At 34.9% G+C, this 576716-nt stretch overlaps 1 protein-coding gene, 3 long non-coding RNA genes and 1 other non-coding gene across 12 annotated transcripts in view; 3 read left to right on the forward strand and 2 right to left on the reverse strand.

The window, feature by feature from the left end:
* Positions 1–215540: 215540 nt before the first annotated feature.
* Positions 215541–444497, forward strand: GULP1 (GULP PTB domain containing engulfment adaptor 1). 7 transcript variants are annotated; one of them, XM_032479898.1, is made up of 13 exons: positions 215546–215927; positions 291506–291643; positions 360532–360606; positions 364768–364829; positions 401326–401397; positions 407918–408016; positions 413455–413592; positions 421223–421339; positions 422023–422115; positions 431232–431456; positions 433118–433256; positions 436583–436677; positions 442511–444497. In XM_032479898.1, the coding sequence occupies exons 3-13, from the start codon at positions 360579–360581 to the stop codon at positions 442580–442582; spliced, it is 1140 nt and encodes a 379-aa protein (XP_032335789.1). In that variant the 5' UTR covers positions 215546–215927; positions 291506–291643; positions 360532–360578; the 3' UTR covers positions 442583–444497. The 7 variants fall into 7 exon arrangements, with proteins under 7 accessions (XP_032335787.1, XP_032335789.1, XP_032335782.1 ...); XM_032479891.1 differs by lacking the exon at positions 431232–431456 and adding an exon at positions 421537–421617 and having other exon boundaries at positions 215551–215927; XM_032479892.1 differs by lacking the exons at positions 215546–215927; positions 431232–431456 and adding exons at positions 216137–216263; positions 421537–421617.
* Positions 331062–331133, reverse strand: TRNAA-UGC. The gene has a single exon. It is a non-coding gene; the product is annotated as a tRNA-Ala (tRNA).
* Positions 444498–485321: 40824 nt separating the features above from the next.
* Positions 485322–515706, forward strand: LOC116663706. Its single transcript, XR_004319992.1, has 3 exons — positions 485322–486018; positions 500499–500605; positions 515371–515706. It is a non-coding gene; the product is annotated as an uncharacterized LOC116663706 (long non-coding RNA).
* LOC116663708 lies at positions 487043–506445 on the reverse strand. Its single transcript, XR_004319995.1, has 4 exons — positions 506044–506445; positions 504658–504673; positions 502215–502216; positions 487043–487054 (listed from the first exon to the last, which is right to left on the reverse strand). It is a non-coding gene; the product is annotated as an uncharacterized LOC116663708 (long non-coding RNA).
* A 48109-nt stretch (positions 515707–563815) lies between the features above and the next one.
* The window catches only part of LOC116663707, a 21862-nt gene continuing 8961 nt past the window's right edge, over positions 563816–576716 (forward strand). Inside the window, exons 1-2 of one of the 2 annotated variants that reach the window (XR_004319994.1) lie at positions 563816–565532; positions 565711–565832. This is a non-coding gene — a long non-coding RNA (uncharacterized LOC116663707). The remainder of the gene's footprint in view (positions 565533–565710; positions 565833–576716) is intronic. The other variant, XR_004319993.1, reaches the window with a different exon arrangement.

The following is a 576716-nucleotide window of genomic DNA, read 5'->3' on the forward strand; positions in this document are numbered from 1 at the left end:
GGAAAAAAAGCAAGAACAGAAATTAATTCTGAGTAGTAAATTAATTAGGTACAAATCTCTTCCTTTTTTTTTAATCAGTCTATGCAAATTAATCATTCTAATGGTCTAAGTTGAAATAAAAATGACATTACTGATTTGCTGAACTGAAGAAGGACATGGAAAATCTGCCAGCATGCTAAAAAAAAAAAAATATTGCCCCTTAATATTGAGTTAATAAAGTAACTTTTAAAATTGTATTTTATTTACTGGTAAGTGAACTGATATTTATAGTGCTTTCCATAAAGCATATATTTTACTTATTTTGATCATCAAAATTACCCCATGACCACCTTTTATTGTCCTCATTTTTAAATGAGGAAACCAGGGCTATAAAAAGTTAAGTGATTTGAGGTCTCAGAGAAACTTCACTTTTAAAGTTCTTTAGAAGATAACAGTTACTCAAATGTAAGATAAGCCACAGTCAAGGAAGGGGAATGTCTGCTTAGATTAAGTGAGAAGTAAGCTAGTTCTTGGAAAGTGGCAGAATCTAACCTTCCTGAGCATAATGTATGAGGCAGTGAGCTGGATGTTTCAAAGTTTTTGTTATGAGTGAGGCAGTAAATAATACAACTTTGGTAACAACATTACCACTTTTACTTCTCTCCTTCCAGAACCATTAATTCTTAGAATAAAAAGAAGTAAAAATTTGCTATACTATTACAACTTTGAAAACATAGAGCTATTGACTGCCTTTACTTTTTCTGAAGTTCATTTTACCCTATTGTAGTGAGTTGAATAGTGTCCTCCCAAAATTCATGTCCATCCAGAACCTCAGAATATAATCCTTTTGAGAAATAGGACCTTTGCAGGTATAATTAAGGTAAGGATCTTGATGAAATATTATCATATTAAGATTGGCCCTGAATCCAATGAGAGTATCCTTATAAGATACAGAAAAGAATACAGAGAAACACAGGGAGGAAGGCCATGGGAAAATGGAGGAAGAGATTGGAGTTAGGCTGCCATAATTCCCCAGGCAGGAAAGCCTGGAGCCACCAGAAGCTGTAGGAGACAAGCAAGCCTTCTTCCCTATAGCAGTCACAGTGTGTGGCCCTGCTGACACCTTGAATTTGGAATTCTGGCCTCTAGACCTGTGAGAGAGTAAATTTCTGTAGTTTGGCCACCAAGTTTGTGATAATTTGTTATGTCAGTTCTAGAAAACTAGTATGTCAATAAAACTTAAAGAAAAACAACAAAGTTGCATTAATATTGCTGTGACTAGCAATAAAGTTTATATAGAGAAAGGAAAATAAATGCCAAATATCTGTTAAAAAATATACTAAAAAATATTCAATTCTAACCATTTAGCATGAAGGAGAGATCATAAAATGACCAACCATTATAAAATAGTCTCATAATCAAGTAAACCGCATTTATAGTTTGTTACTTGCATTCAGGAATGTGTGTTGGCTTTTCTTATATTTCCTTGGAATAGCTAATTCTCCCTACCCACCTAATAAATATTTCCTAGAATACCTTTGTAATCTAATTAATTGGAAAATATTTGTTGAGAAACTAACCAGGAAGCCATACCTGTCCTTCCACTCCCATCAAAATGAAAAATAAACCTCTGAATATGAAATATAAACTACTAAACAGTTGCCAGAAAAAGAAAGAAAAGCTGATTCTTCAGCTTTTATTTTTTTTTCCTTGTAAAAAACATTAATAAATGGAAACCTCAATTAATAGACTTGGGAGACCAGAAGGGGGAGCTCTCATGCTCTGCAACAACAGCGGAGCCAACTAGGAAGAAAAAAGATTCCTCTTTCCTGGCAAGAACTCAGCTATTGAAAAGCCATGAACTCTTTGTCTACTACAGCCTTCCCAGCTCCTTTCTCCCTCTATAAAAGTGTTCTCCCTCGCTTTGTGGGGACTCACATGTGGCTCGTCATGGTTGCAGACACCAAATGCAATTCTGTGCTAATCTTGAATAAACGCATCTTTGCTGGAGAATTATCTGGCAGTCTGTTTCAGGTCAGCACGTTTAACAACAATAACTGATATGTTTGAAGAGAGTTACAAAGAAGACATAGAAACCATTAAGTAAATAGAGTTATGTTAAATTATCAAAAAGGGAACTATACATGGGTACTATCTCCCCAAAGACTGGGAAAGCCAGGCCAAGTTTCAGGAGCTTCTCAAATTTTCATGTTTTTTTTTTTTCTTATAGAAATATATACTCTATTTTGAAGTTATATTAAATTTAGATACATGCAACATTAAAACAATACTGAAGCAGCTGAAGTGCTCCTTTATAATAGCTTAATAGTTTGAGTCTGAGTTTAAATCCAAGCTTCAGCATTCTGTCACTGAGCCCACTTTGGGCAAGTTACTTCATCTCTTCCTAAGCTACAAGTACCCTGTTTGTAATGAGTTATGTGACCAAGTGGTCCATTAATAATTGCGAATGTCAGTTTGAGCAAGTAGTGTGGATAGTACTGTACATCATATGCATTTAACAAATTGCTATTTTTTTCTTTGATTTTGCAGGTATGTCTTTAATTTTATGGTATTTTAATAATTAAGAAAGAGAATTAAACAGTTATATTAAAAATAGAAGCAGATTGAATATACACTTTCACCATTAAAATAAAGTTTTTACAATGCTATTCAATTTGATGAGTTAAGAGGAAAAAGTACAAAAAGTTAAAACTTTTTTTTTTGCAAACAACGTGGTGGTTTGACTGAAAAATCATTTGCACATTAAATGAAAAACTTTTAAGAATTAAGCAAAAGAAAAAAAAAGAAAATTAATAATAGGTGTTATGGATTGAACTAGGTCCCTCTAAAATATGTTAAGTTTCTAAGCCCTAGTGCTTACAAATGTGACCTTCTTGGGAAACAGGGTCTCTGCAGAAGCAGTTAGTCCAGATGAGTTCATGCTGCAGTAGCACTGGCCCTTAATGTAGTATGTCTGGTGTCCTTATAAGACAAGAAAGACGCAAGGGAAGATGACTGTGTAAAGATACAGACACATAATAGGAGAACTCCATGTGACAGTGGAGGCAGAAATGGAAGAGCACTACATCTGCAAGTCAAGGAACACTGAAGATTGTCAGCCACCACCTTCCAGTTAGCAAGGAGGAGGCAAGGAAGGAATCTATGTATATATTTACATGCACATAAATAAGCTGCGATAAGAAATCAATGTCCTTAACTTGATAAATATCTATAAAAACTTAAGGTACACATCATTCTTAGGAATAAAAAAAGTAGAAACAGATCATTATAAAATCAATACAAACTAGAGAATGCCCATTAAGATAGCCTGTATTTAAACTTATAATACAAGTTCTAGGCAATACAATGAGATCATTGGAAAATGAGTGTGATAATACATAATGGTAAGAGAATAAATTGCCATTTTTTTCAACTTACTAATGCCTACCTAGAAATTCCAAGAAAACCAACCACAACATAAAAATGAAAGCATTAAAACTAAAATTAGAGTTCAGAAGTTTGTGATACAAGATTAATATTCTCTTTTTCTCTAGGTGGATAGATAGATAGATAAATGATGGATTCTTTTTTTTTTTTTTTTTGGCCATAACTATTTTCACTAGCTGACACACAAAAACCTGTAGGATCTATTAACATAGAAGAGCTTGTCATAGATCACTACAGTGTGGTATAATTTATGTAGTATATATATATAGATAGATAGATATAAGCATACACATCCATGCAAATACGTAAAAAGGGAACAAAGGAGTCATAATAAATTGTTGACAGAGGTTACCATGGGTGAATGGAATTTGAGGGAGGGAGTAGTAAAAAGGGAGCAGTAGAACTCAGAAAGTTCTTCTCAAGTTTTCATCTATTGCAAGTTTCTAAATGGTAAAAATATTTAAAAAGTTAAAGGAGAGAAATGGACTTTACTAATGAAATATTTGAATTTTGTCATCACCTAAGTGTGTTTTGTAGGAAACTAGTGTGTGGCACAACAGTTAGATACGGCTCTTGAAGTAACTTCTACACTGTTCCTTAGACAGTATAGGTTCTCCTTAAACAACTAAATTTTCTTATGTTTTTGTTTCTAAAGTTAATATATTTTATATTCTTTGCAAATTTGGACTTGTAGTTCCCCAAAATAAAAACAGCAATTAAAAAAGAAATGAAAGAATAGAATCCTCCAACTCAAAGATCTGTGAGTTTAAGAATTGAGATTTTGTCTTTTTTTTTTCCCTCTGTGTCCTGTTGACTGAAATAAATGTTCAGCCTAAAAGTTGAGAGTTATGTTTTATTTGGCGGAAGGACTTGAGCCGGGATGACAGCCTCTCAGATGGCTCTGAGGGACTGATCCGAAGAGGTAGCAGAGGAGCTAGGATATATAGGAGCTTTACAACAAAGACCAGGTAGTTGGAACAAGAAAAGATTACTTGTTATCTGAAGAAAAACAGGCAACTCAAGTTAAAGCACTTAGTACTTTTCTGTGTATGGGAGGAGGCGAACCTTTGGGCTCATTGAATTCATTCCTTTGACAAGCATCTAGCTATCTAGGGCTAGTATCTTGTCCTTTCTTATTCTGAGTCCCTTCAGTGTGCACCATTGTGAGTGGCCGCAGGGGCTGGGCTGCGGGCTTGTCTTCACTGGGGGGTGGTGGCAGTGGCTGATGACTTGATGGTTTCAGCATTCTTTGTTTACTTATATAGTTTACTGTATTTTTCGTTCACAGTCCTTAGGGAAATGGGTTCATATATTTATACCTCAGTTTTTCCATCATTGAAGTGAGAATTGATGAGCCACTATTTTCTGTTTTGTAAAAAAAAAAAAAAAGAAAAGAAAAAAAGCTACTGGAAATCAATATTTGCTCATCAATTACAAATGTGTCCTTAACTTTAAACATACATACATATTACCTGCTTGACCAGAAACTACTTTCCTTACTAGAAGAGCCAACAATAAGTATGCTTTTAAAAATAGTAATAGTTTTTACTGCTTTTACTGAAAATTCAACATTTGCACCCCGAAAGGCGAATTCAAACTCAGAGACAGAGTTTGGGAGCAAAGAGAAAAGCAGCTTTATCACTTTGCTGGGCAAAGAGGAGTCACAGCAGGCTGCTGCCTTAGGAACTGTGAATCCATCTTGGGGTTGGGGCTTGTTCATTATATAGGCAAACAGAACAGAGCATATCAGTGATAACAAACAATATAATCTTTTACAAAAGTTTAGTGGAACTTTTGGTGGTCCGTTTAGTAGGTCGTTGTTGCAAGCGGCCTTGGTGTTATCTGGTCTGATCCCTCTGGTGTCATGGTGTTTCTTGGAGGATCTGGCCATTCCTTCAGGGTTATTGTTCTCTGACCTTCTTTTTGGTCCTGGGTTTAGGTACAAGTTATTTAAGGTAGGGCACAACTCAAAGAAAGCAAGTTAATTAATCACAAGAAATTCTTAAATCTGCCTTAGCATCAGGGAAGTCATTTATGACTCCTTCACTGCAATCTGAAAATTCAACCTTTAAACTAAAAATATTTATAAATGTCATTAAAAATGATAAATTCTTAAATTTAACAAAATATTATGATAAGCAATTGATTTTCTTTGAATAGTAAAGACAGTTATAAGTTAACACAGTCCTGTTTTTTAGCTTTATGATATTTCTGTTAGGGCATTTTTTCACAGCAATCACAATAATTTAGAGTATACTTTTTCTATTTTCACTTATCCATTCATATATCAAAGATATGTAAAATTTATGACCCTTGACCAATGAGCCATAATTATCTACTTTGTTTAGAAAGAAACACACACACACACACACAAAGTATGTATTTTAGGGAAGCAGTCAAACTACAGCCAGTGGGCCCAATCCATCTTACCTCCTGTTTTTGTAAGTAAAGTTTTATTGAAACATAGTTATACCCATTCATTTACACAATATGTATAGCTAATTTTGCACTTCAGTAGCAAAGTGAGGTAGTTGCAATAGAGGCTAAATATGACCAGCCAAGCCCAAAATACTTACTCTGTCTCATTATGGAGGAAGACTACTGGTCCCAGTTTTAGGGGATTCATACCCTACGTGCCACATCAGACTGAAATGGGAAATGTATAATAAGTTGAAATAAAATAATAAAATAGACAAATCACACATATATGTACTTTTTTATTTAGCAATCTCACATCTCAAATTCTAACCCACAAATACACTAGCCAAAGTATAAAAAGGCTATGCTGTGTGCTGCAGCACTATTTAGATTAGCACAAGGCTGGAAACAATCAAATACAAAAAAAGAAAAACAAGAAAGAAAGGAAAGGAAGGAAGGAAGAAAGGAAGAAAGAAAGTTTGTTTTTAAAAATTGCTAATATATTCACAAAATAATTTGATCATACACATGCTATAAAATTGAAATTACTCTGACTTCTTTTTATTTTCCTAGCTTTAATACTGACATATCTCTTTTTTAAAAACATTCTTTGGTCAACTGGCTTAATGCTGACTGGATTTTATGTTCTTTTTTCTTACCAGTTGACATTGTCCTGTAAAGTTTATAATGAAACTTGAAAGAAATTTATTATTGAAGTATTCATTATAAACTATTTACTTTAGTAGCAAAAATGTCTAAATATTCACTACCTACTCTTATTACAAACATACAATGGAACCATAGAAAATGACATAGTTAAATGTTAAGAATTTTGTTTATATCATGAAAGTAAAAACATAATTTATTTGTACTAGTAATTTAAAATTATCTCCCAAAATATTTGTCTAGGAATAAAATATTTCAGTCTCATGCCAATTACCTCCAAGGTTTAAAAATGCAGGCAGCTTGAATTGGCATGAAGTCACATTAAGGAATACCAGTCAGAAAACAAATGCATTTGAAAAGCAGGATAAATCTTTATAGAAAATTCCCAAAGAACACTAAAAGGGGTTATGAATGGTCACAATTACAGTAAACTTCCATTCTAACTCACTATCTTTTTCTTACAAATCATCCTTTATCTTTCTTACCCCTTGCAATTTTACCTTTTCTTTTTCTAAAAACTTGAAAAATCTTTCTCCAGCCCAGGGCTCATGTGGTTTCAGCCTACCATCCTTTTATTTCACTGCTACTGTTACTCTTTTCTAAGGGAAGTAATTCCCATTTGTTTTGTTCTGCACCTGGCAGTTAGAATGAGTCTCTTAAAACAGAAATTGGATTGTATCACTCCTTTGTTAGAAACCCACTATGTAGTTTTAGCCCTTTTCTGAAATTCTTTTCTTCACTCAGTTGGCTACTGTATTAAAAATGTGAATTTAAAAATTCACAGTTATAACAACTATCTTTGTCGACAAAAATGGGATTAGCCTGGTGATCAACAACTCAAAGTTTGAGTCATTTCATAAAATGCAACTAACGTAAATGCCTTCACAAAAATAGTGATTGGTTAAAAAATCCACACTTTTAAACTTATGTTGATAGTGACAATATTCCACTTTATTTTCAGTCTGGTTAGTCAAAATAAGAATTTCTCTAGCTTTTAAAAAGTATAAAACAAATCTCTAATAAATAAGTAAAATAATTTTGCTGATAGCATTGAAAATTCTAGTACAACATTGTTAATGTATGTTATATATATTTTAATATATATATTCATTCTATTTGTCTATACTTTGTTATTTTATATATGGGAAGTATTTAGTCAGTCATATAGTACATAATTGTTATTTAAATTATTATGATAATTTAATTAGGTTTGTAACCAATGTTTAATCTTTTAAAAAGTATTAGATTTCTAAGTTTTTTGGTTAGTTGCATAAATTTAATAAGTTAAATGTGAAACAAAGTACAGGTATTAGTGAATGTTATGAATATCTGACACATATTTTAATGAAAATATTTCCTTTGTTTACATGAATTATTAAATCTTTTTAAGATTGAAACAAATCTTGAAAAGAAGACTGGTAAAGGAATCAATTCAAGAAAGGAAAAGCATGCTGTAACAAGATTGCTCCTTACTGATCTCTGTGATGTATCATTGAATCAGTCCAGATAAAACAATATATCTAAACCTTACTGTTGAAAAAAAATAAACTTAAGCAGTACTCCCCATTTCAATAATTCATCTAGAAACAGTGCATAAAGATGGATTAGAAGGAAAATCACTGAAACTGAAAATCTAACAATATAGTTCATCTCAAATACTTTTTTGAAAGAAATGGGTATAAACTACAAATAGAATTGGGTATCTGTTGGAGATACTGGCAAAGAGAAGACTTAAGTTAAAATCAAAGATCTTAAGATAGTGGCAAGATAAATCTACTATACATGGTAGAGTTTTTATAAGCTTTTCTTAAAAGATTCTAGCAAGCTATGGGTGGATAGGATCATGGTATTGACTAGGAGAGTGGTTTAGACAACAAAGGTTTTTTTAAGCTCTAAGATCCTGATACTATGTTTGTGTCTGACAATATCTTCCATCTCCATCAAATATACTTAGTCACTATTTTGTACATTTTTTTTTCCTTCACTGGCCTTCCCTCTATCTGAACACATTGTTTTTGTTTAATATCTTATTAGATCATACTTCTAACAAATTATCTTTTTATTATACTTCTCTCTGCATATATCTGTCTTCCCTATTTTACTTTTAATATTATAATTCTAGGGATCATGCCCAATTAACTTTTGTGCCCCTAATATTGCCTATGACACTTTGAGTTATACATCCTCATCCATACATTTGAAAGATTCACAAACTGTCTGTATATCAATATTCCTACTTGGCAAGTTTATTGCCCTTTACTCAGAAATTTTACTTCACTTTGCTCCAAGTTTCAGCCAAACAGGAATACAGCAAAAAAGAAGAGACCCATATATTAAATTCAACTTCTTTTATTTTGATTTAATGAGTGAATACTAATTCCAAAAGCATTCTATTAATAATAGTAAACTGTTAGTAACTATATATTCTGGGAATATTCTTATAGCATAATTTAAAGCTTAAGGGGCAATTTAAACTTGTAGGAACCAACTATTCTTGGAATATTTTGGAATGGAATACTCTTCAAACAGTTCAATTAAATGATGTAATTATAGCCTTTGGACCCTCTACATTTTAAAATTTAAATTGAAAAATAATTGAAATTAAAGCAAAAGTAATTCCAACAACTAGCCAGTCAACTTTCAAAAGAAGAATGATCTTTGTTATGTTAGTAACTTCATTATGAGAGGCAGACACTTAGTGAATTTCAACTATGTCATAAAATATTCTCATAATATTTTTCCAGGCAATCTGCCCTCCATGGAGGCCTCCAGTTGTGTGATATAGCACAGAGAGATGCTATAATGGAAAGAGTAGTGAGCCTGTTCACCCTGCAGCACCATCCATGTCATTAAGTAACTGAGAGACTGGGCCTCCATTTCTATTTGAGACAAGATTGGAATTGAATATTTAATCTTTCCAATCAATGACGATTAATTATAACCAAATTCTTTTTTGCAAAATGTGATTTCCATAGATCAGAATAGGCAAGACCATATTTACAATAATCTTAGTTACTTAGGTAATCAGGATTCACATCAGGAACAATTAACACTTTGACACACTCTAAAATGTCTCTTCATTAAAAATAAATTATATGAATTCTCAATCAATGAGAAGTAATATTGACTTGATTTAATCAGTGAGGGGTTCATGATTTATTTTTTTGTATTTTGAGGAAAATCTGTGACTTATGTTTAAATTTCATTGGAGTCATTATGACAGTTAAGTTGACTTTTTCTAAAATAAATAAGGAAGTAATAGCTGTAGCTCTTACCAAGGAGCAATATTTTGATCAAACTATTGTTACCTCCCATTCAGATTATTTTATCTACCCACTCTTATGATGAATCTATCTTCATGGTGTCATTTAACTTGCCATGGGTAAACTGTCATATTTGAGATGATAATCCTGGGATTCCTTAAAAATTTTTAGGAGAAATTACAAATTTATTATTCAATTATAGCTGTCAGTGAGAAGTGGACCAAACTTAAAGACCTAAATATAAACAGAATATTATACAGAAATTCTTTATAAATGAAATTCTTAATAGTTCTTAAGATTTAAAAATGAGTGTGAACGACAACAAAAAAAAAAGCAAAAACGGGAAGAGCAATCCTTTTCTAATGCACATAATTGAGAAAATTACATAGACATTTAAGGTCTTTAGAACGTCTATACAGTACAGTGCAAGACACAGGGTAGGAAACCAGTTTCTCATCATTAACATGAGATGTTGTGCCACTTAGTGACTACCATGTTTTTGGCTTCTCTTCAAAGATTAAAATAGAAAAAAATTGAAAAAGATAAAAGCATTGAAAAAAGTAGTCCTCTTTTTTCTATTTCTTGGGTAATGTTGGTAGCTATTATATAGTAATTTAATATTTTAATCTAAAATTTGATATAGACTATTCTGTGAATTCTTAATCCAAATTATAAATTTCTCTGTCAGTGTAACATTTCTACCATATATTGCTAGCACTAAGGCTTAGCTAACATTTTAGAGAATCAAATTTCACTAAAAAAATTCAAGCTATTTACTATAACCTTTTCGCTAAAACTTTTATAAACACTAGCCAAAAGGAAACAAAATGCATTTTGAATCATGAGGGACAGAGTTTATGCATTTGTCATTATCCAAATGGTCAAATTTATGTATTTTTTACTCAGAACAAATTATAAAATAAGCAAGCAGTTTGTAATTATATTTGTAATATACTTCTACCAATACATGAATTTAATAAACTGTTATTTTATGATTGAAAAACATTTCCTAATAAAAATACACATTTATATACAGTTACAACTTTTTGAATTTTTGAAAGCTGATTTCTCTCAAGATGAAATACTTATTATTGGAAAAGGAAAAATTGGGTGGAGCCTATCTGAATTAATTGACCTATTATTATGTGCTGTCTTGGCAACAGACAATAAAACAGAGTAAACTGCAAGAAGTTAGTGTATAGACTAGCTAATTTTAGTGGATTAGAAGAAGCATTAGGCAATGCTCCCAGAAAGTTGTCCTAACTGAGGCTTCATAGAAAGAAACTCTGAAAAAGAAATAAGAGTAGTATTTATAGGAATAAAGAGCCACTAAATTTGTGATTGGCTGACCTCAGAATTGAGGCATATATTGTCTTTGATTTGGCAATTTTTTTTTTGCAATGTTATTTGCACTACTCTCTACTAAGAACTTCACTGAATTTTTTGAAGCTCAAAATGGATTACTGAGGAAGATTCTAAATCTGTACTTTCTGCATCACCTGAAATCTTACTGACCATCATAGTTTATTGAAATAGTTTCTCATGGCACTTCCAATGCCTTTTAGCACTTTAAAAATACTTCTAAGGATTTAAGGCAAGGTTTGGGAAGTTCCTTTCATATCCCCATTGTTAGTAAGGTATTAAACCAGAGATCTTCTCTGCTTGCTAGCCCAAATATCTGTTGTTCAAAAAACCTCAGAGAATGTCTAGAATGAAGATTATGTGCCTCAAATGTGGTACCTCTTTGCCTTTGAGGTTTGTGTCCATTTTCTTGAGTCTGAAGAAGCGGTCCTTGGAAGGGCTGCATGGCTTCTTAAGGAATATGATTATTATTTAGGTAGGTGTGGTGCCCTTTCAATATCTCGGGAATTAGGAGTCAGTCCTGTCCCCCAGATTATTCGGAAGCTACCTTTGCCTCTTTTGTTCCTGAATTACGTCTCATTAGGTAATGGGAGCACATGAACCAATTACTTTTCATAACAATGACACACAGAAAAGGGTCACCATAGTCATCCTAATTACATTAGAATACAGACCAAGCTCAGTCCAAGTAAAATACGTCCTAAAATTCACTGATCTAAGTAATTCCATACGTTGACATTTAAGGTCACTTTCTCTGAACTAATCGATTGACCCAATGATAAAGTTTCCAAATCAGCTTTAATGGTTTGTGAGCAAAGTAAAACATGTACTTTTCTGATTAAAAGGAAAAGAGATCAGTTAAGAAATATCCAAACCTATTTATTATGTCAACTTGGAAGACTCTACATTTACATAAAATTATTCTTAATAAGTTATGAGCCTATGTCTCTAAACTGAACAATATCAGTGGAGTTTAAATATAATTTATTCATTATAATTATTCATGATCTTGTTTTGATTTTATCTTATCTACTTTTCATTAAAAGATGACATTTTAGGTAACGTGTGTCAAAATGCTTATTTACCAGCAAATATTTTTCTTATATTGCCACTGTTTTAAGAGACAAAGAGCATTTGAAGTATATATGGACATCATGTTCCCTGAAGTGAACAGAATTATTTTAAAATTAACACATTTATGTTTGAATATTATTTCTAAAGTTATAGATATGACAGTTTAAGTCACTGTATTTTAAAACATAGATTTTCATTGCTTGCTTTGTCCATTCTTGAGAACTAAATTGCTGTCTATTGGGGGTCCTATGAAATGTGATGCTTTATTTTGAATGATCATTAAGGATGAAGTTGTGGATATTGGTTCTTCCTGAATGACCTTTCAAATAGCACCTGACATACTGTGGGCAGACAATAGATATGAAGTATAACTTATAATTTATTCAAGAACATTTTCCAGAGTAATACTATTCCAATTGTTATGCCATTTTGTTGATAATTTTATTTAGGGGAAAAAGTGGAAAATTACTATAAGTAAAAGTATCGATCATGACATGCCTCTTACCCATCTTGAACTTATGTAATTGAGGGCAATTAAAAAACATACCAAATATCTTCAAAGTTTATGTTTTTAAAAGCTGTGCCAAAGTTCGGGAAGAGTACATAATTCAATACAATGATTCTTGAATTCCCAACTCTAGGATTATATGACCCCATTAGTCCACTGACCTGAATCCCACAAAGTTCTGTTATTTCTTCAAATATACCCTCGTATCAAACTTGTATGTCTGTCCACATTAAAAACATTACTGAAGGTGTTATAGGCTTCAAAAATCTCTCATGATATCTGCAGTGAAACTAAATAAGGGCTTATATAAAACATTACCAACTTGAAAGCAAAACTTCATTTCTAAAAAAAATTATTTTCTTATAAAGGATAGCTTAAATTTCCATTTAGCATTTCAGGTATATTTTTCAAAAGTACTCATACTTTATTGAAATTTTAATTAAGCCTAAATAACTTTATTTACATTTAGTTCATACTTTTATATTATTTCACAAATAATTTTTTTTCTGAACCATTGTTGTCAGTCAATTTAAGAATAAATTCATCAATATTTCTACTTTAGAAATGTCTTAATAGGGAGGTATAGAATATATTACTAAATGAATTCATTATGGCTAATAAAAGGTTGAATATATTTTATTTGATCAGCTGTAACTCTTAAATATTAGAATAATTAGACAGAATTCCTGAAAGCAGCATATCTTATTTCCATCCTTAGAAATCATGGAGAAGAGAAGGAAAAAAGGGAAAGATGAGTTTTCTACTTAAAATGATTCCAGAAATAGCAATTGTATTTCATCCTATATTCCTACTAAGACTTTCCAAAGCATTATATTGAGAAGGAACTGAGGTAACAAGAGTCAGTGAGACAAAAACAAAAACAAAACCAAAACAACAACAACAACAAAACCTTTATCAATTAGTAGTGTCTGTCTTGGATAGAAGAGGGTGAAATGGAAGCATGTGAAACAGGTGTTTTCATCCCTTATTCAGACAATTATGTTTCTGGAAGAATAAATGTTCTTCCTGATTCTGAGTTTTATATGAAAATTCCAGTTAATCTGACTGGGAATTGTGTTAACTCAAATGCAAACCAAAAATAAAAAGGAAAGGGAATACAAATTAGAAAGCCAACGATATCTCCAATCTTCCAAAGGGGGAACTTACATCCATAGTTAAAATCTGCAAAAGAAAAACAAAGAAACTGAAGAATTGTTTAAAATTTTGAAGTTACCCTCGCTAATTTCTTTGCAAAAATCATCATTTGTCTCTGGACAAGTTAAGCATCTAATACCTTAATTAGCTTAAGCGTAATGTAATAAAATACAGATGTTTCTATGTGTAGTTTTTTATAATAGCCCTTTTTAAGTGTGCATGAAGAACATTCATTGTATAGGAAGTTAAAAAATAAGTGAAAAAATATGTTTCTTCCTTAGGTATGTCCCACGCAGTGCTATAAATTCTTTTAGTCCCACTTCTTACCTCAGCCTTTGCTGCCATGGCCATCTATGAACAGGCTTCAACCAGCTTCATTCAGCTATACTCAGCACCGTGACTGAACTCATATAGTGGACCACATATGACTCCTGACACAGGATTTCTCTAATGCCAAATACAGAGGAGTTAATGTCCACAGAGCCACCACTGGACAACAACAGTGGGAACTCCCAGGCAAACAATTATGAGATGCATTACATAAGGCTCCTCAGAATATCCTCTGGTGATTGAACAGCAGTCTTATGTAATACTCTTATATTTCCTTTCCATTTCATTTTGTTCCACTCCCTGTGTGCTTTAGTCTTTTGTCTCAGGCTCTACTTTCAGGGGGATTTATGTTAAACTAGTTGGAATGAGAAGTGGTGCTAAAAATTAAATCTCAAAGATGAGATTATTGAGCTAGATCATTGATAGGTCATTAGGCAATGACGATCCCATTTCTGGTATAAATCCATGGTTTTAAAAACCTCTGACATAACAGCAGCATCACAATTACTAAAGTTCTTGCTTTTTTAAGATGAAGTGCCAGTGTAATATGAAGTGGTGAGGTATCTAGTACCTTTGACATGTGAACAATATGGAGGCAATGGGAACTGGAAAAATTCAGCTGCTTTAGAATTTTGAAAAAAAGAAAATGGCAGGGGCAGATTAGTCACTATCAACTCACAGAAAATTGTGAAGCATAAAGTTTCTACATGATGATGTTCAGGGAGGTCCTTGTGTCACAGGTCAGGCTATGCTGAAAATCAAGCTCAGATTCTGAGTGTAAGAGAGGGGAGCTACAAAAGGCATGGTATTCATTTCTTCAACAGGTTTCCAGTTTTTAAGTCAGCATCTTCGTAGGAAAAGAGTAAGATCTTAAGATCTGGGGTGGAGACTTTGGGTGGACAATCATGAGAAACTCAAAACTGTGTATTTTATTGAACCTTTGACTTCCTGGACTGTCAGAAACAGTTCCTTACCCTGCCAGAGGAGAACAGTCTCCCTTGTTTGGAAATACTGCAGACATCTCACCTGAAGCAAATTCCTCACAAATTGTTGCTTATCATCCAAAATATTTGTCTCTCCACACCACTTATTGTCCATATACCACTAAGCAAGATGAACATCAGCACAACCTGAGCAGAAAGATGTGGGCCCAAGTCTGGATGGAAACATCAAACTCCCCAAAGGACCTGTAGGACCTAGCTAATGTGTACAGGCAAGAGCTTGAGAAAATACATTTGACCAGAAGAGGAAGAGTGTAAGACTGGAAGAGGAAGAATTTAATAACTTGAGAACACTCACTCTTGATAGAAATTAGTAACTTGGCAGGGACACTTGGAACCAATTATGAAACCATGCTGGGATAATCCTCTTGAAGTTTGTATACGATAATAGTCTACTGTGAATGAGGTAAACTAACTTGGTAGAATATTGAGGCAGTCAGAAGGCTCAGAGGGGTGAAAAAGTTAAGATGGATTTATCTTGTAAAACCAGAAAACACACCACCTCACCATCTACTTCTCTTCCTCAGGAGCATTTATAGAATGTTCCGTTTTAAATCAATAAGGAGTGCCTTGGTGGTGGGGGTAGGGGGTGGGACAGAGGAGCAGCACAGGCATCTTTGTGAAACTCAGCAGTGGATTCTTGAGCAAGCTGGTGTGAGCAGAAAGAACTGAGCATCCCTTTCACAGAATTCTGGAATATCAGAGACGTGGTGGCAGTGCTTAACTATCAAAGGCAAGGTACATGTAATTACTGTAATGGGTAGCAAGATCACAGTAGCAATCAGGGTGCCTTGACCCTTAGAGATCTCTGGGATGACTGAGAGATCGTACTGTTTCAAGCACAGATGATAGGGTGTTATGTAACTTGTATAATAAGGAAAAAAAGTGCTGCCAAGCAGAAGGCTGATGTCAGCCACCAAAATGGAAAGTTACAGTTTTTTACCCAAATTCCAGATACATGATACTGCATAGATCCAAAATCCATTGATTACTGGATCCCCTTGAGGAAAGATACAGCAACTATTAGAACATAAACACCTCCTTACTCTTTCCCCAAAAAGATCTATGAACATTTTCCATTTACTGAGAAAAGGAGAATGTCTATCCTTTTGAGGGCTGTTGGATACAGAATCAAAGATGACTTTGGTAACAGGGAATTCAAAATGCTACTTTGGATCTCTGTTTGGTAGTGATAGAAGCTAGTTGATAAATGGTGTCCCGACCCAGGATCATCTCACACTAAAATATATCTTCAGATTTAGCCAGTTATCATTTCCCTGGATCTCTGAATTCATACATCATAGCAGGTGGCAGAACTTCCATCACATTGTTTCTCTAATTTGTGGGGTAAAAGGCTAAGTAAAATTCCTTAAAACTACACCACCTCCCCTGGAGAGCAATGTGTACCTAGTTGCCTGGTGCCATCACCCTATATTCAGATCGGGTTGTAGAGAGCCAAGTCATGGCAATGAACTTCTCAAGAATGAACAAGAATTACTTTTACATGTGCACTGTTGCATCACAGACTGATACACATTTGGTGCTAAGTCGGACTAGTCATTAAACATTTAAAAAGCAAAAATTTAAAAAAAGAAACAAATTTAGAAAATAAATCAATCAACATAAACCAAGTTGGCAATCAATATATGCATCTAATTTTAAAGACTAACTTTAGAAATAATATGTTTTACTATATAGTTAAAAGTACAAATGCAATGTTTACACTGTATTATCAAATACTTTCCTATTTTTTCCTTAGTTGAGTAAAATATTCTGGTCTCAATATAAATATATCAAATAAAATATGGCAACAAGTCAAAACATGAATTTTAATTTAATTGCAAGAACTAACACATAGATTACTATAGTAACTTCACCAATTTTGACTTTAAAATAATGCACTGTAAGAAATTATATTTAGCTTAATTTTATTTAAATCAAAATCAAGGAACTACACCATAATTTCTCTCTTAATGCTGCAACATTCTTTACTATTTCCCTAAGACATTAAATATACTAATATGTTTTTTGCATTATTGATGTTAATAATGAGATGTATTGGTCTCTTTTACAGGAAATTGAATAATTATTTTCTAGTAAAGTGAACTGACATTATCACAGAATTGCTTTGCCATTAATTGTAATATTCCCTCTAAGTTTGAAGTTATTCCTTTATATGTTTTAATTAAATAATTTTGAAAAGCAAATGTAAGGTTAAAATTAGGATGAACATACGTCCTAGTTTGCTTAGATGGTGCTGATTTATGCCCATCTCCCCAGTGTTCCTTGTAGCTAGTGCCTCTTTCACTCTAAATGTGTCCAAGTTTGGAGGATAAATTATTATCTTTGTTGTAATATTAGGAAATCTAAGCTTCTTAAGAGATATCAAGACATGTATGGACTTTTGAAATAATAAATGGGGATCCTTTTCTAAGGACACACCTGCTTGCTTCCTCTTACGTTTCTGCTTCAAATATGCACATATGTCCAAACTGCTTCATGCACAGTCATGAAAGGTTCTGCTCACCAGGAGGAGAGGAGACAGAAAAGCTCTTGGGAAAATGATATGAGGATGGGAACTGAAGGCCTTTGAGTGAAAATTCAAGGAAGAGGGGCAAAGGTACTCAGCAGAAGAGAAACAGAAGCAAAAATGCTAATACATCAGAAAGGTGTGTGTGTAAAGTAAATGCCACCAAGTAGTGAGGTGATAAACATACCATGCAATCCATTCCTTCTTCTAGGAGAGGATGGAAATAATTTTCACCTCCTGCAATCAGAGTTCATTTTCTTCTCAAGGAGATATTTGGTTATTGTACTATAGAAAAGGATATAGTTGCATAATAATCATCTGCCTTCTATGCAAATAATATTTTTACCTCAAGATTTCAAACAAAGGCTTACTTGTAAGGTTTAATTGTAACTTGTAATAGAACTAACCCTAAAATGTAACATTTACAGGATATATTATATAATTACTGCATTCAGATTAACCTATCCCAGACATAAAAATGATGCTTTGATTTACTCACTGTTACTTTACCTGAGGATATTTTATAACCATTCTAGAGAAAAAAGAAATTATCTTTGAAAAAAGTAATTGACTAATTCATATATTTAGCTATAGTGTATTTCAATATGAATATATGTTACTTTGAATCTGAGATGCTCCTAAGCATTTTATTTATTTATTTCAAAGAAAATATATACACACATGTATGCATTTAATAGGTCTGGTTACAAAAGCATCTCCATTTTCAAAATGGGTGAAATGCACCTGATAAATAATATTTTGATTATTAGGTATGGCTTCTCTGAGGTGTCTCCCATCTATGTCAGCTGAAAGCACTATGCAGAGTATATTTTTCTCCCTTGTCTCACTGTGAAGCTTAATTTTGAAAATTGTTTTCGTCCTTTTTCCTTCAAATTTGTTTCATTATACATTTTGAAAGAACATTAATATAATCAGAGCATTCTGTCAAAATACGTGAATATTAGTTACCCACCACCCCAGCTCAGATATATTAATATTCAGACCAAGAAATCCATTTGCAAAATGCCTGGTCAAAAATATCATCAGCTCATGTTATGATTTTTGTTCATTATTCTTCTCTAAAGTCTATGGTATTACATTACTTTTTGTTTTCCATAAAATGTATGTTTTAGAAAGACAGATTATTTTTAGAAAGTCAAAAATATAAATACAGGACTGAAGATTTTGTTCATAATAATGTTCACACTAATATCAAGCTGTGGTGTCTTACATCATCTCACTTACTTCCCACCACAATACCGATTAGCATTATTTTCTCCATAATTGAAAATAAGAAAAGTTGAGGTTTCAAAAGACTAAATATCACATCTGAAATCATATATCTAGGGTATGGCAAAACCGTCATTCAAACTAGTACTTACTTTTACATCAGTATGTTCTTTGTGACTTTTTTTGTTTTTCTGGCAGTGGGAGGAGGAATGATTGTGGGAAACCAGAAAGAACTTAAATAACTATAAGGGGGTAGTTAAGTAAATTACTATGTTATTATAGTATTAATAAAATAAAGAGCTATACATATGTTAAAATGAAAAATTGGCCAAAAATATGACAGAAAGATAATACCTAAGCTGATAATATTAATTTTTTCTAGAGTTTTGGGTCAACCTGGAAATGACAGGCAAAGAGGAACTGATTTGTGTGCATGTGTGTATTTTTATATATGCATTATTCTCACATTAGTATTTATTATTTTTTATAATACATATATGTATTATTTTTACAATACATGTCACTTTTATGTTTTAGTATTAAAATGGGAAAAGAAAAATCCTACACATTCAAAATTGCTGGCACCACAACCTTACCTCTTTCCATTAAAACAGGTTGCATGTAAAGGCTGTTATTCCTCTTGATGAGTTATAAACAGTTCATACAAGGAAAGAAAAATTGTTCTGCTAATTTAGCCTGACAACTGGCTCTAAGTATGACAGCACTCAGGCTGGCCAGTTGACTTTCCTGACAACACATTAGCAAATGGAAATTGGTTCTTTTGCAGCACAGGTGACTCATTCCTTCAACTTAGTCATAGTGTCACTTGTGATTGAACCACCCTAATAAAAGGGGCATATGTTTTCTTCTCACTTGATGTCAGTGACTCCAAGTAGTTAACAGCTGTGAAATTAAAAATCAATCATTATGATTTCTGTGATATTCTTGTCTTTTTCTTCTTAGTTGATATAGTTATGATAAATAGCCTCCTCTCTGGTAAGAATTCTAGGTTTAAATTGCATAGGCTATTTGCCTGACTTTAGACTCTACACATGATTAAATTACTGGAAGCACACTGCTCTTCATCCTGTTTCCAATTCCAAGTGAATGCCCAATGCTGTGACTTAGTAATTGTGTCCGCAAGTCAACTTGCTTTGAAGTTGATCTGATATTTGATTCAGAGAAGGGCAGTTCAGGCACAGCTGAAGAAATCTTTCTAGGCACAAAAAAGACAAACTAACAAATTATTTCAGAGAAGGAACTTAAGTCTAATGTGAATTAAATATATATATATATAGCTCTTAGGTAATTGCCTAGTATTGCTGGTGATTTTTCAAAATGACCTTGTTCTAATTATAGAAAGGCAAAGTAATACGTATAGGTATAATTTAGATCTAGGACATTAGTATTTAAAATAACATCTTACAAATTGCATTGTGCTAGTTGTGCTCAGACTAGGAACTAGGCTTCCAACTGACTTCCTACCCATATTACATCCAGTTATAAGCCAACTTGCTTAAAGTCCCTGGGAAGAGGGCAGGCACAATGCACCAGAAATGTTCTCTTACCTGAGGAGCTAGGCTATGTACACACAGAATCCCTTTCCTTGCTAATCCTTCTGAGTGTGTAGCTCTGAGGTTTTCTTCTTCTTTCCCCTCACCCTAGTACAGAAGTACATCAAGTGTATTTCATACCACTGTAGTCACTAGAGATAGGAGAAGAGAGTACAGGACTGAAGAAGAGAACTTTAATATTTTACTGTTTCTCTAATCACTTTAGTTAGCAATCTCAACTCATAAAAATTGTATATTCTTAAGGTATAAAACATTTTGAGATACATATATATATATATATATCTCCATATTGTGAAAGATCATCAAAATTAAGCTCAATAACATATCCATCACCTCTAAAATAGTTACCGTATTGTGTGTGTGTGTGTGTGTGTGTGTGTGTGTGTGTGGTGAGATTTAATTTAAGATCTATCCTCCTAGGAAGTTTCACGTATACAGTATAATACTGTTAACCATGGTCACCGTGCTATACATTAGCTCTCCGGAACTCATTCATCTTGCATAACTAAAACTTTGAACTCTTTTACCAACATCTCCTTATTTTCCCCTCCCTCAGCCCTATGTAGCCAGCACTCCAGTCTCTGTTCTATGAGTTTGACTATTTTAGATTCAATGGCCATTGTCTTTTATACTACCGATTTGCACATGCATCCAGTTATTCTTGATGGTCTGGTTTAAATTTCAGAAGGAAGAACTTGGTACAGAAGAGCTGTATTGTGTTAAATTTTTTTCACATCATCTCTCTCTCTCTGTGAAGGAGTTTTCACTTCTAGATCTCTGCAGTAAGGGACAAAAAAGGCAAGGAGGTGAGAACTGGCCTTCTAGCCAAGAACCTGTCTGGTTCAATTTCTTTTGAGGAGAGACCCCAGTTACTGTCCCCCATCTCAAGTGCTGATTGCCTGCTCGCACTCTGTGGGATAGAGGTAAACTGACTAACAGAGTAGAGTTTCACACCATCCCCAGCTAGTCTTCCTGTAGAGGGCCCCACTCCATTTTACCCACTGCTTCTGAGCTCAGAGCTGCTTGGGGTTTGCAGAGGGGACATGAGTTCCTACCTCCACTGTGTGTTCCTCATTATGTATTTTAGGATGCAGATTTCCAGGCCCGTTTCCTCTTCTAATGAGGGGGCCCATTTTATACCCCATCAGCATTCTCTTTGCCATAATTTTTCTGCAATCTCTCATCCTTTCTGGATCACCCTCCCTATCTTACTGCTATATAAGTTTATTTTGTTTTGTCCTTTTCCACCACTCTTACTCCAAGAGGTGAAAACAAACAAGCAAACAAAAAAAAAAACAAGCAGAACAAAACAAAACAAAACATAAAACTAGCCATTTTGACTTTCAAAGACTAAGTTAAATTATAGTCTTCAATAACTTTTTCTTCAAGTTATTTCTTAAAGTAATTTATTATCTGAAACAAATTTATACTGAATCCAGTTTAGAGAGATTTACTCAAGAGATTAATTAATTTTTAATGATGATTTTGTAATGTGCTTATCTTACTCCTACTGTGGTAAAAGCACTTTTCCTTCACAGGGTGATAAAATTAGTCCCATCCTCAAAATAAGCAGAAAATCTATCTTGTCTTCTATATCTGCCAAAGATGTAAAATACCCAACTGTGACTGTTTCATCAAATAAAAGCAATAGACAAAGTCCTAGAGCTCAGAAAACTGAGGAGGAGTTGTTAAAAGGGCTTAAAGGGTAAGACTAGGCCTTTTTCTGAGATTACCAGATAACATATTCTAGTCCTCTTTGTTAAAAAAAAAAAAAAAAGCACATATTGCGGCTATGTAAGAGGCTGTAAGGTTGATCTGTAACTCCATGAGAATAAGAACCATGGCTTCGCCAAGTTTTAGAGTCTTCGAGCCAAACTAAATTGATGCAAAGCCCTGAAGTTTGAGAAAAACAGAAGCCATCTCTTTGTTTAGAGATAACAAATCCACAGAGTATAAGCAAGATATAATTTCAATAATTATAGTTACCACTTTGTGAGCATCATTTTCTGTGATACACTGGTTTAAGCACTGTGTTTATAGAACGACTCTTTGAGGTAGACGTTATTACTCTGGTATACCAGATGAGGTAGCTAAAACCAGAAAAAATAATGAATTTGTGGAAGTGGTGTAGGTAGTAAATAGCAAAGTGGAAACCCTTCTTGTTTCCATCATCCATAATCTACTTATTCTCTACTCTGGATGCATTTTAGAATTCCACCTGAGAAGCTTTAAAAAAAAAAAAAAAGAATGACTGGATAGAAGGATGGAAAGAGGGAGGGAGTGTAGGAGGAGAGAGAAAGAAAGGTGGGCCCCCTCCATTTTCCAAGATTCTAATTTAAGTGGTTTGGAAAAAGATTCTAGGCATTGATACTAATTTTAGGGAGATTTTTAGGGCATTCTACTGTGTAGCTGCTGTTGAGAACCAATGGCCTAAATCAGTACTTCTGTGTATATGAATTCCAGGGGAAGCTATTAAAATGTAGTTTCTAACTCAGTAGATGATGTGGAAGCTATGATCCTAAACCAAAATGTGTTGGACCGTAAGCAAAGTCACCTGTAAAGTGCTTTCTATACCAAGCTTCACTGAAGCACCACATCTTGGAATGTCTTTTGTTACTAAGAAGAAGACTTAGAGTAGTGAAAAAAAATGTATTCAATTACAGAGAAAGTATGTATAGTTTGGAAGTGTATCCATCCTTCAGGTAATACTCCTAGTAGAGAACCACTGGTCTGAGGTTCTGTGTCAAGGGGAAAGAGCCAGGAGAGGGAAGGTTGGTCTTGACATAAGGTGTGTCAGGAGGAGTGGTACTGAGAATACAAATTGAACTGGAAGGAAGTCATGGTTCCTCTAACACAGGAGAAATAGCAGGTTTTAATCCAAATTTGTTTCAGGGTAAGCGGGATGCTGAGGGAGTCCAGGGAGTTTTCCCTGAGGACCCCTGCTGGTTCTGTGAAGAGCAAAGTGATGTTTATGTGAGATAAGAGAGTTTGTAAAATTGGGAGCCTGAGGCAAAGGTGGACATGTAGGATAATTACTGAGAGAATAGGTGCATAATCTTAAAAGAGTCAACCATGAGGATTTCCAGGCAGGGATGTGGACACAGCTCCAGTTGAAGACCAAGAGGCATCACACAATTTTAGTGTCCTCTTTAAACAGCACCTTGCAGTACTAAGCACATGGCTGGATTCATTCAAGGATGGGGTTTTTGTGGACAAGGAAGTAGAAGGAAATTAAGGTAGGAAATAAACTAGTTAATACTTGCTGGTATTGTGTATTAAGCAAATATTTAAATTATAATTCCCAAAGATCCCTTTTTAAAATGTTTCAGAAAAAATTATTAATTTCACTTGTTAAAGACAATAAGGTGCACATTATTCAAGAGGACTACAACAATGGGGTTTTGCAGCAGAGGAATTAGATTGAACTACAAATAAAGCATAAGTGGAGATTTATAACCAAGGAGCAGGATGGTAGTCAATAGATGGAAAATTTTTAGAAGGAAACATCTGGGCTAGGGGAAATCTTGCCAGACCTACTTAACAGGATTCTTGCTGAAGGCAGGACAGGGGGATAAGATATCAAAGGTAAGGATGAGGATATGATCAGATATCAGGGTGGGAATTTTCAGTAAACTGATACAGCAGGATCCTTGCTAAAACTGGAGTAAATGGGATAAGAACATAGAAACAATGGTCACATATCAATAACTTTTTGAGTGACAGACCCAGAACTGAAGCATGCATCTCAAACAAGTTTTATTTTTACAAAAAAGAAAAAAAAGTGTGAAGTGATATAAATGTCTAAAAATGGTGAAAAAATTGATGTGACTCAGTATTTTAAAATAATTTGAAAAATGTTCCATTCCTGAGTAAGACACATAGCAATTAGTAAATAATAGATCAAAACAATCATTAGTTTTCAATTATTTTCATCTTGCAAAATACAAAAAAGATAGTTATCAATTAAAAGAAACCAAAAGAGAAAAAGTCTAAAATGTTACATAACGACAACTTCTTTAAAATAATTTGAAGATTGTTTATGCCCTAAAGGAGAAATTAAAACTGATCTTGCTTCCTTTAATCACAGTTAAAGTTACATCTTAGAGGACTTGGCACACATTTTAGACGCTATCAAGTAGAAAGTCAGAATGGAATAAAGCAGTCTGAGATTGAACCATGAGGAATATATAGATCTTGGTAGACCTCTTTGTTGGATTAATTTCCAATATCTTTCTACAATACCTGGCTTACCAGTTATCATTATTTATTCACTATCATAAATACTTAATATATTCCTTAAAAAGAAGGCCTGTTTTCTGGAACTGAGGTGAACTTCAGAATAAATAAATAAATTTTAAGTGTAACAAATGAAAATTCCTCTAGTAATTTAAAATCTATAATTCCTTAGAATTTTTATAAATTATCATTAACATTTATATTTAGTTATAGTAACATTTTAAAATATTGAAGGGAGAATAGAATAATACTTTGACATAACTAATTGTCATATGAATTGGATAAACTATGGATCATATGTCCATGAAGACAGAACTATGCATAGTAAAGATCCTGATGCAACTGAGATTATTAGGCAGTTACTGTATCTCTCCCCACAAATGTAAAAATGTCTGTGCTGTGTTTGGATAACTTACTCTCCATTGCTATAGGATTTTCTACTCTACAAAGTGACATCCTTTAACTCAGTCAAATGTTCCTAATAGTAGACGTATTTTTTATATTACCGTCAGGTAATTTTTTCATTTTTTTCCCCTCTGGATCGTATTTCTAAATACCATCACATTCTCACTTCCATATCTCAATACTGTTTTGTGATCCCACTTCTGAATTTTAAATTTCTTTTCCCCATAGCTACTGGGCAATAAGAAACAATTGCTTTCCAAGTGCACCCAGGCTAAGAGTAAAGCTCTAACGAGAAACTTGTATCTGCTGTTTAAATGCTAGTAATTTGTTGCCTCCAATGTTTAAAACTTTATTGTAACAGACACCAAGAAACCATGTCGTTTCTCAGATTTCCCAAATACAGTTCTCTATCATTAATTATGGGACATGCCCACCCAAATGAACATTCTGTATAATCTGCTGGACTGAGGAACTCCCTTGCTTTATTTTGCATATTTGCTCATGTGCCCACTCCTGAGTTACCTGGCTTTGCTGTTCAGGGTATCAAAGTCCTCACAGTGATAGTCAAAGCAGTACTCTAATCCCAGCCACAGGCCCCTGAAAACTATACGCAAGTTTCCATCTTACCCTGTCTCCATTGTATGCTCTCATTCAGTATGTTGGTCCCAGAAAATCTGGATTATCACCCATGTGACATAACATGACTAACCTCTGTTCAACATTTAATCTACCAATGAAGAGGAACTGGAGGTAGCACAATTTGTTTTTGAAAGCACAGCAAGGGTTATACGTATAACAACATCTCTGAATAACCCCAAATATTTGGTGACAAATTGTTATAGATGCCATATGATAGGAATCTGCTGTGGGAACATGAAAGAAAGAATAGATAGTTTCATCCAGAGAGGTGAGGCTGTTAAGAAAAGCATACTGCGTAGTTATATGTACATACAAACACACACATACACACACACACATGGAAAAGGGACAAAAGCCCTTCTATCCATAATGATTAAACTGATACTTGATTCTCAGGAATTTGCTGGAGTTCTGGAGTTGCTGAATAGTCATTAGTTCATATGTTCCCTAAGGAATTGAGACACATAAGTGGATATTGATTAATATTTTTTGCTACTAAAACAATGCTCATATAGACAATCAAACACATTTTTCCTGATTCAGATGTGTCTATTTGTCTGAGATAAAAGGTATCCTCATCTGTTCTTCCCTTTCAAGACTGTTAATATTTTGCTCTTTATCATATATTTTAGGAAGTACTTCTAAGCATACATGAGAAATCCTGTAAAATTTGATAATAATTGCGTTGAATCTATACACAGATTTAGGAATATTTTTCATCTTTGATATATTTTCTCTCAACTAACAAATATTTTTTTCATTTATTTAGAACTTCCTAAGTGTCTTTTAATAAAAATTTTGTAAATTTCTTTACAGATTGCACACCTATTGTTGTTAGGTTTATTCCAAAGAGCAATACATTTTGTTATATATACAAATACGTAATTTTAAATTGTTTTATAATTTTTAGTCTTGGCATAAGAATAAAATTGACTTTCTTACTTCCTTAGGGTTACTGTTTTTATATTTTTTTCATATTTTTTACTTCTGTTGCTTCATTTTTCTTCTATTTCAATGATACACCAATACACTTATATTCCTTTTTATATTTGTCTAATTTTTCTAGTTATTTCCATTGGGAAGTGAATCAGTTCCCATTATATGTAACATAAAATGTAATGAATTTTTAAAAGTATTTAAATATTGTGAATTTTACATCATAATATTTAAGTAACGAGAAGTCAAAAAGAGTAAACATCACACAACAACTTTACCTTCTCTTCTAGGGAAGAAGTTAGTGAGTTTTTTATTGTATGCAAAATAGTGGTATTGTGTTAGGCTGAAACATGATCTTGTTATTGTCTTTATTTGGAGATTAAATGTTGTTTAAGGGGATGTATGTGGGTGCCAAGTTGACACAGGGTGAAGTTGTGATGATTAGTTTTATTTGTCAACTTGAAGGGACCACAGGGAGCCCAGATATTTGGTTAAACATTATTTTGGGTAAGTCTGTGATGATGTTTCTGGATGAGATTAACATTTGAATGGTAGGTTGAGTAAAGCAGATTGCTCTTCCCAATGTGGGTGGACCTCATCCAACCTGTTGGAGGCTTGAATAGAATAAAACATAGAGTAAAGGAGAATTTGCTATCTTCCTGATTGCTTTCAAACTGGAACATCTGTCCTCTCCTGCACTCACACTGGAACCTACACCCCTGGCTCTCCTGGGTCTCTAGTTTGCAGATGGCAAATCATGAGACTTCTCAGTTTTCATAACCACATGAGCCAATTCCTTATAATAAATTTCTTTGTATATGTTAAAATTCTTAATAGATTTTAATAAACCTCTTTATATACTAATTTATAAAAAGATTATTTTTTATATTGTATATATAAATATACCTCCTTTTAGTTCAGTTCCTTTGAAGAACTCTAATGCAGAAAGTTTGTTTAGAGTGTCTGTCTACAATACCACCAGAAACAGAAGGATGTCATTAATTTGTATTTGAGTTCTTACAGTGCTCCTTCAGCAAGAGTTTAAAAAGGCTTTAAATAGCTTTACTCCATAATAATGTTATAAAAACATTTACGAATTTTTCATTTTACCTATCATACATAATTCCTAATAATTGACCATTACTCATTAAATGTTGCTAAGGAAACAGAGGTTATGGGTTAATTTATTCAATACTCTGTGTGCCTCCTATGCTCAAATCTACCCAAAAAAGGTAAACTCATGAAATATTTAATTTGATATGGATGATTGGAGCTTATATGTATTTCTTTTTTAAAACCACTTTATCGAAATAGGATTGACATACAAAAAGCTGTACATAGTAAATCTATATACTTTGATAAATTTGGAGATAAGTATGTATCTGTGAAACCATCACCACGATCTATGCCATAAACATATCCACCACCTTATTACCCATTATTTATTATTGTTTGTGTGTATATGTGTGTTTAGTAAGAACATAACATAATATTTATTCTCTTAGCAAATTTATAAGTGTAGAATACAGTATTGTCAATTATAGGTTCTATGCTGTACAGTAAATCTCTAGGACTTACTCATCTAGGATGTATTCCATGCAATCTATATTATTTCATTTTTGAAGAACTAAATAATTATAAAATGGATAAGACAATTATAAGATCATCCATTTCAACTGAAAAAATAACTTCTTAAAAACTATCTTTTTAATTTTTAAAAACATATTTTTCCCATTGTTTTTGAAATATGGATAAATCTGAACTCATCAATGGAAGGTCATTATGAATATACCACTGCCTTCACTTAATAATAATCAAAATCTCATCACAGATTTATCTTAATATTTAATCTATCAAGATCAATATTAATTAGAGAGATATGTTCATATGTAGATCAAATCAAGTAAAGTAAAGTAGGGATTGTACCACAGACTGAAGTTCAATTCCCACAATAGTCATCTCCTCTTTGAATATGAGAATTATATATAGACTATGGCTCTTCTATATAATATAAATAATACAGATTTTACCTCTTAGAATTTGGGGCAATTAAAAGGCAATACTTAGAAATACTTAGAATAGTTTTTGGAAGATTGTAATTAGCTAATATAGAAAATATTCTTATTATCATTACCATTATTACAATTACTAATACTATTCCCCAGGGGAAAAAAATAAAAGGCCCTTAAATTTCAGATTTATTTTAATTATTTTTACTTAACCACTGATTATTTAAATAAGTTCTTTTTTATTTATCGTAAACAGGCTCACTTTCCTCTATTATGGCATACCACCACATTTTGTTAGACTTGGTCAGACAGCAAAGAGCAGAGTGTTGTTGAAGTTACCTCAGGTGATAGAGATCATGACAAAGATGCAAGAGAAAGTCAAAGAATTAGAAATAGTGGTACCAGGCCTCACACAACTACAGTACACACACACGAAAGGGATAGGAAGTTTGGCAGTCTGAGGTCTGAGCAATGAAATAAGCAATAGTTTTATTCAGCCATAATCAGAGTGATCACTTATTTGCAAGATTCTGTTTTCTCAAATTCTCAAATTCAAAGGTAAGGTGATCATCTTTTTCATTGATAAATGGTCCTGCCTCTACTTTTTCTGCTTCCAAGCCACTAAATTCCTATATTCTTTTCTCTGATCATTTCTTTATCCCTGTCCTTCTGATATAAGATGACTGACCAATTCTACTGTATATTTTTTGTACTTGTTTGATGTATTTCCTTGAATAGCTATAGAACACTTACTTCTTCCTTGTACAGCATTTCTAATTTATTTGAAGTTTTTCTAAATTTTTGAAATGCTGACAGAGATTATTTTGCTGTAGTCTTTCCTGAATCATTTAATGTGCTGAGACTACCTTCTCACTTTGACAATTTTCATTCTTTTTTTACTATGCTTTCTTTTAAAATACATAATGACGGATAGATACAGATAGCTCTTCATCACAGGCAAAATTAAATGTTTTTATTCTAGAATGGCTGCTTCTGTTGTTTCATATCCCATTCATATTCCACCAATTGTGACACAATATCATACATATCATCTGTTATTTAAAACATCTGAGTTCAATAATTCTTATTCTCAATTAATTCAATTCTTATTAAGAATAGTCTTAAATAACAGGTAGTATCTCAAACAGATTTTTTTCCCATGTATTTAAATTATGGAACTTAATGCAGCTCACAATTCTGAAGTATCTAGAATATTGTTTCTTGATAGCTACTTTGTTATCATAAGATCATATTACTTTCTAATTAGGTATATTGGCTTTGGAATTTTTTTATTGACTAGGACTATATCAGTAACAAGTGACAACACCTGTTGTAATCTGACTTAAGCAAAATGGACTTTGTTAATAATAGCATATCATTTGAGATCTCACTATATGTTGGGTACAGTTCTGAGTGCTTTCTGTGAGGTTGTAATAATTAATTTACTTATTCACTCAACAAATATCTACTGAAGTTTCAACTTTTGGAGGAAGGACTCTACTATGTGCTAATTTTATGTGTGTGAAATACAGCAGAGAACAAAATGAACAACTTTTTGCACCTCCACCTTCATTGAGTGTACATTCTTTTCAGGGAAACTGGTCAAAAGATAAATAAGAACTGCACTGTGGATCAGATGTTTAAAAGTGCTATAGAAAAAAGTAACCCTGGCAAAGAGAATAGGGAATTCTGGAGTGGGTTGAGCAGTGTAATTTTATATAAAATGGTCAGTGAGAAAAGCAAAGCCCTGAAAGAGATGTGAGAGTCAGACATTGGATATGGAGGGAATAGCATGCCAGGCAGAGGGATCATGTCGGACATATCCAAGGAAGATTGCATGGTTGGAGCTAAACAGGGAGTGAGAGAGAGAGAAACAGAAATTGATGCTAAAGAAATAAAGGGAGATGTTTCCAGTTAAGATGGCAGAGTAGTAGGACCACAAGCTCGCTTCTCTTCTCAACTACAACAAAACCACAACTGACTGCTAAAACAATCATTGGGGGAAAAAAAGAAAGACTGGAACCTAGCAAAAAAGATCTTCTTCTACTATAAAGAGGGAACCACAGCAGGATGGTAGGAGAGGTGTTCTTGTGATACAGTCGGGCCCCATAACCACGGGTGGGTGACCCACAAGCTGAAGAATAATTAAGTCACAGAGGCCCTCCCACAGGAGTAAGAGTTCTAGGCCCCATGTCAGGCTTCCCAGCCCGGGTTCCAGCTTTGGGAGGAGAAGGAGACCCCTGGACATCTGGTTTTGAAGGCCAGTGGGGTTTAACTCCAGGAGCCCCACAGGAGAGTTCATTCACTTGGGAACTGTACACAGAATCTTGCAAGTGCCAGGTCCAAGGGCAGAGGCAATGATTTCATAGGAACCTGGGCCAGACCTGCCTGCTGGTTTTGGAGAGTCTCCTGGGGACGTAGGGGATGCCTGCAGCTCTCCCGGGGACATAAAAGCTGGTGGCGGACCTTCTGGGAGTGTTCACCTACATGAGCTTTTGTTGAGATCAGGTAAGGCAGTAGTCCTTAGCCCTGTCAGGTTCAATACCACTTTATCACAGCTACGGATGCAATCAGAATTGTTTTAGTAACCATAGTATGGAAGTGGTGTGAGTTTCTAAAGTTGTAAACATCACTTGTTAAATTATCAAACAGCCTGATAATGGTATTCCTGGAAATTTTAGTTTAATAAAACTATTAGAAAATACTTTGTTTATATGTAAAATAGAACTAATTTCTAAGCTCAAAAATAAAAACAGGTTTTTCATTTTTGTGAAATTGTTACTCCATGTGAAAGCTATGGAGGGGACAGGCTGTTCAGGAATATCCACATATTGTAAGACTCTGGGATCCTTAGATCTGGTTCAATAAATGTGAGTGGAAGTTCTCTACCCATCTTTTTTTGTGATAATAAAATTCTTCCATGCTTTTCCAGAGTTCCTCCTAGACATCAGTGCCAAAGGTGTAGAGCCTTGAAGGACATTTGTATTTTGGTGCTACCTGACATCTTAAAAGAATTTCTGTGGCTACTACTACTTGAGAAAGGAGTCAGGGAGACCCATTTTGAGTCTTCTGTCGTGATCCAAGCAAAAGTAATGATGGCTTGGATCAGGCTTGTAGGAGTAGAGGGGCTGAGAAATAACTGGGTTTTGGATGTGTTAAACGTAGAGTTGGACAGAATTGCTGGTAAACTGCATGTGAGGAATGAGAGGAAGAGAAGAGTCAATATGAGTTGAAGTAGTTTAACTCTTTGTGTTTGTCTTATAACAACTAGAAGGGTAGTAGTGTTTTCATTTACTGAGATAGAAAGTTTTAAAAATGGGCATATTGCAGGGGGGAAATGACAGGTTTCCCTGTCAGGTTGCAAGGGGTTTATTCTAGGTTTTGTGATTTTCTCAACAGCCCCAAGAGGTAGTTATTACTATTCCTATTTTATACATGCTAAAATGAAGGATAGTATCTGATGAATGTTCTGTAACCATTAAATGGTAGAATCCAGGACAAAAATGCAGATTGAAGCACATAATCTTAAACCTTGTCTAAATTGACTTTCAATGTATTGGATCGTATTACTGAAAAAGTCCAGCATAGAAAATGTCTTTAGGCATAGTTGAATTGGGAATCCCAAATGCTATCATCAAAATATGGTCTTATTCTCTCCTTTTCTCAGCGTAGCTTACTTGTCTAGTGGCTCCATTTTCTGGTAAGTCTCCCTTCATGGTACCAGAACTCTAGGTTTATGTTTGTTTATTCTTCCTGGCAACCCAACCCTCTTGACTCTGAGACTAAGCTTGAGCAATGTCCTCAACCCGTGGCCAAGGAGATGTGATGGTTAATGGTCACATATCCACCCCTATCAAAACACATCAGCTGAGCATGTAAAGGGGAAATTCTCTAAGAAAAACAGAATGTATTTTTGAAAGATGGAATGATAGATAGACAGATAGATAGAACAGATACCCACTAAAGACATCATGAAAAAATAACTGCAGGGATATATCCATGGTATGCAATCAAGATCCTTTCAGTGCTCTCTTTCTGTAATCATAATTATATTTCTAATATAAACTGCCAAGAATTAATAAATAGACCAAATATTAACACTTCTATTGACATAAAATATAGCCATCTTTAAAAGTTAGGAAAAAGCACACACACACATAAACAAACTAAAGTTTGTCTCCCAGCAACTGACACGTAGTAGAGATTCAAAATATATTTGTTGTACTAATAAATGGGTATATAAACACTGGTTCTAATTGGTAGCCTTTTTCCCTTTATTTTCTTAATACTTTAGGGAACTTGTTTTTATAATACTCTTCTCAAAGAATCCAAGGTTTTAAACATTTTAGGACTGTATGGCACAGTAAAGTTAGTGATGTATACCATCATTTCCAGGCAGAAAATGCTCCGGAGAGACACCCAGAAACTGACAGATTGCTTAGTCACGTCATGGAACTCCATAAAAAGGTCAGCAATCAAAGTGGTGAAGCATGGAATTTCAGAGTCTGTGCATTTTAGCTACTGAAATTGGGCATGGCTTTAATTTTTTTACTATTTTGATAGACAGGTAACATTTCATAATAGTGTTCTCATACAAGGCAAATTACACCTGGTAGTTTTAGGATTACATGAACATGGTCTCAGTCTTTCAAAGGTTTGCATGTAAAACAGTCTTCTTTCTGTTTAAATGCTGAGGGTAAAATAATTTTTTTTTCAGCTTCAACCTAGGTATCGTATTTCTGATGCCCATGAGCAAAATTTAGCAGTTGCTTCTAAAAGTTTTTGTCGGAGACACATTAGACCATCTGTTCTATTTGCTCCCTGACACTTGGAGATAAGTAATCCCTGGCATCGGAGGCAGCTACAACAGCTGTGATTTTGCTTGTGGTATGCTAGCTGTACTATCAAGATTCTAAAATCCTAGGGTATTATAATGTTTTCCAAGGCCAAATCCATTTAAACCAAGGTCAGTAGATTATTCTCTGAGGATATGGAAAAATAATAGTTTAGGACCTTATCATTCAGTTATGTGAACATTAATCTTAGATATTAAAATTGATTTTACGGTTAAAGTAGAAAGTCTCAAATTGAGTAATGTAGGCACAAGCCAATTTAATAAATATGGATAATCAAAATATATTAGAATCTTTACAAAAATCCCCCTCCTTATATCTTGTGGGAGGTGCGAAGCAGGCATGAAATTCATTCATTTAATTCTTTCTTTAAATCGTATCTACTTGATGCCACGGCCCATTTGACTATTGGTAAATTCAGTCAAAATCATATTTTATGGGGTCTTCTCTTCTCCTGTGTTTTAGACAATCTAGAATATGTAGCCTTGTGTTCATATTGAGCACCCTTGTTGAAACCCATATGACTTCTTGAAATTGAGTGTTTCTGTTGCTCCTCTGTTAAGCTTGAGCACAGAGATGCTTTATTGTACTCTCAATGCTTTTAGTGTTCTGACCTGCACACTCTCCTCTATTTGTCCACTGCAGGCCCCATTTTCCTGCCATCCATTCAGCGAGTCTGTCATCTAAGGCTTCATGGTGTAGGTTCCTCTGCCACAGGTAGACAGTTTCATCAATGCTCGTCCCTTGCCCTCCACACTTCTTCCAAACAAGTGTGAACAGCCTCTGTCCTCTCACAACCTGTATATATTATTTTCTAAAACAAAAGTCAAGTAGAAGTTCTCTAATGGAAGGAGTGCAACAAATACCTTTTGCTTTCAAAGTTCCTAAGTCAAAATGACTGACTATCTTCTGGGGATAGGAAAGAGTTTGCCATTTTTTTCATTTCCTTGCAACAAAACAAATACAAAATAAACTACCTTCTCGCTTGTAGATGTACTCTCAATGCAGAAAGAAAGGTACAAAATATTTTAAAAACCTTTTATTTCAAAATACTTCTCCTCTGCTGAGGCATTTTATATCCTAAATCCTCTTGAATGGGTTACTTATGGGTAGGGTGTTTGATGATGAATTCTATGCTTATCTAATATATGTCACTTAAATTCCCCTTTGTGTAGTGAATTCTTTAATTGTGAAGCCCATTAATGTTAAGAATCAAAACAATTTTTCATTCAGCTACTAGAATTTGGGTACTGTTGGCCTACTTTAGTAGCTCAGGTGACAGTGTGAATGGAGTCTTCTAAATCTTTGGATTTTAGTGTATTGATGAGCAAAGTTCAGAGAATCTCACTAAATATGTTTTATCATATTGTAGGAATCGCTCACATAATAGATACAAAATATAGTTAGCATGTTATAATTATTTTGTCCTAAAATCAAGCAAACAACTGATATATTTTTGGAATTCACTTCTATCCAGAGATTAGAACAGGCTTCAAAATATTGTACTACTAGTAAGACTTCAGAAAAAGTTCCTATAACTACAGACATTTAAAACCTTGCCTGAAAAATAAGCTGTCAGCATGTTCTAATTCTACAAGGATGACTGAGTATTAAAGCTCATCTCTCATTTACTGTCTTTGTTGGTAAAGAAGACAGACAGGGAGGATTGGCAAATAACTGGTGAATATTAAAAACCAGAGATCAGTATTAATTCAGCCTGATTATTTCAATGTACAGCCAGTGGAAATAACTTTATACCGACTAAAATATCTTTGAGTGATATGAGTTCAATTTAGAGAGGGCAGTTTATTTAAAATGAATCTTCATGTAGGCAAAGTACGTTTCAGAAAACATGCTGAAAATTCACAGGTCTCAGTTTCTTGTTGAAGACTATTTTCTCATCAGCCTTTCAATACATGTAACAGTTTTTGAAAATTACATGTAGATTTATAATTGAAGCACCATCTCATATTTAAGCCTCCTCGACCAAAATTCTAGGAGCTAAAACATCATTGAATACTCCACTAGGTTTATTTTGTTCGCTTCTTTACTCATTACTTCCATTTAATTAACAATGACATACTACTTCTCTATATTACTTTTTTTTTTTTTTGGCATGGTATCCTTTACATAGAAACTTGCCAGACTAGAGAAATAAATTCAACTTCATTCTCATAACAGCAGGCAGAAAAAATTGCTAAAGGCTACCTGTACAAAAATATTCATGTTTTTAGACTTGCAACAGTATCCTGTAGATTCTCTCTGGTGTCACTTGGATTTATTTTAGTTCACACTATTCGAGGATAATGGTTGACACTTAACAATGAATCCTACAGTGAAGTGAGAAGGTAGTATGACTTCCAAAAATACAACAGCTTTTGTTTCTTTAATTAAAAGCCCTCTATCGTGGGGATTTTTGGCATGCCTACATTTCTACGCATTCATTCATTTGTCACACAAATGGAAATGTACTATTTAAGCAACAAGCAAAGTTTGGGATGCTGCAGGTGAAATAAAGCATGACACATGACTCCTGCTTTTAAGTGCCTTACAAGCTAACTGGGGAGATCAGACATTTATACAAATATCTAACTCAAGGTAGTGTGTGTGTATGTGTTTATATTTGCATGCTTGCACCACATAGGAAGTACAAATTTAATACCATAAAAGCATCTATAGGAGGAATCACATAGTTCTGCCTAGGGAGATCAGAGAAAGCATCTCAGAGAAGAAGTGTACTAGCTAGACCTAGAAAGGTTGAACTTTGATTTTGAAGAATTGCTGACCAAGGGTAAAGGTAACTAATTGTTCTAATTTTCCTATGACTGTAGGATGCAGGACAGACCTGAGCAAATGAGGATAGTTGTTCACCATGGGTTAACTATAAGAGATTTTTTTAACCTTTTATCTTCTCTCCAATACTATTCTCATTTATATGTTATGGCTCTCTGAACTCAATCTGTAATTAGTTTTACATATTAATCTAATAACCTGTTAAACTCACAGTCAAAATCAATGGGAGACTTTTTCAACACTTGGGCTAGTTGTTAAATATTTCAATGCCTTGATTGTTTCATTATACCCATTTCACAGATATCCCCATATCTTATGGTTGTGGTAAGTACTAAATGCATAAATTCACATAAAATGCTTAGAATAGTTCTTGGGCCACAGTAACAACTCAATTTGTGTTAGCTGTTCTAAGCATTTGATGTATATTTATGCATTTAATACTCACTACAACCATAAGAGATGGATAATGTTGTAATGAGAAAATTAAGGCATTGAAAAAATTAAGTAACTAGCCCAAGTGCTGAAGCTGGAAGTAAAAAACAAAACCAGTGTGACTCCAGACTCAATCTTCTTCATCATCATGCTACTGGATTTCCACATTAAAAGCTAAAACTTCATCCCCTGCCTTATTTGGAAGAAGATGCAAGGTCAAAGAAAAGAGGGTGATTGTTTTGTTTTGCTTTTTACTTCGTATTCTTTTATTTTTCTTTTTTCTAATATAGAAAAAGATTTAAGGGTATTTAAGACTGTGAAGACAGTAGAAGTCCTGAAAACAGAGAAGATGCTGATGGGAGTTAAAAGAGGGAATCAGTAAGGGGGAACATTGGCCTTGAAGATTCTTCTTTCAGTGAAGGGAAGTAGATTAATACTGTTATTTAGCAGACTTTGTAGGACAAAGAAATGGATGAGACACAGAATCCGGGGAATATATAAATAAGAATAAGTGAATATACAAATAAAGTTTATGTATAAATAAAGAATATATAAATAAGTTTAAGTGAAATGCTGTGATTTTTCACTGTCTGTTTTCTTCAGCATTTCTTCTTTTTTATCAGTGAAGGAGGGAACGAAAAGGAATAGATCAGCTAGGTTAGGCTCGCTAGGGTTAAAATGCTTTCAGTCCGATTCCTTGCTCTCTCTGCAATAGTTTTGTCTGTCTCCAATTTCAATTGACAATATCTTCAATTCTCAATAAATCTTTTCTCTTAACATCCAGGGCATGGTTTGTTTCTCTTTCTACTACTCTGAACTTGCTGTCCCAGATCTTGCTTTTCTTCTATCTGTCAAGTCTGGGTGTGCCCTAAAGATTTATTTATCCTTGTAATTTTAACACAGTCACACACAACTCCTTCCCCTCATCATGAGATGATGTCAACTCATTTTTGATTCTCATTAAATATTTGTTTAGCTAAATTAATAATCACAGAGCTACAAACCTCTGATTTGGCAAAACCTGGTAAGGTAAATTTTGTAGCAGATTCTGTTGCCATAGTTTTTACATAGAAAATTCTAAAAATTACTGTTTTCTTCTTCTTGGTAGGCCATAATCAGTTCACTATTAATTGGTTCTGTAGACTTATCTACATAATAAACATTTTCATCTAAAATATCCTACCTTTTAAAATCTATAGTTTTGTAACTTTTTGGTTTTGCTTATTTAGAAAATTTCAGTTTTTTGTGTTCTTATATTCTTATTCATATTGTTCTAATTCATATTTGCATTGAGGAACTAGAGGTTAGGACTTCACTATATTAAATTTTTGGCAACACATTCAGCCCATAACACTCCACCTTATGGATATTCAAAATTCATGTCCTTTTCACATGAAAAATACATTCATTCTCATTCCAGTAGTCCAAAAGTCTTAACACATTCTAGCATCAATTCTTAAGTCCAAAATTTTGTTTAAACATCATTTAAATCAAGCGTAGGTGTTACTGAAGTATGATTCATCCTGAGACAAAATTTTCTTCCAACTGTGAACCTATGAAACCAGATTACTTATCTAGTTCCAAAATACAATGGTTAAACAGATATAGGATAGGTATTCCCATTACAAAAAGGGAAAATCGGGAAGAAGAAAGGGATCACTAGTCCCAAAAGAGACAAATCCAACAAGGCAAATTTCATTAGATTTTGAGTCTCAGGGCTAACGTTCTTTGGCTTGTTGCTCTTGTTTTCAAGTCCAACCAGGGAAGCAGTCCTGTCCCTGCATAAACAGCAATTCCACACGAGGCCCTGGACAGCAGCTCAGGCCTGTGGAACCTAGGAGGAGATAGTCCTGGCACCCGGGCCTGTGCCCTCTCAGCTTGTAGTGGCTGCCTTGCCAAACTCTGAATTGCCATTGGCCTCGTTTTTCCCTTTTCATGAAGGATAATGCATGTTCACAGCTGAATAGCTTTATTGATCATTCTGTAGAATCTCAGAAGACTGAAAGCCTTCTTTCACTTTGTCCTGTCTCTGGTCCCTTAAGTCCACACTGGCAGCAGGTTTGCTGAGATGGTTAATTGGATCCGTGAGTCACATTCATAGTCTCTTTATAGTAAGATTGTCCAGCTCCATACAAACTTGATGTTCTTTCTAGAACACACTGTCTCATTTTTTGCAATATGGGTGGGCTGAGAATTTTCCAGATCCTCAAGTTCTGATTCCTTTTTGCTTAACAATTTTCTTCAATTTCTCTCTCTCCTCTCACATTTTTCTATAAGCAGTAAGGAGAAACCAGTCAGTACCTTCAACACTTTGCTTAGAAATCTCCTCAGCTAAATATTCAAGTTAATCTTTTACAAGTTACACTTTCCACAAAGTACTAGAATGCAGTTTTGCCACTTTAAACAATTATCTCCTTTCCTCCAGGTTCCAATACCATATTTCCTTATTTCTGTATGAGACCCCACCAAAAGCAATTTTGATATTCATATTTCTACCCACAATCTCTTCAAGATAATCTAGACTTTTTCTAACAGGATCTCAAAACTCTTCCAGCTTCTACCCATTGCCCAGTTCCAAAACCACTTCCACAACCACTTCCACATTTTTAGGTATTTGTTACAGGAGCACCCCATGCTCAATACTGAAATAGGTCTGCCATAACGAATACACAGACGGGGTGGCCTAAAACACAGAAATGTGTTTCCCTCCAGAATGGAAGCTAGAAGCCAACATCAAGGTGTCAACAGGATTGGTTTCATTCTGAGGCTTCTTGAGGCTGTCTTTTCCCTCTGTCCTTACGTGGCCATCTCTCTCTGTGTGCATGTGTCTGGTGTCTCTCTCTCTCTGTCTGTCCGAATTTCCTCTTATGAGCACACCAGTCATATTGGATTTACACCCACCTTAACAACCTTATTTTAAAATACTCATCTCTTTACAGACCTTACATCCAAATACAGTTATATTCTGAGGTACTGGGGTTAAGACTTCAACATACGGATTAGGGGGAGGGAGGGCACACTTCAGCCCATAACATGCACTGTTTTAAAAAAGCACAACACAATTAGTAAAATTTAACATGTGGGCAGCTCTGTTATTTTAAAGAGACAAAAACTGAAATGAAGCAGTTGAGTGAATAGCTCAGGTTACACAGCTTGCTTGAAGCACAGCCAGGCCTGGATGATTTTTTTCCTTTTTTTTGGCCATTTTCATAATGTGCCAGCAGATTTCCTTCATTATGTGACTCCTTTAATCTTTAATCTAAATATATTTTTATTTTCCTCATATTCTCCTGGGACAGTTTCTTCCCTCCAGTGGAATGACTGCAATAACTTTAAACATAATAACCAAATTTCTGTTCAGAATTCTGCTATCCAGCTCCATCCCAATTCTGTCACTGAGTTCCAAACCCAAACATTCAACTAATCACTAGACATCTCCACTTGGATGACCCCAGAATCCTCAAATCCAGTATCTTTCATCCCCAAAAGATTCTCTTGTCACCTCCTATGTCCCCAAACTCCTTCTTTGTGGAAATAAATCTCAATGAGTGGCCCATCCTTTATCTTGCTCAAGCTAGAAATCCTGATACGATTCTTAACTCTTTCCTGTCCTTCATCCCTCATGTACAGTTGAACACCTCATTTTATTCCTTCCAGCTCCTTAAAAATCTTAAATATGTCCACTCTTTTTCATCAGCTCTTCTTTAGTTTCCAACATTTTTTCTCTTGCCTTTAATTCCACATGTAGCTAACTTTACATGTAGCTAATTTGATATCACTGTACTTTGGTATAAACTTAGAAATAACTCCTAGGGGAACTTTGACCATTTGTACTGGATTTGTTTTCTCTCCACGTGTTCTATCCCCACTGCACCTCCATCTGTCATGACACTTACTGCTCTGGATTGTTTGAACCTGTTTACTTGTCTGATCTCCACCTACTCCATCATTAGGCTGCCTCTTTCTTTGTAACAATAACCATAATTTGTTTATCAAGGTTTCTATAGCCCTACTTTCTTGACAGTCATGCAAAGGCTGCTTGTGGAGAGTGAATCCTGGTCTCCAAGATTTTAATACAATGTTCATTCTATTTTATGAGGTTGTCACATCTTAGACTAAAATTATTGATGCCACAGGAAAAAAAATTTCTACAAAAAAACAGATTTTATTTTTAGTAGTATACTAACTAAGAAATTAAAGTATACAAAGCAATATTTATTTTCAAACTAGAAAGTAGGATTTAGCATAAAGAGATGTATATTTATTAATCTTGAACCTTGGGTGTTTTCCCTTTGCCTGGAAAGTAAATTGAAGGACATAACCTAGTAAAAGTATGTCAGTTCACTTTGCCTGCCCTGCCACTTTTAAATTTATTTACGCTTTTGACAAAATGATACTTGAAAAACCTGAAGACATTTAAAATTAGTGTGCAGTTATTAAAAAAAATATGTGAGCAACAGGAATAGTAGCTCAAAGCAAATATGAGGACCATCAAACATTTTTTAAATGTGTATAGTAAATAATGATGAAATGAAAGTGACCATAACCAGACTGAAACATGGTTGCCCACTATATTTAAACCTATTAGCAATTCTGGCAAGCCAAGCAGACCGGGGAATTATGGATGGAATTGTCTGTTGCAGAGTGATCTGCAATCTGATCACTGAAAAGGAAAAGCTATGAGAAAACCTCAGGGAAAACTCAGGTCAAATTTCTTCTTAGTGATCTTAGCAACTACAGTATTCAATGCTAAGAAGTAAATGCATGAGATAAAAAATATATTTATATATGTTATATATATATGCTATCCTAGGGTGTTTTAGAGGCTAGATAATTGAGAAAATTTTTTAAAATATACTCTATTTAAATATTTTTCTCAGTGTCATATATCTTAATATTTTATATTAAGGATTTTATATTTTGATTAGAAATAAATGGGGTGCTAATTCTTGTACCTGAAGACATCTGTAAAGACTGGGTGCATGTGTAAGGAAGATATCTGAATTTTAAAAAGCGTATAAAATCAGGTGGTAATAACCATCATTATCTTCCCTTGTTCTTTATTTCATATACCATCCCAGCCCTCTCTTTTAAGGCAGCACTGAAAGACACTAAAAATAAAGTGATAGAGGCAATGTATAGACAGTTAGGGGTTTGTCATTGAATTTCATGCCAAGGAAAAGCATGTTATTAGTATTAAATCATACCTCAAATGCTTGAGGTGGGAATTGGGAGGGGGCACTTTTTAGAGGTTAAAAATAACTTTAATAATGCATTTATATGACAAATTCTTCACTCAGTTTCCAAAATTGCTTTTAAATCTTTTAATTATGTCATTACTTCATTGGTTTAGATCCCTACCAGAAATCTAAGATACCTGTTTCACTGGCTAGTCCTTATTACCAAGATGATGCCTGGAGTGTAATAAAGGAGGTCTTTTAAAATTATTATTGAGATATAATTGATATATAACATATTAGTTTTAGGTGTACAACCTAATTATTCAATATTCATATATGTTAGGAAATGATTCCTACAATAAATCTAGTTAATACCTGTCACTATATATGGTTACAATTTGTTTTCTCTTGATGAAATCTACTCTCTTTAGCAACTTTCAAATATGCAACACAATATTATTAACTATAACCACCATGCTGTACATTATATCCCCATGATTTTTTTTTTTAATCTGGAAGTTTTTACCTTTTAAAAGATGTTTTATGAAAGAAAAAGTTCATGTGCTATCTGTGACTTAATTCTTTGCCTAAGTGTTAAATCTCTCAGTGATCATCTGCCAAGTCCACTTTTGGCTTCAAGTTGATCAGGATAATTCAGGAGATCACTAAATACTTTTAGTCTTCAACAAGTTCTAACTTTATCTGCCTTTCCACCCTTTATCGTGACAGAAGAAATTTCTGGGATCAGCATATTAACTTGGCTTGGGTAGCTAAAAGCTAACTGAACCCCCAGGGAGTTCTCTAAGAGCATAGTAAAATGATCCAAATGGTTAATCTACATTATTCGTCAAGAATAGACTAAGAGAAGAAGAGAAATCTGAATTCTAAACAAGGTGAATAAAGAGTACAGAATCAAAGAAACAGTGCCCAAGACTCCAACACTTGTTTTACAAACAGCCTGTGCAATAAGCTTCTGCCTATTGCCTTCAAATCCCTCAACTCCTGGTTCCCAATAGAATCAAGACAAACCTACACACACAAATATATGTACAACATCTATGCCCACTGCCCCTCCTTACATTCTTTGAGCCTCTAGGAGGACATGGGTAGATAGATGAATTAAGATATGGGAACATAAAGCTATTACACATTAAAATCATGTAATTCATTATTCTTCCTCTCATTCCCGATTTCCCAAGCACCTATCTGATAACTTGAGTGACTTCCTTAGGTCAGACTGGTCAGGCCTTCATGACAGTCACATTTCTCATTTTAATTTAATGCATTGGAATCCTGATTTATATAGTTTACTGTCTTATGGTTGAATCTAAGTCATTTAATTTCAGTATATAAGCAAAACAGCATTTCTTGACCTGCCTCGTTGAAATCAGGTAAAGGATTGGGTACACACCATTTTTCTCAGGCTCCTTAAATCTGAATTCCTCTGATTCAAACCTCTGAACTCTCTGTCCTACGTATTTTTAAAGTTTCAAATATATTGGTATATAATGGGTATTAAATGAAATTGGGTACAAAAACAAAGCTGGCCCTGTGCATTTTATATACGGCTTATGTAACTTTGCTTCCCTTTCTGAACTTGAGAGCTCGTCCAGCAGCCACTTTAACACTGTGGCACCCTGGTGCTGCAACCAGACAACTGGAAAAACTCAAAGCACCGAGCTAAAGCTAGGTGGTGTGCCAGTCTGTTGTAGTTTCAATAGAATATGCTTTTTCTTGATTTTAAAATAAAAGGCATATTTAATTCAGACACACAAAAAGCTATAAAAAGGGAAATTAAAATCACTCGTAACCAGTAGTGTTCTGGTAAATATTTAACAATTGGCTCTTCAGGAGGAAAAAAAGTATGTATTGATATGTAAGTTTTTATAAATTTTATAAGTTTTTATAAATTGATATATAAATAATAATAAAATATACAGTACTCTTTATTGTAAATTCTATCCAACTTGTTAATTTTAGCAGAATACTTAAATGGATTTTTGCTGACCTCTTTTATCTGTAGAAAACCTCTGGTTGTACTCCAACCATAATTCAACAAATGGAATTATATCCTAATCATCTAGTCCTTTTCCCAAAAAGTGTATTGTCATTAAATCTTATTTGGAATCTGATGTTAGACTATTTCTTACCCTTTACAAATTATATTCATTAAAATGAAATGTCTTTCAACTTTAGCACTAGACGTGGCACCCTTTGATGTGCACTATTACTGTTTTCTTCATTAGTTAAGTCTAGACAAACAACAAAATACAGAATCAAGTCTTGATTTGTAGCATTAGCTGATTTCAGGGTACCCAAATGGCATTACTGAATGCAGTAAGGAACAGATGCATGGCAGCACACCAATATATAGTGTTTCCAACAAATAAAGTAGACATAAGTTATCCAAAGAGCATAGATGCTAATAATTTACCTTGAATGCATGTTGTTTTCTCTGAAATGCATCCTAAAGTGATTATATTCCTGGGTTATGTGGATAGTAAATCCTCTGAGTCTTAGCATATTAAAACTTTCATTATTTTGCCCTACGAAGAATTTAGTTGGGTATAGGAAATTACATTCAAAATCATGCCCACTCATAAACGTTATTGCTCCATTGATTTCTTACTGCACCCCTCCCTTTTCCTCTTGTCGCTGTGAAGTCCAATATTAGGAACTTCTGCTCTTTTGTCAGGAGCTATTTTTAGTCATTGGAAAAATTTAAGATTTTAAAAAACTTTTGATTTATTAAAATCTTTGTTATGAGAATGTATAGTTTGTTTCATTTTTGTCTGAATGTGTGTAAGATCTGCTTCATTATTTTCTCTTGGCACTCAGGACTGTTTTTCAGTTTTGAGGAAATTATCTTCAATTATGTTTTTGTTGTTTTCATCTCTTTATCCTCTTCTGATATTTCTAATAAACAAGTTTTAGAGCTACTGGATCTGTCCTCTCAGATGAACTATTTGTCATACTTTTTCCTTTTTGTATTTTTGCTATTTGGGGATATAGCTTTCATTTTATTTTACTTTTGAGGGGGTTTGGGAGCATTTTATATAGTGGCTGATAAGACAGGGCATGATGGAGAGGCCTTGATGCCTGATAGACTCAAAGACTGTAATTCTAGGTGTTACTTATATACCCAGATTCTCTCAGTTTTCTATAGATTTGTTTTTATCCTAGCAATCCTGTTATTTCCAGGTATTCATATTCTTAGATTGCTCTTTTATTGCACCATTATTGTTCCTAATATTGTATATAGTAGCCTATTACTGTTTCTCAGTGCAGTATTTTCTCAATCATGTATCTCGGAGAATATCAAATCAGTGATTTTACAATGATATTCAATTTAAAACTTCATTTCTGGGTCAGTTATTTCATTTTCCATCGTATTTTTATCATTTATATTTTTGTGCATTTATTGATTTGATATGACTGGGCTATACTTTCCAATATGTGAATGATGGATCATATTGATTGACAGATGTCTGGGGTCCTAAAGTTGTATTTATATATATTTACCCAAATAGGTAAATGCTTTGTTGGCTCTGTGGATACAATGATGCATGCTCTTTGGTCAGTGCACTTTCCCTGAGATCACATAGAAAGGAAAAAGGCAGCTGCTGAAAACGTATAACTCTTTATTCTGGAGATGGAGCATTTTCTTTATTTCACTCCAGCATGGAACCAGTTTTCCTTTTTCTTCTTCTCATTCATTGTTGTGGAGATCTGGACTTAATATGGGATTTGCTAAAGATGTTCGTATTTTTCATGCAGTAAAATTCTTCAGTCTTATGTCTATTAATTTTGGGCATTTATTCCACTTCTTGATGGGCATTTTCCACCTCAGTATTTCTTCTGATTCTTTTAAAGACATCATAGGTTTACATTTCCACCTATGCTCTATATGCATTTTATTTTGGAGTAATGAACAAAGTATAGGTATATATTTAATTTTCTTCAAGTGATTTCTCAGTTATGTTAGTACCATCTATTAGATTGCATTCCTCACTACTTTGAAATACCATTTTTATCCATACTAACTTCTCATATATTTGGATCTATTTTTAGAATTATTCTTTTTTATTTATCTATGTATTTATGGTGCAAGTGCCATATCCTTTAAATCACTCTAACTTTAAAATTATTTTAATACATAAACTCACCTTTAGCATTTTTCTGAATTTTTTTTTAAAATTCTCCTGTATTTATGGCTCTCGGCATAGAAAACTATCCAAAGACATACACCAAATCAGTGGTAGCTTAATTGAGAATTAACTTAAGAAGAGTATTTTGGAAGGAGTGCATAGAGTTGAATGGAACTTTTCATTTTATTGTGACTACTTTGTATTCTTTGAAGTTTTTATAATAACTTGTGTCACTTTTGTAAATTTTAAGAAAGGACAAATAGAAATAACAAAAATGGTTAATAACTTTAATACAATAGAAGCTTAAAAAAAAGACACAAATGGAAAAATAGCAAATGACAAAAACCATTTAAAAATGAAGAAATACATATGGCCAATGATCAGATAAGAAAATTTACTATAATGCTTAATTAAAATAAATTAAAATTTTTATTTTAAAATTTTGCTCTATCATTGGCCAAACATAATGATTCAAAATGTCAAAGAAACTAATATAAGGATATTCTTTGCAGCCATGTTTATAATAGCAAACATTTGGAACTCCCTAAAGATTAATCACTGAGAGGTTATATGTATAAATTAAACTGCAATCAAGCAATGAATATTGCAAGTTAGGAAAAGGTAAGATGTGTACTAACTTTGACTTCAGAGAAACACTTCATGAGATTTAATTATATGAGGAAAACAAGTTACAGAACAATGTTCAAAATTGACTGTTGTTCATATAAAAGTACATACATGTATGTAAGTACCTGACCATATGTACACCATGTATATAGAGATTCTTAAAAATATGTTCCAAAGACTTTCAATAACTCAGAATAGAATTCTAAAAAAAGTTCAAGTATTTCAGAGGAAGTCAGGAAAAAGAAAACAGCAATGAAAAACAGAGAGCAAATAGAAAACTAACTAACTAAATAAAGTTGTAGATTTGTCTTGACAAATTGACAATTTCACTAAATAAAAATAATTTAAATACCCTACTGAAAGTCAGAGACTGATAAATGGGCTTAAAAAATTGCATACCATCTATAGAAAACATATTTCAAATATAACAATTTAAGCAGTTTGAAAATAAAAGGATAGGAAAAAGGACATCATGCAAACACTAATAAAGAAAGCAGAAATGAGTATATAAATATCAGATAAAGTAAACTTCAGAAAAAAGAAAATTGCCAGAGAAAGAGGGAGATATGATGTACTGATGAAAGGATCAATTCAACAAGAAAACATAGCAATCATAAATATGACTTCACTAAACATCACAGCTGCAAAATATGTGAAACAAAACATATAGAACTGAAAGGAGAGATATACAAATACACAATTGTTAGGAACTTCAGTATGGCTCACACAGCAGTTGAGAGAGCAGCTAGACTAGAAAATCAACAAGGATTTAGCAGAACCCAAAACTTTATCAACCAACAGGACCTAATCAACATTTATAGAACACTCTATCCAACAAGAGCAGGATGCATATTTTTTCCAGTGCCCATGAAATATATACCAAGATAGACCACATCCTGGGTCACAAAACAAACCTCAAACCATGTAAATAATTGAAATCATGCAGAGTGTGTTCTTAGACTTCAGTCTAAGAACTAATTAATCTAAACTAAAAATCATTAACAGAAGGATAACAGGAAAATCTCTAAACACTTAGGAACTAAACAACATACTTGTAAACAGTCTATGAATCAAAGAGGAATTCTTAGAAAATACTGTGGAGAAGAGAGAACAAAAAATTGAGGATGAAAAAAGGTAGTAATTGGGAATTTTTGATGCACTGAAGAGAATTTCTGTTAGTCACAAATAGACACCCTTTTATTATTTAATTTAAACAATTTTTATAAAATTTAATTTTATAATTTTTGGTTCACACTTTTTTATTGAAGTATAGTTGATTTACAGTGGTGTGTTAATTTCTGGTATACAGCATAATGATTCAATATATATATTCCTTTTCATATTTTTTTTCATTGTAGGCCATTACAAGGTATTGAATATAGTTCCCTGTGCTATATAGTAAGACCTTGTTGTTTATCTATTTTATATATAGTAGTTATAATCTACAAATCCCAAACTCCCAATTTATCCCTCCCCACCCCTTTCCCCCTGGTAACCATAAGTCTGTTTTCTATGTCTGTGAATCTGTCCCTGTTTTATAAATAAGTTCATTTGTGTCCTTTTCTTTTCTTTTTTAGATCCCATATATAAGGGATATCATATGGTATTTTTCTTTCTCTTTCTGGCTTACTTCGCTTAGAATGATGATCTCCAGGTCCATCCATGTTGCTGCAAATGGCATTATTTTATTCTTTTTTATGGCTGAGTAGTATTCCATTGTATAAATATACCACAACTTCTTTATCCTGTCATCTTTGGATGGACATTTAGGTTGTTTCCATGTCTTGGCTATTGTAAATAGTGCTGCTATGAACATTGGGGTGCATGTATCTTTTTCAAATTAAAGTTCCCTCTGGATCTATGCCCAGGAGTGAGATTGCTGGATCATAAGATAAATCTATTTTCGGTTGTTAAGGTACTGTTTTCCATAATGGCTGCACCAAACTACATTTTCACCAATGGTATAGGAGGGTTCCCTTTTCTACACATTCATCATTTGTGGATTTTTTAATGATGGTCATTCTGATTGGTGGACAAACAGACAAACCCCTGTGTTTATTTCTTCACTGTAGTTTTGATCTGCATTTCTCTGATAGCGATATTGAGCATTTTTTTCATTTGCCTATTGGCTATTTGTAGACATTCTTTAATTCTGAATAATCTGTATTAAATAAAAATTAAACAAGCTAGTGTAGGAAGCATCCAAAAATGATACCAACTCACGACTTGTTTGTAAGTACTTTTTAAAGAGGAGGGCAAGATTGTTCTCCTTTTGATGCATAATTGGAGAAGTTTACCTTGAAAGAGGGAGCTGAAATTCTTACAACCTGTACCTGAACAAGAATAAGCAAACATTAAAAACAAACAAATAAACCCCTATGTTTATTTCTTCATTCAGTCAACTGATATTTACTGAGCACACTGAGTACTACTATGTTTTAGACATGGTTAAAATACAAATACAAGCAAAATCAAAGTGATACTTCACAACCCAACGTACAAGAATGTGACAATAAGTAAACAGCCCAATGCAATATAAACAAGTAAGGAATGTGCTAAGGAAACAAAAATAAATGATCAGTTAACTGTTAGTATGGATGTTAATGAATGTTGTATATAAGAGGTAGTATAGAGCTGAGTCCTTTAGGACATTTACCAGGATAAACAGGAAGGAAAGAGAATTATGGGCAATGGCCATGATATTTGTAACAATATCATGAAGAGAGAACAAATATCATTAAGGGAACTATTAGAAAAAAACTTGTTTTTAGAATTATTCATATAATTTAGAGTCTAAATTCCTCATCCTCTCTGGTATTAAGGACTGTCTTTTTACCAGCACAAGTAAGAATGCTTAAGTTTGTTAACCAGGTTTTTAGCAACAGGGATGAAAAGGATACTCTCTGGGTGACAGTTACTAAAATAAATGGACGGCCCACTGTAAGGGTCCAAATAATACCCCTAAGAAGCATATCCACTCAGCTGACATAAGACATCCATATCCATCCATTGGTCTCCAGTGTTAATTTGATGCAAGTTAACTCTCGAGTTGCCCTTGACAAACAAGCCCTGTTTTGTATGCCAAACGCATACTCACACAGATACACTCAAACACACAGAATGAAGAGAAAAGAGATGCATATCTAGAACACTGCTTTCTTTACTAATAGTATCAGATCTAAGATGGTTTAGTGTGAAATCTTCCTTTTCCTTGGGACACATAAATTGGTTTTCATAGGTCAAGCACTCAGAAACATTCAAATTAAAAGAGCCTTTTTCCTCAAAGTTTAGATTATCAGCGTAATAGAGTTAGGCTCCTTCTCCTCATTTTATATGCCTAATAACCCAAGGTGTCAGACCTCATTACATTGAATAACCAGTTTTGCCTCTTTGTGTCGTTAGTCCTTACCTAAAGAACAGTAACTGTATTACCTTTTCATGTGTGAAAAGAGATTTATAGTCAAATATGTTTAGGAAGCACTGAATTAAATGCAGTTAAATAGGTTCTCTTATCACAAGAACCTCAGAATCTTTATTGTAATAATATGCTGGTAAAATTATGAGTCTTTATCAGGGGATGATATATAATAAACAGTGTTTCCCCCTTTTGGTGGAGAAATTGAGTAGGTTACCTTTCCTAGGAACAGACACTGGGAACAATTTCAACATTGTCCTCTTAGTGTTTTTCCAGTTAGCACATCCATTGGTTTCACATAAATTAGCACCAAATCACTGTCTGACTAATAATCTCCACACTGTTTTGTCTTCAGTTATAGATGGTAATAGTATATAAAATAAAAAACATTTTATGTTATTTTCAAGTACACTGATAAAGGATAGAACAAAATTCATTTCCTTAGATTTTATAATAAATGAGCCCCTCTTAGTAGATGATCACTTTCCTCACACTGTTAAAGTCACATTTGTTCAGCTGAATGAAGTTTCCTGAGGCAAAAACAATAAATGGCTACTTTCTCATTCAACTTCATGAAGCTGACCTTCAATAAATATGACACCCAAGATTGATAGTTATTGCTTATAAAGGTAAAAAGAAGTGGCAAACTATGGACTTTAATTATGATCTGTCAATGTAGGTTCATCAATTGTAACAAACGTACCACTCTGTTGGGGAATGTTGACAGTGGGAGAATGCTGTGGAGGGAGGAAGGCAAGGGGCATATGGGAAATTTCTTTACCTCCTCCTTAACTTTGCTGTGAACCTAAATTGCTTGTAAAAAAATAATCTTAAGAAAAGGAAGAAAAAACTACATCCAAAGAAAACTATTCTGAAACACATAGTCCAACTGTCAGGGATAAAGAGAAGATCATAAAGTAACTGAAGAAAAATGAGCTATTATATAGGGTGGAACAATTATATGAATATCTGCTGATTTTACATGGAAACTATAAGACAAGGAAATACATATTAAAAGTGCCAAGAGTAAGACCAAACCAACAGCAGCAATGACAATAACATGAACAAAAGCTAACCCTTAACCTAGAATTTTATAAGCTGAAAAAATATCTTTTATGAGTAAAAATAAAGACATTTTCAGACAAAAAATACGAAAATTGACCAACAGGAGATTTGCAGTACAAATAATGTTAAAGGAAGTTCTTTGGGCTAAAGGAAAATTATGACAAATACTTTATAAATAATTATAGCAAATCATTTTATTGGGAAGACACAAAGATCACCAGAAGTGCCAAATATGTGGGCATTGTTGGCCATAGCACAATTTTTAAAAACAAACAAAAGAAATTTAAAACACTGAATTAATATTTTGTCTTGATATTTTAAGTGTGTATTGCCTTGTATTAATCAACATTTTCTTCATGGTTCTTTCATTTTTCTTACTCTTCCATCCCCACTAACCATTTAAAGTTATAATGAATTTTAAGAAGCCCACATTTTGAAAAACTCTTAAGTTCTAAAGAAAATATTCAGGGGGTTGCATATTAAAGAGTCTATCTACAAGTCCTTGTTCAAATTTAAGTGTAACCAGATGACATTAAAAAAAATTATTGAACTGAAGTTTAATTTGTTGTAAAACTATATTTGTTTTCTTTCTCATTTATTCATTGCTGTTATTCTGTAAAACAAATAAACAAACAAGAGTATACAATTTCATACCTTAAATGGTTAAATAGCACAAAATCAACATGAATATAAATAAATATTGTATTAAAAATCCAACAAATATAGCAACTTGAGATCTTCTATAAACAGAAATGTAAAGTCATGATATAACATTATGTAATTTACCAATTAAATGTAATTTCCCTAAACTGTAGAATTCATTATTTTTTTAAAAAAAGATACTAAACTTATAAATTCTAGTGAAATTTAAAATCTCTTCAATTTTTCTGTATTTGGTTTAAATGTAATTTTTTTTCTAGTTATAATATTTTTAGAATATAAATACATTTTCACTTGCAAACTGAGAAAAATGAATTCCATTTTATAATGGTATAGACTAGCAGAAACATAAAGAGGAGAAAAAAGAAAAAGTAGTTAATGTAGCAGTACTGTTCAGACATTCAGAAAACCTTTCTTTCCTCAGTTGATACTAATTACTTGAAGTAGTCTCACAAACTTCAGAATATTAGATGTTCTTATTCAAGAAATAGGCATAATACTGCCTACTCCACATGAGCTTTCTGAATAACAGATAGATAACAAAAAACTACATGTAAGGGTAAAAGAGCAAAACTTTGGTGATACATTTAAAATATTACTGTATTATTAACTCTGTGTGTGTGCACACATACGTATACACACTTTATTTTAATATAAATATTTGTTTAGTTGCAATAATTTTATATAGTATGGATTTGATTCATTTTAGCTAGTACTTCAGTGACCTGTCCTTTATATTTTCTTTATGAAATGAGATATAAATGGTTAGATGCAAAAAATACTTGGACATAGATCTTAGTAACTAGACTAGCAGAGCAGGAAACTGAAACTTTTTAAAAAAAAGAGGTGTTTTATCTTGAAGGCTCAAATGTAGCTAAGGGGGATTCATGTAATCTGATGAACAAGAAAGGAAAGTTAGCCATATTGCCACTGTCTTCTATGTCAGATTTTTATTCTTGAATTTCATTTGTTTTATATTGAGTAGAATACACCACACATCTCACCTCCTCATCTCACTCATGTATCCCAATACCCAACCTAAGTGGGGTAAGAATCAGAAATGAAGGTTTCAGGGCCTTGAACTCCTCTATTCCCTCACCTCAATGTTTCATCTTCTAACAATCTACACAATGAAATCAAGTTCTACTTCTATTCCCATTTTGCTCCCTAACCCTACTTATGATCTTTTGTCTGGCCAGGATCAGAGACCCTGTCTTAACTTTCTGTTCAGCCTGCTTATTTCTAATGTCCATGTCCAGCAATTTTTCAGTCAGTGAAAATGAGAACTAGTGTTGGGAATGCATGAAAAGGAACAATAACATGAATCTTGGTCAAATGGTTAAAAAAAAAAAATTTATGCTGTGTTCATAAAAAGTGGCATATTTTGCTATATTAAAGTTAGGTAGTAAGTTAATAAAAACTCACATGGAAAGATGATTTAAAAAAATAAATTGAAAAGAGCAAGTTAAAAATATAATTTCACTTTTATGAAAAAGTATCAAATGAATATATAAGGGAAAAGTTTTAAAATCATACAATGCTTTCAGTTGATCATCTCTAAGCAGTAGAATTATAAGCTCATTTTTCTTTTAAAAAGATCATTTTTATTTCTTATTTTTAATTAATAGTTATTAATGTATTTATTTTACAAGAGATAAAATAGTTATTATTAATGTACTTATTTATTTTACAAGAGATATAATTTATTTTACAAGAGATTCTTTACAAGAGACAAAAATCATTGTTATTAAGTCTTTTTTTAAACAAAATCATGTCCATAGAGTCATCGGTAAGACTCTGAAATTTATTAAAGTTTAAAGATTAAATTTGGAAAAAGCCCCTAAAAAAATTCTACTTCAAACAATATCTGGCATGCCCTAGGTCAAGTAATTAAAAGTACTTTTCCAGTAATTGAATTTAATTCAACCCAGACTTTAGATTATCCATTTGGAAGCATGAATTGGTAGTTGGTTATGTATATTATATGTAACATATTATATATGTAATTACATATGACATAAAATAAATATGTCATTTATTGTTTATACATTTAATACTGATGTATATACTTATTTGTATATATATGTATATTTACTAAAAATTCCAATAAAAAATGACATTTAAATTAGCTTATAAAAATAATAGTATAATAATACTATACAAAAATCAAATTAGATTATTTCCCTATTTATTATTTTTAAACACTCCTGCCAGTCCTATGTAGAAATAAGTAAACTTCTTTTGGATTCATTGATTTCCCTCAAGTGAAACAACTACTGTTGTTTCATGGCTCAGAGGAGCAAGGTCACTCATGGGAAATTCCATTTAATCAGCTAGTAAGTAGCATTTATTCTGAATTACATCCTAGGGAATTAAGTAGTTACCAATCAAGTAAATTTTACTGTACTCAAATTGCCCAGGATTGATTTGTTCTAATTCAGCACATTAGGTAAACATCAACACCTCCTCAGAGTTCTACTGCCAGAAATTCTTTATTAGGTATAATGTAAAATCATTGCCAATCCTCAAAAACAACAGTAAATGACCTCCCCGGAAATGACTGCTAACAAGATTATCACACTGTCTGCAAGACAGACTTGAGGGTTGCTGTTTCCATTTATGGCCTCAGTTACCCCATGAGCAAATGAAAGCAAGAGTGGCAGGGTAAAAAAGGAACATTCTTTCTCTGTTAATACTTTTCATATATAGTCATGAGCAGAATGTTGGCAGATATACGAACATTAAAAGTGCTTCTGGTAAGGGCTCAGAAAGAAGTAAGAAAAAATGTCATTGGAAACTGAAGGAAAGGTGATCCTTGTTATATACTCACAGACATTATTGCTGGATTTTGTATTACAATTTCACTAAAGGAAGCAGAACTTGTAAGTGATGAACTTAGATATTTATAGCTGAAGAGAATTTTATAGAAAATATTAAGGATATGACCTGGATTCTTGTTGCTAATAATAAAATATGAGAGAAATAAGATAAATTGAGAAATGAAATGTTAAGCAGAAGGAACCAGCATTTGATAATTTGAAAAATTCTCAGCCTATCCAAATTACAGAATACACCAAAATTAAATACACTGTTAGGAAAGTGTTCTCTGGATAAAATACCAAGTGAGTAGCTGGACAAGCATTTATTAAAGAAAGTAGGTGTGTGACTCATAGTCCACTCAGCCATCTCAACAGAAGCCAGGAATAGGAATGGAATATCCCAAGAAAGAACTGTGGAGGACCCTTTTGTCTAATGGTGTGAATTCCCATGACATACACAGGATACCCACAGGGCTTTAGAGAATGTTGTATCAAGTAGAAATATTGCTAGCTTGTACTGAAAAGGACAGAGAGAGAACAAAATAAAAAAGAGAGGGTTGTAAGACTTCCAAAATTCTGCAGCAGGAAATAGGCTGATATTGCTACTCCAGTATAAACATGTGCTATCCTTCAGGAAGAAGGAGGAATGACACAGAAGAACAAGCTACAGGCATAGAGTCCAACAGAGACATGGACACAAAGCCTATAGAGCTATATAACACCAAGGCAGACTCCAAAGATGTGTACAGAGGTAGAAATTGGAGGCCTAGACAAATAGAGGTAGAGACATACTGGACTTGACTTGTGGCCACATCTTTCTGATCTCTGTTTTCATGGTCACACTATGTCTTCCTTAGTGCATCACTTATATGAACACTTTCATTGAATTTAAGGTTCACTCAGATAATCCAGACAATCTGTTTATCTCAAAATCCTTAATTTAGTTACATCTGCAGAGACCCTTTTTCCAAATAAGGTAACATTCACAGGTTTTGGGAATAAGGATGTGGACATGTCTTTTGGGGACCACCACCTTGATTTTCATAATCTTTACCAGTTATGATTGTTTTAAAGAGGAGCAGGTATCAGAACTCCTCACACTGGCATTCCAGAAGTGGATCTCCCCAAGATGTGTATCTTTACCAAACTCAGACTAAAACATCACAGCACCGTGAAATAGAGAAGTTCAATTAAACTAATCATATGCTTTGTCAGTATACTGTCTTATTTACTCAAATATTTTTTGAGAAAACTAAATGCCATGCTCATCTGTTTAGTTGAAAATATGTAATTCTCTTTTACAAACTCATCTGGCAAGAACATAAAAAGGCAGTTTGCTTAGAATGAAGTTATTTTCAGCAGCCTTATCAAGTTCTATTTTTTATTCTCAATGATATATTCAAATAGTGTGATCTTCTTATCCCTCACAATCGTCCAAGCAAAGGCTGTCCTATTCTTTGAGTATAGGTAAAACTGCTTTTTTCAGAAAGAAAATAATCTTAACTCTGCCTTCTCATAGTCTTTATAAACATTGAATTTGGATGATATTCCATCAGGGGTAAAATATGTCAGGCTTTAAAATTTTTATAACTCCAACCAAAAAGATAAAAAATCTACATTTCTGTCTGCTTGATTTTATCTAAATAATGCACGTGTCTTTTTAGTCAATCACTCAGAATTCTTGCACTTTAGGTACTCTTAGTAATGTTAATATTTTATTGTCTTTTTCTAAGTTCAGTACAGAGCACTACAGAAATGATTGATGTTCCAGAGAACTATGCGAAGAGATATGCAAACTATTCATTTGTCTAGTTTCTCAAATCTTAGAACTCTGTTCCCAAATCAATTCAGATTTTGAAAAGTTACAGGCATAAAATATATATTACTTACAAAAATGTTAGACATATTCTCTTGAGTGTTACAAATGTCAATGGTGAGTAACAAACACCTAATGAATGCCTTTACATTTTGGTAGTACACATTCAAAGAAATTATATCATGCAATGTCTCTTCTTCATTGCTATAGGAAGTTTATCTTTATGTAGTAGTAAATTCTTGTATAATCCCAGAAACTAAATGGTTCATGTGCCTTCTTAATCATACTCTTTAATGTTTAATTATACCATAGAGCTAAGATTTATTAATAGTTCAAAATCATTTTGAATTTGAAGAGTGTCACAACAATCTGATCATTATTAATTTATATAGAGAAATGCAAGATAGTATGAAGGAAATTTGAACTCTTTCCAAGACCAGGTGCATTTAAAAAATGTTAATACATATATGCTGATAAAGGATACATTATTCTAATCTTTAAAAATTGTGTTTCTTCCTCCAGGAAAATGATTTATTACTTTAAAAACCAAATGAGAATAATTAGCAGATACTCATTTATTTAAAATACAAGACTCAATGTACAGAATTTGGACATTCTTATATTTTGGTGGTTTACATGAATAAATAGTTGTGTCTTCCAAATCTCTACCACTGTGTTACATATTTACTGTAAAAGGTAGGATGGGAGATGCAAATACTTTTTAATTGAATTATTTGGGTTTTTAGAAGAAACATATAACCTAAAGCATTCTAATTATAAATATTAATAGTGATTCTAAGACTTGACTAGTTTGGAAGTAATGGAAGGAAGACATTTCAAATATCTTAGAAATAACTTTCTGGTGTTCTTCTGGTAAATTGTTGAAGAACATCATTTCCTACCTAATTTTTCTGAACTAATAACCTGTGGAAACTTTTCACTTATTTATTTGGTTTCTGACATTGTTAAAATGTAAAAATTCCTGAGAGTTGGAAAAGTTTAAACCTCAAATCTCATTTGCATTACCCTATGAAATTTCCCTGATTATGAGGATAATCTGAGGTGATAGACAACTAAGCCTTTACTGCTTTTTGTGGATTACTAATATGCTAGAAAGCATGAAGACATAGAAAATATGGTTAAATTTATGATTCTTTTTAGATGTTTATAAATAAGAAGTTAACCCTTTTAGCACTACACATTCATAAATACAATGATCTTAAGCTTAATTTCTCAACTGGAAGAATGGTTAAGAGTCTAAATTTGAGGCCTGTGTAAAGGTGAGATGAAAACCAAATGGCTTTCAAGAGCCACCTATGAGAGGCCCTTCTGGACTGAGTAAGATATCATGGAATTTTCTATACTATGAAGGCAAACACACACAGTGATGTAAGTATATACTTGTCATAAGTTATAGGACATTCCATGCATTGAAGTAATAAAGATTTAGGTTTTAAAGATTTAAGATTTAAACTCATTGGAATATCATATTAATCCGATTTACTTTATGAATGACATTTTACTGCAGACCAGTCTAAAATAATCAGGAAGGAAAAAAGAAGAGCAAAGCACATATATGGTATAATCTAAATTGAATAATTGCTGATTTCATTCTTTGGTTGTGCAAGTTTTCCATCTTAAAGATTCTGGCTATTTTGAATGGCTTTCCAATGAAGTGCATTTTTTTAGAGTTCTTGACCAATAATGATCCATTTATGATTATACATGCATAAATACATATATACATATATATATACAGATGTTTATGTGTATATATGTGCATACACATGAATCAGTTATAAAATTTGAGAGTAATTGCCAATTACCTTTGATACATGATTCACACTTTCAGATTATGCATTTTTGATATTTTTTCCACAGGAAATTTTCACCACAATATATGCAAATATGGGCTTAATTCAAAGTTGTTATTTGATGTCATGTCAGTTAAATATTCTAAGAAATTTTGAAATTTAATACAATGATATTTTAGGTAGGTTTGTCTCTGTGAGCTAAACTTGGAAGTTTTTCAGAATTAATATTCCTTCTCTGTGTAATAAATTCTAACAGTACTGTATATTGCAACACAGGAAGGAAAAAAAATAAGTAAATGAGAAATTGTGTCATGCCATTTATTTTGATATTTCTTTTTTGAGAAAATTGATTTATTCTATTTATCAAAAGAAATAAAACAACAAAAATAACTCATTAATATTAAGTAAAAAATTTGAGGCAAAATCCATTCTTGCCTCTTAGAATGTTTGAACCAAATCTCCAGTTGAATGAAGGATCTTGAGCTCATGTCTAATGACTTAGAATGTGATAGAAATGCCAATATGTAAAAAAATCCAGTGCAGTGGTCCATGTACACACAATTAAGTTCTCAGAAAATATCCACTTGAAGAAATATTCTTTGGAAAAAAACATGCTTCCCCCAATACTGACGACTGAGACTTAGATAATAGAGCTCAGTAAAGTGAGGCAGACTTCTTGACTACATTTTACACTGCAAAGTAACCCATTCTAAGAAATACCAGTGACAGTATCTGGACTTGTTGTTCAATACAGCCTGTTCCTGGCAGTAAAATTTAAATTTTCTTATTGCCTATAGATAAAGTAGAGCATTGCATCATTTCATTAAATAGCATTGCCAAGTTATTGTATTTTTGGTTTAAATAGCATTGAACAAGAAGGAAAATCCAGGCCATTATTAAACTCACAATAGTTATCAACTATTATTGTAAATAATTATTGTAAAGCCCACTGACTGATGTTTACTTATTTTCTTTCATTTGTATTAATATTTAACTTTTCTTAATAAATTAAGACACATGAGATTAAAAATATTTGTATATTACTGACATAAAAATTCTTATGAGGATATACCTTGCTTATCTAGTTTAAGTATGTATTTTAAAGTTTTCATAAGCAATAAGTTTTTACACGACCTCAAAGAAAGTGGATTCCTTTTTAATTAACTACAGTGATGTTGTAATTTATTTAGGAGTAAAATTCTAAAGATAGAATATTTTACAATAATTGTGCTTTGCAAAAATTCTTTTTTCTTGGCTATCCTCATATTTTCTAATTTAATTTTGTGTACACAGTTGTGTAAAGTTTACATACATGAAAATTTGAGAACCACTCAACTACTAGAGTGAAAAAAAAAGTGAAAGTCTCTACTCAGGTACCAGTCCATCCCCTTCCAAACCAGCGTACCTTTAAGATTAGTATTTAATTCATAGTGGATAATGGAAGAGGACTATGTAGGTGATTAGACAGAGTTCCTACTGGCCTGACTGTAACATCTAACCTCTATGTATCATGCAGATACCAGAGCTTAAATAACTATCACATTTCTAGAGAAAGTGAGGAATGGGTGCTTAATTCTGAGTTTGGGCTTTCTCAGGGGTTTACTCTAGTATGATGTCTTAATAATTATTCCTCTTTCATTTTAACCAATGTTAGCACATTTTTTGGAGCTACCCACTCTTTGATGTTCCTTAAACACACCAGGCTTGCTCCACTTCATGAACTTGCTGTATCCTTCTCCCTCTGAAATATTCTTACCCATTAATCTACATGGTTCAGTTCTCTTCTTCAGGTCATTATTTATTTCTTCTATCATTGTCAGAAAGAACTCCCAATACTAGTCTCTATATAACAGCCCTTCCTGAGCACTACCTGTTCACATTCATTTTATCTTCTCATAGCACTTGTTATGATCTGATGTTTATTTCTTTGTTTATATTTTCTATACCCCATTCTAGAATTTAAGCTCTGTGTGTTCATGGATTGGCCACTTATTTGCTGTACACATTCCCAGACACTAGAAGAATTGCCAGGGCCGAAGTGGGTTTTCCTGAAATAATTGCAGAATTGAAGAATAATTTAAAAATCAAAAATGAATTGAAAAAGAGAGCAGTGTAGTCTGTAGTAAATTACATACATGCATTAGCAATTTTCCTCTCATCCATTCTTATGTGTATTTGTGTGTACGTACATGACCCTTGTTGAATATTTCATTTCACAGCATGAAAATCTTTGATTTAGTCTCTCAATTCTTGTGTATTAGTGCTTTAAGAGTCAAAGAACCATTTTATACCAGTATAAAAGGAGGAAAACAATAGAGAAAATTAAGGAATCTAAAAATTGTTTATTTGAACAGATAAATAAATTGATAAATGTCTAGCCAGGCTAATTTGAAAAAGGAAAGAAAACACAAATTACAATATTAAATAAGAAAAAGGTCATGACTACCAAGTTCGTGAACATTAAAAACATTATATAGAATTACTATAAGTAACTCTATGATCACAAATTTAATAACTTAGATGAAAGGGGCCAAATCTTTTGAAGACATAAACTGCCAAAAATACATAAATTCAACTAAAAATCATAAAATTTTATTAAATCTTTATGTAACATGGAACTCCTAGTTTTACAACTGATGATTAAAAACTCAGTTTACAAGTGTGAGATAAGTAAATCTTGTTAAAATTTGGATCCAACCTTCTAGTATATGTTATGTTACAGGCATGAAACTGACAGAAATAGGAAGCAGAAATTATTTCCAGCATTGGAAAAGACTTAATGCTTAAAATAGTTTCTCATACAGACCTAATTGGCTAAAATTTCACCATTAGAAGTACATTTTGTTAATGTGTTAAAACACTGGCTTTTACAAGAGGTACAACTATGCAGTAATTGGTACTTGAGGAGATAACATATTAGCCATTTCAAGTCAATAACACTATAGTGTAGATTAGATTATCTGATTGTGAAAGCAGAATGAGACAATCAGGAGACAAGTTTTGGTAAAGATAAGTAGAATGAATACAAAAGCAAAAATATGTATAGTAATTCTTTGAGTTGAATTCTTATAATGGACATTATACCTTCAGTCCTCCATATATGTCCCCTTCAACATTGTCATTGAGTATTTGCTAAAACTTCTCAAATGTGCTTCTCTCTTCAGCTCACTAAATTATTTACAAATCCTTTTAAAGAAGCATGGCTTCTCACGCTGCCATGCATTTGCACATGGTATCCTAAAATGACCTTTCCCTACTTCCTCGCCAAACTAAATCTACTCCATTCAGGTATCTCCTGAAGCTTTCTGGGTTATTTTTCCTTTGTATACATAGCATCCTGTGATTGTTTTTAGCCCACTTTCAGATGGAATACAAATTAACTGATAGTAAATTAACTATTGGATTGAGAACATCTGTGATTAGGGACTATATTTTGTTTTGTTTTGTTTTTTATCTTAAGACCAGACCACCTAGCCCACAATCTGAATAAAGAAGGAACTCAAATGTTTATTAAGAAAAAATGATCTTTAAACAAGGAGATATGGATATTTTGCTATTTTAGAGGAAAACATAGCTTGTAATAGAAATGACAAATAAGTCTTTCATCAGACAATGCTGACAGCTAGTAAGACTGATTTATACTAATATATAAAGTTACACAGTTCCACAGTTCCGTGGGTAGCACAGCCCTAATTTTGACATTAACATAGATTAGAAATGGGAAAATTGCACAAAAGGATAAAATAGGTCAGAAGAGAGGGTAGAGCTTCCAGGAAGTAGAGCCATTAAGGTTTTTAGAAAAGGCAAAGTAGATGACATTTAGGTCAGGGGAAATTTGAAAAGCTAAAACAGAGACTTAATTCCTCATCTAGAGACCAACAAAAGCAGGATCCAAGAGTTCTGAGGATTCTGCAAGGTAGAAATTCATCAAGTCCGGAGCCAAAAAAATGAATTAGGTGGTAGAAAAGGTTGAAAAGGGGAGAAAGGACAATATCATAATATAAATCTAAGAAATACATTCTGGAGAAGACTGAGGATTCTAGTTTTGGCCTAACTTCCATAAAGAACCTGTTTTGGACTGAAGAATGATAAGTTTTACTCATCAGTAGAATCAGTTATTGACATAATATTGTGCTAAACTGATTGATAATATGAAAAGAACTAGAGTTTTCTAGGGAAAGCCATTTAGGAATGGAGCTTAGAGAGATGCCTAGGGCAATACACTGTTGAGAAAAGTTCAGACATATCAATTGTTTTCATTACTTTACCAAATATTGAAATATTTTATGTGAGTTTCAGAGGAAGAAAAAAAATAGGATGTTTTAGAAAATGCTTCTCTTTCTATAGAAGAGCTGGAAGCAGTGAAATAACAACATGCAAGTCAAATACTTAAGTTGTGCTGGAGAAAAGAAGGAATGAAAAAAAGCCAACCTGGGGCTGAGACTTGATTCTAAGGAATAAAAGACAGAAGTGCATCATGAATAATAATTCAGAAGTGAATAACTCAAAGAATGAAAAATGAACATACATTAAACATCGTTCAGGTGCCAGACTTCACATTAGGCATTTCACAAGTATAATCTCAATGACTCCTCTCAGAAATTGTATGAATTAAGAATTATTACCTCAATTTTGTAGGTAAAATAATTCAAGCTCAAAGAATGACTCAGCTAAGTTCGTAGTCAGAAAGGGTCACATCTGTGTCTGAAAGCCACATCTTCTGATTGTATCATTCTGTTTCCTCTATTCCTTTCTGCCTCTGTTCTTCTGTTGTGCTCTACTTAAAGGTGTATGAGTCCTAGAGGGACTTGAGATCCACAACATGGCTGAGAGAAAAGTAACAAGGAATAATTTAACCTATATCCCAATTTAGCCAGGAGCCAAATCCCAGCCAAAAATTTCATCAGAACTCTTCTTAGAATTATCTGGCTTCTGTATTTTCTAGAATAAATTTGGTGATTGTTTCTCATTTGAAATCATTGACTTTCAATTGTCTAACTATGAAATTGTTAACATTTGATGACGAATTTAATTTATAGTTTTCTTTTGGTTAATTGTTTTGAATACAGCTCTTCAAGAAATTCAAATATATTCTTAAGGGAGATAAAGTAGATTATATAACATCAAAATATAACTTCAAATTTACTAATTTGGGGACTCTAAAAACATATTAGATACTTACAATATGGAAGTATATTCATTTTGCATGTAAGGGGGCATTCAGCATTGTTCTTTTACAGCTTTTTTTTTTTCTTTAGTGCTTAGACCTAAAACCAAGTATATCAGAGCTACTTACTCATAAAATAGATAATTTAAGTGATTTAATCAAAGATCACATGCAGAATGTTAAATATTAGCCTTAGAACATTGCCTGCAAAGGAAAGTTGTTGGTATTTTAGGCCAAAACATTGAGATAATAAAACACTCTCTGAAGTGAAAGAAATCATCAGTATCTATTGTATGAAAGGGTATTACATGAAAATAAAAATTGAAAGTTCAAAAGTTAGAACATAATAGAAAGATAAAATAACATTTAAAACGTTACAAAGAAAAAATATTTATATACATATATACTATAGTGGTTTATGTCATTTTAAGCAGGCTATGTTTACTCTGATCTTCCTATTTATAGGTAGACTAATCAAAACTATGTATTCAAAGGCACAGAAATTTGAGGCTTTTTAAAAATTGCTCAGTTTTCCAAGTGGTAGTATCAAAAATTTTCACATAGACTTCTATAAATTTTCAAAGTTATAGAAGAGTTATTTATTTATGAATCAAAATAAATCCATAGATTTTATTATTTACTTTTCTGTTATATAAATGCTATAATTTAAACAAAATAGCAGTAAATTAAACAAATAATAGGTGTAAAGAAAAATAACAGTTGTTTATACTTAATCATTTTCTTCCTGTCTTCTTATATAACAATTTACTTTAATTCCTTTTTTCTGGAATTTAAATTTTGTAGGCTGTATTTTTATATGTTCTTAAGATACTGAAATATAGGATAATTAAAAAATACAGACTAATAGATATTGCCTATATTTAATTTAAAAAATAACATTGGCATGCTTCTTTCTGTCCTATGAGAAAGAATATTTCTCTTTTTCCTTTTAAATAATACTTCCCTATACTTTTATGTAGTACTAAAACTGAATACAGCCAAACATGAAATTCTCTTTGACAAGCAGCTCTGTTTGTATCAAGTCCATATTACACTGATTTCTGGTGTCTGTTAAATGTGATGACATTAATGTAAATATCCTCTCAATGAAAGTATTTGAACATGGATTTCTTTTAGGATTTTACTTACTAGCAATAGCAACAGCAGATTTTTGGACTTATAGGGAGTGATTTCCAGCTCTCAAAAATATTCTTCTCCTTTGTTTCTATAGGCTTGTTTTGGTAGGCCAAATATCAATCAGGTCCTTTGTATTTATAAATTTATCATATAGGCTCTCCATGTCTAAAATGTCATCATATTAAACATTCCAAAGCACACTGAATATTATCATAAGGCAACTCTGAAGGAAAATCATCTTAAACACAAGGCAACTCAGTGGACATCATTTTCAACTGACTATTAATATTTTGTGAGAGACAAAAAAAACTTTTAGTTGAAATATAAGTACTTACCTGTATCATGTCAGTCTTATGAGATTCAATTTCTATGTGTGTTTCCTCATTCTCTTCTTCAACATGTCCAATCCCAAATTCTTTTCTGTATATTGAGCAAAATAATTTGTTTGGTTATTTGTCTTCCTAGTGCCATTAAAGTAACAAAGTTGTTGATCCTTCTCTTTTGGTAATGTCTTGGTAGTGCTACTGTTGGTATAATTGTTATTATTTTCATTATCTGAACTTTTGGAAAACATAGTCATACTATTCACAATGTTAAAATCAACCTATTATGAGAGACTGAATGTACAAAGAGTTAGGACTAGACCATATATGACAATAGAACTATGACCCACAACTTCTGCATGAGACCATACAGCCAATCCACAAACCCTGTAGCAGTCAGCCCAGAATGGTCAGGATTGGGTCAATTAGCTGCCAGCTCGCCTAATTTTTGCCATTATTTTCCCCTCAGAACCAACTAGAGAAAGTCAAATACACTCCCAAACCAATCACATAGGATACTCTGCTGCCACTTAGCCCACTTCCAGCTTCCTTTTGCCAGTAATTTCCAATCCTCCAAATACCACTTTCTCAGTGAAGATTTTCTTAACTTATCCTTCACTTAAATGCTCTCAAAGCATCTTGTATATTTTTTACTTCAGCATTTTTCACTTCATATGACATTTTCTGATTATATGTAAAAATGATTATGATTATATGAAATACATATATGTATATATAAATATATATACATTATATATATATTTATAATTATATATATATATATATATAATTAGCAAGTTTTTTGAAAGCAGGGTTTTTAACTTGTCATGAATGGCGCATGATGCTTGCTTGACTTAGCATGCATTCATTCATACCCATTCATTAATCATACATGTCCATTTATCTTACCTACTATATGTGTCAGACAGTCTTCTGGGTACTAGGGGTAAAACTTGTACTTGAATCACAATAAATATTATTTAAATGAATGAGTAAATTACCTTCTGATTTTGTCATAAAGATGACCATATCGAACTTCAAGTTCCTTCATGTCATTGTCATAGAGTTGACAGAAAGTTTCATCTTACATTCAAAGGAACAGCTGTGGTGTAAAAATAGGACTGAACTAGGATCCAAAGGCCTGGATTTGAGTTTCTAGGCTGTATTTAATGGCTGGGGATCTTGAGCAAATCATATAAATACCTCTGGTAACAATTTTTTCTCTTTAAAAATGAAGAAAACATTTATACTTCACTGACATACTCTAAGACTTAAATGCTATAATATAGGAGGAAGTGCTTTATTAACAATTGTTTTACACAAATATTAAGGTGCTATTGCTTTCAGATGAAAGGTGTTACTGCTATTCTGCATCTGGAAACATCTTTCATTTACACTTTCAACAGTAAATCACTGTATTTATTATTTACTGCCCACCTAGAATGAAAACCACCAAATATCACTTGCTCAATCAAACTACAGTAACACTTAATTCTCAGAGGATAATGAGATTGAACTGAATCTAAAAGGGAGTAAGTTTTGCTACCTCATAAGCACAGCCCTAAAAGTGAATGTCAAAATGGAACTATAACCCTGAATAGAGAGTAGTAACAAATGTAGAATATTCTAACTGACACACTCAAGTTCAGTATTTATCAGATAAAAGGCAGTATTTTACCTCACAATTTTAGTAAGTGTAAAATACATTTAATATCTTTTCTCTTTTGTTTTTAGAACTGTCAGGGTCTACTTTAGAAGAACAGAACCTGAGAAACTACATACCCACGCTACTTGATACCTCTATTCATCCTAGGTAAGATTGGATGTGCTTCCATTATCATTTTTAAACATAGTTCCACTCTTTGTAGTTAACAACCTGTAATCTGGTTTAATAAAGATGAGGATTTCCCTTGAAGTTTGGAATAATTTATGGAACGCTTAATTGACTTGCTTTTTATTGAGAACTAATCTAGAATTTTAGAAAAGAATGTTAAGCCATGTCCCTCACCAACCACAAGGTTACCGTGTAGCATTTTTTCAAGCACAGAAAAAAAAAAACAGAACTTTATATGGTAAAATAATGTAGATACTTTTTCTTTCATTATATCTTTGTTATGGCTGATATACTACATCTTCTATAACCATTCAACTATTGTTGGGTACTTCGGTTGCTTCCATATCTTGGCTATTGTAAATAATGCTGCCACAGACATAAGGGCACATATATCTTTTCAAAATAATGTTTTTGTTTTCTTTGGATATATGCCCAGAAGTACAATTTCTGGATCATATGGTAGTTCTATTTTTAATTCTCTGAGGATCCTTCACAGTGTTTTCCATACTGGCTGTACCTGTTTTCAATCTCACCAGCAGTGTATAAGGGTTCCTGTTTCTCCATATCCTCACCATCATTTGTATCTCTTCTCTTTTTGATGATGGTAATTCTAACAAGCATGAGGTAATACCTTATTGTGGTTTTTATTTGAATTTCCCTGATGGTTAGTGATGTTGAGCATCCTTTCATGTGCCTGTTGGCCATCTGTATGTCTTCTTGGGAAAAATGCCTATGCAGATCCTCTGCCCATTTTTCAGTCAGGTTATTTGTTTTTTGATATTGAGTTGTGTGAATTCTTTATATATTTTTGATATTAATCCCTTAACAGATATATCATTACAAATATTTTCTCCCATTCAGTGGGTTGCTTTTTTGTTTTGTTGATGGTTTCCTTCGCCATGCAAAAGCTTTTAAATTTTTATATAAATCTATACATATGATAAAATTTTATAGAATTATGCAACAATGACAAAACATGAAAATAAATGCATGTAAAACTTATAAAATTTGAAAAGTCTGTATTTTAGTTAATAATTTTGTATCAGTGTCAATTTCTTGATTTGGATGATTGCATTGAGATTTTATAAGATGTTATCTTTAAAAGAACCTGTACTATTCTTGCAACTTTTATTTGTAGCGAAAATTATTTCAAAAAAGAAGTTTAAAATATTGACTCAATATAGAAAATGGAGAGTGGTATTTGGTGTGAATTCCTAACTCTGAAGCCTTTTTCCTATTCCTGCCCTATGTCATCTGTCGCCTAATAACCTCATTTCTCATTGAGAAGCATTACAGATGGGAAAGTGCCACTGAATTACTTCCCACTGACTGTAAAGCAATCACATTATTGCTTGGCAACCAGCCCAGGGTGATGGACAAGCATTTACTGAGGGAAAAAAGCTCAAGTGGAGTTTTTATTTGAAATTTCCCCTGAAACAGAAGGATGTTCATCAACTCAGGATGGGAGCAAGTGTAGTTTGACAGATTATAAGTGTGTATATAATTTTGCTGAACTTAATATATGGGATTTCTTGTCAAGCTTCCAGGAAAAGTATTAAAACAGTAATACTGTGAAGTATTTGATTCATCTTGAATCAACATCATATAAACAGGTCAAATTTAAACAAGCACTATAAAATCATTCCCTAAGCAAGCTACTGTTTTATTTCAACTGGGAACTGATTATATTTGGTGGGAGTATATTCTAATCATGATTAGTAACACTGAATTTTAGCTATATAAATAAAGCAAATGAAAGACATAAAATGTCAGATTTACTAAATTAGTGTTTCCTTCTATCATAACTTAAAGCAGATGCCTTTCTATTCCTGAAAATTCTAGATAAATTTGGATATGTTTCCATCAAATTAACTTCTTTATTAACTTTCCTTTTTTCTCAAAAATTCCCAAAATTCAAATTGTGACACGGTTTTGTAAAATATGCAGCAACTGAGAAGAAGTGATGAAAATAAATTTATTTATTTCAAGAAGTTAGAACTCACATGTAAAAAATTGACAATATTGACTTTACCTGAGCCCTATTTTCCCAGAAAACAATGATTGTTAAGAAATCCATCCACACTTTTGTTTTTTGAGATCTTTCTGCCATTTTGTGTTCCAGGAAACAATTTGCCATAAAAAACCACATTTCCCCATAAGACTTAAACAAGATTCAGTGTCTACTCTTTTACTGACTCCCATAAGATTTGCAGACTCCCTGGAATATCTGTGACACGATCAAATGCAGACGCTCTGAATTCTGATTCTTTGTCTTAAGAATGGTGATCTGAGATTAGAACTATTTGTCCCTCTGAAAGAGCTAGACACAGAGATAAACAGTCCTTATTCAGCTAACAGAGAATTCCCCTAATTGTAAAACTTACAACTCTAAATCACGCCACCTGTAAATTGTCTTCTTCCTATAAAAGCTAAGCCAAAATCACCCTACCATAACACTGTATATTCAAATCTGTGATGCTCTCCCTATTGCAATAGACTGACTAAAATCTCTCCTTAACTGGTGTATTTTGTCTTTGAGAACATAAAATGCAATAAGATGTTTTTATTTTTGTTTAACAATATACTGTTTTGTATAGCTAATGATTCCTGTCATGGTAAATTTTAATTTGGCTGGGATGTCCAAATTAAATATTATTTCTGGATGGGTCTCTGAAGGTGTTTCCAGATGAGATTAACATTTGAATTGGTGGATTTAGCAAAGTAAATTGCCCTTCTCAATGTAAGTGAGCAATATTCAGTCTGTTCAGGGCCTGAATAAAACAAAGAGTAGGGGAAGGAGATACTTGTTCCCTTACTGCCTGCCTGCGTAAGCTGGAGATCAGCCTTCTGCCTTTGAACTGGGAGTCTACTGAAAATGGGAAAAGGGAAATGTGGACTGAATATAGTGATTTTCCACCACCCATTTATCTTGTATGAAAAGATCGTATTTTCATTGGAAACTGATTTTGATTTTATGAATTCTTCCTCTTCATCATTCTGTATCAAATGGCTAAATCCTGTAGCTTCCTTGCCTCAGTATCTTTCATAGCTCTTTCTCTCCATTTCCATTGTTAACTCCCACCATTATTTTTCACTAAAACCACTGCCACATCTCTAAGTTGGTCTTCTTATATCCACACTTGCCCCCACTCTCAGCCAAATCCATTTTTTCCTATTATGGCTCTATTTTTTTTTATTTCAAACATAATTTCTTTTACATACTCGCTACTATAAATGCCTCACATTGTTCTTAGATATAAAGTCTTACTTTATTAACATGTTCCATGTATGGTTAAGATTCTTCCCACTTCTCCCAAGTTCATTTCTAAGCACGTCCATCACTGAATACAAATTAGTTACTCTGCTCTTTTGTTTCTGTGACTGCTCTTTCACTGTTCTTCTTCAAGACCTTCGCACATGTTTTCCCCTCTGCGTAGAATGTTTCTTTTTCCACTCCCTTTTTTTTTTTTTTTAACTCTGGCTTATTATTTATCCTCAGTCCTCACTTCTAATTTTATTTCTCCATAGATGTTTTCCCTGGCCATTTCTCATTTCAAAAATTAGATTCAGTTTATACTCATATAACAGTCTTTCCATTCATGATATTCCTTAAGTTATAAATAAATAACCATATTTTTGCTAAAGCATGATACCAAAGTAAATTTGGCAGAAGTCTTGTTCTCATGACAGTTTTTTAGAACCAACTGTTAAATAGTGAAGATGACTTCAGTACCAGAAAACTAAGATTAAGATCTTTTACTAAATTGGTAGGAGGTTGTCAAAGACAAGCACTTCATATAGAGATACTAAGACCGAAGAAAGGGTCTGAATGACCACTCAAAAGTGCTTTGACTCAGCCCAGGGGAAATTGTTCCACATTATTAAGTGGATAAAAGAGGGTTATAGAAAACCTAAAAGGACAAGTTAACCTTTGCAGAACAAAATTAAATAGTTGTAAATATTGGCTAAGTGAGACACATTCTTTGGCAGCATTAGAGACAAGATGAGCATTTCAGGAAAAAATTAGCAATTGAGAAAGACAATAAATTGAAGAGCAAAACCATCAACAGCAGTCAGAAGGATTTTGCAGCCAATTCTAGGAGCCATTTTCGACCATTCCTGATTGCTTTAGAACGTTTGGAATCCATTATGTGAGTCATTAAATTCTCTTTCTTTTTTAAAAAATGTGATTAGCTTTGTGTTGGAATTCTTTAAAATGTGATACTAATCAATACAAAACGTTACTAGATAAAAGAATTACTCTGATAATTAAAGAAAATTGATTTTTGCTTCCAGTACAGCATATGTAGCTAGGACTTTATCAATGGAAAATTGTGTAAACCTTGAATAAAATATGAATTTTGTTGTCATGTTACAGAAATGGCAGGCCAGCCAAGAAACAAATACCACTCGGAGGGTTGGAGTACTCAGGTTTATTACACTGGTGGGCTCAGTGGGACTACTACTCCAGAGCTCTGAGGGCCTCTGGGAAGTGTGAGTGAGGGTTTATAGGGTCGCTTACAAGCTCGCGGTCCATCAACCAATAGGGTGAGTACAGCTAGGCAGTATCATAAAAGCGGAAGCAAAGGGTCGCTTGCAGTAACCCGAAACCGGTCTAGCAAGGTGAAACTTAAAATTCATGAGTTAGCCCAGCCCAGTCTTGGCCCAGCCCAACCATTTCCTTCTCAGTCATACTGAGTTGGGGAGGTGGAAGTAAAGAAAACTTCCAAAGAGAAGGAGGGGGCTCTGAAATCTGAGCTTGAATTAATAAGCACAGAAGAAAAGTAGATTTTTCCCAAGGAACATTCCAATATCATGATTACTAAAGAAAGAGGAGGAAAGTGAACCAGAGTCTGCTGTACTGAGCCAGGTTACGTGAATGGGGCTATGAGATTGGTAATACTCTGGCTCAGAAGAAAGCAAAAGCAAATCTCTGGATGATAGCCTCTTCAGTTGTTACACATAATAAGATCAGCCAAATATGATCTATCAAAAATAGTCAAATTTACAGGAAACTAATCTTTTTGAGGGAGAGAGACAGCAAAAACAAACAAAAAAAAATTACCATTAATTTTGTATATATAAAATATTTAAAGAAATAAAAGATACAATTATACATGTGAAATATATAAAGAAACAAGAAATGGAATGACAAAAAAATGAAAAAGAAAAAAGATAAAACAAAATGACCAGATAAATTTGAAACAGACCAAATGGAACTTTTTTCAGAAATAAAAATAAATTGAGGGGCATCTAAGATAACCCTGAACTCACCTCCCATGTGCACAACAAATTTACAGCTACACAGGGAGTAATTTTCCTCAGTAAAGGACTTGAGACCTAGATGAACAGAGCCTACACCACAAAAGACAAAAGACATGCATTGACGAGGGTAGGAGGGGCAGAGAGACACAGCCTCACCTGGGACTGCACTGCAGACAAGGTGACCCCACAATCAGTAAGAATCCCCCAAATACGAAACTGTCTTTGAGGACTGAAGGGAATGTGCCTCACATCAAGTACCCCAATCCTGGAGGCTGGCACTGGAAAAGACAGCCCCTACAATGTCTGGTTTTCAAAATCAATAGGTATTCAGACCAGGAGAATATGAACTGCAGAGAACAGAGATTCCACTCTTAAAGGGCTTGCACGCAAACCCACTCAAGCTGAGATTCAGTGCAAAAGCAACAGATTGAATAGTCTTTCAACTATAAGTAAGGGAGACTCAGCTATTAATTTAAAGTGGTTGGCAGAGAGGCAGGAACCTGCAGAGATTTTTTTCAGGAACAGAAGCACTGGAAGATCCCAGTTTTGCAATCTCATCTTAACATGACAGAGCCTATGGGCACCATTTTTGCTAGCCCCACTCTTCCCATGCAATAGTCAAGTCATGATCAGCCTGGGCTGGTGGGTGGGTGCTTTAAGCCTAGCTACCCCACATAGAGACTGAGCCACACCTGGAGCCAGCGAGCATCCTGAGTCCTGCCCTCCCCACATAGCAGACAAGCCACAACAAGGCCAGATGAACACTCCAAGCCTTGACCCCCCAGCACAGAGACCAAGCCATGACCAGGACAGGCAGCCAACTCAAACCTTGCAGTGGTCAAGCCACAACCAGGCTATGCAAGCACTCCAAACCCCACTCCCGTCATGCAGCAGCCACAGCTGTATCACAGCCAGCAGACATACACAGCCCAACTTCACAAGCAGGACTGAGATTTGATTCTAGCCCTAGGCAGTGGGGGTGGATTTGCTCTACTGGTATGTCTGTGGACCCACACCTCCAATCAAAAGACATAGAGTGGCAGAATGGGTAATAAAACAAGAGCCTACAATATACTGCCTTCAATTTTATGAAAGACATGAATGAACTTACTTTCAAAACAGAAACAGACTCATAAACATAGAAAACAAACTTATGGTTACCAGAGGGTAAAGGGTGGAGGAGGGTGGGTGAAGAGAAAAAGATGATGCAGGGATTCTTTTCAAGGTCTTGACTTTGGCACACAGGCAGATAGTAATGCTATTCACTGAAACATGAGAACATTGTGATAGGAACAGGTTTGGTAGGTGGGTATGGGGGCGGGAGGTGTGGATAGGAATCAGTAGTCCAATTTTGGATGTGCTAGATTCGAGATGTCTGCTAAACATCCAAGTGGAGAGGTTTAATAGTCATATGGTATATTTATAGAGTTCAGGAGAAAATGTAGGGCTAGTCAAAAACTGATGGTTATCAGCACATAGAGGCAGTTAGAAGAAATAGAATTTAAAATTCCATGTAGGGTATGAAAGTAGAGGAAGAAAAGAAAAAGAGGTCTGAGTCTAAGATTACTCTGATATGTAGGATATAAAAGAGGAGGATACAGAAAATGAGACAGATAAGTGGTAGCTAGTGAGAAGTGAAGAGTTTTTTACCATTAGACACAAAGCAGTAAAATAAATAAGCAAATCATGTAATGAGGACTAGTTTTAATGAATATTCCTCAAAGCAAAATAGATATTTTCTTTAATGTGGCTTCAATTTTTTTTATTTTAAAATTTAATTTAATTAAACTAAAAAAAAAGGTTTACCCATTCCTCGCCTCACCCCTCTAATCTGTGGTGAAATGACTTAATTTTCATCTTTGCTTACCCTCACAGATAAATCATTTCATTTATTAACCAAACATTGCCAAACATTCATCAATTTAATTGCATCCTTGGAAAAGTGTTCAAAGTTCAGTCTTAATCAGAACAAGTAATGAAACTCTTAACAATCTTTTTAGAAGTTAACATACAGAGTTGGATCCATATGAAAGGAGACAGAGAGAAAGGTAAAAAATACGTATGGTGTGTTCCAAGTCAAAGCTTAAGTGACTAGAAGGATGAGAGTAACGGAAGCATATAGGTAAACGAAATGTTTGTTTCTGTTATTGAAATAAATCAATTGTAGGTCCTTGAACAAATCCGGGAAGTAATCAGTGGTGCCTGAACTAAAATGCTCAGTGTATCTACCTGCTGTTTTAGTGTCCATTCACAGGAGAGTAAAGGAGCGGTTCAGCAAACATCTCTTCTTCCTGATTCACTTCCTTTGACTTACAGAGGATTTGCACAACTACTTCTACTTATTTATGTCTCTCAACCAGACAGATAGTTCAGGCAAAAAGGGGAAGGGACTCCTCAGAAGCCTCTGACAGGGCTCTTTCCCTCTGACCCAAACTGGGGAGCTTGGGAAATGTGCCAGAGGGTCCCATTCTTCTACCGCAGTCTATCACACATGCCCACGTGTCTTCACGAGAAATCGTGGTTACCTCACAAGGACTGGGCACTGGCCTGCCTTTTCACAGTCTTACTACCTGGCATACTCCCTGTGAAATCTGCAGCTTAGAAGCAGGATACCAAATGCAGAGATTGCAGGTTCTAAGAATTCTATACAGTTGAAATAACATAGAATATGTTTTGCATGCTAGTAAATTAGGAACCTATCCATATAGCTAGTCAGAAATTCTCATTTTTGAAATTTAAAAATTATTTATCTATACATTTAGGTATACTGTATTTTTTTTTTTAAAGAAAACTAGTTTGTTTTCATGCTTTCTAGAGGTATTGCTTCAGAAAATATGGGCATTCAAGGTGAATTTCAGATACAAGCTTGGTCACATTACCTTAATTCCTGTGGCTGAAGTTGTGTGAATGAAAATGTTTCAGCTCTCACTGGTGCTTTACTCTTGCAACATACTGAGACGAATCCCAGTCCTTTCCCTGCTCAATAAGCACAGGTAGCTTCAGATACCAGTGAACTAGTGATCCTACATTAAGAACACTCCTTTTTCAGTCACAAATTGTGCAACAGGTAACTGCAACTGATGGTGAGAGCACTTAAACAGAGGAACTGCTGGCTAAGGCCCAAGTTTTTGATAGATGGGTGGTTGGGTACCACTGCATCTGGTTCATAACACCTGGAGCGATTCTTGGACGTGAGCCTTCAGAGCGCCGCAGTGATTAAGAATGCCCAGACTCTGGAGACAAACTGCTTGCTTCAGATCGGGCTCTACTGCTTTCAGGTTACGGAGAATGCAAGTCAACCCTTCTGTGCTTTATGTTCTCATCTATAAAAAGAGAGTAACAGCAGTGCCTAGATAATAGGGCACTTGTGATGACTGAATGAACTGCTGGAAAGCAGAGAAAGCAGTACTTGTAACAGTGGCTCAGCCAGTGCTATTAATTACTTGAGAGCAAAGCAAAATGGTAATATTATGCAGATTTACCATAGAATTAACTTTGGCATGTGTGTAACTATTTAGTTTATTATAAAGCCCTCTGCACCCTCACTTAATTCTCAATTCTTGATACTTTTGAGTTTAAGTCATCTGCTCCATTGATTCCATCCTTGCCTTCACATAATAATTTTCACTATTTCTGTGTATAGCATTTCCCTAGAGGTATGCTGGCAGCAGGGGGCACTCAGACGTCTTCTAAATTCACTTGTTTTGACTGGAAAGTATAAGATTTTCTACTTTAACCTCTGGGCTTGATAGGTTTTGTTTCTGATAAGTTTTGTTTTGGTTTTGCTTGTATCTATATATCTAGCCATGCTTTGCTACATGACTGAATGAGAAACTTCTAGGTAATAAAACATGACTCTTCTTTTCACCTTTTACTTGGTTCTTGGAGCACACTGGAAATTGGTACTAGATTCATTTTCCCCTGGGGCAAGGCTCATCTGTTCTCCCTCCTTTCCTTTGCTATTTCCTTATAACTTCTTAGGTAACTTCTTGCCTCCAAGGGTAGCTTGTGGGGCTTCCAACGGGATGTGGAAACCCTTTGTGGTAGGCAGACTTTAAGATGACACCCCGGTGATTTGCTGCCTCCTGGTATTCATGTCCTTCTATAATCCCCTGGGGTTGGATTTAGTCATTTGTGTCTTAACAAATAGAATATGGCAAAAGTGATGGGATGTCACTTGTGACATTAGGTTATAAATGAATGGCTTCTACCTTAAATGTAGATGCCTTTCTTACACTCTTTTGCTCTCTCCAGATCCCTCACTCTGGGAGAAACAAGCTTCCATGTTGTGAACAGTCCCGCAAAGAGATACAAGTGGCAAGGAAGTATTTATTGTCTTCAGCTAAGAGCCAGAAGGACCTGAAGCCTGTTAATAACCATGTGATTAAACTCGGAAAGGCAGAGATGTCTGCAGTTCCAATCACACCTTGACTGCTTTCTTGTAAGAGTTTCTGACCCCGTTAAAATAAAACCTGCTCTACTCCATTGGTTTAACTAGATGAAATAGACTTTACTGAGAGTGTGAAAAACTGGAGGAGGTACAGGTAACGTGCAGAAGTACAAGCTCTTGTGTTCAGCCGATTGCTGGTGTGTAGGAACACTGCGCACTGTTGCCATTACTTCTGACATTCTCAAGAGAAGTCAGGTAGACTTTCATCGGAATTTTTCTGTGGAATTTGGCAACCAGTGAAATGTCTTAAAAGACCCTATGGTCTAAATACATCAAATGTCACCAGATTTCAACCTCTAATCTAAATGAATATTTCTCTCTGGGTTTTTTTTTTTTTTCCTAACTATTTTACTCAGTTTCACCTTAGCATTCCATTTTTTTTTAATTTTTAAAAATTTTACTTTCCAAGCAAGATTTTAGCTCAGCTTGGGTAGGCATGGAAAAGGAAAAGCCTAATTGTTTAAGAGGACAACTACACTGAGATAGCATGATAGTGGCATTAATAAAAAGAAACCCCAAGGAAAAGGGAAACTCAAGAAGACAGTTGTATCATTCATCTGTCTCTGTACCAGAAGATCCTCCTTTAAGTGTCAGCCTATGAAATCTTGGGTTTTAATTTATGAAGAATAGCTGTTTTTCCTACATATGGCTACTGAGATTTCACTTTCATTGAGCACATGTTGTCCCAGGACTTTTAGATTAAAAAAATGTATTACCATTCTTTTATATTTTCTAGAAAATATACTGACCATCCTCACACTGATCAGTTAAGAGTAACGGACAGTATTATATTTATTTTTTCCTACGTTCTTTGAGAATTTTTTAACCCTTGGAACATGAATATTTCTCTGATTCCTCTCAGCCTTCTCATCTAACCTTCCCCACCCAAATCTAGTCATTTTCTAGTCTGGTCATTTTCTTTTTCCCACTCAAAAATATTTTTAATCTTCAAATAGGGCTAAAATAAAATAGTCATGAACTTATTGCTATAGTTCAAGCTACTCCTGCCTCAAAAGAAAAGTCAATTTCAATACTTAAAATATTAAAAAAACTTTTTCTGACCCACTACTCTCATGGACGATAATATAAGCAGCATACAGATTGTTTATAAAACAAATAAAAAAATTACCACCATCATCCAAATTATCAATTATATAAGGAAACAACTTTTTCTTGCCTTATTTAAAAACAAAAAGTATTCGTGGAAACATGAAACTATGAAAATAAATCTCTGCCTGCATTTCCTAGATTGGTAGTTAGGAATGAGACTGGACATTATATTTAATCATAGATGTCAATCCATATATTAATATAGAGAGAATTCATAGCTTTGATCTTTTTTCTGTTCTCTAGGACAGTTGTAAAGAAAATTTTATTGCTCATGTAAGCATATAAAGTTTCAAGAACTTAATATTTTCTCATTCTAGTTTATCCATGCCCTAGCAAAATAACTTCAGGACAAATATTTTATCATAGTACCTGCAATATTTTATCTCAGAATTGGGTGTAACTTTCCAAGTTCTTCTTATTTACTTACTATTTCAATAGCATGGCCTAGTTTATAATACTTTCCTAAGGAATTTATATTTTTAACTAAAAATGAGTTAGGCAAAAAAAGAATAATATGGAAAAATATGGTGGCTTTTTTATTTCAATAAAGCCAGCTGAAATAAAATTTTGATTTAATCAACATCTGAATACAGGCATGATTATGCAGAATGGAAGAATCAGTCCACATTCTATCAGCAAGTCACTAACTATATAGTATAATAACATTATCAGATCATTTTTTAAAAGAAAATGCATTTACACAATGCCAAAATAACTGAGGAAACAGTAAAGTTTCAGCTAGTTATCTGTGTTTGGGCTCTTCATGCCAGTTATGTTCTAGTATCTGTTTTGTTTTTTTCTCCTGAGGTTCTGTGTATCATACAGACATATCCTAGCATACTGATGGCTCCTATTTAGTAATGGGACAATACTGATTTAAACACAAGGACTTTGAAAGTCTTGGTCACACAGAATAGCAAGTTGTTGTGGTGTTTAATCCTGGGGTAAACTTTGCTTAATACTTTTAAATGAATTTAGACTTAAAAGAAGATGTACTCAATACAATAATTAAATATGAGAGATGTGGAGAGGTGTAATTACTATATCTTAAATCGTCATTTAAATAAATTTCCACTACTAGAAGGAGTAATTAGATTCTTAAAAGTAGAATAAAGTTAAAACCAAGTGCAAATGCCCTGAAGCTTTGAAGATGCAGTCTCAGATATATCTCCTACAGTGCTTTCAACCTTCCTAGAGGAATATGTCTCCTGTCACATTTTAGTGTTAGGAAACTGAGCTCTATGATGCAGGATTCTGTTAGGTCTTTTAACCCAGGGCTGTGCTTGCTTTACTATACCATGTGAGGAGACAAACAATACAAAATTAAATGGCTGTATTACACAGAGTATGACTACATGCCAGACAAAAAGTGCTAAATAGCATGGAGTCATGGTTAATTTTTTATATCAACTTGACTAGCCTGAGGAGTACCTAGATAGCTGGTAAAACATTATTTCTGAATGTGTCTATGAAGGTATATGCAAGAGATTAGCATTTAAATTAGTGGACTGAATAGAGATCATTCTGAACAATGAAGATGGGCATCTGATCCATTGAGAGCCTGAATAAAATTAAAAAGGCAGAGGAAGGATTAATTTGCTCTCTGCTGGTGTTGAGATAGCTGTCTTCTCCTGTGCGTGAACATCAGTTCTTCTGGTTCTCAGACCTTCAGACAAGGACTGAATTATGCCATTGACTTTCCTGATTCCCCAGCTCTCCAGCTAGCAGATGGCAGATTGTGGGACTTCTCCACCTCCAAATCACACGATCCAATTCCTGTAATAAATCTCTCTCCTCCATATGTTTATAGATACAGATATATAAGTATAAACATAATAGTAATATATAAATCTATGTATAAATATATTATATCAATATTTATATATCTTATTGATTCTGTTTCTCTGGAGAAACCTGAATAATACATATGAGTAATAAGTATTTTGCCTATTGAATATCTGGTATGAATTACTAAACGTTATGCCAGTCCCCTGAGAAAATAAGTCCAAAATTCAAATCAATGACCTTCTACATAAATAAATTAGGAAACTAGAAAACTAGAGCAAATAAAAACCCCAAGTAAGAAGATAAGAGAGAAAAATCAGTGAAGTAGAAAACAGAAAACAATAGAAGAAAAATTAAACCAAAGTCTGATTCTTTCAGGAGATAGATAAAAGTAATAAACTAGCCCAACTGATCAGGGGAAAAAGAAGAAACAAATTACCACTGTAAGGTATGAAACAGGTGATGCCACTCCAGATGTTAGATATTAAAGTGATAATAATAAATATTATAAACAATCATAAAATATTATATTATGAACAAGCTATGTCAATAAATTTGAAAAAGGTAAAATTAACAAATTTCTTGAAAGCCACAAACTACCAAAGCTCATTCAAAAGGCATAGATAATCTGAATATCTCTATATCTATTTTAAAAATTGAGCTTATAACTAGAAACATTCACACAAAGGAAATGCTGGACCCAGATGGCTTTACTAGGAAATTCAGTGGGTCAATTAAGAGAGAAATAATACCAAAATCTAGAAAATGAAAAGGTAGAGAATACTGTCCAACTCATAATATGAGGCTAGCATTAGTTTTATTATAATACCAGGAGAAAAAATAAATATTCCTCATAAACACAGAAGGGAAAATATTTTGAGAGAAATTTAGCAAGTCAAATACAACAATATCTAAAAAGGGTAATATATCATGACCAAGTGAGGTTTAACCAACTAAAACAAGTATGGTTTAATATTTGAAAGTCCATAATGTAATTAATTCCATAAATAGACAAACTATATGGGCATCTCAGTAAATGCTGAAAAAGCATTTGTCAAAATCTAACTTCTAATAAAAAGCTCATGGGGGCAAGGGATCTACCTTAGTGGCAGAGCACATGCGTGGTGTGCACAAGGTCCTGGGTTCAATCCCCAGTAAAGAAGCTTTCTTAACCTTATTTTTCTTTTAAATATGAACTGTTAGCATCATTTCCTTTTGAATTTCTTATGGTTTCCATCTCTCCACTGACATTATCCATCTGATCTTGAATGTTTTCTAATTTTTCCATTGTAGTCATGATCATACTAATCAGTTATTTTAAATTTCTTATCTGATAATTCTAATATATGTGTCATACCTGAATCTGTTTCTGATTGTTGTGTCTCTTCAGATTTTGTTTTCACTCACTTTTTGGCTTCCCTGCTATTTTTTGTTGCTGGTGTTGAAACCTGGACATGATATACTGGGTAACAGATAAGGAAATTTAAAAAAAAGCCTTTAATGTTAATTAGAGAAGGTATATTTTGTTTACTATTTTTAGTAGCTATAAGTACTAGAGCCTTCAAATTCTTAAGATGTCCTGATTTTGTCTCCCTCCTTGGCTTTGGGGTTTACCTTTGTACTGTTCTTCTGAGAAAGTCTGCATTTTTCAGCTCTTTCCACTGATATGGTGAAGACATTTTGGAGTGATGATGGGGATCAAGGTTTCCATAATCTTTTAAAAATATCATTGTTTTAATTGGTCTGTATCTCAGAGTGAGGACTTTCCAAGGAGGAGTTTTTTTCCCCACCTCCAGGGTGTAGCTTTTTGTTTCTTCCCCATATTCCTTTCCCTGATGCACAGTGCTGCATTTTCAATCTATTTCTTTGAGGCCCCTCGACTGTTGAGTTTCATTTTTTATTTTTCCCTTAGGTGGGACAGAAAGGCTGAGGCAGGCTGGATTGAGTGGAATTTTCTTTCAGAAACTGGAACAAGGTTTTATTAAAACCTTGTGCTAAACCTTCTGGTAAAATCCTTCTCTCTAGATAGTAGGTTTCTGTTAAGGAGAAGGATCTAGGTGGATTTCACAATGGTTATTCTTTCCCTCCCCCTTCCAGACAGCCAGGAGAAGATTATTCTCAGTTCTTCATCATGAGAGTCCATTGGGGAAGTCCATGAAAGTGTAGGGGATCCTCTGTAACTGCCGCCTTCAGGATTTTCTCACTTTCTCACACTAGTCTGCACTCAGTCTCTAGCAAATTATCAAAATTACTAGTTAAGGAAGTTGTTCCACCAATGTATGGTGTTAAGGTTCTTCTGCCCTATGTAAGCACATCTTGGATAGTGTTATCTCTCTGAATTCATTTTCCTTTCTAGATTTCAGGGTACTGGTTTTCTCAGAAACCTCTGTTTTCTGATATAGAGTCCTCATATTAATCATATGAAGAGAGTTGTTGATTTTGTCCAGCATTTTCTTGTAAGGAGTTGAGTGACAATTTTCAAGCTATTTATATGTAGGAGTTAAAAATAAAAGTGGCACAGCCACTTTGGAAAACAATTTGGTAGTTTTTTTTTAAAGTTAAATATACTTTACCACATGACTTAGCCATTCTACTTTTTAAGTATTTCCCCAGGAGAAAATGACAACATGCCCATATAAAGACTTGTACACAAATGTTCATAAGTAGACTTATTCATAATATCCAAAAAGTGGAATCAATACAAATGTACATCAATTGGTAAATGGGTATACAAATTGTGGTATATCTAGCCAATGAATACCACTCAGCAATAAAAATAATTACCTGTTGATATATGTAATGGCATGGATTAATCTGAAAATAATTATGCTGAGTGAACCAAGTCAAATAAAAAATTCTATTGTATGAGTCCATTCTTATGAAGTTGTAGAAAATGCAAATTAATCTATAGTGACAGAAAGTAGATTAATGACTATATATGGAAGGACAGGATGAGGAGGGTTAGTTGGAAGGAATTACAGCACTAAACATAATTTAGAGGTAAAGAATATTTCACTATTGTTTTCAATTGGAACCTCTCCCCAAAATAATCTAGTACTTCCTTGTTAACTCTTAGCATGGAACACATCAGAAAGGGGCTATATTATAAGTGGTTTACATATCACTATTAAAAATGAAGAACATTAGAAATAGCTTTGCAGAGTCAGCTCAGCATAGCATTGGAATTTTCAGTATTTCTAAGACTAAATATGTGAAGCATGTCAATCTCATCTGCACTTTCATTAGATTAAGGAGATCATTCTGGTCTGCACTACTACAGCTTAGAGGTGAAGATGGGTTCTGAGCTGAATCACCAGAAACTGATTTCTACTCCATTCCTTACTATGTGTCCCTGGACAGATCAGTTAGTTTCTACATGATTCAGTTTCCCCATTTATATAGTGGAGTTACTAATGATATCTTCATCATAAGATGGTTGTTATGATGTAAAAAGTTAATTTATGTAAAATGCTTAGAAGAATACCTAACACATAGAAAGTATTAAATAAATAATAGCTTTTCTTGACATTAAAAATAGAACTAATACAGTTAAATGTTTTTACTCATTGCACAGAACATCCCAACAATGATCTAATGGACAAAGTGAAAACAGAAATTTTGAGAATTATGGAACAACTTGATAGTAGGCAGTGACATTTATATACCAGCAAAGTTTCACACCAAAAAAAAAAATCTTAAGCCTAAATACCCATTTTTCCAGTTAAGTGTCCAAAGAGACAGTTACTATTGTAGGTTAAAAGCACATTATGAATTATGGAGAGCTGAACATGTTACTAATTATATTTTACTACATAATATGTAATAATTATTACATATTACCAATATTACTAACACTCAATTTACTCTAAGTAGTTTTTCTTTGGATTACATATCACATGTAACTTGTGAAAATCAAGATCTAAATGTACATTTGAACTTGAGAAGAATTCAACTTATATATAAGATAAAAGGTTTAGTTTCCAACTGAGCAGATTGTTTTTTAAGACTAGTATGTAAAACACTTCTGTGAGGCAAAGCTTACCAAATGTAGGCCAATTCCTCACAGTTTATTATCCTGGGAAGGGCTATGTCAAAATTTCATGCTAATCTCTTGGTGCTGAAAAAGGGAGAGAAATAGCAGTGTACTTTTTTGAGGGGAGGGTGCATAAAAAGACTTGGGAATACATAAAACTCCCAACAATCATTTTACATGATCCACATTTTGGATTGTAAGCACAGCTCAGCCATCATCTTTATGTTAAATACATATTCAATCAATCAATCAATCAATCAGTCAATAGCATGCATGTACTGAGTTGGTTAAATGGTATTTCAAATTGTTGACATTCTAAAAATATTTCCTGAATAGTTAATTTATGTTTAAAAATGAAGATTTTTTTAAAAACTTAATTTTGATTATTAGTGATAGTACAACATAAGCTAAGACACAAATTTGATTAGATCTGAAGGAAACTGCATTTTTAATCTCCCTTAAAAAAATTCAAGTTTTTTTTTTATGGAGCAGATATTATTTTTAATAAATGTTACAAGTTTTAATACATTCTAAAACAGAGGCGTCAGTCAACTCCACACAGCATTAATTTTTCTAATCCTGGCTAGGGGCAGCTAACTGAATTATAGGAAAAAAAGAAGTAAACTAAGGCAGTGAGAAGCCAGTTATTTGGAGAAAGGAAGGTGATTTCTCCCTTAGAATGAGGCAGCAGCTTCTCAGCTCCAAATAATTGCTGTTGGGGGGCTGTTAGAATGTTGGAATGAGGAATGTGGATGAATGTTCACTTTTTCACAGGAAACTGGAAACCCACCATTTCTTTGCTTTTTAATGTTGGCAGCAATTCTAAAGAATTTTAGTTATGATACAGGATAAACAAAACATCTCTGCAGGCCAAATTAAGCCTGTGGGCCACCAGTTGGTGAGTTGACATCAGCACTCCTCATATTTTCCTGCCTCCACAGGTTTTTCTCATCACCTGCCTTCAGCTGAGAATACACTTTCCCCTGGGATCACCACATGTGACTCTCCCAGCTAAACATCCACTGTCTGCAGGAGCTCTTTCTCCTGGGTTGAAATGGAAATAACTCCTGCCTCCCCAGTGTTTGTAGAACACTTCCTCAGTACTTGTCTACCGCTCATCTCACAAATCTTAAATATAATTGTTTTCTACTGTTGCCTGATTCTAAAACCATGAACACATGAATAATATCTTATGAAATTTGGTATTTACATTAATTTAGTACAATACCTTTTACATTACAGAGTTTAAATTCACAGTGAATGAATAAATTCTAGCATCAGTCTCTTCAAAATAAGCTAATGTAGAGTGGTGGATGTCAAATGGAAACACTATAATAATTCCTAACAGTTTAAAGTGATAACTGCACAATATAAAAGATTTATATTTTAACTTCATCTGAATTCATGGGGATAGGTGTTGAGGCAGTGGGGAATATGTGAGCATACAAACCATTTTAATAACTGACAGTAGAAGTTCTAAATGTAATCCTTTGATACAATGAAATATGTTTAATGCCCCAAAGGATCAAAAAGCAATATTTTTCCAAATTAATATTTCAAATAATAGAATGATCTTATATGATTTAATACAAATAGTACTGCTTTATCAAACTAGATAATTTGTATTTGGATAGAGGTCTAAAATGGCTCATTACCTTCTTGTGAATCATTTGATATTGACCTTCACTTAGCCAATGACATTGATGCATTTCTTGAGCTCTGAGTTATGGAAAAACCTTTACTGAACACACATCCTACCTCTGTCCTTTTCTGTTGTGCTATATTTCAAACCAAACAGAAAGAACAAAGAAATCAAGGTGCAAGGGTACTAAAATCCCCTGTAAAGAGGAGATATAGAGCATAATTTTCAAGAGTACTTTAATAATTACAAATTTATGAAATAAGATTAACAGCAACATGATAAATCTGGTAACTTGCATGTGGAGTTTATTTATGGGAGCAGATATTTCCAAAAACTCACAGACAATAAAACCTTGACAAGCTCCAAATGTTAATCAAGTAAGCTCTTAAAAATATCCATTTCAGACCAATTCTTAAACCAGGCAATGACAAAAATCTAATATTTAGAACAACATTTCTTTATGTTACACGGTGTTACCTACTTTATAATAAAAATGAATCACCTACTTATTTCTCATGTATTATCTCATTTGCTAAGTACAACTCTGCTAAGGAGATAAAGGTAAAATATGATACCCATTTTAGAATGGGAAACCAGTGCTCAGAAAAATTGGGTGACTTGCTGAATTTTAACTGTTAGCAGGCAATGGAGGCAGGGCTAGGCCCCAGGTCTTCTGTTAACATCCCAAGGGTTCTTTACACTACACCCTTGACTTCATCACAGATTTAGAATACGATCACTGATTTTTTAATATACTTTGGTAGAAAGAGTAGGAGTGGATATCTAGTCTTTTTTTTTTTTTTAATTTAAGGAAAATTTTGCTGAAATTACCAAGGAAAAATTAAGTTCATTTCTGCATAATAGGACCTAGATGGAGCATTTGTTAGTACTTTCTTGGCATCTACTTTAATTCTTCCTCAATAATTCCAGATTTTTATCTGATGAAGGTGTGCTTCTAGGGAGACTGAGTCTTCTCAGCTCCATTTTTAGAGCTAGGGTCCTAGGTACGTCAGTCAGCACGTCCTTTCCTGTTTCCAGTGATTGGTTCTGTTTGAGACATCTGAACTAAGATGATTCAATCAGTGTGAAACCAAGAGACTTCCCGTGAATGATGATATTGCTGAAGAATAATGTAGTTCTGGAAGCCTAGGATCAGTGGAGGAGCACGATTTGAAATAAAACCCATATCTTTTAAGGTAAATTACAGAGATAGAAACTGAACCCTAAGTTATATCACTGAGCCTTAGGGAACCTACTTCAGTTACATAAACCAATAAATTATATAGGCAAGTTCAAATCAGGTTTTTAATTATTGCCAACTGAAAACTTTCCATTGATTGATTGATTGATTGATTTTCTTTGACATGTGGGGCTATTAGCATCAATAATAAACATTAATGATAGCAACCCCTTATTGGGGACTTATGATGAGCCAGTCACTGTTCTAAGTGCTTTACCTATGTTCATAATTTGTTTAACGTTTATAATAACCTTATGATATACACATTATAATTTGGTCCATTTCTTAGATGAGGAAACCAAGTGTCTTAAGTTCTATACGGAACTATTTAAAACTCTTGACAAAGGGCCACACAACTAGTGAGTGGCCATGCCAGGATTCAAGCCCTGGCAGTCTAACAAATGCCACAGAATCTGGGAGCATACACCACCGCATCCTGTAGGAAGTACACAAAGCTCCCAAAAATGGGACGTGCCTGCAAAATCCATTGTATACTGTACTGTCTGCCTCCTCTCAATGTCTATTCTCTACCAATTCTCTAAGTCCTACAACACTTGCCTCCATTGCTTTGCCCCTGAAAATTTGTCTAAATCATCTGTAGTTTTGCACCTTTCTGGTTTATCATCTACCTTCTTATGTCCTCATTTGTGGGCGTTTTCTCTTTTTGGCATAACACAAATGCATGGATTATCTAGTAATCTGATATACTTGAGAACTCTGGTGGTCTGACACTCCCATACCCTTGCTTTGTGATTCAGATCCTTGAAAAGAAGTTTTGTAGAAGTAGCACCACCAGTCACCTGAGAGGCCTCCACATTCCAAGCTACAGGATTTGGGTTAGTTCTAGTTTTCAGGGCTCTTAGTTTATGGGGTTTGAAATTTACCATATGGGTATTAACTGTCTAGAAAAGCCCCAGAGGGTGGTAACTTAAGATAGCACTTCTTCCCCTTTCCAGAACTCACCAGTCCTTGAGATAAGGAAAGTGGAGATGGATGTAGAACCAATGACCATTGAGTGCTTGTTATTTTAAGTGAACCAGATATTTCTGTCTTTGAAGTGTAGAGTAGTCTGACTATCTTGGGGTAACCTAGAACATCAGCAAGAGGAGCAGAGTTTATAGCTTTGCCCAGTTTTTCACAGGACTTGCCAGTATTACCCTGGTATGTTTAATTGAGGGTTTGCCGTAGAGGGAGTTTGCAACCAAAATATATCTCAAGTTGAGCCTTAACAGGCAAACAAATCCCAGAACCTTGAAAACCAACTCTCTCCCCAAAAGATTAGTACTAACACGCATTTGTTATAGCAGCAATTTGAAGGGGGAATAGAAACCTTTAAGTTTATATTCTACCTTTTTGAACATTTAATATAATAATGCTTTTCTACAATTTACAACAAATAGATTTTTACTGAATTGTTTTAGGAATGTTCTTGTTGACTATAATTGTATGGCTGTGTTGCAATGTTATTCAGCTACTTGGCTTCAAATTCTGGAATGACTTGAACAGGAAAACAAATGACCTAACTGAGAGCAGAATTTAGTTTATTTGGTCAATGATCAAGGCCTATATTTTTATGGCTGTTGGAATTCCCTTATCAATATGTTTATCAGATAGCTGTGCTTTTAGCACCTAGAAGATATATATGATCATGAGTTTGTCTTTAAAAGGAAAGACTCTATTAAGATTACCATCAAAATGACTATCAGCTTTTAAAATGATTGATGTTTAGTTGATGCCTAAATGTTTTATCTCAGAACTTCTAAAAATGTAAAATGAGTAGATCCTTAATACCAGACTGCAGTCTCACTGCTATTGCCATGTGGAATGATAATCAGAGTCAGTCAAAAAATGATCTATTATTGTGCTAACAGAAACACATCCATGGAGCCAACTGGCAAAGTAGTACGCCAAAGAAAGAAAGAAAAAAATTAACCTAGACAAACTTTTGGTTTAAAAACATCAGATAAGGAATTCTGTTTGCTCAAATGTTTCCCTTGAATTTGTAATTGCTATTATTAGCATTATTTTGAGAAAAAAAAAAAGTCAAGAAATTTTTTCTTCCTACATAATTTCACCCACACTTCTTTGATTATATGCTCTAAATTAATAACCATAGTTGCCAGTAGAAGCTTAGGGATTTTATAAACATCATTCAATGTCATAGCTAGAAGTAGATGAAGCAAAAGATATAGCAGTAAATCCTGAAGTGCCTTTTCTGTGACACTAGTCAGTTATTTCATTAAGGAACATTTTAGATTAAAAGTAAAAAGCACTGCATTTTTATCAGGGCAGAGAAGGGTTATAGAGATGAGGAAAGGAAGAGGAAAGGGAAGTCCTCCAATATCTTACTTGAAAAGAGATTTAGAAATGGTCCTAATTTTGTTTCTTCACCTTCAGGCCAAAGCAGCACAGCTCTTGAACTCTAGAATTTCTGGTAAACTGAGACAGAAAAAGCTAGGAGCGTTTATGCCTGTAGATCATAAGCAGGTGGAGCGATTTTGCTCAAATAATCTGCCAGTCTCCTGTCTCCTCTTAATTCCCACGTGTTCTCATGCATGGAGTGAGGTGGAGGATTGAGGTGTCTGGGTTCTTCTCTTGAATAAAGATTATTTATTGCAGGAGCCACAGGACAAGGAAGAGTACCCATACAATGTGTAAGTAGCTGTTTCAAAAGAGGCATTCCAGAGAGGGTGCAAGTGAGGACAACAGTGCTTGTAAATCATTTGTCCCTTTCAGTCCAAGTTCCAAACCGTAAAAGTATGGCAAGCTGTATCCTAAACTCACAACAGAAATGGAATAAGCAGAAGGACCCTTGAGTTCTCCGTAGTGGCTAAATTGTGTTATTAAAGTTTTCTACATCTAGGGCTGAGGCACTGAGCCTAGACAACTAGAAGTCTCTTCTTGAAAATTGCAAACCCACTGTAGTTTATGGCAGTAAAATAGTACTTCCTGTGGACTCTTCAGATTACCTTAAATGTCCCCCATGAACTCCTGTTTATCTTGGAATCTATACAGCTCAGCGTTACTCCTGTTAACTGCCTCAAGAAAGAAGACTTGTGAAGAGAACTGATAGCTTGTCTCTAGAATGCTGCCTCAAAACTGTGTTAGTTTTAAGCTTTCAATAGTTGATTCAAGAAAACAATCTGTGTCTCACTACAGTTCGTTGTGTACCTGGATCACCTGTATCACTCACTGGTCCACAAACTCTTACTGCATTGTGAACTTTGATACTCCACAGGCTTCATGTGAAATATTTTTAATATCATCATTGCCTAAAACAGAGGTTGCCATGGAGACACCATCATTTTTCTGCTGGTAGTGGCTGAAATGTGCGAAGTCCCTTGATAAAACTAGCAAATTCTTCTCTTACATCCTATCTCCCAACAGGTAAAATTACATCACACAGCTTGAGTCACCCAAAAGCTGTCAACTCAGAGATCTGGAAAGTGTAGTGTATATCTCTGTTACCTGGGCATCAGTTCCTCTTTTGGTCAGGAGGAGTCAGCATCCTTCAGCAAATGAGCTGAAGATCTCAAATTTACTTAGGCTAGTGTTGAATTAGGTACTTCCATATGACACAGTTAATCTCCAGAGGTAGCCGTGTTTCCCTAAGTTCTATCCTACTTAAACCTTCATAAAGTTTAAATATCAGAAAAAGAGAAGAAAATTTTGAAACTGAATATGATGATTCAAAAATAATTGCTAGAATTTTTGTAAGCAATTCAAAATAATTAAAACAAATTTTATCACAGCATATTTCAAAGGGAATCTTTGGATTTAGTCTCCAGAGCCAGTATTCCATGTGGGAAGCTTCTGACTCGCAATGAAAACTGCTGTATTGGTAATTAGGTGAAGTATTTCATTCCAACTGATACTTTTTGGAAGATCTCTCTGAATTTTTTATAGTTATGGGATTCCTATCATTTTATCTCCTGTAAAATACATAATCGCTTTTAACTGAAAAAGCCTAATCAGGCAACTCTTGGAATTATATATATTTTTCTTCTTTGAAAAGTTGAATTCAGTTATTCTAACTTACCCATCCTAGAAGCTTTTAAGGTAGTATCAAAATATAGTCAAATTTATTGTCATGAAAAGAAGTCCTTATCTCCCCAGGTTATAAATATCCCCGCAGGTTATAAAAATCTTATATGTTGAATATAACCTTAATATTATACTAAGCTTCTTTCTCAACAGATTATAAGAATGAATAATTCAATTTAATATCGTTCATGAGAAGCTAGCAGAATTTAGACACAATTATGCCACTACTGTGTCTAACCTCTCTCTCATCTTATCAAGAAAATGGCTAATAATAGAATAAGCTCTTCACTGTGCTCATTGATCTTGCCTTGATTCCACAAATAGATTCTGACTGTGTCCAGCATGAACAGTCTTGATATAGATCCTATGCTATTAATGCATCAACAAAGTCTGTACCATAATACTGGTCTAAGACTCAGATGCAGGAGAATTTCCTGGCAGCTAAAATTCCCTTACTGTATGCCGTAGTGCATGAATTAGCCCTACTCTTTTTTTTTTTTTCAATAATATCTAAATAATTTACAAACTATTTTAGATTAATAGCCTTCATCAAGTAGACAAAACAAGTGTTCTCTTATATGTTGGTGGGTTTTATTATTAAAAAACCAGGATCCAGTGTAAAAAACAAATTAAAATTTTGGTTAATTATTGCCAGAAAGAGCAATTTAGTATCAATAAAATTAAAAAAAATCATAATTTTTGACAAAATGTATCAAAGTTTAAATTTATGCTAAATTTCTCTTCTAACAGATGAACTCAGTCTACTGTTTGGGGATATTTTTCTGTAATTCATCCTAAAAGTTTCACCAGGATGCATCCCTACCATAAAACAAAGGGGAGGATGGTGTCAGATATTTGTGGATGTTAATGAACAACATGGATATCAAATAATAAGGGCATATCTTGAGAAAAATTATGCCAAAACCAACTCTTTCATGTTTTATGTTGCAGTATATTGAAAATTTGCCCAAGAAACTTGGCAGTGAAAATACTCTCTTTTGAAAATAAAAATGGCCCTGCCTCCAAGTTCTGCTGTAACTCAGTTTCTTTTTTGAAATAAGATGGCCTTTTACCACTTGGTCCTAATTCTTTATAATTACTCCTACCTATTCTCTATTATCAATACAACCTATTATTAAAAAAAATTTTTTTTGGTTATTTTAAACATTAGTAACCCTTCAGTCCTTATGTACTAGATTATCACTTTTTGAGCTTTATTTTATTTTTTAATGTGTATGTATGTATGCATGTATGTGTGTATTTATTAATTTTGTATCATGTTATTTATTGGAAGACAATAACCTGCCAGGACTGTGTTGTAGACAGAAAGAGCATACTTAAAAGCTTTCTCCCACTTATTCATAACGTGTGACACCCAGGACTCCCCTACCCTGGGACACACCAGCAGACACCTTCTGCATCACAAGGGGTTTCCTGCAGTCTTGTGTTCCTTAGATGCACAAACTTTTCGCTCAGTTCTGGGACAGCAGCAGACTTGGTCTAAAGAAAAAGCCAAGTTTGCCATCTTGTCAGCTCCTTGTCATTTATATAATTTAGTATTATGAGTCACTTTAAATCCACTTTGAAATTAGTCATGGTCTAATTGTGCTTGTTTACAAATGACAAAAATTACATTTAATGTCTTTTCTCAGTCCCTTCGTATTAGGCCACTTTTGGATTCCTGTGGGTAATGTCAGCCACCATCTCCATTTTCCTATCATTCATTAGTGCCTAAATGAAAGCAGTGTCTCTCATTCCTCCTCATGTAAGTTGATTACTTCCTAAGAACAAATACATTCCCCTTTATGATATCTGTCCCTTTTGCTCAGAGGAAAGGTTCTAGTTTCAGTTTCAGTTCATCTATAAGACAAAGACATAATGATAAAATTAAATTATGGCCAAAATAAAATAAATTCCTCTCCAGGTTAATATGATAAGGGGGGAGGTTTATTATATATAAATTATAGCAATAATTAGAATTTATATTATGCAGATGTTTCCCTAGGCCTTTCATAGTATGAAAATGTTGTAATTTTAGGGATATTTAGAAATTTCAAAATCGTTTATATTACATAATTAATATTATTAAGTTATCAGTTTGGTTGAATTATATTCTTAAAAATTGTGTTTGGATTTACATTTATAAATAGCAGCTGTTCATACTGTGTTAATTCCTAATGAGCTTTCTTATTAGGTGGAATTAAAGAATTTCTTATTTGCTTATAGCTTGCAGTAGAAGATCCACAGATTACTGATAGAACTTTTGAAAAAACTATGTGCTCAGATTGATCTTCAATATCTTTTTAAAAATTAATAATATTTATAGTAGTCATCTTAAATTCAATCTAAAATAACCTGTGAAACTTGTTTTGAAATAAGTGAAAATTTCTTAGGACTTTTGGAGTAAATTATTTCTACAAAAAGCATCAAAATAGTAAAATATTTTCATGCATAATGTCTTATCAGTACATCCCAAGTTTCTGTATTTGTGTTTTTTTTACTTACTGAGGTCTTCCTGCTGGTAATTTATACACTGTATATAGAAGAATTTTAAGGTTCAGTCAGTCATCTCTTTACTCAGGAAGCGTGTATTGAACTCCAGCTATCTGCTGGGTAATGTGCTGATCACAAATAGTGCTAAGACAACTAGGAAGGAGGAAACATATTTGAACATACATAAAGTAAGAACTATGAAAGTATGAATTACATTATAAACCTCTTATATTTACTATAGCATATTATTAGATTAATTATAGTCTATATGTAAAGTATTATAAAATACTTCAAATGTGCGATATAATATGAAGAATGATATAACAAATATCTATGTAGCCACTACTGAGCTTCAACATTTTCATGTATCTGCTTCATTTTTTTTCAAAAAAGCATTACAGATAAAGTTGAAGCTGTTCTTGGATTCTCTCTCCTACTGTCCCCAGAAGTAATCACTATCTTATTCATTATTGCCATTCATCATTTTATACTTGGATTCTGAAAGAATACATAGCTTTAATTTGCATCTTTTCATACTTTTGTAAGTGGAGTTCAACCCTATGTATCTACTTAATTCTTTTTCCATATGAATATTATGCATTTGAGATTTATCCACGTGAAACCAATTCCAGTAAGTTCCAAGTAAAAGTTTCGATTTGGTGAGCAGTCTTATGTATGTTTCCCTATGACTGTGTGGAAGCATTTCTCTAGGGTGTATCCTTCGAAATGGAATTGCTTGGTAGGGAATAAGGTAAATTTATTCTGTAACCTTTCCAAAGTGACTGTGCCAATTTACTCTTCTGTCAACATTGTATAAAAGTTTATGTTTTGAATTTCCATACTTGCCAACTGTTGTATTTTCAGACTTTATATTTTTTACCACAATGATGACCATGAAACAATAATTTGTTGTTTCAATAAGTATAGAAATGAGTTCCTTTTCACAGGTTTATCAGCGTCCTGAGTCTTCTCTTGTGCATGTATTTCCTGTTTATGTTCATAGGCTAGTTTTCTATCAGGTTATCAGGGTGTGTTTTTTTTCACATTTTAAATATTAAAGGTCCAAAAGCAAAGGTGCCCACTGATATCAGCTGAAGCACCATGGTAATTTGTAATATGGCTTTTAAATTCCTTGTGATTATCAGAGAACTGAATCAGCTAAAGTATATAAAGCATCTATAAAGCTTGGCACATGACATGCAAACAGTGACACTTGCACCTATCATCCTCATCCCCATCATCATCATCTTCTTCATTGTCATGTCATTATCATCATCATCTCATTCTCGTTTTAATGGAAGTAGTAGTGGTATATACCAAATTACCATCTGTGTGTGTATCTATTTCCATGCTTCATATTTAATCACCATTTTTCTTCCAGTTATTAGAAAACTGGTACATATTTTCTATTCCTTTTTTTCTACTTTCTTGTCTGCTGTTGAACTGACAAAATTTTCCTTTTCCCTTGTAATGTTTAGAAAACATTATTTCAGTTGTTACTTCTATATTTCGACATATATTCTTATCTATAATTTTTTCTGTCAAGGTCTAAAGGTAGTCATTACTTTTATCCTCCTGCTAAAACTATAAAGAGTTTAGCATGCTTTAATTACTCATCACACAGCCTTTCAATCTTGATATTTTTGTCTGTACTCTTATTTATATTTTGATTAACATATAAAAATTTAATTCTGTTTTTCAGTTGAAATAAATAAATTGTATTTGTATTCTTTCTCACCCTTATTTTCCATTTCTTTTTGTATAGCAGGTAGTTTCCTAATTGTCTCTAATTATCCTGGGGCCCTTCAGTTCACAAACAGATCTAATGATTATATTTTATGGGCTCCTGCCCCACGGTGATACTGGGGAGGGATATTGCAGATCCTGTCTTCAGAGTGGCACTTAGCTCAATTTAGGGACATACAGCTGAATCTTCCTTTCCACTCCCGATTTCCGCCCTGCCTCTCTAGCCAGCAGCTTCCCAGGCAGAAGTGACGAACAGGTTTGCAGCCTTATTTTTCAAGTGAAATACCGCCAGCCGCCCCACACCTAAGCTGTAGGCAGGGTGCCTGGCTCTGATCACCTCAAGACAATCCTCATGTCTTGTTAAAAATTTTAGTACCCCATTATCCCAAAGGGGCCAAACCGTGGATACTTCTGTCATCTTCCAGACCCAGACCCTTCCGCCCTGTGGCTTCAGCTTGACTAACTCCTTTGCATTTCTGGTTCTGTTACTGGTTCACAGAGGTACCTCTTATTTTTGAGACTAGTATGTCTTTTGGATGTATTAATGTTTTACTTTATCTTTGTTTTGGGGTATGTAGCAGAGAAAAATCATCAAACCAAGAATATCCCATGCCGTTGTTAGCATAAGTCGTGAATTGTTTCTTCTAAATTGGATATGCTTAAAATCCAAATTTCATACTGAGAGGGAAAAAAAAACACCCTCTTACACTTTATTTTGAACAGCTATTTGGTGTAAAACTATGGGGTTTAGCAGGGTTAGGGATGAGGTTGAACCAAAATAATGACCGACAATTATTGACTGCATAGATGTTATCAAACTTATATTACTTTTTGTGAGAGAGTAGGGCTTTTTTGTATTATCTGAAATATATTAATGAAATTTTATGATGGCTATGAATATGCATTTACATAAAGGTAATAATAATTCCTCTTTTTAAAAAAAATCAATTCAAAAAAAACACACAGTTTGGAAAATACAATACTTGCTTAGTGTTAACTTATCACTAATATGTAGTTGCTCAGCAATCCCAGTGTATCATAAAACATAGCAATAGTTAGATAAAAAAAGAAAGAAAAGTCTATGCTTTTATACCTACTTGAAATATAGTTGCTACTTTGATCCTGTAACAAGATTTAATTTTATGTCAGGTAATGTATTTACATCTATTTTCTCTTATTTCCAAAATCAAATATTTTTTTCTAACCTACTCCTATCATATGCTCACCAATTTAAATTTATTCAACTTTCTTTAAAGTAGGGAGTTATTTTCATCACTTTTTGTGGCAAGCAATTGTCACTTGTTAATAATGGGCTGCTTTTTATTACTTTTTTATATTTTTACAATTTCTGTGCTATAATTTTGTTAACCATGTCCTCTTTTCTCACTATTACATTACATAATAGGTAGCAATGAACTAATTTAAGTATAGATATGTACTGCTGCTGAATTCAGAGGTGATTAAAATACTTACACATTTCACCCTATGTTCAGAACAATTTCACATACATTACCTCACTGAATTCTCAGAACAACAACACGAGAGAGGCAAAGTCTAAGCATTTCTCTCCCTGCACTTTGTAAATCAAAGTACAGTGCCCTCAGAGTTATCAGTCTACACACCCTCAGCAACAACTGGAAAATTACATCCAGATAATTTGCTTCAAAACTGTTTCCCTTCAAATGTTGCAAAAACATTGATGCCAGAAGATGAATGACAATAAATAGTAAGATATGACTCCAAATTTTTAAAAAAAGATCATGAATTACTTAATTACTTTTTTAAATTTTAATTTTAATGAAGCTTTCAGTGCATGGATTACCATTTTTTTCCTCCCCAGCAGAGGTTCCTAGCCCAGTCAATACTTGACCAGAGGTGGTCCAGGAAATGTCTGCTTTTCAACAGTGTCTCTTAGTGGGAGTCTCCAAAGACTCAAGCCCAAACTGTTCTCAGCAAGCATTCAATTATTTAAAAAATTTAGTTAAGTTATAAAAAAAATAGTTAAGTTATGAAAACAAATATAAATCTTTGGAAATCAGGAAGATAATTGTATTAATTTGTAGAGGAAGAGTGTATTCATATAGTTCTTTGCTGAGAACATTGGGAATTAATTTCAGGTAAGAAAATAGATGAGTTTTCCAAATGTTTTTGGATGAAGGGAAGCTATATAGATAGAAACCGTTAGAAACTGCTTTAGCAGCAGTAAGGACATTGGTCAGATTGTATATTACATATATGATATATATACGGGTCACATATAATAATAGACTTTGAGTAAAGTAAAAATAGATATATCTCTGAAATCTAGGATGAATATATCTATGTAAAAATATGGGTATTCATCACACTGAAAAAATATCTCATATACATCTCATATATAGTGTATACATATTTTTGAAGAGGGTGACAATTGAAAAAACAAAAATGGGAGGCCAAACAGGTAGCCCCAGCCCAAGTTAGACAATTGTATATGAGTGGCAAGGGGCTGGATACATTTGAAAATTTATCATGCAATAAAAAGCTTTTCAGTGTGTCTTTCATAATATTATTAATTAGTTCATACTGCTTTATGTAATACAGATTTTTAAAATAATTAGTTTTCTATATATTTTGAGACAACATAAAATTAGTTAAAAACTTAAAAAATATAAATAATCTCTATCTTTAATTGTTCAAGAATGACCATATTTTCACAGCCTCTCTTTCTTATTTCCTTTATGGACTCATAATTAATCTTGAAGGTCATATATTTGTCTCTCAGTTTTTATTGTTTTCCATTTGCACTATTATGGAAATTAAATGAAAAAAGCATCAGGTAATAAGATGTATTAAGTGCAGTATGCCTGAGGACACAATATTGAACATAGCCTCTGCTATTACTATCAAAATGAACATTAAAATAGCAATGATACTTTGGTAGGTAGATGGAGAAAATTTCTAATAGGCTTACCATAAAATGACAGATAATTATCCTGACCTCATGAGGTCTCTGTGGAGGATAGCTGATAAACTATTGAAAACCCCATTCAAATATAAAGTTCTTCAAGACTATGTTATAATCAGGATTATTGTTAAAAACTATTAAAAACGAATATAATTTTTTGACAAAATTAAATCTAGCAATGAGAAAAAAGGTAATCTAACTGCACATTTGTTTTTTCAAATAATGACCTTGCTTACTTGATTAAAAATGCTCAGACCACATTGCCTCTAAGAGGCTGAACATAAATAGATTTAATGTCAGAATCAACAAAACAACTGCAGTAATTATCATTATTTCACTGTCATCATTAGAATTGAAACAATTTGAAGAATTAAGTATTAAAAATACCAGACATTAGGACATCAGAAAGTTCTATGACTGAAAATGTTCTGTTGACCTTAAAAAAATGTAATTAGCATGTCTCATTCCAACTTCAAAAGCCTTGTCAACATCTTATTTTGTCCATTAAACTGTAGGTGTAAGAAAAAGAAGATCATTAATCAAATTGATGTCATGAATATGTATATATAAGTGACAAATTATGTACGGGGAAATTTTAAATGGATGTGCAGACAAGATTTCCATGACAAATGTGGAGAAAACCCTAAAGCAATATTGAACATTTTAGGCCTTTAAAAATTCAAAGGACGACCTTTAAAAAGATAGTCCCCATATGGTTTTTAGAGGATATACATTCAAACATTAAAATTTAGTCATGTTAGTACTCATAAAACAAAACTATAAGTATCAGACATGATTATCTTAATCAAAGATATAGATAGAAAACTCATACACTCTGTTAAATAAAGAAATGATAATGCCTTAAGTTTCTGACATTTTCATTTTCTTCAAAATTTTTGTTGCGAATAACTCTGATCCTGAAATTAAAACATTTTTATTTCAATTCTTCTGAGTATCTCCATCTTGTGAAATCTGTCTTCTGTTCGTTTTTTTAGTACCTTTAATAGTCTGGGACACAACTACTATGTCCCTCTGTCAGTTATACCCAAGCATGTTGTCAATGAAACAGAAGTAACTGATAATTAGCCAGCTCTAAAATTTTGCCTGGACTTCTCCCTTACTGCAGTCCACTACTGATGACACTGTTTTATTTTGTCTTGTATTTCACATTACTCATATGAATGGGGTTTTGGTTTGAGGAGTCTAGTTTATTTGGGAAACCTAGGCTAACACCACAGCTACAATAAAATATACTTTATTAATAAATAAAATAAATAAAAATATTTCACTATACTTTCATCATGATTCTCTATATTACCTCCAAAATGTATGTTTCTCCACTAATCAAGGATTTCCTAAAACTAGATTCTACATTTATTACTCAAAATAGTGACTGTTATCTATACTTCAGAGTATAAAGGTAAAACTACCTTTAATCCTTTCTTAAAGTTAGAGGATATGCTCAAACAAATACACACATACACAGTGGTGAATGTATGTGTGTGTGTATGTGAATGTTTCGTGGGGAGGAGAGGTTAATAGAGCTCTGTAGATGAGAATGCTTCAAGGTAAGGCCATTACCCAGCATTTCTTCATGGATGGCTGGTGGCGTGCTGTTGAAAGGTGATGACTTATTAGTCCTTTGATGCTTAGTTCCCAAATTTGGGAATATACACTAGGACAAGATTTCCCTTCTGTTGAAGTCAAAATGCATCTCCCAGCTCTGGAAATGAGTGACATTTGGAAGTGTTAGGGCGCTTTGACAGGTACTCTGGCAACATGGACTATTTGGCGACAATAGCTATGATAGCAGAAGCAAAGCAGCAACAGCAGAAGCATCAGGGAAACCCAGAGGAGCCTCAGAGGAGGCTCCGAGTCTGGAGTGAAAAGACACAGCAGAGACCAGAGTCGTGTGGGGAACCATGATGTGTTCCATCAGCCAAACTACTATCTCTCTGCTTTTAAGGCACCAGAATCCATTGCTGAGAAATTGAAAAGTGAAGGAACTGGATGGACGCCAACACTGAAGAAGGGAGTAATTCTCAGTCATGACTGGCAATCAGAATCTTATTCAAAGTAAAGCCCCAGGCTCCATATCCAGAGGGTCCATTTCACTAAGGATTAGGAAATTGGGAGAAAACTATACAGAGACTTGTAGGCCAAGATAACTTGGATTTTACTTTGAGAGCAAGAGGAAGATATTTTAAGCACTTGAAGCAAGGAAGCAACATAATTTCATCTATAATTTAAAATGACATTTTGGCTATTTTGTGGAGAAAAATTTATGATAGAAGAGACCAATATAAAGGTTATTCCTGGAGTCTAGGAGAGAGATTATGGCTGAGACTGAGGTAGTGTCAGCAAGGTGAAAATTCAGCAATAGATTTCAAATATATTTGGCTAGAAAAGGCAGTATTTCCTCATAGATTGCAGTATGGGGATTAGGAAAGGAAGCAATGAGGGGTAACTCCTAAATTTAAAAGAATTAGCCTACATTTAAATATGCTGAATAACCCAAACTATCATTGTCCAAAATTATGAATAAAGTAGTCAAGCTCCAACATCATGGCTTTACAGGCCCTTTTAGTCCTCGGAACAGCAGGCACCTCTTTTAAATTCTGAGAATTAAGTTTATTTTTAAGAATATGAGTAGCTAGTTATGCAGGATGATTTTGGGAATACCACATGATTACCTACTCCTAATGACTATCATGGGAAAATAATACTTGTTAGCCCCAAATTTATTGAGGATAAAATATATATTTGGGAAGATGCATTTTATCTTTAGTAGATACAAATAGTACATGTTACTTTAGAATAAGGAAAAGCCTTGGCAAACATGTATAGTCTCTTCCTTTACTGCAGTGTTTCCCAAAGTGTTTTCTGCAATATGTTAATGGCTTACATAAATAAGATTGATTAACAAGTAAGTTTTGAAAAATAAGTTAATGAGTTTCTTTACTATAGGACTTTTTAGTGCTTTTCTATGTTAATGTGCACGGGGATCTTGAAGAAGTATGAAACATTTTCCAAACTCATTTAAAAATTATTACTTTTGAAATGCATATCACTCTTTAATACTAGAAAGGTAGGGCACTTCTGAGAGACAAGGAATGTCAAAGGGAGATGGGCAATGTTGCTTTCTGCTGAGGTAAGTTTCAGTCTCTATCAGTCTCTTTGGTTCCTGTCTATTTAAGGCCAGTCTTGTCTCCTGGAGCTAAAAACATCACACTGTATTTCTCTTTGGTCCCACTTTTACTCCCTTTGAGCTCTCTCTCCCACATAGATGGTGAGATGAGAGAGTCAGGGCTGTCAGATCCTGCCTTGGAGGCACCCAGGACTGAGAAGACATGGCATAAGAGACTCTTGGTTTTGGAAGAACTTATCTGGAAGAACTTGGTCTAGTCCTTAGGCTCATTTGCTTGTTTTCTATCAGCTAAACTAGCTTTTCTCATCAGAGGACAGGATTAATGGATATGAGGACAATGTGGTCATTTATCTCCTTGAACTTAGGCCTGCCTTCAGTGAGGCCAGAGGGTTTTTTATTTGATCCTTCTGGCTAATATAGGCTTTCCAAAGCTGGCCCCCAAATCTGTATGTACATTTTCCCCAGCTGACTCATAGGGCAATAGGAGACAAATTAAAGATAAGTTATTAGTGATCCAGGTCATCTATCTCCCTCACCTCAACCAATTTTCACGTAGATTCCTAGAAAGTAGTTCCTGATGAATCAGTCTCCTGTTGCCTTTTATTTCTTATCATCAGCACTATCATCATAATCACCAAATTTCAAAATCTTAGACATTTCATTCCTCATCCCCAATTTCTAATTTGATGTTATTTTTTTTTTAAGTTTCCCTGATTTTCTTACTTTGGATATGTTGCCCCTCCTATGAATAGTCTGTTATTTGATCATGATCTCCACATTTTCACTAGACAATGAGCTTCTTGAGGGAAAGGACTGAGTAATTCACCTTGGTGTTCCCAGAAACCCATATAGAAGTAAATGTATGTTGACAAGGAAATAAAGGAATAAATGTGCAGATAAGTGAATAAATAAATTAATATATTTAAAAAGTCAGATTTATCTTCATGATAATTTTCTGAGCCTTTCTTAATGATATTATTCTTTTAGCTCAATTATAGCCATACCCTTCTGTAATAAATATTGTTTTCTTAGTCTCTCCCATTTCAATCTATTACACCCTCTGCTGTCTGATCTGTCATACTGTATCATCTGCGTGATCATTTCATCCTTCTGCTTGAAAACTCTCAGTGAATCCCCAGTGATATGATCCACAATAAAGTCGAAACAGAAACAGACACACTCTCAACTTTTCTCTCATATTATAAGGACACACTTTACCTGGAATGTAATAAGCTGTTGTCTCTAACTCTCTTCCATGGTGTCTCTGACTCTCCATGGGTCTACTGTCTACTCTAAACTTTTTCTCTGCCAATCAGATTCCTGGGCCCATTTTTATTTTTTGGTCATGGCCCCTTCAGATTCTTCTCCGTATCATGACAGTTGCACTTCAATTTCTACCACCCACTGGCCTATTCTCACTACATTTCTTAATTCAAACTCACTAGCTCAGCTTGATTATTTACACAAAATATTTGAATAGTATTTGTACAAAATATTTGTTCTCTGAGAGCATGGCAGGAAGGCAGGGTGTTATGATTAAGAAACATGACCAATAAGAACCACCCCTTTAGCAGAGCTTGTAGGTAGAGCAAGTGATCTGAGAATGGAATATGGAATGAAAGGCACTGGTGCTGGTTCCAGTCTGCACGGTTAGTGGTTGCAAGCTATGTGTCCTTGGGCAACTTTCTTAATCTCTTGTTACCTTAATTTCTTCATTTGTGTACTAGTGAATCTGATAAAACCAAGCTCAGCTGTGAGAGGGATATGGCTGCAACATCTGTTACCTCATCGGTCACCATGGTCCACTGATCTGTCTGGCTAGGCAAGTGTCTCCACTGCTCCATGCGCATCCTGCCTGAATCTGCAGTCAGTGGAAAAGCACAGCCTTCCACGATAGAGGAGGACTGTTCTATGGTCAGGTGTACACCAGTAGCTGCACTCTCTTGCTGGAATCTCCAAACAAGTTCTCTAATAGGACCAACCTCATAGAATTGTTGTGAGCATCAAACGAATATATATGCATAAAGCACATGAAATAATGCTCAACCCAAAAGAAACACTATAAAGTGTTAAAGGGTTAATTATTATCTAACTCCATCAAGACCCAGGTTAAATTAAACCTCCAGTCCAAACTTGTCTCTACACACCACTCACCACCATTCCTGGAACAACTAAAGCACAGCTATTAATTCTTCCCTGGGCTTGTCCTCCCTTTATTATTCTGGATGGTTCAGGCTCTCTCTCTCTCTCTCATACTCCTATTTGCCCCTCCCACCTGGGGATAACACATATCAAATATTTGCTTAACTAAACTCTATTTAAAAAGAATTCTCAGCTTTGAATTATGAATTTTAGGCAAATATAATACTTTCTTTCAGGGTTCTCAGGAGATATGTTTAATATTAAAGGATATGATTAAATCTTTGTAATCCTTTTTTTCCCCAACTTGCAAATTGCTCATCTGCAAATGGAAATTCAACACCTCATCTGGTTATTGAGCTCATTCTGTGCAGAGCTTAAGTGTTCTCTCCTACTTATTAGATAAAGATAGAGTTAATATGCAAGACTAATACTGACAAAGTCTGATATTCCAGCTCATCAGGTTCCTATTATGAATAATTTTTTATGTAAGACTTGCAATTGTCTAAATTAGATGAATAATTGGAATAAAATTCCCAACAATAAAATGCCCAACTAGTTAAAAGGATCAATTACTTGAACATAATCAGTTAAAGGAGAGTATTAACTCTAATATAGTTGCTGAAGATGTGTAAATGTTCATTAAACTCTGTGTGTAATAGTATTCAAATTTCTTTTGTCTCAGAAAATAGTTATTTATGCAAGTGCTTAGGTTCCAAAGCCACTCATTTTTAGAAAGGAGGAAATAAAATGATCAAGAGATATTACAAATTTAAAAATGCAAACTATCCTAACAGAAAGACTTTTTATTGCATGACTAAACTCATTTATGCCTAGGAGTGGTCAACATGTAGATTCTGACCACTCTCTTAGAATATACTGACCGAAAAATTGTGCTCTACACTGGAATTTGACACAACATTGTAAAATGAGTATAAATCAATAAAAAATGTTAAAAAAAGAATATACTGTATATTTTGGGTATAGCTTGAAATACAATAAACCATTACCTTCTTCTTTGGATAGCCAAATATTGTGCAGACATTTCATTGTTCAGAAACCCACCAGACATTTATCTCTCACAGATACAGAATTCCAACTCATCTTCACATCTAACTCAAGACCCCGTTGGTTGATTTTTAAAAAATGAATTCTTACAGAAATGGGAATCAATAAGAATCTTGAAAGAGAATAATAGTGGCCAAGAGAAAACTCTCATCTAGTACAGGTTATCAGTTCTTTAAAAGTGACAATGCCGTTTTCAATTGATTTGAAACAGACTGACAATTCTGACTCTAGTTAACCTAAATTGAAAAGTAGGAATAACACAGGGAAACTAAAACAATGAGCAGCAAGGCTGGACTACAAATCTGTAGCAGGATCCAAAATACAGATTTCAAGGACTTGGCCATTTTCCAGATGGATGCTCACTGCTGCCACCACTGGCACTGAGAATGTCTGAACTTGCCAACACATAGCCAGACACTCACTGCCCTGCCACCACACTTTTCCGCTCTGCCACTGCCATCTCTGACAGGCTCTACTCCAAGTGATCCTCAGTTGAAACTTATTCACCGTAGATTCCTACACTTCAGAGGATGTGTTTTACCTGTTAAAAGTTAAGTACGATCATAACAGACTGAATGAATTACAGATCATTCCTATAGACTACTGTGAATTTTTAAGTAATTATTACAAATACTGTTCAGTGTGTATTTGGGTGTGTGTGTGTGTGTGTTTGCTTTTGTAATTCTAGGATTTTTAAAAAAGATTTTTTTTTGCCAACTGTCATGATCCATAGCTAGCTAGACAACCTAAGGATGATCCAGGAAAAAAAAACAATATTTAATTAGAGTTTATGTTTCTAGTGAACACAATCAAGATAATTCAGAAAGAAGATAGTCAGTAATCATATAAGTAAAAACTTAGAACTCTTAATAATGACTAATAGAACTGGAGAAGAAATGGCTCTTTAAATATGTGAATCATCTTTATAAATATATAAACCATGTATAAATAACAGTTATATTTTATATATACAAATGCTTAAAAAGAAGCAATGAGTTTAATTTTAAAGCAGTGATTTTGGAGTAGTGAGTTATTCATATCAATGAGACATACAACTTGTGTTATTTTTCTAGTAAAGATGAGGAATTTGGATTAATATCTCCTTATATGATCAAGGGGAAACGTATCAGCCAATTGCTGTAGCTGAAAGTCATCCCATAACAGCATAGCAGACTGGACCACAGAGGCCTTGCTCTCTGCCTCACGGGGTCTAGGCCTGCTGGACTCACCTGTCATACGTGCTATGGTGTGCTACTAAATGTTTAACAGTTACCTTTCTGATTGTAGTTCCAACATGAATGTTGGTTGATATTTTTATTTACATTAAGATGGAAGTGAAATAACAAAGATGTATACCGGAATTTCAGGTGTTTGTCAAGGATGTGAATGACTACTTAATTAGGCAGTAGCTTTTGAACTGTGGAAGAACATTTCCCCGGTTTTTTTATTCTGTTCACATTGAACAATCTATAAAAGCCCTGCTTTTTTAGGTTGAGGTTTTATTATTAACATTTTAACCCATTATATATAATTTGAGAATGTATTCAAATTTAATTTCATCAAGATATTTCTAGTGAATATATAGATCTAGTTTACACATGTATTAAGATGGTGATTCAGTATTTAACTTACATTTCACCAAATAAATATAGAGAATATATATAAATATAAATGGTTATAGTGATTTACAGAGATGGTATTTTATATGTTTGTATACAAACACAAGATACTTTTCAACAACTTGGTGATTTGAAACTTTGTTAAAATTTATTTTTTTAAGTAGTAAGAAAACAATATAAGTCACTAAAGTGTGGTTCTGGATCTCTTTCTGGTCACGGTCTCTTTGAGAATCTAATGAATGTATAACTATACATACAGTATTTTAAATTAAATATCTTAGAGTTTAATAATCCCAGGACTAAAAACTGCACATGAATACATACATGCACTCAGTTTCCATCTGATACAACATTCATTTATTTTGCTGAAAAGCAAAGACATGCCAAGTTCTTTTTCCTTAGCCCAAATAGATTCATACTTCAAATGAATGAAAAGCAAAGCATGAGTAACTAATACAATTTAAAACTTCCTATCTTTTTCCAGCAAATTAAGCCAGAGTATCTAACCAGTCCAATGTGTTTAAGTGGAGTAAACCTGATCTAATTATGTGGTTTCTTTCTTTTTAAAGCATAGCTTGGTGGAAGATGTGATTCATTAAATGTTGTGATATACCCTGCCAATAAAATCTAGCAAATTGCATATTAGAACCAGGTAATTAAGTTAATACATAAGACACATAAACTCACAAGTTCTATTTTAAGCTTCTAATCAATCAGAAACCAAAGGTAGGACAAATATTTGAAGCCAAATGACTTTTCAACATACATACATGCTATTTTTCAAAAAGGCAAAATTAATTCATTATTTTAGCACAAGTAATACCATTAAATGCTAGAGGACAGTGGAAATTTTTCTCTTAACCTGTAAAAGAAGGCATTCATACTGAAGCAAAAATCACATTAATAGCATTGTCCAAAAACATAAAATCATGCCTAAAAACCAGGATAGTAGCATATAAGAGTAAAACAAATATGTTTTCCATTTCCTGGGCTACAATCAAAAATGGTGACGAAAAGGTAGAAAGCTACTGTTATGTATATATGTCTGAATTTTTAACCACCAATATTTTAACATTCTTCCACTTTGGGAGGATCCTCCATCACTGAATGTTCTTAGAAGGCAATGTTCTAAATTCCAAGAGAAAGCCAAGGAGCTGGGTAATGCCTTTCTTTACCCAAATAGAATTGAAGCTATACTCAGTCATGTATAATGTGTGCTCAGATAATTGTTGCTCATAATAGTAGTCTTGGTGGTGAGATGAAGATTTGGATAGTTTAAAAGTCCTTCACAGTAGAGTCCTTTGTGGATCCCCCTGTGTCTGTGCTAGTATCCAGACCAAACTTCTCTTGGGTCATGAATATAGCCATGTCTTCTGCTGGCTACCTTGATTGCTATCTGCCAATATCCTGATTTTTATTGGGCTGGTTCTAAGAGTTACTTCATATCCATCAAAAATTTCATCTGGACTGAATTTAGAAGTGTTTTCTGTTACCTAAAACCAAACATTCTTACTGATACACATTTATAAGATGAGGAGACTAAAAATGTGTAGCCATCATATGAAAGATAATGATAAAAGTGCACTATTTCAAAATAAAGTATAACACATATCAAGAATAGAAGATAAATATCAATAGTGAGGAAAATGAGAGAAATAGCCTTATAAAAGGTTCATGCACATAATAAGCTAAGCAAGATTATTAATTTATTATGACCGATCCTGAAAGACTTTTCAAAATAAGTGAAATTTTGTTAGACACTAGTTACGGAAAGAGAAACGAGAAGGGGTTGGGGCAGAGACAGGGATTTTGGTAGTCGTTAATGGAAACTAATTTCAGGTATGTGGCGTTGCTTTGAGAGGGGAAGAAACTCAAAGATGAGAGTAAAGAAAAAGTGGCACTAGGCTTCTTGAGAATAAGTTCAGAAAATTGTTTAAATTTAAAAATGGAAAGATAAGGAGAAAAATACGTGTCTGTTAGTGGGAGGGTTTTGATGTTTAGAATAAGGACCTGGGACTTGATCTATAGTGGAATGGAAAGACAGAGATAAACTTCCAGGGCTCAGAGTAGGTGTGACATGTTCAAAATACCTGTACTAGAACACATTTGAGAGTAGAAACGAGGGTAGCTTGCCAGGGTAGAGGCTCAGTGGGTGAGAAGAAGAGTACTGAAAGAATATCTGCTGAAGTGACAGTTACAGAAGTGGTTCTAGAAGAAATGACGTCTAGGACAGTGCTGAAGTTGACATAGGAAGGGTATCTAGGGAGGACCACATGAAGAAGCAGCAGGGCTATTACAACCAAATGTATACGACAATCAAAAGAGAGATGCGCTGAATCACTTTTCACCTCACCTGAGCTGTCGGCAAAATGACACCTTTTCATCCAGCTAGTTGATGTTATACAAATAGGACAAAGTTAAAATATATATATATATTTTTTTTTAATGGAATCTATCTTCATTATGTGTAGCTGAAGTTGACAACAGGTCACACAATCAAATTTGAAATATAAACAGATGCTATAGAAATCTAGACACAAAAACATGGGTGTGAGGTGCACAGAGTGGCTTCAGCATATACCCGTCCTCTGGCTGCTACATTGAACATAGTCTGTCTTCTCACATAGAAGTAAGGGAGAAAACAGTGATCACAAAGTTGAAATCAGAAGAGTAAGACTCATTAGGTTGACCACTGGAAGGACAAAGACATTGTTTTTGTTTTTTTTTCACTAAAACCTTTTCGTTCAACTTGAAAGCTGAAGTAAGAATTTACTTCCTTTTCTTTTCAGTGATATAACTGTTAAGTCCCAAAATTTTGTTTTTAGGCATTGAACTTAATATATAAAATCTTTGACAAAAGTTCACTGTCTCCTGATTATTTTATTTCTGTATTTTGAACACAAAAGCAGCCTTGGATAATACTCCCAGAAGCATCTACTGTTCTCAGTGGTCAAAATTTTAGTAAAGTTTTAACAAAATAGGGGAAGAAAATTACACTCTGTTATACTAGGAAACCTTCAATTTTAGATAATAAGGTGTGGGCACCATCTTCAAAAATTAATATGAATATTTAGAAGAAAATATGCAGCTTTTCATCTACACTTTTGTGTGTAAATTGAATGGGAAAATCCACATTTGGGAGGATATAGAACAAAATATTTAGGAAAATGTTAAGGTAGTGTGAAAGGACCTAAAAGAGAGAGAGTTTGTATTGGTGTGTCAGGCAGGTTCTCTTCCAAAATATTGCAATAATCTGTGACCTGAAGAGTGATTATGATCTGGCTGAGTAAATAGTGGCCAAAAGAACATGTGTAAAAACCTCCCCCCTCTGAAAAACATAGCTGGGGAGGCCAGCTGAAAATTTAGAGGGGGCTAGAATATAACAAGTGAAAAGGAAAAAGTGGCTTGAGGTAAATATTTATGGGTAAGGCCTTATAGACCATGTTAAGGATTTCAATCATATGCTAACGGTAATAAATAAGAGGTTATTTAAAAAATATAAGGTATTGGTTTTATATGAAAAATGTTGGAGGGTGAAAATGAGAGCAGGGACACCAGGTAGTATACTGCTATTGTCCAAGAGAGATAATGAAAGCTTAAACTGGGTAATAGAAGCGAAGTAAAAGAAGTGGATAAATTGAAGTATAAGGATTTAATGGGGGATTTCAAGTCAGGAGAAGGACAAAATAGTGGAGGACAATACCAACATTTCTGGACTGAGCAACTAAGTGGGCAGGAGTGGTGGTCGTAAATGGATATCAGAAATTCAGTATTGAATATGGAAAGAATTTGAGATGTTTACAACACATTTGAGTGATAATGTAAGTAAGCTGCTGGATATATGGGACTGAAAATGAAAATAAATCTGTACCAGAGAAGTAAATTTGGGAGCCGGCATATGATAGGCTTTGGAAGCTTATCGTAATGGATGAAGGTGAGAAGTAAAAGCAAAACTAAGGATGCCTAAGATTGAGCCCCAGTGTCATAGGAGAGTAATTAAGAAAGGTCAGACTGGAAACGTAGCAGGAAAACGAGGAGAATGTGCTATTAAACCTCTTTTCGTAAACAAATAGAATGTCTCTAGAATAGATTCCTAGGCCACGAGGAAAATCTCAATAAATAATAAAATTTAGATCATGTTTTTAGTAAACGAATTTAAAAATATAAATAACAGAACTCAAAAACATGATCCATAAAAGAAAAAAAATTGGTAAGTTGGATTTTTATTTAAATTAAAAACTATAAAAAAAAATAAAGCTATTAAGAGGAGAAAAAAAAAAAGAAAAAACACAGATTGAGGGTAAATGTTTTCCAAACACCAATGCATGTGTTAGGATGCAAAGCAGCAGAAACTCTCATTCATTGCTGGTGGAAATGCAAAATGGTATAGCCACTTATAGAGACAGTTTAGCAGTTTCTTACAAAACTAGGCATGATCATATCATACTATCCAGTAATTGTGCTCCTAAGTATTTAACAAACTGATTTTAAAATTTTTGTCCACACAGAAATCTCCACAATAATGTTTATAGCACCTTCGTTCATAATTGTCAAAAACAAGCAATGGAGATGTCCTTCAGTAGGTGAGTGAAGAAATAAATTGTAGTATATGCATACAATGGAATGTTAATCATTGATAAAGATAAATGAGCTATCAAATCAGAGAAATATATGAATGAACCTCAAATGAATACTGCTGAATGAAAGAAGCCAAGGCTAGCTTGCTACCAAGTGTATGATGTTCTAGAAACACAAAACCATGGAGACAACAGAGATCAGTAGTTTCAGAAAATCAGATGGCAAGGGAAGAGAAGTGAATAGATGAAACACAGGAGATTTTTTAGGGCAGTGAAACTATTATGCATGGTGCTTTAATAGTGGACACATGATATTATCTATTTTTCAAAATCCAAAAAACTATAGTGCAGAGTGAATTTTTATGCAAATTAAAAAAATAATTTAGGAGGTTGGGATATCAATCTAACAATATTAAAAATATATGAAGCAACCTCACTGAAGGGAGTGGAGATAAAAAGTACTATGTAATTTTAAAATAAATGGAATCTAAGACTAAAAGCAAAATAAACTATATATAAGCATTATATTCTAGCTGATAGAGTTGATCTCCCTGAAAATATGGATTAACAATTCTGATACCACTATACATATATATGAGAATGGAGAGATGGAGCAAATGGAATGGTGGATGATGTGAGCCAGGTTTCTCATTTTTAGAGTGGGAAGTTACAGATAAGTGAGGGGGAGAAGGTAGAATGATCCATGCAGTAATGGATTATAGTTGGAATCATTAGTATAAACTCATGTTGAGCTTAATATAGATAAGATGGTTACATATAGAAATATTTATAGATACATTTATATACACAGATAAAGATACACACATGTTTATCTTTGCTCTGTCAGCTGAGAAGCCCTAGAAGCAATGACTCTCCAGAAGCAATGAACATAACTAGTGCCTGGATCTTGGTTTTTAATACCATCCTCCAATAAAAGGAACCACGATCATTAGAGAAATGGCTTACTCTAGGAATAGGGCAGAAAATACAGAGATGAGCCTGTAGCATCTTTTAGTGTCAAAAAAATATATGCTCAAAAAAGAAAAATGATGCCAGAAGGGTACAGGAGCCAACTGAAAGGGCTGCAAATGGCCAAAGCTGAAACAATTTGAGCAAAAAGATAAATGAAGTAGTATTGGATTATAACTCAAAATATTAAATAAATATTCATGAGTCCCTATTAATATAAATAAATGATTGAATAGTTTTTTTTAAATGAGAGAGAAGAGAAATATCCAATGTAGACGAATTTCAAATAATTTAGGTAGCTACTCTCCCCTCAAAGAAATGGAGCATAATTTTCGCTTCTTAGGTATGGGTTGTGTATAGTGACTACTCTCCAAAGGGTACAGTAGGCAAAAGGAGAAGCAAAGAATAGCTTTAAAATAGAGAAACTTGACAAACCCTATTTCCCCAGCAATCAAGGTAAGTCACACTGATAGTCTGTACCTTTGCTACAGTGTACTGAAAATGGTATTTTACCTCTGTGGTCTTTCTTTCAAAAATCCACAATCCCAATCTATCACAAGAGAAATGTCGGCTAAATACCGATTTAGGGATATTCTATAAAATACCTTACTACTAGTCTTCAAAATTAGCAAATGTTCAAAAACAAGGAAAGTATGAGAAATTGTCATAACCAAGTGGTATCTAAAGAATCATGACAATTAAATGTAATGTGGTATCCTCAATTGGATTTTGGAACAGAAAAAGAGACATGTTAAAAATGAAGGAAATCTGAACAAAGTACGGACTTTAGTTAATAACAATATATCAATAGCATTTATTGTAACAAACGTAACATACTAATATAAGGTATTATCAAATACAGAAATAGTGTAGGGAATACAGGAAATCTGTCCTAACTTGATTTACAACTTTTCTATAAGTCAAAACTTGTTCTAAAGTACAAAGTTTATTTGAAAAAATGCATAAAAGGAAATTATATTCTGAACATAAAAAGTTTTATCCTCAAATTTGGAAAGAAAAAAATACGTATTTTGCAAAAGATACTGCAATTGTATACATGATATTAAGGTAGGTGTGCGAGACTTAAATACAGCCTGAAGCTAACTACTTTTGCTGCAAATTCTTCTACCCTCCAAATATGTTAAACATGCATTCTTTTAAAAAGATGTGTCAGCAACTTAGGTTTCTTAAGTGGGTTATTCCCAAACACAGTGTCTTTATAGTTTTCCTTTGCTGCTGGTTCTCCTTGCCTTTTTAATGAAGATCTTGTTTGTTACTGTTTTTACCTATGCTATTATTTTTCAAAACAGTATGCTTCTCTATTAGAGTTTCCAAATAATCCGAAAAATATTCCTCTTTCACTAAGAAAAATGTCATTACACAATGCATTGACTTTCTTTAATAACTTGCAAAAATATTTTAACCTAAAACTAAGTTATTGATTGCTTTTCAGAAATAATTCTACAAGTCTCACCTATTAGTATATTGTCTTAACAGATGCATATGAATGATAGATTCTCTTATTCAAGAAAACAGGAAAAAAATGTGTTTGTTCTGAGCTCTTAGGTTTGAAAGGATGCCATAAACATAAAGACCAAAAGATGGGACAAAAAAAAAGCTGTCTTTATGATGAAATATTTCTATGTGTTTTGGATATACATAATTAAAAATCAAATAAACTGTAACTTTCTAAAATGAGTAACTGGATAAGGGTAAGAATGTCTGACTAGCTGATGATTATTTAAATTCACTGATCATATTTTTTCTCTTGTTCATCATGTAAAAGTTCTATAACCAAAGGAAAAACATGGTGATTAAGTGAACCTTGGTAAAAACAAAGCCTCCAGTATTTTGTTAAGACAATGCACATTGAAGTGTTTGGCACACTGTGAAGTGTGTGTGAAAGGTAATATTTAATTATATTTTCATCCCTCTGAGAACGTGAGTTGGAGAGGTGGGAAACAAACAGATTGTTAAAACTGCTAAAGACATTTTAAGTCAACTTTCACAAGACCAGAATTGAAATGAAATTAAAGTCTTCAAATAAAAGGATCAGGACACTTTCATTTTGTAGCTTCCACTTGTAGACTTAAAGGGAAAGGCTAACATTGTTTTCTTTCACAAAGTGACCTAAAAATAAAAAGGCTCAGCCAAGCCTTTGTAAATAACTTCTGCCTTAAACTTCTCACTCTACTAGCGGAATCCTGGAGCATTATTTTTAAAACCTTTCCCCTCCTCATTGATAAGGTATAATCAAATTAGATTAGATTATCATATCTTCCATTTTCCCATTGTGGATGCTTTCATGAAAATTGTGTTATAGTAAGTTTCACAGTCAAGCACTATTTGTTCAATAAAGCATGTATAGGCAGATCCAATTTTCCTTAAAGACAGATATATAAAATTGCATAAAATGCAGAAGGAGGACAGAAATAGGGCTAAAGTAAAATGACACATTAGCATTTAAGAATGCTTGAACTTTTTTGTTTTTAAATAAATCCTATTGAGAATTTTTATTTTTAATTTTCTTGTCCTCACCTCAACTTTTTACAAGGAATAGTAATAACATGTATAATAGTAACAAAAATAATAGTAATATCTTACATTTATGTTACTACTATGCTTAAAATTCTATAATATTATCAGAATAAAGTCCAAACTTCTTAATATGACTCATGTTTGTTATTCTAGATATATCACTTTCTAGGTCATTATTGCATCCTGTACTTGATCCATTCCAAGTTGCTTCTAATTCTGGAAATATGGAATATTGTTTATAGCCTCTGGCTCTTTTTGTATGTTCTCTCCCTCCCCTCCTGTTAACTCATATTCACCCTGCAAATCCTAGTTTAGAAAACTCAGTCTTTCTTCACCCTCAAATTTGGATTACATGATCTTCTTTAGGGCTGGCTTTCATAAAATCTAGCACTTGCATTTTCAGAGTACATATGATGTTTTGAAATTGCCTGTGTACTATCTGCATTCATTACTATATGCAAGAACCCTGAGTATCATTTCCAGCGTGCACCTGTTGTCCCATGCCTGACACCTAGGAAGTGATCAGTAGATACTTACGAATCCCTGAGTGAGTGGATGAATGGATGAAATAGATATGGTATATTATTTTTCAGAAGAGTTAATAGACTTGGTTAGGCTTCATCTTTCAATTACACTAGTGTTCTTGTGTATCTATGATAAGCAGGAGCAGTGCTGAGCAATACATCCACAAATATAGTGCTTGTACCCTGAGAGTACATAAGGGCTTCCAAACAAGTCACTACTGATATTTTGGGCTGGAAAATTCTTTGTTGACAGGGAAGGCTCTATCCTATCCATTAAAGGATGTTTAGCAGCATCCCTGGTCTCTATCCACTAGATACCTGTAGTTCCTCAGTTATGACAACCAAGAATGTCTCCAGACTTTACCAGATCTCCTCCAGGGATCAAAATCACTCTTTGTTGAGAACCTTTGGGTTTCCCTGTATTGGATGATACAGATGTTAAACTGATATTTATGATAAAGTGTTGTGATAGAAGATGTATAATATGATAAAGGTATGTAGAACAAGGAGTACATGAACTAGTCTAGGGAACTAAGGAGAAGAGCAACTCTTCTAAGTGATAGAGAACAAATAAGACTGGCTCCTGCCTACAAGCACACTACCTAGTGAGTATGGAAAGTGGAAAAATAGGTCATAACAACTTAGTATAGTAGAAGCAGCCATAGAAGCAGAGAAGGATACAAACACAGAAGGATCCCTTAAAGTTTTATGCCTCCTAGCCCTTAAAAACTTACATGAATAAGGGAGATTAATTACATGGGGGCAAGGAGTATATTTATTAGCATTAATTATTTCTGGAGCAGTCACTGTGAGTTTTGGAGTCCAAAGATACTGTAAATGATATAACAAAAATATACTTAGTTTCTACTGTCTAAAAATATAAAGTAAATGTGGAAGGATACAATACTTACAAAACTGTCAGAAAATAGTGAAATTCCAATCCTCATGATACAATATATAGAGACAGCTGTTTATAAAAGGGAGAAATTAGTATTGGCTGCAGTAATGACAGCTTAATGGAGGATATGGGACTTGAGGGAAGTTTTAGGAAAGAAAAGGCAAATGTGGATGATAGGCCTGTCCAGGATATAGGGAGATGAAAGCACAAAACAAAATCCTCTGTGATGAGAATGAGCAGAAAAGCTAGAGCTGAGAATATGACAGTGAGGCAGTCATGGAAGGGTGAAATATACAAGGCCAGGTTTTGAAAGCAGGGAAGCTATTGGAATAGACAGATTAGAACCAATGTACCCAGTACAGTAGCAGAGTTAAATGTGTGCTTAAATATAATTGGATAAGAACATTTAATATTGATTAATGACAAAAATAAGAAGACCAGAATATAGCTTCAGTAATCCAGGGCAAGGTGTTATGGCCTGGGCAAGGCCAGTGACAGTAGGTCTGAACAAGGAAAGGTGAAATCAAGAATTGCAAACAATAAAACTTAATTACCAATGAATTATTCTCTCTCCTTTGTTTCCTTGTCCAAAAATTCTGTGAAGTTTGGCTTTGAAGAAAATAAAACAATTAGAAAAGAGAGATGATGAAAGTGAAAAAAAAAAAACTGAACTAAAATTAAAGATCCTTTGTCTAGACCAGTTCTTCTCAAATCTGAAGCCTGGAGAGATTTTAAAATACTGATGCTCAAGGCCAAACCCAGAGAAGCCAAGAAGAGGCCCTCTATTACTATGTTTTAAAACTTCCCTGGGTAATTCTGATGTGTATTCAGGGTTGAGAATCACTGGTCTGGACTTACCTGGAGACCAGTGGTGCACCATTCCTCTTCTGGATCATATTATAATTAATGATTTCATTAAGCTTCCTGTTTCTATGGAAAGTTAATACATCCTTAAGCCTCATAATGAATTTATTCATCAGATGGCAGTTTCCACTGTTAAGCATTCCTTGCTACTGCTGATATTTTTCACAAATTTAGCCTACATAAAATGTTTCAAAATAAGATTATGGGTTTTTTCTGTGGAACTGTGATTTCCATTTTCCTTCTGAATACAGAGGAAGAAGAGTATGAAAAGAAAGGAGAAAGGAAGAGCTATTCTTTGGTCTCACTTTGTTGATATGTGTTCAATATTAGACAAGGACTTCTTATAGAAGAAAGAGTTAGTGATTGTGTCATATCTGGCCTGGCCCCTCTGCCCCTTTTAACAGTACAACGTATTTTCCTAGTGAGTTAAAACTTTCAATGATGGCCTCACATGACTGGAAAATAAGTCATGAGAACAAAATACCAACCAAGGCTCTTAAATTCATTGTGGGAAATGTGTAAAAACATACCACTCAGAAATGCAGTACCAAACATAGATGGCATTGTCCTTAAATTAAAAATTCTCTCATGATACTTGGAACGTACTAATAATTATGCAAATTTACAAGTTCACGTTTTTCTGGAATGTTAAAAATTAAGATTCAATTTAAACCCAGTAGTGACAGGAATGTTCAGTATTGACCAATACTCCCCTTTGCCTTAATGTGATTGAGTCACATTGATGTTTTTGGTCAAATTCTCTTTTTATCTACTTTGTAGAAAAACTTATCTTCAAGAATAAATAAATGATGATTTTATGCAAGTGCAAGTATGATACAGTTATTCCCCTACTTAAAATCATTCTGTGTCTGAGCATTGCTTTTGGCCTAAGTTCCCATAACCTTAAGCTAATAAGGCTCTTCCTACCTCTCTCATTCATTATGTGCCTTTTTCCCTTTGCCTTCTGCATTTCAGTCATGCTGCTCTTCTTTTGCTTCCTCAGATGTCAGTATTCCCTTCTGCCTCAGAAATTGACCCTGCCAGTCACTTTCCTGTATTGTTCCACACTCTCAGTTAACATTTTCTAAATATATCCCTTGTTTAGGGAGGAATTCCCTGTCCTAACAGACGAGGGCAGGTAGCCCTATTGTCTATTGTCTAAGATGTTTCCTTCATGGTACATAACAGTATGTAATTGGATCTTTTGTGTCATTATTTGATTTGAGACTCACCCACATAAGCCTTTAAGTATCTGAAGCAGAGGTTTGAGGGGCTTATTATTATATTGCCTGTATCAGCCCAGGGCCTAGCAACTGGCAAGCACAGAAATGTTTACTGAATGAACAAATGATTTGAGTGTTGGACAACACTATAACTGCTGGATTGGAAGTCATATCCCACCAGCTCCAAGTTCAAAGCACAAAAAGCAACACTGATTAATTTTAGTAAATGTCATGGTTTGTTGACAACCTGGGATTTCTAGACCTTCAGAGAGCCATGAAAGTAGCAAGGACTCTAAAATTCTGTTGTTTCAAAAGCCCGAGATGAATTATACTCCTATCCTGAAAAATACTGCACAAAATGATTAAAATACCAACTCTTTTGGATTGTGACATATGATATCATATCAGTACCTTAACTCAAGTTCATCGAGGGCTTTGATTAGCTCTTCTGTATTTCTGATTAATATCAAATGGAAAAAATCATGAAAAGCAGTTTAGAAGACCAAGTCCTTTACGATAGGATTTACTAAGGAGTAAAGCAATAGAAGTGGTCTGGAGGTTTGGGCAGTAAGAGAGGTAAGGACATCGACTCTCAAATCTCAGCTATTGCACTCCTCGCTACATACATTTGAACAAGTTTCTAAAACCAACTAAGCCTCAGTTCCTAACCTATAATACAGGGATAATTATATTTACTGTACATATGTAAGATGCATAACACATTGCCACGTCGGAGGGAAGGGACCGTCAGTAATCAGCACCTGTGTGGATAGTGATAGTAGAATTAGTAACTCCAGTGCATATATGTAGCCAAGAATCTCCTATTACTAAGATGTCTTAAATGGGATCTGTAAACAGAATTTTTCTGTGTGCATTAGCATCTCTTTTTGTAAATTTAAACTAAGAAGATAGCAAATACGGTTCAGTGAGAGAATTTTTACAACTCTAATTGACTGAATCTCATGTTTTTAGGAAAAATTATATGAAACTATCTAAAGTCTAATTTTTTACCATTTTTTACACTTAACTATTTCTGTCCTATGAATTTCTGGTCATAATAAAGTAAATCTAATCCAGTTCATGTATTTCACATACACCATTTATTGAGCTACTTTAATTTGGTAAGTTTGTAACTGCCATTGTCTACCTGATGTCTGAAACAGCAAAAAATTTAATCACTGGTAAAAATTGCAAAATAATTCTCAAATTATATCTCATACTCACACAATATATTTTCAAATAGCTATAACATTTCATAAAATTTAATTTTATTTACTAGGTAAAAGGAAGTACAGAGATAAATCTTAATTTATTAGAAGACAGTTTTATTGAACCACCATAATAAAAAGAAAGGCTAACACAATGGTTATTTGCATTCACAAAAGGCAAGAGTGATTCTCTTATTTGCATGGTCAGTGCACACATTTATCTCTTTGTTTTTGAAAAGAAGACACAAATCCATTAATATTCATTTTCACTCTGTGTTCAATTAAAAGCTGGAATAAGGATTTTAAAGTTCTCAGATGTGATGCCAGACCCTTAGGATACAGCAAGAGATAAACCCTGAAGTAGAAATCATATGTTTCTACCAGAATGGACATTACTAATAGGCTTCAGAGTGTCTATAAATTATCTGAAAACTATATCCTAATGGTTGTATATGTTTTCATTTTTCTTAAGAATATAACAGAAACTGTCTACGAGTTTGTTTCTGTTTTGTAAATAAGTTTGTTTCTTTTTTTTAGCTTCCACATATAAATGATATCATATGGTATTTTTCTTTCTCTTTCTGGCTTACTTCACTTAGAATGACAATCTCTAGGTTCATCCATGTTGCTGTAAATGGCATTATTTTTTTCTCTTTTATGGCTGAGTAGTATTCCATAAATATACCACAACTTCTTTATCCAGTCGTCTGTTGATGGGTAGTTAGGTTGTTTCCATGTCTTGGCTGTTGTAAATAGTGCTGCTGTAAACATTGGGGTGCATGTATCTCTTTGAATTAAGGTTCCCTCTGGGTATATATCCAGGAATGGGATTGCTGGATCATAGGGTAAATCTATTTTTAGTTTTTTGAGAAATCTCCATACCTTTTTCCATAACGGCTGCACCAAACTACATTCCCACCAACTGTGTAGGAGGGTTTCCTTTTCTCCACACCCTCAAAACAAACTTACAGTTACCAGGAGGGGAAGGGAGTGGGAAAGGATACATTGGGAGTTCAAGATCTGCAGATACTAATATATATAAACTAGATAAACAAGTTCATACTGTATAGGACAGGGAACTATATTCAATATCTTATAGTAACTTATGAAAAACAGTATGAAATGAAGTATATTCATGTATGACTGAAGCATCATACCATATACCAGAAATTGACACAACATTGTAAACTGACTATACTTAAATTAAAATATATATATACCCAAAAAAAGTATATCAGAAACTAAAAGGAGTTTCTCTGTCCCTGATTCTTTAAAGTGAAGACTATTGTATAAGAGGCATTATTCTAACCAAGAAGACAAATTTTCTGTACTCATGAATCTCACATCTTAGAGATAGACCAAAAAAAAAAAAAAAATTAAACAAGTGTTTAAGTATGTCTCGTTTATAATGGAAAAAGCAGCAGCATCTGCTTTATATTCATTCATTCATTAGACATTTATTGAGAATATAAGATACCAGCAAATTATTCTAGGTTTTGGAGATAAAGTTACAGTTAAAAAAAAAACAAAACCAGCAAGAACTTTACTCTCATTGGAATAACAACAAAAATTCATCTGTTAGAAAGTGAGTAATGTTATAGAGACAAATAAAGCAGATCTAGAAACTGTAGTGGCAGTGGACAAGTTTGCAGCTTTAGACACAGTGGCCAGGGAAGTTCTCACTGAGGGGATGATATTTGAAAAATGAATTGAAGGAAGTGTTTTGAAGAAAAGTACTGGCTATCTGAAGATCAGGCAGATGAAATACATATTGAAATAGGGAATGCAAAGATGGAAGCATACTTGGCTTATTCAAGAAGCCACAAGAAGACCTAAATGCATGGAGTGGAGTAAGCAGGAGGCAGATTTGTAGGAGACCAGGTCAAAGAGGTAATCAGACATTATAGGTCACTGTAAGAACTGTGTCTCTTATTTGACTGGGATTGCATGGCTTTGAAGGGTTGAAGAAAGGAGTGACATGGATGGACATGTGTTAAGAGTCTTACTCTGATTTCCAAGTTGAGAATATACTTTAGGAGAACAGGCATGAAATCAAGGCGACAGTTTAGGTAAGAGGATGTTGCCATCATCAAGGTGAGATATGATTATTATTTGGACAAAGTAATAACAATGGACGTGGTAAGAAATAGTAGACTCTGCATAGATTTTAAAGGCAGAACTGACAAGATATGATAACATGTTAGATGTGGCATATAAAAGTAAGTAGTAAAATGACTCCAGGGTTTTTATCCTGAACAAATTACATTGTCATTTGCTACTACGATGAAGCCTAGTATGAGCTGATGTGAACAGTGTGTCATCCCAACGCCTCAGTTTTTGACATATCAAAAGTTGGAGATGCCTATTAAACAACCAAGTTCAGTTTTCTAGTATACAGTTTGTTATATGATCTGGAGTTTAGAGGAGAGGTCTTGGCTGGAGCTATAAATTGGGAGCCATGGGAGTCATCAGTATATACAAAATATACAAGTATTCACCAAAAAATGTGGATAAGAAGTAAAAAGAGAAAAGTTCCAAGGACCCTGAAGTAATTCAAAGTTTAGAAGTCAGGGAATCAGGAGGGAACAGCAAATTCCACCAGTGAGCTAGAAGAAAAAGAGGCAAAGATGTAATCCTGAAAGTGGAAAAATATGTATTAACTCTGTTACATGCTGCTAAAGTTTAAATAATTAGGGACTGAGAATTGACCACTAGATTTAACAATATGGAGGTCATTTTTCACCTTGACAAGATCATACTCAGAGCCTAGTCAGGCTGATTGATAGAGAATTATAGAAAACAAATTTAAGACCCTAACAGTTAATTCCTTTTTATTGATTATTTCTGTAAAAAGAGTAGAATGAGGCAGGGTCTGGCAAGAAAAGTAGAGTCAAGAAAATGCTGTTTTGTGGGTGGGAGAAATAACAGCATCAGGTACACTGGTGGAAATAATCCAGGAGATGTAGATAACTGATGAACAGTTCATAACATGACTCATATTTTAACATCTTACTCTGGCTTCTGGGTGAAGAATACATTTTAGAGGGACAAGAATGTAAACAGCTTGAACTAAGCAGCAAGAATGGAAATGGTGAGAAGTAATTAGATTGTGGATAGATTTTTAGGCTAAAGGGGGAAAAGATAAAATAATTTCCTTGACTCCATCATGGGTGATGAAATCTAATGAACAAATGGATGCACTTAGCTTTAACTGGAAACATGGAAGTGCAGCCATAAAAACAAAACAGAAGGGAATATGAACACAGATGGAGCTAAGTGTATAGACAGGGTGGAGAAGCCTTGTAAATGTTCTTTTCCTTTGCTTCTATTTTCTCAATAACATAGGAAAGTAATTGTAAGCTTAGGATGTGGGACATTAGGAATTGGTTGAGGAAAGGGGAGAACGTAAGCAATTATCAGGAAAAAAAGATAAAATGGAGTAAGAAACTATTGCTGGGCACCTTTAAGGGTTCATTTGAGTTCCATGATTATGAATTTAAAGTCAAACTGACACCAAGTTTTCTGTTTTCCTTCAGCTCTTTTTAGCTACATGAGTATAAACACAGAGTTGGGTTTAGCCAAACAAGTACAAGCAAGAGAAGGGCAAAGAAATTGACAGAGTATGTAAGGACGTATTAAACTTCCATTGCTGCCACGGCAAATTACCGTATATTTAGCAGCTTAAAACAACACAGATGTATAATCTTACAGTTCTACAGTTCAGAAGTCTGACATGGGAGTCAGCTGGGCTAAAATCAAGATGTCATCAGGGCTTCATTGTTTTCTGGAGACTGGGGAGAATACGTTTCTTTGCATTTTCCCATCTTCTAAAGGTGGCCCACATTCCCCAGCTCATTGTCCCCTTCTTTGATCTTCAAGTCCAATAATGAGTTTGCACATCTTCATGCCTTTCTTCCATAATCACACCTCTCTCTGACCGGAGCAGGAAACTGTTCTCTTCTTTTAAGGCCTCATGTGATTATGTTGGGCAATCTCTCCATTTTAACGTTCTTACCTTAATCATATTCGCAAAGGTCCTTTTGCCACCTGATTTCTGTCAAGTCAGAGAAGAGGTCTGATTTTCACAATTTTGCCAGTGTTTTTGTTACATTTATGAAGTGGATTTACGGAGGTCCTCACTCACTCTGACATTCAAGAAATTCTACCCCTACTGCTGTCTGAAGAATGGGCTGGGAGACATCCAGGATGGAGGCAGCCTCCGGTTGGGTGGCTGCTGCAAGGCCCTAATAAAGAATGGTGTTGTCTTGGGCTAGGTCGTTGCAGATTTGTGAAGTTCAGAATTGAAAGAACTTGAGGTATATTTTTCCTTCTTATTGACTGACTTTAAATCTTGTAACACTTACTTTCTCTCTCATTCAGTCAAGGATATAAGAGGAAGCAATACATTTTTCATGTTTTTACTTTACCTGTATTGCTAATTCATAGGTAAACAAAAGTCTATCTCCTATAGCTTTATCCTACTGTTAATAGCATTTTTAAACTCCTAGTTTATAAACAATAGATCTTTCTTATATGGACAGCATGCTCTCATGTAAGCCTGTCCAAATTTGTATTTGGATTTCTTCTCTCTTAAACGTAAACTTTCAGTTATTGTGTGAGCCCCAGGTACTTGTTATAGCCACACTTGGTCTGACTGCTTCATTGAAGATACAGTTTAGACAAATAACTTCTCTTAAAACCTTAAGGCTCTCTGTACTAGGAAGGCCCTGCTTCATGTGGTTGGCTTTATTTATTTTGTTCTTTATGGCTCCTAAAAATTGAAACAAATATGTTTCAGTTCAGCTTAAGTCAAAACACTAGTGGCAAAAATACTGGTAAAGATTTTTCTAAATATAGGGAGATCAATCAAAGGATTTTGTTTATTGTAGAAGCACATTTTGGTAAACATTCTCTTCAAAACATAAGCCAAACAGTATATTCTTTTTTTCTGTTCCCATCAATTATAATTCAATCTCATAATGACACTACTAGAAAAGTAAACACATATTTTCTCTAAAGAAACCAATGCCTATTCATGCATCATGTCATCTGTGCCTTTCTCTACCAGATAAACATCAAATACTGATGACCTCATTCAATCTTAAAGATTGACACTATCTAGCAGGTAGAATTAGTCCTAAGAATATTCTATGTTTCACTGTGTTTCTCCTATTTAGGGATAAAGTAGAACAATAAAATTTTAGTGGAATTGTATATTTTTAAAAATTTATGTAGAAGTCTGTTCTAAGTCACACTAAGTCAAACTTATAAATGTTCAGCCTATAAATTACTGTAATTAAGCCTAAGAGATAATTTGAACAAAAGCAAGTATTTTTTTCCTCTTATCTTACCTCACACTTACCTGTGATCTCATGACTAGATTAATTTTTGTTAAAAAAAAAGGGATTTTGGCCTTACACTTGAAGATTTTCCTTCAGACAACAGAAGGAATTGCTAATGAGTTATTTGGCATAGTTCAGTGTTTAGAACAAATAGCTATAAATTTAATACCTACTATCAAAATCTTAGTAATATGTTTATTTATTTCCATACTTTGAATAAAATGTTAGATTTGTTTTCTAATTTGGCATGAAGAGATAAATGTAATACCCACATTTTAAGTTTTCTATATATACTTACTTTTATGAGCTTTTCAAGGTGAGGAACTTACTGAATTTTCTAATACTAAGGCTGAGAACAGTATATGGTTATTATGGAATGATCACTGAGTATTCAGGAGGGAGGTAAGCAGAGAGAAGTCTGGTTTCAACCCAGACTGTGATGGTAGAAATCTCTACCCAAGGAACTATCCCAAAGACTCAAAACACCAACAAGAAGTCTATTTTATTTTATTTATTTTATTTTATTTTATTGCCTTCTTTATATCTGTTCAGCCTGACCTTTGTGTTTTCTCCACTACCCATGCCTTTAGAGTTCTCTAGCTAGTTATCACTCCAGGAAATCTACTGATACTTCTACTCAATACTTTATTACTTGCCCCACAGCATTATGATGTGGTTTGTAATAGAATTTAGAATATATTTTTGCTATGGAAAATAGTTTAGAGATTACTTAGGCTCTTCTATTTTGTAGGCAAAAACACTGAAGCCTATAAAATTGTGGAGACCTGTTCACGTTCAGACACTGTGTTGAGGCAGAGGCAGGAATTGACCTAAAGTCTGCCTTAAAGCAGTTCAGAGTTATTAGATTCCACGTCTTCAAAAAACATTTATTCCTATGTCTACTTTGAAATTAACATATCAATCTAAATCATGCCAAAGAATAGAAGGAAGGCACACAATATATACCCCTAATTCAAGCCAGTTCCACTATGGCAGATATGCATACCACACACATAGAAAAAATGTAAATGGAATGAGAGCAATGTCAATATGACTGTCATAAAACCTACATGCAGCAAATAAGACATTCTTGGAACTTTGACAAACCGAAATGTGAAATGAAGAATAATAGCTACCAAGTGCAATGAGCCACTTGTGGAAATGATTCATCCCAAAGAGCAGAGAGAAAATAGTTGAAGAAAAAGCTTCCATCAGGGTGACTATGACAGTCTCAGATATACCACTTTTTAGCCTAATCTAATAATAAATGATTCTGTAGCTTCATGAATTCTAGAAGTGGTTGGAGTTTACATAAACATAATCTGTTGGACTACAACCTGTCTGAGGAAAAATATATCAGTGTAAGGGGATTTATCAGAATGGCAGTATTTATTTGTTTCTAGTAAACTCTCTCAAAACATATTCCTTTGGCTTCACTCTTTTCCATATAGACTTCTTTATTAACATACCTGTCACCTTCTTTGACAGCACAATCATCTAGAGGATAAGGATCCAATACTAATTAGAAAATGCAGTTGGAAATTGGAGAATCTGTCAGTTTTTAATCCATGTACGTATATGAAGCACTAAATCTGAACATCATAATCATTCTGTGATTAAAAGATAATTTTCTGTTCTGAGGCAGAAACAATATTGAAGGTTTCTTTGTTGCCTGGATAAAATATACCTTATAACTAGTCAGCAGTTCTTTGCTCTCTTTCCATATTCACTGTGCTCATTCACCTTATTGCCTATTTAATCTCTGAGAGAGCAGTGATTTGAAGGTGCAAGAATATTTAGTATTCTGGGGGCTGCGGAAAAATGTTCCCATGCTGAGTTAATAGACACTCTATCTTAAATATTTTGAGTTTTTCTAGTGTTAATAACTCTCTCTCAGCCTTCTCAGTATTCTAGATCTACAAACCTGAAGAAGAGCCACAAAATGCATTTATTCCACTCTGTGTATCTGCATATGTGACGTCCCACCCAAGTGAAAAGCTAACTTCTTTGTATCCTTTCAACTCTTCACAAATGCTATCATAAAACTGATGCAGAATTTTTTGTTTAATCAGGAAGTTGTGAAATAAATGTGAAATTTTTAAATATGAGAAGAAAACAGCACAGAAAAGAAAGCTAGCTCTATTTATTTGTTTCTCCTAAATGCTCTCAAAACTCTAAAATTCTCTCCTTTGACTTCATTCTCCCTCATACAGACTTCTTTATTAACATACTTGCCAGCTTCTTCGAGAGGCTAACGTCCTGGAAGACAAGAATTCAATATTCATCTTTTTTCTATCCTTAGAATCTGGCAAAATGCCTGCCATATAATGGCCACTAAATAAATTTTTAATGATGAGAAAATGAATGGATGAATTTATTTTCCAGTGGAAATAATTCATTCTTTCCTATATAGCTCATTATGCTTATAGGATCTCTGAGTACTCACTATCAATAACAAAGAGCATTGATTGGGTGCCTATTTAGGTAATATAATCTTATTTAAATAATGAGCAAGTGTGTACTCTTTCTCTTCTGCACTAGAAGAGTCCTTTAATAGAAACTATTGAAAATTGCAATAGTATTCAAGGTAGTTGGTTAAAGAATACATTAAAGGAGAAAGATAATTACACATAAATGAAGATACGGAAGGCGATGAAGAAAGAAAACCCAGAACTATCCCTTATATTAGATTCCTCTAGAGTTACGACTCAAAATTTTGAGAGTCATAATTTGGATGTTTGCCTTGTGTGTTGATCAGAAAAATCTTGAAATTCTAAATAGCTTACTTTATAATTCCTCATTAGGGAATACTGACTGTCCTTACTTCCATTATTCTTGGACATTAGACACAGTATGAGTCTGTGTTGGTCATTTATTCAGACATCTGTGTAACTGTGTAAGAGGAAAGAGGTCATTGTTCAGCATGTAATTCTGCAATATGGTACCATTAAAATTGCAGACAATTGAAAGAGAGCAGGTGTTTTCCCAGTAGATGTTTGTGATAAGCAAACAATCACTTTTCTCACATTCAGCTAGGCCATCACAATGATTAGGAAGACAGCAGTTTGGAAAATTATAAAGCTCCCATTTAGTCAAAGTGTGTCCTTGTCTGTGACTCCATAATCACTTTTTAATGGGCTATGTTGAATGACTGAGCATGCGTTATCTATGGTTCTCATGGTTTTTACTGTCTGACCTCTAAGGACATCCCTTGGTTATTTCCATGCTACAGGCTACTTCTTGTCTTTTTTAATCTTAAAGTTACCATCATCACCAAACTGTTGTGAATGCCACGTCTCCCACTTCTTTTTAAATACTATAGAAAGTCTAAATGTTTTAAAAAGTAAATCTTAAGGAAAATTCTGAAGAAAGTAATTACTGGGTCATGGCACTTATTGTTAAGGTTTTACTACTTTTATGACAAATAGCCATTTGGAGCTATGCATATATCATCCTTCATAGCCAATTTGATATTCTTTTTAAGAATTTCACCTCCAGATTTAAGGTCTTTAATGGAAATTAAACACAAGGTACAGTTATTATTTTATACCACTTCTGGTGCAGGATCAACATTTTGACAATCACATTCCTGAGCCCACCTTCCAGGTTCCTTTTTTACTGTAATGCAATGTTTCAGTGACTGCTATCTTTTAATAATAATAATAACAATAACAACAACAACAACAACAACAACAACAATAATAATAATGTCTCCAAGGCAGAAATTCAAGATAGCTTCTGTTATGACTGAAACTGGCTTGACTTTTTAAGGCAAGTTTCCACATGGACTCAATTTCTGCAGTATCAGATGGTTGGTAGTTATTTCCCCTATTTCCTTGGCTCAGATTAAAAATCCAACGTCAAACCCTCAGCTGGAACAGCAGGTGAAAAGTCTGGCATCTTTAGGTTTTGCCAATTCTAAATGCCAATGTGAACCCAAGGTCACAGTGCTCTGTTCAGAGACATACCACCTATCAAGCTTTAAAATTCACATCTTGAGTTGAATAGTGAACTAGTATAATGAAAAAGGAAAATGGTGGAAGTCAAGAAATCAAGAAGAGGTGAAATAAAACAGAGTAAGGAGAGGCATAGAAGTGGGACTATACATAGTGGTTAAGGAAATATCCAGGTGTCCAGATTGACTGTAGCACAGCATCCATGAAGAATAACAAGTGATGAATCTGAAGAGCAGGTGGAAGCAGATCACTGAGTGCCTTAAAATGCAGCCTGACAAGTTTAAACTGTAGGCAGTGGGGTGGTACGGGCAGTTTCTGTTTTGTTTGTTTTTAGCAGATGGCTGAAGTTATTAGACTTCTACTAAAGACAGAATAACCTCTCAGCCTTGTGCAGGGTGGAATAAACAGGAGTGGAAGCAAAACAGGAGGCCATTACTCTATTCTGTGCAAAAACAAAATGATGATAGTAAAAACAGAAAGGAGGGAACTAACATGGGTGAAACTATTTTCCTTTTTGAGATCTTGAAAGAAAATCTTTCCACATTTACACGTGCAACTATTATCTTGTCACATTTTAACAGTGAAAGTCTGTCATTAACACTTTCTGCAATGATTTATCTTGCTATATATTACAATAGTTTGCAGTGTGAAACTTTATTTTCTATGCAGTCTTTGTGTATGTGAAAGTGGTCTAGAGGTTGGAAAAATTTCAGAAATTAAAGAGATATTTGGTGGTCAAACATATTCAGAGTTTCACATTTCTTGTCTTTCAAGTATGTTCCTGAGAATCAGCTTGGGTTCCAAACTAGCAGCTGAAAGAATACAATAAAAGTTAGAAGCCCATATATACATTTACAGTAGACAACCAATAAAAGGAAAGAAACTCAATAGGTAGTGACAGAGCTAATTTAAATGATAGGCCAGAGTGCTGCAATAAATTTGTTTGGAAAATGAGGCATAAAGATAAAGGTTAGCCTTCTCAAAGTATGCAACTCACTAAGGTAAAGTAGTGTGTTTTTATTCATTCATTTATTCACTTTCTCACAACTTAGCCATGGCCTAGACAATGACAGAAAAGAAAAGTGACTTTAATGTATCAGAGTTACTAATTGTTTAGTCTGAAAATTTTTGAAATGTTTTCTTAATATTAAAGTATTTTTAAAACATAAGAAAACATAATGTTTAAAATAATCTTCCAAATAATTATTTTAATAAATTCATACTATGAATCAAATGTATAAATGATAGTGTTCCTTAGGGCACTCCTTAAAGTAGCAAAAACTTGGACACCATATAAATTTCTTATTATTTTGGTTATGTATGTGTTGCTATTTACATATTGATTGCACCTTTAAAAATCATTTTACAGTGGTCTATTTATCAATAGGGGAAAATATCTAATAATATATTATTAAATGTTAAAGTCAGGCTAAAATTTACATTATATAGTCTATCCTCATATAGAGAAATGAAATATATACATAGGCATATATATACATATGTATGTTTGTATTATAAAATAGGTTAGATTATTTTTAGAATCTTAATAGCAGTTATTTCTGAATGAGAGGCTTAAGAATAATTTTTATTTACTCTATATATTTTCTGAATATAATTCTGCAATTCGAAAGGAAAATATATATTTTAACCTTGTTAGTTTAAATTAAATAATTTTCTATTTTAAAGAGTATTTGAAGATGTAAAATTTTTCAAATAAAATAATGTGGCCATTCTTTTAGACCAATTTAAATTATGCTAAAGAGTGAAAGGAAGTACACAAAATTTATCCTAATTCACACTTGTTCCATACTTATTCCATCCAGAAACATGTGCTTCACATGAATAGAATAAATGTAAATAAAATAAGAACTTCAATATAAAATAAATGACTGTCATGAAACCCATTGCTATTAAAGCACATGAGGGAAAATGAGGATCTCCCAAAATTTTAACACAATGAATAATGAAATCCAGCAGAATAGCAATCAAATATAATAAGCCACTTATGGCAATCACCCACTATAAGAAGCAGAAAGTAAATGTATGAATAAAACACTTAGATTTGGCCAGATTTATAAAAGAGACTAGAGCAGACTCAAAAAACCAAGTCTCCAGCTATAATCAATCCTAAAAGTGAATGAAGACGTATCACAGTCCATTATAAAAACAGATGAAATTTACCCTTGTCATAACAGAATTTACCTTACACAAAATATTTTCCTAATTTGACCTTCTCTTAAAGGACCCTTTGGCTGAACTAATAAAAGCAAAATGTAACAGCCACACTAGATCTCATCTTTTACAAAATACATTTCATTAACTGTAGTACTTTTTAAAAACTTGTAGTACTTTTTAAAAACTTGTAGTACTTTTTAAAAACTTTTTCTTTTCAGATAGTTGTAGATTTACATGTAAAAAATAATACAGAGGATACTCTATACTCTACCCGTGTCCCCTAATGGTAACATTTTGTATAACTATTACCATCACAACCTGGAAATTAATGTTGATACAATCCATTGACCTTATTCACATTTCACCAGCTGTACATGCTATCATTTGTACTCATGTGTATATTTAGTGCTATCCAATTTTGTCACATGTGTATATTTGTGTGGCCACCATACAGTCAAGATGCAGAATAGTTCCATCACAAGAATCCCTTCAGCAGTGCTTTTATTGCCAAAGCCACCTTCTTCCTCCCCTGATCCTGACCCCTATCAACCACTAATCTGTTCTTCATTTCTATAACTGACATTTCAGACATACTGTATCAACGGACTCGTACAGCATGTTGCTTTTTGAGGTTGGCTTTTTTCACGCAGCACAATTCCCTTGAGATCAATCTAAGCTATTACAGGGATTAGCAGTTTGTTCGTTTTTGTTGTTGAGTGGTATTCAGTGATATCAGAGAGAGTGATTCCTTTCATTTTATTATCCTTTTTCAGTATTGCCTTTAGCTATTCTGCTTTGCTTGATTTTCCATATAAATTTTAGAATAATTTTGCTTAAGTCTAAAAAAACTTGCTAGAATTTTTATAAGAATTGCATCAGTTTTGGGAGAAGTGACATCTTTTCTGCATGGAGTGTTCCAAACCATGAATATGATACGTCTTTCCATTTATTTAGGTCTTTTAAAAATTTCTTCTGTCAGTATTTTGTAATTTTCAGTGTAAGGATACTGTATGTATATTATTATATTTTTACTTCAATATTTCATTTTTATTGGAGCAATTGTAAATGTTCCCCATATGTGCATTATTAGCATGGATTAATATTTATGTGTTGGTCTTATACCCTGCAACCTTGCTCAGCTTTGTTATTAGTTCTAGGGTATTGTTTTTGTTTGCTTTTTGTTTTTATTTAGTTTTGTAGATCTCTTGAGATTATTGACATAGGCAATCATGTCATTTACAGTTAGAGACAAATACATTTCTTCCTTTCCATTCTATATGCCTTTTACAAGCATACCTCAGAGATACTGCAAGTTAGGTTCCAGGCCACTTTAATAAAGAGAATATCACAATAAGGTGAACCACATAATTTTTTTTTATTTCTCACTGCATATAAAAGCTATGTTTACACTGTCAACAGAAATAATCAATAAGCAATCCATAATAGGAATAGAAAAGGGTTTTATTGGAGCCAAACTGAAGATTATAGCCTGGGAGACACAGATTCAAGAAGTACTTGAATTGCCTTCTACCAGACTACAAAATGGGAGAGGCTTCTAAAAGCAGAAACTGCAAAATTACATAAGTTGTTGGTCAAGAAGTATAATTGGAGCTGACAAGAAGTAAGAGCACATGTTAAGGATTGGCTGAGGCCTGAAATGTTTGCATAGTTACAACGAGAGACCTTGAGACGATAAGGTTGCGGGTGGCAGCTGCTAGCAGACATTGTTTTGAAAAGGCTAGTGGTGTCCTTGAATCTGATAGAGTTCATAAAACTCAAGGCCTTAATGATACAGGGAAGATGTCTGAAGCCACACTCACAGTGGCCACCCAGCTCCATTTTGAATACCTGAACCACAGTTATTCCATTTCAGTGTTTAAAGGCATTCTTTTCTTTAATGCTTAGAGCAGATGTACAATGCATATTTGACAGGCCATAAGAAAGACAGGCGGTTGTAGTTAGCATAAAGTTCAAGCCAAATCATGTATAAGGCAGAATGACTTTCCCATAACTCAGTATGTGAAAATTTCTTCCATCAACACTATACTGTAGTTTATTAAGTGTGCAATAGGATTATGTCCAAAAAACAGTGCACATAACTTACTTTAAAAATACTTCATTGTTAAAAAATGCTAACCATCATCTGAGTCTTCAGTGAGTCAAAATCCTTCTTGCTGGTGGGGGGGTCCTTACCCATTGATCACCACTTGATCAGTCAGTTGATGGCTGCTGACTGATGAAGGTGGTTGCTGAAGGTTGGGGTGGTTGTAGCAATTTCTTAAAATAAGACAGTAAAGTTTGTCATATCAATTGACTCTTCCTTTCACTTGAACACTTAGAAGACATTGTGTTATTAATTGGCCTAATTTCAATATCGTTTTGTCTCAGAGAATAGAAAGGCCCTCAAAGAGAGAAATACAGGGGAAAAGCTGGTCAGTAAAGCAGTCAGAACACACACAACATTTAGTAAGTTCTCCGTCTTATGTGGACACTGTTTGTGGTGCCCCAAAACAACTACAGTAGTAATATCAAAGATCACGGATCACAGAACACCATAACAAATATAATAATAATGTAAAAGATTGAAATACTGTGAGAATTACCCACATGTGACACAGAGACCCTAAGTAAACAAATACTGTTGGAAAAATGTTGTCAATAGACTTGCTTAGAGGTTGCCACGAACCTTCAATTTGTACAAAATAACGGCATCTGCAAAGCTCAGTAAAGTGAAGCACAATAAAACAAGGGATACTTGTATTTCTTTTGCTTCGTTTTGTTAGTTTTTAAAGTATGCTATTATACATAAAGACACCCAGAGTTCTAACAATATATACCTGCACTATTTTATTTCCTATAAATAATAGCTTGAATAAAATGAATTATGGAAAGAAAAACACAGTGTAAACATTTCTAAATTGTTTTATAATCACTTCAAGTCAGTACCAGAAAATGGCATTAACAACATTGGTGACACATTTTAGTAAGCAGGTTTTGCTCAACTCTATCAAGTATGTTGTGTAAATAAAATGTTTTCTTCTCTCAATAACAATCAATTTCTTAGAAACAAATCAGAATAAATAAATTTATATCTAATACTTGAATTTATTATGGTTTATAATCTTAATCAAGAGGTTTTTATTTTAATCACTTCAAATGCAAATTAATGTTCTTATTATTACCACAAATTATAGTTGAGTTTGAATCTACTATGCAATTAAAGCTCCATAAATTCTTATTTTGTAAACGTCTAAATGAAAGAAGTAAAGTAACATTATAAAGAGTTTTAGTTTCTCTTTTAGCAATACCTTCAAAAATAAAATTTCATACAAGCCTAGCTTTGCTTTTACACTGAGGAACTCTTGCTTTGCCAAATTATTATAAAATTATTTTCCAAACTATTATAAAAATTTGGATATACAAAAGAGAAGAAATAAATCATATACTTACATCATAGAAATAAAATATATTTCCTCAGAATACTTCTCTTTTCAGGTTTTTGGGACAGTAATACATATACTGCCTAAAAACAATAAAGAGAGAAATTATGCCTAAATTAAACATTTCTGACTTTTAAAACACATTTTAAAAGATTTAAATGTTACAAAGAAAACAGAGTGATGTCCTGACAAATCATAATAGGAGCTGGAAAATCTTTCTATAGCCATATTTTTCTTTGAGTTCTGTTACAGTAAATATGGATTTTGTATCACTTTACATTTCTGCTTCTTTCTGAAAGCTAATTTTGGTGTAAATAAATCAATGTACAACATTTCTTAACAATGACAATGTGATTAAAGTTCTCTAAAATTCAAAGTAATTAACATTACTTTGATTTATATAAAATATGGAAACAATAAATATATGGGTTTTTTTTTAGAAAACATAATAATAAGCTGAAACTTTTGCTGATTATTACATTTTATAAAAATTATTAAAACACTCATGTTGCTCAGCTCCCTATATTATGACTTATTTTTCAAAGGGAAAATGACAATTATTCTTAGAATGACTTTGATGCCCCCAGGAAGTGTTATAAATGAACCAAAAATATTATTTCTCTTTCCTTATTAATTTTTAATTTTTGATATAACATAGTGGAAAAAAGTGTTATCATTCCTATTTGTGTTTAATTACTAACAGAACATTTCCTTTTTTATGCCTAGTATCATTAAGAACTACAATTAATCATTATTTGTTCAGTGAAATTCTGAAAACTAACTCTTAAGATTTAGGACATCAGCATGACATGCTTCCCTTGGGCATAAAATAAAACATAGTAAGGAAGTTAATTAAATAAAAGTTAACTTTTTGAAAAACCATGATCAGTAATGAGACAGACTTCAGACCTCACTATAACTAAGACATTGTTTCTCTGTATTACTTAATTGTGGTGAGGGTTTAATACATATAAATCAACTGTATTTTTATGTTTGCCATACCATGAATAATGGTAGCTCTCAAACTGGTTTTTTTGCTGGGTAGGACACAAACTATAAATATCAAATGCAAGACCCTTCTCATCCAAATTCCAGTTTTGCTAAATACAACAAAGCCCTTTCTTCCCCACTCATAAAACATGTCTGTCACTGCAAGTGACATTGTTGAAGATATAATTTGAGTCAACCTAAATATATTTAAATTATAAATTAATTCAGGATCACTTTTAACATGCTTCACAGTTGATTGAACTTAAACCAATAATGCAACACAAGGACATATTACTTTAAGTGAATAATTTGTGATGATATGTCACTATATAAAGTGTTACATTGTGAAAGAAAAGTGAGTCCAAATGAAACATACCTTTTTTATGACATGTATTAGTTGTATAGATAGATGAAAAACTATATTGACACCAACTCATACTCGTTTCATCACTTTTTTTCATTTCATCACTTTTTTTCATTTCATCACTTTTAATTTTAATTCCAATGACTCAAATTCTTATTTAATACCCTCCCCAGAATTATTTCTGTCATTCTGTCAGATCCCTATCAACAATGGGACATTGATTTGATTATTACCTTCTTAGAGACAAAGATAGTAACGTGCTTCAGTCACATATAAAGAAAAAAAATTAAGGACTGTCGTTAATTCTATGTAAAATTCAATGGAGAAAGGTAGAAAAATAAATATACTAGTAACTAAAGATATCAGGGTACCAAAAACACCTGCTACTCTTTGTGAGCAAAATGAAAAAAAATTTTAATTCAACATCGTATTTGTTTCCTAGAGCTGCCATTAAAAAGTACCACAAACTAGGCGACTTAGAGCAACAGATAGTTATTGTCTAAGTGTTCTGAAGGTTAGAAATCCAAAATCAAGATATTGATAAGGCCTTGCTTCCTCCAGAGACTCTAGGGGAGGCTCTCTCCTTGCGTTTCTGTTTTCTGATGGCCCCCGGCATTCCCTAGTTTGTGGCAGCATAACTCCAATCTTTGCTTCCATCTTCACATGGCTGTCTTCCCTTTGTATCAGAACATAGAATAGATCCTAGGTTTTCCTGAAAGAACTGCAAGTTGGGCCAGAAGAGCTTCTCCCCATGCCCTCAACTACAGAAACTGTGTAGACAATTAACAGCTAGCCTGTCATCTGTATCTCTGAAGGGAAGGCAAAGTCCTAAGTGAGGTAGATAATCATTAAGGAGAAGTCAAGCAAGAGTGTGATCTTAGAAGTATTCACACATCTTAAAAAAAAAAAATAGACAGAGAGAGACAGAAAGATGAATATAGCTTGGAAAAGATAGATGAAAACAGTCTGAAACAATTTAAGAAACTGGGAAAAGTAGATAGATACATGGATGATGCATCAGCTAATGTCAGGAAGACATTCTCAAACATGAATAAGTTCAGGAACTATATATAACACCCATGACCATTTCTTAAGTAAAATAATTAAAAATTCAAATAATTAATGAATCAAAAGAAATCATGTGAATTCGAGAATTTTTAGAATTTGTGGTAAAAAGGCTCGCAGTGATCATTGAATCTATTGATACTAGAAATATTCTGTTTTATATACCAGCTGAATCACTGGGACGTCAAAAATGTAGAGAAGGAAATATAATGAGTGTGTAACTGGGTATTGTGATGATCCGTATATATGTAAATTGATGTTGCTAATATGGCCAATAGATTTCTCAACTTTTAGAATCAACATATATGCAATATATTGAAAAATCAATTCTCCTACAGGACAGAGTATAAATGTTACCAATCTGGTAACAGTTATCCATATTAGCAAAAGTAAGAGTGAATGAGAAGGGAAGTGCAGGGACCAGAGTGTCTCTAAAATCTGAAACAAGAGATATAAAAACACAAAAACAACATATACAGTCAAAAGATGATGGAAAAAGAAATAGCAGGGTAAGCCTATTACTTAAATTACAAATGTAACCAATTGCTAAAAAGACTAATACAGGTATATAATTCAAAAGGGAGGAAGAGAAATGAAGATGTTACATATAGCTCTAACTCTGTATTTTGTAGGAAATTACTGGGTTATATAGTTAATAAATTATGGAAAAGAGACATAAGAATTTACTTAGAGATACAGAGGCAGCGAAGAAAGTAATTGAAATAAAAATTGTTTAAAAGTGTTTGTCTCTGTAGTGCGGTCCTGAAGTGGGGAAAGATGAAAGAAATGGTCATTACTTTTATTATAGCACTTAATCAGAGGTAATAATTTACACATATTATCTTGATAATTTTCGAAGAGAAGTAATCCACTTATTGCCCAGTAACCAAATGCATGCCAAGGAATTTAAGGTGGGGCAAAATATTTAAGCAAGCTTTTCTCTAAGCAATAGGCACAGTTTGGTCTTACAGTAATATAACTAAGAGGAATCAGTTACTCTTTGAATAACAAACAATCTGATAAAAACTGACTTTCCAATCCATTTCTGTCGGAAGGAGCCAGAAGATTTGAATAGCTGTTTCTCTTAACCAAGTTTTGCCCATCCAGACACTCTGCTGCACAGAGCGTGTTACAGGAATGAAGATGGGAAAAAATATCATTGGATTTTACAATAAGGAGGGCAGTGGTACAGCTCAGTGAGAGTTAAGTAGAGTGTTGGTATCAGAAGACAGATTGAAAAGATTTAAGGAATAACTGCAAGATAAAAAGCTGAGACAATATAGATTATCCTTAGAAGACTAAGGGAGGGGTCAAGGTAAACCGATACCCTTATTTTCTCTCAGGTCCTCAAGCATGTCAACGTGCCATTAATCCTTCTCTGCTCTTTATTCCTAACATCTTCCTATCACATTACCCTTCCTCTCAACTTCACTTGTTTCTCTTGACTCATCCTGCATGCTGCATGACTCATTTTAAATGTTACTTCCCCTCAGAAGTCCTCCTGAGCTAACCTGGATATGATTGTCTTGCTGTGCATACAACAGTGCCATATGCTTCCCCCATTCTAGGAATAATCATACCATATTATAATTAGCTATTTAACTGTATGTCTCCCCTAGTTTATTCTAACATTCTTGAAGGCAGATCCCATGCCTATTCCATTGTATTCCCAGTCCACTAACAGTGCCTGGCACAATCAGTACTTACTAATGAATGGATTTTTCAAAAATAAGTAAGTGAGTAAATAAATGTATAAACACATTGTTGAGAACTGTGGTTTGAGATTTTAGGAAGGCTGAGGGAGGATGCTAACTTTGTTTCAGGAGGAGGAGGGTATTCAGAATACTATTTCAGGATGAGAATGAGAATATTTTTTAGTCAAAGAGAAGCAGCCGAGAGAAAATAGAGTTGCAACTTTAGCTACTTAGTGGAGCGCTGCCCTAGAGAAATGATAATCAAACTTTAAGTGCATACAGATGACCCAGATACCATGTTCTGGTTCAGTAGGTCTGGGATGGTGCATGTGATCCTGTATTTCTAAAAAGCTCTCAAGTGATAACTGATGCTTGGTAGTATCACTGTCCTAAAGTCTGGGAACCAAACTTCAAGGAACACTGTGCTAAAAAAAATATAGGAGAAGATGGATTCAAGGGAACAGCAATGAGTGTGTTTATCCTAGCAAGGAAGAGACACAGACAGGTATACAGATGGGTGAAGACAGGGAAACCTGAATGAGGAGAAAAGGGAAAAATAAAGTACTCTCATAGGATATTCTCAATTCCACAATAAGTAGGTGGAAGGTTACTTAATTATTAAAAATGGAGAGAGACCAGGACTTGCACAAAGAGGAAATAATGTTGGAAAACTGCTGCAGGGAAGGCGATATGGCAGTGGTTCTCAATTTTTACCGCTCAATAAAATTTCCAGGGACTTTTCAAAAATTCCAATGTTTAGACCACACACCAGGCCAATTCATCAGAATCTCTTGGGAGTGCCCCAGGTATCAATATTCTTTAGAGCTTCCAAGGATGAGAATTACTGTTACGAATTACCCAAGTCAGTTTGGCAGCTGCCAACAACTTGAAGCAGGTGGGAGTAATAGTTCTCTCCTAGAACCTCAATGGGTGGTTTGTTACCATGACAGTAAGTCTCAGACTGAAGTTTTCCATGTTAATAAAAAGGTACAAAAATAGTTAAAATCATGTTAATGTAAGCTAGATGAAATCTCAGCTTTCTGTCCTCTTAGGCTCTCCAACTAGCATCATGATTAAAAAAAAATTCAACTGAGGCAAATTCAACAGATATTTGCTGGTGAAATATGATCACCTAATGTGATCCTTTCCAGTTGGATCAAGAGAAAATCCTGTAGCCACATGAAGGGGACAAGTCTTCACAGAGCACTAGAACTAGGGTACTCCTCCACAGCTGTTTGCATGCTGAGCTTCCTAGTTTTTGATAACCCTGTTAATGGATGCCTCTGCATTTTTTTCTGTATGCTTTTTTTTTTTAATTGAAGTATAGTCAATTTACAATGTTACATTAGTTCTAAGGGTACAACATAATGATTCAATATTTTTACAGATTATACTCCATTTAAAGTTAGTGTAAAATATTGGTTATATTCCCTGTGCAGTACTTTACATCCTTGTATCTTATTCTATGCCTAGTAGTCTGTACATCTTAACCTCCTTCCCCTATTTTGCCCCTCCCCTGCCCCTGTGCATTGTTTTTAACCAATCACATATCTTGTACAACACTCATTTTGCCAATGAAAATTTATTTTTACCATTTCTTATGTTAATTAACAAATTCTCTACTGTACATTTAGATAACACTAATTGAGTGGCTTGTTCTACCTGTGGCTGAAGTGTGGCCCTTTGATTTAAAGTTTTTTAATGCTAATTAACAACCCTTGAATTGTAAACAACTGCTTCTGGGACTTAAAATTTAAACAACACTTTCTAAAGTGTTGACTGAAGTTAATATCAGCAAAACATTCACATTCTGTCTCTATCTGTGTCAGGGGTGGGGGCTATTTGAGACTTTTTGGTTGTTATTACTACATAATTGATGAGTACTGAGTGAATAGGGGCCAGAGTTTCTAGATACACTGCAGGATATAGAAGAGTCTCTTACAAAAAAGAACTGGACACAGTCAATTTCAAATTGCCTGTCAAATATTCTAATAAGTGAGTATCTTATTTATACATATCTGAGACTGGACTTCATCTCTGCTTTACAGAAAAAAACATGATATATTTCTGCAACCTCTTAGTGAAGATTTAATTTTCCAGCTATGCAAGTGACTTGTGAGTTAGAAGTAATAGTTATTTTGTTCAAATCTTTATCAAGAATTGCTTGTAATTACAGAAAATCATGTCACCAATAACAACCTTACTTGTGCTAGTTGAATCTATACAACATACAGTATCAGTCTGCATTTGTGGCTGTTTCAGTCACAGTAATATGAAACGCTGGTGCAGTGTTACTTCTCTTCTCTGTTACAGCTGTGTTTCATTTATGTTACTGTGATTTGATTTTTTAAAAATTCTGTGTGAAGTAGGTCATATTATTTATGAATTTAATTTCATGAAAGTAAAGGGAGAGTTTTTAAATAGAGTTGTGCACATGGTGAGAATTCAACAAAATACAGAGTGTGTGGTTTTAAAGTGGATCTAATCACATTGTTTTGTGATGTTTTCCATCAGTGCTATATTGATCTATAAGCATAGTTGTTCCTGAAGATTATAGCAGAAAAAAAAAAGAGATGAGAATCACTTTGACTAAGTTTTTAAACTCATCTAACAAGATGAGGGAGTATATTAGATATAACAGATGTGTGAATAATCAGAGAGAGAGAGAACAGTAAAGATTTTGTTCTCTGTCAAAACAAAAATTGCATCAGACAGAGTTAAACAGGTAAGGAAGACTTTATTCACAGCTATTGTAACAGTAGATAGAGACTCACATGCCATATGAACTCAACTCCATTTAAGCAAGAGATGGGACAGTTTTGAGAAGCTGGGGTGGGGGATAAAAGATCTTTTGCATTTGCTAATTGGCCTTACCCAGAGGAAAAATAAACCTTCTCATACCTTCATGATGGAAGTTAATTTTATGATTTAGAGCAAGGAACCCACCCAAATTAGGCCCCTAACCACCCACAGGACTAGGAATTAGAAGTGCTACCTCCCTTATTGTTTACATTTCATAGAGATGGCAACCTTGAGAAAGACATTCCTGGGTTGCAAAACTTTAAGGGGAGAGAAAGAATTTACAATTACAGCTTTTTCAAACAAAATGCTCGAGAAAAGAGAAGTCAAGGCCTAGAGTCAGGAAGACATTTGCCTAAAGTTTAGTTAAGCTTAGAGGAACAGTAAGACCATCTCGAGATTAATCACCCTGAGAACCACAGGTCATTCCAGTGATGCTGCAGTTAGCTCCACAGTATTTAGAACTCTTTTTTAGGATGAAGACACAACTATATTTTGAATCACTGGTCTCGTTTTCTTGGTCTGATTCCTCTACTTGCTAAAATTTTAAGGATAAGACAATTCCCACAGAGGCTCTGTCAGCTGGGAAGAAAATAGTATGGGTGATAATGATGTACACATGAATGATAAATTCAGGTATGTCTGCCAGAAATTGTTATTGCACTATATATCTTTACACACAAGGTGGATATCGCATTTTATTGATATGTAAGATTGCCCCAAATGCTACAATTTTAGCATAATTTACCCTGTTAACATTAACAATATGAACAATTATTTAAATAGCTAAGCAATAACATCAGTTTTCCTTTGTAAAATTCAGACCCAAGAGGCAACGTGCACATTTTATATACTCTTTAAAACAGAGATACTTCTGCTATATTTCCAGCTAAGTTAGATTTTCATTTGTATAACTCTACTGGTAGAGCACTAAGGGCTTACTTCAGAAATATGCTTTGCATTTTTAAAGTACAAGAAAGTACTAAAAAAAAAAGCTCTCACTATCATCTCCACTTGAAAATATCTGTTTATGCAAGGCTTGAAGTTGAATAAAATGTTTTCTTATGAAACCATTAGGCAAGCATTCATTTATCCCTAAGGAAAGACAATTGGATCTGTGTAGACCTGGCTTTATATAATAGATCTAGTATTTCTAAATTTGCAGATAAGTTCTATTAGAGTTTTTCCTAAGTGTATCCTAGAATAATAATTCCTAGACACCAATAATAAACATTTGAAAAAGATACTATGCTTTTTCTTTCTCTTTCTTATTACTTATTTACATCATCTATGCTTCATATTTGTCCCTAAGCAGTGGTTTAAACACAGTTCTTATAATACGGCACTTGAGAGCCAGAGTACCTTTTCTGAGTAAAGGAACAAAAAATGTACATTTTTCCCTTCCAAATTTGGTTGCTAATCTGTCTTATTTGCCTCTTGAGTAGACATAATTCTGTAAGTTGCACCATACTTTAAAGAAGCTCAATATACAAATTTAAAAGTTGTAAAGCACATAAATAAGATGATAACATTTATGCTATAAAAGAATCTATTGTGAAAAGCAACATCACCTGGTGCATTTGCAATTGAATTTCATCATTTTTAAAAATTCAATATTTATTCATCCTAATTTCCCAAGAATAATAATCTTAAAAAAAGTTTACAATGAGACAGATCACCTGTGGCGGATGGAAGTGGGTATGTGAGTAGCTGAGTAGTGTGGGAATGAAAGTGGCCCGTCAGCAACTCCAAGGAAGCCCGCTGGTGTGCAGATCAGTAGATTTAGAGTCAGGTACACAGGGATCTGAATTTCAGGCCTGTCGTTTTTTGGCACATGTCTTCTTATTTGTTTCCTATTGGAAACAAAGAATGACTTGCTAGTGTCTTTCTTGTCTGTATTCAAATACCTGCATGCAAGTATTAAATTGCTCTTCACCTTTCTCTTAATGTTAAATACATCAGGAATTTGCATTGTTTAACTCTATTCTTTTATAATCATTTTATAATTTTTGTCTATTTTGTTTTGTTTCTTTTTCTTTTAAGTTTCTCTTTAGCTTTGCAGTTCACAGATTCTTTGTTTGTTTGTTTTGAAGTGGCAATCGCTTTTATTCAGATTTTTGAGAGCAATAGAAGAAGGGTGCATATCCATGTTTCCAAAGCTGAGACCTAAGACTGTTTCCAGAAGACTTTAAATAAGAAACTCTTCCTCAAAATACAAGGATCATCTGAATCATCTTAAACTAGCAATGAAAAAGTACAATATAAATTTTAATTTAGAATTAAAGCAAATACTTCAGTATCACAAACACAATATTAAACTTGAAATACATGGCTAATTTAGAGTGAGTGTTTATTTGAAATAGTGTGCATAAAACTTTCAGGTCAGAAATGTGTAATCCAATGGGTCACATTTAAACATATGTTTAGTAGCAACCACATGGTTCTGATGTCTCCCTTGATCCAGGTCTATTTTCTCCATAAAACTTTCCAAAGATTCTACCTGCAGGATAAAGATGGCTTTTTTCTTCCTTGTATTTTCCAAATTTTCAACGTGTAATTATATTCAATCTGCTGCTTTATCCTATTTAGGTGACACCAACCAGAGGGTAGTAGTAGAATCTTATTAACGTTTTTTAAAATGTCCCCTTGTTTTGATTCTCCCCTCTTTGCAAGAATTCCATCTCCCCTAAGTTCTTCCCTGATAGTTTTTATTTTCTTTAGGAAAATGTCTCTTGTTTGCTCACCAAATATCCATCTTGGTTATTCTCTACTGTGTCTATGGTTTTTCATACCTCTGCTCTGTCTCTATGTGGTGTCTACTGCCAAAGCTATCAAGACTGGCACCAAAGGCAGCACTATCCATGTTGAAGGCACCAAGACCTGATGTGTATTTTCTATCCTAGATGAAAGCTGCTCTGAATGGACATCACGCACTGCATCTGCAGCTCAAACATTACTCATCTGTTTTAAAAAACATAAGTAATGTTTTCAATGCCTTATGTAAAATATAAAGCAACTGACAATAGAGTTTTACTTTTTCTTTCATTGCAGCTTTTTCTCCCTGGAGTTAAGACATAAGTTCATGGATATGGGCACAGCATAATCTAATGACAGCCTGCAGCTTTACCTCAAATCAGTCTTCTTCTGATACTGATGCAATATCTTTAAACCAAACTTATACTTCTTTACTCTTTTATTTTAGGCTGATATTTTCCCCAAAGGGATTTCTTTGTTCTTGAGTAGACAGATGTCCTGGGAGATTACTTTTTTTAATGCTACTTACCCTGCACAGTCCCTTCCAGAATAGGTTTGAAAAAGAGACAAATCCAAGTTCTATTCTGAACTGTTTTGGGATATGTATAAGCACCCTTCAGTAAAAGGACTTCTTAAGCTTCATAGAGTACCGTTATTTATTGTTGATTGGCTGGTTTTATTTTGTTTCTCCCTCAGGTAGACATAATAGCCGTTAGCAGAAAGAAAAGAAAAAGTACCCATTTCCCCATCACTAGGAGTTCTCAACCTGAAGTAGACTAAAGGGAATGCCAAATCTCCCATGGTGCACTACAAACAGAAAAGACCAAAGAACTTCACTCTCAGGGAAGCAAAGGACACCTCTCCCAAGGTGCTACTAGTAAAAAAACAAATTAACCTCAAAACTGCAAAGACAATTTGGATTTATACTGTATACCTTTTTTCATATTTTAATTATATCTATAGTTACAATACATTTTATACTTTATTATCTTCAACATTTTTATATTTTAGATAAGAGCATAAAATACAAAGTTAGCATAAATAATGAAAATTAATAGACTTAGTGGGTTACTTAAACTATTTAAATTTAACAATATGCAAAAAACTTTGCTTCATGATAAAGATACCATAGATCCAGCCAAAGTATATGAAATTGATAGCATCTTACCCTACTATGCAGTAGATAAAAGTTATTCTCTGCCCTTGAATTATGGAAACTATTCCACCAATGCTGAAAGAAAAACTAACCTAATGAATAGTTTTGTGGATGATTTACTTTTGGGTGACCAGTTCCTACTTTGGCTTTCTCCATTTACTTCATTTTACCTTTTAAAGTAGTCATTCATGAAAGGAAAAAATAAGTATTTTAAATATATATTATATCTAAAATTAAAAGTACCCCACTAGAAACCAGTTCTGTTTGTTTTCCTTCCCCATCTCTGAACAATGTCCTGGACAGAATATATAGCTATCCATTTGATACAGGAGAATGAGGCACAAGAAGATGGTCGTGTCCCAGGTCCTGGACGAGTCCCTGGTACACACCCCACCAAGTGAGGGTCCTTGGCTTTGCACAGGAAAGAATTCAAGAGTGAGCCATAGTTTTTTAAAAGTAGATTTATTCAGAGAAATGCACACTCCATAGGCAGAGTGTGGGCCATCTCCAAAGGCGAGAGAGAGTGAGAGAGAGACCACAAAGTGTGGAGGGTGGTTATAGTAAAAGTAGATCCACACATTCCATAGACAGAGTGTAGCCTGTCTCAGAAGGCAAGAGAGTGACAGAATGACAACGAAGTGCAAGGCTGTTAGTTTTTATGATCTCAGTAACTTCATATGCTAACAAGGCGGGGGGGATTATTCCAACTACTTTGGGAACGGGGCTGGGATTCCCAGGAATTGGGCCATCACCCACTTTTGGACATTTTATGACATTTTGACATTTACACCTGGGGGAGTTCCATTTAGCATGCTAATGTATTATAATGAGCATATAATGAAGCTCAGGGTCTACTAAACCTAATCTCCTGCCGTCTGGGGCCTCAGGGTCTACTGGGAGTTGAATCTTCTGCCATCTTGGTAATAGTTGCTGGGTCATTTTTTTAATGGTTGTAACCCTGCCCCTTCCCTTCTGTCTCATATTCACTTGTGGGTATTAGAACTGTCTTTTTGTCATATATTAAAAAATCTTTCTCCAGTTTAATATAGACATTCCTTGGAGATATTGTGGGTTTGGTTCCAGACTAGTGTTAAAGCAAATATCTCAATAAAGCTGATCATATGAATGTTTTGATTTCCCAGTGCATATAAATGTTATGTTTACACTATAAGTGTAACTATTATGTCTATTAAGTTTGCAATAGCATTATGTCTTTAGAAGCAATGTACATACCTGAATTTTAAAAATCTTACTAAAAATTTCTAAGTATCATCTGAGCCTTCAGTGAATCAAACTTTTTGCTGATGGAGGGTCTTGCCTCAGTGTTGATGGCTGCTAACCAGTCAGGTTGGTGGTTACTGAAGGCTGGAGTATCTGTGTCAGTAAGATACAATAAGATAGCAATGAAATTCGCCACATTGATTGACTCTTCACAATGATTGTGATAGCATTTTAGCTTCAGAACTTCTTTCAAAATTGGAATCAGTTGTCTCAAAACCTGCTGCTGCTTTGTCAGCTAAGTTTATGTCATATTTTAAATACTTTGTTGTCATTTCAACAATCTTCCCATCTTTACCAGAAGTAGATTTCATCACAAAAAATCAGTTTCTTTACTCATCCGTAAGAAGCAACTCCTCATTCATTAACACTCTATCATGAGATTGCAGCAATTCAGTTCCATCTTCAGACTCCACTTCTAATTCTAGTTTTCTTGCTGTTTCCACCATGTCTGCAATTACTTCTTCCATTGAAACCTTGAACTCCTCAAAGTCATCCATGAGGGTTGAAATCAACTTCTTCTGAATTATGGTTAATGTTGATATTTTGACCTCGTCCCGTGAATCACAAATGTTCTTAATGGCATCTAGAATGGTGAATTCTTTCCAAAAGGTTTTCAATTTACTTTGCCCAGAGCCATCAGAGGAATCAATGCCTATGGCATGTATAACCTTACAAAATATATTTCTTAAAGAATAAGATTGAAAGTCTGTATTGCTCCTTGATCCCTGGGCTGGAGAGTAAATGTGTTATGGAAGAGAGTTAGGGTCTTGCTCTGGATTGGGTGTTGGTTTAAGGAAATGCTGTGGCTGATCTGATCTTCTATCCAGACCACTCAGACTTTCTCCATATCAGGAAATAAGGCAATTTCACTTTTTTATCATTCATGTGTTCACTGGAGTAGCACTTTTAATTTCCTTGAAGAATGTTTTCTTTGTAGTCACAACTTGGCTAATTGATGCTAGAGACCTAGCTTTCAGCCTGTCTCAGCTTTTGACATGCCTTCCTCACTAAGCTTAATCACTTTTAGCTTTTGATTTAAAGTGAGTGACATGCTACTCTTCCTTTCACTTGACTATTTAGAGGCTATTGTAAGGTTCTTAATTGGCCTAATTTCAATATTGTTGTATCTCAGAATAAGAAGGCCCAAGAGCGAGAGAGATTGGGGAATGAGCGGTCAGTGAAGCAGTCAGAACCCATGCAACATTTATCGATTAAGCTCACCATCTTATATGGACATGGTTCATGGGACCCCAAAACAATTACAGCAGTAATATAAAAGATCACTAATCACAGATTACTATAACAAATACACTAATAGTGAAAAAGTTTGAAATACTACAAGTGAGCAAATGCTGTTCAGAAAATGGCACCAATAGACTTTCTCAAGGCAGGATTGCCACAAACTTTCAATTTGTAAAAAAAATAAAAAAAATAAAAAAAACTCAGTATCCAAAAGGCAATAAAGCAAAGTGCAATAAAATGAGATATGCCAGTATTAGCATCAAATCTACCGCCTCTTGTAGGACACTTTCTTAGAATCCTTGAAGCATCTTCCTTTGTCAGTCAGCTATTGTTGCATTATAAACTACCCCACAACTCAATGATTGAAAACAATAATAAATTACGATTTTTCTGAAGTCCATGGTTTGGCTTAGTTTGGAGTGGCTGAGTGACTCTTCTCCACCTATCTTTCATTATCATCCTCCTTCCGGGATGAATGAACCAGCTGAAACATACTCTTTTTGTAGGCATGGCAGAGGCATAAGAGAGGATAGGGTACTGTTCAGGCATAATTCAAATCTATATTGTGTCACATCTGTTGTTATTTCAATAGTCAAAGCAAATTACATGGGCGAGCCCAACATCAATGGAGTAGATATTCATTCCATGGAAATCTAATCTACCACACTGTCCCACATCCCTGCCCCACTCCTGTGGCACTATTCTCTGAATTAGGGTTGCAAATATTGAGATCTTACTGCCTTTCTTAGTCTTTTTGTGTAGCAGTTGCCGCATTTCAGAGGCAGTCCTTTCCACATCCAGAGAAGTATCCTTTCAGAATGAATCTAGACTGAAACCTCCTGAAGGGTCTTCATAGCCTGTAGGAAAAGTCAGCATTGTTGAGCCACCAAACTCTGGGAGCTGTGGTCACTTCCACAATTACTGTGTCTCTTTACTCCATACTCAATGGCATGTCCACTGAGTTTTTTTGCCATTTGGTTTTCCAGGCAAGATGTAAGCATCATCTCTATGCCCTCCCCAAACTCCAGGGGACGCAGATCAAAATTTTCCAAATTTTCTCATGTTTTGGCACCAGGGATTTTTGAATTCTTTTATGTAGCTCAACATAGCTAACTATTAGAGAAATGCATATCAAAACTACAATGAGGTGTCACCTCACACTAGTCAGAATGGCCATCATTTAAAGCCTACAAATAATAAATGCTGGAGAGGGTATGGAGAAAAGGAACCATCCTACATTGTTGGTGGGAGTGTAAATTGGTGCAGCCATTATGGAGAACAGTATGGAGGTTCCTTAAAAAAATAAAAATAGATTTACCAAATGATCCAGCAATCCCATTTCTAGGCATATATCCATTAAAACTATAACTCCAAAAGATACATGCACCTCGTTCATAGCAGCACTATTTACAACAGCCAAGATACAGATACAACCTAAATATATACATTTATATATGTACACACACACACACACACACACACACACACACACAAATGGAATATTACCCAGCCATAAAGAATGAAATGCCATATACAGCAATGTGGATGGACCTAGAGATTATCATATTAAGTGAAGTAAGTCAGACAGAGAAAAACAAATACCACATGCTACCTCTTATATGTGGAATCTTAAAAAATGACACAAATGAACTTATTTACAAATCAGAAACAGACTCACATTCATAGACAACAAACTATGTTTACCAAAGGGGAAAGAGGTGTGGAGGGAAGGAATAAATTAGGAGTTTGAGATTAACATATACACATTACTACATATAAAATAGATAAACAACAAGGACCTACTATATAGCACAGGGAACTATATTAAATATCTTGTAATAGCCTATAATGGAAAAGAATCTGAAAAAGAATATATGTATTTATAAGTATAATTGAATCACCTTGCTGTATGCTTGAAACTAACACACTGTAAATCAACTCTACCTCAACAAGAATGAAAAAAAGAGTTACGTGCTTTGGGGAAACCTCCCATTAAGTTACCAGTCCTTCATCTGTTTGTTATCACAGCACTGGGTGTCACTGAGAAGTAGGGCCAGAGAGGTAGAGTAGCAGAGTTCTAAAAGGAATTTGGAGGCAGAAAAAGACCTTTCATTTTGTCTAATGCTACTCCTAATTGATAGAATTATTCAACATTTTTATTGTTGACATGTTAATGGTTGGGAGTCTTGAAACTAAACACTTTTAAACACCAATATATTTTCAAAATGTGAGATGAGAATTCTTGTGCCTGGCTTCTCCTTCTAAGAAGCTGTAATAGTTTGGGCAAAGCTTTAGTATCTTACTGTTTTATTTATGCTTGTTTTACATCTACAGGGTGTGGTGAGCCTCAGATGATAGAGCACGTGGAAAAGTGCTTCAGAACAGCAAAGTACTATGTGATAAATTGTTGATATCACTGTAATTATTTCTGTCCTATATATTTAATTGAAATGCATGCTTTTAACTTCAGAGGTTAAGGAATTATAAAGCATTTCAGAATGCAGTACCCTGGACTTACTACTTTATACAGTGCTATGTAAGTAGATAATACCATTGTAACTTTCATTATTTTGAACTATTTGAACTTAATTTTATAGAAGAATCTTTTAGGACATGTTTTAGGTATTATGAGAATGATGTAAAAATTTTCAAAGCACCTTGAGAATCTTGGAAAAATGAAGACAAAATTATTTTTATTGGAAAATATTATATTTTATATATAAATAAATATTGAATTATATTGAATTGGCTAATTCCTGATTAAAGATATGCCAACATTTTATATATACATATATAATAGTCATATTCATTACCACATGTATTTTAATCAAGATGTTGGCAATTAACTTTTTTACAGGGGTCACCTGTGAGGAGAATAATTAGAATGGCTCAGTTTGACATGAAGAGTAGGTTTATTTTTACTTCCTTCAGTGTGGGCTCTGAGAGTAACACAAACACATAACTGTTGTTCCCTATGTTTCTTTCAAATTATTCTTATTCAATTTATAAAGAGTATAAATTAGTACATTTATACAAGACCTAAATATAGCTTATTTGTAATTAATTTTAGTATATACGCATTACATAATAAATGTTACCATGTACTACACTAGTTCCCTAGGACTGATTTAATACAGTAACACACACTGTGTGGCTTCAAACAACAGAAATTTATTGTCACAGTTCTGGAGACTAGAAGTCCAAAATCAAGGTGTTGGCAGGGCCATGTTCCCTCTGAAACCTGGCGGGAATCCTTCCTTGCCTCTTTTTAGCTTCTGGTGGTTTGCCAGCAATCATTGGCATCCTTGGGCTTGTAGATGCATCACTCAAATCCTCCATCTTCACATCGTGTTTTCTCTATGTCTTCTCATTGTCTTCTCCCTCTGTGTGTCTTTCTCTTTGTTCAAATTTCTCATTTTTATAAGGACATAAGTCATATGGAATTGAAGCCCATCCTAACAACTTTATTTTAACTTGATTACCACTATAAAAACACAGAACTCACAGAAGTAGAGTAAAAAAGTGACACCTAAAACTAGCACAATGTTATATATCAGTTATAATTGACTTTGTGTGGAAAAAAATCTATTTCTACGTAAGGTAACATTCTGAACTACTAGGGGTAGGACTCCAACATATCTTTTTAGGGTGGACACAATTCAACTCATAATGTGTCCATTAGTTTTATTAAAATTTTATGTGGCAAGATAGTGATAGCAAAGGTGATAAATATAATAAACCTGTAGACTGCAATAGAAAATTAAATGCCAATGAATATATTTATAACTCAAAATTCTCATAAAAGACTTACTCTGTCATTCCATAAGCTGGAACTTCTAATGCAGTTTTTATTGGAATTGTATCATCTTGTGGACTTAATTTGAAAAAATTGATATCTTTGTGATATTAAATATCCCATCCATGAACACGGTATTGCTTTGCATATACTCAGGTATATTTTTATATTAAAGTTATCTTTCATAATGGTCTTGGTCACTTTTGTTTGATTAATTTCTAGAAAATTTGTACTTCCACTATAATTGGTAATGATGCCTATAAATTTATATAGATTTATAACATATGCCCATAAATATCTGTCTCTCCCTCCATCCCCTTTCTCTTCTCTCCACATATGTTCACACACACACAAACATACATCTACATATTCTGAAGACATTATAGAGGGTATTATGCCTGTGTTGGGGCTTAGTGTGAGGATAGGTGTTAAGGGACAAATAATAAAACAAGAAAATGACTTTGCAAGACCTTTGATGTTGGTTTGCCTGTAAGTGAAGGGTGTGACTAATTGAACCTTGTACACTAAAGGGCAAATAATTAAATTGCTAAATCAATTGTCTCTTTATGGTTTGGACAACTTTTAGATGCTAAGAAAAAATTTTATATCCAATGTAGTAACAAGTACAGTGAAAGAATAACTTTCTTCTAATTGGATATGTTGAGATAGCCCTTTAAGATGAAACCACCAATAAATAACAAGAGCTTTAAAACTGAAAAGAAAACCATTCTTCATTGAAGGAGCAGGAGGGGAGCTCTTCGATCCTCACTAGAAGGACTTGCTTTCAACTGGTCTCTCTTGCAGGGGTCTAGTCAGAGAGCTTCAGGCAGGAACCACTCCTTCCAGAAAGGCCCACCAACCATTTTCTTTGCACAGGAGTTGTCTTGCCAGCAGTCTGCAGCAGTCCATTCACAAGCTATTCCTTTTTGCCCCCAAGTGATAGCCCAGGTGGAAGAGAAAGTGACTCATATGAGTTCGATGTACTAGTTACTCGGACTTAAAAGCCTCAAGAGCCAATACTGCCTGTAGTATCCCCAATGGCATAGCTTCCAGATTGTCCATAGTGATGTGCCCAGCTTCAAAAATCACTGTAATTGGAGCAATGTCAAAAGACATCATCTCTCAGCAGATTACTGAAGAAACAAGAATAGAAAATAAATTGTGTCACATGGAGAAGGGAAAAATATTTGATAACCCTTCAACAGACAGTACAAAGTAAAAAATAAGCAGCAAATGTTGCATTCAGGCTGAGGATAATATATCTAATTCCCTCTGCTCTGCTTCTTGTCTTCTTATTACCTTTTTTTCCCCCCTTCTTGTGCCTTCACTTTTAATTCTTAGACCATATTTACCCAAATGGGACCAGGATAGTCCTGCATGCATCATCCAGTTTGGCAGCTCTCACCTTAATGCTGACTCTGAGAACTGATGCAATGAAGTCTCACTGCATAAAGCAATCTAATAATTAACTGAAGACATAAAAGGGATCTACCACCACAAATTCGCTTGCATAACTATTGAATTTGAAAAAAGAATACCAGGCAGTTTAGCTCAAGCACTGCTTTGTTATTCCTTCAATTGGAGCATCGCTCTTTAAATACTTTCATTTTCCTGTAAAGCCAGCTTTCTCTTCAGTTTCCACCTCACTGTCACACACACCTTCTTTTTAAGTCCCTTAGGTCTGGCATCACTGCTGCTTCCTCTCTTCCTCGGAGTCTCTGCTTTTAACCAGTCACCGCGTTTTGCCAATTCATACATTTTCTTCCACAGCCTTCCTTTATTTTCTATTCTCTCATGTCTCATTAGCCAAGGCTAATATATACATCATTTTTTCATTTCCAAGAAGCTGTGTGATGTGAAGAAGGGCTTCTGGATACTAGTGCAGAAATTTTAAAAGAGAAAGGGAAGAAAATCACACCAATTTTATCCTATGGAAAAACCAAACTGCCCATCGTGACTCCTTTCAATGAGGTGCTGAAATTTTAGTCAGTGTGTTCACTCTTCCAGGTGTTCCCTCCGTAGTGTCCTGCACCCTCAGGGTCAGCAAGATATGCACACTGGAATTCTTTGCCATCAAAAGGATGAGTTACAATAAGTCATTGATACTCTGTTTCCTGTCTTGCATCATGACACCTAGAAGAATGTTAGTGTAGCTGAGGGACGTGACTCACTGGTCCAGACTCAGATACTCAAACTCATGACCACGATGGTATCAACAGGCCTTAAGAATAACGTAGACTTCCTAGGCCAGGGACGATAACTAGCTAAAAGTTAGAGCAGTGTCTTCTGAGTCATCTATATATCGCGATATTTTACTCTGGGGGCTTGGATTATTTAGTGATTGATAATGTATAAAACTATAATTGAAAATAAGAAAAACAAGAAAGAAAAAGTTCTCCTTGACTTACCACTGAAAATCCAGCCCAAGTTATACATTAACTCATGTGTGAACATGATTTTTAAACTTCTGAACTGAAGATCATACAATATTTTAATATGCTTACTCTCAGGAGAGAAATAGAAGTAAAATAAGGTAGAAATCAAGTAACTATGAGTTTTTCTATTAAAGAGTAAGGTTTGCCCCAGAAATTACGTGCTTATATCTTTAACTCTTTAGTGAGCTCTTCAAGTTATTTTGCTTGATTGTTTTTATTGGAGCTAAGAACTTAAGTTATTTTATTTGCATTTTCTGATGAGATATTCAGTTGATACCTTTAAACTATAGAAATACAGTTTGATTTCTTTCAATTGTTTTCCTGACTTGCCATCTCCACTTGTCTATGTTATTTTTTGAGAAGTTGATCATTTTTTTCTTATAAAAAGCCACTTTTATTTGATGATTCCTCTGCTTCTAGAGCAATTAATTTTCTGTTCATAAAGTCTCTCATTATGTTTCCCATTAAATATTCATTTTCCTACAGATCCTGCAATCTGTTGCTTTGGGTTTTTTTTTTTTAATCTGCTAAAAAATATTGTAATGAAAATTGCTAATCTCTATCCACAAAAACTAAAAAATAATCAGTTAACAGATCTTACTTATGAGGCACTCAGAGCATGAGCCCTCCATTTCTGAACTGAAGAGTGGTATACAATAAATTCACTTCATAAAATCATGACTTTATAGAAAATGCAATGCTGTTCCACATTTTCAGGTAATCATGGAAGCCTTGGCCCAGCAGAGATATTAACAAGTTCTAAAGGGACTCATTCTGGGAGAAAAAGAAGGCAGGGACTATGCAATTCCTCCACAGCCAGTTTCTCTCTGCATTTCTGAATGGCACCAACTCATGCTGGTGCTACAGATGTTATGAACAGAGGATGAGCATTTATGTGCAGGGATCCCAGAGAGCACCTCTGGATTCACCGTGCTCTGTTTCCAGCCTGTGGAGTTCAGAACACAGGCTAGAAAACCAGCCAGAGGGAAGACTCCTCTCTCAGCAACCAGGAAATAGATGGAGAGAACTGTTATTTTATGAAAATTGTTATGAAGTATAAAAAAAAGAGGAAGAAGTTTTTGGGGTTTTTTTGAAGAATAAATGCAGGCACAAACCTGGTATCCCAGGCTCTCGGAAAACAATAAAGCTCTCTTTGCAGCACCAGGTTGAACTCACTTGCCATTTGTCCTTGAATTAGATTTTTAAAGCTTAATATCATCGAGAAAACAGCCTTTCATTTCACAGGAAAAACGAGAAACCCAAGGTTAATAGATCAGCCCCAGATAGCCCAGCTACTTGGAGGCAGAATAGAAAGAAAAAGCCAAACTTTCTGACTCCAAAGCTAGGCCCTTTCTGCTCCATCTTACTCTTTAAAATGGGAAAATTGGGGGAAATTTTTCTCTGGACTGAATTCCTGTCTTTGCAAAAGATTAATTCCTCACCTGCTACTTAAACTCAAGTTTAGATCCTTACTATGTTGATTAAGAGCTAATGACTGACATTATACTGACCTCTTCTCTTTTCTAACAGCCCATGCAGTCATCACCCCCATTACATGATCTTTCTGTTTCTCTGTGACTTCATTTTAAAATCCCCTTCTCTGCCCCTGCATCACCTCTTTGTTGTCCCTTGAACACTCCGGGCATGTTCACACCCCAGGGATTTGCACTTACTCTCCTCTGAGTGGGAAATTTTATTCCTCCAGATACTTGCATGGCTCAGTCCCTTCCTACCTTCATGTTTCTGCACAAACATCACCTTATTAATGAGGACTGTCTTCACCATATTATGTAAAGCAGACTCACCCCAACCTTAAGACTCCCTATCTCTCTTCTGTGCTTTCTTTTTCTCAATAACCCTGATCACTTTGTGACATGCTATGTTTTGCATATTTATTTGTTGATTGTCCTAGTCACTAGAAATACAACTTCTTTGAGGGTATATTTTTGCTTGTTTTGTGTACTACTGTATGCCCAGAACCTAGAACAGTGTTTGATATAGTTTGTGCTCAATAAATATTTGTGGGGTGAATTAATTAATACATAGTGCCTCTCCCCAAGGTGCCCACTTCTCCAGTTTTCTTCACCACTCAACATAGATCACCACTGCTTTTTATTTAGGACTCTTAAGCCTTCCAGATATATAGAGGTAGAGAAAATGAAAACTTGAGATTAGCTAAATCACTAAGGAGAAAAGACAAAAGACAAAAAAGCAATAGGTCTTTGTTGGACATGTATACATCAAGGGAAATGAAACATAAATGGCAAATGTAGTGATGAGCCTGCTCTCTCTTTGCCTTGCTCCCAATGGTATAAAGTTAGATCTTTTCTTAGAACCCCTACAACTAGTTAAATAAACATCTATCTTACCAGTTATTACACCATGCCTTATATATTTGTAAATGTTGGCCTCTCTAGCCAGATTATGAGACTCTTAAGTCAAAGATGGTGTCACACCTTTGTTTCCCCAGGATAGTGACTTATACATAGGAGATGTTAGAAAATGTTTACTTAGTTGACTTGAATTAAACATTACAGAGAAAGTAGCACACGGAGAACTCCATGAAGCCTTGTATTTCTGGATTCCCGGTGCTCAGAGCAATGTTGGCAGATAGGAGGAAGCCAATAAATTTGGAATGAATGAAAAAATAATTAATAAGGAGACAGAGATGGGAAAACGCAAAAATTCAGAGTAAAGGGAAGATTGGTAAAGTGATTCGTGCCAAAAGATGAGGGGAAAAAATGTTAAAGCCTAAGGTAAAAAGAGACAGAGAAAGAAACTGAAAGAAACTGAAAACTTAGATACTTCACTATCTCTTTTTTAATTTTTCTATGGACTCATTATATTTATAATAGTCAACTACTCATCATTAACAGTCTGCTGTTTGGCACTTACCTACCAAATAACTCTATCCAAAAGACTTAACTTCTCATTCATGGAAAAAATATACGACAAGCAAAAACCATACTACAAACCTTATTTCAATTATTTGGCATCCCTAAACACTCTCACTGAGACTTTTCTTCGCAAATAGTTCCAAATGGCTCAACTTCCCCACGTGATTATTAATATTTCAAGCAATGATATTTACATAGTCTTGCTTCAAATATTCATTTAAAGGAAGCTCTCCATAAGTATTCTTTAAACTAAACAATTTTAATTTATTGACCATATCATAATAACGATTGATTATCAAATTTCCTATGAACAGAAGCTTCAAGTCCCAGAGATCTGTTGTTTAGAAACATAACAAAGATTTGCAGAGTGACCCTTGAAAATCCCTCATTCTATTAGGTGCTTGTTAACCACTGTAAAAGAAGATAAATGTCAATGGGCACTGAAATAGCTGCTTATCCTGAGAAGCCAAATCCCATAAACCCTGCTAAATTAACTCCACTCAAACTGATTTCATCAGAGAATCACCAGGAATCAGAAGAATGTGCCACTACTAGCAAAAATAGTACCTAAACTGCTTTCAAGCTGAATCAATGACAGCAGCAGGATATAAAGGAAAGTATCAACAATGAATGATTCTGGCTCATTCCCTTTGGTGCTTCTAGAGGAATGTAAGCTGACTTTATTTGAGCTGTTGTAGATATAACTGCATGTTGTATGTACAATTATAAAACAGCACTGCCAAGTAGGAAATCAGTGGTAAACTCAAAGTCATTTATTGAGTGCACAAACAACTTGGGTGTTAGACGTTTTTTTAAATAGTGGCTATGGCATATGCAGGTACCCCACACTCCTCCTAAAAATTGAGTATTCCTATGAAATCTTTTGTAAGCTGAAATGGTGTAAAGAAGCAATTACCTTTGAATACATCTTGCTAATAGATGCAAAAAGTAAATTGAAATAAAGCCCAGATGCTCACAGACACAATTCAAAGCTATGGCCACTTGATGCCGAGATACTGAGCGTAGTTCCTGGGGGTGGAGCTTGGTGGTGCCACTCTACCTGCGTCTGTGACACATCCCTTCAAAACAAACACCAAACACTATTTTGGCTTTTTTTTTTTTTTGGTAAAAGTGAAAATCCTCTTTGGATTTCTTTCGGTTAGCAAAAACAGACACTGATGTAGGTCCTTCATAAAAGCAAAATGTTGTAAAAAGAACTTTCAAAAAGCAGAGGATACCTATATATTAATAGCACGTTACTATTATTTCCTTTACAGAATTTTTAAAAAGGCATACTGTAGCTAAGATTAAAAACTGCATACAGCACATTTATAGTTTAAAAATGAGGTAATAGGTTTGTGCACTTAAGTTAAAAGTATTAAGCCTTAAGCTTTGAGAAATTGGCATCTCTTTGATAGATTCACAGAGAAAGGAAAGATATTTGAGGCAACAAGAACAACACAATTATAGTAAAAACTGCTAGAATATAGTGAAACTGAAAACTTTCCAGAAATATCTTCATTATGCAAAGTTTTTTATGACACAACTCTTGTATTTAGAAAACTATTCTGTGAAATATGGCAAATATTTAATACCCCCATGTCTTGTATTTATAGCCAAAGCCCTTAATTATGCAATTCTCCACATAAAATGTGCATCTTTTGATTATAGTAGTGTATTGTCCTTAGTTATGAGTTTAATAAACTATAGTCTTTTCACTCAGTAAACTAATTTTAAACCTTAACTCTTTTTTTCCCCCCATGGCCTTTTAGTTTCATGAATATTGTAAAGAAAGCAAGGTCTTTAAGCAGTTTTAAAACACACAGTATTTTCTCAGAGGGAAGAATATTTAATTACAAACTCCTTTGAAGGAAAACATCTCTTTTACTGAGAGATTCTCTCCATAGGACATATGGGTAAGATAACCAGAGAAGTAAAACAAATGTCTGTCCAAGTATTGATAGTTGTAATGAAAAGCTTATTTTACCTCCTTGGTTATCTTCTGATTTAAATAAACATAGCCTGCCTTAGAAAGCATGTTGTATGTTTCACACAGAGGCCAAAGCCTCAAATCCTCGGGGGTGGCTGATGCTTCTCCCTGCGATCTAAGAAGTCCCTTCTCCTGCCCAAGATTCTCCTCCTCTTGGGAGCATAATCATCCTGAATTTGCCCACCTCTTGAGGCTTCTGCTGCTTCTGCACTAGGAGAAAGTTCTAGAAACTAATTCAATCCATTGCACAGTTGACAAGGATTTCTTTAGATTCTTCCATATAATCTCCTCATCAGTTTCTTTTTGAAAACCTATTTGTTGGTCTCTTTATGCCAGAGATAACAAAAGCTCATCTTACACTGAAATGACAGTGTCACATAACACTTCAAAGTCAGGTGATTTCTCCAGGCCTCACATCCCTTTAATCCTTGTTAGTGTCCCCCACCAATAATCTTTCCTTCAATATATATTTGAGAGTTTTTTCCTCCTTTTCTCTGACTTACCCAAGTCCTGTCTTTCCTGAAAACCTTTTTTACTCTGCTTTTGAAACCACATTCTGTGTTTACTCAGCTCTCCTCTGAACTCAGACTGTTCACAAAATCCTCTTTTTGCCTCCACTTTTTGGCATCAACTAAAATATAAATCTTCTCTTGGTATGATCTTGACCCTGGGGCCATTTCTGAGAGAAGCTTTTCTTAGATTCCATGTTCCAAGAGCCATTTGGCATTAACTTACATCCTTATATTTATACTACTGTGTCTATTTATCTGACTATCTGCCTATCTATCTATCTGTCTATCTAGCCATCTATGCTAAAGGAATGTCCCTATGTTAGATGTTCATCCGCTGTGATTCAGGGATTGAGTTTAAAGAAAGGATGGTTTCTATTATCGTTAGAACAGTGATTTACAAACCTCATTTTTGTTTGAGAAATATGTTCTCCAAACAAATGCTTGTTCATGGGGCTAATACTTAAGAGATCTCAAAGCAGACCTCCTTTTCTTGCAGAAGATAGGGTTAGCAGTGGTTCCTCATCCACCCAGGAAGCTTCTTAAGGTTAATTTGAAAACTCTCTGGAGAAACTATAGATCAGTAGGGTACAGTTCGAAAACCAATATCTTAGGTTGTTTCTTGAGTGATGTTCAATTATTTCAGCCAGATTACTAAGAGTATCTGATTATTAACTAACATGAGAATGACATCTGAAGTTGAGTTACTCTTTACTATTGATTAACAAAAAGTCTATATATTTAAAATACCAGGCATGCTGTTATCATAGTTGATATTTAATTATGAAAATTAAGAAATTCATTGTGACTCTTCTTTCAAATGTAGAACTTTCCTATCCCTGCATAAAAATGGTTATCAGGACTGCCTGAAGACAGAGCCAGGACTTTCTTATGAATTATAAGGTTTACTCTACATAAAATCTGACCTGGAGTTTAATTTGTTTATTCTAGGAAATGGCTTGACCACAGGAACTTCTTCACAGGACAGCATTTAGAACCATTGTTTTGGCCTTATTGGACCATGTTTAGGACCAAAATTTTTTTACATAGCTAAATTCATGACCATACTGAGCCTGAAAGACACATTTACATTTTGAGTTATTTACATTATGAGTCCTTGACATTTTGATTCAAAGTTTAAAGACCGAACCCATAGCCACCTACATTTCTCTGCCCTGTGCACTTCTACCATTTCCTTATTTTGAGATATGGGAAAAGGAGATAATAAAATGTCACATATTTTTAGTAATCAGTCCAGACTTCTTACAAGGACACTGACTTTCTAGAAGAATAGTCAGAGATCAGTCACAGACAGTTCATGAAGTGTATTAAACTCAGATATCTGAATTGGTTTTTTGAGAACCAGCAAGTCTTGACACTGCCTGTCAACTTCTTATCAGGGACAACCACTGTGATGTAAGAATAAAGTGAGCCATAGAGTTATACACTTGAAAATTCCTGGTTTCCACTTCCTAGACTCCAAACGCTGTGCAGAACTTCTGTTTTGCTCAATCACCTCAGTGTCTCTAGATAGAAATAAAACCAGGATTACATTCCGAAAGACCAAGCCTTCAGTTTAGTTGTTGCTGTGCATTTGTTCTTTTGTAATAAACAACATCAGAAAGAAAGATAATGAGATACAGGTCATGTGTGCCACATTTCTCAACTTTTTGTTCATAACAGGCATCATTAATCAGAACTGGTCCCTCCTGATGCAACCTATTTGCCATTCCAGATTTATTACACTAAAAATCAACTTAAAAGTGAGATGATTTTGGAAGATCTAATACCTAAGATGAACAAAAAACCCTACAAACCAAATATAATGAGGAAAAATGAGTAGTTATATGGAAATCAGCACTTAAAACTGAAGAAAGCTGACATAAGGAAAGAGCATGAGAAATGTACAAAAGTTCTTAAGTATATTAAAATGTTACTTCCCTTAAAAACCAAAGTTTAAACTGTAACTATATAAAATTAAAAAGTTAAATGTGGAGATAAATGGGAAGAACTTAAGAAAGAAAAAAATGTCAAGAAAAAATGTAGAATCTTGGACAAGTTTTCAAATGAGACAGAATACGAAAAAGAAACAGTTGAAGATAAATAAGGTAACTGATGAAAGGACAGTTTGGAAGTCTAAATAAATTATAGAGTATGGGGAATAGGAACACAGTTTCATTGCTGATGTCTGATACAAAAGCTCAAGCTAGCAACCACAAACGGCCTGTACATTGAGCAGTAACATAGATCTCTTGGCACACTTTACGAAAGTCAGTGCCTCCACTGACCTTTTGGTTATGCACCCTGTAACTCTAGGGAGCATTGTTCTCATGGGAAACTAAAGGTAAGTAGGGCACAACCTGCTCATCTGCGCATGTCTGCCTTGCCCTCCCTCCTCTCTCCTCAACATGCTGACTCTTGGTGCCATCCCCTTAGTCACTTTCAGGAGATAAGTTACTGTCTATTACAGATAACAAATAGCAAATGGAACCACATTAAATTCTGCCTCCAAGCCCCTAGCTATTTCTGCATATGTCTCCATCCTTTTCTACTGTTCTGCAGGTGGAATTGCTGCCTTATTTCTTGCCTAGAGATGAATACTCCACCAGCTTCCTCTCAATGTCTTCAGAAATGCACTTACGATTGATTCCGTAATTTAATTATATCAAAAGTTTCCTATCTTAAAAGATTTTCCCCTTAAATATCTCCAGTTTTTGTCCCACTCTGTTTTCTCATGACAGATTTTCTCGAAAATGTTTACCACTTCTGCTCCCAGTAAACACCCTTTGAGCTGTGTGACTGAGTCACTAGACAATGCCATGGTACTAAACACAGAGTGTACTTTTCTTGCCTAAGTCAAGAGATTATAAGTGACTTGTCTAACTTCCACTATCCCTAAAGAAAGAAGTGACATCCTCTTTTCCTTTTCATTTGGGCTGGAATGCATTCAGGATGGCACAGGCTGGAGCAGCCACCATGGGTCCAGAGATAAAACCATGTCCTAAAATGAACAGAGTTAACTGGCCAGCCCTGTGTTACCTTTCTCTGCACTGCTGAAACAGACAGATATGGATTTCTGTCGTGTTTAATTCATTGTATTTGGGATTCTTTTCATTAGAACAACTTAGACGAAACCCCGACCAACATATTATATTGGTGTTGATGACTCTCAAATCTGTTTCTCTAGATCAAGCTCCAAACTCCTATACTCAACAACTTACCTGACATGTCTCATAGACATCACAAACTAATACATCCAAAAATTAACGTTTGATCTTCATCTTCAAACTTGGTTTTTCTCTTGTTTTCCAGTCTCTAATACTCACACCATTATTCACTGACCTTTGAAGTCATGCTGGTCCCTGCTCCTGATTCCCCACATTCTTGTTCTCGTCCACACCCAGTCCCTTCCTGTTGACCAGCAACCTGTTTCTCTCTTATTTCACTGCCACCAACATAGTTCATCCTCTCTCAATAATACAGTGCTTTGTGCTTCTCAGTCATTTAATAGGACACTCTGTCCGAGTCTCTCCATGCCAGCGTTCCTGGGCTTCTCTCATTTCCTCGCACCGATTGGGCTGTTTACCCTCTCAAAGCCTTTACCTGCACTTCCTTTGGCCTGGAACACTCATCTTTATCCTTGCCTAAGAAGTGCTGCTCTCCTTCAGGATTTAGGATTACTTCCTAAGGGAAACACTTCCCAAACTCCCAGGCTAGGGTAGATTACCCTGTTATATACGCCTGTGGCCCACTGAAAATCTCATTTTAAAAAATACAGTTATCATTATCTAATTCTTTATTTACTTGAAGTAATCTCTTATTCATTTTCCTACCTAGAGTGCCAGAAACGTGTCTTTTCTGTTCTCTCTAAGCCAGCACGTGGGATCAGGCACGACTCCTTATTAAATTTAGGTACTCAGTGAAAACGTTTGGCTTCTGATTTTGAAAACAATGAACAATAGAAAGCAAGGTTGAAAAAATTTTTTTTTAATTTAGATCTTTTTTAAGTATGTTTAACTGGGGCTTAAGAGATTTTGTTAAACTAATACTCTGAATTGCGTTCACTCACCAGCTTATTTAATAAACTGAAATGTCCTAGTTCATGCGTTTGAGAAAATGACCCAACAAATAATTTTTGAATTTCTGGTGAAAAATTCATGAGAACTTTGTCATAAAATAGGCAGTAAATAAGTAATGAATAAATAGGAATGAAAAATACTGGAAAGGACAGAGTACAGAGAAATCTGAGTAAGCCTAGCGTTTGCTCTTTCAGAGACCTGAGAGTTTCCTGCAGTCCCGCACGTAGGCAAGGCAAGCAAGCACAGTGTGATACTTCTCCCGTAGATTTCTCCAGTTTAGCTTTTGCAAAGAAGGTAATAGATACTGCTTTGCTATTGTTATTGTTGTTTTTCTCATGCATTTTAAACAACTGTATATCTGGGTTTGATGCCAAACTTAGGCTGTTAGGTGACTCTAATATTCAGCATTCTCTACCTACTGTACAATTTTTAGTGTATTTGTGTCAGTCTAACCATCCAGTCAGTACCCCAAAAATCCCATTATACTCCTGTTGAGCCCCTGCTTTTTCTTACCTAATTGCTTTGTGCTGAATAGTTAAAACATATTCTTATTTGAGAATAATCTTTTTCACCTTTTTGTTCTAAAGGAATAGCTGCCTAATATTTTATAGGAATCCTTCAAATAGAAGCGCCACCACTAAGGCCCCCAAGAATTAAGTTTATGTGTGTATACTGGAATACATTTAACTTGATTAATTCATTTAACTTAAGCAACAATTTCAAAAGTTAGTAAAAACCACATTAAGATCTAAAATGTCATAGGGAATTTTCCTTTTAAAGGAGGAAAGATAACTCTCAAAGAATAGCCAAGGTGATTTAAATTATTTATCTTCAAAGAAGAGGACCTTTAAGGATCCCACAATAAAATTTTAATTGTTTCATTTGATCAACATCAAAATATCCAGATGGTTTATTCTATACTGAAAAGAAAGCCCATTTCTTAAGGGACAGCAGCACAAAACAACTAGATAAAACAAATCATGACTTCTCATCATTCTGGGATTCAGATGACTGATGGAGAGAGAATAGACAAAAGGGCTTGTTGAGAAACTGCACACACACACACACACACACACATACACACGCTCATCAGTAAAGGATGGGATTATCCACATTTATCTGACTAAGCTGTTAAATAGACAAAGTTGAAGTGGGGATAGTTCAACAAAGAATTCTAAAAAAAGGAACAGTTAATTGAGTTTGAAGAAATAAGTGCTCTATTTTATTCTCTAATCCAGGTTTCATCCTAAGAGGTGTAGAGAAAAAGAAACAAACAAAATCCAGTCATTTGGCATCAGAACAGCATCTTCACTTCAGGGACTTACTATCTCTATGCCTTGGCTTTTCAGTTTCAAAATATTTAAATTTGTTTGGGTTTTCTAAATATTAAGTGGTGTATTAGACAAACTCACAGGGAAGCAAAGATTTCTAAAAATGTCTATCAGGGAAAAAAGAGTGCTTGAGTGTCAAAAGTGACTGCAAGGAAGATAACTGAGTGAAAGAAAGGTAATCAAATTTGCATTATTCTCCCCTGAGGTTCACTCAGGTGCCTACTAGAACTGAGAAGACAGCACTCTCCCTCCAATCCAACTCTACCAATTAATTTTTTTTTTTTTTACATACAGCTAATGATCCAAGATAACGCTAAATGTCAGGAACTGCTTTAAATATATGAAACCCAAACTCATTTAAGAAAATGGCTTCGTTTTTCTTCCCATCCATACATCTTCCTAACTGACATGTCAACGAATATAAATTATATAAGCTGCATATCCGACAGCTTTCTCTGGATAATGTTGAGAAAGTTTTTCAGATTGATTAAACTCGTGTCTGAGCCCATCCAAAAGGTAAAGGAAGCAAAAGGAAAATGAATTGAATCTAAGAAAGCCAAAAAAAAAAATCTGTTGGGCTTTTTTCTCTTCACCTATGAAATAGAAATACTCACAGTTGTTCTCTGTGCTGTAGAGCGCATCTCAATGGAACAGAAGAAAGATTGGATGCAAAAGTCTTCACAAACATAAAGGACTATACAAATTCTAAGTCATAGTGTTGCTCTTCTGTTTGTAGATGTCATCCAACTCCAAACAGCATACAAAATAACTAGAGGATAGAAAATTTGCTGTTATTTTTATCTATATGGGTATTTCACCCAGACCAACCTCCTTTATCAATACTTCTCAGAAGTGATGGCTAAGTCATTTCAATAAGATTTCAAATGAAAACCTACAGTATTCATAGTATTACCATACCTAATTTGTAATCAATATGTCCTTGTTTCTAATTTGGTAAGTGGGTTCTGATTCTGAATAATTTATCCTAAAGAAATAAGTTGTAGAGATGCCTAATTCAAGGTGAAATATTCCTTTATCCATGGTCATTGTCAGTTTCTTTCAACCTTAAATGTACATTAAAACTTTTTTTAAGGTTCATTTTAAAATTTGCCGCTTGTAGTGAGCACTAGTCAATTTTGGCTGTCCAGCATGTAAACTCCTTTTGCTATGTTTAGAAAATGTCCCACCTTACAGGTCTTGATGGAAAGTAGAGTCTTCTCCTTGAACCTGAAATGCTAGAAACTTGCTTTTTTTGCCTAACAACTTAGCCCCTCAGAGGCATAGGAAACAAAAGCTAGAGATTCAAACGTAGCTTGAAGACATTTCTTTCAAGAGGAATGTCACCAACATATAATCCTCATGGGCATCTGTGGCAACAATGACAAATGTGGTGTCACTATTCTATGCCAGCAGCACCAGAGGTAAAGGCTATGATAAGTGTTCAATGGTGGTTTCATCAGAGTCCTCCCTGCACTGTTCTGTCATGACTTTAACTGTGACTCTGGTTGTGTGATTCTCATGGCCACTCTCCCTTTTTCTCCAGGAAGTTCTATCTACAGTCATTCTTCATTCTGCTAGCAACCCAGTATCATTCTAACAAACTCCCAAATCAGTGGAAGTTGATTAATATTGCTGATACACTATGGATACATGAGCAAAAGGACTATCTATCTATCTGTCTGTCTGTCTATCTATCTATCTATCTATCTATCTATCTAACGTCTATCTATGTAACTAAACTATAACTATACAGCATATATATACATCTAAACTATATAACTAAACATATTTTTTCTTAAATTTAGAAAAATAAGATAAAGACCTATTTAAGAGTAGAGCATATGGAAAAGAAAAATAATTTTTTTTAATGTCTAGATATAAAAATAACAAATCAGCAGTAATTGGTTGGCTAATTAGTAATTAGTTGGCTAGAGAATAACACAGAGAGATTATAATCACTTTTATTTATGGAGAATTGTGTGGCAAATACTATGCCAAGCACTGCACTAACTTCTCACCTAATCCTTAAATCAAACTATGAAGTAGGTATTACTATTGTGGATGTGGATGAGAAACCAGAGGCTTATAAAGATCAGATAATTGCTGTATTGACACAATGAATATAAAGAACTTATATGAACCTGGGTCTACTTAGTTCCAAAAGCAAGTTCTTAAACCATCATAATACTCCCATTATGTTGTACTTACAGTTAATTTGTTCATCACTACTATTGTATATAGAAGTATCATTTTCACACATATCAACAGTAATTATAAAGACAAACCCAATACTGGAAATGACAGATTTAAAGCACATTTTGCCTGAGGGTCCTGAATTTAAATTATGCCCTTGCAAATATCCTTTCCAGTACTCCAGTATGTCATTTTGATATGCTCATTAGTAACTCTTTATAAATAGTGTATTAAAAAAGAATAAGTTGTAAGTTTTCATTGAATAGATTTATGATGCAATAAAAAAGCAATTGAGTAAATTATTCCTATGCTCTAGCTTAATACATATGTTTGTTTTATGGAAATACATAAATTCACAGTCCATCAAAAGTTAGCAAATTTAAATGTGGTCCATTTTTCTCCAGTCCATATGGAATTTCTACCATCTTGATATATCTCCATGTCCTGGCTCAGTAAAGTGAAATAACAGAGTATTATCACCCATGGTTTCTGGCACCACTCAAGGTGACCCCCAGAAGTAGTCAGAAAGGTCATACCCAAGACAAAGCTGGGGGAGAGCTATAGATTTTGCCTCTTTTCTCCTAGCCTCCATAACCATTTTGTCAATGCTTTCATTTCTGTAAAATCAATCACCTGAAATAAACAGCATTATTCATGTTGATACTGTTAATAATTTTTGTTAATAGTGTCCAGAGAGCAGAGCTGAGTCTCCTTAGAAAATCACAGCAGTCTCTAGGAGGAAAGCCCTTCACTCATAAGAGAACTTGCACAAGAATTCAAAGAATTCATTTCAATTAGCCTTTATTACTATAAGAATTTTAAACTCATTATGTTGGAGAGAGGCTGTGGGAATGCAGTAGGACACGGCCCCCACAGGCCTGAAACAAAGACGGAGGGTAAAAGATCAGGTTCCCTGGAAAGGCCAGTATGGAAGGAAGGGTTCAGACCTAGCTGACCCCAGGGGGCAAATGGACAATAATCACTGACCCTTGACATTTATACTTGGTACTCCTAGTACATACAAAGGTGATAAATTGCTGTAGACATGAAAAAAAAAAATCAAGGAGAGAAAGAGGAATGTTATACGCAAATTATCGTAGTTTTCTCAAACTTTAGTTATTTTAAAACATTTTTTCTGAAGAAAGTCTGTCACAATTTCTCAAATTCTTAGTTTTTTTTTTATTTATATGTTTAGTAGAGTTTAATCTGTATTTGGATGTGGAAAGTAATTACCTTAATACTGACTCTTGAATTGTAAAGCTTCAGCCTCAACTGAATGACAAAAAAAAAAGAGTGTTGTTTTTCTTCTTTATACTCAAATCTTACTTAATTTTATAGTTTAATCATTAACCATATTCAACACACATGGGTCCTTTTTTTCTTCCTTTTTGGTTAGGGGGAGGTATTTATTTATTTTAAAGGAGGTACTGGGGATTGAATCCAGCCCTCGTGCATGCTGAGCACACACTCTACTACTGTGCTATACCCTCCCCCTAACATGGGTCTTAATGACATAGGTTGTTTAAAAAATCAAACTCTTCTTTACTAAGGATAAAGTTTTGCTACCACTAAGGTTATTTGAATAAAAACTAGCATAGATTGCAAAGACAAATCCACAAGTGACACCAAAAAAAACAATCTTGGAGTCTACAGTTTTTTTTCAGCTACGTTTGAAGACTGTTTCCTGTGCTGGAATGATTGGAGCTAAAAAAAACACACGAATCTAGAAATTATGCTAAATGGTATTCATAAGAAATGTACCATGAAGATGAAAATAAACAGAATGACCATTAATATTCCTGACTCCAAGGAAAATCAGGGCTATCTATCATATTGGAATGATATTTACATCACCTGGGAGTTTTTCAAATAAGCCTTGGAAAGAGAGAGTCCTCTAGGAGAGAACTTTGTTTTCAGCTTTCTCAGAAGTGTCACTTCCACTTGGTAAACTTCACACTCATTGTTTAGTTGTTACGAATTAATTTGGTTACTTGTCATTTCAGATTTTTTTTTTTCTTACCTATATTTGAAGCATCTAGTATTGAATTTTCTGGTCAAATGGTCACTCATATGAAATTTGTATTCTGTCTCAAGTCTTTGTGTTCTATATTTAATATGTGTGTGTGTGTGTGTGAGAGAAACAGATAGAGAAAGTGATGCACATTTTATATGATAAATATAAGCCTCAAAAGGAAAAATATTCCAATGCATTAAAGTTATTATCCAAATTTTATTCATTTTTATAATGCCTTTCTGAATCTGTAAAACTCCTTAAAATCTATTAAATAGTTTTTCAAGAGACTGTTACTTTTCTTTCATGCAAAAATAACTTACCATTCTAAGCATGGTTTTCCTGTGCTTCTGTTTGTTTAGGCTTGAGGCTTGGGTGGGGGTTCCTTGTATTGTGTGTGAATTTCTAAAAGCAGAGAATAACATTTTTTGTATAGTTCTTTCAAACTCAAATCAAGGAATCTAAGGTGTGACTTGACTTTGAAAGTGATTCTAATACAATTCTTTATATGTTCGAATTCCAAAATCAGGGTTCCCATTACATTTGAGTAATCCAATTTATTGGTAATTTTTTGTTATATAGAGTTGAATTAATTTGAATTGGTTACACATCATTTTGATTTTTTCTTCAGGATAAAAGGCCCTCAAATTCTCTGCCATTTTTCATGTGAAATGACTGCAACTCCTCTTCATTCTGATGATTTTTCCAGACACATTCCAGTTTAGGCCTCACTCAAGGGGTAATGCCCATGAGTGAATGTAGCCTTTTAAGTGGAATGAGATAATAGCACTCTACTTGGAGTAATAAAACAAAGCAAAACAAACAAAACACCTGAAATATCACGTCCTTTTCACAGTTACCAGAAAAGGGTGGAAGATGAGACAACTGCTGTCTCATCACTGCTTCCATACAATTGGTCAATATTGGTCAATTAATTTTAATGAAGAAACATTCCTTACCCATGTCCTCATTTTTCTCCCCGCTTGTGCCACTGCTATAGCTCAGGCCTCCAATACCTCTCACCAGGGCTGATTCAACAGCTGCCTCAGGGATGTCTCTGCCCCGCAACCACACCCCTCCTCCCCACCAGCTTCCATCATCAGCTGTGAGAAAACCTCCCTAACACACGATTCTGACAGCACCACTGACTACCATGTATTAAATATTCAGCATGTGCTTTATCCTCATTTCCCAAATCCTCCAAATTATCCTTCATGGTAGAAATTGGTATCCCATTCTAGAGCTGACGACACCAAGGTTGGAGAGATAACTAGATTTCCCAAGATTGCACATACACTATGTGGAGGGGCTGGAACTTGAGGACAGGTCTGCCAGCACCCGCATACCGTGCTCATCACCTTCCCTCGGGATCCAAGTATCCTTAGAAGGTGTGTCACTTCCCAGTCTCATAAACTGCCACCTCCCTCCCCATGGAGTAAAATTCAGCAATTATGGTTTCCTGAACTTGTTATTCTCTCACATATTTCTTTCTGACTGCAGTATCCCTTCCTCATGCTTGTCTAAAGATGATGAATGATGTGGAAGACAATAATTACAGAAATGGTATAGTAGTTTCCTAGAACTCCTTCAGTTCTGGAAGCAAGAAGTCAAAATTCAAGGTGTCAGGGGGCCATGCTTTCTCTCTGCCAGCTTCTGGTGGTTGCTAGCAATACTTGGCATTCCTTTGTTTGCATCCGTATGACTAATCTTTGCCTCTGTCGTCACATGGCTGTCTTCTTTCTGTGTGTCTGTGTTTTCACATGTTCTCCTTTGCGTGTGTGTCTGTTACTAGGTCTCTTCTCTTCTAATAAGGGAACCAGTCATATTGGCATCAGGGTCCATCCTACTCCAGTATAGTCTCACCTAAATTACGTCTTAGTTACATCTGCAAGGACCCTAATTTTGAAATAAGTTCACATTCACAGGTAACAAGGGTTAGAACTTTGACGTCGGCTTTAGGAGGAAACAACTCCACTTAGAACAAATGGTAACATTAAATAAGAATAAAATAATAAATTATTGTTGGCATTGTGACTGACAAATCCACACTCACTGTCAGCTATTCGAATTCACTTGAGGTTAATACTTACCCTGAGCTGCTTTCTTGGTATATTCTCTTCATCGCACATTTTAGGCAATGACAGATGCTCCCTCCTCTCTGCAGCTCTAGATCCCTACACACATCTCTATTACAATATTTAGACATGTTATAATGATCTATATGCAGATGTTTTCCCCTCCAGACTGTGAAATCAGAGTATCTGTCTTATTCAGCCTCTTAATCTTAGCACCTCACATCATGAGTAGCATGTAGCAGAATTGCATTAAATAGTTGCTTAGTTAAACTGATTATCTGCCACATTGCCACACTGATAAATATTATAGCACTGACAGGGTAGAATTTACTGAGTACTCAGTATGTGGCTAGCCATTGTCTAAGTATTAAGGACTGTGAATGGTCTGAGTTTTTTCCCCCAACTTACACACTAACAAGTTAGGCTCCCACAGTTTCATAGATGCTGGCAGAAAAGAAAAGACTTCAGGGTCACGAAGGACTTTATTACCCATGGCACAGCAAGCAAGTGAACTTCAAGTCTTGAATTTGTTCCCTTTAGCATCCAGGACCCACAGCAGAGATATGTAGGTGGACTCATGAGAATGCTGCCCACATGATGGGTTTATGTCACAGCCGAGGAACCCAAAGTTTAAGAAACCTTAATCTTTCAAAGAGAGTTGCTAGCAAACCTGCCCAACCTTTGTCCCACAGGGAGCTAATGTCTTAAAAAGACAAAATCCTGACTTCTGCCCTGATGGAGGATATTCTCTCTGTCTCCCCAGGCTGATTCCTTTACAAACATCTTTGAACAGATAGTCCAGAACAAAAGTTAATATAAGACAAGCAGAAGGGCCATGTTGAATTTTCTCCCGGTAATAAGTGCTTTATGTCCATTAGCTCACAGACTCCTTACTTCAACCTGATTTTATCCCCCTTTACAGATAAGCAAACTAATGCCATTGCCATGTCATAGATACAAGATAGAATGACACTTAGTGACTGCATGGGTTTCCTTTGCCTGCTGCTTGTTTTTAGGGTTTCAAAATACTCTTACATCTCACTATTTTGATTTAATGAATGTTAATTATGTGCTGGGAACTATTTCATGTTATTTTACCCTCTTTAAAACAACTCTAATATATGGGTATTACAGGAATAAAAACTCTGCCTACCTCATTGAGATGGTGTAAATAGTGGTTAAGTTAGTATCTGAAAGCATTTTTCATAGTACTTGGCAATAAGTGCTCAGTAATTCATACAAATGATTTTATTAATTGTAAGATGAGGTACAGAAAGATTAGATGCTCATGCAAAGTTATAAAATTATAAGTAGCAAAGCCGATACTGGATTACAGCATGTCTGAATGGCACAATAGAATGCTGCCACTCATTATACTTGCTTACGCACATTTACAGTGCTTCACACCGTCTCTTCTGAATCGTGCTTCCCTCTTCTGATATCCCTCCGGTTCTGGTTCTGATTCCCTTACATTCTTGACTCTTCACACTGCCCTGTAGATCCCAGCATAATGATGCTTCCTCGGAAGTCAGATTCTCAGCCTCCACTAAACCTCTCATGTCCTTTGGGCATCTACAGAGAGGCAGATATAGCACACCATATGCTGGGAATTGAAACACCTTCCCAGTTATGCCCCTTATAGAAGGCTCTGTAGTGCAGTGATTCTCAAACTGCTGGGTGCACCCTCAGTGTGGTATAAAATAAATCCAGTGTGTCTGAAATAGCATCTTAATGAAACAGACTGAAACAGAATAGAACAAAATGAAATAGAAGATGTTAGATTGCATCACATCCAAGAAAGGTAAATTGTGTGTGTGTGTGTACATGCACACGCTGGGTCCCAGTGTAAACAGTCAAAGGTTTGAAAGCTACTTCTTCAGTAAAATTCCATATGTAGAAACCCACCTACTGGTAAAACCTCTTCACTATGGAATCAAAGTGTCTGGACTTTAAGTCTTTTTTTTTTTTTTTTTTAATTCTACTCCCTTTTCAAACTCTTTTTAGGCAAAAGTAGGCAACTGACCATCAAATTGCCACCAACTATATTACTGTAACCTATTTTTTTCCCAGTACTGTTGCCAAGTGGTAAATTTTCCAGTATACAGAAAGTCTACCTTATAGCTATTGAAATCAAGGAGCTACAACATAAAGGAGTTTCTTTTCAGGTTCGAACACATCTAATCTGGCTCAGGCATTATGACATGGTCCTATTTACTCTGAGAAAGACTTCAGTATTAATAATAATAAACCTATTCTCTTCTTTTTACTAGAAATAAACACATAAACATTTCATGGTCATAAAAAATTCTTTTCCTAGGATGACCATACCTGTTTATAATGTTCACACACAGTCTGCTTCTTAACTAATTCCCTTGTAATTTCCTCACATGTTGAGATTCATCCTTTAAGGAAATTTTCTTATTTTTCCTCAGCAATAAATTAGGAATTGTGAATTAGTCTATCATTTATCTGATTTATTTAACATAAGTGTTGCCTTTGACGGAATATTCATACCCTCTAAATGTACAGGAGAGTTAGATTGTATTAAACAGGAAGAGGGAGAAGCCTGGGGACTTGAAATGACTTTCAATAACTCGCAGTTAGTAAGTGTTGGTGTCTTCCCTATTTCTTTGAATCCCACGTGTTAGTTTCTTAGGGCTGCTATAAGTTACCAGAAAGGCAGTGGTTTAACACAACAGAAATTTATTATCTTATAGTCCTGGAATTCAGAAGTCTGCGGTGGATCTCACTGGGCTAGTGAACTATTAGCAAGACTGCATTTCTTCCGAAGGGCTACCTTAAAATCTGTTTTCTTGCCTTTTCTAGCTTCTAGAGGCTACTAACATTTCTTGACTCATGACACCGTTACTCTGTTTTCAGAGCCAACAACTTCAGGCTAAATCTTTCTCATGCTGCCATTTGTCTGCTTTGCTCTCTTCTGCACCCTCTCTTCCATTTATAAAGACTCTTGGGATTACCTGTCCAGATAATAATACAGGATACTCTCCCCTTGTCAAGGTCAGTTGATTAGCAAACATAATCCATTTGCAACTTTAATTCCCCTTTGCCATTTAATCTAATTTGTCACAGGTTCTGGGGATTAGAAGATGGACATTTATGTAGCCAGTATTCTGCCAGGAACAATAGATAAACTATTACTTATAGGACACTAGAGAAATGTGGATAGATAAAAAGAGTCATAGAGAAAGAAAAAGATGATGGATAATGAGATAGTGATAAGAATAGGTATAGATGTAACAGACATGACCCCATTCACTAACCTCGGGTACAAATAATATCGTATTTTCACTAATAATTTCAATCACTCAAGTGCCAGAATTAACAATATGCTCCCAAACTCTCTTTCCTTTTACCTCTCTGTCTGCCAAGAATAATTCAAGAACTTTAAGGGTTTATTTAGTTTGAAAGTTATACTCCTTTCAAAATCCTGCTAGTAAAAGATTAGAAAATTAAATCAGGGTAGGAGAAGCCCTAGTTTTAGTTGTCCCTGTTTCAATTACTGCCAGCACACTGGAAAGAAGGTGCAGACTAAATAGAAATATGATACCTAAATAGAACGTTATCCATTGATGAAATTTAAAGAGTAATTAAAACTCTACGTAGTACCAAAACAAACAAAAATATCAGGTCTAGTGAATGTTTCAGGCAAATCATGTACCAATCTGCAAGTAAATGTTTAATTTAAAAGTACAAGAAAAGAAAGAATGCTCCTTTAGCTCATTTTGTGAGATGACAGTAATCTTAGTACCAAAACCTCACTGAAAAACATAAAAGACCAATCTGATTTACAAATGTAGCTGAAAATTTTTAAATAGAATATTAGCAATCAAAATCAAGCAGTGTAAAAAAATCAAAGCAAAAAAAAAAAAGGACCAAATTTTGTTTAATCTCCAGGATGCAAGAAGAGATGAAATTCAGACAATATATTGATATACCTTATTTTACTTAGAAATCAAAGAAGAAAAATCTTGTTGTCATATCAAATGAGTCAAAATAAAGTTTTCATAAAATTCAGAAAACATGTTCATTTTCTAAAAGAAAAAAGTGAAAAAAATTCCCACTCAGAAAGGGAGTAGAATAGGGCTTTTTAACCCAATAAAGGACTTTTAAAAAGATACAAAAGTCCACATTTAATGGAGAATTTTGTTTAATTATCTTTAAATGAAGAATAAGAAAAGGATGCCCACTAGAAAAACCACTTTCTAAAACTGCACAAGGGACAGGGTGGGGAAAGGATTCATTATGGAGAAAAAAAAACTAATTCTGTACAGATTTTTAAAATATATGTTATTATTAATGCTTTATTTTTAATAGCAATTTAAGGTGCATAGAAAAATTGAGATGAAAGTACCGAGATTTCTTGCACACCCCCAACCCCCACACATGCATAGCCTCCCACTATCAATATCCCCAAATGGAGGATACTTTTGTTAAAATTGGTGAACCTTTACTGACACATCATTATTATCCAAAATCCATAGTTTAAATTACAATATACTGTTAATATTGTACATTCTAGGGGCTTCAACTTTAATGAAATCCAGTTTCAATTATTTCTTTCATAGACTATGCCTTTGGTGTTGTATGTAAAAAGGCATTGCCATACCCAAGGCCATCTGGGTTTCTCCTATGTTATCTTCCAGTTTTATACTTTTGCATCTTACTATTAGATCTGTAATCCATTTTGAGTTATTTTTTGTGAAGGGTGTAATGTTTGTGTCTTGATTCTTTTTTTTTTTTTTTTTTTTTTTTTGTACGTAGATGTCCAATTGTTCCAGCACCATTTGCTGGATAGACTGTCTTTGCTCTATTGTATTGCCTTTGCTCCGTTATCACAGATCAGTTAACTGTATATAGGAGGGTATATTTCTGAGCTCTCTAGTCCATTGATCTGTTTATCTATTCTTTTGCCAATACCACACTGTCCTGATTACTATAGCTTTATAGTAAGTCTTGAGGTTGGGTAGTATCAGTTCTCCAACTTTTTGTTTTTTTCCTTCAATATTGTGTTGGCTGCTGTGTTAAGTATGATGTTAACTATGTGTTAAGTATGATGTTAGCTATAGTATTTTTGTAGATAGTCCTTATCAAGGAAGTTTCCCTCTATTCCTAGTTTACTGAGAGTTTTTTCATGAATTCATATTGGGTTTTGTCAAATTCTTTTTCTGCATCTATTGATGTGATGGGTTATATTCACTGACCTTTAATTATTAAATCAGTCTTGAATGTCTAGGATAAATCTCACTTGGTCATGGTATGTAATTCTTTTAAATTGTTGAATTCAATTTGCTAATACTTTGTTAAGGATTTTTACATCTATGTTCATGAGAGATATTGATGTGATTTCTCGTTTCTTGTAAAGTTTTTTCCTGGTTTTGGTATTAGAGTAATGCTAGCCTCACAGAATGAGTTAGGAGGTACTCACTCTGCTTCTGATTTCCAGTAGAAATTGTAGAGAACTGATATAAATTCTTCCTTAATGTTCTAAATTCCCAGTCTGATAATTCCAAAATCCCTTCCATGTCTGGTTTTAATTCTTGCTCTGTCTTATTAGGTTGTTTTTTGCCTTTTGTCATACCTTGTAAGTTTTTATTGATAGCAAGATATGATGTACTTGATAAAAAGAACTACAGTATATAGACCTGTAGTAATGTGGTGGTGAGGTGTGGGAGGAGCCAAAGCATTCTATAGTGCTATGCTTAGTTCTCAGTCTTTCAGTGAGTCTGTGCTTCTGTACATTGAACTTCACAGAGTCTCTCACTTTCTCCGTCTACCCACTTAGGTGGGACAGGATGGCTAGATTGGGTTGGAGTTGGGTAATTCCCTTCCCCTGGGTCATTTAGGCTCTGATCATACCCCAGCAGGTTATGCTCTGGTTAGCTCATTTCCCCAAGAGCAGGCCTTGTTAAGAAGAACCGAATGCTCTGGATTATTTAAAAATGGCTTCTTTTTACCTCCTCCTTCAGGAAGCAGGAGGGCATTTTTTTCTAATATTTACTATGGGAACCAGATTGAGCTCCTGGTGGTAAATTTCACAACATTGTGGCAGCCCTCCTGTGACTGACCGGGTCCCCTTGGATTTTTTTTTTTTCACTCTCAGAGTTGTCCACTGTGAGCCTCCAGAAATACATCAGTTACTGTTCAGGTTTTCCTACCCGATGGCAGGAATACCTGCCCAACAACAAAGATCAATTTTTCTTCTTTTGGTGTTATCTATGTAACACCTTAGAAGATAACATTCCTTTCTCAATTCTGTAAGTTGTGACTCACAAGTCATTGTGAGTCACAACTAGCCTTGTACATGAAGACATCTTTGGTACAATGCCAATAAGTTATTTCCCTTAAAGATAGAGAGTGGTGCAGAACAGACTGGTCATATGACCAGAGGAGATACAGACTGCCCCTAATGGAAGTTCTTAACTGAAACACATACTATGACCTTATTGATGTTACTAGCTATATTACTAGTATTCTGCCTATTTTATAGGATTATTGTTTCTTGCATTACTAAATGTGTAACTGAGTCTCAGATGAAATGAATGATGATTAGGTGACTTAAAACAATTGACCGAATATATAGTTCTAAAAAATCAATGCTTATAATAGTGAAACTCTAGAAATGGGAAGAAGCAACAAGAGGGAATCTTTTCCTGGACCACAACAGACTGGTAGGATAGGCAGTCCAGAGGCTTTTGGCTACTGTTGACAGGGTCTAGTCCAGTAATAGCATAGTAAGTGTCCTATCAACAAAATCCTTGCCTGACCTGGGAATGAACATTCCTAGCACTGTGGGGCAATTTAAATGCCTCCCAAACCTTGCTTGAAATTAAGACCAAGAAGGAAGGGACTGTAAAATAAAGAATGCCGTCCACCATCCAGTTCTGTAAGAGTCAAATCACTAGCCACCTCAGTCACTGACCTATACCCTGGAAAGAATTCAGGGTGAAGATCAGGATGAGGCACTGTGTGTACTGACAGAACTGGCTCTCAGATGGCTAGATATCTTCAGGAGAAATTTTTTATGAACCTGGATTCTTGCATCTTCCTATACTTAGAAAAGCATTAAAACCATTAACCAAGATATCTGTTCCTCATGACTAGCAGCAACCTCTACCAAGATATGTGCTAGATTGCACATACTCCCTTTGCCAAAATCACCTATATACTGGCCTCCCCTCTTACCTCTTCAGAACAGTTCTCAGAGCTCTCTGAGGGACTGCCTTCCCAGTTATAATCCTCACTTTGGCTCAAATAAAATTTTCCTTTTTTTTTTTTTAGATTGAGTATTGATTAAATTTTTTCATTGAGAATGGTAACCTTCTTAATGAGGCCTTCCTTGACCAATTCTAGCTACACATATACACACACTTCACATGAGATCATTTTTCCCTGCTTTATTTTGTCTCTCTTTAGTACTTATCACTACCTAACATTTTATTCATTTGTTTTGTTTATTACAACACACCAGAATATTAAGCTCCATAAAAGGCAATGGTTTTTATCTGATTGTTTTTCATTGCTGTACTCCCAGTATCTGTAATAAAACCTAGAACATAGTAAGTTAATGAATAAATGAATCATAAAACACATAGAAGAGTTCAACAAGGTTATTATAAATTTAGCATACTCCTAATCAAAATCTCAAAATGGCTTTTCCTGGAGCCTGATCGAATTATTTTAAACATATACTTAAGAACAAAATATAAAAAATAAAAATAAAACAAACAAAAAAAGCAAATAAAAACTTAAGAAGAATAAAAGAAAGAAGAAGAAGGAGAAGGAGAAGAAGAATAATTAACCAAACCAGAAAATAAGGTTATCTTAAGGGTCTAATTGAGATTGTGTGGTTATGACTGCAGAGTCAAACAAACGATTATTGAAACAGAATACAGATATTTGATAAATGGTGTTTTAACAAAGGTAAAATAACAGACTTTTATGAATGATGCTAGAAAAATTGATAATTCATATGGAAAAAAATAGTTCTGTATTTCTATATCATCTCATATACAAAAACTCACTTAAATTTCAGATAAATAAATACTTTAACATAAAGAGCAACTTGTAGCACTTCTAGAAGTAAGGGTAATAGCCTATATTTAGGACTCTAGGTTAAAATGAATTTATTAAACAAACATGAGTGTGTAATCTCCAAAACAATGATAACTAACTACATTAAGATTTTTAAATTTAGTACTAAAAATAATTTAATAAAATGTAAAAAGCCTAACCATTATTGATATTCAGAAATATTAAGATTACCTACAGATCAATAACATAAAGAAAAACAATCTAATTAAAACAAAACAACAATAATAAGGGCTAGGGACAGGCAAACCACAAAAGGAGAAAGCCAAATAGTCAAAAAACAGATGAAAAGATGTTCAGCCTCTCTAGTAATTAGGGAAATGAAAAATAACACCACAAGAAAATGCCATTGATCAACTGGGAAACATTGTTTAAATGCCTGATACTGAAGAGGAAGTGAAGAAAACAGAATTCTCATCTGTTGCTGAAAGAAATGAAAATTTGTAAAATTTCCTTTGGAAAGCAATTTTGTAGTACCTTGTAAAGTTTTCAGTATCTTGTAAAATTGGAGATGTACATGAGCTAAGACCAGGGCTTCCACTCCTAGGGATATAGCCTAAAGAAACTTATAAGACACATACATAAGAATGATTTCTTAAATTTTTAAAATTATGTTAGAGTGATGATTATGTTTTACCTATATTAACTGTTTTGGGTCTCTCAATGACTCTCTGACGTAGATGTTAATTATAACCCTTTTTATAAATGATGAAGTTGAGATACAGAAAGGGTATGGAATCAGCCAATTCACATAGCTGGTAAGTGGTGGAACTGGGTTTTAGAAGAGGGAGTCTAGTCCCAGAGTCCATCCTTCTGACCTACATGCTACACTATCTCTATAGCCTAGAGGGAAATATTTTAAAGCAGCCTGAATGTCCATCAACAAGGGAATAAATAAGTATAGCCACTCGATAGAAAACTTTACTGTAGCTTCATCTGTCTACATGGATATAACTTAAATAATAATCCTGAACAACAAAAAAGTTACAGATGAATAAGTCAACTTGGTATCACTTATATACCATTTAAAATTATATAAAGTACATTATATTTTATGGGTTTATATATAATAAAGGCAATATACACAAGAATAATAAATATCAAACTCCAGATAACAGTTAATGAAGGAAATGGGATAAGGGAGGAATCACAAGAGATTTCAAATATATCTTAAGGGTAAAAAGAAAGAATCTGAAGCAAGTCTGGCACATCATTCATATTTGTCAAAATTATGAAATGAGTACTCAAATGTTTCTTGTATTGTTTTGTAAACTTTCCCAGGCAGGAAAATCCATCTACCTGCATCCCTATCATCTCATTCATGATTAAGGACATTTTGCATGGGGACTCCTAAGGCTGTATGACTCATCACACTGTGAGCTCCATTCTCCTTGCCACCAAAGCTGGATCAGAAGTGACGTCCGGTCTTGGTCACATGCAGTGCTGGACCAGCTCTCCTCACCCTCTGTGATTCTTGGCCCTGATTCCTACAGCAGCCATCATGATGAGTTTCCTTAGGTAACATTTGGTGTTCTTAGACTTCAAAAGACCTAAGTGCAATCAATCATAAGAGTGGTTATAATGGAACTCTATTAAAAAAGCAAACTATCATAAAAGAGAATGACTTCTATACTCTGTGTCCTTTGCAAAGCTCCTCAGGTGTTATGCAAATTTTTCCATTCCCTTCTCAAGAAGTTTTGAACTCTTCCTTCCAAGAATATTAAGGAGACATCTTCATAAGGAAACCATGACAACAATAACAACAACAAAGTTTTCATCCCCCTAAATTCCTGTCACTAAGATGAGCCACTTAAATGATGCTACACAAATGCAGTCTACCCCAGAATGACCCACTGCCACACCAAGAACAGGAAGCTGTTGACAGTTTTTAAATAGCAGCATTGATTGCTCAGTTTCTGACTAATCCCATTCTCCCCAATATAATTCATCCATATTTAAATGCTCTCTTTAAGAACCTGTGTGGATATGATGAGATTCTGTCTCTTCTTTTCAAGTCATCTGCTATTTAAAAGAGGTGATTTTTACTGTAGTTAAAAAAAAAAAAGGCATTTTAACAGGAATTCAAAACTTTAAGTGGAGTGAATTCTACTTCCACAGCTCAATTTCAGGCATCAGTGAGCAAGGGGAGAGATGTGCCCCCTTACTCTCTTTTTCTTTAAGGCTTTGACTTTGCTTATGTCTAAATCTAAAGACATTCTTTTACTAATGTAATTTATTTCACATAATTAATTTAAATTCCTTCACCTCAACTATATCATTTCTACCCTAACAATATTTATTTTCATATAAGAAGTAAGTATATAATATTTGACTATTGTAATAATTTTTAAAAAGCTATCCATCTCTTTATACAGTACCGTTTAAAATGCAAAATAGTAATAGTTTAACATACACTTATGTAATTTCATGGAAAACCATCCCTTTCCTCCCTGCCTTTCTGTATTGAGAAAAGATGTCAAAATGTAAAATAACTTTTTACTATTATGTTTACTATTACAATCATGTTACCATGAAATATAATTTAACCTAACATTTTAAAAGCAAATACTATTTTAGATGTGGATTACGTCGTAAGTCTATATGATTAAATCTACAGTAACTAATCCTACAAGAAGACAGTGTGCACATTCATTTTTGAGAAGGCAAAAGGGAGTCTTGTCTTTTGAGGATGAATGTAAATGATGTGCCCTCTACAGTTTAGTGACTTTCCACAAGTACTTCAAAGTCCTTTGTGACAGTGACACACTTTATTTTACTGATGAAAGAAGTGAGGCAGATAAACTCCCTCCATCCATTTTTTTTTAAGATCTTAAGAAACATACACAGAAAGTCTTTGGCAGAAGTCAAAAACTTTATTCTCCAGATCAGTTCCTTGAGAGCTTCTTTAATATTTCTAATATAGATTCTGCCACATGCCTGACGTGATAAGATGTGTTTGGCAGATGATATCAGGAAATAATCTGAGTGCATAGCTGTTCATGTTAGAAGTGCTTTACCTAAGAATCATGTGGTTTTATTATAGGAACATCAGTGTTCAGCAAGCCCTGTATACAACTGTAGTTTAATAATGTTTATCTTTGATTTATTCAGTTAACTTTTCAAATGCCTACTATATGTGAGGTCCTAACTAGGTGCTGAGGAAACAAAAAAACTAATAAAATTAGTTTCTCAACTGAAGGACTCTCAGTTTCATGAAGGAGCAAACATAAATAAATGACTACTAAAAAGTAAAATATTATGCATAATAGTAGATAAAATTTTATTTTGCCCTAATGCCTCTATGGGAGAGTATATTATAATACTCACTGTCTTTTCCGGTCAGGGAAAGGAGGTCATGGCTTCCCTACCCAGTTGGTGTCATGTGTGGCCTTATGGCTTGGCTGGCTAGTGAAATGTAAGGCTAAGTGATGTATGTCACACACAGGCAGAAAAGCCAATGTGTGGTTTATCATGTCTCCCTTCTTTCTACCACTACGACTGTTAGTGTTTCTGCTAGAAGCCGCAGTATCCCAGATCTTGAAGTGAAAGCTACTTAAAGAAGAGTCAAAGCTGACCAAGAATGAACACGTGCTGTAGTGAGGAATAAACCTTTGTTAGCAAGCCGCTGAGACTTGCAGAGTGTGTGTTACTGCAGCATAGCCTATCCTATCTGGACTGATACAGTCCCAGAGTTATACAGCATGTATTTCAGGGAAATGTTCTGACAAGTAAAATTGGAAATTCTGAAGTCATAGATGGAACCAGAGATGGTTCCACAGTTTCACAAAGAGGACTACACAATCCACTTAAGAGTCAAGAGATTCATTCACCTTTAGTGAAATGGGCCAATGCTGTTGGAATTAGAAGTGGAAAGAAGGAGTGGAGGTTAGAATAAAAACAAGTAAAACCACAAAAGGCAAAGCACTACTTAACTAACTGTGAGACTAGTGTGGGAGCAGGTGCTGGACCATGAGACTATACTTCCAGAAACTGTCAAAACTCAAGGCAAGAAATTTAAATTTTATAGGCCTTGAAATTAGCCTAAGTACTAAGTAATATATAACTAAGCCATTGAACACTGGGCTACTGACATATAGTCACTCTGTGAAAAAAATATGTCTATCATAGAATGAAGCACAAAATTGATGTGGAAGACAAACAGAAAAAATTCAGTGAGATGATAAAACTTCAGTGTGCCATTATCTCCCCTTGCCTACAGAATTATCACATCTCTGCCCATTGACTGATTACTGTGATTTGTGTTAGCGAGCTGCCTCATTTGAAGTTTATGAATTGGTTTGTATCCCTTGAGGGTTCAAGGAAGGTAAAAAAATAATCAAATATATGACACTATGTAAATATATAAATTTAGATAGAATTACTCTGGGGTGGGGCCTGGGCACATTTTAGGCTCTCCAAGTGATTGATAACTACAGACAGATTTTAGAGCCATTGTAATAGAGGGATGGAAACCTTCCAGGAGACAGATATATATCAATGGAGCCCTTTAAAGGTAATGGTATACATTTATTTATTTTTATCCTTTTGTAACCCTAGTGGAGGAAATTTTAGAATGGAAACTGGAGGATCAAAGATAATGACCAGTAGTGTAGCCTGAAAATGGTATAGAATAGTAACTAGTAAAATGCCACAGACAACATTTACTCAATCATTCCACAAAACAGATGTGTTGTGATATGTTCTTGGCACTGTGATAGACACAGTTTTTGGTCTATTTTGTGAGCCATTTTAAAGTTCTCAGTCTTGGAGAAGAGGAAAACATTCAAATTCAGATGCATAAGTGGCCTCTTTCTTCTCCTAGAGAGCAAACTAGTCCAGAACCGACTTAAATATTTATGCCAAACTACATTTCATGCCTTTATTTGTTTCATCACTTAACATGTGAATCTTAGTGAAACTCTATGATATTTCTCCTGTTTGTGCTTTCTGTCAATAAAATAATAATGTGAATAATTTGATGATGGAATTTACCTGATTAAGCCAAGAAAAGTTTGTTTCAGAATTATCCCTTAATTCCTTACGTTGTCTCTCAAGGCTCTATTTATTTAGTCTTTGTTATATTTCAAAGGAGTTGACTTTACTCACATCTGGAACATTTCTAACTCCATTCCAAGTAAATACAAAGTTACGTGAGAGCAATGTTCGAGAACTCAATACAAATAGTAAAATACTTCAATGTCTGTAACTTTGTTGATTATATTAAATTAAGTTTAAATTCTACAGATTTTTAAACAAATAATTTTTAAAGGAACAAATAATCTATAGAAAAATGATGAGGAACAGGAAATCACAAAGATGAACAGTACTCCTGGATATTTTTCTATACAGACAGCTCATGATTACTCAGAGGTTTAACTGGTTTCAGATGTGCAGAAGAGCTGGGTAGAGAGTGGAAAGGTGTCAGAGAATCAAGTAGTTTGATATTTCTCAGTTTGAAGTCGGTAATTTGGAGTTTAAGCTTCAAGTTCCATTCTCCCAGCCTCTTTAAGGGTCACTAATCAAAGATAATTAGTCGGATTATAGCTCCTTACTGGGGAGGTAAATGAACAGAAGGAGGACACAGCTGCACAACAAGGAAAAGCAGTACTTCTTAAACTTTGCGTGCACAAATCACTGGGCGATTTTATTAAAATGCAAATTCTTGAGTCAGCAGGTCTGGGGCTAGGCCTGAGATTCTGCATTTCTAATGAGCTCCCACCTGATACCTACACAGCCAATCTTTGCATCACACTTTTGTGTAGTAAGGTTGGTGCTGATATAGTTCTAATGATGTTTTATCTGTAACTTGCACATTACCTTATTTAATTGACTATTCACTATATTTTTTCCTACACTAGCAAAATAATTTCTTTCTAGGTGATAATACAATGAAAATAATACAAATCTCTTTATTTATGTTACTTAATCTACCATTTCAGTTAAATGGATTGAAAGTTGGAAAAACGAGATGGAGTGAGAAGATATTTTCTCAAATAACCACTTAATGAAAATTATGCAAGCAGAAAAAAATAAAATGAACATCTTTTTATCTAAATGGTAGTTTGTTCTTCATTAGGTTACATAACATTTTCATTTAAAATACCTAGACTAATATATGTAATAATAAGTCAGTTTTGCTCTAGCTAGCTAGCTGGCTTGAAAGAATATGACTAAATTTTCATGTCTCTGTCTGTATGAATAAATTGGATAAAATTAGTTTTATTGCCTCAAAATTCTGAAATCCTATAAGAATTTTTATGCTTTTATTTAGCATTAACACAAGACAAATATTGGTCAATAGATCTAATATAAGTAGAACCTCAAATCCTAAATCATCAAAACCAAAGAAGTATAGAAATCTGATATCCTAATAAGAGGAAGTAATGGGATAAGAGGTTTGCATACCTGCTTTTCTATTTCCTGGCTAAAGGACTCTTTTGTTTTAGTTCCTCATTTAATAAAAAGAGAAAGAAAGCCAAAATTTACCTCCTAAAGTTGTTTTAAAGACTAGATGTTTTAGTAGATGTAAGGCATTTAAAATCATGTCTATAACTTGGCAAGCTATTTACTAAATTAAATAAATCATAAAAAAAAGGTAAATGAAATATTAGAGGGACCTGAACTGTAATACTACAAAATAGAGCAAAACAGTTTCTAGCTATAATTATTTAAAATATCCTATAAGTTTCATCTCTCACAGAGGCCTCAAAGTAGAAGCAAAAACTCGAGAATTCAATGTCATTTGTAAATTAAGCCTGACAACCATAAAGGGTAAACAAGAACTGACAGGTTTTTTTTTTTTACCACTAGTCAAAGTCAACTACAATGATCTCCTAAAAGGAAGATGTTCTTATCAGAAGCATGAATTTTAAACTTCTTTGGGGAATATTTTTGGGTTTTTTTCTTGAATAATTTAGCAGTGTTAAAAAAAATCAACTGAATAAATCTGAAGATTTAATTAGCTTTTTGCAACGATACAGGAATGGGGAAGCATCCCATCTAGCAGGGCACTCCAAGGAACTGTTAAAAGTGGAAGGCTTTTTACAGGCAGAAGACAGATGGGACAAGGAAGTTCAAAGAGTGAATTATTTCAGGCAAGGTCACCTTCCCTTAGGGGAAAGAAGGGGGTCTTATCAAGCAGATTACCTCAAGAGGGTTGATTAGGAAATTCCTGACTGATTGGTTTAAAATTTCTCTCCTGGGATAGATTGAAATTGCAATTAGGTTAGGTATTAAATCTTAGTGGGGCTTAGCATAAGTGACTTCATTTCGGGCCTATTTCTTTTTAGCAGTAGAATTGTTTGAAATTTACTTTGGATTAAAAGTATTCAGTAAAAATCACATGCAGGTACCTCACTTGTGCTTTTGGCCAAAATAATGTAACATGGACAAGATGTACCCTCCTGACTGAAAATTAGTGCTGTTAATAACATTTTTTAAAGTATTCAAAAACAATGAGTTTCCAAGACGTTGGAAATCCAGCAATTAAGGACAGAGATCCCTGAGAGACAGGAAATAAATGAGATGAGACTTAAGATTGCCTTATCTTACTGTGGACTTATTGGGCCTTGATGCCAGGAAAGGAAACTCAGGAAGGACTTAATGATCTACCTAATTTGAGCAGACTGAGCTGGGAATCCAAGGTGGTAAAGATGGCTGGAGATTTTAGGGCCAGACAGGGGAGGAATAGTCTTCATAGAGAGAGAGCTTCAGAGCCTTTCAGGATTAGCCAAGTACTGATCAGCACATGCATGTGAGAAAACTATCTAAAACCAATGAAAGAAATACCCAAAAGGATTAAAAGGAAGAGTTGCTGGGAGCTCACACAAAGCTAGGAATATTTCCTTTTCCCAACAGCCAGAGTGGAAAAGACTTGTATTTCATAGTAAATTGGCTAGAGTACTCAGAAGAGTTTTATCTCATTGACAGAGTAAAATTAACCCTAGACTAAATGTTGCTTTGATAAAAGCTAACAAATTGAAAACAAAACCCAAGTGATCAAATAAATGGTTTCTAAAAATGTAATCATATCTCAGAACCAGGTCGGTAATATCAATAAGATCAAATATCCAGTATCCAAAAAGGTAAAACGCATAATGTCTGGCATCCAATCAGGCATGCAAAGAGATGTGAAAATACAACCCATACTGAAGAAAACAAATCAATCAGTAGAAATCAATCCAGAAATGACAGATGATGGAAGTAGCAGTCAAGAACTTGAAAATAGTTACTATAACTGTACTCCATGTGCACAAGAAACTAGGAGAACGAGGACACATTAAGTAGAATTAGGAATATCAAAATGGCAAAAATTAGAACATACAAAGTATACCAAGTGTTGGCAAGGAGGCAGAACAACAGAACCCTCATACATGCTGGCAGGAATGTGAAAACCTACAACCACTTGAGAAAACATTTGACAGATTCTTAAAACATTCACTTACCATATGAAAATACTCACCTACAATGTGATCCAGCCATTCCATTCCTAGGTACTTACCCAAAATGAAAGCATGTATCCATACAAACACTAGTGCATAGATGTTTATAGCAGCTTTATTTCTAGTAGCCAAAAACTGAAAAATACAAATTCTGAACTAAGAGTTGAGTGAATAATAAAATATCTAAAAAATGGGAAACTAGTTGGCAATTAAAAGGAGTGATCCACTGGTATAAATAACAGTGCAAATGGATCTCAAGATAAGTATGATGAGTAAAAGAAGCCAGAAGAAAAAGACAACATAGCATATGGTTTCATTTATATTAAATTCTAGAAAATGCGAACTAATCTCTAGTGACAGAAAACAATTCAGTGGTTCCTTGAAGACAGAAAAAGACAGTGAAAAGTTAGAAGGAGGGATTAAAAAGGGGTAGTAGCAGACTTCTGCAGAAGATGGATATGTTTACTATCTTGATGCTGTTGACTTTATAATTGTATACATACGTTATAAACATCAACTTGCACACATTAAGTGTGTGCAGTTTATTTTATGTCAGTTATGCCTCAATAAAGCTATTTATTTAAGTACCTAAAAAAATGTAATTTCCACAATATAAAAATATAAGTTGGAAATATATAATAATATATTATTAATAATATATAATGAAAGTGCAAATTATGGTGTAAAAGTTCTCTTTTGGAAGAACTGAAGACAAGTTTTTGGGGTGTTTTTTTTTTAATTTTTAATTAAGGACAATCTTTTCCAGAGTAAGAAGAATTAACACATTTCTTAGTTGGTAACTTTGCCGTACTTCCAAATTGCTGGTGAGGTCTTTCATGACGGATGTTAGTACTATTAATGATAAGTTTTGCAACAGCACCAGGATTCTGTTCGATACTGATTCTAGTAACTGTGTAAAGAGAATGATGGAGGGTAACTCTCAGTGGGAAAAGGACTGACATTGTATTCTCCAAAAACTCTTCTGTGCACATTTTTTTTTTTTTTAAGAGCAAGATAATGAATGTTTCCCAGGTAAGGGGGAGAAACAGGAATCAAGGAGCTTAAAATATTAAAGATGAAAGAAAAGTCCCTACTTTCCTCAACCCAATTGTGGGATTAATCTCCTTCAGTAGGACGGGATCTCAACTACTCATAGGAGAAATAATCATTCTTAGAACCGTCTTGGTCAGGTTCATTATTCACATATAATTATTTTCCATTTGAATGTTGAGTCGAAAAATACAAATAAACAAACGTATAAGCTTGAAATCCAGACAGACTTAGATTTGAATCTTGGATGTTTCACTCAGTAGTTAACCCTTAGTTTTTCAATCTGTGTAATGGATAAATGCGTGCCAATATTGCAAGATCACTGTGAAGATTAGAGAAAATTTGTACAAAGTATAAAAGATCAGGGACTCTAGAAAGATAGCAGCACGAAATTGTCTAAGTTCCTCTACAGTCATGTATTGATTCATTCATTTTTTCACATGAGCACTGTTTATTTTAGCCTCTACTGTATGTCAGATGTCAGATACTCCTGTAGATGCATGTGTGGTATCTGTAAAAAGATAAATATTCCTAATCTTGTTGAATTACAGCATGAGAGGCTCACAATTAAAATAAATATGGTAAATTAATAAATTGTATGCTTTGTTAGAAGGGACACTAAAGTAAGTTAAAAGAGATTAGTGGTGCAGGGGTGGGGGCTGGTTGTAATTTTAAATAAGGGAGACTCAGAGTAAGCCTCCTTGAGATGGTGACATTTGGCAAAGGAGATAAGGGAATTAACCTTGTGAATATTTAACGCAAGAGCATTGCAGGCAGAGAGAACGCAAGTGCAAAGTCCTGAAAGCAAGAAGATGCTTGATATGTTTTTAAAAACAACAAAAACGCCATTGATCAAAAAATATCAAAAAGCAAGGAGAAAAGGGAAGGAGATGATGTTAAAGTGATGTATGTGGTAATAGGGACTGGGGTGGTGGTTGGACTGCTAGTAGAGATCGCAGTGAATTTTATAATTTTTTATAATAACTAGCTTTTCCTCTTAGTGTAATTAAAAGAAATGTTTTTTCTAGAATAGAGACATAATTTGACGTATGTTTTAAAAGGATCACTGTAGCTATAGTATTAAGACTAAAATAGGTAAGTGTGGAAGCAGTTAAGAGGGTATAGCAGTGCTCTAGGAGAGAGATGCAGATGGTTGGGACTTGGCTAGGAGAGGTGAAGTGGTAGGAAGTGGCTGCATTCTGGATATATTATAAAGACAGAGCTATCCATCTTCCTTTCCTGAGGACAGCAGGTAGAGCCTTGAGTGATGCCTTTGGCTCTGTCAGTCCAGACACAGAGAACTGCTTCAAGACCAATTTCCTTCCTAGCCAGATTATAGGCTGGGGTCAAAGAACTGTATCAAGAATCCAGGAATGAGCATAAGCAAGATCAACAGTAACCTGGGAATCCTGGGGTCAGAGTGACTATACCTCATCTCTCTGCCCAAAATTTTCTGGGAAATTGGAAAAGAGGCCAAGTCTTCTTGGGTTTTTAAATGAAAAGAATTCAAGAGACAAAGTGGACTTTTCCAGACTGGAGAGAGAGGGTCTGACAACCCATCTGCTGCTACCACACTGGCTCCTAACAGCAGAGACCCTGGGCCTCTCCATGACATTTAATTTTGGCCAAAATTAAAATGGTATTTGCTGTCACTGTCCAGATGGTCCTTCAAGAATGAAGAACAGATTCCAGCCTCTGAAAGTACTACCCAAAGTCTTCAGCTGTCAGCCATCTTTAGGGATTATCTTGGCTGAAGAAAACTGCCAAACATGTTCTCATGCCTCCTACCAAGAGTAGTCACAGACATCAATCAATCTGTATGGAAGTAAAGTATCAGGTCTCCTTTCCGAACTCCGGATAACCCTGTAGGACCATTCCAGTGCCATATCTCCTCATGAGGTCAGCTGAGAATTTAGTTTGGACTGCATCATAGCTCATATTTTTCTGACCAATCTTGCTTTTTTTTCCTTCCTGCCAAGATTCTTAAGAAATATTCTACATGTTAATATCCATCTCAGATTCCTCTTCCTGAAAAACAGAAGACTTGTTCTCAGTTTGTAACAGTTGATATCAGAGGGTGGTCTGAAAAAGCAGATGCTAGGACTGGAATTTTGATGCAGACCATCTAACACCCAGTTAGTAAAGTGGACTCAATCACTGGTGGTAAGTGAAGTACAGAAAGTGTAAGGAAACAAAGTGATTATAAAAACTTTTGCCATTGGTGTAGGAGATGTTCTACCAATAGAAGACAGTATATTAGCTAGTGAGATGTTTCAGGCATAGGAAATTTTGATTATAAGGACAGGGAAATTGGGTAGCTATTGCTGAGTATAATTGTTCTGGGTAAAGGTTAAGAAAAGCTGAGAACAATTGGCACTTAACAGCCAAATGTACCAGCCAGAGAGCTTCCTTGGTAGCTTGCTCTCAAACTCTGTAGCAAAAGGGAAGAAAAAGCTGAAGCCCAGGCCCAGGACTTAACCACAAATGTAGCCAAGCTCCAAGGAAGTTAAACTCTCAAATAGGCTACATTCACTTTGACAAGGCCAGAGACTTGTTGGGAAAAATAGGACCCTGATATATGGGATGGAATATGTGGGTTGATAAACTTGAAAATCTTGCTTCCCCATATTCTTCTGAATGCTCTGTGACTGTGTTAATGGCCCACTCCTCCCTGTTAAGGTTCCCTGACTTTTTAGACTACCAAGGTCATCTACACTGTAAGGCAATATACAGTCTGCTCACAAGATATATGCTGGTAAAAATTTTTGAACTTTGAAAATGATGAAAAACATCTACTTTTTTTTTTTTCCTAAAAAGAACGAGTCATTTACAAAGGAAAAGAATCACTTGTGTCCAACATCTTATCTGCTAGAGAAATGGATTAATGATTAGACTACTGAGAAAAAAGGATGATAACCAGAGAATTCTTTAGTGAGACCAGATATCATTCTCCTGGCAGAGAGAAAGATATTTGTGGATAGCCACGGATTCAGCTTATCACCCACATTCATCATTTGAGAATAATAGTTCAGAAAAGCATTATAACTAAGGTGCAGATTTACCAGAGTTGAACATTCAAGATAAGGAAAATAAAGAGGAAGCAAAAGTTAATAATAACCCTGGAGATATATAGACATAGCTACATATACAGATATAGATATAGGTATCTGAAAGGATAACGAGGGATCATATAAGAATGTGGAGTGTAAGTTTCTAATTTTAAAAAAAAATCTTAAAACAGAAGAAATATGTTCCAAGGGAAATTATACAACCTGTGAGAAACTAAAATATTTAGCTGCCTTAGCAAAATCCAGGTGTGGAGTTAGGAGCAGAGACAGAAAAGGCAAAATAGTTCTGAATGTCCCAACAAACTGGGATGATATGGTAGAAAGGAAAGTTAGATACACATAAAAATAATTCAGGCATATAAGACACTTGAGGAAGTGATTTCTTGCAGTCTATACTTGCTATATAAGAAGTATGATTAGTGTCACAGTTTGCCAGAATATAAACAGCATAGTTTTAATATGACCACAGTTGCCAATATTTAAAATAATAATCACCAAATTCCATCAGAAGGAGAACAGAACAGACTCTAGGATCCAGAGTGAAAAAGTCCAAGAGAACTCCAAAAGAAAATGGATACAAATAGCTGCAAAGCTATTTTTTTCCCTTCAGCTACAAAACTTACCCCTCTCCACTTGAATCAAAATGTTTTCACCTTGAATCTCAACTCTCATTGATAAATTTTACTAAATAATTAAGAAAATTAAAAAATTGAATGAATGAGTGGATGAATAATAAAATGCACTTACTCAACTCTCAACTATAAATACCACAGAAAAGAAGCAACAGTTCTTCTAAAGAACAATTATTCTTTTTAATAAGAAGCAATTTACTCTTAGAATCTCTATTTTAAGGTACTTCTTTTTCAGAATTTCTTTTGTCTTTTCCCTTTACCAATGTTCTGTACATAACATGAGTTCAGGTTTCTTTGCAGTCATTAATCAACCAGTGTAACATATGCAAATTAAAGCATTTTTGCAAGGTTTTTTTTGTTGTGCCATGTGTATGAATGGGAAGATGTATGCATGTTTACATGCAAAATCACTGATTCAGCTTACAAAAAATACTTTAATAGTTTTACCTATTGTTCTGTTTTTTTTCTCTCTTCCTAACTACAGATACAGTATGTAAGAAAAAGTTTTTTTTTTTTTTTCCATGAAAGCTTTTTAGCCAAAACCACTGCACAGACTGCAGGAAGATATTTGCAACCTAGTCAACCAAAGATTAGAATCTAGAATACATAAACTTCGGTAAAGCAATAGGAAAGATAACAAATAACAGTATACTACACAATCATATACAATTAAAATAAAAAAACGAACAAGTTCTAGACATACTAATGGATATATATGTAAACACATTGAGTAAGAAAAAAAACAAGTTCTAAGGCTTTATTCACACTTAATATAATATATGTAAATTTAAGATCAGAACAAACAATAGTGTAAATATATGTAGATAGAATATATGCCTCCAAAAAGAAATTACAGGGATTGGCTGTGAAAATGGGCCTTTAGTTGTGTCTATAACTTTTTTTTAATGACAAATCTGAAACAAATTGGACAAAATATGAGTATCTTTAAAATCTAGAACTTCAGGTTAATTGAAATATTTTCACTATGTTTAAATATTAAATCACATGGCTTTTAAACTTTGTGGCATGAAATACTGTCTATACTGCTTTGAATTATTCTAAGCAGCAAGCAAAAATAGATTATAATTGGAAAAACTGTAGTCTTTATACCACTTTTTGTCTCTCAAACATTGGATTTATAATTTCATCTTCAATGAAAAGTGTATGTATGTGCCAAAGAATTTTTAGATTTTTTTTATGAGAATATTTGCAAAATGAAATCAGGAAAAAAATATCTGATTCTGTCTTAAAATGGAATATGGCAATATAAAGAGTTAAATAGGAGTATTATTCTACTTAAAATCACAGTGCATGTCATTTGGCTGTTTTGCTCTCGGTTCCATTCTCCAGCTTTTTTTCCTCTCTTTTATAGCAGTGGGAACTACATTTCCCAAGAACCCCTTGCCCACTAACTTCAGCCAGTGTCAACCAACAGGAGGCATTCAGAAGAGACCAGAAGGCAGGATCAAATGAGAAGTCAGGGTATTTTACCCCACAGACTCTCCCCGTAAGTATCCACCTCTACTGGCTTCTCCAGCAGTGGCTGTTTTCTCCGTAGGTTTATTGCCCACCAAACCATCCCTCCCAGCGTGCACTGAAGTCTTGCTGTACAGGCCCACTGTATATCCAGCTTCTACTAGGTGGCTGTGGCTTCTGGAATTCAGTAATATGGTCTTCTTTGTCCTTCCAGCCTACTGATGACAGCAGTTTCCCGCCATTGCAGGCTGTCTCATCAGCCTTGTTTTGGCTTTGCAGCAGCACTTTCACCTGTGCAAATACTCTGCGTAAAATTCTCTCTGAAGTCCAAGAGTGCTTTTCTAACATGATTCGTAGGCATTGTCAAAAATAAAAATTTTAAAAACTTAGCTTGCGTTGCTGTTATTAGACTCTCCCCAAACAAGAATAAAATACGTGGATAATAAAATATAGAACTCTTTTTTGTAGGGAGCTCTTACTCAATTCAAAGGAGGGACCAACTTTCCAGACCCTTTCATTATCTGCATCTATACATCATTGTGAAATTCATTGATTTATTCCTTCACTCATCAATTCATTCAACAAAATATTTAATGAGCATCTACCTTGTCCACAAATTATTGTAGGGGCTGAGGATATAACTGTCAACAAAATTAAGTTGCTGCTTTCAAGGAATTTACAGTGGCAGTCTTCCTAAGATTGCCTAAAATACCTAAGGTATTTTAAAATAATAAAATGATGTAAGTCTTTAGTTGTAAAATTAATGAAGTCAAATTATGAATAGCTATGTTACAGACTAAATGTTTGTGTCTCCCTACCCATTCATATGTTGAAGCCTTATCCTTCACTGTGATATTTGATGATGGGGCCTTTGGGAGGTAACTAGGGTTCAATTAGGTCATTAGGGTAGAGCCCTCATGATGGCCTGAATAGCCTTATAAGAAGAGGAAGAAAGATCTCTCTCTTTCTTTCTCTCTCTCTTCATTCTATCTGCATAGAAACACCAAGGAAAAGCCACATAAGGAGATGCCAAGAAGGCAGTAGTCTGCAAGCCAGGAAAAGAGCTCTTACCAAGAACAATTGGATGGTATCTTGATCTTGGACTTCCCAGCCTCTGGAACTGTGTAAGAAATTGATTTTTATTTATTGTTTTTGTTTGCTTGCTTGTGTGTTGTTGGTTTGGGGTTTTTTTTTTTCTGGTTTTTTGTTTGTTTGTTTGTTTGTTTGTTTGTTTTTGGTATAGTGTGGCATATTTATCAGCATTGCTAGTTGTGCAAACTATTTCTTCAATTGGGTTTTAAACAAAGTTAGAGTTGTCAGCTTTGAATATGGTCCATTTGACACGTGTTTAAGACATTGTTATTGTGTGTTTTTCCCCACTGTAAACTCACTTTATTTTTGGTCCCCATGTATAAACTTCAAAACAGAATTCATGTAGTAGCTCAGAAGAGATAAGATACTTGACAAGGTATGCCTTCTGTTTTAATGCCCTAATGATGTAAAGAAAACTTTTGATGTGGGAATGCTTTAAAGTGCCTCTGAATTTTCAGATTTCATTATATATAATCTGATGAGGGAAACCTCAACGAAATAAAAATAAAAAAATAGTCCCTCATGACATAGCCATCTAGTTGAGAAAATACTTCTAGAGTAGTTTGCCCAGTGCGTTGCTGTGTTCAGTTTACTTTCTTTCTTGCTGGTATTTTTATGCATTCAATAAATATTTTGCTTTAAATTTACTTTCACCATATTAGGTGCTGGTGGATTAAAAAATGAATCAAATAAAATGACAACCTTCAATAAGCATACAATAATGTGGATAACCAGATATTAAGAAATAATTAGTGTTACATGTACAAAGATAATATGAAAAAGACAGACCACTGGTACAGAATTGATGCAGGAAAGTGGATGTGGGGCATGAGGAGGGCCGTGTCCCAGGTTTCAGCTGAGCCCCTGTGACATGCCCCACCAAATGTGGGTCCTCAGCTTCATGCAGGAAAAAATTCAAGAGTGAGCCACAATTGAATAAAGGTAGATTTATTTAGAGATCTATCAAAAGACAAGAGAAAGGCCACAAGGTGTGGGGGTTGGGTGCTTAGATTAGAGTAAAAGTATGTACACACTTCATAGACAGAGTGCGGGCCTTCTCCAAAGAGGGAGAGAGAAGGGACTGTGAGGGGCAGTGTTGCCAGATTTTATGGGCTCACTGGCTTCATATGCTAATAAGTGGAAGGACCAGTCTAACTATCCTGGGAAAGGGGCTGGGTTTCTCAGAAAGTTGGCCATTACCCACTCTTTGACCTTTTGTGGCTAGCCTTGGGCCTGCCATGGTGCCTGTGGGCATGTTACTCACCATGCTAATGTATTACAATGGGCGTATAATGAAGCTCAAGGTCTACTAGAAGTCAAATCTCCCACCATCTTGAGCCTCAAGGCCTATGGGGGTTGAATCTTTCCCCATTCTGGTGTTGATTGCTGTGTCATTCCTTGAATGGCTGTGCCCTGTCCCCTTTCTGTCTCAGAATGAAATGATGAAGTTTGTGTGTAGGAGGTGAGGAGAGGGAGCTACGTACTATCACTGAAGCCTTCATAGAAAACATAAGTATGATCTTTGTGCTGGGCTTTAACATAAAATTTTACCAGAAAGGGTGTAAATATGTGAGGCTCCCAAACAACATCGTATCCCTGGGCAATGAAAGAGATTTTCTATTGCTGGACCAAGATGGAGGAAAAGATGATAAGGTAGGAAAAGTCCAAGAAGGAGAGTCCTTCAGCTTCTATAGCATCATTACTGTATTTTTGAGTAAGGATTCTTTTGGTTTCAAGGAATAAAAACGCTAAACACATAAGTTTAATATATAAAGGATATCTTTTCATGTAACAGAAACATCCAGGGATAGCATCAGAAAAAGATTCTGGATACTCAATCTAGGTGAAATTTATTAAAGTCAATCAATCATAAAATTGCCAGAGGTTTAGAGTGATGCATTAAGAGATTTAAGAGGACTGATCAGCTTCTCCTTGTGGCTTCTTGTGACCACGTAGGACCTAGAAACGATAAGGATATCACTGCCTCAGCAAAAACACAGTCACTAGTGAGGAAACTAGAGGTACTTGAGAAGTCATGCTCACTGAACAGCCGCTGTCTTGCTGTCTTTATATTCTTCGAGCTTGTAGGTATAAAATCTCCCTTCTGAAAGGGTTAGAGTATTCACTGAGTGCTCATTTTTCACAGTGTGTCAAAGCCAGTGCTCTACTGGGTTCATTTATTTCTTAAGAAAATTTGGGGTGCCATTGCCAAAAGGAGAGCTGTTAAGCATGCAGAAACCACAAGTCCACTCAGAATCTAACTGCTTGATGTGTGTAGGAGGCTTCAATGCCTTAAGAAAAGCGAAGATGTCCAGAAACTTCTTAAACTTCCATACCACTCAGAAGAAAGCTAAATTAGAATGCATAAAATTCGTAAGATTTTATTAAGACAACTAACTAGCTTTTTCCTTTCCTATAGTATTTTTTGCTGAATCCAAAGGACTTATTGTCTATATTAGACATTTTATGACTGACATTTGGACCTATAAATTTGCTAAACAATTGAATGTGCAAAAGTCTTGTCATCTTCATTAGGTTATAACCACTTAGATGATAGGCCGTGTTTTTTATCCCTTCCCACTGCCAGCCAGCCTGTACTACAAAGTCATTAATTTATTCAGGTATTCATTTACTTATCAAATATGTATACAATACATATTATGCATCAGGCAATGTTCCAATTGCTAGAGATAAAAGATAACTATGTCACTATCACTTACTATAGGTTTCAAATGAACTATTTTACACCATTGCTTCCCACAAGTCTATCCTAAAAGAAGAGTCTCATTATAATAAATCCCTGCTCTGCAATCCAAGAAATACTATGATTAGCATATGAAAAAACAGATGACAGAGAATGAAATAAATGTTATTCTATGGTAAATGAGGAAATTCTCAGGGCAGCCTCACATGGGAGATAATTGTTTAGACTATATCATATAGTATAAACTGTTGCTTCCTTAAGGCAGGAGAAAAACAATTCGACTTCATTATCTATCTATCTCTCTATCTCTCTCTCTATCTATCTATCTATCTATCTCTCTATCTCTCTCTCTCTCTATCTATCTATCTACCTACCTTTCTATCTCTTTATCTACCTCTCTATCTCTCTATCATGGATCTGCTGATGAAAATTTCTTTCAGATCCTTCTTATCTAGAAAAAAAGTTATGTTTCCTTAAATTTTGGAAGATACTTTTACTGGTATAATATGATAAGTTGGGATTATTTTCTTTTAGCACTATTCAAATTTCATTTTATTATATGCTGGTTTCCATAATTTTTGTTGAGAAGTAATGTGCAAGTCTTTCTGTTGCTCCATTTATCTTTTTAAAAGATAATGCACTTTTTTCCACCTCCAACTACTTTTGAGATTTGTCTTTGTATTTGGTTCTCATTAGTGTTGATATAATTGTCTAAGTGCATTTTGTTTGAATTTATCTTAACTGAATTCAGAAAGCTTCTCAAATCAGCAGTCATTACTGATTGCTTCAAATATTGCATTATCTCTCCTCTCCTAGGGTCACATTGCTAGTAAGAAGTAAAGATTCGATCACTACTAAGAAAATGTGACTTTGTTAGCTATGTTTTTAATCTCTATGCCATAAAAAACAAGTATTTTAGCTAAAATACAAGATGATCTTTTTTATTTCCACCTTTGTTTAAAAGAATCAGTTTTGCAAGAATCTTCTCAAATGTCATCATTTTCTATAAATTATTTATTTTAATGTCTCTTCAAGCAAACCAAGGATTTCAAAGACATGATCTAATTAATTAACTTCCCACTTAACTCTATTTAACATGAGATTTATTTTTTTTCTAGAAACACAAACAATTTTAATCCATCACAAAGCATTTGCTCTGTGTGTGTATGTTTGTGTGTATGTGTGTGTTTTCAGTTCTCCATTGCTGGAGATTTCTTAGAACTGGAGTTTCTAATTCAAGCAGTATTTCCTGACTGACTAATCTTAGCATCTTTTCATTTATGTATGAGAATTTTACATATTGTTTTTGAATTTTTTGTACATTACTCATGATGACTTTTATTTTAAACAATTTCCTGTTTCCTAAGAGGGCATTTTTAACAACATACCATTCCATTGTTTGATTCAGAGGCTTATAATAGGCTCAGAGTTTCTACCACATACTGTTTAAGAAAATTATTTTAAATATGTGACATAGGAGAAAGATTTTTATTTGTACTACTGGTTAGGAAACATCACAAAATAGTATTAAAAAGGAACACTTATTTTCCCAAGAAATATTGAGACCAAGAAGAAAATGACACTAGTATATGAGTGATGTGGAATTATAAACCAGTGAAGAGGTGGACAATAGATGGAACAATTGTCTATTCATGTGAATAAAAATAAAATTAGATCCTCATCTCAGATCATACACAAAAATTCAGTTCAGCTAGGTCAAAGTATAGAATTTTAGGGCATTTCAAACTGTATTTACATATTTTTTGATTGATAAAAAGATCATCAAAATTTTTACTTTATAAGCATTATTTTAATCTACTCTAGGTAACTTTAATTCATTTTCCATGGAAATGTATTTTTATATACATGCTTGTTTTTCTTTCTTTTTATTATGAGCTAGTTCTTTATTAAAAATGAACTTTCTAAAATTGTCTAGCTTTAATTACTGTGTAACATTTCATCCATTATGCAATATTTTAAACATCAACCAAGGGTAAGGTACATACATTGATTGCAGTTATAAAATCTTACAATTTTTTCAATAATTTATTGGTTAATAATATTTTTGTTTCCAAAATATCCTCTATTCCTTTGACCATCTATCATTCTAAAGCAATACATTTTCTAAATGTATCCTTTGGAAGGATATCTGCATTTCTAGCCACCCCCCCCCCCCCAAGAAATATTCTTCATGGTCTCCTTCTGAGCTTCTATGCTGTTTTCAAATGTCATGTGTTTTGGATATTTGTTGCTGTGAACATGCTCCCCTAAAATTTAGTAGCTGAAAACAACCACCATTTAAATATTACTTAAAATACCATTGATCAGATATATGGACAGGGCACAGTGGCTTTGGATGGTCTCAGTTCCACACCAATGTCTGCTGGGCAAGACTGGCTATGTGATTGGCCAGGCCAGTGCAAGAGGAAAATGTGGGACTGTGTTTATCAATTATTATGGATTTTGAGTTGGTGACAGCCAAACACTAAACCAAGCACAGGGCTCTTCAAGGCATGGGGACATTCTATGTGACTGTTCTGGTCGCATATCATCCATACCCTGCTGCCAGAGCTGGAACATTCAGGATGGAAAAGTGGGAGCTTAGCTAAAGTGGCTCAACTGGGGCCATGTGTTTGGGACCTTGTCCTCACTGTTGGCGAGGCTTCTTGGTTCTCCTCTATGTAGTTTTAGGACTTTTCTGTTTCCACATGGCATTGCCACATGGGCTGTTATTTTGCTTTTGGCTTCTCACAGCATGGAAGCTGGATTCCAAGAGGAAAAGATGAAAAGTGCCTATTCTTTTTAAACCTGGACTTAGACGTCCACTGCATTCTGTGGGTTGAAGCTAGTCACAAGGCCAGCAAAGATTCAAGGAGAGGGTAAATAAGCTCTACCCCTTGATGTGAGAAGCAGACTGTAATGTGAAAGGGAAGGAAATTTCGGGACTATTATGTTAAGTGCATAATGTTAAAGATGAGAAGTACTTTAAAAATATTAGGCAGAAAGCTTAGCATTTGAACCCAGAATTGTTTCATTTCAAAGTCCACTCTCTTTCCATTGGTCCAAACTTTATCCCAAAGATTAGAGGCTGGATTTTATTTTAAGAATTACATCAAATTAAAAGGGCTTATAATTACAGGTGTTTTTTTTTTCTCCAGAATTGTGGTATGCAAGCTGTACACACCAAACTTAGTTAACATTCAATGAGCTGAGGGTTTAAATTGGAATTGTAAGAATTCATTAGTAATTTGACTAAGAAGGAAGTGGCGTTTTCCCACTAATTGCTGAACTAAAAGTGAAAAAAGTACATTGCTTTCATACTATTAAATGATTTATATAAAACTAAAATGGCATAATATTTCTAATAATGTTTATCTTGGCAAGTAATAATAACCTAGAAATTAGAAAAATACAGCTAAATTAGGAAGAAGGAATATTGTATAAAATTTAGGAAATGCAGACACTTAAAAAATTTAGCTAATTTATATTTCCACCGCCGAGTCTAACCACTATTAATATTCTGTATGTATTCTTCATTAAGTTTTTAATCACCATTAGACACAGTATAAAAATTAAGCTTAGAAACATCTCTATTATTTTATTCATGAGCACCTTCTCCTTACCTTAAATTACAACTTTTCTATATCATTACATTCGTTTGCTACCTCTTCTCATTCATCTGTTATTTCCAAGGGTTAGCCAAATGTTACTTGCTTCAGTAAAGATATTATAAAGAAAGGAACTATTTTCATGCATTGGGATAAATTACAGTTTTACAAAATATTTGGCAGTAGATGGAATAAAGAACATGAGACAATAAAGGAAACAGCATTATCTGAGATAGAAGGAAAAAACTGACGGAAGTGTACTATCCTGAATTCTAAAACAATCCTTCAAGATTTTCTTGCATTATTCTTTTTCAGATAAGAGCAGCACATAACTTTTTTGTAAAGGGAAAAAGGAAAGTTTTATCCATAATTTGAGTGTGAATCTAAAGTAATTAACTGGCTTACTCAAACTTTTCAAAATAATACATTAGTTGAAATTACATCTGTTACATAGCTTTCTTGCTTTCAATACCTTTTCTTCTGTTTCCTTCATACTTTGGAATGTGAGTTTAAATAGAATTCAGTGAGTTATTTTTAAGTCAGAGTGAGAACCTTTAAAACAGAGCTCCTAACATAGTATGGCATTGTCTCTAATTTCATCTTTCTTAAAAATTTTCCACCACTACTCTTAATATGAATATGAACTATTGTTCCAATAAGGCTTTGTGAAAATAATTCCTAACATAATAACTATATTTATAAAACAGAGAGTTTTCAGATTTTTCTGAGTGCTAAGATAATGCTTTATTTCCTTAAAACATGCTCTGTATGATTTCCAGCTGGAATCATGCTCTGTCATAATGACCAGTCCAATTTTCCATGTATAAAACGTTCACTATGCAGCTATATCCTGAAGCAAATGTAAGTGAGGTGTATCATTACATAAAAATTACTTCTTAATTTTGACATCTAGGCCTCCTATTCCAGATAGCAAATCTCATGAGCTTTTTATATTGTACGGAATTTTTAGCATATGAATCCGTGTGACAAAAAATTGTTTAATGTGTTCTTTTCTCCTTTGAAAACTCATTTTGTCATTGCTGAAATGTCAATAAGCAACATTACAATGGTTTTAACTTCTCAACACATCATTGCAATCTTTAAAAATTATTTGTGAATAATGAAAAAATATACCAGAATTATTTCTAGAGGATCTTCAGGAAGTTTGCATAACAGAATATTGAATAGGGTTTTCCTGCTCTCCGGCTGTGCTCTAGCTTTAAGCTAGGGGCAAAAATGTATTATATGTTCTAAAGTGAGCCACCCACAACTGGTCTTGTTCCCCTTAACTCTGAAGGAGAACAAGCCCTATTGCCAGTCAGGATGAGAAGAGGATTGGGAATGAGGAAGGAAGAACTGTAATCCTCAGCCTCCTGGGGAGTGCAATGTTCAAGGAGAAATTTTCTTTCCATTTCGCTGGGAGAGTGGGGCACCCTTTCTTTTGGACTCTCCCACAGGCACAGTTACTATTAACTCTCTGGAAAGCTGGCAGGTGCCATGCTCTAGAGCTTCAAGGCTATTTGTGAAATCCAGGCAGCTACGTCTGCTGTTCCCAGAATCATCCAAATTAAGCCTTTGTTTGTCTGTTTGGAGTAGGAAAGTTGATAGATTATCATTCTTCTCTACTTGAGTTTCTAGCATTTGTTCTACCAGCCTTGCTTTTAATAATGCAAAGCCCAACTTTTGAAAATGCCAAATGAACCTTCTCTCTCTCAACAAAGCTTGTCACTTGGAAATCTAAAGTGCTTTTGCTTTCAAGGTATTTATTATTTGCAAGATGAGTTTTTAAAAGCCTAATTAGAGGCTCAAAAGCCAGAATGTATGCACCTGTATGTGCATAAGCAGAGAATAGAGGGAAATATTGCTACCAGAGCAATGAGTACAGAGAAGCATGTAAAACAATCTTATTTACTACCATAAAATGTTATCCTGGGCTAGTACAGTTGATGCACAGAGCTCCAGAAGAACGTAACAAGACCCAAATCCAACTGTTCTGACTTCAACTCATGCATTTTTTCCCTTCTTCTTTGTTACTACATTACTACCCTCTCAAGTGATGTCAAATTATTTCTTTTAGACTTGCCAAGACCAGTTATATAATAATGCCATTTATTACTCATATTTATGGCTAGAATTATACACCTGTTTAACATTTAAATGTTCTTGTCAAGGAAATAAAAATAAATACATTAATAAAAATCAGTTATTAAAGTAGAAAGTTATAGAAATAATCTACTAAGTACAATTGAAAAGTCTGAAGACTTTCAATAAAAAATAAATGAGAAAATTACCTCCTCTCTGTAAAAGTAAAGCTAATAGTACTTACCAGAAGTAATTAATGTTTATAAAGTACTTTTGACCAGGAGCTGGCTAATAACAAACTAAAACTGATACAAAATAAAATATCCTGAAAAAGAACACAAAAATTTTACAAATAAGTTGCATTAAGGCTTTTATTCTCAAGTGAGTATTAGTTTTATTTTAAATATTTACAATGAAAAGGGAATTATTTTTCCATACTAGTTGAAATAATACACTATCATAGTCTTGATTTACTAAAATTGTAATCTGCTTCTACTTTTACACATTCTTTGAAGTAGATAATAAGACAATATTGTTTCAGTTATCCTTAGGAAAATTCAAGTGTTGTACCAACAGATACATACAAAAAAACCCAGATTCCCACATGATGTACTCTGCTTGAAGAAGAAATTTTAAATGGTAGTGTCATAAAAGCACATTTTACTTTGCCTGAAGGCATCTAAATGGTTTCTGATGTTTGGGCATTATGTAAATGATTTTTCTAAATATCTTTTGGGGATTTTTCATATTTATTTTAATGTCAAATTGGATTTCATGATGCCTAATAGGCAACTGAAGTTTTTAAGCTTATACCCATTTTTGTTTTTTATTTCATTTTTCATATATTTGCAAGTTCCTTCTGTTTCCAATAGTTGTAAAATTTATTTTTAAATGTTGAAAAGTCTTCAACATGCTAAGTTTTATGCTTCCCCAAATTTATTAAGTCCTAAACCAAAGAAACTCATGTTAATTAAAACTCATCTATCACTAGAGTTAAACATTTGAATACAGTCCAATTTAAATAAAGATAACTCTTTCTTGTATCTTAGAAATTACTGGTTAAAATATGTTAAATGTCTTCGGTTTAGCCCTCCAGATTTACCCACCATCTTTTTTTGTTTGTTTGTTTTTGTCCTGGTATGTTCCCTGGAAGACTGACCCATTTTGAGACTGCATCTGATTGCTCCATTGCCTCCAGATTTTCTATTGTGGTTGCGCAGTGAGAAGCACCAGCAGGAGGTGGAGATGTGGGAGGAGAATGATGTCGGCACACTTATACCCCCATCCTCTTCCTGACAAGTCATCATTTGGCTGTGCCCTTTTACTAAAGGTCACAACTTCCATTAGACATTCTTCTCCACATAGTTACCCTCTCTGGGTTCTAGTAGCCATTCCTTCCCCTTCCTCTTGCCCCTTTAGGTCTCCGTGTGGTAATGGCTTCCCTAAGTATTACCCTATGAGGGTAACAGTATTTCTGAAACTTTGCCCACACCTTTATAAACAGTCTTTTTATTAAACTCTTATCCAGTTACCTAGTTTGAATGACTTATTTGTTTCCTTCCAGGACTCTGACTAGTACATAGCTTTTCATAGAACTTTCTGAAATATTTATATAGGCTAATACTTCTGGTACTTGGGGAATCTTACATGTTTTTGTACGTAAACACAGAGGTCAGCCTGTTGCTAGCTTGTCATAGTAGGACATAATCTAAATTGCCAGTAACTGTACATTTTTCTTTAACCTCTCATCAGCTTCTATTGTATAATCTAGAGTCTGTATTATTCAGTAATAACTAGAGTGTTCCTTTACTGTTTACCTTTCCTCGTGAGCTTCTTAATCTTATCCTTTTCTGAAATTCCTTCAGTCATTGTCTTTACTCTTATGACTAAGTTTTCTCAACAGCTGATGTTAAATATTAAAACAATTAAAAGGGTGGTGATTCCTGCATAATGTAACTTTAGGAATGCAAATTTAATAAGACTTACCCATGTCATTCTCATTTTCTTCATAGTTTTATTAAAGATTCTGAAAATATACATTGTAGGGTTGTAAAAGTAGTGGCTGTAAGATCTAGGTTTTCCATTATCATGTTATGTCATTGGCTATTCTCAGAAGTCAGGAGTATTTGAAACTCCGGTAATGCAGAAGTTAAGATGCTCAAGATGATCATTATCAGGGCCCAAAATGTTTGAGATAAATTAAAGATGTAAGACCCTATGACTGGTATCTTCTCCTAGTACAATAAAGAATCACATCACTCTAAAGGTTGTCATTTTTATACCCTTTCTTATTTTGTGTTCAGATACCCCAAAATATTAAGCTTGATAAAAAGGAAACTCAAGTCCCTTAATTGGTCTCCCTACTTTCAGTTTTACACAGCTTCTGTATCTTTCCTAAATGGTCATCACCAGAGTGCATTTTCTAAAACAAACGTACTACATTATAGGACTTTCAGTAGCTTCCATCACAAAGATTTACAAGATAAATTCAAGACTGTCACTGAATTCTCACTAACACACTGTTTGAAGTTCCTCATATTTATCTATTTCAAGCTTCTTAGCCTTTGATCGTGCCATTCTCTCTGCCAAGAATGCCTTTCTCCATCTTGCCTGCCTGCTCTACACCCAGTCACCTTTCAAACTCCAGCTCACATTGTGACAACATGCCTGATTTCCTGCCCTGAACACTAAGGAATATATTTCTATTTTAGTGCCTAACCTGTATTTATTTATTACATGGGTTTCCTCTGTTAGACTGTGAGTTCCTTAAGGACAAAGACTGTGCTTATTCACTGTCATTTCTCCTGCACCAGCTCAGTGACTGGCATTAGAAGCACTCAATTCTGAATGCTGCATGAATGATGATGAAACTCCTGGAGCAGGCTGACCTCCATCATTCCTGCTCCTTAGTGGTGCACTTCCTCCAGTTCTTTGAGTAGACAGCGTTTTAAGATTTGAACCAAACTCAGTCAAATGATGACATTAGGTGAGGCAGAAGAAACACTCTTCCTTACAAAAGATTTCCACTTAATAATTGGAAAAACTGAGGAAAAGAGAAAAATCACTATTAGAACCAGTACAGTAATACTTGCTGCAGGCAAAGTCCATCAATGCATGTTAAAATTATTGGGCAGAAGTTTAAGGAGAAATGGGATATTTGCATAGTCTCTAAGTATCTCCTCCCAAATATTTATTAATTACAAAGATCAAAAAAGTAACTTTACAGTGGAGAAAGCTGGTGGACACGTCTACCATAACCAAGTTTACATCCCCAGTGTGAACTGACATCAATAACATGCACTTCCAATAGGATAATGATGAGGATACTTTATCTCTGTGGCATCTTCCTAATTGCTCATAACCCCTGTGTAACTAGGAGAAAACAGCAGACAAACTTGATTAGAGGGACATTCTACAAAATACGCATCCATTTTTTTTCAAATTGATTAAGATCATGAAAGAAAAGGAAAGAGCAGGGAACTATCACAGATTAGGGGAGACTAAGGAGACATAAAGGCTATGTGGGATTCTGGAATAGAAATTGCACTTAGGTGGAAAAACTGGCAATATCTGAATAAATGCCATTGATTAGTTAAAAGATAAAAATAAAAACATAACTGGAACTTGGTACCTTTTGACCACCAGTTTAAACTGCCAGTTATAAAATAAATTAAGTACTGGGAATGTAGAGTATTATTGACTATAATTAATAATACTGTATTGTATATGTGAAAGTTGCTACAAGAGTAGATCTTAAAATTCTCATTAAAGGAAAAAAATTGTCACTATGTGTGGTGATGGATGTTAATAGGACTTAACTGTGGTGATCATTTAAAAATACATGCTTAAATTGAATCATTATGCTATACACCTGGAACTAACTGACATACTATATCTCAAAAAAATTTAAACTATGTAATTAAATTTCTTTCTTAAAATTGAGGTATAGCTGATGTACAATATAAAAATTTCAGATGTACAACAATTTTTAAACGTTATATTCCATTTATAGTTATTATAAACTATTGGCTGTATTCCCTGAGTTTTATAATATATCCTTGTAGCTTATTTATTTCTATGTCATAGTTTGTCCTCCTTAATCCCCAAATTTCTTTTTTCTTGACAAAAAAAAAGTTAGAAATATCTTTTACTTCCCCAAAGAAAAATGTACAGTTACAGTTTGATTCTTAGCCAAAGCTATTTTTTCTCTTATATTTTGGCCCACATTGATTCAGTTTCAAGGCAACCCATAAACATATGAAAAGTCTGAATAGCTTTACATGTTACTTTGTACAACTACCATTTATTTTGTATTTACTTGCTAGACTATGCTAAATGTTTCATACTTACTAACTCTAGTAATTTTGACAACTCTGTTTCAGAAATGAGGAAACTAATATTAAAGGAAGGGAAGCTACTTGTCCAAGATTCCATAGCCAGTAAGTGGCAGAGCACATATTTGAACTCGTGACTATTACTCCAAAGCCGATGCTTTAAAACTCTTATGCTGTGCTTCTTCCTTCAAAAATCAACAGTCTAAAAATTCACACTTACAAGAAGTATCTGAAACTGAATTCAGTAAATAGAATCTAAGCTGTGAGAGCTTCCTTGAAATTTCAAGCACTGTCTTATAAGATAAATCTGTACAATCATTCACTTGCACTTCATTAATTCTCCCTTAAACTTATGACATAGTACATAAAATTTTCACTAAAAACAACTTAACTTCATTAATTAAGGACTTTATTATATTTTTCACTTATACAATGTATAGATTTTCCGACAGAACACTGTATTTATAGATAGTGGTGTTCATTTAAAAGTCTTAAGCAATTTATTTTTATGTGGAAAATGGATGATCATTACCTACAATATCAGTATATGTGAAAGATTAGTGTAATTTTAAAATTGCTTCTGGAGGGCTTCATTTTTGAAATTGAACAATGAGCTTGCACAGTTACACCCACTGAAAACCAGCCAATTTCCACTAAACTGACAGTGCTTTATCTGTGTGTATTCTGTTGCCAGGCTAGAGTGATTGTTGACACGGAACCAACATGACAAGGCTGTGTTCTAGCAATTCTTGCCACAGATTGCCTTTTGCAGAAGAGCCATTATTAGGATTATTTCATCCCTGTAATGAAAAAGAGACTCAGGGAGAGAACATCTTTGATTGTTAGATTGTGATAGGAGCCAATGTCCCCTTTGCTTTTTAAAGCATGATGATGTTCCCAAATCACACTATGTCTAGCTCAAGCGTATAGGTGCCTCGCTTTGCTTTGCTTTTCTGACAGGCCCTATCATCAGGTCTGGGTAATTTCTGATACAGAGTTTTAAATGGCATTTAAGAAATCAGCATTCTAGTGAAAGACCACAAGTTGTAATTTTCAAATAAAAAGTTTTCTTTTGCCAAAAATCACTTTTTAAATGGTCTAAAATGTATTATTTATTTCTTACTTAATTGAAAAAAAAGCATAATTCTATTTGCAATACAATTTGTTCTATTTTTTTGTATTTTAAGTATGTGAATCTTCAAATGGACAAAATACCTTCTGAACTCAGCAGGTTTTTTTGCAAATAAAACTACTTTGAGCAAACTTTCCAAGCTTGCAAATCCTGAGGCAGGAGAGCACATCTCAGGAGACCATTCCTGGTCATCAGGCCAGGGCTTTCCATGAAGCAAGTCCAAGTTTTTCTCTTTTCATCATGACTGACTTCCACATAAGACACTCACTATGGTCCCGGGTGCATGTGAACTGGAACTAGAAGTCCAAACCTGACTTGGATTAAGATCTGTGTTTGCCCTCATTTCTACTGTAAAGTAAGCTGTTGCATTCCAAGTGTTATTTGTGTTATGTAGTTCCTGTAGAATAATGGCCCTTTCATTCTCAGCGGTAAACAAGGAACTGAACAAGCGGCAATGTAATGGCTTGGAAGGTAAAGATATAATATGAATGCGTGCAGAGGTCAACTCTTTTTGAGTTGGAAATGCATCTTCTCTTTCAGGATCAGAAGAAAAAGTTGAATAATGAAATGATTCAAGTAACTGATATATAAGTTGAAAACAATTCTAACAGAAGAGTTTGGGGTCAAAGGTAGGAAAGAAGAAGATGTGATAAGGAAACTTAACAGAAGTATTCCAAAGTTCATTTGGAAAAATAAACTTGAGAGAATAGTTATGAAACTTTTAAAGGGGAAATAATAGAGGGGAAATTACCCAACAGATATTTTAAACAGTTATAGGGTGAGGTAATTAATAATGTTTCATTGCAAGAAAACACTGAAAGATAAATGGGAAAGGGCAGCTGCTAGCCTGCGTGGTGCCTTTGTGCAAATTAGAGAAACCCTGAGCACCCTTCCAAGGGAGCTCTGCAGGTGCTTGGCCAGGAACTGAGGATGCCTTTGTAGTTAGAGAAGATACCCCTTTCTCCAGACTCATGGATAAGCTCCACTGGCATGGCTGAGAGAGTTTCAGTCTGCCTTTTGCTTGTTTTAGGGAGTCTTCCTGCTTTGTGTATACTGTTTGACCACACCTAGAAGTTGTTTATAAACAGACCCTATTTAAATCTAAATTAATGCATGATAGGGGTTACTTCCAAGACCACTGAGGAAAGAATGGATCATTCAGTAAATGACATTGGACACTTATGTAATTATCCTGGAAAAAAATAATAAAAGGACAAAAGATTTGACTTAGATTTCACCAAACTAAATTGGAAAGAAAAAAGCAAAAAGTAAAACTACAAAATGCTAGGAGAAAATATAGGTGATTAGTTTGAGTAGAATATCTTTATAAGCATTACCAAAGAACCTAGAAATCTAAAAGAATCGTGTACTTTTTTTGTATATAAAGAAATTCTATATAGTCCAAAGGAAAAAAAATCCCACAATAATCTAATTATTTTAAATTAAGTTTAAAGAAACAAATACTTGAGGGTTTTTTTGCTGGATATTAATATGTTAACTTTTTTTTAAAATTTATTTTATTTTGGGGAGATAATTAGGTTTATTTATTTATTTTTGACAGAGGTACTGGGAATTGAACCCAGGACCTTGTACATGCTAAGCACGCACTCTACCACTGAGCTATAACATCCCCACCATTTTGTTTTTTAAAGAACTCTTAAAAGTGGGTAAGAGAAATAAAAATATATAAATCCATGGGGAAAAGAGAAGGACAGACAAAGTGTATACATAGTCAATTTATAAAAGAGATATAAATGTTTCCTAATCTTATGAAAATATGTTCAGCTTTATTAACAGTGAAAGTAATAAAATTTAAAACAATAATTGAGCTGAGTTTTCACTTCAATTATTTGAAAATTGAGAAGTGTTTGGGAAAAAAAAAGTAACAACCAAGATGGAATAGTTCACACAATAAACTTTACAGACATTAAAATGCATATAAAAATAAATATTTTGCAGAATGCATATAAAAACAAAAAAATACACATTAAACACATTAGAATGAGTCCTCCTTGCTAACTACACAGATAACATAGGTAATCAACAAAAGACAAGTGCCACATGTTGAAGTGGCACCCACTTATATATTGCTCATAGGAATACACATTTTTGCAAACTTTCCAGAATTAGTTTGGCAATATGAATTTCATCTATTAGGAATGTGCCAAAGAGGTAAACATTTGTTGCATTAGTACCCTGATGGGGGGATTGCAATGCCTCAGAGAGCCACGAGGAAGCCCGAGTGTGGTGAAAATGGTGTCCCAGTGAAGAAGCAGCATCCTGTGATAAGGTAGAGCCCAAGCAAGATGTGAAGAAAATCTACAGAGTTGACAGCCTAGCCCAGCCTAGAGCCTTGGTAGAGGTGTGTGTTGGGGGTCGGTGGGGGTGAGGAAAGCACAAGACGGCTGTCTGTCTTGATTTGTTGGCCCCTGAGCAGAATGATGAAGATGTTCCTGCAGAAGAATGGCCTGATCACACAGGGGAGAGGGCTGTGACAGCCATGAAAGATTGGTTACAGACAAGTACACTGATTAAATAAGAAAATATAATAAGAATAATGGACGTGGAAGCCATATTTTCACTGGAGGAGAAGGGAGTTTACAAGTATGGAAAGTGGTATTGGACTGGAGTGGAAGGCAAGTGTATGAACTCATGACTTTCAAAATGAAAGAGAGAAAGAATGAAAGAGAGAAAGAGACAACATGTATTCCCTTGCTTTGGCCACTGAGAGGACATAAGTGAAGCAAAAGCCTAATAGCGATGACATTGTACCTGGAACTCAGCTTCTAAATACCATCCTTCGGTAAAAGGGACTGGCTGCTTTGGAGGAATGGCTGATTCCAGGTCTGGAATTGGGAAAATACGTGATGAGACTTGAATACCTTTTTGTGCCCAAAAGTGAGAAAGTATTACCAAATGATGAAGACTTTGCAAAATCAGCTTGAAATCTGAGACAAATCTGAGACAATCTGACTATGAAAATAAATCATGATAGATTATGAGCATTTAAATAAAATAGCAAATCATATGTCTATATAACATAAATAAATAAATAAATAAATTGAAAGTTTGATGAGGAATGCAATATTTACATAGTTTCAAAATACTGCCCCAGAAAATACGTACCAATTACAAAGGAAAAGGGGTCAACATTACCAGAGGGGAAAGGGGGAGTGGAGGGATAAATTGGGAATTCAGGATTTGCAAATACTAACTACTATGTATAGAATAGATAAAAAGCAAGGTCCTACTGTATAGCACAGGGAACTATATTCAATACCTTGTAATAGCCCATAATGAAAAAGAATATGAAAAGGAATATATATATATATATATATATATGTATCTGAATCACTAAGCTGTACACCAGAAATTAACACAACATTGTAAACTGACTATATGTCAATTAAAAAAAATTAATTAAAAAAAAAAAAAGAGAAGCCTGACAATACCATCACCTTAATCAAGTGAAGATCATCAGTAATGGGACAATTCAAAATTGAGTGCAACTTGATAGAATTAAAAAAAAAAAAAGAATATAGTATCATACCTCCATGTTTCACTATCCAAAGATTCATAACCTGAATCTAACATGATAAATTAAAGGACATTTTGCAATATAACTAGAGAACAATTCTCAAAAGTATTAATGCCATGAAAGTCAAAACGTGATAACTATATGTAACATGTGATCTCAAACTGGACCCTGTTTGTGTAATAGAGATAATTAGAAAAACTTGAATGAGACCTGAAAGGTAGATAGTAGAAAAGTGTTAATGTTAATGTCCTGAGTTTTTATGGTTTACCTTCATGGCAAGGTCTATGCTTGTAGGAAGTACACAAAATTATTTGGGGAGGATGGGGTATCGTGTTGGTAAGTTACACTCAAATGGCTAGGGAAAAATAATTATTTGTACTCTACTTGCAACTTTTCTGTAACCTGAGTTTTTTTTTTTTCAAAATAGTAGTAATAATAATAATAAAAAAGTCTATACTCTAACCTTGAGAATATACTTCTAAGTATTTATTCTAGTGAAATAATTGGCAAGGGATAGGCAAAATATATACAAATAGTGTACAAAAAGTATGTGTACAGATGTCCTTAATGTCTTTGTTTATAATAGCAAAAGAAACAGTCAATAAACACTGGTAAGGGAAAAGCCCATGGTATACTGGTATATTGTTAGGAAGCAGTAAATATGCACAGTTTACTTCCATGTGAAAAAAGGGAAAGAAAAATGTAAGTGGCTATAGGTACTGAATAATGCCTTTGCTCTTGATTTCCATGCTAAAATGTTTTTTCTGGGTCTTTACTTATCTGCCCTTGAAAGATATTGTGACATATTTGATAAATACATTTAGGAATAAATGTGGCAAGAATTATTTGAAATGCAAGGTTCAGCTACCCCCTTCTCCACCCCCCCCCCTTCTTTTCCTCTCTCTCTCTGAGGAATGGATCTCAGGAAAAACATTTAACCCCTTTTTCAAAGACACTGGCTCTTCCTAGGTAGGGAGCCCGGGAACCACAGTGACTGAGAATGTTACTTTGATTATTCATTTTTAGATTTACCGATTGAAACCAGGTCTCTGTCAATACTTGAGATAATATTTTAGCTTTCATTTTAAAATTTTGTTCTATTTCTCAATTTATCCCTAACTTAGGCATAGAGAAGGAATGTTACTTATTGGAGGAGAGTCTCTCAGAGACTTAAAAAATACTTGGAGGGTATAGACCAAATGTTAGCAATAGTACTGTTGGTGATGGGAAAACAGGTAATATTTATTTCTTTTGGGTATTGCCCCTATTATTATTATTATTATTATTATTATTATTATTATTATTATTATTATTATTATTATTATTATTCTTTGCAATTAGTATGTTTCATGTTCTTAATCAAGAGGACCAAAATAGACTGAAAGATAAAATGATGGAACGTAGAAAGTAAATGTAACACTAACTCCGGAACCCAGATCCCTTAGGACTGTAATGGATTGTTGGCCATTGTTATATATACCAAAAAGACATGTGCCCCTTTTCAATTTACATAACTGAGATATTGAATTCCATCTTGGTTTTTATTTCCTTTAAAAAAAAACTGTCGAATAATTTAACTGATGGCTTTGCAGCAATATAGAGACAAACAACCAATAAGTTAGCGTGTTTTTGTATATTTTTGTAATAATCAGCAATAAAATTGTTATTCTCAACATAAATAACAGGTAGTTGTCTGTCTTAGTCAAGGTTCTTTCAGTTCAAGTCAGAGAAACTTGAAACTGGCTTGAGCAGGAAAATTAATTTAAAAATGTTGGAAAGCCGCTGAGTCTCCACCACAGTCCATATGTTCCTATGATGAATGTGAAGACTCTTCAGATGGAAATCTGAGTATTTGCCATGGGTAGAGTTAGGCATATTCTAATGATAGTGCCCTGCCAGAGCCTCTGCATTTCCTTTCTTCAGTTCCTGGGGCATGCTATAGATCTGATTTTAAATCTTGTCCTATTTGATTTTAGTGTTTTTAAAAACTTGCTTCTGACATCCTTTAGATTTTTATACCTCTAAGCCATTTCATAAAGCAGTTCATGTCATAAGTCATGTTATAAAAATTACAGAGCAATAACAAGTTTAGAGACTTTAAACATTGGGAGGAAATATAAAAATGAGTAATCTTTAGCCCTGTATGTAATGATTAGAAAAAGACAGTTATAGGAATTCATGCATCCCCATTCATCTATCCATGATGGATGTACTTTATGGTTATAATTTTTTCTCTTTTTGGCAACTTCCAAGTCTCATGGTAAGGGAGCATAGAACTCTAAAAGAGAAAGCTACGAAATGCCTTCCAGAAATGATTTTAGCGGCTAACTTAGGGAGAGGCTAGCGTAGTAGAGACCCTCTACTCAGAGGGAAGATAAAGGATCTTATCTCTGAGAGCCTGGGAGTTATATAAAAATCCAAGCAACTTTCAACATTGAGTAAGGTGAGAAAAGGTTTAGAAGAACTTCTCTTTAAAGATTATACAGGCAAATGAATAAGAAATAAGTACATGTTATGAGATTTTTCCATTAATTCAGTTGATGGAGCATAGAATGTTTGATTTCTGCAGCCTGCTTTATTCTTATGGCCTGCGTGGAGCTGTACTGTATTGAAAACTAAACTAGTGTTTCTCAAACTGGGTTCCACTGATCATAGTGGTTTGTTGGTGCATTCTTGGGAGTCTGGAGTTATCTATTCAAAAATATTGTTTAATATTGTGTTAGAAGTACACACACACCCATATATTTATAATTATATAATGGAAGCATGGATTTGGTCATCCGGTCAACCTCCTTATTCCTAAGTACTGGGCTATTGTGATTTATTTTTATAATCATGTTGAATTTAAGTGATCACCTAAATAGCACCATTTATTTTTTAAGGGTTGTTTGAAAATTGTTTTAAGATTATTTACAGAAGAAGCAACTAGCATTGTCCTCAGATTAATATCTTCAGTGTAATTATTTTACATTGTGTGCTTAATTGTCGTGATAGAGTGGAAGACATAGTTAAAAGAGGACTCTGCCCACGTTTGAAGAGGCCTGATTTCTGGTCCTAGCTTTAGCATCTCCTAACAATGAGATTTGGAGAAAGTCAGTTAATATGCTTGGACTTCAGTTGCTTTGTGTTTAAAGTAAGGGAATTTGGCTAGAGCTAGGTAATCCCTAACTTAAGTTTTCATTTCAAAAATTGTGATGTATCTTTTTTAATGGAAAAAGTGTCAGGGAGAAGAAAATTGATTCAGTTAACAAGATCTTTGGGGGAAATTTCTAGTACCATCTTCTCCTAGTTACAGCCAAATATAGTGAGATATAAAAACCAAGTATTTATTGTCTCCTCTGTGCCTGACACTACTCTATTCTAACTCCTATAAATGTGACCGTAACTGTAAGTTCTGTTATATAATTCTTTTTGGCAGTTGTAATTGCCTCCAGTGTCCTGGGGCACAGAATGAGTAAGGATGGAGTCTGGAAAGGAATCTGGCTTGTCTGATTCTAAGCCCTGGCTTCCACTGTAACACATTATATTTGTTAGCTTTGCAAAATGCTTTTTTCCCTTTGTCCGTCTATTTTCACATTCAAATAAAAAAAATGACTAAACTAAATTCTGAAATGTCCTAAAAAAAACTTTACTAAGGTCCTCTCATCCTCAGACAGTCGCTTAAATGAGCATACTCCTCCTCCCTGTCCTTCTTCCCACACAAGTTTACTGTGGTCAGTGAGAATGGTTTGTTGTGTTGTCCCTTGAACCCTATACCGAGGTCCTGAATCTGAGGTTAACATCTGAATGGAGCTAATGAGCATGATCTGGTGGTGGAGGCAGTTTTCGTTCTCTTTCTTTTTTTTTTTAAAGGCTTAACAAAGTGCAGAAGTTCGGTCTGAGTTTTTAAAAATGAGGGGGGAAAAGTGTAGAGGTGCCACAGCACAACTGTGTCAGTGCTTTCTTGATAAAGGCTGTAAAGAAGGCACGTTCTACTCGTATTCGTGTATGTGCGTCTGTTGACACTTTTTTTTCCTTGTTAAGCAGCAGAAGCGCTTTAAAATTGTGTTCGGAAACACATAGAGATAAGGGAAAGCGAATTGTCCCGATCCAGTGCTTCAGGGAGGAGGTTCAAAAGGAAACGCGGCGGGGGACGAGGGATGGGGGTGGGGGAAACTGTGTTTTGGCTTCTGTGCGGGCTGCGAACCCGGTACGGTAAGGCCTCTCCTGCAGTCGGGCTTCTCTCACATCCCACTCTCCCCCGTGGGTCCTGTGCGAACCCTACACAGCCCCGGGGGCCCAGAGGAGACGAGCATCAGGGATTGAAGGAAGTCAGCGGGCTTGAACACAGGCGTCCCGTTTGGAAGTGTCCAAGGAGACCGCCAGAAGTGCGCCAGCCGAGTCTGGGAGAGTTTCCTTCTGGCCGAGAGGGGGAGCCCTGCGTTCCCAGCCGGGAGCGACCCGGAGTCCCGAGCCTCCAGCCCCAGCCGCCCGCCAGCGCCAGTTTTGGCTTCAGCCGATTAGGAAGAGGAGGGAGGGGGCAGAGAGCGCGTAGAGGGAGGGGACCGGAGCTGGAGGGTCCCGAGTCCAGCACCGTGTTGACGTAGAGAAACTTTCCCTCTTGGCCACGGAAACGGCGCCCCGGCTGTGCTGGAGAGGAGATCGCCGGGCTCCGAGGACGCGGCGGCTCTCCACGCCCCTGCCCGGAGCCTGACCCGACTGCATCAGTCAGTAAGGTACGGAGAGACCGCGATTTATGTGGGGGCTTCCCGGGCTGCAAGCCCAGCGTCCCGCCAGGTAGCTTTTGGTCTCTTTTCAGCTGACATCCTGAGAGGCGGCGGGCAGTGGTCCACCCCGGCCGGGTGTCGGGGAAGGAGGGCGCGGGGCTGCGCGCCGCCGCTGCCGCCGCTGGGCAGGTTGCAAAAATTAGGACAGTCAAAGGCTCGGGGAGCCGTCCAGCAAGAAAGGAGGCTAAGACCTGTTGACGACTGCCGTGGCAGTGCTTCAGGGATGACAGGGAGCCTCACGAGGTCGAGGACGCTGCGGCCTCCCGACTCCTGGAGCCCTTTGTGGTAACTTTGGTCCGGGTGGCCGGGGCCGGTGGCAGGAGCTGGAGGGAGCAGCGTGGAGGTTGGGTGGGGGGCGCCGGTGGATCAGTACGGCTGAGGGTGCGCGGACCAGACGGGACCGAGCCGGCAATTCATCGCCGGGTCACAGACAGGCGACCCAGGAGCGAAACTTCTTCCAGCCTAACCTCTCTTTTGTTGGCTCCGGGAGAGTGTGGGCATGGGGGGCGGGGAGGCGCGAAGCTCCTAGGCCGGGCCGAGGATTCTTTAAAGCCTGGGGCGGGGAGGGCCCAAACCCAGGGGTGGCGCCCACATTTTACCCTTTGACAGAATGGGTCAAGTAGTTCCTTCTGGCGGGCGCTACCTTAGAGGGGCACACCGCGCTGCGAGGTGAAGAGACCCTGGGTTCTCCGTCCCGCAGCCAGGCTCGCTTGCCGGGGTCCACCTCCCCGTGGGCTGGCTGACTGCACAGATCGGAACCCAGCGCAATCGGTTCTTCCCAGTGGCTCCTGGGGCTGCCGCGCAGACTTCCCTGTGTGCGGGAGGGAACTCTGGGCAGGCTGGTTTTCTTGGAATGTGTTTACGATGTTGAATGGGACTTGAACAGGAGGAAGCTGGACGCTGCAGCTGGAACTAGTTGCCAGGGTAGAGTAAGGAAGACGTAGCTGGTGCTGGGCTTGGCGAGTGCACTTAGTACCTTGGGCAAACCCCGAGTTAGTGAAGGCTGTTTGTCAGGGTATCCCTTCCTAGTCTTAGTAGATTTTGCCAACTGAGCTCACCTTACTTTCACTTGCAATCAGACATCTACATGCGCTATTTCAGTCTGCAAGTTTTACAAAGTATAATGCAATCAAGAAGGATTTAATAAATTTATTTTGGGACCTGCTTTAAAAATTTTTTTCATCAACATTTAAGAGTAAAAGTTTTTGGAGAGTGTTCTAGTTAAGACTCCACTTGATAATTTCTAGGACTAGAAGATCCCCAAGAAAGATTGTTTTGTGTCTTTGCTACCAAATGGGTGATAAGATGCTAAAGGAGGGCAGTAATGAGACAGGAGTGAATATGAGGCGGTAGGAAACTCTGAGAGGACCTGGACATTTTTCAGATTTGCAAATCGCCTCTTTCTCTGCCAGTCTTTTCCTCCTTCCCCAACACAAACAAGTAGCCTTGCTAGAAAACCCACCAGTTGGGAGACTGAAGTCGCTGGCGACTACAAGCCTTACTGAAAACAGCAGACAGGCTAAGGTACTGCCCCATTGCATAATTAAAAGGTCTCCTTGAGCCGTCCAGGAGTGTTTTCCAAGTTTTTACGACTGACAAGGAAAGAAGAGAGGAACCTGGCCCGCAGCCAAACTAGACTGAGCTCAGTAGCCAGGCATGAAAGAGACTGGGGAAGTTGCAGGGAATAATTGGAAAGGAGCTGTTGGTTGTACTTGGGTTTAAACAAGGGATTTCTTTTGCAATGAGAAATTTTAGGTGACCAAGATCAGTCTTCTTGGCAAAAAAATAAACTAAGCCCAGAGTGCTGTGAAAGAAGTGCTCTAGGAGGTCAGTCTGACCCTTCCCTATCAGTATTGCAGTGCAGTAGCTGGGCTGGGGGCCTGATGCTTTTTGTGCTGATCATACTTTGCGAATATCCACATTTTGTTGCTGTTTGTCTCAACTGGACTAGGCCTGCTTCAAGCCCTTGACCTTGACCTTCTTTGTTCTTATTGCCACTAAGAACTGAAGACTTGGGTTTGGGGCAGATGGTTTTCTACTAAATTGAATAATTCAATTATTAGATATTCTCAAATGGCACAGATTTGGGTCATGAAATTAAAGTGGAAAATGTGTCCAGAAGTCTTCCTTGTGTTTGTCAGAAGTGGTCACGATGATGATGATAATGGATATTGCTTTTTCACCTGAGGGAGAAGTTGGTGTGATCTCAGTATTTTACACATTTGCCCAAATGCCTAAGGCCCTGCTGCTTCCAAGTTCCAGACTAGCCAGGAACTCAGAACCTTATCTGCAATTTAGACCCTTCTTTTAAGTGTTATAATTGTTCATGTTTCCTTTGCCTCTCTCTCTCTCCTTTTTTTTTCCCAAGAAGGTAGGTCTACTATTGTGGATTTGGGGGTTGAATAGTAAAAACCACTAATATGGTTTGTATTTCCTCTGGGTTGGTGAGTTTGAGATTGTGAATATCAGCCTACTCTTTGAGACTGACTTTATGAATCACCCTTGGCAAAGTGTTCTCCTTGTCTATGATTTCAGTTTTTCCACTTGCAAAGTAAAGAAATTTCCCTTACATAAGTACAAGCTTACTGTGAGCATTAAAGAGATGAAATTGTGTTAATAGGTTTTTAGACATAAAGGTCATAAGGCTTCTGACTCAGTTGATTCAGTTGAACCTGTAGGAGTAAACTGAAACATTTATATCTAAAATACACATGTAACAGTGACATATCTGTAGTTAATTTATAAAAATTACTACTTTTACATTTTAATCATAGCTTTAGTTTAATCATAAATTTTATTTTTTGAGCATATTGGGTGAGATTTTGTTATGGCTAAGGCTGAGTCATTCTCTCAAACAGAAGAGAACAATCAGGAAATTCATTTATGTTTTATTTTGGTTTATATTTATACTCAAGAACCGGTTATTTTTTTAAGACCAGCTCAATGTTGCCTTTATGAGAAGTTACCAAATATATTTGAAGAAATTGGCACCCTTCTCGGAAATAACACTTGAGAGACTAAAATACATTTATGATGTACAAACAAACTTTCTTCTCCCAATGGCCACAGCAGTTTCCTTAAAAGTTTAGAGGGTAAATTTTGGAGCCATTCATTAATTGATTCAACCAATATTTGTCGCATACTTTTTATGTCCTGGGGAACATTAGGCTTGGATTCAAATCCCAGAACTGAACTTGTCATCACTGTGACTTTGTGCAGGTTATTTTACTTCTTAAATGTTTTACCAACATATAATTTATTGTCTATTTGCTCTCTGTAATGTATGAACTTGTTAACTATTGATACATGCATGATGATTGTGAAATATTTAATTTTTAGTTTGATATGTCAGTTAGTAAAACAAACTATTTTTATAGCTCAATGTGCTGTATCACACTCTTGGATGTTTAACTTAACTATTTTTCAGGTGAACAGATCGCTGTATTGGAGAAAGAAAACAATAAGTATGGATAAATTGTTTAAAGGATAAGATCTTTTGTAAAAATCTTAATCATAACTTTTTAGACTTTATTATTAACGGTGAATCTATAAAAAGTAGGAGTGTATGGGAAATTGTAGTTGAATTTGTGATCATATTAACAGAATAGGCACTTTTTTTGAATAATCAAAGCACAAGTGAATGTTCAAGGATCTAATATTCAAGGGTAATTTTAACATGAAATATCCAGTTTTGCTTTTGCTTTTAAATTAAAAATCTTTAAAATCTTAATCTCCATTGCTGAATAATAGATGATTTTTATTTAAATTTTACTTAGCAGAGCACTTTGGTTCATTTTACAAAACCGCGATTTGTTTTCTGAAAACTCTAAAGAGCAAAAAAGTTATTTTAGTTGAATATAATAGTGAATTCAAAAGTAGTTACAGGAGCCAACTGCATGACTGCCATGATGAGCTCTGGTCTTTAAACGTATTAGAGGCTGGTAGATCTAATAGTGTTTGTCTTAATGCATTTAGAGATTAGGAAACTTAAACTTGTTCCTGTAGGAACTTAAATATATTCAAATTGGAAGAGGAAAAATAGTATAAACTTTGAGCAGAGAAATGGCTTTGCTTCCAAACAGTGTGAATATGAAATTGAAATCCAGCATTATTTTTAAAAATACTGCCTAAAAGTCATTTTTCCAGAGCTAAGTTTAGAAAACAGTTCTTATACACTTTTCAGTCTCTGTTATTTGTCAGTTTTGTGCTAAGAAGATGTTTGCAGTCACTCTAATGATACTTATAGTGCATGATTATTTTTCATCAGAAGACAGTTAATTAGCTCAAATATTGTGGAAGAGAGTAAGTGCCAATTTTCTGTTTTCAGTGAAGTAGTATAGTTATGGTAAATTTGGAATTAGTTTCATCATTCAATAATGTGTATTTAAGAATAGTTTTGGAAAGGTGGTCTAATTTGCTCCCATAATATGAATAAGTGAGTTAATTTACATAACATTTGTGATTGCAAAGATTAATATGACTTTTTAAAAGAGTTTTAAATAACACTGTACATATTTTCCAGGATGCATCTAAGAGCATACCTAGACAGTACTAGCTGTCTTTATTTCACTTTTTTTTTTCAATTAACATTATATAAAAACACCTACATATAGTCTTCATCACATGCTTTCTGAAGAGGAGATTCAGAATATGCCTTAGAAACTCAAGTTTTGGAATAACTAATCCCCCCCATGTGTATGTTTATATGTATATGTACATAAAATTATGACATATATTCTTTGCTATTCTCTGTTTGTGCTAAGTGTATTTTTCGTAAGGAAAAATAACTTCAATTAATTGATATTTCTGAGCTAATTTTAACCATTAATTTAAGATCTTTTCCAGATAACTGTTGCTAGAGATCCTTGACATTTTTTCTCCAGATTATAAAGGAGTATTCAGGCTCCTATTTATACCTGTCAAGGCAGAGAAAAAAGTGGGAAAGATCTACTATCCCCTTTCTTGGTTCATGGCCCTGATGGTAACATCATCATGGAGGCCTTTTCTACTTTTCTTAAATAGACCACAGGCAAATGTACAGTTAACAACCATCAAAAGGTAAATTCACTGCTTGGAAGGTAGCTATTACTGGTAAGTTTATAAGGTTCTGTGAGGTGAGAATTGTGTGTAAATGTAGTGTTTTCCTGGTATTGTGTAACTTTTTCTGATGATTATCAGATGTTATCATTGACCTGTTCCCTGAAACACCAACCATACGTCCTCCAAGAATTTCAAGGAACTTAGACTTTGCCAGAGCTATTAACCAAGAGCAGATGGAATGATTTGGGCTCAATTTTTACTCTACTCTTGTAGAAATGATGATCTTCAGTTAAGCACAGCTAGTCAAGAGGTTTGGTAGAAGGAAGTGTAGAGTGTAAGTAACCTACTAAAGGAAGTCATTAAGGATTTGGATGTATAACCTTTTAAAATAATTATGTAATATTTCATCAAATGGTATCCAAGCTCTACTTCTTACGTAGTTTGTATTTGAATGAGGTAATGTCAATTTCAGACAGAGTTTTAGCTAAAAAGTAGAACCATCTGTGTTGTAGTACATCTCCAAATTTGAGGTAATTAAACATTGACAAGAGAGTGAACTTGATTTTAGCCTCTTGATTTCTCTTTTAGCTATTTACAACTATCATGAATGCCAGTAAAATTTTAACAGCAAATAGGTTAATTTACCCAGATTTCCACCTGGGTGGGTTAAAAACATAGCTTGGTGAGTACTTATAAGACTTTTATTTAAGAAGTTAGAATATTTTGTAAAATATTTTTAAAGGTCAACATATATATCAGTCACTGTAATCTATTTAATTTTTGTCTGCCTTTGAAGAACTCTAATAAATACTTGTTACAGAGTCCAAACTCGCTCTGCTTGCCAAAAGACAGGCCAATAAATCGGGAGAGAAGGTGTTGGAGTAAAGAATAACAACTTTATTCAGAAAGCCAGCATACTGAGAAGATAGCAGACTAATGTCCTAGAGAACTACCTTCTCTAAGTCAGAATTTGGTTTCCTTTTATACTATAAAGGACAAGAGGGTATGCTTGGTTCTTGCAAACTTCTTGGTTTAGGAATTCTTTGTTCTTGGAATCCTTTGTTCTTGCAGTTGTCCACATGGGTCAGATCATGGTGTCCCTGTAAACCTCCAACAAAACAAATATTTTCTATTCTGTAACTTGTTATCTTTATATGAATGGAAAAGTGTTAATATCATTAAAGATCAGAGCCTTGAGAATAAGCTATCCTATATATCTCGGGTTCTTGGCAACTTTCTTTTACAAAAGGTGCAGAACCAGCAAAACTAAGCCCAGGAAACAGAGCACAGGGTTAAAGCCAAAGGAACAGATCTAATATGGAGTCAGATTTGTTATTTTCTATTACGTACTGAATTTTGGCTGATGGTGGAACTTTCTTACTACCTCTGTGAGGACATGCACTATTATAATCATAAAAATGTTCTCCAACATAAATGTTGATCATTGCTGGTAGTATACATAGATACAGAGAATAGAGAAGGTTTGGCTTATTGTAAAAAACAATTGTATAACTGAGTTAATTTCAAAGCAGTTTACCCCTCTATGCTGCATATAGTAATTGAGTATAATTAGTAAGAAGATGCTGCTTATGCAGTGAGTTTAGCAAAATACAGTTTGAGAGAATTGCTAGAGTCACATTTGAGTAAGTGAATTGTTTGAAATTATCTAAATGCCATCTGAAATGACAAAAGTCTATTGAAATTTCAGATGTATAAAGTAGCAAGCCTTTACAATTAGAGTAAGTATTTTGTGAATTATTATTTCTGTTTCAGTGCATTGTATTGTGATTCTGAATATAGGAGAAAAGCCTTTAAAATTCTTAACGACAAACAAGTAAGATTTATCATATTGCCAACATTGTCTTTAATTCTTTTTGAAGGTGGAACTACTACTAAATTGATAACATTTGAATTATCATAGGCTTAATTGCTTAAATTAAGTAGAGTAGGAAATTTATGATTAATTTGGAAAAATGAGATTTCCTAGAGTAATGTAGATGAGGCTTTAAAGAACAATGTTACAATAAATCTTTCTTTGGGGCTTATTCAGTGAGATACTGACTTGCTTTAAAATCCTCATAAAAATTTGCAATCTTTTCCCCCCCTTCTCATTCTGAAAAATATAGCCATATTTAAAGTATGAGTTGACAAAGGGATTCTGATATTATCCAGTTGAATTTAATAAATATTTATTGAGCACCACTTTTTCTGTTTTTGGCTGTTATGTCCTTTTTAATAGTAGGTGACAGAGACTTATCTCAAATTAACTTAGACTTAAATAGAACTTGTTATTCTGCTCTACAATGGAGAGAAGGTTGAAGGAGTAGGGGTGGAGGTTATTCATCAGCATGAGGGGACGCAGTGTCTAGAAAGATAGTGTGATGGTTACCTGGGCAAGGATGAAGATGAGTTAGCAAGCAAGGGAGTGGGGCAGTTCAAGACAGCAAGTGGTGAATGAAGGCAGAGAGTCATAGAACCATTTGAGTGGTTTAACAGAGCAGACTGAATCTGGGAACTGTAGAGATGTTTCTCTGTTCTGTCTTCATGATGATGACCATAGTCATTAGTAATTGCCTATGGGAGTTTAAGAACATTAACTGGATTAATTAAAAAACTGCTATCTTCTTTTTGTATAGTTTTTACTTTCTCCAGGTCTAACTAACATGTAATTGGAGTCACAAGGAGTTGAGTGTGTGCTCCATGTCACACTCCAAAGGGTCCATGAACTCGGTTAGGGAACAAAAACATTATTATTCTAATGAACACCTCACTTAAATTTAGTATATTTTTCAGTTTTGAAGGCAGGGAAACACACACACACAGTGTTAAGTACCAGTAACTTTCTGGAAGTTGCAGATGTTTATTGTCATGTCTCATTGCTCTGACTGCACATATTCTGAAATGTTTTTATGTTTATGACTAGTTTAAAATTGCAATAATAATTACATCTGCTCTCAGGTATTATTTTTCATTTGTAGATATATCTACAGACATATAACTGTACCTCCAATTATTTTTAATATAATTTATTAACTGTACTTTGTTTCTTTTTTTTAAAGTTTTTTTTCCTCTGTTTTTATCCTTATCTCTTTTTTCACTCTCTCGCTCTCTTTTTTTTTTTGGAGGGGAAGGTAATTAGGTTTGTTTGTTTGTTTATTTATTTATTTATTTTTAATGGAGGTACTGGGGATTGAACCCAGGACCTCGTGCATGCTAAGCATGCACTTTACCACTGAGCTATACCCTCCCCCTAGATAAGTCCGTTTTTTTTTTAAATAGTTTGTATTTTATCTTATGCATTTAAAAACAGTTTTTGATAAGAGGTCCATAGACTTCATTAGACTGCCAAATGGATTCATGGCACAAAAAAGGTTAGGGATCCCTGAAAATCTATACTGATTTCTTTAAAGATGTCAATGAGTTGTGCTTTCATTTAATGAGATTAAAAGAAATTGGAGTTATTTAACTCAGTTTTATCTGATAGCATTTAGTTATACAGAGATGACCTAAATTGTTTTTGAAAGTAAATTCCCAATAAATAATGCTTATTTTGCAGATAATTTGCTTTATTCAAGAAGCGTGTGTGCAGTTCTTGGTTGTCTTACTTAGTGACATAGTCCAACAAAGAAGCATTTAATTTTATTTCAGAACATATACATTTAAAAAATAGATTTATCTTTTTCACATTATAGCATTAACTATTTTTGGAAAGGTTTGCTGCGAATTTTGTCTTGTGGTTGCAAGAGAGAACAGATACATTTTGCAACAGAGAATAGACGTGTTAAACAGGTTTTTGTATCTCTTGTTTGGTAACAAGTAACCATGTCAGTATCAGCAAGTTCCTTTGAATACTAAGGAAAAAATAAATAATTTATATACATATAGAAACTTGATTTTTTTCTATGCATCACTGAATTACTTAAGGTTATATTTTTGGTTATATGATGTATATTATTCCTGACCATTATTCATGAAAAAGTTAACATATGCCAAAAATTTGGGAAAATAAAAATACAGAATACATAAATAAAAGTATAGAAAATTATGGGGTTATGAAGGGGAATCTATAATTAAAACACAGGCGATGTGATTTATCACCTTATATTCCCTTCCTTCTTTTTGCTTGACTAGACAATTCTGTGAAGATACCTCCATTTTAAAATTAATTTCCTGTTTTATTGATACTTGATTTAATGGAAACAGATGACTCAATTTTATTTTTGAAATATATGACAACAACAGCTTCTCTAGAGTTATTAATATGAGATAATTACTCTACAGAGCTTAACATTCATAGATCAGTCCAGTTTTAGTAGGTCTGGACCACCTTAACATTCCAAGAGATGAGTGAGAGGTAATAGTTTTGTACTTGAAAATTGACAGTAGCTTCAAGATCACAATAAGTGATAACTGTCTTTCAGTCTGTTTCCTGTTTTTGACTCCACTTTGTCTTCTCTAATGGCAAGCATCAAGCATCACTGTCACGTCTTTGCCTCCCTTCCCTGTTGGACCTCCATGTTCCCACTGAATAACACTGAACAGCTCAAGCTAGATGTGATTCTCTACCTGAAGTTAATTCTCCTTTCCATTTCTTGCACATTGATTCATAAGAAGCATCTTTTCACTTCTAAGAGTCACTTCTCATCCTTGTTATTGATTGTTCATTCAAATAATTTCCTTATTACTCTTTGCTTCTGGAACTCTAGTATTTTTCAGACGTCCACTCTTCCCCACATAACTCAGAGGAAGGTGGTTCATTCCTAATAGAAGTGAAATTTGGATTAGGCTGAGCTAATCGTCATCGTGTTTCTATTCCTCTTGTCAGCGATTGGTTCTTGAGGAAGTTTTTGTTCCTTGTTCCCGTCGTACTCAATTATATGAGATGACAGGACTGGAGGGAGGTGGGGTAGCAAAAGTTTCCCTACACTTGGGAAGGAGACATCGGATGAGAAGTCTATGTCAGCTCTTGGTATTGGTCCCGTGTCTGGAACAGATGCTTGAAATTGCAATAGGGGGTCATTCTTTGTCCATAAGGAAGTCTAGCTTGAAGGCAAAACAAATGTATCAACAATGAAAGAAAAAAATGTGAAGGACCTGGGTGCTTAATGGCACTGTTGGGTACCTGAATGAGCCTGCCATATTTCTGGATTTACTGTTGTGTGAGAGAATAAATTTCTTTATTTTTCAGCCCAAGTTGAACTAGAACTTTCAGTTACTTAAATGAGAAAGTATCTTAACTAGAACAGTTATTAACTGATATCTTAATCTGAAATAAACATTTTAAAAGTAACGATTTAGATAATTAAAGAAAACTTATAGACTGCTTGGGTTGTGTAAACTTTGGATATGATTAGTGCTATTACTCTATACAAATATTTTATTAGTCAATTCACCAAATTTTATTATTTTGATACAGTAAATATATTAATCATCTTAACAATTTATTCTGAGATGAATACACTGTGTATATCTCATAATACATTATTCAATAAAAATAAAATAAAATATAAATTCAAAATCTAATCCATAAAATTGAAGGAATCTAAATGGCTTCCCTGATGCTAAGGCAGCTTAAAGAATATACTATGTTTGATTAGCTTGTTTTTTTTCAAATTCTTTCTAGCTGACTAACCTGTCTTCCCTTCTGCTACTACTGTTATTTGATTTGCCTGATTGATTACATGCTTAGCAACCCCAACCCTGTGATTTATGCCTCACCCTGAATAATTTGCACCTAAAACGAGAAGCTATGTTCCAAGAAGGTCACAGAAATAACCTTAGGAAAATCAGATCTTCTTGAAGCCCCCAGGACACCAAACGGATTAGATCAAGATAGGAGAGGTCATGGGCAAGATGCCCCTTTGGTGGACCACAGGAAGTTCTCGTGACGCCTGACGAACTCCTGTAAAACAATGTTGATTGATGTCACTGCTGCACTTTGGCCGTTTACCTATATAATCACCAAGTCCCTACCCCAAGATGTATTCATAGTTACTAAGGCATTAGTCTGCTCTGACTCCAATTTGCCCAGGAGAGCAATAAAGCTGCTCTTTTCTTTGCTCCCAGATTTTGCCTCCGAGTTTGAATTCACTTTTCTGGATACAGGGGCTGATTTTTCGGTAACAAAATCACACTACTGTTTATTTGGTTGTTTGGTGTCTTGTGTATTGGGAATATTAAATATACCTTAGGAAACATTAAAGGAATCTCGGAGCCTTGTCTGTGTAGTTTAAAGCTTGGAGTCATGATAAAACTAACATAATTATTTAAATATAAAAGATAAAGCTAATAGGAGTAAAATTAAGAAAATAGTGAAATGCAGGTCCATTCACAGAGGTTAAAAATTGAAGAAATATAATCTTTTAAGTCAGAACTAGTGTTATAAAACTCTAGTTCACTGGAATCATAAGCAATTTAATTATTTCCTGCCACCATGCTCTTGAGTAGGTTTTTTTTTTTTTGATGATTTAGCATTATGCACATTGGCTTTTTGTAATTTGCTGTATCAAAGTATGGAGATAATATCTGAGTCTTTGCCTTCTTGCTCTAAGGGTGGTAGGAATTACCCAAGTCTGTGAATTGACAAAAGCAGGAGTGAAATATATTTTAGAGTATTCATGCTGTGTTTCTCAGAAGTGGTTAACCAGTGGGTTAAGGGAAAGGTGGAGGAAAGCAAAACCAGGAATAATCTAACAGGCTCAGAACAGGGAAGTGTCACAGTGGGTAGGTTTGCTGGGAATGAGGGGGTGTGAGAAACAGAAAGGGAAGGACTGTGTTGGCAGTGTACATGAAGAGTAGTTGGTGAAACTGGAGGTGGAAATATTACAGATGTTGCAAACCTGCAGTAAAGCAGAGTAGCAAATGGTTCATTGGTCAAGAAAGAGCCAGGCACGTTGTATCAGTGTGGGTACTGGAAGCATGGAGATTGGGTTGGAGAGGGATATAGACAGCTGGTAATTTGCATGTCAAAGGAAAGTGAAAGAGACCTTAGAAGAGTAGTTCCTTTTTTTTTTTTTCAGAAGAGTAGTTACTGATGGAGACATCCAAGGTAACAAGACCTCCTCCTACTGTGATTGAGATGTGAACATTAGTTTTTTGAGTAAAAATGCAGTCAACATGCTTGAGATACTTGCTCTATGAGATCATGACCTTCTCTCAAAGTTAGGCAAGAGAACCAGAGAATACAAAGTGCTGCAGTTCTCAGAGGACTATTGTTCTTTTAGAAGCTGTTGTTCGGGGACTGTTCTGGGGTATCCCTTTGCCCAGAATCTGAGTGCCCTCTGGTGACCTTTCCCTGGTTTAAAAGGGAGCCACATTCTTGTGGGTTTTTGAGTGTGAATGAATGCCTCTTGGTATGGAAATGATTATAAAGGGACTATGGTTATCTACTTTGGAAATTTTAGCAGAAAATATCACTTGGCTCACAGCAGGTATAAAATGAGGAAGAGAGTAAGTATCCAGACAATTCAGATTCCAGCTCTCACTAGTGCTAAAGTAATCAAGGTGGAAATGGTCCCCGTCCCTCCACCCTGGGCCATTGTCTCCTCTAGTAGGATCTTCGGGGCTCCTGAACTCTTTTCCTAATGTGTTTTCTTATACCTGTGAGTCCACACCAAAAATGATTCTTTGAACCAGGGAGAAATGATAACAAGAATATGACGGGGTTCAGGATATGCTACCTCAAAATATGGCACTTCAACACACTGGATATTTCAACCGAAAGGGATTTGAGCAATGGCATATGAAGGAAGGACTTTCTCACTGTCTTCTGAAGCTGGTCATACAATCCTCATGTGAGAGGTACCCTCTCTATCCTAGGAGGAAAGGAGCATCCTTATCTCGGAAAACAAAGGGATGAAGAGAAGAGAGGCATCTGTTTGCTAAGTTCTTCCTAGTTTACTCTTTGTCTCATACTCATACTCTTTGTCCTACCATACCTTTCCAAGACTTGTAACTCTTCTTCAAACCTAGCGTAAAAAACCTTCAGATATAACCATTTCTTTGGGTCTCTGTTTCTTTCCCATGTCACGCAAAACTTATATTAAATAAATCTGAATGCTAGTCCCTTGTTAATCTGTCTTTTGTTACAGGGAGTGTCAACAGAAAATACAGTCGATCTAAGAAAGAAATGGAAAATTTTATTCAAGCCAAATTTAAGGATTATAAACCCAGAAGAGCAATTCAGAAAGCTCTGAGAACTGTTCTGCTCGTTAGAAGTCAAGCCACAGTTATATAAGTTTTTCAAGACAGACGGCTGTACATGAAATGATGTATTAGTGACAGTTTACATAATCCAGATCTAAGTGCCATGTGACCCCTTACGAGAGCAAGAAGGAATGTTATCTTTAAGGAGTTGTCTTATTGATGCTAGGAAGAAGTTGCTCTTTACGATTGAGCAGGTATTTCTGCCGGTGGGGAAGGTTTGGTTGATGCCTAATGCCAATACCCAACGCACAGTGAGGGGAGAGAGGAGGCCAAAGGGCAGAGGGGGGTTTTTATTCCTTTTTCTTGTCATAAAATACGAATTTTATTTTACAGCGGTGTCAGTTGAGAGTTTAGGAGGGTAGAGAGAAAAGATATTTTTCCTTCCCTACAAATAGCATTTACAGAGTGCTCACTGTGTCGTAAGCATTGTGGTAAACATTTTTTATAATTTGTAAATGATTAAGAAATTAAGTGTTACCAAACTCAGGTTCGGCTGCTCCCCAGTCAAAAGCCAATAATTCGAGAGGCAAGTGTCAGTAGAAAGGAAAGGTGCTTTAATCAAAAATCCGACAATCTGGGGAAATGGTGGACTCCTGTTCAGAGACCACCGCTGAAGATTCTGCTCAGCCATGACAGTTTTTAAAGGGAAAAGTGGGGGAAAGAATCTGAGTGAATCACTGAGTCAGGAGATTGGGTTCTGCATCCTTCTCCACTTCATGCAGACTGGCTGACTCTCTCTTCAGGTCTTGTCTTGCCCCCCATGATCTGCCTGCAAGTTTGGTAAGGATGGAGAGCCAGTCATTCTTTAACTGCTTAATTCTTCATTCTTACTTCTTTTTATCTAGGAAAAGAATCAACAGGTTAGTCAAGCACGGTGTGCGTTCAGGAGAGCACTGAAGTCTGGAGTTAGTTTCTTTTCTTTTTTTTTTTAGGAGTTAGCTTCAATTGCTTAGTGATCTCATTCCTATAATTAGATTCTTCTAAGGTTAGAGCAGGACAGAAATGGGCAAACAGGAAAGGTGCAAAAGAGCTGCTTTCATAAGGTTCCACACCTGGCAAACAGTGGACCAAGACAGATAGCAAGTCTGGGGTTTAAAAGACATCGTTTCCATCAGGAGCTAAGAGCAAGCCTCCTTGTGTTTTGTAAATTTGCATGTGAAAACGATTAGCACAGAAAAGTCTTTTAGAAACTAATTCTCCTCAGTATTAAAATTAAAACCTTACTGAAATCAGCTTTGGATCTTTTCTTTTTTATTCCTCCTCAACACTTTTAAAAAAAATTTCCCCTTGTTAAAATTTGGGAAACAAAGAAATACACAAAGACAAAGGGGGAAAAAAGAGAGAGAGAAAAAACTCACAAAGCAGAAATGTACTGGTGCTTGGTTTTACTTTTATTTATGTACCCCCTGTACATCTTATGTACTGAACCTTTGCAAAAAAAGATGAAGCGAAATGTCTAGTCGGTGGGATGTTATGGAAAACCCCAGATGAGTTAGTGAAGACTTACTGAGACACAGATAAACTTGGCCCCTTACCAGCTGTTCCCGTGCTGTGTAGTATTGCTTCTGGCTCCATCATTTACTAGCTTAGAAATCTTGGGGTGATTATTTAGCATCTCTGGAACTTTTTCCTTCAATGTAAAATGAAGATAATGACAGGAACCTTGTATGTATCACTGAGAGATATAAAACAAGAATCTTCAGTGGCACCAGGAGATTTTTCTTTTGTGTGTGTTGACTTAAAAATGCACAGCTTAAGAGTTGTGAGTTTAATTTTATTCAGGGACCTTACTGAGAACTATAGCTTGGGAAAAAACCTCTCAATAGCTCTGAGAAAACTGCTCTGAAGGGTAGCGGAGAAGACAGTATACATACATATCTATGTAAGTATGTATGTATGTATGATTTTTTGCTAAACAGTATGTGTAGTCAAGCATACATCTTGGTAAAAGATCACTTGTTAGTCACAAAGAGCAGGCAACTCCAGTTAATTATTTTAGTGCTTTTCTATGTATGGGAAGATTCAAGGATCTGAGCTCATTAAAATTCTTCCTGAGATATGCATCTATATCTGTTCTTCTAAAGCACAGAATGCCTTGTTCTGTTTTTCTCCCTGAATTCCTCTCAGGGAGCACTGTTGGTGAGTGACAGTAGTGGCGAACATGTTAATCCTCCTAGAACCTGATAATGAGTAACATTCTTTGTTTTACATGTCTCTTCTCCCTTTGCCCCAAGATTTTTAGAGTCCACACTGTCTCTGTTGGGCTTGGAGAGCAGACAGCACATCAGATGTCCCTGTTCTCCTTCTTAACAGATCATTTCAGGAGGCTTCTGAGAATCAGTAAATAGTTAAAGTTTCTATTTTTCCATCGTTTGCTATTTTTGAAATTGTTCCTTTTCACAGTTTCAATCCAATAGCATTCTTCTTTATCAATCCTGTATTTTTGGAGATGTAACAACATGAACGGTCTCTATGTTAAGAAGAAATTAAGTTGTGTTATCTTCAGATTCCTACCCAGTATAAGGAAGCAGCTTCTGATGAGCAGTCAAGATTGATTTTTCAACAGTGATGTTCTGTTACTGAACCTATTTGGAGGAAAGTGAAATAGCTCTGGGTCAGGGCTATTATAGAAGAGTATCATGTAGCTTGTCTGTAGCTGGAGACATTAGGTAAGAAGGACCTAATGGACGGACTGTGATAATAATTGAAATTTAAATGAAGTCATCAGTCTCCTGGCATAACATTTGTAAAATAAGGGAGAGCCAATAGTTGTGTGCTAAGTGAGTTAAAGCTCCTGGCATTCCTGCACTTATCATGCAGACTTTCATTCATTCAAAACACTTTTCAAACTTTATTCTTATGTATCAAGTACTGTGCTAAATTCTTCCAAAGTATCCTAGTGTCAGAGAAGCGTGGACTCACATTCTGGGGCTGCCCACTGCAAGTACAGTTTCTTTGAAATCTCAAGTCCATTTGAACCTGAAGCCTATTCTATAAACTTTGTTTTAAAGTAAAACTAATGTGCTTTAATTACAATGAGGCAATATCAACCCTTCAGGATTATGGAGTATTAATTCTGTGACTTCATTTACCCCTTGGCTTGATGTTAATATTTCCCTAATTGTATATGTGCCTCTGTTAGAGTAGCATGGCTGTGAGCTGTGATGAGTCCTTCAAGGTTTTCAAACACAAGAGCAAGGGAAAAGGAGGGAAGAAACCTGATAAACTTTGCACGTGTGAAACCTTATGGCTTTGGGCAAGATGGAATGAAGAGGTATGAGAATGATTAGGAAATGTTAAGAATCTAGATGAGAGATGATAAGGATCTGAATGTAGATGGTATCAGTGAGATTGGAGGAGAATGAATTGGAGTGATGTTTAATTTATAAGCTTGTTGGCTGATTGGATGTGAGAATTTTAGGAAGAAGGAGTAAAGAGACTCATGTGCAGACTTGTATTGATTGTGGTACTATTCCTCAGGACAAGGAAATTCTGGATGAAGAACATGGCTGGAGGGAAAGACTGAAAATTCCACTTTGGATTTTTGAGTTTGAGGTGCTTTGGGACCATTATGAGAGAGTTGCCCTATGGATATGCAGTGGATATGCCATTTGGAAATAAGGAGAAATCCTGGGGTGGAGATACAGATTTGAAAGTTATTGACATTGGGTGATTATTAGTGCCATGAGGTCAGATCCTTGATGGCACTGATAGTTAAGGGAAATCAGAAAATGGAAAGTCAGCAAGAGACTCAGAGGAACCCAAATATGAACCCAAAATCTTTATTCCACAGGACAGTCTCACCCACCTAGGAGGTGGATAATAGGGATCTAAACCACGGTCTTCTTATAGGAGATAGAAAGGAGAGGACTGACTTGCCAAACATTTTGAAAGAATTATTCTGTGTTAAAGGTAAAAGCCAAATTACACCTAATATAACGCAGGTCTTACTAGAATTGGCCAGTTAAGCTGACCAGGGTTTCACGTTCATTCTGGGGTTGTGGCTTTCTGTGTTCACACTGCTCCACTCCAGAAACTGAATAAAGATTTCACAGGTTTGACCACATGAACCTCAATCCTTGGTCAAAAGGTGATGTATTTAGGACACCCTAGATTATCTCTCATACCCCAAAGAATATCTCTACAATTTGTTTCCACAAAGCCATTCTTAGGGGTAACCAGAATTGTACTGTGCTGCAGTCTGTTCCTGTTCCTCCACGTTGGGCTTTGCTGATTCCCACACCAGTTTGAATTTGACCAGTCATTGAAGTAGGGGTACCTGGTGGTAAATATAAGTGGCTGTAACCAATCTTGACAAAATGGATTTTCCTAGATCATTGAAAACTACGCACTATAGGGTTTTATTAATATTAATTAGAAAAGCATTTCATTATTTTATCATAAACATTATAAACCGGCATCTGTAATATAGTTATTATATAGTTGAATATAGTTATGTTAGTAAACATTTTTATTGTCTTAAACCAAACTTGATTTTTGTAAAGTAATTCTGCTGGAAAAATAGACTGGAGAGAAATAGAGCATTGAAGTAGACTTCAAACCCTACTTTTATTCAGATCTTTTCAGACAACTCCTTAAATAACTCCTTCAAAAACAGCATATCTAGATTTTTTTATTCTCTGTATGTCATAAATTTTTCTTTAAAAACCAGGACTTAAGAAGATACCTAGGTCTTTTAATTTTTCTTGTTCTTTAAAAATTTTTTTTCATAAAAAGGAAAATAAAAAGATAAAAAAGACATGTAAAAGAATCTTTGCAAATTAACTTGGTAAGACACTGGTATTAGATATAGTACAGAAATGATTCTTTTAGCACTTTAGAGTCATTTTTAGTACATTTTTACTTGTGGACTCTTGAATTTTCCACCTGATTCCTTGGTACTAACTGCATAGCCTTTATCAAGTTACTTCATCTCTCCCTATGAATTTAAGGTGGTGGATGAGAAATAATAATGTATTTAAGTGTTAAGCTACTTTTATGCTTTTATTCCTTGCTCAATGCAGTGGACATCCTACAAGAGCAGGGATCGTGGCACATTTGCTTATCTTGAGGGACCAGATCCTAAAGAGTGCCTGGCACAGTAGGCATTCAAATATTGGATGAGTGAATGCAGAAATAAGGAATTCAAGATCTAGTTTCCCTAAGATAAATTGTGCTTCATCCAACATGCGTATGCTAAAGTTATGTCTTTGGAAGATGTGAATGTTGGATAATGAGTTGGAGAAGGACACACCTGTGCATTCACCCACAGCCTATCCATTACGTGAGGGCTATCACTTGGCAAAGTCAGTTTTTACCTCAGAGATTTTAGCAGAAACAATTCAAATTCTGCACCATGAACTAAACAGCCCAGAAGAATCTTGCCTTGACCATCACCCCACCTCATCTCACTCCATATGAAGGAATGAAAAGATTTTTCATGGCCCACCTTTTCTATGAGTACTTAAGATTACATGTATGATTTTACCTATGTGAGGACTTAAGTCCTAAAAGCACGTTTCTTCTCAGATTTAATTGGAATAGTCTGAGGTTGAATGAAATAGAAACTATATTTTTACAAAATATACTGGAAGCAAAATGTCGTTGACACTGTTTCATCAATTGATATTTCAGTTGGTGATTGGAGGAGCAAGTTCTAAGAAGTAGTGATAGCTGAAGACAAATATATTTAGCATAGTTTAATAGTAACTTGGTTTGCATGTGCTTGTCTGTTGGAATAACATGTGTGTATTTTGATATCTTTCTCTACATTATTTCTAGTTTATTTTTCCATATCATGGTGCAACCTGTCAAAATGTTTATGTGTTGAAAAATGCGACTTAATGATAAAGTATGAGAAATAAGGACTAGACATGTTTTTGATTTAATGGCTGATGCTATATTAATGGATAAATCTCCTTGAAAAGTTGAGGACACTGATTTTATTTATAATATATAATAATATGCCTAATCATATGAGTATATGATTATAAGCATATGTTTTTATTAAGATATATTTACAATATATTTTAAAATATGCTACTAAATATATTAATAGACTTCTGTTATTCTTTCTTGTATTGTAGTATCTATATCTGTATATTGCAGAAAAGATGCTATTAGATGGAACTAGAAATGCTTTTCTGAGAATGAAATTATAGTTTCATAAGGAGATTGATTTTATGATCATGACTTTTTCATTACCAGTTTTTCATTGTTCATTTTTTACACCTTGGCAAGCTAATCCTTGGCATTGGCCAAAATTTCACTTGGCTATTTATTGTAAATTTCCCTAACTGATGAGAGAGAAAAATTTATGATACCTGCCTAATTTGAGTTGGATGAAATAACTGATTTTTTTCTGATTCATTTTTTGGTCCCTTAAAATGATATGTTAACAAATGAGAAAAATCAATCATAAAATAACAAAAATGCAATTATTCCTGCTCAGAATAAAGCAGAATGGAGAAAATTCAAAATATTTCTGTAACTGTTTGTCAACTACTGCAGTATATAGTATTTCAATGAATCAGAGTAGCCCTCATAAAACTTGCAGAACATTCATGGAATCCATCTCAGAGGTGGTATGAATTTTTCCTAGCTATTAGGAGAACTTCTAAGTTCCTGAAAATGCCCTAATGGTATCGGCTGATTAATTTTCAGACAGGAATCAAAGTGGAATTGTCAATAAAATTCCTGGTAGTAACAATGGCGTGCTGATAGTATTCAATTGTTCTTTTCTTTCAATAAACTCCATATATAGAAACTTAGCTCAATACATCATTTAATGTAATAGTGATATTTGTTTTCTAAAAAGTTTTTAAACCTCTAAAATAAATTCTGTAGGATTTCTTTAACTAGCGGATTCCTTTTGGGGAGTATGATTAAAGCTGTTACAACTTTTAAACAACATGTAAATCATATAAAGCAAGATATTTGTGTTACGTGTTTACAGACCATAGCAGAACATTTGCATTTTGCTCTTGAGAAAACTCATTAAAAAAAGTTACTACACATGAATGCATTCCCATTATAAAATATTCAAATACTCCCCAGATCTAGCAAAATATAAATGTTTACTTTCATACCCTCTCACAACCATGCTCCTTAGAGGTAAAAGTTGTTCATAGTTTAGTATGCATCTATTTACATATACACCTTGATGTTAGAAAATTGAAAAAGGAATCATAATGTATATTCTTTTAACTTGGGTTAGAGGAGATCAACATATTTTGGAATTGAGGAGATTTGATTTGTACATCCTAAGTCACTATTATTTGGACCATTTACCCAAGTAGTTATCACTGCTGACCAGTGTGTCTCCCCAAGCTACTCTAGCATCTTCTTGGCGTAGCATCTGTGAGGAATGGGAAACGTGTCCATGAGAGGATAAAATAATTGTATACAAGTCAGTTCATTCATTGACAAGCCAGAACCGTAGCTTAAAAATATAGGTATCCTTTTTTTTCTCTTTAAAGGAAAGCTTTTTAAAAGAAGTTTTTTTAAGAAAAGGAGTTTGTCAAGTTTGTCCACACTTTTTTTGCATGTTTGTGATCATTACTAGTTTGGCCCCACACTGCATTTCTCATATTAACCATACAGTAAAATGCTTATGATATACCTTAGATTTTTCTGTAATTGATACTGGTCTTTCTTTTTAATCTTCTCCTCCCTCTCATTTGACCTCCTATGCGTTTACTGTCTTCTCCTGTCTTTGACCGTAACATTTTGGAACATGTTTGATGGTGATGCATTTAGTACAGGATTTCTCAACCTGGGCAATATTGTCAGGCCAGATAATTCTTAGTTGTTGGGTGGGGGAAGGGGCTGTTCTGTGCATTGTACGATGTTTAGCAGTATCTCTGGCCTCTACCCGCTAGATGCCAGCATCATGCCCCCAGCTGTGATAATCAAAAATATCTTCAGATGTTGCTAAATGTCCTCTAGGGGCCAAAAGCCCCCCAGGTGAGGCAAGTGCCCCCTAGGGAAGCAAAACTCTCCCCAGTTGATGCCAAATATCTCCTGGAGGTGCACACTCACTCCATTGAGAACCATGATTTAGTAACATTTTAAAACTTATTTTTCTGCCATATATTTTGCAAGGGTAGGTAGCTATCCCTAAACCAGTCCATAATATGTTTTGAATTGTCATTAAAATTATATAAATACAACACTGTTCAAACTTCACTCCATGTATGTATAACTGACTGTAACTCACTTAGAAGTAGATATGTGTTTGCCAATAGTTAGATTAAATATATAATATATATATATGAAAGTATTTGTTACGGGAAAAATCTCTCTGCAGCTTGAAAAAAGTGTTCTCACATATCTATATAGGTGAAATCTGGGACCTGAAATCAAACCTTCTTTCTTATGTCTTAGCAAAAGTTCATTCAGCTCTTTAACTCTTAGAACTTAAAAAAAATATATATGCATTTAGGCTATTGCAGTGCAGCACAGCATGTATATATGTGTTCTGAGAAACTGTTAAACCAAACCAAACTACCTTCCAGAATAGATCAGGCATCATTAAGTCAAAATGTGTGTGTGTGTATGTATAGTTTAATACGTAACCCCTCAACATTTTCCTTTAAATATGTGAATCAGAGTATATTCAATATAAATGGAAATAATATAAACTAAAATTTTAACATTTTACCTAAGATTTGCAAAATTGAGTAAAAGTGTTTTAATAATAAAAATCCTATCCTATGTACTGTCTAGAAAATGTTTTCAGACACATTTATCTTTGAAACTTAACATTTTGGCACTCCCGCAGAAAAAGAGCCAAGTACAACAGCAAAAAAATGACCTTCACAATGAAATTTGGGCTACTTCAAACAGTATTTCCTGTATTTTTAGACTTAATGTTCTTATTTCCGCCCTCGGTATATATTCTTGTTTAATTAACTTCCTGTTGATTTTAAAAGAAATTTGTACTGTAGGCTATTTTTAAAGAATTACTTATTTCAAGCTTTTCTCAACATGTATTTAACCCATTTTCTTTACAGAAACAGCGCTCAAACTCTTTTGAAGTTAAAATTTGAATGTTTTCAAAATCCAAGCACTGTATTAATTTTAACGTATCAAATTACTGTTTTCAATACACCTGTCTTTAAATCTGTACTTTCTGATTATTTTTATAATTTCTCTTTTTAATTACCTAATCTGATTTAAAAGATTTGAAGTGACAAATTCAATAGAAAGATGAAATGTTTTCTTTGTTTTCAAACTAATATAAACCACATTCTGGATATCAATATTATATTTAACACTAATATAAATTCTAACTAAAGTAATAGACCTGATTATCCATAAACTTGAGATCGAGTAGGAATATTAAAAGTGATATTCTGATAAAAAATACCTATGTCACTAAGTTTAACGGACATTAAAATCTATGTGCACAGTGTCATGCTAAAACTTTTTCACATTTAAGTTCTTATTGTGTCACTGGCAATATAAAAGTATCACTTGTACAGCTTTTAATATTTTTATTCAAATAAACGTGTCTTAATAATTAAATATACTTAAAAGGGAAATATATAATGATCCATGTTTTTTTTCAATACACATTAAAATAAACAGTAAAATGAAAAGGGCTACAGAAAAGGTTACTTTGGAATCACTTGAAGTCACCTGTTATATCACCTGGCACATTTTAGGAAACACTGAATTGAGGGAAATAAACTTAGCCTTTGATTTGCAGAGGCTTCAGGTTATGAAAATAGGATTTTTCAGAACATGACCCCAAATTCTTCTGCTTCATTATTTTGAAATTTTATACACAGTGATCTCTGTAAAATACTAGTTATTATGGAACACAATTGAGTCTAATATATTTTTGTCTTAGAACTCTTTTATGGGGAAAGGGGAGGAGGCTGGCATTGACTCTTAGGTGGGGTTGTAAAGGAAGTAACAATATGGCCTCTTCATTTTGTTCTGTTCTCATGACCTTAACTTTAGTAAGACCTTAAAGGAGAGAGTTGAAGCTGATTCCAGTTTGTGTAATTCTAGATTTCCATCAGAATGACGTTGAGAACAGTAATAACATGGGGCTGGGTATAATACTCGGGGTGCTGTATTATATTCCAGATTTGTAGCTGTTCCCTTACTAGGCATTTCTTTAGCTGTTTCTCAGTCTTTCCCAATACTACAATTTTTCCCTCCCTTTGTTATTTCAGCTGTGTCATAGAGGTTTATTTTGGAAATGTGTATTGAATAAAGTTTCTTATACTACCTTCACTTAGCTGTGTGTAGTAAAGGTCACATTTATTTGGAATGTAGGCTTTATGGCTGAGAGGTACATTAGAACCAGCCAATTTCCATTCCCACTACTTCTCTGACCTGAATTTGGTCTTCACCACCTCCTCCTTTGTTACTTGAAATTCTGTCTTAACTTTTCTCTCAGCCTTTGGTGTTTTCTCAGTCTAGTTCACTGTGGCTCTGAATTTGTTTCAACCTGGTCAAAAGCCTTCAGAATCTCATCTTTGCAGAGACCTCTTCATCTCTACTTTCTGTTCAACCCCCATCTGGCCCAGTCCTCATGCGTTCCCATTACTCTTGTGTTCACACAAGCTGCTCAGTCATTGAGCGCCCAGGAGATTACACCTCTGCTTCTGCTGTCTCTTCTCGTTCACTTAGTTCATTTGTCTGTTAATATCCACACTCCTTTCCAGGCACAGCTCACATTTTACATTTTACCCCTCACGTTAAGGCTTTTCGGGTTTTCTTTTAACATGGTGTACTCTCTCTTCTCCCCTGAATCACCATTGTACTTCTTCTTCTTTTTCTTTTTCTGTTTTTTTAGACTAGCATGATTATAATCTCAGTGTAGAGGAAAGGCATGGGTTTTTGAGTCAGCATATCTGGTTTCTGCGCTGTTCCCTGTGTGACTGCTATAAGTGGGGACTGTTGTGTCATATACAGATGGTCCCTGACTTAAACAATGATTCTTATGATTTTTGACTCTACGATGGTGCAAAAGTTATACATATTCAGTAGGAACCACACGTTGAATTTTGATCTTTTCCCTGGCTAGCAATATGCTGTGGGATACCCTCTCAGCCATGCTATCATGATTGTAAACCGCTGATACACTTACAACCATCCTGTACCCATACAGTCATTCTGGTTTTCACTTTTAGTACAGTGTTCAATACATTTCATGAAGTAGTCTACACTTTATTATAAAATAGGCTTTGCTTTAGATGATTTTGCCCAACTGCAGGCTAATATAAATGTTCTGAGCATATTTAAGGTAGGCGAGGCTGAGCTATGATGTTAAGTAGGGTAGGTGTAGTAAATGCATTTTCAACTTAGGGAATTTTCAATTTAGAATGGGTTTATCAGGACATAAGCACATCGTATGTTGAAGAAGATCTGTATTCTTTTACATTGTAGGGACTCTCTTGCACTCAAAGTTGCAGTTGGCAGTGAATGTGTTAGAAGGATGAATAAGCACTTATTTATGAAGGAATGTTATTTTAATATTTATTCAAACAATATCCTGAAGAATCTCAATGTTTTTGCCACCCACAGAGACAATTTCCTTTTTCAATAAAGTGCACAGTTAAGGAGTTTGTGAGCAGGAATTGAATTAAAACATACCATTGAGGAGATAGCTGAAGATTGTATATGTTGTGTGTTTTTGTGTGCGAATGTGTTCCTTTTACCATCAATTCTTCCCCTTTTTTTTTTTTTTTAGTCTGTATGTACCCATTAAATATATCCAGCCCACTGCATTTTAGAGCCATCTGTGGACACTTAACGATTCCTAATGCCAGTGTCCAGTTTTAACGGGGAAGTTGCTTTGGCATGTAATCCAAAGATTATAGGGCATCCCAACCTCTCACTCTTCTATGATTTTTTAACCTCTGTGCAGCAAGTTACTGGACAGGAAAAAAGCTAGCATGTTTGCAGACAGAAGGAGTATCAAATGATTTACGAATTTGATAAAACTTCATTAATTGAGTTATATATTTAGGCTCCTGAGTATAATCATTTGCTTTTATGCTTTCTTGTATTTTCAATGAAATCTTGTTATTGCAGCATATATAGCATAACAAAACTTAGTACCTGGTGTATTTGTCTTAGACCAAAGTGCTAATGACAAAAATAGGAAAGGGGATTTAATTATAAGACTTACTAAATCTAAAGTTGGGACCCTCATGCCTCTCATGCACAGAGGTGCCTGTGATGACTCTAAGCACTTTTCTGTGTTTGTTCAGGGCTAAATGTGTAAACGACTGAATGTCAGCACTGCTAATTAAATTTGTTGAAGAGTCTCTGATGCCCCTGAATCATTTTCCAGGGGACGTTCTGAAACTAGACCTGCAACAATAATTTCTTAGTGAATATAGAAAATGCTCTCTCTTCAAGAAGAGTAATATTCAAAGAAGCCTCCTTCTGCATGAGGATGTTTTCTCCCTACTTAGATGTCCTGTTTATTTTAGCTGGAACTTTTAAGACAATATAGCAACTTAGGGTCTTTTAAGTTTATACCTCAGCTTAATTATTTAACCATTTCAAAAACTGATTTCCTTTAGCAGCATCTCATTTCTAATCTACTGAAGTCAGTGGCAATATGCTGATGCTAAATGAAGCTATTCATACTGAAACTTTTATGAATGTATATTTTACAGAACTCAGTGCAGTAACATCGCTTTGTATATCCTTAAAGTAGATTATACAGAATTGTGTTGATATTTTCTAATTAGGGAGAATCTAGAGCATTTGCCATCAATATATGAGGCCATGACTATAGCTGGAGGACTCCTTGGAGAAGGCAGTGCATTTCCTGATTATATTTTAGACTGGCAGCTTTGAATACAATGGAGATAGGAAAAGGAAAACAAAATATTTAAGTATGACTATTGTCACTTCATTTCTTGTTCAATCTCATATTATATCTGGTCAAATGGGATTATTTTTAACTTTGATTTTCTTTGTTGTTTCTGCCAGAGATTCATATTTATACATAGGAGAATTACGTGTGGAAAAAGCCCTGTAGTTTTGTGTACTGAACCAGTATTCATAATTGACTGCAAATGTTTCTAAGTTTGGAATGTTCCTTTCAAAAATGATAATAATATTATTAGAATAATCTTTCTTGAATTTTAAGAGGAATATATAAATATCTTAAAATTTCATTTTCATTTTATTGTTAAAATTTCTTGCTAGCTATTTTTTTTTTTGTAATTCTTACTTGGAAATAATTTCAAACCTAGAATAAATTTGCAAAGTAGTTGAAGGGAATACTTTTTACTTACATGAACCTATTGTTAATTATTTTCTTTGCAGTTTCCTGTTATACCTGAGTAGACTTTTAATACAAAGTTTTTTGTTTTTTGGTTTTTTTTTTGTAAGCTTTCTTATCTCCTTTGGTTTTGAATATTCATGTTGATGATGTAAGCCAGACATTTTGGTCAGATTTAGGTGGTGATAATCAGAGCATTCTGGTAAATTTGATTTTCCATTATTCATCATTTTTATTCTAGCTACAATTTTTATGCTTAGTTTATAGAACCACTAAGAATCTTTGTAGATTGGTGAAGGCAGTATAAGCCCTTTCTTCTATGCACCTTTGAGGTGTTTTTCCTGATAGTTTCAGGGTAGAGGATGAAGGGAAGGGTGGAACACGGAGACACTGGGCATGAACTCTCCATAGAGTAGTGCTGACTGTTTGGGAAGAACCACTAGCTAACCTTGTCACTTAGCACATAGTTGTTACTTGCATGTTAAAGGTGGAGTTTAGTCTGGAAATTACATAATGAGCACACGTTTCTCAGCTCTCACCCTTCATGAATTCTTGATTTCTGAGTGTCTAGACGAATGCTTTGTTTTGCTACTTATTTCATTGTCCTTATATGCATTGCTCCAAATAACAGAATAATGTAATGCCTATATGTGTTCTGTACTCTTAAAATACAGTTTCACCAGGACTGTTTTATTACCTCCTTTGCAGTTCCCTGCTATACTTGAGTAAGCTTTTAATACATGCTGACTGATGTAAATGGTGATGTGCCGCACACAGCCGCTCTGCCTCGTTTTTATCTTGTTCCTCAAATCTGTGTTATCAGCAAGGCAGTGTCCTCTGTCACCTGATGAGTGCTTGAAGTTTTCTCTACTTTATGTTTTACATGTTGAATCTAGACCTCATACTTCAGTATATATATAATCTGTATAAACTTTGAGTTCAATAATATTTTAATAACAAATATTTTATTATTTCATACATTATTATTTCATGCAATATTTTATTACTATTGAATGCTCAGTGCTTTACCTATATTATCGTTGATATTTACCTAAATCTTACAAAATAAGTGAAATTATCTTTGTTTTAAAAATGAGAAAAATGAAAGCTTAGAGGGTTAAAATAGCTTGCCTTTAGATAACAGTACGCCCCCTTATTGAGTTAATGTGAGATTTAAGACACTAGATGTCTGAAGCAGCTCCCACAGAGCCTGGCACATGGTAACCCCTCAGTAAAGAGAAGTGTTAATACCGTTGTTGTTGACTGTTATTACTCTTACCAGTGCCAATGTCTCAGCGAGTGGCATAGTTGAGGTTCTGCCTGATCTGAATCTGCAGTCCATGTTGATTGTATTTGATATGTTTTGAAATATAAATGGAGTGAACACTTGATGTAGTTTTATTTATTACCCATATGTAGCTCTGTTCTCAATTACTGCAAAGAAGCCGGGTATTAATGACCTTCTGGAATAAGTTTTCATCATTGGCTTTAACTTCCCGAACAATCTTTTAATGACTAGGGCTGACACCGTGTTTCATGCTGACGACACTGTTCCTAGAAGCTCTGCAACAGATGGTGGCCATTGTGTGGACTCAGCACAGCTCTCCTGGACGGTGCTGCAGACTCAGCATAGCTCTACAGAGAAACAGTTTGTCTATACAAGGCATCAGTCTGCAGGGGAGAGATTTACCAGTAAAACCAGCAGGGGAAATAAAAAGATTCTTACTAAAATGGGTTGAGGGGTCCAGCTGAGCTCTGATCTCTGTGTGGCATTTTGTGTCAGATTTTAAAGGCATTTGGCCAGAGAGCTATTTCACCGTAAGTCCAGTTAGGAAATAGCCTGGTGTCAGACTCCAGATAAACCACAAGTTTACATTTTGCATTGAAATCATTTTTGTCCGAGGACGCTGTTTTACAAGTGCTCACATGAGGGCAAGATGCCTGATGTACTGAACATGCAATTGATGAATACCTTAGGGAATAATGGTAGGGAGATGAGATTCCTGTGCCAACAAAGGACTCTTTGTTTCACAGAAATTTTCATCATTTTGGACAGGTTTATTTGAATCCCATAATGGATGGACAAGGCCTGCTTTGCTTGTGCCTGTAAATTGAGAATCATTTCTATGTGACACGTGGGAACTATTTCTTCGGAAGAAAACAGAAGTGTGTTTGCTTTTCTGATGTTCCTTGTAGACTTCCCTGGGACTGCTCAGATGACAAAACTTTCAGTGATGGGATTGGGACTGCAGACGTGATTCACTGAAATTGATGGACCTTAGGCTTCAGGACTCCTTATTTTCCCAGGTTCTTTCCAAGACCATGGGCCTTATGCACATGATCATATGTCAGATTTGCAGTTAAGATGTTTTAAACATAATCAGTTGAGGCTGTGATCTTTTTGCACACCAACTCCCCTCTGTCCTGTCTCCCCTGGTGCAAAGTGTGTTAGAGTGGCCATGGTCAATTTTGGAATCTGGCTAACAGGATGCTGAGTTGGAGGTACATTTATTTTGGGCTTAGTGGGATATATTAGTGTGAGACATATGAAATTGTCATTTTTGGAGGTCGAAGATGATTGAACATTGGCAATTTCATATGGTCATATGTGGTTGGAAGTTACTTCAGTGTATAATTAAGTTTTTTCTACTGTCTTGGTGAAAGAATGTCTTCCAGGAATCTTCACACTGCTCACTGAGCCTACATACCTGGCATGATGAGTGAAAGTAGATGGCCAGAGGTCATTTTGTAACAAGCATGTGTCCCAGAGCACCTGGCACAGAAAACATGTGGCTAGAGAAACAGCAACAAAACTTTGATTGTCCCGGAGACGGGAAACCTTTCATTATCTTTGTAGTCTTCCCATAGAAAGTAATATAAAACCCTTGAAACATGAAGAGTGAACCAAAGTGTGTAAGTCAAAGCAAAACAAAACAACAACAACAAAAGAGAGGAAATATACAGAAGCATGTCAAATAAGTATTTGAAAACATATGTGCTTTTTCTGGATTTTTGTGAAAATTGTCAAATTGTTGGTGGTATTTTGAAATGTATTTAGTAGAAGGGCTCCCCTGCCTGTATAAGCTTCAAAGTTCACAAAACCTGGATCTGCCCTAAATGGGAAGCATATGGATTGGGGTCCCAAGAGCAAACATATTTTTTCCCAGGAACCCAAAGATCCTTTTCAGAGATTATTTCTGTAGCTTCTTAAATTGCAGATCAATCATAGTAACATAGCTGATTTCCTTTCAGAGGAAAGAAGGTAACAGGATAAAAATAGATTATAGGAATGATACTGGAGTATATAAGGTTATGTTTCTAGGGTTTGGTTTAGAGTAAATTTCAAAAACCATAGCAACTCAATCTAGTTCTGTCCCTCTCTAGCTTTCCTCAACCTTGTTTATCACCATCTTCCCTTTCAGGAAAATAAAGACAGATAGGGATCCTCAGGGAATGAGATTCTTTGCTTAATGAAACTGGGTGTGGATGTGAAAGAAGACCTCTAAGGCTATCTTCTAGTGTTTTCCACTGTGTCTCCTAAGGATATGTTACTCTAATAGCTTTTTTTTTTTTTTTTTTTTTTTGCTTTTTCTTTGGGGGTAGTCCTGAGAGGTGCTACCAGAATCAGCAAATACATTATTTGCTAATAAAGTCTCCACCAACGTGAATTCCTCAGTTTTCACAAGTAAAACAGACGTTTGCGCCTCTGCCCATTGTTTTATCTTTTCCTCTAAGTGTACCAACTTTGGAGCATCTGGGGGACTCTAACAGAAGAAGTCATGCTCTTCTTATGGCTGCACACAAGTCCCCAGATACTCCAAATAATTTAGAAAGCTAAAGAATCAGAAGTTCTACTAATGTTGGTTCCTCAAAGAGCTTTTCTTTAATGAACCCTTGCCAGAGGGATGAAGTGACTTATGAGAAGCCTCGCTTGATTTATTCATGGTGGATATAAGTGTGTAAGATGGATATTTAAACATTTAATACTTCCTTACCCATCAGAATATAACATACTTGTGACTTTTTTTCCCATCGTTTCTTTTATCAGAAACGTCTGTTATTCATTGAACATCACAAATCAGTTCATCATAAATCACCTACAAAGCATCCAGGTGTGTGTGGCGGGGAGGACCCTCAATGCAGCGCCCATCCATGACCTTACCTCCTTTCTTTTATATTTCCCCTGTCTTGGTCAATGTGCAAACCAACTTTGAGTTCTATAAGGCAGAACGTGAGGCACACAAGATATTGCATGACTTATTCACTGTATCAAACTCACGTGAGCTTTCCTAGTCTCTCTGTTGGATGACCTCTGTGGCTCCTAACGCCTTCTGAACCACTGTCAGAGGAGTTTTGTTTTTGTTTTTGTTTTTTTAAGGAAACATAGTGTATATAGCGTGTTTAAAAGCCTTATTCAATGGACAATCACCATTGCATCATATTGATTCATTCAACAAATATTGCTTAAATGCCAGGAAGAAATGGAGTGAAATGATAGGTTGGACATCTTCAGATTGTCTCTCCCAGGTCCATTCTCTACTCTTCTCAGTATAAACCATATTAATAGGCCCCCTGGGAAGAGATAGGAGTGGGGAGAAGTGTGAGTTCATGTTATTTATTCTCTTAGCTCTTTTCTTGCAAGTGGCCTTCACTTGATGCTGTCCCCTTCCAACCATAAGTATTTCTCTCAAGGCTGACCTCTCTATTGGACTCCTTTTCTGGTTTTCAGTATCCTTCCTCTCTCTTGTCCCTTCAGGGTTGGGGGTGGCAGTAGCTCTACTATCACTGTCTCTGGGATTCTGCATTACCCCTTTTGGTTTTCCTACATCCTTCCCAAACTCTTGTAAATAGTCCTTTATTAACTGCTCCATCAGTTATCTTAATTTTAGTGTGGTACCCATTTCCTTCTAGACCGTGACTGATAAAGATGTTAGTCTAGGAATACCTCTGTGATGCCTTGATGTTATCAGTGATAGATGAAGTAGGTGAGGGGAGAAAAATCATATAGGGGAAGAACCTTCTACATGGAAAAACTCTTCTTGGAAAGTTGGAAGGGCAGCAAGGTGGACTGGGTGGCACATGGGAGAGTGGTAGGAAATTGAGTCAGAGTGGTAGTGGAATGTGGTGGGAAGACCACAGGGCGCCTTGTAGGGCTTATTTTTATTGTGAGAATGGAAGTCATTAGAGGCGATGACTGACATAATGTGTCACTCTGCCTACTGTTCGGAGAATAGACTGTTTAGGGGCAAGGGTACAAGCAGGGAGGCCAGTGAGGAGGCTATTGAGAAAGGTGATGGTGATTGTAGCAGTAAAAGGAGTGAGAAATGGTGAGATTCTAGATGTATTTTGGAATACGGGGACATAACTTGCCAGGGGTTAAGAACAGAGTCCAGAATCATGGCAAGTTTAGCAGCTAGATGGATGGACCTGTCATTTCTGATATGATGATGACCATTGGAGGAAGAGTTTAAGGAGGAAGATTAGGAATTTGATTTTGGATCTGTTAAGTTTGAGAAGCATTGAAATAGATGTATTGAGTGGGTGTGGTTCACAAGAAATATCTAGGATAGTGATGCAAATTTATGAGTCAACATATAGGTGCTATTTAAGTTGAAATTACCTAGGCTGTTGATTCTCAAACTTCTTGTTTGGAAATATATAAGTATAATTTTCACTGTAAGTATATGGTGGCTACGTCAGTCAGTCAACCTCCAAGAACAATGTTATTATAATTAGACATAATATTTTATAAAAAATAAAAACTTGTATATTCTATAATTAACATGTATACAACATAAGCACCTATAAACAAACACATCCATTAAAATATTGACACGTGTATATAAACTCAGGTAGACACGTAAAGTGTGTATAACACAAGGACTATGTTTGAAAATATTATTTGTCTTTTTGGAAGGCATTTTCATTTAAATGTCAGAAAATGAGAGTAATCACTGATTTTCCTGCCAAACGGGATTAAATTATAACTCTGAGGAGCCTTATTGCAGCTATCCTTGAAATGTCACTTAAGTTTTAAAATGCAGTTATTTTAAGCCATTTGTTTACAATATGGCATCTTTATTTGTATAAAATTTCAAACACTTGGACCTTCTGTGATTTATCTTTAACTTTGTAGGATTCTGAATAAAAGGCAATTTACAGTAGTAAAGAAATCTTTACCACTCAAAACACTGGACTAGGAGTGAGAAAAGTATGGAATTCGAGAGTAATTATTTTGTTACCAACTAGCTATGTGGATATAGAACACGTAGCATCTCTAGGCTTCAGATTCTTTGTTTGAAAATTAAACGGTTAAATAAGATGACTGGCGTTTCCACAGTCGTGCAGACTCCACCTCTTCTTCCTGGCTCCGTCCCCAGACTGGCCACGTTGGGCCAAGTACGCTGCAGGCGCCTTCACTCGTTCAAGTTGAAACTTTACCTTTCACTCGCTCTGCATCAGTGCTACCAAGGAAGACGTCTTTGAAACACAGAATCACCAGTTTAAAAGTTTTAGCAAACCAGTTAATTGCTAATATTTCCTAGAAAAAATAATTATTTTCGATTAATTATGTGCAAAATTTTTGTTAGCTTTGAGAGCCGCCTTATCTCTAAACCACTGCTCCGAAAAGACTCCCAGCCAGTTCTGTAACTCTCTTCCCAGGTGACTATTCTTTCTTGCCTCTGAAGCATGTGTTAGCCTTAACATTCTTCAATTATAGAGGCTTGGAGTGTTACAGTTGAGACAGTCCTTAGAAATGATCCCTTTGAACGTCCTTCCTGATACAGAATGACCACCACATCCTTGAGACTAGTTATTCAAAATCTATTTGCAGAGTGCCAGGGGCTCATCAACTGGGAGGGTAACCCAGTCCATTTTGTAACAGCTCTTGTGCTTTCTCATGTGCAGCCAAAATAAATACCTTTGAAACCTTCACTTTTCTGTCACTTACCATAGGGATGTGAAATCACTATCTGTGGTTAGTGGCTCTCAAAGTTTACTGTACATAGAATCACTTAGTGGGTTATGATGAATGTTTCAGGACTCTCTATCCAAAGATTGTTTCAATAGATTAAAAGATGGAGTCCAGCAACCTACACTTTTAATAAGTATTTCATGTGATTGTTAATTATAAATCATTATTATAACTCATCACAGAATATGGTGAAATGGGAAATTCAGTTATAAAGTAGTTTGTATAATATAATTCCAGTTTTGTATGTAATAGCATCTGTTTATATTAAAAAGATGAATTTAGGAGGATGTCCCCAAAAATGTTATCAGTGGTTGATTATTTCTGCCTGTTGGGACTGTAGACAACTTATACTTTCATTTATCTTTACATTCTAATATTTCTAAAGATGATTATATGTTACTTTTATTATTAAAAGTGGTAAATTGTAATGAATAATTTATCAACTCCAGTACTTAATCATAAAAGTGATTTTATAGAAGATGAAGATTTGCAAGGATAAAAGAAATTTACCTAGTATGGCAACCTTATTGCTACTGGGTCCTTTCAGGACACATTAGAGTAAAAGAGTATCAAAGAAAAGGGGGGTTGAAACCCAGGATCCTGTGGGGCCTTCCAGGGTACAAAAGCTCCCCATGTCCCCTGTTTCTTGTTTGAAGGGAAAAAAGGCTTTGGCCTCCTAGGCCTTCCCCAGGTTCTAAAGAGCAGACTCAAGCAGTTAATGATAAGGACAATAGAGTCACAAAGCTTCTAGCTCCTCCCGAAGGGATATAGATAACAATCCGATCGTATCTTTGAGTCCTTCTGTAGAAAAGAAGACTCCTGACATGCAGGTGGAGGATGGTGGTTACATGCTGACCACAGATACCTCAGACTCCTTGGAACCAGAAGGTTGAGATTCCTGAAACATTACTCTGTTACCTCCCAACCAACCAATCAGAAGGTTCATGAGCTGATCATGCATCCTTCAAACCTCTCCCCTAGGTCTGTCTTTCAAAACCCTTGTCTGAAAGCTTGTGAGGAGTTCGGGTCTTTTGAGCACAAGCTGCCCATTCTCCTTGCTTGGAGCCCTGCAGACAAACCCTGACTTTGCTGCAGACACCTGCTTTCAGTGTTTGACTTTCTGTGCCACAGGCACGCAGAGCCCTTGCTTGGTAAAAAGGGAATAAAGTTTTGGATAAAGAGATTGATCATAAACTCAGTAAGGGAACTCAGTTTTAGGGGGACTCGGTTTCAGGAGAATGGTGGTCAGCATCAGTAGTCATCTCATATTCAGTCCAGTGCTGTTTCGTCAGTCATCCATTTGTTCTTTCAATAAACATTTATGTTCATAGGATCTGTGCTGCTCAGTGAGGCAATAAAGGAAAACTTAAGTACCAAATTCCTACTATTGCAGAGGAAGCAAAGGTGGCATAAAGAACAGAGGCACTGTCTCTCCTTGGGGAGCTCTGAGGTACTTTCACTAAAGAGTTGTTGAAGAAAGTGAATCTTGAAAAGTGAGAAATCGTCTTATCTAAGCAGATGAGACGGGTGTGGAACTTTTTCATTGAGGAGCATATGCCAAGCCATAGAAACATAGCCTCCTGTGTTAAAAATGGGACCATAATTAATTTGATATGGCTAGAGGGCTGGTTGCTCAGGAGAGAATTCCAAGAGGCAATTGGAACAGTAATTGGGAGCCAAATCTCAAGCATCTCATATGCCATTTTAAAGAATCTGGGAATTTAGGCGAGTAACTTGATCAGCTTTATATTGTGGCAGCAGTGGGGCAGATAGATTGGAGGGGGTGGTTAGAGATGGCGAGACCAGTTAGAAGACCATTCTGATACCAAGAAAAAGTGTTGGAGGCAAGAGTTATTAAAGAGTTGGAATTAAAAGAACATCCTGTTTGGGTGTGGGGAATAACTAAAAGGGAGGAGTCTGGCGTGACAGTTTTTTGTAGAAGGTTTCTGGGTGTACAGGATTTTAGCACCATTTTTGCAGGGCAGAGGATAGAATATCAGTCATAAAGACCGTTTGCCATTTTAGAATGTTACTCCTCTCCAATGGAATGAGCAAAAATTTCATGGTATATATAGAAGAAAATATCAGAATTCTCCATCTGAACATTGTTTTCCGTGTGCCCTCTCTATGTGTAGTGTCAGCATTTCTATGTCTCAGAAGCTTGTTGTGGCTTAGAAAGTTTTCATTATATACAGTTTTATAACTTCATTTATGCTACTTCTCCCTTTGTCTGGGTGGTTCTAGAGTTAACTATGTGAGAGATAGAACCTTCTAGAAAAATCAGAAAGTCATACCAAGAGTAAACCATGTGGGAAGGGGAAGGATGTCAGGGAGCAAAGGTAAGTTTTTTTTGAAATGTTGTATATTCACTGATGACAGATCATTTTAGTGACAATGTCTAGTCAGCTGTTGTCTTAAATGACTAGAATCGATCCATATTTACCAAACAAGAACAGGATATGGATATAATCTCTGTGGGACATTCTGCTGCTGAAAATTTGATTTAGATAGTTTTACATAAAGAGTGAGACTCTAAGACCAAATGAGCTTAAGTGACTTTTCTCTGTGTTGGTGGTAGCTACTAATGCAGTATATCCAGTCTGTTGATTTGCAAAAGTAATTTTCTTGTACCTAGACTAAGAAACAGAGACTGCTGACAGATGCCCAATATCTCTAAAGAAAATAAATGTACCGACATTTCTGAAAGTAACATGCTTTTATTTAAAAAATTAAGGTACAGAAATGGAAGTAAAATGTGAAAATTTATTGACTTTCCTCTACTACAATTTGTTGAGTATTTTTCCATATTTATATGTGTCTCATTGACTGGAAAAAAATGCACAACCTAAAAGCTGAGAATTATGTTTTATTCAGGGAACTTGCTGAGGATTTAAGCCCAGGAGGCAGCCTTTCAGATAGCTCCAAGGGACTGCTCTCAAAGAGAGGAGCCAGGATGTATAGGAGATCAAACGAAAAACAAAAAACAAACAAACAAAAAAAACACCCAGGTAGTCAAAACATCCAAAGGTTACTGCTAATTAACAAAAGCCAGATATCTCAAGTTAATGAATTTAGTGCTTTTCTATGTATGGGGAGATGCAAGAATTTGGGCTCATTGAAATCATTTCTTCTATATGCGCCTTAACTGTCCATGGCCAGTATCCTGTTTTTATCCATCCTGAATCCCCTCAGGATGCACAGTCCAAGGTGGCTGTAGTGGCTGATGGCTTGATGTTTCAACGTCCTTTGTTTACTGATACAGCAAGCGACATTTTTTTTGTCCACAGTGTGTATAAATGCCCCCTCGTTATTTCTTAAAGTATATTACTCAAATGATAGGAGGTAAGATAATAGACATAAAATAGCCATGGAAAATATCATATAATCTAAGTATTTTAAAAAATTATTTGAAGGGGGGGTTAGTAATTAGGTTTATTTATTTATTTTTAATGGAGATCCTGGGGACTGAACCCAGGACCTTGTGCATGCTGAGCATGCCCTCTACCACTGAGCTGTACCCTCCCCCCTAATCTACGTCTTGATAGTCAATGGAATTCCAGCTGTTCAAGCAAGTGACAATATTTTGGGGGAAATTATGCTTATCTATTAAAAAAATTAGTGATTGGTTTAGGATTAAGTCTCTTTCTAGTTGTTCTTTCCTCATCGGGGATAGTAATTATGTATGGCATCTCTTAATCTTTTAACTTTTTCTAATCACCCCCAAGACCCTAACAGCCTTAGTTTAGTTTGATAAAAAGATGATTGAGGAATATAAAGAAAAGATCACCATTTAACTTCCAGTATTTGCTGAAAGTAGTTACTTTTACATTCCTTACAGTTGGAGAAGGGGCTGTGTGTTAGAAGAGATGTAGAAGACTTGCAGTTTTTTTTTACAATTGCTAGTGTCCTCTGGCTTGAATTTTAATGACCATACATCACTCTTTGAATATTATTGGGAGCTTTTGCCCTCAAGCCTATGAACAGCAGTTTGAAACCAGAAGATTTTCTGAGATCTTTCCTCCAGACCAGCTGCAGTTTGGATGTGACCACTCATTGTTCTGGAATGAGCAGCTTAGACCCATCTAGCCACCCAGTGGACTGTCCTCATACAAAGCTGTTTCTGTCCCGCCCAGGCAGGGACTCCAGGCTCAGCTGTGGGCCCTCTGAATTAATCAGAGGATACTTAGACCACATTCCCTAAGGACTAGCAGATTTCTATGGTGACTCCACCCTGACACCATGAACTCCTGCCCTTTTCAGTGACAGCTGGAGATCTGAGAGCGGTCTAACTCTGGAAAGACTGCATAGGAAGAATGTCCTCAAAGGTTTATTGATGAGAAATATGGATTTCCATGTCCTTTTGCCTGACAGAATTTGTAACTAACATTTTCCAGCATGTCGAATTTAATAAGCGCTGAATTTGGTGCTGACTTTCACTGTTTTGTTTAGTCTCAATAACACCTTATCAGGTACTTGTGTTTATTTCTGTTTTACAGAGAAAGAAATGGAGAGCCTACTATGTTGTGGGTGTCTGACAACTTAGGAGGACAAGTGATTTTTCACTCTGGCTGCACCTTGGATTCACCTGAAAAGGTTTTTTGAAATAGGAGTCCTGTGTTTAGGGCAGATGAATTGGATTAGAATCTCTGGGGGTGGGCCGTGGCATTGCCATTTTAGAACAAACAAAACACCTTCCCAGGTGATTCCAATTTTCAGCCAGGGTTGAGAACCTTTGTCCTAATTTGTCTGACATTCATCCCTTATCAGATTATGGTCCCTGGACCAGCCATTAGAAATCTAGACTATACGGACTTTCCCCGACCTGCTGTATCAGAATCTGAGTTTTAAAGAGATCCCTAGGGAACTATTTGTACTGCCTTTACAACTTTTCTGTAAATCTAAAGCTCTTCTAAAATTAAAAATATTTATTAGGAAAAAAAGATCATGTTTGGGATACAAAGATCAAAACCTTCCCTCTAGAAGCTCAGTCTAGCAAGAGAGAAACTTATTAAAAGGCAATTTGCTAAGAGCTATATAATGGAAGTAATGCAGAAAGTGCTGTCACTCTATGGGAGGAAATGAAAAATGCTGCTTGGAGGAATTAAGATGAAATTGCCAAAGGAAGGTGACTTGAAGGCATTCCACACACAGAGATAACAAAGGATAGAAAGAAAATTTGCTTCAAGAAAATTTGCTAATATGGAGAGGAATTAAAAAAAGAAACATAAAACTGAGCTTCATTGAAAATATGTTGAAAACACATGTATAATTTTTTAAATGGTAAATCCTAACCCCAAACTGAGGATTTGTGCCAGACTATAATAGTTAATGGATGAATTTCTCTTTTTTGAGAAAAGCAAAGTAATTAAGGACGATTAATCATTTGTAGCATTAGAGCTCTTGAAAGGTGTCGGGGACAGGCCCTTTTGTGAAATTCTCTCTTCTGAGGACTCTTGTGACCCTACTCTCTTGAGCTTTCTGGCTTCGTAGAGGCGCTGTGCTTAAGGTCTTCTCGGGGCCTTTGCAGCTGCTGTTTTCTCTGCTGGGCAGGTCTGACCCCTTCTTCTGTTCCTGGTTCACAGCTTCTCTCCCTACAGCTGGGACTCTGCCCAGAACCACTTCTTCCAACTTACACTCTAGGTTGGGTACCTCCTGTAGTATCCTGTATGTGTCACATTGTTGCTAATTTTCTTTTTGTCTGTTTCTCTCTTGAAACAGTAAGTACCTTGAAGGCAGAGGTTATTTTTCAATGGCTTCTGTGTCTCCATTACTTTGAACAGTGCTTGACTCAGTAAATGCTTTGAAATAAATAAAAGAGGTGAAAATAATAGCCTATTTTTGCCTTTAGTTTACAGTGAGAAGATAATCTTTGGAGATGGCAATAAGGGACTGAAAGACCCTTAGCATTAATAGCTAGAAAGACATTTCGAGACTTCAACCTGTGCATTACACGTGCCCTGCATGTAGCAGATTCCCAGTAAATTTTAGTTTTGTGTAAGAATGAATGTTCTTGTTTTATACATGAGGATGCTGATGTAGATTATGTTAAGGATATGTGTCTTTTAGCACATTATTCAGAGAATGTGAACTCAGACATGGATCATTACTCATACATTGACAATAATTTTTATGGTCTCAGTTGTTAACCTCCTGTACATGGCAGGTGTTATAGAAATAACATGTATATATGTATAACATACATAGATTATCATACTTAATTCTCTGAAAAAACTCATGAGGCTTATATTAGATTTGAGGGCACAGATTTGGACTCAGAAATGTATGATTATGGAACTCATGCTTTTTTCCTAATCAGTGTTCTTTCTGTTCTTCTCTGCTGCCTCCTGAGACTGCCTGTACCTTTCTCTTCCTGGAAATTGCATGGTTGGGAATCAGGGACTTATCCTTTGATTATTTATTTGCTCTATGGTCATATACAAAGCAGGGGACCTCTCTTCCTCAGTCTCTACATTTATAGGATCTATTAAACTATAGCAGGAGTTCATCATGCAACAAATACTTGAAAGGCTAATGTGTACCCAACATTATTCTAGGTGCTGAAGATACAGCAGCAGAAAGGACAGACACGATCCATAGTCCCAGAGAGGTTTCATCGTGGTGATTATGGCGACTGAGGCTGAAAATAAGCAAATAAAACAAAATCAAATAGTGATCAGTGCATGAAAAGAGTGACAAGGCTGGAGGAGTATGAAGACATCCACGGAAGGTGGTCTGGGAAATCTTCCCTCAGGGGGAGACATTTAAGTTGAGACTTGAGAACAAAGCAGGAGTCAGCCATGAATACATTTGGGGGCAGAGGGTTCTAGGCAGAGGCATGCTCAGGGGCAGAAATCCTAAAAGCCGGAATAGCCCTGCCTGTTGGAGGACCTCTTAAGACCAGTGTGACTGGTGGGAAGAGAGTGGTAAGAGTTGAGAGGAGAGGTTGGCAGATCCAGATCGTGGACTTACAGTCAATGGTAGAGACTGTTTCTCAGAGGCCAGTGTGCGGATACTCCAAGGGGATCCATGATAGTGTTCTCGCATCTTTGACACCTTTGACATCTTAGATACTCCAGCCAACATCTTTGTTATTCTTCACGTGTTTGGAAAAATCCTTCCTTGTAAGTAAAGTCCCATAATAGAACCCAGAAACTTGCTTCCTCAGCCTCTTCTGAATCAAGGATGTGTGCATATAACCCAGGCTCTGTTAGTAAGATGCACACAGGTAAGACTTCCAATTGGAAATTAATGACAAGAAACAGGCACTGCAGCATCCATTCTGGCAATGATGATGGCTGATAGATTTCATCTACAGGGGCAGCCACTCAGAGTTTTTAATACAGTATCAGGTACCCAGATCCTGGTTAACAGAGTGGACTTTGGCGAGCATGCCTGGTGATGGCAACAGTGCTGAGCACATGGGGCTACTTCTGTGCTCTTATTTCGGTACTATTTCAAGCATAGCTTGGTTCTCTAGGCGTTATGGAGTTTCTGTGAGTCTCTGATATCCTTCCATAATTTTCCATAAGTTTGTTTTCACTTAAATTTACTGGAGGACATTTCTGCTATTTGCAATTAAGAGCCCTGTGTCCATGACCCCCAACTTGACATAGGGGTCAGGGAGATTTACTACCTCTATCTGAGGAGCCTTAGATTCTTGAGATTCATGCCAGCCCTAAATTCTCAGGCTAATTAGTGGCCAAAAATGACCAGGAGATGTGAACACTGCTTATTTCAAAACCCTATTTCTCATATTTTTATTTGCAAAATTCGTATTTGTAAACTTGTTCCTGTTATAGAAGCCTATTTTATTTTTTGCACTCATGGGAAGACAGATTAATTATTCAATTATATTTTTCTGGAAACCTCTTATTGACCTCCCTTAACTTAAAGAGCGGGATCTGGTACAAAGATGCTAACTTCCCACTAGACTTAAGGTCTCTCCAGGCTCTGAGATACATCACTTATAAGGGATACATTGCCCTGGACAATTCCGCCAGTTCCTCTCTCACTAAGGTTCCCCCTACTGCCACATCCCCGCCACCCCACCACTAACATTTTAGGTAAAGCTAATTATTTAATTAATAACCACAATCTAAAATACATATGCATTTTAAGAGAGGTTGTTGGTGTCTGTTTGGTAGTCATAATTTCAGTAATATATGTTAACTAGCTTTTTATAAGGTCTACTGTGCTGCATCTGAGAAAGAGCTTCTAAAATTTAAGCAGTTCTTAACAATTGTACAAAAGTAAGGTAAAAATATGTTTATAGTTATCACCACCCCCATCTGTCCTGTACTTGTGCCAGGCTGTTCTCGGAAGGGTTGTTTAAAATGTAGTGACTTCTCTGAAATGGCTTTCCATTTTTCGCCTCTCTGGCTATCTCTCTACTCCGTGTTGAAGTTCTGAGTCTTTACTAACTCATGCCAATTTTACTTCTTAGAATTGATTCTTTTACTTACAGCTGAATTTGTTTTCTTTTTCACTGACATGTCAATGGGATGAATGCTCTTCATGATGACTGTACTAGCAAAGAAAACCCCTCTTCCAGAATCTCTGCAGGTACCGATGGTGACTGGTTCCTGGAAATATTTCAGGTGTTGTTTACTTTAATGGGGAATTGCTCATTGTTACAAATAGGACGGAAAGAGGAACTCTATTTTTCTTATTTAAAGACCTTATTTTCCATGATACCATTATACACATTTAAGGGTAGCTTACTTTGAATATCAATTGGAAAGCAGATTTTTGGCCCACAGTATCATTATGTCACATATAATCACTAAGCTTATGCATATTTAGGTTTTGCCTTTGCCAGTGAATTTTCAGAAACTTCATGCTTGGTTCATGCTTTGTCAGTAAGTTTTTGGTGAACACATTTACGGTCACTTGAATGTTACTACCTAGGGATATTCTCTGTCTTAATGGATTTAGAGACAGAGTACTTACAGTGGAAAATTTTCATTCTGAAATAATCTTTTATGGTTGTCTCTTTCCCTCCTTTTGTCTTAAAACATGATGCACATTTTAAATTATGCATTACAGCTGGAGATGTGTGTTTGTTGTCTCATTAGGGAGATTTTGAGGAATTGAAAATAAATCTTCTAAATAAACATAGCTAGGTGATGAGTACATGGTGGTTTATTATATTATTATGTTACTTTATATAGGTTTGATTTTTTTCATAATAAAAAGTTAAAAAAGAAACATTATATATTGGACAAATATAACCTTGTGACAGGCAGTTCACTAGGCTTCTCTAAGCTTCAGTGTCCTGAACAAAGAGAATACATAAAGAAAGAAAGGAAGAAATGCTTCATTTATAGGATTAGGATTTTATCATGGAATGAATGTGCTGGTGTTCCAGTGTAGACTCTACTCTGAAATACTGTTCACATGTTGAATATTAATTATAGAAGGTTTTGTGGTAGTGTCACTCAGTATTGATTAACCTAAAAGGAAGTAGACAGAGATTTGCATAATTGTTTTTGTATTAGAATCTTGTAGGGTCATAGAGGCCAAAAGAGGGCATGGATTGTCTTGAGAAGGTGCTACTTATGAAGTGGTGGAACACAAGCATAAAAGTAGGAGTTAGAAACATTTCATCTGCCGTGTTAGTGAAGTAAATGGTGATCCTAGTTAAAAATAGAGGATAACTGTTTCTTGGTTGGGAGATATTCTTAATATTACCTTACGTAAATTAATATCACTTTTGTGGCTGAGGTTCTTTAAAATTAGAGCAACTGTTGTTGAGACAGGAGAACAGGCTAGCTTCTCAAGGAGACTCATGAGAATTTATATCTGCTCTAAAGGATTGATTTTGAGATGATTTATTATGAGCATTTAATTCCAGTTATTAACAGATAATATTTATTCAAAGTTTACTGTATGCTGGAAATGTGCAAAATTCTTAACATAAGTTACTGTATTTTTCTCACAACTGCATAAGAAAGAGTGTTGTCATCTTTCATTATGGATGAGGTAGGATTGTGGCTCAGAGAGGTTAAATATCTTGCCCAAGTTTATATAAATACAAAAACGATAGACTTAAGAATAGAGATTGCCATTTTAACTCTAGGACCTATGGCTTTTACTATACCATATTGGTTCTTTACAGCAATTGTTTTAGACTAGACATTTTTCTAAACTTTTTTTTTCCCTATTTCTTTCTGTGTGCTCCTTTATTCAGCTGTATGAACAGGTATCCATCAGATTTTTTCTTATAATGGTTCAGGAAGTCTATTTTTGGAAATGGAAAGGACTTAAATGAAAATGTATAAATGCGTATAAGTAATGATATATCATATTAATTTCCTAAGACTGCCCTAACAGCTATCACAAACTTGGTGGCTTAAAATAACAAAAGTTTATTTTCTCAAAGTTCTGGAGGCCAGAAGTCCAAAATCAATGCGTTGCAGGCTTGATTCCTTCTAGAAGCTCAGGGGGAAAATCCATTCCATGGTTCCCTCCTAGTTTCTGGTGACAGTGGGCACTCCTTGGCTTGTAGCTTCGTAACTCCAGTCTCGGCCTCTGTCTTCATGTGGTCTTCTCCCTTCCCTTCTGTGTCTCAAATTCCCTTCCCCCTTCTTTTATAAGGACACTGGTCATTGGCTATAGAGCCTACTCCAAATCCAAAATGACCTCATCCTAGATTTTTTTTTAACATTTTTTATTGATTCATAATCATTTTACAATGTGTCAAATTTCAATGTAGAGCACAATTTTTCAGTTATACATGAACATATATATAATTCATTGTCACATTCATCCTAGATTTTTAACTGAATTAATTATATCTGCTGAGACTCTATTAACAAATAAGGTCACACTCACTGGTACCAGAGGTTAGGATCTGGACATATCTTTTTGGGGGCCACTATTTGAGCTACTACTTAGTTTGAATATTTGTATTAAAGAAATAGGTGTAACAATAAAAGTACAATGCAAACTTTAGTTTCAGTCCATCTTAATTCACTGATTACTTAGTTTTAAGTGTATTTTAATATAAGAATGTTATGTGATGCACATTATCTCAATGCCAGAGATATCCCCCAAAGATTTTAGACTCAAATTCTTTTTTTCCTGCTGCTTCCTTGTAAAAATAGATGCTAATCTTCATTTTCAGTTATTTCCAGAAACTTAGATATTTGAAATTACTTTTAAGAGACATTAAGTGATAAAAATACATTACACATTTCAGTGTCTTCTGATTCTCATTCCAAAACACTTACTAACATGACATAGAATGTTAGCACTAGATTTAGTGAAGAGATATTGAATTCAAAAGATTGACATCACAAAGAAGTTGTAATAATATTTGATGTTTAACCAAAATCTGGGGCATCTAAAGGAATAGCGAAACTGGGCATCAAGAAATCTGTACTCCATTCCCAGCATTTTATGGACTCTCCACCTCTGCAGAGTGGAACAGAAAAAATCAAAAAATTCTAGAGACAAAATGAATGTGGAGGTAATTACAACAGACAGATTGCTAAGAGCCTTGGAGAGGGTGATTCACGAAGAAATGTGGAAATCAAATTTTGAGCAAAGTTCTAGAGATAAAAAAGGAGGGAGCCAAAGATGATAGGTGATCCATACATGTTTAGAGCAATCAGTATGTATTTTTGACACAAACTTAGGAATATTTGATTTGTTTTTAATGGCATATTAGGGAGGAAATGCTAAATGAATAATAACAGGAGTATTGCTGATAAGGTATCAGCAAAAGATGGTAAAAGTTTCATAATTACAAAAACATGTGTATCTACTTAAACTATCTTATTTTAATGTAAAGCTTATACAAATGTGTTTATTTTTCAAACTTTTCAAGTAAGTTAAGGCCTTTTGTTTGAGTGTGAGTCTGCTGATTGGAGTTCTACAAAGACTTTCCTACAGAACGAATACCGACAAATCATACCAATGATTTACTTTATCAAATGGGAGGGAGAACTTAGGGACACTTACGTACGTGCAAATTCGCTCTCAATTGCAATCATTTCTTCTCAGTCTTATAGCTGTGTTGCCCACATATAATGTGACAGCAGGGAGCGAATACCTGACTAAATTGTGGTTTTGTTAGGAAGGAAGAATGAGGAATAGATGCTTGTTAAGGCAGCCCACAATTTTCATCACAGTAAGCACGGGACAGAATTAATGGGAACAGAACTGTTTAAATACGTGGGGCCAAGTCTAGTAGCTGTAAGTGTTCGCTTAGCTGTGGGCAGCAGTTGGTGTGGTTTACACTTTCCTGGAGAGTTTCAGTTAATCTGGTGAGTGGTGAACTTGTTAAGTGGAACTCTGTTTCTGAGAAACTTTACTCTTCTAACTGAGCTTTAAAAGTATTACAAAGGCTCACGCAAGATTCACGGGGAAAGGATTCGCAGAGAAAATTAGATGTGAGCCAACTTTGAAGGACAAGGTAGTAGGATTCATGATAAGGCGAGCTTGTTTGGTGGGGTTGAGAAACTGTCGCTTCCTGGCATTTGTATCACAGGCTGAGAGATGAGGACAGAGAAATTTCCAGCATTGATTTCAGGTCCTAAGAGAGCATTTCTGTGAGGACGAGGCCACCTAGTTGTATAGCTGTGCTGTTCTTGGGTGGCCGTGTCCTGGGCGGCCATTGTCACCTCACATGAGCATGGTGCATCAGACACACGTAGATGTGACCTTCTTGGCTGGTTCATAGCTGTGTTTATTGCATGATGTCACTTAGGTACATTTACATGATTTGCTTTAATATCCAGGTACATCTTTGCAAAATAAAATTAAATACTTTTTTTAAGTATTACTTTGTTATTATAAAAACAATCAGGGTCTTATTTTCATGAATAATAATTTCTTGCCAGAACTCTGAGCCAAGCTTACAAGTATCTGCATTCTTAAAAACCTCAGATTATGTACTTTAGGCTCTGCCAAAAGTACACTTTTTGCTTACTAAGTATGGTTTTGAAAAATGTTCCTTTTGTTTTCGTGACCTGTTTGTAGCTCTAGCTGTGAGGCAGATGTACCTCCTCCTCTCCCTTCAGTTATGGAAGACTACTTTCCTAAATCATTAGCATCACACCACTCTCCCAAGCAGTTTGTACTACCTGCCAGTTGCCCCTGCTGTCACAACAGAACGCTGTAAAATGGTTTTCAAGATCCTTTTTAATTTACCCTTGTTTTTTTTTCTAATTCCTCTAAGAAACTTCACTGCACCTCAACTAACTTTGATCCCACAGAGACAGTGAGAGGGAACTTCTCTGGCAGGACGAGAAGCAGGGTAGGATGGTGAAGGTACACGGAATCGCTGTGGTTTCAACAGTTTGTGGGAAGTGAGAAAATACAAATACTGTGTGTAGACCACTTTTTCCAAAAGGTTAGCTGTGAATGGAAAGGGATGGAGTGGAGATAAGATTTTATTTAAGATGAAATAGATGTGACTATATTTATGAAGAAGTCAGTAAAGGAGAGCAGAAATTATAGAAAAGGGAAGAAAATTGATATATCATGGTCCTCTTCACTCTTCCTGAGATAGTGTTCCCCCTCATTCTTTCAAATTCTTATTAATAGCAATAACCTCGACAGTGCTTGAATATATTGAATATGTCACTTTGTTAGATGTTATATGAAGAGAACTGTGAGGTTATTATTCTTGCTCTTTGGAATTTATGGTCTAAAGCCACAGTGCAAGATGTGATGGGGGTTCATTCCTGCTTTGAGCATGTTCTTCAGCAGGATTTTTGTGTGGCCTTTTTTTTGAGAGGCATGATTTAATACACCTATCTGAATCATCAAGAGCAAAACTTCTTTTTAACCTTGGCATCAAAAACAGAAATAACCCCTTTTTTATAGGCCCCAGTCCTGGGAGGGTTTTATCAGGCTTCTGTTGTTTAAGATGGTAACATTGGTTAATATGGCTTAATCTGAGGTCGAGTTAAATCCATGTAATGATCAGTTGTGTTATAATGGGATGGTTGGCTTGAGCCCAAAAAGAACTTTCAGAGGCACTGCAGAAATCTCCAAGTTAATGGGGCTTCCCGATGAGTCAGTTAATGCCTCCAAATGTTTATCAGAGCAGTTAGTTCGTGGCTGTTGGACTCAAGTGTCCACAAAACAGAGTCTTCAAAAAGCAAAAACAAGCAAGACAAGGCTTATAGGTTTTTTTGGGAAACAGCCTTCATAATCCATAGTGAATATTTGACAAATCACAGTATTAAAGAATATTTTACATTTGTGGAGTGCCTATTCTTTATAGTGTATAAGACACAGTAAGAAGCATTACTGCTTCTGATTCACAACATAGGTGATCCATAGGCAGAAGAGGTGTTGCTATTGTACCATCATAGATAAGGAAATTGAGGCTCATAAATGTCAGTAATAATAGCTGGCATGTTGAGGGCTCATTATTGTGCACCAGGCATGGAGTTAAGAAATTTACACTATCCTATGCTGTAGAGCTTATTATAACTCAGATCTTGTTGTTGATAAAATTGAGACATGAAGTAATTTATCCAAGTGTGTATGACTGGTAAGTGATGGAGTCATAACTCAAATCCGGGTGGACCGACCCAAGGACAGCTGGAGCCTCTGTGTAATGTTACACTGCCTCCTTAGGATCTTTACACATGCAGTTTTCTTTCTTCTCTTTGGCTTTTGTAACTGCTATTTACAATAAATTGTGAGAATCAACGCGTTATGTAATGCAGTTATCTAAATACCGTTAATTCAATGGATGTATGTATTCATCAAATTCAGTGGATATATGTAAATATATTCATGCTTTTAATTGGCACATGAATAATTTCAATGTACAGTCAGTGACTGGTTCTTCTCATGGGTTTTCTGTTTGTCTTCTTATGTTGGGGAATTAAAACAGATATTAGACACCTGAAGTGAATTTTGGAATTCGTTATCAACTGGAGCCAATGTATGTTTTTCCTTTGGAAATACAGATGTAATAGATACCAAAAGAAATAATACTCACTATAGAAGTGATTTATCATGAAATGTTTGCAAAACACATGATGGATTTATACAGAACTTGATAAACTTGTTCTTAAGGAGACTTTTTAATGAAGCTGCTAATTGATACATTATGGGATATATCAATGTTATATAACTTTCTCTGATACTACTTTAAAATTTATTTCAGAAACTTGCTAAGCACACTGTTGGGCAATAATCTGTTTTTAATAGTTAACAAGTCATACCCACCATGCCAGGAACTTGTCTGGTCAAATGTGTAACTGTTGACTGGGGCATTAGCTCATGTGCTACTTTTGCCAACCAACAGCCCCTACCGAAACATGTAATCTATACAGTGATGGCTGGAGTCCACTGTGAATCTTGCCTCCTGATTTGAATGTGGTATGATGTTGATATTACTCAGTGGTTAATGCAGATTAAACATCCATTTGTGTAAACATCAATTCTTGTCCTATGGAGGTGTGGGAAAAAGAAGGAGGTTTTAGATTAAAGCTTAGTCTTGAATTGATTTTCCAGTCATATCTGAAACAAGCAAGCAGAACATCATCAGAATACTTACAGTGAGAGTGAGGAGTTATGATATTTAAAGCAATTTTTATTTTGGAAATAATAAATAATAGTGTCACAAGAGTTGCGAAACTGGTGAGAATTCCCATGCAACCACCACCCAGCTTCCCCACTGGTAACATTTGACTACAGCACATTATCTTACATTAATAAATAATCTAAAGCAACGGTTGCCTAAGTACAAACCAATTTTGCAAATATTGAGATTTAATCTTTTTCTCAATAATAGATGAAAATTATTGAAACTTTCTGATACAGCAAAAAGGCAAACATGAAAATCTATCTCAAAAACAAAACTTGTTGAAAAATTGTGCTGAACACTGGAATTTGACACAACATTGTAAAATGATTATAAATCAATAAAAAAAGTTAAAAAAAAAACTTGTTCACACGTTATCTTAAAAAAAATAAATCAATACAGAGTGCATGCAAAGTTTCGTTTTTTTTTCTGAGGCTTCCACTTTCCAAAGAAACAATGTCTCTACAAATGCATTATTCTAATGTACCACAATCTGTTTATACATTTTTCCGTTGATGATCATTTATATTGTTTCTATTTTTTGTTTATTTTGAATAATGCTGCTGAGAACATTTGTGTACAGTTGCTTTTGTGTGTGTGTGTGTGGACATATGTTTTCAATCTCTTGGGTAGTTACCTCAGAGTAGAATTACTGGATCATACAGTAACTCTGTATTTAATATTCTGAGAATCTGCCAGAGTGTCTCCCAAAGCGGCCACACCATTTTATAATCTCACCAGCTATGTTTGGGGGTTCCAGATTCTCCTTGTGGTTGCCAACAATTCTTAATGTTTATCTTGTTTATTTTGGCCCTGTTAGAGGATGTGTAGTGGTATCTCTTTGTGGCTTTCATTTTTATTTGTTTGAGGACTAATGATACTGAACATCTTTTCAAGTATTTATTGCTCATCTGTGTATCTTTGGAGAAATGTCAGTTCAGATCCTTTGCTCAGTTTTTAATTGAGTTTTTTTTATTGTTGAGTTACTCTCAACAGATGTATGATTTGAAAATATATTCTGCCATTCTGTGGGTTGTCTTCACTTTCTTGTTACTGACCTTTGAAGCACAAATTTTTAAAATTTCGATGAAAACCAATGTATATATTTCTCTTTTATTGCTTTTGCTTTTCGTGTCATATCTAAGAAAACGCTGCCTAAATCAAGGTCATGAAAATTTACTCCTATGTTTTCTCCTAAGACTTTTATAGTTTTAGCTGTTATATTGAAGTCTGTAATCCATTTTGAGTGACATTTGGTATACAGTATAATGTTTAAGGGCAACAAAGAGAGAACTTTGGGGGGACAACAAATAGCTCTTGGTAAAAGATTTATTATACAGAATAAAGGGGAAGAAATGGCAAAAAGTTACAAATATTGGCAGCTAAAAATATGAGAAGAGGTCCTATGAATTGCTCAAGGTCCCAAAGCCGAGAATGACGGAACTAGGACTTAACACACAAGCCTTCTGACCCCAAACCCTGCTGCACTGCAACAGTAACTGTGGAGGATGTGGGCTTTATTCTACCCACCAAAGCTTCAATAGCCTATCATTTATGCCACCCATGTTTCTAAATAGAGTGTTTTACATTTTTGATTGAAGTGTACCTTACAACAGAGGAGTGTGAGCTCTTCACAAATTCTAAAGATTGTAGCCAAAGATGCTCACCAAAAGTTAGGAAAAAGAAAAGATCAAACATTTATATTAAAAATCTACATGAGTATGCTCTAATCCATAATATGCAGCTGGTGTTTTTGGTAGCATCATGTGACCCTGTCACACCAGTTTGGACTCCCATGGGTAATCCTACTGCAGGAGCGAAGTGTAGCTGATAAGCTATCCTCCCTTTCTGTCATTTAATGTGAGAATTCCTGTGCCTACTTTATGTATCCATTTCTTCATTTATTCAACAATTACTTACTTCATGTCTACAATAACCCAAGGTCCATGAGGAGAAATTAAGGCTTTGGGGAAAAAAGAAGGCAGCTTTCTTCTACTAACTAAACTTTTCTTAACTGTCCTCACCCTTTCAGTTGGGGTAACGTTGCATCCCTACTGGCCAGGGTTAATCTGAGATTGTACCAGTCATCCCGGTGCCCTATCTAGTCAACTCTCTTTGCACTCTCCAAAGTGTCCCAATTTGGATAGTAAGTTACATGTAGGGTGACCTACATGTAATACATTTAAATGCATGTTTTGGTAAAATTTCCATTTGAATGCGTATCTCCAATCCTCAGCATCACTATTGAGGAGCTGAAATAGGAAAATGTTGCATATATAAAGTATATGAAGGACGTAGTTCTACAGGAATTATAGATTGAACTTCTAAGGAAACAATCCAAAGCAAAGATGAAGTTTGGTAACAAAACAGGACAACACTGATTTAAACCTATGGCATACAACATGTTTCTATTTTAAATAAAAGCAAGTAAGTAAAACTTTTTTTCCCTTTCAATTGATTCTGAGGTTTTAGCAGAAACATGAGATGAGTTTTGTGTGCAAAGACTTGTGATAAGCTATTAACCTGGCAAAATCCATGAGGTGATAAATGAGTAAGACACAGCTTTAAACTAACATTCTTTGTTCATAGAGTGTAAAATGTTTTACAAAGCCCTTTATGTGAATTGTTTTAGGAAAAGACTTGCTAGGGATAGGAATAACTACAGTTGGTAATAGGAAACACTAAATAAAAAATGAGAGCTAATATTTACCAAGTACTCACCATGTGCCAGGCAGAGTTTTAAGCTCTTGTACAAACTCATTTACCCACACAACAAGCCGTGATGATACTATTTTAACCGTACAAATGAAAAAATGAGACACAGATTCATTAACTTGCAGGGCCACTCAATTGGCATTAAACCGGACATTCTGGATCCATAGGTCACACTTTTAAGGACTGCCTGACACTTCTCCTGTGTTCTTAGGTGCCCATTTACACATAATAATCATTATACACTCTTATATTTTTAGAACACTTTGCCCATTTACACATAATAATCATTATACTCTCTTATATTTTTAGAACACTTTGTGGTTAATGAAGTCCTTGTCTGCATATTCTGTCATATTCTCCTCTCTCTCTCTCTCTCACACACACACACACACACATGCACACATGGGTATATGCATAGATTCTGTGAATCAGGGCACATTAGGATATCCCCATTTTACAGATGGGATATATTTATGGGGTTTGTCCGAAGTTGCCCAATTAGGAAGCAACAGAACAGAAGTTGGCTCAAGCTTAGCTCTTCATAGTCTGTGAGCATGTCATTCTACAAGGCTGAGCTCACAAGTGGGCATGCTGAAATCATTGTCACATTGAACTCTGGGAAGAATCCTTCTTGGCAACATAAATATGGAAACCAACCAGCATGTTCCTTGGCTTTTTATCTTTGGATATGTTCCCACACTAAAATGACTCTATAAACTTTTATACTGATACAATGAATCCATCAAAAACAGGCTGATAGCTCGCTTTAATTTCCCATCTGTGAAATGGTGATAATGTTGGTACTTACCTAAATGCTTGTTGTGAGAAATAAAATAGCTAACACACTTGTAAAGCACACAAAGCAGTGTCTGGCACTCTATTGTTATCTTGTGTTATTAATAAGGACTGGGTTTTTTTAAAATGTGGGCAGGTTGTGAGAAACCATCCTCATTACTGGAAATAACTCCCAACACACAGATGCCTCTGACGTCCAGAAAACAACATGATGTTTTTGTGCTAATATGAAGAGATAGTGTCAGTGACGAACACGTATTTGAGGAAGACCTCTAGGCAGTGAACGCTTTGAAGAAATACAAACCTTTTTAGGAAATTCATTTCCTCAGTGAGTTCATACTTTCCCATCTATCAAAAATACACTAGTTTTATCAAGGCCTGCAAGGTTGGGGGGCCGGGGGTGGGGGAGATGGCAATGGGGAGTTGATTGTTAATGGAGTATAGAGCTTCAGTTTTGGAAGATGAAAAGAATTCTGAAAGTGATCATGTGAATGTACTTACCACTGAACTGTGCACTTAACAATTGTTAAATTTTATGTATATATATTTTACCGGAATTAAAAACTTAAAAAAAAGAAAAAATATGTAAAAATACATTACTTTAGTCTAAAGAAATCTTACTTTCATATTTCATTCAAGCATAAGTTTGTGGAAAAGAAAAAATATACACAAGAACAAACGTCACATGAATCAGGAAGTTGTCAAATAAGAAAATTATGTCTATAATAAAGGAGCCTTGACAGATAGGCACTCCCACCACCTCCCACTCCAAAAAACTGAGTAGAAACCTGATGTAAAAGGCCAATGAGCAAAAATAAAACAGGCAAGTACTTCATCAAGGGAAAAAAGTGTACAAACAACACAGTTTAAAACTTCAGTAATGAAAAATCCATTCTGTAAACCTGAGAAAATGCCACACTTGTATTAATAGGTCTTATTTTTGTATTTATATTTACATGGGTGAACAAGCTTATTTCTTTTCCTTTCCTTTTCTTTCTTTTCCTTTCCCTTTCTCCTTCCCTCCCTTCCTTCCTTGTCAAAATACTACTCAAACTTGATTTTGCAAAAGATGCTCAATGCTTTGTCTTTTGTTTGCTTCTCTCAAACTAGTCAGCTAACCAAGGAGATGTTTGTTGTCACAAAAAGTAAGAACAACTCTCAGAGTCTGGGCAGAAGTATTCATAAATCATAGATGTGGCCCATTTTCACAGCAGGGCAAGTAAGCGAATGAGGGTATTCTCCAAGGAATTTTTGTCTGTGACTCTTGTACTTCAGTATAGCACTGTTATCGCTGTACTGACAATTTATTTACATATATTTATTGATCTGTGTTAAATTAGAAACGAAGTAAAATAGTTCTAAAGTCTTTTAACCCACGTTACTAATCTGTGTGTGCTTATTTAGACCACTCACAAATTCACATCACCTTGTGCACTGAGGAATCGATAAATGCTAAGCAGCGATTCTTAACATTTTAAGGTCAGAGGGTCTTCTGAGAATATAAACAAATACCTATGTACACATCTAATATTGCATACAATTATAGGTAATCTGGGGACTTCTTTGAACACATTCAAGTAGCCTGTGAACCATTTGGACAAAAACTCCCAGACTAAGAGAGAATAGAAAATAGAATGATCCCTTGTCAGGGATTCAGATGAGTAACTTCCTAGACAAAGAGCAATTAGTTGCTTTCAGATTTTTAAAACTCTGCTTTCAGAATATATTTTAATATTGTGTGGTCTTATATAGTTATGTAACATGTTAAATATTAAAATATTATTTTGAAAGACTATTTTTCTGTTTCCATTGTGGAATCTTGTCTTTTTGATAATGGACCTATTTTTAAACATATAGATATGAAAGTAATCATTTTAATTAACAGTTTTAGTCCATGTAGGAATATTCAAGTAACTGTAGACAATAAACCACTTCAAAAAAAAAAAAAAAGCTAAAATCACTTTTAAAGAAAAAGGCATTGTCATAAAGAATTTCAAAATGATGTTTGCAAAACGACTTAGCCATAATCACAGTCTCCAGAAATTTGTTCTTGATTATAAAGAAATAGTAGTTGGAATTTTCATTTTCCATATAAAAGTAAAATGAAATTCAGTCAAATTACTTTAATAAATGTATATGTAATTGGTGAATCATGGTCTCTTTAGGAGACATTTAATGATAACAGAATAGATTTGCACATTATAAAATTGAAGACTGCTTACTTCTTGCACAGTGTTGTGCATGAAGAAAAGTAAAGAAAAATAAGCTTGTTTCTAATACCAGTTGTGTTTGAGACCCTCCTTTGTATTATTTGTTGTTTGATTAAAAGCATGAACATTAGACATCTATTTTCTTTCAATCTAAGATTTTATTTTTTTAAGTTGAGGTATAATTGACATACAACATCATATTAATTTCAGGTGTACAACATAGTGGTTTGATATTTGTATATATGATGAAATGATCACCACAATAAATCTCATTGGCATCCATCACCATACATAGTTATAGAATTTTTTTTTCTTTTATGAAAGCTGTTAAGATCTACTAACTCCCATAGCAACATTCAAATATGCAATACAGTTTTATTAACTATAGTTTCCATGCTGTACATTGCATCTCTATGGTTTGTTTATTTTAGAACTGGAAGTTTTTATCTTTTGACCTGCTTCATCCATTTTGCCCACACCCCCACTTTCTGCTTGGCAGTCCCCAATCTGTTCTCTGTATCTATGAACTTGTGTTTTTTTTTCTTTTAGATTCCATATATAAGTGAAATCATACAATATTTGTCTTTCTCAGTCTGACTTATTTCACTTAGCATAATGCCCTCAAGGCCCAAACATATTGTCTCAAATGATAAGATTTCATTCTTTTTTATGGCTGAATTATACACACACATGCACACATATATATATATGTGTGTGTGTGTGCGTGTGTGTGTGTGTGTGTGTGTGTGTGTGTGTATCACATTTTCTTAATCCATTCATCTGTTGATGGACACTTGGGTTGTTTCTATATTTTGAATATTGTAAATAATGCTGCAATGAATATGGGGGTACATATCTTTTTGAATTAGTGTTTTTGTTTTTTTCAAATAAAGCCCCAAAAGTGGAATTGCTGGATCATATACTAGTTCTTTTAATTTCTTGAGGAACCCCCACAATGTTTTCCATAGTAGCTGCACCAATTTATATTCTCACCAACAGTGCATGGAAATTTCCTTTTCTTCACATCATTGCCAGCATTTGTTATCTTTTGTCTTTTTGATAATAGCTATTCTAACAGGTGTGAGATGATATCTCATTGTGGTTTTAATGTGCTTTTCTCTAATGATTAGTGATACTTGAGCATCTTTTGATGTCAGTTTCTAATCAGAAAACATTAAATAATTGACACATTTAAAAAATAATCAGTCTATCATCTTAATTATATAGTGGATAACAGACTCGACTATATTCTTTTGGCCTTTTCATCTTTTTATTTTGAGGAGAGAACCAAAAATTCCTTGTGATTTTTTAAAAATGGCAACATAATTATAAGACAGTTACAAGGATGTATTGGAAGGCTTATCAATGATAATTTTTTTCTAGATAAATTTACTATGTTAAGTTGGATTTGGATGACAAAGAAATATATAAAATTTTTAAGTATCTATTTCAAAGTATATAAAAACTGATATGACACCACTCTGCTCTCACTTTCTTAAATATTTTTGACATGATATTATCCTTTCAACAGATACGTATTGAGTTAAAGTTATACGCCAGGCATTGTATGAAATGTTGGAGATAAGCTGTGAGCAAAGCAGATGTAGTCACTGAGAATTAATTAGGCTCCAGAGTGATACAAGCTATGGAGAAATAAATGGTGCTACGATTATGTTTAACAGTCCTCAAAATGAGAGTAAAAAATGACATAAACTATTATCTACTAACTCAAATTATCTATTGAACTAAACTGAATTTTTGAAATGTTTTTCTCCTCTAGTAGGTTAATAAATACATTTCCTGTTATGTTTGCTTCATGATTCTACAACTGCAAAATCAAAAGCTTTATTTGGGTTGTGATCAAATTCATCTCATAGGTTTATTTGGATTGTGATCAAATTCATCTCATGGGAAAAGTTGTGTCATTGTATTGTTTTGAATAAAAGTGGCTTAATAGTTATGGATATGCTAGCTGGATGAATTAAAAAATGTTGACCATTTACTATTTTAATTTTCCTGAAGAGAGGTGATAGGCCCAAAATAGGTGATTGTTCTTTTTCCTTATAATTTTAGAAGGAAAATACTTTGTTTTTTCACATAGTATTAACAGTACTATAGCACTCAGCAAAGTGAGCTCAATTTGAAATGTCGCTTATACATTGGTGAGCTTTGGGAACTGTATCAGAGTCACTACCACAGAGAGGAAAGAATAGGTAGGTCCGCAGAGCAGGAAAAAGGTTGGCGGCTAGCTACATGTAGAGGTTTTCAATGTTTAATTTGTGATTGTTCCATATTTTATGACTATAGTTGCTTTAAAAATATCTTCATTATCAAAATTTGTTGACACTTTGTAATAAGATGTTGGAGAATTTTGCTTCCTCCTTGGAAATAAGCTTCGCTGCCCTTGATCTCCAGTCCTCTTTGATTGACATCCTGTGGTTGGTGACTCACTGGTTTACCGTGATGATTTTACCTAGTTCAGTCTCACATTCTCTAGTTGTGAGTTTATAAACAGTGTCACTCATGACTAAGAAGAATATATTCTGACCAAAATAGGCTTCAGTTTTACTCTAAACTGCTAATAATTTTCAAGCGGAAAGATCTTCAATGAGAGCCCCAAAAGTCTGTACCTACTTAGCATAGCTTTTAAAGAAGCCTGATAGAGCACTATCTACACATCCATGTTTTCTTTTAACACTGATTTCTAAGAAATGAAATTTTCCTCCACCAACTGAAAAGTCCTAGGAACAGTCCAAGGTTCTCATCACTTTTTTCTGGCACCAAATCTTGGAAGTGTCAAGTCATGGAAAGCCTTTTGGCAGTAAGAACTGCTTCCACCTGTGAAACCTTTTTTCTGATTTCTCGAGAGGAAGATTGATTTAATTATTATTGCTGACTATGACAGGGGTGAGCCATTTGTTTCTTGGTTGGGTCAGAGTGTGTACAGTGTTTGATCCCTGTACCCTTGACAGTGCTCTTGTCTGATGAGATGCTGGAGGAAGAGATTAAGTGGTAACCATTTAGCTGCTGTTTTTGGAATGATAGGAAGATATGGCATGCTTATTTTAATGCAGGGCAATAAGACACAAAGTGCCTTTTAGAAATTTTATTGTGGAAGTTGATATTTCATTTTTATCAGCTTATAAAAATTGAAAAGTAAGGAGCTCAAATAACAGTCTTGGTTTTAATATATCATGAGTTATCATACAACTAAAGGCTATTATCACTCAACACAATCATGGAGCACTACTCCTCTTTTATAGTGACATGAACCTGAGAACCGAATTATTTTCCCCAACAGATTAGCAATTTAAAGTTCTTTCCCTTTCTAAAATGTCACTGTACTGTGTAATGTTGAGCAGATGACAATTACAGCTATCTTGGCCACTAGATATTAAATGCTAAGTATTGTGTACAGCATCCCAAATATGATTGGCTCTTTAAATGTGTTTGACAGAAAGTAGGGGTCTTCATTTATGTCAGTCACTCATTCCATTTATTCACCTATGTCCCAGACAGCTTTCTCTCGAGTCCTTTTCAAGAAACACATGCCTACGCCTTACATCATACTGCTTCAGTTAGAGATGCATAGCCCTCGGGCATCTGTACATTTTAAAACCTTTTAGGGTTTCTAATCTACAACTAGATTTGAAAAGCATGTTTTTAAGTAGTAAAGAGGAAAGATAAGAGCTTTCTTCTCATTTTAGTATGATAAACAAATGAAAATTTAAGCCACCAAGAAGCACCAGAAAGGAAAGTAAGATAGAGTAAGAGGAGAGGGCATGGTGACATATGGAGTTACTGTAGAACAGTGGTCAAACCAGGAAAACCTTTTAGATCTGGTGACTTTTGAGCAGAAAGTTGAATGTTGGGAAGGTGCTTGAGCTAGGTGAAGGTCTAGGAAAAGGATCACCTAAAGATCTGGAGAGGAATGAGACAGAGCCAGAAGACTTATGTGGTTGGATTGGAAGAGGAGGAAGAGAGAGAGGGAGAGGGCAGGAGGAGAGAGAGAGCAAACGTGGCTTAGATCATGTAGTTCCTGTAGGTCTGCAAGTGTGAGCAGAAGCCATCAATGCTTTGACCTCATTTACATTTTGAAAAGACTATTTTTGACTTTATCATTAATACCGTTTCAGAAAAAGATAATAGAGAATATATTTGGACATTCCACATTTGATGTTTGTTATGATTTGACATTCACATGTAAAGCAAATCTAAGTAATTATTTTTTGCAAATTAATTGTATGATAAAAAAAAACCTTTTGGGGCACATTGGCACATTCATGCAGCTTTGGATGACCTGGTTTAGAAAGCAACTTGGTGTTCACTGTGCCTTTGCTGTATGTTGCAATAATTATGCCATTCTAATGGGGAGGAGGCATGTTTCTTTTAAGAAAATATGCATGTCATTTATGTTCAGTAAAATTTTTTCTTAATTCGAAGGGACTTTGAACAAAACCTAGCTTCCATCCTGATTGCCTGTCTTCTCAAATTTAATTTTATTTCTTACTTAAGACAAAATGTTCTTTATGAATACTGATATATATATATATATATATATATATATATATATATATCAGCTCAATTTAAAAAAAAATTATTTCATGGCTTCTTTTTAATCTGATTTTATATGCTCATGACTACTTACATGCCAAATCCTTCTGCATTTCAGTTAGAAGTTTAATTGTAATAATTGACTCATTTTCTAGAAATTAAATTCATCATGAAACCAGCTCTATCTCCTCACTTTTCTGAGAGCATTACCTATAAAACTTTGGAGATACTCCATGAAAAAATATTTTCTTAGTGAAATAAAATAAGGAATCATGTTACAATATACTTTAGAGCTTCAAAATGCATAATATTTTTAAAACATGAGAAATACAACAGTAAGAACATAGTTTAAATTTATTTACACAAGAGTTTTCCAAACATATTTGACTATGGAACCCTTCTGAATGTGTGTGTGTGTGTGTGTAAAACACCTGTATTTCATAGACCTGGTGTTTCTCAGAATTTGAGAGATGTTGTTCTACATTTGTAACTGCCTTATTTCTGCAGGCAGTATTGCTAATGATGCCTAACTCACCTGCACGTGTTTATAAACACCACAAAACAGTGGATAGTTTATGATTCTTTTTGACACTGAACAGATGTGAATTTTCTTCCCTTATTATAAGTGCCTGAGGGACTTACAGATAAACCGGTTAATAGTTTATTGCTTGTTCTTCTAAAGTCTTAAATTTACACTCATAGATGACTTTGAAGTCTTTCACGTAAAGTGTAGCTGCAGTCCTCCTAGCCATATGCCAAGGTATTAAGTGACTGTGTTTCTTTCATAAGCCTCTGAACATTAAGCAGTGTGGTTTTTCTCCATTTCCTTCTCTATTATCTGATTTAGAAGGCTGCTAGGTACGACTGGCCAAGAGAGTCAAACATTCTTTGATTCCCTTGGTGTGCACGCTGTCTTTTTCCACCAAGTATGTGACAATGGAAGCATCTGGAGAATTATCATCACTTCCTTCCAACCAGTTAAAGAGAATAGCGTCAGTACAGAAAAGAAGACTGATGCTTAGTAGGAGGTGGGTTCTGTCTAATTAAAAAAAAAAAAGCACGTAGAATTAAAGACAGGTGGAAGATAAAGCTGTCTAAGTGATTAGAAAGCCCTTTCCCCTCTTAATTTCCCAGGATCGATGGAAATACTTAATTTTGAAAAAACTGTCCCTTTCCCAATTCTCAATATCTTTTCCATTAGCATTATTGCCCATTTTCCTTCTAGAAAACATTATTTTTGTCAGTTGTATTAATAATAATCCAGAATTATAACAGCTAATTGCCTTTGTTAAGTTCAAAGATTCATTTTTATATCTTTGAACAATTATGGTGTGTCTCTGTGTGTGACATTTTTAGTCTATAGAAGATATTTGGTGTCTGTGGATCTGTAGATGCCTCATAATACACTGTGGTCACTCAGGGAATTGAATCTTTTAGATGGGAAGTATTGAAAGCAATCGATATGCAGTTAAGTAATGTTGACTTGAGTTGGGTTTAGGGCATTTTCAGGGACCAAGTTATGGAGGAGTGTAAAATGTATCCAGAAAATTCCAAGGACACATTGAAGGATGGTTAATAGGTGGGTGGCAGAGTCAAGATATGCATTTCTGAACTATTGCTGCTGGAGGGTAGAGCCAAGGACTGGGAGAAACATGCAGGTAAGGAGAATGAGTCCAGTTTTCAAGGCAAAGTGTTATTAGTGTCTGGCAGAGGGAATGGAGAAGACAGAATAGATTCTAGAGCTCTTTTGAAAGTAAAATGGAAAAGATGTGGTGACAGGATGTAGGGAGTTGAGCAAAGGGAAGAAATATGATGTGACTTGAAGTTGGCAGCATTTTTCTAGGTGAGAAATCTGGAAGCAAAGCAGCTTTGGCAGTCATGATGAGAGGGCTTATTTAGATTAGTCTAATTTGTGACACCTTTGGAAGCTGACCAGTGGCACTGGTCTTCCTAGTCATACTTCATATGCTTCTGTCATATTGAAGTTATAGATTGTGTTCTATTAAACACATCAAATCGAACATTGCAGGTTTTCGAAAGGGATATTAAAAATCTTCAATTTACATGCTGTGGGCTTAATGTACACTATGGCTGCTTTATCACCCATCTTATTTAGAACTAGCCTACCTCCCTCTGTGTTGCTCAGAAGAATCACTTACTCTAGTTAAATAAATAAATCCTTGTTGTTTTCCTATCTGATCACACTGCTGATGGTGTTAAGAAATAGGAAGCCCTTTTACAATACAGTTCTTGCAAATCCCAGAGACGGTCCTGTTGGCTTTCTGGTAGGGGTTCGCAGTTCTGTTACACGGAGAGGGCGTGCCCACTGAGAACACTTTTGGATCCCCGCGATCACCTGGGTTACTTAGTGGTACAGAGATGTCTGTGGAGAGAAGTCACAGTAGAAAGTGAAGATTTTACTTTCCAAGCAGCATGGTCGGAGTACCAATTTCATGGCACTAGGTCCTCAGCTTCTGCATCCATGTTATACTGAAACCCAGCAAATCTGGAGCAGTCTATCTTCAGGAAGTATAAAAGAGAGCTTGCATACTTTTATCTGTTGTGGTAACAAACAGGCAATGATATCACCTTGGTAGGTAAATAGGTTTAAGTTTATATATGCAGGTAAATAGAAATAAATTACTTAAGGGCACAGACAGTGTGTCTTGTATCATTGTATCACTACTGTCTGGACATATTCCTGACACTCAATGAAGTTGGTTAAATTAATGAACTGTAGTTACTGGAACAATGGGTCCAGTTTTTCTCTTATCTTAGCATTTGCCTGTCTCTGTGTGACCTGGCCGAGAAGGGTAAAAAGAGAGGACACAGGCTGGGGACGTTGCCTCAGCTGTAGGGCAGACAGTCGAGTTCCAGTGGATGGACAGAACTGTCGTGTCCAAGGTTACCCTGGACTACCTCGAGGCACTTTTGAGGAAATAGGTTAGCTCTGGGAGTTCAGAAGGAAGCCACAGGGAGCCTTAGCTTGTGGGTATGCCGCAGCCGTGGAGAATCAGATGGAGCTGAATACATATACACCCTGGGCTTTCACAGGTGTTCTTCTGAGGTCTCGGTCAGCCCGTGCCAGTGAGTAGGACTTATTTTTCAAGTTTTAGTTCTGGAGGTGTGACAAAAGTACAGTATTATCCTAGGAACTCAGAAACAGGTACCAATTAGTAACAGTTATCTACCGAGGCCCATAGGAGGGATACACAGTTAGGAACGTGGGCATCTGTGTTTTTTTTACCAGAATGGGTGGCTTCAGGAAGGAGGAGGCTGTGGCTCGGAAAGATCAGCATGTCCTTCAGCCAGTAAGATGAGTCACCAACATCAATGAATGAGAGATGGAAAAGCCTATTTGCTCTCTTCCCTACGGGGCTTTGGCTCTAGATTGGGTGGGTGGGGACTCGATGTGAAGCCTGGGAGTAAGTATGCGTGGTGCTCCATGGGCTCAGTGCAGCCACTAATCCTTTGCCTCCTTTCTCCTTCCCCCATTTTATTCTTTCTCCTTCCCATCCTTTTTACATCCCCTCCTCTCCTCTTCTCCCTTCCTGTCTTCTCTTTCCCTTTTTCTCATCTTCCTTCCTTCCTCTCAGCTGCAGGATATGATTTTAAAGTATGGTAAAAATTCTGTATCTAATATTTTATAAGATAGGAAAATAAAATTGAATATATCAATAAGGATAATCTAGGAAAAATGTCTGGAATATCTTGGTGTTGGGAGATTCATAAAATTGAAAAGAATGTATTCCATTCCTTCTTAATTGATGGAGTCTGTGAAAACATTTAATTTAGCCTTGAGTTAAAAAAAAAGTCTTAAGTACAACAAAGAAAATACAGAAGCTATAGATAAATTGTTTGCTTTATTGTTCTTATGAAGAAAGGGAAAAATCATAGCACAGATTTGTTTGTTTTTGCTCTTGAATTAGCAGTAGGAGAACAGATGTCTACAAAATGAAGAGCATATTTTCTTTTTTGGAGAGGACAGTTTTTTCATTGACTTGAGATGTAGAAACATGTGGGTTTTTTCCCCCTTTCATTGCATTAGTCTAATTCTTTGAGAATGTATTAATTTGATAGAGTAAAAAAATATTAGTTTCATAATGTTGTATATGCTGAAGGTTTGTTCATTTGTGGTTTAAAGTCCGATTCCTTAGGTGAATACTGAACTCGGACAGAAGAGATAATGCTAGGTTCTTTGGATTCAAGGCAAGACTTCCTCAGGGTACCCCTGGAAGGGTAATTTTAGGAATTAAGGAGACAGGAATCTCCGCCTTGTGTCCAGTCGTTAAAGGAACCCAGGGGAAAGTGGACTGAGATTCAGAAATGGGAAGAAAGCAATACAGCTCTTCTGAGCTGAGTCCCTCTCTGCCCCCTAGTGACAGAGTTGATTCTCTGCCGTTGGAATGATTAGCTCCCTTCCGTCTGCTTTTCCTGCTGCTACCAGCGTTCTCTCTCTTCTGTGTTTCTCTACTTTCTTCTGACTCAGTTTCTCATCACCCATGGTTGCTATTTTTCATGACTTCTACTACATCATCACGTCTGTAAAGCATCTTCCTCCTATGTTTCTGGTTTTCTGCTCCCATTTAAATAGTCTGATTCTCTTCCATGTCAGAGTTCAGATCCTAGAACATGTTCTTGGTCCATGGAATCCACTGTTGCTTTGTTTGGGTGGAGCTTTTGCACGAGGTCCCCACTCAAGTCTTAGATGAGGTGGTCTTGGCTCATGTGCTCAGTCTAGTCTCCTGAGAGGGGAAGGCTTATGCCAAGTGCTTCCAGGTAGGTTAATCCTTTAGAAGGTGGATGAGGGCAGGACTCTCATAGATGGCATTTATGCATGGCAGGCATTTTGGGAGCAACAGATGGCTGGTTTGCATATAGTGAGAAATTACTTTGGCACAAGGAGTGCAGTGGTTGGAGGACACGAAACACTAGCCTAGTGACCTGTTTATAGTTTGCCCTCCATGTATTTTGGCCTTGATGAAGCAATCAGTGAGTGAGAAGTAACTGTTCCTCACTCAGTTGTAGAGGCTTTTCTTGGATCTCATTGCATATTTTATTTATCATTCCCCTCATTTAATTCACAATTTTTTCCTTTTGACTTAATTTTCATTCATAATTTTTTGGGTTATTTCAAGCCATAGGTAGGGCTTAAAAATACATAAACAACCTCTAAAGGGAGTTAAACTTGTTTGATAATGGTGACGTCTGTAAGTAGGTAAGGCTCTCTCTGTTTTAAAAAGTGACCAAGATTACATCTCAGTGTTGTCTCTCTCTTGAGTAAGTTATCCGCAGAGTCCCTGAGCAGATACTCAAAGATGACACAGGTAGCACTGGCAATAAAAGCAAGTTGGAATTTTTAAAATGTGAGACGAAGTTGTCTTAAAGTGTATAGGCTTTTAAATGAATGTGTTACTTCTCTTTAACTAGCAATGCAAGTGTATGTATGTGGTTTTATCATTGTTGTTGACTGTTTTTTGTTTGATTTTTGGACAAGGTGGAATTTAATGACCTATCAGTAAGATTTGTCCTCTCTTCTAGAACTCTTTGCCTTTCCTCCTGCAAGTCCTTCCCATGTATCTAATGAGCATTTACTATATTCCCAGCACAAGGAGGGTAATGCAGTTTTTATCTAAATTCAGACCTACAGTAAGCCTGTGATTGCTGTGCTTGTAATTCAGCTGGCAAGATGTAAGTAGGTTGAAAAGTATGGTTTCCCTGATTAGGCAGCAATTTGCATTGTGTACAAGTACCTGATACATTCTCTCAGCCTTCACACTGTGTCTGTTTTCTTCTGTAGAAGGTTTTCTTGGCAGGTACTAATAGAAAAAAAAAATAGATTCCCTCATTATTTCATTTGATAATAAGCAATTCATAGCTTAGAATAATTTTCTCCCCAAAGCATGCTTTAGCTACAGCGGTGAGGGTTGTTTTTTTTTCCCAGGGTTATCCATAAAAAATTAGAGCTCACCAAAAATGTGTGAAATAGAATAATTGGTACACAGGATTTTAGCATGCAAACTAGATGTGTTATGCTCTAGTCGTGAAAAAAAGTGAAGAGTCAGAATTCCTGAGCTGCGGTCTTGGCTCTTTTGCTTCTAAGTCAGCTCTCAATATTGATTGTATTGAATTTCTTTTTGGTAAAATAAGCCCTACCTATGGGACAGGGTTGTTTTGAAAATAAAATCTTGTAACAGTGAAAACATTTTGAAAAGTTAAAAGGACCTAAAAGATTCATTATCCTCAGGGGCTGGTATAGTTTAAGTAGACTCCTATTTAGAAATTAAGAATTGAGCTAGAGGCAATCTCCTAATGAGATGATGTCTATTTTAGCTTTTATATTAACAAGTTGTAATTTGCTTACACATCTGATACCTCTGCTAGATTTGAAGATCCATTTCTTTGTCTGTATCCCCAGCGCAGAGCATTAAGCAGGTATCCAGTAAATGCTCATTGGATGGATAACACTAGGGAGGAGGTGAGGGAAGAACATCTTTATAACATCATAGTCTGATTACTGTAAACTAGTGAACTAGCCTTTTGTCATATTTTGGAGAGACGTAAATCTATTAAATAGGTAGCTATTTACTGTTTCCCCTTTGCCTCAATCTATGAGATTGGAAAGTTTTTATTTCTTTTATTTCACCTTTTTTCCTGTAAGTGGTAACAGTAGAACACAGAGAGGATGTGCTCTTGGTAATATTTAGCTGTACTACCTGAAGTCTTCATTGCCCTAAAAGAATGTACTGTACTGATTTGACTTTAAGAGTTTTCATGCATAGTGAAGAGATGAAGACTGGTTTGCCCAGTTTCGTCTGGTCATGAGGTCTCCAGAAGGGTTGCCTGCTATAGCTGATACTAGTGCTTTCCCCTTAATAGGGTCAGAGCATTACAAAGACCGCTCTTTAATCATTTACTTCTTTTAACTGCTCACAGCTTGGAAATTAGACATAGTTAGGATTACATGATATTCTTTTTTCTGTGGCTCACTGTTGAATTCTAAATGACATGTCTTTGCAAAAAGTTTACATGCATGTGTGGACTCTGACATCACTTGTTGGAAAAGGGAAATTTGGTTGTAAATTTTACCTTTTCAGTACAAGTCTTAAATGTTCCTGGAATGCATCTTTTTTTGGCTAGTAACATGATCTCCTATTTGTATAGTACACCTCCACACATCACTCCTTTGGAAATACCCAAGGAAAGAGGGAGGATAGATGTTACAGGCATCTTGTTACAAGTGCTGTATAGGTGACTTTGACCTAACTCACGTATAAAATATCTAATTGTCAAATAAAATTAGACTTGACCTAATTATGTTGACATTTCCACATCTTTTACTATTCTAATAAATCTGTGAACCAAGAAGAGGCTTGCTGCATCTACGCAAAAATCATATCACTGGGTTCTGGGACCCTGTGTCTCAGGAGATTAGGCTCAGATGAGATGATTGCAATCTCCTTTGGAAACTCTCTTCATTTATCACAGAGTAACTGAAGAATAACTGAAACAGTTAGAGATATTTTTCATCTTTTGTCAAGATAGAAATATCTCCTTTCCAGTGAGAAAAATGTGTGACAGAGAAGGCTGAAGAGAAAGACATTTATAGCTTGGGTAAATATAATGCGTGTTTATTGTATTTTGTATATTTATTTTTTAGCATGGTCTCTGTCCTTTGGGATCAGGGGAAGGTATGATTCAGGTATATATTTATAGTCCATGACCTCTTTCCTTAGTGATGATAGTTTATTGAATTCTGTTTGAGATGGGGCTAAGGTCTAAAAGAGCGGGGGTAAACTGGAGGAAAAATTCTAGAGAAGGATCACGGGACTTTGGGGAGCAGTGTGTATTTATGCATATTTAGATAGTATACTATATTCGAACCTATTTAAGAAAAAGGAAAATGGTCTTTTTTTTTTTTAAAGCAAGGAACAGTGAAGAAGAAAAATGAGCTTCAGTAAGCTAAACTTTTCTTATAGCTGATATTTGGAGAGAACTTTTTGGTGCCTTATGCTATTTTGCACACCCAGTCTTAAAAATGAAATTGTGAAGTCATAGTAGACCCAGGTATCTCATATATCCTTAGGTCTCTTATAAAATGAAGTTTATTTTTCCAGTTCTGTAAACACTGATAGTTCAAGTCTTTTTTTTTTTTTTTTTATAGGTCATTCAGATACCACGTAGTAGATATCAAATCCTTATCAGACAGTGAAAGTCCAGGTGTCAAAGCAGATGTTTGCTTTCGGAACTCCTATGACCAGTTAGGCACAAAAGATTTACTTGGCTATTGTCTTTCTGAAAAGCTTCAAAGAAATAAGAAAGTACCTTCTTAGAGTATAATCAGGCTAGAATAATTTTATTTGGCCTCCAATCAATTTTTTATTTGCATTCATGTAAGACATAATATTAATTCAGCAAGAACGAATAGATATCATTCATCTTGTGTTTTTTTTCTAATTAGCAAAGCTCCACATCTCTTATCACCTATCAGACTTATTAAGTTGTTCATATCAATCCTGAATCTGTTTATTTGCAGTTGTTTAAGTTGATCACATTTATATTCTCTTCAACAGAAGTGACAATGTGATTAATGTAATATTCCAACCTAAAACTGATGAAAGACTGTATTGTATGATTTCCTAAGAAAAAAACAGACATTTTTAAAGTGCATAAGTTCTGCCCCCTTAATTCTGAAAAATCTACTGAAGGCACATCATGTCCCTTTTCAGCTTCCAACAACAACAGGTACCTTCCAAACACCAAAAGAGTTGCTGAATAACAATTTTGTGGAAAGTTTTTATTGTTTTCAGTATTTGAGTATTGTTTCAGTCAATCATTTTGGCCCATTATTATTTCCTACTGTTAGCTCCATTTAGGGAGAGTCACATGCAAATTCAATAAAATGTGTCTTACACATTAGTAAATAACAGATTCAAGAGTGGCTATTTGGTTGTACTTGACAGAAAAGCAGTTGAAACTCAGTTAAGTAAAACAAAATATATATTGGTTATCATAATTGAAAGTTCTCTAGTGATGTTTTGGACACGGCTGAATCCAGGCACTCGGATATTTATTTTTCTCTCAGAGCTCTGTTTTCCACTGAGTTGGACTCATTTTAAGGCAGGAAACCCAAGGACAAAAGAGCCACCAGGCTTTCAATCCTCCAGTTAGTCAACTCAAGTGGATAGGGACTGCTTCTTTCTAAGTAGTTTTAGGAAAGGGTTCTGATTTGATTTTCTTTGTTTTACCTTAGTCCACATTTCCATTTCTGAATGAATAATTACAGCTACAGTTATGGTGCGTTCATTGGCCAGTTCTAGACCTAGAGTCACCCTCAGCCAAACATAACTACCAAGAAAGAGGAAAGAAGTGTAGGTCTGCAAAGGAAACCCAGGGTGCTATTATGAGAATGTGTTTTGTTTGGGTTTGGTTTTGGTTTTGGTGAGAGGTGGTAGTGGTAACGGCAGGAAAGCACAATGTATGTATATACTAGATTAAATGAATAGTGAAATGTGTATCATTATGTGGAAATCCCACTGAGCAAAAGAGCAGCAGTTTAAAATGGTATACTGATATTTGGTAGTGGAGCACACAAAGAATGATTGCAAAACCTCAGTACTGAAAATGCTTGATTGCTCAAGAAAGGCCTTGGAACATAACCAGTCATCACACAAGATACTTGTGATCATAGCACTTCTGAGGCTTTCTCATCTGTAAAATAATAATTATTTTGCTAACAATAGATACATTTATATGCTTTTGTGCTGAATTATATTGATATAGAAAGTACTGCAGATTTTATTGAACAGTGTTTGTATAATTTAAGTTAATTATATCCAGTTACAGAGATATTGCAGTTAATTTAGAATAGAGACAAGGATTAGTAAAACTCTTCTCTGCACCCCCTGCCTTAGCTGTGGGAAATTGGAATACTGTATTATAGCTCCCTGAAATTTGTCTTTAAATACATTATGCATTTCATGGATATTAACATGAATAAAATTAAACTCCACAGGGCTGGAAAAATTAAACTAATGACTTTTTATGTAATCCAAGTTAATGAATGCTTTCTGGTCCAATTTTTCATTAAGGAATCAACCACAGTTTCTTGATTCCTTTCATTTCAATAGACTCTATTGTGGGACTACTTAAAAAAAGTGTTTAATAAAAGCCTGTATTGAATAAATGCTGTATTTCCATACACCCTGAAATATATCTACACAGTTTTACAGTTTTTAGTAGTAATATAAAGTCTTTTAAAAATTAAAAGTGGCTTTTAGTATAGGTGTCATCTTTTTTTAATTACTTGAATATGTTTTTAATGTATTGAAATACTATAGTGCAGATAGTCACTCATAATTTTTATTTTCTGATAGAAGTGAGGGAAGAAAAGTGAAAAAATAAGGAAGCAAGGAGAAAAGAAGGAATGAAGAAAAGAAAGGAGGTGCTTAAAATATGGAGAGTATTTGGAAAAAAATCTGTTTCTAAATGATTTGGTGCTGAAATCTATATTTGCAGTGTTTTAGAAATAGTCCTAGTTTTAGGAGATAAACGAAATAAGAGGACTAATTCCCCAAATTAAACCTAATTAAATCTATAAACTATATTAGACAAATAAAATTTTAACCATTAATTTAAAAAAAATTCTTCAATCCTATTGATAACGACTTAATTGCTTTCATACATTTGTGTCAATTCATAGCTAAGGTCTTAATGTAAGGATTAGCAACTTATGTTATTTTGTGTATAACATATGTAACTGACATTAAGGGAAACTCTAAAACATAGACCAATCTTTCCTAATTTAAAGGAGGAGTTGAGGGAATGAATATAGTTATTGGAGAGATGAGCAATAAAGGCAGAGGGAATATAAAGTTCAGAGATCCTGAGACTTAATGTTTGCATCAAAATCTCCCCCAAAAAATAAATAAATAAAATATCATAAAAATAAAAAAGCACACCAAAAGGAAAAATTACAAATTAAGTTTTTAAACACATTAAAGTTGTACTTCACTTGCAGTTAAAGAAGTTTCAGAAAAAGAGACAATTTTTCGACAACTTGTCAAAAGATTAGTAAAAAGATCATTGCTGGGAAGGTGGTCTGACATCAGCATTATCATCTGCTGTGGTGGAAGTCTGTGTTGGTGTTTCTTTCTTGGTGGTATGTAAGAAAATACTTCAAAGATCGAACACTTTTTTTAACCTCGTGATTTTACTTCTAGGAAGCCATAATAAAAGATAACTTGAGATGAGCACATGTATTTATGTATGAAGATATGTATTATAGTTCTTTTTATAATATGAAAGTGTGGAACTTTTAAACAGTCCATCATAAGTAATAATAATTGTCTTGAATTACTAAGTACTTTTTTTTAATGTGCTAGACCACATACTGTCTATGGGTTATCTCATTTCTTTCTACACTTACATGATATATCGTTAATGTCTATTTTTTAATTTCCCTGTGGTGTTTGTTATAGGCCAGCTTTTCATTGGTGGAACTCATCTTTCATCTTGTGTAGTAGCCATGTGATTTAGGAGAACTGACCATGGCTCTATCTCCAGTGATGCACCCTGATTGGCCTATCAGTGATTCTGTGTCTCCAGTGATTGGTTAGGGATGTGTGTGTGTCACTTTTTTGGCCAATGAGAGTAAATCCCAGAACTTCTCATTACTGATTGAGGGAGAAATGCTCTTTCTTCCTTAGCTCTCACTCTTGTTTTTGCTCTGGGTTTCTCGCTTTCTTTTCCTTTGTTCCCCCTCTTTTCTCCAAACATTGCTAAGATTTTCATTCCTTCCCCTAGTCAGATTTATTTTCCGCTTCAAATTCCCATTGCATTAAAAAGTTACTAAAAGTTAAAAAGTATGAATTTCACTCTGACATGCATTAACTCAAGTAAAATTTTAACCTGTGGCCAGTTGTCACTTCTTTGAATCCATCTCAATGCCTAGACTGTGTTTTCCATAAAAGGCTCTTGATATTTGAGAGGTGAGAATTTGTGAAGAGTTAATGTTAAAAAGAACAAAGACTCTCCCTTAATCTGTTTAGGCTGAAAAATATAATAACCAAAAGTTTCAGAGAAAGTGGCTTGTGTTTTCCACTGTAGCAGAACGACTGAATGACTTGATAATTGTTCTCCTACTTCTTCTAATTAGGAAAATTTCCTGCTGGTGACAGCTTGAAAGCACTGCTAAAAGTTTCGTGTCAATGTAGAGGAAAGAACTAGCTTTAATTTGTTTTTAAATTGGTAAATTTAAAATTGGTATTAATTCTGAAATAGTTTGTCATGTCTCATCCTCTATCACTTTTTTCTTTACCATAATGACTACTGAGGGTAGAGAACTTAAAATGCATGTAGAACAGTAACAGTCAATTCTTGGTCCAGACTGACATCTCTGAGCATTCGAAAGCCTGGATCAGGGTTGCCTTGGTCTTGCTCTTTTCCTATATAAATTGAATCCCAAGCACCACTGCAGTCTTACATTTTACGAATATGAATGCAGTGCCCTGAGTCTATTTCTATTTTGCCTTACCATTTAGCAGATATACACAGATTTCTAAGAAGAAACTTATTTCACTTTCTCTGTCTCATGGTCTCTTCAGAACCACATTTGCTGCATGATCTTTCTAAAAATACACCTTCTTGCATCACTTCCCTGTTTTACTGTATTCAAATCACCTTTAGGGTAAAGTCCAAATTTCATAGCATGGCATTCAGGAGGCTTCTTGATATGGCCTTACTTTATTGCAAAAATTTCTTATAAAATAGTTCCATAAGCATTCTGTTTTCAAATCTTATATCCCTGACAGTTCACCTGTCCTTAAGGTGGCATGTTCTTTCTTATTCCTGTGCCTTTGCATACGATGTTCCCTCTGCCAGCTGTGGTCTTTACCAATTTCTTCATTGGACAGTTTCTAAACTGATAGTTCAGAGGTTCCATCTTTTTAAGAAAGACTTTCCCGAACCTTCTTTGTCTTTCTGCAGCACCTCACCTTGCCATTAACGTAGTCCTTATCAGTCTGACACATACAAAGAAGGGATAGACTGATTCTCCTCTCCCTAATGACTAATACAGTTGGGCTTTCAGTAGGTGTTCTATGAATATTTGTTTAATGAACTATATTAATTTTACTTTCCTTAGAGCATAGGGGTGTTGTTAGGACTGTATGTACACCACTGCCTCAGTGAGAAGACTAGAAGGGAAAGGGAAGGAAATGATTGCCCCAAGTCACTTATGTCAGTCATCTGAAGTCACCATGTTTGCACTTTTTGCCTAGAGCATTAGGATGAAAACATTTGAGAAGACATCATTAAGGAAAGATGCTAAGGCATTTGGACTAAGATGCTAAGGCATACTAAGTCATATGGACTTTGTCCAGAGGGTTATATGCTAGATTACTGGTGAGAGAAATCATGGCTGACTACTGATGGGTTGGTGAGGATGTAAACTGGGAGAGGTAACAAAGTGGAGTCTTCTGTATTAAGCTGAACTGAATTTGTTTTGATTTAACTGCATGTAGATTGTAAGGGAACTAAAAGAGATTAATAATGACAAATTTCTGGCTTAAGCAATTGGAATGAGAATTGTACTATTTACTTAATTAAAATCACAGGACAAAGAGAGAAACAGAAAAAAAGAAAATCACGGGCCAAAGATCTGATTTTGTATATTTTAAATTAAGATACCTGTAATAGGAAATAAGAAATGAATATCCAGGAAAAATGTTTTTACATTTTGCAAATTAGTTTGAAATATTGCTAAATTCTTGGAGCTAACAATAAAAAGAAAAATAAGTAGTAAAATGATTTTGAAAAAGTTTTAAAATCATGATAATGGTGATCTCTATATCATTTGATGAAAAGTTAAAATAACTTTTAACCTGGTTTGTTTGTTTAGGTTGGTTTTATTATGTATGGAATATTTAAAGATATAAGTGTTGAATTAACAAATTGAAGAATCTAGTCATTGCAGTATTAATAATGTTTTTCTTACACTAATACTGTTGGGAAAAATAAAAGTTTTGATAAAGAAATGGTTGCCTTCACTTAATTTCATGTACATCTTCAAATTTCATAATATGTAATAAATGGTGGCAAAACAGTATAAAATTGAGTGTATTATGTTCACACTAAAAATTTAAGAATTATTCAAGTTGGAAAATAAGATTTTATATTTTAAAATTAAAATGTTCAAAAGGGCAGCTCCTAAGCACATCTCTTTTTTTGAAAGAATATTTAAAATGTTCTGTATATGAACAAATCTAATCATATCAGACTGGAATCTAATAGATTCACTTCAGAGTATATGTCATTTTCCTGCAAGAAGAAAGACAGAAGTAGGCACAAGTTCATTCTTGTGTTTTGATGTGGGTGTTTTTGTGCTCTTCTTTATTCTGTCACATTGCATAAAACATTGTATCTTCCACAGTAAGAGTGGATTTCAGTCAGTTTGAGATAGAAATAAAAGCTGTGGGGATAAATTGAATTAACCATTTTAAGGAAAATATTTACTCTGCTATCCTATTTTGGAGCAGGATTTTTTAACAGTGTTTTGTTTTTATAAACAAAGTCACTTATGTTATCTTGGGTGATTTCTTTCTTATTGCATTCCATTAGACCAAGATTTGCACAAAATAAATAAGGAAATAACCATTATCCTACAAAAGAACTAATTTTGTCTCCTCTTTTCTCCCTTCTCCCCAAGAGAGACAAAAAAAGAAAAAAAAATGCTCTGGTTAATAATCACTTTGGAAATCATGACATAGTTCCACGATTACCTTTTAGCTGTATCATGTTTGAAATTTCCTGTCCAAGATAAACAGATCTATTTCTAAAGCTGGAAGTAAGTGATGATGCAGCCTTTACATTTTGAGGAAAGATAAAATGAACTATATCATTTATATACCCTAAGATTCAGCAAATGCTTAGAGATTTAATAAATATGTGCATGGATCTAATTTAATAAATAATAGCATCATTGGGAAAATGAAGTTTTTTTCACTAAAATTATAAAAATCTATAAATGGCCTTAAAATATACCCTGCTCATGTTTCAATTCAGATTTTATAATTGTTGCCTTCTCTGCTAAATACTGTCGATGAGCTGCCTGTAACCCTTAGCCTCTCCCTTGCTTTTTTACTTCAATTATTACTCCAGAGTTGGTCTCTGGGGCCTTCTAAATGAAGATCCCTTCTGTCTTTATTTCTAAAGTTATATTAGAAAATTAAAAACAATAGAGTGAACAAATAGATAAACAGGCTTCGAAAGAAAACTGTGCGTAAGTTGGGAAAGGATCGTTTCAGAATATTCAGATCGCTCAGAAACAAAGAGACAGAAAATGTTTGAGATCCATCTTTAGTCTATAATTTGAGAAAGTCAAATTACCAGTGGTCTGTATCAAAGTTATGGAGGGAGGCAGAATGAAAGAGTTAGATTGTTTTTGTATAAGTACTCCCCTCCCCCTCAAAAGAAGAAAGCTACTTTGCTGTTTTGGCAGGAAGAGATACTATACTGTGAATTTTTTTTTTTTTTGCCACTATTTGAATTTCTGTTGTAGATACATGTGAAATGATGGGATTAAAGGAGGACATAATTTGCACTGTTGCATCTGGAAGGACTTCTTCCTTTTGCCTATTGGAATAAAAATGTGGAAACCTTAACTAGCTGCTATGTCTGTTCTAGTTATAGCATGAGAATGAATACAAGGATAAGCTACCTAAATGCTTCTCCATAGCAAATGAGGTGGAATGAAAGTTAACATAGATCAGTGAGGTCTAAAATTCTGTTTCACCTTCTCCATCAGGGACTGAGTATGCGCTTGGTTAGTCTGTTTAGCTAATAAGTGAAGGAGACGGCTGGGCCTAGTTGTAAAGCCCAAGGGAGGAGGAGGTATATTGTTGACCAATCATCACTGTGTTTCAGTGGTAGCATATCCATTTAAAACATTTAATTTATACTATACTCCAATTTTTAAAAAACATTTGATTTATTATCTAGCAACCTTATTATTTGCCCTTAACTAGTAATCTGTTACTCTGTCTCTTCAAAACAAATACATGCCTTACTATTGTTTTCCTATTATTGGGTAACTTTCTTGAACTTTCACAAGAAATATGATTAAAATTTTACAATATACATTGCAATATCTAAATTTAAATGCACATAAATATAATAATTGATTAATTATACTGAGTACAATTTTAATTTTATTTTTAGTTATATGTGAGTCCATCTGATATACACAAGAGAGGAAGCAATTGAAGGAGAATTCGGATGGGTAGTGTTGGTAATTGAAACCTTCCAAAGTCAGATGTCTGTGTATTCTTTCAACTATATTTGAACATACCTACCCAGGTAAGAATAAGTGATTGTTTATGTACTTAACATCATTTCAAAAAAAGATTTGAAACTATAAAGATGTTTTTATTTTGTACCAGATATTAAAAAAAAAATACTTTTATTATAGAAAATGGTAAAATACATAAAAGCAAAATAAAATTGAAATTATGAATAAGTCTATTTTCTAAAAATAACTTGTTACTTTGTTCTGTATCATTTGTTTCTTGTTTTGTTGGTTGGGCTAATACATATTTGTTGTTTAATTTTTTATTATTTTTGTAGCAAATCTGTTTTGTTCTATTTGAGAATATGAATTAATGATTCAGAATTTTTCATTGTATCTGTTAATATAATCATACACTATTTAAAAATATTTTTTAGATTGGGTTTATTATTCAGAGAATGTCCTTATAGATAAAGTGATATATACATTGCTCATTTTGCATTAGTAGAGTTACTAAAATTAGCTGTGGTGTTTTAAAGGCTTTTATTGCTGAATTTACCTCCAGGAGGTAGTGATGTGTTACAGTTTTCAGTAGCCATTTTGGAAAAGATTTTTTGACCCATCAACTTATATTTTTTTACTCAAAGAATTTTTGTAACAAAACCTACTTTGTATTGAATCAAAAATGCAAAGCTAAGACAACATTCCAAATTTTGGTTGCAAGCTATAGCATCCTTTCCTCACATGTATTCAGCCAATATATCCCTTACACAACCAAGTCTAGAAAAAGAGTAAATATTATATATATATAATCTTTTCCACTGTCTAAACATACATTGTTTATAGATGACAGCAAGTATACATTTATTCAATTAACATTTATTGAAAACTTATGATTGCACTAAGCCCAAGCACTATGATTATTTGAGCAATGATGGTGGTGATGGTAGACATTAGGTACAGGAAGGCACAAAAAGAGTTGCTAGTTGCTTGCTTCTTCTAATTGTGAATAAATTATGGCAAGATAAGAAACATATTTCAGTTCCATAGGTACAGGTAGGATGTATTAAGTGGCAAGAAAAAGTAAAAGGAAAGGGCAGTTATTGATGATAATACTGTAGCTTGGGAATCGAACCCTTCACAAACAAGAGACAAGATGAGTTGTGCTTTTCAGGGAAGGAAGAACTTGGCAGGCTAATATTTAAATGGAGGGCCAAGTTGGAGCAAAGATACAGAGCTGAGAGAGCTAGCAGATATTCAGGATATGGGAATAATAGGGTAGATTTAGCAGAGTCATGGGAAATACGTTCTGGGATTTGGATCCCTATACTTAGGCATTTATATTTCATCATCAAATGATGAGAGATGGTTGCAGGGGGGTCAGATGATCTGTGTGGTATTCTAGGAAGCTTAATCTAGCAGTGAAATGTGTGTTAGACTATTGAAGAGAGAGCAAATCCAAAGGGAGTGAGAATAATCTGTAGGCCTTTCTGTTTCATTTTCATTGGCATCTGGAAACACTTTATTTGCCAGGCACTACAGTAGGAACTGTAGAGAAAAAGATAAAGACATAATCTTCACTCTTGAGGTGCTTATAATGTAATGGATGAGACATGCATGGCAAACAAATGAATATAATACACCATGACAGTGTAACAGTTGAGTCATATTCAAGGTAAGACTAAATGGTAACTAATTATATTGAGATGCAGTTATGGGATTATCAACTGATACAGTTTTCCCAAAGACATCAAGTCTGATCAACATTACCCTAGAAGCAGTGTTTCCAAACCTTGCAAGAATTCAAACAAGAAGTAATGAAACTTTATCTAGGGTGAAAGTAGTGTAAATAAAAACGAGGCAGTGGTAGAAGTGGTGGAAGGTTGAGGAGACGGTCTTTTCTTTTAGGCAAGAGGGGCACGTTGATGGCATTAACAGATATGAGGGAAAAACAGGAAAAGTGGGATTTTTGTGTTGATGAAATAATAGGTTTGATTTTGAACACTGAGGATTTTTCCGCCCTGCTCTCTCACTGTGTTTTGCTCATACCTTTGCTGGTGCACTCACAGCATTTTTAAATTTCATTGCAATTACTTATGTAATTGAGGATTCATTTATTTACTATGAAAAATCCAAATACAAGTGAAGAGTACTTGGAGTAAAAAGAGTAAAAATAAGTTACATCAAACAAAACACTTGAAGTATGAAGTAAAGACCTGATTTGATTTATAGCCACTGTATGTAATAATTTAGCTTTAGCCTTTCTAGCAGTCACAAAAGTGGATATATGTTCTTGCCCTAAGAGCTTAGATAAATTTATTATAGGAATCTTAGTGTAATGGACAGGAAAATTGTCCTTACCACTTAGAGGTGCCTTAAATTTTACATTGTTGAAAGGAAAGGGAACTTTGTTAATACACAGATATAAGTAGGTGAGTTTGCAGAAGTTAAGAATTCAGCTTCTCCAGGAAGTCCTTCCAAACTTTTGGAACCTGGACCAGATCTTTCTTCTATATGCTTTGTTCCTTAACACCATTTACATTCCTCACTCATACCAGGCATCCTGATTTTATCTGTCATTTCCTGAGACTAAGATTTTTGAGGATCGGGTTGTCATTTATCATTAGAGATATAAATTCAAATCTAAATAAAACTCACCACAGTGTTGTTTTTACAGGCACTCCATAAATATTTCTTAAATGCAAAATTGAGTCCATTTCCATGGCTTGTCTTAATCATGGCTGACCTAGCCTAGATGTTTTCGTGAGCTCCATATTGGTTTTCTATTGCCGTATGATAAATTACTTTAAAACTTAGCAGCTGAAAACAGTGCTTACGTATTATCTTACAGTTTTCTGTGGGCTATAAATCTAGGCACAGCTTAGCTGATGCCTCTGGCTCTAGGTGTCTCTTGATGTTGCAGTCAAGCTGTCCACTGCAGCTACAATCATTACAGAGCTCAGCTGGGGCTGAGGGGTCCACCTCCAAACTCAACCATGGAGGGCCTCTCTCTGTAGGGCTGCCTCATGATATGGAAGCTAGCTTCCTGGGGCAAGAGAGAGCAAAAGTGAGCACCTGTGATGGATACCACATTCCTGTATAACCACACCTAGGAAGTATCATGCTGTTACCAGGAGAGCAGGTTCTTGTCTTATCACAGAAAGAATTCAGAGGTGTGATATGGAGGTCAAGAAAGTAAAGCGAGGATTTATTAAGCTATACTATGCTCTCAAAGGGAGAGTGGGCAGACCCAGCTGAGCAGCTGTACTGAGTTTCTTTGGCAAGTTGGTTATATAGGGTGTAAAAATGAATGGCTGGAATATTCTTTAAAGAGGGAGAGGTTTGGGGTCATATTCCTTGATTTTCTTCCCAGCTCCACCTTCCTGAGGGCAGGAGAGATTTTTGTCCTTATGTAGTCTGGATCGGAAGTGTCATGGGGTTGGTGCATGATGGGTACTTCTCATCTGCAAGGCTAATTTTATTGAAATGAGGGCATAATGAGGCAAAGGTTACATTTGGACACTGGAGATTCCTGCCTCTTCCCACCTTCGTTTGTCTGCTTCCAGGACACTTGTCACCTCAAAAATGTCTGGTTTCTTACCAGTCTGGTGGTTCCTGCTTTTCTCTTTCTGCTCAAGGACCCCCCGTTGTTTACAAGATGTATGGTTTCCTGCCATTTGGCCTGTGCCCCTCTTCCCCTGCTCATACCTAGCTTTCTGCCTGCTCTCACAATCCCAGCTGTGGTGAATTGAATGATGGCCTCCAAAAAGATATGTTCAAGTCCTAACTCGTGTTACTTGTGAATGTGACATTATTTGGAAAAAGAGTCTTTGCAGATGTCGTTAAACAGAGGATCTTGAGTACAAACATGCCAGATTAACTAGATGAACCCTAAATCCAGTAACACGTGTTCTTATGAGGCACACACAAAGGAGAAGACACTGTGAAGACAGAGGCAAGGACTGGTGTGATGCAACCACAAGTCAGGAGTCACCTGGAGCCACCAGAAGCCAGAAGAGGCAAGAACAAAATCTCCTTTAGAGCCTTTGCAGCAAGAGTAGTCTTTCTAACACCTTGATTTCAGATTTCTGGCCTCCAGAACTACGAAAGAATAAATTTCTGTTGTTTTAAGTCACTCAGTTTGTGGTAGTTTGTTATGGAAGCCACAGTAAATTAATACGCCACCCCTTGTGCAGTTTTCTGTATTTCAGAAGTGAGTCATAGGTCCAGCCCACATTCAAGGGCAGAGGATCACAAAAGGGCCTGAATCACTGGAAGAGGTCACTGGAAGCCATCTGAGAGCCTGTCTGTCCCATCAGACTCTCCATTTGTTTGTTGTCTGTTTCACATATCTGTGTAGATGGATCAAATGCCACAGGCCAGAGATTAGAATCATTATCTTACATTCTTAAAATTCCTGATCTTTCTTCCTGTTTTCTACCTATCTGATTAGAATTACTATTCATTTGAATAGTCAAGTTGGAAAACTTAAGAGTTAATTTGAATTTCTACTTTTTTCTTCATACTAATAGCCTTTAATTGATTAACCAGTCTTTTTCATTCTGTTCCTTAAATTTTTCATCAATCTTTCTCTTCAATCTCTCTCCTACTCTTTGCAGGCGTCCACGATCTCTTTCTAGAAGTAGCAGTATAGCCTCTACATGGTCAATCTGTTTCAGAGCTTTTCCCCTTTAAACCTTTCCCTGCAAAGTGGTTTGGAAAGCAAAGTGGGATTATGTGATTTCCTTCACTATTAATATTCTCAGGAAAAAGAAGACCCTTATGATCTGGCTCTCAACTTCCTAAAATCTGAACTTTGTTTTTAATCATTCCTTAATACAGATCCATAATTGTAGATAAAAATTTCCAGATAATATTGTGTTCTTTCATTTTTGCTGGTCTTTGTCTGAGATTCTCTTTTTCCAGTAAGCAGATAGGTGCTTGTTTTTATATCCAAAGCGCCTAGCAGAATGTCTAATATAATGGCCAGCACAGAATAGGTTTTCATCCATTGTAAATTAATGTCAAAGATGAAAGAGATGAAGGATGAAGAGAGGAGAAGAGCCTAAAACATCAATAAAATGGCTAAACTCACACACTAGCCTAAGAAGGAAACAAATGAAAGCAAAAGGGAAATTACGGACTGATGATGGAGCAAGGCTGGGTGGTGTTAGGGGGGATAAAGGCAACTGTACATTCAGTGTAAACATGCAAAAGAAGTAGAAGGCAGAAAGTGTGGCAAAAAAAAACCAGTTTTAGTTTTGACACCCTAAATGAAGTTTGCATTCAAATGTGGCTATCATGTGGTTTTAAACTTCTAGGTATATTAAAAAATACATCCTCACGGACGTGACAGTGTTTTAGGTGGCTATTGTAAGGAAGTTGATGCAGTCGTTCGAGATAATGAGTAGTGTAAGTAGATGACAAAAATGTGATGCAGTGTTAAGAAAGTAGCAGATAGGATCTAGAAATATAATTTCTTCTGCCCTCTTCGGCTGTAATAAGTAAGACTAATAGCACTCTTCTCTGAAGACAGTCTAGGGAAATCCCTCAGTGGAGAGTGGATTCAAATCCTATTCAGAAGGTGTGTTATGCTTGATCAGCGTTTAAATACAAAAGGAAATAAACTTTAAGCCCTGGGAGAGATTGGAGAAAGCCATTTTGCTTTCACTGACTTTTGATTGTACATTTACCATTTACATTCAGTATATCTGTATGTATAAACTGTTATTTCTAGTCTAATAATTAATAATAGTCACATTGATCTTTACCTATACAATATTAACATTAGTTTTCATTTAATGATGAGATTTAAAAGAAAAAAAAGTTTTGTATATTTATGTAATATGTAATGGCAATGAATGGTTTCTTCATAAATTAATTGCTATTTGAATGAAATAGTGAAACTTAGGAGAGTGATTTTTCATCAAATATATTAGTCTATATGTTGCAAAGTGGTGAACTGTGGGCCTTTTAGTGTAAACTAGTTATTCATGCTATGAGGATATTATTTATTATGTCAAAGCCTTCTGTTTTTAGAGGTAACATTCTTTATAAAATGGTTTGCTTTGCTTTTAGAGAATGATCTATATTGAGAAAAAATTAGTTTGGTAAAAAAATAAAAATATCTTTAAAAAGGATAATTTTTACATTGAAGACAGAAATAAATGAGGGAGAAGAATAGAATTTACATAATTATGTGCAATGAATGAAGAGATGGAAGTGGATATCTCAGAGAAGGAAATTGGTAAATCATGAGTTTTGAATCGCGTAGTTCATCAAATTAGGTAGCCTGACAATCTAAACTGAAAACTTTTTGATCAAGTGATTATCTATGATGATCAATACCTATTTAGACAAGCAATCTGTACTGTGTAGTAGTCACATCTACATTTGAAGAGTATCAGTTAATATCAATTACTGTTCTTAGGTTGCAAGTAACAGAAACTAGTTCTGGGTGCTTTAAGCAAAAAAGGCATTTTGCTGGAAGGATATGGGTTAGCTCAAAGAATCAGAGGGTCATCAGAGAAACAGTTCTCAGAAAAGACAGGAGCCAGAGTGTTTACAGGGATCTAGAAAGCAGGAAGTGGGGAGAGACTCTGAAGGGTACTGCCATGGAGCTAAACCTGGACCAATCATGTGGTTTAATGCTCTTCCTCCCACATTCACTGAGGGACTCTGCGTGGCTGGGTTTGAATCACTTACTCTTTGCCAGGAACCATAGCACTTGATTAACATTCTCCTGAGACTGCCAGCACGTGGAGAGGGTAGATTCCGCAAAAGAATTTCAAAGTTTTGGGACCATTATGGGGAATCAATGTGGACAAGCGTAAACAATCAATGTTGCTAAAACTTTCATTCAGAAAGGTCATTCGAAAGCCATCAAACTCTAATGGCAATAAAATCTCAGGTAATAAAGATTTTTCCAGCAAAATTGACATCGATTAAATAATGGTGTTACTCAGGTTTCAATAGATATCTACTAATATGAAAAACTAATTTGTTTTTTCTTTTATACGTATGTTTATTAATTCTCTGTCATGTGCCAATTACTGCCCTGAGAAGTGAACATAAAATTATCAGCAACAGAATTAATCCTGGCTTTGCATAGAGCTGATAGTCTAGTGAGAATTAAAATACGTACAACAGTATATTGCAGCAAGTCTAGAGCAGGAGGCGTTTCAGTTTCCTAGGGTTATTGTAACAAAGAGCCACCAACTAGGTGGCCTTAAGCAACAAGAATTCTAGAGGCTAGAGGTCTGAAATCTAGGAGTCAGCAGGGTCATGTTCCCTCTAAAGACTCCAGGGGAAGGTCCTTCCTTGTTTCTTCCAGCTTCTGGTGGCTGATAGTGTTTCCTGGCTTGTGGCAGCCTGATGCCAGGCTCTGGCTCCATGTGTAACTCTGGGTGTGTCCTCGCCTCCTCTTGTAAAAATACCAGTCATTGGATTTAAGGTCTATCCTAAATCCCAAATGGTTTTACCACAAGATCCTGAACTAATTACATCTGTAAAGATTGTATTTCCAAATAAGATCATTTTCTGAGGTTCTGAGTGAGCATGGATTTGGGGCGATGGTGTTTAACACACTCTAGGGAGGGTACATGATACTGCTGGTGTCCCTAGCCAGGTCCCTGAGCCTAAACTTGGGGGATGTTAGAGAAGGCTACCTAAAGGAGATGTCTAAACTAAGGGTGAATGATCAGCAGGAGGAAAGGGTTGTATAGCAGATCCTCCCGGCACTTTGATGAAGCACAGTTCATTGAGAAAGCAGTTCAGTGCAGCAGCAGCAGAGAGCGCACAGGGCAGGGTGGAGAGAAGAGGTACCGGTGAAGAGGTTAAAGGGACAGGTGCTAAGGGACCAGGTGAGGAATTTGACGTTATCTTGAATGTAGTGGGGTGCCACTGAGGGAATAAATAAAATGCAAAAAGAACCAAAGTGAAAAGAGCAAAACTGGGACACGTCGCTTCATCTACAGTAAGATCTCAACACTGTATCTGGCTACATTTAATATTAAATACTGAAAGTAAATGTACCTAAATGTAAGGAGTGGTTATTCCTAGGTGACTTTAATTTTATTCTATCTAATGTTTTTAAAGTACAGTGGATCCAAGGGGCATATACTACTTTTATAAAGAGGAATAAAAAGCATTTTGGGGGTAAATTTTAGCACATAAAATGTGCCTGAAATAAGATTTTCATAGCATGGTGCTTTTAAAAATAAGTAATTGATTTCAAGGATTGGGTATCTTTTGACTTAGAAGGAAAAAGAGTTGTGAGTGAATAAAGAATTCCCGCACCTGAGCTAGTATTTCATAAAATACCTTGAAATATATATGGGGATATGGATTTTACGTCCTCTGTTGGGTTAAGTAACTATTGGATAAATTAGGGGAAAAAGAACTTCTACTTTTTGGACATAAAGTAGAAAATAAGTTTAGATTGAAAGCATCTTGATTTTGAAAACCATGTCAGTGAATGAGCAATTTCATAAAACCCAGAAATTGATCCTTTTATGTAACTTGTCATCAGTGATGCCAGATTGCCTTATGTAAGGTGATTAGACATAACATTCCTGTGAAGATTTTAGTAATTTTTCTAAGACTGAAGTGGTATTTAGATTTGTGGAATGCAGAATTAGAGCTTTAATATTAAATCGACTTTACATATCCAAGGGTCGTGCTATGAGAACAGAATATATTTGCATGTTCTTCTGTTTTTTTCCACCCAGTTTCGGAATATTAAACAATTATTCCATTAACATGTACTGGATGATATGATGAGGTAATTGAAACTCTCACGTCATCTTTACAGTCTGTTCTTTTTTTGCAGTTACCAAGAGATAACACAATGTAATTAATGTCTCATAATAATGTTTATAAAAAGCTGAATGCTGGCTAGTACTTGCAGTTAGGAAAATAATTTGATACTTCCGTGAGAGGTTTTTTTTCCCCCAAAATTTTGATAATTGCTTTAGTAACATTGTTTACTTTGATTCATCAATAAAATTATTTGCTAACCCTGATCTGGGAGGAAGTATAAATATTTTGCTGTTTAAGGACAGTTCAAAGTTCAAACATTTTACTTGCTGATGACTATAAAGTAAGTAGACCTTCTTTCTTTAAAAATAGCTTTAAATATACCCTAGTAATAGATACACTAGAAATACACTTCTTGATTAATTCTTTTATAAGAAAATATAGATAATAATAATTATAATAGAAAAAATATGCTTACATTTAAATGGAGATTTTGATTTTCTCAAAGCAAGTTTATATTCCTTATACCATTTAGGCTATCACAAGAATATTTTAAGGTGATTTGTCCTATGCAAAATTTGACTTAATTAGGACTATGAACCTGAAATTCTACTCAGAAATCTATCTGCTTGGAGTTTTTAGGCTTATTTTCCCCCATTCTTTCTTGGAGTTTTGTAAACTCTTGAGAATCAAAAATCTCCATGGCATTCTTAGTAGCATTAATACCATTAATTATAATTGACAGCACTTCCATATTGTTTTGTGTCAGGCACTGTTTTAAGCTATCTATACAAATGATCATATTTAATCCTCATTGGAATATTTGGAGATAGGAAACTCAGTTTACAGATAAGAAAGCTCAGGCAGAAAGAGGTAGAGTAAACTTGCCAAAGGTCACATGGAAAGATGGGGGTTCAAACCCAGGTAGTCTTTATTTCACCAACTATACTCTGCTGCATGAAGAAGGCATATATTAACATGAGAGAAAGCATTTTAATCCAAAAATATCAAACACCTTGTCAGTCTTCACTTGTCATCTTCTCGTGGGCAGATCTGACATATCTCTCTATTCTAGACACATTACATATTTCATTTTCTCCCACATTTCTGTATTTCATTTACTTCAGATCCCTTAACTCTTCTCTTCTCTCACCTCATATTCAGTTTTACAGTTTTATTTATACATTTTCTAGTATAAAGAGATTCCAAGATAAACCTCCATTAGGATGAAAACATCATTTTGAAAATGAAAACAATAGTTCTGTGTCCTAAGATAACACTTGTGCAAACAAGAAGTTTTCAGGGTCATGAGATTGAAAGAGCTTTTGAAATCCCCTTTCATAACTTAAACTTATACTAGATATTTAATTTTATTTCCAGAAGAAAATTACAGATTTTTTATTTCTAATGATAAATCAAGCACACACAGTAATACCCTGCTTACAACCTCAAATTCCTGGATGGAACAGGAAATAAGAGTATATGATTCAATTCAGAATGGTATTGGAAAGTAAGTCAGAATCCTCAGTAGATCAAAAAGTTTGAGAAATCTACAAAAGGTTACAGTGTCAGATTTGAGAAGGAAGCCACAACTTGAGATATGCACTGAGGAGGACCCTTACCAGAGGGGGCTGTGGTGGCACTAAGGATACACCATTCTCAGAAATGGCAGGTTCCAGATTCCTGGAGAAGCCATGAATCCAGGGAAGGATAAGTTGCCGAGTTGTGATACAACCAAGGAGTAATCAAGTATTCAAACCTGCAGAAGCCCTGTTTGTCTTCTGTGGTCTGGGTAGCGAGCATGTAAGTTTAGATTAGGAAGAAAGTGAAGTGCTCAGATATTAGCAATGATGAGGAAAATCAGGGAACTCAGCTACGAAAGTTGCCCTTTATTCCTTCTCTCTCATTGAAGACAGCTTACAGCACTAAGATAACAAGAGTTGATAAAGTTAAGCAGAGTCCAATTAATATATAATAGCAGAGGGATGGGAGAGATATTCTTTGAACAGAAGAGAGTAAAGCAGAAATCAAGTGAATTAAAAACTTAAATCATATTCCTTTAACATTTCAACTAGGCCAAAGTTTAAATGAGAAATATTTCAACCTGAAATTCCAGTGTATATTCCAACGTTAGAAATAGTGTTAATTATCAGGAATGAAGATGAAGGACAAAGGTCATTATATAGTTTCAAAACAAAAATTATTTTTTGAGAATGCTACCTTTTTTATTGTTTTGTTTTGCATAATTCTTTCCAAAATTACACTATGATGTCTATTTTTTATGTTATAACATGGTCAAATATTTCAACTCTACAACCATAGAAAATATTTCAGTCTCAAATGGTGTCATAATCAGAGTTTCAGTGAGTTTTCTGGTAAGTGTAGCTAGCTTGATAGCAGGGAGAAAATTTTTTTGCTTGTGTAGAATTTGAACTGTTTATTCTCACTTCTCAATGACAGAATAAACAATGCTGAAGAAAATAAACTCTGATAAAAAACAAAGTATTTGAATGTGAAGAAGTAAAGAGAGCACCTTTTCATCTCCATCCTAATCCTCATTTGGGGAATAAATTGAACCCACTTTAAAAAGCAGCACATGGCACTCGAGTTTGTCAGGCTTTTGTAATGACTGGATTTTTATTCTAGAAATAACCAGATGTGTGCATGTGTCTATCTGTGTGTTAGGGCATAAAGAATCTTTTTTTTCTATTTTCTGAACTTTGGAAGTTTCCAAAGAGTAACAAAGTATTTTCCTTGTTTTTATTCCAAGATTATACTGTAAATTTTTAGGTTTTTAACACTGGCTTGTTTCTTTCTGTTGCCAAACCTAGATATAATGTTATCTAGCTTTATTAACCTATTATTCCTAAGCCTAACAGACTTCCAATCATATTCTTAATATTTCATTGCAAACAGACTCCTTAAGTTAGTGTGGAAAAGATGTTGGGCATTTTTTTCCTCTAACCCTGATAGCCATAAATATAATGCTAAGGAAAATTGGAATCTTTGGGAATCCTTTGTTTTTTTCCAACTTGCAAAATTGCTGGGTCATCTGTGTTTTCAGTAAAACAGAATTAAGCTAGTTCAGCAACTAGCAGTATGATTTGGTATGATGCATAAATAAAGGCAGTAATATATATTACTTAGCATATATTTTTAAAACTCCACTTACTTAGTGCCTGCTTTGTCTGTGGTAGTGAAGTAATTGGTATTCTCATATGTATCCAACATTTGCTTCTTAAAAATAACTTCTGCATAAGAAAACTTATCCTTCTCATCATGCAGGTGAGAAAACTGAGATCTAGAAGGATTAAGTGACTTGCCCAAATATGTTCAACAAACATAATACTGAAGACACAGCTCAGCTCAGGCCATTCGGATTGAAATTGGTCATTTTTTCAGACTTTTTAAAAACTTTGTGAACATTTCTGTTGTATTCAGTTCTGCATTTGTGTTCCTTTTTTAAAAAAACATTTTTAAATTAAGGTAGAATTGATGAATAATACTATGTAAGTTACAGGTGTACAATATAGTGATCCACAATTTTTAAAAGTTATACTCCATCATAGTTATTATAAAATATTGTCTATATTTCCCAGTTTGTACAATAGATCCTTGTAGTTTATTTTATACCTAATAGTTTGTATCTGTTAATGTCTTATCCCTGTATTGCCCCTCCCCTCTTCGCTCTCCCCACTGGTAACCACTACTTTGTTCTTTGTGAACCTGCTTCATTTTTCTCATATTCACTAGTTTGTTGTGTTTTTTATATTAGACACATAAGTAATATCATACATTATTTGCCTTTCTCAACCTGAGTTATTTCACTTAGCGTCATACCCTCCAAGTCCATCTATGCTGCTGCAAATGGCGAACTTCCACTTTTAATGGCTGAGTAGTATTCCATCATGTATAAAATATACCATATCTTCTTTATCCATTCATCTATTGATGGACACCTCATTTGCTTCCATATCTTGGCAATTGTAAATAATGCTGCTATGAACATTGGAGTGCATGTATCTTTTCGAATGAGTGTTTTTGGGTATTGGGAGGTATATATCTAGGAGTGGAGTTGCTGAATCGTATGGTAGTTCTGTTTTTATTTTTTAAGAAACTTCCATACTGTTTTCCACAGTTCCTACACCAATTGACATTCCCACCAACAGCGTACAAGGATTCCCTTTTCTCCACATCCTCACCAACATTTGTTATTTGTGTTCTTTTTGATGACAGCCATTCTGATGGGTATGAGGTGGTATCTCATTGTAGTTTTGATTTGCATTTCCGTGATAATTAGCATTGTTGAGCAGCTCACAGTACTTCTTAATAAATGTTATTAAAGATGTATATTGCTGATATATTCAGAAATAATATCAGCTGCATAAGAGTACAGTACAAGATCTGGCTACTTCTTATACTTTGTCTTGATTTTCCTGGCCTCAAGCCTACAAGGGTGAGAATGTAGCTATGGGCATTTGAGGGCATTATTCTAGCCTTCCTAGGCAGGTGCTTTAAGTTGTTGGAATTGTTGGTTTCAGTATGGACCTGTGCTACTTAGTCATGATCTGAGATTGTATTTGTTTATTCATGGACTCTTCCATTCCACCAGGTATTTATTGAACAAACACCACGTGCCTGGTACTCTTCTAGGCACTGCGGATTCGATAGGAAACAAAATAGACAAAATCTCTGTCCTTCTGCGGCTGACTTTCCAGTGTGAGAGCATCACTGCATTCTCTTCTTTCTCAATTTCCATGGCCTTGAATTAAGGAACTTCTTTAAAAATAGAACCTGCCTTTTCAGCTTTTTGCTTGTTTTTTTTTTTAATGGAATAATAATGGGAAAATGTAATGAAGTCATTAAATAACTGCAAACTAATGCCTTACAGATAAATCTGACCAACATGTAGAAGTTGTTAGCTTTCAGACGGTGCCGCTATTTTATAGTTTGAAATTCCCATTCAGGTACAAAAGAATATATTCATAATCAGAAAGCCCCCTTGGGGGGTCTCCATGAACAGTGTTCAGAAGCATGGACTGTGTGAAGGTTAAACTCCACCTCTAACTGTAGCTGAGGATTTAACTATCTGTCCCTCCTCCCTTTCATCTACCTGCATGCCTCAAAGTTTCACACGTGTTTATACCTGTTCTAAATTATGGACTGGTCTCTTCATGTTGTCAGAAAACTTATGTTAAGGGTACAGTTTGGGGTCTCTCTGAGAATTTGCTCTAGAGCAGTATCTTAAGCATAATCTTTCTGTATCTACAAGAGTTTTATTGATTCCATTTTTTGAACTGTTTCTGTTATTTTTATAGAATTAGCCAGATGTGTTCAAATGTTGGCAACACCAAAGGTAGGACTACCTTACTGCCTGTAGCCACTGATGATGTTTTCAGGTAATTAGCCTGCAACTATGTATGAGAGTATTTTTTATGCATTTTCTGTGGCAACCCAAGTCAGAGGATTGCTGACTTGAACTATAGAATTGCTGCTGGATTTGAGACAGAACATCAATTTATGTGCAGGATGTTAATTTGCATGAGTCAGTGATTCTCCTCCAATTTTCCAATACTAGGAAGCATGTTCCTCCTGAGGTATTTTGTTTCTGTTTTTTTGTCTCAGGATAATATGTACTCTCTCTTAACCACCTAACAATTACAAACTGTAGTTAAGAGCTTCCCGGTGCTATGTTTAAATATTTCATACTTAAAAAATTGTTACAACAACATTTTCAGTCAGCCTTATAAGCAAATTATGCTCATTTTTTAATCAGCTTTTTGGTGCTTTTTAGAGTTCACCTTAATTATCATTTATCATTCCTCTGCAGTGATTCCATATTATTGGAACAGGATTTATGTAATCCAATTTTATAAGAAAATGACAGGAGATTTGGCAAAACACAATTAAATATTATGTTATTCCTTTTCATCTTTAGTAAATATTTTATAACAGTGCCTTGTTTTTACTAATGATTAACCCAATCTTCGTTTAAATGCCAAAGCACCATGCTTTTACCTTGCACTTTGAAATCTTTGAATAGATTTTCCCATCATCTTTCAGTTTTTACAAAAGGTTTGAGCTCATCAAACAGCAAATTTGATTTAACAGTTAATCTGAAACTGTATCAAATCAGGTCAGGAAGCTTTTCTTTGACTGGAAGAACTGTATCTGTTTCCTAGAACTAGTCCTCTCTTCCGGATCCACTGAGCTTAAACTGATGCTAAAGCCTTAATTCGGTGATTGCTCTGCTTTCTCACACCCCCTTGCTTTCAGATACCGAATCCTGTCTGTTAAATCTTTTAAATATAATGCATTCACTTGCTTCCATTCTCAGAGACAGCCTTGTTTCTCTACCATCATCTTTGGCCTGAGCTACGGTAACAGCTTTTTAACTCTTCTAGTATTCACTTCAACAATATACATATATTAATTTGTAAATTTACATGCAGATTTAATATCTTCCAGCCAACTTCAGTTGCTTCCTATTGCAAGGCTAAATGTGCCCAACAGGTTTCTTCCTGGTCTCATCTTCTCTTCAGCTCTATGTGTTGTCATTTCTTCCCCTTTCTTCACTCTTCATCCTTACTGGCCTATTCTCAGTTCTTTGAATGCCAGGTTTTCACACCTTCAGATCTTTGCACACCATGTTCCTTCCGCTTGGTAAACGTCACATCTTTCAAGTTGTAGTTTAAACACTGCTCCCTCAGAAAAGGACCACTTGATGTTTTTTTTTACACTAGTTAAGGTTTTCTTACAATATGCCAGCATAGCACCCTGTATGTCTCTTTTTTTACTTCTCATGATGTGTGCAATTATTTTTTTCTCTAACTTCTGTCTTTCCTGATACTGTGTAAGCTCCGTTGGGCATAGGTTAATTCTGTCTTGTTCATTCACATTAAAATATCACCCACAATATAAATTCACAGTAAATATTGTTTAAATAAGGGACTGAATGATTGAAAGATACCTTTGTTACTACTTTTAAAGATGGGTTATTTCTTTTTTTTTTGGAATTAAAAATTTTTTAATTTTTCTATCGAAGTATAGTCAGTTACCGTATGTCAATTTCTGGTGTACAGCATAATGTCCTAGTCATGCATATATATACATATATTTGTGTTCATATCCTTTTTTTTAATTAAAGGTTATTACAAGATATTGAACATAGTTTCCTGTGCTATACAGAAGAAATTTGTTTTTTATCTATTTTTATACATAGTGGTTAACATTTGCAAATCTCAAACTCCCAAATTTATCCTTTCAATTCCCTTTCCCCTGGTAACCATTACAGTGGGGTTATTTCTTGAGAGATCAGTTTATCCCTTTTATGTACCTTTTGGATTTTTAAATTCTCTGACATTGTCTGTAAATAAAAGAAATGAATAATTAAAAAATCTATACCTTTATCTTATGCACTAATTATGACTAAATGTCAAAATAATTATTTGGGGGCTAAATTATATTATATTAGTGGGTTATTGCATTTGCTGAGAGATGTTCCTATTTCAGTTTGCTTTTTAAACACTAAATTTATTTTAACATAGTAAAATAAGTTTAAGTTAGTATTGTTTTATAAGGAAAATATTTTTAGTTATTGATTGATTTTTATATGCTTCTAGTTGGTAACCAGTTTTTATCATATGTCTACTTTACTAAATTCTGTCATTTTCTTTACAGAGAAGCTATACAGATATATTTTTAATTGGAATATTAACTACAGCTCTGTATCCATTTGACAAATCATTTTTATGACTTATTAATATGATTCTAGCCAGTAAGGCACTTATTCTAAAGCATAACACTTCAGTAATCTTCACTGGAAAAAAAAAATAATGTGTGTATTTTTTAGAGCTTAATTTAGCAAAAACTAAGTGAAGGATTTGACAGATAAGATGCTCGCCCTCCCAGGGTGTTCAAAAGAATGCTAAAGCTGGAAAGGCTAAATATGTCAGTGGCTTGGCAATTCCTCTGAGAACTTGACACTATTAATCATTAAAAGCAGTTTTTGTAATATGTCAGGGGCTTATAATTTTGTTCTATCCTAAAATTATATTTGTGACAGGAAAATGATTTCAATTTCTTTTATTGAATATATGTAAATTTCTTAATCGCACAATGACAGAAATAATTCTGGTCTCTTCAAAAAATAAACTTTATATAATTAGAGTACTTTATAATTTCTTAAGTGGAATTAATTTGCAAGACTGTTTTAAAATTATAAAACAGGATTCTAATAGAGTGAAAAGGTGGTGTTTACAACTTCTTTGTAACAAATTATAATTCTCGGTTTTATGGAATATTATTATATCAAGAGTAAATATGCTATCATGTGGGATAAGTCTTGTGATGTTGGAATGCAGTGTTTAAATATGACTTTCAGCAATATTTAAGAACTTAAAGTTCACTTGCTTCATTTCATAGTCTTAAATGACTTTGCAAATAACTGATTTCTTGCTGTAGATTAATATGATCCTGAGAATTTTCTCCATATAGTCCATTGGAGCTTCTGATAGAAGTAAATCTAGGGAAATTGTGTATTTGGCAGACAAGAGTTAAGGGTACATTTGGGGGACATTTTTTTTTTAAAGACTGCAGCATGAAGACCACTGTGGTTTCTGTATCTCAGGGCTAGCTGGAATGATCTCTAATAGAATCTATTTCATCTAAGATTAAAGCAACTTGATCTCAGAAGACTGCAGGGTTATATACATATATTCATACATACATACATATATATATATATATATATATATATATATATATATATATATATATATATACACATACGTACATATATACATATATATATATCTGTTCGTGGAATGTAGCCCAGATAATAAAGAGTTGAATGATGATTCCTGGGAGTTGACTTTTGGAAGAGTCCCGTGATAATCTGGAGAATGTGACACTTACTCTTCTGCCCTAGCACACTTCAAAGATAAGTAAGTTTGGATGAAATGTTAACGTCTGTCTAAATCCTTTGTCATTGTGAAACAAGTCAGAGAAAAAAGATGGTTGCAACTGGAAAAGAAAGAACAGATGATCCTAGAACTTGCCCTCAGAAAAGGAGTATCTGAATGGGGTGAATTAAAGCTGCAGTTGAAGCCGGTTTTCTGATTGCCAGTCCATCTCTTTTATCACGAGCCTAAAAAAGCACAAGATTGTTAAAACCTGGAAGGACATTCCTATTGAGTCCTGAAACTGAATGTTACGCAGTGAGAATTAAAGCAAAATGCTTTAATTATTTCAGAATTTCCCCCAAGATAACATGGAATGAGTCCAGCCACTCTCAGTTAAAAGTGAATTGTACGGTTTGCAGAGTGATCAAACCAAACCAAGGTGCCCCAGTGCTGTGTTTCAAAAACACTGCTGATTTATGAAGCCCTATTGCAGGAATCTTTTGCCCATCACATGACTAATTAATAACTAATAATATTAATTATGAAAAAGGAATGAAAGAGGTACTCATCTAAAACAAAGTGGGAAAGATACTTTGATAATTCTATTGAATGTCTATTGCCAGTTTTTTAAAAATTTTGTAAGCATTGTGTTTTCACTTTTTTAAATGAAATTCTTTCTGTGCAGCTTTCCTCCTCTCCTCCTTCCTTCTCTCCCTCTTGTCCTCTTTCTTCCCCCTTCTTTCTTCTGTTCTTCCTTTGGGATGCCTTTTTGGGGTGACAAAAATATTCCGTATAAATGTAATTAGATTATGAAGAGGGTTGCACAACTTTGTAAAATTTCTAAAAAACCATTGAATTGTACATTTTAAATGAGTGAACTCCATGGTATGTAAATTACATATCAAGTAAACAGTTTTTACAAAGTGAGATGCCAGCCGGAGGTTAACTGAGGTGACTGGACTGGAGTAAGTAAAGCGCAAGGACAGCAGGTCTTTTCTCAGATTGACGACCGCAAATCACAAGGCTAGACACTCCGTTTCAGGACTCGATTGGTAAGTCCTTTCAGGTCTTAACAATCTTGCGCTTTTTAGTCTTGCGATGGAAGAGATGGACCGACAATCAGAAAATTGGCATCAGTTGCTTTAATTCACATGTATCAATTTGTGGACTTTGTGTCCTGCATCCTGGGAAGGGAGACAGTTTTTAAAATCTACTAGGTTTGATTCATTCTCAAGTAAATGCCAGATCACCGTGGTGAAGATTGAGCTTTTGAAAAAGTATAATTTCTATTTTTGAAAAACTTCTGGATGCCCGGAAAATATTTTTTGTCTATACCAGGACATTTTTCAAAATGCTTAGCAGTTAAACACCATTGTAAAACTGGGGCAGCAGAGAAAATCCAGGGAACGTGTGACCTTACACAAACACAAGGCTGTTTTGTTTTTGTTGTTCTGTAAAGCAGTGTCAATTTGGTTGTTTTTTTGCCTCACCTCACCCGTTATGACAGGAAATTCCTTTCCCCATTATCTCTTGTGGCATGGCATGGCTGCTTTTTAATGACTGTGAGTGCTTCTCAGGGAGAGCAGGGAGCTTTTAAAGCAGTGGGCTCATTGGATGATAAAGGATTGTTGTTTTGTTACATGTTTGCTCCAACTACTGCAGTTCTCTAAAATTATCCAATAGTTTCTTTGCACTCTGCTTTCTGTACTGGAAGTTGTCTAGATACTCTAAGTTTCGGGAATAGCTCAGGTGACCTTTGTTAGCACGAAGGAAGGTGCATTTTACCACTTTTTCCCAGTGGTACTTATATGGTGTAATTTATTCCAATTAGTTAAAAATAGCAAAAAAAAATTATTATAGAATATCTAGAGAATTAGTTCATATTTATTCAACTGTGCTATTATTTGAAAAAAATTTTCACTTCATTTTAAAACACTGTTCCTTTGTAAAATATGAATGTATCCAATCTTAATGAAAGTTTGGTTTTATGGAAGTTTGACTTAACGGAAACAATTGTTTAAAATGAGAATTCAAAGGACCTTACTGATTATATGGCCTCACTTCCTCATTGACAAAGAGTATAGATTTGTGCTTTGAAAGAAGACCTTCTATTTCCCCCATTTAAAAATTTTAAATCAATCACAGTCATTAATAGATTTGTCAGCTTTACTCCTGTAAAAATTATGAAATTTTAAATACGTGGAATTCAAACTAACAGAGTTTATATTTTAACTTGGAATATTTGTGCATGCATGTGTGCATGCACACATGTGTATTGTGTTTACAGAGGGATGTAGGAGTTAATACAGTGATAAAATGTCAATATGCCAAAGTGTATTTTTTTTTAAACATTTTTTTACTAAAAGTTCAGGTCAAAAAGATGAAGGGTTATCGTCTCCAACCCTTTGTTGTTGGTACTTCTGTCCACCATCAGTCAGTCACTCATCAATCAGTTAATTGTTTTTTTTTGAATGTCCCATATGTGTCAGGCTTGGGGTTAAAACCATACGGAAGGCACAACTTCTGCATTTGAGAATTTCTTCAGTTTAGTGGTGTGCAAGCATGTATGAATTAATAATTTCAAATACAGTGAGAGAGAATACGTCATGTGTACAGAGGGAGTGACCATCTTTTGTGGAGTGGAGCACTCATGCGTGCTTAATGTGGGAAAAAGCTTTAGAAGCAGAGGGGCAGGTAGGGCTAAAGAATGGAAGTGTGAAGGACTCGAGCAGGAGAATCGAAAGTCACACCTTGTGGGGAGGGTATAGCTCAGTAGTATTGTTTGTCCTTAGTATACTACACAAGGTCCTGGGTTCAATGCCCAGTACCTATAAATAGATAGATAGATAGATAGATAGATAGATAGATAGATAGATAGATAGATAGATAGATAGATAGATAGGAAGGATTACCTCCCCCCAAAGAAAATCACATCTTCATTTTTAGAAATATAGTTCTAATTGCTTTTTGCTTCCATATGGAAAAAACCTCAAATAGAGCTAAGTAACTGTTCATTCTTTTTATTCAAAAGTAAAGTGTTGAATCTCTTTCTTTATATTTCTTTATATAATTTTATATTTCTTGTGTCAAAAAATTCAAAAATAAAAAAAAATTCATTCACAATGTAGATAAACATTGAATACCTTCTGAACACACTTACTTCCTTGACCTTCATTTCTCTTTCTTTACTTTTCTATTAATCATGTGTATATCTTTTAAATATTGTATTTATTTCTCTCAAAATTCTCCAGATTCCTTTTAATACTTCAGTCCAGAATTCATCAGGTTTTATTTAAAGTGCTAATTAGTGATAAACTTAACTAGGAATTTGTTCTTATCAATGGCTTTTGAAACTTAATAAATGTAGGCATATTTAAAAAAATAAATGTAGGCATATTAATTGGTTAATTTCTAGGAACAAATTCAGTTGTTATACTTGTACAAATACGTATATATGTGTATATGTACAGATAGTCATATGTATAACACATACACCACACACATACCATACACACACACACACACACACACAGATAATCTATGTATGATTTATATATATACTCATAAATTCATTCCTGGAACTAAATGATAGGCCATCCCTTCAACATTTTCCTATATGAAATTTAATTATAGAAACTGATTTTAGACTTACTTTTCACTCTATATTATGAAACTCTGATATATTTTTTAATTGAATTGAATATGTGCACATCTCTTTCAAATATAAGCATTCAAATTAAATAGGTAATTTCAATAAAATATTATTAACCAATATTGAACTCAGGCAGGAATTTCAATTTAGAAAAAAATCCTTGCAGCACATTAAAAAGAAATTGTCTTAACTGTCACTGAAAGTACCTTTTTTTTTCCCTAAGCCTTTTCCAGGGCACATGGGTTACAGGCTGTAATAAGACTCTTTCTTACTTGTGACTACTCTGTGCCCGTGCTAATTAGAGGCACTGACCCTATAAATGCACTGTTTGTGTCTCTGCTGCTTCAGTTTCCAGACCCCTGGACTCTTCAAACATCTCTTTGACCTCCTTTCTGAGAATTACTGCCTAGAAGATGAGTTGTTCACAAATCAGGTAGAGAGTCAGGCTAATCTTTAGTACTATAAGGTTTGCTTTTCAAAAGTCAACCACGGATGGCTTCTTTTTCTTAGCTGTTTCCAATTTATTCATTGCTCCTGAGGATGAAAGAAAAGTCAGGTTTTACCAGCTAAGAGTGAGTTTTTGATAAAGTATTTGCTTATAATTGCACCCTACTTTTATATAGCACTACACGCAAAGAACCCAGTAAAGTATTGATATTATTTATCCCATTTTAAAGATAAGGAAATATCTTTATTCCTTTAAAACCATTGAATGTGTTTGTGGAAAAAATTTATTCCCACTTTATAACACTAGTGACAGAAATTAAATTCCAAACAATGTATGAGTTTCCCTTGGCTGTATAGGTAATGATAGCAAGAATTAGAACCTGTTTTTATCTATTCCTAAGGTAGTATTCTTTCTCCTGCACAACGCTGCTTACACATATATGCCTTCTTCATCATCTTTAAATAAAACAGTGGATTCTTCCAAAGATTCCCTATGACCTGATTGCATTTTAAGAGTACCTCATCCTTTTAAAACATACTTTTAGAGATTCCTGAGAATTATTCTAAATTTTAAAAATGTGATGAAAAACAAAACTTCCATTCTAATCAGCATTTTCTAGCTCCCTATAATTTTAGTAACTCAAAATCAGTTAAAAGTATTATTGTGAAAAATTTAACAAGTCAAAATCATTTTCATGAGTTAACAGAAATAAAAATGTTCATTAGTTAGCATTTTAAAGTGGAGAATTGAATTGAAAATAGCACTTTTAAAATTTATTTTTTTACCTATTTTCAGACTTCTATGTTTCTACTTTTAAAATATATACGTTTTTGTGTGTATATATGTACGTGTGTATACATATATACACTGTATATATGTATATGCATGTGTATATGTACATATGTATGTATACTTGAGTTTCATTCCTTCTGAAAGGACTTTTTTTTTTTTGAGTAAATTGAAAGCAAGTTTATTTAGAGAGACACACACCTCAGAAGGGAAACTGGCTTAGGAGATACATACTCCATAAGCAGAAAGTGGGCCATCTCAAAAGGTGAGAGGGAGAGACGCCAGGGGTGGTTAGTTTAGAATAAAAATAGACACACACTCCGTAGACATAATGCTGCGGTCTGTCTCAGAAAGCAAGAGAGAGAGAGCAACCATGGGGTGTGGAGTTGTTCGGTTTTATGGGCTCAGTAACTTCATATGCTAATGAGTTGGAGGATTATTCCAACTACTTTGGGGAAGGGGCAGATATTTCCAGGAATCGGCCCCCAGCCCACTTTTTGACCTTTTATGGTCAGCCTTGGAACTGTCATGGCTCCTGTGGGTGCACCATGTGGCTCAAGGTCTATCGGAAGTCGAAATCTCCTGCCATCTTGGTTCTAACCAGTTTGTCCTGTCCTCAGTTGCCGTGCCATTCCTTCAGTGAGTGTGTCCTGCCCCCTTTCCTCCTGTCTCATTCCCCCCTCAGAGATTTTACTACCATAATCTTATGGGGAGCAGAGAGGGGACAATCCATCTTCTGTAGCTACTTCAGGGCTGGTAGGGGCATTGACCCTGCCTGTCAGGGAGTAAAAATCTCTGGATGCCTGATCTAGGGGTCCCAGGGGCAAGACAGCTTCTTGTTTTGTGTCAGTTGGCAGTATGAGCTGGAATCCTTGCATAGCCATCATCTTGATGTGGAACTGTTGTAACTGCTTCCATATCGTTCCTATGAATCTTCTTGAAGATGAAGCACTTCTGGAACAGCACCAGAGTACGACGATAACTATAACTGACAAAAGACTTAAAAAGGCATGCTTAAATACTGAATTGCAATAGTCAACTTAAATAAATTTACAGCCTAAAAGTTGAGAGTTACTGCTGACTGAAATAAATGTGTAGCCTAAAAGTTGAGAGTTATGTTTTATTTGGTGGGAGGACCCGAGCAGAGATGACAGCCTCTCAGATGGCTCTGAGGGACTGCTCTGAAGAGGTAGGGGAGGAGCTAGGATATATAGGAGCTTTACAACAAAGACCAGGTATTTGGAACAATAACAGATTACTTTTTATCTAAAGAAAAGCAGGCATCTCAAGTTAAATAATTTAGCACTTTTCTATGTATGGGAGGAAGTAAACATTTGGGCTCACTGAATTCATTCCTTTGACAAGCATCTTGCTATCTAGGGCCAGTATCTTGTCCTTTATTATTCTGAGTCCCCTCAGAGGGCACCACTGTGAGTGGCTGCAGAGGTTGGGCTGCAGGCTTGTCTTCACTGGGAGATGGTGGCAGCAGCTGATGACTTAATGGCTTCAGCATTCTTTGTTTACTGATATGGTTTGCAGTATTTTTCATTCACACAATATAGTCAATAAAGAAACTTGGTTGTTGATTCAGCAGCATTGTATATAACCAACAGCACTATAACTCACGTCTGAATAAAGCTTAGTTTATAAACATAAAAAAAAAAAGAAAAAATAAGAAACTTGGTCACAATCACCAGAATTAACATACCAAACAATCCTAGTTAATTTACTATTTCTGTAAGATGCCTCAGGGTTCCTCTTCCACAAACCTTCCACAATCTTTCTGTATCCATATTATTTTGTTCCTTATTTTCTTTCCATTCAGAAGCAACTGGCTTTAGGACAACATTTACTTTCTTCTCCCTTAACAAAATGCAATTACAGTCCTTATACTTTCTTTTACTGAAAACACACATCTTACTTTCTGGCATCCTGAAATGTTTCCCTTATTCATTTTGTAGCTTTAATTTTACATTCCTTCCTAAATACAACAGAAGTATTATACGTAACATTAATGACTCTAAAGACATGTCTATTTTAATCAAACTGACAAGCTTAAGCTAGCTTTAATACTAGTTATCAATTCAGTACTGAATATTTTCCAAATCACACGGGCCTGAAATTAATTTTGGCCAGTTTCTTTTATATTTCTGAAATATTTACATAAGCGCTTAATTTCTTTTAGCCAATTAATGCTCTTTTACAAATTAATTTTAGCAATACCACATATCTACAACAGACACATAAATATGTACAAACACACAAACACAGAGACCTCATAGTTCCCATTTCAAAATTTTAGCCATGAATCGTGTTCAACAATGTAAGACTAATCAGTTACAATAGGTTGGATTTAAACTGAGTTTCTGGCAGATGGAAGAAATCAAAGTCACATGTCTAGGTAGCTAAACCCTTTTAAATAATATTTATGGAAAGAACACAAAATTTATATTTATCCTCAACAAGTCAAGCTCCAAGTTACTTATCCTCTTTCTTGAAATTTGCATCCTAAAAAGATGAGGAGATAAGAGTTCCTGGAGAAGACCTGGTAAAACATATGCATCTCAAAGGCTTGAGAAAGGCAAGTTCCTTCTAGGATGACTTTGTGCCCTTAAAGCCAGAAAAAGATTTTTTGTTGTTGTTGTTGTTGTTTTGATACTCACAAGTTTCTTAAGATAAGTAGGGGAGGTTTAGAGAGTGGTAAGAAGATTGGGGGGCTTTCAATTATTTCTGGAGCTACACCTCTGGTCCTGTAAAGACTAGATTTGAAACACTTTGGAAGATCCTTACTGGGTTTGAGAAATTCTCTAATTATGGACCTCAGTTCAGCGTTTGATGTGAAGAGGCTTGCCTGTAGCCTCAGGTGTTCTCATTTCTAAAGGGAGCCTGACAGTAGTAGCTCTGCCAGGGACCTCAGTGTCCCAGACAGCAGGGGTCACTGGGGTGGACGGGAGACCACCTCTGGCTTGGGACTGAGGCAGGCTCCCATGGCCAAGAGCAGTCGTTTTCCTTGGTGGGTGCTTTCCCTATTAAGGGTCTCTGAACTGGACTATTGTCTGGAATTTAGAGAGCAAGTCCCTTCCCAACAATGGGACAGGATACTCAGGCATGAGCAGAAACTGATGTGCAGAGGTAAAATTTTCTAGCAGGCAGCTAAGGGGAGGGGAGTGGTGAATCACTTCGTTTTGAGGCTTTCCATCAATCCCTGTTATTGTACAGGATTGAGAGGACAAGGGTCCAGGGAAACCAGTCAGAAGAGACTAGGCAGCCCCCGTATCTAATAAGAAAACAACTTTCCTACCTGCCATGTCACGGGTTACCCGAGGCTCCTCTGGAGAAATGACCAGCTGTCCTTTGGGAGCCAGGAAGGGTCCTGGGCCTGTCAGTCTTCGGTCCTCTTGGTCATCACTGGCTTGGGAGCTGCAAGCCCACTTCGGGACGAGAGAAGTCCCACCTCCAGTGGCCTTCTTGGTTTCACTTCGGGCAGGGGTGGACTTTCCCCTTGCAGAGAGAGTTGGACTTCCAGTGGCCTTCCTGGCCGGACTTAGAACAGTTCCCTTCTCAGTGAGACAGTGGCTCCGACCGGGTGTCCTGGATCCTGTCTTCAACATGGGTCTTCACAAGCAAGGATAACCCTGAGGTGGTGCAGGGATTAGCCTGCCGCTAAAAGTTGTGCCTTTTGCTGTTGTCCCTGAGTCCTTTTTGCCTCTTAACTCTGTAGTTAAATGCTCCAAGTGCCAGATCCCTGAGCTGATTCACGGCGGTCTGGGATCTCTAGCTGCCCAGACGGGCGTTAGGGCTGGATGGCCCTGAAGATCTTCCGAAGTGTTTCAAATCTAGTCTTTACAGGATCAGAGTTGAGGGAGTAGGAGTTTCTGGCTGTGGAGCTCAGGGAGGGGTACTCACAAGGGGTCACAAAATGTCAGGCTTCTGTAGGGGAAAAAGGTGCTTTGAATGGGTGTGAGCCACGCACACCCAGCAGGAGTGCTTTAGACCTGGATCTTAGAAAAGGGGCAGGAGCATTTGGATGTGTGGGGCTTCCCCCCATTTACCTTCTCTTTTACAAAATAGGCCCAGCTGCAAGATGGTGTTGTAATTCAGTGACCCAGGGGGAGAAAAAGTGACCAGAGTCCCTGGGGCCTAAATCCTTCAGAGAAGGAGGGAGACCTAGGCCCTGAGTCAAATAAATTCGATTACTTTTATCTGTGAAAGAAAAAAGCAAATAGAGCTGAAGGGTGGGGCTGGAGCACCACCAAGCAGAGGCAGCAATACTAGGCAGACTCTCCCCTCAGGGTGTGTCTTTGTGTTTTTGAGGAGGGGTGACCCTTCACAGAAGGAAGAGAGGTAACACCCAACCTTCTGGCCAAGCAGGCAAGGAGGCTCAGGTATCAGTAGACAGTCAGGAAGTCAGGAGAGGAGCACATGAGAGAAATCCAGGGAGGAGCGGGAAGGTGGACAGCCACAACGCTTCCCAGAGCAGAGAGAGGATGGTAGAACGGTGTACAATCCGCAACTTCCCGGAGGGGCAAAGAACTTCTGGCTGCACATCTGATGTGGAAAGGTATAGAGGCTTATAGGGTGGGGGAGGGGCTAAAGATGGTGATAATATTGGGGCTGAGGTCTTCTGTCTGGGGCTTGTGTCCCTCCAGAGATGCCTTTAGAGGGGGCTTTTGCATAGCCTGAATGGGTCTCAGCTGGCAAGTTTCCTGACATACGACTTGCACAGTACCGGGTTCTCTCTTAGGGTCATTAAGTCCTAAACATAAGATCTAACTGTAGGATGGTGTTGTAGTTGAGGATTCCATTTTCTGGTCAGGTCTCATCGTCCTCGTTTATATTGGTTCCAGGTTGTATTACAAAAGATGAGCTTTTTCGTTTTAAAGAATCTAGAGAAAAACGTCCCAGTGACTCAGAGTGCACCCAAGGAGTCCCTGGGGATGGGGGAGGTGTTTCCCATTGATCCTTCAGGGAGCAAATGCTCCTGCATCAGAAAGGAGCACTAACTTAGGAGGTCCCATGGGGACTCCATAAGACAGGACTAGTTCCAGGCGTCCCAATCCACCTAGTCCCACCGACCCTGGCGAGTGATCGGGTAGTAACCCCGCCACATGGCAAGTCCTAGTGACTGCCAGAGTCCTGGGGTCCCTTGTCCTCTCCTGGGTCTGCAGTACCCAAGATGAGCAACCTTCCTGAAGATTTCTCTGTGGACTCTCTGGCCGGTGATTAATCCTTGTGTTCCAGGGCCTATTCCTCTGGAATGGACATCCTCAGAGTTCCAGGACCTGTTTAGGTCTCAACTTCCCTTCTCAGAAAGGGTGGTCAGTTTTTGAAAACAGGCATTGGCCATTAAGGGAAGTGATGTGTAAAAGCTTCTCTTCTCTCTTCCCTTTTGTGGGCAGTGCCACTGGGCCTCGGTGCACCCCATCCTCCTACACGTACCCCATCCAGCAGACATGGGGCTGCGTGCAGGAGTGAGTATGGCAGTACAAGGTGGAGGCAGCGTGTCTGCACTTAGGGTAATGGAGGACCCGGCACCCCTGTGAGGATACGCCCAGCCGTGCAACCCAGGGAGGCAACCCTAGCAGCAATGGACAAGGGTCACCTCTAAGACATGTATCTGAAGAGTATGGCCATGTGCTTGACCTGGCTTTGGTGCACGCTGCCTTGAGCTGCCCTTCCTCGACAGGGTGAGGTGAGGGTAGGTCATGGATGAACCCCAATTCATGAAGGGGGCAGACTAGATGCGTACACCATGTGAGGGCAAAAGATGGTGGCCCCAGCAAGATGGTGCCCCAGAAACGATGGCCTCAACCACATGACACAGAATGGTCCCTTCTCCCAAAACCCGAGTACACCCGTAGACCACTTGCAGCATGAGGGAGCTCCCAAAGGAATCTCAGTGACCATAGCCACACTGAAAACTTACAGTCTAAATGAGGCTCCCATGGTTCAGGTCCCTAGCCGCTTGTGAGCATGCCTGCTAATCTCGCATAACATTTCCTCACAGTCCTTGCGCGTAGGCAATAATGAGCGCTAGACCCAGCCACAAGGTGGGGAAATGCCTAGCAAATGTTTTTCCCCCTATTTCCAGTAAAGTAAGGCGCAAAAGTAAGAGTGAGCCAGGGATGCAGAGAGGAGATGTGTGCGAGAGAGACAGACAGAGAGATGGCCCTCTCAAGTGCAAAGGAGGCGAGAGGCTGAGACCTGCCCAGTCCTCCTGGCTGGCTGCTCCAAAGGTGTTGCTGGAGAATAGGTTCTTGCCTCGTGCAGGGAAGAATTCAAGAGCAAGGCATAGTAAAGTGAAAGCAAGTTTATTTAGAGAGATACACACCTCAGAAGGGAAAACAGCTTAGGAGATAATCCATAAGCAGAATGTGGGCCATCTCAAAAGGCGAGAGGGAGAGAGGCCAAGAGGTGTGGGGTGTTTGGTTTAAAGTAAAAATAGACACACACTCCATAGACCAAGTGCAGGCCATCTCAGAAGGCAAGAGAGGGTAACTGAAAGGAATTCTTTAAAGTCAGGGGCAGCTTTGCCTCGATTCAGGGTATTTTGGTGTTTCATTTACTGTAGGTATTAAAAAATAATTGTGTCCTCTTAAACGTGCAGCTATTGGAGACATCGTTCTCTGGCCTTGTAACATAAAATCTTTCTGTTAAATTAAAATGTCAAATGTAAAGTTGAGTAGCTGAGAATGTTTGAATTGATGATAAAGAGGGCTACTAACTAGCAATATGGAATGTATCTATTAAAAACTTAAGCTGTTTTATTCTTTTAAAGTGTTATATGTGTACATTTCATTATATAAAAAATACTTTCTCAAAATTACTAATAGCAGTTGAATTGAGTTCACTATAATACTTGTAAATTGCTTTTAGTTTTTATTATGAAAAATTGCAGACATGTGCAGAGGTTCACCGTAGTGTAATGAACCCTTATGTATTCCCCACCCACCTTCAGCAGTTTCCATGCACGGCCATTCATTTCCTCCATGTGCTGTGTCCTTTCCCCTCTCTTAATATTGTTTTGATGCAAATTCCAGCATTGTCTCATTTCATCCACAAGTATTTCTGTGTGAATCTCTGAAAGATAAAACTATTTTAAAATGTAATTATTGTGCCTTTATCTCATTAAAATAATTAATAATAATTCTCTAATAGCACCAATAACTAGACATATTTAAATTCCCAATTGTCTCATAAACATGTTTTCAATGTGCTAGTTTTAAATATAACTACTATTCCTTAACACGTTCATAATGTACAATTTTTCATGTGTCTTTTCAGTCTCTTTTAATCAGTAATTTTCTCTTTCAACCCTCTTTCTTTTTACCCCACGTAACAAATAAATGTTGAAGAAGCCTGGTCCTTTGGGCTTAGAGTTTCCTACCGTCTGGATTTTAATGATGGCATCCCTGTGGAGTAGTTTAACATGTTCCTCAGTTCTCTGAATTTTCTGTAAAATGTTACTTGGATATAGAGGTTTGATCAGAATCGGGTTTGATTTTCTTTTGGCAAGTCTGTTTCATCGGGGTGTAGTGTTCTTTCATCAGGAGTTACGTAACTTTTGCTTATGTCTCTTGATGTTAAGTAGCCACTGATGCTCAGTGGTTCCACTAATTTATTAGGGACTGAAAATGAATATTCCAATTCTGTCATTACTTTTATACTTACTAGCAAGATACTTCTAAAGAAAAACCTGTCCTTCATCTACTGTTGGCTTAACTAATGAAATAGTTAAATAGTGAGGTCAATAGAAATGGTTGCTTCTTTTCCCTTTATTTGCTGACTTTCAAAATAATGAATTTGTTGTCTAGCATTTTTCAGTGTTGAGTGATGCGTTGCTATTATTCTTACTCTTACTAGCTTCGTGGATTTAGACATTTGACATGTTTTAATCCATTGTAGTTATTCTAATCAATGATAGATTTTTGACTGGGGTCTCTTCAGCCTTGTACATAGACTCTGTACAGTTCCTGTTGTAAACACTGAATCAGCCGTTTGTCCAAGAAACTTTGATTCTTTAGTGGGAAATGGTGTTTTTAAGACCAAAACTTGGGTTCCAGGGTGCTGCTCATTGCTACTGGAGTTGGTTGTTTCTAACCTTACGATACTCTGTTTTTGTAAAAAGATTAAAATATATCATGAGTTTACATTTCTTGTTCCAGTTTGAAATCAGGACTGTAGAGTTTTTACTTAACTATTTCTGTTTTATGTATGGATCTCCTTTCACCTACATTATATTGTTCTCAATAACAAGGAAGATAATAGAATATCACGTTATATGCAAAAGAGACTTAGAACAACAATTCCAGCCCTAGCCCACCTATGTGATTACTGAAATGAGTTAAGTTTTGTTTGCACTTCCTTTTATCCTTATGATACATTCCCTTAAAGATACTAGGTCACATTATTCTGTTTTAGAGTCACATGAAATAGCTCCTGTCTGTGGCTAAACTATCACCGAGATACATATATAGGATCATATTTTTCATTTTATTTTCTATTTTCAGAAACTACCCTTTTAAAATTTAATTTTGCTTCATAATTTAGTAAAAATTTACCTATTTTCAAAATTCAATGTATTAAACAATATATACTTAAGAAGACTGGCCCCAAGGTTTGTCCTCTCCAGCCTGCATCCTTTTCTCATTATAGGTAACAAGTAGGGTCCAGGAATTATGGCATAATCTTTTTTTGTTGCTGTTGTAAATGGGAAGTTTCTATTGTACAGAAGTCTTTCAAGAGTAAGTCTGAAGAACTCCATATAATCTTCACCTAGCTTTTCATTTGTTGAAATTTTACTGCATTAGGCATATATCATGTTTCTCTTTCTTTCTCTCTCCTCTCTTTCTCTATATGTATATATTATATGCACACACATGTATATATACATGCACATATATAATATGTACATCCACTTTATAGTGCATAATAACACACACATAAATACAAATTGCTTTCCAGAACCATTTGAGATTAAGTAGCAGACATGCTGTCCCATTACCCCTTATTATTTCAGTGACTTTCTCCTAAAAACTAGACCATACTCCTTTATAACCACAGTATAGTCATCAAAATCACAAAATTCTCATTGAATTCCATCATCTCACTCACAAGCTCTATTCATGCTTGGCTGTTAGTCCCAATAGTATCCTCCAAGATCCAGTTAAGGACTGCATATTACATTTAACCCTCTCTTTAATTTCTCAGTTTGGAAAGTGACCAGTCTTCCCTTTTTCATGACCTTGACATTTTTTTTAAGAATACAGGATACTTTGTAGAGTATCTCTCAGTTTGGGTTTGTCTGATGTTTTCTCATGATTAGATTTAGGTTATGCTCTTTTTTGGCTTGAATACCACCAAAGCAATGCCGTGTTCTCTGCATCAGGAGCCACGTGATATCTTTATGTCTCACTTCTGGTGATCATTTTCTCCACTTGGCTAATACGGTATCTGCCTTATTTCTCTTCTGTGCAGTCTGGCAATCAGAGTTTTATGTAAATTAGTAATTAGTATTTTGGGAGATCTTTTAAAATCTTATGAATACCTTGATCTTCATCAAATTTCACCTTTAGTTTTAGCACTGATTACCCTTGTCTTAATTAGTTATTGCTAAGATGGTTGCCAAATGGTGACGTGTTAATTCCTTCATTCCTTCTGTGTTGGCATTCTGCTATAAAGTACAGTTTCCTTCTTTGTAACTTATGTATTTATTTATATCATTATTGACTCATGGCTTCCTATGTTAAGTTATTTAATGGTTTATAATCTATTACTATCATTGTTTATTTTGTTCTTTAGATTGTCTCAGTGGTAACCCTTTAGACTCCTGTGTCACTCTGACATATCTCCATCATTCTTTGAGCACTTCTTTTCTTCTTGGTGCAGAAGAGGCTCATCTTGTACTTTCTCTGCTTCAGCCCTGGCATCAGCTATTTCTCCAAGACCCACCAGCACTGGCCTAGACAAAGAACCCACCTTTGGTTCCTGGCTATGCAGGAAGTGACTGGCTGGTCCCAGCCCAGCATGGTGAACATGTCAGTCTAGCCCTGAGTAAGCTCTTGGGCTAGACTGGGTCCTGACTTTATGAACCCTTTGCTTTATTTATGTTTTGTTTTATTCTCTTGTTTTCCTGCTATGAGTAATATCAGATCTCTTCTCTCTGCTCATTAACTCCCACATCTGACTCGAAGTAAATATTTTGCCATTAATGAATAAAAGAATTAGTAAGCTCATTCTACATTTCTATAATTTCCTTGATTACATCCATTTTCAATACTGTCCTGTACCTACACCACTCACTGTACATTCTACCCTGTACTTATCGTTTAGTCTTAGTTCTATGTGTGAATATGTGTCTTTTTCTAATTTCATTTTTACTTTTTGAGATGAAATTCACGGCATAAAAATTACCATTTTAAAGCATTAAATTCAGCAGTATTTAGTACATTTATAGTGTTCTTTAACCACCATCTCTATCAGGTTCCAAACATTTTCATTGCTTGAAAAGAAAAACCCCATACCTATTAGGCAGTCAGTTCTCATTCCCACCTCCCCCTAGCACCTGGCAAGCACCAATTTGCTTTCTGATTACTCATTCTAGATATTTCAAATAAATAAATCATATAATATCTGGCCTTTTGTGTCTGATTTCTTTCACTTAGTATAATGTTTTCGAGGTTCATCCATACCATAGCATATATCAATGCTTCAATCCTTTTAATGACTAAATAATATTCCATCATATCTATGTACCACATTTTGTTTAACCATTCACCCATTGATGGACATTGGGGGTTGTTTCCACCTTTTGATTATTATAAGTAGTGCTGCTCTGGGCATTTGCATCCAAGTATTTGAGTGATTGTTTTCAATTCTTCTGGGTCAAATCTTGGGTTATAAGGTAATTCTATGTTTAGCTTTTGAGGAATAGTCAGACTGTTCCACAGTGGTTGCATCACTTTACATTTTTGCCAGCAGCATCTCCATGCTCACTAACACTTGTTACTATCTTTTTTAAAAAGTTATTATAGTGATTCTATTGAGTATGAAATGTATCTCATTATGGTTTTGATCTGCATTTCCCTAATGACTAATGATGGTGAGCATCTTTTCATATGCTTGTGGGCCATTTGTGTATCTTTGGAGAAGTGTCTTTGACCATTTTTAATTAGGTTGTTTGTCTTTTTGTTGTCTGAGTTGTAAATGATATATTTAATGTTCGTCACTAGCCTTATGTAAATTGTTTCTTTAAGTTAGTTTGGCTGCCTGAAGGTGATGCCTCAGGAGGAGCTGCTTGGACTATTCCCTTAGTTCCCACAGGCAGACAGCAGTTGGTCTGCCTCTTCATATTTCAGAGTTATTTGCTTGCTCTAAAATCATTAGCTGCCATTCTCTTTTCTTCAGTTGTCTTTTGCCATTAGCATTGTTGTCAAAACTTTGATTTCGGTCTGACTCTTTTCTTCTCTATAAATGCCTTGGAGTTTTTGCCTAGATTCCCAAGTTTGTTTGTTTGTTTGTTTCTCTCATTTTAAATTTGACTAGAATATGTCTTCTTGTTGGTCATTTTGGTGACTTTGTCCAAGTATGCAGTGTACTATTCATATGCACATGTTTTTTGATATTGAAGTACTTCAAATCTGGCGATACATTTCTATTTCTAGCTCTATATCTTTAGCACTTGGCATATAGCTAAGAACTTAATAAAAACCGGCCATTCTGCCATAAAAATAACATGTCTTACTACTTACCTGGACCACAGCATTATTCATCGTAGAGTTACCTTCTTTTATCAGATTGACCATACCACTTCTGCTAGGATGACTTTACTAAGAGGTCCTTATTTTTCATATGTGAAAACCACCACTGAATTATATTTTTCATATTATGCATTAATACCTGTTAACTGATAGGATGTGTATGATGAGGCAGTGTCCCTGAACCTTTTAAAGAAATGTAGAACTTATGCTTTCTAGGTTACATTTTGTTCCCTAAGAATGAAGAGCATTAAGAACTGAATTTTCTGATTTTTTTTGAAAGTGTTCTTCAGGCCTCTTTATTTTTTATAGTTTTTTTTTCTTTTCTTTTCTTTTCTTTCCTTTCCTTTCCTTTCCTTTTCTTTTCTTTTCTTTTCTTTTCTTTTTTTACTGGAGGCACTGGGGATTGAACCCAGGACCTAGTGCATGCTACGCACGTGCTCTGCCACTTGAGCTATACCCTGCCCTCCAGGCCTCTTTAAAATTCAGAGTCCACACGATCTAATTGGCAGTTACACATATCAAGTTGAAGTTAGAATTGATTATACAAAGGAGAAGTTTTAAAAAATTAACGCTTCAAAAGATTGTTTAGCAGTTCTGAGATCAAAGGTCAGCTACTAGTATCTTGTCTGTTATTATCCAAAAGCAGGTATTAATTTCGTGGATGCATACATCATGGTGCCTGTAGATCACCTGTGGAAACATACTTTCTGGCTGTCAAGAAATATTTTGTTGGTTTTTGCACCTCTGAGTAAAGGATTTCAAATTAAACATCCATTTCTATGGATATTTTTTGATGATTTTCTTTATTTTGTGAGTATTACATTTAATCCACCTTAAATAAAAATATTTTATTATTTCAAGAAAATAAAATTATTCTAATTAAAAGAAAAAAGATTACAAGTTGATGCCAGAAGCTAAGGCTATATGAACAATAGTTTGTTAATAATAACAAATTATTAATTGATAAATGTAAAAAAAAGTAAAGTAAGAAACTAAAATCTCAATAATTTAAACAACAAATGATACAGAAGGATTTTTTCTAGGCTATCTATAAAGTAGATATTATTAAACACAAATATAGCTGAATCTGGCAGAGTCCAATCAATTGTGTAATCTTTATAACTTTATACTGACTTGAGTATTGTTAAACATTACGATAATTGTACTGCATAGTACTTCATAGACCAGGTCGGGAAGGGATCAAACCAACACGAAAAGTAAGCATCAAGCATATTTAAGATGTCACACTCTGGTTTTTGTGGTTAGAGAAAAGTGGGACATGAGCTGCATTGCCACCCAGCTTCTTCCTTTGTTCTAATTAAAACCAGCCTCCAGCGTGAAGAAAACAACAGAAACAGGGCTTTTGCTCTAAGATTATATTTGTAAAAGTGTTTTTCAAATCAATACTAATATTAGTACAGAACTGTAAAATATAATTGCCTAGAAAATGTCCAAAAGAGAAACTTTGACTCATAATTTACCCCCAGGTTCGCTCCTCACTCATTCTTTCCCTTCATGATCCTGAGCATCACTATCTCATCTTTCCTCACATCTCCTGTAACCTACAATCCATCCATTAGTAAAAACTTTTGGCTCAATCCTCAAAATACATGCACAATTTTACCAATTTTTACTTATGCGTGACTAACACCTTAGACCCAACTACCTTATTTTCATTTCCTCTGGATCCCCAGTTGGCCTCCTCGCTTCCACTCTTACACCACATTCCCTCCCCACAATGATCTATTTTCCATTTACTGTCAGTGATACTTTAAAATAACAAGTCAGGTTGTATCACCTTTTTTGCTAACTCTTTCCAGTGTCTTCGTGTTATACTTAGAACAGAATCCTAACTCCTTACGGTGTTTCCAAAGTCCTGCCACATCTGGCCCTGCTGCCCCCTGCTCCTGCACTTTCCTTCTTACCTACAGCCTCTGTACACTAGCTTCTCGTCTATTTTTCAAAATGCCAGACTTTGTTTTTTCTTCTAACTCTTCTTAGAAATCTCTTTGACTTACTGCCTCACTTCATTTAGGTCTCTACTCAAAGTCATCTTATCTTCCTTATCTAAACCTCCAATCTAAAATTGTGCCCTGATCCTTCAATTTGTAACCCTTTACCCTATTTTTTGTAGTACTTTTCACTGCCCAAAATTGTTATATACTTTTTTTTTTTATTACTGTCTCCTAATTAGTAGTCAGCCCCCCACCCCCGAATTCCCCCTGCCCCCTCCAAAAGAATGTCAGGAGAGCAGGGAGTGTGGGTAAATATCAAACTAATCTAATGAGGCCTTGACCCCTCCCTCTGTTTCATATAGTTAAAAATGTTTGGTAGATATCCAAAAAGTGTTTAAATGCACAGTCATTCTAATGAAAAGAAGGGAAAAGTCATGCTGGGTTAGAAGGTATGGCCTCAGACTTGCTTAAAACAAGGTAACTGACATCCAGCTGCATACATAAAGCTTGAATGTTGTTCCCACTATGAAACAAAGCTTAAACAAAACAAAACAAATATGAAAAACCTTTCCATTGACTCAGGTGAGCTATTTGGACACTTTTGTCTGTATGAGTTCTTGGATGAGAGAAAAATCATCATCAAGTAAACTCAAATTCCAGGCTTAAAAATGCAGTGAGGGGGATTCTGATATATATTACCAGGGTGGTGCAAGAAACCCAGTCTAAAATTAATATAAGTCTTATCCAGGACAAGCCAGAGTTCAAAAGCAGCTGTGCAAGTACATTTCATTTCAGGCCCCTGCTTGCATTTTATCTTCAAACATCTCATTGGCTAATGTGAGTCACACGCTCCAGCCCAAAGCCAGCCACCATGAGGTCATGTCAAAGGTGCGTATATACAATGCTGTAACAAGAGAGTGAAAAATTGGAAACAGTAATTCATTCAACCGCAGTGACAATCCAATAAGTAGGAAGGGACAGGAAGAGGAAACAAAAAGTGTATAGTAAGGTATAGAAAAGGCACAAAGTAAAGTTGTGTGAACAAATCCAAATACATCAATAGTCTCAATAAATGTAAGTAGATAAAACTGTTTATAAGACATGTTATCAGACTGAAATACGAGTTCAACCATACTAAGTTTACATAATGTTTAAAATCATATGTTATTGTTTTAAGTGTTTTTATATCATTACAATAAGTCCTGTTGCATAATATAAAAAATTGAATATGGGGGGAGGGTATCGCTCAAGTGGTAGAGTGCATGCCTAGCATGCACAAGATCCTGGGTTTAATCCCCAGTACCTCCTCTAAAAACAAATAAACCTAACTACTTTGTCCCCCCCTCCAAAAAAAAAAAAAAAAAGCATATAGTTAAAAGTGCCTCCATTTATACATATTCTGCAGATGTTTAAAAAAATCAAATTGTTCTTAAAGATTTTTTTAAAAAGGAACTGTAAATTATTTTCTGAAATTAGGGATATAATTAAATTATCATTTTAAAAGTTTTGCTCTCCTCTAAAAACCAGTCTTACTCCTTTTCACATCCCCAGGGGAGCAGATTTCCCACCAGCTGTTGGTGTTCAATAAATGTTTGGAAGTGATGGTAAGCTAATAATCACAACATTCCAGAAGAGAAGTGAATTCAGAAAAAGTCAAATTTGGGGTTGGGAAGGGATAGATTTCATGAAGATTAGAATCTAAAACTCATGAATTTTACTAATGGAGAGATCCTTAGCCCTCACTTAAAGCACATTTATCATTTTACATGGCATTCTAATCAGCTTGATTCTTCAAGTTCTTGTCAGGTAGCAAATTAGAACCATTAAATTAAAGTTAGAAGGAAAAGAAAAAAATCTGCCCTAGGGAATTGTTTAAGCAGATAAAGACAAACATACAAAAATGACTTTGTAGCATAATTCTATGTTCTCAAACCAAAAAAAAAATCTATTAATTGGAGTTTGGGTAAATAAATTACAGTGTATATCTACAGTGGAATAGTAATTGACCTTTCCTCCTATAAAGATAATTGACCTTTTTACTGAGGTATAATTGACAAAATTGCATATGTTTAGTGTGTACAACTCGATTTACTATACGTATATATTGTGAAGTAATTACTACAAACAAGCTAATTAACACCTCACATAGTAACCACACTTTTTTAATGGTGAGAAGAAATAAGATTTACTCTTAGCAAATTTCAAATTTATAATATGATATTGTTAACTTTAGTCATCATGCCGTACATTAGATTCTCAGAACTTATTCATGTTATAATTGAAAGTTTGTACCCTGACCAGCATCTCCCCATTTCTCCAACCCCCTAGCTTCTGGCAACCACCATTCTCTCTATGAGTTTGACTTTTTTTAGATTCCACATATGGGTGAGATCATGCAGTATTTGTCTGTATCTAGTTAATTTCTCTTAGTATAATGTTCTCCAGGTTCATCCATGTTGTTACAAATGCAAAATTTCCTTTTTAATGGCTCAATAATATTCCATTGTGTGTATACACATTTTCTTCATTCATTCACCTCTTATCTGTTCATCTATGTCCTAAGATTGTTTTTACATCTTAGCCATTGTGAATAATGTTGCAGTGAACATGATGGTATGTTCTAGTTTGAGATCCTGGTTTCATTTCCTTTAGATAAATACCCAGAAGTGGGATTGCTGGATAATATGGTAGTTTTATTTTTAACTTTTTGAGGAAACTCCATACTGTTTTGGCTATACTAATTTATATTCCCACCAATAGTGCACAAAGATTCTCTTTTCTTCACACTCTCCTCAATACTTACCTCTTTTTATGATAGTCATTACTAATAGGTGTGAAGTAATAACTCATTTTGGCTTTGATTTATGTTTCGCTGATGGTTAGTGATGTTAGGCACCTTCACATACACCTGTTGGCCATTTATATATCTTCTTTGAAAAAAAGTCTATTCAGGCCTTTTGTCCCTTTTTGTTTAAAAAATTGGGTTATTTGGGGTTTTGTTGGTTTGTTTTTGTTTCTGCTCTTTAGTTGTATGAGTTCTTTATATATTTTGGATGTTAACCTTTCACCAGCAATATGGTTTGCAAATGTTTTCTCCTACCTGACAGGTTGCCTTTTCATTTTGTTCATTGTTTCCTTTGTTGTGAAAAAGCCCCCCCTACCCCCCCTTTTTAAAAAAATTTTTTTTGGTGGAGGAGGTAGTTAGGTTTTTATTTAATTATTTTAATGGAGGTACTGGGGATTGAACCCAGGACCTTGTGCATGCAAGGCATGCACTCTACCACTGAGCTATACCCTCCCTCCAGAAGAAGCTTTTTAATTTGATGTAGTGCCATTTGTTTATTTTTGCTTTAGTTGCCTTTGCTTTTGTCCTTGACCAATTTAAGGAGCTTTTCCCATGTTTTCTTCTAGGAGTTTTATGGTTTCAGGGCTTACATTTAAATCTATTTAGAGTTAATTTTTGTGAGTCATCTAAAGTAAGGGTCCAGTTTTTCCTTTTGCATGTGAATATCCATTTTACTTTGCATCATTTATTGAAGAGATTATCTTCCAAATTGTGTGTTCTTGGTGATCTTTTGCAAAGATTAACTATTAATGTATGAGTAGGCTTATTTATGGGCACTCTACTCTGCTTCATTGGCCTGTGTGTCTGTTTTTATGTTAGTACCATACTGTTTTGATTATATAGCTTTGTAATATTGTTTGAACTCAGGAAGTGTGATGCTTCCAATTTTGTTCCTCTTTCTTAAGATTGCTTTTGTTATTTGGAGTCTTTTGGTTCCATACAGATTTTAGGATTTTTTTTTTTCTATTTCTGTCAAAAATGCCATTGGAATCTTGATAAGGATTCCATTGAATTTGTAGATTGCTTTAGGTAGTTGGAAATTTTAACAATATTATTTCTTCTAATCCATGAACTTGGGATATCTTTCCATTTATTTGTATCTTATTCAATTCCTTTTATCTTGTCTGTTATTGATTTCTAGTTTCATATCATTGTGGTCGGAAAAGATACTTGATATGATTTTCATCTTCTTAAATTTCTTAAGAGTGTTTTGTGGCCCAGCCTTTGATCTATCCTGGACAGTGTTTTATGAGTACTTGAGAAGAATCTGTATTCTGCTGCTGTTGAGTGGATTGTTCTCTTTGTGTGTGTTAGATACATTTGGTCTATAGTGTTATTCAAGACCACTGGTTCCTTACTGATTTTTTGTCTGGATGGTCTATTCATTGTGAAGGTGGGGTTTGATGTCTCTTACTATTATGGTACTATCCCTGTCCATCCCTTCAGATCTGTTTTATATATGTAAGTACTACAGTGTTGGGTATAATATAGTGTGTGTATATGTATATGTTTATATATATATATATCTATTTTTATATTCTCTTGATGAATTGACCCCTTTATCAAGGTATATGGTGACCTTTGTTTCTTGACAGGTTTTGACAGTCTATCTGCCTGTTATAAGGATAGCCACCATTAATCTCTTTTGATTACTATTTCCATAGAATATCTTTTTCTATCCCTTCACTTTCATCTTATGTGTGTCTTTAAAACTAAGTGAGTCTCTTGTAAGGAGTATATTGTTGGATTTTATTTTAATCTCTTCAACTATTCTATGTTGGTTGATTGGAAAATTTAATCCATTTACATTCAAGGCAATTATAGGTAAGGACTTACTATTGCCATTTTGTTAATTGTTTTCTGACTCATTTGTAGTTCATTTGCTCCTTTTTTCCTCTCTTTCTGCCTTCCTTTTGATTTGTTGATAAGGGCTGGAGTCAAGTCACAGGGCTGCTATAGGGACACAGATAAGCATGCCTCCTGCTGGGTTTATGAGTGGGCAGGAGTACTCCCAGATTGGGGCAGAGTGGGGCTGGAGCTGAGTCACAGGGCTGCTTCAAGATCTGAAATTGGATCAAGGTCATTAGGCCTTCCTAATGACCATGAAAGGGCTTATCTTTTTCTAGTTCCCTGAGCAGCTAGAACCACTCCTGGAATGCAGCCTAAAGTAACTGGAGCCAGGCTAAAGGGTTGCTTCAAGATACATAGACAATGGACCTACCTCTGGGGGCAAAGATGGATGTGTCTCCTGGTGGGTCACTGGGTGGCCAAGACTGCCGTTGGTCTGTGACTGAGAGAGTCTAATTCCAAGTTACAGGACCATTTCAGGCACTGCAGTAGAATTGAAGTCGGTAGGCTTGCTGGAGGGCACAGACAACTGTGTCTTCTGTCCCTTGGCTGGATGGCAAGACCATTCTTGGACCATGGCCAAAAGGGGCAAGAACCATGGTACAGGGCCTTTACAGGATCCATAGTAGCATTGAGCTCAGTGGGCCAATAGCCAGGAGTTCAGACGGGTGTGACTCCTGCCAGTTGTCTTGGAGAGCAGGGCTGCTCCCAGCCTGAGGCTGAATCCCAGAGCTCCCACAAAAGCACTTCTGTCGTGAATGGCTGCCAAATTATTGTTGCTGAGGGAGAATATGACTGGGAGAGCTCCTGTTCCACCATCTTGCTGATACCACTAGGGCAATAATTGACTTTTAAAATGTGACAAGAGAAAAAAGGCTACAAGTACACATACTTACATATGTGCACACACTGATTGTGTGTGTGTGTGTGTATTCTATAACATTCTACACTAACTTGCTATCCAAGGTCAGGGGAATGGCTCTAGGAGGAAGAGACAACTGGAAGAAGGGGAGAAGGGAACAGTAGTTAAACTGGGGAGATAGGTCTTTATCTTTCCCTTTCTGAATCTCTGTATTTTTCAAAATTTTATAACTGATAATGCCTTTTGTCATAATAAAATCATTAAAGAAAAAGTAATGTCTAAAATACTAGAGACAGGCTATGCCGAGCACTGTTGATGAGTGAGGTGATGCAGGAAAACCATGATGAAATGAGACTGCTGCACATCAAGCAGCATTAGATGGTAGGGAAGGGAAGTCATTTATATCCTTATTTATATGCAGATCCTGTATTTTTCAAAAAGAAGAGAACAACCACAACGTCTAAGAGGATTCAAAAGTGAGGAAATAATACGGAGGAGATAAACAAAATAAGTGAAACTGAGGTGAACTGGTTTATGACTGCACACCCTGGGAGTCTAGCATATTTGCTAAAATTGGGCCACAGATATGGGTTCTAAGAGTTCTGTAAGCCAGAGGAGATAAAGAAATATAATTCACAGTGTTCAGTACATAAAAACATATCTATTTTGGGGAAACTGTAGACGTCATTTCACATTGAGCTGAGGGCAGAGTGGGTAACTGCTGAAGCTTCTTTCAAGTCTCTCCCAGTTACCAAACTTAACTGTAGAAAGGTCCCATTCTGAAATTAAGATAGAAGCCAGGTTATGTAAAGACATGAACTATCTGAAAAGTTGCTTGTGCGAAATACCTCAGTCCCCAAGGATAAATGGGGCATTAATGCATTTTGGGCCGAATCACACATACAAGAATGTATTTTGATATTGGAGTATTTCAACTTTGAAATGACTCCTGCCTTCAATTTACCACCTACGTGGTAGGTTATGACTATAAATTTTGACTATTGGTAGTGTTCACAAGCCACTTGTTATTATTTTTGTGAGAATCAGAAGGTGTTCAAAACATCCAAACATAACTGTTTGCTATCAACTTGAAAGTAGAACCATAAATAATTGTGAACTTTGTTACTCAACACTTTATTATAAGGATTTTTTGGGGGTAGGAAAAAAAGATGAAATTCTACTATACCCTCATTAGGAATTTTCATTTCTATTAGTGATAAGATAGTCAGTTAATCCTAATCTGTTAGTCAGTTTCCAGATGTATGTTGGGAATTTACCCTGTGCTCAGCATGGTGTTAGAACTATAGAAGGAGGGAGGGTAAGAAGAGATACAGGAAGTGGTTTGCTTACACAGAGAGCAAGTGAATTTGAATAACATTGAAAGCCCTGTTGGAATTGGTGGAGCCCTGGGATGGCAGTCTACAAATCAGAGTTTGGAGATTAATTTAACTGACATCTACGTAGGGCTTTCATGTTTACAAAACACTTGCCCATATGTTTGATCCTCCCAGAATCCATGTATTTAAAAGAAACCATAAGATTTTTCTTATAGTCTCCTAGCACACATAATAAATGGTACCTGCACACCAGATCCTCTGCAAGCCCTTGTGTATGCTGTTTCATCTAATCCTAATTAAAAAGTTAGTGGCTATTATGACCTTTTATGTTTGAGAATCTAAGGCTGAGTGAGGATGGCTGATATTCAGCCTAAATCACCCTCGAAATTTTGTAGCTGGGGATAAAACCAAGCTTTGCCCTTCTGCAAATTCAGTGAGTGTTCCTGCCAGTATCACAGGCTAGAATCCTATCAGTGGTGCTCTGGCTCTGACTGGGCTCCATTACGTGGCATCAGAGAACCTATACCATGAGTGTTTGCTCTCAGTCTCACTCACTCACCCACAGTGAATCTTCTAGAAACTTGACAGTCCATATTATCTTATTACCAGTTAACACAAATGAGGAACAAAGAGGTTTCATACTGTCTGGCCCACCTTGAGCCCAGCGCTGTTCACCACACTGCTCATCTGTGGTTTGGTTAAATGAATCAGTAAAAACCCTTCCCTTTCTTGCTTGAGTTGGGATTGATTTTTCCTTATTTGGAACTGTTAAGAGCTCTGACCAATAGAGCTTTGTAAGTTTAAAATAAAACGACGGATGTAAAATGGCTTATGTTTACTGAACATGCAAACATTTTGAATTAGACTTTATAATGATGGGTTGATGGATTAAGATCACTGGTTTCAAAAACATGAAAAATAGCTTTTTAAAAAGCTAGGTGAAAAATGCCAAATGTCAACTAGTAAAATTTGTGTTTATTTTCAGAATGTCAGTAAAATTATTCTTCTAATAATAATTACAGAGGCTAAATTCTTTTTGTAAAAAATAAAATAATGGGCACATTTGGAATTGAAACAATAGTTGGTGGCATTTTCAATTTATATGTAAATGTAAAAATTAATTTTCTTCCTTTTGATGTTTTTGAATAAAACATAGGGACCTTGTACACAAATGTACTTTTCTGTCCATAAAGTAACATGTCTTCTTTTCATTGTTATTTTGGTCTTTGCTTATGATGTTTAGTCACATCTGGGAAATGGAATTAAGGCACTTGAAGCCTTAGATCATATATAAAGTCATTAACATTAATTATTAGCTACATTCTGGTATTTTATAAAATGAAGAGTGAAGGAGTTAATACAGTTGTGATTGTATATGACCAGTCTCCTTTATAGATTTCAGATAAAGTATGTAAAGAAACTGGAAATCTTTTTTGTTTTATTCTGATACCTAGGTAAGTGCTGAGGTGCTCTTGAGAAAATAGGACAGACCAGGCAGCTTGAGTCTGAATCTCCCATCTACTACCTAAATGACTGTGGGCAAGTTTCTCATCCTCTCTGTGTCCTCGTGTTTAAATTGGATAATAATAGTAGTACCTACCCGATAGCACTGTTATGAGAATTATTGAACATAATATTTATAAAGTGTACGGAAAAATGCTTGACTTACAGTAAAATCCAGTAGCTGTTAACTATTCTTATGATACGATGCAGATGAATCAAAGCAGCTTTTATGTGCTTTGCTCGTTAAATGATGGGACTATAAAATTCATTACTTTTGTTCCAGTTCCAAATTTCATTTGAAACATGAGATTCCATTCCTCTTTCCCATGTCACTCTCTAAAAAGCAGCCTGTCTTAACGTTTTGTATCAGGAGAGGCTTATCAAGAAAACAAAATCTACAGATGGGTAAACAGTCTTGGACTGGCATTCTGGGTGCTCTAAAAAGAAAACAACAGTAAAAACAAAAAGTAAACAGTCATCAACTATTCATAGCTTTAACTATTAAAACTATTCATGCTTTAACCTCTAGACTGGATTTGTGTAATGGTCTTGGGTGGAAGACACACCAGGGAATTAAGAATTAGCAAGTACCAGAAAGATGTAAAAAAGTAGCCAAAGCAAGAGGCCGTCCCGGTCCTGACCTACTTCCTAGCACAGCAGTTAGCCAGACGTCTTCAAGCTGCGTATGTGCTTCCAGGTCTCGGCCCTGCTGCCCCTGCTGTGTTGCAGCTGGAATGATTTTCATGTTTATTTTATCTCTCAATTCTTGACGCCTTCTGAATGTTCAACGTCTGATGTAATGCTGCTGAGATCATATTGTAGACTTGAAATAGGAACTCCCCGTGGCATTTTAATCAGTGCTAAACGCAGTGACTACCATTTTACCATAAGAAAAAAATATTTGTAATGGTTGCCAGTGTAGAACCTAAGAAGTAAAGCATATATAAAGTTCAAATGGAGAACGTCTCACTTAGAATAGTATTTTATCAGTTTATATTATTAGATGTTTAGAATTACAAAGCTGGATCCAGTTCTTTGTTTTTGAAAACCAAGGATCTTAACCCATCAACCCATCATTGTAAAGTCTAATTTAAAATGTTTACTTGTTCAGTAAACATAAGCCATTTTAGATCTGTTGTATTATTTTGAACTTATAAAGCTCTAAAATATGATTTTATGTGATATATGGTTTAACCTGTTTGTTAAAATGTGACTTTATAAAATACCTTAAACTAAAAAAAAAAATAATTTCTAGTTTTAATTGTATCTGAGAATGAAATTCGAAATATGTCAATTAGTGGAATAATTCTGATCATACATACTTTCTTTTAGAAAGTCCATGCACATTTTTTTCCTTCTTTCTCCAAAAGAGCATTCTAGAAAGATTTTTAAAAATCCACTCGGGAATTCCACTTTTTCTCCCAGGGCCCGTGCCAGTTTCCAGCATCCTTACCCCTGTCCTAGTTCTACCTGGCCTGACCTCTGGCCCATACCGTTGCAGAACATCCTTAGCTGACTTCCCTGCCCTGTAAATTCTCTTTATTCAAATTATCCTGTTTTCTGCTGCCAGATTAATATTGGTGAAACACATTTTCCTTGATCAATAACCAATATCAGTATCTGTCAAAGTATGTTTGCTGCCCTAAATTTAATTGGGAAAGCTGGCTCTTCCATAAAGCCGGCCACGAGTGAGTCCTGCGGTCACTGAGCTTCAGATCACTCCCAGCTCATGGACACGTGGCGGTTTCCCGTCCCCACGCTGCATTGTGGTGATTTGTGTGCATGCAGTACTCCTTTCAATCGTCAGCACAAAACTGTGTTTTGCCTCGATGAATGAAAATTAAACACAAAAACAACAGTAACTAAAAAATTAAGAATTATTAAAAAGATATTAAAAGCAGACAAGAGAGACATAGGTACAAAGCATGGTAAATAAATGGGAGAGTGATTCAATGACAATAAATGTGAGGGGACTCAAGAGAGGCTCCTTTATGAGTAGCTAGAGCAAGGGCAATGTTTACCCACTCTACTAAAAAACGATTGCGTACCAAATGCTCTAGCAGTCATTAACTTTGATTAAAAAAGAAATGCAATAATTTTGAAAGCCAGAGGATTAGCAATGAAAGAGGCAAGGTTCAGGCATCTGCAAAATTCTTTTTAACTTCCCACCATGGATTCCTCTCCAGGTCTGTCATGAACCTGGATTAGCACACATCGGTGCCCACTACCATTTTTAAATAGATGTCTCATTTTTAAGATGGTTAGGTTGGTATGGTTTGGCATGACCATAGATATTTTCATTTTATTCATGTTCAATTCTTCTACTATTTTTTCCACTTTAAATTTATTACTAATTCTAGAAGTTGAAACAAGTTTCCTAACCTCCTGATGAATTTTATAGGTGGGGGAAAGGCAGTAAAACAAAACTGAACGTGTCAGGCAATTAAGATTTATCTTCAGCATCTGGTACAGGGCACGGTCATGTCAGACCCTTCCACTTATTTAGCATTTCAGATTTACATGTGGTACACACTTTTGGCTGCACATCCTTCAGCCAGTCTCCCATCCTTTCTTAACACTGAGTCCACCTGAAGAAGTTAAAATGCCTGATACTTACTTTCCCAGGCTCGGTTTCAAATGTGTTCTAGTCGTGAGAACCAGTTTTCCTTGGGAATTTTTAGAAAGTTTTGTGGGGTTTTTTCCTTGTGAGAAAGTGAAATACTCATCTAGTTAACATTTATATGCGTTTAGGTGAGTCAAGGCAGCCTTTTTGTGATTGTGAAGGCGCAACCTAAGACAAAAGCCAAAATGCTGAGGACGAGAGAGCAGAATTGAAAGTGGTAGTGTCTTTGATGATGGCTACTTGTTGTTGTGTTTACCAACCTGGGGACAATTTACCTTCAGATTCTTGTTATGTAAGATGAGTGTAAAAGCCACTTTGCACTGGTCTGTTACTTGCATCCCCAAAGCATCCTAAGTAAGACAAATTGAGTCCTAATTTGGCAACTCTAAGATGGCCGCACACAGCTGTGTGTAGGAAACAGCACTTCTGACTTCCTGGATTCTGAGTTCAGCCTCGCTTACTGGTTTTTTGTGTTTGGATTCTGCTGTTCTGACAGGTGTAGGTAACTTGTCTGCTTGTCTGGGCTAAGTCTCTTCAGTGTTTGTGCTTGTTATGTTCTCTAGGATCCCACACGTGATAACCAGGCAAGGCTTCAAAATGTTAAATTTCAATTTATAAACAAAGAAGGTATTTTTTTTTTAACTTGTATAAGGAAGCATGATTTCACTTAATGATGTATTAGTATTTATTGCTAGATGTTGAACAGGTTTGAGAATAAGAGTTGCTGTGACACTTTCATTGTACACAGTGGTAATTTAGAAGGAATTTGCTTTGTAATACTGAATCCAGGATGCAGGTCAGCCTGATACAGTAGGAAGTTCAAACACATCCCTAAGAGTCACATCAAGTTACAGTAAAATTTTGACTTTGCCACTTTAATTGACGCATAGATTTGGGTAAGTCATTTTGCTACATGAGTGCAGATACCATCATACTGAATTGCTACCACTCTGAGAATATTACTTTGAGAAGTAAATGAGATGCTGTATTTAAAATACTAGTGCATTACCTGGCACACACTGGATGCCAAATATATGGTATATAAACTCTTCAGAGCTCCCTGAAAATGAGACTGAGATAAGAAATTCTAGTTACTCTGTTAACCCACTGATTCTGGTTATTCCGTACCTGTAGACTGTGTGACCTTCTACATGTGTCTTGCCCTCTTACCATTGATCACAGGACATCCTTCGGGAGAAAGAATTTAAATTCATTTCTTTCAGGTTAAAATGTCACATAAAGTATCAGTAGCTGACATTACTATAGGAATATAGAATTCATGCTGGTCAAAGCAAAAATCAGACACCTAGATTAAATACATGATTGGAAACATCAGAGGATATAGTCTGTCAGGTTCAGAAATAAGAGTTGAAGTCAGAGGAATATGGTTTGGATTCTGAAATAGTGGAATTTCTGTAATATTTTGATCTCTTATAGTGATGAAAGAAAAAATTTTGAGCATCCCAGATCTGTGGTAAAAAGTTTAGATAGATGTTTGGCAGTGTGTGTAAAAGTAACATTGCTAATTATAACTTAAGGAATATCTGTGTAACTCTTTGACCTACATTATTTCTATCAATCAGGACCATATTCTTTTCTTCCTTTGCAACCTCAACTTCAGTTCCACTATACTATCCAAAAATCCGGTTTCCCCACATCGCTTAAAAATAAATAAATTTAAAAAGCCAAATACTTAACATAAGAAATTTATCTCCTGTCTACCTTCCAAACAAAGGGGTATTTGATGGTATTTGTAATATAGTGTAAAAGTCTCCTGAACTTGCTAAGAAGACGCAGGGGTAAGATATTTACTGTGTCTCCTACCAGCTGTTTGATCTGGGGAATATTGAAAACCTCCATGGACCTCTGTATCTCCACCTGTAAACAGTATTATCTACTTCAGAGAATGGGTGTATTAAATGAGAAAATACTTGAAACCACTGAGACATCCAGAGCTTGACACACAACAGGCACACAGTAGATGTTTGGTGAATCACACAGTATTCTTAAATGTAGTGTGTTCCCCAGCCTTGCAGAGAAACAGAATATTTATCTTGCAAAAATATGTTAGCCCTAGAGTCACTCTGCTTTCGTCTTGTCATGTAGTAAAGCTAACCTAAATTTGTTTCACTATTTTTTTCTTCTTCCTTCGTCCATAAGTTTTCTTTGATTTTCTCTCCTCCCCCCATTGAATCTCTATGATTCTCAGCTTTGACCTGCATCCCCAGTACATCTATGTGTTTTTCTCACTAAAGAAATTGTGTGGAATGAATACTAACTGGGTAGTAAATATACTTCTAGTAACAGCATTATGGACCTCCGCATATAACAGTATGAGAATACAGATGGCAGGAGCATTGTGAGATGCCATTGCTTCCATGAATTGGTGTGTGCAGCATAGGGTATGCAGCACAACGATAAAGCTGGAAAATTTAAGTGGATATTTCTGCTATAGATATTCCAGATGAGAATACATTTCTGCTAATGTGAAGGATTGCAAAGCAATTCCCATTGCTACTCTAGGATTCGGTGTCTTGGAATCATGCCTGGAAATAACGCATTGGAAGAGTTATACAAGACTATAACCAAAATGAATTATTGCCACATTATTGGCAAATTCAGTGAGAAATTAGTTTTGCTTGAACTTTAAAGGAAGTAGAATATAGAAGTAGTTTAGGTGGTCTTTATACAGTTTCTTTTTTTTTATTCATTCAGATATTTAGAAAGTTGTTCTTGTCTCTGATTCACTTTTCTTTCCTTCTTTTGTAATCATGTACATTTAGATTTCACCTAATTCAATTTCTCTAAATCTAACCAACGTTGCAATATGTATGGTTTACATATTAATACATGCAAATTGATGATTTCCTAAATAACATTAATAATGTATATGCTATGAAGAAAACACTGAAAATATGTATCACATTATCATCAACACCATTAAAAAAGCTGTTGTAGTGTCCCTGCACTTTATTGCTGGCATCGTGCCAGGTGATTTAGAATTTACAGAATGACAAAAATAATTCGTTTTTTAAGAAATTCTGGTTTTAATGGATAAAGTAGGAACTTTCATAGGCACATTTATTTGTTGTATAATTACTGTTTTTTAATCTTCATATTTAAAATATGCAATTGTTTATTGGTTTATGATAAGTATATTCAATCATTAAATATGTACATATAATACAGTAAAGTTACACACACAGTTATATTTTTGATTCATTTCAAATCAGTATTTTGAATTAGAGGAATAATAGTGACCTAGAATAACTAGATGGAGGAAACAAGTTGACTGCACAAATTTTGTAGTGACTCTTCAGTATTAAAAAAGTAGTTTGTATAATCACTCCATAAATATATGCATACTATATATGTATATGCAAGTATATATTTCTCCTCAAGTGCAGAAATCTGTGCATCTGTAGTCTAAGGTGAATTACTATTGTTTTAACTCTCTTCAATTTAGAATGTCTTACTTCATATAAAAGAAATAGAAGGTATTAGGACACGAGATTTCTTTTCTAAGCCAAAGGTGTTTTCTGCTCAGTAGGTATAGTTGGACTTACTAAATTTTCAGAAGAACTTGTTCTTCCATAGCCGAAATCAGGGAACCCAGCAGAAGCAAGGGTAAGATTCCTCCAAATTTCAAGAGCTCCACCTATACTATTCAAAAAGGTTTCCAGTGCAGTCTGAAGCACCATCTGTCTCGCAGATGAAAATCATTAAGCTTCAGCAACGTTTCCCCCTCTTGGTTCCTGATTTTTCCCAAGCAAATAAGAGGTATAACCTTTACCTTGTAGTGAATTAGTAAATGAGTATATGTGCTCATTTCATCTGCAAAATACAGTGACTCTTCAGCTTAAAACCAAAGCAGCACTGGTCTCTTAGCTATTACCATTAGATTTTCATTGATGATTTCTGGATTAAATTTTTTTAAAAAACTAGTTTTCTACTGATTTTTTTCTGACAGTTTATGATCTAAAAAGCATGATACGTTGCAGAGGAAAGACACATTGTTGTTTTACTTTACCTGGCCCATGTTGGCATAGAAATGATCAAAGACATTCACAAGAATTCAGTCACTTTTGTTAGACTGCTGAGTGAGCACATTTGTGTAATGTTAAAGGAATGAGCCGGGCTGCGTGTTGTCACATACGGTTTGCATTATGAGAACAGAATGTTAATAGAAATTTTAAAAAAAAAGCACTGGGAAACATGAGAAAGCTCCAGATTTGTTTCTCTTTAAAAGAACATTTTGATTTCACCTCAACCAAGACAGGACTTCTTTGTAATGGTACAATACTGCGTTTTTATCATGAAGTAATGATTATCTGCTTATGATTCTGTTATATGAGTTAAATGGATAAGTTCCAGCACTTAGATTGTGCTTGCCCTTTGCTAGTATTCCCATAATTTTTTTAAAAAGTGCTTATTTTAATTTAGGCTTCTTATATTCAGTATTAATATTATTCTCAATATTAATGCCATAACTGAAAACACCATGTTTGTAAAGTGTTCTTTGCTCTTCACTTTGTAAAGAAGGTCACTGGGAAATGTACATCTTATCTTTTCTCAGTTTACTTTTATCTTGATATGCCTGCTGGGAATACTAGGAGAAAGAGGACTACATTTTGAATTGCATCCAGGTATTTCAAATCCATTGAAGCACTTGGCTTCAATGCATGATAGAAATGTATGTCATACAGTAAATTAAAGTTTCAATCTAAAAGCAAAGGTACATGGACCTCAATTTATGCTTTTAAATATTATGTTGAGAATGCAATATTTCTCTAACAGATGAAGTAAAATTTTAAAAATAAAAATGTGTAGACTTAAGGTGATTATTTTATAATTATTGGAGTATTTTTATAATTTTGCATCAGTAAAAAGTATACCCACTACAGTATTTCGTATATTCTAATACGCATACTTAGCTTTCTAAATAAAAGGCAGCTCAGGACAAACCAGTCTTGTTATTCCCAAACAGATTTCTTTCTTCTCTGTCTGCTTGTCACGAAATCTGAAGCTTATGCTTTTGTGACTCCTCTTTTTATGTGTTAAGAATAATGAAATGAAAGCAAGCACCAGATCCAGAAGCAAGTACGTGTTTCTGCAGAGAAACCACAAAATGAGGAGGCTTTTCACCTGCAGGTCGCTGGCCTGAGGGCAGAGCCAGCCCACCAGGTTGTGCCTGACCTCAGTTATGCGATACAAAAATGCAAAACAGGATGGACTCACATCACATGGCTTAAGTCTCCTTGTTAGATATTAAAAATACCAAGAATTATGAAAAAACTGTTTTTCCCTAACATAAGCTTTTCAAACCTAACCTAACTTAAAATATTTTCTCCTTTTATCTTGTGTAGTACTCAGCAACCAAGCTTTTTATAGAGCTTCTTTCTTGTATCTTCTGTTATAAAAATAATACATATACTGTTACGTGTTTTTTCAAAACTACAAACGCTGTGTCCCCTTCCCTGTCCCCACTGCTGACAATGGGTGTTGTCTTCCCACCCTCCCCGCTCCATGAGAAACACTGGTCCAAAGTAATCCACCATGCTATTTTTTGTATTTTTGTTTCTATAGATAGACTGTTAATATTTTATCACTATAATGGTGTGGCATATTTCAAAAGCAGTAAGTATATCTTTAAGAATATTAGTTTACAGAATTAAACGGTTCAGTAACACAACAAAAATATCGCATATACCTTTGTGGAAGATTGTCTGTGAAATCGTAAAAAGTTGAATGGCCCTATCTGTCCAAAGATGTGATTTTACACAAGATAGAATTACTCACTTTTGTCTTCCATTTATTTATAACAAATATCTGTTTATGTATTAAAATTAGACAATTCACAAAATATTGAGAATTCTTTTAATTCTGTATGTGAGTACACGTATACAAGATGCTAATAAATGGGAGGAATTCAATATTGACATATTTAGAAATGTAAATACTTATAAATGTTAAAATTATTATTTCTCTATAAAATTATTTTACACTAAAAAGTATTCTGTTTTTCTACTACCTTTAACCCTTTTAAGAAATGTTTATAAGAGTATTTTTATATCATTTGATATGTGTTATTATAGGAATCAGTATCTATATAAGTTGGAAGATGTGACTGAATACCTCTGTCTCTTAAGACTTTGAAAACAAAACTGGAGTTGAGCAAAGATATAAATATTAATCCCAAATCCCAGGGTACTGGGAGTTCTGAGTGTTCCTGGTTTGCAGTCAGCAAAGGCTAAACAATAACAATTATTGACATATTCCAAAGCACAGAACAAGGGCCATATGGAGTTTGGATTGTTGGCTTTGAATAACTTGCTCAAAGGAAAGCATCACTCTTAGTTACTCTGATACCACTCCATTTGGTGTCTAGTCTGAGTGGAATGGAGCCCAGAAGTATGAAAAGAGCTAGATCAAGGTTTCCAGATTTTCAGGAGGAAAAGATCTTCCAGACGAGAAATGTGAGTTTTAGTGTTCATAGCTGCAAATGCCTGAGTGCCCCCGGCACTTCTCTCCTTTCTCTCTGTAGCTGCAGATGCTACTGGACTCCAGTTCCTCAGCCCAAATCTGCTCACTCCTGCTGGTAGAGCAGAGTCAAAAAAAAGCTAACTGAAACTGGGCAAGGGGGCTTACTGGTGAAAAGGATGGGGAATTCCAAAACTGAAAGCTGATGGTACTAATGTATAAAGAAAATCAGTCATTTTAGACACTGACCTACATTGGTGTTGAAATCCACATTAAGCTTAGGGATACTAAAGTGCATCTGCCTCTTACCTGTGCAGCCCTGAAAGAGAAACTTCAAGGAAATCTTGAGGTGTGAACGTATTACTAATATGACAAACATAATGTCTGAGGCTGTACGTGTGTGTATATTTTCCCCTTTGGTTATTAAATTGTGAACAAGTTTTCCCACTATGATAATTTAAAAATATTTCTAAAAAAATATAACTGAATATTTACATTAATTAAAATAAAGGGATATAAAAGAAGAGGAAAAAGTTGTTTGATGTAATAGCAAAGGCAGGATTAATTTCAGAGGCAGCTCTTGTTTCCATATGTGTAATATAATTTACCAAGACACTTTTGCCCCTTTTCTCCCTGTTTTACTTGCCAGGAAAAAAATCCCAACTCCTGTTGATTGACTATGTACTCGTCTACACTTAAGTAGGTCCTATGGCTGGAACACACACATATGCACACACAAACTCATATGACTGTGTTGATTAGTCTGACTTTAAATTGCAGCCCTCATCAGGTCATTAAAATTGCCCAGAATTTCTACTGCCTTGCCTCTTCAATTTGCTCTTCTATGTAAGATGACTGTTTACTGATCCTGCCTTTTCTTTTCTCTTCTTTAACCCTTCCATCCCTTCATCTTCCTCACTCAGAGCTAATGACCTTCTTTTTACTGAACTGATAAAATACATGAAATCAGAAGAGAAATTCCATTTTTTCTCATCACCGGATCTACTTAGCTACCAAGTATTTTTAAATGTTCCGGTGATTCAGCCTTCCCTTCTGTTGAGTGAACTGCCTCTCCTTTTATCTAAGGACAGTCACTCCACTTGTGGATTTGATCATATCCTTTTATGCCTATTTAAAGAATTTGTTCCTGCATCACCTTTCTCTTTTCTGTGTCATCAGTTTTCTCCTGTTAAAGTTGTTTTCCCGTCAGCCTAAATGCACATGCAATAATACCCAACAAACATCTATTCCTTGAGTTCATGTCACCCTTAAGCCTTGCTTTATTTCTTGCTTCCAAAGAAAGATATCTCCATTTTCTTTCTCTACTTCCTCACTTCTTGTTCTCATGAACCAATACCAATCAAACTGTCTTAGCCCCTTCAGTCCTGAAACTACAATGCAAAAGTCACCGAAAATCTCCATGTTGTGAAACTGGTAGCCATTTGTCACGCTCTCCCTTTATAGACATGTCAGTATTATTTAATCTTCTCTTAATGAAAATGTTCTTCCTTTGGATGCCAGAACTGCACAGTTTTGGTTTTCATTTGACTTCAGTGACTGTTCCTTAACCATCTCCCAATTTGATCTACTTATTTTGCCTAATTTGTAAAATTTGGCATGCCTTTGGGCTCAATGATCATTTCTCTATTTATATCCATTTCCTAACTGACCTTATTGTCTGTAAAATGGTTACCTCACGAGTTATATTTCTACTTCTACCCTGCCTGCTGGTCCCAGACTACTATATCTAACCATTCACTCCACATCTCTTCTTGGATGTCTAGTAGGTATCTCAGAACTAACATGTGTGAAACAGAAGTCTTGCATTCCATCTCCCAAACTTTGCTTTCCCCAAGTGTCCTCTTAATAAATGGTGCTATGATTTACTCAGCTGAAAAGGCAAAAAGAAAGTCGTCATTGTCCTTGAATTCTCTTTCTCTTACTCTCAGTATCTATCCATCAATTTGACCGGTCAGCTCTCTTTGAAATATAAATAAAAAAAATTGCAAAGGGTCTGAGGACATGACACAGTGAGAAAAGTAGCCCAAATTTCAAGAACTTTGTGGCTAAAATTAAAAGAGAAATCTATCACTAATGATTTTCAAGAGGCAGAGAGAGGATGCTAATGGTGCTGATTCTCAGGAGTTGGAAAGAACTGGATTTAAACTAGAACAGAGAGCACAAGGGTAGGAAGTGGGACGCTGTTCCTGCTCCTCTGAGTTAGAAGGTGAAGAGAACAGGCAGCCATTAATGATTGAGTATTTGAATTTCAGGCTTAAAGTGGTAATCCCCACCGCCTAATTCACTAGTGGAGATAGAAACAAATGAGGGAATATGAACGGGCTGACATCAACTTGGTAAAGTTGGAGGCAAAGTTATCTCCTAGCACATGACTTGACACAGGTAGGAAATACTTGCAACAGCTGCTAAGAGGTATCAAAGGACAGTAAATAAAAGGAGCACTGAGTAGTCAGGGGGACCCAGTGTGGATGCCTCCTTTGTATGGAAGGTATGGTTTTCCCATCTCAAATGAGCTTCTGTGTTTTCCCATACTGAAGGGCAGAGACTCTGACTACCCCATTAAGTGTACGACTGGGTGACAGAATAAAGAAGAATGGCAAGAGAGTGCCAGCCTTGTACCAAGAGTTCTGTATTGTTCGCAGGTACTAAGCATTGAAATAATCGTACTGCTTAGGTCTGTTCAAAGTCACCATCTTTCCTCTTGTTTAGTCTCTTTTATGCCCATTCTTTACCCCTTCCCCCTTCTTCACCACACTCTGTTGTTTCATGGACATATTTTTTGTTTGTACTTACTCTTTTTTAAAACTGGTATTGTTTTGTATATAAGCAGTGTTTAATTGGGGGGTTATCTGGTTCACCTTATTTGTTGCAGTCAGCATTGTTTCTAAGAACCATTCATGTTGTCAAGTGCACACTTAAATCATTGTTTTCAATTGATCATTCTACGTAGTTCTCCGTGATTTACCACTTCTCGCCTGTCTCTTCTGCTGGTGATAGACAGCCAGATTGCCTCTAGCTCCTTACACCACCAACATGAATGAGATTTCTCACAGAAGTCCCTTGTAGATCTGTGAGAATTCCTTTGGCATGAATACTCACGAACCGTTTCTGAGTCTTACAGTATATGAACATTAAATTAGTTTAAGTGCTATCGATTGTTCTTCAAATGAGCCACGCTATTTATAAATTGTCACCAATACTGCCTGAAGGTTACTGTGCCCTAGTTCTCCTCAGCTCTGCTTTCATGTTAGAATGACCTGGAGGGTTCTTTTAAGATGTTGAAGTCAGGACTTTATATTTAGATGGAAATAGACAGAGTGAATCTTTGACATCTAATAGTTTTTAGTCTTCCCAGGTGAATCTAACAAACATGTGAATGTGAGAACCATTGTTATAACTTCACGACATCACCAATACTTGGCATTATACAATTTTCTAATTTTTCCAGTCAAATTAATATAAAGTGATATGGTTTAAATTTTCCTTTTCATGATTACTAATAAGTTTGAGCATCTGTATGCTTCTTAGCTTTTTGGGTTGTTCTGTAAAGTGACAGTCTTTATCATTTGTCCATTTTTGGGGGAGGTCACTGACTTTAAAACTGATTTTTAGGAAAGTCTTTGTATATTTTAAATATTATTTACTATCAAATTTAGAGAGAGAACTTTTTTGTCAAATTTGTCATTTGTCTATTACATCTTCTATGGTTACCTTTTCTGAAATGAAATCTTTAATTATGATGTAATCACATATTTCTATTTGCATATTTTTTCAAGAAATTCTTTTCTTGCTCTAGGCCAAAATGAGTATTTTAGGACCTTTTTTAAACTAAAAAAAGTCCTTTTTCAGTTATAACAATTCTGAGGCATTGTTTGTTTTCAATGTAGTTATTACTCCCTCACACTGTATATTGTAGTTACTCCATATAACAGTCATAGTTCAATTTTTTTTTCCCACAATATGTTGGAAATATTGCTTGCTTGTCTTTTTGCACCTGTTTTACTGTTAGGAAGTTTATCATTAATTTAGTTCCTGCTACTATTTAGGCGATCTGTTTCTGCCTGCAATTATTGTCTATTGTCTTTTGCATTTACTATTGTAAATTTTACTATGACTTGTCTAAGTCTGAAACTTTCAATTTGACATTTTTCATAATCTGTTTTAATTCTGTGAAAATTCACTTCATAATTGTTTCAACTATATCTTGCTCTCTTTATTTTTCTCTCTCTATGGTATTTACAATATCTAGACTTGGGTACTTTTATTTCTATTCTCTAAATCTCTTATTTTTTTTAAATATATCTTGACTCTTTTTTGTAAGAGTAAAGGAGCATGTCTCCATGTAATCTTTGCACTCAGCAATTAATTTATAAATTTTACCCATTCTGCAATTTAGTCCCATTTTTATGGCTTTTTATGATTTTAGCCATTAAGTTTTCACACTATTTTCCATTTGGCTCACGTATTAATGACTTTTTATTCCTTTCTCGTTTACAAGTATTTCCTTCTCTGTCCTTAGGTAGATACTGTCTTCATTTCCTTCTCTTCTTAGAATTTTGTTTCTATGAAAAGTTTAACCTAGATCAAGAAATTGACCTTATTATAGTAAATTTTTTCTTCACTTTTGATGTTGGAACAATCAGCATTTGCTTGACTTTACTCTAAAAATATACATGGCTTTATCAAATTATTTGCTAATTTATAGTTTCAGCAAATTATTATAGTTTATCAAATTATCCACTAATTTATATATTATTTCAGTAGATTTCTCTCTTCCAACACAGGAAACACTTTTTTATAACAGAGAATGATCATGACTATTATCATTATAGGCTTGTTTAAAATGTTTTCTTGTATTAAGTGCATTGTCTTTATTTCCATAATTTGTCATAATTCTGTGCATATGTGTAATAAGGTAAGAGAATAATAACTTGTTAACTGGATTACTGAACAATCTTAGAGAATTTCCTAGCCAAAAATATCTTCAAATTAATTCAAGACTTTTTTACTGTTATACATTTTCAACAGATTTTGGGACGTAAGACATGTGTTTGTATTACAATAAAATGTATATTGTTTTAGAAAACGTAATTTGTTCTTTCACTTTGTAATTAAACAGATATTTACTAGATCTATTTTTTATTGAAGTATATTTAGTTTACAATGTTGTGTTAATTTCTGGTGTACAGCATAGTGATTCAGTTATATATATATATATATATATATATATATATATATTTTTTTTTTTTTCTTTCTCATTATAGGCTATACAGTAGGACCTTGCTGTTTATTTTATATTTAGTAGTTAGTCACATAGCATCTAGTTCATAAGGAAAGGATGCATCTATTCAAAGGCAAATTTGCAAAGTAATTTAGTGAAGTAGGTTGAGGTTGTTGCCAGAAGTCTTTCTAAATATGATCCAGTGGAATGTCAAATAAAAATTAAATCTGGATTTAGGTAAGAAGAGACCTACCTTATTTGAAAAGATTACCACAATAAGGGGGAGGGGTTGATTGCAGTAGGGAGAATGTGCCAAGCAGAAGATCTGCAAGCCAGGTGTCTCAAAGGCTGGGCAGAAAAGGGCTTTTCTTGTACAAGGAGGAGTAAGCAAGGCTAGAAAGGTTGGGATGTGAGTGAGAAGGTAGAATGAGTGAGGATGGTGTGATTAGGGACAGTTGACCAGAGAATGTTCTACTCTGAGGTCAGCCTTTTCTTAGGAAAGACTGTGAAGGAAAGGTTGAGGCTGCTAGGCTTGAAGGTAGGTCAAAGTTCAGGAGCCTGGGGAAGTAGAGATGCTTAGATAAAGTTTGGTCAAATCAAGGTAGTAGGTATTTTGTCCAAATTGGTCAGTGGCACCAACAGTTCAGCTAATCACTAATGAAGCAAAGGTTGGAAATTTAGAGGGTATAAGTCTGGCCTTGTCGTGGGTAAATAAGAGGGCCCTGAATCTTATCTAAGTCTTGTGGGGAAGTGTGGGTCTTTGCAGCAAGCCCTTTCCAGAACACAGAGGGGTGAGGGATTTCTTTAACCTTTGTCATTTTCCAGGATCACAGGGCAAGGGTGAAGTTCAGCATTGTCAGGATGGTGATGAAGTCAGAGATTTCTGAGGAGAAATGTTTTGGCAGCTAGATGAGAAAGACTTGTAGAAAGCCCATAGGAAGAAAGCCAGAAGATTTAAGGTTACCATAGTCCCACTCAAGTTAAAAATAGGAAGTTTCGATTGTAGTAGCAGAGGCAGGAGGCATTGTTAACTCTGAGGGAGCAGTATTGCCTGTAGACACATGTGGTGCCTCTGAGAGTAACAGCAGTGTCTCTAACAGTAAGGACAGCCAGATTTTCCAGTGGAAATATAAGGAGACTGTGTTTTTGGAGGATTCGATTTCCTGCCCATCAATTTCCTCCCAATGAAGCCCATTGTGAGATGCTCTGGATATCAAGTATAAAGACATGAGACGTTTCTTCTGAGGGCTGCTTTAAGAGCTAATAAAAGAAATAATCTCTCTCTTTCACTCTCTTTTGTGTCTTAAACAAAACTGGCTTAAACCTGTATAAAATAATTAAAAATGATAAATCCATGCACATTTATAATTACTGATTGTTAGAATTTAATGTAAAGATAAAAACTGCTTACCATACAAAATACCAATCTAAAAACCGATCACATTAAAGCAAGACATTTAAATGAAAATATCCTTTCAAGTGAAATACCCTAATAAAAGGCAGAAAACTTGAAACTGAAGTAACAAATTTTATGTTGTTTCTTTGTAGAGATAACTGAATCTTAAAACAACATACATTTTACAAATTCTGGTCTTAAAATCCATAATGCCTTGAGTCCTAGACTGTAATAGCATTAATTGAGCAGTCAAGCTGTTTTATTCTAGTCTTCCAAAGGAATTCAAACAGTTTTACCAAAGATAATGTTACCTCAGTAATTGGATCCCAAAGTACTCACTCACGGTTAGGATATGGGATATCAAAGTGTTTAGTGAAATGATGAAAACAGCAGGCCTAAAAAGATACAGTCCTTTTGGGTATAATCAAAATAAAGAGGAAAGACAGTGAATTGTTGTGATTTTAAAAAAGGGGTGGGGTGGAATACTGAGTAGGACTTCTACAAAGAAGTTCAAAATCTAGGGTTCAAAATGAAGCTAAACCTAGGTTACTTTTAGATCCACGTATGAAAAGAGTCATGTGTGTTCCATTGTAAATAATGTTTGTTTCAATACATAGAGTTTTATTTGTCTTTTAAAACATTTCTCTTAGCATAATTTATTTATTTTTGTGATTATCTCATTTTAGAGAAGGTAGCTGACTTCCCATTAAGAACATAAGGTAATGAAGAAAACCCAGGGAGGAAAACAGTTCATTGATCATTGGGTGAAGTTTTCATGAAAAATCTCAGTATCTAATTATTGAAAGATTCTGGGCCAAGCCTGCCAAAGTTTAGCTCAGAATTTTATAGACACTCATGGAAGTATACTGGGATCCTCATCATGCCCCAGGGGTTGCTCAGTTTGAGATTTCCACTACAGCTCCTTCCCTGGAGCTTTCTTTGGTTGTAAGGGCACCAAAAGGAGCGCTGTTATCCTTATCCGGGAGGGACCGAGTGGTGGCACCACCTCCAGGCTGATTGATACTCAGTCCCTGCACGGAGTTTTCTGCTATCCCAACATTGCCATAATTATTGCCCACATACTGCACAACACTGAGAGGCTCTACAGCTCTGGAGAAGACTTTTGAACATACTTCATTCAAATCCTCTTACAGCAGAAAATGTTATGGTCAGGATAAAGTTGTTCAAATTGTGTAGCTTTCGTTGTCATTAGGGATATGCTCTAGAAGCCTGTTTTTCTTTTTGATTCATTGTATGTAGCCTTTATTTTGACCTCACTCTGGGCATTGGAGGAAATTCAAGCTCTTTTCATTTTGTTCCAGAGACCTGGCATTTCTGGACCTTGTATGTTAAGGTTTTATTGTATATAAGCCATGCTGAAGAGTTGGCTACGTTACCAAGTGTCAAAGCTCTCCTTAGCCCTCCTCCAGCTCCTAGTCAAGGCTGTTGCAGAATAGTCTAGATGAGAGCCTTGGGGAGGGCCAGGGTGGCCCCAAAAGGCGACTAGCACTTTGGCTCCAAGCCCCATGCCATCATCAACATGCACCGCACAGCCTCTGTGCTTTTGCCTGAAACCTTCTTTCCTCCTCCCACCTTTAGTGGTTACCTATTTTGGAGGAGACTATTCACATGCGCTTGGAAGCCTCCCCTGAGAACAAAGCAGCCATTCTACGCTTCATTCTCTCACTTTCAATGATATCTGCCTCTTTTATGTGCTTGTCTCTGTCTCCAGAGCCCCATACCCATCCTCCCCTACCTCTCAAAGATTGGAAGGTATCTGAAAGCAGGAACCACATCCTACCTACTTTTACTTCTCCATTAAAATGCTTGTCAAATAATATGATCTCAAAATGTATCTATTGGAAAGCAAAGAATTTTTTTAGTGTAAAGAGATACGGTCAATATTATTTTAAACAAAGAAAAATGATGATAAGCATTTATATCCCAAGTTAGGGAATTTCAGAAAACACCAGTGTTGCTATTTCTTATAAATGTATAGCCTCTTAAACACATATCATGTGACTTCCCCTCCTGTGAAATTTGTCTCAGCTTGTGTACTGGTTTAGTTTTCTTGGCTACACTTAGTATTGACCTACAAAATCAAAGGTCCCTTTGCAAATTACAGTCCTAAAATACAAGGAAGAATATTATAAGATGCCTTATAATTAGGAGATTTAAGCAGAGAACCTTTACAATAGACACTAATTAGATCCAGAAGAGTGTCAAAAATGAGCTGAGTTCTCCCAGGAGGATTTTGGAAGTTTTGTTAACTGTTGCAAGTAATGAAGTTCCAATTGTTAGCAACTACTTCAGAGTGTTTAGCAACGTGGAGGAGTTAATGCAGGATCCAAAACTGTCTGACATTCTCTCATGATTACCTTCCTGAACTACATATTCAAAAAAGCACACGGAAGATTTGAGAGTAAAAAAATACATCTTATATGCATTCACAGGAGAAGCAATTTTATTTTTTTTTAACTTCACTAGTTTACCATCCTACATAGTGCTAAACCTAATGATTAGATTTCATTATTTTAGCATCATCTCTGATCTCTTAGTGCACAACAGGATTTTAAAGTGATTTATGACATATATTAATGTGAACCACGTTTTAATCAATTTTGAGGGTTTTTTTTCTTTGAACCTTGAAAGAATTCCAGGAAAATTTGATATTAAATGCACTCATAAGGATAAAAATGAGATTCAGACCCAGCTGCTTTACAGCTTTTAATATTCATACCATACCAGAGCTCCCTTAGTCATAACAGTATGATTTAATTATTTAAAATAAGAGCTTGGGCAGCAGGTTGCAAAGCAGGAAACTGCCATTCATTAAAAAGCCACTCTTAACTTCTGAACTGGTTTATGAATATCTGTGGATTTCCTTTGGTAAATTAGTTATCAAAATTGGATATGCTGGACTTATTTTAAAAAATGATTGTTGACTTCAGCTTCTTTCAAAATTAGGCATACGAACTCTATAAATTATTTATAGAGTAAATAAATACCAGCTATCCTCATGGTGTTTTGTTAATGTGGTTACTAACTTTTAAATAAAATTTGGGATTAAAATAATTCACCTAATGACATCTACCTTTAATGTTTATAATGTATTTTAAAAATTTTATTCAGAGATTTAAAACTCTTCCTAATTTGCTTTAAACTTAGAGTGATAATGTTTCAATAAATTATGAATAAATTATGAATTTTGAATTTTTCTTGATCATGTTTAAATATTCCATTTGTATTTTTGAACATAGCCAGACTTACTATAGATATCAAAGAATTAATAAGATTGCTTAATGATATTTATAATATCTTATAAATATGTAATATAGGATCTCGCCTCTGGATCCTTAGGAAAGATAAAAGCAAAAATAGATATAATGATGCTGTATTAAGAAATTCAAAATGGACCTTAGGGAAGAAAACCACTCATATTTCCCCATATAATTAGATTATCTGTTTCTTCTTGATTAAGCTTTGGTCTTTTTCATATTTTAAAGATGTTGCTCCTCTGTGTTCTAGTTTGCAGTGTTTCGGATATGAGCCTTTTGCCTTCCTAATCTTTGTTCCTCTGTACATGATGTCTTTTCTTCTGGCTTCTTTTAAGATTTTCCTCTTTGTTCTTGAATTTGAGCAATTTGACTATGATGTGTCATGGTGTTTCTTTTTGTTTCTTGTATTTGGGGTTTAAGCTTGTTGAATCTCAGGGTTTATTATTTTTCATCCTTTGGAAAATTCTCAGCCTTTATTTCTTCAAATATTTTTCCACCTCCTTCCTCTCCTCTCCTTCAGGAACTCTTGGACTGCCTGAAGTGTTTCCATAATTCAGTGATCCTTCCTAACACCCTGTCTCTGTCCTTCTCATCCTTCCTTCCTTCCTTCTTCCTGCCTGCCTGCCTCCTAGACTCTTTTTCTGTTGATATTCATTTTAGATAGTTTCTATGACTGTATCTTCAATTTCACTGCTCTTTTCTTCTGCAATGTCTTATCTGCCGTTAATCTCATACTGTATTTTTTATTTTGTATATTGTGGTTTTCATTTCTAGAAGTTCAATTTGGGCATTTTGTGTATCTCCTCTGTGTAATTAGAAACTGCTTAACATGTCCCCTAGCTTCTTGAGTGTAGGTAATGTGTCTGAATGTCCTTTCCCACCACTACCATACACACACACACACACACACACACACACACACACATTTTATTGGATGCCAGATATTATGAGTTTTACCATGTTGGGTGCTAATCATCTTTATAGTCCTTAAAATCTTTTGGAGCACAGTTTGGGATATAGGGAAGTTACCTGGAAATAGTCTAATTCTTTTGGGTCTTGTTTTTAAGATTTATTAGGTGGGGCCAAAGCAGCATTTATCCAAGCTTAAGTTTTCCACACTGATAAGTGGGCTGAGACTCTTATTAGTAATCTAATTGCAGTTCTGTGAATTCAAAATTTTCCTTCCTCACTGTTGGTTTGTGTGTGAGCTATGGACACTTTGTGGGTGGCTATTGCCTCAGTCATGGGTAATTATCAACTGCAAGAAGGATTTTCTGCAGGTGTATTTCATTGTCTCTCTGAAGCTCTCTCTTCAGTGCCCTGGACTGCAAAATAGGCATCTTCATTTCACCACATTCTCAGTTATATCTCCAAAATGCAGGGAGATTGCTGGGGTGAGACAAATGCCACGTCCCTGGACCACAGTCTGGTAGCTTTCTCTGCGCATTAAGCTGCAGGAATCGTGGGGCTTACTGTATTTGTTTTTCATCTCATGGATCACTGCCCCTTGTTGCCTGATGTCTAATGTCTTAACAGTCATTGTTTCATACATTTTGTCTCATGTTTTAGGTATTTCAGATGGTAAGATAAATATAGCCTCTGTTACTTCATCTTGGACAGAAGCAGAAGTGTCCAAATAGTTCTGTAGAGCTGAATTTAATACGTGGGAAAGTGGCAATGTAAATTTCTGAGGAAGGTTTGGGTTATTCATTGAGTGACAATGGCTCTTTTTTAAATGCCACTGGGGAGACTAGTGTAAGTTCTCATATAATACTGTATAGTACTGTTAATCCTGAAGAGTTTTATATTTCAAAAACAGAGTTATAAAAAGTATATAGCACATGCAAATACTCAGAGAGACACACAATATTCAATATTCAGTCCCAGGGAGTGTGAAGTTAAATGAGTGTTGTCACATATAACTCGTGGCCATGTAAATTGTTACAACCCCTTCATGTTTAATTAAAAAAAAAAAAATAGAAACCGAAATAGTATTTTAGACCTAGTGATTTTTTTTTTTTTTTTACTCTGGGGTGCTATTTTATGGGAAAAACTAATAAAAGATACTTTTTATGTCAGTTATTCTCTTTGTATATATTTACTGGAAATTTAGAAACAACAACTGTTTGATGATAGGGAAATTATGCATCCCTGTGTATGTAGCCACTGAAAAAAGCATTTATAAAAAGTTTATCTAAAAAGAATTATGTTTTGTCGTAAATTGAAATAAAATAGGTTTATACTAAAATAGGAATAATAAGTTGAGCTTATTAACATGTTAAATTGATAATGTATATCTTATTGTTTCAACTATAAAGTGCATTAAAACATGTATTATTAATACATTAAACAAGTGTAAGTAGACTGATGCTTAATGTCATGCACTGCATTATGTATACGTGGGCATAGATAGGGAGGGGAAGTAAGGTGTTTTACGCAGAAGACATGTAGAGTGCCACAGGATCAAATAAATAGGTTAAAAAATGTGTTTGGAAAGTGAAATTACTGTTTTTTATTTATATTATAAGAATGACTTATCTGATATTCATTGACATTTGTATCTGTGTGTTTTGTGAGCAGGCAAAAATCCTTGCGGTGTTTTAGAGTCATAGAATCATAGTTTTTTTTTTAATGCTCTCTTTATTTGTCCTACTGAACTTTATACAATTATCCTAAGCTTTTTTTCTTTTTTTCTATGTGCCCCCAAAGAGTTTATACTATATACATTAAATATATACTAATCTAAAAGACACAATATATTTAATTTTATAGATATTTTTATTTATATAGTATGAAATGCCTTTGTATTTTACCATCTACTATTGTTGAAAATGCCTACCTGAAAGTGATGAAATTTGAGTGATGAAGAGGTGTACTGAATTTGATCTTCTGATTAATAGATGTCATGGTATTTGGTTGTTTTATTTTTCCAGGGAATTTGAATCTTACATTTGGATACATTATGTTTCTTTTCTGCTAGTTTTTTATCTTCATGTATTCCTCCAGGATATGCTCAATTAATAACCATGTCTGTTAGGTTCTAGGTGAAAAGTAACTCTTGAGAGAGTACAGAACATGTTTTGTCCTTCCTGTATTTCTTGGCATCTTGCAGAGTGCCTGGCACTGGTGATCAATACAGTTTCTGAACAAATGAATAAATTAATTGTAGAAAATGAAGTAATTTAAATCATTATTTATGTAATAATAATACCTTTATACTATATAAAATAAACCATATTATAGTGTTAATATATATGGCATAGTTATCTTGGTATTCTAATTCTTAGAATGTACTCTCTACCTATCTTGTATTAATAGTGTATATCATGAGAAGATGACTAAAGTATGTAGTGAATAACAGAGTGATATTATTGTGTCATTATCTAAGTCTACAAAACAGTGCCTGGTTATAATATTTTATAACTTAGTTAACTGTTTTAATTCAGTAGTAGAAATGCAAGGACAGAGATACCAGTAATTTCACTGCAATAATGTCTTATGATAAAGATTAATTTCTCTACTGTGCTTTAACTGCTGTGTAGATTTATGGAGAGTGTTATGGACTGAATATTTATGTCCCTCCAAATTCATATGTTGAAGGCCTCATCCCCAAAATGATGATATTTAAAGATAGAGCCTTTGGGATCTAATTAGGTTTAGGTGAGGTCATGAAGGTGGGGCCCCAATGATCAGGCTAGTGTCCTAGTGAGTACAGGAAGAGACGAGAGTACCCTCTCTCTTTCTCTCATGTGAGGAGACAGACAGAAGGGGGTTGTCTACAGCCAGGAAGAAGGTCCTCACTAGAGTACCACTTTGCTGACACCCTGAAGTATGACTCTCAGACTTCCAGCCTCTAGAACTATGAGGAATAAATTTCTGTTCTTTAGGCCACCCAGACTATAGTACATTGTTATGGCAGTCTGAGCAGACCAAGAAAAAGATGTTACTGAGAGATAGGATGCTGCTGTAACAAATACCTAAAAATGTGGAAGCAGCTTTGGAACTGGACCATGGGGAGAAGCTAGAAGAGTTTTGAAGTGCATGTTAGAAGAAGCAAAGATTATTTTGAAGGGACTACTAAGGGCAGTTCTGGTGGGAGGTCAGAAAGGAAAGCAGAGAGCTGGAGATGAAAGCCCCATCTTAGAGAGTGCGTAGATAATCATGAACAGAGTGTCAGCAGAAAGATAAATGGTAAAGGCCATTCTAATAAAGTCTCGGAAAAGTAGAATGTGTTTTTGAACAATAGTGAAAAAGTGAGCCTTGTTATAAAGTGGCAAAAAACTCAGCTGAATTGTATTTGTGTCTGGGGTTTTGTGGCAGGTAGAATTTATGACCGATGACATTGGATATTTAGCAGAGGAAATTTCTAAGCAAAATTGAAGGAGTGGCTTGGTTCTATCTAATATTATAGTGGAATGAGAGAAGGAAATGAATTTGTTAAGCAAAATGGAATCAGTACTTAAAGATTTGGAAAATTCTCAGCCAGTCTTGTAGCAGAGAACACCAATGGTATGGACGAAGAGTCCTTTTATAAGATTAGTATTTTTGTGAACTGCAGACCTAATCAGCTACTCCAGCAGCAGCACTGCCAGTCTGAACTGAAGGAGATGGAGATGGGATGAAATGAGGGAAGGCGACTGGATTTCTTAGATCCTATAGGACAGGACCATAGAGCTATCTGGCTATGAATGTACTCTCTTCTTCAAGACTAGGGTTGAATGATTCTGAAGGTGATTTTAGAGATGCAAGGCTTTCGACTTGGTCTGAGAGGGGAGGGAGGTGTACCATTGCCTTGATTTCAGCAGACATGCGGCAGCCACATGAAGCATCATGGGTAACAGTGCTGCTCAGCGTAGCCTGATTGGGGGGTCATGACCCCTACTTGTCATAATCAAAAGACTTGTGTTTACCCACTACTGTTGTTAATGATAACCCAAAACATTACCACACTTCTTACCAACAAGCTCAGGGAGAAGTTTCTCTTCTTTCTTTCTTCTAAAATTTGTAGGTAAATATAATTAGTGATAGATACCTATTAAGAGAAAGACAAGAAAATTAAGGAACTTTGGAAGAATTTCGTTTGATATATTGTTTTTATCAGCAGTGCCACTCATAATATTATGAGTTCTTATATTTATTCTTACCCAGTGTCCTTCAGTACATTTCAGAATACTGTTTGTAAACATTTAAACAACTTAAAAAGGCTTTGTGATTAAAATGCATTTGCATCAAAGAGGTTGGTCAACATTCCTTTATTTTTTAATTTTTTCTTATTTTTATAGGATATAAAGGGCTATTGAACTGCACATCTATTTGGCTGATTTTCATCATGAACCGTGCTTTTAGCAGGAAGAAAGGTAAGTGTCCCCATTTAAAGGACCTGGGAGCCAATTCAATATTAGTGTGAAAATTACACAGAGATCTTGACATCTTTTTTTATTTTACTTATTTTTCTCAATAAGAGGAAGGCAAAATGACATTTATTGCAGTCTGTAGTTTGCTTCTGATTTTAAACATATACTAAAAGTAAAATAATGTTTCTTTTTATTCCCTTTACTAGCGAAAAATCTAGAAATAATTCTCTGATGTATGGAAGTATTTTGAATAAAATAATAAAAATCTTCTGTCACAACTCATCACTTTAATGACATTATCTTGTTTCTTAAAAACATTTCTAGACCTTCTCTTTTTTTATTTGCTTACAATTCCCCTTCCCATGATTTTAAAGTTGAAACTTCACATTTCTAATTTACTCTTTGTTTGAAGGGGGTTTGGAGTGGTTTTTCATTGAGAAGTCCCAAGAATTGGATAGTAAGGCAAGTAACTATCAATTGTATGTCTGTCTCATTTGAAGACAGTGAGAGCACAACCATGAGGAAAATTAGAGTGATTTAGAGCATCAGGAAGCTGAAAGAGCAGAAGCACTTGTTATTTACTGCCTTGCTGCATTCTCTTTAAATTTCTTTTGACTTATTGTTTCAAGTCTGATGATTAAATATTTTTATCAGGAAATTAGTGATCAATGTTTTACTCTAATTCCAAATTAGAACTTGACGTCAAAAGTTTTACTTTAAATTCACCAATCACTTTGGGCTCTTATTTAGTAGGGTTGTTAAAGGAAAAATTCTTGGGGGTCCGTGCTTCTAGTTTCAACCAATAGCATTATTTAGTTGAATTTTAATTTGAGATGCAAAACTGGAATTTTATGAGAGAATTTATATATCCTGACAATTGGGAGCTGAATTGTAGCCCTAGAGAATATATAATTCAAGCCATCTTTCCAATAGCTAGCATCAACCTACAGTGTACTATACTCTAAACAAAGCAAGATGGTCTTCTATCAGTAAAAGCTTATCTCATATTTCATAGGTATTCAATTGGTTATCACAGGCAACCTTACTAAATCATCTTTGGCCTCAGAAACCTAAGGAAAAGAGATAATTATCTTAAACATGATTTTTTTTCTCTTTTTATTAAATCTCCCAATTAGTAATTTGTCTGGTATTCAATTCTTTGAATTCCCTGACTTTCTATGCAAATGCTTTAATGGTTAGTAGAGTTGCTCATAGTTTTTGAAAAAGACTGAATGCTTTAGAATTGCATCAATTTGGGCTATTTTGAAGAGGTCTGTAAAAATTATCTAACCTCATAATCGTTGATTAAATTTTAATGAATATATTTTAATAGTTTCTTTCTCTATGTTAGCTTTCTTTTTGAATTTTTAAAATCTTACATTCTATTTATTATATCAAAAAAGAATCATTTAGTTAAAAAAGTGTAAAACACAGCAAGTGAATAAATGTGATTAAATAATTCAACTAATTATACTTCATATTCTTTAACTTATCAGTTGACACTAATTAGTACATATAATCATAGTGCAAAGCATTTAAAATTCAATGAGATTTAATAGTATTTTCCTTTCTATGAAAATTTTATTCAAATGCATGCATCCGACAATATTTAATTTTATATTTAATATATTCAAAGTAGGTGCTTTCACTATGTTAAGCTCTGGTGATATAAGAATAATGAAGTTTACTGCATCTTTCTTGATGAACTATTACCCTAAATACATTTTGAATACCTAGATTTATTGACCCAGTGGTCACAGTGGTTTGACACCTGTCAAATAGTTTGCAATGGTGGCATTTCCTTTTGTGTGAATGTTCAGTATTGAGTTAGTGATAATAGTTTAATTTCAAGGAAGGGAACACATTCTAGAGTGTCTATGTTCCTGTTTCTACACCATTCCATATATCTGATATCTTCTGTGGGTACATGTAGTGACCAGGGACCATCATCTGTACCCTCTCTTCAGGGTCAATCACATTTATATGAGTTAACGCAAAGAGTTTTGTTCTGTCAGTTTTTTCTTTTGCCAAAGTATAAATTAGAATGACATGAAGTACTCATTTGGGAAATCCTTCAGGTTTAATAAGTGCACCGCTTATACCAGAGCTATGTGATGAATAACTGCTAAACCGTCAGCCCTTGATGTATGGATGTAGGTTTTTGTTGTTGTTGTAATAACTGCAGCTTATCCACTATTTAGTTTTGTAATTAATACTGTGATTATATTGGTCTGTCACCAGTAACAGCTAGATATCCTACCCTTTTTCTTGGTTACTGTACTATGAGACTATGACAAAGGCAGTATCATCAGTTTTCAAATAATAGTGGCTTACACGAGAAAGCAATTATCTCTCTGCCTCAGGACTGGAATGAACCATCATATTCAGACTTTAGTTAGACTTTACATCCTTCTGAGCTATGTAGTGTGTCTTAGAAAAGAAGACATGAGAAGAATTGAGTTAAGGGGTAAAAAAAGAAATTGGATATCTTTTTAGGTTTCCTGAAGGCAAGTCTTTGATGTTTTTATTGTTTTGGTGTACAATATTGTGATTTATTTATTTTAATATACAAGAGCAAGACTATATCCCACATCTAAGTACAAATTATTCTTGAATTGTATTACTATCCAGTAGCAATCATAGAGAGAAGACTACAATTAAAATGAAAATCCATACAAGAAATAAAAGTTTTACACATTAATGTTAGTGTCAGTATGTCAGTATTGATTTTTGAAGCTTAGAATGTATTGCTTCTCAAAATATTTCACACAAGTACAGCTGTCACGAATCCACGTCAGTAGTCAGAAATAGCACTGAAATGCACCATGAGCATTTTTTATTGATCCCTCATGTTTTGTCTTAGAAATTCTTTTGAATATTTCATTGTACCTCATAAATATGTTTACTATATTTTTCCTTTAAATGTTTTAAAATAATTAAAATTTCAGAAACCTATGCCATTATCTCTGTCTTCACATTCGCTCAGTTTGAGAACGTATGAATATCAAACTAGTTTTTGTTAACATTACTTTTAAATGTTCTGAACTGAATGTTGAAAATATCTGTTAGTAATCTGATATTTTCTTTTAGTATGCACTTATTTAATATTTTTCATGGTAAAAAATTTGTCTTTGATTTTATTCTGTTTATAAGATTGATTCTAAATTTTTTAATTCCCGCAAGGAATAAAATAGTCTCAAAACTCCTCTTAAGATATAACATATCTGAATATTGAAAAGTTTTACTGCAGACAGGTGAAGTTTTTTAAAAAGAAAAAAACAAATTTGATTTGTATAAACATTAACTCTTTTCTTTTTTCCTGCTAATATGTTCCACAAACTATTTTTGGAAGATATGTGGAATATGTAAATAAAATTCAGAAATTGAATGAAAATGTATTTTCTATTTCTATCAATAATAGATAATACAAATTAGTTTTAATACCTTCTATCTTCTTAATTACTTTTATTTCTATTATTTTTTACACTAGTTAGTGTAATAATTTTAAATTACTTTTTAAATTACTGCATTTAAGGTTTTTTAAGTCAAGGTTAAGTCCGAAACTCCTGGTAGTGGACACTGAATCAGTGTTTCTCTAAATTGAGACTAAAAAATGATTCTAATATTACATTGATTTTTAAGTGAACTTGGTAGATTGATTTATGTCATCTTTCTGTAAGTGAAGTTGTTAGATTAATGTTAAAATTTTCCTTTACTACATGGTTAATTCTTTATGCTAAAGAATAGTAACAATCATGAGTAAAGAGCAGTTAACTATTTATTGAAAAGGGAATTAAGAATAATAACCTGTAATTCATGAGAGTATAGAATGAAAAAAGAAAGATAACACATAATTATTCACATAACTGATATAATTGCTCATAGCCCAACTGATGTTATTTTTTAATATTCTTTAGACATTCAGGATTGTTTTATCATTTGAAAGCTTTTACAAGGAAAAGATTTTATATTAAGGAAAGAATCCTATAACTACTTTCTGGTTATATTGTTCTTATATATGACTAGATATTCTTTCTCAGTTTAGTAAAAGAATCTCAGAATTAGAAGTGCTCCTACCCATAGACTCCTTACAAATGGTAGTGAATGAATATGGCACCCTTAGAACCTGTGATTTAATTTAACATTGTGTATTCTTCATTGCAGACAAAACATGGATGCATACGCCAGAAGCTTTATCAAAACACTACATTCCCTATAATGCAAAGGTAAAATAGTTTATATGATATTTGAAATTTATTTTGTTTTAGTATTATTGCTAATTTATGGTTGAGCTGAGAAAGATTGCATATGCATTGGTATTTCTTCATAGATCATCCCTGAAAAAAATTGCATAAATAAAATAATTTTGTAGTACATAATATGGGAAGTTATTTTTTCTTTCCAAATAAGTATTCTTTTTTGAAAAGACTGTCCTTTGTTCTATTTAAGTCATAAATTTATTTTCCTCAAACAATTTTGGCTATTGTTAAAATTATTTGCAGTATCAAGGCCTATAGGAAATGAAACAACTGACATTTATTTCCCTTAAAAATACTTAATGTTGCATTACATAGATGAATATAAAAACTAGTGTGGAAATATGCTGCAATTTTAATGAGTGTTGTTACCACCTCCAAAAAAGGAGACAAACAAAACTTAAACTATTAAGACAACATAGAAAGAAGTGCATATTTTTTAATCTTTTGTTCAGGTGGCTGCATTTTAATAGGGAAATTTAATAAAGAAATTTTAATAGAGAAATAAAGACATAGATATACTCTATGTCTTCAAGAATTGATTCATTGCTGCTGTTGGAAAACGGGCCAAATGAATGAATGCAATTTACAAAAGGGTCTTTGAAGAAAGGTGTTATTTTATAATTAGTGAGTACTAAACCTGAAATAGACTTCAGAGAAATCTAAATTTGGAAGACACTAAAGTGAATTAAAGAGTTGGGTTTGGGAATAACAGAGTGAAAATAAGAGACTTAAGCAACTGACCTTCAGAGATGGCATGGGGGAAAATAGAAAATGATAAAATTATTTTTATAAGAGAACAGTGGATTAGTAAACTGTACACTGGCATATAAAGAGATTAGTTATGAGGTATTACTCCAGGAAAAATGTTCTAAAACTTTATTGAACTGAGAGTCAATAGTGTTTAATAGGGAACCTCTATAGTGCTGGTTTGAGTCTGAATCAGCAGGAAGTAACATTTAAAAGGCCATTGAGAAGAAGTTCTTCCAGATGGTGGCTCTGCAGTGAGCTTTGTGGAGTGCAGCAACTGTATGTTTTCTTGCTGACTTTGCAGCAAAAAAAAATGCTCAAAAGTGTTTTCTGTGTGAAACTAACATACTTGCAATCACTACAGTACTTGTGAATTTCCCTGTAAACTTAACATGAGGATTGATTACCATGATTTAGCATGAAAAGTTTACTTCACTGAGGGAGAAAAAAGTGAGTTTATATTATCTATCTCTTCCACAGATACTCTTCGTGTTAGCTGTTGATACACTAGATGAAATCTTCATAGAAAATTTTAATCTAGAAAGCCACTATTATTTTAAAGCACATTCTCATTTTTTTTTAGTATTATCAATCATAGTAGAATTATATCCTTCAAGTGAAACCAGCAGAAGTTATTTTTATAAATGATTGAAGTGCCTCATTTTGAAAAATTGGTTTTATAAAGGACTGAAAGATTATATTGCAATTAGAACTACCTTTAACTCTGGGTTAATATAACAGTGGAGATCTGCTTGTCTACATGGAAAAGTAGCCTGTGCTAATTCACAGGTCCATAACAACTGTAGGATATCCACACAAGTAGAGGGTGCAGAAACAGCTACCAGACTGAGATCAGTAAAATGTGGAAGAGCAGGTTGGTTTCATTCATTCTTACGGCCTCCTGAGCGATGTCATATGTACCCAAGTAGCATTAAAAATATTTGAAGAATATTATTTTTTTTCCAAATTCCCTTTTTTGTGGCACTTTTTAAATTGATTGTTTAGTAGTTATTATTGAAAAGTTTCTCTGTTAGAGTTTATGCCACCTGAAAACCAAATGCATGTCCACGAGAAGTGACTTAGTGCAACAGAAAAAAATGTAGACTCTAGAACTAGATTGCCTTGGTTTATATCCTGACTCCAGCACTTATTAGCTGTGTGTCTTTGGTTAATTAACATTTCTGTGTCTATGGTTATTCATCTGTGAATAAGGATAATAGTAATTTCTCATTAGAGTTGTTATAGACATAAAGGTGTTACATGATGAGTTAGAGTAGTATCTGGAATAAAATAACTAGTCATAGATGTTAGCAATTATTAATTAATTTTTTATTGTTCACAGGACTTACCAAAGTGCCTATCTCATAGTAGGTATTCAATATATATGTTCAATGAATTAATGCATAATAGTCTTTCCAAGATAAATACAAAATAGTTACATTTTATTGAGCCCCAATTTATGCTAGACACTGTGCTGGTGTGTTTTTACATGATTTAGTGTTTCCATGGACCAGTACAGTTATTATTAATGTTATCACCACTTTATATAAAACTAAGGCTGAAAGATTAAATAATTTGCCTTTTGTCACAAAGCTAGTAAAACAGAGCCAGACTAAAAAAACTGAAGTCTATCTGACTTCAAAGATTTGCTTCTTTTTATGTATGGAATAGCACTTAATTATTCATTAATTCATTAATTGACTATTATATATAAGGCACTGTTGCTAAACCTTGATTGAATGTTGCTGACACTTCAGAGCTATATGACACATGACATATATTCTTGGAGCTTATTTTCATAGGGGAATTTCTTACAAAATAACTAACATGAAAGGCAGACCTGTTCTTTGCCATTCAAGTGGCACTTAATAGAAAGCTATGGCTATTCAGAGAATGGCGAGTCACTCCTGTTTTGTAAAAGTAAGAGGGGGGTAGAGTTTCCAAGGGTCAAGAGTGGAATGACCATTTCAGGCTGAGACATCTGGGAGAGGAGCTCTGTCAGTGAGGAAAATGGCAAGAGTTGGGCTGCGTGTGAAGTACTAAAGATGGTAAAGTACTTGATCAGTCAAGGTTCCATCTCGGAAACAGAACTAGTAGGATGTATGCATATACACTTTTATTTCAGGGAATGAGTTACACAACTGGGGGGCTGGCCAGAGAAGGCTGAAATCCATATGGCAGACCATCAGGAAGGGCAGCCCGGAAACTCCAGGGCAGAAGCTGACCACAGGGGGAGTTTCTTCTTCTTCAGGAACAATAGCAGTTCTGTCACAGTCCTGTCGAGGCCTTTAAATTGATTGCATCAAGCCCAGCCAGATGATTCAGAATAAACTCCTTTACATAAAGTCAACTGATTATAGGTATTAATCATACCTACAAAATAACTTCATGGCAACACTTAGATTAGTGTTTGATGGAATAACTGGATGGTATAACTTGGTGAAGTTGACATGGAACACCGACCATCTGAAGTAAGAATAATGGACAAAGCTAAAAAGATGAATTGAGAAGACCTTGAATGGCAGGAGAAGCAGTTTGTGTAGTAAGCTAATCAAATAGGATTTGGGGGAAGATAAATCTATAGTGATCTGAAGTTAATTTGGATCTAGAGGGATAGGATAACATTAAACTTCTTAGGAAGCTATTTTAATAGTCTAAGGGTATGGTTCTAAGTTTATAGAAGGTAGTAGATAAACATATAGTTTATAAAAACATATATGTTTATAAAGATGTGATAAATATTCCAGGGGAAAAACTGATGCAACAGAAGAATAATTTGTATATGAGGAAAAAGAAAAATATCTGTTTTCATCCTGGCTAAAAGGGAGAATGACCATACCATTAGAACATTCCCATCACTTCATTCACTTTTAGCATCCATGGTTAGACATTAATACGATAATTTAACAGAGCTGTTTAAGAATTAAAATTCTCCCTGAGGAAATATGTAATAACATTTACATTTAAATATTTTCAGTTTTAAAGTAATAGTTTTCAGCTTTTATGTTCTAATTCCTTTAGTTTCTTTTTTAAGAACATATTTTAGTTATACATTCTTTCACGTTATAGAAGATTCTATTTCAGAAATGTACATTTAATATTTATAGTGCACCTTTTTCAGATCATATGTAGATATATAATAGTAGTTGGTTTCAACAGTATTTTTCTGTGTAGATTAATTCACTTTGGTTTTTTTTTTTTTAATAAGCAGGGACAGCATTAAAACTAGTTCATTGGGAATTCTACATATTTACATGTGCACTCTGTTTTTCAAACTACTGGTTATGCTCCATGAAGAAAACTGTGTAATGAAATCAATGCAGTGGGTCATAGAAGGCATGTATTTAAAGATGAAATAGGACAAAAGAGAAAAAAAATTCAGAATACATGTGGTAAATATCAATTTGTTCCATAAAATCGTGGTTCATAATCATGAGTTTGAAAACCAATGCCTTTAAACAGTGACCTGCCTTTAAATACTACCGAAGACTTTATCAGATTTAAGTAATTTAAATCCTAAAATAATAATGAGGATTCACTTAAAAGAGCAATTAAATTTTTAATAGATGATCCACATGTAAGTTTAACCACATGTTCTCATTGAATATCTTAACATGATTGCAGAAATATGTGTATAAACATGGTAGGAGTGACAGAAAAATATAGTAAAATGCAAATATAGGTTCATTTGTGCACTCATTCACACGTACATATTCATTTGAGTTGAGCTCCTAATTTATGCAGGAGGAATTGATTTATGCCAATGGGAATTGATTAGTGATCCAAATAGATAAAATCCTGCCCTTCTGGACAGGCATACAATAAGAAAGTAATGCATGTAATTTTATTAATACAGTATATTATCTATGCGGTATATTATATATTATATAGTGTATATTTATTAGTATATATAATGTAGTAATAACAGTATTGTATTGATCAATACAGTATTCCAGGCTGTAATAATTGCTATGGAGAAAAATAAAGCAGAATATTGGGGATTGGGAGAAGTGGGAAGAAGGGTACTATGTTACATAAAGTGGTCAGAGAAGATCTCAGAGGAGGGCAGAGGCCCAAGGGAAGTGAGGGAGTGAGGGGTGTGGCTGCCCGGGAGAAGAGTATTTCAGATCAGCTAGCTTGTACGTGCAAGGGGGGACCAAGCTTGCCTGGTCAAGGACTAGTCAGGGGCCAGGATGGCTGGAATGCAGAGAAGTAGTAGTAAATACAATCCAAAAGGCACACGTGGAGTAGAGCAGACGGGGCAGGGGATGCCGTGTAGTTCCTGTAGGGCTTTGTAAGTTCTTGGGCTCAGGACAGACCACCCCAAAATAAACCACAGTGGCATATTGATTATTTTGAATCAAAGTTACTTAAGAAATGGCCAGCGCAAGAGGAACACTCTGACCCTCCTTTCTGTCTCCCTGAAAGCGGGAAATCGATCACTTCCGTGGAGGGTGCCCTCCCTGCATCTGGAGGTGGAAGGACACCCTTCTCACCAGAGATAGGGAATTTGGACGCAGAGCCTACACGAGCAAACCTTGTTACCTCTTTAACTTACTACTCCAAGCCCAAATTCTATTTAGATTCTTCACTAGTTGCATACCCCAAGCCCAAGCCTCTTTATCCTGTCAGTTCTTCCCAAATGTATTGTTTCTTTGTCTAAAAAGTGTGAAAGTATAAAAGCCTCCTACTTTGGCCACTTCTTAGGTTCTATTTTTATGAGACCTCATTGTGCATGAATTAAAATTTGTTCTTTTTCTCCTGTTAATGTGTCTTGTATCAATTTTATTATTAGTCCAGCCACAAGAACTCAAGAGGAGTAGAGGGGGAAGTTTCCCTTCCCTGATAGAGGCCACTATAATATTTGAAAAGCCTTCAATTAAGAGAGTTTTGAGAGAAAGAGTGACAGGAAGTGAGACAAGTTTTTAACAGGAATTAGCTGTGGGAAGGCAAAGGTGACATCCGGAGTCCAGTGCAGGAGTCCCGGCAGGGAGACTGACTGGGGCTTGGAGCTGGTGGGAGCTATAGGACAAGGGGAGTGGACATCTGGGTGTATTTTGCAGATAAAGCTGATAAGCTTTATAAGGAGATTGTATATTAGCTTTCTACTGCTGCTCTGATTAGAACTTTAAAGCATACATTTAAAAATAACTTTTAATCACCCTTAAGAAAGACTAAAATTTTTTTTTAAATTTAAAACAAAGAAGACTAGCATCTTCCATTTCTCCCAACTTCTGATGAGAGACCTGAACTGTCTTTTCTATCAAGGGGAAATAATAGAAAACTTTTAATGAACTTACTGTTCTTTGGGTGAGAGATAGTCATTTCCCAGGTGAAGAATTATGACATAATTCATTAAAAAAACATTTATTTATTAAATGTTTTATTCTAAAATGTGTAACTGTCCCCCCAAAGGGCTGATGTATTTATCTATTTATGAAATTTCTAGCTTTGTTAAAGTATATAAAAATACAATTCTAAAGTGATTATGACATTACTTTGCACCATGTGGCAGTAAAGAGAGTCAGCATTCCTTGATTATCTGTTACTGTGGTCTAAGTTCCAAAAGTGAGTGAATCCAAAACAAATAGGAACATGGACCTTGACCTTAAAAACTTATGACTTCCCTGGGGAGAGAGAGCAGGCACATGAAACAAAGAATTTTGGAAGAATACTAAGGAGATGATGACCAAAAGTAAAATATGAAGGTCAAAGAGAGGTTTTTAAAAAAAGATATTATATTTCAGTGATTTCTGGAGGGATCAGAGTTTCATACATGAAACATGCTTTGTTTACCACTACATGTGGTTGATGAGAGAGAAGGCTTGACTGAGCTGTGACCCTCAAGATCTTCCTTACTCAGCGAGTTGTGTGGGTTCCTTAATAGGCTTTCTCAACCATCACAATTTAATCTTCCTGAACATTTATAGCCTATAAACTCTTAACCTGGCTTCAAAAAAACAAAGAACAAAAAGAAACAAAAACCAGATGCAACCTCAGATGAGTTAGTTAGAACTTGAGTATTAGAATCAACTTCTTAGCCATTTAAGTTTGAAACTTCTAACTAAACCTCTTCAATAGTCATTGATATATAGGAATTCGAATCTAAATATGTGATATGCTCAGATGCACCCCAAAAACTCCACTGATAACATCAGAATTTAATAGCCATGTAGTTGCTGTATCCTGTTACAGTGATTGGAGACGCCACTTCTCAAACTATCTTGGTTCCAATTTCCGCTCCCCCAACTAATATCTGAATTATGTAACTTTCCTGTCCCTTAGTATTCTCGTTTGTAAAATGAGATTAATAATTGTACCTACCTTATTGGATTATTATGGGATTTAAATAAAAACCCTTAGATCGGTGTCATGTATCAAAAGCTTATTATTATTAATATCCTTATTATAAAAAACGTTCTGTCAACTCTGTAGTTTAACTAGTCATTATCTCTTGAGAATAATTTAGCCTTCACACTATTATCTGAAAAACAGAGATCCGAGTCCTTTGAGTACATTTCAGGTATCATATTTTTGTTGTTCTTGTTAAATCAGAAACAGTGAGATCCGGCTCGGTATCTGTAGAGGCTAGCCTGAGAGAATTGGGGAAGGAATGGCTTTTTCTGCCATCATGGCAGGAGACTCACTGCTGCCGACCTTGTAGGTTAATATACAAGAGAAGGTTTGATTGTTAAAGAAAAATTCCTTTGTAATCATACCTTCCTATTATTTTGAGTTTTCAATAACTGCATTCTGGAGCAAGATGTTAATGTAAATGTCATCTTGGTCTTAAAATCAAATACAGAAATATAAAGAAGTTTAAATAAATCTTTTTTGACTGTTACTCAGTTTTACAAGTAAGAAGTTAATGAAGAGAGAAAGTTACATTATGTGGCCTAATGAATCATGGTAAAGAAAGGTTTTAATATAACTAAATGATTTTACTAATGCTTTTCAAATTATCTTTTGTGACTATCTAATAAACTACTTCAGTGAAATGTTAATATTGGGTTATGACTTAATAGAAGAAAATTTGAGTCTGAGAAATAAATGATATCTTTAGTTATGCCAAAACAAAAAGGAAATTGGGAAAGAAAACATATTCAAACTGAACCCTATGGAATCATTAAATTTGGGCAAAAGATACATCCCTGTGATTAATGAGATGCATTGCTAAAACATCCAAAATAGTTTAAAATTTCAAATTCATAAGATTCTTTAGAGCTGCTTTGTGATAGCAGGAAACAGCAGCATTTGCCAATTTTGCTGGTTGTAGCTACCTGGGGGAACATAAACATCATGAAGAACTCAACTGTAGTCAATGTAATTCATTTCATTTATTCAAAAATAAGTTTTTAGTTAATCTCAAAGTATAAGAACCACTTCAAAAATATCAGTTTTATGTAGAGCCTTTAAAATGTTTTTTCTTAGACTTTAGAATTGATCTTTAGTAATGTTAATATGTACAACTTATATTTATTCCAGATATTTTTAATTTGTTGAATGAGCGTATAAACTAAACATTGTCATTCCCTTCAATTAAAAAATGATATACACCATCACATTTATTGAAATAATTCTGCATCTGTAACCATTTGGAAATGTCCCTTTATGTGCCACAGCAACATTGACACATAATTAGAAGAAAATTAGAAAGCTATAATATGTTATTTTTCCATTGCCTTCTTTAGAGTGAGAAGGTATAAGCATTTTTCATGCTAACCAGTGTGAAAACAAATAAGAATATAGTACTAACTGGAAGTTTGTTGAATTACGACTTTATATTTGGTACATGCTTATAAAATGGAAGAATAAATGGAAGAAGAGAAATGACAATAAACACTGAACATTACCTAACCTATCAATTCTTGAGGTGAATTTATAAAATTAATTTTTGAAAATCATATGCCTACTTTAAAAAAGTTTCCTCCCCACCCAAGTTTTCCCAGCTAACTGAAATAGTTATTTATTTTAAATTCTTACTGACTTATTATTGTTGTTTGTATTGAGATATAATTGACATTCATTATTTTAGTTTCAAATATACAGCATAGAGATTCAGTAGTTGGATGTATTGTGAAATGATCACCACATGAAGTCTAGTGAACATTTAATAGTTACTAAACATCATGTTGAAGGTCATCATTGTAAACTATAACTCTATATGAGAAAGCTCTGAAAAAGTGTAATATAGCATTAGAAGTTACTGAATAGAAACTAAAAACTCCATGTTAATTTTTACTTACATTTTTCTGTGGGTTTCAGTGTCTTTTTTTTTTTTTTAAGACATTATATGTGTTACAGAGTCAAAGACTTTTAGTGTTGAAAGGACTTCAAGAATTATTTATTTCCAACTCCATCATTTTCTTGATAAGGTAAATTGAAGCCCAGAAAGGTTAAGTGATTTGCTAAAAGCTTATACAACCAGGTAGCGAAAGAAGTCTCCTATTCAACATCCATTTTTCTTTCCACTATAACATACTATTCCCAATTTTAAAGAGATAACTTACTTAGTAGGCAGAGAAATGAATAAACCCAAAGACAAAATAACATATGTATACATGTCTGCTTTAGCATCTATTATATGTAAAATTGGTTCCTCTGTGGAGCCGTATCTGTTAATTGACCCCTTGGACATCATTTAAAACCAGGGTTTGGCACAGATGTAAGTAAGCTAAGTAGATTCAAGTCTCTCTATATGCCTCCGTAACACAGGCCACAAAATCTAAGCTTTCATAAAGTGTTTTATTTCCCTTATTCTGCTTTGCTTAATGATGTTTCTCTTAATATAATCCCTGGATAAAATTGTGTATGGTGTTATCTATCTTTAAATGCTTCTTCAACTTGAGAGCACCTAGTTATTTCAATGGGCATTTTCTGAATGTTGGATACATTTATTACCTATTTCCTATTTCTACATGGTTGTGTTCGGCACTATGTGAAATAACAAGAAAGCCTGATCATGACCAAAGAATGCGAAAAAGGAAAAGTCTGATTTGGTCTCAAAGGGGTCATGCAGTAGCATTCTGAAGCCTGGAATATGAAACTTAGGGATCTGAGCAGAAAGAACAGGTAGGAGATATTGTAGTTTTGCGGAAAAAGTGTTTGAAAAAGGTAAAAAAAAATATAATGTTTTCATCAAGATCACTTCAGCAGTGGTTTCCATGAGTAACTAAAATAAGTGTGTGCTAAATAGAAGAAAATTAACAAAGAGGTGTTCTTTGAGCAAAGGATCAAAAAGAAATGAGAAATGGGAATGAAAAGAGAGAGATTGTTGTGGGATGTAAAAGAGAACAGGAGATACCAGGGTTTTGAAAATTATTTAGATTTAACTGTCAAATCTGCATTATCAATAGATATATGGTTGCATTTCAAATATTGATTAGAAAGCTTTAGGTACAAGAAAGTTGCCTCCAGAGTTTTCTCTTTGTCGTTTGAGTGCTGTGAGATAAGGAACGTATTCAGCTCATTTCAGAGACAGAATCTCTTCTGAGTACAAACCAAGATGCCAGCTCCCTGTGGTCTTCCATTTTAAGAGGCATTTGGATGAAGTAATCTTTCATCCCTGGAGAAATATGTACATTTAAATCAAACTCAAGTCATTTTTGTCTTTCTCCTAATTTTATGATCTATGGGAAACTTCATCTCCAGAGCAGTTATGCATATTTTTACATTTGAGAATGGTCTCCTATTGTGTGCCTGTTTCTTCAGTTTTCAAGAAAGTGTTTATCATCTTCTCTTTTTTCTTCCTGCTGAAACTAAGCAGTTCCTTTTTCTGAACCTTTAAAAATCATATTCAAAGAAGTAGAGTCCAATGTCAGTCTTTATACTAGATTGTATCAGAGCACCTCCTTTCTCTGTATCTTGTAGAGTGTGATAGCAAAGCGGTAAAAAGAAAGTTCCCTGGGGAGCTAAAGCTATGATATGATTTATGCAGTCTGAGAAAAGATATCTCAAAGTAGAGAGAACACACGCTAAAACATGGAAGAAGCAATTGTTCACATTATAGTTCTGCACTGTATTATTTTTACTTATAATAACCTTGTTATTTTGTAAACATGATATATGCCAGTTATTAACATTTAAGCAGTACAGAAGAGCAGAGAAGTATAGACACTGCTCAAAATCCTACCAGGCAGAAATAACCAAGTATTCACTTTTGACTAACAGAAGTCTAGGCATCTCTCTCTGAGCAAATACAAATGCAAGAACAGATATATAAATTTAAAAACAACATTCAACAGTATATAAACAACTCTAAACCAGTAACTTTCTAAGCATTTTACACTTATTATCTCATTTAATCTTCACAAATGCCCACTGAGATTGGGACTATTCGTATCCCCCGCTAAGCAGTAGAATAGTTACATTAAACTGCATATAGGAGATTGAGACAGGGAATGAATAGATACAGAGAATTAACTTTATAAGAAGGAAATGTTACCATGCATGCTATTTTACCATAAAAGGCATTGAACTTTACTTGAATTTAACAGAAGGGAAAAAAAAAAAAAAAAGAAGAAATCAACCAAAGGACTTACTACATTTCAGATATGTGTATCTTTGCCAAAAAGGATATTAGTTCCTAAAAGATTGCTCTAGGGTTAAAGCAAGACCATTATGAAAAGTCACTAAGTGTTTGGCATCCTTACATTTTTCCTTAACAGCACATTTCGGTTTTTGACAGCATGTCCATCTGAATGATGAGGTGGAGAGCCTGCTTTCCTTTCCTCCCTCTAGCATGTTCCACTCCCTGATTTCTGGTGTTTATTTCAGTTTTACTTGCCAGGATTTGCAACATTTACATTTTGTCCTGAAACTGTAATTCCCCTAGTAGCTTAATCTTAATTACATATTGAAATGAATTCAGATCACCAACACTCCATGTACCATTTCTTCTCTCTTCCTGAGATCTGTCTTTGATTTTGCTTTTCCTCTTCAATAAGTTTTCTTTTTTCAAAAGAGGCTCAGTAACTCCAGCATTTCGTGAGGTACTTCACATTTGAGAATGTCTGCCCATCACCTTAGATCTTTCTTCCCCTCAGAACGTGAATCCCTGCTGCCCAGTCTTCATTCATTCTCGTTGAGAAAAATGTCTGTATCTACCTCACTTTCCCCCAGAAGGTGTCTAACTTTTTCTTTGTGGATGCCTGAGACTTCTTTCTTTATCATTAAATTTTAATAACGCAGCTTATGGGCCTAACTTAAGTCCCAGCAAACATCTCTAATGCCTTGGAACCAAAAAATGAAGTCCTCAACTCTACTGGGAAGGCTGCTCAGAAGGAGCAGTAACAAGAAAATGAGGCCTGTGTTCTTCAAAATATAACAACACATTCACTTATTCAAAGATAACGATCTGGTGATTAAGGGCTGTTATGCTGTTAGTACAACAGAACCAACAATTTTGGATCTGGACAGGCTGTCTTCTATAATCAAAACATTGTGCTTTGCAGTGTCATAGAAAAGAGTCAAAAGTTAACTCTACAACTTAGTGGTAAGCCTAGCATTTAACTCAGTTTTCATGACTATAAAATGCAGAGGATACCTTTCTCGTAAAGCTTTGGTGACAATGAAACAAGGTAACATCTGTACAGTGCCTGGCACAAGATTTGAGGCTCACTAAATGTTAGTTTTCCTCTTTTCTCTCTTTCAGGTATACCTAGATTTAACAAAGATTCGATGTAGCATTGTTGCTATGGAAAATAGCTTCCACAGTTTCAAACAACCAACTTACAGATTGGAGTTTTAAGAATACAACACATTCATTAGGAGATTTGTCCCTGATTCTTTGCATGTTAGAATAACATGACTATTCCAAGATGCAGTGTTATGAAATAGAACCAAATTGAAGAGACTTGCACAGTCTCCCACTCTCCCTGCCCTGTTTCTCAGGCAGATTTTATCTGGGATGGAACTACAAATGGTGGTGGTGGGGGGGGGGCAAGACAGCAATAGTTAATTACTTCCTAGGAGATTTAGAGTCAGAGAAGCATAAATCACCTGACCCCAGACTGCAGGTTCAGATAAGAAATGGTGCCTTGGGCAGCAAGCAAGCAGTCAAGGGGCTTGCGCTACCTTTAGTTGATCCTCAGTTACAATCCGAAATAATTAAAGCTTGATCTTTAGCTCCATCGGGTTTTGCATTTATTCCTGAGGATTACTACACCACCCACTTGGTTACATGTCTGTTTTTATTGCTCATTAGAATGGTATTACTCCAGGCTTGCTCACACAAACATTTGCCGAGATGACGGAATGAAAACAAAGGAAATCTTAGAAGCAGAGAAACTATTTCCATTTGCAAATATTCAGACCAGATAATTTGCTACAGGAACTGCTGAGGGAAGATGGGTGAGACTGAATATGCCCCAAGCCTTACTAGGAGAAGCATGTTACTAAATTTACTTTTTAAAAAGTGTGTAGAAAGAGGAAACAGCAACTAAATAATTTAAGAAGTGAACTTAGAATTCTACAGATGAATTATATGTTTATGTGTAAGTGTGGCAATTGCAGGTTAAAATAGTAAATCGGGTATTGTAATCAATGAATTGTCTGTCCTTTTTGGCAAAGTAAGACAGGAAAGTTTTACAGCAGAGACGTGATACAGAGCATAGACCTGTGAACTTTGTGTCAGTGATACTTGTGCAGATTTAGTTTGGACTTTTATAATGAATTAATGAATAAATCCTTTTTTCCATCTACTTAGTAGATTTCGTAAGTAATGTTCTCATATGGTTTCCAGTGTAATAAAAATTGCAAAGAATGCAAACACACATGACATTATAATGAATGATCCAAATAACAGAACATTAATTGAATAAGTGGACTCTTTCAATGACCACCAGTATAAAATGGAAAACTTTGTAGTTAAAAAAAAATAGTTAATGGACTATTACAAATTTAAATGATTTTATTTTCAGTTTCACCATGAATCTCCTCATGAGATGATGTGTGTAATTGCATCCGCAGTGGATTTGATTTTAAGGCATAAATCAACAATCTTCTTTTTTTATTGAGTTATAGTCAGTTTACAATGTTGTGTCAATTTCTGGTGTACAACACAATTCTTCAGTCATACGTGAACATACATATATTCATTTTCATAATTCTTTTTCACCGTGAGCTACTACAAGATATTGAATATATTTCCCTGTGCTATACAGTATAAAGTTGTTTATCTATTTTATATATACCAGTCAGTATCTGCAAATCTTGAACTCCCAGTTTATCCCTTCCCAACCCCCTCCCACCTGGCAGCCACAAGTCTGGATTCTATGTCAGTGAGTCTGTTTCTGTTTTATATATAAGTTCATTTGTCTTTTTTTTTTTTTTTTTAGATATGAGTGATATCATATGGTATTTTTCTTTCTCTCTCTTGCTTACTTCACTTAGAATGACATTCTCCAGGGACATCCATTTTGCTGCAAATGGCATTATGTTGTCATTTTTATGGCCAAGTAGTATTCCATTGTATAAATAAACCACAACTTCTTTATCCAGTCATCTGTTGATGGTCATTTAGGTTGTTTCCATGTCTTGGCTATTGTAAATAGTGCTGCTGTGAACATTGGGGTGCAGGTATCTTTTCAAACTAGAGTTTTCATATTTTCTGGATATATGCCCAGAAGTGGGATTGCTGAGTCATATGGTAAGTCTATTTTTCAGTCTTTTGAGGAATCTCCATACTTTTTTCTACAATGGCTGTACCAAACTGTATTCCCACCAACAGTAACGATCTTTTAACCTAGTTCCAAGAGCCAAGTTTGTAATTCAGATCAGAATCTCTGATCAACAAAAGACATGAATGTTTACTTTACAGTTGTTTACAGACTGGTTCAGCCCTCTTCTTCGCAGCATGTACTAGATGCCAGACTCCAGCTGTATAACATGCCTGCCTCACAGTCCCAGGGAAGAGACTGTTTCCAAAGATTACACAAAGTGGGATGATTGTAAAGACACACAAGACCCCTTGGATCTCATGCATGTCCTTCCTCATGTAAGGCTTTAACAAAAGGAACGAAAGCAAGAGAAATAGTTTACACAAAAGTATCAGGAGCCCACGAAGCTTCCAGGCACAGCTCTCTAAGTTCTAGTTAGTCACACAAGACTCATCTCCAGGTTATGAACTACCAACATTTGTAGAAGGAATTTTGGTTTCAGAAGACCTTATTCTTATCTTGGCCAAGAATTTAGTGTCAAGACATCTGCACATCCCAGAGATATCATATAACTGGCTTTCTGTCTTACACATAAGGCACCTTGGGTTGTACTGAGGACCATCCATGGGAGGGGTGAAGAAAGACTTCCTAATGGAGATTAAAAACTGGTAGAAATGATCTTAGCGATTGAGGTGAGGTGGCCATGACAGTCAGAGGGAACAGCATGAGCAGTGTCCCAGAGACACTCCAGAATATGGCTAATCTTAGAAAGTCTGAGGTTCAATATGGTTGTAATAGAGAATGTATATAGGTAAAGTAGATAAAGAATCATGAGATTAATCCCTCAGGTGTATTCCTGGTGACAGGAGTGTAGTTGAGAGATGTGAACTTGATATAGGGACTAATGAGGTTCCAATCAGGGAGATCTCTTGGTTCTAGACATTGAATTTTAGGTCCTAGGGAACTTCTAGATTGGAGATATGCAGGAAAGAATTAAAAGTCCAGAATACAGAGCATAGTATTTTTTAATCACTCAGTAAACACTAAACAACTAAAAGGCTAATGCTGTGATCTTGCATTTTAAGAGCTCTAATAATTCCTGTCAGAAATCTTATAAATAGGAAAACAAAGAAACGAAAATTGTTTTTAAATCTGTCTCATGCTGTGAAATTATTTTGGAACAAACTACTGTTTTCAAGTTTCAACAGCATCAAAGGAAAGGATGTTTTTCTCAGTTAACAAAGGCACTTGCAGAGGATCAGGTGAAAGCTGGCTTCCTGTGGAGAAGGAGTTTTGCCTTTGAGAATTTCATTATGGCTTCTTTGCACCCTACGGAGTCAAAGGAGACTTTCCCTTCTTTCTGTCCCATTTTTCTCTTTTATTCAAGGATTTTAATTGGTTTTGAAATAGCTGAAGTTAAATTCATGTGTGTGTGTACACAAATACATATCAGGTACACACCTGTACATATATGCACTCATAAGTGTCCATATGTATGAGAACTCTGAATTTACTACCTCTGACGGATCAAAGGACAAACAGTACCAGCTTTTAAATCTGGCTATCTGCATGGTGGCATAGCATTTTTTAAATAAGCAGTTTCTCAAAACCTGAAAAAACACAAAACTTGATTTTTTTTTTTCCCTGAGTGATGAGCCAGTTCCTTTCAAGTACTAAATAACAGGAATCATCAATATTATATTGTATTTGTACCTCATCCTCCCTCAAGATGAAATGTCTAAAAAGCAATCACAAATATCAAAAAGCCATTTCCTGTGAACTCCAAAATTACCTCTGCCATTTAGAGTAGTGACTTCTATCCCTTTGCAAACTGCCACATCTCTTTGCCAAGTATTGCTACCTTACATTTGTTTATGCTTTTGCATTACAGTGCGGTAGAATTAATATTACTATATTTCACCAACAGGAATACCACCTCAGAGTGCTCAAATTACTTGTCACACCGTGTGATAAATGAAACCTGGTCTTCTATGCAGATAAAGTTCTTTTAGCTTCCAACCTGTTTGAAATATAATGTTTTCCCTCTCCAAGCTGCCTTCTCTAGTTTCAGAAACGCAGTAATAGAGGAATATATTGTATAACTACTCTTAAATTTTGAAAGAGATAAAGATAGTATTTTTAATATCATGTATACACCTTCTATTGTGAATTTGACATTAAAGCAACATGGAAGTATATGAAAAAGAGAAAGGTGCTTTTTAGAGTTGTGGGTTTTAGTCCAAGGGAGTGCTGCTACTTGCTCCCCATTAACTCCATTTTCCTAACCTGTACACACCCTTTCTGTACCATCCTAATACAAACAGACTTTTTAGTAAGTAGGGCATCCATATCCTTGACCAGATTAAGTGCTTGTCACAATGCTTTGTAGCACCAAGAAACGTTACCACTGAACATGCAGAAATAATCTTATTTGGGTTTATTTAGAATCCATCAGTACTACTTAAACTGGTGTGCTTTTATTTTAAAAAATGCAGATTTCCTATTCACTTAATCTGATTTAGTAGGTCCAGCGTGAGCCTAGAGACCTGCATTTTGACTGCAGTCTACTTGAGAAGCACTGGGAAAGATAAGGGTATTTGTATTGGAAGATACAAGTGGGAAAAAACAAAAACAAATGAAGTACACAGGTAAAACCTATTTTAATCAGTAGTGTCCACCTTGCTCCCTACCTGTCTTTATAGGAAGCTAATAATGAGCAGCAAAATTGAGTGGCTTTACTTTCAATTCTCTGTGCTCTTGCAGCTGTGGCAGTGTTAATAAGCATTAAAATCATCCAAAGGTGATGATTTGAGAGAATAAAAAGGACACTGCAGGATCTGAATAATCCATTGTACTGCTGATACCTGGATAAATAAATCTTTTGGGTACAACAGTCTTATAATAAAATTGACTGGGCTAAAATAAGGTGTAAATGTCCAGGGCAGTGGAACTACTTAAGCGGTTCTTGGATGTGTTTGTGTAGTATTGACATATGACCATGAAGATTTTCTGAATGTCCATCTGTAATTAGCAAAGCTTAACGCAGCCAGATTTGTGTAGTCGTTTGTTTTTAGTACCCCTACCTCCCTGCATTTTCTCTTCCACACTCACTCAGTGCTGACCCTTGTCTTTCTCAACTTCCCCTTCCCTGAATTCACATCCTCTAACCTGTTACTTTGATCTAATTGGGTGAGTGTTAGTGATTGGTCCTTGGTATATGCTGACCGATCAACATATACTTTAGCATGGTTGACTGCTTATAACTTGTCAGGCATATATTCTGCCTTCATTCTCATGTCAATACTGTGAAGTAGGTAATGTAGTTATATGGAGGTCACTATTGTGGCCCCTATTACAAAATAAGGAAACTGAGGTTTAGAATAAATACCTTGCCCATGGTTACACAGTTATTAATCAGCAGAGTTCTCAAGTTCAGACAGCACGATTTTAGAGCATGAGCTTCTACTCCCCATAGCATGCCACTGGGAATTAGAACTTGAAGGCTTTTGTCTTCATATAAGTAGAGAATGTCCCCTGTTAAAGACTTTCTGTGTCTTACTCTGTTCTGTTAGAAGAAGGATGGTTCTGTGTCTCATCTCTTGATAGATTCCTGCTCTTCTGATGAATAGTTTCTAGCAATTAATTCCTAGAACAGAAAGAACAAGTATCCTTTGTCACCATGTCCTTCCAGAATGCATCTCCAGTAGGCTGTCATCCCTTCCTCTCCAAGGCTGCCCTTTCCCTACCATGAACACTTAACGGGTCCCTTCTTCCTCTGTACGAGGTTTTCCAGAGCTATATTTTTCTATGCCTCAACTTATAAACTTCATTTTGTTTGGAAAGTACACTTGTTACTCATTTGCCCTGATTGCATAGCTAGACCACTCATGCTTTATTAGGATTCTAGTACTCAAGAAACCCCTGGCAGGGTTAGAAGCAGTTGTGGGAGGATTTGAGTAGAAAAGGATGCTAGTTGAGTGGAATGAATGCTTATACACTGGGCCAATTCCAGTAAGAAGAGAGAGAGGGACGGAGGAGAGCTGGATCTGATAGCCATGGAAGGAAGCGTTCCATTAAGCATTTAATTTGTCTTGATTGCCCCATGGCTGGCAAGTCGATTCTTAGGGAAAAATTATATGTATGTTTTGGAACACTTATTTTCTAATTTGTCAGGATTAGAACTTAGACTCAGTTTTAATAAGGAGACTCTTGCATGTTTGTTTTTAGTGCTATAGGAATAAGCTAGAGTAAATTATTCACTATGTCTGTAAGGGAATGTCTATAAGTTTAACTTATGTAGAAATGGATGTTAATTACCTTACTGAAGGGGAAAATTATCTGCCTTCAGTCTACAAACTTTTGGAACATTTTCCTGTTGTTTTTGCTACCCTTATATGAAGTATTATATTGAAAACAGAACGTGACACATAGTAGATGTTAGAAATCATCACTTTCTCTGTGCTTTCCAGCCATCTGCAGGAACTTCATTCAGTCTCTGAGTATTTCAAAATGCCAGCAGAACATAACTTCTTGAAGGAGCTTTTAAAGGACATTCTAATGGAGTTTTCTTAGAAAGCCTCCTTTTTTGGTAAACATAAATAGGTATGAACACAACTGCCATGGGCTTTGCGTATAAATCACTCACTGAATGATTTCTACAAATGTCTACACGCACAGTTATCTAGCTAATGCCTTGTGAATCCCTGAATCAGTAATGGTGTCATCATGTTTACTTTGATAGTTCTGTATAATATAAAGTTCTAGTAATTGATGTACATTTAAATTAATTCTCAGAAATCTCCACCTCCCTGCATCCTAGCTCTCTGGATTTAACTTTATGTTGACATATACTTATTAAAATAAAGTCTTAACAGATTTTTTAAATGTTTATTATAATTGGCCCAGCACATTTTTTCCCCTGATAACTACTATTCTTGATTTAGTACTACAGAATATCTCAAAAAATAATGCTATCAGTGATACTTAGGAGAGCTAAGTAGCAGAAATGATTCAGCAGTCACTACCTTGGACTGTAAAGGGTGTCATGACTTATAACTTCCAACGTTAACAGTGTGCAGATAAGGAAAGAAGGAAGTATTGTCTGAAAAATAAAACTGACAAAATGTCTTGATTCATATATTTTCAATTTGGAAAACTTGACTCTAGAAACTCACTGAGACCTTTAAAAGCTTAGTGGATCTACTGGAGGTGGGAACTGTACTAGGAGAATCATTTTTAAAGCCAGGCTTGAGTTGCCTGTATGTCATATATACGCTGCGGTGCCTCAAAGTGCATTTCACAGCCAATTATTTCATAGTTGAGTAAATTCAATGTTAATAATTATAAAGAAAGTTACTTAGACAGGCAACTGTGTAGGACAGAATGTAAAGGCAAAAGTAGTTAATGTTATGTCTCATTTTGATTGAGAGTGAGAAGTATTTCTCCAAAGTACCTCAACGAGGCAGAGAAGATGATAGGTTGAAATAGAGTCAATAATAACTGTGAGGTTGTTTTTCATATTCGTAGTTACTATAAAAATAAAACAGGCTATTTGAAATTTAATGAACTATCAAACACTTCTGCCAGTGAAACCGTGTATTAATCCAGTTACAGATCAAAATCCCATCTTCTATATGAAACACTTATATTTTTGTTTAACCTTGTCAACAGTAAGTCATTTCATTAACTGATTGTGTTTCTTTATGCTGCTGCTAAGAACTTGAAGCCTAGTTTATGATCCACTTGTAGTAAATTTACAGGATTTTTGACTATTTCTATTCTATGTTCTTGCTTTCTTTTCCTTTTGCTTCATATTTCTAATTTATTTTATCTCCCTCTATTTTATGACTCTTTATAAGACATAAAATAAATCTGGGGACATAGTGGAATTATTTTTTAAACCAGTGAAATGAAAAAAAAAAAAGTTGTTTTCTCTGAAGAAGGAACTGTACCCGGGTCCCTGGGAACTCATCAATCATCAGAAAACTCCCCTCTGTCGTCCACCGCCCCTCACAACCGTGCTTCTTCTCATTCCAGAGAAAACCAGCTCTCTTCTGAGGAGCCTAAATCCTGTTACCTTTCCCAACCTTGAACATTTTCCACAAGTGATGGATGTTTTTTTCTGCACAACTCTCTCCAGAACACCTGGCCAACAGGCGAACTGACTTTCCTTCTCCTTCCTTTCTTCCTAACATCCCCTAGCTCTGAGTCTCATCTTATCAAACTGCCATTCTTCCTCTCCTAACTGAGGTCATCTACAGTCCCCAGGTCCCTCCTTCCTTCCTGCAGTGTTTTAGCTCCTGCTTCATTGTCATTCTCCCCCACGTAACTTCATACTAGGAAGAATATTATGTAGTCCAGTCACTATAGTAGCAGATGTTCTTGTGAGGTAGTGATCTCCCTGTCAACAAATACTTTTGAGCAGACAGACAGAGCATGCCAGTCCTTTGATTCACCCACTGGGTGCAGATGCACTAGTCTAGGTAGTGGTAAAATTATTAGTGTACAATTCTATTTCTACTGAAAATCATAACCAATAGGTTAAATACTTTGGCCCCAAATCAATACATCTATCTATATACTGACCTTGAGACATATAAAGTAGAGGCATTGAGATCATTTCTCTGATATATTTCCTAAATGCTATGCCTTGACCTTCACACACAGGATCACTTAACAGAGGAAGTTTCAGACTTTAACCAATTCATAGTCACCGAACCAGTGTGTTTCTGATTCCCTCGGGCTAACTTCTTTGGTACCATATGGTTGACCAATTGCATGACCTCCTTAATGAGATCACCACATACCTCCATAGTAAGCTTATACCACTTAATTTAACAGCAGATATAATTATAGTAACTTATCAAATTTTTACCATATTAAATTTAGAAAAGAAGTTTCTGGAAAAAGATCATATACAGTATACTTAGCACCTAATAAAGTTTCAATGCAACGTTTCCTATAAATTTTAATCTCTAACATTTGATAAACAGTACCCTGTATATCCACTCTTTTCCTTTTGTCATTATTTTAAATACAGAGTCATGGGTATATTTGCTAATATATATACACACATTTCATCATCCTTTTTAAATATCAGATTCCCATTTCTTAAATTCCTGGAGTTACACTGGGACATTAAAATCATGGGGGGATCTAGCATGACAAACACCTTTTCCTTTTACTTACATTTATATAATTTCAAAGTAGTAGATAAAAGCCAGAGAGTAATTGATTATAGTTGGTTTCTATAACATGCATGGATCATGTAGAATGGAGCAATTTCAAGGAGACTTTTTGGCTTTTATTATATAATAGTTTTAGTTCTCCTACTTTATTGAGACAAATTTATTAAATACTAGTTTATTAAATACCAAGCACTGTGCTAAACGATCTCATTTTCTTCAGCAGTCCTCAGAATGACTCTGTATAAAAATATCACTACCACTTTTTATAAAGACTAACAGATTTGGGGATATAAAGTAGATTGACCAAAAGACTTAGTAACAGCAGAGCCAAGATTCAAATCTTAATCTCCGTGAGTACATAGATTCTTCGTAGCACTATGTCACTGTGCAGAATAAAGTTTGACCTGGTCATTCATTAAGCAGCCAGTCTTTGAGGACAATAAGAATCAATAAAAACAAAGCCCCTTGAGTTAAGTGTTTACATGGGGATTTGTATTTTACACAGAGTGTATATGGTAAGTTTGTAAGTTTGCTATCCTAACAACAAACTAAAAATTCAATCCAAGCACAGAAGAACTGACCATACCCTGAATTTCTTCCTACTCCCAGGAAGTGTTTTTAGAACAACGAGCCAGAAGTGCTTTCTGTGGAGAGGCTAACAAGACTGTTGAGAGAATAAGAGAAAGTGACTTGCCCTTCTCGTGACATTTTCCCTACCAACCAGCCGCTTGGCGTTCCTTCCTGCAGGCTGCTGGCAGGATTTCTATTGGTAAAGCTTGACAGATGGGGTTCTAGTGACTGAGGCCCCTCCAACTCCAATAAGATGTCATCAAGGACTTAAACAGGTCCCTCCCCAAGGTCTCCAGTGTATGAAATGCTCTCTGCCTTCAGATAAAGAGTTAATCATGTTAAAATGGCAGTAACTCAGAGTTTTCAGTAAAATGTCATTATGCGATTTATCGGGACTTTGTAGAGTGAGGCTCCCTGGGTTTAGATAGATCTTTTAACTTGAATATTCAATAACAGAATGTAAATTTTTGGTGTAAAGAGAATGCCATTTGTTTTCTAATTCTTTCATGTAGCAGCATCCATAATTCCTATTATGGATATACACAATTTTGAAATTTATGCTAGATTAGCCCTGAAATGAGATACAAATAAATATGACTTTAATGCTATCATATCCTTGCTCATACTTCACTTATTTGTGCATTTTAATAGCATTTATCGTTTTTAAGTGAAAACAAATTAATCTCAGGCTTGAGCTAGTATATGTATTTTATATTATGCCTGATAGGCAAGGAATTGAAATAGCATGTCACAAAATGTTTAAATTAAAAATACATTAAAAATAAGTAGCTTACTTTAAACTTTAGTCATATTAATAATGGAACTGCATATAAAGATTCTCACATACCAGTTTTGCATCTGAAAATAGCAAATTTAAGTTTTTGATACATTAATCAAATATATCATGGGAAATAGAAATGTATAGTTCCTTCTGAGAAAAGTAATACACTGCAGTATATTTCTGTATATATAAAGGGAGGTTTTTATATAGTTTGGAATTATAGTCACTAATCAGGCTATTAAATTTTTAGATGTATTCCAATAAAAACATAAAGGTCTATGTTAATACCAGGATTAGAGTTTTCAAAGGGCAACTGAAAAATACTCTCAAAAGCTGCCCAGGAATATGCGACAATTGATTTTTTTTAAAGGCCAAGGAAAATCAAATAAAATCAGCGTATAGTAGGGTTCAAGCAAAACCAATTAAGCATCACAGTGAAGTCTAAATGGTGCTAATTAATGATAATTGACTTCAAGGATTGAAAAAAATGAATAAACTTGTCTTTAAAAAGAAAAAAGTGTGGACCTAAAAAAATAAACTTAATTATCAAATCAAGTTAGAAGTATGTAGGACTAACCTAATGGTAGCAGAACGGTGAAGAAAGAGTTGTGATAGTAGAAGGAGAAAAGCTGCTCACTTTTACAAACAGGGAAGAGAGGATCAGGCTGTTAGCAAATGAGATAAAAGAGCATATGTCCCCATGCCAGCATCTGATTGCAAGGCAGACTCCTTATGGAGATGGACTTGACTGATGACACAAAATCAGAGTGACCCATTCATTCTCTTGTTCTGTTTCCCTATAGGAATTGCCAGGATCCTGCCAATGTTAGATGCTTGATGCATCTGTATTCCCCCACCTGTCACTTAATTAGCCAGAGTCATCAGCTTCCCGGCAGATTTATTTAAGCCCTATTAATAGAATTATGTTGAAACTACAAAATAAGAAGAAAAAAAGCCCTGACTGTTGTTGAAAATAATCAAAGTCACAAACCCTGTTGTTCCAGCATTACTTTAGGAAATAGAACCAAATAATCGGCACCTGTTCATCATTTAGGAGCATTTATTGAACAGAGCAAGTATTTTTTGAATGCCTACTACATGTTAGGCACTTTATGCATAGAATTCTTGTTCACAGCCCATTTGTAAGTATAGGGATATTTGTCTACATTTTACAAAAGAAGAAGCTGCTGCTCAGAGATGTTAAGATTCATAGAACTATCAAGCAGCAGAACCAGAATTCAAACAAACCTTGTGTCCACGTGGTTCTAAAACCCTTCTGCATGGTTCCGCCAAGCCACTTCCACAGAGCTCTTTGACTTTTCTGTTCATCTCTGTATCTAAGTACTTAGAACCGTGCCTGACACCTAGTGGATTCTCAGTAAACAGGTGTTCAGTAAAAGAAAGGCTGCTTGGTGCAGAGCTCTCACTGGTGCCTCTGGAAACACCGGATGGAGGGAGTAGGAAAGCACATTCATAGTCAGTGACCTTAAGCCTGTCTCAGTCTGTACCAAAGCTCAGGTTTTTGTTTGTTTGTCTCATTCTTTGTTGTCTTTCCTTTCCTTGTGTGTGTTTGAATCTCTAAATCTTAGAGGTAAAACCCCAGGGGACAGGATCCCTTCTTCCTTGCTTGTAGCATTCACAGCACGCGAGTGAGTGTTCTGCACACAGCGGTGCTTCCCGGAGTGATCAGGCCATATTAATCACTGACAAAAGTCTGTTGAAAGACATAAATAAATCCGCATTCTGGGGTATCATTAGGCCACACTCATTTTTCGCTTGGAAGAGCTGTGCATCACCTATCAAGATCTGAAAAGTAGATTCTCCTCCTTTTTTAAAGAAATGGGGATGGCAGTTTGAGAACTAAAGTCCCTTGATGGGATCAGGAGTTTTCTGTGATACCTGAGTATGAAGGAGACATTCTGCTCACGGCTTGGGATAAGATCTTCTCCAGGATGGCTTAAGATTTCAACCCTGATCACTTACAGCCAGAAAACTCCAGGATGGCAATTTTTGTTGATTTGGAAGCTTTCTTGTTGCAGCCTATTTAGATTGTACTCAAATAATGAGGCTTTCAGTGAATGAAAGAACATGTGAGAAAACATAGGCGCCCTTTGCGGGCACTGAAGGTAAGGGTGTAGCCTGCAGCAGCATCTGTGGTTGGGGATTTGGGTCTGTTTTGTTCACTGCTGTATCCATGGTGTCTAGAACAGTACCTGATACATAGGTGGTGAACGGTAAATATTTTTAAATGGATTAGGCTACATAAAAAATGATGATAAAAATAATACAGCATCTCAGAAAGGACGTACTGGGAATGCTATCCCCCTAATTAGGAAGACACTAGAACTTTTAAAGAATATTCTCTCCAAAAGGGAGGAAAAGGTAGATTTAGCTGAGGAGAGATGTGAGGGCCTTCTTCAGATAAATATACTCTTTTTGGACAGAGTTCAGGAACGCAAGAAGTTTTAGAGCAGTTACGTTGTTAAAGTTTAAAACTGAAGTAGAATAATAATATTGTATTGCCCAAATCTTAATTAAATCCCATGAAAACTAAGAATAAGAAATGGATACTTGTTATTACTGTTATTTAACATTGCTTTGTTAAGCAAGGAAAATGAAATAATTGGTAACAATATTGAGATATATTCCAGTAGACTCAAATTTTTCAAAATAAATAAAACTACTAAGCTTAGTAAAAGAATTTAGTAAGCAGACCAGATACAGGGTAAGTGTTTCTTATAGTAGCAATAATTTGTTATAGATAGAATCCAAAACACATATTTATCTCAAACTCAAAACAACTAGAAAAATATTTAGCAAGAAAAGTACTTGACCTCCTGAAAAACAGTATAAACGCTTACTGATAAGATATCCACAAATAACCTAAAAACTCACTTGTCTCAAGTTTTATATAATTAATTAATTTGCAATTAAATTACACTGAGAATTTAGAAGAATAAATATCCAATAAAATGTTGAGGAAAAAACACACCCGTGTATGTATTGATGTGGATTCTAGCTGCCTCTAGCACCAAAATCTGATTACTAGTGACTTAAAATAGGATTTTATCTTGCTTACTTCATAGTCCATCGTTAGTGGCTAGACTTTTTTTATTTTCTTGTTGTGACTGTTATTTTATTATTGCATTTTAATTCCTAAGCATAAATTCTTTTAATACCCATTCTGTGCCAGTCACTGGTTGCATTTTCTCATTTAATCCTTGCAATTATATAGTATGTTATTTATGAATGAGGAAAATGAGGGTCTGAAAGTTTCAGGTTACCTAACTGTAGTGGAAATTCAGATTACCTAAGCGTAAAGCCAAGCGAATATTCTTTTCAGTTCGTTGGATTTTAAGCATATCTCACAGTAGAAAGAACGTATAACATAAAACTTAATCAGCCAAATGGACGTGGCATAAATGGGTATTATATACCCAGGATATTAAATTACCTTTCATTCTATTTCTGTTTTATTTAAGATGAAGAGTGTGTGTGTCTGAAAATTAGGAGAGCTGGACTTCTAGCCCTATCTCTGCTACTAAAAAGCTTTGTGACCTTGAGAAGTCATTTCACCTTCCTGGTCCTCAGTTTATATTATCTATAAAATAATAGGAGTTGAATGATAATATCTCCGCAGTCCACAATCACTTGGTTCTCTAATGAGAAAATGGATTGTGAAACCTGTCTGGCTCCAGAGTCCATGCTTTTGGTTTTTTGTGTAAATTGGTGTTTATTTATTTTTGTAATACTTCTGTTTATAACAGTACAGGTAAATGAACTGTCTTTCACTCCACCTGTCTCACTCTTCTGCTGTGCAGTAGGTTTAACTGTGGAGGGGACTCTGGGACAGGACAAAAAAACTCACTGCTTCCTATTGTGACCATGTGATTCAAAGTTCGTGTGATTTGGGAGACCCTTCCACAGTGGGCAGTGAGCACAGTTTCTTGGTTATATCAAGTAGGTTTGTTTTGGCTTAAACTTAGGAATCTTATTTTAAAAGCAAGAGCCTGTTAAAATAATACATTCTGTATTCACATAAAATAAGACAATGTAAGATATAATTTAATAGGAAGTTACTATGATAAATTGAGAATATCAAATCACATATAAAATGTAGACTTTTAGATACTGACCCCAATATTTTTTTTTTATTGTCTATTAAATCCTGCCCCTCCTTTGAAGGCTAACCTTTAGAGCATTTAGTTTAAAGTATAACCTTTCTTTTTTGGTGGATCTATTTTATTTTATCTTTTAGGATTATGGTTTTGACGATTAAGTAATAGGTTTAAATTCGATTGATTCTGACCTTCTTTAGCAATTGACTGCTATGATGTGCTTTTTAAAAATGGTTTCTCCTGTATTGCTTGGCACTGTGACATAGCAAGTCAGCCAAGTAAAGACTAACATTAAATTGGCTTACTCCTATATGGCTTATCTTCTGGGTGCAGTTGAGTAGCTAGAAGGTTTAAGTACTGTTCTTTTTACACATATGCAGTCAAGTTAATGCCAAGAAAATTAGCTCCATCCTATTTGAGTCTCTGCAACCCTGGTTACAAAGATAAAGACGTACAACACGTTGCTTTCTTTTTCTAGCGTTAAAACATCCATTGGTCATTATGCTACCAATAGTTGTTTATTAGTCTTTACCTTAGATAAAGCTTTTATGTTGTAAAAAAATAGAAATTGCTTTTTCTTAATATTTTAAGATAATTATATAGAGAACATGTTATCTAAATACAACTGGCATATTTTGAATTTGATCTAAACAACTATTCCATATGTTTGTTATAAATTAGCACTTTCATGTGTTAAATAATGTCAGACTTCATAGCAGCTAGGCTTAGCAGTGCTTCCGTTAGTTATTTTAATTGTTGTTTATCTGGCTTTTTAAAAAAAACTGTATTATTCTTATTCACAGAGTGATTTCTGAAAACATCAGAAAATAAGGCAGATATTATAATTGGGTCCATATGATGTCCAACACTGCTCTCTACTGGCAAAGTAGCAAGTCATAAAACAAACTATTCTGTCTTTCAAGTGGAAAAAAATGTTAATTTCAAGTAATATTTGAAAATGAAGGTGTAGTCTCAAACTTTCACACATTTTTTGCAACATGCTTATTGTAGGCATAATAGGACACAATGAAATAACTGAAGAAATGAATACAGATATCACTTGAGATTAGTTAGTTTAAAAGAGAAGCCTGTTGTTTTAATTAACTGAAAAATAATTGTGAGAGTTTTTGGAAAATATTAAGTGAAATATGAAATATCTTAATAGCATTCTAATTTTAAAAGTCTACAAAGTAAATATTTCTGTATGTAATAATGAGTTTGATGACATTTTTATGTTTTTAATTTCAACAAACTCCCTGTTGTGACTAAAATACCTGTTGTTGACTACATCTGCTAAGTGATCAAATGCATTCAGCAGAGAGATGCAAAAGGTGGAATATTTGCATGGAATATATAAATAGCTTTAAAGTATCAAAATTTTGCTCTGTGTTTCTCAAGTCTTTATTGACGATTTCCAAAGACATTTTATAGTTTGTAAAGTCTGTGAAAAAGATATGCCATGTTATTATATTTTAATATATAGACTAAGAATATACAGAACATTTTTAGATCACTCTCATCTGATTTTTCATAGCCTAATATATTCTAAGCATCCCATTGTGTTGTATATCTTTCCTATCTTTTCATATTATTTAGAAGTCAAATTCAGTGTTTTCAATTCTCAGTGCTTTTAATAACTCAGCTAGTAGCCAAAATTTACATATACACACACATAATAATGCCCGAAAAATGAATCAATCACATATAATAATTTAAGAGGTTTCATTTGTTTTTTGTAAATTTGCCTAATATTATAATCATTGACTGATTACTTTGATTATAACATGAATTTAAAACATAACATTCTCAATGATAGTTACCTCTTGATTATGAGAAAGAAGTTAATGCTTATTTTCATTGATTAAAAACTACATTTTTCCATAGTTTCTAATTTTTCTAGAGGGAACATACATTACTATTAAAATACAAATGTTTGTTTATTCATAAGTAAACAAAAATTTTGTTGCAGATTTTCAAAGCACAGGCACACAATTGTGCAAGATACACACTTGGACTTAGATAAGGTCTAATGCCTGATCTTTCTAAAAAAAAATGTGCTAAAATGAATGTTGTCTATTTGAGACTATGAAGAAAAATAATTGATAAAATCTTGAACACTTAAAGTAAAACAGAACTGCACCCACCATCATCACAGACTGCAGAACGCATAACTCTTTCTTTGGCTCTTTTGCTACACTGAAAAGTAACAATCTACACGTATAAAGCAAAAACAGTCTGATACATTACACTCTCCTATCATTGTTATTTTTTTCTGCCACATGGAGGAGCTAAGACATAAAGTTGCTAAAACATGAAAGCAATGATTTTTACTTGAAAATTTCAGGATATCAATATCTCATTTTGTGAAAGAATGTAAAGGAAATTTTCTGTATTTCTTTATTTAGGTAAATAAATAACAAAAAAAAATTTTTTTTGATATTGACTTTTTTTATTCAGCATAATTCCCTTAAGATCTATCCAAGTTGTGTGTGTAACAATAGTTCATTCATTTTTATTGCTGAGTAGTGTTCCATGGTATGGATATACCACAGATGGTTTAACCATTGACCCACTGAAGGATATTTGGGTTTCTCCTGATGTTTGGCTCTTACAGAGAGATCTATTGTGAACATCAGTGCACAGATACTTGCATGAATGTAAGTTTTCATCTCTCTGGGATAGATACCAAGAAGGGCAGTTGCGATTTTATGATAAGTATATGTTTAGTCTTCCGAGAAACTACCGAACTATTTTCCAAAGTGGCTGTAACATTTTACATTCCAACCAACAGCAGCATCCTATCATTTTATTTGCTAATCTGACAACCCTAATTACTAATATTAAGGATCTAACTTTCTTGGTTCCCCTTGCCATTTCCCTAAACATTTAACTTATTTCTGTTTGCAGCATTATTCCCTTTCATCTCCCTCTACAATGTGGCAGCTACCTGGAGACCCATGATTCTGGCCCTCTTCTCAGTCCTTCCATCTAGACCTCAGCGCCAGGGTCTCCATCATCCTTACCTTCTGCCCAGAGTTCTGCTTTTCCAAGCTCCACTTTATATACAAGCTGTTGAGTCAGTTTCTCTAGCTGATGCATCAGAGGATATGTGTTTCATTTCTTCCTTTCATTCAGGTCTCTATGAAAATAGCACCTTTTTAGAGAGGACTTTACTAACCACTCAATCCTAAATATTACTCATACTCTGCCCAGTCTGTGTTACTATGTGTGTTATTTTTACTTGTGCCATCTAAGATATATTATAAATCTGTTTGTGATAGAAACATGGACATAGAAAAATATAGATACATACATACATATGCAGATGCATGCAGACATACACACACACAGAAAGGCTCACTAGGATATAAATTCTACTAGCACAGGGACATTTTTCCCCTGATACATACCCAGCACTTAGTAAATGCTTGACTCATAGCAAATATTCATTTTTTTTAAGGAGTAAATGATGTGTGTGACATTAACTTACCATTTGGAGGCTTAATTTAATTTTTATTTTATCAGCGTTATCTATGTCCATTTTAAGCAGTCAGATATTTCTCCAAGGCATATAACGAAGAAGCAGAATGTTCCCCAGCTCTTCTCCCAAGTGTCAGTCACTGAAGCAACCATTTTCAGCTCTTTTATTTTTTTCTGTGTATGTGGATAACCTGCCACACTGCTGTGCCTTGATTTGTCGTATTTGTGGTGGTTTTCAACACCTTCTGTCATCCCTCCCTGTTTCCTGAGTTCCATTTCTTCCTCTGTTTTATTTTATAAACTCCCCTCTTTTCTTACAGAGAACTGGGCTATGAGAGTTTAAATTTTGGTCCCTTCCACATCTATGTGTGTATTTTTTCTCTCCTAATAACCTATAAACTTGGCTTTAAATCTTTTTTTTTTTCCTTAGAATTAAAGTTATTTTTCTTCCATTATTGCTGATATGAAGTCTGATGTCATTCGAATTCCATCTCCAGTGTATTGTTGGTGACCTAATGTACTGTGTCTGTGTATGTGTTTTCACTGATTACAGTGGTGTAATCTTGAGTCCTTTGCTCTGAAATTTCATAGCTTTGCTTCTGGGAAGGTGTTAGATAATTTTCTTTCTTCAGTTTTTCTGGTCCCCTGTTTCTAGAACTCTATCTTGTGTGATATTTGCTCTCTAGAGCAGTGGTTTTCACTTTGAAACGTCCACCAGAAACGCCTGGAGTAGACAATAAAACAGATTGTTGGACCCACCCCCAGAGTTTCTGTCAGTAGAATCTGTATTTTAACAACTTTGCAGATAAATGCTGATGCTACTGTTCCAGGGACCAAATTTTTAAAAACGCTATCCTAGACCAATTCTCTAATAGTTCTACTTTTTTTTTTTTTTTTAAATGTATCTTCTTTCAAAATACCTAGCTTCTGCATTTTCTGTTCCCTTGGCCTGGCCTGCCTTCCCCCGGGTATCTAGACGTACCACTGCCTTTCCGGTTGGTTTACACTTGACTTTATCAGTGAGGTCTCTTCCACCCATCCTATTTGCAGTGGCACAGCACACAGACACACTCACATGCCTTGCACTTCCGATCCTTCATTGCTGTTGCCTCTCTAAAATTATATATAATTCTCTTATTATATAATACTGTTTATGTTTGGCTCCCTCCACTAGGGTATAAGGCCCCTAAGAGCAGGAAATTTGCTTTGTTTTGTTTCCTGCTATATCCCCAACTCCTAAATAGTACTTGATAAATAACAAGCACCCTATAATTACCTCTCAATGAATTTCCTCAACTTTATCTTGTAATATTTTTTAATTGTCTGCCTCATATTTTTAATTTCCATGAGCTCTTTATTGTTCTCTCAATGCTCCTTTTTATTAGGGGATCCTGTTTCTATCCTGGATGCAGTATATTTATATTGATTTTAGATTTTTAGACATCTTTTTTGTCCCTGCTTTTTTCTCCAGTTTCTTCCATTCTATTTTGTTCCTGCTTCTTTGTTTTTCTCCCTGTTTTTCACGTGATTGGCTGTCCTCAAGTATGTGCACATACGTGGTGTGTTTTGATATTGAAGAGTGAGGCACCTAAAGGCTGGCTGACAGTTCTATGTACGTGGGCAGGTCTTATCAACTGGTAACTGATCAGGTGGCCCATTTATTTCATGTAGAAACCCCAACTTTCAGCAAAGGTTGTCTTTTTTAGGGGAGTCACTTTCCCTAGGGAAGACTCTTACTACTTAGGGCATATCGGACTAGCAGCCAGTCTCCCCGGAGACAGGCTGGGGAAGGGGCCCAGCGGACATTCAAGTCTGCATGTGGACGTTGGCTCAGTTCCTTTGCTTCAGTGGGTGCCTCCCCTCTGCTCTCAGCCAGGCATAGCATTTCGCAGTCCAGAACTCCCTTGGCCTTCTTTCTCCAGCTAGTTAACAGCTCAGCTGAGATGGGATGGATTAATCCCTTGGCCACGGCTTGATTCAATTCCATCTTTCCTTTCACCCTTCAGGCACCCGCAGAGTGGGAAACCAAAGTCCGACCTCTAACCTGTGCTGTACACAAGCCTTCTGAGAGCACTGATGACAAGACTATTTCAGTCATTTGTGGGTCTGTACACTAGACTGTATATTCCTGAATGTAAGCATTGAAGCATTTAACAGTTTGTTAAGCCAGTTCCTCCCAGAGTTAGACCCTGAAGCAAAGATTTGGGTGCAAGTGATTTGTTAAGGGAGTGCTCCCAGGAGCAACAAGTGAGGATGTGGGAAGCAGGACAGACAAGGGGAAGAAATCAAGTGAAGCCCCAGCCTCAGCCTGACTCTGAGGGAAGTTCTGCGTCACAACACTTACACCTTAGAATTAACCCCACTTCCAAGCAGAGGGTTGGACCTTTGTACTTCCACACCATCTCTTAAGGAATTTTGTGATATGGGGGGGGAAGCAAAAAACTCCCAGATGTTTCTAGCTCTCAATATTGGCAAAGTGACCTCATTGCCCAAAGGGAATCCTCTGAAGGTCTTGCATGTGAGCCGTTACCAGCAAAGCCTGGGGAAGCTGGATGATGAGTCCCAACACTGATAAAAAGGATCCAAGGAGAGCTAAGCGGGCACCAACAATATCCACTAAATTCTAGTGTCTTCCTCAAACAATCTTTAAATAAAGGAGTGGTAGTCCCCCATAATTATAAAGTACTTTGCAGTTTACAGAGTTGTTTTGTTTTTTTTCTTTTCTTTTTTCTGATCTCATTGCAATTGATCTTTGGAGTAATTTTAAAAAGAAAGAAGAACAGTATTATCCTTATTGTTCAAGACTCAAATAAGGCAGAGATTAAGCGACTTTTCTAACATCTTCAGATTCTAGGCCTAGAGTGTATTCCAGCATGCTGCATCATATGCAAGTCTCATACATATTTTACATAGACGTGGAATGCCTAAAAATATGATTTAATCTAAGTATCATGCCTTTCATAACTGAAAAATATAGGAAATACTTTAATGAATGATTTGCTTTTTACTTTTAAAATTATTTCCATTTATTTCATCCAATATTACATAGAAAAACTGGGTCAGTGGCAAGCCCCATATTAGATGTCTCCTGTCGACTGTAATAAATGCGCAGCCTTAAAGTTGAGAGTTACGTTTTATTTGGCAGGAGGACTTGAACCAGGATGACACCCTCTCAGATCGCTCTGAGGGACTGCTCCGAAGAGGTAGGGAAGGGGCTAGAATATATAGGAGCTTTACAATAAATGGTCAAGAGTTGGAACAATAAAAGATTACTTGTTATCTAAAGAAAAGCAGGCATCTCAAGTTAAAGAATTTAGTGCTTTTCTATGTATGGGAGGAAGCAAACATTTGGGCTCATTGAATTCATTCCTTTGACAAGCATCTAGTTACCTAGGGCCAGTATCTTGTCCTTTCTTATTCTGAGTCCCCTCAGGGTGCACCATTGTGAGTGGCTGCAGGGGCTGGACTGCAGGCTTGTCTTCACTGTGGGGGGTCACAGCAGCCGCTAATGACTTGATGGTTTCAGCATTCTTTGTTTACTGATACGGTTTGCAGTATTTTTCGCTCACACTCTTTAGTTTAGTTCCCACCATCATTCAAAGCTTCTCCCTGTGTTTCATTACTCAGTTGGTTTAATTAAAGCCAGTGTGAAAGAAACTTGTAGAAAGGTTTCTGGAGCACTGCAAGAGGTTGATTCGTTTAGAATGTACTTGGAGTTCTTCCATAATTTTCCCATATGGGCCTATTTACATATCACACTTATGACTCATGACATTACTACCAAAGTACAAATATATTCCCACAAATATTTCCAGTAACTCTTACAGTCTAAAATGAATATAGCAGACATTCTGTCTTATAGTTCCAGAATCACTTACCAATAGAGAGTCTGCTCTTGCTTCCCTGTTCTGCTTACATTAGACCACCCAGCAATGGGGAGTCTCTCGTTGATACGATAAATTCAGAGATAAAGTGAGAACAGACATTTACCCCATGGATCTTCTCAGAACTAAATAGCTGCTATTGTGTTAGCTCCCCTCCTGTCACGTGAACCCTTTATCCCTCCTGGATGATCTAAAACAGTGCTTTTCAAATCTGGTGGCATGTTAAAGTCACCTGGGGAGCTTTAAAATACACGGACACCCTGGCTCTGCCCCAAACTAATTAAATCAGAGTCCCAGGCACAGGACTAAGTTTAAAGCTCCCGTGTGATTGTGTCATGCAGCCAAGGTTCAGTACACTGACCTGAAACAGAAGAAATGTGACAAATGCATTGGTGTCAGGAAGAGATTTGGCCGTCTCATGTATCTTAGTAGCAGATTTTCAATTCCTTTTAAGCTGAGGGTTTCTCCATTTATTTTGGTCTTTTTTGCAGACCTGGTCAATCAGCTTTGAGGCCGCAGTGGGCAAACCAAGCACCTAATGATATCACATCCAGGCCTGTGAGCAGTTGTTTGGTATACTTTACACATATTAGAAAAAGAAACTGGTATACCTTATAGAAGCCGAAAACTGAAACTTGTTTCTACCTTGATGCTTCTGAGCTTCATTTTCTCTCCCTGAGCTCATCAGGAAGGGGTCAGCACTTATCTGCTGTATTTTCAGCTCAGCTTTTGTCTCTGCCTTCCTCTCTTCTCCTGACCTGTTGCCATATTCTGTCCGTTCCTTAGAGTTTAGTACAAGGAACCCCCTGTAATGCTCTTAGAAATATAATTCCCTTATTAGGCCAAGGAATCTGCACTGTTGTATTTTAACCCGCTCCTTGGGGAATTCTCATACAGGTAATACAGAGAGGCCATTTTGAAAAACAAGACTCTAATTTCTTTAGTTGTTATTGTTGTTATTTTCTTCAAGAATTATAGAAGAAATAAAATGTGATTTAGAAAGATACCCCGACATTACTGTTTTGCTCCCTTCCATTCTGTGAGTTGACACATGAGAAAGAGTCTACTTAATCATTTGATGTAAAGAGTACACACATACATACTCATGTATATATGTCCATTTATATAAAAAGTGATGAATTCATGACTCACTTTGGTGTTATGATTGGTGGTGTGTGACAAGAAAAAAAAGGTCTTTGGGAAATTATACACACCTAAGTAATTTAATGGTTACTTCTATTTATAAAGAAATATTCTATAGAATAAAATATCCATATTTCAATTCTAATTGGTCTTGAACATGTCATGATGTTAGACTTCTGTTTAGAAGGTATTATATCTCCCCAGGATAGAGATTTTATCATAATGTGGCAATTATTACGAAACTTTTTCTTTTTGGGGGGAAAGATCAAGTTTTAACTAAAAACCTCCAAGGATATTTTAAAACTTAGTAGAATTATAGAGCATGTATGTTTTACTTTTTAATTTAATTTAGCTATACCTTTTATGGATAGTGTATATTGGGTATTTTTTAAAATGTGTATTTTAAAATCTTACATGCTAGACAAGTGTCCTAATTGGAAAACAAAGAAAAATGTTGATTTGACATTATAAACTGTATTAAACCACATTAATATCCTAAAATATACTATTGACAAGTAATAAAGTAACAAAAACAATTTATGTCCTTTAAATTTGCAGAGAACTTTTTAAAATTTTTAGTATGTTTTAAGTTTTAAATGTAAACTTTATTCCTTTGGGCCAATGAAATAACTTTCATTTTCTTCCCAGTAAAACTGTGTAAGTATAATATTTAGAGGTAGGAAAAGTATGTTTTAAAAACAATCTTTGAATAATAGGAATTATATGTGATTAATATTTACATTTTCATATACTATAAAATAATATAAATTAGTAACGTCTGTTTAGGATTTGGATTTGCATTATATCACATCATTCAATTTTTCCATGTTATGTTTGAAAATGATTTAATGGTATATGATGTAGTACAGTCTGTCTCACACATGACCATTTTCAGTTTCTTGGCAGCACAGAAGTGGAGCAGCCCAAAGGAACAGAAGTTGTAAGAGATGCTGTAAGAAAACTAAAGGTAGGGCAAGCCCTCCAAAGAAATGTCTAGCGTATTGAACTTGTCTCACGTCATCAGTAGATTGATGGAAATTCAAAGCATGAATAGCTTTGTGGCAGATATGACTTCACCCTGTTAAAAATGGACTGTTGAATAAATTTCACTAGACCATGGAAATGTACTTAATAACAACTATGTAAACACAATTAATTATTTTTCTGAATATGGCACACTCTTCATGTTTCTCTAAGGTATAATTTCTCATACTTAACGAGAAGAATGTAATGGCAATATTTCATAAGTGTTGGCATTTAGTAATTTGCCTTTACTTTGCTTGGACAGTGTGGACTCATGCCCCAACTCACAAGCTAATGATGGTGGAACAACTGTCTCTAATAGACTATCGTATCCACCAGCTGAAAGTGTGGAGTTAGAGTTAATTCCAAAGCAGAATTTTGCAGTGACACTGTGTGTTAAAGCTGTCCTAATGGACAAATCCACAAGGATCTGGCCATGTCCATAAGCAGACCTGGGAACTGGTGAGACTAAGAGCAGAAAAGGACATTTAATAAGCAAAAAATCCGCATCCTCGTAATCCGCAAATTTCCTGAGAAGATCTTAACGTAAGCTGCCACGCATCCTTTGCAGGTTTTTCTAATTGCATCCCATCCCAAAAGACCTTGTTCCCCCTGAGACTTTAAGATTTGAACTCCTTCAACAGAATTCTCATGTTTCTCTCATTAAGAAAATCTAACATAGCACTATTTTGTTAGCATAGTTCATTATTATTCTCTATGACTGTCTCAAAAATTTGTTGAGAAACAACCCTTCTATAACTTTATTTAGTTTAGGTATCATCCAGTTATTCTATAGGTGGGGAAGGTTTCTGTGCCAAATGAAGTCATAGACATTAAAAAGTATTACTTTGCTTTTGAGAATGTCTTATCAGGTAGAAACTACTGTTTAAATTGAGGAAAAACTGAAGTGAGTTGGCTTGTTTTCTGGGAAACAAAATAAAAGGAGATAAATTTTTATCCATTTATTTTATATATATATTACCTAATTTAAAATATTTCAAAATATCTTATAACTTTTTATATTTTACTTATTTTTAAGTAAATATACTAAAAGGTCCCATGATGCTAACACTCCCACTTGGAAAAAAAAAAGGAGAGTAGCCAACCATTTATTTCAACTACTCATTAGGCAATAAGTCAAACTTGTGCTTTTTTGGCAGATACTTTTAAGCACCATGGAGGATTAAAAAGTTCTCACTATTTATGGATACTGTTTAAAATAACCTATTTAAATATTTAAAATGTTGCACACTCTGGGCATGAATCCAACTTCACTACAATCAGAATGTTTTATAAAAGAATAACTGTATTTACACTCTATGTTTCCTTATACCCAGTAGGGTATTGAACCCAAATCCAAACCCGAAAGGATTCAATTACATAATTACTAGATAAAATTTAAAGAGGTATTTGAAATGAAATGCTTTCTAAATGATGGCTAATTTTTATATAATGTTGTGAGACTTTATATGCAGATCTTATGTAGTTTCATGTTTGGAAATGATCCTATTAATAAAAGAATGAGATTTACAGTAAGATCGATGATTATGCAGTATAGTTTAAAAATGCATACTAGGTTGATAGTAGCTTTTTTTTTCTTTCAAGTATCTTCCAGAATACTTAATTTAATAAGCAGTCTTTACTCCGTTGATGGCAAAAATTTTGTAGATCAGGAAACTATATATCTAAGGGTAATGATTCATAAACTAAAGCAAATGAATAAAATAATGCTTTTTATTTACTTTTTTGTTTCTTTGCGTCAAAGGTCAGAGGCTACAACTCAGAGTATACAAGAGTATTTACATTTATTTATTTTAAGTTCTAGACCTTGGCTCCTCTCTAATTCTGTTGTCATGTAGAAATGGCCAGAAGATGGTGCTATGACCCTACTAAAAAAAAAATTATCTTATTAACTGTTTTGTGTACACATCCCGCATTTTAATTTCCTGCTTATTTTTCTTAAACATATATATTCTGACTACTTTTTTATCCACCATCGTTCAGTATTTTATTTTATTTGCCACATAAGGTAACATTTTATTTACATTAAATTTTTTTGTCAAAAGTTTCCAGTTAGATTTATTGGTTTCTGACATTAAAGAAGAATTCAAAATTTAAGACTAATACAAGATGATGTAGAAACTTATAAGATTTTCTGTGATGTATTTTTTTCATTCTTCTGTATTTAATGATACCTAGTCATTTTTCAAGAAATTTAAAATTTTTTATTTATTTTACTGGGAACTATTTTTCTGTCATTTTGTGGAGGATTTGTAGTTTATAAAGTTTTCTTGAATATAATAATTTGTATGTGTTTACTTTCAGAAATTCTGTATTTATCAAAACAACATATTTTCTATTTCTCAATCATGTTCAACAATTTCTGTCTCTTCATTGTGTTTTAGTCTATGATTTATGAAAATACTACATTTTCCAAAAAGTAATCATTGAAAAACCTTTCATTCTATATACTGAATATCATTGTTATGGTAATGAATTTCATTTTTAACAGTGAGTTACTTATTTTCATTAGTACAACTAGTACACATGTCATAGGGCTCAATATATTTCATAGATAATCTGCTTGTGGTACTTACATGTGGATGAATATTGGTGTATAGATCCAAAACTTCTTGATTTCTCTGGGAGATAACCAGGGAGCAGTATTCCTGGACCCTAATTTTAGAGGATGGGTCCCCTTGTTCCAATGGGGCTAACTTAAAATTACATGAAGCTACCTCAGGGCATGTGGGCTTGGAAATTACTGAAAGTTCTGTTAAATCTAGGCCCAGCAGTTTCTCCATTTGACCTCACTCTCTCTGTGCAGTGGAACACTCTGTTTTTGTCTTCATGACCAGTTATTTAATTAATGAAATGCTTGGAGCTTATTTTAATGATATGCATAGCTGTTTTCTCTGTAGGATTATTAGGAATACATTTAAATTAAATCAACAATTTACAAGAACCACGAAGAGGATTAGTAGCTCAGAATTAATTCATTAATTTTATTGCCTAATAATGTATATTCCATTAATAATATAGTTATATTTTCTTTTTCAGTCCTCTGAGAAATGAATAGAAATTGTGTGATGATGAAACTCAGTGGTGCTCCCTTTAAATTATCTTTAGCTCTTCTACTTGTGGCATATATTTAACTAATTGCTTTATGTCTTTCAAGTAATACTTCATCTTTCTCATCATTTTGTGGTAATAACGGCTTGTTTTTGTCAACTGCAAAAAAGTGCATAACTTAAAAGCTGAGAGTCATGTTTTACTCAGTGGGCATTTCTGAGGACTTCGGCCTGGGACGCTGCCTCTCAGATGGCTCCAAGATGAGCCAAACAGGCCGGAGGGGGAGCCAGGACATACAAGAGTTTTGCAACAAAGACCAGGTAGTTGAACATCAAATGATTACTGTTAATTAAAGAAAACCAGATATCTCAAGTTAAGGAATTTAGCACTTTTCTATGTATGGGAAGATGCAAAAGCGTGGACTCACTGAAATCATTCCTCTGATACGTACCTTAGCTGTCAGGGGCCAGTATTCTGTTCCTTTCCCATCCAGGCAGAGGTAGTGGCTGCTGATTTGATGGCTGCAGCATCCTTTATTTACTGATATGGCAGGCAACACTTTTCTTTCACATTTTTATTTGTTTTTTACATCAGATATCCTCTAGAATGCTTAAGCTTTACCCCTCTTTGAATATCTTTATTGGATTATTATATTTAAGTATCACCAGTAGATCACTCTGTCTAGATGACTAAGACATGAATCTACTGAAGTAAAAATGGGAAAAAAAATTGTAGAAGGCTCTTCAAGCATTAACATTCTAGTAGTAAATAGGGAGAGAAAAATACAATGTAAGAATGATGAGTGTGCCTTTCAAACGCAAATTAGAGTATTTTGGAACATTATTGAGATGTCTACAAGTTGGAAAAGTGACTTAGATCATGCAAACTATAAAATACAGGCATCCTAAATTTAAAATATATATATATAGATATAGATTGAACAAATAGAATCTTTGGCTTAGATGTTTTGCAATGTCTGTTTAATAGTCAAGGCTAGTAACCAATGTAAACCTTGATAAACATGAAAACAGAACTGGGATTTTTTTTTATTTCTAACACAGAAACTGCTGGGCAAAAGAAAAGCATTATTTAGTAGGTAGCAAAACTAGATTCTAGGCCTGATTGCTACAGACCCATTTTATGACCAAGGTAAATAACTTCTCTAAGATTTATTTTTCTCATCTTTGAAATGGGAGGATTGGATTGGATGACCTCTGAATCTTTTTTAAGCACAATTATGTCATCCTGATATGAAACAAAAGAAAAGGTTTCACAAGCCATAGATCAGATATTTTACGTTTCTTTTTCTTTTTCTTTGTCTCATTCTCTTGTTTCCCCCCTCCCTCCCTGCCTTTCTGTTTTTAGTACTTCTAGCCCCTACTTCCTCCCTTTGTTTATTTGTTCCATTCTTTCTTCCCCTCTTTTTTCTGGCAGAAAAGAAATAACTCAACAGATAAGTTTAATATTAGTGGTTGTTTGGTGATGGACTTTTTGGAAACTAAAAGAGGTCACAGGAATGGCTGTGTCCAGATGTTGAAAAGGCTTCAAGAGCTATTGTTCACTGTCTGTTTCTGGAAAAGAGCAGCACCCAGGAAGCCAGCTCAGGCTGCTTCTGCGGCCAGTGATGGGAATGGCTTTGTTCAGACGTGTTCACATAGATAGAAAGCAGCTGATTTATTTTGTCAGCCTTCATATGTGAAAACCCCCAAATTGTTTTGATTGTACCAGTACAGAAAGACGATTATGAAGGGAAAAGAAACAAATTAATCCACTTTCTTTGGGAGAGAGCTGGGATAATTTTAAAAGATCTGCACTTAAGCAAAACAAGTTTTTTAAAGGAAAAGAAAAATTCTGACATGAATTAATCAAATTTATGTGCAGAATGTAAGACTGCTGAATACCAAGAAAAAAGCTGCCTGTATTTATAGGACAGGACAGACAGCAAGCTAAAAAAATAATACCACCCAAAAGGAGTACAAATGGTACCCTCCTCCTTGCCCTGCATATCAAGGCAGACACTTCAAGGCATTCTTACATGCATTGATGATATTATTCTCCATGGTGGTGCAAAGTCATTAAAAGAGAGTGAGACCTTTAACCACTCTCTGCTCTGGCACTGAGCTGTACCATGTGTATTCACATCTGCCCTAAATTAGAAAGAAATGCACAATGCAAATAAATATGACACACAAAAGAGGACTGAAGCCCCACCCCTGCCTCACGTATAATCTATTCCGAACCAAGTTAGGATGATCTATATGGTGAAAAAATATTATAGTAGGAAGTAACTTTGAAGTCTTCGAAGAGGGTTAATAAATATCTTTTTTTTTCAATAGTTCTTTTCTGCTTCTTGAAAAGAAAGGTGGACAAAAGGAAGGAGGAAAGAAGGAAAGAAGGGAGAGGGTGACATTGTCTGATAAAATCAGTACACTTAATACACTTTGAAATTCAGAAAAACAATGAATAATTTCTTTGGCATAACTATGTCCCAGCTATTACCTGGGACATACTTATTACATGGGACATACTTATACTAGATGGCATATATATGTTATATGTGTATACGTATATATGGAATGTTTATGTGTATTCTAAAAGAAAAAATTTTTTAAACAATTATTGTTTAATATTCAGATTTAACTGGGATCCTATAATTTTTCTCCCACTAAATCTGACAATGCTAGGAAAGAGGCAGAAACTCCAGCTACTAAGTGCATGAGTATTCTGATTTTCTTTTCGATTTTACAACAGAACCTAACACTTATTAATTCAATAAAGAAATACAATAGATACTACTGCAAAAGCATTGAAAAAATCTTCATGTTTTTCAGGAAGACATACTATATTTATAATTCTAGACTGAGTCTAGTTCTGAGTCTTTTAGCCAGGACACTTACTTCAGTTCTTAGCTTCAGTTTAATAGTGTAATCTATCTCTTTTCTTTCACTGATTTGATTGATTTGATGGGTAAGACAGTGTACCAAACAATGTAAGTATCTAAAAATGACCAAGAAGGCATATCCAGTGAAGTCGACTGCAAGTTCTATAAAGTCACTAAAAATGGTAGATCCACAGAAAAAGAAATTGATCTCTGCTTATTTTCCCACAAAGAGTCTTTACTTTCTGTTCGGTATGAATACAATTTTTTAAATATCATGGAAGTACCTTAAAAATTTTTTTTAAAAGTTATTGAAAATCAATCTGATGTTAATGTTAGTAATGTTAGCTCACTATGATTTCTAAATATTTGGGGACTGTGTGAGGTTTATAAAAATACTTTACAAAAGGCAATAATTTAATGAAAGTCCAACACTGAATACACTCAAATATATATTGTGTTCATTCTCCATAGAAAGAGATTTATAATTTTGTGAATAAATTTTCATTTGTAGTTTGCAAGACATATCAAGAAATCTGAAGGCCAGAAAATTCCTAAAGTTGAGTTGCAAATATCAATTTATGGAGTAAAAATTCTAGAACCCAAAACAAAGGTAAGGCTTATTTTTGAACATTGGAAGCACTTTAATCTTCAAGTAATGACAGTTACATTCCTATTTTAATGAATATTCAAAACATCTTACCAGTTGAAACTATTTAGTTCTCAGTTAATGACAATTTGAAACTCTATAGAATTTTTAAGGGAAAAGAAAACAACTTTTGGGATCGTTTTCTGAGCGATTTGTTCTTGGCCTGTGTTTGGGATTAAAAATTTACATTAAGTATGTTCAACAGAATTTGGTCTTATATTTAGAAATTTCTCCGTCGTGTGCTGTGAAGGAGATGCAGTTAAGTGTGGGTCACTGAGTGTGAAAGAAGACAAAAGCTGTGTGTTATTTGGTAAAATATTCTGGACTGACTCTTGTTGCTTGTAAACATAATCAGTGTGTATTAGTTTACTATGGCTGCTATAATAAAATACCACAGGCCTGGTGGCTCAAACAATGGAAATGTATTGCTCACAGTCCTGGTGGTAATGGCAATCCCAGATTAAGTTGACAGCCGCAGGCGTGGTTTCTTCTCAGCCTTCCCTCCTCCGCCAGCAAGTGGCCGCCCTCCTGCTGCCTCTTCACGTGGTTGTCGCTGCAAACACATCCCTGGTGTCTCTTTGTGTGTCTAATTTCCTCTTCTTAAAAGGACATCTGTCAGACTGGATCAGGGGCCACCCAGAGGACCTCACTGTAACTTCATCACCTTTTTTGAGCCTTATCTCCAAATAAGGAGATTCAGTTCCTTTCTGAGGTATGGGGAGTTAAGGCTTCAATATATGAATTTGGTGGGGAACATAATTCAGCTCATAACACAGTATAAACTTAAGATTCTTGTATTTAAGAGCTTTTCCCCCTACAGAGCCAATGTAAAGAAATCGGAAAACAATCTATTCTAGAATCACATTCATTAATATGTACTTGTGGGTGTAATTGTTTTCACCGAAAATTCCTATGTTGAAGCCCAACTTGCAATGCAACTCTATTTGGAGATAGAGCCTTTAAAGTAATTAAAATTGAATGAGGTCTTAATTGGGCCTTAATCCAATAAGAGAGTGACCTTGCAATAAGAGGAAGAGACACCAGGGACATGGGAGCACAGGGGAAAGGCCACATCAGGACACAGCGAGAAGCCATCTGCAAGCAAGAAACCAGACACGCTGACACCTTGACTTGAAGCCTTCCGAACTGTGAGAAAATACATTTCTCTTGTCGAAGTCACCCAGTCTGTGGTATTTTGTTATTACAGCCCTAGAAAATAAATATAGTATTTTATTTGCCTCAGAATTATCGCTTAGTAATTTTGATAAAACCATGAAAGTCAGTTTGGAAAAACTGAGTAACATTCAACTCCAATTATTTTACAAATATATATTATCAATGCTTTTTTTTTAATACTGCAGCATGCATAGTGACAAATTAATTCTATTTGAAAGCTGAAGGAAACCCTGGCCTGGAAACAGAGTATGAAAATATTTTCACAGGTCTGCCCCTTTCTCTAGTCCAGCATTTACCACTGATACCATCACTCTGTACATAACAAGCCCTGGCAGTCTTGCTATTCAAAGTGCGGCCCGTGAACCACCAGGAATCAGCATCACCAGGAGCCTGTTAGAAATGTAAAACCTCAGGCCTCATTTCAGACCTACTGAACCTGCAATTAAAGAAGAAACATGGTGATTTCTGTGCACACTGAAGTTTGAGCTGTTCTGGTGTCGCGCGCAGACTGCTGCTTCATTTTCAAAGTCTAGTCCATGGAACACTGACATTAAAAATACCTGCGACACGCGCAGCAATAAGTCCCACACCCTGTCTTAGCCTACAGAATCAGAATTACCCTGGAAATTTTGCATTTTTAATATCTTTGAGGACGACAGGACAATAGCATGGATGTAGCCACAGTCAATTCAAAATTAAAGAACAATTGCATTCCTTCAGACTTCTCAAACCATGAATTTAAGACCTCCCTCGACTGTTCTAATTTCCTCCTATTCTCCACATTCAATAGTAAATAACAGAGAATTGGAGACCATACTTTTGGTTTTGGTTATTCCAAAATGACTATTGCTGAGGTGGCTGAAAGCAGATAAAAGCAGTGGTAAAAGAATAGTGGAAGTTCTCTTCAAGCTTACAATGAATATGAATATATACGAATTCAAGTGTGAAATGATATGTACGTATCTATATATCCAAGCTTATAATGGAATATATATATACACACACACACATATATATATATATTTGCTGGGAAATGAGGCATTTGAAAGTGAAACATTGTCTGCAGGTGGGTTGGCTGGGATGCCTTCGTTAGACAAATGGTAGTTAATAAAAGAACAATAGGCTGAGGAAGCAGTAAGTTTCTGGGTAACAATGCTCTCAGAAGTGTAGCAACCAACGTGTAGTCTTATAGGCAATTAAAAAGGAAACAGTCCTAGTCCTGCATTTCCTTTTTACAATTCAGTGGCTATATAGTGGCAAATGTCCAGTTAGAACAAGTCATTTGTAGGTCATCTTTCTGTTTAGAGTTTCTTCTAAACCATATAGATCTGTTTTGGAGTGTATGCATGTGTGATTATTATTAATTAAAATTTCTTACATGGATTTTAGGACTTGTCAAAGCACACCTTGTAATATGTGGGGATGATAATACACTTTATGTATCACCTTCATGCATTCTTATTCGTTTTGGTAAGAGTCTACCCATAATGTATCCTAGGCTATAAGAATTTCACCAATGCCATAATCTATAAATTATAATCTACTAAACCATTCTCCTATTATTGAACATTTAGAATGCTTCAATTTTTCAGTAATTAATACAAAGTTTAATTATTTAGAAAATACAAATATGCTTAAATACAGTATATAAAGAGAACATCGTTAGCATTTAGAATTGACAGTTTAATAATGGCACATCTTTACAAAAGCACAAAATATCAAGACAAAGATACTGCAAGATGACTAACACTGATACAGTATGTGGTGTGTGTGTGTGTGTGTGTATATGTGTGTAAAAAGAGACACAGAAGGGGATCATGGGAATACAAATGTAGCAAATGGTACCAGTTGGTGATTCTAGAGTTGCCCATAATGACTCCCATAATAATGAGTTTTCTGCTGACAACCTGTCATCTGTATCATCCTCTTCCCGAAACTTTTACTGTCGAATCTCCATACCTCTCCCAGCCTAAACCCCGTTTACAAAGCGTCAAGGAGGTAGGCTTCAACTCGGTATAATTAGCCTATTGACCTTTGATCATGGTATTCCTTACCCAAATCAGTAACGCCAATCCTTTTCTTCCCTGGCCCAGAGTCTTTGTTTCCTGTACTTAATAGCTAATTGTAAAGAGGCTCTATTGAATTTTTCCCCAAGAAAGTAAGTTTTCCAAACTTTTAACCAGGAAGAAGCATTATTTTTATCCCTACCGAACTTGAAGAGTGATTGTGGACTTCAATTATATTACATACGGATAGAAAGCAACTGACTCTTTACTCACATATTATACGTCAATATAGAGTATCCGACTCTTTACGTATAGTAGAATGTACCATTTTTTGAATCCATAAAAAAAAAGTAGGTAATCTAAATAAGGGATTACCAACTCTCCTGGGCATTAGTGCCCATAGGAGACTCCTGAGAATGCTGATTGCTGGAGTCCACCCAGGTTTTTCAGATTCCGAATCTGCAGAACAAGCCTTAGTATCTGTATTGTAACAAACAAAACTTCCCAGGTGACTCTGAGCCAACCTAAACACAGATATGTATTTAGGAACCATTATTTGAAGAGATGTGAGTGAACCAGAAAAAAAATCTGTTAATTTATTTTATTTTGAATATAAGTTGTAATTAAGGGAAAAAATAATGAAATATGGTCCTAAGATAAGTTTATTTATAGTAAATATATGTATATTTTGCTACATATTTATATAGTAAATAAATATATATTTATATATTTATATATTAAGCATAAATATTTATATATTAAAGTATTCATTCAATATTCATCTAACATGGACTTGGTAAAAGTCTAAACAGAAATTAAGACAATTCCCAACCGTCATAACCAAAGGCCTTCTGTGATCACACTGGTTGGTGAGTGAGTGAGGGACTGCGTAGGTTTCACCACCAGCTATGTAGAAGATGTGTTTTCATGTTACTTGTAATTTCTCCTATAAATGGAAAAAAATGTATCTTTTCCTATATTGTATAGCACCATGTCCTCTTTATCATTAACATGTTTATGCAGTTAATAAACTGGTGTAGACATGCTGTCAGTATTTGGGAGCTACCATGCAGCTGAAGAATACTGTTTCACTTTGTTAACAGTAAAACAAAAAAACATGTCAGTGAGGAGGAGACTTGTCAATCAGGCAAAGTATAGGAGGATAGTCTCAGACAAATGGGTTCATTATCCATCTCAGCACTAACCACAAGAAGCCATCAGAAGCCTTAGTAAGTTGAGCATTTTTCCTTCCTGCTGTTTAAATGGATAAATCAGGCTATCTGGTAATGACGAAAACATTACAGCCCTACACTGTACTTCCTCGTTTTAATTTTCATGCTCGCAATCAACCCTTTGAGGACTTACCGTTTGTTTTGTATGCAAGGAAGTAATGCAGTGCTAGAGACAATTCTCTTATCTATTTATCTCATTTTATGTATCCATTTTCAGTCTGAGGAGCAGTAATATGAATCAGAGTGATGGAGGAAAATCTCAGCAAGCTGACATGTCAGACCCTGAACTTGGAAGGATGTAGTGACTGGTCCTGTAGTTGCACACAAACACACACACACACACACACACACACATCTGTATATGCAATATTTATCTTTCTACTGATTAACAAGGTTGATTCAGTAATTTGAATGCTGGTTCTGTAGACCTTCTTCATTCACTGGTCCAATGGAAAACATTACAGAAGTTGCAATGATAATCTTCCTTAAAAAAGACTCAAGTGTATGAGTTACCATGAAGATGTGTAATATGTAGTATGTTTCATATGACGTTGTGTACAGATGAAGTTATGTTTTAAACTGTAATAGTAGCAGTAAGATAAAATGAAGAGTGTTCTGGTTAAAAAGTGCTCTACTAATTCTGTAACCTTGTGGAAGTTTCTTAATCTCTCTAGACCCCAGTATCCTCCTAAGTAAAATTGCCCAGTTTAAAGTAATAATCTCTGAAGATGCCTTGTAGCTCAGGAAGCCCATAATCCTCTTTTCATGTATGTTTTTCAAAATGCTACTGAACTGACTAGTTTAATTTAATCCTGAGTCAGGAGGTTCATCTCCATTACATATGTGTTTAAGTTCGAGGTGTATATAATTATAAAATCAGAATATGTCAGATGATGCTTCATAAGCTATATGTTATTAGCACAGCTGGTATTTCAGAAACTGGAAAAAAAATCTCTTCAACTATGTTTATTTTCATCTGTGTTCACAGGAAGTTCAACACAATTGCCAGCTTCACAGAATATCATTTTGTGCAGATGACAAAACTGACAAGAGGATATTCACTTTCATATGTAAAGATTCTGAGTCAAATAAACATTTGTGTTATGTATTTGACAGTGAAAAGTGTGTAAGTATGCCAAATGTTTTAGGGTGGTTTGTTCTGTTTTACAAGCCAGGAATTGTCTTGTTTCCTGCATTAGTAAGGTATTTGGAAATAAGTATGGTCTGCAAATACTTAGCTACACTAATAGATTCATCCTGTCATGAGAATATGCTTCAGGATTTCATCCCTAACTAAATTCTCATGTTCACAGGCACGGGCTTGCATGCAAATTTCTTTTCTTAGAACGTCATGCTTGCTAATGTTATATATGTTTATTTCTCTTACAACATCTAATTTATTTCTTATTTTAAACTCAAATATGATTTACTAATATACATATAATGCAAAAAGGTAATGTTGAACAAAGTATTTTTTTTCTGGAATATGATAGATCTGATGAAAATAAACATTTTAAACTCCAGGAAATGAAATCTGTAAGGGTCTTCAAACAAATCTTCAGTGTTTTGAAAAACCTCGTCCTTGATTTTACTTATTCAGAAAACAGTATCATGAAAGGTGATAGAATTGTATGTGTGTGTATGTGCCTGTGTGAGTGTGTATGTGTGAGCTTGTAAATACAATCTAAAGTTCTTAGCAAGTAAGAACAATTAGGGAATTCCGAAGTTGAGTTCTGTAACAGTTCTTTAATCATCTGGAATCTGAAGGAAAACTTTGTATCTTGACTATAAGCATAAGCTAACGCTAATTATAACCTAGCTGAGGTCCAGTTATAAAATACAAGATGTGAATTCCAAGCACACATTGTAGCCATTGATGGCTTTAATTGAGGAAGAACATCAAACCTCAACAACCTGATTGCCTTAGACAAGAAGAAACTTATTTGCACACTTTTCACACTGTGAAAAATATTATTATCATTATGTAATTTGTTTCTCTGGTTTCAGTATGTGAGCTTCTTGAGAACAAATACTTGTTTATTTGTCCATGTAACTCCTACATCAGGTGGACAATAAATGCTCAATGAATTTTTTCCGTAAAGACTATGCAGACAAATGTACAAAAGATAGAGCAAGTTATCTGTAACTTTTAAACTATAGTTCTCTAAAAAGGCAAACTAATGTGCTAGGCTACTTGGCATCATAATATGTTTTGAGAATTTGATGAACATTATGAAACATCTCATCAGAAAAATATGCTTATCCACATAAGGCAACATTATGTGAACAGTATGGTATTTTTATGAAGTTTAAGTTGTTTTGAAATTTATTCTATTAAATGAATGCATTATATTTAATGTTCCAAGTGCTTCTTAACCATGATTGCTTGCAGGCGTTTGAGGAGATTAAAGTTGATATTTGTTGAATATCTTCTATGTGTAAGATATTATAACCTTTTATCACTTACAGCAAGCAGAAAATTCAGTTGTTCTGCTTCCTTGTTTACACAGAGGAATAAACTTCTTTAGGGTCCTGTGAAATATTCGTAAACCAAGTCCATTAAAACATTAGCCATCTTATGGCTATATGTCACATGTTTTATCTTTCTTTGACCTCCATCAAATTTGTTATATGATTATTTAATATATGAGCTTGCCAGAATTCCCATGTAGTTTTATTGTTTTCAGAGTATAGACTCTATTTCTCCCTGATCATAATTTGTAATTGACTTCCAAAATTTCAATTCCATAACCCGTTAACTCTCCAGATATAGCCTATTAGCTTTTCTTTTTATTTTTCTTAAAAGTTAAAAATGTATTCTTGAATCCTACTGCAGTGGCTCACAATCATTAGTGTACATAATATTCATAAGGAAGACCTTTTAAAATACAGCTCATTCATTTCCACTTCAAAAAAATATGTTCATATTGACTTGGGGCTAGAGCTGAGGAAATCTAGATTTTGCAAGTTCACCAAGTGATTTTGCTTCAGGTAGATGGAAGACTGAGCTTTGAAAAGCAAGGTTCCAAGTTATCACTTCAACTGTAAGTTGGCATCACTTTAATTAGCTTAAAGAGGATGTGTTTCCTCAAAGTCTCATTATATCATTTTTACCTCAAGATTTTATTTGCTCTACTTATAACAATGTCTGTATTTATAAAATTGATTTTCTATGTATGTAAAATTTTTGAAATACCATCGTCTCTAATCAAAACAGGAAAATAAATTATGACCCAATTGGCACCACTCTTTCCTCTTATTTTAAGAAACCAAAGCCCACTTGAGTGCCTTTCCCAGTGTTACAAAGCTAGATAATAACAGGATCAGGGTTAAAATTTAAGACATTAGATTGCCATTGCAGCATTTGTTCAGCCATGCTGTATTACTCCCGTAACTGTGACCTTGGGGGCTTGAGGGAGCTCTGTTCCAGGGGCTTTGTCTTACTTACTCGTTATATTTTATCCTTTCAATACTTCTCTGAAATTGTTGAGAGTTTGAAAGTAGATGATACCTGTCCTAGTATGCCACAAGACTGGAATTCACTGCTTAATTAACATTATCATATTAATGAGTCTCCCTCCATGGTGACAGTGAGGATAATGTGGGGAGCTACAGTGCCCAGCTCTGCTAAGCAACAGTGAAGAGAGGCCAAGCGAGGAAGCTGAACTTCCTTCCCCACCAGGCAGTACTGAGGCAGTGCTCTCCCGTTCCCATTCCCCTACTCGAATTGTGTCAGAGTTTAAATAATTCTAGAGTCTCATAGTATTTAGAATATCCAAGATTCAATTGAAAATCACTCCCCACATCAAGAATTAGAAAATCTTACTAAGTGAAAAAAGATGACCAATATATCTCAACACTGAGATGAGACAGACATTAGAATTACCAGACAAATTTTAAAAGAGCCGTCATAAAAATAATGAAATAAATTGTTACAATCACACTTGAAACAAATTAAAAATTACAGTGTCTTCTAAGAAATAGAAAATCTAAGCAAAGAAATAGATGATAAAAAGAAAACCCAACTGGGAATATTGGAACTGAAAAATACAACTAAATAAATAACACAATGTATGGGCTCAATAGCAGAAAGGAGAGGACAGAGGAAAGAATCAGCAACCTGGAATATTGAAAAATAATAGAAAATGCCCAATCTGAACAATGCAGAGATAATAAGTATACACATGTGAATGCACACACACACACACACACACATATACACACGCTCACATAGGCATACACACAAAACACTACAAAAAAAAAATCAGAAACCTGTGGGACTACAACAAAATATCTATTATTTATGTGTCATTAGGAAAGAGAGAAAAAAAAAAAGGTGGCCTTGAAAAAGCACTTGAAGACATAATAGTTGCAAACTTCCAAATTTGGCAAAAGACATAAACCTATAGATTGAAGAAATTGAATGAAGTCCAGACAGGATAAACCCAAGTTAATTCTACACATATACAGTCAAATTTCTGAAAACTAAAGACAGAAAAACCTTGAAAGTAGCAAGAGATAAAGTCCTTACCTAAAGCAGAAAATCAATCCAAATTACAGTGTATTTCTTATTAGAAGCCATGAAGATGGGAAGGAAGTATCACACGGATTGTAAAAGTAACACAATTTTAGTTAAGATTGGCAAGATATATAATGAGGAATTTTAGACTTACAAGTTGCTCTTATAAACAGATTTTAGTATTATTATTCCCTTGGAGCATATGTAAACATGTATATGTAAATATATGCAAAACCAATAATATCCAGAATGACAAAGCAAATTATAGTTATTACTTACATGAAAACTGGAGGAGGCCAAAATTAAGGTTAAAAGCTAAAGGAAACTTTAAATTTGTCTGTAATGCTGAAAGACTTTAATACTGGTTTTACATATATTCAGGGTAATTAAAGGAAAAAGAAAGTAGTAATAAGTAAACATGCAAATTTTAGCATAGAAATATAAAAAAATAATTAAATGGTTAGATAGAATAACTAAAAAAAAAGTTTAACATCAGGTTTGGAATGGCAGAAAAAAAATGTTCAGTTATCTGAATATTATCTGAATAGCAACAAAATACAACATCAAAGTTTGTAAAAGACATTTCAAGCAGTGCTCAGAGGGATATTTGTAGCTTTAAATGCTCCTATGAAAAAAGATAAAAAGATTAAAAGTAATCATGCCCTTGACTTTAAGAAGTTAGAGTAAGGAAAAATTAAAAACAAAATACATTAGCTGGTGAATAGTCAGAAAAAGAAACAAAAGACATGAAATTGGAAAAAGAGTAAAACTATCTTTTTTTCACAGGTGTAATATGAATTTCTACAAAGAAAATTCTGTAAAATCTACAAAATTGCTATAATTTGGAAGCAAATTTAGGCACAGGATACAAGGTTAATATACAAAATTGATTTTTTGTCTACTATAAAAAAAGAAAAATCTATTTACTATAGCATCAACAAACGTGAAATAATTAGGATTTTTAAAGAAGATATACTGAAATCTACAAAATATTGCAGAAACTAAAGAAGACCTAAAATAATGGGTGAGAGATACCATATTAATAGGTTGGAACGCTCAATTTAGTTAAGAGGTCAGTTGCACTAAATTGTTCTATATAGTCAGTATGATTCTTGTCAAAATCAAACTGGGATTTTTAATAGAAGTTGAATAGTTGTTTTTAATATAGTAATATAAAACAGTATAGAACAGAAAAATTATTCTTGAAATAAAAGACCAAAGTTAGAAGACACAGTTTACCTGATTCCACAATGTACTCTAAAGAAACTTATAGGGTCAAGTGATATTGATGTAATGATAGCTAAATAATAAAGGAACTACATTGTAGAGGCCAAAAATATCCACACATGTATGGTCAATTGATATTTCCACAAATGTGACAAGACAATTCAATTGAGAAAGGAACTATTTGACAACTGGTATTAGAACAACTAGCCAAATATGTGAAAAAAGAATAATTAAAAATTAACTCTACATAAAAATAATTTCAGATGGATTATAGATGTAAAAGTAGAATCTTTTAAAGTCTGCTAAGAAATTTCCATTAAATGTAGAAGAATCTCTTTATGAACTTTGAGTAGATACTGGTATCTTAGGATGACCTCAAAAACACTAAACATAAGACAAAATGTGTGAGTTAATGAAAAATAAAAATTTTCTGTTAATTTATAAAAGGTATTACAAAGTGAAATGGCAAGTCACATCTGAAAAAGAATTTGTATCCAGAGTATGTAGAGAATTAAATATCTAAAAAGGCAAAAACAAAACAAAACAAAACAAAAAAAAACCTAATACAAGTGGGCAGGAAACTGTCTTCTACAGGGAGTTCATAATGAAAATATAACAAAGGCCAATGATTACATGAAACCGGGCTAATAGAATTGTTCAAAAGGGAAATTCAAATTAAAAACACTTAGTTTTAGCATTACTCATCCAGTAAAAAACAAAGTTAAAAAGACTGTCTATATCTGATGTTGATGAGAATGTGGAGCAACTAGAACTTTCTTAATGTTGGTGGGAATGTAAAATGGTAACGCTACTTTGGAAAACAGTGTGGCAGTTTCTTAGAATGCTAAACATAGACTCATCCTAAGATTTAGCAATTCCATCCTAGGTATTTATCCATAGGTATGAAAACATGTCCACAACAAGATTTTATAAGAATGTTTGTAAGAGCTTTATGTATAACTAAGAACTGAGAACACCACAAATGTCCCTCCATAGACAGATGGAAAACATTGTGGTATAGTCACTGAAATACTAATCAACAATAAAACAAACAACACATATAACATCTCAGAAACTAAAAAAGAAAACAAAGAATATATACTGTAGTGCTCATTTTTATAGATATACGAACAGGCAAAACTCACCCATGGGGGTAGAAATTAGAGCAATGGTTACCACAGAAATGTGATTTTACTAGGAGTAGGCATAGGAGAACTTTCACGGATGACAGAAATATTCTATGTCTTTAATTATATGGTGTTATATAGGTATATACATTTATCAAAACACATCTGATTGTACAATTATGATCTGCATTTCATTGTATATAAATGTCATCTCCTACTCCCCAAAAGTGTGAAACTTGTAGAGTCAGATATTCTGGATTTGAATCCAGGTTCTCTGTGAGACTTTAGGCAAATTATACAACTTCATAGAATTGCAGTTGCTTAAGTATTGTGGGGATAATAATTCTCACCTCAAAGAATCATGATGAGAACCAAGTGAGGTAATATTTGGTGAATACTTACCAGGGAGATAAATGCTCTTAATTAAAAAGATATGTCTTATCATCAAAAAAAGGAGAATATGGCTTTTAAAAAGTTATTATTGTTAACAAATAATTAGTAATGAGGTCAAATGTTATTAGTTACCAGTCAACAATGCTACCATTTAAATGAGTCTCCTGTACACCTTGAGTATTTGAGGATAACACATTGTCTTATTAAGAGGACACATTGAACTCATTTTCATTTATTTAGTATTATTTAGCATTCTTTAATGTAGCTATTTTCTTTTCCTCCTTTTTTTTTTAAAGACAAATAGTCCTCATACATAATTTCAGGCATATATTCTGCATTTTTTAGTTAACTGGGTTAAACACTATAAATATTTGTTATGGCTAAGGGCCTTTTTAAACAAAGAGTGAACTATAAAAGATAATGATGTCTTAAGTAATCTAAACTTTATTAATAAAGCATATTTTCAATTTAGATTGTACATAGGATATCACAAAATTTTAGGATTTGCAGTAGGGTTTCCCTAACAGGAAAGTCTGGCATGTTCAAGATTTAATATTGCCACCAGTTGTTATGTCATCTGGAGGTCTTATAGTTAAATATGAAATATTTGGTGCATTAAATCAATTAATGCCTGTACTAAACTTCTTTATAATGGTAATAAGGTAAATAGATCTTTATTCAGTGTTTACACTCTTCCCAGTAAGACCCTGTGATATCAGCTGAGATATGAATGGAAAAGGAATGAGCTGGTGGCCTTAGGATATTTGTGGCAGTTTCTAGTTAATAGACCAGAGATTGTCAATTGTTGAGGAGGCCAAATTCAGATGGCAGATACGTTTTGTTCAATCGTCATGGTTTTACAAAAACATTGTTTACTATCGTTTAAAATTGGGAGCTTTCCATGTGAAAATTCAGATCTGTGACTTCATCTCACATATTTGAAATCTGACAACTCTGGGTTGGAATTGCTTGTTTCCACAAGCCAGCAATGAATTGGAACTGAGTAGCGGTCGCTCCATTTGGAGAGGGCATACCTCAGGTTTTCCACAGACACCTCCCAGCCCACCTCATTCAAATTACCTGTCAGCTTGAACAAACCCTCCTCACTAAGAAAAAGAAATAAGTAGCAAAGCAACAAGAAAACTGCAGTTGGCGCTATGCTTTCAATTAATAGGCACTAAATATTTGAGGAAGGAAAGATAAGAAAGTAGGGAAAAATGCTATGATAAAAGAGATGAGAAGGTGAAAAGGACTCGCTTCCAGCTTCAACGGCTATTCATTTAATTGCCAAAACATTTTTTTTTTATGCTGTGAATGGGTAGGCACTGGATTATTATGTTAGCATAGACTACTCTGCTCGTTTACTACATCTCTACCCCTAGACATGACATGGCCCTTTTGAAGAACCTCATGTGAATGTTTTTCTTGATTCAAATAGTCTGGAATATTATTATTAAAGTGCAAATCTTCTTTGTTTGGTTTTTACAAAGGCTGAAGAGATAACTTTAACAATCGGCCAAGCATTTGACCTGGCATACAGGAAATTTCTAGAATCCGGAGGAAAAGATGTTGAAACGAGAAAACAGATTGCAGGGTTACAGAAAAGAGTGAGTAAACTAAGCTTGTTGTTTTCACATTTATGTGATGTAAGTACAGGGAAACTTGCATATCATCAAACAAATTTAGAAGGCCTGCCATTAAATTTCCCCCACACTGATTGGAACTGCTTTCACTGTGTCCCTATAATTTTTCATTCCTGATCCCCTGCACAGTTTTTAACCATTTTATATTGAATTCCCACAAGAACTTAGTGTTCTCATGTGACTTTGCTTCACTTCCTGATGCTTCTCATGGGGATCAGAGCAGCAGAAGCAGCAGATGCTGGGTAAGTGGTTTCCCATGCAGATCAGATTCCTTTATAATTAAATTATACCCTTTCTCCACTCTCTTCAAAATCATCATAAGCAAGTTTCACTGTCTTGCGGTTATACTCCAAGATTATGGGTACAGATTGCACAGTGCTGCAAGAAAACACAGAGAATGAGGTATTAGGAACATGAAATTTGCACTCACATAAAAACGTATTTTAAATTTAATAATATATCCTCTGGTGACCTAGAATTCTATAATATAGCTGAAGCTTTATCAAATACATTTCTCCCTGTGCACAAAAGAATATATTAAACTTTTAAATGATATGAAGTTCTATTCATGAATGTAGCCAATATAACAGCCAATATTTTCCAAGAATAAATTTCTAAAGATTATTCAATAATCACTTGCTTTTTAGATTCAAGACTTAGAAACAGAAAATATGGAGCTTAAAAACAAAGTACAAGATTTGGAAAACCAGTTAAGAATAACCCAAGTATCAACATCTCCAGTAAGTATATAGAAAATGTGCATCGTTTCCTTAGACACAAGATTTCATGGTGATAAAACATGTCTGGATCATCAGTTCTTCAATATTTCAAATAATACTCTGGGATCAGCAATTTTAAACTAAATGTGAATAAAGATGAAAGATGCTAAATAAGAGTAATTTAAAACATTAGAATTGCATAGGTAGCTCAGATCGGAGTTGTTTTTCCATGTTGCTCTTTCCTCTTTTCTGAAATAATTCAGCCTTCGACTTGGTCTTTTCCTCTTTGTGCCATGTAGCCTCTCTTTCATTCCAATTGATTATTATTTACTGAAGTTAGATTCAGTGACCTGGGCCAGTCTACCCTTGGAGTGCTGAACTTTATTATAGAAGTTGGACTGTTAACAAAATCAAATTGGTTTCTTATTTCATAGCAAGGATTCCTACTGGGAGTGACACAGTTATATTTCAGACACTAAAATCAGTGGTAATCTCTGCAGACAACTCTTAGTATATCTGTAGTTAAATTATTTACTTTTGATTTAGCATAGATTTGAAATCTTTTTCCACTACCACATACGATGCCATTATTTTGTGATTTTGGCTTAAGGGAATTTTTTGGAGGGCAATGGAATTTAAAAGTTAATATTTTTTTCTAGGTAATATATACTTAGGAATTTTTTTCTATTAAAATCATCAGTACTACTGATATTCTCTGTTAAAGTATATATTTTACTTTGCATCTAAACATTTTTATATATAATTTTTGGCATTATACTAAAACACAATTATGGCATTTACAAACTTCTGAAAAGAATTTTTGTTGAAAAATTTTATTTGCAAGTCAATTTTGGTTCAATCTCTAGGCTAACTCAATGAAAACTCATATATATAGATATATATCTAGTACTAGAGTATTTCACCAATTCATCACCAGTGAACAATGCTTCAAGAAGTTGCAGTTAGGGTTTTAAATTTGCTGTGCCCTGGGAATGGGTCAGAAAACTTATTTTCTTCTGAACTCACACTTTGCCATCTTCCACACTGAAATGGTTGGCATTTCCATTGCTTGGCATATAGTTGGTGACAGTGGCCAAGGTGGAGAGATTGGAAATGAATCTCCAGTGTTCCTGTGTACTTGTTCTGCACAGTGAGATGCCGGATCCTCCTCTTTCAGGTTCTGGCTTTATTATAATATTCCTCCTTGTTTTTCCTCTTTACTACCATCATTATTCGCTTCTAATCCAGGTTATGATTTTTTTCTTGCCTTCCCTACCCTAAGGAACAGAGCATCAGCTCAAACTCTTCAACCTTCAGTCCCAAAATAGAGCGACACTTTTTTGAGGTCTTGTTGAAAGTTTTCTAAGCCATCCCATGAAACAAATTAGGAATATAAAGATAAATGAAGGGGAAGTTACTTTTCCAAGCAGTCTTAAAAAGGTAGTTTTTGCTGGAATTCTTTGCATTGAAAAGTAGTTTTATTTCAGTCTTTGTGTTTACAAAGGAATAAAAATAAGATCCATCACCATTTTGGAGACAAACTCAAAGCAACGTTAATGCACAGCAAATGCTTCTTGGACTTATAACTCTGGAAGTGAGATTCTGTAGGTTTTGTTTGTTTTGCTTTCAGAGGACTGAAGGATAGAATGCTTCAAAATTGCTAAAGTTTTCAGCAGCTTGTTTAAAGGATTAGGGGCAGCAATTAATATATTAATTGAAGAACATTGAAGTAAATGATGAATCCCATTATGTGCATTGAAATTACAATGTAGGTGGGTTTGTTATATAGGGTTAATTTGGCTTCAGATTCTCCATGAGTTTTCAGTGTGTAATGGTTAGAGGAACCCCCCAGGACAGATGCCTCTTCACACGTGACCAGCCCCAAATAGGTCTTAATCCTAGTGGGAGCCAGATTTTCTTAAGTCACACAGAGGTAACCCTTTTGCTGTACAAAACATTCCAATTCAGAGTTGGTTCAATTTTCTATAAATTATTTAATGTTAAAATTTGATTCCTAAAAATAAACACTTAACGCAGTAATATTCTGAAATACCAGGATTTACGGGTCAAACACGATATAGTCCACATCAGGCAACTGCTGGTCAAAGTAAAACAGAAGATTTATCGCTAATTTTTGCTTTAAAATAGTCTCTTTGAGAAGTGGGAACAAAGAGAACAAATGTAGGAATGGAATTTGGGTGTTTTTGTGGCATTAAAAATCATGTAGAAAGTGAAAATAATGTAAATTACTGATAAGGGTGCTCTTATCAGTGTGTGACAAAATAGCAGATAAAGTCAGTTATGGGAAGAATCAGAAAACTAAAAGAAACATTTTTGGTACAATTTGACTAGATAACCAAAAGATCACAGGCCATCTCCCGAGTGAGAGGTCCAAAGTTAAAGCTGTTTCTGTTGCGTAGAGCAATGGTGCAAAGAATCGGATCTTCTAATAAGAAATCTCGGTGTTAGAGATGCTGATCCTTTTACTCCATGTTAAATCATAGGTTTAAAATGTGAGGCCCTGTTGAGTGGAATGTTCCAGATGGAGAACCTTTGTTCTTCATCTAAGTCACTGTGTAGGTGCGACCGTAGATGCATTTCTCCGGTCTCTTCAGAGGCACCCTCAGGAGAGGTTGCTTTTTCTTAGGTGGTTGCCTGCCAAACACTTCTGTGTTGTATGAATTTCAGCTGTGAAATTTACAGAGCATGGGGAAAGGGAGGGAGATTAATAAACCCATATGTAAATGAATAAATAAATTTAGAAATTTGGATCTTATATATGCTGTGAATAACATAAAAGAGTAGAATTGAAGAGAATGACTGGGAGCTTAGAAACAGTGATCTTGGAAGCCCTGTCTGAGAAAGTACCATTTAAATTGAGACCTGAATGAGAAGAAGTTATTCAATACAAAGGGCAGAAAATAGTAGCAAGGACCTTTGTGCCTAGAGCATAGTGACCAGGAGACCAAAAAAATTGGAGAGAGAATCAGAAGCTAAATTTTATAGGCCATGTTTTTTTGGATGTTATTTGTTTTGTTTTGTTTTGTTTTGTTTTGTTTTGTTTTGTTTCGTTTCCTTTGATTCAAGTAAGAAGTTACTTAAACAGGGGATTTGGGGATCATCTGGCTGCTATATGCACCATGGCTGTAAATAAGCCAAAATGAAGTCCCTCAAACTGTCTAGGAGGATATCTCGGTAGTCTGGGAGATGGAGAAGAGTAGACTGGCCTAGGATTCTGTCAGTTGGGATGATGTATACAGCTTGATATATTTTGGATGTAGAACTTGCTGGATTGACTGATGGAAGTGGATGTGGACTGTAGAATAAAAGAGGGGTCAAGATTGTCCCTGAGGGCTTTATCCTGAGCATCTGGGTGGTGGTGCCATTTTCCAAAATAGACTTAGGGAAGGTGAATGATGAACAATCAGGATTTCACTTTTGCTCATGTTAATTCTGCCTACTGGACAGCCAACTGGAGATGTTTGGGTATACAAATGGTTGGGTATACAAATCTGGATTCCAAGGAAGAGATCTGGCCTCATGACACAGTACGTGAGTTTAAAAGTCTGCTCTTCTTCTGTCATCATTTGGACTATGGGACTATCGTTTATTGTGTTAGTTCATGCATCCAGTATAAAGTCAGTGTGAGGTTATAGAGTAGTTCAGTTCTAGTTAAGGAAAACAAGAGACTTTTTTTGTTTTGCCCAGTATTAAAATTAAAAGACATTTCTAACTATAAAAATATGTATTGTTAGTATATATCTCTTAGATATTTTATCACTTAAAACCAATTCTTCATATGCATAATGAATGAAGGGTTACTCCTATTTTTCATTATTTTATGTCTAAATTGACATTTTTTTCACTTGTTCTTAACAAGCAGAATGTTTACAGGTCTCCTAAATACCACTTGAATGATTCAGTCACAGGTTCCTTTTCTGACATGAAATAACCTTTGATAGAATCCATAATACATACTGCTGTATCACACTGAAATTGTGGAAATCTTTTCATTGGTTTTAGAAATTGGGTCCGTATTTTATAGTCATTTAGATACACTGAGAAATTTCCGTTACTTGACTGTGCTGTTTGCTTTCTGCTGTGCTCTAGTGGTTTGGCAATAGATTAGAGGTTGGGTTTTCCACCATTTGGTACTAATTATCTGGGGACAATCTGATTTCCATTTATTGCATTCACATGGCAGTGCTTTCTGTATTTATATCAGAAAAAAGGGTTTATTCTGCCCTCCTAGCCTTATGAACGCCTCCAGAAGATTGTTCCATTGTAAGATGTGGGCATAGCAAGTTAAATCAAATTGTTCTCCTTGATTCTTGCGTCCGGATGCTTACATTTTATTTTTCTAGCTATAGAAGGTTTTAACCAAATCTGACTATTGCCAGGAAGTTAAATGAATAGAATTGTAGTCCTAAGACATACTGAACTTTCTATTGCTGACTAAAATAAATGTCTCCCTTTCAATTAAACCAAGTGTTACTGGATAAAATTCTACCTTTACATAATCAACTGTGTGGCCACTGATTAGACTTGATAGGACAAATTATAACCTAAAATGTGTGTTTCATCCTGGGTAAATAAAACCACCTGTTTATCTTCCTCTGGTGTTTTCTCAACTACTATTGAAGTCAAGATGGACAAGAGGAGATTGTGAAAACTCAATTACACAACAAACCAAATGTGAATCTTTAAACAAAGATAGAAATTTTAAACACGAACATTGATTCAAAAGCATGTGTTTCCCAGAAGAAAATGATGACTGGTTCACAACTTCACTTTCACCATGGTTACTTGCACAAATGATGGTTCTAAAGAAATAAACCTTGTATAATGGGAAGAAAAATATATTTCATTCCAGTTCTGGCAGTGAGTACCTAATTAAGTCACTTAATCTCTCCTTGTTCCAGTTTTCTTCTTTGGGATATGTAGGTGATGACATCCATTTATCTTGCAAGATTCTTGTAAGAATATATAGGTCTTACAGGTAAGAGACCAATATAACCAAACTTTGTAACTAGAAGTCTGAAAAAAATAGCATATCTAGTGCTATAAATTCTAAATTCTAGAAGTGGTTACTTTTAAAGCTTATATAAAAAGTGATGTTGCAAACGTGCCATTGATAGTGAACTTCAAAAGAATGAATCAACATGGCAATATGGAAGGATTTGCTAGGACATTTTGCATTGCCTTTATATTTCCCCATATTTAGTGTTTTTCATAATCTACCCAGTTTTTTATCTGGAAGAATTTCATTTAGGCATCTAGATTTAAAATATAAATTTAAATAATTTACTTTTTAAATTTAGTTCTAAGTAGAATTTTAAATTTCTACTATTTTAATAATTATGATAAATCATATTTTAATCTTAAAATTATTTGTTTTACATTTTAAAAGGGTCTTTGGAGGTTTATATTGCTGAAACAATTAACAGCATTAAATAAAATTTTGGTATCATTCTAATATTTCTATAAATATTATCACAGAAGCATTTAATCGCTAATCCAGTTTTTTTTATTGTTGCCTAAATGTACTCAACATTATCTGATAGGATTCAAACCCTTTTATGACATTTCATCATTGTCGTCATATTTAGCAAAGCTCAGGGCTGACGTATTCACTATGGCCTGAGGTACCAAGCCCCTACTTACTGAAAGAGCTATATAAAACTGCAACAGCTGTGAAGCTCAAATACAATGACTCATTACTAATATGTCTTAATAACCTAACAACTTCTGCATCATTAACATGTAGTTATTGAGCATAGAATTCCTCATTCCCCTTAGTGTAATAATTCAGAAGCTGTGCACCTTCCTAAACACCAAAGCACTTAGAATTGTGAGCATAAAAGGGTTAGTTAAACAGTAGTGCCATAAACTTCCGTAGGAAAGCCCCAAAATTTTGGTTTCTAGCCATCTGTCAAAATACCGACAGAAGGCCCATCATAAAAATATCAGACTGTTTTCATCTGAACTATGTGTTTAATTTCTTAAAAAAATAAATATTTCAACCAGTTAAAAATGGAAGGTTAAAAAATGACTAATTCCTGGACCCTTAAATTTAGAGACATCGCTCAAATATTTATCCAGTGCCAAAAATGCCACTGTATGTCATAGGGGCTTTATTTACATGTTCTTATTCTTATTTAATAGGCCTAAATATGCTAGGCTTAGATTTCACTCTTATAAGGAATCAGATGAAACATCTAATTCCTTGACTTAAATTTTTTCTAAATTAGGATCACAGACTCAAATGTCAGCAGAGCCCAGGCTGTGGCATGGATGTAGGAAATGGGCATGCTGCTGTGGTGAGGAATCGGAAAGCATACGCCAATTTAACAGATCCAGCAAATACTAAACAACAGTTAGTTATTTTGATGCATCTTCGTGAGCCCACATTCTAGATTTTTTAACTTCTCAAACTCTCTGGATTTTAATGTATAAGCTCTTAGCTTGCAAGGAACTGAATCAATATTTTAAGACCTGTGTGACTCAAACAAAAAACCCCAGGTAACCAATCTAGATTACTGATGACCCAAAGGCAACTTGTAATAGTCAGATAGTATTAGAGTCTTAAACTTTAGCTACCAAAACTCTTGATTGCTATCCCCGCTTGACCATTCTGAATGTGAAAATACCTCTCAGTTGGGGTATTCAAATACTTGATTATTTTTATATTACATACATTCTTCGTTTGTGTAAGTGTCCCTTTTCAGAGGAATTAGAATGCATATTATTAACACCACGATAAAACACCATAACACTTTTAAGTTAGGTTATTTTGGCCTTCATTTTGTGCTGAGACACTTGGTAAAGATTTTCGGTCTATACAAGTTGTAAAACAACATAAAATATTCCCATTTATGTTATAAGCCAAGTGATACCAAGGACAACTTCCACTGGGTATCTTTTGTGCTTTACTCAGGATAGACATTCTTTTTCTTTTTCTTTTTTTTTTTTTTTAAGGATAGACTTTTTTTTAACATTTTTTATTGATTTATAATCATTTAACAATGTTGTGTCAAATTTAGGATACACATTCTTACCAATTTATAGTTTAAGTTTAAAAAAAGGCTGTAGTGTAAATTAGGCAATAAATATTCATTGATAGTTTATTACATATCAAGTACTCTAATGTAGTACAGAGTATTTTAGAAAAACAAAATTTTGTCCACAAGTTTACAGTTGTTACCTATAATTAAATAAAAGGTGTAATTACAGAATTACACAGTGAACTATGTAGACTATAAAATGGATTTTAAATTTACATATATACACATATACATGTATATATATCTTTATGTAGATCACTATAAAGATCAATAGAGAAAGCAATAATTACATAATTATATATACATATTAATAGTGATAAAGTATAAATTCAGACCATCAGAGATTTGCTTCCTTACTGAATTCCTTCCTCAACTTAGATATCACTTTACTTGTTTACTTGTTTACTCACTGCCTTGTTTCCCCTCTGCTTCCTGAAATGTGTGAGGAGGTAACTCCTAATTTAAAGACTTCTTTCAAACTTGTTGGTTCTCCTAACCATAATTTTCATTACAATGTTTCACCATGAGGTTTATCAAAAGCCAGATTTGTGTTGGCTGCCTCCAAGTCCTATTAGTGCTGGAAGATCTCTGCAGTGTGACTTATAGCTGAGAAGTCTGGCTCCAGGCCAAATCTACCAGGCCCTGCAAAGTTACAAAGGCTTTTCGAGGCAAGACTCATGGGGGGAAAGCTGCCCAAGCCACCCCAGATTTAGTGCAGCACATGGAGGAGTTGCAGTCAGGGACTCAGCCCCCTTCACCACCCAGGCCGGCCCACTCTCGTGCATAGCTGCCTCCTCGCCCAGCTGCCTTCATTCAGAGGCCTTGTTGGAGGCCCTTGGCCAAGGCCTCTCTTAAATGCCTCACGCAGACCATGTTTGGGGGGTTTTGAAGACACTTCTCCACTAACTCAGTTTTCAATATTTTCTACTCCTAGTTCTTTCCCCTTTTCCTCCCTCTGCTCTCCCCACCAGTAGCACCCCCCCACCCACCCACCCACCCACACACACACACACACACACACACACAAAATCAGCAGAAACCTTTTGTTCAGGGCTCCCTCAGGAGAGATAATGTCTTACTTCTGTCCTGATACATCTGACCTTTGCCCAGTGACATTCACTGGGAAAAAATGGGACATTGATGGGGCCAGCACCTTCTTTCTGGCCTCTTGCTTACACTATCCCAGTAAGTGAATAAAGGCTCAATTATTACATATTTTTATTTTGGTTGTTTTAACTGACTGCTCTGGCCACTCAGCTCTGTGCAGCTCAGTTCTTGACAGTAGCTTTCCGTGATGTAATGGAAATAGCTTCCAAAAGTCATACAAAGACTAATGTGCAGACCCAGTACAGTGTACTACTTGCTTTTTATCTGATTATTTGTTATCTCTCTGATTTACTGAGATGCTTGACAACTCCCTCTGCGCATACCACAAAAGTTGTACTATTTAGAACTGACTACCTATAGAAAGGGCATGATTGGAGTCAGGGTGTTTTGAATTTTGGTTTTGCATCTTACTTTAAGGAGGAGTAAGTAACAAAGAATCAATGTGCCTTGATTTCCCTATCTTTATTATAATAAGGACATAATATGACTAATACTGCAAAAGAATGTTTTGAGGATTTAATCTAAAATGTATGTTGTAGCCCTTTTTGAAAATTCTACAAAGTCCTAACTTTTGACTAGACTTTATTCCTACTTCAGTGAATTTTTTTGTTGTTGTTGCTTTCCTTCCTCCCCACCCCCATTACACAGAGGCTCTCTTAGAAAGAAATCTTCAACCATTTGTTGTTTTCCTCTCCAGTGTCTTCCTCACAAGTCATATTGAATGCAATATTTTATTTAAATATCTAAAAATGCAGTATTTCAGTGAAAAATCAAATTAAACAATCTAGAATGAAAGACTTGCAATAGGAAAATCTACTCAAACAATTTAACTTTAGTAAAGTTATTTTGGAATGACATCATTTTCAAAAAATATCCCTTTATAAATAAATTCATATATACTTTTTTCTTTTTTCTTCTGTGTCTTCTTTCTTCTCCTTAGTATATTTCTCTGTTGTTCCTTTACAGCTGCGGCACAAAATGTCTGATCATGAGCAACACGGGTTTCAGAGATGCTCACCCTCTTTCTGGTGTAATACTGATGATTCATCTCCCTGTCTAAATATTTCTTCCATTACTGTCACTCCTGTCAACTCGCCTGATTCCAGACTGTCACTGGGACTATTAATACCACCACCTTCTAAATGTGGCCTTCCCAAGCCAGTCAGTGAGAGCAGCATCCCAAGACCTCATGTAATTCACTAAACAGAAAATTCTCTTTATTTTCCCACTTATTTTTTTAATTCCTCCAAAATATGCCATTTATATAGTAATGAAAAATTTCAGGTATGTCTTGAATCGATGTGATGCAGTCTGGGACCTCTGTGTGCCACTTTTGCATCCTTTGGTCATCGGTATCAGAGAGCTTCTAGTAGAGAGTGTGGAACAAATCAACAAAAAGATGAAATAGGATAAGTACTTCCAGGGATTCATCAGATATGGCAGTTGGGAAATTAAGCCATTAGTGATATTGGCAAAAGCTGTCAGTAGAGTTCAGCAAAAAGAGCAAAGTCTAGAATGATATGAGTTGAGGATTGGATGAAGTAAAAAGGCAAAAAATGTAGTACCTCCTTGGAGAAGCTCAGCTTTGAAGGGAAGAGAAAGGGAGATGAGAGACTAGAGAAGTAACGAGGCACTGAGTAAAGGCCTTTTTGGTTGGTTGGTTTTGTTTTTAAGAACTGTCAATATTTGGATATCTTTAGACAAAGAGGAGAGGGATGGAAGCCGGATGAAACAGAAGGATAGGATGATTAGAACAATATTCCTGAGTAGGAGGAAAGAGCTGAGGGATAAATTTGGCTCTGAGTCTTTGGGGTGGTACTTACGACTGATACAGTAAACCGTTAAAACTGTTGAAGAAGGGGAGATGACAGCAATCTTTCTGCATGAAAAAAATGTACTAATAGTCATGTTAGCTGAATAGCAAATCCATCACTCATTACACATAATCAGCTTTGTTTTCTTCATTACCTGCATCATCTGTGAAGCCGAAAAACGAAAGTATTCTAAAAATACAAATTTTAATGTGAACCGCTAAGCAATTCCAAACAATGTCCATGTTCTTATAGGAAAGGTAAATTTTTCCTCAGTATTTCTCTCCAAAATGGGAATTCTCTTTCTTTAATAAATGATATATAATACATATGTATATTTTTTCCTGTATGACAATCAAAATAATGATTTTCTCATTCTTATGTTACGTCCTAGTCCAGATTTGTCCAAAAAAACTTAATGATTTTGGTGGTATATTTTAGTGATTATAATTTATTTCACAAAGTAGCTGTTTATTGTAGAAAACTTGATGAAATCTTATTCCAAGAATAAAAGGCACTGCAATGAATATGATCGTTGACTGCCATTATAGTTATAAACAAATTGAAATAGACTCCCTAATTTTTTTAAATTGTTATCAATTGCTTTTGAATGGTTATATTTAAGAAGATGCATCACTTATGTTCAGTTATTTCTGTCTAAAACTTACAATCTTATGCAAAATACATTACTAAAATCATGTTTTTACATAGTTCCTAACATGTTTTCAATTCTCTAATATAAATGCCAATTATTTCTATATATGCAAAAAATCCAATATATCTTTTGTATCCACCTAGAATAGTATTGTCACCATTTTTGCCATCACAGAAATTTTCTTGCCGGTGAGCATTTGGCACATAAGTGGTCCAATCATATGAAATTGCCAATATTTAACTATTTTTGATCTACAGAATGGCAAGTTCATATGACTCAACTGCATTTGTCATTGTGTTTATATATGTTCTATATGTATATGATATACTTAGCTTTATAATCTGTCTACATGGAATACTGCCCTAATTTTATTATCTTCTTTGCAGGCAGGCAGTGTGACACCTAAGTCGCCATCCACTGACATCTTTGACATGATTCCATTTTCTCCAGTATCACACCAGTCTTCAATACCTACTCGCAATGGCACACAGCCACCTCCAGTACCTAGTAGATCTACCGAGATTAGTAAGCTTTCTATATAAATCAATATTCTTCGCTATGTTTGTGTACATTTTAAATATTTAATTAACACTTTACAGGAAATTATCATAACAAACTTGCTGAACATTTTAATCACCAAAGTATTATGTTTATATATATATGCCAAATTCAGTTAATTATATTTTACTTTATAATTCAGAATTTGCCTATAGACATCACTATTTGCATTTGAAACTATTTTATGAAAAATGATATTTTGGTCTAGGGTTATTTATATTATAAAATAATTATATTTTATTGTATTTGGAGTTATATTTTAATGTACTTATTTAATGATTAAGAACAATTCTGGTGGTAATTATTTTGATCCTTTCTGACACGTTTATAGAGCTCAGTTTAAGTTTTTTTATCATAGAGTTTATGCATAGTCTTAGTTAAAGAAATGTATAAATATATGAATTCCATGATTTATTTATTATTTATTATTATTCCATTTATTTATTAACTCTATGTAATTCATTTATCTATTAACTCTTCTTTCTCTGATATCTAAAAAGCTATAAATGCACTGCTTTTCTGATTTACTTTTTATATATCTGAAAGGAATTTAAAAGTCTCTTAATGATAAATTAGAAAGTATCTAACAGATGGGTATTATCAGTGTCTTGACTGTGTTTTGCTCTATGCCCTGTAACACAATGTGAAAGCATAGCTTCCAATGGCCATCATCAGTCATCAAGTCCCAAGGGACACTGAAGAAAAGAGGGTTTTACATATTAAACCTTATTGAATCCTCTCTGGTTCACATTTAAGACATTTTCAATATAACTCTGAAGTTTTAGCTTAAGGCTGTAAACCATGTCAGGGCCTATGTTTTGTTTCCCCTATGGAACTTAACAAAATGCATTGCACATTTTAGGTATTCAATAAATTCCAGAAGACTAATTTGTAAGTACAAAGTAATAACATTAGGGACTTAAAAATCAGTGTACAAAAATATTTCAGTACTTTACATAAGTTGAAATATAGTATATTTAAATTCCTCTGAATATATTTCCTGTCAATGCAAAATATTTTTTCACGGTGATATCCATAATATACATGTCATAGTGTGTTTTTAGAAAATATTGCCAATATCCTGATCTCATAATGGTGTATTTTTTTGTCCTTATGAGTGTTCCACATCTTTACTTTCCCACTGTTTTTTACTTCTTTGGACTTCATCACTGATTTAGTCATTCATTTATTTAATTTAATGGGCACTTGTTTAGCATATACACTAGACTTGGGTTCCATGCTAGAACTTGAAATATAAATTAGCAATGTATCCACAATGGAGGATCTTAAATAAATATATAATAATAAATGTAATATAAATAATGAATATAAATTGAGAAGAGTGAATAGATTTTAAGATATTTAGAAGAAATAATCCGTCAGGATGCTAAATGAGAGTTCAAAATCAATCATTCAGGATTTTAGATTGAAAATATATAGCACATAATATATGTTCAATAAGTATTTAGTGGGTAAAGGAAAGAATGACTAAGTGAAGAGTTGCTTACTTTTTATTCTTTCACTCTTACACTAGATTAAACAATTTTCATGTTATTAATCACATAGTGAATCTTTTTTCATTGGAAATTGAACATATATGGTTTTTTGTTATGAATTTTAAATCCATCTGAGCTGACCAAAATATGCCAGAGAGCTCTGTAATGTTAATTTGCATGGTACTGATATCTTTAATATGTAAAGTGGTAATTTCTTAACTTGTGGGGGAATTATGGACCCTTCAGATTATGATAAAAGTTAAACCTCTTCACAGAAAAACACAAGATACCCACTCATAAAAAATTTTGCCTTGCATTTCAGGAATGTTAAGGACCCCTTTAAGCCCATCTAAATCAAATCCCTGGTGATTTTGAATCCTAACTGTAGAAAATCTGTGTGATGAAAATCTGTTTCTGCTGATCAGCTCCACTTCTTTACTAATTCATTTCTTTTAACAAACACCTACCACGTGTAAAGCATTGTTTGGTGTGTTTGTGGTGTCGTGGTACCTAGGATACTCTTCCAAAGAAAAGTTCCTCTGTTCTCTAAGTTCTGGTTTATTGCCTACAGTAAACATCAGACAGAAGAAAATAAACAGTAACAACAAAAATAATACCCATTAGTTCTATGTAAGGTGACAATAGATTCCCACTCATCTAGGACAGTCCTGGCTTATGCATTTTGTCCTAGTGAAACTATTGGTAGCACTCCTTTCATTCTTAAAAGTGTCTTTGTTTGGATGCTAAATTATTTATATAATACTTAACAGCACCAGAAACTTCTAAGAATTTTACATTTATTAACTAATTTAATACATGTATCTAAAAAAAGTTAAAGCTAGGGAAGCAAGAGTCTTTAATAATGAGAGTCACAGAGTGATTTAGAGGATGTGGTAGAACTCAAGTAGCATAAATTTTATCTCTTACATAGCACTGAATTTATAGAATATAGCTTCATGAAAAATGAAAGTCTTAATACAGTATAAATTCTCATGCTCATATGTAATTTAGTTTTTTGTCAATTAAGGCTGCATTTGAAATGATTCAGAGGAAAGAAATTTCTTAATTTTAAAATAATTTTTCAGTCATATACTAGGCTATAGTCTTGTCAGTTACAAACATCAGTTTTAACTTTGATCCTTCTTTAGTGATTAAAAAACAACGCACACTTTAAAATATATGCCCAGAGAGCTCTTTGATCCTCCAACTGCTATTTTTTTAAAAGAAATTTGTTTCTGGGATACAAGGCATTTGTAAAGAACCTGTCTCATTGTGGTTATCTAGGAAGTGATGTGATTTCATACTACATGAGATGATGGACAAGGTAAGATTAAAGTACAGGAACTGTGAATAAGACTACTTCCAAATGTATTCAGTCCTACATATTGCTTCACTGTTGTTTTGCCGAGTCATCAATAAATGGAATAGGGAAGTCTCAGTGAGTAAAACATTAATGTTAGTACATTCAAATTGCTTCAATGAAATGTAGGTATTGTAATATATAAAGTATCAAATATTTGGTGAATTTGATATTAAGTAGCCTTTAAAGACACAGAAACATCTCTGAATAATAATTCTTTGTAACCGGTTTTTACATCATCATAAAATGGATTTTTCTTCCTTGTTGATGTTTAACTAATTAGTCTAAGCTCACGAAAGCCCAGGATAAAGTGTACATGTGAATAGGGACTCATTTGGTCATACAAGAATTTCTTTATATAATCCTGCCTTTGAAATCTAACTCACCCCAACTCACTCCTTGTCATTTCATTTACTAGATTATTTTCTTCCTTTTAGAACGGGACCTGTTTGGAGCAGAACCATTTGACCCATTTAACTGTGGAGCAGGGGATTTCCCTCCAGACATTCAATCAAAATTAGATGAGATGCAGGTGACTATTTTAACAGATTGGCCCATAATTTTTTTTCTGTGAGACTAAGAGAATGTTGTATACTAAAACTACTCTTTCCTTGAATTATTATCACTAGAAAAACTTACTTAAAATAATTACTGTAAAATAATAATATACATTTAGTTTTAAAAAACTCAGACAGATGCTAAGGATAAGGGGATAAGTTTTTGTTGTGTTTTGTTCTTAGGGGTGCAATTTATAATGGTAATAAGATGGGTTTTTTTATACAAAATTACATGAATTCTAATGGTTCATGATTTCAAAATCCAAAAAATGAAAAGGTCATTGCACTAGATTTATAAGATTTAATCTCAGTCTCAACAATTATGAATTTCAAAATTGTGAATGGGTGGATGAAGGAAAATCTTTGTAAGAATTAAATCAGTCTCTCTTAAAAAGAAGCATTGTAAACAAGGTCAGCTGTATGGTGATGACTGGAAACTAAATTTTTGGTGGTGAGCACACTGAAGTGCATACGGAAGCTGAAATATAATGTACACATGAAATTTATATAATGTTATAAACCAATGTTACCTCAATTAATTAAAGAAAAAAGAGCTGAGAGCTAAAACAGAGAGTTCCAAAGGAAGGGGAGGGTGTTAAAAAAAGAAAAGGAAACATTGTAATTGTGTTCATAACTTCTGAACTCTAATTTAGAAAGCAGACACCCAATGACAGATTCTTTAGGAATGTAGTCCAATTGGGTTTTCATTACTTTCCTCCCTTTTATTTTTGAATTCTGAATTGTTTTGGGAGTTTGAAGACATTGGTCTTAAAAGCTTTGTACAGTGGGCCATGATTAATAAGTAGTCTTACACACACTATAGTAAAGTCTTCTCTTTTTATTTCCTTTTACATTTTGATGATGCTATTATATTCTATTTTTTTATCAAAAAGTTTATGAACTCTGTAGAATTCAGGTAGAGAGCAATTATATGATGCTGATTGAGAAGATGTGAAAAGGAGTGATTTTTATTTATTAGGCCTGAGTTAATACAGTCACTCTATGCTTCATTTCCTGGGAAAAAATTAAAGGGTAGATTATGATCTTCTAACACTGATAAAATACTACTTCCTAGAAAGATAATAAATATCCTTTCACTTATTTTGTACTGCAGGTATGAAGCAATCTTCTTTTCTAGGTATTATGTGAATTTTCTTATTGTTCTAGATATAATAATGCCCATATTTTAAAAGTTGTATTGTTTAACATGCCTTGAGGTTTTCAGAGATTATGTTAAAACATTTCTCAAGTTGATTTAGAATTCCCTTTTATATGAAAAATTATTTTAAATCTTTAATATTGACTTAGACTTATTATAACTTATCTTAAATATTCACAAAAAACTTATAAACAACTTACCTTTATAGCTCTTTTACAACTATTAATTCAAAACTTATAAATTAAATAAAGGAAAATTACAACACCTAATACAATTGAAATGAAGAACTTAAATATAAAAGCATGGATCATTTTACTTAGCTGAAATTAAAACCATCAACATCAAACTTCTGTTAATTTCAACATGCGTCATGTTTGATGACACACTTTCCCCACCTCATTTTTATAGTTCAAGTACTATGAGACTTTCACTCAAATAGTGGATGATGATTTACTGAGAATGCTTTGTTTATTTCAGATGAAATCAAGTTATTTCTTTTTTCATTAGTTTTACCAATTATGTTTGTACTACTTGGGACTAATACTTTCATAGGAACAAGCACAAACATGGGCACTGATGTAGTAGTATTTGTTCTCAAAGAGTATGCAAACCACAAAGAGTTTCTATTAATGGTTTTAAGATTTTCACAAAACAAACATTTTTTATAGATTTTTGAAGATAAGCCTACATCTCCAGAATTTTGTAGGAACCCAGTTTGAGAAACGCTGTATTGAAGTGATTTAATGATATGTTAGTCAAATAATGTTACACTGTGGTATTTTTGCTTTGGTTTTTGTTTTGTCATTTCTAATATATTCTTGATGTCTTTTTTTTATTCTTTTCTGCTTTCATGGTGGGTAGCGCCAGAGATGGTTGGTATATTATTTTCATAATAATTTTAAACAAACCTTAAAGCTAAACCTTAATTAATATTTGCATGTTTTATTTAGTAAATATTCAGATAGAAGTTTCATATCGATATGTCTGATTATTACTTGTGTTTAAAGAGGTTTTATAGCCCATATTTTGAAGTTATTTTTTCAATGACTTAGTCACTATTGCATTGTCCGCCTCATTGCTTGTCTGTTTCTTTTAGTCCACTATTTGCTTACAAGATCACTTTAACTAAAGTTAAACAGTATTTTATCTAAAGTCCATGATGACTTTTGTTATTAATTGAAAACACATATTTAGCTACTATTTTTATCTTTGCATAGAAGGTAAAAACTTAATACAGTATAATGGGTTGTATAAACCATATTGTGTTAATAAACCTAGTGAGATTTTTGGTTTTCCTCTTTTATTTCAGAAGAAATCGTAGAAATATCTCATGAACGTAAGAACTTAAGCAGAAATGTTAAGCCGTATTTTTTATGAATTGTTAGAAAATTAGATATTTATTGGAAATCAATTATGTCATTATACGATTTGACATAATTTTAACTTCCTGGTAAATGTCACCAACAGGCAAATCAGTGTAATAGTATTGATAGTCCAGAAGCATACCTTGTATGTTATAATAATTTAATACATTTTTAAAAAGCAAGTCAATGCAGGGTGAAAGAATTTTGCATTAAATGCTGTTAAGTCTAAGAATTTTGCATTAAATGCTGTTAAGTCTATTGGCTAATCATTTAGGAGAAGCTGAAACATACAACAAATACCCAAATAAATTTTAGAGGCATCGAGCGCTTTAAAATGTTTGAAATACAATTAAATATTTATGAGACTTTTGAATGGGAGAGAAATTTTTATAAGGGAAAGAAAAATATGTACATAGAGTCTTCTATAGAAGAACTTCTATAGTTCTTTCTAATTTTCTCTTTAAAAATATATAAGCACATCACATACACATAATTAAAGTAGACAAATGATTAAGAAACTAAATAGTCAACAGATTAAAAAGCAGTAGTTCACAAAAGAAGACCGCAAGTGGCTCCATGCTTGTAGGCATGTGAAGTCTAATCAAGGAAAACATACAAATTAATACAAATAAATGCTGTTTCAGTCCAGCAAATTAAACATTTTATTTTTTACTAACATCAGTGCAAGTCAAAGTGTGGTGCAATAAGCACTGAAAATCATTCCTGGGCCTGAGTCAGTTCATAGAATCCTTTTGGAGAGTAATTTGTTACTAATCCTTGTATTTCTATTTGATATCAGAAACTTTTTAATATGAGTATGGAAAAATCTGTATGGATAAAAACATCCAGTCAACCTTATTCATAATCATAAAATACAGGAAACAAATCATATTAAAATTAATAGAACATTATAAAATTATTAAATTAGTTTTATGGGGACTCAATAAAGCTTTTTCTGCTAAGACTAAAAAAAGAGTCTAGACATTTATATATAATATATGTAATGCATTACATAAATAAGTTATATATAGTATATAGTTATATTATTATTAAAATTGTTTTTTAAATTTATAAGTTGAAAAAATTGAGACTCAAAGGACATACATATTTATTGTTGCAAGAGTGGTTTTTCCTTCATTTAATATGCTTTTCTCCCAATTTCAAAATAAGAAAATCCAATTGGGCAAAATATTTTATATAAAAAGTGTATTATGAATAATATGTTAATAGTAAAAAATCATTCTTTTGTTGATATTAGTTCATGATAATTTTCATCACTCAATAAATTATAACTTTATTTTCATTCAGAGGTTTAAAATTCAAGAGGATATGGAAACCTTGGAAGGATTCAGAATCCATTAAATCATGACTTACTAAATGAGACCTAGAAGGAAAAGTCAGAAAATGTGTGGAAAATTTTATTTTAGGAGGAAAGAAAACCAAGGAGCTGTATAACAATGTGTCTATCAATAGGGATAAGAAAGTTACTCTAAGGGGACTCCAAAAGTATCCTGATAAAATCACTATTGAGATACTCTTGTAAGTGGTATACATACATTTTATGCTGTTGTTGAAATAATGATCGACCCCTATTTTACTCTGATTACCGTTCTGCCTTTCATATACTGATAACACATTGCTAAATAGTATTTCCAGGGTAATTGTAGTGATAGTGGTTTATTTTCAGAATGAAGTGATAAAATTTTAAAAAACAATGGTATCGAGGGAGGTTATAGCTCAGTGGTAGAGCCCGTGCTTAGCATGCAGGAGGTACTTCAATCCCCAGTACCTCCATTAAAATAAATAAATAAATAAACCTAATCACTGCCCCCTTTAAAAAAAAAAAAATGGTATTAAACCTTTCCAAAGGTATACATCCGAATTATCTATTTATCTATGTCTCCTATACCAGGAGATGACATAGTACATAGATCTTCAAATATCTAAATAAAATAATTTTAGAAACGATTCATTTATAATGTTTTCAGTTTAAAGTATTGACTTTTCTAAGTATTTGGCAGCCGTTTAAAAAGTATGCATACATATTACAAAATATTTCTTCTTGTGATAAGAATAGGCTTTTAAAAAGTGGTAAGTACTCTGTCTTTTACTTAACTGAGTATAATTTGTATTCCAAATACAGGGAAGTAGTTTCGAAAAACCCTCATAGTGATGGCATTGCTGTGTGATCTTTGTGCTGTAGACATAATGAAAAGTGTTCTCTGAACATTAATAGTGAAAAAGGTGTGGCTTGCATTTTGTAATGATTTTCTTCCTGTTTGTGATACTGTTTACATCAGATTTATAATTAGTATGTTAAATACCAGTTCTAAATGAAAAATAATCTGAAGAAATACAAATTGCTATGAAACTGGCTAACACACATAGATATGGTCTATAAGTAAAACACACAAAGCAGAAGAGGATAAAAGCTTTCTCTTTGAGAGATACTTTCTTTCCCTCCAGAATAGACTGTTGTCTACATTTTATTTGATGAACAATGGGGTGGGGATGGGGGAGGTAATAAGACCAGAGATGGCAGAAAAGAAGAGAGGTTTCAGTAGAGGACAGACTCCTTTGCCACTAACTTTTAACTCAAAATCTTCAGTGGGGGAAAAAAAACCTTTCATGGAAATTATATACTTGCTCTCAATAAATCAAAGGCAATTTAACCTCCAGAAACATCTAAGACATGCTAGAGGTGAGGAATTCAAAGCAATAATTTGCAACTACAAGCAGCTGCAAGACTGGAAGAGGCAGTTTTCTGTGTGGCAAAATGGTCTGCAATTCTTTGCTCCACACAGGACACGGCATTGCATTTAGGGAAAATATTTTAGCAGGCTCCAAACAGCAGTAACCAGGTGGAAAAGGTGAAAACTATCAGGCTGTCATCAACTTGAGATCGCACTGTCTTACTTATATTTAAGTGAATATTGACCTTTAAAGCCGAGGGATCTAAGCGACCATAGAATGACATAATAAGTAGACTTTTCTGAAAAGAAACATTTCAGTCTTAAATATTTAAGCCCACGTATTTCTGTTTTCTTCTGTCTCTTATGTGTGCTAACCTCATGCACATTTAAAACATTTAAAATGCTAATGGGTGTAAAAGGACTTTTTAAAAAGAATTTGACAGGCCTATATTTGACATATACTTTTACTTCTTAGTTGATGAAAGCATAAAGATTTCAACTTTTGTTCATAGTCTCTTTCTTTGACAGATTTACTTATTTATTTTTTTGCTATGAACATTTCCTATTTTAATGATTTGACTTTGTTTTACAGGAGGGGTTCAAAATGGGACTAACTCTTGAAGGCACAGTGTTTTGTCTCGACCCATTAGACAGCAGGTGCTGATGTCAAGAACAAGAGGTCCTGATTCTGTTTAATTTCTTTTATATACATATATATCACACGTTACTTATGACAGGTATTATACATGTGCCAATATATTTTTGAATATCTTAAGTTTTTGAAAATCATTTCAGTAAAATTTCCTCATACAATTCACTGTCGACCTATATAACATTTTGTTATAAAAACAACTCACTGTAAAGTAAACCATACTTTTCTGTTCCTTTCTGTTTCTGTTGTAGAAGAATTTATCATTGAAAGAAAAATTATCCAAATATCTGCCTGTGTCTGAGTTCTAAATAATTAGCTTCTTTAAATTTATGTTCATTCTCCAGGCTGCTAGTTTATTGATGATTTCCCAGAAGCCATACCTTAATGATACCTTCCAAAGTCCTAAAGATTCCAAATTAAATATGTTCTATATTCAATCCAATAAACGTGTTACCATTCATTAGACAGATGTCATTTTATGTATGAAGTGTTGTTCATATTAGTGGAAAAATGTAAACTTTGAATGTAACACCACCAGGTCATTTTTAGCAGGTAAATTAACAAAAATATAAATTCCAATGAGAAACAAACCAAATGTATTTAGAGTATTTATTAGTAAATGCAAGGTAAGAATGTTAGTTATTATTATCAATTATACTCTAAATATTTTATTTATTTCGTAAGTAAAGATTGTGGAAAAAATTGAAAATTTGCTGTTTACAAAACACTTAAAATTTAATTTCTAGTGAGATAAGTTAAATTACTAAACATCTAAACATCACCTAATCTGATGTTTCCTTAAAAACATTTGTAATATATGCTGTCTATAGTTGCAGTATCTATTACCCATATTTACTTTACCAAATATGTTTTTTCTCACTGAATAAGACTATCCTTCTTATATTTTCTCCTTTGATAAAATATTTTCTCACCAAAGCTTATTTTGTGATGGCACATTAGTTTTGATACTTTAAAAAAATCTATGGCACCTGTTCTTTATGAATCATCAATATTATTTAGCAAATTTAATTTTATTCATTGTGTTAAAATCAGAATCTCATTTTTCACGAAGATCAAATTGCTGCTCAGTCTTGTCTTTAACATGAATAATAACGTTTTCTTGCACCTGCTTCTCGATGTGCTGATGAACTCTGACTTTTAAAAATGTTCGTTTCCCACACTTTTGCCCATTGCTTAACAGACTCAAGTACTCAGCACAGCAAAAATTTATGGTCAAATTTATAATTAGGTTTATCATATTATAAGAAAAATAAGTTAAATTAATGAAAATGTGAGCTTAGATGGAGGGTAGATCTCAAAAATTTTTCTTTTCTTTTAGTCATGAGAATTTTCTTCAAGTGCTAAAGATACATTTTCACTAGGAAAAGAAATCAAATATGGTTATGCAATATTATATTTGTATGTATCTCCAGAATATTCTATGGTATATATAAGCCTTCTTGTTTGTTCTCTGTTACCTGCTAAGTTGTACCTTAATTAGAGGGTAGTATATGTTTCATAAAGAAGAGTCTTTATAATTTTGTTTGTCATATAGTATTTTGGAATTTGTATAATGAGGATGTTTAGAAGCCATATCTATGGCTTTTTTTAACAGATAGAATTTGTATTTTTATTGTACTTTAAAAGCTTTATGTAATAGGTATATATTTAGTGGCAATTTATTATCAATGGTAACACAATAGAGTACTAAGATGGTATTTGCACATTTAAGATATATTACTTTACCAATTTTTAATGGTAATCAATTCTGCTACTGGCATGATTAAATAGTGCATAATTGGTCGTTAATTAAGAACATTTATTTCACTGATGCATTTTTATGAAGATCCAGTTGAAAATTGTATTTCTATGTAAATTCAATGATATGTTTGATTTTGCTGAGAATAAATGACTTTAAATAATTAAATTGTATAATTTACTCATTGAATAACCTCTAATTTAGACTCATTCTGAAGCTAATTTCATGTCAGATATTCCTGGTCATCAATTGGAGCCAAAAGAATGGCAGAAAAAGAAAGAAGCAGGAAACGGCTCTACCTTTAACTGCATTTCTTACAGCCCACACACATTTTAGCTTTATGATCAAGCATCATTCAGTTGTGAATATAATGGACTTGGTCCTGCTGGTGAGAGTGGTCATAATTTGATTCCTTTCACCAGAAGCATCTGGTGTAATAACCGTATTATGTAGATATCTCTTTTCAAAATGGAGAGCCTTTTTATCCTAGTAATACACGGGGCATCTTGGCTGATAGTCTTTATAAGAAGGGCTTGATAATTTGAGGATTTGAGTTGTAGCTAATTGGACTATGATGAAGTTGTTTTGGAGCTATTTAAAACACAATTTAAGTATTTTAACAGCACACGGGACAAACATGCACAGCCTCTGCACACCAAGGAACAATTCATCCATCCGTTCAAGAAAATTCATTTACTGCCCATTCTGTGTGAATAATATGTATTATGTGGGTCAGAGAACATCTGGTAAGTTTTCTAACAGACATTGTGAAACTGAAAATGACAGGCTGCTTGCCTTCAGTTAGTTTATTGTCTTAAAGGAAAAGTAAGGGAAGTATATGAATTAATAAATGAAAACCAATTATGTGTTAAAGTATTGTGTGAACCAAAAACTTCCTTGAGAACATTGATGTTTAACTATGCTTAAATTTGGGTACCTCGCACTGGCTAGTGTCTATAATGTTAGCTATCCAGTGTGAGACATAAAGACAGGCCAATGACAATAGTGTTCATCTCTCCTTGTGTCTTGTATTTTGGATTTGAATTTTTTTTTAATTTTAGCCACATTATGGAAATTCATTTTCAGATAGAATTTCTGATAGATTTTGTGTTTGTTGCATTTCTAAATACTGACTTTTATTTTTACTCTTTTTGATGTTACTTAACATAACCTTGAAAAAATCGTCTGTGAATATTTCTGTTCCAGTGTTTCCATCTATAGTTCCAAATTCAATATTTATTCATGATTTTGGGTTTCAGCCTTGGTTGAATTACTTGAAGAATCTTGGACTCAATTTTGACAACTAAATCCCAGACTCCACCCAAACTGCACTCTTTACAGGCAACTAACACACTGTTGATATGGACAAGGTTAGTATTGCCCTCGGACCCCTGTGTCTCATGCAGGAAGTGCCTCACTTTAAGTGTCCTCTCCTCCTTAGATAACCTCAGACAAATGTCTCTAGAACCTCCCCCTCCAATGCCCATCTCATCAATTTGACACAAACCTTAATTCGTATACACTTGTTCCATGTCTTGATCTTATGTTATTAAGGTCCAAAGGTAACCCATTTCCAGAATTCCCTTCCTCAAAGCATTTTTTCTCTGGAATTTATCTGAAATGGGATTCCCTTACTCTTAATGAGGAGACTACCTCCTAAAATAATTTATATTCTTCTATTTCCTTACTTTCAAGTGAATGTTTATGAAATTGGTTATTATTTAAATAAGAGAAGACATTACCTTTCTCTGAATTAATTTCTTTCCACTCTAGGTCATGATAGAACAACTTCCAAAATCACAGTTAAATAGTATACAAAGGAAGGCATACTTAAGAAGGAGTTGAGCTTAAAAGCTCACTCCAGATAAACAACAAGGATCTACTCTATAGCACGGGAAACTATATTCAATATCTTATAATAACCTACAATGGAAAAGAATCTGAGAAAGAATATATATATATGTACGTATAACTGAGTCATTTCCTGTATATCAGAAACTACTGCAACACTATAAATCAACTATACTTCAATAAAAATATTTTTAATTAAAAATAAAAGCTCACTTCAGATTTTTCTGACACTACAAGTTAAATTGAAATAGCTGAATTTTTTATTTCTGTATCACTATCACTGGGTTTTGTGTGAGCTAATAACACAACCACAACTGTATCACTAAAACTTTGCTAATTACCTTATATTTACCTTTAGCCACATCTTTGATATTTATTCAGATGCACACTCAAAATTCATTGAGCCAAACATTTCCAGTTCGTAAGCAGCTCTGTAGGCACCTTGGAGCTTGTGTTAGGCTTTAAATGTTGTTGTTGTTGTTGTCAGTAAAGGGAGCCTGGCCAGAAGCTGCAGGAGCTATCTTCTTGAAAGACCTCCCCAGTGCACACTGGACCTAATGAATTCTCTATTAAAGGACATTCTGAGATCTCAGAATTTTCTCCATAAATTGTAGTTTATCAACTTATCATTAATACATTTTGCAAAAATTAATAAAATATTGTCTTAGAAACATCTTTTAAATGTGTTTTATTAAAGGTTTTTTTTTTTTTAACTTTTCTATTTATTCTCCAAAAGTCTTAACAAAGTGTTGCTTTGACATTTTTGTATCTTCTTTGGTACCTAGTACAACACTTTATCCATAAATGTTCAGTAAAAGGTTGAATGATTCTGGCTAATGACATGAACTAAATTTTCTTTTGCTCTTTGTGAAAGAAAAGAACAACATGCCTTCTGAGTAAATATTAGGAGATAAACACTCTGTTCTCTCTGATGAAATCTTTACCAATATTTTAACTTTTATCTTATGGAGCAATGATTTGCTAAATAAAGATCTTGACATTGTCTGTGAGCATTTGTTAACCACCATAGATCATAGATTAAGGAAATCTGGCCCAGTTGAGGGAGGAAAAACAATTGGTTATTGTTTATATGAATTATATAATTTATTAGTTATGTTAATATCTTTTATTAATTGATTATTGATTATTATAGCTTCAGCAAGGCTGTGAAGATTGAAAGATGAATATTGTATAACTAAGGGACACTGCTCGTACTCAACAGGTGGAGAACAATATTTGTTGAGCATGTGTATTAAAGAAGGATAGCTGAAGACTCAGGCTGTGTCTTTCCTTGAATCCCATGTTTTGGTCGCACAGTTTTCAGTGGTTTTAAATATTTTTAAGTTCATTTATTTGTCCTTAGCTTTTTATTGTCCTCCTACTTCAAATGACATTTCACAGGAACATGTTGGGGCCCTTCCCAGTTGACTACTCCCTCCCCTCTGTCTGGCCAGGCTGCTATGGTCTAGTCTGTTCCAAAGGTCACTTGTTCCAGTTGAAATAGCTGTCTGGATGGCCTGGAAATAATCCAGATACTGGTTCTTTCCTGCAAAGAAAGCAACGAAAGATGTTTGTTTCTTGGCTACATTTTGAAAGAAAAAAATAGAGGAAATTTATGGCCAAGTCTACGAATAGGTGAAAAAAATTAATGTAACTCTGGGACTAACATAAAATTGTCATGACTTCCCAGTGTTTTGTGTCATTTTGCTTTTTTATGTATACTTTTCAAAACCAGTTGTTTAATATTAGTATCATTTAATAATTGGTATTAAATAGCTACATACATGTAAGAAGTGTATGAATGCAGAGAGATTTTGGCAAAGATTCAGCTTCTACTAATTTCTCTCACACACACATACACAAACACACACACTTCATTTAGCTATTTAGTTCTTCATTTATTTCATTCTTGATATCTACTTAAATTAAAAACAAACGTACTAGACAGTGCAAGGAATTGAAGGAGACTGATAGTGAGGGGTTAGTCATCAATGTTCAGAGATATCAACTAACCACACTTGGCAAAGTCACTATGCACCCATATTTGACCTGTTCATTTTTCAGACAATTTGGACCATTTGCAGGGTAGGGAGTAATAAGTATGATGCAATTACGTAAAAAGTTGTTTCTACAGTAATTCCACTTTAATTCCCCCTAGTTCTCTGGAATGCCTCCAGTTTTCATCTTTTCTATGTGAAACAAATTAAGCAGGAAAATATCTGAAGATAAGCTGGCCATTTCTTTCATGACTTCCTGCCATCAATGACATTTAAAAAAACCAGTATCACTTTCTTAGAATCACTTGACTTTGAAAATTTCTGAACCATATCTTACTTCAGTTTTTAAGTAATTTTTTAAAAGATTACTTCTATTGACTGCATTTGCTTTAGAACAACTCAGTCTGATCTACAGGGAACCACTGAACTGAGGTTTAAAACTTCACACTATGATGTTACACTTACGGTGACAGCGCTAGACCAATCTTTGACTTTGGGAAAGTCATGTAATGGGGTTTATGAATTTGCCGAACATTAGCCATTCTTAGTATAAAAAAGAAAGAAAGTTCTCCAAATAAACTAAGGATTTTTTTAAAAAATTGTCATAGAAATCAGATTTCATCTTTTATTTCCATACTAGCTATAAATAATTGTGGACTCAATGGCTCCTAGATAAATAGTGCATTTGGCTGGCTATAGTCCATAAAAGGACAGCAGAGACCACAAAACCGTCCCAGTCTTTGTATCTGTTAATCTCAAAAGCTGTGTATATGGTTCTGTCCTCTCATGATAAAGTTGAATGCAAGACAAAAGCATGATTCTAATATTCTCTCCTTTCTCAACCTTCCCTACTCCTAGAGAGATACAAACCTCAGAGCATATTTGCAGGGTAGAAATGCTTCTCTTCAAAAGTATTCATGGCTTTCCTCATTTTCAGAATAACTTCCAGATAAACGATGCATGTCTCAAAGGATTTCAGAAACTGCCATCTTTCCAAGTAAATATCAGACCTTAAAAATGCCAGCAAAAATGCTGAAACGTATAAGATAATCCTATATTGAAATCTCAAAACACAAGTCTTCTTAAATATGTTTACATTGAGACAAATATTTAGATTCCCAGAGAATTTGTTGTATTTCTGGATTTTACTACAACCTGCTTATATGTGGCTTAGGTTTTATAATGAAGCTTCATATGTGAGAATGTGAATATTAGAATATTATCTTGAAATTTATTCAGATAAAACTTGGCTGTGACATACGTTGTGTTATACTCCTTTGTGTTGCTTTTTTGGTGTTTTTTTTTTTTTTATGGCTGTACCTATAAGGAAAAGAAAAACAGAGAACATTAAAAATCCCCAGCATTCCTGTTACATCTTCCAAAGGCAGCAATTGCATTTCTCATCACTCTGACTCCCTTCCTTAAGGCTTAATCATAGAGCTGAAGCTAGAGAAAACAGCTGTCCTTGAAAACCACAAGGGGCTTGAGTATTTATTTTTGCTATGCAAATTGATCAAATCTGTACAAAACTTTTGAAGTTATCTTGCCAAAAACCCTAAAGCAGGACCTCTTTCTTAGCAAACAGTTCCATTAAAAAAAAAAGTAAGAATCTCTATATGATCAAATAAAATTAATTAGAAAGCTTGTAGACATAAAATCAGTGAGACCATGGAAAGCACATGAGTCATATGACCTAGTTGAGTTTATTTAGAACACACACACTCACAAAAATTTGGGATTCCATCAAAACCAGATTGTTTCCCGTACTGTTCCCCAACTAAAAATTAGAAGGTCAAAGGAAAAATGTACAAAAATGTCCCAAAAAGCATTGCATGAAAATTGTCTAACAACTAACAAAACAAAACAACTGGAAAAGGAAAAGGAAACCATGTTACATGTTACAGGCTGTTCAACAGGGTTTTTATATCATGTAATAGTTAATATTTACTTACATGTAATATAATTTCTCTTTCCCTCTAACAATTACCAGAAACACTGCTATAGCAAATTCATTTTTTGGATGTATAATGAAACTGTAACTAGGATTTAAAGAACACAGAGCTATTTTGGAATGTGCTTGCTCTCAAGAAAGGCCAAGCAAGATTAAAATAAATGCATTAATTGATGATTGTTCTACATGAGAATGAGCAATTTCGAGCAGAGAGAAAATTTAGCTCTGTTTCAAAAGGTCAGCTGCGATGGTATTTAAGAGGAAAACTGAAGTCACATTTTTAAAACTTAGGGCAGATGCTTTATGTTAAAAGGCTTCTCTGATGAGGTCCTATTGTGCTGACTAGAGTCTGTTCTCCTGGGTGGGTATAGACTGAAAGAAAAAACAAGTTATTGTCCTTCACTGATTCTTTTATGTGCCTTAACTGCACATATTTTGAAGGGACAATTGAAATGTCTACACTCTGGTTTCATCTCCACTCTTGACTATGATCCCTTTCCAGCAAGAGAAGTCTCTCTCTCTCTCTCTAAATATATATAAAATGGAAGCTTCTAGAAATGTGACTCTGAATTTGGTCTAAGTCAATTATTAAAGTAGTTTGGAGTATTCAATAAAAAATTTGGAAATATTTAAGAGACATAGTTCTTTTTCTCTCATTTCCTAAAAACTAAAAACATCAAACAAAAATGGTCTAAATAATGAATATATATTGGCAAGAATACTGTATATTTATGACTGCCAAAATTTCCAGATTTCTGATACAGATTGTGGTATGTCTATGTGGCCAGAAAGATGATTGTGAGATGAACAATCTTTTCCATCCAGCACTCATCCCAGAATTTATTTGGTATATGTGAAACCACAAGTACATCAGTGGGAACTTACTTGTATGGAAATACTGTAGTCAAACCACTAATCATGGCAGCCAGAGTTCCCCGAATAAAGCAGTTGCTTTAGAATTATGCCAACTACTTGGGTTGAAAATATGGTTTCAAAAATTGCAGATCAGCATAATATGGAAAGGTTATTAGCCAACTACAGAATGTGCTTCTAAAGTAGACAATATTGAACAGCAATTTCACACTGCCTATTTCCTTAGATACAGAGTCTCAAAAGAGAATTGCAAACAAAATCATTATATTCAGTCAAGCTGCGTTTGCATCTAAATAGCTCTATTCTGCTTAAATAAATTTTAATCACAAAATATGACTTTTGTATAGAATATAGGTCATCATATAGAAACATTTTTTTCTCATTTTAAAGTACATACATATTCAGATTTTTGCATAAAGTTACTTTTTACTTCATTATTGACACTCCATAATAGTTGTAAGCTAATATGTGATTTACAGCCAAGGCAATTATGGATGTGGAAAAGTGTGATTTCTATTTATTTATAGCAATATTCCAGAGAGATTCAGGATGAGAGACAGACAGATCCACTACATTTAAGCTTTTGTAAGAACTTCAGATTAAAAAAAAAATGCAATGAATAGGTATATATTCATTAAACATGTTTGTTTTTATATCAAATTTTTTATGAGAATAAATTCCCAAAAGGAGTTTGTCTTAATATTTAATGAACGTTTTTAATGCTACAAAATGTTGATTATCTCGACACAATATTTTTAAGTTAGCCTACCCATATAAACATTGCTTTTTTTTATCCGCTACTAGTTTAGCTCTACATATGGTACTATTAACAGAAACTAACTTAGTATTGTAGGTCAATTATAATTCGAAAACAAACAAACTCATAGAAAAAGAGATCAGATTTGTGGTGTGGTTATCAGAGATTGGGGCTGGAGGGAGTAGAAATTCGGTGAAGGCAGTCGAAAGACACACACTTCCAGTTATAAGATAAATAAGTATAAGGGATGTAATGTACAACATGATAAATATAATTAACACTGCTCTACATTACATATGAAAGTTGTGGAGAGTAAGTCCTAAGTGTTCTCATTACAAGGAAAAAAATTTTTTCTATTTTTAAAATTTTGTATCTATATGAGATGATGAATGTTCACTAAACTTATATCATCTCATGATGTATGTAAGTCAAATCATTATGCTGTACACCATAAACTTATACAGTGCTGTATGTCAACTTTATCTCATAAAATTGGAAGAAAAAAAGCCAAATCATTTAGTATACTTTGGATTGTGTTTTATATATGCATGTATAAATTCATTGATACTATGTGCTAAAGCATATTTCTCTAATTGTTAGTTGCATCATTGGTTCTAGCTTCTTTTTATAGTGGACATTACATTCAAGCATAGAGATAACTTATTAACGATATGTTGAGTTTCTAAAAATAACTAATGTTAAAGTATTCTGAAGTGGGCTTTGAAGCACCTTACTTGGATAAATGATTCTCAGAAAAAAATAGTATAAAATATTAGGGCTTTGGCTATTTTTGGTGATATCTGCCTCTTCTTAACTAGAACTTTTATATTAAATAATATTTGGCTAAAATCAAAAATAGTGATAATACGTATTACAGGCAATGATGTAGCACAACAGAAACTCTCATTCCTTGCTGGTGGAAGTGGAAATGATACAGTGACTTTGGAAGACAGTACTGGCAGTTTCTTACAAAACTTAATATAGTCTTACTATTCAATACAACAATCACTCTCATAGGTGTTTAATCCAATGGATTTGAAAACTTATGTTTACACAAAAACCTGCATGTGGATGTTTACAGCAACTTTATTCATAATTGCCAAAAACTGGAAGCAACCAAAATGCCCTTCAATAGGTAGATGTACAAACTGTGTTATACTTGTGCAATGTACATTCATATAATGCTATTAAAAGAAAAAATATTCTCAACATCAGGATACTCCCAAACTCATTGTCATTCACACTACATGTCCATTGCAAAATGCTGCATCTGTTTATCCCAAGGCAGATCTACTCTGGGCTAAAGGTGCTGTCTCCACCTGGGGCATTATTGATCATGTGGTAAAAAGAAAAAGGCATGACCAGCCATCTGCTGACTCAACATTTCTGCTTGGCAGTGACACACAACACTTCTGCTCAGAAGTGAACACATTATTTCATTGACCAAAGCAAGTACATGCTGACTCCTAAGTTCATCAGGAAAGGAATATAGAATGGGAAACTACAAGGGGGAAACAAAATTTGGCAAGCATTAATATAGTCCTTGATATTTATTAAATACCTCCAAACATATTAACTTTGTGACCTTAGAAAAAAACTTAGTATCTTTAAGCATCAGTCTCCTTACCTATAAAATATGAACAGTATTTAGTCACAGGGTTAAAGATAAAATGAAACTAAATAGATAAAGCATCTAAATTAGAGGGGAACTAAATAAATGATAGCTATTATAATAAAAATGCCAAATGAATGCAGAGGTACTTTTACAGCAATGAGATTCTTATCTTTCAAATGAGTCTTAGGTAATGAAAATAAAGCATTAAGGAAATTAATATAAAAGGACTTAACCTTGTATTTCTTTCCCTGTTTTCTATATCATCAAATGACTTAATAACAAATATTATTTTGATACTTTTTTTCAGAATAATTCCATTTTGCCTGCTCCATAGAATGTTCTGCAATTTTGAGCTGCCTGCTTGCACCATCTTTAATGAAAGTGAGATTCAATCTTTCCAGGATCGGATGTCCAGGATGAAATAAATCATAACAAGACCTAAGTAATTGAAAACAGGAATGTTGGTCTCTGGAAGGGCTTACCCTGCAACAGTGGCCATTGGCATGGCTTTTGAAATTGGTCTGTGTCTGCCAGAAGCCTTTGTGCTGAGCGTGGCTACAGAACTGAGAGTCCCACAAAGTATACTCCAGGTTACCTTACAGGGAAGCCAGAAAACTCCGTGCTTTTTCTATGGTTTGAAATTTATCCCAAGGAAGAATTCAAACCAAAACCAAAATTGGCTAAAATTCTTAGAAAATGAGTACTCGGGCAACTCAAATATGCTGAACTGCAAATGGCTGCCGACAAAGTGTGGGTCCAGTTTCGCTCCATCTAACATGGCAGGCGTCGAGTAGAAAGTGATTACATCTTGCTTAGCTGAACCGCCCTTATCGTTCCTCCTCTGGAAAATTTGAATATTTGGTTTCCGGGAGCCTAATACTCTTCTAATACTCCCTCTTTTGCAAGTACAAATTCTTTCTCTCTCACTAGTAAATCTCCTCTCACATTCTTATAGCTTTAATCCACTTCTACTTGGATATTGTTAAATCCCTGCATTTAGTGTTATTTTGTGTGATATCTTCAGCCTTTCTATCCAGCTATTAAGTGCTTACTAACAGCAACTATAAAGTATACTTTTTATGACCTTCTGTGTCATATAAACGGAATGTATTAATAAGCATGTGTTTTGCTTATGAACACTTTCATCTGCCTGCTCATCACTTCTCTTGGTTTTACCATGATCATGTATACAAAATCATATTTTTCCTCAAGGATAATTATGGTCTGAGGGTTGATTCAGAGAAATATTTGATCGATTTTAACTGAGGAACCAAAACTATTTTTAAATTTTTTCAAGTGAGTCGATGTGGGACCTTGCTAATAAACGAACAATTTAAATTTGTGATTGTCCTACATAATTCTCTAAAAACGTGCGTTTAAGATATTCCCAGCGTTGAAACCACTGATATTCTCTCTTTGCATAAAGTCAGAATAGAGTACAGATAGTTTTTGCAAAAATGTGGGAAGTTGGTTAAGAAAAGGAAACTTGAGAATTATTAAAGGATGGATTACCCAGAATGGAAGATCTGGAGTAAACAATCCCAAACTGGGCTTCAAATCAGAGAATAAAAGAGGATGGAAACAGGAGAGGCTGTTGAATTGAGGCAGTTTGAGCTATAACTTAGTGAGAAGCTCATGAACTTTCAGAAGCAGGAGAAAAGACAAGCAGGGCAGCAGCCTTCTCCATGTGGATGAGCCTAACGGGAAAAGAACCCACTTCTCCAGAGTCCTGGGAAGGAAGAACGGCACAAGGGGCTTACAGTAACTCAAGAATCAGAGAATCATCTAAGGAAAGACCACTTTGGAAAGTGAACATTGGGAGGTGAGAGTCAGATTGACAGCAAGCAAGTTCTGCTTAGTGTCTTATATAAATATATGTTAAAGAAATTAAGATGTAATAATGTCATAGGACAAGTTCCCTAGGAAAAAGACTCTGAGATGGGTATTTGCAGACAGACGGTTTACTGGGTATTGTTTTTGGTAATAACACCTATGAGGAGGGAGAGAACAGGCCTGGGCAGAAGGAGATGTCAGACGGTGATGAGACAATGTCTTCAGTCGTCCACAGGAAGCTCTGGGGCTGGAATGATCTTTCAGAGAGACTCTGAATTGAGGAAAATGGGCTGTACCTTCTGATGGATTAGTAATTATGTGCAGTTTGCTTTGAAGTGCAGTGGTTAATTCAGGTGATGTATCTCCTTTCAGCCAGAAATAATTCCTGGAGAAGGACTCAACAAGGAGCCTTTAGAAGGCAAATGATTCCAGCAACCGGAAACATGAGTGACTTGGGAACATCTTAACAGAGGTATGTGGGCGTCTAAGTTTATCCCATTTGGGAACAGTTCCTCCGTGATTTTGGTTGGTCTTGATTTCATGAGGAAATATACATGAGTAAGGTTAGTGGGGAAAACTGGAGCTCCCGCTGCTGCGGCTGGGTTTTAGGAAGTGGATGATACTCGTCATCATCTTCCATTACGAACCATTATAAATGCCTGTCATAGCTGGTGCCTCTTTCCGTGTAAATGCTCACTTTAGTGTGGAGAGCAAGACACTTACTAATGAGGACACTGAGCCTCTAAGATACTTTTTTAGTTCATAGCTTCTACATTTGTTCGTTTATCATCAAAACTGAGCAGGGGAATTAACACGCAGTGCTCTGTAGACTCCCCCACTGTGTAACAGCATCCCTGCTTCCACCTGATGATCAGGGTCGATTGTTCCCACAAGGATAGTGACCCCTTTCCCTGTATGAGGAGCTAAAGTAGGTGATGGCATAGACAGCATAAAGTGTAATGAACTCTTGCTATTTTCCTGGTAGAAGTACTTCTGCACCTGGAATCAAGACTTGTGAAGCCACAGAGCCCAAAACTGCAGGAACTAGAAGCACGAATTCCTCATGTGGGTCATTAGGAGCAACTGTAAGCAGACCATACTTACTTACTCCTTGGTTATGAATACCGTGTATTTTATTTATTAGTAATACATCACTGAGTATGGTCACTGACTGAAGGTATATGTTATACTATGGAGGATGACTATCCACATGCTCACAGAACGTTATCTGCAAATTTGTACGTTAGGTGTGTTGTCAAAAGGCCATCATGCTTGATATCAGGAGTGCTGTTTTTGGATTAAAAAATATGTGATTGGACCAGGGGACCCCACAGATATGTGCCCACTACTGTACCTTCTGTTTTACAAAATAGGTCCCTTGGTCTGATGTGATGTTACTCAGAAATTCTCTGTCAAGCGAACAAACCCTTTTGAAGCCCTGAAGTCTTATAGGCAAGGAAGGTAAAACCATACCTAGAATATAAATCAATTATAGTGTGGATGGATTGCTATGCCTTCCATGACAAAAGTGGTCCACTATAATCAAGTTGCCATCAAATGCTAGTTTTTCTTCCTAGTAATGGTAGCTATTCAGGGAATTTGAGATATTTCCTGCTGCTAGAAGATTGAAATGTGGCTAAATCAGCTGTAGTGAACGAGAGTCCAGGCTGCTGGACTATGTATGCTTTTGTCTCTATCACCATGCTACTCTCTTTTTGTACTTATTGTTCCAAAGATGGAAGCTGACTATGTCTACAGAAACTAGCCAAGTCATTCTGTTGACTTGGATGTTTATTGCTACTTCCGTGGTGGTTGTTAACACACAATACAGAAACCTTCATATTTCATGATCAAGCACATGATGCCATCCACATGCCATGCTTGTTCTTGTTCTTCCAGTCTTTCTCTGGGTCCCAGACCAACCAACCAATTCATTCACCATCACATGTGAGTCTGTACATATTATTACAAGAGGACATCTCACTTCATGAAGTGGATGAATAATGCATCATCAAAAATCTGCCCATTTTGAGAATTTCCCACCAAGATGGTCTTGCTGGGCAGTAGAATGGAAAAGCATCCATTTTCTAGATCAAAACACACACCATTTAACTGAGACACAGTTAATCTGTTCTGGCATAGCAGCTGCTCTGCAGAGGTTTTTTTTTTTTTTTTTTTTTTTTTTGGTTGGTTGAATTTGTCTTAGAACACTGTCATCTATCCCTGGTAAGGGTGAGACTTAAACAGAATTAAACAGAGATTTAATGGGACCATCAATTCTGCATCCTTTGGATCTTAAAGGATGGAGCTAATTACTGTCATTCCTATTCTCCATTCTCCTGGAATTCAATATTGTTTTTCATTTACTATTTTGTCGGGAGAAGGATTTACTGTCTTGTCTGGAGAAACAAAGATTTCCACTGTATTTACTCTACTGCAGTCTCTCTGACCCTACAGGCCACAGGATGAATTTGGGAGTTTTGCCTAATAATAAGCATATTCATTAAAATAATAAATTTATGTACTAGAGAAATGATCAAGAACCCAACAGACTCATTGACAGTTGAACTTTGACCAGGAATTTATTTCTCACTAAGCCCCAAACACTCTCACTCTAACACAGTGTCTATGATGAAGCCTTGTGTCCAGCTGACCTCAAAATACTGGTTAATTTCTTTCCTCAGTGTACAATTATTCACATAATTGTCCATAGATCCTTTGGGGAAAGTCTAATATATGTCATCATTAACGTACATATTTTATATGGTGTTCCCAGGTCCTTATTTCTGAGGATTTGGCTTCTTCTTCAATTAGTGGGCTCTGGTTCTGAAAACTTGCTCAATTCTGGGGCTAGACAAAGGACCATGGAATTTTATTGGAGCACTGGACTTAGTCTTCCGATTATCCATTCTTGATTTTTCTTTATTCTAATAGTTTGAGTAATATTGTATCTATAGATGTAGATTAATACTCTTGTTGACTGAATATTCATATTGTCCACAAGGATGTTATGCTCTGTTGGCCATCTCCATGGCTTCTTATAGGCTGGATACCTCTTCTTGTCAGGCCAACCTTGCTGCTTATTATAATAATTGCAATATTTTTCTTCTGGTGGTTAAATGCCTCCACTTGTCTGTTTGTGGTCCTTCCATCTCCATTGTTACATGTAAGCCTAGTTCTGTATCAACACCATCTACCATCAGCTTAAAGAGTTCAGCCACCACTGATCTTCTCAGCAATGCTGGTTCTCCTCTCACAAGCATATTCTCTATCCCTTGGCAAATGGATTGTACTCTGAGCGATTTGGAAGGGCATAGCTGGGGAGTTTTCTAGCTTTATGTAGATTATCCATTCTAGCAATACTTCTTTGAGTCTTTTTTTTTTTTAATCTTATTTCACTGTCTTCTAAGAAGTTCTGTCATTTCCATTTCAAAAACCATCTCATCAGCATGGCAGTACTGTCTTTCCAGGTTATTCAATCCTGTATCACAGGAGAATGCTCCCATATTAGTAAATTATCTCTTATCCAAGCTTCTCATTTCTTTCCTTTAATCCCACAGTATTTTTCTAGTTCCTGCTGATAGCTTCTGAAGCATCTTCAGGATATAGTTCCTTTCTTCCCTTAGCAGGCTCAGAACTTCCTTTGCAAAGTTATATTGTGACTTTACTCTAGGTCTTGGTCTGGTTGCCCAGGGGATAGATGGGTGTAGATCCCAAGAAAGGAAACATATTGCCTTGCTGATTTAAAACCCCTGGGGTCTCTAAAAGCAAATGAAGAGAGTGCAAGCCTTTAACTTGGGCCTCTTTTGTGGGCTTCGAGTGTTCAAGGTGATCTGAGTATTCAAGTTTTTGAATGCATTTACTCACATCTCCCATTCCATATCTCAGCTTTCCACTTCTTCCCAATCAGAGCCCAGATTTTGTGTACTGGGGTTCTAGCTTTGAGAATTCAATCTTTTCAGGAGCCAGCATCCCTTTATATCCTGAATCTTATCCTCAGTTTTCTTCTTCCCTCCAGATGAAGGAGATAAGAGTTTCTTTACTTTGTGCCAAGGCACTCTGGTTTTCATAGCTTGTCTTAAATTGTTGATTAATCACATTTAGCCAACTATTGTTGTCTTCCTTTCTTTTTTTTTCTAATCTATCCATATACCCAAGCAACAGCTATCAAATTCCATAATCCCTATACTTGCTACATTCTCTAAACCCTAAAGTATCTATGGTATTGCATCTAACAATGTATTCCCTTCCACTGGTATCCTGTTCCATTTGATCACTTTTATCAACTGCACTGCTGCTGCATTCCAGGCTGTCTCAATATTCTACTCATCAGCATTGATTTCTCCTGACTGTCAGTTTGCCAGAAGTGATCTTGCTTAAAAATATCATTTTAGAGTTTGCCTTTTATGACCACACCTTGTATTAACTGTCATAGGTCAGTTTCTTGAGGAAATAGACTCTGTGTTTGAAATTTGCAGTAACAATATCTGTAAAGGAATGAGGGAAGTAGTTTTGGGTAGAGGGAGAAACTGCAGTGCAATGTAATTGCAACAAAGACTTCTGATAATCCTAGAGGGAACTCTGTAGTTGGAATATCTTTTCAGAAATGTCCTGAATTAAAGAAAATTGGTACTTCCTACTTGGATCTGTCATTGGATGTAGCCTTCCCTGAAGATGGAGTGTAACCCTAGGTGAGGGGGCTCCTTTTGTCAGGGGACATTTCCTAGGGAGGAACTGAGCTATTGACCCATCAAGGGGCAACCCTACCAGCATCCTGAAAAATAAATGCCCCAAGCCCTATGGAGGCATCTGAGAGGCAGAAGCATACCATCCAGCATCAATCTCAAACACTGTGTATGGTAATATGCCTCTTTCTGCTTGATTTGTATAACAAAATTATCTCACACAGCAATGAACTTTTAATAATATTCTATTATAATATAATGTTCCCAATGTCCAACTATGGTAGGCATATTTTGTAGCCAGCCCCCAACATTCTTATCCTGTGATGTACATGCCTTGTACCATCCCCTTCCCTTGATGTAAGCAGGACCAGTGAACACAGAAGGATATCAGTCACTCCCATGATAGTGTTACTAATCAATTAAATTTGAATTAGTCAAAAGAAAGATTATCTTGGGTGGGCCTGGCGCACTCAAGTGAGCCCAGTAAATGAAAGTGACAAGATCTCAGTGACCAGTGACCGTTCTCCCAGTTACCGCTGGGAAGCACCACACTCCCTTGCTCTTAGAGAGCCGGGGGATGGAAGGTTTCTAGCTGCTAAAAGAGAACCTCAACCGACAGCAAGAAGCCGGGGACTCAGTCACACAACCACAAGGTAATCAATTCTGTCAACAACCTGAATGAGCTTGAAAGAGAACCCTGGGTCTCAGAGAAGAAGCAATTCCAGCCTTGCACCTTGATTTTGGTTTTATTTCAGTCTGCATGACACTGAGCGGAGAATCTGGCTAAGCCATACGTGGACTCCTGACCTACAGATACTGTGAGATAACAAATGAGCATTGTTTTGAAGTTTGTGGTACTTTGTTATGCAGCAATTGACCACTAATCACCAGCATTTAAAGCATTCTACAACTCAACCTTGACTTATCTATCCAGTGGAATAAAAGCATTGTCTCAGTATTTTCAGCTTCCCTCATTTAGCCCCTAAACACATGGTCCTCATTCTTGCATCTGTATTTGTTCCCGTGATGTGCCCTTGATATGGAATTTTCTCTTCTCCCACTTCACTCATCAAAATCTCATATATTCTTCAACTCCCAAGATCCACATCTTCTATACAGCATTTAATCTGCATTTTCTCATCCCTTTTAAGGTATATAAAGCCTCTAATTCATTATATGGCAAACATAGTCAAGTATCCAAGTAAACCCAGTCTGCCTTCCAGGCTTGTTTCAAAATGTGACAAAAATTTGGAGAGAGGAATATTCTGCATCCTCATTTTCCCCCTATCTTCTTGATCTCACTTCAATTTTGCCACTTTAAGGACAAGATGACTACTGAAATCAATGTGCATACTCTGTAGAATGGGGTTCAGATGGCTCCAGGAGGCAAAAGGGGCTATTCTAAAAACTGCATTATACATGCAATGAAAGTGAGGCACAAGTTTGGAGTCTCGATGTCTCAGAGCTAAATTAGAATAGAGATCTAGTATCTCCCAGTTTCCAATTATTAGTTCATAATCAGAAAAATGCTAGGAACAATAGGAAAACTAGATCTGTGCTTGTGTAACTCATAAACAGTTATTAATTTGTTCTATCATGAGTGATGATATAACATTGTATTATAATAGGATATCATTAATAGAATTCGGTCATGAACAGTGAGCTCTATGTCTCTAAATCCTGCGTTTGAATCCCATCTCTGCCCCTGGTGAGTTGTGTGACGGATGTACAGGATTTATTTAAATTCTCTACGCTTCAGATTTATATGGAGTATAATCATGATAAAACTTACTATCTTCTAGGGTATTTGCCATGATTAAAATTGGTTCAGTTACCTTTCCTTATTATTCTTTTTGTTTTGATTACCTTAAAAAAAACCAAATAAGTACTGTTGCACTAAAGTTATCCTGAAGATATGTTGGATATATTGTGCAATATTTCTAGGTAGGTAAAAGAAGCTCTCTTCCTGATGTCCAGGTGATGCAAGACAAAGTCCTCAGGTAAAGTAAACAGTAAAGCAGGGAGCCAGCCATTCACAGCATGGGAACAAATTAAAACAACTGCTTAACATGTAGGAGAGAGGGTGCTAATTATGCTGACAGTTTAATTTTTATTCAGATTAATTTGGCAGGTGCTTCCCAATTTGTCCCTATATTGCTTCAGAATTACTTCTAGAGTTTACCTTTTCAAGCACACTTCCAACCTCTGAGTATTTTTTTTTTTATCAAATTAAGTTTGAATTTCAGATAAATATAACCTGAGAGTCCTTGGCGGCACCCTACTGATTCCTGATATTCTACCATTAGTAATTCATTGCTTTCTCTAGAATTCATTTTTTTAAGTAAAATAATTATGTTCTAAAAATAAAAATGCAGTTCTCAGCATTGTTTGATCATTGGTTTAAATGTTATGTCCAACAAATATAGAGGAACAGAGAGATTCTAATGAAACTTGTAAATATTTATACTTTTGGATAGAAATTATCAAAGTACTCTGTACAATTCAATAAAAAAAGTTCTAAGAAATTCTCAGTAGTTTAATAGAGCAGGCAAATAAACAACTCCAGATAAGCCATATTTCCCAGACAAAAGCATGTATGTGACTGGTTTACAAATTTTCCTCAATTGTTTTCTGGGTCTGGAGAAAGCAGATAGTCTTCTAGTCCCAAGTCTACTATTCGTTTGATGTGTCACTTTGGGAAAGTTACTTAACCTCTTTGTGCCTTCTTTTCCTTAAAAGGATGGTAGATCTCTGCTTATTTGAGAAGGTGATGATGAGTGATAGAATAATGGATGTTAAAGCACTAAAAAGGTGTGAAAAACTATCAAATGCAATCAGTTGTCCTTGTTCATTTTATTTATAAAGGAATCAAGAAGTTTTAAATATGATGTTTCATTAATAAATATAGGCTTGATCTTGATGAATACTAATATGTTTGCTTAGCGTAAGAGGAAAACCTGTATGAACATTTAAAAATGTACAAAATAACATAATTATTCAGTGGAAGTACAAGAGGAATGATTTCACCTTTTTGGCTGGGAAGGATAAAAATACCCAAATGATCCTTTAGGTTTTATACAGTTATCTGGAAGAAGTAGAGAGCACATTGCTTTCTTTTCAGCAGACTTCACACATTTAACCAATTCCTGGTGGTCTGATATGAAACTTGACACTGTCATATCAAAAGGTGAGATTTAAGAAGGAAAGAGAAAAGAAAAAAAAAATCTCTAACTTGTTGCCACGGGTTTTCTCTTTTCCATTAATCTCTCTCCAATATTAGGGATCACAGTTTGATGATCATGGATGGATCACAATTTGATAACAGGTTTTTACAAGAAGAAATAAAGTTTTGTAGCAGAATGATTTATTTTTTCTCCTCCTTTTCTTGTGACCTGACCACAGACTGAACCCATCTGCAATTGTGGTGTTTCCACTTTGGTTTATTCCCTGCTGTGAAATGATATCATGTTTCCGCTGTTTCTGGATAAACTCAAGCACAACAGGAACCTCAGCATGGCTTGTGGCTTTGATCTATGCCTCTGTCTATGGTTCATGAGCCTCAGACAGTGCTATGGTAAAATATTTGCAAACTGTCTATTTCTTATAAAAACGTTAAGTTTTATTGGAGTGAATCTGGTAATTTTCATGCCTTGGTCAGTCTTGCTCTTCCAGATGCCTGACATGAAAGGGATATAGCTTGCCTATCATATAAATAAAAAGCCTTTCATTAAGAAATAGATTTTTCCCTTGCAACCTCTAATTTGGCATTTTGTTTCTTGGAAGTAACCCTGTGGGCCTGAAGATTTATGATTTTTGCTTATTCCTTTTTATATTTCAACATCAGATACTGTTCAGATAGTGTTCAAATAGTTTAATAGCCTGATTTTTAAATCTAATTGATCAAAAAAATTAAACAAATTATCAAAAAACCCCTCTAGGATCAAATTTCATTACATGACTTATTTTATATTGTCTTTATCTGACATTGAAGTTAAAAAGGTGGAAACTAATTCCCAAAAGCAGATTTAATCAATCACACGTAGTGGACATTCAACTTTCCGAGACCAGATTTTGGAGGCAAAAAGTCAATGTGAGTGACTGCCTAACACCAATTCCTTTCTGCCCCTAGTCAATTCTTGGTGACGTTATGGAGATCAGTTAAAGGCCTGGAAGACATGATAAATTTTAAATTTGTCAGCTTGTCTGGGAAATCTTCTCTACCTGTGTGCTGCCCCCTTACCTCCACATCAGTCACTCGCTCCAGAACGCTAGGATAGATAACTTGATAACTTGTGCTCGTGTATCATTTGTCTAGATACATGTTTGCATTTTTCCCTTCTTATATTCATCCAGCCTCATAATACACATGGACACTTATAGGGCTGTGTACTATTTGGGACATCGTATGGAGTATAAAACACTACATTTTATTCTTGTATCTCAGTGATGAATAAATAGATGCATGAAGGGATTTTTGTTAACATACATGTAATAAATAGTTCCTTGAATGGAATGTCCAGTAACACCTAAAATTGAACAAAAGTTTAGGCAATTAAAATATTATTGCTTGTGGCCTAATTAATTTATCCCCTCTTCCTTACTAAGAGAGCTCTGATTTTGTTCAAGATATCAACTTGCCCAACTAAAATTATTTACCTCATCATATTCCTTTGTAGCTATTGTATGACGTTCATGGCCAAATCTGTATTATTTCTTGATGTAAAGGGAAAGAGTCAGTTAGATAATATTCTTTTTCTTTCCCCTTTTCCATCTTGGAACACAGGCACAATGCCTAGATGTTTAATAGTCAGTTTGCACTATATGAATAAAACCTAGATACCACAAAACATATTGAACCCTCTTTAATGTCATGCTGCCCCACCCCTATACCAGTTCTGAGCTATTTACCTCTGAATTCTTTGTTATGGAAGAAAAAAATTTAAGCCAGTAAATTCAAGTTTCTGATGCACAGAACCAAACAAAATAACAAAAATGTATATTTTTTAGAAAAACAATTTAATCAGTAAGGTCTTAAAGTGATAGCCCTATAAGTTGAATTTTTGTTTCTTTATTTTTCAGTATTTGAATTTTCCAGGCTGGAAGGAAAAGTAAAATCTTCTTTTCAGTTAGCGGAACTCCTGTTAGGCAGGTTAAAAGAAAATTGATAAATTGAGACTTTTTATAGAATACTGAGTTCACAAGACAGTGTAGAGAATAATTGAAATATCCATATAAAAAACTTAGCAAGAAGTGTAAACTTTTGTAAATTTTATCTCTTACTATTAACAACTGTTTACTGTCTCAAAGGTAAAATTAGATTAGGACAGATTTTGAAAGGTCATTAAGTCATAAATGTATTCATACTCCAGGTGTTTCTTCTCTTCATAAAAATTAGAAGTACTTTGTCTATAACTATATGTGAATTTTCCAGGATAGCCTCAATTTCAACAATACTTACAGGTCATGTACACTGTTTGCTTTTTGTTTTTTTGTTTTTTTTTTAATCATACTCTGTTCTGAAACTCTTCACCTGGGCTACATTGTTTTTGAAATCAAATATGGGGTCTCTTCGGTTTTGTTCCTTTATCTTCCACTCAATAAAAGAAATCATTTTGAAGTTTTACTCCCTTATTGGAGTTCTAAATTTTTCTTTGAGGCTGCGTTTGAATTTTTCTGTGTCTGGAATCCTTCACTGAATTTATCCTCTTGCTTGAGATTTGCAAAATCCTTACGCACACTTTCTGTTTGACACACAACGCCTTCTGAAACATAATGCCAAGCCAACTTTCTCAACTGTGTCCTCTCCTGCATTCCTGTTCAAGAGATGCCCTGGCCCTTAGGAAAATGAATTGCATTATTTCTAATGGCTCAGTTTTGAGGCAGCTCTGAGTCCATAATGTTCATGAAGTCCCTTAGCAGTATAGCTCTTAAGATCTATTAAGTATTTGGTTAAAAAAAAAATTGAGCAACCTTTAGAATCTATGTGTTAAGGACAAAGATATTCTGGTTTCGTTGCCAGATTATGGAGCTAAGTTTCATGTAGAGTGAAAGATACATCTCTGAGTTATATGCATTATAGATCATAAAGTACTATGTTCTCAATTTAAAATAGATGATAATTTCTCCTTTGCTTCATTTAAACTGTGTATTTTATGTTGCCTCTTAAGGGCCATAATAGAAAAGAAAAGAAGGTGGGGTTATTTACTCCAACGACATCCATTTTGGACTTTTAAAGTCCCAGTGCTAAAGAGCCTGACCGTGCTCCTGTTATGCGAAAATCCCCCGCTCTAGCCTACTGTTGCCGAACCAGCAAGAGGCCTGGGGAAATATGAGGAGGAAGGATGAGGACCGCAGAGACGTGCAATGTTTCTTTTGTGGTTGGCATTTTAGGACACCGGGAGCAAGAGACACAGTGTGCAACCAACGGTGAAGACACCAAAAAGCCCCAAATGAGGACATTACCCATTTCCTGACTCTGTGAAATTCAGAATTTAAACATCTCTCATCTTCCAAAGTTTCAAGTATAACCCTTGTAATTGGACCTCAGGATCTGGCAGTTTTTCTCCTTCTGTTTACAGAGTAGTTATTCCATCCCTGGCCTCAAGGATGTGAACGGTTTTGCGAGAGAAAACACTGGGAGTGGTTCAAAGTCATTGCCGGCCAACGTTTCAATCAAGTGTTAGGTGCCCTCAGCCAAAGCCAGAGTGATGAAAGGGAGGACCTCCAGAGACATCCAGTCTGAGGAACCTAGGGGAAATTAGGATTCATTCTGGGTATAAGCACCTGGCAGAACTGAGGTGGGAACCTGGGAGGTGGGACCTTGAATGAAGCCCTTTTATACCTCTCTGCACAGCTGTGACATCTGGGTAAGGAAAGCAGGGAGTGGATGGGAAATGTTAGAGAAAATGCAGGATGCTCTGTTTCTTTTGAATGTTTTAGATACTTTGCTTCAGAATGCTGCGCTGTGAAAGCCAAGCCAGGCCAGTGATCTGGAGGATCAATTTTGCTGTTTCTTTGTTCTTTGTCTCCCAAGGTGCAGCCTTCTAGAAGTCTGGCATGGTCTCTGCTGGGAGGGGTTTTCTGTAGATAAAAATGGGGTAGAGAGTTTTGGCAAACTCAGTGGGTAGATACATCTTTTACAATCCTCTGTGTAACTCCTAGCCAAGAAAAACACCCCTGGAGGAAGGGCAGAAACCTGAGGGAAATGGATTCTGCCGAGAACCAAATGCACCCTTATCCTTGTTGACTTCCAGTGGGCATTAGGGCTGGCAGTCAAACTCCTGGAGACCTGGAGAGAATAATGTTCTCGTAAAGCAGTGTTCCTGAATCTGTCTCAAAAAAAGAAACTAAGAAGGAAGGAAGGAAGGAAGGAAGGAAGGAAGGAAGGAAGGAAGGAAGGAAGGAAAGAAAGAAAGAAAGAAAGAAAGAAAGAAAGAAAGAAAGAAAGAAAGAAAGAAAGAAAGAAAGAAAGAAAGAAAGAAAGAAAGAAAGAAAGAAAAAAGCCTGACATTCAGATTGTGAAAACTTTTTCTCAGCATCAACTGGGGGAGAATGAAAAAAGGTTAAAAGTCAGCATTCATTCCATCCTTGCATCTGAGAGCATCTTTATAATTTTATTGAGAGCAAGCAAAATGGACCTCAAAGGTCTCATACTTTTGCAGTCCAATGTTGACACAAAGGCGGCCAATTTTGATGGTTTGACGAATGGCTCTTGGCCAAGATTCCAACTCAAATTCCCTAGGCACTGTTGTAGATTTGGGGAGTGAACAGCAGTTTGGGCAGGAGACTGTAGAATGAGAAGGGAAGCATAAAACTCTAGGCTCCCAGGCCCATGTTCTGCAGTAGAACTTTACGAGAAGCCAAGACGAAGCCCTTCATAACAGTGTATTATATTGGATTTAATTTCCTTTATAATGTTTCAGCATATATAATTCTATATAGGTGTAAATTTTTATCTATACACTAGGGCAAATACCTTATTCAAGAGTATGTAATACAGGATTTGATAGCATCCTAAAAAACCCTAATTACGAATCCACACACCAGCAGGAGTTAACAGAGAGGAGCTTTAAATAATTCTATTTTAAATCTGCCTCTGAGAATTGATTACTTTTTCGTAAGAAATGGTAGAAAGCCATGAGAATGGGTTAGAAATAACAGACAGGTAGCTCAGCCTTGTATAAACAGAGGAATAATCTGGTGAGATAGCACCTAAGCTAAGGAATTTGGTTGGTCTTGTGCAAAGCCATGTATAGATGATTCTGCTCTGACTCTGATAGGAACATTAGCAGAACCCTGCCCCTGCAATAATGCTGAAGATGCCTCAAATGAACTTTTCACACAAGGCACTTGCTGGAATGCCTAAACCTCAGAACTCACTGAGCTTACAGGACAGAGTTATACAATTGGTTTCTGTCTGCTTGCAATTAAATGTACACATGGCAGAACTGGGTCTAAGATTGCTTTCATTGTATCTTATCATTTATTATTTACAAGGCCCAGGACAGAGCTCCAAATGGAGGTTCATACACCATGAGTTTAAATATTTGAAGTTTAAATCAAGATGATGAACTTTTAAGTAATTTATATTCTTTCCTTCTACCTTGACACGGAAACGTTATTGATTGATACCATCTAAGAGGAAGAATTAAATAAATTAGCTAAGTTGCTGTGTGCCCATATCTATTGTTTGAATCCACAATACTTGACTTAATTAATACAGCTCAGAGTTTGTATAGATACTTTAATGCTAACTACATTTCCTACTGATGACTTTTAGTAGCCAGTTCTAATATGTTTATAGGAAATAAGATAATGTAATGCTTACTATTTTGGAGGATTATTTTCATTGACATTATATGTATTTGGATAATTTATTCAGAGAATAAATAGGCAACGAAGGTAATTAATAGTAGTGAATTTCTAGTGTATACTGATCAGTAGTTAAATGTACATTTGAATCATATTTGTACATAGCAAAAGAGTTCTACATTCAATTGAAGTTCCTAGACATTTAAAACTTTCTTTTGCATTAGTGTCACCTGCTCATTTCACAATTGTTTACATTTGTTATTTTTGTTCTTAATTTTACTTAAAACATACTTGGGACACTTTGCAAATTGACACACATTCTCTCTAAAATTGTTAAAAAACAAAGGATCTGTTTTCAAAGAAGCATCTTGCTTTATTAGTGTCTTCCCTTAAATATTCATGTTACTTGAATGTATTTCCTGTAATGTAAGCTTTTCATTCCAGGAGATGACCATGCAAATGGCAAATGCAAATGCAAAAGGGTAATAAGATATTATGTTCCAAGTTTTATGAGTCAATTCTTTTTTCCTTGACTTTTCTCTGCTGTTAATAATAACATTGCTATTATTTATTTTTCACCTAATTATGTGCAGAACATCAGCTGGGTGTTTGGAGGATAAAAAATTTAACAAGACACAACTTTTGCCCTCAATGTTGTACATATTTCAAAAGGTAAGACAAAATCTGCATGTTGTGTTAAAGGAAATATATTGTGGATATATCTACATATCAGATTCAGACATACAAGGATGTATATTTGTATATATTCTTGAAATTCAATATAGGTAACAAAAATAAGGCAGTTTTATGATATTAATAAAATTTCAATTAATGACAATTACTTATTAATGAAATTTCACATTTTGGATTTCAATTAACTCTGTCTACTACTTATGTAGTTAAAACTCATAAATGTCATTGAAGAGAATTGAAAGAGTTAATTCCTTTCTAAAGAGCAAGCTATTCCAAACATTTTTCACGAGTAGGTCAAGCCCAGCTTCCTTACATTTCACTTTGTCTAATGGAATTTAACTCTACCCTGCTTTTTCTTTAATGCTTTTAGCCATGATTTGTAGTCTTTATGCAGCTGCTTATACGAAAGTTTGTGTTCAAGGTAATATTCTCCTGCACAGCTTTTACAGATCTTTATCTCATTTAATTTCCACCTCTCTACAAATCAATTCTATAAATGGGTCTGAATTTTAAAATTCAGCTTATCCTTTTGAGGCTTATTCATGAGCACTAGATATTTGGGTCTCTAGCCAAAACAGAATAAAGCTAGAATAACTGCTTGCTTTCTAAAGCAGACTTTTGAAGAAGTGCACACTCAAGTACAAGATACCTAGTTTGTGAGAAGATACGAATAAGTCAGACTGCTGAATTTACAAACTGGTTTTAGCTGAATCACTTCTGATTCCATAAAGCAAGTCAACTAAAGAAAATTGTGTTAAATAGTGTAACACAATTGCCGACTTACAGTCACTTTCAGCACTAGTTTATAGTCATTGTGATGGTTACTTTTTCATGTCAACTTGATTAAGCTAAAGGATGCCGCAGAAAGCTGGTAAAACATTATTTGTGGAGGTGTCTGTAGGGGTGTTTCCTGGAGAGATTCGCACTTGGTTCAGTAGATTAAAGAAGACTGCCCCAGCAGTCCACTGAGGGCCCAAGCAGAACAGAAAGGCGGCAGAAGGGGGAGTTTACTCTTGTTGAGCCGGGACACCCATTTCCTCCTGCCCTTGTACATCAGCACTCCCAGTTCTCGGGCCTTTGACCTGAACTGGGGCTTACACCATGGCTACTCTGGTCTCAGGCCTTAGATTTGGACTGGAATGACACCACCCACCTTCCTGGTCTCCACTTTGCAAAAGGCAGATTGTGGGGCTCTCAGCCTGCATAATCGTGTGAGCTGATTCCTCATCATAGAGTTCTTTCTACTGAGTCTGTTTCTCTGGAGAATCCCAACTAATTTACTCGTCGATAATATTTCATTTTCTTGTTTGATATTCATTTATTGAAACCTCACTTGGTGTCAGGGTGTGTGTTTGGCTCAGGAGTGTCAAAGATGAGAGTTCTGTTGTAGGGAGCTTTGGTCAGATTTATAGTTATGTAGAAACATGTGCTATTCACCAATAATGACTAATTCACATAATTTAGCAACTGTGAGATAGAAGCATTGGCATAGATTCTATGAAATGCACTTACTATGTAATATATTGCAACTAATACACATTTTTACATAGTCACAAATGTGGGCAGAGGTCAATGTTAAAGGGCACTTCATTCTTTCTGCGACAAATCTTGAGAGCCAAACCTCCCTGAATGTATTTGCCTTTCTCTAGGTTTTACTCAGGCTAACTTATTTTTCTTTTTTTCTTAACCGCCAAATGTACTTCAACTAAAATGTGACATTACATTTTCTGCTTAATTTCTCCTGTTATGTATTTACTAGTATAAATAGTATTAATCTACTCTTTTAAAAATTACTTCAGTTACTCAAAAGTAGAAACTTCATTTTGTTTAAAAGTAATATTGCCATACATTTTCATATATTTGAGTCATTTTTTTAGTTTGTAAAATTTTTTTCACCTATATTAAATTACTTGCTCTCCTTTGAGTGGAACTAATTGGAGAAATGATGCACTTCTCTGTGTTGTCTGAATGCAGAAAGCTCTGTATTTAGAGACCCCAAGTCAGAGGAGAGGACCTCGCTATTTTATTTTTTTTTTCAGAGAGACATACGGCACTCACCTCATATATCTTATGGAGAGTTTAGCTCTCTCTTGTAAGTACAGCACACTTAACATCTCTGGTACAAAATCTCCTCATCCTTTTTAGTACAAGAGATAAAAATGCAGCTGGACTCATGGGTTTGAATTTCCTTTTGGGGAATGTGTGATGTCTTTCCAAAGGTACTAAAACTGAACCACAGCCATTTCACGATGTCTCTGGGAGCCCTGTGCTTCCCGTGTCCTTGCAGAGAACTGACTAACCGCTATTTGACCTTGCAGACATTCCATCATAGCTAACAATCTTGGTTTCCCCTTGGTGCTTCACCTCTACTTACTTCAACTCTTAATCTAACTTTCTTCTATTTAAATAAGGGATGGGAAGGTGAAGAGAGACGTGATGACAGAAAAAGATGATTCAATATAGTTCACAGGCTACTCTCACTAGATGTAGTATCTTTTCCCTGTGAAGACTGTTTTAATGACTAAACTATGCTGTGAGACAATTTTTCAACCTAACGTGTAATATTGTGACACTTCCATCAAAAACAGTGGACAATTGGTAGTGATCCTGACGGCAGAGGGAATGCTTTCGGTGAGGAGAGATTGGTCTTGTCTAGCTGAAAAATATATTACCAGAGCTAGGCCACCATTCCCATCTTGCACTGAGAATAATTTCTGAAGGGCTACAATGGGACTGACAATAAAATTTGACACCAAATATGTTCCGCTATCTCTTCGTTCCTTTAGCCAGCACACACTTACTGACTGCGCACTACGTGATTGCTGATGTGCCGGGAACTGGAAATTAAACAGGAGCTACATGCAGGGCTCGGCTGTGATGGTGATGAAACCTTGTGTGTCTTTTGGAGGGGGATAGAAAATGAACAATAAATAAATGAATGAGATGACTTCAGACAGTGATAAGCACTAGGAAGAAGTTAAATCTTGGCAACAAGACACAGAGTGACAGTGGTGGCAGACAAAGAGATGGAAGGCCACTGTGGGTGGAGGGTAGCAAATAGAAGAGTCACCTGAGATGAGGCTGGAGAGGGAGGCAGGGGCCTGGTGGTAAGCATTCAGTATACTGAAATACAGAACTACAACTAAAGTAAATGTGGGAACAAAGATGTAAGTATGATGCATAAATATTATATATTAAAAAATAGAAATAATGCAAGTGAAAATTGTAGAATAAGGGAGCGAGAAGGAAGACAGTAGAGTAAGCAAATTGATTGCACAGGCAGTAGTGGAATCAAAAGATACCATCAATAATTAACAAACAGCTTAGTAAATATTAAATAAGAAAAACAGTGGACTAAGGGCATTTAAAGAAGGTGTATGTATGAGTATAACAACTAGAACAAAAAATGAAAACCTCCCCAGGCCAAAAGAAACTTCATAAAGTATAAAAGCAAACTGAATACAAGATGCAGAGAAATAAACACAGCAAATACGCTCTTAAGTTGTAACAGAAAATAACGTGGTAGAAATGAGCTCAAGCATAATACTGCATCACTATAGGTAAATGGAGTTAATTCATAAGTGTTTACAATTTGAATCCAAAAGCAAAATGAAATGCTGAGACACATCACAGGTTAAAAATAAAGAAAAGGGCAAATGTAAAACATACTGGATAAATGGAAAGTATGAAAAACAGGGGTTGTCATCCTAATATCAAAAAAGTAAATTCAGTGTGAACAAGGACACTCAATGCAAACTATCACAATTTGTAATGATGATATAATAGTTATATATATTCATGCACCAAAACAACATAGTAGCCACACTTACAAGTTAAAAGGTACAGTAGATTTAAGAAGATATATATAGAAACACAGCAGTAAGAAGAGAATGCTGTTCAGTATAAGAGACAGTGAATTGATAAAAAATAAGTAGGGCTGGAAAAGACAAACAAATGTAATAAATAAGTTATATTTTATAATATATATTTGTATATATAAAATTTACCCTCTGATAATAAAGAATACACTTTCTTCTCAAGCACATATGGAATATTACAAAATTTTATGTGTTAAGTTCCAAAACTGCATCAGTAAGTTCTATGGAGTAGAAATAATTTAATCAATAATCTTTGATCATAGTGCAATAAATGTTATTTTTTAAAAAATGTTATAAAGACACTTCCATCTGGAAATTAATTAAAATATTTTTATTAAATAAGTTTGGCAGAGAGAAAATAACTGCTGAATATAGAATTTCTAAAAGATAATTGTAATGTAAACACTACACAGAAGAATTTATGGTATATGTTTAAAGTAGTGATAAAAGAAAAGTTCCTGGCAATAAACCCTTACCAGTAGGGAATAAGAAATAAAAATAAATGAACCAATTCCCAAATCAAAAGCTAGAAAAGGAACAATAAATAAACTAAAAGAATACAAAAGAAGGAAATAATAAATATACAAGCAGAAATCAAGTAAATAATATATAAAAAGTAAATCTAAATAACAAATAAAAAGATACATTTTTTTTTAAAATCCAAAAAGCCAAATAATCAATTTAAAAGAGGGAAAGAACAAGTATACAAATGTACAAAATGATAAATAATAATGAACATAATCATTGAAACAGAAAGGAAACAAATTAAATTTATGCAAATAAATTTGAAAACCTTGGATGAATGGGTAACTTTCTAGAAAAATAGTCTACCAAAATGGACCCCATTAGCTAGAAAAAGTTAAACAGACTGTATCAGTTTAGGTCCATTCAGCATATTATCAACAATGTCATGGACCAGCATGGTGCCTTATAGAACAGAAAGGCTGTCAAAGTCCCTGAAGACCAGATTGTGACACAGGACTGAGACTTGATATAGCCTTGAGGTGGGACCATGTAGCAATAGTGCCAGTCCTGCCAGCTGAAGGCAAAGTACTTGTGAAGGTATAGAAAAAGAGCCTAGACTTCTGAAAAGTAAGCCCACCATTTAGTCCTACAGGTCCCTGAATTAGCACAAATGAATTTCTCAGCCTCACAGGATCATTCGTTAATGTTAGAGAACTGATTGGGAAGGAGTAGGATCTTGAATTTTGGGACAGAGACACATATGGTCCTTGAAGCAGGAATATTATTAAATTGAATTAATCATTTTTTTTTTCCCCAGTTTCTCCAGAGCGCTTAGAAACTGTCAACCAGTCCTACCATACTCCTTATTTTCACTTTCTGTAACAGTGAATACCCGGTCACCCAAAGTCTTTCTTATCTTGACACTAAATTACCGCTGTTGTTAATGTACTGGTTTTGCCATATTGCGCAGCGGCCTACCTTTACCACTGGAGCTGTCATTAATGACTTGCAAGATAGTAGGAAATAAAAATAAAAAGTCTTCATATACAAAAATCTATTTCCATCTAGAGGAAATAATGGTAGGGACAATCTCATTTATAGTAAGAACAAAAAAAGAAATATATAGGAATAAACCTAATAAAATATGCTTACCCTATATGAGGAGGAAATATAAACACTTTGGAAGAGTTAATAATGGAAAACATTCCTGTCCTTGATTAGAACAAGTCAACATCATAAAAATGTCATTTAATTTATGACTTAAAATTTATGCCACTGAAAATATAAGCACTCTTTTTTATGATGTAAGACAAAGTAAACCTAAAGTTTACACAGCTCAATTACCATGCTACATTAGCCAAGTAAACACTGAAAGATAAAAGCTATGAGCACTGATTAGCCTGACCAGATATTAAAATTTACCAAAAAAGTCTTCATACTCAAGCTGAGCAGGCATACATCGACAGTCTAGTGGAAAAGAAGAGAAGTTCCAAAAGTAGACTTGCGTGTATAAAAATTTAGTATTTGAAAAGTGGCATCTCAAGTCATTAGGGGAAAGATAGATTTTTTAATAAATGGTTCTTGGGTAACTATATAGTCTTAAAAATAAAAGAAAAAGTAAGAAAAAGGAAAGGAGGAAAGAAAAAAATGTAGAGAATGAATAATGGTCTCCCAAAGGTGTCATGTTCTAATCCCCAGAACCTGTTAAATGTCACCTTATTTGGCAAAAGGGATTTTGTAGCTGTGATTAAGTTAAGGATATTGAGAAGGGGAGACTACTCTGGATTATTCGCGTATCTCCTGTGCAGTCACAGGGTTTCTACACAAGAGAAAGAGTAGTAACCAAAAATGAAAAATATACTGTGATGATGGAGGCAGAGATTAGAGTGATGTGTCCATAAGCTAAGAAACGTTGGAAGAGGAGCCTTGACTACCACCTTCACCAGGGGAGCACAAAGCTTCTACTTTTCATCTGCTGCAATGAAGCTTCTCAACCCCTCCATTGGCATGATACAGGAGGCCGAGTAAGGAGATGGGACATTCATCCCATTGGATGTAAACAATCCCTGACCTCATCATGGTGTCAGTAAAGGCCAACCAATTAGGGAAACTGGACTTCCCCACCCTCCAAATCTGGCAGTAATGAGGGTTCCCTATCTCCCACGACTAAGATGATGTCAGAGGAGGCTAGTGGAGAGGCAGGAATTTCTACCATCACCCAGTGGTAATGAGGCCACTCTGATCTCTGGTTCCAGTGGAAGCCGGGTGAGGAGCCCCCCTCCCTGCCCCCACCTCTGTCTTGCAGCCTGGGAGGTGTCAGCAGGGACCTAGCTGAGGGCTAGAACTCCCACCCTCACTCCACAGTGATGAGAGGCATCCCACTCAGGTGTCAGCAGAGCTGGAGTGCTAGAGCAGGGAAAGGGAAGCTAGCTGAAGCAGAAGGTGTGAAAAACACCTAGTCTCCTAGCACAGTATCCAAGCTTTCCAGCTTTCAACCAGAAATTAGTTGTCATGCTAAAACTCATCAGGAAGGTCTAATACCTAAAAAAAAGAGTCTGAAAATACCTGATACCTGAAGAAAAGAGACACACCGGGATGACAGAGGCAGTAAAATTATCTGGCTTCCTAAAGCAGCCATCAAAAGAGTGCTTCAATGAGAAATTTTGAGCACACTTGGAACAGCCATAATAGCACGTCTCAGCAGATAAATATGAGATCTTAAGAAGAACCAAATGGGAATGTTAGAATGGAAAAATGTATAGGCTCATTTGCAGTAACATGGATGGACCTAGGGATCACCATCCTACGTGAATTAAGTCAGACAGAGAGGGACAAATATCATATAACATCACTTACATGTGGAATCTAAAGAAATGATACAAATGACCTTATTTACAAAACAGAAACAGACTCACAGACATAGAAAACAAACTTATGATTACCAAAGGGAAAAGGGGGGAGGGATAAATTAGGAGTTAGGGATTAACAGAAAACACAGAATTATATATAAATTAGATAAACAAGGACCTACTGTATAGCACAGGGAAGTATATTCATTGTCTTGTAATAATCTATAATGGAAAATAATGTGAAAAAGAATATACATATAACTGAATCACTATGCTGTACACCTGAGACTAACCCAACATTATAAAGCCACTATTCTTCAAAAAAAATATACAGGCTCAAGACCAGGATAGAGGGGAGAGAGGAAAGGATCAGTGAACCGGAAGGTATAAGAATAGAATGATAGAGAGAAAGTGATAAAAAGAAAGAAGCAGAGCCTCAGGGATGTGTTGGAGTATAATAAAAGATCAAACGTTCCAGTCATGAGATCCACAAGGGAGAGAAGAAAGAGGGTGGAGCTGAAAAATGTTCAAAGAAGGAATGACTGAGAACTTCCCAGAACTTCCCAATTCAGCAAAAGACATAAACCGACAGATAGGAAAAGCTGAGCAAATCCCAATAGAAGAATTCCACACAAAGAAACATCACAAAGTTTAAAAAACTAAAGACAAACAAAAATTCTTGAAAGCAACAAGAGAACAGATTTCCCATAGGAGAAAAAAAAAAAAATCGGAATGACAGTGGATTGCTTATTAGAAACCATGGAATCCAAGAGGATATGGCACAACATTTTTCAAATTCTCAAAGAAAAGAACTGTCAAGCATCCCGTATCTGACAAAAATACCCTGGAGAAAGTCAGGGGAAATCAAGACGAGCAAAACTGAGGTGATTTGTTGTCAACAGACCTGTATTAAAAGAATGACTAAAAGGAGGTACTCTAAACAGAAAGTAAATGATAAAGAAAGAAATCTTGGATCATAGGAAGGAACAAAAAACATAGGAAAAAATGAGTAAATATGATAAACATTCTCTTGTTGAGTTTTCTAAATTCCTTTTGATTATTGAAGATAAAAGGTATAATACTACCTAATGTGGTTCTAAATGGATATAAAAGAAATATTTAAAGCAATTAAAATATAAATGTGGGAGGGTAAAGGGATGTAAAGGAGGAGAGATTTTTACAATTTACTCAAAGTAGTAAAATTATGACATTAATAGACTGTGAAATGTTTTGTATAGAACGTGAAATATCTAAATTGACAAACAACAGTACAAAGACACTGAACAATATTATACATCAATGGAATTCTAAAAATTCTAAAAAATGTTCAAGTTGTATATAGAAAGCTAATAAAAAGAAAATACAGAGATGAAAAGCAGAAGAATAAGAAAACAATAAATATGGTGAAATTAAGCCCCAATATGTTAATAATCCCATTACATGTAAATAATCTTAATACACCAAGTAAAAGATAAAGATTGTCATAGTGCATTAATGACTTGACCCAGTGGAGATACTTTTAGATTAAACATAATGCAAGATAAGAATATTAAGGATATAAAGCAATAGAAATTAAATAAAGCAACAAGAAAAAATTATATTTCTTTCCTCTTTGAGAATTGAAACCTTTAACAGTATTTCAAATTGTCTCTAGGTATTGTTTCTGGGTAGCTATAAGGAGAAAAGCTCTATTAAAGTGTATGTTTTTTAAAAATTAAAAAATTTAAATGTATCTTAGTGTGTGTAAAGACATTTCCCCTGAAATTAAATTTAGCATAATATTTTTGCATTGGTTAAGGCTTGAGAAATATTATACAATGAAGTAGACTCTACTTTTAAAAAAAGTATTTTTGAATGGAGCTAACATCTAGCTAAAGGTATGCTTTATCTCCAGCATTAATTCTAACATTTATCACTGACATATTTGAGGATCATTCCTGGGTTATTCATCCCTTTAGCCTCAACCATGTGGAATGCAGTGTACTGAGAATACAACTCAAGTTGACTGCAGCTGCCTTGGCATTAACTTTACAATTCCCAATATCAATGATCTTTCCAAGTATTTTCTATTCACAGTGCTGTGAGAAGTCCATTGAAAACAACCTTCCACGTTCTTTACTGTTAAGATCCTATTTATAATATCTTACTACTCAAAGTGTGTTCTGAGAACCAGCAGAAAGCATCACATAAACTTAGAAAAAATGTGAAATCTTAGACCCTACTCTAGACCTATTGCTTCGTAATCTACATTTTGACAAGACTCCCCAGGTGATCCATATGTATATTAAATTTTTACACGTGCTTGGGGGCTCATATAATTAGGGGCAGACTCACTTGTTGCCAAGCTAGGACTAGGAGCGTCCACTTGGCTAGACTATTGTTAGGGGAGAAGTAGGCATTGTCTTATGTAAGCCTATATCAAGGAGTAAAGAAAAACTTTTCAGTACAGGCACACCTTGTTTCATTGTACTTCACTTTACTGCACTCTGCAAAAAAAAAAAAAAGTTTTAACAAATTGAATGTCTGTGGCAACCCTGCTTTGAGCAAGCCGATCAGCACCATTTTTCAAACAACATTTGCTCACTTTGTGTCTCTTTGTCACATTTTCATAATTTTTGTAATATTTCAAACTTTCCCATCAGTATTATGTATGTTATGGCAGTCTGTGATCAGTGATCTTTAATGATATTATTTTAATTGTTTAGGGGTGCCATGAACCACCCCATAAGACAGTAAACTTAATTGATAAATGTGCGTGTTCTGACTGTTCCACTGACCTACCGTTCTTCCATATCTCTCTCTCTCCTCAGGCCTTCCTAGTCCCTGAGACACAACAGTATTGAAATTAGGCCAACTGATAACCCTACCATGACCTCTAAGTGCTCAAGTGAAACGGAGAGTCGCAGGTCTCTTGCTTTAAATCAAAAGCTAGAAGTGATTAAGTTTTGCGAGGAAGGCATGCCAAAAACTAAGATAGGTCAAATACTAAACCTTCTGTGCCAACTATCCAAGCTGTGAATGCAAAGGAAAAGTTCTGGAAGGAAATTAAAAGTGCTACTCCAGTGAACACACAAATGATAAAAATGCAAAACAGCTTTATCGTTGATAGGGAGAAAGTTTGAGTGGTCTGGATAGAAGATCAAACCAGCCACAATATTCCCTTACGCCAAAGCCTCATCCAGAGCAAGGTCCTAACTCTCTTTAATTCCACGAGGGCTGAGAGAACTGAGGAAGCTGCAGAAGAAAAGTTTGAACCAGCAGAAGTTGGTTCATGGAGCTTAGGGAAGAAAGCTGTCTCCATAACGTAGAAGTGCCAGGCGAAGCAGCAAGTGCTAACGGAGAGGCTACAGCAAGTTATAGAAAACCTGGCTAAGAGAATGAATGAAGGCAGCTCCACTACACGATAAATTTTCAATGTAGACAAAGCAACTTTCTACTGGAAGAAGATGCCATGTAGGACTTCCATTGCCAGAGAGGAGAAGTCAGTGCCTGGTTTCAAAATGTCAAAGAACAGGCTGACTCTCTTGTTAGGGGCTAATCCAGACGGTGACTTGAAGTTGAAGCCAATGCTCATTTACCTTTATGAAAATCCTTGAGCCCTTAAGAATGATGCTACATCTACTCTGTCTGTGCTCTGTCAATGGAACAATAAAGCCTGGATAACAGCACATCTGTTTATATGGTTTACTGAATACTGAAGCCCACTATTGAGACCTATTACTCAGAAAAAAAGATTCCTTTCAAAATGTGACCGGTCATTGACAATGCACCTGGTCACCCAAGAGCTCTGATAGAGATGTACAACGAGATTAATGTTGTTTTCATGCCTGCTGACGCAGCATCCATTCTGCAGCCCATGGACCAAGGGGAAAATTTGACTTTCAAGTCTTTTTATATAAGAATTACATTTTGTAAGACTATAGCTGTCATGGATAGTGATTCCTCTGATGGATCTGGGCAAAATAACTTACAAACCTTTTGGAAAGGATTCACCATTCTAGATGCAATTAAGAACATTTGTGATTCATGAGAAGAGGTCAAACTATCAGTATTCATTGACGTTTAGAAGACGTTGATTCCAATCCTTATGGATGACTGAGAGGTCAAGACTCTAGTGGAGTAAGTAAATGCAGATGTGGTGGAAATAGCAAGAGAACTAGAATTAGAAGTGGGGCATGAAGATGTGATTGTATTACTACAATCTCATGATAAAAATTTCATGGATGAGGAGTTGCTTCTTATGGATGAGAAAAGAAATTGGTTTCTTGAGATGGCATCTACTCCTGGTGAGAATGCAGTAAAGATAATTGAAATGACAACAAAGGATTTAGAATATTACACAAACTTAGCTGATAAAGTAGCAGCTGAGTTTAAAAGGATTGACTCCAATTTGAAAGAGGCTTTATTGTGGGTTAGAAAGCTATCAAACAGCATCGCATGTTACCAAGAAAGGAAGAGACAATCAAGGAGGCAAATGTCATTGTTTTATTTTAAGAAATTGACACAACCACCTCAACTTTCAGCAAACACCACCCTCATCTGTCAGCAGCTATCAATATGGAGGCAAGGCCCTCCACCAGCAAAAATTACAACTCACTGAAAGATTGGTTAGCATTTTTTAGCAGTAAAATGTTTTTTAATTAGGATATATGCATTTTTTACACATAATGCTATTAAACACTTAGTAGAGTATAGTATAGTGTAAATACCACTTTTATATGCATAGGAAACCAAAAAATTCGTGTCGCTCATTTTTACACCATATCCAATTTACTGCGGTGGTCTGGAACAGAACCTGGTATGCCTGGAAAGGCGTCATGTGCAACTGGGCCCTGGAGAGAAAGTTATTCTTGGAGACAATAGACAGCTTGGATTTATATTTATTGTCATAGGCATACAAATCTACCTGTCAATTTTCTGCATTTAAAGTGAAACTAGAGTTCAAAAATATTACATACCCATAAATAGGCCATGCACTACTCTTTAAAAAAATTTGGGGTGGAGCCATGCTCTAGGCAAGGGGAGAGTTATCACTAACACTTGTACAACCATTTGTCACTGATGTATTTTAAGATCTCATCTAGATTATTCATTCTTTTAGCCTCTACTATGTGGAAACACTTTGCAGTTTGACTTTCTTTGGCCAGATGACAGAGTAAATTTTATTCATCATTGTGAAGTATAGAATAATATGGAAGTACTATACTTTTAGTGATGTTTGAAGGCAATATTTATAAACTAATAATTTTTACATGATTTTGGTAGAAAGAGTAGTAAGAGGCCCAGACTCAGAGTGATAAGGGACTACTTTTATTCAAAATTATTCGCTGGGTAGTCTCAGAAGTTACTTAGTTACTTTGACCCTTTATTCATTTGAAAAATGAGATAATTATGAAGAATAAAATTACTGGGTTAATTTTATAGAAACAATACCTATTATACCAATATAAATTATTAGTTCTGCCTTCATTTTGTTTCGAAATCCAAGATTTCACATGTTTTGCTTTTGATATGAAAGCGGAAGAGATTCATATTATGAAAATGGTTTTGACTTCTTTATTTAAAAGTCATGCATTAAAAACTAGGAAAAATATATTTCCTGATGTTCAGTCTTAGGGAATTGTCGTTCAAGCTGTAATGTTTTGATTTTGTAGCTGTGTTTATTGAGATAACTTTGGACTAAGTCTTGGAAAAAAATATATTGCTGCCAGGAAGTCCATCAGTAAAGATTTTAAGTTCCCCTAAAGCCACTAGTGTTGGATTTCTCAAACAGTGAGATTACAGTAATAATGCAAAAGTTCTCATTACACCAAATTTTATAAAATAAAAAAGTGACTAATAAACTTTGATAAGTGTTAAAGTGAAAATAGTTCAATTCCAGTGTTTGAACATCTGTATGTCTTTTAGTTAAAATGGCTAAATTGGACAGCTTCAGTGAAGGCAGAAGAGTAGAGATTAAGTTTAAGAAACATTGCCAAGTAAGCTGAAGCAGAGTGGGTTGTTAGCATTAGCTTGCAGACAAGGGGCACACTATAACTGATTTCAACATTCATTTCCTTCCTGCTCTTTGCTCACCTCTGACTTCCTTTAAAAGATTGCTTTATGAGGCAACATAGCTGGTACAGTCGTTGACCACAGACTGAGGATGGAGACAAGGGTTTGGCATCAAAGGGGTAGCATGGTACTTTGTTGGTGACAAAGAATGAATTGCCAATTACTGAGAAGGGATGAGAGTTTTGGAGTTTCAAAGGCTATCAGGATCTTCATACTCTGATGGAAAGATAACTGTGTAGTTTGTTGACACAGAAAAATCAGTACTAGGCATTTCTGATTAGAACTTCTGCAGAAGATCCAAAGGTCTGTATGATATTAAAAGGGAGGATTTATGGGTTCTTGAAAAGGACCTTTGAGTTTGGACTACAAGCATCTCAGCAGTGTTCAGTATGACCTAAAGAGCAGAACACCCTCTACCCAATTTCCCAGTTGCTGGGGTCTTCTTACCATAGTAGACCCCATCCTTCTCACCATAGTAGACCCCATCCTTCTCACATAATGATTGATACTGGATATCTTGACATCATTAGGAATGAAAAGCAAACCAGGATTTAATGTGATTTAAAAAAAAATCAATATTTTACAGTAGGGGGCAAATACACTAGATTTTGATACTAGTATGTTATGCAAAACTATGTTACCAATTTAAAAAATAATTTACTAAGAAAATAAGAAATATGTATTAGCTATCTCCCCATCAATAAGTTTACATGTGCTTATTTCTGTAGTGTATTAGAATGGCAGGAAGAATATTAATCAAATGTGGAGTGTATATTTAATCTGCTTTGACATAAAATACAGGCTGTGTACCTCCATTTTGTACATTTAATGCTGATTAGAAAGAAAAAAATATTTTAAAGTTCTTTATCGACCGAATTTAAGACATGACAGAATTTGGGAGGACACACCTAAACGTTAAGTGCTTTACAAAGAATTAAAAATACTTAAGACGGTTTATCTGTAGGTTCACATGCAAAATTATGACAGAAAAAAAGTCACCCTACAGATGAACTAATAGTAACAAGAGCAAAAGAGCAATGAGACTCTTAAAGGAATCAAATTTCAGATATTAAAAACAACACCAGGGAGGGTGCCTAACAGGGGATTTCAAAGCTGTGACGTGAAAAGGGATCTGTATCTATTTTGTGCGTGTATTTATCTTATAGGTTCACACTCAGTTCTCTACTTCCTACTCCAGCAACGCCTGCGTCCTCTCAGCTGTCTCATTCATGAAACAATAGCATTGCCTAGATTTTCTTGTGTGTGTGTATTAAAGAAGTTAATAAATGTAAATCTCTCTGTCTCTGCATCTGAAAGTTTCCCTTTCCACCCACAGTGTATTATTTTAAAATAATTTTAAAAAGAATTCTGTGTGTGTTTTAAATAGCTTAATCTATTCCAGCTTTGCTATGTGGGTGATATGATGCTTAAGCATTTTTTAAGTATAATACAGTTCACGAATCTCTTAAGACCTTTTCAGGAGGGAGAGCTATCATATTTAGTACAACACAGTCCCTCAGTTTCTGATTTTCTCATGGTATTAACAGCAGATTTTTGGCTCTTTTCCAAATATAGTATGCTTTGCTAGCTTTTTCTTATTGAACCCAAAGGACATGGGTGCACGCCCTTTGTTGTCTCCTGAAATGATTAAAAAAGCCTCACCTGATCACGAAAAACCTGGAAAAAGGCTGATTGGAGCTCTGATATGAGGGCCATTTACTAAAATCCCTCTTATGACCTGGTAACATCTCCCATCCCCAGATCAATTCAATGTGCTGTGATTCAGGAGACTGTAGGTCAGATCCTCTCCTGAGGATAATACTAAGCTATAGGGTAACAGGCAAATGTACAACGGAGTGAGTTTCGTGTTGGCATCCTTCAAGGCACAAGGCATCTCTAGCATGTTTTTAATCCTTTATTGGCATATACAGGGTCCTTGTCAATTCCCTGGTCAGATACCTAGTCTGCACCTCCTGCTATGGCATCTCCTCATTCAGATCCCCAGACCTCACTTTCAAAGGAAACGTCTACTTCCTTCTTCAGTGGAAGGGTGGGGCAGGGGAATTTTAACTGCTCTTCTGCAGTAGTACTACTATTGTGAGGAGAGGGGGCTGATCTGGTCCTCTTCTGCTTAAGAACTGTATGCTGCCAGTTCTCCTCCAGAGCAATCATACAACACTGGTGCAGGAAATTATTGAATGAGACTTGACATCTTCCTGGATCCTATCTGAAAAGCATCTACACAGATACCTTTCATCTTCAATCTCTAAACTTTAAAGAGGCTTCTCTCCTTTACTACCCTATTCCAAGGAATCAGCCTAAGACAGGGCAATAAGGTGGCAGAAAAACTTCCATTTATATCTAATTCTTCTTGCTTTTTTTTTCTACAACATGTTGTTTTCTCCAACATTTCCTACCCTCTATCTCCAGTTTAGAGGCTTTTATCCTTTCATGGACTGTAGATCATTTAGCTATTGCTGAAACAACATGTGTAACAAACCACCTCCAACTCAGTGGCATAAAACAATATGCTTGCATGACTCTTGGTTCATGGAGAGTTAGCTCATCAAGGCTGGGTTCAGTTGAGTTTAACTCCAAGTTGTGGATTGGATCCAGGTCTGCTCCATCTTGGACCAGTGCTTACCCAAATCATGTTCTCATAGTGGAAAAGCAGAAATGAACAACAGGAAGCACATCTACACCATCACATCTTAAGCCTTTGTTCACATATGTCACTAACCTCTCATTAGCTCAAACAGCTCACAAGGGCATCCCCACATTCCGGAGACTGCAAAATACACTCTGTCCTTCATGAGATGATTGCAAAGAGATGGATGTAGAACACTCCTATGGGGAAGAGAAGCGTGAGGACTAACAAGTTAAACTACCAGAGATAAGAAGAAAGGAAACTTCACTCAGTCACTTTAATTCAATTAAAATATATTTTGTTTCTTTTTTTGGCTTTTTCCTGGATCAGAAGAGACTAAAGTCTAGTCTGAACAGGGAGAAGAGCGATGAAGTAAGTAGAAGCTATTTCAGAGACAGTACAGTTCAGCAAAAATATACAAACAATGATGAATTTCACAATACACTTGAGTCTTCTTTGGTCCCTCTGGAACTCTCTCTCTTCCTCTCTTAGATTAGAAATATTTGGAAATGGACATTGTCTACTTTTCCTTTCACTCTCTCCAAAACAAGTGGAGGTCCTAATGTTCTAAGTTGGCCTGAAGACCCTAGAAGGGAGGCTGGTTTCAAGAAGAAGCCATGCAAGGCTCAGTCCATGCTAAGAAGCTGGGAATCAAGAGTCCATTAAATCCAAGGAGCAGGCGAAAGAGCAAGAACTAGATTTGAAGTATGAGGTTTACAAGGAGAAACAGGTAAGACTGAGAGAGCATTTGCATTAGTAAAACTGGGAGATATATTTCCTAGATGCCAAGAGATAAAGCATATTCTCTGGGATGCCTCCAGCTGAATCTATTCATTGGGGAGGATGATCTTGAACGTTTTAAATCTGCTTATATACATGTACCACTTTCCTTTCTGGTTCCTTCAATTACAAAGATTACAAGGAAGGGGAGAATGAAAGTGGAGGCTGGCTAGTTAGCACTACTAAACTTTGTGTTTCATGGAGAAGGGAGACTTGTGAGGATTTTTTCCCAATTTTACTTCCAAACCAAGATTTCAGAATAAATGCTATAGCTAAGAATATAAAGCAACCTCGTGGTTGACATTACCATTATGTCAGAAGTTTTAACAGGGCAATTATTCAGGGGCATACATATGATTGGTGGTACAAAATCTTAAGATCCAGTTCATATCTACAACTTACCTTTGCATTCTAAGATTGTAGAGATCTGATCCAAAACAACACTAAGGAGACATCAACTCCAACAACGTGGCCAATTTTACAATATTCCCCAGTGGGCATAAAAGCATCCTCAGTGGGTATGCTTGTCACTTACTTTCTCTCTAGCTGCGGGTTAGAATGTACTTAGTCTTGTGTTTGTCTCTACTTGTATATACATGAGGCAAAATTCTTTTCCCTTAAAAATGCAATTCTCTATTTGTACTATCCTGACTTTATCTTACCCTGCTTATCCCCTTTTCTAAATAAACAATATCATTACACTTAGTAATAGAAACAAATACATTTTACAATTAATCAGAAACTGAAGGCATGTCTTCAATGAGCTTTCAGTGCAATAGTTTGCCAAGTTAGACTGCTTGAAAATCACTGAAATAAAGGATAACGACAGAGAGACTTATTTAAAAAATAACATATTTCTAACATCTGGCTACAGATCATATTCACCTAGGCAATATTGATCAAAAGGTTACTTTTTCATCTATATAAATTTAAACACTTCGGGTCTTCTGGAAAAAGTAGTATCTTGAGTTTGGGGATGAAGTTAGCTGTAGACTTGCTAGAGTTACTGAAATAGGATTTAAGGTATGCTGTGGGTTTAGAGATCCAAAATAGAGCTTTGCTATGGCCAACCTTGCTGGAGGATTAACTGCCTTAATTCATTTGAAATAAGGTGCCATATAAATCATTAAATTAGTAAGAATATGCTAAGTGCTGAATTTTTAACAAAATAAAATACCTTAAGGATATCTTTCAGATCTCTTGCCTCAAAGGAATGTTCTCCATGTCATTAATAGAATGAAGGTTCTTATACTGGGTCCTGAGGAAATTTCTCACTCCTCCTCAACTTCTAGTTAGGATGACAGATGGCATTTTGGTCTGTGGTAGGGTAGACAAATGACCTGGTTAGTCCTGAGATGATCAAATGAACACTGAAAAGCTTGGGGCCAAGAGGTACTCTCTATTCCTGGCCTTTTTGGTGAGAAGAGGGGCCAAGTCCTTTTATCATACAAACAAGAATCTGGTGTGAGAGACCCAGAGATTGGCACAGGAAGTTCTGATGATCAGAAATTTCCACTTTTGCCTTCCATTCCTGTGACGTAGAAGCCATGACAGATCAATTGCATGAGCAAATCAAGGGTGGTGGTTTGGTTATTAGAGCCCATATCACTAATTTTTATACCAGAGTAATCGTAGTTATATGGGTACAATATACTGTGGCAAGTTTAACCCCAAGAATTACTTTACCTGACAGCCCAAATCTTACAGAGATATAAGCTCTGGCAAGATCATTATTGAAACCTACTTAGAAAAAAAAAAATCAAATTCTTTGACAGGATGGCAGATGCATGTATGGAAATCTTGAAATGATATTGGTCTTATCAATTTTTAAATTACAGGAATTATATAAAAGCCAGCTCATCATAACACCAGCTTATTAAATGAGTTACTTCTTCAAGTGGAATTCAACAGCAAATATCAGATAAATCTAGTGAAGTTAAAACTAGATAAAACTAATTTAAAAATTAAGTAAACTTGCAGGACACATAATGAGCATACAGAAATCTGTTGTGTTTCTATACACTAACAGCAAAATATCCGGGTGGAGCTGGGTGGTGAACATGGATTTATGTGATTCCAATCTTGATGCTTATCTATGCACTATGCACACAGTATCCTCATGTAAGTCATCAACATTCTAATATAGAAGAAAATTATGCCACTTTAATAACTGACTAGAATTATTTTGTGGTTTTGATAAGATTCAATTATTTTATTGCAGGAGCAGATAATTAAATAGTTTCATACCAGGCTTAAATGCTTATTCCTTTTGGAAAATAATTTCATATGGCTTTTTGAAATGTTAATAACAGAGTACAATTTGCAGGGCATTTCAGAGAGAACTGGATAAACTCCATAGCCTAGCTTTGTATTTTAGTTTCCATATTTTTAATGAAAAAATAAAAAGGAGTTTTCTTTTCTATTTTCTCTGTTTATGATTAGTAAAAATTTATAAAACTGTTCTTAAAATGTGCATTTTGGTAGGCAAAAATCAAAAAGTTTTACATATGTTTGTATCTAAAGGTATTTGACATTCAGTTGAGTTATTTTTTAATCTGATTTATGGAAGTAATAATAATTTGGACATGTTTTAAAAGCAGAGACTACAGATGCCAAGTTGTATTTTCATGAGATGCCAAGTTGTATTTTCATGTCATAGGAACAGTATCACAGGAAGAAAAATACATGTTTTATTAAAATGTTTTTTGGTGTCCTCAACATATAGAGGTTCTATAAAATGAAATCTAAGAACAATTGTTTTTATTATGTGGTGTGAAAGGAAAGTAAATTATCAATTTAACTGTGAAATTTAACTATTTACCAAGCTAAGTAGAAAAATTTTGATTTATCAGCTTGGAGTGTTATCTATGTCAAAATATAGATAAATAGTTTCTTTATCAGTTAAGGCTTTGCTGGCTTCTATTCTTGTGACTTGTGACTTTTCCAAATATTTAAAGAGAAATTTAAAATTCTCTAAACAAGATTCATCTTAGTTGTAACAAATATATTTTAACCAAAGTGACTTTGTTTTAAAGACAAAAGTATATGTCAAGACCTAAAACTTGAATAATGAAAGAATCAGGTGAAGAGATTTCATAATCAATAAATTTTTAAGTTAAAAAAATAGGTAAGTGTAGTGATAATATTAAAGGATAAGTATATATTCATGAATATTATGAATTTTTTCAATACCTGGGAAACTATAATTACAACATTCAAAGGATTTATACGTACATACTTTGAAGATCAAGGGATTCTGTGAAAAAACTATCAACTTTGTTTTATTTAAAAAATTTCCAGAGTAATTCAGTATTTGTTTATGCTTAGAAGTTAAGGGGGACCCAGCAGTCTCCCTACTCAAAGAATATTTCTTTTTCTTTACACAAGTTATTTAGTTTCATTGTGTTTCATTCACTTAGGAATCTTGTTTCAAATCTGTTTATAGATTTTTGTTTATCACATCACAGATTGCTTAAAAAAGGGCAGATTAGAATGTTTCCAGTTGTAAGTTACAGAAATGGGCTTTTTTGAGTCAGCTAAATGTAAGTTTATACTAAAAATACAAGGAGGAGCAAAGGAGAGCAGAAAAAAATTGCACAATCACTAATACTGATGAACTTCTAAATAGACTGACCAAGAAAAAAAAGAAAATACAAATTATCTAACAAGAATTGAAAAAGGGAATATCATTACTGACCCCACAGACATTGAAAAGGATAATAATAGTACAAACAACTCATGTAAATCCAACACCGTAGATGAAGTAGACCAATTCTTTGAAGACACAAACAGAGTCTAGACCACCATATACATGATAAACTGAATTCTTACCCTAAAATCTTCCCAAAAAAGAAAGCTTTAGGCCCAGATGATTTCATGAGCTAATTCTAACAAATATTTAAGAAGATAGCATACCTATTTTACACAAGTGGCATTTAGCACATTTACAGTGCTATCAACAATCACCACTATCTAGTTCCAGAACATTTTCCTCATCCTAAAAGGAAACTCCATACCCATGTAGCAGTCATTTCCCATTTCCACCCTCCACCAGCCATGGACAATCATTATTCTGCTTTCTGATTCTGTGAATTTGCCTATTGTGGGTATTTCATGTAAATTAAATCATACAGTATGTCTCCTTTTGTGTTGGCTTCTTTCACTTAGCATGTTTTCAAGGTTCATGTTGTAGGGTTCATCATGTTCATGATCAGTATTCTTCTTTTTTATGATTGAATAATGTTCCATTGTATGGGTTTACCACAATTGTTTATCCATTCATCAGTTGATGGCCATTTGAGTTGTTTTCATTTTTTGACCATTACAAAAAATGCTGCTATAAACATTCATGTACAAATTTTTAACACTTGTTTTAATGACTTTGGGTATATGCTGAAGAGTGGAATTGCTGAGTCATATGGTAATTCTGTGTTTAACTTACTGAAGAACCCCTAAACTGCTTTCTACGGTGGTGACACCATATTATATTCCCACCAGCAATGTGTGAATGTTCCAGTTTCTCCTCCTTCTTCCATTTTCCATATAATTTTTATTTTTAAATTCCAGCTATTCTAGCAATGAAGGAGTATTGCACTGTGATTTTGATTTAAAAAGTGTATTGTTAACATATTTATGTACTGGGGGAGAAAAAATGATGTAAGATACATTTATCAACTTTGAATTTATTTACTTTATTACACATAAAAAGTGACTGTAGGTAAATTAGAAATGAGACTATAGAAGACATTTTTTTGTTTGGATTTAAAAAACATGGCAACTTAAAAAATGAGGTAATTTCAACCAAATCCAATCCTATGCATAAACTGTATGTGCATTACTCGCTGGTGATTACCCATTATTGAAATTATAACCTCCCATGCATTGCTGATGAGAAATATAATTTATGAGTATAAAAATATGTGAGATAAGACCTAAATTTCCAAACTTTGGTATTAAGTACATTTTCTCTTTTTCAGGCTTCTAATGAAATGATCGGTTGTAATTTTTTAAAGTACTTTCCTGTCTTTATCCTTTGTATTTTGGCAAAGAGTTCTAATATTTGCAAAACTTAACAAATAGTTTACATTCTTTGCCTGAGAGAGCTTAACTTTCCTTAAGTGGAGACAGCACATATCAGAGAGAAGTGCAGACACAGACCCATTGGTTCATATAACTGAATTATAAAGTGTGAAGCAAATGTGTGCTTCAAACTCAGGTCTCCTTTACAGTGAAAAAGTGAAATGAAAGAATGGGTATGCTTCCCTTTAACTATATAGCTTAAACTTCACATCCTGACACAAGTAGGTCCCAAGGAGCTTATCTTAAAATTTCTGTATGGTTGCACTTTGAGAGCCTGTGGGTCCTCGTTGTCAGTCTAATCTTTTTAGTAAACAGAGTCCATAGAAGGAGCAGCTGCACTGATGGTTTTAACAGCTTCACAAAGATATCTTATATAATGCCAGGTCAAGTTTTGCTCTGCCTGATAAATGTGGAAACCAGTGTATAATACATCAAATAGCCCTAGAGATGCTTTTTATTTGACAACACATCTGGAGCCCATAAAGATAATTTTGTATTTATTCTCTGCTTGGGAAAAAGATACCATTAAAAAAATGCTCTAAAACCTAGTTATTCAGTATGAAATAATTATAATCACACTGCCTTCCAAAGGGTGTTTTTTTTTTTTTTCCTGATTTTTGCCACATTTTCACACGTGGAATGATGGGAAACCTAATAGAAATTAATTTTGACTTGTCTTCAACTTTATAACTTCAAAAAAGAGCATGAAAATGGACAACGGGGTCACTAGTAGATTCCAAAAAAGATAAGCAATTCAGAGTAAGTAGTAAATAACAAATGAGACTTTATTAAAATTGGGAAGAACAAAACTGTGAGTGTGTAAAAATGATAATACATAGACACAAATATAGATTGTTTATTCCATAGCTGATTAAAATATATTTAAATCTATAACATATTTATATGTTTTGATGCTTATTGACTCTTACTTTATAGAAAAATATAGCTGAGGAATCATATGCCTCCTTTTCATCCATCAATTCATAAATGATTTAGTGATTACTCTTTTTTTTTAATTGAAGTATAGTCAGTTAAAATGTTGTGTTAATTTCTAGAGTACAGCAAAGTGATTCAGTTATACATATATATTCCTTTTCATTATAGGCTATTACAAGGTGTTGAATACAGTTCCCTGTGCTATACAGGAGGACCTTGTTGTTTATTGATTTTATGTATAATAGTTACTGTCTGCAAATCTGGAAATCCGAGTTTGTCTCTTCACCCCCCCTTTTCCTCCTGGTAACCATAAGTTTGTTTTCTATGTCTGTGAAGTGACTATCTTTTTAATGTAACAGTATTTGATTTAGGTCACTTTCACAACAAGGGTAATATAAAATCAAAACCTTTTTTGGATACAAGGATCTTAAGCAAGACTCTTACAGATTTCACAATATATTAGAGAAGAATATTTAACAAGTTGCACTGTTGTGTAACTGTTACTCTTCTGAGGATTCCAGGGTGAAGGAATCAGAGAAACTCTTGATTATGCATGATGTCACCCCTTCCTCTGAACTCTTCATTTTATGCTTATATAATGTAAGTATGGTGGTCATTTTACTTTTGGCCTTTTCCAAAGCACACAGAGTTTGAACATTTTTTACTGATTTCAGTATTTCATTAGGTGTCAACTTGAGATGTGTGTGTGTCCAGAGCATAGTAACTAAACACAGCTGTCTCTCTGGGAATTGACATTTTCTTGTTGTTAGGAGCCAAGGGAAGTGGCTGCAAAATAACTGGGTGGCTTGAGGGGGAAAACATAAAAGACAGAGCCTTTCTTCTACAGACAGGAGAAAGGAAAGTCAATGTTCTTGGTCTGTTTTGCTCTTCTTTGAGCCAATTTACCGAGTCACAGATCTCCACTTCACAGAGATTGTGGAAGGATGAAAAATAATGATAAAGGAAATCGAGCCTCTTACGAAGTAGAATGATTTTATATTTTTCTATATTGTTTATACAACTTGGTAAAACGGAAACACTTACTTTCAAGAATAATACAGACTGTAAGGAATCAGAATATTTCTTTCACTAGATCTTATCATTACTGGAATTGAGTCTGTCTTTGTTTCTCTAGTGTCTTTGGGAGAAGTGTTATCCTAAATGAATGGATTTTCCAAGTAACCAAAGCATACTCTTTCAAGCACAAAAGTTTTTCATCATTTTAAAACATCTGGATCTCAGAAATCTTTCTAAAATTTATTGTCCCTTGTTTTATGAAAGAGCAAATAAAGAAAGATTATTTATTGGAAAATAATTTATAAAATTATCCTTTATTTTATTTATTTTATTTTTATTATTTCATTTTATTGTATGGTGGTCTGTGTTCTCCTTTTTTCGCTTTCCCTTTTAACAACCCCTCTCTATTTCTCTTCTCTTTCCTTTCCTTCTTCTCTGTTCTTTTTCTTCTCTCTTTACTCTTCCCCAGCTTTTCCCCTTTCTTGTTCCCTCTCTTCCCTCTAGTCATGATTTTCCTCCCCTCCTCCACTCTTCCTCCCACTCCATCTTTCCCTCATCCTCCCACTGTGGAGCAATTAGCTCTTTCTTTAAGTGCTTCCCCGTTGCTCATTCTCTGCTGGCCTTGACTTTCTGCCCTTCTTCCACCAGTCCCTGTGCATTCTGCCTCAGGAGCACAGTGACTAACCCCTGGTGATGATTCCCCCAAGAATCGCCTGAATTGCTAATCTGGGAGCTGAGAGTGAGGACCACTACAGGAAGAATAAGTATCACGTGGAGACACGCGGAGTTGGGTCCAGTTACCTGCCTTGAGGCTGCAGACTGAGAATCTAGCTCTCTCAAGCCCTGGCCTTTGTGTTTTGCCTGAGGCACTTGGTCCCAGCCCATCTCCCATCTACGATCTAAAGCCCCAGTGCCCAGCAGGGAACCTGGCTCTTTGTCAGCTCACAGCAAATGGTGGTTGAATGAATTCTATTCTTGGAGGGACTGAATTCTTATTCCTAAAGAAAAGTTTGGTAGTGGGATCAGAGTTAGGCGTAGGTTGGTAATAGGTCCAGATTGCAGTCAGGAACGAGTTAGATTGAGTGTTGGTGTCAGGATAGGGTCAGATTTAAGACTGGCTTTAGGATTAACCATTTGCTGGCTCATTCATCCACCAGACATTCACTGACACTGTCTCTGCTCTGTGCCTTGTGCTGGTTGCTGGCACCCCAAAGATGACTTAGCCTGCCCCTGCCCTGTAGGAGAGACAGATAAATTCACCATGGGACCAAAAAGGGAAATATTTGTTTCTACCTGATGGGGTGGTTGGTTGAATATTATCATGCTAGAGATATTTCTTCATTTTTGTTAAGTTGAATAATACAGTCGTTTTATGGGAAAGTTTTTTTGTCTTTCAAGAAATTGGAATTCAACAATGTATGACTTTAATTCATCATATGTTTTACATTTTTATTATGCGCTCTCTGTTGAATAAAAAAATAAGACATATCTCTGCCCTCATGGAGCTTATAGTCTAGTAGGAAGAAAAACAATAATGACTTTTCAATTATTTACGGATCAGAAACTAATATCTCAGCAATTAGTGTCAACTTTACCTCATAAATCAGCAGAGGATACATTTCTATCTGCCAGTTGCATTAAATGGTAGCGTCTTTACTTTCTTCTTCCTTCTTTCTCTTCTTTCTTGCCTTCTTGCTTGCCTGCCTTTTTTGCCTTCCTTTCTTTGTCTTTTTTTTTTTTTAGGAATGAAAGATTAAAACTGACATTTTTTTTTTGCCAATACATGCAAGAAACTGATAACTCAACATCTTCATCATCATCATACTAATAAAAATGGTTTCTGTTTATCAAGTAGTTTATTCCAGGCACTGTTTAAGCACTGTACTTTCTATCTTTTTTTAGTTCTCACAATCCTGTGAGGTGTCCACTACTATTATTGCTACAGTTTTGCTGATGAGGAGACCAAGACTGGGAAATGTTAAATAAATTATCCAAAGTCTACCAGCTAGTAAATGAGAAGAGTCATTACTGAGTCCAGTCTAGGTCTTTGAGCGGCCAGTATATTGCTCTTCATGTAGCATTGCCCTAGGGTGGTAACTCTTACAACCTTCTAAAGGGATTTCTTTATCTTTGTGTTATATTTTTAATATCAGATAACTAATTGCATTTCTACATATTTACCATAGTTCATCAACTCTAAGACCACATAGATGGCCTTAAGTAACTATCATTTTATGTACCAATCAGAAAGGAAAAAAGCTACCAAGTAAATGACAATCTGCCACTGGTTATGAGGTACATCTAATTATAGAAATGTCAGAATGTGAGTGCAGGCATATTAGAATTCATCAACGATGCATGCAGTGCATATAGACAAGGAGAACAATGTTCTGCTCAATCAGCAGTTTAGAAGGAGGTGGGAAAGGTGCAGGCTGATGTAAGCAGGGTCAGCTGGAATGACTGAAGATGTATTTTCAAAAAGAAAAAAAAGGTTTTAGCCCAAATCTGTGTAACTAGAACAGTAAACAAAATGCCCATCATATATTGCAAGTTCTGAGATAATTTATTTTACATATAACCAGTAAAACATATGTTTTTGGTCAATCATACCCAGCAAAGTGTTGAGTTCTGTTCTAGCAAGCAGTTAGCTTCCTGGACGATGACTTTGATTCCAGGTAAGCTTGGTTCTAGGCTTTGTTGGCTGGTCTATTCCAGGTTTGCCCTTTCCTATCTGTTGGTCATCGCACTTATTCCTAGGGCATGGTTCTGAGAGTAAGGATGTGGCATTTTTGTCTCAGTTGAATGGCTAGTAAGTGTTCAGCTTAGTCTCTTCACTCTGGCCTTGCCCAGTTTCCAAGGTCTTCCCTGCTTCGTGCAACCACTGAAATCTCTCTTCAGCCCTCAGCCTCCCAGCAGTTGTGAGAATGGTCTCTCAGAGTCTCACCCTGTGAATTTGCAGCTCAGGAGTTGGCCGAGAACCAGAAAGGAATTTTTATGCAGATTTTATGGTTCCTTCCCTGTGGGTCCTTCTTCTCTAGTACTACTCCCCAATGCTGTGTTGGCAGCCTCAAGTACTGATCTCCGTTGACTCCTAGAAAGAAGACCACTAGCTAGCTGGACTCTCTTTTTCTGGCCTGAGGTTTGGAAAACTACCTCAAGGGTGTTTTATGCTATCAGGAATCATGAATCTCAGGCTTACCATTTCTATTTTAAAAGCAAGATGTAAATGTAAAACCAAGACATTTTCAATCAAGAAGTTGAGAATGTGAAACAAATACGTGACATAAATATTTAGATTTTAGTCATGAGATTTCGTTAATCATTTTGGTTATGTTATCATGGCTAAAAAATGTAGCATACTGAATCTGCCTAGTATGAGCCTAGATTATTTTATCTATGATAAACTAAAGTAAAAAATGTGGATATTAATTTTTTAATACAAAAATTTGGGAAAAGATACAGAACTGAAATGCTTAAACTCATGAATGCTTTATCAGTTCTCATGCTGAGAGATTATTTCCCTGAATATTTTTTTCAAGATGATTGACACACAAACAGAACAGTTAGTGTGATTTGATTTCAGTCTGTTTCTTTCTGGTATGCACCTGTGACTGATAGTCTGAGCAGTAGTCTTGGCTGCCTGACACTTAGAGTGTTTGGGTGGATTTTAGAAAATATGAGAATGATACAGATGTTATATTAATGCACTACTCCATATGGGGAATAACTTAAAAAATAATGTTAACCTAATACATTGAATGACTTCTGTTAATAGTATTCTAAATGAATACAAATAAAAGTGCTAACTGATGTTATCCAATTGATTTTTTACTGTTCATGTCCTTTACACAACAATGATACATTTTCCCTTTAGCATTCTAATACCATTTTACGTGTAAAGTTGTAAGTTGATTTTTACTCTCGAATTAAGACTCAAGTTTTTATTTTGCTACAGATAAATGTTATGGAATAGTAAGCATTAAAAGTACTTAGAAATTTTTATTTCTTTATGTTTAATATTCAATTTAATAATATTCATGGAAGCAATTTTAGTCACTTTGAACATACTCTTATGATCTGGAACAAGCTGCTTTGTCTTTCTCTTTCTTATTTTCTTCATTTCAGAAACAGCAGGGATTTTAAAGTTTAAGAAGTGTGAGAAATCTCTGCAGTAGAAAATGAGAAACAGATCATTTTCAACATATTTAATCCCACACATTTTAATAAGACAGTTATTCATTATTAGGTAGTTGACAAAGGTGATGACGTTTGTTTCTCTGAATTTTTAGTTAAAAAAAGTATGCAGGTAAAATGCATTTTGGGTCCTCATTAGGCACACCGTTGTGTTATTGTTTATAAGTCAGTGAATTTTTAAGTAGGGTTAACCAACAGCAAGTAGTTGTTAAGATGTAAAATATTGAAGCTAAGACTCAAAATGGAAACCATTACAGCATAGTGAGCAGAACTAAATTTCAAAGGTCTGGAGGTCTGCCAAGGCTCTTTTGAAAATGCTCAACTCCCACATACCTATGGCTCCCACTGGCAATAGACTCACAGAGGGAAAAAAAAGAGGCTCAGAGAACACCGCATGTAGAGACAAGCTGCCTCACAAATGCAAAACTGAGAAGAGTGGGTCACATTTTCTTTTTGAAAAAAGCATTATTTTTCATTTTGGACGCAACCAGTAAAAGGTCAGGCCGCTGATTTCTATTTTGTATAAAATCTAAAATGGCATAAACACTGTAGCTCATCTTGGTTAGAGCCACAGTAATTACATTTTTTGAAGTTTATAGCATGGTTGATTTTTGTCACTGCCGAACATAAATCTTTAACTATAGACTGGATCATTCCAACAGCCTGTTATTCAAACATAACAAATGAAAACTCTTGAGGGCAGGGGACAAGATTCTCTAGAATCCTGGTGCATCTCAGAGCTCAAGCATGGTCCCTGTGTACAGTGGGCACTCAGAAAATACTGTTATTGGTGTTCATTCTGTTTCATACAAGTTTTGCCATCATTTAAGAAAGATACACTATCTGTTTAATGCAATGATAATCAGTCTATTACATCAATTAGTTTTTGCTATATAACAAAACTATCCCAAAACATAGTGGCTTAAAAGCAATATTTATTCTGTAGGCCATTAATTTTAGTGGAACTGGCCAGTTGTGTTATCCTGGGCCAGGGCCTCGTGATCTTGGTTAAAATTTTTTCATATGTCTGTAGTAAGTTGCCAGGTTAGCTAGGGGCTAGCTAGGTGAAAATGGTTAATACTACAAATTATGCTTGGGAGGGCAATAATTCAGATTATTTCTTGCTATCAACCAAAGCATATTTTTGAAAATTATAAATTATCACAAGATGGGGTTTCAAAAACTATTGTCTACATATTAATAAAATTATATGGTTTTTTGTTTTTTGTTTTTTTTTTACAATTTTTAGACATCTCACATTCACCAAGAGCTACTTTTAAAAAGCTAATTTCAGGTGTGTGCGTGTGAGTATACGTGTGTGGTATATAATATATGTAACATAAACCATATATATGTGTAACACACACAGAGTATTTCTTTGCACCTTAAGTATTCCATTCTGAGCTTGAAATTACCTCTCTAAGCATTAATCATCCATCCATTCAAACTATTAGTCCTTTTGCTACTGTAATTGTCAAGCCAATGTTTTTCTGATTTAAAATCTAATCACTACAAGAAAATATTTCAAAATCATTGATAATTTTAAAAACTAGAATGCTTTAATGATTTTCTGTATTCAAAATCAAATCCAAAATCTCTACCATGTCATTCCAGTCGCTCCCTAACTTCAGGTACCATCAGACACTAAATCATGTTTGCCTCCTGTTTTAAATGAAATTATATTCATAATATTCCTCTATATGATTCCCATCACTTAAGTAATATAATTTTATTATTAATATTAACCCAGTAAACATCTTGTCACAAGTATCTGATGTAAACAACTCTACTCATATGTATATTAGAGGAAATTATTTGTTAATTAATAGCATTAACTGTCAAACCTATGCTTAGAAGTCATTTATATGTATAATTGGTTAAGAAAAGGTACATTTTCCTTAATATACTATAACAATTAAAATTTTTATATGTGATTTATGCATCATATTGCAGAATAAATTTGGCAGCTTGTCTTAAATTAACTCTGTGCGCTTCAATTTCTAAGGTCAGTTTAGAAATAAATTTAAAATGTGGGTAGATGTGTTTCTAGAAAGGAAAGAAAAACAGGCTGTGGAGTATTTCAAGTATTTGATTTGTTTAGTGTCTAACTGTGAGCAATGCCCTTTTTGGAACAAGTGGGTGAAAGTCTTGGAGGAGTTTCAACGAGTACCACACCATTCGTTCCCATTCTTTTCATGTCATAAATCCAAGGGATTAACTAGATCATTTGTGACTATTTTAAAATCTGCACTTTTATGGTTAATTCTTGAAGTATATGAATTGAAGTCTCAAAATAAAAGCAAAAGTTCCTGAGATGGAGTCACAATCACAATGCGGGTAAAACACATGCACACGCTTTGGCATAAATGTGAGAAGCCCCAGGCACACATCCGTCATTAGTCTCTCACAGGACTTGTCCTATTTCAGGCTTTGCTCTGCTTGCAATAGAAACAAGAAAGTTTGAAAGTGGAGTTGGATCTTCAACACTCCGTTTCCTTCCTAGAGTCAAGTGCTCCCATGTTCCAGGGTATTTACTGAACATCCCGAAGAAAGAAATCAATCATCTTGTTTCTAAACAGCTATTAAGTTGTGTAGACAGTATTACCTAGATCACTGATTGTACTTTCCACTGATCATCAGACATGACCTGCGTGATGAGGATGATACCAGAAGTTAAAAAATAAATAAATAAATAAATGACTGAAAAGGAGATAGTTAAGTTTAAGTTATCCATATCTATATCATATGCTATGAATGCATGTAAAATCACTATTTGACTTACTCTTGAAGCAGAAAAAGCTCTACATCAGGGGTTCTTTACCTGTGAAGCATATAAATATCTGGTATGCAAAGGTTTTCATATGAAACTGAGTGAATGCCATTGGTGCAGTAATAAATTATTTTGTTCACAAAAGGGTTCAATAACAGCTGAATGAATAAACAAAAAAAGCTAGTGAGCATATATAATAATGACTAATAAGATTATAAAGGTTGGGGAGAAGGAAAATGAAGTTGAAAATTGGACATGATCATAATTTTTAGACTGGCAACCAAAAAAATAAAGTTTATAGCTATTTCACAGTAATATAATAAAACATTAATTTAAGGTTTAAAAATTGCGTTTTAATCTAATAGCTTAATTGTGGAATCTAAGCCATTTTTAGGTAAAATGATGGATGTCTTCCTGAAATTCTGTGCTTTGAGATTTCTAACAGGTCACTTTCTGGCAGATAAGCTTATGCACTATCATCTAATCCTAAGAATCCATTCCATTGCTGACTGAACATTTACTGAAGACCTACAAAGATTAGGTAAGTGCTTCGTACTATGAAGAGACAGACGAAGAGGACACTATTTTAAGGAATTCATTTAGTAGCTCAGACAGGCATGTAATTGTGGCTGCTTCTCCCAATTTTAACCTGGTTGACTCTTTTTATTTATTTATTTAACCATTCCATTCAGATTGATGGATTCAGATTGACCAACTCCATTCAGATTGATCATCTTTTCCTTTTACAAATGTTAGTGCCTTTAACTTCCACATATTTACACTCAAAAACATTTCTATAGAATATTAACTGAAATGATATCAATTGAAGGGTATATACAGTTTAAAATGATAGAAATTGCCAAAATACTCTTTTAAAGGGTGATGAAAATTTTTAGGCCCCTCGAAATTGAATGCAAATATTCCTTTCCTTATAGTTCAAGAATACCAGGCATTAAAGTTATTTTACATGTGGTTTCAGTGTATTTAGCTTGGTATTAAATACTTGCATTGAGCACTGTTCTATACATTTTTTTGACAAGTGATTTTCTGTTGTTGAATTGCCTGTTCTTTTTGGAGTCTATTTTTCTATTTAATTATCTTTTGGGGGGGTGTATAGATTTCTAGAAGAAATTTATATAAAAGTGAATGTTAATTCTGTATCCTTTCTACATGGCGAAAATATTTCTGCCAGTCTGTCTTAGATTTTTCAACTTTGTTTATGCAGGTTATTACCAAAATGAAATAGAAATGTAGTCAGAGCTGTCAATCATGTCTTTTACATCTTATACTAAGAAAGAGATTATGTATATGTATATATACATATACTGATATGTATGAATTGTGTATATTTATACATATGCATATATATGTATGTATATATATATAATATTTCCTTTTGATATTTTAGAGTTTTTAAACATTTAATTATTTAATATCCCAACCCTACAAGGATCCAAGATGTTTGACTTTCTGTACCCCTTAAATTTTGCTTGCAATTCAGTCAGTTTACTTCTGAATTCATCTCTGTCTTGTAGAAACTTGTTAAATGCAACCAACAGCATCACAGCAGGCGACCCTCACTCAGCATCCCAAGGGACTAAAGGCACAAGTTCAGTCTGTACATTATCTGCTTTCAAAACTGGTGACAGTTTTAAAACATTTTATCACTGCATACCATCACCATCCTTCTAATTTCGAGTAATGGTTTTCTCACTGTCTCTGGCTGCTTATCGGGGCAGTGACATATATTTGAGATATTCTGCTATGGTAACACCCAATTTGTGTATCATTTGGGAAACACAAATTTATGCCTGCAGCAGTAAAACTTCACCAAATCTCTCACAAAACAGTGGTGTAAAAATGTTTATTTTCTCACACTGTGTATATATCTATTGAGGGTTACACAAGTCAGGAATGAGGAGAAATCTGTTATTAGATTCTGGAATATTATGCAGTGGTAAAATTTTTTGTAAAATAGTGACTTCCTATAGTTTTCACTCCAGGACTTAGGCTAAGAGCTAGCCTCTATCTAGCAACATTGCAGGTCTCATGACAGATGGAGAAAAGAAAAATGGACTTAAAGCTTCTGTTCAGAGTGGCATATGTAACTTTCCCAAATGGTTAAGTCGCTAAAGCAAGTCACTTGCAACTCCTATATTTAACAAGGGAGAAAGGTATAATGTTCTGGCTGAGAGAGGAAGAAATGCTCATAATAATAAAAATGACCTTTTATTTCCTTGAAATTCGCCTCCATTGTCTCTATTCTCTCTGTGGATTTCTTTCTTGATTGTAAGTCATTCTGCTGTATGTTCTATGATATTTCTTCAAATTTATCTTCCAGAAGACTAATTTAGTCTTCAATAGGGTTTATTTTATTATTTTTCTATTTAATTTAAACATTGCAGTTAATTCCAGAGCCCTCATTTCTGTTCTCTTGATTGCTTCAGTTTATAGCGGTCCAGTCTTACTTTATGGATGTCATACTCCCTTGGATATAGATTTACATGTAAATTTTTTTTTATTTCTTGAATTTTCTTTTTTTTTAAATCAATTTCTTTCTCTTACGTGATCTTATCTTAAATATTTGGTGATATTTGATCATTCAGTTACATTTATTAATGAAAGACTTGCAGTATAGGCAGACGATGTAAGCTTTCTCTGCAGCCTGTCTCTGGGTCAGATCTTTCTCCCGAATTTGATGGTAACTGAAATCTGCGCAAATGTGTGAGGCATATTGATGGACGAGATTCACTATGAGCACAAGAAGCATATAGGCTGCTCTTTTTCAACTCTTAAAATAAAGAGAAATTTACTCAGGGAAGAGAACACTTTCATGTGTATTTCTTCCTCTTGGCATCTTCAAATAAGACCTTTCCAAAATTTTGTGGGTTCCCCCAATCTTTAATTAACAAAGGAATAGGATTAAAAATGGAAACTTATTAAGGAAGAAATAAGTGTGAGACATGAAGGTCTCTGTAGTTTAGCTTGGAAAGCTCAACCCAACAATATTTGGATGAGGATATTAAAACTCCCTGCCTCCTTCACTTACTATGCAATTAAGTGACTAGTCAAAGGCCCTTAGTCATCCTCCCAGAGCAACATGATCATTTACGGGGCTAGATGAAAAATCTGAGTCACTCAGTCCTTGTTGGGATAGATAATTCTACCAGGGCCTGAGCCCAGTAATTTAGATGTATAGTGGTAAATAAATGATGGCTTCTTAACTCTTGTTGACCAAGAATCTTTTATGCTTTTATTTTTCTCTCTTTATGTTTGGTATTTAAATATCAAGTTACTGTACTTACATCATTAGCCTTGAGAGTAAACAGTTGTCAGTAAGGGGTTGGTTGAAAGGAAAGAAAAGAGAAGTAAGAATGTTGAGGATGCAATCTCTTACAGCAACTAGGAGAGTAAAAAAAAATGACTGTTCAGACATATAAAAATATCTTTTGCTCTGTGGCTATGGTCTTGTCTGAGATGGATTACTTCTGTAGCTCTGACTCAGACTCATGTGCTTCTCAAAATCCCTTTTCAAAAGAGATTATTCCATTTTTCTTGTTATACACCAGATCCTTTTCTCTACCAGTGGTCTGTTCCAGCAGTCATTGGCTCCACTCCATTGCTGGATTATGTATCTGTTTCTTCAAACCAGTCTACTTGTCTATGATGTTGTGACAGTGTTCTGTTTTCTTCAGTGCTGCATACCCACATGCTTGGAACATAGTAGGCATTTAATTCACTTCACTGAATGAATTAAAAATGCACAAATCAAGCAGCTCGTTGTACATGTGGTGGTAAGTATTTCCCTAAATGTGCATTTTTCAGAAGAGTTGAATCATAATTAAAACCACCTCAAAGTCTGTCAGCAAACTCTTTGATGGTTAAGTCAGTCTGTCATGTCAATTGAATTATAACGATTCTAGTCATACTGCCCTAGAAGTTTGAGGTCTAGATTTTGATAGATTCCTTTTTTGTTGATATCTTAGAGATTGGATTTCATCTTTGTGGATTTTTTATATTGAATGTTTATTTTGCTGTATTTTATATTTGAGGTGTTCGCTTCCATTGTTTGTAATTATCAAGTGACCACATCTTAATTAACAGTGTAATTTTAAGGTGGTTAACATTTACTAAATCAGTATTAGAGTTAAAACAGCTAAGACAAAGACATGATTTAATCTTCATTTACTTTCTCAATTTATATTTAAATAATCTAAGGTTTTCTTGGTTACAAAAGAAAACCCAAATTCTCTTGGTTATTTGATTTATTAGCCCACCAAGGAGGAAAAAATAAATAAAGGCAACCAGGTGTTAGACACAGATGTGTACTGTTACAGCTAATATGCCGTGCTTTTCCAGTGAAAATCTCTCAGTATATTTTTTTGACTGAATTATGTCATTGCAATAAAAACTTAAGACTCTATTTAAAGAGGAAGCATAACTAATTATATAATTAAATATTTTCTCTATCCATCTTCTTCATCTGTTCAAATGCCCAATGGGTGCAGTAGACATATTCAGGCACATACTGGATCATAGTCATAAGCTTTGATGGGCAGAGCCAAGAAAGCATATGATCAGGGGGTATCAAACAAAAGGAAAAAACATGCTTGAATTGAATTTTATGAGCTAGGAACACAAAGATGCAGCCTACACAATAGTAAAGATCATTACCCCTGAAGCCAGATCACGAGGGTTCAAATCCTGGCCCAGTTACCTACTAATTGTGTTGTTGGGCAAGTCACTTAACCTCCCTTTGTCCTAGTTAACTCATCTGTTTAATGGAGATAACATAACACCTAACTAATAGGTAATTGTCAGGATTAAATGAGTTAATATGTGTTGCTCAGAGGAGTGATTAGTTTATAGTAAGGCATGTTAGGAATTACTTTTATCACTACTGCCTGAGGAAATGTATTATGGTATTTATAAAAAGGAGGTGATAGGCACGGTTATGATTAATGTCTCAAAGTTGAACAGTAGGAATTATGCACTCTTTTCCATGGCAAGGATATTCATTGGTTGGACTCTGATATATGAGTAATTCCAAATTCTTTGCATTTTTAGTGGAAGGCATAGATAGAAGAATAATATAAACACTCTAGTCAAAGTTGTTGATTGCCTATATCTTTGTCCCTTTCTAATTGAAACATTTCTTTTACATATCCAACCCTCAACTAGGTAGGCATCCATTATGCTTGAAAGGAAGCTGACACCAGCTTTTTTAAGTGGTCTTGACTTGGTTGAAAGATAATTCTATCCTCTATCCTCTGTGCAAGTGTTTAGCAACTAAGATTTAAGTTAATCACCATGTAGTACTTCCCTTAATTCTCCAGTAATGCCTAATAAAACACCTAGGGAAGTTAAATGGCCTTCTTTGTGGGACATTTACTTGATATTAAGACAGATTCAAGCCATCACCAAAAAGATAGATAACAAACGTTGATGTACATGTGGAGAGAAGGTAACACTTGTGCCCTGTTGGTGGGATTGTTAATTGGTGCAACCACTTGGAAAACAGTAGGTAGGGTCCTGAAAAAATTTAAAATAGAACTACCATATTATTCAGCAATTCCACTTCGAGGAATACATCCAAAGGAAACAGGAACAGGAACTTGAAAAGATATCCGCACCTCCATGTTCCTAGCAGCAGTATTTATGATAGCTGATACATAGAAACAACTGAAGTGTCCATCAACGGATGAATGGAAAAAGAAGTCATGATCTGTATCTATATTATTCAGCCATAATATGAGGAACTTGCAACAATGTGGATGGAACTTGGAGGCATTATGCTAAGTGAAATAAATCAGAGAGAGAAAGACAAATACTGTATTATCTCATCTATATGTGTAAGGTAAAAAACAAAAAACAAAAGCAAAAAAGCCCATCAAAGTCATTGAAAAAGAGAACAAATTTGTGGTTACAAAAGATAGAGAATGAGGGGAAGAGAATTGAAGGAAGATGGTCAAAAAATACAAATTTCAAGATAAATAAGTACTAGGGATATAATGTACAACATGACGACTATAGTTAACAGTGCTGCATGATATATAGGAAAATTGCTAAGAGAATAGATCCTAAGGGTTCTCATCACAATTTTCTTCTTTTCTTTTTATCCTATTTGTATCAGATGATGAATGTTAGCTAAACTTATTCTGGCAATCAATTCATTATGTATGTAAGTCAAATCACTATGCTGTACACCTTAAACTTAGTGATTATGTCAATTATTTCTCACTAAAACTGGGGAAAAAAAGAAAGCTAATGAAAGAAGGATTATTCATGTTCTCCTATGCATTATTGTGTATGAAAAAGAAGCCTGGAATTGCCACAACCCTCTTGCAACTCTACTGAAAATAAAGGTGACATATGGAGAGAAGAGAGCCAAGAGGATAAGGGAAGTCAAGCAAGTCCTTACAGAATGAAAATAAATTAGCAACTTAGCTATAGACTTTTTCAGTTATATGTCATAACATTTTCTTTCTTCAAATCTGTGCTCTGTTTTCTGTTTGTTGCAACTAAAAGTACTATAACCAATATATACACACATTCATGCACTCTGTGCATTTATGTTTCAGAAGAAAATCTATGATAGTTTTCACTGGATGGCAACTAGGTAAAAACTCAAAAGAGGCTTATTATGATGCAAAAATCAATCAGACCACCTACTTGGAAGTTAAGAGACATGGTGTACAACAAGACTGGCTTAATTCCATGGATACAGCTCAATTTTTCTCTGCTTCTCTAGAGCCTGGTTTTGTATGTGTGTTAGATTTATCTGCAGCCTGGTAGCAAGATGGCTGGCAGAGTTCCATACTTTATACCCACATATCATGACACCAGGATAAGAATAATGTCTTTATTTCAAATGAAGGGCAACTTTTTGCCTAGGGGCATTCATCGAGCTTCCACTTGAGTTTTATTAGTCTGAAAGGGATCATAGTTTCACCTCCTACAGAGAGTTAATTTACTTAAGCTTCAATCAGTTATTGGCAGGGGAAATGGGACCGCCATGATTGGCTTAGGTTATAAACCAAAGTAAAACCCCAAGGCAAATACTGAGAAAACCACAGTATTTACTAAACTACCTTTAATTCAGAAGTAAATAATGGCTAATATTTATTGAGTATATAGTATGTTCCAGACAGTAATGTGTGGATTTTACATTTACGCTATCATTTATTCCTCATAGCAGAACTGCAACTTAGGTATTGGTATGTCTTCATTTCAAAAAAGAGAAAAACAAGACACAAGAAGGTTAAAATAATTGGACTAGGTCACACAGTTTGCAAATGTCCTGACATACATCTGTATTCCTCTCCGCCTTTACAGACCATGCTCTTAATCACTAGGCAATGTTATGTTTCTGTTACTCATAGTGATGGAAGGAAGATAAGTGACAGAACACTAAGTGTGAGAGTTAATTGTTGGACCTTGTCATTTACTGTAAATCCATTTGGCTGAAATCAACAACTACTAGCACAGCACAAGTACGAAGTGAACGAGTTCATGGAAAGGAGAAGGTACGTGTATCATTTGGAGAGTAGAACTGTCAAGACTTGGCTATTGTTTATGGGGGAAGATACTCAGTACCAAGGATACTCTGCAATGTCTCTCTGAAGAAGATGTCTCCAGTTTGATAATTTTGCTTCCATATTCATGAGGCATTAGGAGGGTGTTTATTTTTAAAAAAGAAACTTTTTAAATTCAAGATTTGATTTCCTAGCTCACGGAGACATCAGAGAGTGAAGGAGAGGGAAAGACGGAGAGGAACCAGACCGCGAAACTGATGGCCTGAGCCTAAACAGGAATTGCTGTGAGACCCATGAGTTTCTTAAGCGGAACTTGACAGGAGTTGTGTCCCTAGTGTAAAGACTGTGGTCAGACACAAAGAAAATAGAAGGGCGTGTGTTCTAGAAAATAAGTGCTCTCCAGTCCTTATTTCCAACTGTCTCTTCTCACACTGTCTTTTCTGGAAGCCACTGCTTGTTCAAAGATGAGGTTTAATGGAAAGTAAACTAATAAAGTTCCCGTGTATAAAAACTGCCAACAGAAAAGCAAGACACCTAGTCAAAGGACAGACATCACACACCTCAAGAAGAACCACTCCATCCAGATATAGGAAGACGTTAGAAATTACCTTTTAAAATCTCAAAATAATAACTTCATCTTTTTTTAAAGAAGTAAAGACATGAGAGATCAAAGTTTTAAGAGATCAGAAGATCGCTGCATATGAAAAGCTTGAGAACAGAACGTGGGGAAGAAATGGAAGTGAATTAAAATATTAAAGGTATTATAGAAACAAACAAGCAAAAAAGATGAAATAAAATGGCTGAAAAGAATGTCAGAAATATGTGGATAGATTTGAGCCAAAGCACATAACAAAAGGAAAATGTCAACCAACTAAATAGAACTACAAAAAATTAAATATATGGTAATAAAGGACATCTGGGCCACACATGATTCACGGTTGTGAAGAGAAGAGAACGCGAAGAATACAAAACCTATTCAAACACATAATAGGTGAAAATTTTGAAACAAATAAAGACTGGAATCTGTAGATTTATGAAGTATGCTATTTACCAGGGAACACTGCTAGAGAACAATAGATACCGGACATGTCTTGGGGGTTTAACATCACTAGTAATTGGTGTCCAGACAGCAAGGTGTAGCCTCTTATTACCAGAAGGCAGTGCATTTTAACCAGTGAACGATGTTTACAAATCCTGCAAGGAGGGAAATATAACCTTAGATTTTTTTTTCTTGGGTAAATTCTGACGTTAACAACAGCAGGTGGATAGATGATCACAAGTGTCCAAGAACTTTAGCAAATTTGGCACCAGACAGATAGACAAATACACAAAATTATTCTGTCACAAGCAGTATAAAGAGCAGAGGACTACAGAAACTACCTTGAGGTGGTGGGAAGAGAAATTATGGGGAGTAATGAATCCTTTCAAATATAAAACTGGAATCAGCCACAGTGATTATTAGTTTAGGAAGGAAGAATGAACATAACTGTATTAATCGCAAAAATCAAGGGACTAAGAGTCATATAAATGTACATTACATCATTTTTACTAACAGGGAGTAAATAGAAACTGTATTAATTGAAACATAATTTTTTTAAATGCTGGAAAATGTCAATAAGTAACAATCTATGTCAAGTATACATGGTGTCTTCGTTTTATGTTATGGCATATTATCTGTGAGTTTCAAAATTTTCAAAATAAGAATTGGTGACAAAATGTGAAAATCATTTGTTGTTTAAATAAAACTCCCATCCCTTCAAGTTTTCATTATCTTTTTAAATCTTAACTTTAGAAGAATATTTTGGGAAATAATATCACTTTTGATAAAGAAGCCATTACCTGAATTTTAGCAATACTACCAGTTTTATGGCTTTTCATTCAGTTAAATTCTGGGTTACATTCAGTTAAAATTAAATGTAATAATTTTATTAGCAGTAGAACACATATCTAAAATTAAATCTGTATTTCTATTCTTTCTCTCTAAAGAGTTATCTGGAATAATGCTAATCAAATGTTATGGATGCTTTTAGTAATTGGGATTTGGATGATTTACAAAAAACATATCTTTCTCACATTCTTGGAAAGCATGATTTTTAAAAATTGAATAATACTTAAGTGAAGTTTTATACACACACTTGCACACCCTCCATATATGGATAAATTGCCAGAAACAACAGTAGTGAGAAAATACACCTTTTAGACTTTGAAAAGCACTTTTTTATGATTTGGAAAATACTTTTATTAAGTTTGTTGTATATTCAACTACAATGGAATATACCTTTACTTTCAACTAGCCAAAGAATCACTTGCAAAAAAATAGCACTTGTCAAAAAACAAAATTATAAATGTCAGATTTAATATAACAACAAAAATTCAGGGAAAATTATCACAAGCATAACAGGAAATAAGTTTTCTTAACTCTTAAAATTTCATCATACTATAAGAAAATATACATTCGCTAGTAAAGAACCTAGGACATGAGTAGAATGAGTTAGAAAGGATAAAAAAGAAAATAATTGTTAAAGATTTTATAAACTCTATAGTACCTACAGAAATTGAATGTAAAAATAATGACACAATACCTTGGTTTTGGGCTATTTTAAAAGTGAGAATTAGCAAGTTTTATGAGTAAGTTTGGAAAGACAATCCTCACTGCTTTCTTACTAGTTTGAACATTAGAACAACATTAAGGAAAAAAAATTTCCAGTACAGTCAGTTCTTTTAAAAATATTCTTTCTTACAATGTGTTCCAAAAATATGACTTCCAGTAATGTATCCTAAGGGAGAAAAAAAAAATCTGACAATGATACCGAAGCTCTTGGTGGTGGTGTATGAAACAGTGGGAAAAAAAAGGACTTTAGAGAAAAACTGTCTGAGTTCAAATCTTATCACTGCCTCTTACTATCAGCATGACTGTAACCTCGCTGTGCCTCAGCTGTTTTTCTGTAAAATAAGGATAATTATAGTCACAGGGTGGTTGTGAAGATTAAATAAGTCCATATAGATATGTGGTTAGAAGAGCTAGTGTTAACTGTTATTACATGCAAATATCCCATAATAGTAGTATTTATAACTGTAAACACTATAATGAACTTAAATGTCCAAAAAAAAAAAAAAAAGGAATGATTAAATAAATCATAGTCCACATACAGAATTCTGACACCACTATAAGATCTTTCTTGACATGGGAAAATGTTCATTTATAAATGACACTAGGGGATTGAGGCAGATTACTAAAAGTTATCACAAGTAAGGCTTCAATTAGTCCTAAGATTAGGTAAATATTTCAAAATGTTTATAGGAATCTAGTGAATTATGCCTGATTTTTCCTTCATGTTAATTTCTTTTACAAATCTACACATGCACCAAATTTTTATATTGAGCATTTATTGGCTTAATAATCAGAAATTGATTTTAAAAAATTGTCACTCATGAAACAAATGCACATTTTCTTGAATTCAGTGACATGAATAATTAATTCTTGGCTACACTTTAATTATGAGTACACTGGAATATTTAGGCTCGGTAAGAGTTCACTTTTCTTTTTCAGTGTTCAACAGATTTATCAGCAGAATGGATGTGAAAGGTTAATAGGATTATGAAGCAAGAATCTCTCCAGTTTCTTATCTGTTTCTTTACTGCATGCTCTGAGTATACTTACAGAAAGAACAAATAAAATTGTACTGAAAGAGAAAATGTCTTAATTCTCTGACTGAGAGGAAAGAATCAGCATGAGAGAGGATAGAAACAACCTGCAATTTGTGGCTAGGACTGTAAATAAAAGTTAAGAAGAAATTTCAACTTTTTCCTCTCTGCTGTAGTCTCAGGTGCAAAACAACATGAGCCATCACTTCTAATTGAGAAATGAAAGCTGTATTTACTTATATGTTGAGAAAATATCTAATATATCAAAACAAGATTAGGAGAGAAAAAAGAAAAATAGGGAATATTTTATTTCATGTACAAAAACATAATTTTCACAGGAGAAAATGTTAGCTAAATCAGTATCCAAAAGTGCCAGTATCTCATTATTTTAAAATTTGTCTTGTATCTGTAATAAGGCAGAATGAAGGGACTGTTGCTTAGTGAAGCCACCTTCACCAATGATCTCAGCTAGATCTTCTGTATAACTTGCTGCAGCTTCTGCATCACACTTGCTACATCACCTTGTACTTTTATGTTAGGAAGATGGCCTCTTCCATTAAACCTTATGAACAATATCTGCTAGCTTCAGACTTTTCTTCTGCAGCATCCTCACCTCACTTAACCTTCACAGAATTGAAGAGCGTTAGGGTCTTGTTCTGGAGGAGGCTTTGATTTAAGGGAATGGTGTGGCTGGTTTGATCTTCTATCCAAACTACTCAAATTTTCTCCATTTCAACAATAAGGCTATTTTGCTTTCTTATCATTCATGTGTTCATTGGAGTAGCACTTTTAATTTCCTTCAAGAACTTTTCCTTTGCCTTCACCACTTGGTTTGGTGTAAAAGGCCTAGCTTTCTGCCTGTCTCAGCTTTAGACATGCCTCCGCATTAAGCTGAATTATTTCTAGCTTTTGATTTAAAGTGAGATTACATACAACTCTTCCTTTCACTGAATACTTTGAGGCTACATAGGGTTATTAATTGGCCTCATGTCAATATTGTTGTGTCTCAGAGAATAGGGAGGCCTGAGGAGAGGGAGAGAGATGGGGGAACGGCTAGTTGGTGGAGAAATCAGAACACACACAACATTAATGGATTGAGTTTGCCATTTTATATGGACTTTGTTTGTGGTGTCTAAAAACAATTACAATAGTAACATCAAAGATCACTGGTCATAGGTCACCATAACAGATATAACAATAATGGAACTGTTTGAAATATTGCTAGAATTACCAAAATGTGACAAAGCAAAGAGTGTTGGAAAAATTGAGCCAATAGCCTTACTTGACACAGAGTTGTCACAAACTTTCAATTTGTAAAAATAAGCAAGGTCTTTGAAATGCAATGAAAATGTTATATACCTGCAGGTTGGAAGAAGGATACTTTGGTAAGATATGGTGGGAAGTGGGAGAAAGTGAGAGTCAACTAAATCTCCACCTTCCATAGTGGTAAATAAGTAATGCTTACAATAGAAAATCAAAGAGTAAAACAGTAGGCGTGCTATTTGCAGATACATCAAATATATTCATCAGTACACGATAGGGCTAATCAAAGCATTAATACGGCTTTTATTTACCACTCTCAATTGCTCTAGGACACCCAGGCTTAAGTACTTTTCTGAATTCATTTCGACAAAAATAGAACAAAAGCCAATTATCTAGACAATTCTGAATAGCTCAGGCTAACAGATTCTTATGTGGTCAATTATGGGTCATATTTTCTAAGTCCTAAAAGAGAAATGGGAATAACATGTTTAAAAACAGAATGAAGACACGTGGTTTGCAGGAGAATATGCTGTGAAAGAAATCATATAATAAATACAAGGTTCAGAGGGTACTTGGGTGTGGGATGACAATGAAACTTTCAAATGGCAGCTGAGTTCTATCTCATGACATCTGTTATATGAGAGCAAAATCAGTGTGTATATATGTTATTTCAGATAATTGTATCGAAAGCCAAATTAGCCCTGATGAATACAGAAATCATGGGTTGAATATATAGAAAGAACCGTGTATTTCTTCTTTTGTTGGTATCTGTAAATTCAGCCATAGTATAGGAAGTTTTGCTCCTTCAGAAGTATTGGCAAGAATCTTCCAAGAAATACTCTTTCATCCCTCCCACTCTCACATACCCACGTTGATTGCTGAGTCAGAAATGGGCCTGCTGGATTCGGAGCTCAAATGCAGCTTTCTCTTTCTGCTTCTGTGCATCTTGAAGTAAGTGAACCTGGGTCTTGGGCCACACTGGGCTGGAGGTCTGCCTGACTTCGTCCCGGCTCTTAGCGTTCTTTGTACTTACTTAAGTACAAAGTACTTATTTAGTACAAAGAAGGCCTTCATCCTGCATGTAGCTGCCTAAGAAGTTACTATAAAAGATGCAGAACAACCCAGCTGACACTTAAATAATATAAACTGCTGGATTAAGAATCTCTACAGCAAAATCCCCAAACAGGACAGAATAAAACAATCATTTAAAACTAAAATGTCTTCTTGGTATAGTCTTTGCCGTGTATGCTTACTTCATAATCAAAGGGCAAATTGGAATTTCCATAAAAAACAAAATTTTCTGTATCTTTAACATTTCATTATGTACCTATGAAACAACTTGGATAATATGAATGTCTTATAAATTTTGTATTATATAATCCTGGGAGAGTATTCTATTTTGTTTTCTTGTATTGTTCCCAATCATTTCACTGAAGTATTTTGAAACATCACAGCTTGGTTACCATGACTTTGGTGGTACATTACAGGATGCCCTGGGCCCGTATGTAGAGAAAGGTATTCCTAAATTAAGCAGCAGAAGCCCCAGGAATCCTGACTTTGAGCCAGCAGGGGGTGATCTAAGGGTAAAGTATGTTAGAGGCCAGACGCTAACTGGGAAGTTAGTGGCATTTGAGAAGGATTTGGGTTGTAAGTAAGAATTCCAAGAATGATTTAGAAATGGGATTCTGTTAAGAGTCTATGTGAACCTTAAGCCATTGTGATTTTGTCATTTAAAAGGCTGTAAACTCATAAGCTGTTGAGGCCCAGAAGGAAACATTTACAGTCATATAAATGCCATTGATTTACTTCTCAAAATACACTCCTAAGTAATTTTGTATTCTGAAAATGTTTTCCCATGGTGCCTGAACATTATACAAAATTATGAAATGAGAGTGAGTTCTGCAAATGTGACTAGAACAAGTTATGTTCCTTAGTTTGTATTCATGATGTTCCTCACTCAAAGAGAATATGGCTGAGAACATTATAGACTAATACTTTTTCTTTTTCTCCACCTGAAATTATAATCGTCTTATTAAAGACTGACTAAATTAACTTTCATAATAACAGATTGGAGAGAAAGGACAATGTAGGAAAAGAAAAAAAAATTTTGTTGAGGATGGCGGAAGAGTGAAGATTATAATTGATGAAGAGGATAGAATTTGGAAAGGGAATGTTACAAACATTCCTGAGAATTATACACTTTGGTTCTCTTCAAAATTCTGTGAAAAATATGTCAATGGTCTTCAACTGTTTGGAAAATAGTTTAGCTGCTGAATTATATTTGTTTGACTTCTAAATGGCTTGGACACACCCATGGATATAAGTAGCATTACATCTGTAAATAAATAAGTATTTATATTTATTAAAATAAAGTAAATAAATTTATTAACATCTACAAAGAGAAAGCTAATCCTATCTCACTCTAGCAATATATTCCTGGGCATTGCTTTCATATACTGAAGATGAAAACTGAGAAACAGCTGAAAATGTGTAATTCTTTGGCAATGATTTTTCTAACATTATCTCCACTAATCACAAGCCGATTATTTGATTTATCCAATACTTAATTATGTAACTCTACAAATTTTTCTTATGTAGGAATCTTTGGAACAGTATGCAGTATTTTTATGTAAATTCTCTTGATGTTGAAATTGGATTTGCTTTTCAGGAGTTGTCTGGCCACTTTAGACAATATAATTCTAAGCCATCTTGTACATTCTGTAAACTAATGACCTACTAAAGAAAACTCTGAAATACAAAATTTTGAGCTGTTTTCTATGTTTATGTTGCATGTACAAACTTGCTTACAAGAAACTAAAATAGAATTATGTGACTCATAAGGAAATATTTTCTCATTCTACAGATTGTTAGAAAAAAATCATGAGACATGGCCAACCTATTTTCTTGGAGAAGGAAGAAAAATTCATAAAGTAATACAGCTCATGTAAACTTTTGGTGAAGCACACTTCTCTGGAAATAAGACTTTAAAACATATATAACTTCAATACCCTTCAGAGCCAACTTCTTTTCTGCAATCTGTGTTAATCTGAAAATTCATTGCTTGTCTCTTGCTCCACCATTTCCAAGAACTTTAGACTCTGAACTATTCAGCTCCACCCCTTATATGTGAATATAAGTTACTCTTGCAGCATCTTCAAAAAAGACCTTGCCAATAGAAATAAAAACAAAACTAAACAAATGGGACTTAATTAAACTCATAAGGTTTTGCGCAGTAAAGGAAACTAAACAAAATGAAAAGACAACCTACAGAACAAGAGAAAAATATTTGCAAATGATGTGACTGACAAGGGCTTAATTTCCAAAATATACAAACAGCTCATACAGCTCAATAACAAAGAAACAAACAACCCAATCCAAAAATAGGCAGAAGACTTAAGCATTTTTCCAAAGAAGACATACAGACGGCCAACAGGCACATGAAAAGATGCTCAATGTTGCTAATTATCAGAGAAATGCAAATAAAAAATACCATGAGGTAATCACCTCACACCAGTCAGAATGGCCATCATTAAAAAGCCCATAAATGATAAATGCCAGAGAGGGTGTGGAGAAAAGGGACTCCTCCTACACAATTGGTGGGAATGTAATTTGGTGGAGCCACTATGCAAAATAGTATAAAGATTCTTTAAAAAACTAAAAATAGAATTACCATATAATCCAACAATCCCACTCCTGGGCATATATCTGGAGAAAACTCTAATTGGAAAAGATACATGCACCCCAGTGCTTATGGCAGCACTGTTTACAATAGCCAGGACAAGGAAGCAACCTAAATGTCCACTGACAGATGCCTGGATAAAGAAGTTGTAGTGTATTTATTCAATGGAATACTACTCAGTCATAAAAAGGAATAAAATAATGCCATTTGCAGCAACTTGGTTGGACCTGGAGATCATCATACTAAGTGAAGTAAGCCAGAAAGAAAAAGAAAAATACCATATGATATCACTTATATGTGGAATCTAAAAAAAAATGAGACAGCTGAACATGTTTACAAAACTGAAACAGACTCATACACATAAAAAACAAACTTGTGGTTACTGGGGGGAGGGGGAGGGATAAATTGGGCATTCAGGATTTGTAGATACTAACTACTATACATAAAATAGATAAACAAGATCCTACTGTATAGCACAGGGAAGTATATTGAAAACCTTGTAATATCCTATAATGAAAAAGAATATGAAAAGGAATATATATATACACACATATATATAACTGATTCACTATGCTGTACACCAGAAATTAACACAACATTGTAAACCAAGTATACTTCAGTTGAAAAAACAGAAAGATCTTACCATCTATTTGTAAGAAGGGTGGTTAACGGACAGCCTCCAGCTATTAGCACCTTGAGGATCTGCCTCTCTTTTGAGTCAAGGTCAAGCACTTCCAGAGCAGACGCCCCATGACTGAGCATAGTGAGAGCAGCAAGACCCAGCAATTTCTGCACAATGAAACTTATCTGACTTGTGATCTCTGCTCCAGAGCTCTCCTTTGGGTTGACTAAGACTTTGTCATAAATGTATTATAGTCTGAGACTTCCTCTGCCCAATCCTGCTTCCTCTGATCCCAGGGGTTACCTCTCAATAAATCTGTGAGACTTCTAACTTCATTTCAGCATCTGACCAGAGGCTATTAAAAACTCCATACATCCAACATCAAAAATACATGTCTGGATCTTATTTGCGCAGATGATGATGTGAGAGGGAAGAACTCTGGACTCGTAGCCAGAGGATATGCGTTTAAGCCTTGTTTCCTACATTTTCTAACTTTATGCCTGGTGAAATCATTTAACCTCTCTCATGATTAGTGTCCTCATCAGTAAAGTAAGTATTTTGATATCTCCATGCCCAGATGATAGCTTGAGGCCAAAATGAAAGCATGTATGGTGAGGGGTTCTGAGAAATGCTCTAATGCATGGATTATTAAATGAAGTAAATGATCATCAAAATGTAACTTTGTTTTTAAATCTCACTCTCACCCCATCCTCTGTCAATATTAATTGTCCTTAAGGTGTTAGAGAAATAGACCAGTTCATATGTATGAACAAGATTCATACGAACCTTTAACTGAAAGGAAACATCAACACTCATCATTCTGTAGAAAATATTATCTTACTTCTCCAGACTTTTAAGGGATAATAGATGTATTTGCATCATTTGTGCAAAAATGTCCAAGCAGAGTGACTAAGTGCTGAGAAATCAAATATGATAGTAGGATTTCTGCACTTGTATTTCTGCAGAAAGTCTGCAGCATAAACAGTCACGGCAAAAGTGTAAGAAAGAGAGGTAAGTATCCAAGTTACCATGATAGCACAGGGAAGGGTTGCTAACTGTCTTTCAGGGATCAGTGGTGATTGTATAAAGGAGGTGATATTTAATCTTCATGTGAAAAGTTAAAGAGACATTGACCAGCCCAACAAAGGCAGAGTATGGGAAACGCAAGTAGATGAACTGGCATTTACAAAGGTCTGGGAGTACAAAAGAGCAAGTTTCTTTTAAGTAACGTAATTTGTTATATTTGTCACGTTGGTATATATGGTGTTTGTGTAGGACCGAAGGACACGAGTACCCGGGAGAGCTGGAAGTGAAAAAAAGCAATCAGGTCCTGAGCAGCTCTTGTGTACCACACTAAGAGCTTTGAATCTGATGGAGTGGGAAGCAGAGAGCAGTATTTTTAGAAAGAAGAGACAAAATTAACTCCTTTATATCAGAGAAATTTTATTCTGACAGTAGTGTAGAGATAGGATATAAGTGGGGGATGAAAAGGTCAAGATTATAAAAACAAAATAGTGTATAGGTGGCAGTTCTGTGTTAAAAAAAAAAAAAAAAAAAAGACCAGTGTAACTGACAGCAATAGCTTGTGCTGGTTACTAACTGGCTGTGGGGCAGAGGGAGTGGATTGGTACCAAAAAGGAGGATCCTGGCACGTCTTTCTGATTCCTAGCTTAGGTGATGAGGTCATGACAATGCAGAAATGGGGAGATAGTTTATATTTATGTATTTTAGTTATATGAATTAGAGTACAGTTCTGGATGCAATTAACTCTGAGTTGTCCTTAAGATACCCCGAGATGTGCATGTGCAGTGGGATTCATTTCTCTTACTCAGGAGCTCTTCTGGGCTTCAGCCTAGATTGGGGTGCATAAGAGACTTGGGAGTCAATGATACAAAAAGACTAGTTAAAGCCATAGGAGTCCATCAGCTTGTCTAGGGGGAGACAAAGGGGTAAAAAGAGAGTTTGGATGTCACTATAAAAAGAAAGTTAAAAAAAGCTATTGGTACCACATATACAAAAATGGTTCACTTTTTTCTTTTACACAACAAAACTGATTGAGGGTATACTTCTGTCCTATTACCCAATGAAAACATTCAATTAGATAAGTTAAAGGAAAGGCCTTTATTTAATAATACATTTCTTTGAACTCACCATTTTCTTCCACTGTAAATTCTGATATAAAAATAAGTTTGAGTGATTCTGTTTCCCTCAGCTTAATACTTAGATGTAAATTTGTAGCGAGGACAGCCTGAGCTAAAGCTGGGGGGAAACTCCTGGCCGCTGGCAACCGTGGTCCTCAGTCTTCAGGTCTGGAACCATCTGTATCTCCAGCTTTGTCCATAACACTTGCTCCTGGTGAACCAATCTGGAACCCAAGGGAGACAGAAGTGCCTGTGTCACCAGCCCTACAGACAGATGCTCCCCACCTCCCCTGGCCATGCTCTTTGTTTTGGAATGGAAGCACATACAAGAAACACAGTATCATTCTTCCGTTTCAAGAGCTAGCTTCTATCTGGAATATAGTACATCCTCCTGAAGGTAAAATAAAATAAAACACAATTATCTGGTCCTGTAAGACTTTCTTTGGGTCTTACAGGCTGTCTTCCTATTGCACCAGCACATGGTATCTCACTGCCTTTACTTTGAGCTTTATTACGGCAAACATAAGGCACTTACCTGTATCATGTCTTACAACTGATTGAGAAGATCGCTTCAGCATTCTCCTCACTTTCAGGTATTAGCACGTATCATCAGCAGGTGCTTAAAGGCATAGTTTAAACTGATTCAGAATGAAAGTGCTATTGCAATAATGTCTTTCAAAACATGCTAGAAGACTATTTCCATTTAACTAATACCAGGAAGCACTGAGTTTCTCTGCACACAAACTATCTATTTACCAAGTGCATCTAAAACATAAAACCATACATTTTTAAAATCTCTTTTGTTTCTGCTTAATTGTCATCATTATTTTCAAAAGTATTTTCTTTACCATTTACTTTCCTTGTGCTTATAGGCAAGTTCAGAGCTTATGTTCCGGGCTACTGACAAATTCTTCTACCTACAGTCTTGAAATCTTCCACTGCTGGAAAGAAATTAGGTACAAATAAGATAAAATTATTCTCCTTGGATACAGAGAAATGTAATTTGTATTTAATTATCCCTTCCATTTACTCGTCAAGAACAGGGAAAGATGAGTGGATCTAAAGATCTAAAAAGATGATTGATATAAAAAGAAGTATCGTGTTAGTGTTGGCTATGTGACATTTCTGCAAATGTTTCCATGTGTTTTGAAAATATTTTTTAATAAACATTTTGGAATAATGTGAAGAAAAATTAAGATGCTTTTGGGAGTAGGAGGGATGCTTTGGACATTTTCGCATTCCAAATTCTCATTATCTCTTCAAGTATGACTTACATCTTTTATGGATAAAATAATATAAAGAAGGAAAATATCCATGAGATCACTGAAGCCTGCCTTTCTGCAGGAGGCATAGTGGCCTTGTCTTACACATGTTATTCACAGTGACTACACAAACAGGTATACATACCAGATAGCTTATCTTTTACTGTTTTTTCCTGGTTTCAACTTAATAAAAATACACATCACTGTAAAAATGTCAAATTAACCATTTAAAAAGTCTGAATGATTTATTTTTCAGTAGGATTCCCAGATGTATGACTCATGAATAAAGAACTTATTGCATGAGGATATTCAGGAAGTAGACATAATTGTGAGAATTTTGTTCAAGTCAGTTGCAAAACGCTTTGTAATCTAAAGTTAGATATTTAGGGAGCGCTCATCAGGCGAAATATTACTTAAGGTGACTTAGTGGCCAAATGTCCTGTAATCATACATTCTTAAGAGAACATCTGGCCATGTAATAGTTCGTTAATCTTGATAGGGTATATTTTAAGCAAAAGTCAAATCATGTTTGGCCATTGAAAAATGAGTTAAAATATAAATAAATGTAAAAGTAAAGCAAAGTAAGTAAGGCATTTCAATGACCATTTCCTATTTGTAAGTTTCTGAGCAGTTAAGTAAACCTCTATCTCTCATTCTCCCCGAAAGAGTTGATATCATTATTAAGTAGTGAGAAGAACTAAAACATCCAAAGTCAATGCAAGATAATATATTACTGTGCTGGAAGAAATAGAATGAACAAGAATGATGGCCAGACTGTATGGAATCAATTATACCTGGCAATAAAAGTAAAAAGATAGTGTTTCTTTTGTGCAATATTTTCCACATTGGTTCCAGCAATTTATGCATCATTAGTAACATCTGTGACAGAAAAAAATAATCAGTTAAGGCAAGGAAGAGGGAAGAGAAAGAGAGAGAGAGAGAGAGGGAGGGAGAATGAGAGACAGAGAAATCTTGATCTCATCTATTTTTTTATTTCATCTCCAGTTTGTCCTAAATTGTTTCCAGTAACATGAGATCATAAAAGAAGCTGGGGAAGGCTAGATACATGAAATGTTTCTACAATATATATTCACAGGAGTTTACTAAACACAATCATATGTTCATTCCCGTCAGGTGGGGTGAGTGAGCAATTCTTTGGATGACTTGCTTAAGGGCGGCTAATTAACACGGACCACTTCACTCCTCACTTCTGTTTGGCATGCTCTGTGGAACAGCTACACCTTTGGAGAAACTGTATCAGCAGATATAAATTATATTCTACTGCAACATTTCTATCAATATAGTATGTTCAATGCTCATCTTACTCACATAAGTAAACAGGTCTTCATGGGAAGTAAATGTAATGACTGTCCTATAAGTAAACTTTTTTTTTCAATGCTCATCTTACTCACATAAGTAAATGGGTCTTCATGGGAAGAAAATGTAATGACTGTCCTATAAGTAAACTTTTTTTTTTTTTGGCTGTTCTTTGGGGGCAAGTTCAATCCCAGTTGGTTGCCCACACCATGAGTCTGGGTTTTGGAATAGTTATGCTGTGGATGAAGAATTTCAGTGGGAGTCCCACCTGACTGACAAGAGTATTTTGGCCCATGCTAAATGCCTAGATGTTTTCTTTAAAAACATTATTTCAACTGTAACTTTTCAAGTTACCAACACTAATGCTTCAAGGAAGTGTATCTTTCTCTAAGAATTTCACCAAAAGAATGTAAAGCGTGTTCAGTGCAATTTATTTATCATGATTTCAGTTCCTACTCTGTGCCAGACGCAGTGTTTAATGCAGAGGTTAAAAAAATAAAACATAAAATTTTTATAAAGAACCCGAAATACAAAATAAATTTTGAACTATAGGAAAACAGGAAGTGCATGAGAGTACGCTTGCCTCCATGTTTAGCAGCCTGCATGTCAGTATGTAAAAACCTGCTGCTAAAATTAATGTCTTAATTTTGAGGTGAACAGTTCTTTGTTCTAGACTATTTCAAGCAGTTCAGAGTAAGCTAACGTAATTTGTTAAAGGCTACAAATTGAGCATCTCTAGCAGTCAAAATCATTTCAAAAGTTAACTTGGGATAAACTCACTCTTTCTGGATTCTACATCACATGCCTTGGCTGTCATGCCAACGGGAACTAGATAGACTCTTCCCATTTGAAGACTTAATATGGAGTAGTGGCTACAGCAGTCAGATTGAAATGACCAGTTACAGCTGACGCTTGCATCGGCCCTTTGAATATTACTGGAAGACACTCTCCTGTCTTTTCACTATGGAAACACGGAAGTATTCACAAGACACAGCTACAGATGTGACATCGACTTGGTGACTTCTTATCTCCATGTCACTCAATTTGGGTGCAGCCTACCTACCAGACAGGGTGGAGGGAAGTGGAATAAAACCATTTAGTTGTTGGAAGACGTAAGTTTATACTATTTAAGACATTTTGTCACTTTGTCTTTAAGTAAGAATGACCGCTGTAGACTGGTATAAAGCTAGGGATAGAAAAGGCAGTCATTTAAGAATTCCATTTGGGCAGTAATCATTTTCTAAATACCTAGTAGAAAACTTCTTCAATTATTTGATAAAAACTGAAAAACGAATAAACATCTTAATTTCTTAAACGTCAAGAGAAGATGCAGGTAATAAGTCTAGAGGAAATATTATCTTGAAACTATCAGGACTGCTGTGACTGAGCTGAATAATTTGGAACAAAACATCTATATACTGGCCAAGAATATTAAAATTTAAGAAACCTGTTAACACTGGGTTAGTTGAAAGATATCTTGAAGCTTTCCACTTACAGGAAGAATCTCCCCTCCCACTATATAAACAATATTTTTCTCTGATCTGCATTCTGCTGTTAAGTGCATTTTTCTGGCATTTTAAGTATGCAAACATGATAACCTGCTGGATAGTCTGAAAAACCACAGATAAATGTCATTGGTCTAACTAAAACACATTTGAAATTCATTTTCACTTCTATCGTATAGCCCTAAAACATGGACTATTTCTTCTTCTATTAAAATTAAGCAATAGTTTTCTCATTTCCCTACTTTAGACAGGCTAAAAATAATGGATCTACTTTCAAAAAATGAAAAGGAAATTCTAGGTTCTCAGAACATCTGAAGTGACTAACATAATAAATCTTATCTAAGATTTCTATTTTCATTAGAATTATTTCATTTTTAAATATCTATGTATTGGTTTACTTTAAACAAAAATTTCCCTCAATTTTATCTGAACAGTGATGCTTTGAAATACACATATTGAATGTATATTTATTTTTTAATATGCCAATGTGATTTTAGAGTAAAAATTTCCAAGGCTTACTATATTTAGAACTTGAACTTAACTTTTAAAATCTTATTGTAATACGTAACTGTTATGCTTAGTTTCTTAATGACAAGAACAATAAACCTTTGGAATATTAGCACCAGGTTTTGGAGTTCTGACATCACAGATCAGTTGCATAACACACACAGAGGACTGACTTTCTATTTCTTTATTCTAGAGAATCTGGACTTTCCCTATGCACAGGTATGATGGGAATTTTGCCCTAGATTTCCCTAAATGGACCTGCCAAGGTGACAAATAATAGAGGGAATATGTCTGAGTGCTGCTTGTATTTGGAATCAGGTGATATACATTTGGTGAAAGGACTGGAGAAAATTGTGAGCTGTCCTATAGCCTCAGACAATAAGACTCTGGTTTTTTTTTTTTTTTTCTTCTTCTTCTTCTTCTTCTTTTAGGGTTACTGATCAAAGAAATGAAGACTTAGCTGCTAGAGGCCATCCCTAGAGCAGCTGAGGAATACCGGACAGATCCACTAGAATCCCCAGCTTTTGTCTAGTGGCTGCATTAGTACTACAGTAAATAGGTCAGCCCAACTCACTCAGTCTCTCACTCCGGGCTAAGGACAGTTTGGTCCCTTCCTTTTTATTCATCCAACTATTGTTTATTGAACAGATAGCATGTGTATTATGTGAGTTACTGGAGAGGTCAAGATGGAAAAGCACACACTGTAATTCGATTGGCTTACTTTCGGGGGAGGATACGAACAAGTAAATGAACAAGGACAGTTGCAGAGCCCATGTGGGAAGCTGGTGTTCCCCCACATCTCTACTGAACCTGGACCCAACATGGTCACGTACCAGCTCTTCCACCTCCGGCACCACAACAGCTGCAACTTTGGAAGAACTTCTGCATGTAATGCATTTTGTTTTTCTAGATCTGGAATCACTACTTTAAAATCTGAGAGTTCTGTTTTATTTTGCAGGTTCATTAATCTCTCTCTGTTTCTTTGTTTACCTACCCCGCTTCCTCTCTTCCTCCACCTTTCTGGCATCAGGTAATTTTGTAGCGGTCCTGAGCTTGCATACCCCATTCAACAAAATTAAAAAGTAGCCTGGCTGCTGTCTTCCTTCAGAAAATTTTCTTCAATTTAGCAACATCTCAGACCATAACTCTAGCAACTTAGAAGTAAGTGCTCTCTTTTTTAGGAGCAGGGGCTGAATCCCTTATAAGAAAATCACATTATTTTTTTATTCTAGTAATACAAAACAGCAAGATATTTGCCTTTATAGAAGTTTATGTAAAATTAAATAGAAGAAATAGCACTTTGTCATTCCTGAGACAATCACGGAGGACTTCACAGAGGAGGTAGCAATTGAATTGAGACTTAAAGGATGAGTAACATTTCACTGAGCAGAAAGGTGGTGGGACTAGCCTCCAAGCAGAGCTTCAATTCCTCTGCTTCCTTTCCTCTCACAGATGCCAGGAAACTAAGTAGCCCATTGTCCCTGTCCTTTGTTCCTTCCTTTGCCACTTCCCACCATTATACTGTCCTGCTTTTCTTATCCCCTAGAGAGGAAACTGTGCTGTCCTCTCCCAAGGAGGCAAATTGTAGATTTTTCTTTTCTGGCTCAAAATAGAAAACAGAACAAAACTCAATGTTTCTTCAACTGCCCAAGGTATTGTGGTGTCTGTGGCAAGGATGGTGGTACATACATATTGAGGAGTAGCAGAATAGTACTAACTGACCAAACAAACAGAAGGAAGTCTGGGATCTTTAGAAGCATCAGAGAACGACAAGGCACAGAGGACATGTGGAGTTAAATGTAATATTTGTCTTTCCTGTGTGTCAGTGACGTAAGCGAGAAGCATTAGCCACGTAGAAGGGAAAGTTGCCAACAAATCTACATAACAAAAATATACATAAAAATAATAGTAATTCAAACTTTATGTAAACTACTTTAACTTTTTTCTAGTTACTATGATGGATATAATGCACATACAAAGCACTAAATGTCACAGCAATTCTTTACAAGTTTTTTTTTTTTTAATTTCAGAAGTGAGTTTTTAAATTTTTGGTCAACACCTGTAGTAACACCACTGAACATCATATGGATGAATATATGGGTGTGTGTGCCAGGCTTAATTTTACTCTCCAATATTTAGGAATCGGGATTTCTAGAAAAGAAACACAAGAGAACAGTTATTCACCTCATCAAGGAATCACTAAAGAATCTCATTAAATCGTAAGTCCCTTTAGGAATTTATAAAATTTGTATTTACTTGAAACATTTTAAGGAACATAATTGTAAAAAAAGAAAGAAAACATACAATTTTACAGACAATATTTAAGTATCAATCCTTTTTTTTACACTTTTTTATTGAGTTATAGTCATTTTACAATGTTGTGTCAAATTCCAGTGTAGAGCACAATTTTTCAGTTATACATGAACATACATATATTCATTGTCACATTTTTTTTTCTCTGTGAGCTACCACAAGATCTTATATATATTTCCCTGTGCTATACAGTATAATCTTGTTTATCTATTCTGCATATGCCTGTCAGTATCTACAAATTTTGAAATCCCAGTCTGTCCCTCCCCCCCCCCAACCCCCTTGGCAACCACAAGTTTGTATTCTATGTCTATGAGTTTGTTTCTGTTTTGTATTTATGTATCAATCTTATATAATGTGCCTAAAATATCAACTCCTCAATGAAATTTTTTTAATCCCCCCTCCATTGTTGAAATTAGTTTTTTTTCTTCTTTGTCCCACTGAATTTTGTTTTACCTCTTATAGTGTTTACCACTTTTATCTTAGTATCTTTGTTGTTTGTTATAAATGTCTCCTTCCCAGCCAGCCTGAGTTAGGCTAAGCCATGTCATGTTTATTTTTTTTTTCTCTATAATCCTTAGTGAAGTGTATGAAACATACTAAATGTATAATAAATACTTGCTGACATGAACGTGGGAGTAATCAAGGTACATACTGGAATTTAGACAGAAATTGAAGGAGTCTAGATTGGGAAAAAAATATATTATAACTGAGACTGTTGTAACAATTATTTTAGGAATGATTTAAACTAGGTCTTTGTTCTTTGAAGTTGATTTTTAAGCCAATAAGCATATTTATGTCAACATTTTGCTTTAGTAAGAAGAAAATCACAGGGCTGGCTATCAATATGCCATATGATTCATAATGATGTTTTTAATGCCATCTAAATGGAATAAGGGAACATGTTGTTTTGAGTAAATAATTCAATTCAGAAGTGTGAGTAAATTTGAATAAATAATTGAGTGAAAATTCAGTTCACTGCGTGTGTTTAAAACAGTACCAGGTGCAGAAAATGACGAATAAATTCAAGATCTAGATTCTCAAATCAAGCAATTTACATTCTAGGTAATTAATACTTTTAACATTTATTTTTAGTCAAATTTAAAAATCTGATGAATTTTTGTCAGAAAGAAGCCGTTTTCTGACACCTGTACTAACAATTGTTATTCAGTCTTTTTCTTTAAATTTTGCCAATATGATGAGAGACATTATAATTACTTTAATATATGCTTTCCTAGTTATTAGTGAATTTGAGCTTCATCTAATGATTATAGGTCGTTACTATTTTAAACTTCGTGATTTGTCTATTCGTATTTTGGCATTTTTCCATTGAATTTTTTATCTTTAAAAGAGGAAGTTCAGATCTTTTAAAGTTTAGTCTATTTTTAACCCTTTATTATATATACTGCAAATATGTACTCAGCCTTTTGAGTTATCTTTTTAATTGTTTTATAATATATATTGTCATGTAGATATTTTTACTTTAACGCAGGCTAATATGTCTTTCTTGTTTCTTAGAGTTTGCATTTTGTGTGTTATTTTACATGACCTCGAATCACATACATCAAAATTATATCTCTCAGTTATGTAGTCAACATTATACAGGTTTTAAATAAATGTTTACATCGTTAGTCTAACTGCAATTTATTTTTATTTGATGAATATTTTAGGGTAGCACTTTGGCTTTACACTTTTCTCTTGATGAAAGTCAGCCAGATATCTCAACACAAGTTAATGTTTTCTCCATTTTTTCTTTTTCTTTTTTAAATTCCAGAACAGGTAAGGAGGACACACGGAGTGGACCTATCTGAGAAAAGGGAAAGAACGGTTAGGGATGAAGAAGAAAACAACACAGACTCTTTGGGGGATGAGGGCACAGGAAATTAGAAGGAGATGGCACTTGTGCGGTAGCAGGTGTTCCCGCTGGGTGAGGCTTGGTTGGTTCCGTCAGGTCCATCTCCTCAATGTGCTGGGGCACTTGAGCCTCATACTATTCGATGAAGACCTAGAAACAAGTCAATCCTTTTCTTTTCTTGGTCTCAGGCGTGGGTGCCTGAGATGAAGATGTCCCCAATGTAGCAGCAAGAGAACAAGCCTGAGCGTTCTGGATCAAAGCTCACATGCCGTGGGCATGGCTGGCAGCCAGTGACAGGAAGCAAGCCTGCTGCCCTGTGCTCTGCGGTGGACAGTGATGCCTGCAGGCTGCATGTAGGCCTCGAGCATTTGTTGGGGTGGGTGGCCAAGGCTGTTTCCCTGCATACGGCAGAAAGAATAGACTCAGCTGAGTATATTAAATAAATTCATTCCATAAAATTTACAAATATGTCTTTGAGTAAGATCTCTGAAAAAGGGATGAGAGTAGACCAGGATCAAAGAATAAATAAATAAGATGCATTCCACAAATGAAGCTGTAATAACTTCTTTTCATCAATGTAAATACTGCTTATGTTCCCAGTAACATTTGGAATATCTTCTTAAGAGAATAAATTGTTTGCACACCAAAGTAGAATTTTTTTTTTCAAAACTGCAGACTACAAAAGATTTCTGATTCACTTATGTAACTTGGTTTTTGATGAATTGCTACAATTTAATCTCATATTTTAATTTTTAGTATTCTTTAGAACTGTGTGTAAGAAAGTGCCTAGGAAATTTAAATTTTATTTACTGCATCATAAAAAACTATAGTTTAATAAATTTAGAAATGTTCACTTCGTAGAATTACAGATCCAAAAGAGATTTTTCTTATGGATGTATTATCTCACCAGCCTTAAGTTTAGCACTTGGATTGACTTGAATTCAAAATCCCAGGTCTAAATGAATGTAAGTTTATTTTTGTCTTCTTAGATAAAATCTTGAATCATCAAGGTGCCTTCGTTTGAAGTAGCAATAGTTATGCGTCCAATTTAGATCCATGAGTGACTTTTAACTTCATCCTTGTTGACATGAATACCACTGTGAACTGGGACTGGAAGAGAAACTTGTAGCAGAATCCGCTAAGAGAGAAAACAATCTATAATGCAGCTGGATGTTTGCAAACTGAGTAAGAAAGAAGGTTTCAAATGCATCGTCTCCAGCCTTCCTGATATACAAATGGACAAATTGAGGCTTGCAAAGATAAAGTGAGTTGCCTGTAAAATATAGCTAATTGGTTGAGATCTGAGACAAGGTCCCAGGCCCCTGCCTTCTAATACTCCAGAATTCTTTCCTGATGTTTACCTACCTGTTTACAGTCCAAGCTTTGAATCTGAATAATGTTTTATTGATATTCCTTATTATAGACAATATTTCATATTTTAGGGTTAAGAGTATGAGTTCTAGAGATGGATGGTACAGAGCAAATTCTGTTGTTTCCAATTGTATGACTCTGGGGTGACATCATCTAAATTTCTCTTTCTCCCATTGGCAAAAATGAGGATTGTTATTATTTTCTTTGCCACAGACTCCATTGTGGGGTTCAAATGAAGTGACAGGTGAATGAAGTAAAGGTTTTATATTAATACCCAACGATGTTGATCACTGAGTAAACATCAGTGGCTGTCATTTTCATCACAGTCTCAAACTTTGCTAGTCGGTGTAACTGTTCTTTAGCACTTACTTCTTGTTTTTAATTGTATTCAGTTTATCCCATGTAAAATTCTCTGGTAGATAATCTGACTCCTCCTGGAAAATAGCATATACCTTAGCTCAGATAAATTTATTTTGATGAATCTACAGGAAGGATCCAGGTATCTTCCTTCAAAAATTATGATTAGTATATGTTGTTTTACACATGTTAGGAAGAGACGGGTTGAACTTACTTTAGTCATTCAGGGAATATTTATTAGCTTGCCATTCAGTAAAAGGATATCACTTGTATATGTTTAGACCTAAAATAAAATCATGGGCTGTGTATGTACCACGTCCAGATTCTGAAGCGTGTTATATGTGTATAATACATTGCATGTCTTTGCGATTCCTTGAATTAACATATACATGATTTCACATTTTGTGTAATTTTGTGAATTTTTCCAAATTTGTTTTGAATTAATTGTGATTTTCTTATAGGTTAAGCTGTTTTTGCAACTGTAGGAAACATCTAAAAGTATATTTCTGAAATTTTATAAACTGAGAGTTTGGTTCAAAAAAAATTTGTCCTTGCCAGGTACCGCGGTAGATGTTGAAGATGGAAGAGAAAATGGTTTCTCAAAATGCTTGCAGATACGATAGTTTATACGTGTTGTGTTAAAGACAAATACTTCTATATCTAGGATGATAAAAAGACAGTGTAGGGAAAGAGCTATTTTAGCATATGTGCTGCCAAAGCGAGCATGGGAAAGATCATCTAAACTAATAATGTGAATAGTTTTGATTCTGTTTTCTAAATTGGTAAAGTTGACATACCTGCAGATTCTTATTTTTCTGCGTATGAAATTCAAGATAGAAAGTTAGCAAGTTAGAATAGAGAGGTGATGTGGTTAACAGTTTGGGGTCTGCTGTCAGACATATCTGGGTGCAATGATTCCTTATTCACGATTTATTTGGCTAAACAAGGCAAATTATACAATTTCTATACTCAGTGTTCACATAATAAAAGTACAAGTTGGATTACTATGTGCATTAAATTAAAAGAGAAAAGGCACAGTATCTGGCACATAGTAGGCATAGTAGTTCATTATAATTTTATGAATATAAAATGTTGACGTAGATGTTTATCACCAATGAAGGATATCATGCTATTTTTGTATCTTAATTTTTGTTCTTTTGTGTACTTCTTTAATGTCTAATAAATAAGACTAGACAGTCTTACAGAAATAAGAATCTTTTAAGTGGCCTCCCACAAAACATAATGCATTCTTGACACATACTTCATTTTACTCATTGACATAAGTTCATGGAAATCATCATAAGCAGCTGGATAGCACACGATAAAAAAATAGTGACCTTTTGAACTTACATTCTTAATATTCCTAGTTACAAAACATTCTTTTGTTTCTAAGAATATGGTCAATGCAGTTATTGTTTTTTTTAATGTGGTTGTTAATTTTATAAAACATTTTCCAAATTCTCTTACAGTAAATAAGAAAAAGGAGCTCTGTCTATTTGTGTAAGTTTGAAGTCAAATAGGGCTTCTTGCCAGTGACACAAAATAGAATGCCATTATGTTTAACAACATGCAGCCCCTTATTCGAGGAAAAACATAAATGGATCAGAAATTCTACTGGATAAAAAAAGTTAAATGTCACCCTGTAAAATAATGACTATTCAAAACCTGATTTTAAAAACATGTATAATCTGAGCCTGATGATGGTGAACTTGCTCAAGAATTAACTAAATAATGTGCCATCGAAAGCATATAGTTCTCTCATTATCCAAATCATTTCCTCTATAATTCCAGCAGAGCAATATAAAGCTGAGGCTACTAGAGCAAACCAATTCTAATTATTATTTTTTAAAGTTATTTATTTCTTGTTAGTTTGATACAAGTTGAAATGTCTAACTCTGAAAATTCATTTTTATTCTTGTTCTTTGTAATATATGAGGACTTAGGAAGCATTTAAACTTCTTAACATGTTATGAAAAAAGTATTTTTTTCTTAGGTAACAGTCTGTTCTTTGATTCAGAAACAAGGGAGTTTTAGGACTGAAGGACTTGAAATGGGTTAGGACAAGGAAGAGGTTGGAAAAGAAACATGAACTGAACAACAAAATAGGTAACATATCTTAAAAAAATGTTTAAAATACTTATAGCACTTCTGAATTTTATTTTTTATTACATTTCAAAGAAATACTTAGTATCTGGATATCCAAAGCTTTCTTTCGTATTACAGTTTCTTTAGGACTTTATGAATACATCCTGTAGACTTAGATGTCGGGATGATAGTAAATGAAGGCACAAATATTAATTTGAACATGGCTTCTGCTGCTTAAAATATAACCCAGCTATGAATAATATTACTTCTGTAGTTTATTGAGATACTAATGTTTATTCTACAATGTATCGAAAAAAGTTAGATCATGTATTTAACAAAAATTTCCACAAGGAATTCTTGAAATTTTAAATTAAAAAAATACAATGCATTCTCTCAAAAAGATATTTTTTTTAAAGAATTATTAGGAAATGTTGGTATAACATTCCATAACAGGAAGTTATTTAATGATATAAAATTTTTTTTTAAAATTATGCAAAGAGAAAAGAAGACTAATATGAAGGGTCAAATTCTTCAAATTAAGAAGCTAGAAATAAAAGAAAATTAAATTTAAAGTAAGTATAAGAAAGAAAATGTTTGAGATAAGAAATAGAAAGATGGTGAACAATAAGGAAAAACAATAAAGCCAAAAGTCAAATTGTTGAGAACTTTAATAAAAGTGATAACCCCCTACCTAGATTGATCAAGGGGGGTGAAAAAAATGAAAACATCCGATGTGAAAAATAAAAAATTAGCATACCTCCCAACTCATTTTATAAGCTTAAACCTGATTTAAAACCTGACAAGGATATTTTAAGAAGAGAAAAGTACAGAATAATATTCTTCATGAACAAAGATGCAAATATCCTCAATAAAATTTTGGCAAACTGAATCCAGAAATATTGTGATATTGTTATCCCAAGAATTCAAAGTTAGTTGATTTGAATATCAATCTATAAAATAAAACACATTAACAGGAAATTGAGAAAAAAGCTATCTTCTAAAAACATGCAAGGAAAGCTTTCAACATATCTGAAGGTCATTTATGATTAAAAGCTCTCATCAAGCTAGGAATAGAAGGGCATTTCTGCAGCCTAACAGAGAACCTCAATAAAAAACTCATAGATGAGAAAGTGGTTTCCAATTCTGCATGTAAGGAGTTTGGAAGTCACCACTCTGTCCTAACAATAAGGAAAAAGCTGAGCAGGCTACATACTTAACAACCCTTTTTGGATCCAGAGAGAGCAGAGGACACAGGACAAACCACTGCCCACAAGGCGGGAGAAGGGAGGCATGGCTTAACAGGCCAGACTCATAAGCAGAAACCACTGTAGGAACCAGAGTCATAAAGAAAAGCCTAAATGGTAATTGATGAATTACTGGAGGCAAAGCATCCGAGAAAATGAGAGAAAAAAAGACAGATCAACAACGAAAACACATATCATCAACAAAAGAACCATTAACCTGGAATCTGACATTCAATTAATCTATCATGCAAAAATAGAGGACAAAGAAAAGTTTCAGATACACAAAGATGGGGAGAGTTTTAAGGCCCACACTACAAGAAATATTGTCGAAACATGCTGTGTAATAACAATTTCACATCACTTACAATTTACAAGTGATTTAACATTTACTATTTTATTCAAATTCTCAGAAAATAATAAAATTGAAGTTGCTGGAATGATAAGTAGCATGCTCAAATTGACACAGTAGTACCAGCACTCTAACACAGGTTTTGTGAATTCAGTGCTCATGCTATTTGCAACATATTGAAAAAATAATACCCAGTCACAGATTTGACCTGCCAGGTAAAAGTACTGATTCTGGAATGGTAATTGGTTGCTAAGAATAGGTTCAAAAAATTTGTTACTATGCATCATCTACTATCAGAGAGGAATCACCCAACATTTTCCTGACCCATTTGTTCAGAGAATCTTAGAAAAAACTTCTGATTGGATGAGGATTGTTCTCTGAGAATTTGTATGCAAGTGTGTGTGTGTAACTATTACTGTATTTACTTCCTGTTATTCATCTTGTTTAATTCATTGGGTCTATTCCTTAGTGGACAACTGCAGTGATCATTGGAGAGTCTCTTGTTTGCCTTGCTGGTACAGTAGAGTCATCAATCAGCTCACATCGTATCCCTGGTAACTGATAAAGAAGGATTTACACATCATTTAAAACAAATACAGATAGAAATCAGAGAACTCTTTCTTGGGACCATAATACTGAAGACTTCTAAACTTTTAAAGAAAATGAAATGGAGATTAATTTTCCTCGTTCTGCATAAACTCATACTGCATTTCTCTTCTAGGTATTTATTTCTAGACAATAGGGAACTCATGTAATTGGCCACATGCTTTAAAATAATCAATTACTCAGACCTCACGCTATGAACATGGAATGTGGTTAGGTGATGCCAGTCTTTGTTATTATAAAATATTAATCTATTCCCCAAAGCACAAGAGAATCAACCACTGGTTGTTTTAGGGTGTGGCATGAACCAGTTGGTTAATATTTTTGGCTTTGATTACACCTCTGAGAGAAGTGTACTAAAAATCTGAACTATTCCCAAAGCTGGTATGTATTACTCAGAGCACATGTAATAACCGAGAATTGTGTCATCACGGAGAGGAAAACTAATGATTTCCAGTGCCCTCACCCAGACTTAACTGTGTGCTAAAATATACCTGCTAGATTTTAATAGGTCTGGTGTTTACAAAGCTCTTTGCGGTTATGTAGTCATGTCTGTAAAAAAAATAAAATTTATTGAAGTTGGTTAAATTACTAACCTGCAAAATGAAAGAGATTCAATGACTTCAATGTTGACATATTTCAGAGGCAATTTCCAACAAATGAAAATGAAATATGTGATTTCTAAATGTCAATACACATTTGAGAAGCAGAAGGAATCTATTTGGGATCCTCCCACTGCAGACTATTAACGGTCTTACAAGGTCAAGACTGTGGAAGCAGGTATGCCCAGAGTCAGAGGACAAATAATGATAGACTCTAAGAGTGAGCACGGAGAGCTAAGCCTTTTTAAATTTCTAGTACGAAGTAGGAATCAGGTAGCCAGGGAGATATTGGCCAAGTAAAGAGTACGAAGCTGATTCAGGACAGTTCGGGTAAAGCAGTCTTGATCCTGGCGGAACTCTTCTGTGTTCTTTACAGTGTGACTCATGGGAAGGCCTCTAAGTGAAATAATCAAGACAATAAAAGCCATCGTTTACAGTTAATGATCTTTACTATGTACTGCACACATATCTCATGTAGTTCTCCACCAGATGGTTAGGAGGCTCTGTTTATACACCAGCCCTTTTCACTTCACCATGCATTAATGCCACCTTCTGAGCCTAACTTACCACTGTATTGCCCGTTCTTCTTTATCACTATGAAGATTGATATTTCTTTTTATTTGTGTTAGCATGGCGTATTTTCCCCCATCCACTTACTTTTAATCTGAATGCACCTTTATATTTAAAGTGGGTTTCTTGTATATAACATATAGATGGGTCTTACTTTTGATTCACTCAAAAGATCTCTGTCTTTTAATTGGTGCATTTAGACTACTGATGTTCAAAGTGATTATCTGACATAGTTGTAGCAACATCTACCATATTCATTACTGTTTTCTATTTGTTACCCTTGTTCTTTGTTCCTACTTTTATCTTCTACTCTATTTCTGCATTTTTGTGGTTTTAATTAAAGTTAGAATTTAAAATATTTTAAAAATATATAAAAGTATGTTACAATGAAATAGATGTTATTTCGGTTACAATGCTTTTTAATAAAAAATATGACTAAAAATAATAGGTAAAATTTCCAGTTGATTGCAACATTCTATGAAACAGACTAAATGAAATCTTAGTAATAATAAATACTGAAAAAATACAATATAAATCTGATTCAGAAAAAGTAATCATTTTATTGGAACCTGTGCTCACCATAGTTTTGCACTTCAAAGAAAAATTTAATCATTACATAAGCCTCCCTTTTTAAAAAAGATATTTTAGAACATATTTTATAACCACCCTATCTTCATGTTGGGTGTGCACTATAACATATTAAATTTTTTAGAGGTGAAGTAATAACAATCCTCAGGCCAAAGAAGGTTCTTCTTAACTTTATAAGGAGGAGTCCTTTTTCAGTATTCTAACACTGAGACCCATGCATCTTTGATAATTTATAAAATGTACATGGTCTCCTCTAACTCTTCCCATAGTTCACATGCCCTCCCTGTGCCCCCTGTTTACTCTTTGTAACTTTTTTCCCACTGTTTTCTTCAATACCATCTTAATAAAATACTTCTGGGTATTTGTACCAATTGTTCTTTTGATATTTATTGTCCTCCCTTCTTCTCTAATTAAAAAGAATTTTCCTTTAAAAATCAGTCCAAATTTAACCTCAATTGTAAAAATCCCTATGTCCCATCCTATTAGTTAAAAATTTCTCTATAGTATCATAGAATTAAAGGTGTATATATGCCCAGCAAATTGAGAGGGCCTGAACAATAGAATATCTTTAATCCATAGTTACTGAATTAGTAAATCCATTAATTTTGTGAATTTATAAAGAAAAATTTTGCAGAAACAAGTATCATCTTTTCAGCCATGTGATTTTTGCTAATTAAAAAAATTCTCTGTGAATAACAGTAGACTAATGTTTGTGGTTAGAAAGGAAGTATTTATTGCTTACTGTTCTAATATTAGTCTCTTTTGTCATAAGTTTCTATTCTTCTAAAAATTTAATATTGATTTTCTAAAATCCTCTGAATCTTGGTCCCTGGTAAAAAGTGGAAGACTTATAAAATTAAAATATCTCTTATTAATAGAATTTGGGACAGATTCCACAAATTGTGTATCTAATATACATTTCCCCAGATTTTGTTTGATGTGGAAAAGCAACCAGGTAAATAAACTGAATTCCCCATCCTCTTGTTGCTGAGAATAACCATACTTCTTACCCCAGAAGCAAAACAATGAGGGTTTTGGGGTAAATTTTTTCTTGCCTGTCATAGATACTACACATTTTTTGCTTCTTTTCCCCACTGGAACATGGCTGAGTTAGAGGTGAACAAGTCATATTGAGATCCTGATTATCAAAGCAGCATGTAAGGGATGCACAGTCAGAAGATTCTGATTCCAATGACAACCTTGAGTAGCTTAACCAGTCCTGGCCTGCCCAGTATCAGATTCCCTTTTTCTTTTTCTTTTTTTTTTTTTTTGAAATTTAAAAAACAACTTGTTGAGACATAATTCACATAGTATACAATTTACCCATTTAAAGTATACAATTCAATGGTTTTTAGTATATGCACAGACATGTGCAATCATTACCACCATTACCAATAAATTTCAGAACATTTTCATGACCTCAGAAGAAACCCTGTATCCTTTGGCAATTACTCCCCACGTCCCCCGGTCCTAAGCAACTCCTAAAGATTTCCCTATTCGGGACTTTCATGTGAATGGAATCATATGATATGTGATCTTTCGTGACTGTCTTCTTTCACTTAGCAATATGCTTTCAAGGTTGATCCATATGTGGTATCGTGTATCAGTATTTCATTTCTTTTACATGGCAAAGTAATATTGCACTGTATTGACATACTACACTTTGTTTATCCATTGTCAGTGAGCATTTGGACTGTTCGCCTCTTTTGGTTTTTATAAATAATGCTATTAAAACTTTGATGTACAAGGTTGTATGTAGATGAATGTTTTCATTTCTCTTGGATATATACTTAAGGTGAAATTGTTGGATCATATGGTAGTTCTATGTTTATTGAGGAACTCCCAGATTATGTCCTGAAATTAGCTAAACCCCTAAGAAGAAAGTTTCATAAATTTATAACATTTCGAGATAATGACTTGCTCTATGTTCCCTTCCATTTCTTTAGGAAATTCTATCAAATCATTGCTCACTGTAACCTGTATAAGATGTTACAGATTTGCAACATTAATCAACATTATGAGATGAATAAATCACATCATGTTACTTTGTCATACCACATGCAGAAAGAATCCATTGTATAGTAACTTAAAAATTTAGAAAGAAAAAAATCAGGCATTATAATTTACAACTCTAAAAGATTTACCCCTGAGTTTTCTTAAAGAACGAACTTTTTTGCAAGAATATATAATAATTAGAAATTTGATTAGTAAACACTTTTTCAGAAAAAAATGTCGGTTATATAAGAAAAATAACAAACACTTTCACTTACATCTTATTGGCTGGTAAAGACACTGAAAGAGGGTGAGAATTAGGGAATAAAAGCACAGTGCTCTATGAGTAATCCTTGTTCAGTTGAGTCACATTTGGCAGAGATACACTGGAGGGACTATTTTAGAAACATATTTTATGTCTGTAATTTTATGGCTAGTCTTTAAGGTATAGAATATGTTCCATATTACTTATCATCATAGAGTACCAAACAAAAGAATTAAAAGTAGTTAATGTTGGAACTAAAAAAAAAAAAAATCTTTGCCAAGTTGTAAGGAGTAGATTTAGACATGCCCAAGCAGTAAGGAACAGAAACATCTATCATGTGCTTCTGTCACTTTGTGTGAGGGATACATGGCAGGATGGATATAGGTCACAATTTACAACAGATGTTAAAGTAGAAAATACTTACTTGAGCTTTATAAAGATTTTACATTTCAGGGAAATAATATTTAGCTGGTGGTAATATGTTAACAATTTAAAGATATTTTCTAATAGTTTTATAAGGAGGGATATTTTAAAACATAATTAACTCATGAGCAAAAGAAATTTTAACGAAATAGATAAAAAGTCCAGCTATGGTCAGGTGTATGTTTCTGGGACCACCTCCCTCAATCACAGCCCAGACTGAGATGCATTAATGTAACTGGCCTTGGGAGCTCCCAATCCTGCTGTTTTCCCATGGACAATGCCTTTCACTGCAGGCAAACGTACTTCTCATTTATATTTAGTTAATGTAAATAAGAACTTCTCCTAAATGTGAAAAAAGAGATTTAATTTATATCGAATAAATATTGGAAACTGTTAACAGACGAAAGTGCAATAAATATTTGCACCTGTGAGAGAGAATGGTGAATTTTTTTTCAGTTTAAATAAATTGAACAAAAAATGTTAAAAAGTAAATAAAATAAGGGATAATGAATTTGATAGAAGCTGATCACTGGGCCAGGCAGATACTCAGCCAGAAGTACGTGTGTGTCATCTTATACATTTTTTTAACTACTTATATCCAAATGACACCAACTGATTTTATTTCTTGATTGCATCTTGAATATACCACCCAAACTGACACTCATTATCTCCTATCTATGCTACTGAAGTATCTTTTGTTTTAATTTTATGTATAACATATATTTGACAAGGAAGAGAAATTATACAAGGTAAAATAAGATTTTTCTCAATATTCCTAGGTCCCCAGTTTTACGCCAGAGATGAACATTCATATCATTTTCTTTTGTGCCCTTCAAAAAAATTTCATACAAATACAAACACAAATTAACATACTCATGAAAGCACACTGGCACACATTTATATGGCTTATCAAGGTTGTAGCACATTCTCTACAATGTTCTACAATTTATATATTATACTTAACAATATAGTTTAGAGGTAATTCTGTGATAGTTCCCGTATCAACAATATTGATTTTAATAATAGCATGGTAGTCTCCTCTATGAATGCATGATAAAATATTTGGTACATTGTACAATGTATATTTTAAATTTTATTTTACATATAAATTATACAATGAATGACCCTTATTAATAGGTATTTGATATATTTCCACATATTTTGTTTATTATAACTAAACATGTTCCAATGTATAGTCATATTCTTACAATTTTAGATGCTTGAAGCATAATATAAACTGTTGGAAGTGGTTATATATATTTTGTTCTTTGATTGATAGTGACAAAATGATCTCCTGAGACTTTATGTCAATTTGCTCTCCCACCGATAATGTATGAGGTTGCCTGGTTCTCTTCCTCCTTGTTAATAAAGTATGTAACAGTTTTTAAAAATTCTACGTATGTGATTGGTAAAAAATTACAACTTGAGCTTAATTTCCCATTTCACTTATTAGAAATGAGGTTATATATCTTTTCACAAGTTTAAAACTGATATATTTTCTTTTTATGTGTACTATTCATGTCAATTTACCCATTTTCAGTTGGGCTTTGAGCTGTTGGAATTTTCTTGTTTTTAGGAGCTTTTACATATGAGTAAAACTAACTTTTGGGAGGTCATATATGTGTGTTTGGATTTTGACTGTTTTTGGTGTCTTTTCTCAATCATTTTGCAATTTTTGTGAAGTCATATTTATACTTTTCAGTCTCGTAGGATTGTGTCACTCTCCTCTGTGTTTGTCTATCTGCACCTAGTACTATGTTTGGTCATAGAAGATACTATCTAAGTATTTGCTGAAAAAAATTGCTGAATTAAAGTGTGAAGATGTTTTATGTTTTTAAATCCCAAATTTAATTTATTTCTTCTCAGTTTCTATTAGATCATAAAATTTTTAAAGGGAGAAATCATTTCTTCAAGTCTTATTTCCCATTTTCCCAATACAGTTTAAACTGAAATTAGGGTGAAACTATGAAGCAATTTGTAGGAAACTGACATTTTTAAATGCTGAAAATTAAATTATATTTTAATAATAATGTTGTCTATATTTTGTAAATACGAATTATTTGAACTATTTAATTATTTAAGATTCAACCAAACAGTAGTCAAAATTTCTTTAGTATCTGACTAAAGAACTTATAATTTATTACGACAATTCATGAATTTAAAACATCCTATTAGATTTGTTAAAGTAGTTTTATTGCTATTAAATTTAAAATGTATGAATTACATTTAATAAATTGTTAATGTAAATCATATTATATTTGATCCTAGAAGTCATATCCTCAAAATCAGTTGATAAGGGCTTGAGCTCTATCTTAAGATGTAGAAAATTGAAAGAGTATTGCTTTCCCTCACCAATGACAAGTTGCATAATTTACCAAATCATAAACTGTCTTGAGCCCATCAGAGCTGAGGCCACAGCCAATCAAGTAGTCTCAAGTCTAAGGGAACAGCAGTGCCTCCAAAGAAACAAGATGTGAGCACTGGTTCACCTGCAGGAAAGCATGCTAGGAAGGGACATGGGGTGCCAAACAAACTGGTAAGAAAATTCAGCTAAGTGTTTTAACAAATTTCTAAATGTTGAGTGTGGGCTCATATGAGAATATAGAATACTTCAAGCTACAGACATAAGGAGATTGCACTTAACCTCAGGCTTTTGTCCATTCCCATCTCTAGGTGCTCATGAGAAAGATCTGAGTCAGGTTGGGAGATCAGAGATTGTCTCCTGTTTGATCAGGTCTTGGTGAGGAAAATAGCAACCCCTGTGGGAAAGGCACAAAGCCTCACCTGGATTATTCTTGCCCATCTCCACTGCTGAACATAAGCCTTACACCACAGGCAAACCCCTGTAGCTATCAAAGAGCACATGGAAATCCATTGCAGCTTGAGGAAAGAAAGGTAAAATAATCTTTTATGCCAAGGCAAAGTCAGAACAGTAAAGGTCCTCTACCACTGGTGGAGTGGCAGGGTCACTAACAAAGCCTCAAGATTCAGGAACAGAGGGTTTGTCTAAGACTGATGTTAAAGCAGGACAAGAGAGGAGTCCCCTCTGTCCCCCCTCACCAGGCTACTAAGTGATGAGTGATCAGCAGGATCTGTCTACTGCTAAGAGAGGGGGAATGAACGTGGAGAGAGATTTCTCTGAGGAGTAAATCTACAGAGAAGTCTGAAACTAAAAATGGGGCAGAATAATTAAGAATAAACCTCTGCAACTCGGCTCCCATCATAAGCACAAGAAAAAACTAGAGGAATTCGAAGCTGGTGGTGCCCTGAAAATCATTGCAACAACAAAACCCAAATACAGCCCAATTCCTGGCTAGATTAACTCAATCTGCCACACTAAGGACCTAGTATAAAAAGAAATGTGTCTATTTTCAGACATCAACAATATTTATCTCAATTTGTATTGTCCTATACACAATGTCCAGCATTCAACAAACAATTATAGAGCAATGAAACAGTCAAAAATAATGTGCTGTTAAGGTACACTGGAATCAGTCAATAGAATAAGGTTCATGTTGGAATGATCAAACAGAAAATTTAAAATAACTGTGATCAATGTATTAAAAAACTCTTGTTAAGAAGATGAGCAACATGCATGTATTACAGCAGAGACAGAAATTGTAAGAATAGATTTTAAAGTTCATCAGACTGATGAAAACTATAAGACTCAAATGGAAATGGTAGATATAAGAAACACAGTAACCAAGATAAGAAAAATGTTTTTGATAGGCTTATTATTAGATCTAAAAAAGCCAAAGAAAGAAGAATCAGTAAACGTGAAAATCATTTAATAGAAATTAAGCAGTCTTAAGAGTGAATGAAAAAAAAATTAAAAAGACCAATGCACAAAAAACTTTTGGGACACCAATCAATCAATCAGTCTAATATTGGTGTAATGAAAATCACAAAAGAAGAAGAGAGAGAACATGTGGAGAGAAAGTATTATAAGTTAATGACTGAGAATATTCTAAAAATATTGAGACATGAAACCAGATTGAAGAAATTCACAGAAAACCAAGCAAAATAAATACTAAACAAAATAAACAAAAAACCTAGACAAAGTGTGTTCAAAATGTTGAAAATCAAAGATAAAAAGTAAAATTTAAAGGCAAGCAGAAGGAAAGAACATATTGCATACATAAGTGTGTGTGTGTACATATATATAGATATAGATATAAGTGTGTATAGGCAGACTTAAATAATTGACATCAGAAGTTTTTGAAGCTAGAAGATCATGAAATGATATCTTTGAAATGTCTCAATGGAAAAAAATTCTCAAAATAGAGCATTCTATCATAAATAACTTTCAAAAGTGAACAAGAAATAAAGCTTTTTTAGACAAATTAAAAACATCGTTTACAACAATAAACCCCACAACAAAATGTTAAAAGAAGTTCTTTAGGCAACATGTATATGATAAAAACTTTAATCTACACAGTGGAATGAAAATGGTATAAATGAAAGTATATATGAAATTAATTTTCTTTCTCATTTTTAATTGCTCTATAGACTGATTGATGCAAGCTGCATCAGCTCATGGTTGAATTCTGTCTCCAACTTGAAATGCAGCTATTCTGTAGTGGAATGCTACCAAAGCTGAATGTTGAAAATCAAGTGTTTGTTGTTTGCTTTAATATGGACTATTGTCCAAATAAATCAATCAACACGTGAATTGAACAAAAATTCTCATTCTTTGTCACTCATCATCAATATTGGATGAGTCCATTTATAATTATTAAAATAAATTTATTTCCTTTTTACTGCTTATGAAAAGAATTTTAAGGAAGATATTAGGGGAGGTGGAATGAGATATAAGAAAATAATGGTTGTCTTCTTAAAGCACAAAAAATTGATCCTTCTTCAAACACAGATGGATTTAATTAAATTATAATGATGATCTAAAGTTAAAAAAAAAATCCTAACATGAAGTAAGGTATACTTTTGATAACACAGAAGGCAATATTTACCAACTAAAAGTCAATACTCACAGTTCATAGTGCATAAATAGATGGGTGCTTTTATTTATTTATTTGTTTGTTTGTTTATACTGAAGTACGGTCAATTACTATGTGTCCATTTCTGGTGTACAGCACAATGTCCCAGTCATGTATATACATACATATATTCATTTTCATATTTTTTTCATTAAAGGTTATTACAAGATACTGAACATAGTTCCCTGTGCGTAGCATCTGTCACTGAAATTCAGGTATAGTTCTGCTACTAAAAAAGAGTTTAATAAGTAAGGTGAAAACTTCTACTCAGTATTCTCCTTTGAATTCTGCTAATAAAATGCCAGCGGAAAGAAAGCTGAAAGCCAATAAATCTATGTCAGCAAAATGTTCATGGAGTTTTAACGACAGATATAATTCTTTCCCTTCCAGTTTTATCAAAGAGCACCACATCTGCATCATTTAGAGGTCGGTGCACAGTTCTGACATCCAAGGTTATTGTAACCCTCAGAAAGAACATTCTCAGTGATGAAAACTTCTAACTTATCAAACATTTAGTTGTTTTATTTCTTAGGCAAGTTACACTGGCAAGTATATCTGTGTGAAGCAATATTTATATATTCTTCTTGACCATTGTGGACAGGGAGTTTTCAACCAAGAAATGAAATAGAAAACATATCACACAACAGTATACTTTGCCAAAACATGAGCCTTTCAAACATAGTCTATCCAAGTGTCCATATGAGATCCCTGGAGAAAACAGAGTATCTGTAAAGCAGTGAGAAGAATTGCTACTGCTATCAGCCTTATGAAAGCTAAAATATGATATAAAAACCTCTGATCTACAAAGAAATTGGTTCAGGCTTCTTAGGGGAAATGATCTCAATTTAAACCACAACCGGCAGAAATGATTGTCTGGTCTCACAACTCTACCAACTAGATAGCTTTCACTTCTCTGGGTGGTTAATTTTGCATAGTTGAAATTAATTAGATGGTTAAATATTACATGTTATTAAAATCTCCTTGTAAAAAACAAGCTCTCTACAGGTTCTTAATACACCAGTGACTTTCTTCATGATAATTGGCAAACAAAGTAAAACAAAACTATGAGAATTTTGTGCAATGTCTTCACCCTTCCAAGATTAATTTCGTGTGTATCGTGTAACTTACTGAGTCTGAAATTTCCAGATGCCATTTTAATTTTTAGATGTTGCATCAAATTGTGAAACTTCAGGGGCACCAATTTACTTCGTGAAATACAAATGGATCAGCTATTTTAGCAGGAGTTTGTTTTGGCAGTCTGCGTGAGCTCAAAGTCAGCATTGTGTCCCAAACACACTTTGCTATATCCTTTAATAAGCCTGAGATCACCAGGGGATGAACACAGAGTAATTCGTGAAATTAAAAAAAAATGAACTTATGGCCTTTTACACACAATTAAGAAACATAATCAGCATTTAAGCACTCTTGTTAGGATGAGAAGCTTCTTCATCAAAAATAGAGGTAACAGACATATTGGGGGGAAACTGACAGAGAAGGAAACAGCAAATCTACCACTGAGTAGAAAAAATAGATAATTACATGTTTCATCTCTGCTTACTACAGAAGTAAAGCATAATTTTAAAGAAATGGAAAAGTTTAATGAGTGCCAAGAGGATTTTTCCATGCATTGTATAGCTCTTTGGCATAGAATCTATATGTACTTATCCAGATGTTACAGGTGGAAATTATGGGATCTAATCATAACTGGAAGTGCATTTGAAGTAGAGAATAGTAACAAAATGAAAACAGATAATTACATTTGAAAAAAAACAACTCTATTTTTAAAGGAATTTAGGATAGCACTGTGTTATAAATGTTAAAACACATTGTGGATAAAGGCACAAACACAAATTGCTTTTCTTCTAAGATTTACTTGAAATAAAATATGGTAGAGTGAAATTTCCAAAAAACATTTTTGAAGCAAACTATTCTATGACCTCTAAAAGATGCATTTTAATAATATATATTTTAAAAATCCATTTTCTCACTGTGCTCAGGTGAATATTCCTTCTATGTGAAGAGATAGTGGCGTTAGGCAGTAACACGCAGCAAGTAAGAGCGTGAGCTCTGGTTGACACAGACCAGGGTTAGAACCCACTTCCACCACGTGTGAACTGTGTGACCTTGGGCAAGCGACTAACCTCTCAGAGCCTCGATTTTCTCATCTGTGAAAGATAAGTGCATCCACCTCATTTGCAAGTTATAATTAATTAATGCAAATGATTGTGATTATTATTATCACCAAGAAATTCTGTTCAAAGGTTAATCAGTTTATTTTGATTATACTGATCATGAACACTGACCACTTCTAATGCCAAGTGTGTATCAGCATGGTTTTACTTTTTGTCTGATGAATGATATTATCTCTGATGGTGCCTCAGGGCTCTGCTGACACTGCTGAGAGATCTGTTGTCACATTGGAGCTGCCCTAAGCAATTCAATTTCCAGAGAGTACGAGATTATATTCCTTCAGGCTTCCTGACTCCCAAAGTCTCTTAATCTCATTAATTTCCTTAGTCATCAGGAGTGTAGTAAGAATGGGAGGAAACTAACATGAAGAGATTTAGAAGGTAGGCAGAGCTAGGTTCTTTTTGATTCTTGAAGATCATACTAAGAAATTTTAATTTTATTCAAAGTGTAATGCTAAGTGCATGGAAAGATCACCCTGGTTACTGGAAAGAGGAGAGAAACAGTGCTAATATTTATTTAACACAAACAGCACATTGATAATTGTCTGTGTATATTTGGCTGAAAAATTAAAAGAAAAGGGGGAGTTTTGATCCTCCCGCAAATCCCATAGGAATTAAAATAAAAAATAAATATTTTATAAAGAAACTTAAAGTGCACATTATCTAATTCATTTTTCAAGATTTAACTTTTAGTCAGAAAACATACTTGAGTAATGATTCAATTGAATGAGCTAATAGCAATTTAATATTATTCAAATAACTTCTGAGTAATTCATGCTTTAGAATCTGTATTTTGTATGTTACTTTTGTCTCTGCTCTATTCACTATTGGTATAAGGAAAATGTCTTTCAACATTATACTAGAATCACATTAATCCTTGATATTCTTTTAACAATTACATCATTCTAAAACCTGCTGTTCAGACTAAATGTACCAGTTCTCATGGAGTAATCATGAGACTAAAGTTACCACTTTGATTTCCATAGGACACTAAGTAATTTATCTAAAGTAAAACTCATGGTGTCATACTACTCACTTACCCAAGCACATTTTAAAAGTTTGCATTGATTGACAGTTGAGTTCCAGACCCTGATTATAATTCCGAGAAGTCAAGAACTGGAGGGGCATTTACAGATTATCTGCTCCTTTCTTCACTGAAGAAGCAGAAACTCAGGAAGGAAAAGTAACTCCCAGTTAAAGTAAAAAGAAACGTATCGAAAGGAAAGTGACTTGGCTTCTAGGCCCAGTTTTGTCACCTAATTTCAAAGAATAATTATTAAGCTGAAAAAAAAATAAAAGAAATAGTAATCCTAAAAATATGAACAAAAATAGAAGTTTACTGCCTGGAATTTAATAAAGAATAAATGAGGCACATGGAACAGAAGTCTAACTTTTGTTGGAAGGAAGTTCTTAGCGTTTCTGAAGAAACTTATTTTCTAATTCTCATGAATACACCCAGTGGGTCCATCACTGATTCACTTTTTTTGCATAATATGATTCCCAAGTTTAACGGGAGGAAACATGCTAAGAAGAAATCCTCTGGTGGCCAAGCAAGCAGGTGCTTAGTACTCAGCCACAAGGAATGAAACAAAGAGGAAAAAATCCCCTATTTTACACAATGCAAAAGATTGAAAAGAAAGGCTCTCTTTGCTTGGCAATGTCTTACAACAATAATAACTTGTGGGATAGCACAAGTAGAAATGTGTGAGAAAGCAATGAGAGAAAGAAAAATAAAGGATATTAAACAACGGTGTTACCATACAGAAACTATTGTCACTTAGTCCAATGCCCCACACTACACAAACTGAACGTCTAGCCTTGTGTACCCAGCGCAGTACAGTGATTTAAGAAAACAGTGAAACACAGTATTTGGGAAATAGTTCCACCAGGAAAGTTTTAATTTTAAAAAAAATTAGAGGAAACTCAAATCTATATAGAACAGTAGCTTATCCAACATCACCTAGTTTTCAGGGTTGCTGGGTAGCTGAAGTTTTAACTTCCCCTTTCAGTGACATAACATGTAGTGTTACACTTGTCATCGTTAAATTTTTATTCATTTATAAAATTCTTGGTTTCTTAGAATTATTTTTAAAAACCAGATGATTTCTTTACAGAAATATTGTTCAAATTCCTCGAAAAGTAGTATAGTAGTTTGAACTTGGTAAGCCTTCATTAATTACCTGTTAATTTTATCACCATTGATTCACACCAATGAAATTACCTACTTACATGAAAATTTTGACTCATTAATTCACATTCTAATTAAGTTATATATTGAATTAAAAATTTTAAATTATAGAAATATATCATTAAACATAAAGCACATTGTTAACATCTATTGAGATGTTAAAAATGAATAGATTTAAGTCATTATTGTAATATTATGCATATATAATATTACATATCTAAATATTATCACTAATTTAATTATTGAAATTTACTGGTAGATCCCCAACTCAAGTATATTTGTATTAAAATGTATTGCCAGTGTTAAATTTTAGAAGTATATTGTAATATCCTTCTTTCCTTCCTTGTTTGTCTTTTTTCTTTTCCACTCTTGCTGCCAGTCTCTCATTATTTTAGGATTATGAAGTGGTTCAAGTTATTATAAAGTGACCTTCATACCTACATATTTTAGCCACTTCAACTTTTCTTGTGTATTTCTGAAAAATTAATTGCTCTAAAGCATTAATTTCATATGTCACTTGCCTGGTAAGAAATTGAATTGGCTATCCTATGGAATAAAGTCCACACTTCTCATCTTAGCCTTTAAAGTTTCCCACAATCTGGCTACAGTCTAGCTTCAGCACCGGCTGTGTTCCAGCCACACTGAGCCATGAAATACTCTAAAAACCACTCATGACCTGTGAATATTTGACTCCATTCTCGCCATCTGGAATGCCTCTCCCTCCATATGTATTGTATGCTGAAATATTCAGCCTCAGTGATGAGCTCATTACCTCCTTGACCGAGAGCCCACATTTGTGTCTCTTACATTGCTTTTATCACTCTATCATAGTTTTGTGACTATGTTTTATGTCTACATCTATTTGGTAAACTCCTGTCTACCAAAGGTAATTTTGTTTTCTTTGCAGTTCCCTCTCTGCTCAGCAGTGTGCCTTTCTCATAGCAGACTCATTAAATATTCAGCTGAAATCATTGAACTAAAACAGAAATGCACCATGTTTTCCTGTTTTGTGTTTTCCAAGGTGCCATGATCAGAACTGAATATTAAATTCTCTAAAATTGACATGATTTGTATTCTCATATTATTAAATCTGAATCAAAATTGTCCCATTTTGTATTCATTCTCATTATATTCTGTGGGATTGTCAAACCCTAAAATCTGATTCTACTTAGAAGAAATAGATAATCCCTATAATTAGTGGTCCTGGAAAGAATAAAAACAAAACAAAACAAAAGCAAACCACAAGACTATATCATTAGGAATATGGAAATCTGACTTTTGGAGTGCTGGCTAACCATGAACCAAAGCACCGGGAGAATTTTTGCCAATAAGCAAAGTCTCTCATTCAATGGTTATAGCTATTGCCTAAAACAGTAATTCTTCAACTTTCAGAGTTTACTTTTATTTCATGGTACCCATCCTTCCTAAAAATTCTGCCTTCTGAATACTAGTGAGTAAAAAAAGATTAAAACGAATTAAGATCTAGCTTGTTCTGAAAGGCTTTTAGGGGGTGGTGAAGTTCGAAATTTCCATGACACTCTTGGACAAAATTCTGGAAACCCTAAGTGAGTGCAGAAGTGCATTGAGAGTGCATCATCCGATGTTGTCAGTTTCTCAATGAGAACACATATTGTCCATTTTATAAATATCTGTCCAGAATGAAATATGCAACCAGATATATTAAAATTTTCAGCATTTTTGAGTCAAAATGTAATGATATGGTGAAAGGTGATGTCTGAAAAATTTTGGTTTGATTGGTATAATTGATTCAGTTTCCATACATGACCTTTCTACATTTCTTACTAGCTGCTGAAAGAGTTTAAATAATTTTCCATCCAATGACAATTGTTTTTTGTCTAAATATCATTTTATTAGAACCAGAAATTATCTTGCATGTTGCTGTTTTACCCAGTGAACATTTGCATAATGCTAAACATTTGTTGTCCATGTTTTTTGTTCACACCCTTCAATTTTTTTTAGCCCTCTTCCTTCTTACTCATCAGTTGACCTAGTTGAAAAGATTTTGTTCTTTTCATCTGTTTAAATAAATCAAGACCATATTTTTAATAGAACATTTCTATTCTTCACGTATTCTTCTTTTTATTCACACCAACTTTTAGAAGACTTTCTGATTCAAATGTACTTAGAAAAATACTTAATTTGGTTTCAAAAGAGAAATATTGAAGCAATAATTATCCCTAAGTTAATTAGTCCAGGGCAAAAATGGCTTCTATCAAGTGTTCCATTATCAAGCCATGTAATTAGGATCAACCTGTTCTCTATTACCTCACAGGATTTGGCAGAGGAGACTTTGAACTGAGAGCTGAAGGCGAGGGAGAAAATAACCCTGAACAAATAGCTTACAGATGTGCCCACTAGTTTTTTGCTAGTGTGCACTGAAGCCGGCAGAAAATAACTTATGATTGTCCTTTGTGTTTCATGTGCTTTTTTATGTCAGTATGCTAACGTTCCATTGGTGTAACTAATTTAACATTGAATTTCAACTTCCCACTCTTGTGAATGGAACAACCACACATATCGATTAGTATTTATCTTTGATTATCTTACGTCTTTTTAAGCAATTGCGAGTAAAATATTGGGTACACAGAATTTCATGGTTGCCTCCTATGACTTATGTATTTTTGGAAAGTCAGACTTGGTGTGATGGCTACCTCTAACTTTCTCCCCTAGGTAAGTTCTACCTTCTTTCAAAAGGAAAACACTCCATGCTAAAGTTATGAACATTCACTAGTGTATTCTGTGAAATTTAAAATATAAAGGAATTGTAATAAGTATTTACCATACATTATGTAAAAATACCCTCCACCTAAGCATATTTAATGTTGTTTAATAATATTTAAATTATTTAAAACAATAAAATATGTATTTTATTATTTATAAAGACTTTTCTAGATGAAAAGACATTTTTAGACACAAATACATAGCTGACTCAATTTACCATGAAACAAAATCCACCCACTTGAGCACACATCACTTCAACAGCTCTGTAAGACTGCTGGCTTTGTCTCCTGCTTTTAAGAACATTTCCCATTAAAATCACTTCTCATAGCTACACAACCAAGACAGAACTTTTTATTCAGAACATCTATTAAATTTTGTACATATTACTTTGGGGTAGAGGTCAGAGAGAGGACTGTCTTATTCTTTGTTAATCTTTGTCACATCAGTGAACTAAGAGCTTCTCAACTTTACAGCCCAGATAACATCCTGCTAAGAAAAGAAGACACAATTGATTGTTTATTCAACAATCATTTATTACAGGTATTCTTTGTACCTGGCACTACATGAAGTGCTGGGAATGTGAGGGGAAACAAACACACACATATACATGCTCCCCACACACTGTCCCATGAGACTCTCAGTTCAGTTAGGAATAAAGACATGTGAACTTATTATTATTATACTACCTGGGAGAGCCTTGGACACCACACTAAGATTTGAGATGGTATTTTAAAGAAGTGCAGAGTTACAGAATGGTTATACTGAAAGTTGAAAAGACAGCTTAATCGCCATAAGAAGTGGGAGGAGGGTATCTCAAGCGGTAGGGCTCATGCTGAGCATGCACGAGGTCCGGGGTTCAATCCCCAGCACTCCATTCAAATATAAATAAATAAATAAACCTAATTGCCCTCCCAAAATGATAAAAATAAATAAATAAAATTCAAAAAAAAAAAATGGTGAAAGAAGTAGCCATAAGAAGGATGTTTTGGAGCAGAAGAAAGAAGAGGCATTACTTTCACCCTATTTTCTTTGTTTCTCTTCTTTATTCTTTATCTCAAAAGAAAAAAGAAAAGAAAAAGAAATGCAACAAATGAGGCAGCAAGGAGAGCTGTAGAGGTTAAAAGTAAGGTATAGGAGACACAGCAGGAAGAAGGGAACAGAAGAGTTGAAGGAAGAAGAGAGGGGTACCGCATTCTTGGTGCTGTTCATGTGTCCACAGCCAGATTAAGGGGAGGACAAGCAGGACACCCAGGCCCTGTCTCTATTAGGGACTGCTAAAGCATGCCACGTACAGGTAAAAATGAGGTGGCTACTAGTTAGCTAAGGTGTTCCCTTGTAACTGTTGAAATTTAAATTGACATGGCTTCTCCCAAAGAAGATGGCATTTTGGTAAGAAATTAGAACTAAATAGAACACTCTTTACATTCATTAACTCTGCCCCCATTGTATATTGTTGATTATATCTTTAAATAATAGCAGTTTGGAGGGAAAAAAAAATTGTTAGCTTGCCTGTTGCACCAAATGATAATCTTGGCTGGGAAAGCCCCATGTTCCTGTCATTCTTTGAGTATGCATTTAGATAATTTGTCCTTTATATAGGAATGAAGATGAAGGGAAAAGGGAAGTCAGAGAGGAGGAAGTTGTTTGGAGAAGGAGAAACATTGACTTTAATCGCATATAAGAAAAAACATGCATCTAATATGACTTTTAAAAAATTGACAATCTTAGAAATAACAAGACCCAGAGGGAATCAGAGAGGAAATTCAGAACCTCAGTGGTGAGCTTAGACGTTTATACTAATAAAAACAGCACACCAAAATAATCTTACTAAAGATGCAAGGGAGAGCAAGGAAGAATAAGTGCCAGAGTCTTTGAAAGATGAGAAACAGAAAATAGTACGTGAGCAACCCATGTAGAATGTGCATCATGCAGTCACTGTAATTTTTAGCGCATATGAGGTTTATAATTATGGTATTTAATTGTTTATCTGTGAATTTGGATATTAATAATATTTATTCTCAATCATGTTTACCACGTCCTGTAGATACTTACATTAGTTCCTTTTAACCATAAGGGAACTTGATGAGGATCCAGTGCACAATTGCCTAGAAACTTACTAAGTGAGCTCACACCCCAAATAAATTTCCTTTACGCTGAACAATGAAGACTTTATAATGAAGAGTTTAATATTGTCTATAGACATTGTTTCCCTTACCCTCACTTATAAATGGTTTCATACTTAAAAAGTTTCCTGGGCTTACTAGTTATTTGAAGAACCTGGTGTATTGCACAATATTCCCCAAATTGCCACAATCTAACCCTAGACTGCAGTTTAAAAAAAGGAAAAATGAAAGAAGAAAGAAAAATAATAGAGAAAAACGGGGGATGTGTGGGGAAATCAGACTCATAAAACTATCCATGTTCTCACCTATGTCCACTGTATCTCATCTCTGAACATCCTGCTGATAGCATAGCAGGTGCCAGGCAGTAATGCTGCAGAAGTACATACTGAGGGTACGTTCATATATGAGATTCTGATTCTTATGATAAAATTCAACTCAGTCGACCCCACTTGATTTCAGTTATCTAAAGTATATTCTTGGGGAAAAAAAGAATTTATTTTAAAAAATTTCTTTTACCAACATTAGAATTTAGAATTTTAATCTTAACAAGGGACAGTTTTGAGGATCTATGGCCATTAGATTCCAAACTTGGTAGATTATGTTATTTCAAATGAGATATGGGTGAAAGAGAAGGGATGGGAGGACTGGGAGGACACGACCAGAACAGAGCTGACTGGTCTGTCTGCCACAGTCATACTGGGAACAGAACATAAAAGAGAGCAAAAGTAATTTTGAGAACTATATATCCTGATGATGGTTTTTGCCAGATTTAGTCATTTGTAACTTTTCCTATTTTCAGAATTAGACTATTTGTTCTTTCACTCCATGGAAACTAATTAGGCACAAATTAAATTCCAGGCATGGTGAGAAAACCTTTGCTTCATGGAGCTTACTGTCTAGTGGGAAGTAGAGGCATTGGTCAAACTAGCATACATGTAAATTATACAATTTGATATGTTTACAATCCAGTGGGAAAGACATAAATCAATGTCTTTCTAGCATATATATAAATATTTAATTTGACATATAGCAATAAAGGTATCTTTAGGTACTATGAAGAATTGGATATACAGTGCTAGGAGCATTTAGCACAAGAGTAATTGGCCTGACCCATGGACCCCAGGAAGTTTTCCCTAAGGAAATGAACTGTGAAGTACAACTAGGAGTTAACTAGTGGAAGGGGAGCATAAATAACAAGAGATACACCACATGCAGCAGGAATATCATGTGCAAAGTCCCTGTGGTAGGAATGATTATGCTAGTTCTCAGACCCAACGGCCACTGACTGAGTGAGAGGTTACATCTTTCTGATGTTTGCACCAATACCACAAATATGTATGATAAAAATTCCCCTAATCCTTCCTCAAAAAGGCTTGCAGCCATTTACCAGAGTAACTGTTGCCTAGAGACATGGTAACACCCAGATATTTTGAAGACTGTTGGATCGCGATTCTAAGCTGTCACTGACATCAGGGAATCCCAAACCTCATCGTGCCCTCTGACTGGAATGCAGATTTGTAAATACAAGGTGATATATGGTGACTCAGTGTGTCTCTCAACCACCCTGCAGTAATGTCCTTGGTTCTGGAATGCTTAAATGAGATAGATATAAATAGTATCTGGCAAAACACTTACATTGGTTCTCTGGTCCATTGAGTAAGAGCCATTCGGACAGGATAGGCCAAATGGAAGCCCCTGTAACTACACAATAACCACCACTTTGACCAACATCCTTGGGCTAACTGCTCCTGGCCTGGCCAAGATATTAAATCAGAAACAATACTGCATCCTGAGAAGAACTGCAGAGATTAGTGCTATGGAAGACTTAAAAAGGCAGAGATGGAGTCACCATCACAGGCCCATTCATTTGATTCGTTTGGCCCTAACCAAAACCAGATGGGTTGCAGTAGATGATGTTAGACTATTATAAAGTTCCCTACTGTCGTGGCACTGATGGAAGTAGCTGAGCTAGATACACTCTCATTATTGAAGCTTATCAACCCACTTGTTCTTTTCAAATCTTAATAAAGAGTAATCAAAAGTAGTTTTCTCTTCTGTGAAAAAGACAGCAGTGCATATTCACCTTCTTTTCTGTGACAATATAATCTGTTTGGTCACTGATCATTTTAGCATTCCACAGAATGTTGCCCTTGGCTTCTAGATTGAGGGCATCATGCTACCTGGCCCTGGTAGCAGGAGGATATTAGAAGGACTTTGGACGCCCTAGTAAGACACATATGTACCTGGTGGCAGGGAGGATACATAGTCTATGAGTATTCAGACGTTTGCTAAATTGGTGGACATTTTGGGTGTCAGGAGTATGCTGAAATGTTCCTTTGTGAAGTCAAAAACAAGTTATTGCCTCTTCCACTCCTTACCACTAAAATGGGGGTACATACTTGTTACGTTTCTGTGGATAGTGAAGGCAGCATATACTACACTCAGGGACACTTTTCTTCCCTCTTTATTCAATAAACCCTAAAGCCACAATCTCAAACGGGACCCAAAGCAATAGAAGACACTGTAACAAATCAAAGATGCTAAATATGTTGTCCTACCACTCAGGCTGTATGGTATGACAGAACCAATGGTGCTAGATAGATCTGTGGTAAATAAGCATACCGAATAGGAACTCTGTAAAGCAGTGTTTACAGCACAAACCCCCAGGATTCTGGAGCAAAACTATGCTTTCTCTAGCAAAGAGCTACTTCATTTTTAAACAATAAAATAAGACTAAACACAATAAGTTTTCCTGTTTTTCTTGAGTTCACAATTATATTTGACAACAGAAGCCAATTTTATAAAGCTAATGTGGGTTTAGATGTATGTAGAGGAAATAGTTAAGATAATTATATTATAAATGGGGATAGGTAAAGGGATATAAGCCTTCTCCACTTTATTCTAAATGGCAAAATGACAACAACAGTGAAGTATGATGCCATACACACATAACATACTACCTGGAGAAACTGCTAAAAAGCTATACAAGAAGAATGACCCCAAAACAATATAACTCAAAATGGAATTCTAAATAATATTCAAGTAGAACACAGGAATGGAGGAAAAAGACAACAGAGAGATGAAAATCAGAGATAACAAGCAGAAAATGAAAGATCATATGGCAGACTTAAACTTTAAATATTAATTATTATATTCAATATAAAGATTTTTAGTGAACTAATTAAAAGACAGAGACTGGCAGGATAGATTAAAAGAAAATATAACCCAAATATGTACTGCCTATAAGAAACTCACTTCAAATAAAATAATAAAGTCAGGTTGAAGAAGAAGATTCGGAAAAGTGTATATCATGCAAACATTTAATAAAAGAAAGTAGGAGTGACTATACTACTATTACAAAAAAGTGGGATTTAGAGCAAAGATTACCAGATAGAGGGATATTACATAATGATAAAAGGGTCAATCCACCAAAAGACATAATGATCTTATATGATCTTATATGTGTGCGTAACAGAAGTGCAAAACATGGAAGCAAAAACTCAAAGAACTGAAGGGAGAGAAATAGATAAATTCATAATTATTAGAGTTGGAGATGTCAACCTTCCTCTTTCAACAGTTGATAAAACAATTAGAAAGACATCAAGGATATAGGAGAACTCAACACCATTACCAAATAGGATTGAATCAACATTATAGAACCCTTCACTCAACAGCAGCAGAGCACACATCCTTTTCAAGTCCTCATGTAACAGATACCATTATGGACCATGTCTTGGGCCATAAAACAAACCTCAGGAAATTTTAAAAAAATGAAATTATCTAGAGTATGTTCTCCAACCACAGTTGAGTCAAGCTAGAAGTAATTAATAGAAAGACAAGCAGGAAAATTGTCTAACACTTGAAAACTAAGCACCACACTACTGAATAATTCAATCTCAAGATAGTCAAGAAATACCACCAACTAAGTGAAAACGAAATACATTAAAAAATCTGAAACACAGCTACAGCATTGCTGAGAGGAAAATCTATAACACTTAAAGGATAATAGTAGAAAAGAGGTAAAATCAATCATCTAAACTCAAGAATCTGGAAATAGAAGAGCAAAATAAACCCAAAGTAACGAGAAAGGAAGAAATAATAAAGGTAAGAACAGACATCAATGAAATTGAAAACAAACACAAAAAGATGGAGAAAAGTCAGTGAAACAAAAAGTTTGTCCTTCAAAAATATTAATAAAGTTAACAAATCCCCAACAAGAATGACTAAGAAATAATGAGAAAAGACAAAAATTACCATATCAAGAATGAAACAGAAGATTTCATGACAGACCCTACAAACAGACAGGATAATAAAAGACCACCACAAACAAATCTTGACTGTGTCTTGACTATATTAATGTCAATATCTTGGTCATGACTTGTCCATGGTTTTATATCACGTTACAATTAAAGGAAGCTGTGTATGAGGAATGTTCATAAATATCAGACAATATATATGTCTGACTCTAATTTTTAGAAGCAATGTGATTGAGAAGGTAGGTTTTGGATAGATTGAAAGACAAGATAGAGGATGTGAATTTTTTTGTAAGTTGTAAAAAAATGAGGGGTTTACACTCAGGAAAAAATGTTCAGTGCCTTACTTCAAAATGAAAAATACTTGACATCAATGTGGAAAAACTTTTAATTCCAAACTATGGTAGTAAGATTTACAAATTAAGTGTTCTTAAAAGAAAGCATATCCTTGACATACAGACTTTAAAATTAAATGCCGTTCATCAGTGTTGGCACAATGTCCTGCACTGATTTCCATCTCTGGCTCCTGCCTGTCGGTGGCTCATTCTGTCACTTCAAAGAATATAGCTGACTTTTTTTTTTTTCCAACCCAACCCCCTAAAATCAGTTTGGCTGTATAGAAATACAGAGAATTTAGCTTCGTATGTAAAAGTTATAAATAGCAGTAGGACTTAAGAAGCTATTGATTATGAAGTTTACATATTTATTACTAACCTATAATACTGAACATTTTTATATCTTTTTATAAACTGGAACTGTAGTTTACAGCTAAGTTCTGAAATAACACTGGTGTCACAAAAAGTTAATATTTCCAGGAATCTGTATTTATATGCTTTCTTCATATGTTATAATTTCCCAAAAGTTTTCTAGTCCACATGTCTTTTTTTTACCCTCAAGCATAAAAGTGGAAGAAATGTTTTGTAGAAGTATTTTCTTTTTTAATCTTCGTGGATCCATTTGAGATTTAGAGGATTTATTTAACAATGTTTTAAAGTTGAAATATAATTTATAATGTCACGTCTTTGGCAATATAACTCATTAACTGGCCATTTAGGATGACTTGTCAAAATACAATAGGGGCACTACTTCTCCACGCTGAATACAGATGAACTAATTTCTCAGGAACAGTTTTGCAGCCCAGTCCCTTAAATGTTGTTATGGCTTGGAGCTCTGGTCTCGTCATCTCTCTGACACTGCTCTGAACCTTTAGTAAATCACATTGATTTAGAAACACAGTTCCATTAAGTAAACCATTATTTTGACATCTGCTTATGAATTTTCTAGGCTGAGCACAGCTTTGTCTATGAGATGCCATCAATTGCAAGTAAAGTATGATTTTGATCTCAAACTCTGATTTTAATCCAATAATCAACGCCCCCAGAACAGAGTATTGAATGTAAGAAATGGAGATTTATATGGTGTGTTTCTCTGTGGAATCAATAATATGTATTTTGGGAATTTGGCTTTACTAACTACAGAGGTCCTTAGATGACAAATGCTGCTATTTCCAAAAAGAAGTTTATCCACCCATTATAATCAATCTACCTACAGAAGTGAATAGAAAGGTAAATCATGGGGGGAAATTACCTCTATTAAGTCATAATTGGGTCAATCAGAATTAGACAAAGGAAAAAAGTAGTACAAAGTCTAGAATATTTTCTTCACGAGCAGCCATAACATCACAAAATAGAATATTCAGTTCAGCTTATGGGCATAGTTCTTACCAGAAGATGAAAATGATTTCAGAATTGATATGCCTTTTGTGATTTTAAGTGGAATCAAATATAGTCATTTCTTCTAACTTGAATAGCATTACAGGGAAAAGAAACAGCCTAAAAAGAGCTTTTGCAGCCCTTAGCCCTAAAAAGATTACGGTTTTTCCTATTTTGGTTTAAAATCCAAAAAGAAAACAATCTAAATTATAAAATAGTTATAAGGAATCACAAACTGTTCTGATTTTGGCTATGAAAACAACTTCTACAATTTTTGAAATACCAAAAATCAAGTAATATCATAAACATTTTTGATGCCCTGTGTTGCGGCTGCATACAACTGGTCATCCTGTGGATAAAACTAATGGTCATGCCAGGAGATACTTTTCCTGATCGGCTGATGGTCTCTGAAGTCACAGCATGATAGATTTTATTTTGTTGGAAGGATGAGCACACAGTGGTTATGAGAGTGGTCTGAATGGAGCAATTAAGAGAAAGATTAGAACCCTATGACTTTCCCTTTGCTACTGCTATCATAGTTTTAATGAAAACCACTAGATGTTACAGTTCAAATGAGAACTAGCCAACACATCAACTTAGTCACACATTAAATTGACAGCAACTCTTTTTGCAGTTCTTACAACGCTAGAAATATGTAAATGATGGCAATTCTAAAAATAAGTATTTTTTCCAAATATACTTATGGGTGTGGGTAATATAATTTGAAAATCTTTGGCCATTGGATATTAAAATCCAAATTTATTTGTTCTCTACATATATCGAGTCTGGAACAAATGTTTTATTGCAAATAGATAATGTTAACAGGAACCTTCCTGAACTGAATTTGGTCAGTGTTACATTTCTGATGCTCTTTCCTTACGAGTTTTTGGTCTTAAATCTCCTCTTCTGCCAGACAAATTACACCCTATTCAAATTTTACTAAGGAACCTAATATTTTCCCACTGAATCAGAAAAGAAGATTCGTTTATTTTAAAATGAAGGCAATTTTCCATGGGGAAATGTGTGAGATTTTAATTCTCCATAGTCTATATTCACATATTTTTATAGCCAAATTCCTTTCAGCTGACAGTGTGAAAATTAGCAAATTTTGTAACATAGCTTATCTGTGCAGGAAAGCATTGTACAGTGAGTGAAAACTCATGCAGTTAGTTGATGACATGCAGGGCCTGGGTCAGAGGTCTGGATTCCAGTCTCTTTCTGCCACTTTCAGCTGCAAGAATTTGCATAGTAACAGCTTCTCTCACCCAGTTTCCTTCCTGTAAGAGATTAATAAATGATAAAGTAACAGAAAAGTGATAATGATTTAAAAAGACATATTATGTCACTCTGAAAATTTTGCATACCTTAAACTCTGGTAGGAGTTAAGGAAAAATAGATCTTGATGGTAGGAACAACAGAACAATTGAGATAATATAGCTGTATGTTAAATTCAACTGCTTTAACAGAGAATAGTGTGTCTTCAGTTAGCCGATTGTATAAAAAATACCTAGGGTTTTAATTGATTGTTGCTTCCTTGTAAGTGACTAATGTGATTTAATTGCTTACAAAATCATGAAAGCTTATGTTGCATTTGTGGTCATGTGGAGAACAGGGATCATTATCTCAAAGACCGAGATGTTGCTAGAAATTATTGAAGCAAACTTGCAAATGGTTAAACGGTTCCCTGTCTTTATTAGTGCCCTCCTTCCAATTCACTGTACACAACCATAGAATGACATTTTGGAATTTTAACATGAATTTCTCCAGCTTAAAATGAATCCATGGTTCTCTGTTGCTTTAGGCAAAAGTGTCCAAACTCATGAACATGACATACACATCTGCCTGGAGTAAGAGTTCTGTTCAATCTCCCAGCCTAATCTGTGCCCATTCCCTTGGCTCTCGGATCCTGGACACCAGTCATGACAAACTGTCTTGTAACACCAGGTTATCTCAGCTCTTTTCATCTTTATCCATCCCCATCATGTGTCCTCTGCCTGGATTTCTCCTTATTCTGTTCCAGTCTTCATGCCTGACTCAGAATACTTGGACTAATCCTATTTATCTCTCAAGATGCAGCTGAGTTAGCGTCTGGCTTAAGAACTTCTTTCGGATAATTGAGCATTCCAATGGCTCTTGGTTTTTTTTCATGAGATTTAATTTATTTATTTGTTTATTATTTTATTACTTTTTGTGGTAAGAACACTTAACATAAGATTTATCTTCTTAAATGTTGAAGTGTACAATGCCATATTGTTGACTACAGGCAGCCTGACTTACAGTAGATCTCTAGAGCTTATTCATCTAGCACAACTGAAACTTTATATCCACTGAACAAAGCCCCACTTCCCCACATCTCAAACCCTAGGCAGCAATATATTCTCTGCTTCTATGAGTTTGACTGTTTTGAATACCTCATATAAGTGGAAACATATAGTATTCATCCTTCTGTTACACTCTGTCCCAGCATTAATATGTGTTTTCTTTTTGCAAGCCCCTGGAAGAAATCATGTCTGTCTCACTTCTTGTGTCCCTGACTCATGACCGAGTACATACATGGAGCTAAATAAATGTGATATGTAAATGTACATGTTTTAAGACAAATGAATAACTATATTAATCTGATGTCACAACAGTGGGTGGAACCAAAAAGTGTACATTGACAGAGCAATTTGTGCTGTAAATTTTCAACAATAAAAATGTTTGATAAAAAGTTTGGATAAGTCATCTAGAAATTACAGTTTAGAGGAGACTGCTTCATTAGATGACGAATTAGATTTGCTATTATCTAAATAATAATAACATAATAAGAGTAGTCATTTTATTCATATGTCATCTCCCCCAACAATTAATGAGGGCTTGTTATGTGCCAGGCACCATGCTAAGTGTTTTACATAGATTTTCTCATGTACCAGCAAAAAAATAGAAGGAGGTGCAGGTATATGAGTTGATTTGACCTTGTTGCAACATGATTGAGTGACAAGAAATTCACACTTACCCAGTTCTCGCTTTTCTACCTACTTCACTGCACACACTGCCCTGCCTCCTGCATTCCTGGGGCAGCTGAGAGGCAGAGCCCTGAGGTCACAGCATCTCCCCTGATGACTATGTGACACAGGGAACACCACGGCCAGCATCAAGGGAACAGGGAAATTGAGAGGGCATCATGAAAATAAGAAAGAGTCCTGGAATCCAGAGGTCTTGGGGAAAGGGGACAGGAGTTGAGACTCAGGTTAATGAGAAGGTGGCAAAATGTAGAGGCTGCTTCGGCTCTCTTCACCCTCTTTAAAAACAATCACCGCCCACCACAAACCATGAGCAATTCTGCTTACAGATTTCAGCAACAAAGAACTTTCCTTGGATTCTTTCATCCCTCTGGCACCACTCCCAACTCCACTAATTCTACCTACACTCTCTTGTCTAATATTTTTTTAACCAGAAACAAAGCTTTTCAGTTTACAATAAAACAAAAAATTTGGAGAATTATTCCTTGGTCCTGGAATAAACCTTACATTTATTGCATTGTTAATATCCAGAATGCTGTCTTTCTTTCTTTCTTTTTGCAGAAAGTCAAATGATTTCTAGACTGCACTATATCATTTCCTGGATACATATGTAATATATTTGTTTTCCTACCTTATGTTTAAGCCTGGAGCATAAATAGAAAGAATTTGCGCTAGGGGCCAAACTTTGGAAATAGTAAGAAAAGAGTACATTAAAATCCTTGTTCATAGACCATTAGACATAATGAAAATGAATCTTCCAGATGCCCTTACTGCCACTCCAACTGAGGCAAGAAATATTATGCCTTGGGGACTGCAGAGAAAGGCCATATAATTCAGCAAGGCTCAGTATAGATCTGATTACACAACCCGACTAGGAATTCCATTCTTCCCTTCCCGGACACGACAGTCTGCCATTCCCATCTGTGCTGTAAATTATCCCCGGGCTTCGATCCGCCATGAATTTGCTTTACCAGGACTGGGTTATATTAGAACTTTGTTTTTAGTATGCTCCTTCCTTAGTGTTTAAAACTTTCTTCATTTTTTTCCCCCTCCTCCAAATGGTACTGACTTCGATTAAACCAAATTCTGACCCACTCTGAGGTGGAAGAGAAAAGGGGAATATGACTGTTTTCTACTTCTTAATACTTTGGAAATCTTATCATGGGCTATATCTCATTTGCTGTCAAAGAACTTTTTCATTAATAAAGTGTAACTCAGCAGATATCAAAATGATTCTCTTAAAGCATAAGGAACAGATTACTTATAAAGTTCTTTTGAATTTTTTCTGACCATGATACTGTGGTATCAGAAGCATTGTTTATTATTTTGATAGTATGTGTGTTTATAAATACATTTTATATAACTTACCATTGTAATATAGAATATAAGTAAATTGATGTACTATTTATAACATACAAATAAATATAAAATATGTGATAACATATGAATATATAATAATGCTATAACACAGATTATTTAAAATGGTTTTCTCTACCCATTATACCTCATAGGTCTCAAAAGGATACTTCACATGCACAGAGTGATCTTCTGGTAAATGTCATTTTTTTGTTCACCAACATGAGACTTGAAAATGTATAAATACCATATATTTATATAGTACATATTATAAAATGTAGAGAAACACTTTAAAGATATATATGAATTATAGTCATGTCTTGGCAAGCACAGATAAAATGCAACACCTGATATAAAGGAATTCAATTTGATCTTCCTAACACGGTGAACTTGGTGTCACATAATAATGTTCTGAATAGTCTGTCCAAAAGTCAGTATCTCACATGATTATTTCAGTTATCATGGCCTACAGTTCTAGCTAAGATCATCAAAAGAATCATCTGTAGATGCAAAAAGAGCTAAACAGGAAAACTCTGATTGGTTAAGGGAGTCTCCAACTAAAAGCAAAAGGTAACTTTTCCTAAGAGTGTAATACCTGTCTTGGTCCAAACTGCGATATTCTATTGACCAAGTAACTGCAATGAAAGAGAGCCTCAGTTTCCCCTTGAGGAACCTTGGTGTGTAAATAGCAGCCTCAATAGCAGCCTTTTCTGCTGTGGAAAATAAAACATACATTTCAGGTTTGGAGATGTGATATGCTCCCCTTTAGGTTCTGACCAAAAGAGCTGACATGAAAATGCAACCTCATGGACTCAGACTCCAATTCTGGGGAGTTTCACTTTTGTTGAAATTTAAATCATCAGGGAATAAAAGTCACAAGTAGAACAATATTCATCGACACCCTAGAGTAAGCTTGTATGTTTCAGCGCACCTTATATGCTTCAGAGGACCCATAATTCTGTCTCACAAAGAATTTAGAAACTTTTTTTAGTATGGCAGGTTTTAGTGCAGAATAAAAGAAGTGAAAAATCTATGTTATAACCTTTACAGGCAGTTCTCAAAAATATATGTTATTGGGACCTATAATCACTCACTATGTTAAGTATAAATACATGCCTGTGTATTTATATTATTTGCTTTGACTGATCAAATTATAGTAAGCCAAAGGTATTTTTTTCTGAGTACTTTATAATATTTTAAGGATTTTGAGTAATTCACATATTAAGATTTATCTCTGAATTACTTCATTAATAAATTTATCCAAGTTCTTATTAAACATTCGGCATTGTGGGATGCCAAGAGAATCAATAGAAGCTACCCTTGAGGTACTTACAGCCTATTCAAATCAGCAACATAAAATCATATTAAAATAATTACTCATTTAAGCTCGATCTAGGAAGGTAACATAGTCTTAGTTGATTCTTTGTTCATAACACATAAAGCTCCATGAAGTTTGGTTGTTCCCCTTTCTTAAAGGTCAAAGATTGTAATTTCTAATATTTCCCCAGTCTCTAAGTATGTTTATCTATGAACAGTTAAAAGATATGGAAATGAATTTCAAATATGCGTGGTCCTTTAAGTATGCCCTTGAAGACAGTGCAGACCTTTTACTCTTAGATGACTAAGCACATGCCTGAGGCTGAGGCTGACATAAACCAGCCCTTGCTTTTCCCTTTAGCAACATAATCATCTATACAAAGTCTGCCTCAGATGGGCAACCAACAGTCTTCTCTCTGTGGTTATCCTCTCTCTTCTTCCATCCTCTGGGTCCTCTCTGGTGAAAATAATTTCTTTTAAGCCACTGAAAGTTCATTTCTTTAAAAACATGATATATGGCTATTTAGAAGTTCTAACTCTCCTTTTCAACATCCTGAAATAATTCAGTAATGTATTTTCCTAGGTAATCCCAACGTCTCCCAATCCTTTGACTTTCATCTCATGTGTCTGTAGCAAGTCCAGAGCCCTCTGCCATAACTCTGAAGATTACCAGGACACATCTTTTCTCTGTGTCACTCTTATCTTTCATTCTGAACTCTTGACTTCTCTTTAATCACCGTGGCCTCCTTGCTCACTGTTCATCAAGGTGTCATCCTCTCCCCACACCACTTGGTCCCAAAGATGAACATAAATCATTTTGTCCAGCCCCATTAACACAGAGCTAGTGTGCGTATTAGATGGTCCTGAAGCTTTGGAGTTGATGGTGGAGAATCACAACAGAGTACACGAAATAATTTGAAACTGAGTATAGATACCATGTTTCTTGAGTTTTTTTAGCCATTCCCGTAATAGAGGGCTCCTTTGTGCCTGTCATCTCCTTAGGCACAGACCTCTTTTGATGTCCTTAGGGCTTCAGAACTGAAAGATGCTCTCTGCTCACTGTCTCTCCTCCCCATCCTGCTAACCAGCAACATGGTATCAATCCACATACAACAAATCATACCAACAAAAAACAAAACATTTTCTAAGGTTAATAACCTTTACTTCATCACATACAGAATGTGTCTATTGTCTTGACTTCTCTCTATAGGTGCTTCATTTCCCATTACTACAAAGCCTATTAAAGAGCTTGCTTAAATAAGAGAGCAGTTTTCCCCAGAAGTGAATTTGTCACTACAGAAGACTTAAGGAAGTTAACAGACCATGCCCTGCAATTTATTCAGTAACATTTCCCCTCCTCCTTTCACGTGACATTGCGTTTCTTTGTTTACATAGTCATACACCTTCTACCTGGAGCAATGTAACTCCAAACAGCGTTTCTAAGAAGTGGTAATCCTGTTCCCTGGGAAAGGACCGCAGCAAACAAATCATCTGAAATAAAAGTGAGTCATTTGGAAGAGGCAGACTGGCCTGGCTGGGAGGAGGTACTAAAACATGACACAAGGGAACTCAAACTTCATATTTGGACTGAGCATTTGAGCACTTAGGTCTTTTGAACTAGGCTTACGGATACATGAATATATCTACAGTCTCATTAATCCTTTGTCTTTGAGCCAACAGTGGAAAATCAGCCCTTTGCAATGATGTATCTGCTTCAGTCTCTGTGTGCCAACATCAACTTCCAGCATTTTCAAGCCAAAGTTTTCTCCAAGCCAAAAGGCAAGAAATACCTCCTACTCCAGGTGGGAAACCTGCAATTACTGACAGCTCCTCGAGGCTCTAGAATTCTCTCTTCTATCCCTCTCTTCCCCACATCCTTCCACTTTTCCTTCTTGTCTCTTTCCACTTCTCCCATGAAAGCCATCTCCTCCCTCTCAGTTCCCGAATGCGTGCTCTTAAATCGGAGGAAAGGGTAGAGGGGGACAAGCGGGAAGGCTGCAACGCCCACTGTCCTTTTCTCCCCTAAGACAGACGTTTTCTCCACACTCCACAACCTTTTCCTCTCTCTGATAGGTTTGCTGTTTTCTTGACAACTTTGTAAAATTGCATTCCTAAGTTAGTTCATCACTGTTTTTTATTGTATGCTCTTGAAACTTTCCAGAACCTTTAACCATGGAGGTTTCAGTAAATGGAGTTAGCATTTGGGCCCTACAAAGAGTCAGAGACAAAAATAAGAACAGTCACTTGGTCAAGAATCTTTATACAATATTTAACCATCTGAGCTTACAAGATAAAGGACAGACAGTTCACTCTTCATAACACGGTCAGCAAAACTGGGCTTATAGCAGGCTTTTTGGTCCTTGTTATTTGCAGGAACACTGAGTTCTCAAAGGAGAACTCTAGACTGAATTAAACTGGTCGACCCACAAAGTATGCGTCATATAAATATTTAATTGCATAACTACATAGTTGTCATAGTGAACCCTTGTCCCCCTTCTTTACGAGTAACTAGCTTGGCATCTAGGCAGCATTGTCCGCGTTATAAAAGGCAGAATTACAGCTCTTCTTTGAAAGAAAGTAGTTAATAAAGTAATAAAAGTAAAGTGGATAAACCTAACTTCTAGTTTGGAGATCACTGCAGAGATAACTCAATTTCCTGAATTTTTAGAATGTAGAATTTGTGCTCTTATGACTTTCCTGAACGATACGGAGACAGACTTCTTTTTCCTGAGAAGCTACGTGGCATTACTTCATCCTCAGATTCACTTTTGCCCTTGGACTCTTTCTCACCCTTCTCCTCCTTAGGGAGAGAGAGAGAGAGGGAGAAAACACTGTTTCAGCCAACTGGCTTTATTAAAGCTTTCTCATCTACAAGGCATGAGAATATGTTTATGAATCTGCCTCTCTCCTAATTGGCAATAAGATGTACAATTGTTCTTTAATTAGAACCTTCTGAGCCCCACCATGTTGTATAACCCAGGTGTTTAACCTACCTCAGTCCAAGTGAAAGTTGGTGACGTGGGTCAACTGATAATTTTATTTAATTATCAGACAGTGGAGGATTAACTAAATATTGCCACCAATGAATCACTGAGTTACTTTCTTTGCTGGTTATTAGAGCAGGGGAGGGTGGAGTTATGGAGGGAGTGTACTGGAAATCACAGTAAGCTTGGTTACTAGCCTTGATCCTGACAAAATTTATCTGCACGGGGTCAAGTAAACCCCCAAGATTGCTGGAACTTGATTTTCCAATCTGTAAAAATATAATTTATAAGATTCTCTCCAGGTCCCAGATTCTGTAATTCTAATCAACACAGAAAGAGATTGAAAGACAGAAAGAAATATATACTTGCGTTGCCAATGGATTGGTTATTGCAAGATTTTGTGGATTTGAGAAACTCATATTTAGTTAACACTTTATCAGTCATGTTTTACTTTTATGACATTTTAAGAAAAATGTTTGCTAACATTGTTAAGGGATTTCTTAGCTAAACTATAATCAGGAGATATCTCTGAAACTATTTCTCTTCTTGTCTCAATTCTATCTCTTTGATCTACTACAACTTGCTGAAAATATCAATGTCACTGACAAATAGAAAAAGATACAGTTAATCATACCTCATTGAAAATCACATGATTGCCTCTTTTCCCTGATGTTTGGCTGTAAACGAAATCCAAGAGCAGTATCTTTTATTTGTGTGTGTTCTTCTTCGTGTATGGAGAACATCAGGCAATGACTCATCTTGTTGACACACGGCCAGCCCAGCTGGATAGGCACAGAATGCATTTCATAACAACAGTGACAAAGAAAAAAAGACAGGGAGAAAAGTGTGTTTGCTTATTTAAAAATCTATATGGCTTACTGCTACAGACACAAGATGCAAACTTTTCTAAGAAAACAGCTTAAAAGAAATGCAAGCTGTTTGGAGCTAATCAAAAATTACTTTAATAACTGTTAATACGTCTTATACTCCTTGAAGGTAGCTATTCCCTCTGGAAACCTCATTATCCCTCACCAAAAAGAAGCAACAGTTTATGAATATCACCACAATGTCACTCCAGTGACAAGTTGGAGATGTAAAAGATAACATAAAAATACTCTACAAGAATTTTGGAACTTTTTTGAAAAAAATAAGAATAGGAAAAGGATTGTATATAAGGGGAAAAAAAGATAGTCTGTAAACTTTTCAGAGATTCGATAAATGAAATTAGCGATGTCTGCACTCTAGCTTTGAAAGGATGAGTCATTTGGCACAGAGCAATGTCAAAGAAGAGACGTTTCAACAGAATTGTCCATAGATAACATTTCCCAGTGCAATAAGTGTAAATGACATTGCTACTCATTCTGTCTTCTATCTATGCAGTATAGAAAGTTGAATTAAGTTGTTAACTGGATAGTTAAAAGTAAAGGTTTTAGGATATGGGAGAGTTTATAACATGCATATTGTCACTAGTTTAAAAAAAAAGCTCCTAGAATTGTGACAGGAAAGATCACTTCTTCAGACTGCTTATAGAGAAGGCTTCCCTGAGCTAAAGAATGTATGATTCAGAAATGGGCACCTTGGCAAATCCCCCATTTAGATGGAGCTCAGGTGAGCTTCTCATTCTGGTGATGAAAAATCATGCCAGAGTGCCCGATCCAGCCACATTCACCTTCATGTGGAGATTGACGATAGTGATGCTTCGGTAGTGAGGAGAAAGATGCATTATCTTAACAACTGATGCAGAATTTCCCTTAAGGAGGATACTTAGTTTGTTGGAGGAAAATATCTTGGAAAACATTTAGAAGTAGAAAGTGAAATTTTGAAGGCAAGGAAAAGTCTGCCATGGGAAAAGACAACTGCTTTGAATTTCTATAAACAAGAAACTGGGGGTGAGAGAAGGAATAAAACAAGACTCATAGGCAAAAGATGACCTTGCTTACATGATCAGAACCTGGATCCCAATATTCTGAATCAGGAAGAGAACTTTAGGAACATTGATCTTGAAGTGCATTTTTTTATTGTGGTAAAATACAAATAACATACAATTTCCCATCTTAACAATTTTAAGTGTACTTTAAGTGGTATTAAATACAGTCATAACATTGGGCAAAATCACCACCATTCATCTCCATAAGTCTTCACCTTGTAAAATCTCTCCAAATTGATCTGTAGCTTCAGTACCATCCTAATCAAAATTTCAGCAGGACTTTTTCAGTGAAAGTTGAAAAGTTGTTTCTAAATATTTATCTAAAATCAAAGGAAGTAAAATAGTGAACAATCTTGAAAAATAAGAATAAATTTGTGGAGCTTACATTCTCAACTGAGGAAAAAATTCTACTCAATAGACGATAATGTACCCCTTGTATGTTCATATGAAAACAAAATGAACATCAAGCCCTACCTTATACAAAAGTTATTCTGAATATATAGTAGAAATAAACATGAATCTGATAAATAAAAGAAGAAAACATGGGACTATCTTCTTGTTTTTAGGATACGTAATGATTTCTTACACAGAATATAATAAGAGATAGCAATAGAAAAAAAATCAACAGATTAGACCTCTTAAAAATTAAATATATATACTATTCAAAGACACATTTAAGAAAGTAAACAAGGAAGCTAGGCAATAGGAAAAAATATCATCTCTATGCATATACTAGATAACATACTTGTATCTAGAGGATATAAAAAAGTTGTACATCTCAATAATAAAAATACAGACAATTAAAAAGTGGTAGAGCACTTGAACAGGCACATTACAAAAGAAGATATAGGAATTGTCAATATTTATTAGACATTATTTATTAGTTTTTAAAGAATTTCAAATTAAAATCATGATTAGGCAACAACTTAATGCTCACCAAAATAGCTAAACTTTAAAAGACTGACAATATCAAATGCTGTGGAGGAGCTGGAGTAACTGGATCTCTCATATATTTCTGGTAGATGTGTCAAATGGTACAACCATTTTGGAAATCAGGTGTTGAGTTTCTTGTAAAATTACATATACACCGACCCAATGGCCAGAAGTTCCACAGTTGAGTTGTTACTTGAGTACAGGTGATTTTCTGTTTACGATAGCCAAGACATGGAAGCAACCTAAATGTCCATTGACAGATGACTGGATAAAGAAGTTGTGGTGTGTGTGTGTGTATATATATGTGTGTGTATATATATATGTATATATAATGGAATACTACTCAGCCATAAAAAAGAATAAATTAATCCCATTTGCAACAATATGGATTGACCTGGACCTTGTCATTCTAAGTGAAGTGGGCCAGAAAGAGAAAGAAAAATGCCATATTATATCACTTATATGTGGAATCTAAAGATAAAGGACACAAACGAACTACTTATTATTTATAACTTAGATGACTGATTTCTTGAAAATGTGTAAGCACATTTAACTGTCCTTTATGATTGGATTATTGCATTCTGTTGATTCTTATTTTCTATGTAGGTTTACAAAGCTAAAGCTCTAAACTATTCTTAGAAATAATGAACAGTACATATGTGTAAATTTTAAAAAATATGTGCAGTGTATTGTATATACATATTTACATGCAATATATTGTATATGTGCAGTCAAATTGTAACAATTCTACCTAATAAACTGAAAAATGAAAAAAAAAAAACCCACCCATGTAAACACCAGAGAGAAAGAAGACGGAGAAAAAAAGAGTACAGGTGATTTTCTTCTCTTTTACAGATAATCAAATCAAGGCTCAAAAAAGTTAAATAGCTTGTCCAAGACCACATAGATAGCAGTTAGTAGGAACAGTTCTTGAACTCAAGTATCTTTCTGCATCTGGTGCTTTTTATATTGCATCTTATAATTTTGTTGGAGTTTATACTGACATTGCTAAACCATTTTTTTAAGGAAGCTTACTGTTAAATTTAAAAAATCTGAATACCCAATACAGAAATTAGTAGGTAATCAATTTATTTATAAAATAATTTTAGAAGCTTTTATTGTCATTTATATTCATTTTTACTAAGTTATACTTGACACATAGTATACTAGTTTTAGATTTACAACTTACTGATTTGATATCTTTATACATTATCAAATAATGATTACAATGTCTAGTTACCATCTGTCACCATACAAAGATGTTCTAATATTATTGATTATACTCCTTATGTGTACATTATATTCCCATGACTTATATATTTTATAGTTGGAAGTTTGTACCTCTTATTCCTTCACCTATTTCATCCATCTTCCCATCCCCACCTCCACCCTTCTCTGGCAACTACCAGTTTGTTCTCTGTATCTATGAGTCTGTTTCTACATTTTCTAAATCTTTGTTGAAGTTCTCACTGAGTCCTCCATTCTTCTCCTGGTTCCATGAGCCATGAGCATCCTTATGACTGTTTTGGCTTTTTTTTTTTTTTTTTTGAACTCTTTATCAAATAAATTATTTATCTCCATTTCATTAGTATTTTTCCCTAAAGTTTTATTTTGTTCTTTCTTTTGGAACAGATTCTTCTGTTTCCTCATTTTATTAGACTTTTGGTTTTTGTTTCTATGAATTAGGCAAAACAGCTACCTCTCCTGGCCTTGAAGGAATGGCCTTGTGTGGGAGCATCCCCTGGGTAGACTGCTTGTTCGTGGTGGCTTTGGCAGGCCAGCTGGAGCTGGAGTGAGCCCAGGAAAGAGGCAGTCCCTTGCGAGTGCTTCACCTGAGGCTGCCTTGGAGGGACAGCTGGGGCTGGAGCTAGAGCAGTGCAGGTTGGGGGTAGTCTTGAGGGGACTCAAGTAGTGACAGTTGCCAGAGCCCCCACCCACCGAAGGGTCTCCTGCAGTTAACTGCTCATTTGGCAGAAGTTCTAAGGTTAGTCACTAAATAGATTTTCTTCCTGTGCAGTCTAGGTGCTCTTAAACTGCTGGGGTTTTTGTTGTTGTTGTTGTTGTTGTTGTTGTTGTTTTGCTGTATATCTCACGGCAGGCTGACAAATTTATGTTAAAGCCCCTCAGCTACACCCCTTTTTATTGCAGGTCGCCTATGCCAAGTGGGGTCTCATGGATACAGTATCTCTCTTTTCTACTCATTTCTATGAGGTCGTTCTTTGTGCAATAGCTATTCAATTTATCAGGAGACAATGTTCTATATGTAGGTTTATATTCAGAATGTCCATGGGAGGAGGTGAGCTCAGAGTTTCAGATACAGTAGTGTTCCTTGCCCTTCCCTTAGAGGGTTATTTTTGATTACATGGTCCTCTAGCTTATTTAGAAATATTTAGTTTACACTTAGGTTTTAATATTTGATTAAATGAAGCATATCTTTGGGGTTTTTAAGTGTTTAATTATTTGAATATTTATTTGGTTTGAGAGGTTAAAACAGAAAACGTGCTTGTTTTAAGGTTTCTCAGAAAAATATAAAATCCTTGCTTTTGTTAACAGGACTAAAGATAGAAGTAATTATTCAAGCTGAATAAGCTTTCAATTAGAGTTGCTCCCTTTGCCTTTTCCTCCACCCATTACGCAACTGTCATTATTCAAAACTCAGCTCCTGCAGCATCTGCTGGGAAAGCCTTTTCTCTTGCTCCCCACCGCCCGTCACGGGCTGCTATGTGTTATGAGTGCCACTGAGAATTTCTGTAGCATCGTGAGGCGGTGCACATTTAGTTAACTGAGTGGGCTGTGGAGATATTTTGCCAAACTTTAATTCCAAGCTCTACCACTCACTTCCTGTGTACTTCTGACAAGTTTCCTCAACAGTTCGCTCCTCAGTTTTAGCTGTCTCTACTGTATGGGATTGCCGTGAGGCTTGAATGAACTAATATTTGAAAGGCATTTGGAGAAGTGCCTTTCCCAAGGTAAGCACTCAATAAAACATTAGCTATGATAAACATGATTCCAGGCTAAGCACAAAGTATTACAACATTGATTATCTTTGTCTGTCTTCCTGAATACATTAATGGGTTGAAGGAATTCAAACAGTTGGACTGCAATCCCTTCTTCCCCTTTTCAGGGAGTAATGGAATGCTTTGGGGGAGAGGAGAGGGTGTAAAAAGAAAACAAGTTACCTAGTCTTTCTTTAATCTTTGGGTCTCTGGGTAAATAGACTAATAATATTTACTAGGAGGAAGAAATCTTATCTTTAAATACCCTTATCCAGATTCCCCTAACTAAAGGATTATTGATAGTAAATAAACCCAGACTCTATGAGGCATAGATCTCCAGAGAATGTCACATAAGCTATATAACCCTCTGAGAACACTAAAAACGATGTTTCATAAGTTAAATAATGTAAAAGCTCCTCACCACGTGACGATCTTTGCCGTACCTCCTGTGGGGCCTTCATCCATTACTCTGGACCAAAGTACATGGTACATGTCCATTCAGAAAGGAAGGACATGGGGAAACACGTGGAATGTCTCAAAATAGTTTAAATGTTTGCTTCTTAGTGGGTTTTTTTTTTTTTTTTTTTTGGTGGTAAGGGAAAGATAGCCCATACCTCTGAAATTAGTAATAAAATTTCTCTTTCATGCGTGTCTTATTTGATAATCTGTACCTGTATTTGCTCAATTATAAATTATTCTAACTTTAGAGGCTTTGCCTTTGATCTCCAAGACCATTAATTTACCTGATTCAGAATGCAGAATAGATACTGAAAGACTTCTGAGAGAATAAAGATATAAATTTTTCTCTCTGTTTTCTTGAGCTGTAGATAATTCTTTTGCATCCACTCAAGACACATTTTTTTTTTCTTCTGCCGGATATCTCAGTGAGGCAGGAAATCTCTGAGATCCCTCATGTTCTTTCTGTATCTCAGCAGGTTTGGGACCACCTGGACATATCTCACATTCACTCAAGGGTTGGCACAGTTTAATTATCCTGAAACTTGCTCTTATTTGGAACAAAAGTTAGATCGTACTTTATCAGAGTAATTATGGGAATATATGTACAATTTTATGTATATATTTGTTATATATATTTTTTTCTATTTTAAAGAATCTCAGTTATTGAAGCTCAGTGGAGTATCAATAGATAAATAAATGACTGATAGATCACTAGATCAATAGATATGGGACTAGTTCAATGACCTCAAGAATTGCTATCTTGATTTTATAAAAATTTAGAAACTAGTCTGATGTTTTTCAGCCTCTTTTAATTGCTATTTGTTTAAATATTATTTATTGTTTAATATAATTTAAAGTGAGCATCTAGGCCGGCCTCAGCCAAGTAAGGGAGCATTTATAGTTAAATGTGTAATTATAAGGAAACAATTATAAAAAAGCATTTGCTGTGGCAGGGTTACTTCTCTGCCTCTGCTAATGGCCCAGTCTTCCAAGTGGTCATTTATAAATGCTTTTCTTGGTCTTTGTCACACTTTGTCAGAATCACTTGTTTGTGTGCTGATTGCCTTATAGAACTAAGGTCACACCCGTATGTAGTTCTCAAATTCTTTGGTTAAGAACGTGAGCTAACAACCATCCTTCCATTTTTGCTTTCTTGCCTCACTTACAGTTTACCACTTCCTGGGAAAAAATAAACCTGAATTCCCAGAGTACTCACTACACAGGCAGCATCCAGGAGCTTGTGGGAAGATGGATGGAGCAGAAGGAATTGGCATTCTTTCCTATTTAGTAATAGGTTCCAAGGCTTTTTCCCCCTTAATATGTATACTTTGATTGTTTTGTCTCTAGGTTCTATGGGAACGCTATGTGAATTCTAATATTGAATTCCTTCCTAACAGTTTATTTTGACTAAAAATTGTAAAGCTTGCATGAAATTCATCATTATGGGATTTTACCAAGTGGATAATAAGGACACACAGACTCAATAAAAAGTAGTAATGTATATTTACATAAATTTCCCTTCTAGTTCATGTTAAGGAGAAATGAAAGGGGACACCAATAAATGCGAGAGGATATCCAAAACTGAGGAAGGAAATATTCATGTGCTGCATCTTTCTCAGAATTCTCTACAGAGGTCATTCATCTTTGTTTTTAGGGTATTGGTAATGCTTAAGTTTTACTTGCATAAAATGACAAATCCTAAAAATCACATCATTTTAATCTACCTGCCATGTTCTAAGACAAAATTTTTGCACTTCCTTACCATACTCTCTTTAGCTTTTTTTAGATTGAAATATAGTTGCCAGACAATATTATGTTAGTTTCAGGTGTACAAAATAGTGATTCAATATTTAAATATATTAAGAAATGATCTCCATTATTAGCCTACTAACCATTTTTCTCCATAAAAATTTACTACAATATTATTGACCAGATTCTTTATGCTTTATATTACATCTCGTGACATATTTATTTTACACTGGAGGTTTGTACTTCTTAATTCCCTTCACCTATTTTGTCCAACCTGCACTCTCCTCCTTTGGCAACCACCCCGACCCATTTGTTCTCTGTCTCTGAGTCTGTATTTGATTCATTTTGTTTGCTTTGTTTTTTAGATTCTATATATACATGAAATCATTTGGTATTTGTCTTTATCTATATGACTTATTTCACTTAGCATGTTACCCTCTACATTCATCCATGTTGACCCAAATGACAAGATTTCATTCTTTTTTATGGCTGAATCATATTTCACTGTATATATATGTATTTACTTGTCGTCAGATGGTGGTGTCTGTAACAGGAGTTATCTCCCCAACCAGGAGTCTGGATAGATTCCCAGAAGTAGAGCTGAGTCATAGGTTCCCTCAAGTATGAAAAGTGAAAAGGCCAGCCCAGGGCTACCTTCTACAGATGTATATATATACGCACACACACACCCCACATCTTCTTTATTCATTCATTTATTGATGGACACCTGGTTTGCTCCATATCTTGGTTATTGTAAATAATGTTTCAGTGAACATACATGTATTTTTTTAAATTAGTATTTGTGTTTTCCTGAGAAAAATTACTCAGAAGTGGAATAGCTGGATCACGTGGTAGCTCTATTTTCAATTTGTTGAGGAACCTCCATACTGTTTTCCATACTGGATGCACTAATTTACAGTCTTACCAACAGTGCATGAGGGTTCCCTTTTCTCCACACCCTCACCAACACTTGGTACTTCTTGCATTTTTGATAATAGCCATTCTGAAGTGATATTGTGGTTTTGACTTGCATTTCTCTGATGATTAGTGTTCTTGTGCATCTTTTCATCTTTCAGTTGCCTATATATACATATTCTTTGGAAAAATGTCTGTTTTAGGTTCTCTGTCCATTTTTTAATTGGCTTATTTGTTTTTTGATCTTGCATTGTTTAAGTTTTTCATATACTTTGAATATTAACCCCTTATTGAATATATTACTTGCAAATATCTTCTCCTATTCAATAGGTACCTTTACCATTTTATTGATAAGTTTCCTTTACTGTGCAAAAGCTTTTTAGTTTACTGTAGTCCCATTTGTTTATTTTTGCTTTTGTTTTCCTTGTCTGAAGAGACAGATACAGAAAAATATTGCTAAGACTGCTGTCAAAAAGCTTTCTGCCTATGTTTTCTTCTATAGGTTTTATGGTTTCAGGTCTTACATTGAAATATTTAATCCATTTTGAGTTTATTTTTGTAAATGGTGTGAAGAAGTAGTCCAGTTTGATTATTTTCCTTGTGCTGTCCAGTTTTCCCAACACCATTTATTGAAGAGGCTGCCTTTTACCAATTCTATGTTCTTGCCTCCTCTGTGTTTGGGTGTGTGTGACGCTTTATTTTTCTCTTGCTGCCTTTAAAATT

This window comes from Camelus ferus, chromosome 5 (assembly GCF_009834535.1).
Source record: "Camelus ferus isolate YT-003-E chromosome 5, BCGSAC_Cfer_1.0, whole genome shotgun sequence".
Lineage (NCBI taxonomy): Eukaryota > Metazoa > Chordata > Mammalia > Artiodactyla > Camelidae > Camelus > Camelus ferus.

What these genes read in the sequence shown, in the direction of transcription:
- GULP1 (XM_032479898.1), top strand. Translation starts at nt 360,579, where the DNA reads ATGAACCGTGCTTTTAGCAGGAAGAAAG. An exon ending in ACATTCCCTATAATGCAAAG is followed by an intron (nt 364,830 to 401,325) that starts GTAAAATAGTTT and finishes GACCATTTTCAG; the next exon opens with TTTCTTGGCAGCACAGAAGT. An exon ending in TAGTAGATCTACCGAGATTA is followed by an intron (nt 433,257 to 436,582) that starts GTAAGCTTTCTA and finishes TCTTCCTTTTAG; the next exon opens with AACGGGACCTGTTTGGAGCA.